This window comes from Chiloscyllium plagiosum, unplaced genomic scaffold (genome assembly GCF_037043375.1).
Source record: "Chiloscyllium plagiosum isolate Xiang-an unplaced genomic scaffold, Cpla_swu_hap1 HiC_scaffold_46, whole genome shotgun sequence".
Taxonomy (NCBI): domain Eukaryota; kingdom Metazoa; phylum Chordata; class Chondrichthyes; order Orectolobiformes; family Hemiscylliidae; genus Chiloscyllium; species Chiloscyllium plagiosum.
The window spans coordinates 10,992,851-11,569,566 of NW_028270184.1; the positions used below are offsets into that span (position 1 = coordinate 10,992,851).

Consider the following 576,716-nt stretch of genomic DNA (forward strand, 5'->3'; position numbering starts at 1 on the left):
AGGTTAGGGTGGATTGGCCGCGCTAAATTGTCCCATAGTGTCCAGGGATGTGCAGGTTAGGGTGGATTGGCCGCGCTAAATTGTCCCATAGTGCCCAGGGGTGTGCAGGTTAGGGTGGAATGGCCGTGCTAAATTGTCCCATAGTGCCCAGGGCTGTGCAGGTTAGGGTGGAATGGCCGTGCTAAATTGTCCCATAGTGTCCAGGGATGTGCAGGTTAGGGTGGATTGGCCGTGCTAAATTGTCCCATAGTGCCCAGGGGTGTGCAGGTTAGGGTGGAATGGCCGTTCTAAATTGTCCCATAGTGCCCAGGGGTGTGCAGGTTAGGGTGGATTGGCCGTTCTAAATTGTCCCATAGTTCCCAGGGATGTGCAGGTTAGGGTGGATTGGCCATGCTAAATTGTCCCATAGTGCCCATGGATGTGCAGGTTAGGGTGGATTGGCCGTGCTAAGTTATACTACAGTACCCAGGGATGTGCAGGTTAGGGTGGATTGGCCGTGCTAAATTGTCCCATAGTGCCCAGGGATGTGCAGGTTAGGGTGGATTGGCCGTGCTAAATTGTCCCATAGTGCCCAGGGATGTGCAGGTTAGGGTGGATTGGCCGTGCTAAATTGTCCCATAGTTCCCAGGCATGTGCAGGTTAGGGTGGATTGGCCGTGCTAAATTGTCCCGTAGTGCCCAGGGATGTGCAGGTTAGGGTGGATTGGCCATGCTAAATTGTCCCATAGCGTCCTGGGTTGTGCAGGTTAGGATGGACTGGAAGTGCTAAATTGTCCCAGAGTGCCCAGGGGTGTGCAGGTTAGGGTGGATTGGCCGTGCTAAATTGTCCCATAGTGTCCAGGGATGTACTGGTTTGGGTGGATTGGCCGTGCTAAATTGTCCCATCGTGTCCAGGGATGTGCAGGTTAGGGTGGATTTGCCGTGCTAAATTGTCCCATAGTGTCCAGGGATGTACACGTTAGGGTGCATTGGCCGTGGTATATTGCCCCATAGAGCCCAGGGATGTGCAGTTTCGGGTGGATTGGCCGTGCTAAATTGTCCCATAATGCTCAGGGATGTGCAGCTTAGGGTGGATTGGCCGTGCTAAATTATACTACAGTACCACGGGATGTGCTGGTTACGGTGGATTGGCCGTGCTAAATTGTCCCATAGTGTCCAGGGATGTGCAGGTTAGGGTGGATTTGCCGTGCTAAATTGTCCCATAGTGTCCAGGGATGTACACGTTAGGGTGCATTAGCCGTGGTATATTGCCCCATAGAGCCCAGGGATGTGCAGTTTCGGGTGGATTGGCCGTGCTAAATTGTCCCATAGTGCGCAGGGGTGTGCAGGTTAGGGTGGATTGGCCGTGCTAAATTGTCCCATAGTGCCCAGGGATGTACACGTTAGGGTGTATTGGCCGTGGTATATTGCCCCATAGTGCCCAGGGATGTTCAGTTTCGGGTGGATTGGCCGTGCTAAATTATCCCATAATGCTCAGGGATGTGCAGGTTAGGGTGGATTGGCCGTGCTAAATTGTCCCATAGTGCCCAGGATGTGCAGGTTAGGGTGGATTTGCCGTGCTAAATTGTCCCATAGTGTCCAGGGATGGACACGTTAGGGTGCATTGGCCGTGGTATATTGCCCCATAGAGCCCAGGGATGTGCAGTTTCGGGTGGATTGGTCGTGCTACATTGTCCCATAGTGCCCAGGCATGTGCAGGTTAGGGTGGATTGGCCATGCTAAATTGTCCCATAGTGCCCAGGGATGTGCAGGTTAGGGTGGATTGGCCGTGCTAAATTGTCCCATAGTTCCCAGGCATGTGCAGGTTAGGGTGGATTGGCCGTGCTAAATTGTCCCATAGTGCCCAGGGATGTGCAGGTTAGGGTGAATTGGCCGTGCTACATTGTCCCATAGCGTCCTGGGATGTGCAGGTTAGGGTGGACTGGAAGTGCTAAATTGTCCCAGAGTGCCCAGGGGTGTGCAGGTTAGGGTGGATTGGCCGTGCTAAATTGTCCCATAGTGTCCAGGGATGTACTGGTTTGGGTGGATTGGCCGTGCTAAATTGTCCCATAGTGTCCAGGGATGTGCAGGTTAGGGTGGATTTGCCGTGCTAAATTGTCCCATAGTGTCCAGGGATGTACACGTTAGGGTGCATTGGCCGTGGTATATTGCCCCATAGAGCCCAGGGATGTGCAGTTTCGGGTGGATTGGCCGTGCTAAATTGTCCCATAATGCACAGGGATGTGCAGCTTAGGGTGGATTGGCCGTGCTAAATTGTCCCACAGTGCCCAGGGATGTGCAGGTTAGGGTGGATTGGCCGTGCTAAATTGTCCCATAGTGCCCAGGCATGTGCAGGTTAGGATGGATTGGCCGTGCTAAATTGTCCCATAGTGCCCAGGGGTGTGCAGGTTAGGGTGGAATGGCCGTGCTAAATTGTCCCATAGTGTCCAGGGATGTGCAGGTTAGGGTGGATTGGCCGTGCTAAATTGTCCCATAGTGCCCAGGGGTGTGCAGGTTAGGGTGGAATGGCCGTGCTAAATTGTCCCATAGTGTCCAGGGATGTGCAGGTTAGGGTGGAATGGCCGTGCTAAATTGTCCCATAGTGTCCAGGGATGTGCAAGTTAGGGTGGATTGGCCGTGCTAAATTGTCCCATAGTGCCCAGGGGTGTGCAGGTTAGGGTGGAATGGCCGTGCTAAATTGTCCCATAGTGTCCAGGGATGTGCAGGTTAGGGTGGATTGGCCGCGCTAAATTGTCCCACAGTGCCCAGGGATGTGCAGGTTAGGGTGGATTGGCCGTGCTAAATTGTCCCATAGTGCCCAGGGATGTGCAGGTTAGGATGGATTGGCCGTGCTAAATTGTCCCATAGTGCCCAGGGGTGTGCAGGTTAGGGTGGATTGGCCGTGCTAAATTGTCCCATAGTTCCCAGGGATGTGCAGGTTAGGGTGGATTGGCCGCGCTAAATTGTCCCATAATGTCCAGGGATGTGCAGGTTAGGGTGGATTGGCCGCGCTAAATTGTCCCATAGTGCCCAGGGGTGTGCAGGTTAGGGTGGAATGGCCGTGCTAAATTGTCCCATAGTGCCCAGGGCTGTGCAGGTTAGGGTGGAATGGCCGTGCTAAATTGTCCCATAGTGTCCAGGGATGTGCAGGTTAGGGTGGATTGGCCGTGCTAAATTGTCCCATAGTGCCCAGGGGTGTGCAGGTTAGGGTGGAATGGCCGTGCTAAATTGTCCCATAGTGCCCAGGGGTGTGCAGGTTAGGGTGGATTGGCCGTTCTAAATTGTCCCATAGTTCCCAGGGATGTGCAGGTTAGGGTGGATTGGCCATGCTAAATTGTCCCATAGTGCCCATGGATGTGCAGGTTAGGGTGGATTGGCCGTGCTAAATTATACTACAGTACCCAGGGATGTGCAGGTTAGGGTGGATTGGCCGTGCTAAATTGTCCCATAGTGCCCAGGGATGTGCAGGTTAGGGTGGATTGGCCGTGCTAAATTGTCCCATAGTGCCCAGGGATGTGCAGGTTAGGGTGGATTGGCCGTGCTAAATTGTCCCATAGTTCCCAGGCATGTGCAGGTTAGGGTGGATTGGCCGTGCTAAATTGTCCCGTAGTGCCCAGGGATGTGCAGGTTAGGGTGGATTGGCCATGCTAAATTGTCCCATAGCGTCCTGGGATGTGCAGGTTAGGGTGGACTGGAAGTGCTAAATTGTCCCAGAGTGCCCAGGGGTGTGCAGGTTAGGGTGGATTGGCCGTGCTAAATTGTCCCATAGTGTCCAGGGATGTACTGGTTTGGGTGGATTGGCCGTGCTAAATTGTCCCATCGTGTCCAGGGATGTGCAGGTTAGGGTGGATTTGCCGTGCTAAATTGTCCCATAGTGTCCAGGGATGTACACGTTAGGGTGCATTGGCCGTGGTATATTGCCCCATAGAGCCCAGGGATGTGCAGTTTCGGGTGGATTGGCCGTGCTAAATTGTCCCATAATGCTCAGGGATGTGCAGCTTAGGGTGGATTGGCCGTGCTAAATTATACTACAGTACCACGGGATGTGCTGGTTACGGTGGATTGGCCGTGCTAAATTGTCCCATAGTGTCCAGGGATGTGCAGGTTAGGGTGGATTTGCCGTGCTAAATTGTCCCATAGTGTCCAGGGATGTACACGTTAGGGTGCATTAGCCGTGGTATATTGCCCCATAGAGCCCAGGGATGTGCAGTTTCGGGTGGATTGGCCGTGCTAAATTGTCCCATAGTGCGCAGGGGTGTGCAGGTTAGGGTGGATTGGCCGTGCTAAATTGTCCCATAGTGCCCAGGGATGTACACGTTAGGGTGCATTGGCCGTGGTATATTGCCCCATAGTGCCCAGGGATGTTCAGTTTCGGGTGGATTGGCCGTGCTAAATTATCCCATAATGCTCAGGGATGTGCAGGTTAGGGTGGATTGGCCGTGCTAAATTGTCCCATAGTGCCCAGGATGTGCAGGTTAGGGTGGATTTGCCGTGCTAAATTGTCCCATAGTGTCCAGGGATGGACACGTTAGGGTGCATTGGCCGTGGTATATTGCCCCATAGAGCCCAGGGATGTGCAGTTTCGGGTGGATTGGTCGTGCTACATTGTCCCATAGTGCCCAGGCATGTGCAGGTTAGGGTGGATTGGCCGTGCTAAATTGTCCCATAGTGCCCAGGGGTGTGCAGGTTAGGGTGGATTGGCCGTGCTAAATTGTCCCAGAGTGTCCAGGGATGTGCAGGTTAGGGTGGATTTGCCGTGCTAAATTGTCCCATAATGCACAGGGATGTGCAGCTTAGGGTGGATTGGCCGTGCTAAATTGTCCCATAGTGTCCAGGGATGTGCAGGTTAGGGTGGATTGGCCGTGCTAAATTGTCCCATAGTGCCCAGGGATGTGCAGGTTAGGATGGATTGGCCGTGCTAAATTGTCCCATAGTGCCCAGGGGTGTGCAGGTTAGGGTGGAATGGCCGTGCTAAATTGTCCCATAGTGTCCAGGGATGTGCAGGTTAGGGTGGATTGGCCGTGCTAAATTGTCCCATAGTGCCCAGGGGTGTGCAGGTTAGGGTGGAATGGCCGTGCTAAATTGTCCCATAGTGTCCAGGGATGTGCAGGTTAGGGTGGAATGGCCGTGCTAAATTGTCCCATAGTGTCCAGGGATGTGCAGGTTAGGGTGGATTGGCCGTGCTAAATTGTCCCATAGTGCCCAGGGGTGTGCAGGTTAGGGTGGAATGGCCGTGCTAAATTGTCCCATAGTGTCCAGGGATGTGCAGGTTAGGGTGGATTGGCCGCGCTAAATTGTCCCACAGTGCCCAGGGATGTGCAGGTTAGGGTGGATTGGCCGTGCTAAATTGTCCCATAGTGTCCAGGGATGTGCAGGTTAGGGTGGATTGGCCGTGCTAAATTGTCCCATAGTGCCCAGGGGTGTGCAGGTTAGGGTGGAATGGCCGTGCTAAATTGTCCCATAGTGCCCAGGGGTGTGCAGGTTAGGGTGGATTGGCCGTGCTAAATTGTCCCATAGTGCCCAGGGATGTGCAGGTTAGGGTGGATTGGCCGTGCTAAATTGTCCCATAATGCACAGGGATGTGCAGCTTAGGGTGGATTGGCCGTGCTAAATTGTCCCATAGTGTCCAGGGATGTGCAGGTTAGGGTGGATTGGCCGTGCTAAATTGTCCCATAGTGCCCAGGGATGTGCAGGTTAGGATGGATTGGCCGTGCTAAATTGTCCCATAGTGCCCAGGGGTGTGCAGGTTAGGGTGGAATGGCCGTGCTAAATTGTCCCATAGTGTCCAGGGATGTGCAGGTTAGGGTGGATTGGCCGTGCTAAATTGTCCCATAGTGCCCAGGGGTGTGCAGGTTAGGGTGGAATGGCCGTGCTAAATTGTCCCATAGTGTCCAGGGATGTGCAGGTTAGGGTGGAATGGCCGTGCTAAATTGTCCCATAGTGTCCAGGGATGTGCAGGTTAGGGTGGATTGGCCGTGCTAAATTGTCCCATAGTGCCCAGGGGTGTGCAGGTTAGGGTGGAATGGCCGTGCTAAATTGTCCCATAGTGTCCAGGGATGTGCAGGTTAGGGTGGATTGGCCGCGCTAAATTGTCCCACAGTGCCCAGGGATGTGCAGGTTAGGGTGGATTGGCCGTGCTAAATTGTCCCATAGTGTCCAGGGATGTGCAGGTTAGGGTGGATTGGCCGTGCTAAATTGTCCCATAGTGCCCAGGGGTGTGCAGGTTAGGGTGGAATGGCCGTGCTAAATTGTCCCATAGTGCCCAGGGGTGTGCAGGTTAGGGTGGATTGGCCGTTCTAAATTGTCCCATAGTTCCCAGGGATGTGCAGGTTAGGGTGGATTGGCCATGCTAAATTGTCCCATAGTGCCCATGGATGTGCAGGTTAGGGTGGATTGGCCGTGCTAAATTATACTACAGTACCCAGGGATGTGCAGGTTAGGGTGGATTGGCCGTGCTAAATTGTCCCATAGTGCCCAGGGATGTGCAGGTTAGGGTGGATTGGCCGTGCTAAATTGTCCCATAGTGCCCAGGGATGTGCAGGTTAGGGTGGATTGGCCGTGCTAAATTGTCCCATAGTTCCCAGGCATGTGCAGGTTAGGGTGGATTGGCCGTGCTAAATTGTCCCATAGTTCCCAGGCATGTGCAGGTTAGGGTGGATTGGCCGTGCTAAATTGTCCCGTAGTGCCCAGGGATGTGCAGGTTAGGGTGGATTGGCCATGCTAAATTGTCCCATAGCGTCCTGGGATGTGCAGGTTAGGGTGGACTGGAAGTGCTAAATTGTCCCAGAGTGCCCAGGGGTGTGCAGGTTAGGGTGGATTGGCCGTGCTAAATTGTCCCATAGTGTCCAGGGATGTACTGGTTTGGGTGGATTGGCCGTGCTAAATTGTCCCATCGTGTCCAGGGATGTGCAGGTTAGGGTGGATTTGCCGTGCTAAATTGTCCCATAGTGTCCAGGGATGTACACGTTAGGGTGCATTGGCCGTGGTATATTGCCCCATAGAGCCCAGGGATGTGCAGTTTCGGGTGGATTGGCCGTGCTAAATTGTCCCATAATGCTCAGGGATGTGCAGCTTAGGGTGGATTGGCCGTGCTAAATTATACTACAGTACCACGGGATGTGCTGGTTACGGTGGATTGGCCGTGCTAAATTGTCCCATAGTGTCCAGGGATGTGCAGGTTAGGGTGGATTTGCCGTGCTAAATTGTCCCATAGTGTCCAGGGATGTACACGTTAGGGTGCATTAGCCGTGGTATATTGCCCCATAGAGCCCAGGGATGTGCAGTTTCGGGTGGATTGGCCGTGCTAAATTGTCCCATAGTGCGCAGGGGTGTGCAGGTTAGGGTGGATTGGCCGTGCTAAATTGTCCCATAGTGCCCAGGGATGTACACGTTAGGGTGTATTGGCCGTGGTATATTGCCCCATAGTGCCCAGGGATGTTCAGTTTCGGGTGGATTGGCCGTGCTAAATTATCCCATAATGCTCAGGGATGTGCAGGTTAGGGTGGATTGGCCGTGCTAAATTGTCCCATAGTGCCCAGGATGTGCAGGTTAGGGTGGATTTGCCGTGCTAAATTGTCCCATAGTGTCCAGGGATGGACACGTTAGGGTGCATTGGCCGTGGTATATTGCCCCATAGAGCCCAGGGATGTGCAGTTTCGGGTGGATTGGTCGTGCTACATTGTCCCATAGTGCCCAGGCATGTGCAGGTTAGGTTGGATTGGCCATGCTAAATTGTCCCATAGTGCCCAGGGGTGTGCAGGTTAGGGTGGATTGGCCGTGCTAAATTGTCCCAGAGTGTCCAGGGATGTGCAGGTTAGGGTGGATTTGCCGTGCTAAATTGTCCCATAGTGTCCAGGGATGTACACGTTAGGGTGCATTGGCCGTGGTATATTGCCCCATAGAACCCAGGGATGTGCAGGTTAGGGTGGAATGGCCGTGCTAAATTGTCCCATAATGCCCAGGGATGTGCAGGTTAGGGTGGATTGGCCGTGCTAAATTGTCCCATAGTGTCCAGGGATGTGCAGTTTAGGGTGGATTGGCCATGCTAAATTGTCCCATAGTGCCCAGGGATGTGCAGGTTAGGGTGGATTGGCCGTGCTAAATTGTCCCATAATGCTCAGGGATGTGCAGCTTAGGGTGGATTGGCCGTGCAAATTATATTACAGTACCATGGGATGTGCTGGTTAGGGTGGATTGGCCGTGCTAAATTTTCCCACAGTGCCCAGGGATGTGCAGGTTAGGGTGGATTGGCCGTGCTAAATTGTCCCATAGTGCCCAGGGATGTGCAGGTTAGGATGGATTGGCCGTGCTAAATTGTCCCATAGTGCCCAGGGGTGTGCAGGTTAGGGTGGATTGGCCGTGCTAAATTGTCCCATAGTGTCCAGGGATGTACACGTTAGGGTGCATTGGCCGTGGTATATTGCCCCATAGTGCCCAGAGATGTGCAGTTTAGGGTGGATTGGCCGTGCTAAATTATCCCATAGTGCTCAGGAATGTGCAGGTTAGGGTGGATTGGCCGTGCGAAATTAAACTACAGTACCCAGGGATGTGCAGGTTAGGGTGGATTGGCCGTGCTAAATTGTCCTGTAGTGCCCAGGGTAGTGCAGGTTAGGGTGGATTGGCCGTGCTAAATTGTCCCATAGTGTCCAGGGATGTGCAGGTTAGGGTGGATTGGCCGTGCTAAATTGTCCCATAGTTCCCAGGGATGTGCAGGTTAGGGTGGATTGGCCGTGCTAAATTGTCCTGTAGTGCCCAGGGTAGTGCAGGTTAGGGTGGATTGGCCATGCTAAATTGTCCCATAGTGCCCATGGATGTGCAGGTTAGGGTGGATTGGCCGTGCTAAATTATACTACAGTACACAGGGATGTGCAGGTTAGGGTGGATTGGCCGTGCTAAATTGTCCCATAGTGCCTAGGCATGTGCAGGTTAGTGTGGATTTGCCGTGCTAAATTGTCCCATAGTGTCCAGGGATGTGCAGGTTAGGGTGGATTTGCCGTGCTAACTTGTCCCATAGTGTCCAGGGATGTACACGTTAGGGTGCATTGGCCGTGGTATATTGCCCCAGAGAGCCCAGGGATGTGTAGTTTCGGGTGGATTGGCCGTGCAAATTGTCCCATAATGCTCAGGGATGTGCAGCTTAGGGTGGATTGGCCGTGCTAAATTATACTACAGTACCACGGGATGTGCTGGTTAGGGTGGATTGGCCGTGCTAAATTGTCCCATAGTGCCCAGGGATGTGCAGGTTAGGGTGGATTGGCCGTGCTAAATTGTCCCACAGTGCCCAGGGATGTGCAGGTTAGGGTGGATTGGCCGTGCTAAATTTTCCCATAGTGCCCAGGGATGTGCAGGTTAGGATGGATTGGCCGTGCTAAATTGTCCCATAGTGCCCAGGGGTGTGCAGGTTAGGGTGGAATGGCCGTGCTAAATTGTCCCATAGTGTCCAGGGATGTGCAGGTTAGGGTGGATTGGCCGTGCTAAATTGTCCCATAATGCCCAGGGATGTGCAGGTTAGGGTGGATTGGCCGTGCTAAATTGTCCCATAGTGTCCAGGGATGTGCAGGTTAGGGTGGATTGGCCATGCTAAATTGTCCCATAGTGCCCAGGGATGTGCAGGTTAGGGTGGATTGGCCGTGCTAAATTGTCCCATAGTGCCCAGGGATGTGCAGGTTCGGGTGGATTGGCCGTGCTAAATGTCCCAAAGTGTCCAGGGATGTGCAGGTTAGGGTGGATTGGCCGTGCTAAATTGTCCCACAGTGCCCAGGGATGTGCAGGTTAGGGTGGATTGGCCGTGCTAAATTGTCCCATAGTGCCCAGGGATGTGCAGGTTAGGATGGATTGGCCGTGCTAAATTGTCCCATAGTGCCCAGGGGTGTGCAGGTTAGGGTGGATTGGCCGTGCTAAATTGTCCCATAGTGTCCAGGGATGTGCAGGTTAGGGTGGATTGGCCGCGCTAAATTGTCCCATAGTGTCCAGGGATGTGCAGGTTAGGGTGGATTGGCCGCGCTAAATTGTCCCATAGTGCCCAGGGGTGTGCAGGTTAGGGTGGAATGGCCGTGCTAAATTGTCCCATAGTGCCCAGGGCTGTGCAGGTTAGGGTGGATTGGCCATGCTAAATTGTCCCATAGTGTCCAGGGATGTACTGGTTTGGGTGGATTGGCCGTGCTAAATTGTCCCATAGTGCCCAGGGGTGTGCAGGTTAGGGTGGAATGGCCGTGCTAAATTGTCCCATAGTGCCCAGGGGTGTGCAGGTTAGGGTGGATTGGCCGTTCTAAATTGTCCCATAGTTCCCATGGATGTGCAGGTTAGGGTGGATTGGCCATGCTAAATTGTCCCATAGTGCCCATGGATGTGCAGGTTAGGGTGGATTGGCCGTGATAAATTATACTACAGTACCCAGGGATGTGCAGGTTAGGGTGGATTGGCCGTGCTAAATTGTCCCATAGTGCCCAGGGATGTGCAGGTTAGGGTGGATTGGCCGTGCTAAATTGTCCCATAGTGCCCAGGGATGTGCAGGTTAGGGTGGATTGGCCGTGCTAAATTGTCCCATAGTTCCCAGGCATGTGCAGGTTAGGGTGGATTGGCCGTGCTAAATTGTCCCGTAGTGCCCAGGGATGTGCAGGTTAGGGTGGATTGGCCATGCTAAATTGTCCCGTAGCGTCCTGGGATGTGCAGGTTAGGGTGGACTGGAAGTGCTAAATTGTCCCAGAGTGCCCAGGGGTGTGCAGGTTAGGGTGGATTGGCCGTGCTAAATTGTCCCATAGTGTCCAGGGATGTACTGGTTTGGGTGGATTGGCCGTGCTAAATTGTCCCATTGTGTCCAGGGATGTGCAGGTTAGGGTGGATTTGCCGTGCTAAATTGTCCCATAGTGTCCAGGGATGTACACGTTAGGGTGCATTGGCCGTGGTATATTGCCCCATAGAGCCCAGGGATGTGCAGTTTCGGGTGGATTGGCCGTGCTAAATTGTCCCATAATGCTCAGGGATGTGCAGCTTAGGGTGGATTGGGCGTGCTAAATTATACTACAGTACCACGGGATGTGCTGGTTACGGTGGATTGGCCGTGCTAAATTGTCCCACAGTGTCCAGGGATGTGCAGGTTAGGGTGGATTTGCCGTGCTAAATTGTCCCATAGTGTCCAGGGATGTACACGTTAGGGTGCATTAGCCGTGGTATATTGCCCCATAGAGCTCAGGGATGTGCAGTTTCGGGTGGATTGGCCGTGCTAAATTGTCCCATAGTGCCCAGGGATGTGCAGGTTAGGGTGGATTGGCTGTGCTAAATTGTCCCATAGTGCGCAGGGGTGTGCAGGTTAGGGTGGATTGGCCGTGCTAAATTGTCCCATAGTGCCCAGGGATGTACACGTTAGGGTGTATTGGCCGTGGTATATTGCCCCATAGTGCCCAGGGATGTGCAGTTTCGGGTGGATTGGCCGTGCTAAATTATCCCATAATGCTCAGGGATGTGCAGGTTAGGGTGGATTGGCCGTGCTAAATTGTCCCATAGTGTCCAGGGATGAGCAGCTTAGGGTGGATTGGCCGTGCTAAATTGTCCCACAGTGCCCAGGGATGTGCAGTTTCGGGTGGATTGGCCGTGCTAAATTGTCCCATAGTGCCCAGGGATGTGCAGGTTAGGATGGATTGGCCGTGCTAAATTGTCCCATAGTGCCCAGGGGTGTGCAGGTTAGGGTGGAATGGCCGTGCTAAATTGTCCCATAGTTTCCAGGGATGTGCAGGTTAGGGTGGATTGGCCGTGCTAAATTGTCCCATAGTGCCCAGGGATGTGCAGGTTCGGGTGGATTTGCCGTGCTAAATTGTCCCATAGTGTCCAGGGATGGACACGTTAGGGTGCATTGGCCGTGGTATATTGCCCCATAGAGCCCAGGGATGTGCAGTTTCGGGTGGATTGGTCGTGCTACATTGTCCCATAGTGCCCAGGGATGTGCAGGTTAGGGTGGATTGGCCATGCTAAATTGTCCCATAGTGCCCAGGGGTGTGCAGGTTAGGGTGGAATGGCCGTGCTAAATTGTCCCATAGTTTCCAGGGATGTGCAGGTTAGGGTGGATTGGCCGTGCTAAATTGTCCCATAGTGCCCAGGGATGTGCAGGTTCGGGTGGATTTGCCGTGCTAAATTGTCCCATAGTGTCCAGGGATGGACACGTTCGGGTGCATTGGCCGTGGTATATTGCCCCATAGAGCCCAGGGATGTGCAGTTTCGGGTGGATTGGCCGTGCTAAATTGTCCCATAATGCTCAGGGATGTGCAGCTTAGGGTGGATTGGCCATGCTAAATTGTCCCACAGTGCCCAGGGATGTGCAGGTTAGGGTGGATTGGCCGTGCTAAATTGTCCCATAGTGCCCAGGGATGTGCAGGTTAGGGTGGAATGGCCGTGCTAAATTGTCCCATAGTGCCCAGGGATGTACACGTTGGGGTGCATTGGCCGTGGTATATTGCCCCATAGTGCCCAGAGATGTGCAGTTTAGGGTGGATTGGCCGTGCTAAATTATCCCATAGTGCTCAGGAAGGTGCAGGTTAGGGTGGATTGGCCGTGCGAAATTAAACTACAGTACCCAGGGATGTGCAGGTTAGGGTGGATTGGCCGTGCTAAATTGTCCTGTAGTGCCCAGGGTAGTGCAGGTTAGGGTGGATTGGCCGTGCTAAATTGTCCCATAGTGTCCAGGGATGTGCAGGTTAGGGTGGATTGGCCGTGCTAAATTATACTACAGTACCCAGGGATGTGCAGGTTAGGGTGGATTGGCCGTGCTAAATTGTCCCATAGTGCCCAGGCATGTGCAGGTTAGCGTGGATTGGCCGTGCTAAATTGTCCCATAGTGCCCAGGGATGTGCAGGTTAGGGTGGATTGGCCGTGCTAAATTGTCCCTTAGTGCCCAGGCATGTGCAGGTTAGGGTGGATTGGCCGTGCTAAATTGTCCCGTAGTGCCCGGGGATGTGCAGGTTAGGGTGGATTGGCCATGCTAAATTGTCCCATAGCGTCCTGGGATGTGCAGGTTAGGGTGGACTGGAAGTGCTAAATTGTCCCAGAGTGCCCAGGGGTGTGCAGGTTAGGGTGGATTGGCCGTGCTAAATTGTCCCATAGTGTCCAGGGATGTACTGGTTTGGGTGGATTGGCCGTGCTAAATTGTCCCATAGTGTCCAGGGATGTGCAGGTTAGGGTGGATTTGCCGTGCTAAATTGTCCCATAGTTTCCAGGGATGTACACGTAAGGGTGCATTGGCCGTGGTATATTGCCCCATAAAGCCCAGGGATGTGCAGTTTCGGGTGGATTGGCCGTGCTAAATTGTCCCATAATGCTCAGGGATGTGCAGCTTAGGGTGGTTTGGCCGTGCTAAATTATACTACAGTACCACGGGATGTGCTGGTTATGGTGGATTGGCCGTGCTAAATTGTCCCATAGTGCCCAGGGATGTGCAGGTTAGGGTGGATTGGCCGTGCTAAATTGTCCCATAGTGCCCAGGGATGTGCAGGTTAGGATGGATTGGCCGTGCTAAATTGTCCCATAGTGCCCAGGGGTGTGCAGGTTAGGGTGGAATGGCCGTGCTAAATTGTCCCATAGTGTCCAGGGATGTGCAGGTTAGGGTGGATTGGCCGCGCTAAATTGTCCCACAGTGTCCAGGGATGTGCAGGTTAGGGTGGATTGGCCGTGCTAAATTGTCCCATAGTGCCCAGGGGTGTGCAGGTTAGGGTGGAATGGCCGTGCTAAATTGTCCCATAGTGCCCAGGGGTGTGCAGGTTAGGGTGGAATGGCCGTGCTAAATTGTCCCATAGTGCCCAGGGGTGTGCAGGTTAGGGTGGAATGGCCGTGCTAAATTGTCACATAGTGCCCAGGGATGTACACGTTAGGGTGCATTGGCCGTGGTATATTGCCCCATAGTGCCCAGAAATGTGCAGTTTAGGGTGGATTGGCCCTGCTAAATTATCCCATAGTGCTCAGGAATGTGCAGGTTAGGGTGGATTGGCCGTGCTAAATTAAACTACAGTACCCAGGGATGTGCAGGTTAGGGTGGATTGGCCGTGCTAAATTGTCCCATAATGCACAGGGATGTGCAGCTTAGGGTGGATTGGCCGTGCTAAATTGTCCCATAGTGTCCAGGGATGTGCAGGTTAGGGTGGATTGGCCGTGCTAAATTGTCCCATAGTGCCCAGGGATGTGCGGGTTAGGGTGGATTGGCCGTGCTAAATTGTCCCATAGTGCCCAGGGATGTACAGGTTAGGGTGGATTGGCCGTGCTAAATTGTCCCATAGTGCCAAGGGGTGTCCAGGTTAGGGTGGATTTGCCGTGCTAAATTGTCCCATAGTGTCCAGGGATGTGCAGGTTAGGGTGGATTGGCCGTGCTAAATTGTCCCATAGTGCCCAGGGATGTACAGGTTAGGGTGGATTGGCCGTGCTAAATTGTCCCATAGTGCCAAGGGGTGTCCAGGTTAGGGTGGATTGGCCGTGCTAAATTGTCCCATAGTGCCCAGGGATGTGCAGGTTAGGGTGGATTTGCCGTGCTAAATTGTCCCATAGTGTCCAGGGATGTGCAGGTTAGGGTGGGTTGGCCGTGCTAAATTGTCCCATAGTGTCCAGGGATGTACACGTTAGGGTGCATTGGCCGTGGTATATTGCCCCATAGAGCCCAGGGATGTGCAGTTTCGGGTGGATTGGCCTTGCTAAATTGTCCCATAATGCTCAGGGATGTGCAGCCTAGGGTGGATTGGCCGTGCTAAATTATACTACAGTACCACGGGATGTGCTGGTTACGGTGGATTGGCCGTGCTAAATTGTCCCACAGTGCCCAGGGATGTGCAGGTTAGGGTGGATTGGCCGTGCTAAATTATCCCATAGTGCCCAGGGATGTGCAGGTTAGGATGGATTGGCCGTGCTAAATTGTCTCATAGTGCCCAGGGGTGTGCAGGTTAGGGTGGAATGGCCGTGCTAAATTTTCCCATAGTGTCCAGGGATGTGCAGGTTAGGGTGGATTGGCCACTCTAAATTGTCCCATAGTGTCCAGGGATGTGCAGGTTAGGGTGGATTGGCCGTGCTAAATTGTCCCATAGTGCCCAGGGGTGTGCAGGTTAGGGTGGAATGGCCGTGCTAAATTGTCCCATAGTGCCCAGGGGTGTGCAGGTTAGGGTGGAATGGCCGTGCTAAATTGTCCCATAGTGTCCAGGGATGTGCAGGTTAGGGTGGATTGGCCATGCTAAATTGTCCCATAGTGCCCAGGGGTGTGCAGGTTAGGGTGGAATGGCCGTGCTAAATTGTCCCATAGTGCCCAGGGGTGTGCAGGTTAGGGTGGAATGGCCGTGCTAAATTGTCCCATAGTGCCCAGGGGTGTGCAGGTTAGGGTGGATTGGCCGTGCTAAATTGTCCCATAGTGCCCAGGGATGTGCAGGTTAGGATGGATTGGCCATGCTAAATTGTCCCATAGTGTCCAGGGATGTGCAGGTTAGGGTGGATTTGCCGTGCTAAATTGTGCCATAGTGTCCAGGGATGTGCAGTTTTGGGTGGATTGGCCGTGCTAAATTGTCCCATAATGCTCAGGGATGTGCAGCTTAGGGTGGATTGGCCGTGCTAAATTATACTCCAGTACCACGGGATGTGCTGGTTAGGGTGGAATGGCCGTGGTATATTGCCCCATAGTGCCCAGAGATGTGCAGTTTAGGGTGGATTGGCCCTGCTAAATTATCCCATAGTGCTCAGGAATGTGCAGGTTAGGGTGGATTGGCCGTGCTAAATTGTCCTGTAGTGCCCAGGGTAGTGCAGGTTAGGGTGGATTGGCCGTGCTAAATTGTCCCATAGTGTCCAGGGATGTGCAGGTTAGGGTGGATTGGCCGTGCTAAATTGTCCCATAGATCCCAGGGATGTGCAGGCTAGGGTGGATTGGCCGTGCTAAATTGTCCCATAGTGCCCAGGGATGTGCAGGTTAGGGTGGATTGGCCGTGCTAAATTGTCCCATAGTGCCCAGGGATGTGCAGGTTAGGGTGGATTGGCCATGCTAAATTGTCCCATAGTGCCCAGGGATGTGCAGGTTAGGGTGGATTGGCCGTGCTAAATTGTCCCATAGTGCCCAGGGATGTGCAGGTTAGGGTGGATTGGCCGTGCTAAATTGTCCCATAGTTCCCAGGCAAGTGCAGGTTAGGTTGGATTCGCCGTGCTAAATTGTCCCATAGTGCCCAGGGATGTGCAGGTTAGGGTGGATTGGCCATGCTAAATTGTCCCATAGTGCCCAGGGATGTGCAGGTTAGGGTGGATTGGCCATGCTAAATTGTCCCATAGTGCCCAGGGATGTGCAGGTTAGGGTGGATTGGCCGTGCTAAATTGTCCCATAGTGCCCAGGGATGTGCAGGTTAGGGTGGATTGGCCGTGCTAAATTGTCCCATAGTTCCCAGGCAAGTGCAGGTTAGGTTGGATTCGCCGTGCTAAATTGTCCCATAGTGCCCAGGGATGTGCAGGTTAGGGTGGATTGGCCATGCTAAATTGTCCCATAGTGCCCAGGGATGTGCAGGTTAGGGTGGATTGGCCATGCTAAATTGTCCCATAGTGCCCAGGGATGTGCAGGTTAGGGTGGATTGGCCGTGCTAAATTGTCCCATAGTGCCCAGGGATGTGCAGGTTAGGGTGGATTGGCCGTGCTAAGTTGTCCCATAGTGCCCAGGGATGTGCAGGTTAGGGTGGATTGGCCATGCTAAATTGTCCCATAGTTCCCAGGCAAGTGCAGGTTAGGTTGGATTCGCCGTGCTAAATTGTCCCATAGTGCCCAGGGGTGTGCAGGTTAGGGTGGATTGGCCATGCTAAATTGTCCCATAGTGCCCAGGGATGTGCAGGTTAGGGTGGATTGGCCATGCTAAATTGTCCCATAGTGCCCAGGGATGTGCAGGTTAGGGTGGATTGGCCGTGCTAAATTGTCCCATAGTGCCCAGGGATGTGCAGGTTAGGGTGGATTGGCCGTGCTAAATTGTCCCATAGTGCCCAGGGATGTGCAGGTTAGGGTGGATTGGCCGTGCTAAATTGTCCCATAGTTCCCAGGCAAGTGCAGGTTAGGTTGGATTGGCTGTGCTAAATTGTCCCGTAGGGCCCAGGGATGTGCAGGTTAGGGTGGATTGGCCATGCTAAATTGTCCCATAGCGTCCTGGGATGTGCAGGTTAGGGTGGACTGGAAGTGCTAAATTGTCCCAGAGTGCCCAGGGGTGTGCAGGTTAGGGTGGATTGGCCGTGCTAAATTGTCCCATAGTGTCCAGGGATGTACTGGTTTGGGTGGATTGGCCGTGCTAAATTGTCCCATCGTGTCCAGGGATGTACTGGTTTGGGTGGATTGGCCGTGCTAAATTGTCCCATAGTGCCCAGGGATGTGCAGGTTAGGGTGGATTGGTCGTGCTAAATTGTCCCATAGTGCCCAGGGATGTGCAGGTTAGGATGGATTGGCCGTGCTAAATTGTCCCATAGTGCCCAGGGATGTGCAGGTTAGGGTGGATTGGCCGTGCTAAATTGTCCCGTAGTGACCAGGGATGTGCAGGTTAGGGTGGATTGGCCGTGGTATCTTGCCCCATAGTACCCAGGGATGAGCCGGTTAGGGTGGATTGGCCGTGCTAAATTGTCCTACAGTGCCCAGGGATGTGCAGGTTCGGGTGGATTGGCCTTGGGAAATTGCCCCATAGTGCCCAGGGATGTGCAGGTTTGGGTGGATTGGCCATGCTAAATTGTCCCATAGTGCCCAGGGATTTGCAGGTTAGGGTGTATTGGCTGTGGGATATTGCCCCATAGTGCCCAGGGATGAGCCGGTTAGGGTGGATTGGCCATGCTAAATTGCCCCATAGTGCCCAGGGATGTGCAGGTTTGGGTGGATTGGCCATGCTAAATTGTCCCATAGTGCCCAGGGATTTGCAGGTTAGGGTGAATTGGCCATGCTAAATTGTCCCATCGTGCCCAGGGATGTGCAGGTTAGGGTGGATTGGCCGTGCTAAATTGTCCCATAGTGCCCAGGGATGTGCAGGTTAGGGTGGATTGGCCGTGCTAAATTGCCCAATAGTGCCCAGTGATGTGCAGGTTAGGGTGGATTGGCCGTGCTAAATTGTCCCATAGTGCCCAGGGATGTGCAGTTTAGGGTGGATTGGCTGTGCTAAATTGTCCCATAGTGCCCAGGGGTGTGCAGGTTAGGGTGGATTGGCCGTGCTAAATTGTCCCATAGTGCCCAGGGATGTACAGGTTAGGGTGGATTGGCCATGCTAAATTGTCCCATAGTGCCCAGGGATTTGCAGGTTAGGGTGAATTGGCCATGCTAAATTGTCCCATCGTGCCCAGGGATGTGCAGGTTAGGGTGGATTGGCCGTGCTAAATTGTCCCATAGTGCCCAGGGATGTGCAGGTTAGGGTGGATTGGCCATGCTAAATTGCCCAATAGTGTCCAGGGATGTGCAGGTTAGGGTGGATTGGCCGTGCTAAATTGTCCCATAGTGTTAGGTGCGTTGGACAGAAATGGTTCTGGGTGGGTTCCTCTTTGGAGGGTCGGTGTGGACTTGTTGGGCCGATGGGCCTGTTTCCACACTGTGGGGATTCTAATCTAAAGTCTCTTAAGAATCTTGTACGTTTCAATTAGGTCACCACTGATTCTTTGAACCTCCATTGAGTACAGACTAAATCTCCTCAACTTCTCCCCATCAGACTGTCCCTCTAATACGTGGGGAACCTTTTCTGGACTACCTCCAATGCCAGTATGACTTCCCTTAGATAAGGAGCCTAAATCTGTTTGCAGTATTCAAGCTGTGGGCTGACTAGTGTCTTCCTGATAAAGGGCTTTTGCCCGAAACGTCGATTTTCCTGTTCCTCAGATGCTGCCTGACCTGCTGTGCTTTTCCAGCAACACGCTCTCGACTCTGATCTCCAGCATCTGCAGTCTTCACTGTCTCCTCCTGCCTTGGACAGTTTTAACCAAACTGCAAACTTTTATACCACATTGCAATAAAGGCCAATACTAAATTTACCTTCCCTGTCACACGCTGAACTCGGAGGCTAGTTCATGGAAGAGGGCCCCCAAATCCCCCGGTCCACAGCTTTCCGCAGTCTTTCTCCATTTAAATAATATTCAGCTCCTCTGTTCTTCCTGCCAAAGTGTGTAACCTCACATTTCCCCTCACTGTATTCCATTTGCCTCTGCATCTTGTCTTGGTCCCTAATTATTCAGAAGTATCTTACAGAGTCAGAGAGTCATACAGCACAGAAACAGACCCTTCCAGTCCGTGCCGACCATAATCCCAATCTAAACTAGTCCCACCTACCTGCTCCTGGCCCATGTCCCTCCAAGCATTTCTTAATCATGTACTTATCGAGATGTCTTTTAAACACCCACCTACTTCCTCTGGAAATTCGTTCCACACACGAACCATCCTCTGTGTAAAGAATTTGCCCCTTATGTCTTTTTAAAATCTTTCTTGTCTCACCTTGAAAATATACCCCCTCGTCTTGAAATCTTCCACTCTAGGGGAAAGACACTTGCCATTTACCTTATCTATACCCCTCATTATTTTATAAACATTGTTGTGGTTCAGTTCGCCGAGCTGGAAATCTTTGTTGCAAACGTTTCGTCCCCTGTCTAGGTGACATCCTCAGTGCTTGGGAGCCTCCTGTGAGCTCTCATGACCAGCTATCCTTAGTAGCCACACACGCAGACGACAAGCAACATGAATTCAACTGGGACAACACTACCATTATAGGGTAAGCCAAACAAAGAACAGCCAGGGAATTCCTAGAGGCATGGCACTCATCCACAAACTCCATCAACAAACACATTGACCTGGACCCAATATACCGGCCACTACAGCAGACAGCTGAAACTGACAGCCAGAAGCGGCAGGGACAGGCCACTATAAATGCCGGAGGAAACACCACAGAAGCGCTTCACAGGAGGCTCCCAAGCACTGAGGATGTCACCTAGACAGGGGACGAAGCGCTTGCAACAAAAACTTCCAGCTCGGCGAACAGAACCACAGCAACGAGCACCCGAGCTACAAATCTTCGCCCAAACTTTATAAACATCTATAAGTTCACCCCTCAACCTCTTAGGCTGCAGTGAAAAAGATCCCAACCTATCCAACCTCTCCTTATAACTCAAATGCCCCATTCCTGGCAAAATTCTGGTAAGTCGCTTCTGAACCTTCCCCAGCTTAATAATGTTTTGGAGATGTCAGTGTTGGACTGGGGTGTACAAACTTAAACATCACACAACACTATAACTATGGACTATAACCAGGTGTTGTGTGATTTTCAGCTTAATTAGATTACTTACAGTGTGGAAACAGGCCCTTCGGCCCAACAAGTCCACACCGACCCGCCGAAGTGCAACCCACCCATACCCCTACATTTACCCCTTACCTAACACTACGGGTAATTTAGCATGGCCAATTCACCTGACCTGCACATCTTTCGACTGTGGGAGGAAACCGGAGCACCCGGAGGAAACCCCACACAGACACGGGCAGAACGTGCAAACTCCACACAGTCAGTCACCTGAGGCGGGAAATGAACCCGGGAACTCTGGAGCTGTGATGCAGCAGTGCTGACCACTGTGCCACCGTGCCGCCCCTAATAATATCCTTCTTATAGCGAGGCGACCAGAACTGGACACAATACTCCAGCAGAGTCCTCACCAACATTCTGTACAAAATTTACTGCTGCACCCCTAAACGACTCAGAATTACCCTGTCCCAATACTACAAGATAAATTCATTGATTTTAGGGTCCTCCTGTCTTACAGTTCGCCAGCACCAGAGGGCGACAGAGACAATAAAAACCCAAACAGCAAGTCACAGCCCAGAGAGACTCCTTTTTCAGTCACAAAGGGAGGAATGGGAGATGCAGAGAGAGAGAGAGGGGGGGACAGGAAAGGATCTAATGAGGAGGATAAAGGTGTGGGGTGGGGACAGAGATTTGGAGAGATGGAAAGAAACAGACCAAGAGATAAAAAAGACAGAGGGGGAGAAGGTGAAAAGGTAGAGGGAGCAACTAAAGATGGAGAGAAAGAAACAGAGAGAGAGAGAGACGGAGACAGAGAGAGTAAAACAGAGAGAGATGGAGACAGAGAGAGAAACAGAGGGAGAGAGAGAGAGAGACAGAGAGTGAGAGACAGAGAGAGAAGGAGACAAAGAGAAAGAAACAGAGAGAAATAAAAACAGAGAGAGAGAGAAACAGAGAGAGAGATGGAGACAGAGAGAGTAAAACAGAGAGAGAGATGGAGACAGAGAGAGAAACAGAGGGAGAGAGAGAGAGAGACAGAGAGTGAGAGACAGAGAGAGAAGGAGACAAAGAGAAAGAAACAGAGAGAAATAAAAACAGAGAGAGAGAAACAGAGAGAGATGGAGACAGAGAGAGTAAAACAGAGAGAGAGATGGAGACAGAGAGAGAGAGAGAGAGAGACGGAGACAGAGAGTGAGAGACAGAGAGAGAAGGAGACAAAGAGAAAGAAACAGAGAGAAATAAAAACAGAGAGAGAGAAATAGAGAGAGAGGGAGAGAGACAGAGACACAGAGAGAAACAGAAATAAAAACAGAGAGAGAGAAATAAAGACAGAGAGAGAAACAGAGAGAGACAGAAAGAAATGGAGACAGAGAGAGAGAAACAGATAGAAATAAAAACAGAGAGAGAGAAACAGAGAGAGAGACGAAGAGAAATAAAAACAAAAGCAGAGAGAGAAATAAAGAGAGAGAGACAGAGTGAGAGACAGACAGCGAGAGAGAGAGAGAGAGCAACAAAGAAAAGGATGGATTGGGAGAGAGAGTGGGATCAGGATAGGGGAGAGAGAGTATGAACAGAAAGAGAGAGGTTTCATTAAAGCTCCTCATCAGAGCCCACTCCCAGTCTGACCCCTCTGCTCCAGTTAGCTAATCCCATCTAATGCTGTGACTGACCTCAGTGCATTGATGTGAGGTTCAGGCAGAGGGTTGATCAGTCAGAGCCTGTGCCAGAAAGGTTGAGGGAGCTTGGTCTTTTCTAGATAGAGTGGACAGCCAGAGACTTTTTCCCAGGGTGTAAATGGCTATCATGAGAGTGTGTCATTTTAAGGTGATTGGAGGAAGGTTTGGAGAGTTGTCAGAGGTAGGTTCTATACTCAGAGGTGGGTGTATGGAATGGCACTGCCAGCAGTGGTGAGAGAGTCCAATATATTAAGGTCATTTAAGTGACTATAGAATAGACACATGGATGACAGTAAAATGAAGGATATGTAGGTTAGTCTGAGCTCAGAGTAGGATGAAAGGTCAGCACAACATCGAGGGCCAATGGGCCTGTACTGGGCTGTACACTTCTATGCTCTATATTCTATGCTGTATGTTCTATGTTCTATGCTCTATATTCTACGCTCTATATTCTATGCTGTATGTTCTATGCTGTATGTTCTATGCTCTATGCTCTATGTTCTTTGTTCTATGTTTTATGTTCTATGCTCTATGTTCTTTGTTCTATGTTCTATGCTCTATATTCTATGCTCTATGTTCTTTGTTCTATGTTCTATGCTGTATGTTCTATGCTGTATGTTCTATGCTGTATGTTCTATGCTGTATGTTCTATGCTCTATGCTCTATGTTCATTGTTCTTTGTTCTATGCTCTAAGTTCTATGCTCTATGTTCTTTGTTCTATGCTCTATGTTCTATGTTTTGTGCTCTATGTTCTATGCCCTATGTTCTATGCTCTATGTTATTTGTTCTATGTTCTATACTCTATGTTCTATGTTCTTTGTTCTATGTTCTATGTTCTTTGTTTTATGTTCTATGTTCTATGCTATATGTTCTATGCCCTATGTTCTATGCTCTATGTTCTTTGTTCTATGTTCTATACTCTATGTTCTATGTTCTATGTTCTATGTTCTATGTTCTATGTTCTTTGTTCTATGTTCTTTGTTCTATGTTCTTTGTTTTATGTTCTATGTTCTATGCTCTATGTTCTATGCTCTATGTTCTTTGTTCTATGTTCTATGCTATATGTTCTATGCCCTATGTTCTATGCTCTATGTTCTTTGTTCTATGTTCTATGCCCTATGTTCTATGCTCTATGTTCTATGTTCTATGTTCTTTGTTCTTTGTTCTATGTTCTATGTTCTATGTTCTTTGTTCTATGTTCTATGTTCTATGCTCTATGTTCTATGCTTTATGTTCTTTGTTCTATGCTCTATGTTCTTTGTTCTATGTTCTATGTTTTGTGCTCTATGTTCTATGTTCTCTGCCCTATGTTCTATGCTCTATGTTCTTTGTTCTATATTCTATGCCCTATGTTCTATGCCCTATGTTCTATGTTATTTGTTCTATGCTCTATGCTCTATGTTCAATGCTCTATGTTCTTTGTTCTATACTATATGTTCTTTGTTCTACGTTCTTTGTTCTATGTTCTATGTTCTATGTTCTATGCTCTATGTTCTATGTTATTTGTTCTATGCTCTATGCTCTATGTTCAATGCTCTATGTTCTTTGTTCTATACTATATGTTCTTTGTTCTACGTTCTTTGTCCTATGTTCTATGCTCTATGTTCTTTGTTCTTTGTTCTATGTTCTCTGCCCTATGTTCTATGCTCTATGCTCTATGTTCTTTGTTCTATGTTCTCTGCCCTATGTTCTATGCGCTATGTTCTTTGTTCTATATTATATGATCTTTGTTCTATGTTCTATGCTCTATGTTCTAAGCTGTATGTTCTATGTTCATTGTTCTATGCTCTATGTTCTATGTTCTATGCTCTATGTTCTATGTTCTATGCTTTACGTTCTTTGTTCTATTCTCTATGCTCTATGTTCTATGCTTTATGTTCTATGCTTTATGTTCTATGTTCTATGTTCTATGTTCTTTGTTCTATATTCTATGCTCTATGTTCTATGTTCTATGTTCTATGTTCTTTGTTCTTTGCTCTATGCTCTTTGTTCTATGTTCTGTGCTCTATGTTCTATGCTCTATGCTCTTTGTTCTATGTTCTGTGCTCTATGTTCTATGCTCTATGCTCTTTGTTCTATGTTCTGTGCTCTATGTTCTATGCTCTATGTTCTTTGTTCTATGCTCTATGTTCTATGTTATATGTTCTATGCTCTATGTCCTATGTTCTTTGTTCTATGCTCTATGCTCTTTGTTCTATGCTCTATGTTCTATGTTCTCTGCCCTATGTTCTATGCTCTATGCCCTATGTTCTATGCTCTATGTTCTTTGTTCTATGCTATATGTTCTTTGTTCTATGTTCTTTGTTCTATGTTCTATGCTCTATGTTCTTTGTTCTATGCTCTATGTTCTTTGTTCTATGTTCTATGTTTTGTGCTCTATGTTCTATGTTCTCTGCCCTATGTTCTTTGCTCTATGTTCTTTGTTCTATGTTCTATGCCCTATGTTCTATGTTCTATGTTCTATGCTTTATGTTCTTTGTTCTATTCTCTATGCTCTATGTTCTATGTTCTTTGTTCTATGCTTTATGTTCTATGCTCTATGTTCTTTGTTCTAAGTTCTATGTTCTGTGTTTTATGTGCTATGTTCTTTGTTCTATGTTCTATGCTCTGTTATTTGTCCTATGTTCTATGCTCTATGTTCTTTGTTCTATGCTCTATGTTCTTTGTTCTATGTTCTATGTTTTGTGCTCTATGTTCTATGTTCTCTGCCCTATGTTCTTTGCTCTATGTTCTTTGTTCTATGTTCTATGCCCTATGTTCTATGTTCTATGTTCTATGCTTTATGTTCTTTGTTCTATTCTCTATGCTCTATGTTCTATGTTCTTTGTTCTATGCTTTATGTTCTATGTTCTATGTTCTTTGTTCTATGTTCTATGCCCTATGTTCTATGTTCTATGTTCTATGCTTTATGTTCTTTGTTCTATTCTCTATGCTCTATGTTCTATGTTCTTTGTTCTATGCTTTATGTTCTATGTTCTTTGTTCTATGTTCTATGCCCTATGTTCTATGTTCTATGTTCTATGCTTTATGTTCTTTGTTCTATTCTCTATGCTCTATGTTCTATGTTCTTTGTTCTATGCTTTATGTTCTATGTTCTATGTTCTTTGTTCTATGCTCTATGTTCTTTGTTCTATGTTCTATGTTCTTTGTTCTTTGTTCTTTGTTCTATGCTCTATGCTCTTTGTTCTATGCTCTATGTTCTATGCTCTATGCTCTTTGTTCTATGTTCTGTGCTCTATGTTCTTTGTTCTATGCTCTATGTTCTATGTTCTATGTTCTATGTTCTATGCTCTATGTTCTATGTTCTTTGTTCTATGCTCTATGTTCTATGCTCTATGCTCTATGTTCTATGCTCTATGTTCTATGCTCTATGTTCTATGTTCTTTGTTCTATGCTCTATGCTCTATGTTCTTTGTTCTATGCTCTATGCTCTATGTTCTATGCTCTATGTTCTTTGTTCTATGCTCTATGTTCTATGTTCTTTGTTCTATGCTCTATGTCCTATGTTCTTTGTTCTATTTTCTTTGTTGTATGTTCTTTGTTCTATGCTCTATGTCCTATGTTCTTTGTTCTAAGTGCTATGTTCTTCGTTCTATGCTCTTTGTTCTATGTCCTATGCTCTATGTTCTATGCTCTATGTTCTATGTTCTTTGTTCTATGCTCTATGTTCTATGCTCTATGTTCTTTGTTCTATGCTCTTTGTTCTATGTCCTATGCTCTATGTTCTTTTTTCTATGCTCTATGTTCTATGTTATATGTTCTATGCTCTACGTTCTTTGTTCTATGCTCTATGTCCTATGCTCTATGTTCTTTGTTCTAAGTGCTATGTTCTTCGTTCTATGCTCTATGTTCTATGTTCTATGCTCTATGTTCTATGTTCTTTGTTCTATGCTCTATGTTCTATGCTCTATGTTCTTTGTTCTATGCTCTATGCTCTATGTTCTATGCTCTATGTTCTTTGTTCTATGCTCTTTGTTCTATGTCCTATGCTCTATGTTCTTTGTTCTATGCTCTATGTCCTATGTTCTTTGTTCTATGTTCTTTGTTCTATGTTCTTTGTTCTATGTTCTTTGTTCTATGCTCTATATTCTATGCTCTATGCTCTATGTTCTATGCTCTATGTTCTATGTTCTTTGTTCTATGCTCTTTGTTCTATGCTCTATGCTCTATGCTCTTTGTTCTATGCTCTATGTTCTATGTTATATGTTCTATGCTCTATGTTCTTTGTTCTATGCTCTATGCTCTATGTCCTATGCTCTATGTTCTTTGTTCTATGCTCTATGTCCAATGTTCTTTGTTCTAAGTGCTATGTTCTTCGTTCTATGCTCTTTGTTCTATGTCCTATGCTCTATGTTCTTTGTTCTATGTCCTATGTTCTTTGTTCTAAGTTCTATGTTCTGTGTTCTATGTTCTTTGTTCTATTATCTTTGTTGTATGTTCTATGTTCTATGTTCTATGCTCTATGTTCTATGCTCTATGTTCTTTGCTCTATGCTCTATGTTCTTTGCTCTATGTTCTATGCTCTACGCTGTATGTTCTATGTTCTATGCTCTATGTTCTATGTTCTATGCACTATGCTGAATGTTCTATGCTCTATGTTCTATGTTCAGTGTTCTATGCTCTATGTTCTATGCTCTATGTTCCATGGTCTATGTTCTATGTTCTATGCTCTATGTTCTATGTTCTCTGCCCTATGTTCTATGCTCTGTGTTCTTTGTTCTATGCTCTATGCTCTTTGTTCAATGTTCTATGCTCTATGTTCTCTGCCCTATGTTCTATGCTCTATGCCCTATGTTCTATGCTCTATGTTCTTTGTTCTATGCTATATGTTCTTTGTTCTATGTTCTTTGTTCTATGTTCTATGCTCTATGTTCTTTGTTCTAAGTTCTATGTTCTGTGTTTTATGTGCTATGTTCTTTGTTCTATGTTCTATGCTCTATGTTATTTGTCCTATGTTCTATGCTCTATGTTCTTTGTTCTATGCTCTATGTTCTTTGTTCTATGTTCTATGTTTTGTGCTCTATGTTCTATGTTCTCTGCCCTATGTTCTTTGTTCAATGTTCTATGCCCTATGTTCTATGCTCTATGTTCTATGTTCTATGTTCTATGCTTTATGTTCTTTGTTCTATTCTTTATGCTCTATGTTCTATGTTCTTTGTTCTATGCTTCATGTTCTATGTTCTATGTTCTTTGTTCTATATTCTATGCTCTATGTTCTATGTTCTTTGTTCTTTGTTCTTTGTTCTATGCTCTATGCTCTATGCTCTTTGTTCTATGCTCTATGTTCTATGTTATATGTTCTATGCTCTATGTTCTTTGTTCTATGCTCTATGCTCTATGTTCTATGCTCTATGCTCTTTGTTCTATGTTCTGTGCTCTATGTTCTATGCTCTATGTTCTTTGTTCTATGTTCTATGCTCTATGTTCTATGCTCTATGTTCTATGCTCTATGTTCTATGTTCTTTGTTCTATGCTCTATGTTCTATGTTCTATGTTATATGTTCTATGCTCTATGTTCTTTGTTCTATGTTCTTTGTTCTATGTTCTATGCTCTATGTTCTATGCTCTATGTTCTATGCTCTATGTTCTATGCTCTATGTTCTATGCTCTATGCTCTATGTTCTTTGTTCTATGCTCTATGTTCTATGTTCTATGTTATATGTTCTATGCTCTATGTTCTTTGTTCTATGTTCTTTGTTCTATGTTCTATGCTCTATGTTCTATGCTCTATGTTCTATGCTCTATGTTCTATGCTCTATGTTCTATGCTCTATGCTCTATGTTCTTTGTTCTATGCTCTATGTTCTATGTCCTATGCTCTATGTTCTTTGTTCTATGCTCTATGTCCTATGTTCTTTGTTCTAAGTGCTATGTTCTTCGTTCTATGCTCTTTGTTCTATGTCCTATGCTCTATGTTCTTTGTTCTATGTCCTATGTTCTTTGTTCTAAGTTCTATGTTCTGTGTTCTATGTTCTTTGTTCTATTATCTTTGTTGTATGTTCTATGTTCTATGTTCTATGCTCTATGTTCTATGCTCTATGTTCTATGCTCTATGTTCTATGCTCTATGTTCTATGCTCTATGTTCTATGCTCTATGTTCTATGCTCTATGTTCTTTGTTCTATGTTCTGTGCTCTATGTTCTGTGCTCTATGTTCTATGCTCTATGTTCTATGCTCTATGCTCTATGCTCTATGTTCTTTGTTCTATGCTCTATGTTCTATGTTCTATGTTATATGTTCTATGCTCTATGTTCTTTGTTCTATGTTCTTTGTTCTATGTTCTTTGTTCTATGTTCTATGCTCTATGTTCTATGCTCTATGTTCTATGCTCTATGTTCTATGCTCTATGTTCTATGCTCTATGTTCTATGCTCTATGCTCTATGTTCTTTGTTCTATGCTCTATGTTCTATGTCCTATGCTCTATGTTCTTTGTTCTATGCTCTATGTCCTATGTTCTTTGTTCTAAGTGCTATGTTCTTCGTTCTATGCTCTTTGTTCTATGTCCTATGCTCTATGTTCTTTGTTCTATGTCCTATGTTCTTTGTTCTAAGTTCTATGTTCTGTGTTCTATGTTCTTTGTTCTATTATCTTTGTTGTATGTTCTATGTTCTATGCTCTATGTTCTTTGCTCTATGCTCTATGTTCTTTGCTCTATGTTCTATGCTCTACGCTGTATGTTCTATGTTCTATGCTCTATGTTCTATGTTCTATGCACTATGCTGAATGTTCTATGCTCTATGTTCTATGTTCAGTGTTCTATGCTCTATGTTCCATGGTCTATGTTCTATGTTCTATGCTCTATGTTCTATGCTCTATATTCTTTGTTCAATGCTCTGTGTTCTATGTTCTATGATCTATGTTCTATGCTCTATTTTCCATGTTCTATTTTCTATGCTCTATGTTCTTTGTTCTATGCTCTATGTTCTATTTTCTATGCTCTATGTTCTTTGTTCCATGGTCTATGTTCTATGTTCTATGCCCTATGCTCTATGTTCAATGTTCTATGCTCTATGTTCTTTGTTCTATGTTCTATGCTCTATGTTATTTGTCCTATGTTCTATGCTCTATGTTCTTTGTTCTATGCTCTATGTTCTTTGTTCCATGTTCTATGTTTTGTGCTCTATGTTCTATGTTCTCTGCCCTATGTTCTATGCTCTATGTTCTTTGTTCTATGTTCTATGCCCTATGTTCTATGCTCTATGTTCTATGTTATTTGTTCTATGTTCTATGCTCTATGTTCTATGTTCTTTGTTCTATGTTATATGTTCTTTGTTCTATGTTATATGTTTTTTGTTCTATGTTCTTTGTTCTATGTTCTATGCTCTATGTTCTAAGCTGTATGTTCTATGTTCATTGTTCTATGCTTTATGTTCTATGTTCTATGTTCTATGTTCTATATTCTATGCTCTATGTTCTTTGTTCTTTGTTCTTTGTTCTTTGTTCTATGTTCTATGCTCTATGCTCTTTGTTCTATGCTCTATGCTCTTTGTTCTATGCTCTATGTTCTTTGTTCGATGTTCTTTGTTCGATGTTCTTTGTTCTATGCTCTATGCTCTTTGTTCTATGCTCTATTTTCTATGCTCTATGCTCTATGTTCTTTGTTCTATGCTCTATGTTCTATGCTCTATGTTCTATGTTCTATGCCCCATGCTCTATGTTCTATGCCCCATGCTCTATGTTCTATGTTCTATGCTCTATGCTCTATGTTCTATGCTCTATGTTCTATGTTCTTTGTTCTATATTCTTTGTTCTATGCTCTATGTTCTATGTTGTGTGTTCTATGCTCTATGTTCTATGCTCTATGTTCCATGTTCTATGTTCTATGTTTTATGCTCTATGCTCTATGTTCTATGCTCTATGTTCTTTGTTCTTAGCTCTATGTTCTATGTTCTGTGTTCTATGCTCTATGTTCTATGCTCTATGTTCCGTGGTCTATGTTCTATGTTCTATGTTTTATGCTCTATGCTCTATGTTCTAAGCTCTATGTTCTATGTTCTATGTTTTTTGTTCTATGCTCTATGTTCTATGCTCTATGTTCTATGCTTTATGTTCTATGCTTTATGTTCTATGCTGTATGTTCCATGGTCTATGTTCTATGCTCTATGCTCTATGTTCTATGCTCTATGCTCGATGCTCTATGCTCAATGTTATATGTTCTTTCTTCTATGCTCTATGTTCTATGCTCTATGTTCTATGCTCTATGTTCCATGGTCTATGTTCTATGTTCTATGTTCTATGCTCTATGTTCTATGCTCTATGTTCTTTGTTCTATGTTCTATGTTCTATGTTATTTGTTCTATGTTCTATGCTCTATGTTCTATGTTCTTTGTTCTATGTTATATGTTCTTTGTTCTATGTTATATGTTTTTGTTCTATGTTCTTTGTTCTATGTTCTATGCTCTATGTTCTAAGCTGTATGTTCTATGTTCATTGTTCTATGCTCTATGTTCTATGTTCTATGTTCTATGTTCTATGCTTTGTGTTCTTTGTTCTATTCTCTATGCTCTATGTTCTATGTTCTTTGTTCTATGCTTTATGTTCTATGTTCTATGTTCTATGTTCTTTGTTCTATATTCTATGCTCTATGTTCTATGTTCTATGTTCTTTGTTCTTTGTTCTATGTTCTATGCTCTATGCTCTTTGTTCTATGCTCTATGCTCTTTGTTCTATGCTCTATGTTCTTTGTTCGATGTTCTTTGTTCGATGTTCTTTGTTCGATGTTCTTTGTTCTATGCTCTATGCTCTATGCTCTTTGTTCTATGCTCTATGTTCTTTGTTCGATGTTCTTTGTTCGATGCTCTTTGTTCTATGCTCTATGCTCTATGCTCTATGCTCTATGTTCTATGTTCTATGCCCCATGCTCTATGCTCTATGCTCTATGCTCTATGTTCTATGTTCTTTGTTCTATGTTCTTTGTTCTATGCTCTATGTTCTATGTTGTGTGTTCTATGCTCTATGTTCTATGCTCTATGTTCCATGTTCTATGTTCTATGTTTTATGCTCTATGCTCTATGTTCTATGCTCTATGTTCTTTGTTCTAAGCTCTATGTTCTATGTTCTGTGTTCTATGCTCTATGTTCCGTGGTATATGTTCTATGTTCTATGTTTTATGCTCTACGCTCTATGTTCTAAGTTCTATGTTCTATGTTCTATGTTTTTTGTTCTATGCTCTATGTTCTATGCTCTATGTTCTATGCTCTATGTTCTATGCTTTATGTTCTATGCTGTATGTTCCATGGTCTATGTTCTATGCTCTATGTTCTATGCTCTATGCTCGATGCTCTATGCTCAATGTTATATGTTCTTTCTTCTATGTTCTATGTTCTATGCTCTATGTTCTATGCTCTATGTTCCATGGTCTATGTTCTATGCTCTATGTTCTTTGTTCTATGTTCTATGTTCTATGTTCTATGCTCTATGTTCTATGTTCTATGCTCTATGTTCTTTGTTCTATGTTCAGTGCTCTATGTTCTATGCTCTATGTTCTATGCTCTATGCTCTATGTTCTATGCTCTATGTTCTTTGTTCTATGTTCTTTGTTCTATGCTCTATGCTCTATGTTCTATGTTCTATGCTCTATGCTCTATGCTCTATGTTCTTTGTTCTATGCTCTATGCTCTATGCTCTATGTTCTTTGTTCTATGCTCTTTGTTCTATGCTCTATGTTCTTTGTTCTATGCTCTATGCTCTATGTTCTATGCTCTATGTTCTTTGTTCTATGCTCTATGTTCTATGTTATATGTTCTTTGTTCTATGTTCTTTGTTCTATGCTCTATGCTCTATGTTCTATGTTCTATGTTCTATGCTCTATGCTCTATGCTCTATGTTCTTTGTTCTATGCTCTATGCTCTATGCTCTATGTTCTTTGTTCTATGCTCTTTGTTCTATGCTCTATGTTCTTTGTTCTATGCTCTATGCTCTATGTTCTATGCTCTATGTTCTTTGTTCTATGCTCTATGTTCTATGTTATATGTTCTATGCTCTATGCTCTTTGTTCTATGTTCTGTGCTCTATGTTCTATGCTCTATGTTCTATGCTCTATGTTCTTTGTTCTATTGTCTGTGCTCTATGTTCTATGTTCTATGTTATATGTTCTATGTTCTATGCTCTATGTTCTTTGTTCTATGTTCTTTGTTCTATGTTCTATGCTCTATGTTCTATGCTCTATGCTCTATGTTCTTTGTTCTATGCTCTATGTTCTATGCTCTATGTTCTTTGTTCTATGCTCTATGCTCTATGTTCTATGCTCTATGTTCTTTGTTCTATGCTCTATGTTCTATGTTATATGTTCTATGCTCTATGCTCTTTGTTCTATGTTCTGTGCTCTATGTTCTATGCTCTATGTTCTTTGTTCTATGTTCTATGTTCTATGTTTTATGCTCTATGTTCTATGTTCTATGTTCTATGTTCTATGTTCTATGCTCTATGCTCTATGTTCTATGTTATTTGTTCTATGTTCTATGCTCTATGTTCTATATTCTTTGTTCTATGTTATATGTTCTTTGTTCTATGTTATATGTTTTTGTTCTATGTTCTTTGTTCTATGTTCTATGCTCTATGTTCTAAGCTGTATGTTCTATGTTCATTGTTCTATGCTCTATGTTCTATGTTCTATGTTCTATGCTTTATGTTCTTTGTTCTATTCTCTATGCTCTATGTTCTATGTTCTTTGTTCTATGCTTTATGTTCTATGTTCTATGTTCTATGTTCTTTGTTCTATATTCTATGCTCTATGTTCTATGTTCTATGTTCTATGTTCTTTGTTCTTTGTTCTATGTTCTATGCTCTATGCTCTTTGTTCTATGCTCTGTGCTCTTTGTTCTATGCTCTATGCTCTATGTTCTATGCTCTATGTTCTTTGTTCGATGTTCTTTGTTCGATGTTCTTTGTTCTATGCTCTATGCTCTTTGTTCTATGCTCTATGTTCTTTGTTCGATGTTCTTTGTTCGATGCTCTTTGTTCTATGCTCTATGTTCTATGCTCTATGCTCTATGTTCTATGTTCTATGCTCTATGTTCTATGTTATTTGTTCTATGTTCTATGCTCTATGTTCTATGTTCTTTGTTCTATGTTATATGTTCTTTGTTCTATGTTATATGTTTTTGTTCTATGTTCTTTGTTCTATGTTCTATGCTCTATGTTCTAAGCTGTATGTTCTATGTTCATTGTTCTATGCTCTATGTTCTATGTTCTATGTTCTATGCTTTATGTTCTATGTTCTATGTTCTATGTTCTTTGTTCTATATTCTATGCTCTATGTTCTATGTTCTTTGTTCTTTGTTCTATGTTCTATGCTCTATGCTCTATGCTCTATGCTCTTTGTTCTATGCTCTGTGCTCTTTGTTCTATGCTCTATGCTCTTTGTTCTATGCTCTATGTTCTTTGTTCGATGTTCTTTGTTCTATGCTCTATGCTCTTTGTTCTATGCTCTATGTTCTTTGTTCGATGTTCTTTGTTCGATGTTCTTTGTTCGATGCTCTTTGTTCTATGCTCTATGTTCTATGCTCTATGCTCTATGCTCTATGTTCTATGTTCTATGCCCCATGCTCTATGCTCTATGCTCTATGCTCTATGTTCTATGTTCTTTGTTCTATGTTCTTTGTTCTATGCTCTATGTTCTATGTTGTGTGTTCTATGCTCTATGTTCTATGCTCTATGTTCCATGTTCTATGTTCTATGTTTTATGCTCTATGCTCTATGTTCTATGCTCTATGTTCTTTGTTCTAAGCTCTATGTTCTATGTTCTGTGTTCTATGCTCTATGTTCCGTGGTATATGTTCTATGTTTTATGTTTTATGCTCTATGCTCTATGTTCTAAGCTCTATGTTCTATGTTCTATGTTTTTTGTTCTATGCTCTATGTTCTATGCTCTATGTTCTATGCTCTATGTTCTATGCTTTATGTTCTATGCTTTATGTTCTATGCTGTATGTTCCATGGTCTATGTTCTATGCTCTATGTTCTATGCTCTATGCTCGATGCTCTATGCTCAATGTTATATGTTCTTTCTTCTATGCTCTATGTTCTATGCTCTATGTTCTATGCTCTATGTTCCATGGTCTATGTTCTATGCTCTATGTTCTTTGTTCTATGTTCTATGTTCTATGCTCTATGTTCTATGTTCTATGCTCTATGTTCTTTGTTCTATGTTCAGTGCTCTATGTTCTATGCTCTATGTTCTATGCTCTATGCTCTATGCTCTATGTTCTTTGTTCTATGTTCTTTGTTCTATGTTCTTTGTTCTATGCTCTATGCTCTATGTTCTATGTTCTATGTTCTATGCTCTATGCTCTATGTTCTTTGTTCTATGCTCTATGCTCTATGCTCTATGTTCTTTGTTCTATGCTCTTTGTTCTATGCTCTATGTTCTTTGTTCTATGCTCTATGCTCTATGCTCTATGTTCTATGCTCTATGTTCTTTGTTCTATGCTCTATGTTCTATGTTATATGTTCTATGCTCTATGCTCTTTGTTCTATGTTCTGTGCTCTATGTTCTATGCTCTATGTTCTATGCTCTATGTTCTTTGTTCTATTGTCTGTGCTCTATGTTCTATGTTCTATGTTATATGTTCTATGCTCTATGTTCTTTGTTCTTTGTTCTATGTTCTATGCTTTATGTTCTTTGTTCGATGTTCTTTGTTCTATGCTCTATGCTCTTTGTTCTATGCTCTATTTTCTATGCTCTATGCTCTATGTTCTTTGTTCTATGCTCTATGTTCTACGCTCTATGTTCTATGCTCTATGTTCCATGGTCTATGTTCTATGTTCTATGTTCTATGCTCTATGTTCTATGCTCTATGTTCTTTGTTCTATGTTCTATGTTCTATGTTTTATGCTCTATGTTCTATGTTCTATGCTCTATGTTCTATGTTATTTGTTCTATGTTCTATGCTCTATGTTCTATGTTCTTTGTTCTATGTTATATGTTCTTTGTTCTATGTTATATGTTTTTGTTCTATGTTCTTTGTTCTATGTTCTATGCTCTATGTTCTAAGCTGTATGTTCTATGTTCATTGTTCTATGCTCTATGTTCTATGTTCTATGTTCTATGCTTTATGTTCTTTGTTCTATTCTCTATGCTCTATGTTCTATGTTCTTTGTTCTATGCTTTATGTTCTATGTTCTATGTTCTATGTTCTATGTTCTTTGTTCTATATTCTATGCTCTATGTTCTATGTTCTTTGTTCTTTGTTCTATGTTCTATGCTCTATGCTCTTTGTTCTATGCTCTGTGCTCTTTGTTCTATGTTCTATGTTCTATGTTCTATGCTCTATGTTCTATGTTCTATGCTCTATGTTCTTTGTTCGATGTTCTTTGTTCGATGTTCTTTGTTCTATGCTCTATGTTCTTTGTTCGATGTTCTTTGTTCGATGCTCTTTGTTCTATGCTCTATGTTCTATGTTCTATGCTCTATGTTCTATGTTCTATGCTCTATGCTCTATGTTCTATGTTCTATGCCCCATGCTCTATGCTCTATGCTCTATGTTCTATGTTCTTTGTTCTATGTTCTTTGTTCTATGCTCTATGTTCTATGTTGTGTGTTCTATGCTCTATGTTCTATGCTCTATGTTCCATGTTCTATGTTCTATGTTTTATGCTCTATGCTCTATGTTCTATGCTCTATGTTCTTTGTTCTAAGCTCTATGTTCTATGTTCTGTGTTCTATGCTCTATGTTCCGTGGTATATGTTCTATGTTCTATGTTTTATGCTCTATGCTCTATGTTCTAAGCTCTATGTTCTATGTTCTATGTTTTTTGTTCTATGCTCTATGTTCTATGCTCTATGTTCTATGCTTTATGTTCTATGCTTTATGTTCTATGCTGTATGTTCCATGGTCTATGTTCTATGCTCTATGTTCTATGCTCTATGCTCGATGCTCTATGCTCAATGTTATATGTTCTTTCTTCTATGCTCTATGTTCTATGCTCTATGTTCTATGCTCTATGTTCCATGGTCTATGTTCTATGCTCTATGTTCTTTGTTCTATGTTCTATGTTCTATGTTCTATGCTCTATGTTCTATGTTCTATGCTCTATGTTCTTTGTTCTATGTTCAGTGCTCTATGTTCTATGCTCTATGCTCTATGTTCTATGCTCTATGTTCTTTGTTCTATGTTCTTTGTTCTATGCTCTATGCTCTATGTTCTATGTTCTATGTTCTATGCTCTATGCTCTATGTTCTTTGTTCTATGCTCTATGCTCTATGCTCTATGTTCTTTGTTCTATGCTCTTTGTTCTATGCTCTATGTTCTTTGTTCTATGCTCTATGCTCTATGTTCTATGCTCTATGTTCTTTGTTCTATGCTCTATGTTCTATGTTATATGTTCTATGCTCTATGCTCTTTGTTCTATGTTCTGTGCTCTATGTTCTATGCTCTATGTTCTATGCTCTATGTTCTTTGTTCTATTGTCTGTGCTCTATGTTCTATGTTCTATGTTATATGTTCTATGCTCTATGTTCTTTGTTCTATGTTCTTTGTTCTATGTTCTATGCTCTATGTTCTATGCTCTATGTTCTATGCTCTATGCTCTATGTTCTTTGTTCTATGCTCTATGTTCTTTGTTCTATGCTCTATGTTCTATGCTCTATGTTCTATGTTCTATGTTTTGTGCTCTATGCTCTATGTTCTATGCTCTATGTTCTTTGTTCTATGTTCTTTGTTCTAAGCTCTATGTTCTATGTTTTTTGTTCTATGCTCTATGTTCTATGCTCTATGTTCTATGCTTTATGTTCTATGCTGTATGTTCCATGGTCTATGTTCTATGCTCTATGCTCTATGTTCTATGCTCTATGCTCGATGCTCTATGCTCAATGTTATATGTTCTTTCTTCTATGCTCTATGTTCTATGCTCTATGTTTTATGCTCTATGTTCCATGGTCTATGCTCTATGTTCTATGCTCTATGCTCTATGTTCTATGCTCTATGTTCTATGCTCTATGTTCTATGCTCTATGTTCTATGCTCTATGCTCTATGCTCTATGTTCTTTGTTCTATGCTCTATGTTCTATGTCCTATGCTCTATGTTCTTTGTTCTATGCTCTATGTCCTATGTTCTTTGTTCTAAGTGCTATGTTCTTCGTTCTATGCTCTTTGTTCTATGTCCTATCCTCTATGTTCTTTGTTCTATGTCCTATGTTCTTTGTTCTAAGTTCTATGTTCTGTGTTCTATGTTCTTTGTTCTATTATCTTTGTTGTATGTTCTATGTTCTATGCTCTATGTTCTTTGCTCTATGCTCTATGTTCTTTGCTCTATGTTCTATGCTCTACGCTGTATGTTCTATGTTCTATGTTCTATGTTCTATGCACTATGCTGAATGTTCTATGCTCTATGTTCTATGTTCAGTGTTCTATGCTCTATGTTCCATGGTCTATGTTCTATGTTCTATGCTCTATGTTCTATGCTCTATATTCTTTGTTCAATGCTCTGTGTTCTATGTTCTATGATCTATGTTCTATGCTCTATTTTCCATGTTCTATTTTCTATGCTCTATGTTCTTTGTTCTATGCTCTATGTTCTATTTTCTATGCTCTATGTTCTTTGTTCCATGGTCTATGTTCTATGTTCTATGCCCTATGCTCTATGTTCAATGTTCTATGCTCTATGTTCTTTGTTCTATGTTCTATGCTCTATGTTATTTGTCCTATGTTCTATGCTCTATGTTCTTTGTTCTATGCTCTATGTTCTTTGTTCCATGTTCTATGTTTTGTGCTCTATGTTCTATGTTCTCTGCCCTATGTTCTATGCTCTATGTTCTTTGTTCTATGTTCTATGCCCTATGTTCTATGCTCTATGTTCTATGTTATTTGTTCTATGTTCTATGCTCTATGTTCTATGTTCTTTGTTCTATGTTATATGTTCTTTGTTCTATGTTATATGTTTTTTGTTCTATGTTCTTTGTTCTATGTTCTATGCTCTATGTTCTAAGCTGTATGTTCTATGTTCATTGTTCTATGCTCTATGTTCTATGTTCTTTGTTCTATACTTTATGTTCTATGTTCTATGTTCTATGTTCTATATTCTATGCTCTATGTTCTTTGTTCTTTGTTCTTTGTTATTTGTTCTATGTTCTATGCTCTATGCTCTTTGTTCTATGCTCTATGCTCTTTGTTCTATGCTCTATGTTCTTTGTTCGATGTTCTTTGTTCGATGTTCTTTGTTCGATGTTCTTTGTTCTATGCTCTATGCTCTTTGTTCTATGTTCTATGCTCTATTTTCTATGCTCTATGTTCTTTGTTCTATGCTCTATGTTCTATGCTCTATGTTCTATGTTCTATGCCCCATGCTCTATGTTCTATGCCCCATGCTCTATGTTCTATGTTCTATGCTCTATGCTCTATGTTCTATGCTCTATGTTCTATGTTCTTTGTTCTATATTCTTTGTTCTATGCTCTATGTTCTATGTTGTGTGTTCTATGCTCTATGTTCTATGTTCTATGCTCTATGTTCCATGTTCTATGTTCTATGTTTTATGCTCTATGCTCTATGTTCTATGCTCTATGTTCTTTGTTCTTAGCTCTATGTTCTATGTTCTGTGTTCTATGTTCTATGTTCTATGCTCTATGTTCCGTGGTCTATGTTCTATGTTCTATGTTTTATGCTCTATGCTCTATGTTCTATGTTCTTTGTTCTATGTTCTATGTTCTATGTTCTATGCTCTATGTTCTTTGTTCTATGTTCTATGTTCTATGTTTTATGCTCTATGTTCTATGTTCTATGCTCTATGTTCTATGTTATTTGTTCTATGTTCTATGCTCTATGTTCTATCTTCTTTGTTCTATGTTATATGTTCTTTGTTCTATGTTATATGTTTTTGTTCTATGTTCTTTGTTCTATGTTCTATGCTCTATGTTCTAAGCTGTATGTTCTATGTTCATTGTTCTATGCTCTATGTTCTATGTTCTATGTTCTATGCTTTATGTTCTTTGTTCTATTCTCTATGCTCTATGTTCTATGTTCTTTGTTCTATGCTTTATGTTCTATGTTCTATGTTCTATGTTCTTTGTTCTATATTCTATGCTCTATGTTCTATGTTCTATGTTCTTTGTTCTTTGTTCTATGTTCTATGCTCTATGCTCTTTGTTCTATGCTCTGTGCTCTTTGTTCTATGCTCTATGCTCTTTGTTCTATGCTCTATGTTCTTTGTTCGATGTTCTTTGTTCGATGTTCTTTGTTCTATGCTCTATGCTCTTTGTTCTATGCTCTATGTTCTTTGTTCGATGTTCTTTGTTCGATGCTCTTTGTTCTATGCTCTATGTTCTATGCTCTATGTTCTATGCTCTATGCTCTATGCTCTATGTTCTATGTTCTATGCCCCATGCTCTATGCTCTATGCTCTATGCTCTATGTTCTATGTTCTTTGTTCTATGTTCTTTGTTCTATGCTCTATGTTCTATGTTGTGTGTTCTACGCTCTATGTTCTATGCTCTATGTTCCATGTTCTATGTTCTATGTTTTATGCTCTATGCTCTATGTTCTATGCTCTATGTTCTTTGTTCTAAGCTCTATGTTCTATGTTCTGTGTTCTATGCTCTATGTTCCGTGGTATATGTTCTATGTTCTATGTTTTATGCTCTATGCTCTATGTTCTAAGCTCTATGTTCTATGTTCTATGTTTTTTGTTCTATGCTCTATGTACTATGCTCTATGTACTATGCTCTATGTTCTATGCTTTATGTTCTATGCTGTATGTTCCATGGTCTATGTTCTATGCTCTATGTTCTATGCTCTATGCTCGATGCTCTATGCTCAATGTTATATGTTCTTTCTTCTATGCTCTATGTTCTATGCTCTATGTTCTATGCTCTATGTTCCATGGTCTATGTTCTATGCTCTATGTTCTTTGTTCTATGCTCTATGTTCTATGTTCTATGCTCTATGTTCTATGTTCTATGCTCTATGTTCTTTGTTCTATGTTCAGTGCTCTATGTTCTATGTTCTATGCTCTATGTTCTATGTTCTATGCTCTATGCTCTATGTTCTATGCTCTATGTTCTTTGTTCTATGTTCTTTGTTCTATGCTCTATGCTCTATGTTCTATGTTCTATGCTCTATGCTCTATGTTCTTTGTTCTATGCTCTATGCTCTATGTTCTTTGTTCTATGCTCTTTGTTCTATGCTCTATGTTCTTTGTTCTATGCTCTATGCTCTATGCTCTATGTTCTATGCTCTATGTTCTTTGTTCTATGCTCTATGTTCTATGTTATATGTTCTATGCTCTATGCTCTTTGTTCTATGTTCTGTGCTCTATGTTCTATGCTCTATGTTCTATGCTCTATGTTCTTTGTTCTATTGTCTGTGCTCTATGTTCTATGTTCTATGTTATATGTTCTATGCTCTATGTTCTTTGTTCTATGTTCTTTGTTCTATGTTCTATGCTCTATGTTCTATGCTCTATGCTCTATGTTCTTTGTTCTATGCTCTATGTTCTAAGCTCTATGTTCTTTGTTCTATGCTCTATGCTCTATGTTCTATGCTCTATGTTCTTTGTTCTATGCTCTATGTTCTATGTTATATGTTCTATGCTCTATGCTCTTTGTTCTATGTTCTGTGCTCTATGTTCTATGCTCTATGTTCTATGCTCTATGTTCTTTGTTCTATTGTCTGTGCTCTATGTTCTATGTTCTATGTTATATGTTCTATGCTCTATGTTCTTTGTTCTATGTTCTTTGTTCTATGTTCTATGCTCTATGTTCTATGCTCTATGCTCTATGTTCTTTGTTCTATGCTCTATGTTCTATGCTCTATGTTCTTTGTTCTATGTTCTATGTTCTATGTTTTATGCTCTATGTTCTATGTTCTATGCTCTATGTTCTATGTTATTTGTTCTATGTTCTATGCTCTATGTTCTATGTTCTTTGTTCTATGTTATATGTTCTTTGTTCTATGTTATATGTTTTTGTTCTATGTTCTTTGTTCTATGTTCTATGTTCTATGTTCTAAGCTGTATGTTCTATGTTCATTGTTCTATGCTCTATGTTCTATGTTCTATGTTCTATGCTTTATGTTCTTTGTTCTATTCTCTATGCTCTATGTTCTATGTTCTTTGTTCTATGCTTTATGTTCTATGTTCTATGTTCTATGTTCTTTGTTCTATATTCTATGCTCTATGTTCTATGTTCTATGTTCTTTGTTCTTTGTTCTATGTTCTATGCTCTATGCTCTATGCTCTTTGTTCTATGCTCTGTGCTCTTTGTTCTATGCTCTATGCTCTTTGTTCTATGCTCTATGTTCTTTGTTCTATGTTCATTGTTCTATGCTCTATGTTCTATGTTCTATGCTTTATGTTCTTTGTTCTATTCTCTATGCTCTATGTTCTATGTTCTTTGTTCTATGCTTTATGTTCTATGTTCTATGTTCTATGTTCTTTGTTCTATATTCTATGCTCTATGTTCTATGTTCTATGTTCTTTGTTCTTTGTTCTATGTTCTATGCTCTATGCTCTATGCTCTTTGTTCTATGCTCTGTGCTCTTTGTTCTATGCTCTATGCTCTTTGTTCTATGCTCTATGTTCTTTGTTCGATGTTCTTTGTTCGATGTTCTTTGTTCTATGCTCTATGCTCTTTGTTCTATGCTCTATGTTCTTTGTTCGATGTTCTTTGTTCGATGTTCTTTGTTCGATGCTCTTTGTTCTATGCTCTATGTTCTATGCTCTATGCTCTATGTTCTATGTTCTATGTTCTATGCCCCATGCTCTATGCTCTATGCTCTATGCTCTATGTTCTATGTTCTTTGTTCTATGTTCTTTGTTCTATGCTCTATGTTCTATGTTGTGTGTTCTATGCTCTATGTTCTATGCTCTATGTTCCATGTTCTATGTTCTATGTTTTATGCTCTATGCTCTATGTTCTATGCTCTATGTTCTTTGTTCTAAGCTCTATGTTCTATGTTCTGTGTTCTATGCTCTATGTTCCGTGGTATATGTTCTATGTTTTATGTTTTATGCTCTATGCTCTATGTTCTAAGCTCTATGTTCTATGTTCTATGTTCTATGTTCTATGTTTTTTGTTCTATGCTCTATGTTCTATGCTCTATGTTCTATGCTCTATGTTCTATGCTTTATGTTCTATGCTGTATGTTCCATGGTCTATGTTCTATGCTCTATGTTCGATGCTCTATGCTCAATGTTATATGTTCTTTCTTCTATGCTCTATGTTCTATGCTCTATGTTCTATGCTCTATGTTCCATGGTCTATGTTCTATGCTCTATGTTCTTTGTTCTATGTTCTATGTTCTATGTTCTATGCTCTATGTTCTATGTTCTATGCTCTATGTTCTTTGTTCTATGTTCAGTGCTCTATGTTCTATGCTCTATGTTCTATGCTCTATGTTCTATGCTCTATGTTCTTTGTTCTATGTTCTTTGCTCTATGCTCTATGCTCTATGTTCTATGTTCTATGCTCTATGCTCTATGTTCTTTGTTCTATGCTCTATGCTCTATGCTCTATGTTCTTTGTTCTATGCTCTTTGTTCTATGCTCTATGTTCTTTGTTCTATGCTCTATATTTTATGCTCTATGTTCTTTGTTCTATGCTCTATGTTCTATGTTATATGTTCTATGCTCTATGCTCTTTGTTCTATGTTCTGTGCTCTATGTTCTATGCTCTATGTTCTATGCTCTATGTTCTTTGTTCTATTGTCTGTGCTCTATGTTCTATGTTCTATGTTCTATGTTCTATGTTCTTTGTTCTATGTTCTATGCTCTATGTTCTTTGTTCTATGCTCTATGTTCTATGCTCTATGTTCTTTGTTCTATGCTCTATGCTCTATGTTCTTTGTTCTATTATCTTTGTTGTATGTTCTATGTTCTATGCTCTATGTTCTTTGCTCTATGCTCTATGTTCTTTGCTCTATGTTCTATGCTCTACGCTGTATGTTCTATGTTCTATGCTCTATGTTCTATGTTCTATGCACTATGCTGAATGTTCTATGCTCTATGTTCTATGTTCAGTGTTCTATGCTCTATGTTCCATGGTCTATGTTCTATGTTCTATGCTCTATGTTCTATGCTCTATATTCTTTGTTCAATGCTCTGTGTTCTATGTTCTATGATCTATGTTCTATGCTCTATTTTCCATGTTCTATTTTCTATGCTCTATGTTCTTTGTTCTATGCTCTATGTTCTATTTTCTATGCTCTATGTTCTTTGTTCCATGGTCTATGTTCTATGTTCTATGCCCTATGCTCTATGTTCAATGTTCTATGCTCTATGTTCTTTGTTCTATGTTCTATGCTCTATGTTATTTGTCCTATGTTCTATGCTCTATGTTCTTTGTTCTATGCTCTATGTTCTTTGTTCCATGTTCTATGTTTTGTGCTCTATGTTCTATGTTCTCTGCCCTATGTTCTATGCTCTATGTTCTTTGTTCTATGTTCTATGCCCTATGTTCTATGCTCTATGTTCTATGTTATTTGTTCTATGTTCTATGCTCTATGTTCTATGTTCTTTGTTCTATGTTATATGTTCTTTGTTCTATGTTATATGTTTTTTGTTCTATGTTCTTTGTTCTATGTTCTATGCTCTATGTTCTAAGCTGTATGTTCTATGTTCATTGTTCTATGCTCTATGTTCTATGTTCTTTGTTCTATACTTTATGTTCTATGTTCTATGTTCTATGTTCTATATTCTATGCTCTATGTTCTTTGTTCTTTGTTCTATGTTCTATGCACTATGCTCTTTGTTCTATGCTCTATGCTCTTTGTTCTATGCTCTATGTTCTTTGTTCGATGTTCTTTGTTCGATGTTCTTTGTTCTATGCTCTATGCTCTTTGTTCTATGTTCTATGCTCTATTTTCTATGCTCTATGTTCTATGTTCTATGCTCTATGTTATTTGTCCTATGTTCTATGCTCTATGTTCTTTGTTCTATGCTCTATGTTCTTTGTTCCATGTTCTATGTTTTGTGCTCTATGTTCTATGTTCTCTGCCCTATGTTCTATGCTCTATGTTCTTTGTTCTATGTTCTATGCCCTATGTTCTATGCTCTATGTTCTATGTTATTTGTTCTATGTTCTATGCTCTATGTTCTATGTTCTTTGTTCTATGTTATATGTTCTTTGTTCTATGTTATATGTTTTTTGTTCTATGTTCTTTGTTCTATGTTCTATGCTCTATGTTCTAAGCTGTATGTTCTATGTTCATTGTTCTATGCTCTATGTTCTATGTTCTTTGTTCTATACTTTATGTTCTATGTTCTATGTTCTATGTTCTATATTCTATGCTCTATGTTCTTTGTTCTTTGTTCTTTGTTCTATGTTCTATGCACTATGCTCTTTGTTCTATGCTCTATGCTCTTTGTTCTATGCTCTATGTTCTTTGTTCGATGTTCTTTGTTCGATGTTCTTTGTTCTATGCTCTATGCTCTTTGTTCTATGTTCTATGCTCTATTTTCTATGCTCTATGTTCTTTGTTCTATGCTCTATGTTCTATGCTCTATGTTCTATGTTCTATGCCCCATGCTCTATGTTCTATGCCCCATGCTCTATGTTCTATGTTCTATGCTCTATGCTCTATGTTCTATGCTCTATGTTCTATGTTCTTTGTTCTATATTCTTTGTTCTATGCTCTATGTTCTATGTTGTGTGTTCTATGCTCTATGTTCTATGCTCTATGTTCCATGTTCTATGTTCTATGTTTTATGCTCTATGCTCTATGTTCTATGCTCTATGTTCTTTGTTCTTAGCTCTATGTTCTATGTTCTGTGTTCTATGCTCTATGTTCTATGCTCTATGTTCCGTGGTCTATGTTCTATGTTCTATGTTTTATGCTCTATGCTCTATGTTCTAAGCTCTATGTTCTATGTTCTATGTTTTTTGTTCTATGCTCTATGTTCTATGCTCTATGTTCTATGCTCTATGTTCTATGCTTTATGTTCTATGCTTTATGTTCTATGCTGTATGTTCCATGGTCTATGTTCTATGCTCTATGCTCTATGTTCTATGCTCTATGCTCGATGCTCTATGCTCAATGTTATATGTTCTTTCTTCTATGCTCTATGTTCTATGCTCTATGTTCTATGCTCTATGTTCCATGGTCTATGTTCTATGTTCTATGTTCTATGCTCTATGTTCTATGCTCTATGTTCTTTGTTCTATGTTCTATGTTCTATGTTCTATGCTCTATGTTCTATGTTCTATGTTATTTGTTCTATGTTCTATGCTCTATGTTCTATGTTCTTTGTTCTATGTTATATGTTCTTTGTTCTATGTTATATGTTTTTGTTCTATGTTCTTTGTTCTATGTTCTATGCTCTATGTTCTAAGCTGTATGTTCTATGTTCATTGTTCTATGCTCTATGTTCTATGTTCTATGCTTTATGTTCTTTGTTCTATTCTCTATGCTCTATGTTCTATGTTCTTTGTTCTATGCTTTATGTTCTATGTTCTATGTTCTATGTTCTTTGTTCTATATTCTATGCTCTATGTTCTATGTTCTATGTTCTTTGTTCTTTGTTCTATGTTCTATGCTCTATGCTCTTTGTTCTATGCTCTGTGCTCTTTGTTCTATGCTCTATGCTCTTTGTTCTATGCTCTATGTTCTTTGTTCGATGTTCTTTGTTCGATGTTCTTTGTTCGATGTTCTTTGTTCGATGTTCTTTGTTCTATGCTCTATGCTCTTTGTTCTATGCTCTATGTTCTTTGTTCGATGTTCTTTGTTCGATGCTCTTTGTTCTATGCTCTATGTTCTATGCTCTATGCTCTATGCTCTATGTTCTATGTTCTATGCCCCATGCTCTATGCTCTATGCTCTATGCTCTATGTTCTATGTTCTTTGTTCTATGTTCTTTGTTCTATGCTCTATGTTCTATGTTGTGTGTTCTATGCTCTATGTTCTATGCTCTATGTTCCATGTTCTATGTTCTATGTTTTATGCTCTATGCTCTATGTTCTATGCTCTATGTTCTTTGTTCTAAGCTCTATGTTCTATGTTCTGTGTTCTATGCTCTATGTTCCGTGGTATATGTTCTATGTTCTATGTTTTATGCTCTATGCTCTATGTTCTAAGCTCTATGTTCTATGTTCTATGTTTTTTGTTCTATGCTCTATGTTCTATGCTCTATGTTCTATGCTCTATGTTCTATGCTTTATGTTCTATGCTGTATGTTCCATGGTCTATGTTCTATGCTCTATGTTCTATGCTCTATGCTCGATGCTCTATGCTCAATGTTATATGTTCTTTCTTCTATGCTCTATGTTCTATGCTCTATGTTCTATGCTCTATGTTCCATGGTCTATGTTCTATGCTCTATGTTCTTTGTTCTATGTTCTATGTTCTATGTTCTATGCTCTATGCTCTATGTTCTATGCTCTATGTTCTTTGTTCTATGTTCAGTGCTCTATGTTCTATGCTCTATGTTCTATGCTCTATGCTCTATGCTCTATGTTCTATGCTCTATGTTCTTTGTTCTATGTTCTTTGTTCTATGCTCTATGTTCTATGTTCTATGTTCTATGCTCTATGCTCTATGTTCTTTGTTCTATGCTCTATGCTCTATGCTCTATGTTCTTTGTTCTATGCTCTTTGTTCTATGCTCTATGTTCTTTGTTCTATGCTCTATGCTCTATGCTCTATGTTCTATGCTCTATGTTCTTTGTTCTATGCTCTATGTTCTATGTTCTATGTTATATGTTCTATGCTCTATGCTCTTTGTTCTATGTTCTGTGCTCTATGTTCTATGCTCTATGTTCTATGTTCTATGTTCTTTGTTCTATTGTCTGTGCTCTATGTTCTATGTTCTATGTTATATGTTCTATGCTCTATGTTCTTTGTTCTATGTTCTTTGTTCTATGTTCTATGCTCTATGTTCTATGCTCTATGCTCTATGTTCTTTGTTCTATGCTCTATGTTCTAAGCTCTATGTTCTTTGTTCTATGCTCTATGCTCTATGCTCTATGCTCTATGTTCTTTGTTCTATGCTCTATGTTCTATGTTATATGTTCTATGCTCTATGCTCTTTGTTCTATGTTCTGTGCTCTATGTTCTATGCTCTATGTTCTATGCTCTATGTTCTTTGTTCTATTGTCTGTGCTCTATGTTCTATGTTCTATGTTATATGTTCTATGCTCTATGTTCTTTGTTCTATGTTCTTTGTTCTATGTTCTATGCTCTATGTTCTATGCTCTATGCTCTATGTTCTTTGTTCTATGCTCTATGTTCTATGCTCTATGTTCTTTGTTCTATGTTCTATGTTCTATGTTTTATGCTCTATGTTCTATGCTCTATGTTCTATGTTATTTGTTCTATGTTCTATGCTCTATGTTCTATGTTCTTTGTTCTATGTTATATGTTCTTTGTTCTATGTTATATGTTTTTGTTCTATGTTCTTTGTTCTATGTTCTATGCTCTATGTTCTAAGCTGTATGTTCTATGTTCATTGTTCTATGCTCTATGTTCTATGTTCTATGTTCTATGCTTTATGTTCTTTGTTCTATTCTCTATGCTCTATGTTCTATGTTCTTTGTTCTATGCTTTATGTTCTATGTTCTATGTTCTATGTTCTTTGTTCTATATTCTATGCTCTATGTTCTATGTTCTATGTTCTTTGTTCTTTGTTCTATGTTCTATGCTCTATGCTCTATGCTCTTTGTTCTATGCTCTGTGCTCTTTGTTCTATGCTCTATGCTCTTTGTTCTATGCTCTATGTTCTTTGTTCGATGTTCTTTGTTCGATGTTCTTTGTTCTATGCTCTATGCTCTTTGTTCTATGCTCTATGTTCTTTGTTCGATGTTCTTTGTTCGATGCTCTTTGTTCTATGCTCTATGTTCTATGCTCTATGCTCTATGCTCTATGTTCTATGTTCTATGCTCTATGTTCTATGTTCTATGTTATTTGTTCTATGTTCTATGCTCTATGTTCTATGTTCTTTGTTCTATGTTATATGTTCTTTGTTCTATGTTATATGTTTTTGTTCTATGTTCTTTGTTCTATGTTCTATGCTCTATGTTCTAAGCTGTATGTTCTATGTTCATTGTTCTATGCTCTATGTTCTATGTTCTATGCTTTATGTTCTTTGTTCTATTCTCTATGCTCTATGTTCTATGTTCTTTGTTCTATGCTTTATGTTCTATGTTCTATGTTCTATGTTCTTTGTTCTATATTCTATGCTCTATGTTCTATGTTCTATGTTCTTTGTTCTTTGTTCTATGTTCTATGCTCTATGCTCTTTGTTCTATGCTCTGTGCTCTTTGTTCTATGCTCTATGCTCTTTGTTCTATGCTCTATGTTCTTTGTTCGATGTTCTTTGTTCGATGTTCTTTGTTCTATGCTCTATGCTCTTTGTTCTATGCTCTATGTTCTTTGTTCGATGTTCTTTGTTCTATGCTCTATGTTCTATGCTCTATGCTCTATGCTCTATGTTCTATGTTCTATGCCCCATGCTCTATGCTCTATGCTCTATGTTCTTTGTTCTATGTTCTTTGTTCTATGCTCTATGTTCTATGTTGTGTGTTCTATGCTCTATGTTCTATGCTCTATGTTCCATGTTCTATGTTCTATGTTTTATGCTCTATGCTCTATGTTCTATGCTCTATGTTCTTTGTTCTAAGCTCTATGTTCTATGTTCTGTGTTCTATGCTCTATGTTCCGTGGTATATGTTCTATGTTTTATGTTTTATGCTCTATGCTCTATGTTCTAAGCTCTATGTTCTATGTTCTATGTTTTTTGTTCTATGCTCTATGTTCTATGCTCTATGTTCTATGCTCTATGTTCTATGCTTTATGTTCTATGCTTTATGTTCTATGCTTTATGTTCTATGCTGTATGTTCCATGGTCTATGTTCTATGCTCTATGTTCTATGCTCTATGCTCGATGCTCTATGCTCAATGTTATATGTTCTTTCTTCTATGCTCTATGTTCTATGCTCTATGTTCTATGCTCTATGTTCCATGGTCTATGTTCTATGCTCTATGTTCTTTGTTCTATGTTCTATGTTCTATGTTCTATGCTCTATGTTCTATGTTCTATGCTCTATGTTCTTTGTTCTATGTTCAGTGCTCTATGTTCTATGCTCTATGTTCTATGCTCTATGCTCTATGCTCTATGTTCTATGCTCTATGTTCTTTGTTCTATGTTCTTTGCTCTATGCTCTATGTTCTTTGTTCTATGCTCTATGCTCTATGCTCTATGTTCTTTGTTCTATGCTCTTTGTTCTATGCTCTATGTTCTTTGTTCTATGCTCTATGTTCTATGCTCTATGTTCTTTGTTCTATGCTCTATGTTCTATGTTATATGTTCTATGCTCTATGCTCTTTGTTCTATGTTCTGTGCTCTATGTTCTATGCTCTATGTTCTATGCTCTATGTTCTTTGTTCTATTGTCTGTGCTCTATGTTCTATGTTCTATGTTATATGTTCTATGTTCTATGTTCTTTGTTCTATGTTCTATGCTCTATGTTCTTTGTTCTATGCTCTATGTTCTATGCTCTATGTTCTTTGTTCTATGCTCTATGCTCTATGTTCTTTGTTCGATGTTCTTTGTTCTATGCTCTATGCTCTTTGTTCTATGCTCTATTTTCTATGCTCTATGCTCTATGTTCTTTGTTCTATGCTCTATGTTCTATGCTCTATGTTCTATGCTCTATGTTCCATGGTCTATGTTCTATGTTCTATGCTCTATGTTCTATGCTCTATGTTCTTTGTTCTATGTTCTATGTTCTATGTTTTATGCTCTATGTTCTATGTTCTATGTTCTATGTTCTATGCTCTATGTTCTATGTTATATGTTCTTTGTTCTATGTTATATGTTTTTGTTCTATGTTCTTTGTTCTATGTTCTATGCTCTATGTTCTAAGCTGTATGTTCTATGTTCATTGTTCTATGCTCTATGTTCTATGTTCTATGTTCTATGCTTTATGTTCTTTGTTCTATTCTCTATGCTCTATGTTCTATGTTCTTTGTTCTATGCTTTATGTTCTATGTTCTATGTTCTATGTTCTTTGTTCTATATTCTATGCTCTATGTTCTATGTTCTATGTTCTTTGTTCTTTGTTCTATGTTCTATGCTCTATGCTCTATGCTCTTTGTTCTATGCTCTGTGCTCTTTGTTCTATGCTCTATGCTCTTTGTTCTATGCTCTATGTTCTTTGTTCGATGTTCTTTGTTCGATGTTCTTTGTTCTATGCTCTATGCTCTTTGTTCTATGCTCTATGTTCTTTGTTCGATGTTCTTTGTTCGATGCTCTTTGTTCTATGCTCTATGTTCTATGCTCTATGCTCTATGCTCTATGTTCTATGTTCTATGCTCTATGTTCTATGTTCTATGTTATTTGTTCTATGTTCTATGCTCTATGTTCTATGTTCTTTGTTCTATGTTATATGTTCTTTGTTCTATGTTATATGTTTTTGTTCTATGTTCTTTGTTCTATGTTCTATGCTCTATGTTCTAAGCTGTATGTTCTATGTTCATTGTTCTATGCTCTATGTTCTATGTTCTATGCTTTATGTTCTTTGTTCTATTCTCTATGCTCTATGTTCTATGTTCTTTGTTCTATGCTTTATGTTCTATGTTCTATGTTCTATGTTCTTTGTTCTATATTCTATGCTCTATGTTCTATGTTCTATGTTCTTTGTTCTTTGTTCTATGTTCTATGCTCTATGCTCTTTGTTCTATGCTCTGTGCTCTTTGTTCTATGCTCTATGCTCTTTGTTCTATGCTCTATGTTCTTTGTTCGATGTTCTTTGTTCGATGTTCTTTGTTCTATGCTCTATGCTCTTTGTTCTATGCTCTATGTTCTTTGTTCGATGTTCTTTGTTCTATGCTCTATGTTCTATGCTCTATGCTCTATGCTCTATGTTCTATGTTCTATGCCCCATGCTCTATGCTCTATGCTCTATGCTCTATGTTCTTTGTTCTATGTTCTTTGTTCTATGCTCTATGTTCTATGTTGTGTGTTCTATGCTCTATGTTCTATGCTCTATGTTCCATGTTCTATGTTCTATGTTTTATGCTCTATGCTCTATGTTCTATGCTCTATGTTCTTTGTTCTAAGCTCTATGTTCTATGTTCTGTGTTCTATGCTCTATGTTCCGTGGTATATGTTCTATGTTTTATGTTTTATGCTCTATGCTCTATGTTCTAAGCTCTATGTTCTATGTTCTATGTTTTTTGTTCTATGCTCTATGTTCTATGCTCTATGTTCTATGCTCTATGTTCTATGCTTTATGTTCTATGCTTTATGTTCTATGCTTTATGTTCTATGCTGTATGTTCCATGGTCTATGTTCTATGCTCTATGTTCTATGCTCTATGCTCGATGCTCTATGCTCAATGTTATATGTTCTTTCTTCTATGCTCTATGTTCTATGCTCTATGTTCTATGCTCTATGTTCCATGGTCTATGTTCTATGCTCTATGTTCTTTGTTCTATGTTCTATGTTCTATGTTCTATGCTCTATGTTCTATGTTCTATGCTCTATGTTCTTTGTTCTATGTTCAGTGCTCTATGTTCTATGCTCTATGTTCTATGCTCTATGCTCTATGCTCTATGTTCTATGCTCTATGTTCTTTGTTCTATGTTCTTTGCTCTATGCTCTATGTTCTTTGTTCTATGCTCTATGCTCTATGCTCTATGTTCTTTGTTCTATGCTCTTTGTTCTATGCTCTATGTTCTTTGTTCTATGCTCTATGTTCTATGCTCTATGTTCTTTGTTCTATGCTCTATGTTCTATGTTATATGTTCTATGCTCTATGCTCTTTGTTCTATGTTCTGTGCTCTATGTTCTATGCTCTATGTTCTATGCTCTATGTTCTTTGTTCTATTGTCTGTGCTCTATGTTCTATGTTCTATGTTATATGTTCTATGTTCTATGTTCTTTGTTCTATGTTCTATGCTCTATGTTCTTTGTTCTATGCTCTATGTTCTATGCTCTATGTTCTTTGTTCTATGCTCTATGCTCTATGTTCTTTGTTCGATGTTCTTTGTTCTATGCTCTATGCTCTTTGTTCTATGCTCTATTTTCTATGCTCTATGCTCTATGTTCTTTGTTCTATGCTCTATGTTCTATGCTCTATGTTCTATGCTCTATGTTCCATGGTCTATGTTCTATGTTCTATGCTCTATGTTCTATGCTCTATGTTCTTTGTTCTATGTTCTATGTTCTATGTTTTATGCTCTATGTTCTATGTTCTATGTTCTATGCTCTATGTTCTATGTTATTTGTTCTATGTTCTATGCTCTATGTTCTATGTTCTTTGTTCTATGTTATATGTTCTTTGTTCTATGTTATATGTTTTTGTTCTATGTTCTTTGTTCTATGTTCTATGCTCTATGTTCTAAGCTGTATGTTCTATGTTCATTGTTCTATGCTCTATGTTCTATGTTCTATGTTCTATGCTTTATGTTCTTTGTTCTATTCTCTATGCTCTATGTTCTATGTTCTTTGTTCTATGCTTTATGTTCTATGTTCTATGTTCTATGTTCTTTGTTCTATATTCTATGCTCTATGTTCTATGTTCTATGTTCTTTGTTCTTTGTTCTATGTTCTATGCTCTATGCTCTATGCTCTTTGTTCTATGCTCTGTGCTCTTTGTTCTATGCTCTATGCTCTTTGTTCTATGCTCTATGTTCTTTGTTCGATGTTCTTTGTTCGATGTTCTTTGTTCTATGCTCTATGCTCTTTGTTCTATGCTCTATGTTCTTTGTTCGATGTTCTTTGTTCGATGCTCTTTGTTCTATGCTCTATGTTCTATGCTCTATGCTCTATGCTCTATGTTCTATGTTCTATGCCCCATGCTCTATGCTCTATGCTCTATGCTCTATGTTCTATGTTCTTTGTTCTATGCTCTATGTTCTATGTTGTGTGTTCTATGCTCTATGTTCTATGCTCTATGTTCCATGTTCTATGTTCTATGTTTTATGCTCTATGCTCTATGTTCTATGCTCTATGTTCTTTGTTCTAAGCTCTATGTTCTATGTTCTGTGTTCTATGCTCTATGTTCCGTGGTATATGTTCTATGTTCTATGTTTTATGCTCTATGCTCTATGTTCTAAGCTCTATGTTCTATGTTCTATGTTTTTTGTTCTATGCTCTATGTTCTATGCTCTATGTTCTATGCTCTATGTTCTATGCTTTATGTTCTATGCTTTATGTTCTATGCTGTATGTTCCATGGTCTATGTTCTATGCTCTATGTTCTATGCTCTATGCTCGATGCTCTATGCTCAATGTTATATGTTCTTTCTTCTATGCTCTATGTTCTATGCTCTATGTTCTATGCTCTATGTTCCATGGTCTATGTTCTATGCTCTATGTTCTTTGTTCTATGTTCTATGTTCTATGCTCTATGTTCTATGTTCTATGCTCTATGTTCTTTGTTCTATGTTCAGTGCTCTATGTTCTATGCTCTATGCTCTATGCTCTATGCTCTATGTTCTATGCTCTATGTTCTTTGTTCTATGTTCTTTGTTCTATGCTCTATGTTCTATGTTCTATGCTCTATGCTCTATGTTCTTTGTTCTATGCTCTATGCTCTATGCTCTATGTTCTTTGTTCTATGCTCTTTGTTCTATGCTCTATGTTCTTTGTTCTATGCTCTATGCTCTATGTTCTATGCTCTATGTTCTTTGTTCTATGCTCTATGTTCTATGTTATATGTTCTATGCTCTATGCTCTTTGTTCTATGTTCTGTGCTCTATGTTCTATGCTCTATGTTCTATGCTCTATGTTCTTTGTTCTATTGTCTGTGCTCTATGTTCTATGTTCTATGTTATATGTTCTATGCTCTATGTTCTATGCTCTATGTTCTTTGTTCTATGTTCTTTGTTCTATGTTCTATGCTCTATGTTCTATGCTCTATGCTCTATGTTCTTTGTTCTATGCTCTATGTTCTATGCTCTATGCTCTATGTTCTTTGTTCTATGCTCTATGCTCTATGCTCTATGTTCTATGCTCTATGTTCTTTGTTCTATGCTCTATGTTCTATGTTATATGTTCTATGCTCTATGCTCTTTGTTCTATGTTCTGTGCTCTATGTTCTATGCTCTATGTTCTATGCTCTATGTTCTTTGTTCTATTGTCTGTGCTCTATGTTCTATGTTCTATGTTCTATGTTATATGTTCTATGCTCTATGTTCTTTGTTCTATGTTCTTTGTTCTATGTTCTATGCTCTATGCTCTATGCTCTATGCTCTATGTTCTTTGTTCTATGCTCTATGTTCTATGCTCTATGTTCTTTGTTCTATGCTCTATGCTCTATGTTCTATGTTCTATGCTCTATGTTCTTTGTTCTATGCTCTATGTTCTATGTTATATGTTCTATGCTCTATGTTCTTTGTTCTATGCTCTATGTTCTATGTTATATGTTCTATGCTCTATGTTCTTTGTTCTATGCTCTATGTTCTTTGTTCTATGCTCTTTGTTCTATGTCCTATGCTCTATGTTCTTTGTTCTATGCTCTATGTCCTATGTTCTTTGTTCTAAGTGCTATGTTCTTCGTTCTATGCTCTTTGTTCTATGTCCTATGCTCTATGTTCTTTGTTCTATGTTCTATGTCCTATGTTCTTTGTTCTAAGTTCTATGTTCTGTGTGCTATGTTCTTTGTTCTATTATCTTTGTTCTATTATCTTTGTTCTATGCTCTATGTTCTATGCTCTAAGTTCTATGCTCTATGCTCTATGTTCTTTGCTCTATGTTCTATGCTCTACGCTGTATGTTCTATGTTCTATGCTCTATGTTCTATGTTCTATGCACTATGCTGAATGTTCTATGCTCTATGTTCTATGTTCAGTATTCTATGCTCTATGTTCTATGCTCTATGTTCCATGGTCTATGTTCTATGTTCTATGCTCTATGCTCTATATTCTTTGTTCAATGCTCTGTGTTCTATGTTCTATGCTCTATTTTCCATGTTCTATTTTCTATGCTCTATGTTCTTTGTTCTATGCTCTACGTTCTATTTTCTATGCTCTATGTTCTTTGTTCCATGGTCTATGTTCTATGTTCTATGTTCTATGCCCTATGCTCTATGTTCAATGTTCTATGCTCTATGTTCTTTGTTCTATGTTCTATGCTCTATGTTATTTGTTCTATGTTCTATGCTCTATGTTCTTTGTTCTATGCTCTATGTTCTTTGTTCTATGTTCTATGTTTTGTGCTCTATGTTCTATGTTCTCTGCCCTATGTTCTATGCCCTATGTTCTATGCTCTATGTTCTTTGTTCTATGTTATATGTTCTTTGTTCTATGTTATATGTTCTTTGTTCTATGTTCTATGCTCTATGTTCTAAGCTGTATGTTCTATGTTCATTGTTCTATGCTCTATGTTCTATGTTCTATGCTCTATGTTCTATGTTCTTTGTTCTATGCTTTATGTTCTATGTTCTTTGTTCTATATTCTATGTTCTATGTTCTTTGTTCTATGCTCTATGCTCTTTGTTCTATGTTCTGTGCTCTATGTTCTATGCTCTATGTTCTATGCTCTATGTTCTTTGTTCTATGTTCTTTGTTCTATGCTCTATGCTCTATGCTCTATGCTCTATGTTCTTTGTTCTATGCTCTATGCTCTTTGTTCTATGCTCTATGTTCTATGCTCTATGCTCTATGTTCTTTGTTCTATGCTCTATGTTCTATGCTCTATGTTCTATGTTCTATGCCCCATGCTCTATGTTCTATGTTCTATGCTCTATGCTCTATGCTCTATGCTCTATGTTCTATGTTCTATGTTCTTTGTTCTATGTTCTATGTTCTATGTTTTTTGCTCTATGCTCTATGTTCTATGCTCTATGTTCTTTGTTCTAAGCTCTATGTTCTATGTTCTGTGTTCTATGCTCTATGTTCTATGCTCTATGTTCTTTGTTCTATGTTCTTTGTTCTAAGCTCTATGTTCTATGTTTTTTGTTCTATGCTCTATGTTCTATGCTCTATGTTCTATGCTTTATGTTCTATGCTGTATGTTCCATGGTCTATGTTCTATGCTCTATGCTCTATGTTCTATGCTCTATGCTCGATGCTCTATGCTCAATGTTATATGTTCTTTCTTCTATGCTCTATGTTCTATGCTCTATGTTTTATGCTCTATGTTCCACGGTCTATGCTCTATGTTCTATGCTCTATGTTCTATGCTCTATGTTCTATGCTCTATGTTCTATGCTCTATGTTCTATGCTCTATGTTCTATGCTCTATGTCCTTTGTTCTATGTTCTATGTTCTATGTTCTATGTTCTATGCTCTATGTTCCATGTTCTATGCTCTATGTTCTATGTTCTTTTTCTATGTTCTATGCTCTATGCTCTATGTTCCATGGTCTATGTTCTATGCTTTACGCTTTATGTTCTGTGTTCTATGTTCTATGCTCTATGCTCTATGTTATTTGTTCTATGTTCTATGCTCTATGTTCTATGCTCTGTGCTCTATGTTCTATGCTCTATGTTCTATGCTCTATGCTCTATGTTCTTTGTTCTATGCTCTATGCTCTATGCTCTATGCTCTATGTTCTTTGTTCTATGCTCTATGCTCTATGTTCTATGCTCTATGTTCTTTGTTCTATGCTCTATGTTCTATGTTATATGTTGTATGCTCTATGTTCTTTGTTCTATGCTCTATGTTCTATGTCCTATGCTCTATGTTCTATTTTCTATGCTCTATGTTCTTTGTTCCATGGTCTATGTTCTATGTTCTATGCCCTGTGCTCTATGTTCAATGTTCTATGCTCTATGTTCTTTGTTCTATGTTCTATGCTCTATGTTATTTGTCCTATGTTCTATGCTCTATGTTCTATTTTCTATGCTCTATGTTCTTTGTTCCATGGTCTATGTTCTATGTTCTATGCCCTGTGCTCTATGTTCAATGTTCTATGCTCTATGTTCTTTGTTCTATGTTCTATGCTCTATGTTATTTGTCCTATGTTCTATGCTCTATGTTCTTTGTTCTATGCTCTATGTTCTTTGTTCTATGTTCTATGTTTTGTGCTCTATGTTCTATGTTCTCTGCCCTATGTTCTATGCTCTATGTTCTTTGTTCTATGTTCTATGCCCTATGTTCTATGCTCTATGTTCTTTGTTCTATGTTATATGTTCTTTGTTCTATGTTATATGTTCTTTGTTCTATGTTCTTTGTTCTATGTTCTATGCTCTATGTTCTAAGCTGTATGTTCTATGTTCATTGTTCTATGCTCTATGTTCTATGTTCTATGCTCTATGTTCTATGTTCTTTGTTCTATGCTTTATGTTCTATGTTCTATGTTCTTTGTTCTATATTCTATGTTCTATGTTCTATGTTCTTTGTTCTATATTCTATGCTCTATGTTCTATGTTCTATGTTCTATGCTCTATGCTCTATGCTCTATGCTCTTTGTTCTATGCTCTATGTTCTATGCTCTATGCTCTATGCTCTTTGTTCTATGTTCTGTGCTCTATGTTCTATGCTCTATGTTCTATGCTCTATGTTCTTTGTTCTATGTTCTTTGTTCTATGCTCTATGCTCTATGTTCTATGTTCTTTGTTCTATGCTCTATGCTCTATGTTCTATGCTCTATGTTCTTTGTTCTATGCTCTATGCTCTATGTTCTATGCTCTATGTTCTATGCTCTATGCTCTATGCTCTATGTTCTATGCTCTATGCTCTATGTTCTTTGTTCTATGCTCTATGCTCTATGCTCTTTGTTCTATGCTCTATGCTCTATGTTCTATGCCCCATGCTCTATGTTCTATGCTCTATGCTCTATGTTCTATGCTCTATGTTCTTTGTTCTATGTTCTATGTTCTATGTTTTATGCTCTATGCTCTATGTTCTATGCTCTATGTTCTTTGTTCTAAGCTCTATGTTCTATGTTCTGTGTTCTATGCTCTATGTTCTATGCTCTATGTTCCGTGGTCTATGTTCTATGTTCTATGTTTTGTGCTCTATGCTCTATGTTCTATGCTCTATGTTCTTTGTTCTATGTTCTTTGTTCTAAGCTTTATGTTCTATGCTGTATGTTCCATGGTCTATGTTCAATGCTCTATGCTCTATGTTCTATGCTCTATGCTCGATGCTCTATGCTCAATGTTATATGTTCTTTCTTCTATGCTCTATGTTCTATGCTCTATGTTTTATGCTCTATGTTCCATGGTCTATGTTCTATGTTCTATGCTCTATGTTCTATGCTCTATGTTCTATGCTCTATGTCCTTTGTTCTATGTTCTATGTTCTATGCTCTATGTTCTATGCTCTATGTTCTATGCTCTATGTTCTATGCTCTATGTCCTTTGTTCTATGTTCTATGTTCTATGTTCTATGCTCTATGTTCCATGTTCTATGCTCTATGTTCTATGCTCTATAGTCTGTGCTCTATGTTCTTTTTCTATGTTCTATGCTCTATGCTCTATGTTCCATGGTCTATGTTCTATGCTTTACGCTTTACGTTCTGTGTTCTATGTTCTATGCTCTATGTTCTATGCTCTGTGCTCTATGTTCTATGCTCTATGTTCTATGCTCTATGCTCTATGCTCTATGTTCTATGCTCTATGCTCTATGCTCTATGTTCTATGCTCTATGTTCCATGGTCTATGTTCTATGTTCTATGTTTTATGCTCTATGCTCTATGTTCTTTGTTCTATGTTCTTTGTTCTAAGCTCTATGTTCTATGTTCTGTGTTCTATGTTCTGTGTTCTATGCTCTATATTCCATGGTCTATGTTCTATGCTCTATGCTCTATGCTCGATGCTCTATGTTCTATGCTCTATGTTCTATGCTCTATGTTCTTTGTTCTATGTTCTTTGTTCTATGTTCTTTGTTCTATGTTCTATGTTCTATGCTCTATGTTCCATGGTCGATGTTCTATGTTCTATGTTCTATGCTCTATGCTCTATGTTCTTTTTCTATGCTCTGTGCTCTATGTTCTATGTTCTATGTTCTATGCTCTATGTTCTTTGTTATGTTCTATGCTCTATGCTCTATGTTCTATGTTCTATGTTCTATGTTCTATGCTCTATGCTCTATGTTCTATGTTCTATGTTCTATGCTCTATGCTCTATGCTCTATGCTCTATGCTCTATGCTCTATGCTCTATGCTCTATGCTCTATGCTCTATGCTCCATGTTCTATGCTCTATACTCTATAGTCTATGCTCTATGCTCTATGTTCTTTTTCTATGCTCTATGCTCTATGCTCTTTGTTATGTTCTATGCTCTATGTTCCATGTTCCATGTTCCATGTTCTATGCTCTATGTTCTATGCTCTATGCTCTATGCTCTATGTTCTATGCTCTATGTTCTATGCTCTATGTTCTACACTCTATTGTCTATGTTCTATGCTCTATGCTCTGTGCTCTATGTTCTATGCTCTATGCTCTATGTTCCATGGTCTATGTTCTATGTTCTATGTTCTTTGTTCTATGTTCTATGTTCTATGTTTTTTGCTCTATGCTCTATGTTCTATGCTCTATGTTCTTTGTTCTAAGCTCTATGTTCTATGTTCTGTGTTCTATGCTCTATGTTCTATGCTCTATGTTCCGTGGTCTATGTTCTATGTTCTATGTTTTGTGCTCTATGCTCTATGTTCTATGCTCTATGTTCTTTGTTCTATGTTCTTTGTTCTAAGCTCTATGTTCTATGTTTTTTGTTCTATGCTCTATGCTCTATGTTCTATGCTTTATGTTCTATGCTGTATGTTCCATGGTCTATGTTCTATGCTCTATGCTCTATGTTCTATGCTCTATGCTCGATGCTCTATGCTCAATGTTATATGTTCTTTCTTCTATGCTCTATGTTCCATGGTCTATGCTCTATGTTCTATGCTCTATGTTCTATGCTCTATGTTCTATGCTCTATGTTCTATGCTCTATGTCCTTTGTTCTATGTTCTATGTTCTATATTCTATGCTCTATGTTCTATGCTCTATGTTCCATGTTCTATGCTCTATGTTCTATGCTCTATAGTCTATGTTCTATGTTCTTTTTCTATGTTCTATGCTCTATGCTCTATGTTCCATGGTCTATGTTCTATGCTTTACGCTTTATGTTCTGTGTTCTATGTTCTATGCTCTATGCTCTATGTTATTTGTTCTATGTTCTATGCTCTATGCTCTATGTTCTATGCTCTGTGCTCTATGTTCTATGCTCTATGTTCTATGTTCTATGCTCTATGCTCTATGCTCTATGCTCTATGTTCTTTGTTCTATGCTCTATGCTCTATGCTCTATGCTCTATGTTCTTTGTTCTATGCTCTATGCTCTATGTTCTATGCTCTATGTTCTTTGTTCTATGCTCTATGTTCTATGTTATATGTTCTATGCTCTATGTTCTTTGTTCTATGCTCTATGTTCTATTTTCTATGCTCTATGTTCTTTGTTCCATGGTCTATGTTCTATGTTCTATGCCCTATGCTCTATGTTCAATGTTCTATGCTCTATGTTCTTTGTTCTATGTTCTATGCTCTATGTTATTTGTCCTATGTTCTATGCTCTATGTTCTTTGTTCTATGCTCTATGTTCTTTGTTCTATGTTCTATGTTTTGTGCTCTATGTTCTATGTTCTCTGCCCTATGTTCTATGCTCTATGTTCTTTGTTCTATGTTCTATGCCGTATGTTCTATGCTCTATGTTCTTTGTTCTATGTTATATGTTCTTTGTTCTATGTTATATGTTCTTTGTTCTATGTTCTTTGTTCTATGTTCTATGCTCTATGTTCTAAGCTGTATGTTCTATGTTCATTGTTCTATGCTCTATGTTCTATGTTCTATGCTCTATGTTCTATGTTCTTTGTTCTATGCTTTATGTTCTATGTTCTATGTTCTTTGTTCTATATTCTATGTTCTATGTTCTATGTTCTATGTTCTTTGTTCTATATTCTATGCTCTATGTTCTATGTTCTATGCTCTATGCTCTATGCTCTTTGTTCTATGCTCTATGCTCTATGTTCTATGCTCTATGCTCTTTGTTCTATGTTCTGTGCTCTATGTTCTATGCTCTGTTCTATGCTCTATGTTCTTTGTTCTATGTTCTTTGTTCTATGCTCTATGCTCTTTGTTCTATGCTCTATGTTCTATGCTCTATGTTCTATGTTCTTTGTTCTATGCTCTATGCTCTATGTTCTTTGTTCTATGCTCTATGTTCTATGCTCTATGTTCTATGCTCTATGTTCTATGCTCTATGCTCTATGCTCTATGCTCTATGCTCTATGTTCTATGCTCTATGCTCTATGTTCTTTGTTCTATGCTCTATGTTCTATGCTCTATGCTCTATGTTCTATGCCCCATGCTCTATGCTCTATGTTCTATGCTCTATGCTCTATGTTCTATGCTCTATGTTCTATGTTCTATGTTCTATGTTTTATGCTCTATGCTCTATGTTCTATGCTCTATGTTCTTTGTTCTAAGCTCTATGTTCTATGTTCTGTGTTCTATGCTCTATGTTCTATGCTCTATGTTCCGTGGTCTATGTTCTATGTTCTATGTTTTGTGCTCTATGCTCTATGTTCTATGCTCTATGTTCTTTGTTCTATGTTCTTTGTTCTAAGCTTTATGTTCTATGCTGTATGTTCCATGGTCTATGTTCTATGCTCTATGCTCTATGCTCGATGCTCTATGCTCAATGTTATATGTTCTTTCTTCTATGCTCTATGTTCTATGCTCTATGTTTTATGCTCTATGTTCCATGGTCTATGTTCTATGTTCTATGCTCTATGTTCTATGCTCTATGTTCTATGCTCTATGTCCTTTGTTCTATGTTCTATGTTCTATGCTCTATGTTCTATGCTCTATATTCTATGCTCTATGTCCTTTGTTCTATGTTCTATGTTCTATGCTCTATGTTCTATGTTCTATGCTCTATGTTCCATGTTCTATGCTCTATGTTCTATGCTCTATAGTCTGTGCTCTATGTTCTTTTTCTATGTTCTATGCTCTATGCTCTATGTTCCATGGTCTATGTTCTATGCTTTACGCTTTACGTTCTGTGTTCTATGTTCTATGCTCTATGTTCTATGCTCTGTGCTCTATGTTCTATGCTCTATGTTCTATGCTCTATGCTCTATGCTCTATGCTCTATGTTCTTTGTTCTATGCTCTATGCTCTATGTTCTATGCTCTATGTTCCATGGTCTATGTTCTATGTTCTATGTTTTATGCTCTATGCTCTATGTTCTTTGTTCTATGTTCTTTGTTCTAAGCTCTATGTTCTATGTTCTGTGTTCTATGTTCTGTGTTCTATGCTCTATGTTCCATGGTCTATGTTCTGTGCTCTATGCTCTATGCTCGATGCTCTATGTTCTATGCTATATGTTCTTTGTTCTATGTTCTTTGTTCTATGTTCTTTGTTCTATGTTCTTTGTTCTATGCTCTATGTTCTATGCTCTATGTTCCATGGTCGATGTTCTATGTTCTATGTTCTATGCTCTATGCTCTATGTTCTTTTTCTATGCTCTATGCTCTATGTTCTATGTTCTATGTTCTATGCTCTATGTTCTTTGTTATGTTCTATGCTCTATGCTCTATGTTCTATGTTCTATGCTCTATGTTCTATGTTCTATGTTCTATGTTCTATGCTATATGCTCTATGCTCTATGCTCCATGTTCTATGCTCTATGCTCTATACTCTATAGTCTATGCTCTATGCTCTATGTTCTTTTTCTATGCTCTATGCTCTTTGTTATGTTCTATGCTCTATGTTCTATGCTCTATGTTCCATGTTCCATGTTCTATGCTCTATGTTCTATGCTCTATGTTCTATGCTCTATGCTCTATGCTCTATGTTCTATGCTCTATGTTCTACACTCTATTGTCTATGTTCTATGTTCTATGCTCTATGCTCTGTGCTCTATGTTCTATGCTCTATGCTCTATGTTCCATGGTCTATGTTCTATGTTCTATGTTCTATGTTCTATGCTCTATGTTCTATGCTCTATGCTCTGTGCTCTATGTTCTATGCTCTATGCTCTATGTTCTATGTTCTATGTTCTATGCTATATGCTCTATGCTCTATGCTCTATGCTCTATGCTCTATGCTCTATGCTCTATGCTCCATGTTCTATGCTCTATGCTCTATACTCTATAGTCTATGCTCTATGCTCTATGTTCTTTTTCTATGCTCTATGCTCTATGCTCTTTGTTATGTTCTATGCTCTATGTTCTATGCTCTATGTTCCATGTTCCATGTTCTATGCTCTATGTTCTATGCTCTATGCTCTATGTTCTATGCTCTATGTTCTATGCTCTATGTTCTACACTCTATTGTCTATGTTCTATGTTCTATGCTCTGTGCTCTATGTTCTATGCTCTATGCTCTATGTTCCATGGTCTATGTTCCATGGTCTATGTTCTATGTTCTATGTTCTATGCTCTATGTTCTATGCTCTATGTTCTATGCTCTGTGCTCTATGTTCTATGTTCTATGTTCTATGCTCTATGCTCTATGTTCTTTGTTCTATGTTCTTTGTTCTATGCTCTATGTTCTGTGTTCTATGCTCAATGTTCTATATTCTTTGTTCTATGTTCTATGCTCTATGCTCTATGTTCTATGTTCTATGTTCTATGTTCTATGCTCTATGCTCTATGCTCTATGTTCTTTGTTCTATGTTCTATGTTCTATGCTCTATGTTCTATGTTCTATGCTCTATGCTCTATGTTCTATGTTCTATGCTCTATGCTCTTATGCTCTATGTTCTTTTTCTATGTTCTATGCTCTATGTTCTATGTTCTATGCTCTATGTTCTTTTTCTATGTTCTATGCTCTATGCTCCATGTTCTATGCTCTATGTTCTATTCTATGCTCTATGCTTTATGTTCTATGCTCTATGTTCTTTTTCTATGTTCTGTGCTCTATGCTCTATTTCCTTTTTCTATGTCCTATGCTCTATGCTCTATGCTCTTTTTCTATGTTCTATGCTCTATGCTCTATGCTTTATGTTCTGTGTTCTATGCTCTTTTTCTATGTTCTATGCTCTATGCTCTATGTTCTATGTTCTATGCTCTTCGCTCTTTTTCTATGTTCTATGCTCTATGCTCTATGTTCTTTTTCTATGCTCTATGCTCTATGTTCTATGCTCTATGTTCTATGCTCTATTTTCTATGCTCTATGTTCTATGCTCTATGTTCTATGCTCTATGTTCTATGCTCTATGCTCTATGTTCTTTTTCTATGTTCTATGCTCTATGTTCTATGTTCTATGCTCTACGCTCTATGCTTTATGTTCTATGCTCTATGTTCTATGTTCTTTATCTATGTTCTATGCTCTATGCTCTATGTTCTATGTTCTATGATCTATGCTTTATGTTCCATGTTCTATGCTCTATGCTCTATGTTCTTTTTCTATGTTCTATGCTCTATGCTCTATGTTCCATGGTCTATGTTCCCTGCTCTATGTTCTTTTTCTATGCTCTATGCTCTATGCTCTATGCTCTGTGCTCTATGTTCTATGCTCTATGCTCTATGCTCTATGTTCTATGTTCTATGCTCTATGCTCTATGTTCTTTTTCTATGCTCTATGCTCTATGTTCTATGCTCTATGCTCTATTTTCTATGCTCTATGTTCTATGCTCTATGTTCTATGCTCTATGCTCTATGTTCTATGCTCTATGTTCTATGCTCTATGTTCTATGTTCTATGTTCTATGCTCTATGCTCTATGCTTTATGTTCTATGCTCTATGCTCTATGTTCTTTATCTATGTTCTATGCTCTATGCTCTATGCTCTATGTTCTATGTTCTATGATCTATGCTTTATGTTCCATGTTCTATGCTCTATGCTCTATGTTCTTTTTCTATGTTCTATGCTCTCTGTTCCATGGTCTATGTTCCCTGCTCTATGTTCTTTTTCTATGCTCTATGCTCTATGCTCTGTGCTCTATGCTCTATGCTCTATGTTCTATATTCTATGCTCTACGCTCTATGCTCTATGTTCTTTTTCTATGCTCTATGCTCTATGTTCTATGTTCTATGTTCTATGCTCTATGCTCTATGCTCTATGTTCTATGCTCTATGTTCTATGCTCTATGTTCTATGCTCTATGCTCTATGCTCTATGTTCTATGCTCTATGTTCTATGCTCTATGCTCTATGTTCTTTTTCTATGTTCTATGCTCTATGTTCTATACTCTATTGTCTATGCTCTATGCTCTATGCTCTGTGCTCTATGTTCTATGCTCTATGTTCTATGCTCTATGTTCTATGCTCTATGCTCTATGCTCTATGTTCTATGCTCTATGCTTTATGTTCTATGCTCTATGTTCTTTTTCTATGTTCTATGCTCTATGTTCTATGATCTATGCTTTATGTTCCATGTTCTATGCTCTATGCTCTATGTTTTTTTCTATGTTCTATGCTCTATGTTCCATGTTCTCTGCTCTATGTTCTTTTTCTATGCTCTATGTTCTATGCTCTATGCTCTATGCTCTGTGCTCTATGTTCTATGCTCTGTGCTCTATGTTCTATGCTCTATGCTCTATGTTCTATGTTCTATGTTCTATGCTCTATGTTCTATGCTCTATGTTCTATGCTCTATGCTCTATGTTCTATGCTCTATGCTCTATGTTCTATGCTCTATGTTCTATGCTCTATGTTCTATGCTCTATGTTCTATGCTCTATGTTCTATGCTTTATGTTCTATGTTCTATGCTCTATGTTCTATGCTCTATGTTCTATGCTTTATGTTCTATGTTCTATGCTCTATGCTCTATGTTCTATGCTCTATGCTCTGTGCTCTATGTTCTATGCTCTATGCTTTATGTTCTATGCTCTATGCTCTATGTTCTTTTTCTATGTTCTATGCTCTATGCTCTATGCTTTATGTTCCATGTTCTATGCTCTATGCTCTATACTCTATGTTCTTTTTCTATGTTCTATGCTCTATGCTCTATGTTCTCTGCTCTATGTTCTTTTTCTATGTTCAGTGCTCTATGCTCTATGTTCTATGCTCTATGTTCTTTGCTCTATGCTCTATGTTCTGTGCTCTATGTTCTATGCTCTATGCTCTATGTTCTATGCTCTATGTTCTATGCTCTATGCTCTATGTTCTATGCTCTATGCTCTATGTTCTTTTTCTATGTTCTATGCTCTATGTTCTATACTCTATTGTCTATGCTCTATGCTCTATGCTCTGTGCTCTATGTTCTATGCTCTATGTTCTATGTTCTATGCTCTATGCTCTATGCTCTTTGTTCTATGCTCTATGCTCTATGTTCTATGCTCTATGCTCTTTGTTCTATGTTCTGTGCTCTATGTTCTATGCTCTGTTCTATGCTCTATGTTCTTTGTTCTATGTTCTTTGTTCTATGCTCTATGCTCTTTGTTCTATGCTCTATGTTCTATGCTCTATGTTCTATGTTCTTTGTTCTATGCTCTATGCTCTATGCTCTATGTTCTATGCTCTATGTTCTATGCTCTATGTTCTATGCTCTATGCTCTATGCTCTATGTTCTATGCTCTATGCTCTATGTTCTATGCTCTATGCTCTATGTTCTTTGTTCTATGCTCTATGTTCTATGCTCTATGCTCTATGTTCTATGCCCCATGCTCTATGCTCTATGTTCTATGCTCTATGCTCTATGTTCTATGCTCTATGTTCTATGTTCTATGTTCTATGTTTTATGCTCTATGCTCTATGTTCTATGCTCTATGTTCTTTGTTCTAAGCTCTATGTTCTATGTTCTGTGTTCTATGCTCTATGTTCTATGCTCTATGTTCCGTGGTCTATGTTCTATGTTCTATGTTTTGTGCTCTATGCTCTATGTTCTATGCTCTATGTTCTTTGTTCTATGTTCTTTGTTCTAAGCTTTATGTTCTATGCTGTATGTTCCATGGTCTATGTTCTATGCTCTATGCTCTATGCTCTATGCTCTATGTTCTATGCTCTATGCTCGATGCTCTATGCTCAATGTTATATGTTCTTTCTTCTATGCTCTATGTTCTATGCTCTATGTTTTATGCTCTATGTTCCATGGTCTATGTTCTATGTTCTATGTTCTATGCTCTATGTTCTATGCTCTATGTTCTATGCTCTATGTCCTTTGTTCTATGTTCTATGTTCTATGCTCTATGTTCTATGCTCTATATTCTATGCTCTATGTCCTTTGTTCTATGTTCTATGTTCTATGCTCTATGTTCTATGTTCTATGCTCTATGTTCCATGTTCTATGCTCTATGTTCTATGCTCTATAGTCTGTGCTCTATGTTCTTTTTCTATGTTCTATGCTCTATGCTCTATGTTCCATGGTCTATGTTCTATGCTTTACGCTTTACGTTCTGTGTTCTATGTTCTATGCTCTATGTTCTATGCTCTGTGCTCTATGTTCTATGCTCTATGTTCTATGCTCTATGCTCTATGCTCTATGCTCTATGTTCTTTGTTCTATGCTCTATGCTCTATGTTCTATGCTCTATGTTCCATGGTCTATGTTCTATGTTCTATGTTTTATGCTCTATGCTCTATGTTCTTTGTTCTATGTTCTTTGTTCTAAGCTCTATGTTCTATGTTCTGTGTTCTATGTTCTGTGTTCTATGTTCCATGGTCTATGTTCTGTGCTCTATGCTCGATGCTCTATGTTCTATGCTATATGTTCTTTGTTCTATGTTCTTTGTTCTATGTTCTTTGTTCTATGTTCTTTGTTCTATGCTCTATGTTCTATGCTCTATGTTCCATGGTCGATGTTCTATGTTCTATGTTCTATGCTCTATGCTCTATGTTCTTTTTCTATGCTCTATGCTCTATGTTCTATGTTCTATGTTCTATGCTCTATGTTCTTTGTTATGTTCTATGCTCTATGCTCTATGTTCTATGTTCTATGCTCTATGTTCTATGTTCTATGTTCTATGTTCTATGTTCTATGCTATATGCTCTATGCTCTATGCTCCATGTTCTATGCTCTATGCTCTATACTCTATAGTCTATGCTCTATGCTCTATGTTCTTTTTCTATGCTCTATGCTCTTTGTTATGTTCTATGCTCTATGTTCTATGCTCTATGTTCCATGTTCCATGTTCTATGCTCTATGTTCTATGCTCTATGTTCTATGCTCTATGCTCTATGCTCTATGTTCTATGCTCTATGTTCTATGCTCTATGTTCTACACTCTATGTTCTATGCTCTATGCTCTGTGCTCTATGTTCTATGCTCTATGCTCTATGTTCCATGGTCTATGTTCTATGTTCTATGTTCTATGTTCTATGCTCTATGTTCTATGTTCTATGCTCTATGTTCTATGCTCTATGCTCTGTGCTCTATGTTCTATGTTCTATGTTCTATGTTCTATGCTCTATGCTCTATGTTCTATGTTCTATGCTATATGCTCTATGCTCTATGCTCTATGCTCTATGCTCTATGCTCTATGCTCTATGCTCTATGCTCTATGCTCTATGCTCTATGCTCCATGTTCTATGCTCTATAGTCTATGCTCTATGCTCTATGTTCTTTTTCTATGCTCTATGCTCTATGCTCTTTGTTATGTTCTATGCTCTATGTTCTATGCTCTATGTTCCATGTTCCATGTTCTATGCTCTATGTTCTATGCTCTATGCTCTATGTTCTATGCTCTATGTTCTATGCTCTATGTTCTACACTCTATTGTCTATGTTCTATGTTCTATGCTCTGTGCTCTATGTTCTATGCTCTATGCTCTATGTTCCATGGTCTATGTTCCATGGTCTATGTTCTATGTTCTATGCTCTATGTTCTATGCTCTATGTTCTATGCTCTGTGCTCTATGTTCTATGTTCTATGTTCTATGCTCTATGCTCTATGTTCTTTGTTCTATGTTCTTTGTTCTATGCTCTATGTTCTGTGTTCTATGCTCAATGTTCTATATTCTTTGTTCTATGTTCTATGCTCTATGCTCTATGTTCTATGTTCTATGTTCTATGCTCTATGCTCTATGCTCTATGTTCTTTGTTCTTTGTTCTATGTTCTATGTTCTATGCTCTATGTTCTATGCTCTATGCTCTATGTTCCATGGTCTATGTTCTATGTTCTATGTTCTATGTTCTATGTTCTATGCTCTATGTTCTATGCTCTATGCTCTGTGCTCTATGTTCTATGCTCTATGCTCTATGTTCTATGTTCTATGTTCTATGCTATATGCTCTATGCTCTATGCTCTATGCTCTATGCTCTATGCTCTATGCTCTATGCTCTATGCTCTATGCTCCATGTTCTATGCTCTATGCTCTATACTCTATAGTCTATGCTCTATGCTCTATGTTCTTTTTCTATGCTCTATGCTCTTATGCTCTATGTTCTTTTTCTATGTTCTATGCTCTATGTTCTATGTTCTATGCTCTATGTTCTTTTTCTATGTTCTATGCTCTATGCTCCATGTTCTATGCTCTATGTTCTATTCTATGCTCTATGCTTTATGTTCTATGCTCTATGTTCTTTTTCTATGTTCTGTGCTCTATGCTCTATTTCCTTTTTCTATGTCCTATGCTCTATGCTCTATGCTCTTTTTCTATGTTCTATGCTCTATGCTCTATGCTTTATGTTCTGTGTTCTATGCTCTTTTTCTATGTTCTATGCTCTATGCTCTATGTTCTATGTTCTATGCTCTTCGCTCTTTTTCTATGTTCTATGCTCTATGCTCTATGTTCTTTTTCTATGCTCTATGCTCTATGTTCTATGCTCTATGTTCTATGCTCTATTTTCTATGCTCTATGTTCTATGCTCTATGTTCTATGCTCTATGTTCTATGCTCTATGCTCTATGTTCTTTTTCTATGTTCTATGCTCTATGTTCTATGCTCTACGCTCTATGCTTTATGTTCTATGCTCTATGTTCTATGTTCTTTATCTATGTTCTATGCTCTATGTTCTATGTTCTATGATCTATGCTTTATGTTCCATGTTCTATGCTCTATGCTCTATGTTCTTTTTCTATGTTCTATGCTCTATGCTCTATGTTCCATGGTCTATGTTCCCTGCTCTATGTTCTTTTTCTATGCTCTATGCTCTATGCTCTATGCTCTGTGCTCTATGTTCTATGCTCTATGCTCTATGTTCTATGTTCTATGCTCTATGCTCTATGTTCTTTTTCTATGCTCTATGCTCTATGTTCTATGCTCTATGCTCTATTTTCTATGCTCTATGTTCTATGCTCTATGTTCTATGCTCTATGCTCTATGTTCTATGCTCTATGTTCTATGCTCTATGTTCTATGTTCTATGTTCTATGCTCTATGCTCTATGCTTTATGTTCTATGCTCTATGCTCTATGTTCTTTATCTATGTTCTATGCTCTATGCTCTATGCTCTATGTTCTATGTTCTATGATCTATGCTTTATGTTCCATGTTCTATGCTCTATGCTCTATGTTCTTTTTCTATGTTCTATGCTCTCTGTTCCATGGTCTATGTTCCCTGCTCTATGTTCTTTTTCTATGCTCTATGCTCTATGCTCTGTGCTCTATGCTCTATGCTCTATGTTCTATATTCTATGCTCTACGCTCTATGCTCTATGTTCTTTTTCTATGCTCTATGCTCTATGTTCTATGTTCTATGTTCTATGCTCTATGCTCTATGCTCTATGTTCTATGCTCTATGTTCTATGCTCTATGTTCTATGCTCTATGCTCTATGCTCTATGTTCTATGCTCTATGTTCTATGCTCTATGCTCTATGTTCTATGCTCTATGCTCTATGTTCTTTTTCTATGTTCTATGCTCTATGTTCTATACTCTATTGTCTATGCTCTATGCTCTATGCTCTGTGCTCTATGTTCTATGCTCTATGTTCTATGCTCTATGCTCTATGCTCTATGTTCTATGCTCTATGCTTTATGTTCTATGCTCTATGTTCTTTTTCTATGTTCTATGCTCTATGTTCTATGATCTATGCTTTATGTTCCATGTTCTATGCTCTATGCTCTATGTTTTTTTCTATGTTCTATGCTCTATGTTCCATGTTCTCTGCTCTATGTTCTTTTTCTATGCTCTATGTTCTATGCTCTATGCTCTATGCTCTGTGCTCTATGTTCTATGCTCTGTGCTCTATGTTCTATGCTCTATGCTCTATGTTCTATGTTCTATGTTCTATGCTCTATGTTCTATGCTCTATGTTCTATGCTCTATGCTCTATGTTCTATGCTCTATGCTCTATGTTCTATGCTCTATGTTCTATGCTCTATGTTCTATGCTCTATGTTCTATGCTCTATGTCCTATGCTTTATGTTCTATGTTCTATGCTCTATGTTCTATGCTCTATGTTCTATGCTTTATGTTCTATGTTCTATGCTCTATGCTCTATGTTCTATGCTCTATGCTCTGTGCTCTATGTTCTATGCTCTATGCTTTATGTTCTATGCTCTATGCTCTATGTTCTTTTTCTATGTTCTATGCTCTATGCTCTATGATCTATGCTTTATGTTCCATGTTCTATGCTCTATGCTCTATACTCTATGTTCTTTTTCTATGTTCTATGCTCTATGCTCTATGTTCTCTGCTCTATGTTCTTTTTCTATGTTCAGTGCTCTATGCTCTATGTTCTATGCTCTATGTTCTTTGCTCTATGCTCTATGTTCTGTGCTCTATGTTCTATGCTCTATGCTCTATGTTCTATGCTGTATGTTCCATGGCCTATGTTCTATGTTCTTTGGTCTATGTTCTATGCTCTATGCTCTATACTCTATGTTCTTTTTCTATGCTCTATGTTCTATGCTCTATGTTCTATGCTCTATGTTCTATGCTCTATGCTCTATGTTCTGTGCTCTATGTTCTATGCTCTAATCTCTATGTTCTATGCTCTATGCTCTATGTTCTATGCTCTATGTTCTATGCTGTATGTTCCATGGTCTATGTTCTATGTTCTATGGTCTATGTTCTATGTTCTATGCTCTATGTTCTTTGTTCTATGTTCTATGCTCTTTGTTCTATGTTCTATGCTCTATGTTCCATGTTCCATGTTCTATGCTCTATGCTCTATGTTCTATGCTCTATAGTCTATGCTCTATGCTCTACGTTCTATGCTCTACGTTCTATGCTCTATGTTCTATGCTCTATGCTCTATGTTCTATGCTCTATGTTCTATGTTCTATGCTCCATGTTCTATGCTCTATGTTCTATGCTCGTTGGTCTATGTTCTATGCTGTATGTTCTATGCTGTATGTTCTATGCTGTATGTTGTATGCTCTATGCTCTATGCTCTATGTTCTATGTTCTATGTTCTATGCTCTATGCTCTACGCTCTATGCTCTATGCTCTACGCTCTATGCTCTACGCTCTATGCTCTACGCTCTACGCTCTATGCTCTACGCTCTATGCTCTACGCTCTATGCTCTATGTTCTGTGCTCTATGTTCTATGCTCTATGCTCTATGCTCTATGTTCTACGCTCTATGCTCTACGCTCTATGCTCTACGCTCTATGCTCTATGTTCTATGCTCTATGTTCTGGGCTCTATGTTCAATGTTCTATGCTCCATGATCTATGCTCTATGTTCTATGTTCTGGGCTCTATGTTCCATGTTCTGGGCTCTATGTTCTATGCTCTCTGATCTATGTTCTATGCTCTATGTTCTATGTTCTGGGCTCTATGTTCCATGTTCTGGGCTCTATGTTCTATGCTCTCTGATCTATGTTCTATGCTCTATGTTCTATGTTCTTTGTTCTGTTTACTTCTGTCCTTTCACTGGATCACTGCAGGTCAAGGGAGCCATTGGGATTGATTCCTGGGAGTGGGAGGGTGCAGAGGGGTGTTCTATGCTCTATGTTCTGTGCTCCATGTTCTGTGCTCCATGTTCTGTGCTCCATGTTCTGTGCTCCATGTTCTGTGCTCTATGCTTTGTGTTCTATGTTCTGTGCTCTATGCTTTGTGTTCTATGTTCTGTGCTCTATGTTCTGTGCTCTATGTTCTGTGCTCTATGTTCTGTGCTCTATGCTCTGTGCTCTATGTTCTGTGCTCTATGCTCTGTGCTCTATGTTCTGTGTTCTATGTTCTGTGTTCTATGTTCTGTGCTCTCTGTTCTGTGCTCTATGTTCTGTGCTCTATGCTCTGTGTTCTATGCTCTGTGTTCTATGTTCTGTGTTCTATGTTCTGTGCTCTCTGTTCTGTGCTCTCTGTTCTGTGCTCTATGTTCTGTGCTCTATGCTCTGTGTTCTATGTTCTGTGTTCTATGTTCTGTGCTCTCTGTTCTGTGCTCTCTGTTCTGTGCTCTATGCTTTGTGTTCTATTTTCTTTGTTCTATGCTCTACAGAATATGCTCTAAGGATTTTCATACAATCATAGATTCATACAGCATAGCCAGGACCCTTCGGCCTATCGAGCCTGCACTGACATAACTACCATTAAAGGTGCACTAATCCCAATTTTCTGCTCCTGTTGCACGTCCTTGAATGTTATGAGAGTTTAAGCGCTCATCCAAATATTTTCTAAAGGTCAGAAGGTCTCCGGTCTCCAATACCTTCCCAGGCAGTGCCTTCCAGATTCCCACCGCCTGCTGTGTGAAAAACGGTTTATCCCCAAATCCCCTCTGAATCTCCCGCCCTTAACCCTAAAACTATGCCCCCCCCCCATGATTGACCCCTTTACCAAGGGTAGCAGCTGTTCTCTACTCATCCTGTCCATCCCCCTCATAATCGTATCCACCTCAGTCATGTGCCCCTCCCCTCTCCTTGTTGCTCAATGTCTCCATCCCAGGGAACATCGTGGTGAACCTCCTCTGTACCCCCTCCAGTGCGATCACCTCCGTCCTGTAGTGAGGGGACCAGAACTGTCCAGACTGCGGCCTGACCAACCCACTGTATAACTCAGACATTACTTCCCTGCTCTCATACTCTACCCACGACTGATGAAAGCAAGTGTCCCATGAAGCCTTAACTATCCTGTTCATGTGCTCTGCCGACTTCAGGGATCTGTGAATAATTAGCCCCAGATCCCTCTGTTCCTGTGTCCTGTCATTCGTTAAATACTCCCTCATCTTCTTTCTCCTTCCAAGGTGCAGCACCTCATCAGGATTAAACACCTGATCTCCCCATCTGACCAACCTATCTGTATCTTCCTGTAATCTACAGCCAACCTCTTCACCATTAACCACTCTACTGATCTCGGCACCACCTGCTTAACATGCCCCCCCATATTTTCATCATTTCTGTGTTTAACAAGCAGTAAGGGTCCCCACTGCTGGTCCCTGTGGAACACGGCTGGACACCGGCCTCCAGTCACTCAATCACTACCCTTTGTACCCCATTATGAAGCCAGTTTCTGTTCCATCTCCCTCAAGGCTGTTAACAGAAAGGCTAGTGGTTCAGGCCCACCCAGGGACGGCCAGTAATTTGCAACTGTCTGTGTGGAGTTTGCACGTTCTTCCCGTGTCTGCGTGGGTTTCCTCCGGGTGCTCCGGTTTCCTCCCACAGTCCAAAAATGTGCAGGTTAGGGTGGATTGGCCGCGCTAAATTGCCCATAGTGTTAGGTGAAGGGGTAAATGTAGGGGAATGGGTCTGGGTGGGTTGCTCTTCGGAGGGTCGGTGTGGACTTGTTGGGCCGAAGGGCCTGTTTCCACACTAAGTAAGTAAACTCTGTGTCCTTTAGCCTTCGCAATCAGTCTCCCATGTGGCAGAAGAATTGAATTGGTACTTCAGATCTGTGTTCACTGGGGAAGACACAAGCAATCTCCCTGAGGTAACAGTGGCTGAAGGACCTGAACTTAAGGGAATTTATATTTGCCAGGAATTGGTGTTGGAGAGACGGTTAGGTCTGAAGGGTGATAAGTCCCCGGGGCCTGATGGTCTACATCCCAGGGCACTGAAGGAGGTGGCTCGGGAAATCGTGGATGCGTTGGTGATTATTTTCCAGAGTTTGATAGATTCGGGATCAGTTCCTGTGGTTTGGAGGGTGGCTAATGTTGTACCACTTTTTAAGAAAGGTGGGAGAGAGAAAGCAGGAAATTGTAGACCAGTTAGTCTGACCTCAGTGGTGGGAAAGATGCTGGAGTCTATTATAAAGGATGAAATTACGACACATCTGGATAGTAGTAACAGGATAGGTCAGAGTCAGCATGGATTTATGAAGGGGACATCATGCTTGACTAATCCTCTGGAATTTTTTGAGGATGTAACTCTGAAGATGGACGAGGGAGATCCAGTAGATGTGGTGTACCTGGACTTTCAGAAAGCTTTTGGTAAAGTCCCACATAGGAGGTTAGTGAGCAAAATTAGGGCACATGGTATTGGGGGCAAAGTACTAAGTTGGATTGAAGTTGGTTGGCTGACAGGAAACAAAGAGTAGTGATAAACGGCTCCATTTTGGAAAGGCAGGCAGTGACCAATGGGTACTGCAGGGATCAGTGCTGGGACCGCAGCTTTTTACAATATATATTAATGATATAGAAGATGGTATTAGTAATAATATTAGCAAATTTGCTGATGATACAAAGCTGGGTGGCAGGGTGAAATGTGAGGAGGATGTTAGGAGATTACAGGATGACCTGGACAGGTTAGGTGAGTGGACGGATGTAGGTTCACGAGATCAATTCCTGGAATGGCGGGACTACCTTACGCTGAAAGATTGGAGTGACTGGGCTGGTATACCCTTGAGTTTAGAAGACTGAGAGGGGATCTGATTGAGACGTATAAGATTTTTAAAGGATTGGACACTCTGGAGGCAGGAAACATGTTTCCGCTGATGGGTGAGTGCCGAACCAGGGGACACAGCTTAAAAATACAGGGTAGACCATTTAGGACAGAGATGAGGAGAAACTTCTTCACCCAAAGAGTGGTGGCTGTGTGGAATGCTCTGCCCCAGAGGGCAGTGGAGGCCCAGTCTCTGGATTCATTTAAGAAAGAGTTGGATAGAGCTCTCAAGGATAGTGGAATCAAGGGTTATGGAGATAAGGCAGGAACATGGTACTGATTAAGGATGATCAGCCATGATCATACTGAATGGTGGTGCAGGCTCGAAGGGCAGAATGGCCTACTCCTGCACCTATTGTCTATTGGCACCTTGTGCTGAAATCCATACATCAGCTAACAAATTTGTTCAGCATGACTTCACTCTGACAAAGCCGCGCTGACTATCCCTAATTAACCCATTTCCTTTCCAAGTGACGATTCTCTCCTTCAGAATTTTCTATAATAGTTTCCCTACCACTGACATGAGACTCTGTAATTTCCAGGTTCATCACTACACCACCCATCTTAAAAAGTGGAACCATGCTAGCTGTCCCTCAGTCCTCTTGTACATCCCCCCCCCTTCCCCCCCCCCCCCCCACCCCGTGACCAGAGAGGAATTAAAAATTTGTGACAGAGCCCCTGCCTCACCCTCCCACAGCAGCCTGGGATACAAGTCATCGGGGAATTTTCTGTTTGTAAGCCCGATAAAGCCACCACTACCTTCCCCATTTCCTGTGCCAAACTGCGCAAGTTCCACACAGTCCCTTGTCCTGAATCCCGTGCCTCAGTACTCCTTTTCCAGAGTGAAGACTGAAGAGCAGTATTCGCTCGACCCCCCCCCCCCCTTCCAATATCCCGCAGCTTCACACACAGATTGCCCCCTTGCTCCCTGATCAGGCTCTACTCTTTCCCCTGGTTAACCACTCCCCTTTCTTGCGTGTGGAAATTACCTCAGGATTCTCCCTCTCCCAGTCTTTCTCATGTGCCCTTTGTGCTCTTTTAATTGCTTTCCTTAAATTCCCTCCTGTACTTCCTGTTTTCCTCAAGACCCAGGGACGAAATTCTTTGAGGAGGGACGGTCTCAGAATGGAGTCGGGGGGGGGGCTCCAGTGACGACCTAAATGGAGAGAATTTCTTTCGGTGGATGGTCTTCTCAATTCTCTTCCCCAGTGAGCATTGTAGAGAGACCTGCCGAACTCATTCAAGGCTGGGTTTGAGTGGGGATCCAGACCACAATGTGATTGACCACGATCATATCGAAGATGAAGAATACTAGAGGGGCCAAATGGCCTTTTCTACTGCTTCCGACTTTACTCGGATAATGGTGCGGTCTTAGGACCTCGCCACCACAGAGATTGTGAGGCGAACGGTGCAGACTGTAAAAAAGGGAAACAGATTAACACACGAGGGAGAAGGGGTTAAAGGGATGTGGGGCCACAGGATCTTGATCAGATGGGCCAATGGGCTGAGGAGTGGCAGATGGAGTTCAATTGAGATAAATGTGAGGTGCTGCACTTTTGGAAAGGCAAATCAGGGCAAGATTTATAATGGAAAAGGTTCTGGGGAGTGTTGCTGACCAAAGAGACCTTGGAGTGCAGGTTCATATCTCCTTGAAAGTAGAGTCGCAGGTAGATAGTGAAGAAGGCGTTTGGTCGACTTTCCTTGATTGGTCAGTATTGAGTACAGGAGTTGGGAGGTCATGTTGCGGATGTACAGGACATTGGTTAGGCCACTGTTGGAATATTGCGTGCAATTCTGGTCTCCTTCCTATTGGAAGGATGTTGTGAAACTTGAAAGCGTTCAGAAAAGATTTACAAGGATGTTGCCAGGGTTGGAGGGTTTGAGCTACAGGGAGAGGCTGAACAGGCTGAGGCTGTTTTCCCTGGAGCGTCGGAGGGTGAGGGATGACCTTGTGGAGGTTTATAAAATTATGAGGGACATGGATAGGTATTTGGACAAGGTCTTTATCCCTGGGGTGGGGGAATCCAGAACTAGAGGGCATAGGTTTAGGGTGAGAGGGGAAAGATATAAAAGAGACCTAAAGGGCAAATCTTTCACACAGAGGGTGGTACATGTATGGAATGAGCTGCCAGAGGAAGTGGTGGAGGCTGGTACAATGATAACATTTAAAAGGCATCTGGATGGGTATATGAATAGGAAGGGTTTGGAGGCATATGGGCCGGGTGCTGGCAAATGGGACTAGATTAATTTAAGATATCTGGCTGGCATGGACAAGTTGGACCGAAGGGTCTGTTTCCATGTTGCACTTCTCTATGACTCTATGACACTGGTTGACGTCAAATGTAATCTCTACGACATTAGCTTGATAGGCCGAATGGCCAGGTTTGGAGCTCTGAATCTGACACGATCCCAGAGGAGGCAAAAAGGAGGAGGTCATTTTCAGTGTGAAATGTCAGAGCCTGTCAGAGGCCGCGTGAACTGAGGAGGTGTGACAGGAGGGAGACCAAGAATGACTGGAGGGAGCCTGTGCCTGTCTCTGAGCATCAAGGAGGTTTGACAATGACAGCAAGCTGCTTCAGACCTGAGGGCCAAATGTTAGGCCTCACTGACTTTAACGGAGTGACAGGATCTGTGACAAACACTGACACAGGTACGGCGAGGTATACACCGATCTAACGGATTTCTTAAAACCAGATTTTGCTGTCCTGGGGAACACTGGGCCCAGTTTGGTACAGAGCAGGGCTGGAGTTAATTGTCAGGTTCCATGAGCTCAAGCGGGTGTGACCTCTGACCTGCCCTGACCCCATAGTGATCCCTCCTGATCCAATGTGTGTCAGACGTCAAGGGGTCAGCATGATCAAGAGCTGGAGGCATTCCCCCTGTAACACCATCGCAGGGACATACCCAGCTCTCAATCTCTAGTACAGAGGGAGTGCCGCACTGTCGGTGGGTCAGTACTGAGGGAGTGCCGCACTGTCAGAGGGTCAGTACTGAGGGAGTGCCGCACTGTCAGAGGGTCAGTACTTGAGGGAGTGCCGAACTGTCGGTGGGTCAGTACCGAGGGAGTGCCTCACTGAAGGAGGGTCAGTACTGAGGGAGTGCTGCACTGTCGGAGGGTCAGTATTGAGGGAGTGCTGCACTGTCGGAGGGTCAGTACTGAGGGAGTGCCGCACTGTCGGAGGGTCAGTATTGAGGGAGTGCCGCACTGTCGGAGGGTCTGTGCTGAGGGAGTGCTGCACTGTCGAAGGGTCTGTACTGAGGGAGCGCCGCACTGTCGGAGGGTCTGTGCTGAGGGAGTGCTGCACTGTCGGAGGGTCAGTACTTGAGGGAGTGCCGAACTGTCGGTGGGTCAGTACTTGAGGGAGTGCCGAACTGTCGGTGGGTCAGTACCGAGGGAGTGCCTCACTGAAGGAGGGTCAGTACTGAGGGAGTGCTGCACTGTCGGAGGGTCAGTATTGAGGGAGTGCTGCACTGTCGGAGGGTCAGTACTGAGGGAGTGCCGCACTGTCAGAGGGTCAGTACTTGAGGGAGTGCCGAACTGTCGGTGGGTCAGTACCGAGGGAGTGCCTCACTGAAGGAGGGTCAGTACTAAGGGAGTGCTGCACTGTCGGAGGGTCAGTATTGAGGGAGTGCTGCACTGTCGGAGGGTCAGTACTGAGGGAGTGCCGCACTGTCGGAGGGTCAGTACTGAGGGAGTGCCGCTCTGTCGGAGGGTCGGTACTGAGGTCGGTACTGAGGAAGAGCTGCACTGTCGGAGGGTCAGTATTGAGGGAGTGCTGCACTGTCGGAGGGTCAGTACTGAGGGAGTGCTGCACTGTCGGAGGGTCAGTGCTGAGGGAGTGAAGCACTGTCGGACGGTCAGTACTGAGGGAGTGCCGAACTGTCAGAGGGTCAGTACAGAGGGAGTGCCGCACTGTCAGAGGGTCAGTATTGAGGGAGTGCTGCACTGTCGGAGGGTCAGTACTGAGGGAGTGCTGCACTGTCGGAGGGTCAGTACTGAGGGAGTGCTGCACTGTCGGAGGGTCAGTACTGAGGGAGTGCTGCACTGTCAGAGGGTCAGTGCTGAGGGAGTGAAGCACTGTCGGAGGGTCAGTGCTGAGGGAGTGCCGAACTGTCAGAGGGTCAGTACCGAGGGAGTGCCACACTGTCGGAGGGTCAGTATTGAGGGATCGCCACACTGTCGGAGGGTCAGTATTGAGGGAGAGCTGCACTGTCGGAGGGTTAGTACAGAGGGAGTGCTGCACTGTCGGAGGGTCAGTGCTGAGGGAGTGCTGCACGATCGGAGGGTCAGTGCTGAGGGAGTGCCACACTGTCGGAGGGTCAGTATTGAGGGATCGCCACACTGTCGGAGGGTCAGTATTGAGGGAGTGCTGCACTGTCGGAGGGTCAGTGCTGAGGGAGTGCTGCACGATCGGATGGTCAGTGCTGAGGGAGTGCCGCACTGTCAGAGGGTCAGTACTGAGGGAGTGCTGCACTGTCGGTGGGTCAGTACCGAGGGAGTGCCTCACTGTCGGAGGGTGAGTACTGAGGGAGTGCTGCACTGTCGGAGGGTCAGTACTGAGTGAGTGCCGCACTGTCGAAGGGTCAGTGCTGAGGGAGTGCTGCACGGTCGGAGGCTCAGTGCTGAGGGAGCGCCGCACTGTTGGAGGGTCAGTACTGAGGGAGCACCGCACTGTCAGAGGGTCAGTACTGAGGGAGCGCCGCACTGTCAGAGGGTCAGTACTGAGGGAGCGCCGCACTGTCAGAGGGTCAGTACTGAGGGAGTGCCGCAGTGTCGGAGGGTCAGTACTGAGGGAGTGTTGCACTGTCGGAGGGTCAGTACTGAGGGAGTACCGCTCTGTCGGAGGGTCAGTGCTGAGGGAGTGCCGCAGTGTCAGAGGGTCAGTGCTGAGGGAGTGCTGCCCTGTCGGAGGGTCAGTATTGAGGAAGTGCCACACTGTCGGAGGGTCAGTACTGAGGGAGCGCCGCACTGTCGGAGGGTCTGTGCTGAGGGAGTGCTGCACTGTCGGAGGGTCAGTACTGAGGGAGTGCCGCACTGTCGGAGGGTCAGTATTGAGGGAGTGCCGCACTGTCGGAGGGTCAGTGCTGAGGGAGTGCCGCACTGTCGGAGGGTCAGTGCTGAGGGAGTGCCGCACTGTCGGAGGGTCAGTGCTGAGGGAGTGCTGCACTGTCGAAGGGTCTGTACTGTGGGAGTGCCGCACTGTCGGAGGGTCAGTACTGTGGGAGTGCCGCACTGCCGGAGGGTCTGTGCTGAGGGAGTGCTGCACTGTCGGAGGGTCAGTACTGTGGGAGTGCCGCACTGTCGGAGGGTCAGTACTGAGGGAGTGCCGCACTGTCGGAGGGTCAGTACTGAGGGAGTGCTGCATTGTCAGAGGGTCACTACTGAGGGAGTGCCGCACTGTCGGAGGGTCAGTACTTGAGGGATGCCGCACTGTCGGTGGGTCAGTACCGAGGGAGTGCCTCACTGTCGGAGGGGCAGTACTGAGGGAGCCGCGCTGTCGGAGGGTCAGTACTGAGGGAGCCGCGCTGTCGGAGGGTCAGTACTGAGGGAGTGCTGCACTGTCGGAGGGTCAGTACTGAGGGAGCACCGCACTGTCGGAGGGTCAGTGCTGAGGGAGTGCCGCACTGTCGGAGGGTCAGTACTGAGGGAGTGCCACACTGTCGGAGGGTCAGTACTGAGGGAGTGCCGCACCGTCGGAGGGTCAGTGCTGAGGGCGTGCCGTACCGTCGGAGGGTCAGTGCTGAGGGAGTGCCGCACTGTCGGAGGGTCAGTACTGAGGGACTGCCGCACCGTCGGAGGGTCAGTGCTGAGGGCGTGCCGTACCGTCGGAGGGTCAGTGCTGAGGGAGTGCCGCACTGTCGGAGGGTCAGTGCTGAGGGAGTGCCGCACCGTCGGAGGGTCAGTACTGAGGGAGTGCCGCACTGTCGGAGGGTCAGTACTGAGGGAGTGCTGCACTGTCAGAGGGTCAGTACTGAGGGAGTGCCGCACTGTCGGAGGGTCGGTACTGAGGGAGTGCTGCACTGTCGGAGGGTCAGTGCTGAGGGTGTGCCGCACTGTCGGAGGGTCATTATTGAGGAAGTGCCACATTGTCGGAGGGTCAGTACTGAGGGAGTGCCGCACTGTCAAGGGTCAGTACTTGAGGGAGCGCCGCACTGTCAGAGGGTCAGTACTTGAGGGAGTGCCGAACTGTCGGTGGGTCAGAACTTGAGGGAGTGCCGCACTGTCAGAGGGTCAGTATTGAGGGAGTGCCGCACTGTCGGAGGGTCAGTACTGAGGGAGTGCCGCATTGTCGGAGGGTCTGTGCTGAGGGAGTGCTGCACTGTCGAAGGGTCTGTACTGAGGGAGCGCCGCACTGTCGGAGGGTCTGTGCTGAGGGAGTGCTGCACTGTCGGAGGGTCAGTACTTGAGGGAGTGCCGAACTGTCGGTGGGTCAGTACTTGAGGGAGTGCCGAACTGTCGGTGGGTCAGTACCGAGGGAGTGCCTCACTGAAGGAGGGTCAGTACTGAGGGAGTGCTGCACTGTCGGAGGGTCAGTATTGAGGGAGTGCTGCACTGTCGGAGGGTCAGTACTGAGGGAGTGCCGCACTGTCAGAGGGTCAGTACTTGAGGGAGTGCCGAACTGTCGGTGGGTCAGTACCGAGGGAGTGCCTCACTGAAGGAGGGTCAGTACTGAGGGAGTGCTGCACTGTCGGAGGGTCAGTATTGAGGGAGTGCTGCACTGTCGGAGGGTCAGTACTGAGGGAGTGCCGCACTGTCGGAGGGTCAGTACTGAGGGAGTGCCGCTCTGTCGGAGGGTCGGTACTGAGGAAGAGCTGCACTGTCGGAGGGTCAGTATTGAGGGAGTGCTGCACTGTCGGAGGGTCAGTACTGAGGGAGTGCTGCACTGTCGGAGGGTCAGTGCTGAGGGAGTGAAGCACTGTCGGACGGTCAGTACTGAGGGAGTGCCGAACTGTCAGAGGGTCAGTACCGAGGGAGTGCCGCACTGTCAGAGGGTCAGTATTGAGGGAGAGCTGCACTGTCGGAGGGTCAGTACTGAGGGAGTGCTGCACTGTCGGAGGGTCAGTACTGAGGGAGTGCTGCACTGTCGGAGGGTCAGTGCTGAGGGAGTGAAGCACTGTAGAAGGGTCAGTGCTGAGGGAGTGCCGAACTGTCAGAGGGTCAGTACCGAGGGAGTGCCGCACTGTCAGAGGGTCAGTATTGAGGGAGAGCTGCACTGTCGGAGGGTTAGTACAGAGGGAGTGCTGCACTGTCGGAGGGTCAGTGCTGAGGGAGTGCTGCACGATCGGAGGGTCAGTACTGAGGGAGTGCCGCACTGTCGGAGGGTCAGTTATGAGGGAGTGCCGCACTGTCGGAGGGTCAGTTATGAGGGAGTGCCACACTGTCGGAGGGTCAGTATTGAGGGATCGCCACACTGTCGGAGGGTCAGTATTGAGGGAGTGCTGCACTGTCGGAGGGTCAGTGCTGAGGGAGTGCTGCACGATCGGATGGTCAGTGCTGAGGGAGTGCCGCACTGTCGGAGGGTCAGTACTGAGGGAGTGCCTCACTGTCGGTGGGTCAGTACCGAGGGAGTGCCTCACTGTCGGAGGGTGAGTACTGAGGGAGTGCTGCACTGTCGGAGGGTCAGTACTGAGTGAGTGCTGCACTGTCGGAGGGTCAGTACTGAGGGAGTGCTGCACTGTCGGAGGGTCAGTGCTGAGGGAGTGCTGCACTGTCGGAGGGTCAGTACTGAGGGAGTGCTGCACTGTCGGAGGGTCAGTACTGAGGGAGTGCTGCACTGTCGGAGGGTCAGTGCTGAGGGAGTGAAGCACTGTCGGAGGGTCAGTGCTGAGGGAGTGCCGAACTGTCAGAGGGTCAGTACCGAGGGAGTGCCGCGCTGTCAGAGGGTCAGTATTGAGGGAGAGCTGCACTGTCGGAGGGTTAGTACAGAGGGAGTGCTGCACTGTCGGAGGGTCAGTGCTGAGGGAGTGCTGCACGGTCGGAGGCTCAGTGCTGAGGGAGCGCCGCACTGTCGGAGGGTCAGTATTGAGGGAGTGCTGCACTGTCGGAGGGTCAGTGCTGAGGGAGTGCCGCAGTGTCAGAGGGTCAGTGCTGAGGGAGTGCTGCACTGTCGGAGGCTCAGTGCTGAGGGAGCGCCGCACTGTCGGAGGGTCTGTGCTGAGGGAGTGCTGCACTGTCGGAGGGTCAGTACTGAGGGAGTGCCGCACTGTCGGAGGGTCAGTATTGAGGGAGTGCCGCACTGTCGGAGGGTCAGTACTGAGGGAGTGCCGCATTGTCGGAGGGTCTGTGCTGAGGGAGTGCTGCACTGTCGAAGGGTCTGTACTGAGGGAGCGCCGCACTGTCGGAGGGTCTGTGCTGAGGGAGTGCTGCACTGTCGGAGGGTCAGTACTGAGGGAGTGCCGCACTGTCGGAGGGTCAGTACTGAGGGAGTGCCGCACTGTCGGAGGGTCAGTACTGAGGGAGTGCTGCATTGTCAGAGGGTCACTACTGAGGGAGTGCCGCACTGTCGGAGGGTCAGTACTTGAGGGATGCCGCACTGTCGGAGGGTCAGTGCTGAGGGAGTGCTGCACTGTCGGAGGGTCAGTACTGAGGGAGTGCTGCACTGTCGGAGGGTCAGTACTGAGGGAGAGCCGCACTGTCGGAGGGTCAGTATTGAGAGAGTGCCTCACTGTCGGAGGGTCAGTACTGAGGGAGTGCCGCACTGTCGGAGGGTCAGTACTGAGGGAGTGCCACATTGTCGGAGGGTCAGTACTGAGGGAGCCGCGCTGTCGGAGGGTCAGTACTGAGGGAGTGCCGCACCGTCGGAGGGTCAGTGCTGAGGGCGTGCCGTACCGTCGGAGGGTCAGTGCTGAGGGAGTGCCGCACTGTGGGAGGGTCAGTACTGAGGGAGTGCCGCACTGTCGGAGGGTCAGTACTGAGGGAGTGCCGCACTGTCGGAGGGTCAGTACTGAGGGAGTGCCGCACTGTCGGAGGGTCAGTACTGAGGGAGTGCCGCACCGTCGGAGGGTCAGTGCTGAGGGCGTGCCGTACCGTCGGAGGGTCAGTGCTGAGGGAGTGCCGCACTGTCGGAGGGTCAGTACTGAGGGAGTGCCGCACCGTCGGAGGGTCAGTACTGAGGGAGTGCCGCACCGTCGGAGGGTCAGTGCTGAGGGCGTGCCGTACCGTCGGAGGGTCAGTACTGAGGGAGTGCCGCACTGTCAGAGGGTCAGTGCTGAGGGAGTGCCGCACTGTCGGAGGGTCAGTACTGAGGGAGTGCCGCACTGTCAGAGGGTCAGTGCTGAGGGAGTGCCGCACTGTCGGAGGGTCAGTGCTGAGGGAGTGCCGCACTGTTGGAAGGTCAGTCCTGAGGGAGCGCTGCACAGACAGAATTAGCAGCCCATAATAAACTGTTCACTCTTTCTTACTCACACCGTCTCACCCATTCTCTCTCACTTCCTTTCCCCCTCTCACACTCAAACCTTCAATCATTCTCTGACACACACACACACTCTCTCTCTCTCTCTCTCTCTCTCTCTCTCAGGAAGCTGATTGTGCTATAACCTTGATGACTGACGAATGGAGCAGTGGGTGACAAACTATCCACGTTTTCATTGACCCGCTGTGTGAATTGTGCTCCCATTTTTTTTCTTTTCTTTTCTTTTTTTTCTCTTTTTTTTTTCTTTTTTAATTTAACCCCCACACTACCACCTAAGTGCGGTATTGTGCTCCCATTATGTGTGGTGACCCTGCTGCTCATTGGCTTACCCCTGGGCTACCGTATCCACTGACAGAGGCACAATCTCCTCCTATAAACCATTCTCCATGTCAAGAATGGGGGAATTTCCAGAAAATGTAACACATCGGTGACCCGATTGAAATCTGTGGATATTTCCTCTGCAGCATGGGGAATATTTTCATGGGATATATCAGCCAATTGCATCAGTGTTCGCCCCATCACTGTTTTCAAACTCCTTCCGACTTTGCCTGTGCCTGTCCCACAAGGACAACCACTTTCTCCAGAGCAACCATCCCCACCCCCACAACCTCCTGGCTCATATTTAAACCTCCATCATTACACCCGGGGCTGAAATCATACCCTGTTCCTCCACCCAGCCACTTCCACAACCTTCACACAGATTCACCGCACATTTCTAAAACTTCTGCGCTTTCCTCTCCAACCTCGTCCAGGATTCTGACACTTTACAAGACGAAATCGGCATGTTATATCATTTGTTCGAGGGACATTGTGCTTTTATTGCCCGTCCCCAGTTGCCCCTTGAGTAGATGGGGGTGAGCCGCCATCTTGAACCGCTGCAGTCCGTGTGCTGTGGGTTAGACCCACAATGCCCTGGGGGAGGGAGTTCCAGGATTCTGACCCAGCGACACTGAAGGAACGGCCGTATTACTTCCAAGTCGGTATGGGGAGTGGCTTGGAGGGGAACTTGCAACGGGCTGGTATTCCCATGTATCTGCTGTCCTTGTCCTTCTCGATGGAAGTGGTCGTGGGTCGGGAAGGTGCTGTCTGAGGATCTCTGGTTAATTTCTGCAGTGTATCTTGTAGATGGTACACACTGCTGCTCCTGAGCGTCGAGGGTGGAGGGAGTGGGTGTGCTGTCAATCAAGTGGGAGCTGCTTTGTCCCTGGATGGTGTCGAGCTTCTTGAATGTTGTTGGAGCTGCCCCCCCCCCCATCCAGGGGCAAGTGGGGAGTACTCCCTCACCCTCCTGACTCGTGCCTTGTCGATGGTGGACAGGCTTTGGGGGAGTCAGGAGGGGAGTCACTCGCTGCAGGATTCCCAGCCTTTGACCTGCTCTTGGAGAGACAGTACTTATATGGCGTGTCCAGTTTCAACTCAATGATAAGAACCAAGAAAATCCCAACAGTGTGGGAGCAGGCCATTTGGTCCATCGAGTCCACACCGACCCTCCAAATAAAATCCCACCCAGAAACAAACCCCCTTCCCTATCCCTGTGTTTCCCACGGCCAATCCACCCTAACCTGCACATCCCTGGGCACTATGGGACAATTTAGCATGGCCAATCCACCCTAACCTGCACATCCCTGGGCACTATGGGACAATTTAGCACGGCCAATTCACCCTAACCTGCACATCCCTGGGCACTATGGGACAATTTAGCACGGCCCATCCACCCTAACCTGCACATCCCTGGGCACTATGGGACAATTTAGCACGGCCAATCCACCCTAACCTGCACATCCCTGGGCACTATGGGACAATTTAGCACGGCCCATCCACCCTAAACTGCACATCCCTGGGCACTATGGGACAATTTAGCACGGCCAATCCACCCTAACCCGCACATCCCTGGGCACTATGGGACAATTTAGCACGGCCAATCCACCCTAACCTGCACATCCCTGGGCACTATGGGACAATTTAGCACGGCCAATTCACCCTAACCTGCACATCCCTGGACACTATGGGACAATTTAGCATGGCCAATCCACCCTAACCTGCACATCCCTGGGCACTATGGGACAATTTAGCATGGCCCATCCACCCTAACCTGCACATCCCTGGGCACTATGGGACAATTTAGCACGGCCAATCCACCCTAACCTGCACATCCCTGGGCACTATGGGACAATTTAGCACGGCCAATCCACCCTAACCTGCACTTCCCTGGGCACTATGGGACAATTTAGCACGGCCAATTCACCCTAACCTGCACATCCCTGGGCACTTTGGGAAAATTTAGCACGGCCAATCCACCCTAACCTGCACATCTTTGGACTGTGGGAGGAAACTGGAGCACCCGGAGGAATCCCACGCAGACACGGTGTGGGGGGGGGGGTGGGTGCGAGAATGTGCAAACTCCACACAGACAGTCGTCAGAGGCTGGAATCGATCCTGGGTCCCTGGCGCCGTGAGGCCGCAGTGCTAACCACTGAGCCCAAGTGGCAAGTATCGTTTATGCCACACCAGTCTCAAGAAATGACCATCTCTAACCAGGGATCATATAGCCGCTGCCTCCTGACATTTATTGGTGTTACCATCATTGAACCGTCCTGTTATTGGCGTCCTGGAGGTAATAGTTATGGAGCTTCACGTGATTGATGTCGAGAGTGTGTGTTGCTGGAAAAACACAGCAGGTCAGGCAGCATCCAAGGAGCAGGAGAATCAACGTTTCAGGTATCAGCCCATCCCCAAAGGGCTTATAACGCGGAACGTTGACTCTCCTGCTCCTCAGATGCTGACCGAACGGCTGTGCTTTTCCAGCACCACACACTGTCTTGACTCTGATCTTCAGCATCTGCAGTCCCCACTTTCTCCTTCTCCTGACTGACACCCACCTTCAGGTCAGCCTGGTGCTGTTCCTGGCATGCCCCCCCCCCCCCCCCCCCTCCCTGCACTCTCCATTGAACCAGGGTTGATCCCCTGACTGGGTGGTCATGGGTGAGTGGTTCCAGATTGTGCAAGAGTACCGTTCTGCTGCTGATAGCCCACCGCACCTCATGGATGCCCAGCCTTGAGTAACTAGATCTGCTCGAAGTCTGTCCCATTTAGCATGGTGACAGTGAATGGAGGGTATTCTCAATGTGATCACGTCTCTACAAGAACTGGGCGGTGGTCCCTCTTACCGATACTGTCACGGACACGTGTCTGCAACTGGGAGATTGGTAAGGGTGAGGGTCAAGTATGTTTTTCCCTCATGTTCCCTCTCCCTCACCATCTGCCGCAGACCCAGTCTAGCAGCTACACCCTTCAGAACCTGAACAGCTCAATCAGTCGTGCTGTAGCTGAGCCACTCGTGGGGGCATTGATATCCCTCACCCAGAGTACATTTTGCCATCCCCAGTACTTCTTCCAACTGTTGTTCAATATGGGGCAGTACCAATGCATCAGCCGAGGGAAGAGGTTACATGGGGTCCCTTGCCCATGTTTAAACTGACCCTCCGAGACTTCCTGAGGTCCAGAGTCAACATGAAGGACTCTCAGAGCAAATCCCTCCCAACTAAGCTGGTGGGGCACGATATATCCAGGGACGGATGGTGGTGTCAGAGTCACTGCCTTAGACATACTTTCTGCCCTTCACGATATTAAATGCTTTAGTGTACTTTTGATACTCTCCAATATAAACACAGTGGCTGCAAGAGGCTGCGAACCCTGCAGCAAGTAACTCCCCCCCCCCCACCCCCTCAACTCTCCGAAGACTGTCCACCATCTACAGGCCACAAGTCAGGAGAGTGAGGGAATCCTCCTCACATACCCCTGGAGGGGGTGGGCAGCTCCAACAACGCTCAAGAAGCTCCCCCAGCCCGATTGGCACCACACCCACTCCCTTCACCATCGACGCTCAGTGTGTACCATCTACAAGATGCCCGGCAGAAATTCACCGAAGGTCCTGAGGCAGCAGCTTCCAAACCCAGTAGTGCTTCCATCTAGAAGGACAAGGGCATCAGGTACATGGGAACACCACCCACCCTGCAAGTTCGCCTCTAAGCCACTCACTGTCCCGACTTGGAAATAAATTGCCATTCCTTCAACATTGCTGGAGTATCCTCCCCAAGGGGATGGGGGATTTCCCCCATACCTTACGGACTGCAGCAGTTCAAGATGGCGGCTCATCACAACAGAGGGACAATTAGGAATGGACAGCAAATGCTAGCAACATCCACATCCCATGATGTCTGTGTGGAGTTTGCACTTTCTCCCCCCCCCCCCCTCTGTGTCTGCGTGGGGTTTCCCTCGGTTTCTCTGGTTTCCCCCCAAAGACGCGCAGGTCAGGGTGACATTGGATGTGCTAAATTGCCCCATTGCGGCTAGGAATAGGTGGGTTGACCAGGGAAAATAGGGTGGGGGGTGGGGGGGTGATGGATCCGAATAGCTCGCTCTATGGAGGGTCGGTGTGGGCTGAATGGCTTGCTTCCACACTGTAAGGGTTCTATAACTGGCCTGCCCAGTTACCTCACCATCACCCTCAGTGGAATATCTGTAGGATTTACCACCGTGGTGAAAAAAATGGAGTCCTAATCGCTCGTATACATCCATCTTCAGCAGCACATCTTCAAGGTCACAGCAAGACAAACACCTCCAAATATTCATGATTTATTTTAACCATGGTGGAAGCAACAGGCTGTATGTGTGTGTGTGTGTGCGTGTGTGTGTGTTCACGCTGAAGAGAGAATGACCATCCATTGGTGACAGTAAATGTTGATCAGGATTAACCCGTAGCCAGTGTGCAGTTCAGGGAGAGCCCAGTCAAGAGTAAAACACTTACATTGTCCGATTATTCTGGGGAATCAAAGTAAATCTGATCAGATACAGATCCCTGGAAGGAAAGGTCACGTCAGACCGAATCTGGTAACCGTGTGTTTGAGGGTTGATAAAGGGGACCCGATGGATGCGGTGTATGGAGAAAAGCCAAGAGTTCGCAGGACGGGATGGGGGGGGGGGGGGGATGGGGGGTGGGAGGAGGGGACGATATATTCACAGAGACATGAAAGAGCAGGTGGTTTTCCAAGGATGCTGAGCTGCCCCGGCCTGTGTGACCACCCCCCCACCCCCCACACCCCAAAGGACTGGTCAATACATCCCCCCAGGGAAGGGGGAACTCTTGATGGGTCAGGCAGGCTCAACGACGCCACCACCACCACCACAAAACAAAATGGCGGCTGCAGCGAGGAGGGGGAGGGGAGCCACGGGTTCCGTGAGTGGGCTGCTGAGGGGAACGGAAAAGTGGACCAGACCGTAAATGGGAAAATCGGGAATTGGGCACCCACGTACCATGCATCACGGTGTTAAGGCTTGATCACGGCAAGCAGGTGGGGAACCCACACCGAGCATTATCCTTCGGTCACGACGGGATAATCCGCGCATAGTACTAGAGAAGATTCGCTACTGTCACATAGGGCCGTGGAAAGTGCACAGTTTCCGTCTCCTTATTTAAGGAAGGGCACAACTGCCTTATGGAAGTTTAACCGAGCGATCCCTGGGTACATAACGGACTGGATGTGTGTGTGTGTGTGTGTGGAGGAATGGGAGGTGGTCAGATGGAAATGTGTAACATTTCGATTAGGGTAAGACATCGTGTCCCCCAGCACGGAGCAGAGGAGGGGCACAGTTTCAGGACAAGGGGCTAATTGTTTTGGAATGACGTGCTGGGGGAAGAGGGTGGTTAATCTTTGGAATTCTCTCCTGGAGTCTCCCTCCGTTGAGTAAGGCCGGGACAGGCACCTCTCAAGGGACTGAGGTGGGGGAGAGTGGGGCTGATGGCGTCACCCGGGCATACGGCAGGAAGTGGGTGGGGGGGGGTCCGCCAAATGGCCAAGTGCAATTTGCCCCAGGCCCTTGTCTATCTGGGAACTGGAACCCGGTTTGCCTTTGATCCCCAGGTGAAGGAGGGACAGAGCGGGAGAGAGAGGAGGCCTTCTGATAACTCAACACTGCACCCTCCCCACTCCATTTTTTCCACATCTCTCCCTCCACTCCCATCCCTCTTTCTCTACCCCCCGACACTGGAATCTCTTCCCAGAGGACTCAACGCCCAGTGGTTCAGTGAAGTTGGAACTCAGTTGTGAGGCTTTTTCAGGAGGGGGGCATGGGGACAGGGGGGAACCTTCCCTTGACCATGAGCTCCCCTTGAGCTAAAACGGCCGCCATCTTGGAGCGTGAGAACATATGTATGGGGAGGGGGCACCAGTGGCGGTGAGAAACCGTAGTTTGTTTTTGGTTTTGTTTTGACAGTTTCACCCCCTTTGGCTGTTCCTGTAGCGAGACGTGAACCGGTCGAGGGAAAAGGACGGGATTAGTTTGTCGATGGCGAAGGACTTTTTTCCTTTGAGGGGTGGGTGTGATGCGGATCAGTTGACAACAGTCGGGAGGTGAAAGTTCACAACGGTGTGTCTGGCCCCGAACCCGGGCCTTCCTGTTGCCGGGGCTGGTGCCCCTGGCAACCGCTGCCCGCATGCACGATGAGGCGCGGGAAGTAGATGGCGTCCTGGTAAGAGGGCGGCTCCTCCTGTTCCTCCTCCTCGTCTTCCTCGTCGTCCGCCCTGACCCCCATCCCCGGGGCCTCGACAAAACGCCCTCCGCTCAGGCTCCGGAAGAGGCAGGCCCGGCCTGGGCCCTGGAGCCGGCCTAGCGAGAGGCGGCTGCGGCTGAAGGGCAGGCGGGCACATGGCTCGCGGGCCGATGGCAGCGAGGAGCTGCTGACTGTCCGGCGGCAGCGCTGGCACCTCTGGGGGTAGGGGGCGGTGGCGGAGGAGGGATGGCGAGGCCTGGTGCCACCTCCGGAGGAAGAAGCCTCCATCAGCATGGCCTCGGAGTAGCTGGGCACCAGCTGCTGGTTGGAGCGGATGTGCCACTCCAGCTCGGTCATGTCAATGGTGTTGACCCGGGTGACCCGCTGGCCGTAGGGACCTGCCTCCTCGGGGGTGAGGGCCAGCAGCCCCTCGTCCAGGCCGAAGAGCTTCTCCACGTGGTAATGCACGCTGGCCGTGCGGTACTCCACCAGCACCCGGAGCGGCCATGACAGCACCAGGAAGGAAAGCGTCCAGAAGACGTAGCGGGATACGTACCAGGGAGGGTTCTTGGGGTCAGAGAAGGCCAGCATGTGCTCTTTGAAGTCGACGTTCTTCAGGTGCATGCCTTCGCGGGCCTCCATGTAGTCATCGAGGCCCTCGTTCTGGCTGAAGAAGCGGGCCCTCTGGGTCAGGTAGGCCGTCTCGGACTCGGCGCTGGCAAAGCTGAAGCACTTGGTGAAGCGGAGCTTGGTCGCCGGGTAGTCGCCGAGGCCCAGCAGCTCCTTGGAGACGTCCCGGACTCCGTGCCGCGAGTAGTCGAATTCCGACTCGGCCAGGTGGGTGTTGACCCGCTCGTGGTAGACCTGCGTGGTGGTGTAGGCGTCGCCGTTGCGGTAGCGGGTGACCTGGCGGGTCCGCCGGATATAGTGGTAGCTGATGGCCTTCCACCAGATGCAGGGGGTGGCCTGCTGGAGGCGCTGCACTCTCTCGTACACGCTGTTGACGTCCACCTTGTGCTGCATCTCGCTCTTGCCATAGCAGTGCCAGCACTCCACCAGGTAGACCACGTACAGCATCATGAGGAAGGCCAGCGGGATGTAGACGTAGCCGCTGGAGCACGGGCTCTCGTGATAGATCATCGACTCACGGCCGTAGGGCTTGTTGAAGGCCAGCCTGGTCACCTTGGACAGGTGGCACCAGGTCACCACGCCAAAGCAGCTGTACATCAGGAGGGTCAGGACCAGGCATTTCCAGTGAGTCTCCCTGCACAGCGAGCTGCTCAAGGACTGCTTCAGGGGTCTCTGCTGCTTTGGGAAGAGGGAAACACACAAGCAGAAAATAGCTCGGTTACAACTTTGCCCTTTTGGACGACACTGACCCTACCCTCTTCCTCAGTTGGAAAGCCAATAAGCGCACTGACTGTGTGGTGCAGAACGGACAGTCCTGCACACATTGATCCAGCTCCCTCAGGGACAGCTCTCAGAGTGAACAGAGTGTCTGACTCCCTCTGTTGGTTTTTTTTTAATCTAGTTTTCTCCTTTTTATTGCCTTTTCTTTCCCCCATACTATCATCCAGCAGCGGGAGTGCTTATTTGACCCCAGCACTGTCGGACAGAGTAAAAATACAAGTGCGTTAATCTTTATTTATATTCCACCACCAGGAAGAAAGGAAACACCCGAGTGGCCAGTGACAAGCAGTGCCCTTCACATCAAAGCTGTGTGACCAAACAGGGAAGGGGAGGGTAGGGATTAAATCAAAACTGAGTTGGAGGGGGGTATAATGCGTTCCACTCCCTGCGGCGCCCACCTCTCCCTGAACAACTCCAGGGTGTTGGCGGAGACCGCGAGCTCCTTCTCCAGAGACACCCGGGCTCTGACGTAACCGCAGAAGACGGGCAGGAAATCAGCCCTAACGCCCCCCCACCCCACTCCACGGCCCACTGCCCAACCCTGCTCTTAAGAGGCTGACAACAACCTGGGATAAAGGAAAAGAATGTTGGCGACACTCCGAGATCAATGGTTTCGACTGAGGTTCACATCCATCTGGGAGGACAATGAGAGGTGACTTCCTCCCGCTGAGATTATCACACACGTTTGAGGGCGATTCGAGATCGATTGTTGCTGTTGAGGTGTAACCCAAATCCCTGAGGGCGGTTAAGAGGCCACTTGCTCCGACCGCGGCTGAAGGTAAAGACGCCAGAGTTTTGCCAGATCAGAGGACTGCCCTCTCAGCTCAGGGACAGACAACTGGGGGCGCTTCAGGCTGAGAGCCAGCACAGCTCAGGGGAAGGGAGAGGGGCAGAACCGTTCACAGTAACCACAGCCGGGGCAGGAATTCAACCCACCACGTTGGCATCACGAACCAACTCAGTTAGCTGGCAAAAACGACATGAAGGCTTCAGGTGGGTACAGGGCTCTGGGGAGAGAGTGGGGCAGTGGGATTAGTTTGGGGATTGATACAGGGCTATGGGGAGAGAGTGGGGCAGTGGGATTAGTTTGAAGATCAATACAGGACTATGGGGAGAGAGTGGGGCTGTGGGATTAGTTTGAAGATCAATACAGGACTATGGGGAGAGAGTGGGGCTGTGGGATTAGTTTGGGGATTGATACAGGACTATGGAGAAAGAGTGGGGCAGTGGGATTAGTTTGGGAATTGATACAGGGCTATAGGGAGAAAGTGGGGCAGTGGGATTACTTTGGGGATCGATACAGGGCTATGGGGAGAGAGTGAAACAGTGGGATCAGTTTGGGGATTGTGACATGGCTGTGAGGAGAATGCAGGACAGTGGGATTAGTTGGGGGATAGATACAGATCTACGGGAATTAGCAGAATTAGTTTGGAGATTGATACAGGGATATGGGGAGAAAATGGGGCAGTGGGATTAGTTCAGGATTGATGCAGGGTTATGGAGAGAGAGTGGGTCGGGGGATTAATTTGGAGATTGATACAGTGTGATGGGGAGAGGGTGGGGCATTGAGATTAGTTTGGGATTGATACAGGGCTATGGGGAGAGAGTGGGAACAGTGGAATTAGTTTGGGGATTGATGCAGGGCAATGGAGAGAGAGTGGGGCAGTGGGATTAGTTTGGGGATTCATACAGGGCTATGGGAGGACAGCAGGACAGTAGGATTAGTTTGGGAGTGATACAGTGCTATGGGGAGAGCGTGGGGCGGTGTGATTAGTTTGAGATTGATACAGAGCTATGGAGAGAGAGTGGGGCAGTGGGATTAGTTGGGTGATTGATACAGGGCTATGGGAGGACAGCAGGACAGTAGGAATAGTTTGGGGATTGATACAGGGCTATGGAGAGAGGGTGGTGCATTGGGATTAGTTTGGGATTGATACAGGGATATAAGGAGAGAGTGGGGCAATGGGATTAGTTGGGTGATTGTTACAGGGTTATGGGGAGATCAGGGCAGTGGGATTAGTTTGGGATTGATACAGGGCTACGGGGAGAGAGTGGGGCAGTGGGATTAATTTGGGGATTGATACAGGACTATGGGGAGAGAGTGGGGCAGTGGGCTTAGTTTGGGATTGATACAGGGCTATGGGGAGAGAGTGGGGCAGTGGGATAAGTTTGGGATTGATACAGGGCTATGGGGAGAGAGTGGGGTAGTGGGATTAGTTTGGGATTCATAGAAGGCTATGGGGAGAGAGTGGGGCAGTAGGATTAGTTTGGGATTGATACAGGGCTATGGGGAGACAGTGGCAGTGGGATAAGTTTGGGATTGATACAGGGCTATGGGGAGAGAGTGGGGCAATGGGATTAGTTTGGGGATTGATACAGGGCAATGGGGAGACAGTGGCAGTGGGATAAGTTTGGGATTGGTACAGGGCAATGGGGAGAGAGTGGGGCAATGGGATTAGTTTGGGATTGATACAGTGCTATGGGGAGAGAGTGGGGCAGTGGGATTAGTTTGGGATTCATAGAAGGCTATGGGGAGAGAGTGGGGCAGTAGGATTAGTTTGGGATTGATACAGGGCTATGGGGAGAGAGTGGGGCAGTGGGATTAGTTTGGGGACCGATATAGGGCTATGAGGAGAGAGAGTCAGGCAGTGGGATTAGTTGGGGATCAATACAGGGCCATGGGGAGAGCGCGGGGCGATGGGATTGGTTTGGGATTGAGACAGGACTAAAGGGATTGGGGCAATGGGATTAGTTTGGAAATTCATACACGGCTATGGGGTGAGAGTGGGGCAGTGGGATTAGTTTGGGGATTTATACAGGGTTATGGGGAGAGCGGGGCAGTGTGATTAGTTTGGGGATTGATACAGGGCTATGGAGAGAGAGTGGGGCAGTGGGGTTAGTTTGGGATTGATACAGGGCTATGGGGTGAGAGTGGGGCAGTGGGATTAGTTTGGGGATTGATACAGGGCAATGGAGAGAGAGTGGGGCAGTGGGATTAGTTTGGGATTGATACAGGGCTATGGGGAGAGAGTGGGGCAGTGGGATTAGTTTGGGGATTGATACAAGGCTATGGGGAGAGAGTGGGGCAGTGGGATTAGTTTGGGGACTGATACAGGGCTATGGGGAGAGAGAGTGAGGCAGTGGGATTAGTTGGGGATCAATACAGGGCCATGGGGAGAGCGCGGGGCAATGGGATTAGTTTGGGATTGAGACAGGACTATCAGGATTGGGGCAATGGGATTAGTTTGGGAATTCATACATGGCTATGGGGAGAGAGTGGGGCATTGGGATTAGTTTGGGATTGATACAGGGCGATGGGGAGTGTGTTGGACAGTGGGATTAGTTTGGGTATTGACGTAGTGCTATGGGAGAGCTTGGGGCAGTGGGATTAGTTTGAGATTGATACAGGGCTATGGGGAGAGAGTGGGGCAGTGGAATTTGTTTGGGGAACGATACAGGGCTCTGGGGAGACAGAGTGATGCAGTGAGATTAGTTGGGGTTCGATACAGGGCTATGGGGAGTGTGTGGGACAGTGGGATTAGTTTGGGGATTGATACAGGGCTATGGGGAGAGCGGGGCGCAAAGGGATTAGTTTGGGGATTGATACAGGGCTATGGGGAGAGAGAGTGAGGCAGGGGGATTAGTTGGGGATTGATACAGGACAATGGGGAGTGTGTGGGACAGTGAGATTAGTTTGGAGATTGATGCAGTGCGATGGAGAGAGAACAGGACAGTGGGATTCGTTTGGGGATTGATACAGGGTTATGGGAGAGCGTGGGGCAGTGGGATTAGTTTGAGATTGATACAGGGCTATGGAGAGAGTGGGGCAGTGGAATTAGTTTGGGGAACGATACAGGTCTCTGGGGAGAGAGAGTGATGCAGTGAGATTAGTTGGGGTTCGATACAGGGCTATGGGGAGTGTGTGGGACAGTGGGATTAGTTTGGGGATTGATGCAGGACTATGGAGAGAGAACAGGGCATTGGGATTAGTTTGGGGATTGATACAGGGCTATGGGGAGAGAATGGGACAGTGGGATTAGTTTGGGGATTGATACAGGGCTATGGGGAGAGAGTGGGGCAGTGGGATTAGTTTGGGGATTGATACAGGGCTATGAGGAGAGAGAGTGGGGCAATAGGATTAGTTGGTGATTGAACGGGACCATGGGGAGAGAGTGGGGCAGTGGGATAAGTTTGGGATTGAAACGGGGGCATGGGGAGAGCACGGGGCGATGGGATTAGTTTGGGATTGATACAGGACTATAGGGATTGGGGCAATGTGATTAGTTTGGGAATTCATACATGGTTTCGGGGAGAGAGTGGGGCATTGGGATTAATTTGGGATTGATACAGGGCTATGGGGAGAGAACAGGGCAATGGGATTAGTTTGGGATTGATACAGGGCAATGGGGAGAGAGTGGGGCAGTGGGATTAGTTCTGGGATTGATACAGTGCTATGGGGAGAGAGTGGGGCAGTGGGATTAGTTCTGGGATTGATACAGGGCTATGGGGAGAGAGTGGGGCAGTGGGATTAGTTTGAGGATTGATACAGGGCTATGGGGAGAGCGGGGCGCAAAGGGATTAGTTTGGGAATTGATACAGGGCTATGGGGAGAGAGAGTGAGGCAGGGGGATTAGTTGGGGATTGATACAGGACAATGAGGAGTATGTGGGACAGTGGGATTAGTTTGGGGATTGATGCAGTGCGATGGAGAGAGAACAGGACAGTGGGATTAGTTTGGGCGTTGATACAGGGTTATGGGAGAGCATGGGGCAGTGGGATTAGTTTGAGATTGATACAGGGCTATGGAGAGAGAGTGGGGCAGTGGGATTAGTTTGGGAATTGATACAGGACTATGGGGAGAGAGTGGGGCAGTGGAATTGGTTTGGGGAATGATACAGGGCTCTGGGGAGAGAGAGTGATGCAGTGAGATTAGTTGGGGTTCGATACAGGGCTATGGGGAGTGTGTGGGACAGAGGGATTAGTTTGGGGATTGATGCAGGACTATGGAGAGAGAACAGGGCAGTGGGATTAGTTTGGGCATTAATACAGGGTTATGGGAGAGCGTGGGGCAGGGGGATTAGTTGGGGATTGATACAGGACAATGGGGAGTGTGTGGGACAGTGGGATTAGTTTGGGGATTGATGCAGGGCAATGGGGAGTGTGTGGGACAGTGGGATTAGTTTGGGGATTGATGCAGTGCTATGGCGAGAGAACAGGACAGTGGGATTAGTTTGGGGATTGATACAGGGTTATGGGAGAGCGTGGGGCAGTGGGATTAGTTTGAGATTGATACAGGGCTATGGGGAGAAAATGGGACAATGGGATTAGTTTGGGGATTGATACAGGGCTATGAGGAGAGAGAGTGAGGCAGTGAGATTAGTTGGGGATTGAACGGGGCTATGGGGAGAGAGTGGGGCAGTGGGATTAGTTTGGGATTGAAATGGGGGTATGGGGAGAGCGCGGGGCGATGGGATTAGTTTGGGATTGATGCAGGACTATAGGGATTGCGGCAATGTGATTAGTATGGGAATTCATACACGGTTTCGGGGAGAGAGTGTGGCATTGGGATTAATTTAGGATTGATACAGGGCTATGGGGAGAGAACAGGGCAGTGGGATAGTTTGGGATTGATACAGAGCTATGGGGAGAGAGTGCGGCAGTGGGATTAGTTCTGGGATTGATACAGGGCTATGGGGAGAGAACAGGTCAGTGGGATTAGTTTGGGGATTGATACAGGGCAATGGGGAGAGAGTGGGGCAGTGGGATTAGTTTGGGATTGATACAAGGCTATGGGGAGAGATTGGGGCAGTGGGATTAGTTTGGGGATTGAAATAGGGCTATGGGGAGAGAGTGGGGCATTGGGATTAGTTTGGGGATTGATACAGGGCTATGGGGAGAGAGTGGGGCAGTGGGATTAGTTTGGGGGTTGATACAAGGCTATGGGGAGAGAGTGGGGCAGTGGGATTAGTTTGGGGACCGATGCAGGGCAATGGGGAGAGAGAGTCAGACAGTGGGATTAGTTGGGGATCAATACAGGGCCATGGGGAGAGCGCGGGACAATGGGATTAGTTTGGGATGGAGACAGGACTATAGGGATTGGGGCAATGGGATTAGTTTGGGAATTCATACATGGCTATGGGGAGAGAGTGGGGCATTGGGATTAGTTTGGGATTGATACAGGACAATGGGGAGTGTGTGGGACAGTGAGATTAGTTTGGAGATTGATGCAGTGCGATGGAGAGAGAACAGGACAGTGGGATTCGTTTGGGGATTGATACAGGGTTATGGGAGAGCGTGGGGCAGTGGGATTAGTTTGAGATTGATACAGGGCTATGGAGAGAGTGGGGCAGTGGAATTAGTTTGGGGAACGATACAGGTCTCTGGGGAGAGAGAGTGATGCAGTGAGATTAGTTGGGGTTCGATACAGGGCTATGGGGAGTGTGTGGGACAGTGGGATTAGTTTGGGGATTGATGCAGGACTATGGAGAGAGAACAGGGCATTGGGATTAGTTTGGGGATTGATACAGGGCTATGGGGAGAGAATGGGACAGTGGGATTAGTTTGGGGATTGATACAGGGCTATGGGGAGAGAGTGGGGCAGTGGGATTAGTTTGGGGATTGATACAGGGCTATGAGGAGAGAGAGTGGGGCAATAGGATTAGTTGGTGATTGAACGGGACCATGGGGAGAGATTGGGGCAGTGGGATAAGTTTGGGATTGAAACGGGGGCATGGGGAGAGCACGGGGCGATGGGATTAGTTTGGGATTGATACAGGACTATAGGGATTGGGGCAATGTGATTAGTTTGGGAATTCATACATGGTTTCGGGGAGAGAGTGGGGCATTGGGATTAATTTGGGATTGATACAGGGCTATGGGGAGAGAACAGGGCAATGGGATTAGTTTGGGATTGATACAGGGCAATGGGGAGAGAGTGGGGCAGTGGGATTAGTTCTGGGATTGATACAGTGCTATGGGGAGAGAGTGGGGCAGTGGGATTAGTTCTGGGATTGATACAGGGCTATGGGGAGAGAGTGGGGCAGTGGGATTAGTTTGAGGATTGATACAGGGCTATGGGGAGAGCGGGGCGCAAAGGGATTAGTTTGGGAATTGATACAGGGCTATGGGGAGAGAGAGTGAGGCAGGGGGATTAGTTGGGGATTGATACAGGACAATGAGGAGTATGTGGGACAGTGGGATTAGTTTGGGGATTGATGCAGTGCGATGGAGAGAGAACAGGACAGTGGGATTAGTTTGGGCGTTGATACAGGGTTATGGGAGAGCATGGGGCAGTGGGATTAGTTTGAGATTGATACAGGGCTATGGAGAGAGAGTGGGGCAGTGGGATTAGTTTGGGAATTGATACAGGACTATGGGGAGAGAGTGGGGCAGTGGAATTGGTTTGGGGAATGATACAGGGCTCTGGGGAGAGAGAGTGATGCAGTGAGATTAGTTGGGGTTCGATACAGGGCTATGGGGAGTGTGTGGGACAGAGGGATTAGTTTGGGGATTGATGCAGGACTATGGAGAGAGAACAGGGCAGTGGGATTAGTTTGGGCATTAATACAGGGTTATGGGAGAGCGTGGGGCAGGGGGATTAGTTGGGGATTGATACAGGACAATGGGGAGTGTGTGGGACAGTGGGATTAGTTTGGGGATTGATGCAGGGCAATGGGGAGTGTGTGGGACAGTGGGATTAGTTTGGGGATTGATGCAGTGCTATGGCGAGAGAACAGGACAGTGGGATTAGTTTGGGGATTGATACAGGGTTATGGGAGAGCGTGGGGCAGTGGGATTAGTTTGAGATTGATACAGGGCTATGGGGAGAAAATGGGACAATGGGATTAGTTTGGGGATTGATACAGGGCTATGAGGAGAGAGAGTGAGGCAGTGAGATTAGTTGGGGATTGAACGGGGCTATGGGGAGAGAGTGGGGCAGTGGGATTAGTTTGGGATTGAAATGGGGGTATGGGGAGAGCGCGGGGCGATGGGATTAGTTTGGGATTGATGCAGGACTATAGGGATTGCGGCAATGTGATTAGTATGGGAATTCATACACGGTTTCGGGGAGAGAGTGTGGCATTGGGATTAATTTAGGATTGATACAGGGCTATGGGGAGAGAACAGGGCAGTGGGATAGTTTGGGATTGATACAGAGCTATGGGGAGAGAGTGCGGCAGTGGGATTAGTTCTGGGATTGATACAGGGCTATGGGGAGAGAACAGGTCAGTGGGATTAGTTTGGGGATTGATACAGGGCAATGGGGAGAGAGTGGGGCAGTGGGATTAGTTTGGGATTGATACAAGGCTATGGGGAGAGATTGGGGCAGTGGGATTAGTTTGGGGATTGAAATAGGGCTATGGGGAGAGAGTGGGGCATTGGGATTAGTTTGGGGATTGATACAGGGCTATGGGGAGAGAGTGGGGCATTGGGATTAGTTTGGGGGTTGATACAAGGCTATGGGGAGAGAGTGGGGCAGTGGGATTAGTTTGGGGACCGATGCAGGGCAATGGGGAGAGAGAGTCAGACAGTGGGATTAGTTGGGGATCAATACAGGGCCATGGGGAGAGCGCGGGACAATGGGATTAGTTTGGGATGGAGACAGGACTATAGGGATTGGGGCAATGGGATTAGTTTGGGAATTCATACATGGCTATGGGGAGAGAGTGGGGCATTGGGATTAGTTTGGGATTGATACAGGGCGATGGGGAGAGAGTGGGGCAGTGGGATTAGTTTGGGGATTGATACAGGGCTATGGGGAGAGAGTGGGGCAGTGGGATTAGTTTGGGATTGATACGGGGCTATGGGGAGAGAGTGGGGCAGAGGGATTAGTTTGGGATTGATACGGGGCTATGGGGAGAGAGTGGGCAGTGGAATTAGTTTGGGGATCGATACAGGGCTATGGAGAGAGAGTGGGGCTGTGGGATTGGTTTGGGGAACGATACAGGGCTCTGGGGAGAGAGAGATGCAGTGAGATTAGTTGGGGATCAATACAGGTCTATGGGGAGTGAGTGGGACAGTGGGATTAGTTTGGGGATAGATACAGGTCTATGGGAATTAGTTTGGGGATTGATGCAGGACTATGGAGAGAGAACAGGGCAGTGGGATTAGTTTGGGGATTGATACAGGGCTATGGGGAGAGTGGGGAGCAAAGGGATTAGTTTGGGGATTGATTCAGGGCTAATGGGAGAGAATGGGGCAGTGGGATTAGTTTGGGGATCGATACAGGGCTATGGGGAGAGAGTGAGGCAATAGGATTAGTTGGGGATTGAAACGGGGCTATGGGGAGAGAGTGGGACAGTGGGATTAGTTTGGGATTGAAACGGGGGTATGGGAAGAGCGCGGGGTGATGAGATTAGTTTGGGATTGATACAGGACTATAGGGATTGGGGCAATGGGATTAGTTTGGGAAATCATACATGGCTACGGGGAGAGAGTGGGGCATTGGGATTAATTTAGGATTGATACAGGGCTATAGGGAGAGAACAGGGCAGTGGGAGTAGTTTGGGATTGATACAGAACTATTGGGAGAGGATGGCGAAGTGGGATTAGTTTTGGATTGATGCAGGGCTATGGGGAGAGTGTGGGGCAGTGGGATTAGTTTGGGATTGATACAAGGCAATGGAGAGAGATTGGGGAGTGGGATTTGTTTGGGGATCGAGACAGGGCTGTGGGGAGAATGTGGGGCAATGGGATTAGTTTGAGATTGATACAGGGCTATGGGGAGAGAGTGGAACAGTGGGATTAGTTTGGGGGTTGATACAGGGCTGTGAGGAGAGTGCAGGACAGTGGGATTAGTTTGGGGATAGATACAGGGCTATGGGTAGAAAGGTGGACAATGGGATTAGTTTAGGATTGATACAGGGCTATGGAGAGAGAGTGAGAACAGTGGAATAAGTTTGGGGATTGAAACATGGCTATGGAGAAAGAGTGGGGCTGTGGGATTAGTTTGGGAATTGATACAGGGCTATGGGGAGAGATTGGGGCAGTGGGATTAGTTTAGGGATTGACACAGGGCTATGGGAGGAGAACAGGACAGTGGGATTAGTTTGAGGATTGATACAGGGCTATGGGGAGAGGGTGGTGCATTGGGATTAGTTTGGGATTGATACAGGGCTATAGGGAGAGAGTGGGGCAGTGGGATTAGTTTGGGATTGATACAGGGCAATGGGGAGACAGTGGCAGTGGGATAAGTTTGGGATTGATACAGGGCTATGGGGAGAGAGTGGGGCAGTTGGATTAGTTTGGGATTGATACAGTGCTATGGGGAGAGAGTGGGGCAGTGGGATTAGTTTGGGATTGATACAAGGCTATGGGGAGAGAGTGGGGCAGTGGGATTAGTTTGGGGTTTGATACAGGGCTATGGGGAGAGAACGGGGCAATGGGATTAGTTTGGGGTTGATACAGGGCTATGGGGAGAGAGTGGGGCAGTGGGATTAGTTTGTGGATTGATACAGGGCTATGGGGTGAGAGTGGGACAGTGGGATTAGTTTGGGGAGTGATACAGGGCTATGCGGAGAGAGTGAGGCCGTGGGATTAGTTTGGGGATTGATACAGGGCTATGGGGAGAGCGGGGCAGTGGGAATAGTTTGGGATTGATATAGGACTATAGGGATTGGGGCAATGGGATTTGTTTGGGAAATCATACATGGCTACGGGGAGAGAGTGGGGCATTGGGATTAATTTAGGATTGATACAGGGCTATGGGGAGAGAACAGGGCAGTGGGATTGATACAGGTCTATGGGGAGAGTGAGGGGCAGTGGGATTAGTTTGGGATTGATGCAGGGCTATGGAGAGAGTGAGGGGCAGTGGGATTAGTTTGGGATTGATACAGGGCTATGGGGAGAGTGAGGGGCAGTGGGATTAGTTTGGGATTCCTACAGAGCTATGGGGAGAGATTGGGGTAGTGGGATTTGTTTGGGGATTGAGACAGGGCTGTGGGGAGAATGTGGCTCAATGGGATTAATTTGGGATTGATACAGGGCTATGGGGAGAGAGTGGAACAGTGGGATTAGTTTGGGGATTGATACAGGGCTGTGAGGAGAGTGCAGGACAGTGGGATTAGTTTGGGGATAGGTACAGGTCTATGGGAATTAGCAGAATTAGTTTGGGGATTGATACAGGGCTATGGGTAGAAAGTTGGACAATGGGATTAGTTTAGGATTGATACAGGGCTATGGAGAGAGTGGGGCTGTGGGATTAGTTTGGGAATTGATACAGGGCTATGAGGAGAGATTGGGGCAGTGGGATTAGTTTAGGGATTGACACAGGGCTACGGGAGGAGAGCAGGACAGTGGGATTAGTTTGAGGATTGATACAGGGCTATGGGGAGAGGGTGGTGCATTGGGATCAGTTTGGGATTGATACAGGGCTATAGGGAGAGAGTGGGGCAGTGGGATTAGTTTGGGATTGATACAGGGCTATGGGGAGAGAGTGGGGCAGTGGGATTAGTTTGGGGATTGATACAGGGCAATGGGGAGACAGTGGCAGTGGGATAAGTTTGGGATTGATAGAGGGCTATGGGGAGAGAGTGGGGCAGTGGGATTAGTTTGGGATTGATGCAGTGCTATGGGGAGAGAGCAGGGCAGTGGGATTAGTTTGAGGATTGATACAGGGCTATGGGGAGAGAACAGGGCAATGGGATTAGTTTGGGATTGATACAGGGCTATGGGGAGAGAATGGGGCAGTGGGATTAGTTTGGGATTGATACAGGGCTATGGAGAGAGTGTGGGGCAGTGGGATTTGTTTGGGATTGATTCAGTGCTATGGGGAGAGAGTGGGGCAATGGGATTAAATTGGGATTGATACAGGGCTGTGAGGAGAGTGCAGGACCGTGGGATTAGCTTGGGGATAGATACAGGTCTATGGGAATTAGCAGAATTAGTTTGGGGATTGATACAGGGCTATGGGTAGAAAGTGGGGCAATGGGATTAGTTTAGGATTGATTCAGAGCTATGGGGAGAGTGTGGGGCAGTGGGATTAGTTTGGGAATTGATACAGGGCTATGGGGAGAGAGTGGGGCAGTGGGAATAGTTTGGGGATTGATACAGGGCTAAGGGGAGAAAGTGAGGCAGTGGGATTAGTTTGGGGATTGACATAGAGCTATGGGAGAGAGTGGGAACAGTGAAATACGTTTGGGGATTGATACAGCGCTATGGAGAGAGAGTGGGGCAGTGGGATTAGTTTGGGAATTGATACAGGGTTATGGGGGGAGAGTGGGGCAGTGGGATTAGTTTGGGGATTGATACAGAGCTATGGGTAGAAAGTGGGGCAATGAGATTAGTTTAGGATTGATACAGGGCTGTGGGGAGAGTGTGGGGCAGTTGGATTAGTTTGGGAATCGATACAGAGCTATGTGGAGAGAGTGGTGCAGTGGGATTAGTTTGAGGATTGATACAGGGCTATGGGGAGAGACTGGGGCAGTGGGATTAGTTTGGGGATTGACACAGGGCTTTGGGAAGAGAATGGGGCAGTGGGATTAGTTTGGGGATTGATACAGGGCTATGGGGAGAGAGTGGTGCAGTGGGATTAGTTTGAGGATTGATACAGGGCTATGGAGAGAGATTGGGTCAGTGGGATTAGTTTGGGATTGAAACGGGGCTATGGGGAGAGAGTGGGGCAGTGGGATTAGTTTGAGATTGAAATGGTGGTATGGGGAGAGAGTGGGACAATGGGATTAGTTTGGGTTTGATACAGGACTATAGGGATTGGGGCAATGGCATTAGTTTGGGGATTGATACAGGGCTATGGGTAGAGAGTGGGAACAGTGGGATTAGTTCGGGGATTGATACAGGGCTATGGGGAGAGAGGTAGGCAGTGGGATTAGTTTGGGGATCGATACAGGGCTATGGGGAGAGAGAGTGGGGCAGTGGGATTAATTTGAGGATTGACACAGGGCTATGGAGAGAGTGGGGCAGTGGGATTAGGTTGGGGATTGATAGATGGCTATGGGGAGAGAGCAGGTCAGTGGGATTAGTTTGGGAATTGATACAGGGCTATGGGGAGAGAGTGGGGCAGTGGGATTAGTTTGGGGATTGATTCAGGGCTATGGGGAGAGAGTGGGCAGTGGGATTAGTTTGGGGATCGATACAGGGCTATGGGGAGAGGTTGGGGCAGTGTGATTAGTTTGGGGATTGACACTGGACTATGGGGAGAGAGTGAGGCAGTGGGATGAGTTTGGGGATTGATACAGGCTATGGGGAGAGGTTGGGGCAGTTGGATTATTTTGGGGATTGACACAGGACTATGGGAGAGAGTGAGGCAGTGGGATGAGTTTGGGGATTGACACAGGGCTATGGGGAGAGAGTTGGGCAGTGGGATTAGTTTGGGGATTGATACAGGGCTATGGGGAGAGGTTGGGGCAGTGGGATTAGTTTGGGGATTGATACAGGGCAATGGGGAGAGGTTGGGCAGTGGGATTAGTTTGGGGATTGATACAGGGCTATGAGGAGAGGTTGGGCAGTGGGATTAGTTTGGGCATTGACACAGCGCTACAGGGAGAGGGTGGCGCAGTGGGATTAGTTTGGGGATTGATACAGCGCTATGGGGAGAGGTTGGCGCAGTGGGATTAGCTTGGGGATTGATACAGCGCTTTGGGGAGAGGTTGGCGCAGTGGGATTTGTTTGGGGATTGATACAGCGCTATGGGGAGAGGTTGGCGCAGTGGGATTAGTGGCCTTTGACTGGAAACCTGTGATAAGTGAGCCAGTAACCCTGTGCTTCTTGCAAACCATAGCTCTGGATAAAGAAAGACCCAGGGTAGACAGAGACCTTCTGATCAGCAACAAGCAATTCAAAGAGTCTTGTGAACAAAGGTCCTTGAAGTGCTATCCCAATTTAGTCTCCATCCATGCTTCCATATGTGTGTGTGTGCTTTTACCAATGGTTTATAACTGTTTACCTGGAGCTAAAGTCGAATTACTTGCAATCATGAATCATTATGTTGCGGAAGGAGGCCATTTGGCCCATCATGCCTACACCAACTCTCTTATCTAGTGCCAATCTCCTGCCTCATCCCTATAACTGTAGTGATTATAACAAGGTCAGAGAGCTCAAACTCGTAGAATGAGTTCCCTGATTGGTGCTATTAATCTGGTCCAACCCAGGAGACCTAGCTGACACAGAAAGATTGAGTGGTAGAGATACTGACACCCTGGTGCCTGACTCTGAATGGGGCAGTTCAATAGTCAAAGACTGTTCATGTATAAAGGTTGACTTGTTGAGAGGATACTAGTCTCTGTAGAGTTATTTCAGGGGCGACAACAGTTATGTACGATCCTCTCGCAACAGTTGGTTTTGAGTTGGGGGATACGCATTTTCTTATGCCATGCCTTTGTTTAGGAATCTTGACTCATCAGACCCTTCCATCGAAGACTGTGTGGGCAAATTACATTATGGCAGATGAAGAACAGCAAGTAAGTCTTCGGACTGCCTGTGGAGCTGCAGCTTTTTCCGTTATCAGGAGTCCAACTTTCCCCCAAGGCACTAAAACCTTTCAAGAATTGACTGACATAGTTAAGAAATATTGTGACCCCAAGTCTTCTCTGAGTCACTATCACTCAGAGCCAGGAGGATTTGAATCAGGGTTTCTGACTGGGTTAAGGTGACTGGCAGAAGCCTGTGAATTTCATTTAACCTTTAATGAGATAGAGACCATCTTGTATGTGGGATTAATGATCTTAGAATCCCCACAGTGTGGGAACAGGCCCTTTGGCTGAACAGGTCCACACTAACCCTCCAAAGATTATCCCTTCCAAACCCATTCCCCATTACCCTATATTTACCCCCGACTAATGCACCTAACTGATAGACAAACCAACAGAACACCCCTCGGATCTCCAATATCAGGGTTCTCTGCAGAGGCAGTAACACAGTGACTCAAACAAACAGCTCTGCCAACCATCCAAACCAAACTGTGGGTCCGCTATGTGGATGACACCTTTGTCATCACTAAGCGAAACAAATTAGAGGAAACCTTCAAGACCATCAATAATACCCTTATTGGCATAAAACTCACTAAACAGGAGGAAAACAACAACAAACTGCCATTCCTAGATGTCACAGTAGAGCGAACAGCCAATGGGAACTTCAAACCAGCGCCTACAGGAAAACAACACATACAGACCAAATATTGAACTACAGAAGCAATCACCCCAACACCCACAAACGAGGCTACATCAGAACATTATTCCAATGAGCCAACACACACTGCAGCACAGAGGAACGACGTAGAGCAGAGGAAAATCACCTTTACAGTGTATTCAAAAAGAACGGGTACCCAATGAACCGATTTCTCAGCAACAAACCCAAATAAACAGACAAAACACGTCCAGAAACCCTAGCCACTCTCCCCTACATCAAAGACATCTCAGAAATGACTGCCAGACTACTCAGTCCCTTTGGTATCATGGCAGCCCTCAAACCCACCAACACACTCAAACAGCAGCCAAAGAATTGAAAGATCCTCGACAGACAACAAGCAAAACTAATGTCATTTACGTGCAAGGACTGTAACCAACACTGCATTGGACAAACAGGCAGAAAACTAGCCACCAGCAGACATGAACATCAACTGGCCATAAAACGACATGACCCTCTCTCACTAGTATCCTTACATATAGATGAGGAAGGACACCACTTCGACTGGGACAGCACATCCATCCTAGGACAAGCCAAACAGAGACACACATGAGAATTCCTAGAAGCATGGCATTCCAAATGGAATTCTACCAATAAACACATTGACTTGGAGCCGATTTATCACCCCCTGAGAAAAAGAACAGGAACTGACATCACCATAGGAAATGACATCACCAACCCAAGGAAACCCAAACATATAAACAGGAAGTGGGCTACATCAGCAGTGCTTCATCCGGAGGCCCACTGAAGATATTACCTAGTATGGTGACGAAACATCTGAAAACAAACCTCCCAGCTCAGCGAGCAAACCTACATCCAGAACCTCAACCTGAGCTACAGGTCTTCTCAAAACTCGCTAACCTACATATCCCTGAACAATATGGGCAATTTAGCACAGCCAATTCACCCAAACTTACACATCCTTTGGACTGTGGGAGGAAACTGGAGGAATCCCATGCAGATATGGGGAGAATGTGCAAACTCCACATAGACTGTAAGCAATCTAATCTAATCTAGACAGTCGCCCAAGGCTGGAATCGAACCCAGTTCCTGGCGCTGTGAGGCAGCAGTGCTAACCACTGAGACACCATGCTGCCCCAAGTGTAACTATGCTAGCTGAAGCCCAACTGGACTTCAAATGGGTGCTACAACTGACTTTATCATTGGAAAATGCAGCACGTGGAGCATATAAGTTGCAAGGTATTCTGATGAGACAGGACAAGGCAGAGCCACCCATAGCTCTAGTCCCCATTCAGTGGGAGGTGGGGGGCTCTCATTCTAAACGCTTATAAGTTAGAGCACCGTCTGATGAAGGGCTTATGCCCGAAACATTGATTCTCCTGCTCCTTGGAAGCTGCCTGACCTGCTGTGCTTTTCCAGCACCACACTCCTCGACTTTGAGTCTTCAACATCTGCAGTGCTCACTTCGTGGGAGGGCAAGCGTTAAATGTAGATGGATTGATCCATCTCCCATTAGCAGATGCATCATAAGTGGTTCCTCTAGTGGAAGAGTCTGATGTGATAGTAAATGCTCTGGCAACACAACTAGACACAACTAACCTTACCAGACTTTGGGCACAGAAAGTAACAGTCTTTTCCAAACTGAAACAGTTGGGGTCAATGGGGGGAAACCAAAGGACCATCATCACTGGAATTAAAACCTTTTTTTGAGACTCGGAGAGATCAGCTCATGACAGAGGACGGGATATTGTTATGGGGAGCGAGAACAAGCAATAGTCTAATACTGGCTGAACTCCAACTGGTGGTGATAGGGGGATCTCCAAAACGGAGACATTGTCGAGAGGTCACATCTGCTGGTCACGTCCTGGATGCAGACAGCGCCGTGTTGTAGGGGGCAGTGCCAACCAGGACAAAGAAATGACCGGCAGCAACTCCCCCCCAACCCCCCACCCCCCCGCCCCCCCCCCCCCCCCCCCCCCCCCCCCCCCCGCCGTCTCTGGAATGGGAGGGTAATCCCAGAGCTCAGTTACACATCAACACAGGAGGTCTGTTGGATGGGTGCCAGGATGGCTCGGTGGTTAGCATTGCTCCCTTACAGCGCCAGGGGCCTGGGTTCGAATCCAGCCTCGGGTGACTGTGTGGGCAGCCTCGGGTGACTGTGTGGGTTTCCTCCCACAGTCCATAGATGTGCAGGTTAGGGTGGATTGGCCGTGCTAAATTGTCCCATAGTGCCCAGGGATGTGCAGGTTAGGGTGGATTGGTCGTGCTAAATTGTCCCATAGTGTCCAGGGATGTGCAGGTTAGGGTGGATTGGCCGTGCTAAACTGCCCCATAGTGTCCAGGGATGTGCAGGTTAGGGTGGATTGGCCGTGCTAAATTACCCATAGTGTCCAGGGATGTGCAGGTTAGGGTGGATTGGCCGTGCTAAATTACCCATAGTGTCCAGGGATGTGCAGGTTAGGGTGGATTGGCCGTGCTAAATTGTCCCATAGTGCCCAGGGATGTGCAGGTTAGGGTGGATTGGCCGTGCTAAATTGTCCCATAGTGCCCAGGGATGTGCAGGTTAGGGTGGATTGGCCGTGCTAAATTGTCCCATAGTGCCCAGGGATGTGCAGGTTAGGTGGATTGGCCGTGCTAAATTGTCCCATAGTGTCCAGGGATGTGCAGGTTAGGGTGGATTGGCCGTGCTAAATTGCCCCATAGTATCCAGGGATGTGCAGGTTAGGGTGGATTGGCCGTGCTAAATTACCCATAGTGCCCAGGGATGTGCAGGTTAGGGTGGATTGGCCGTGCTAAATTGTCCCATAGTGCCCAGGGATGTGCAGGTTAGGGTGAATTGGCCGTGCTAAATTGTCCCATAGTGCCCAGGGATGTGCAGGTTAGGGTGGATTGGCCGTGCTAAATTGTCCCATAGTGCCCAGGGATGTGCAGGTTAGGGTGGATTGGCCGTGCTAAATTGTCCCATAGTGCCCAGGGATGTGCAGGTTCAGGTGAATTGGCCGTGCTAAATTGTTCCATAGTGTCCAGGGATGTGCAGGTTAGGGTGGATTGGCCGTGCTAAATTGCCCCATAGTGTCCAGGGATGTGCAGGTTAGGGTGGATTGGCCGTGCTAAATTGCCCCATAGTGCCCAGGGATGTGCAGGTTAGGGTGGATTGGCCATGCTAAATTGTCCCATAGTGTCCAGGGATGTGCAGGTTGGGGTGAATTGGCCGTGCTAAATTGTCCCATAGTGCCCAGGGATGTGCAGGTTAGGGTGGATTGGCCGTGCTAAATTGTCCCATAGTGCCCAGGGATGTGCAGGTTAGGGTGGATTGGCCGTGCTAAATTGTCCCATAGTGCCCAGGGATGTGCAGGTTCAGGTGAATTGGCCGTGCTAAATTGTTCCATAGTGTCCAGGGATGTGCAGGTTAGGGTGGATTGGCCGTGCTAAATTGCCCCATAGTGTCCAGGGATGTGCAGGTTAGGGTGGATTGGCCGTGCTAAATTGCCCCATAGTGCCCAGGGATGTGCAGGTTAGGGTGGATTGGCCGTGCTAAATTGTCCCATAGTGCCCAGGGATGTGCAGGTTAGGGTGGATTGGCCGTGCTAAATTGTCCCATAGTGCCCAGGGATGTGCAGGTTAGGGTGAATTGGCCGTGCTAAATTGTCCCATAGTGCCCAGGGATGTGCAGGTTAGGGTGGATTGGCCGTGCTAAATTGCCCCATAGTGCCCAGGGATGTGCAGGTTAGGGTGGAATGGCTGTGCTAAATTGTCCCATAGATTAGGGTGGATTAATCCGGGATAAATGTAGATAAATTGCTTCAATCTGCAATTTGAGAGGGAGAGGGTACAATCGGAAGTGACAATATTTCTGTTGAATAAAGGGAACTATGGAGCTATGAGGGAGGGGCTGGCCAAAGTTCAATGGTGCAATACCTTAGCAGAGATGACCGTGGAGGAACAATGGCAGATATTTCTGTATATAATGCAGAAGTTGCAGGATCAGTTCTTTCCTAAAAGGAAGAAAGATCCCAGGAGGAGGCATGGGTGGCTGTGGCTGACGAGGAAAATTAAGAAACATATAAAGTTAAAAGAGAAAAAGTATAACATAGCAAAGATAAGTGGAAAAATGGAGGACTGGGAAACTTTTAAAGAACAACAGAGGATTACTAAGAAGGAAATACACAGAAAAAATGAGGTACGAAGGTAAACTGGCCAATAATATAAAGGAGGATAGTAAAAGCTTTTTTAGGTATGTGAAAGGCAAAAAAATGGTTAAGACTAAAATTGGGCCCTTGTAGATAGAAACAGGGGGAATATATTACGGAGAACAAAGAAATGGCATAAGAATTGAATTGGTACTTCAGATCTGTGTTCACTGGGGAAGACACAAGCAATCTCCCTGAGGTAACAGTGGCTGAAGGACCTGAACTTTAGGGAATTTATATTTGCCAGGATTTGGTGTTGGAGAGACGGTTAGGTCTGAAGGGTGATAAGTCCCCGGGGCCTGATGGTCTACATCCCAGGGCACTGAAGGAGGTGGCTCGGGAAATCGTGGATGCGTTGGTGATTATTTTCCAGAGTTCGATAGATTCAGAATCAATTCCTGTGGATTGGAGGGTGGCTAATGTTGTACCACTTTTTATGAAAGGTGGGAGAGAGAAAACAGGAAATTATAGACCAGTTAGTCTGACCTCAGTGGTGGGAAAGATGCTGGAGTCTATTATAAAGGATGAAATTACGGCACATCTGGATAGTAGTAACAGGATAGGACAGAGTCAGCATGGATTTATGAAGGGGAAATCATGCTAGACTAATCTTCTGGAACTTTTTGAGGATGTAACTCTGAAGTTGGACGAGGGAGATCCAGTAGATGTGGTGTACCTGGACTTTCAGAAAGCTTTTGATAAAGTCCCACATAGGAGGTTAGTGAGCAAAATTAGGGCACATGGTATTGTGGGCAAAGTACTAAGTTGGATTGAAAGTTGGTTGGCTGATAGGAAACAAAGAGTAATGATAACAGCTCCATTTTGGAATGGCAGGCAGTGACCAATGGGTACCGCAGGGATCAGTACTGGGACCGCAGCTTTTTACAATATATGTTAATGATATAGAAGATGGTATTAGCAATAACATTAGCACATTGCTGATGATATTAAGCTGGGTGGTAGGGTGAAATGTGAGGAGGATGTTAGGAGATTACAGGGTGACCTGGACAAGTTAGGTGAGTGGTCAGATGCATGGCAGATGCAGTTTAATGTGGATAAATGTATGGATATCCACTTTGGTGGCAAGAACAGGAAGTTGGATTACTACCTAAATGGAATCAATTTAGGTAAAGGTACAGAGAGATCTGGGTGTTCTTGTACCAGTCAATGAAGGTAAGCATGCAGGTACAGCAGGTAGTGAAGAAGGCTAATAGCATGCTGGCCTTCATAACAAGAGGGATTGAGTATAGAAGCAAAGAGGTTCTTCTGCAGCTGTATAGGGCCCTGGTGAGACCACACCTGGAGTACTGTGTGCAGTTCTGGTCTCCAAATTTGAGGAAAGACATTCTGGCTAATGAGGGAGTGCAGCGTAGGTTCACGAGGTCAAGTCCTGGAATGGCGGGATTACCTTACACTGAAAGACTGGAGCGACTGGGCTTGTATACCCTTGAGTTTAGAAGACTGAGAGGGGATCTGATTGAGACATATAAGATTATTAAAGGATTGGACACTCTGGGCAGGAAACATGTTTCCGCTGATGGGTGAGTGCCGAACCAGAGGAAACCGCTTAAAAATACGGGGTAGACCATTTAGGACAGAGATGAGGAGAAACTTCTTCACCCAGAGAGTGGTGGCTGTGTGGAATGCTCTGCCCCAGAGGGCAGTGGAGGCCCAGTCTCTGGATTCATTTAAGAAAGAGTTGGATAGAGCTCTCAAGGATTGTGGAATCAAGGGTTATGGAGATAAGGCAGGAACAGGATACTGATTCAGCCATGATCATATTGAATGGTGGTGCAGGCTCGAAGGGCAGAATGGCCTACTCCTGCACTTATTGTCTATTGTCTATTGTCTAATAATAGGATAGGGGGAAATGGGTCTGGGAGGGATACTCTTCGCAGGGTCGGTGTGGATTTGATGGGCTGAATGGCCTGTTGCCACACTGTAGTGATTCTGTGATTTATGAATTGCAGAAATGGCCCTGGATCAGTGAGAGACATGAGGTCAGGACCAGTGACGTACAAAGTTCAGGGAGGAGTGATGGTCCCGAATAGTGCCAGGGATGTGCAGGTTAGGGTGGAATGGCCGTGCTAAATTGTCCCATGGTGCCCAGGGGTGTGCAGGTTAGGGTGGAATGGCCATGCTAAATTGTCCCATAGTGCCCAGGGGTGTGCAGGTTAGGGTGGATTGGCCGTGCTGAATTGCCCCATAGTGCCCAGGGATGTGCAGGTTAGGGTGGAATGGCCGTGCTAAATTGTCCCATAGTGCCCAGGGATGTGCAGGTTAGGGTGGAATGGCCGTGCTAAATTGTCCCATAGTGCCCAGGGATGTGCAGGTTAGGGTGGAATGGCCGTGCTAAATTGTCCCATAGTGCCCAGGGGTGTGCATAGTTAGGGTGGATTGGCCGTGCTAAATTGTCCCATAGTGCCCAGGGATGTGCAGGTTAGGGTGGATTGGCCGTGCTGAATTGTCCCATAGTGCCCAGGGATGTGCAGGTTAGGGTGGATTGGCCGTGCTGAATTGCCCCATAGTGCCCAGGGATATGCAGGTTAGGGTGGATTGGCCGTGCTGAATTGTCCCATAGTGCCCAGGGATGTGCAGGTTAGGGTGGATTGGCCGTGCTGAATTGCCCCATAGTGCCCAGGGATGTGCAGGTTAGGGTGGATTGGCCGTGCTGAATTGCCCATAGTGCCCAGGGATGTGCAGGTTAGGGTGGATTGGCCGTGCTGAATTGTCCCATAGTGCCCAGGGATGTGCAGGTTAGGGTGGATTGGCCGTGCTGAATTGCCCCATAGTGCCCAGGGATGTGCAGGTTAGGGTGGATTGGCCGTGCTAAATTGTCCCATAGGTTAGGGTGGATTAATCAGGGATAAATGTAGATTAATAGGATAGGGGGAAATGGGTCTGGGTGGGATGCTCTTCACAGGGTTGGTGTGGACTTGATGGGCTGAATGGCCTGTTTCCACACTGTAGGGATTCTGTGATTTCTATGAATTGCAGAAATGGCTCTGGATCGGTGAGAGACATGAGGTCAGGACCCGTGACGTACAAAGATCGGGGAGGAGTGATGGTCCCGAATAATCAGGTGGACCATACAGAAAACCGCAAATTTGCAAACAGTGTGGGAGCAAAACGTGCCTCAGAACGTTTGGAAATGCTGCCGGAAACCATGAATCCACCCTCCCCATCGAGTCCTCGGAATCAGAGAACAGACAATGCCAGAGGTGGTCACCTCGATGCCAGAGATGGTCACCTCGAGGCCTTTGTCACCAGAAGAAGAGAATGAAATTCTCCCGGGGGCTCAGAGCTCTCAAAGACATCTCTCTGTTGTTTTCGGGTGTTTGGCTGTCGTGGATGCAACGGGCAATGCTGTAGATTTCTGTGACTCTGTGACAGATGGATGTGGTGCTGCTTTCCTTCCAATACAGAATTTGTGAGCATCTCTCGCTCTCTCTCTCTCTCTCTCGCTCTCTCGTTCCAAGCACTATTAAAAATTCATCACTCCAAAAATAGCGACCCCCCCCCCCCCACTTCCACCTCATCTGCTAGCTCCTGGTCTCTCTCCTTTCTCCTCATTGTGTATAGCTCAGATACCCGACTGCAAATATCAGAGCCAGAGCACTAAGGGCCCAGAGGACTGGAGCCGTTGTTTATGACTCAGCAGAGACAACGGGAGGCCATTCGGTCCTTCGAATCTGCTCAATTCACTAGGATTGCAGCTGAACATCCAACTCAATCCCCTGCCCCTGATTTCTCCCTCCCACCTTCGAGACTCAAGAGCTACGCCCAACTCCCCTCTTGAAAACATGCAATTTTTTTTGGCCTGACAGAATTGCACTGGAGAAGGTGCAGAGGAGATTCACCAGATTGGTGCCAGGGTCGCTCAATGGTTAACCTCACAGCACCAAGGACCTGGGTTCAATTCCAGACTCGGGTGGCTGTCCCAGGGTGTGTACGTTGTTCCTCTACCTTCGATCGGAAGCAAATGAAAGCCACCATAGTCTCAGAAGACTATAGACTGCTCTCTCCTTAGAGAGAGACAACAGTTAGTTGAGTTTCACCTGGAGGTCAACACACCTCAGGCGAGAAGACAGACCTCAGCCGCTGTGGGCATTGAACCCATTTTTGGATCCATTCTATGTTATAAACTAACAGAACAGCCAACAACATGAACTTTAATAACAGGTTATGAAAGGTTTTTAGGTTCTTTACACACGAGTGGTGAGTTCCAGCAGTGGTAGCAGAGTCAGATATGTTAGGCACGTGGATGATAGTAAAATGAAGCGTGTGTAGGTTAGTTTGATCGTAGATTAGGATAAAAGGTTGGCACAACATCGAGGGCCCAAGGGCCTGTGCTGTATTGTTCTAACAGGACGAGGCAGGAAGGCTATTCTTGGTGACCAGGTGACTCCAGAACCAGGGGGCGATCACAGTGTAAGGATACAGGGTAGACAGTTTTGGACTGAGATGGGGAGAAATGTCTTGACCCAGAGAGTGGGGGAGAACCTGTGGAATTAAGTACAGAAAGAGGCCATTCGGCCCATTAGTCTGTACCACTGAAAATACACTACTTCCTACATTAGGCCCACAGCCTTGAATGTTTTTACATTTCAAGTGCTCTTCCAAGTATTTTGTAAAGGCTGTGAGGTTCCCTGTCTTAGCTACCCTCCCAGACAGCGCATTCCAGACCCCCACCATCCTCTGAATGTTTTGATTTTTCCTCTCATCCTCCTGCCTTTCACCTTATCCGATGTTACTTTCTTATTGACCCTTCGACTAAGGGGAAAAGCTCTTTTCTCTCCACCCTGTCCACACCCCCTCATGATCTTCTACACCTCCATCAGGCATGTCGTCCACCGCCCCCCCCAACCCCAGCCTTCTCTGCTCTGAAGAAAATGACCCTTCTTGTCAGATGTGGGAGTTTAAGGAGAGTTTACGGGTCACTGAGAATTATATCTACAATAAATGCCGCTGGTTGTGAATCCTATCAGATCGAATGGATCGGTTGGAGTGACAGTTAGAGGCAATGAGGAATTTACAAGAGCAAGGGGGTGTGATGGACAACAGTTATAGGAAGGGAGAAAATTCACAGATACAGTCAGGTTGATGGGTTAACTCCAGGAAAGGTAGGAAGGGTAGGCTATATCCTATGCAGGAGTCTTTTGTGGCTATCCCCATTTCAAACAAATATGCTGTTTTGGAAAATGTAGGGGGTGATGGATTCTCAGGGGAATGTAGCACGGACAGCCAAGTTTCTAGTATGGAGACTGGCTCTCATGCAATGAGGGTACGTCGGGTTCCAAGCAATCAATTGTGTTAGGGGACGCTCTAGTCCGAGGCACGGACAGACATTTCTGTGGCCAGCAGTGAAAAATCAGAATGGTGTGTTGTTTCCCTGGGGCCAGGATCAAGGATGTCTCAGAGAGGGTGCAGAATGTTCTCAAGGGGGAGAGGGGCCAGCAGGTGGTCATTGTACACATTGGAACTAACAGCATAGGAAGGGAAAAGAATGAGATTCTGAAGGCAGAATATAGAAAGTTTGGCAGGAATTTAAAAAGGAGGTCCTCAAGAGTAGTAATATCTGGATTACTCCTAGTGCTGCGAGCTAGTGAGGGTAGGAATAGGAGGATAGAGCAGATGAATGCATGGCTGAGGAGCTGGTGTACGGGAGAAGGATTCACATTTTTGGATCATTGGAATCTCTTCTGAGGTAGAAGTGACCTGTACAAGAAGGACGGATTGCGCCTAAATTGGAAGGGGACTAATATACTGGCAGGGAGATTTGCTAGAACTGCTCGGGAGGATTTAAACTAGTAAGGTGGAGGGGTGGGACCCAGGGAGATAGTGAGGAAAGAGATCGATCTGAGACTGGTACAGCTGAGAACAGAAGTGAGTCAAACAGTCAGGGCAGGCAGGGACGAGGTAGGACTAATAAATTAAACTGCATTTATTTCAATGCAAGGGGCCTAACAGGGAAGGCAGATGAACTCAGGGCATGGTTAGGAACATGGGACTGGGATATCCTAGCAATTACAGAAACATGGCTCAGGGATGGGAAGGACTGGCAGCTTAATGTTCCAGGATACAAATGCTACAGGAAGGATAGAAAGGGAGGCAAGGGAGGAGGGGGAGTTTTTGATAAGGGATAGCATTACAGCTGTGCTGAGGGAGGATTTTCCTGGGAATACATTCAGGGACGTTATTTGGGTGGAACTGAGAAATAGGAAAGGGATGATGACCTTTTTGGGATTGTATTATAGACCCCCTAATAGTCAGAGGGAAATTGAGAAACAAACTTGTAAGGAGATCTCAGTCATCTGTAAGAATAATAGGGTAGTTATGGTAGGGGATTTTAACTTTCCAAACATAGACTGGGACTGTCATAGTGTTAAGGGTTTAGATGGAGAGGAGTTTGTTAAGTGTGTACAAGAAAATTTTCTGACTCAGTATGTGGATGCATGTATGAGAGAAGGTGCAAAACCTGACCTACTGTTGGGAAATAAGGCAGGGCAGATGACTGAGGTGTCAGTGGGGGAGCACTTTGGGGCCAGCGACCATAATTCTATTAGTTTTAAAATAGTGATGGAAAAGGATAGACTGGATCTAAACATTGAAGTTCTAAACTGGAGGAAGGCTAATTTGATGGTATTTGGCAAGAACTTTCAAAAGTTGATTGGGTGCAGATGTTCGCAGGTAAAGGGACGGCTGGAAAATGGGAAGCCTTCAGAAATGAGATAACAAGAATCCAGAGACAGTGTATTCCTGTCAGGGTGAAAGGGAAGGCTGGTGGGTATAGGGAATGCCGAATGACTGGAGAAATTGAGGTTTTGATTAAGAAAAAGAAGGAAGCATATGTCAGGTATGGACAGGATGGATCGAGTGAATCCTTATAAGAGTATAAAGGCAGTAGGAGTACACTTAAGAAGGAAATCAGGAGGGCAAAAAGGGGATATGAGATAGCTTTGGCAAATAGAGTTAAGTAGAATCCAAAGGGTTTTTACAAAGGTGTGTGGGTCAGGTGAATTGGCCATGCTAAATTGCCCATAGGGTTAGGTGCATTAGTCAGAGGGAAATGGGCCTGGGTGGGTTACTCTTTGGAGGGTCGGTATGGACTGGTTGGGTTGAAGGGCCTGTTTCCAAACTGTAGGGAATCTAATCTAATATATTAAGGACAAAAGGGTAACTAGGGAGAGAATAGGGTCCCTCAAAGATCAGCAAGACGACCTTTGTGTGGAGCTGCAGGAGATGGGCAAGATACTAGACGAGTATTTTGCATCAGTGTTTACAGTGGAAAAGGACATGGAAGATATAGAATGTAGGGAAATAGATGGTGACATCAGCTGTCAGCAGCCAAGGAAAAAGGCTCTCACTGTCCACCCTATCTAACCCTCTGATTATGTTGTATGTCTCTGATGATCTTCTAGAGTACTGTGTCCAATTCTGGTCATCCAGTTTTTGGAAGTGTATTATTAGGCTGGAGAGTGTTCAGAAGAGATTTACCAGGATGTTGCCGGGTGTGGAAGATTTGGGTTATAAAGAAACGCTGGATAGGCTGGGGCTTCTTTCATCGGAGCGTAGGAGGTTGAGAAGTGACCATATGGAAATTTATAAAATCGTGAGGTACATAGATTGAATTAATGGTCGTTGCCTTTTCCCGAGGGTGGGGGATTTGACTACGGGTCCATTTTTAAGGTGAGAGGTTTACAAAAGACATGAGGGGCAACCTTTTACACAGAGAGTGGTTGATGTGTGGAATGAACTTCCAGAGGAAGTGGTGGATGTGGGTACACAGTTACAACATTTAACAGACGTTTGGATAAGTTCATGAATAGAAAAGGTTTGAAGGGCTATGGGCCAAGCGCAGGCAGGTGGGACTAGTTTAGATTGGGATTATGGTTGGCATGGACTGGTCAGCATGTGTAAGAATGCACATGAGAAAGCACATGTGCAAGAGTGTGCCAGAGTGTGTGCGTGTGAGAATTGATTGTTACCTACGCACCATAGAAAGCATCCTCTCCGGATGCATCAAGGCCTGGTACAGCAACTGCTCTGCCCAGGACCGTGAGAAACTACAGGGAGCTGTGAACAGAGCCCAGTCCACCACACAAACCAACCTTCCATCCACCGACTCCATCTACACTTCCCACTGCCTCGGGAAGGCAGCCAACATGGGTGGCACAGTGGCACAGTGGTTAGCACTGCTGCCTCACAGCGCCAGAGACCCAGGTTCAATTCCTGCCTCGGGCAACTCTCAGTGTGGAGTTTGCACATTCTCCTCGTGTCTGTGTGGGGTTTCCTCCCACAGTCCAAAGATGTGCAGGTTAGGTGAATTGGCCATACTAAATTGCCCGTAGTGTTAGAACATAGAACATAGAACAATACAGCACAGAACAGGCCCTTCGGCCCACGATGTTGTGCCGAACATTTGCCCTAGCTTAAGCACCCATCCATGTACCTATCCAATTGCCGCTTAAAGGTCACCAATGATTCTGATTCTGCCACTTCCACAGGCAGCGCATTCCATACCCCCATCACTCTCTGGGTACCTACCCCTGACATCCCCCCTATACCTTCCACCCTTCACTTTAAATTTATGTCCCCTTGTAACACTCTGTTGTACCCGGGGAAAAAGTCTCTGACTGTCTACTCTATCTATTCCCCTGATCATCTTATAAACCTCTATCAAGTCACCCCTCATCCTTCGCCGTTCCAACGAGAAAAGGCCTAGCACTCTCAACCTATCCTCGTACGACCTATTCTCCATTCCAGACAACATCCTGTTAAATCTCCTCTGCACCCTCTCCAAAGCTTCCACATCTTTCCTAAAATGAGGCGACCAGAACTGCACACAGTACTCCAAATGTGGCCTTACCAAGGTCCTATACAGCTGCAACATCACCTCACGACTCTTGAATTCAATCCCTCTGCTAATGAATGCGAATACACCATAGGCCTTCTTACAAGCTCTACACACCTGAGTGGCAACTTTCAAAGATCTATGAACATAGACCCCAAGATCCCTCTGCTCCTCCACCTCACTAAGAACCCTACCGTTAACCCTGTATTCCGCATTCTTATTTGTCCTTCCAAAATGGACAACCTCACACTTGTCAGGGTTGAACTCTATCTGCCACTCCTCGGCCCAGCTCTGCATCATATTTAAGTCCCTTTGCAGCCAACAACAGCCCTCCTCCACCAATCTTCGTATCGTCTGCAAATTTACTGACCCACTCTTCAACTCCCTCTTCCAAGTCATTAATAAAAATTACAAACAGCAGAGGACCCAGAACTGATCCCTGTGGAACTCCACTTGTAACTGGGCTCCAGGCTGAATATTTACCATCTACCACCAGTCTCTGACTTCGACCGGTTAGCCAGTTCTCTATCCAACTGGCCAAACTTCCCACTATCCCATGCCTCCTGACTTTCCGCATAAGCCTACCATGGGGAACCTTATCAAATGCCTTACTAAAATCCATGTACACTACATCTACTGCTCTACCCTCATCCACATGCTTGGTCACCTCCTCAAAGAATTCAATAAGACTTGTAAGGCAAGACCTACCCTTCACAAATCCGTGCTGGCTGTCCCTAATCAAGCAGTGTCTTTCCAGATACTCATAAATCCTATCCCTCAGTACCCTTTCCATTACTTTGCCTACCACCGAAGTAAGACTAACTGGCCTGTAATTCCTGGGGTTATCCCTATTCCCTTTTTTGAACAGGGGCACAACATTCGCCACTCTCCAGTCCCCTGGCACCACCCGCATTGACAGTGAAGATGAAAAGATCATTGCCAACGGTTCTGCAATTTCCTCTCTTGCTTCCCACATAATCCTAGGATATATCCCGTCAGGCCCGGGGGACTTGTCTATCCTCAAGTTTTTCAAAATGCCCAACACATCTTCCTTCCTAACAAGTATCTTCTCTAGCTTACCAGTCCGTTCATACTCTCCTCTTCAACAATACGGTCCCTCTCATTTGTAAATACTGAAGAAAAGTACTCATTCAAGACCTCTCCTATCTCTTCCGACTCAATACACAGTCTCCCACTACTGTCCTTGATCGGACCTACCCTCGTTCTCGTCATTCTCATGTTTCTCACATACGCATAAAAGGCCTTGGGGTTATCCTTGATCCTACCCGCCAAAGATTTTTCATGCCCTCTCTTAGCTCTCCTAATCCCTTCCTTCAGCTCCCTCCTGGCTATCCTGTATCGCTCCAATGCTCTGTCTGAACCTTGTTTCCTCAACCTTATGTAAGCCCCCTTCTTCCTCCTTACAAGACATTCAACCTCCCTCGTCAACCAAGATTCCCTCACACGGCCATCTCTTTCCTGCCTGACAGGTACATATATATCAAGGACATGTTGTATCTGTTCCTTGAAAAAGTTCCACATTTCAACGACATCCTTCCCTGACAGCCTATGCTCCCAATTTATGCTCCTCAGATCCTGACTTGCAGCATCGTATTTACCCTTCCCCCAACTGTAAAATCTGCCCTGTTGCACGCACCTATCTCTCTCCATAACCAAGGTGAAAGTCACAGAATTGTGGTCACCATCACCAAAATGCTCACCCACTAACAAGCCCATCACTTGTCCCCATTCGTTACCGAGTACCAAATCCAATATGGCCTCCCCTCTGGTCGGACAATCTACATACTGAGTTAGAAAAGCTTCCTGGACACACTGCACAAACACCGCCCCATCCAATCTACTTGATCTAAAGAGCTTCCAATCAATATTTGGGAAGTTGAAATCGCCCATGACTACTACCCTGTGGCTTCTGCACCTTTCCAAAATCTGTTTCCCAATCTGTTTCTCCACATCTCTGCTGCTATTGGGGGGCCTATAGTAAACACCCAACAAGGTGACTGCACCTTTCCTATTTCTGACTTCAGCCCATACTACCTCCAAAGGCAGATCCCCCTCGAACTGCCTTTCTGCAGCCATTATACCATTTCTAATTAGCAACGCCATCCCTCCTCCTTTTTTACCATCCCCCCTAATCTTACTGAAACATCTGTAACCAGGAACCTCCAACAACCATTACTGTCCCTCTTTTATCCACGTTTCCGTGATGGCCACAACATTGTAGTCCCAAGTACCGATCCACGCCTTAAGTTCACCCACCTTATTTCTGATACTCCTTGCGTTGAAGTATACACACTTGAGCCCATCTCTGTGTCCGCAAGTATTCCCTGTCAGTGCTACCCTCTCGACAGCCTCCCTACATTCTTGGACATCCTGACAAACAGCTAACCTATTTGCTGGACTACAAGTCCGGATCCCATCCCCCTGCCAAATTAGTTCAAACCCCCCCGAAGAGTGCGAGCAAACCTACCTCCCAGGATATTGATGCCCTCCTGGTTCAGGTGCAACCCGTCCCTCTTGTTCAGGTCCCACCTTCCCCAGAATGCAGTCCAATTGTCCAAATACCTGAAGCCCTCCCTCCTACACCATCCTTGCAGCCACGTGTTCAACTGCACTCTCTCCCTATTCCTTGCCTCACTGTCACGTGGCACCGGCAACAACCCAGAGATGACGACTCTGTCTGTCCTAGCTTTTAGCTTCCAGCCTAACTCCCTGAGCTCCTGAATGACCTCCCCACCCCTCTTCCTACCTATGTTGTTGGTGCCAATGTGCACCACGACTTCTGGCTGCACACCCTCCCCCTTAAGGATTCTGAAGATACGGTCCGAGACGTCTCGGACCCTGGCACCCGGGAGGCAACAAACCATCCGAGAGTCTCGCCCATGTCCACAGAACCGCCTGTCTGTCCCTCTAACTATAGAGTCTCCTATAACTAGCGCTCTCCTCCTCTCCCCCTTTCCCTTCTGAGCCTCAGAGCCGGACATCGTGCCAGAGACCCGGTCACTGCAGCTTACCCCTGCTGGGCCGTCTCCCCCAACAGTATCCAAAGCGGTATACTTATTGTTGAGGGGAATGACCACAGGGGATCCCTGCACTGCCTGCTTCCTCCCCTTCCCACCCCTAACTGTTACCCAGCTACCTCTGTTCTCTGGCGTAACTATGTACCTGTAGCTTCTATCTATCACCCTCTCAGCCTCTCGAATAATCCTCAGTTCATCCAGTTCTAGTTCCCTAACGTGGCCTGTGAGGAGCTGGCTGCGCTTCCTGCAGGTGAAGTCGGCAGGAGTATTGGTGTTAGGTGAAGGGATAAATGTAGAGGAATGGGTCTGGGTGGGTTGCTCTTCGGAGGGTCGGTGTGGACTTGTTGGGCTGAATGGCCTGTTTCCACACTGCAAGTAATCTCATCTAATAAAAATAAATCATCAAAGACCCCCCACCCCCACCCCGGTTGTAATCTCCCCCACCCTCTTCCCTCAGACAGGAAGTGCAAAAGCTCAAACGCGCACCAATAGATTCATGAACAGCTTCTTCCCCGCTGTTATGAGACTGCTGAACGGACCTCTCAAATTTTAAAGTTAATGTTGATCTCGCTCTCTGCACACCTTCTCTGCAGCCATAACGTTTTACTCCTCCCTCTGTTCTATCGCCCTGATGCACTTTGTATGGTATGATCTACCTGTACTGCACACAAAACAAAACTTTTCACTGTACCTAGGTACATGTGACAATAATAAATCCAATCAAAAAAGAAGGGGGAAAGGAAATGGTGGAACAATCAATAAACACATGACAGCTACATTCTGGGCCTTATGGGAGCAAACAGCTATTACCATTGCACAAAGAGAGGGACGGGTCTGTGGGTTTAAAGGTCCAGGCTGGGGTGCCATCATGAAAGGAGTACTTCATGAAGATGGAACGAGATTGGAATATGGCATTTGACAGCAAGAGGGACAGGATCATCCGCAAGGTGACAGAGGTGAGCAATGATGTCCCTCTCGGCTGGAGGTGGGAACTGTCCTGGACACAGGCAGCAGCAGGATGGGGAGAGATCTCCTCAGCACCCTGAGGAAAAGGCAACCAAACCAACAGCCAGATCACACAAATGCTGGGAAAGGTACAGGATTGCTCTTTGTGTGAGAGAGGCTATAACTGTGTGTGGGAGTGTCTGACTCTGAGAGTGTGTGTGTGTGTCTGCACTTGAGTGTGTGTGCACGCATGGGAGATTGTGACTGAGTGAGAATGTGTGGGCAAGAGTGTGTGAGGGCATGTTTGTCAGTGTGTGTGAGTGTAAATGTGCACATGAGTGTGTAAGTGCCTAAGAGTGAGAGTGCTTAAGAGTGTGTGTGTGTGACTGAGTGTGCGTAGGTATATTCACATGCGAGAGTGTGTGTACATGTCCATAAGTGTGTGAGAGTGCATGTGTGTGTGTGTGCATGTCTGAGTGCACAAGAATATGTGTGTGAGAATGAGTGAGCAACAGTGTGTGTGTACAAGAGTTTGCATGAGTGTGTGTGTGTGCATGAGTGTGTGTGTAAGAGTGTACGACAGTGTGTTTTCTTGACAGTATGTTCGAGAGTGTGTGTGTGTGTGCAAAAGATTGTGTGCACGAGTGTGTGTACATGTGAAACTATATTACTGCGTGAGAGAATGTAAATGCAAGAGTGCCTGAGACTGTCTGAGAGTGAGAGAGCACGTGTACACTTGCAGGAATGTGTGAATGTGTGAGTGGGTGCACACGAGTGCATGTGTGCATTTGAGTACGTGTGCAGATGCATTTGAGAGTGTGCGTAAGATGGCACAACAGTGCACGTTAGCAGATGTGCACATACTCGTATGTAAGAGTGTGTGAGAATGTGTGCATAAGAGTGTACAAGAGTTTGTGCATGTGAGAGTGTATGTGAGCACGGTCATGAGTGCGAGTTCATGCGAGAATGTGTGCATACATGAGAGTGTGTGCAAGATTGTGCATGTGAGAATGTGAGAGTGTGTGTGAATGCACATGTGTGAGTGTGAATGCTCATCAGTGTGCATGTATGTGTGTTCATGTGTAAGAGTGTGTTTGCGTGAATATGTATGTGTAAGAATGCACGTGTGAGAAAGTACACATGCAAGTATGTGCCAGAGTGTGTGCATGTGCAAATGTGTATGTGAGACAGTGTTTGGGAGCAAGACGGTGCATGTGTTTACATGTGAGAGAGTGCATGTGCACAAGAGTGTGCCCACGTGCATGTAAGAGTTGTGAGTGAGTGTGAAGAGTGTGTGTTTGCATAAAGAATGTGCATGTGTGAGAGTATACAAGTGCTTGTGTGTAAGGGTGTACATGCATGTGCGAATGTCTGTGCTTGTGAGAGTCCGTACATGTGTGGGAGAGTGTATGACAGCGTACATGTTTGAGAATGTGTGAGAGAGTGTGCACACAAGATTGTGCATTTATGTGAGTGTGTGTATGTGAGAGAGTGCATGCATGAGAGCGTGTGTGTAAGAGTGCGTGTGCCTGAGTACTTGCACGAGTGGGCATGTATGAGAGTGTGTGTTCTAGTGAGAGTGTGTTGTGAGGAGGGCAGTGTGACTGTGTGGGAGAGAGTGTGACTGTAAGAGTGAGACCATGAGTGTGTGCACATTTGTTTGTGTCTGTTTTCACGTCTCTCCCCGTCCATGTGTCTGTGAGCAGGAAGTGAACTTGGACAAGAAGCCAATCCCTGAACACTCATCTCTTGCATCCCAACACCCAGGTCATTCCGGTAGGGATCAATCCCCAGGTTGGAATGGAAGAGATAGGGCTGGGGAAGTGGAGAACTCAGACAAAGACATTCACTCAAACCAATCTGCTCTGTGCAGGAGCAAAAGATACTGAGAGACACACAGCACATCTCCACAGATAACATCGAGACACCCTCAAGTCCATGTTGCTTTTCTATCTCTGACTTGTGAGGGCAGCCAGTTAAATGGCTGCAGCCTGTGGGATTTTGATACACAGAGTGAAAGACAGAATCTGTGGTTCCTTACGAAACTGTAACAGATAATGAGGCACTGAGTGAGTTGAAGAGTGGAGAAATTATTAGACTGTGCAGTTTTCTGCATTATTTGTCTCAGGTGAACATTGAGTGTTCTCTCAAGTGAGGCAATGGCCTAGTGATATTATTATCAGACTTTTAATCCAGAGAAACCCAGATAATGTTCTGGGGACCTACAGTTTGAATCCTGCCATGGCAGAATTTGAATTCAATGAAATCTATTCATGCAACTATTGTCAGGGAAAAGAAAAATCTGATTCACTCACATCCCTTTAGGGAAGCAAAATACTTATTGTCCTCAATGGTCTGACCTACATGTCACTGCAGACCCACAGCAATATGGGTAATAAATGTTGGCCCAGCCAGTGACACCCCTGTCCTGTGAATGAGTGGTGAAAAAGAATTAGCAAGCAAATACCTAACCTTTTGTTCCTAATTATATACCAGGGTTTGTGTGTCTGTCTGTGGATGTGTTGGTGTCCCTGTGTGTGTGTGTGTCTGTCCGTCTGTGTCCGTGTGTGTGTGTGTCTGTCTGTCTGTCCGTCTGTCTGTGTCTGTGTCCGTGTGTGTGTCCGTGTGTGTGTGTGTGTCTGTCTGTCTGTCTGTCCATCCGTCTGTCTGTGTCCGTGTGTGTGTGTGTGTCTGTCTGTCCGTCTGTCTGTGTCTGTGTCCGTGTGTGTGTGTGTGTGTCTGTCCATCCGTCTGTCTGTGTCCGTGTGTGTGTGTGTGTGTCTGTCTGTCCATCCGTCTGTCTGTGTCTGTGTCCGTGTGTGTGTGTGTGTGTGTGTGTGAGAGGGAATGTGAGATTGTGCCTTATTCCACCCTCACACATACATATACATAAAACATCGAACATTACAGCACAGGCCCTCGATGTTGCGCCAACATGTGAAACCAATCTGAAGCCTATCTAACCTACACTATTCCATTCTCGTCCATATGTCTATCCAAAGGCCATTTAAATGCCCATAAAGTTGCTGAGTCTACTACTAATGTTGCAGGCAGTGAGTTCCATGCCCCTACCACCCTCTGAGTAAAGCCTGCCCCTTCCTGCAGTCCAAAGGCTTCTCCTTGTATCGTCCACACCCACAATCTGTTCAGCTGCCCTGTTCTGACTTGTTTGATACTTCATCAGGAATTATGCGCGAAACGTCGATTCTCCTGCTCCTCGGATGCTGCCTGACCTGCTGTGCTTTTCCAGTACCACTCTCTGGACTCTGATTTCCAGCATTTGCAGGCCTCACTTTCTCCTTGGAGATGGCCATTGCCTGGCGTTTGTGTTCATGAATGTTACTCACTTCTAGGTCAGTGAGTAAAGCGGGTAGGGGAATGGAAGTTGGTGGGAGCTAAGAAGCACAAACAAGCAGATGGGATAAGAGCCAAAATGGCAGGCCTACCAGGCAACCAATCACATTGACTGTCCTTAACCATATGAGGGTGGGTGGGGACAAAATAGTGACTGATTGCTGCACCAATTGCACCTTATATTCACAGGAAGGAAACATGCTCCTTGAACATGGAGTCACAGGTCGATAGGATAGTGAAGAAGGCTTTTGGTATGCTTTCCTTTAATGGTCAGAGTATTGAGTACGGGAGTTGGGAGGTCATGTTGCGGCTGTACAGGACATTGGTTAGGCCACTGTTGGAATATGGCGTGCAATTCTGGTCTCCCTGCTATAGGAAGGATGTTGTGAAACTTGAAAGGGTGTAGAAAAGATTTAAAAGGATGTTGTTGCCAGGGTTGGAGGGTTTGAGCTATAGGGAGAGGTTGAACAGGCTGGGGCTGTTTTCTCTGGAGTGTTGGAGGCTGAGGGGTGACCTTATAGAGGTTTACAAAATCATGACGGGCATGGATAGGGTAAATAGGCAAAGTCTTTTCCCTGCGGTCGGGGAGTCCAGAACTAGAGGGGCATAGGTTTAGGGTGAGAGGGGAAAGATATAAAAGAGACCTAAGGGGCAACTTTTTCACACAGAGGGTGGTGTGTGTATGGAATGAGCTGCCAGAGGAAGTGGTGGAGGCTGGTACAATTGCAACATTTAAGAGGCATCTGGATGGGTATATGAATAGGAAGGGTTTAGAGGGATATGGACCGGGTGCTGGCAGGTGGGACTAGGTTGGGTTGGGATATCTGGTCGGCATGGATGGGTTGGACCGAAATGTGTGTTTCCATGCTGTACATCTCTCTGACTCTATGCAAGGCCACAGAGACTGGGCAGAGAATGTGACTGACAGAATTGTCAGTGGGATGCTGGGAGATGGAATGGCCCCCTCCTGACCCTTAATACACATTAAAACCCCTGTCATTTGCATTTTGCTAAGTCTCACTGACCTTTACCTGCCTGTCAGTGACTTTCTGCACAGACTCACTAGAGCGCACCGAAAGTCTCACAGTGCATTTTGTCCACTTGAGGCCACCATCTGCAGCTGTACCAACAGAGAGAGTCTGTGAGCAGGAGTTGGAAAAGGACTCGTACAGTTCGAAATTGAAAGGCCTCTTGACTAATCACACTTAAATGATCAACATTCTTCCTTTTATATTCTTCCTGCATAACAATGTCAAACAAGTGCAGCAGAAAGTATATTTCTACAGTGCCTTTCGCATCCACCTTACCACCGAATTAGCAATCAGTGCAGCCAATTGTAATGCAGAAACACAGCAGTCAATGTGCACATAGCAAGAACCCACAAACAGCAGTGTCATAAAGAGCCACATGTTGTGTGTTTATTACCAAGTGACATTGGTACTATTTCCCACAACAATGAGGAGAACTCATCACACCTTTAACACTTACAAACCTCACCACTCCCCCAACCCCTTTACGCACCTTTTCAAGTAATGGCGGGTCAATTTTGACGTCCACCAAAATACATTGTCTAAGCAACTGCTCTGAAAGAGGCCAGCTCTGACAGTGCAGGACTTCCTCAGTACTGACCCTCAGAGACAATGCGGCACTCCCTCGGTACTGACCCTCCGACAGTGCGGCACTCCCTCAGTACTGACCCTCTGACAGTGTGGCGCTCCCTCAGTACTGACCCTCCGACAGTGCTGCACTCTTTCAGTACTGACCCTCACAGTTCGGCACTTCCTCAGTACTGACCCTCTGACAGCACTGGACTCCCTCAGCACGGACCTTCCGACAGTGCGGCACTCTGTCAGCACTGACCCTCCAACAGTGCGGCGCCCCCTCAGTACTGACACTCCGACAGTGTGGCACTACCTCAGTACTGACCCTCAGACAATGCGGCACTCCCTCAGTACTGACCCTCTGACAGTGCTGCACTCCCTCAGTACTGACCCTCTGACAGTGCGGCACTCCCTCAGTACTGACTCTTCAACAGTGCAGCACTCCCTCAGTACTGACCCTCCGACAGAGCGAATTCCCTCAGTACTGACCCTCAGACAATGCGGCACTCCCTCAGTACTGACCCCCCAACAGTGCGGCACTCCCTCAGTACTGACCCTCCGACAATGCGGCTCTCCCTCAGTACTGACCCTCCGACAGTGTGGCACTCCCTCATTACTGATCCTCTGACACTGCTGCACTCCCTCAGCATTGACCCTCTGACAGTGCAGCACTCCCTCAATACTGACCCTTCCATAGTGCGGCACTCCCTCATTACTGACCCTCTGACAGTGTGGCACTCCCTCAGTACTGATCCTCTGACAGTGCAGCACTCCCTCACTGCTGACCCTCTGACAGTGCAGCACTCCCTCAGCACTGACCCTTCAACAGTGCAGCACTCCCTCAGGACTGACCCTCTGACAGTACGGCACTCCCTCACTACTGACCCTCCGACAGTGCGGCGTTCCCTCAGCACTGACCCTTCAACAGTGCAGCACTCCCTCAGTACTGACCCTCCGACAGTGCGGCACTCCCTCAATACTGACCCTCTGACTACGGCACTCCCACAGTACTGACCCTCCAACAGTGCGGCACTCCCTCAGTACTGACCCTCCAACAGTGCAGCACTCCCTCAGTACTGACCCTCCGAGAGTGCTGCACTCCCTCAGGACTGACCCTCTGACAGTACGGCACTCCCTCAGTACTGACCCTCTGACAGTCCGGTACTCCCTCAATACTGACTCTTCCATAGTGCTGCGCTCCCTCAGCACTGACCCTTCAACAGTGTGGCACTCCCTCAGTACTGACCCTCCGAGAGTGCGGCACTCCCTCAGTACTAACCCTCCAACAGTTCAGCACCCCTCGGTATTGACCCACCGAGAGTGCAGCGCTCCCACAGTACTGACCCTCCAACACTCTGGCACTCCTTCAGTACTGACCCCCTGACAGTGTGGCGCTTCCTCAGTACTGACCCTTCAACAGTGCGGCACTCCCTCAGCGCTGACCCCTGACAGTGGGGCACTCCCTCAGTACTGACCCTCTGACAGTGCGGTAATCCCTCAGTACTGACCCTCCAACAGGGCGGGACTCCCTGAGTACTGACCCTCCGACAGTGCGGCACTCCCTCAGTACTGACCCTCCAACAGTGCGGTACTCCCTGAGTACTGACCCACCGACAGTGCAGCACTCCCTGAGTACTGACCCTCCGACAGTGCTTCACTCCCTCAACACTGACCCTCCGACAGTGCGGCGCTCCCTCAGTACTGACCCTCCGACAGTGCGGCACTCCCTCAGCACTGACCCACTGACAGTGCGGCACTCCCTCAGTACTGACCCTCTGACAGTGCAGCACTCCCTCAGTGCTGACCCTCAGACAATGCGGCTCTCCCTCAGTACTGACCCTCTGACAGTGCTGCACTCCCTTAGCACTGACCCTCTGACAGTGAGGCATTCCCTCAGCACTGACCCTCTGACAGTCCGGTACTCCCTCAATACTGACCCTCCGAGAGTGCGGCACTCCGTCAGTACTAACCCTCCGAGAGTGCGGCACTCCCTCAGTACTAACCCTCCAACAGTTCAGCACTCCTCGGTATTGACCCACCAACAGTGCAGCGCTCCCACAGTACTGACCCTCCAACACTCCGGCACTTCTTCAGTACTGACACACTGACAGTGCGGTACTCCCTCAGCACTGACCCTCCGACATTGCGGCGCTCCCTGTGTACTGACCCTCCGACAGTGCGGTACTCCCTCAGCACTGACCCTCCAACAGTGCGGCACTCCCTCAGTACTGACCCTCTGACAGTGTGGCACTCCCTGAGTACTGACCCTCCGACAGTGCTTCACTCCCTCAGCACTGACCCTCCGACAGTGCGGCACTCCCTCAGCACTGATCCTCTGACATTGCAGCACTCCCTCAGCACTGATCCTCTGACATTGCAGCACTCCCTCAGCACTGACCCTCTGACATTGCAGCACTCCCTCGGCACTGACCCTCTGACAGTCCGGTACTCCCTCAATACTGACTCTTCCATAGTGCGGCACTCCCTCAGCACTGACCCTCCAACACTCCGGCGCTCCTTCAGTACTGACCCTCCGAGAATGCGGCACTCCCTCAGTACTAACCCTCCAACAGTTCATCACTCCTTGGTATTGACCCTCCGACAGTGCTGCGCTCCCTCAGTACTGACCCTCCAACACTCCGGCACTCCCTCAGTACTGACCCTCCGACAGTGCGGTACTCCCTCAGTACTGACCCTCCGACATTGCGGCACTCCCTCAGCACTGACCCTCCGACAGCGCGGCACTCCCTCAGCACTGACCCTCTGACAGTGCAGCATTCCCTCAGTGCTGACCCTCTGACAGTGCTGCACTCCCTTAGCACTGACCCTCTGACAGTGTGGCATTCCCTCAGCACTGACCCTCTGACAGTCCAGTACTCCCTCAATACTGACTCTTCCATAGTGTGGCACTCCCTCAGTACTGACCCTCTGACAGTGCTGCACTCCCTTAGCACTGACCCTCCGACAGTGCGGTGTTCCCTCAGCACTGACCCTTCAACAGTATGGCACTCCCTCAGTACTGACCCTCCGAGAGTGCGGCACTCCCTCAGTACTAACCCTCCAACAGTTCAGCACTCCTGGGTATTGACCCACCAACAGTGCAGTGCTCCCACAGTACTGACCCTCCAACACTCCGGCACTCCCTCAGTACTGACCCTCTGACAGTGTGGCGCTCCCTCAGTACTGACCCTTCAACAGTGCGGCACTCCCTGTGTACTGACCCTCCAACAGTGCGGCACTCCCTTAGCACTGACCCTCTGACAGTGCGGCGCTCCCTCAGTACTGACCCTCTGACAGTGCGGTGCTCCCTCAGTACTGACCCTCCGACAGTGCAGTAATCCCTCAGTACTGACCCTCCAACAATGCGGGACTCCCTGAGTACTGACCCTCCGATAGTGCTTCACTCCCTCAACAATGACTGTCCGACAGTGCGCCGCTCCCTCAGTACTGACCCTCCGACAGTGCGACACTCCCTCAGCACTGACCCACTGACAGTGCGGCACTCCCTCAGTACTGACCCTCTGACAATGCGGCACTCCCTCAGTACTAACCCTCCAACAGTTCAGCACTCCTCGGTATTGTCCCTCCGACAGCCCATCACTCCCTCAGCACTCACCCTCCGACAGTGCGGCACTCCCTCAGTACTGACCCTCTGACAGTGCGGCACTTCCTCAGTCCTGACCCTCCGACACTGCGGCGCTCCCTCAGTACTGACCCTCCGACAGTGCGGCACTCCCTAAGTACTGACCCTCTGAGAGTGCGGCACTCCCTCAGTACTGACCCTCTGAGAGTGCGGCACTCCCTCAGTACTGACCCTCTGAGAGTGCGGCACTCCCTCAGTACTATCCCTCCAACAGTTCAGCACTCCTCGGTATTGTCCCTCCGACAGTGCAGCACTCCCTCAGTACTGACCCTCCAACACTCCGGCACTCCCTCAGTACTGACCCTCCGACAGTGTGGCGCTCCCTCAGTAATGACCATTCAACAGTGCGGCACTCCCTGAGTACTGACCCTCCGACATTACGAACACTCCCTCAGCACTCACCCTCTGACAGTGTGGCACTCCCTCGGTACTGACACTTCAACAGTGCGGCACTCCCTGAGTACTGACCCTCCGACATTACGACACTCCCTCAGCACTGACCCTCCGACAGTGCGGCACTCCCTGAGTACTTACCCTCCGACAGTGCTTCACTCCCCCAGCATTGACGCTCCAACACTGCGGCGCTCCCTCAGTACTGACCCTCCGACAGTGCGGCACTCCCTCAGTACTGACCCTCCGATAGTGCGGCACACCCTCAGCACTGACCCTCCGACAGTGCGGCGCTCCCTCTGTTCTGACCCTCTGACAGTGATGCACTCCTTCAGTACTGACCCTCTGACAGTGCGGCACTCCCTCAGTACTGACCCTTCAACAGTGCAGCACTCCCTCAGTACTGACCCTCCGACAGTGCGGCTCACCCTCAGTACTGACCCTCTGACAGTGCGGCACTCCCTTAGCACTGACCCTCTGACAGTGCGGCACTCCCTCAGTACTGACCCTTCAACAGTGCAGCACTCCCTCAGTACTGACCCTCCGACTGTGCGGTAATCCCTCAGTACTGACCCTCCGACAGTGCGGCACTCCCTCAGTACTGACCCTCCGACAGTGCAGCACTCCCTGAGTACTGACCCTCCGACAGTGCTTCACTCCCTCAACACTGACCCTCCGACAGTGCGGCGCTCCCTCAGTACTGACCCTCCCACAGTGCGACACTCCCTCAGCACTGACCCACTGACAGTGCGGCGCTCCCTCAGTACTGACCCTCCGATAGTGCGGCGCTCCCTCAGTACTGACCCTCCGACAGTGCGGTAATCCCTCAGTACTGACCCTCCAACAATGCGGGACTCCCTGAGTACTGACCCTCCGACAGTGCGGTACTCCCTCAGTACTGACCCTCCAACAGTGCAGCACTCCCTGAGTACTGACCCTCCGACAGTGCTTCACTCCCTCAACACTGACCCTCCGACAGTGCGGCGCTCCCTCAGTACTGACCCTCCCACAGTGCGACACTCCCTCAGCACTGACCCACTGACAGTGCGGCACTCCCACAGTACTGACCCTCTGACAGTGCAGCACTCCCTCAGTGCTGACCCTCAGACAATGCGGCACTCCCTCAGTGCTGACCCTCCGACAGTGCTGCACTCCCTTAGCACTGACCCTCTGACAGTGTGGCAATCCCTCAGCACTGACCCTCTGACAGTCCGGTACTCCCTCAATACTGACTCTTCCATAGTGCTGCGCTCCCTCTGCACTGACCCTTCAACAGTGTGGCACTCCCTCAGTACTGACCCTCCGAGAGTGCGGCACTGCCTCAGTACTAACCTTCCAACAGTTCAGCACTCCTCGGTATTGACCCACCAACAGTGCAGCGCTCCCACAGTACTGACCCTCCAACACTCCGGCACTCCTTCAGTACTGACCCTCTGACAGTGTGGCGCTCCCTCAGTACTGACCTTCAACAGTGTGGCACTCCCTGAGTACTGACCCTCCGACATTACGACACTCCCTCAGCACTGACCCTCTGACAGCGCAGCACTCCCTCAGTACTGACCCTCTGACAGTGCAGCATTCCCTCAGTGCTGACCCTCTGACAGTGCTGCACTCCCTTAGCACTGACCCTCTGACAGTGTGGCATTCCCTCAGCACTGACCCTCTGACAGTCCGGTACTCCCTCAATACTGACTCTTCCATAGTGCGGCACTCCCTCAGTACTGACCCTCCGACAGTGCGGTGTTCCCTCAGCACTGACCCTTCAACAGTGTGGCACTCCCTCAGTACTGACCCTCCGAGAGTGCGGCACTCCCTCAGTACTAACCTTCCAACAGTTCAGCACTCCTGGGTATTGACCCACCAACAGTGCAGTGCTCCCACAGTACTGACCCTCCAACACTCCGGCACTCCTTCAGTACTGACCCTCTGACAGTGTGGCGCTCCCTCAGTACTGACCCTTCAACAGTGCGTCACTCCCTGTGTACTGACCCTCCGACAGCGCGGTACTCCCTCAGTACTGACCCTCCAACAGTGCGGCACTCCCTTAGCACTGACCCTCTGACAGTGCGGCGCTCCCTCAGTACTGACCCTCCGACAGTGCAGCACTCCCTCAGTACTGACCCTCCGACAGTGCGGTGCTCCCTCAATACTGACCCTCCGACAGTGCGGTAATCCCTCAGTACTGACCCTCCAACAATGCGGGACTCCCTGAGTACTGACCCTCCGACAGTGCTTCACTCCCTCAACACTGACCGTCCGACAGTGCGGCGCTCCCTCAGTACTAACCCTCCAACAGTGCGACACTCCCTCAGCACTGACCCACTGACAGTGCGGCACTCCCTCAGTACTGACCCTCTAACAATGCAGCACTCCCTCAGTACTATCTCTCCAACAGTTCAGCACTCCTCGGTATTGTCCCTCCGACAGCGCAGCACTCCCTCAGCACTCACCCTCCGACAGTGCGGCACTCCCTCAGTACTGACCCTCTGACAGTGCGGCATTTCCTCAGTCCTGACCCTCCGATACTGCGGCACTCCCTCAGTACTGACACTCCGACAGTGCGGCACTCCCTAAGTACTGACCCTCTGAGAGTGCGGCACTCCCTCAGTACTGACCCTCTGAGAGTGCGGCACTCCCTCAGTACTGACCATTCAACAGTGCGGCACTCCCTGAGTACTGACCCTCCGACATTACGAACACTCCCTCAGCACTGACCCTCTGACAGTGCGGCACTCCCTCAGTACTGACACTTCAACAGTGCGGCACTCCCTCAGTACTGACCCTCCGACATTACGACACTCCCTCAGTACTGACCCTCCGACAGTACGGCACTCCCTCAGTACTGACCCTCTGAGAGTGCGGCACTCCCTCAGTACTATCCCTCCAACAGTTCAGCACTCCTCAGTATTGTCCCTCCGACAGTGTAGCACTCCCTCAGTACTGACCCTCCAACACTCCGGCACTCCCTCAGTACTGACCCTCTGACAGTGTGGCGCTCCCTCAGTAATGACCATTCAACAGTGCGGCACTCCCTGAGTACTGGCCCTCCGACATTACGAACACTCCCTCAGCACTGACCCTCTGACAGTGCGGCACTCCCTCAGTACTGACACTTCAACAGTGCGGCACTCCCTCAGTACTGACCCTCCGGCATTACGACACTCCCTCAGTACTGACCCTCCGACAGTGCGGCACTCCCTTAGCACTGACCCTCTGACTGTGCTGCGCTCCCTCAGTGCTGACCCTCCGACAGTGCAGCACTACTTCAGTACTGACCTTCCGACAGTGCGGTAATCCCTCAGTACTGACCCTCCAACAATGCGGGACTCCCTGAGTACTGACCCTCCAACAGTGCAGCACTCCCTCAGTACTGACCCTCCAACAGTGCGGCACTCCCTTAGCACTGACTCTCCGACAGTGCGGCGCTCCCTCAGTACTGACCCTCCGACAGTGCGGCTCTCCCTCAGTACTGACCCTCTGACAGTGCGGCACACCCTCAGTACTGACCCTTCAACAGTGCGGCACTCCCTCAGTACTGACTCCCTGACAGTGCGGCACTCCCTGAGCATTGACTCTCCGACAGTGTGGCTCTCCCTCAGTACTGACCCTCTGACAGTGCGGCACTCCCTCAGTACTGACCCTTCAACAGTGCGGCACTCCCTCAGTACTGACTCCCTGACAGTGCGGCACTCCCTGAGCATTGACTCTCCGACAGTGCGGCGCTCCCTCAGTACTGACCCTCCGACAGTGCGGCGCTCCCTCAGTACTGACCCCCTGACAGTGCGGCACTCCCAGAGTACTGACCCCCTGACAGTGCGGCACTCCCTTAGCACTGACTCTCCGACAGTGCGGCGCTCCCTCAGTACTGACCCCCTGACAGTGCGGCACTCTCACAGTACTGACCCTCCGACAGTGCGGCACTCCCTTAGCTCTGACTCTCCGACAGTGCGGCGCTCCCTCAGTACTGACCCTCCGACAGTGCGGCGCTCCCTCAGTACTGACCCTCCGACAGTGCAGCACTCCCTCAGCACTGACCCTTCAACAGTGCAGCACTCCCTCAGTACTGACCCTCTGACAGTGCGGCACTCCCTCAGTACTGACCCCCTGACAGTGCGGCGCTCCCTCAGTACTGACCCTTCGACAGTGCGGCGCTCCCTCAGTACTGACCCCCTGACAGTGCGGCGCTCCCTCAGTACTGACCCCCTGACAGTGCGGCGCTCCCTCAGTACTGACCCCCTGACAGTGCGGCGCTCCCTCAGTACTGACCCTCCAACAGTGCGGCGCTCCCTCAGTACTGACTCCCTGACAGTGCGGCACTCCCACAGTACTGACCCCTTGACAGTGCGGTACTCCCTTAGCACTGACTCTCCGACAGTGCGGCGCTCCCTCAGTACTGACCCTCCGACAGTGCGGCGCTCCCTCAGTACTGACCCTCTGACAGTGCGGCGCTCCCTCAGCACTGACCCTCCGACAGCGCGGTGCTCCCTCAGTACTGACCCTCCAACAGTGCGGCGCTCCCTCAGCAGTGACCCTTCGACAGTGCGGCACTCCCTCAGTACTGACCCTCCGAGAGTGCGGCACTCCCTCAGTACTAACCCTCCAATAGTTCCGCACTCCTCGGTATTGACCCACCAACAGTGCGGCGCTCCCTCAGCAGTGACCCTTCGACAGCGCGGCGCTCCCTCAGTACTGACCCTCCAACAGTGCGGCGCTCCCTCAGCAGTGACCCTTCGACAGTGCGGCACTCCCTCAGTACTGACCTTCCGAGAGTGCGGCACTCCCTCAGTACTAACCCTCCAATAGTTCCGCACTCCTCGGTATTGACCCACCAACAGTGCAGTGCTCCCTCAGTACTGACCCTCCGACAGTGCTATCTTATGTGAAGTTCGGAAACTCTCTGTTAAGGTAGTAACAGGCTGGAAGTGGTCATTCTGGCCAAGTCCTTGGTGAAACGAAGGAAGGTGAAGCTAATGAAAGCTGAATGGACTGTTGCAATGTTGATTAGCTATACAGGGGCAACTGTCATTTCTGCTGTCTCACTCTCCTGCAGATATAATGTTTAGTCTGCATTTTGTTAGTCATATGTTGCAATAAACTATGTTTTATTCTTTCACGGAATGAGGGCATGGCCAGCATGTATTGCCCATCCCTAATTACCCTAAGACTCAACGACATTGCAGTGGGTCCGGAGTCATATGTAGGCTAGAACAGGTAAGGATAGCAGTTTCCTTCCTCAAAGGATATGAATGAATCAGATGGCTTTTTCCTTACAATTGACAATGGATTCAGGGTCATGGTTACACTCTTAACTCTAAATGTTTGTCAAATTCAAATTTCACCGTCTGCCATGGCGGGATTTGAACAGAGGTCCCCAGAGCACTACCTGGCTCCACAGATTAACAGTCCATCGATAATCCTACTGGGCCTTTGCCCCCGCTAAATGTGTGAGATTTTGTCGTGTCGTCCTGTTCATCTATTAACTGGAAGTATGGACTGCTTTTAAAATACTCTCTGTAGCTTGAAACAACAACTAATTTAAAAGATATTTGGATAGGTCAGTGAATAGGAAAGGTTTGGAGGGCAATAGGCCAAGTGCAGTCAGGTAGGATATGTTTAGTTTGGGGTTAAAGTCAGCATGGACTGGCTGGATCAAAAGGTCGGTTTGAGTGCTGTATGACAGGGCGGTTAAGAAGGCATTAGCAAACTTGCCTTCATTGCTCAGACCTTTTCATACAGGAGTTGGGACGTCATATTGTGGTTATACAGGACATTGGTGAGGCCTCTTCTGGATCACTGTGTCCAGTTCTGGTCGCCCTGTTACAGGAAGGAGATTATTCAACTGGAGAGGGATCAGAAAAGCTTTACGAGGATGTTGCCATGAATTATAAAGATACGCTGGGAGTTCTTTTCACTGCTGCATTGGAGTTTTTAGGGCTGATTTTATACAGGTTAATAAAATCATGAGGGGCATAGATAAGATGAATGGCCAAGGTATTTTCCCTGAGGTAGGAGGAGATCAAAACTAAGGGGCATATTATTCGGGGTCTCATCCCTGATGAAGGGCTTTTGCCCGAAACGTCGATTTTCCTGCTCCTCGGATGCTGCCTGACCTGCTGTGCTTTTCCAGCACCACTCTAATCTTGACTCTGATTCCCAGCATCTGCAGTCCTCACTTTCGCCTGGCATATTTTTAAGGAGAGGGGTGAAAGATTTAACAAATACATGAGGGACAATATTTTTTACACAGAGAGTGGTTCGTGCATGGAAGAACTTGCAGAGGAAATGGTGGATGTGGATACAGTGACATCATTTCAGACATTTGGATAAGAACTTGACTAGGAAAGGTTTGGAGGGATATGGGACCAAACGCAGGTAGGTGGAACGAGTTTAGTTTGGGATTGGGGTCAGGATGGACTGGTTGGACTGAAGGGTCTGTTGCCATGCTGTCCATCTCTATGACTCTACGACTCCATAACTAGTAATCACAAGGCGATTAAAATCAATTAGGAGAAAGTGAGGACTGCAAATGCTGGAGATCAGAGCTGAAAATGTGTTGCTGGAAAAGCGCAGCAGGTCAGGCAGCATCCAAGGAGCAGGAGAATCGACGTTTCTGGCATGAGCCCCTTCTTCAGGAATGAGGAAACTGTGCCAAGCAGGCTAAGATAAAAGGTAGGGGGGGAGGGGCTTTGGGAATGCGATAGGTGGAAGGAGGTTAAGGTGAGGGTAATAGGCCAGAGAGGGGGTGGGGGCGGAGAGGTCAGGAAGAAGATTGCAGGTTAGGAAGGTGGTGCTGAGTTCGAGGGTTGGGACTGAGACAAGGTGGGGGGAGGGGAAATGAGGAAACTGGAGAAATCTGAGTTCATCCCTTGTGGTTGGAGGGTTCCTAGGCGGAAGATGAGGCACTCTTCCTCCAGCCGTCGTGTTGCTGTGGTCTGGCGATGGAGGAGTCCAAAGATCTGCATGTCCTTGGTGGAGTGGGAGGGGGAGTTGAAGTGTTGAGCCGCGTGGTGATTGGGTTGGTTGGACCGGGTGTCCCAGAGGTGTTCTCTGAAACGCTCCGCAAGTAGGTGGCCTGTCTCCCCAATGTATAGGAGGTCACATCGGGTGCAGCGGATGGTGTGTGTGGAGGTGCAGGTGAATTTGTGGCGGATATGGAAATGTCCCTTGGGGCCTTGGAGGGAAGTAAGCGGGGAGGTGTGGGCGCAAGTTTTGCATTTCTTGCGGTTGCAGGGGAAGGTGCCGGGAGTGGAGGTTGGGTTGGTGGGGGGGTGTGGACCTGACGAGGGAGTCACGGAGGGAGTGGTCTTTTCGGAACGCTGATAGGGGAGGGGAGGGAAATATATCCCTGGTGGTGTCCGTTTGGAGGTGGCGGAAATGACGACGGATGATACGCTGTATAGGGAGGTTGGTGGGGTGGTAGGTGAGGACCAGTGGGCTTCTGTCCTGGTGGCGATTGGAGGGGCGGGGTTCAAGGGCGGAGGAGCGGGAAGTGGAGGAGATGCGGTTAAAATCAATTGACTGCTGCAACATTTGTCTGCATTTTGTCCCACTGGTGTCTTGAACTTCCATCCTGGAGAGTCCAAGGCAATCCTGGAGGAATTAAGAACCCTCACAAAGCTAACCAGCTCTATCGCTCATTGCCATGGATATCACACTGCTGTTTAAATTCCAGTCAGACATTGCCACCAGATCATACCTTCCCTTCACTACAGACCAGCTTTGTTGTGCTCTGTGCGAGAGTGAAGGTTGCTAGAGCTCTGGCTGGATCCTGACCTTGGAAAGGATGATCGGGGAACCTGATCTCCCACAGCCTGCCGATTCGATCCACAAATCCATCCGCTGGCTTTACATCAACTGTGAGTCGCTCCACTCAGCCAGATCGAAGCTCAGAACTGAGGGAGTGCCGCACTGTTGGAGGGTCAGTACTGAGGGAGTGCCACATTGTCGGAGGGTCAGTGCTGAGGGAGTGCCGTATGGTCGGAGGGTCAGTGCTGAGGGAGTGCCGCACGGTCGGAGGGTCAGTACTGAGGGAGTGCTGCACTGTCGGAGGGTCAGTGCTGAGGGAGTGCCACACTGTAGGAGGGTCAGTACTGAGGGAGTGCCACACTATCAAAGGGTCAGTACTGAGGGAGCGCCGCACGGTCGGAGGGTCAGTGCTGAGGGAGTGCCACACTGTAGGAGGGTCAGTACTGAGGGAGTGCCACACTATCAAAGGGTCAGTGCTGAGGGAGTGCCGCACGGTCAGAGGGTCAGTACTGAGGGAGTGCCACACTGTCAGAGGGTCAGGACTGAGGGGGCACCGCACTGTCTGATGGTCAGTACTGAGGGAGTGCCACACTACAGGAGGGTCGGTACTGAGGGAGTGCCGCACTGCCGGAGGGTCAGTACTGAGGGAGTGCCGCACTGCCGGAGGGTCAGTACAGAGGAAGTGCCACACTGTCGGAGGGTCAGTACTGAGGGAGTGCCGCACTGTTGGAGGGTCAGTACTGAGGGAACGGGCACTGTCGGATGGTCAGTACTGAGGGAGTGCCACACTGTCGGAGGGTCAGTACTGAGGGAGCGCCGCACTATCGGAGGGTCATTACTGAGGGAGCACCGCACTGTCAGAGGGTCAGTGCTGAGGGAGTGCCGCACTATTGGAGGGTCAGTACTGAGGGAGTGCTGCACTGTCAGAGGGTCAGTACAGAAGAAGTGCCGCACTGTCGGAGGGTCAGGACTGAGCGAGTGCTGCACTATTGGAGGGTCCGTACTGTGGGAGTGCTGCACTGTTGGACGGTCAGTACTGACGGAGTGCCACACTGTCAGACGGTCAGTACTGAGGGAGTGCCGCAGTGTTGGAGGGTCCATACTGTGGGAGTGCTGCACTGTCAGAGGGTCCGTACTGTAGGAGTGCTGCACTGTTGGACGGTCAGTCCTGACTGAGTGCCACACTGTCAGACGGTCAGTACTGTGGAAGTGCCGCACTGTCAGAGGGTCAGTACTGAGGGAGCGCCGCACTGTCGGAGGGTCCATACTGTGGGAGTGCCGCACTGTCGGAGGCTCAGTACTGGGGGAGTGCTGCATTGGTGGCTTATCTATTTGTAACCTCATATCCACACTCCCAGCTGACCTCAAAGACCTTTCACCCCCATTGCTTGACAAGAACCTATCTACCTCTGCCTTACAAATATTCGAGGATCTGTTTCCTGCCACCTATTGAGGAAGATAGAGTTCCGAAGGCATACAACCCTCAGAAATAAATAAATTGTCATCTTCATTTTAGAAGTATGATGCTTTATTTTTAAGCAATGTTTCCTTGTTCTCGATTCTCTCACAAGAGGAAACATCATCTCCACATCCACCCGGTCAAATCCCCTCAGGATTTTATATATTTCAATCCATGTTTCAATAACTTTAACCCTCTAACACCCCCCCCCCCCCCCCCCCCCACCACAGACCCTTCTAAACTCCCGTGTGTACAAGAACAGTCTATCCAACATTTCCTTTCAGACAATCTGCTGATTCCGGATATTAATCTGGAAAACATTCTCTGAATTGCATCCTATGCATTCTGAATCTTCCTTAAATCTAACCACCGCACGTTGACATTCAAAGGTGTTACCATCACTGAATTCCCCACTATCAATGTCCTGGGGCTACCATTGACCAGAATGAGTGGAGCTCCAACCAAACTAGAGAGGCTCAACACCTTCCAGGACAAAGCAACCCCTGCTTGATTGGCACCACATCCGCAAGTAACCCCTCCCTCCACCCCCCGACACTCAGTAGCAGCAGTGTGTACCATCTACAAGATGCACTGCAGAAATTCACCCAAGATCCTGAGACAGCACCTTCTAAACCCACGACCACCTAGAAGGGCAAGGGCAGCAGATGCAGGGGAACACCACCACCCCCCCCCCCCCCGCAAGTTCCCCTCCGAGCCACTCGCCGTCCTGACTTGGAAATATATCTGCCGTTCCATCAGTGTGGCTAGGTCAGAATCCTGGAACTCTCTCCCCAAGGCATTGTGGGTCTACCCACAGCACACAGGCTGCAGCGGTTCAAGATGGCGCCTCACCCCCATCTCGGAGCAACTAGGGATAAGCAATAATGCCAGGCCCAGCCAGCAATGCCCATGTCTCATGAGTGAATGAAAGAAACAGTACCCCAGATGTGGTCTCAACACTACTCTGCGTAACTGAAGCATAACATCCCCTCCTGTTGTGTTCAATTGCCCTCACACACAGAAACCATAACACTCTATTAGCTTTCCTGATTAACTTCCTGTGCACTAACCCTTCGCAATTCCTGCAAAAGATGGGCACTGGATAATTATTTGGATGGAAACGTTACTTGCAGGGATATGGGAGAGGGCAGGAGACTGGCACCGGGGATAGAACGAGAGCAGGCACAAGGCGCCTGAATGGCCTCCCTCTGTGTCATAACAATTCTGTGACCCTGTGACGAGAACACCCAGTTCCCTCTGCATCTCTGAGCCCAGCAATCTCTCAACATTGTGATCCTGAGCCTTCTTCCCTATTCTGCCAAAATGGATAATTCCACATCTTCCCCGCACTATTTCCTCACAGGAAGTGGGCATCTCTGGCCAGCATTTATTGCCCATCCCTAATTACCCAGAGAGTAGTTAAGAGTCAATCGCACTGCTGTGCACCTGCAGTCACGTATCGCCCAGACCAGGTAAGGATGGTAGTTTCCTTCCCAAAGGAGCAAAGTTAAAAAACACACAACACCGGGTTATAGTCCAGCAGGTTGATTTGAAAGTACAGTTCCGTGTAGATAGCTGATGAAGGAGCAGCGCTCTGAAACCTTATACTTCCAAATAACCCTGTTGGACTATAACCTGGTGTTGCGTGATTTTTAACGTTGTTCCCCCACCAGTCCAAAGAGAAAAAGTGACGACTACAGATGCTGGGGATGAGAATCAAAAAGCACAGCGGGGTCAGGCAGCATCTGAGGAGCAGGAGAGTCTGTGCTCCCACTAGCTCTCTGACGAAGGAGCAGCACTCCGAAAGCTTGTACTTTCAAATAAACCTGTTGGACTATAACTTGGTGTCGTGTGATTTTTAACTTTGTCCACCCCAGCCCTTCCTGAAGAAGGGCTTATGCCCGAAACGTCGATTCTCCTGTTCCCTGGATGCTGCCTGACCTGCTGCGCTTTTCCAGCAACACATTTTCAGCTCTGATCTCCAGCATCTGCAGACCTCACTTTCTCCACCCCAGTATCTCCCATCTTCCCCAAGGTGCATTAATGAACCTGGTTGGTTTTCCAATACTCAACAATGGATTCGTGGTCATCATTATACTTTTTTTTTAGATTAGATTCCCCTACAGTGTGGAAACAGGCCATTTGGCTCTACAAGTCCACACTGACCCTCCGAAGAGCAACCCACCCAGACCTACTTCCCTCTGACTATTGCACCTAACACTACGGGCAATTTAGCGTGGCCAATCCACCCTGACCTGCACATCTTTTGGACTGTGGGATGAAACCGGAGCACCCGGAGGAAACCCGCACAGACACAGGGAGAATGTGCAAACTCCACACAGGCTTCGAGGCTGGAATCGAACCTGGGAGCTTGGTGCTGTGCTAACCACTGAGCCACCGTGCCGACCCCTCTTAGTTCCAGATTTTTTAATTGAATTCAAATTTCACCAACTACCATGGTGGGATTTGAACCCAGCTCCCCAGAACATCTGGGTTCAATTCCCACCTCAGGCAACTGACTGTGTGGTGTTTGCACTTTCTCCCCGTGTCTGTGGGGGTTTCCTCCGGGTGGTCCGGTTTCCTCCCACAGTCCAAACATGTGCAGGTCAGGTGAATTGGCCATGCCAAATTGCCGGTAGTGTTAGGTGAAGGGGTAAATGTAGGGGAATGGGTCTGGGTGGGTTGCTCTTCGGCGGGTCGGTGTGGACTTGTTGGCCTGTTTCCACACTGTAAGTAATCTAACCTAATCAGATAATACCAGCAGGCCATCACCTTCCCCATAAGCCAGGGCTTTGCCGCTCACTTCACCCAGCAATATGTTTTTGTTGCCTCTTTGCACTGCAACTTGACTTTCCGATTTGGCTTTCGTTGTCAGCAAATGTGGTAACCAGACCTTCCTCGACGTCAAGAGGTACTGAAGCTTGGAAGGTGTGCGGGATCTTTATAAAGCCCTGCTTAGGCTTCAGCGAGAGTAATGTGCCCAATTCTGGGAACCACCATTTTCTGAATGACGTCAACGGCCTTGGAGAGGATGCCAGGGACCAGAGAGATCAGCAAGCGCGGGGACGCTGGGATCGTATCACTTCGGAACAGCCATGTCTTGTGGGAAGGTTTCATCAGGGGGTGTTCAAAATCATGAGGCATTTTGATAGATTGAAGAAGGAGGACCCGTTTCCAGTCGCAGGAAGGCAGGTGAAAATAAAAACATTAGAACTCGGAGCAGGAGTAGGCCTTGACCATCGAGCCTGCTCCGCCATTCAGTAAGATCATGGCTGATCTTCTCATGGATTCGGTTTCACTTACCCGCCCGCTCACCGTAACCCTTAATTCCTTTACTGTTCAAAAATCGATCTATGTTTGCCTTAAAAACATTCAATGAGGTAGCTTCCCTGGGCAGGGAATTCCACAGATTCACAACCCTTTGGGTGAAGAAGTTCCTCCTCAGTTCAGTCCTAAATCTGCTCCCCCGTATTTTGAGACTGTGCCCCGTAGTTTTAGTTTCACCCGAAAGTGGAATCAACCACCCTGCTTCTCTCTTACTTATTCTCTTCATAATTTTATATGTTTCCATAAGATTCCCCCCTCATTCTTTTAAATTCCAATGAGTATAGTCTCAGTCTCCTCAGTCTCTCGTCATGAGCCAATAACTTCCAACTCCAGAATCAACCTCCTCTGCATCCCCTCTCCAGTGCCAGTACATCCTTTCTCAAGTAAGGAGACCAAAACTCTACACAGTATTCCAGGTGTGGCCTCACCAGCACCCTATACAGCTGCAGCATAACCTCCCTGTTTTTAATATCTATCCCTTCAGCAATGAAGGACAATATTCCATTTGCCTTCTTAGTTACCTGCTGCACCTGCAAACCAACCTTCTGTGATTTGCGCACAAGGACACAGAGAGTGGGTAAAAGAACTACAGGAAGGGACAGATGGAGAATTACTGCGATGTTGCTGAGATCTGGAATGTGATGCCCTAATTCCCCGGAAGCAGCTTCAATCGGAACTTGCAAAAGGGGAATGGGAACACTTAGCAGGGAGACGGGGGAAGAGCTAATGGAACAGTTGTATAAATCAGACAGATCGGTCATGAAACCAGCACTGGAAAGATGAGCCAAAAGGCCACCTGCGTGATTGAGGAATCCAAAGTTGCAATTCCAACCCTCATTCCAGTTCGCCCAGGTCTACGCTATCGACTGAGGTGTCATTTTGGGCTCTGCGCTGTCAGCAGGATGTTGTGGCTTGAGGTCAGGGTTCCGTTACACTTTACCCAGCAGCCACACCGGTCTAGAATCCAGATACAACCAAAAGCATTTTGGCTTAGCAACTTAAAGCTACATATCCTCACAAAGGTCCTATCCTCTGCAAACAGAAAGGACATGCCCAGCCATTGTGAATTTTCCAACTTAGATGGACACTTAGGGAACATTAATTGGTGCGGTGTCTTCTACATGGCAATGGTTCAACCAGTCAGAGTCAACTTGACTTTTTGTTGGATTTAAACTAAACTTTGGAGGACAACTGTTCCACGGTGAACTCTCCCTGGCAACCCCTTGCCCGATCGGAGTCGGCTTGCCAACTAATCATCTCACCATTCTCTCAGGCAACATAGTTGTTGTTCCCGCTGAGATTTGGCATTCTTGCCATTCTGTCCTGACGAGTGCAAGATGCAAATCTTCAATGGCATCTCCTAGTGCGTAGAAGAGAGGAGAAACCTATTGTTGGGACTGGGGTTGAAATATCTGCTTGCGAATGCTGACCTGGAGGTATAGCTTGCCGATTTTGAAGTCTGCAAACAATACGAGGCCTGGCCGATGGTGAGAGAAGGGAAGGAATAAACACTAGTCGGCAGGGAGAATAGGAACAGATGAGTAGAGTCAAGCCAACCTTGAAACAGTGCAACCCTGACTAAGATTTGGCAATCTTTGTCACTCAGAAAGCACAAATAATCTGGACCATGTTGCTGTTTGCAGGAGCTTTCTGTGCACAAATTAGCTGCCATGTTACCCGCATTGTATGGAGACAACGCTTCAGGAAGGGGTTCATTGGCCGCAGAGTGCTTTTAGATGGGGACCTTTTAGCGCAGGTTTGTAGCTCCTTGAAAGTGGAGTCACAGGTAGACAGGATAGTGAAGAAGGTGATTGGTACATTTGGCTTTATTGATCACACTGAGTGTAGACATTGGGAGGTCATGTTGCAGCTGTACAGGACAGTGATTAGGCCACTTTTGGAATATTGTGTGCAACTCTAGTCTCCCTCCTATAGGAAAGATGTTGTCAAACTTTGAAAGATGTTCAGAAAAGATTTACATGGATGTTTTCAGGGTTGGAGGGTTTGAGCTATAGGGAGAGGCTGAACAGGCTGGGGCTGTTTTCTCTGGAGCGTCAGAGGCTGAGGTTTATGAAATCATGAGGGGCATGGATAGGGTGAACAGCCAACGTCTTTTTCACAGAGTAGGGGAGTCCAAAACTAGAAGACGTAGGTTTAAGGTGAGAGGGGAGAAATTTAAAAGGGGCATCTTTTTCACGCAGAAGGTAGCACGTGTAAGGAACGAGCTGTCAGAGGAGGTGGTGGAGGCTAGTATAATTGCAACATTTAAAAGACGTCTGGATGGGTATATGAATAGGAAGAGTTTAGAGACATACAGGCCAAATACTGCAAATGGGACTAGATAGGTTTGGATATCTGGTCGGCATGGACTAGTTTGACCAAAGGGTCTATTTCCGTGCTGTACAGCTCTATGACTCTATGATTGTATGAGATGGCAGGTAGACATGAGGAGCAAGTCTTTTTAAAGAGCGACTTGAGGGTGTTGCATGCAGAGCTTTGCAAAAATATCTGGGCAGGTGGTGTCATAAATACAATTTAAAAATAGAAGCGTAGAGTACAAAGGCTTCACAAAACCCAAACAGAGTCCCAATTTGGCTCAATATTGTCTAGTTCTGGGCACCATACTTTAGGAAGGATGTCAAGACTTTGAAGAGGGTGTGGAGGGTGAACGAGACAGCTTTTGATTACCTGAAAGAGCTGGAGATGTTCTCAGAGAAGGGGAGATTTGCTAGAGGCGTTTAGAGTCATGGAGCGGCTCCACCAAGCAGATCAAAAGAATTGGTTTTCAACAACTGAAGGGGGCACAAGTTTAAAGAAAATGTGCAAGATTAGGAAAATGTCTGTTTCAAAATGAAAAGGCCATGTAGCCAAACAAATATCTGTCACCATTTTTAAAGGATGCTAACTCCAGACATTGATCATTCAATTATTTAGTGTTCACAAGTTAACACCACATAAAACTTCTGTGGCTTTTCACCAAGCCCTTCTGTCAATACACACCGCTGCAGATCGCTAAATTTCTATTCAGTTTTTCTATGTCAACAGTCACACTGTAGCGACAGGCTCTGGCCACCAGGAGGCAAGATGGAACCAAATCATAAAGATTCCCAAATCTGGAGAGAACAAAGAACAGTGCAGCTCAGGAACAAAGCCCACCCAGACAATACCAACACGAGATACCTTTCTAAGCTAAAGACCTTTTGCCTCTGCACAGTCCGTATCTCTCTATTCCTTCCCTATTCATATATCTGTCAAGTTGTGTCTTGAATGTTGCTAATGTGTCTGCCTCCACCACTTCCTCTGGCAGCTCATTCCATACACGCACCACCCTCTGCGTGAAAAAGTTGCACCTTATGTCCCTTTTCAATCTTTCCCCTCTCACCCTAAACCTATGTCCTCTAGTTCTGGGTTGGCCCATCTGATCAAGGTCCCGTTGTACTCTGAGATAACTTTCTTCACTGTCCGATTTTAGTGCCATCTGCAAACTTAACTAACCATAACTTCAATATTCCCACTCAAATCCTACATCTTTGAGGACTCAATCTGCCTTCAGGTTTCCTGAGCCTCACCTATGCCTCCTTTTTCTTTTTGGCTATATCCAAAGCCACAGAGCTGAGAGTTTCGACAAAAATACAGATTTTATCTACGCCTTATTGATCTCCAGGTCTGTCTCTTAACTGTAACTGTGATTTCCTCCAGAGAAAGGACACATTGTGATGTAGTGGGGTGGTAATGCCGAGGCCTAGATTGATGCTTATAGTCACAGGTTCAAATCCCACCAGAGCAGGTGGTGGAATTTAAGTTCAGTGAGGGGAAAGTGGAATTAAAAACTCTTCGCAGGAATGATGACCACAGCAACTGTGATCAGGCAGAAGCCTGAACACACGCACCAGTCGGATTCGTAATAGTTTCTACCCTACTGTTGTTAGAATACTGAATGGACTCACAAACTCTTAACATTCACCTGTACCTGTGGTTTTGTTTTTGCCGCTGTTTACCTGTTATTTACTGTCTATGCTACTTAACTCTGTGATCTGCCTGTATCGCTCGCAAAACAAAGCTTTTCACTGTGTCTCGGTACACGTGACAATCAATTCAATTCAATTGTACTGCCCCCAATCCAGGCCCACTGCAAAGTTGTATGACTGAAATTGACTTGATTCAAGTCAACTAGCGATTGGCAACCAATGTTGGGTCTTGCCATTAGATAATTCTTTGAAAAAGGCTCTGGTCAAACCGCATTTGGAATAGCACAGGCAGTATTTTGGGCCCTGTATCTAAGGAAGGATGTGCTAGCAATGGATAGGGTCCAGAAGAAATTTATGAAGCGCATATCACATGAGGAGCATTTGCGGGCTCTGGGTCTGCCCTCGATGGGGTTTAGAAGGATCAGCAGGGGGTCTGATTGGAACTTACAGAATACCGAGAGGCCTGGGTAAAGTGGATGTTGGGAAGATGTTTCCAACAGTAGAGAGACTAGGACTCTAGGGCACAGCCTCAGAGTGAAGGGATGATGCTTCAGAACTGAGATGAGGAGGAATTTCTTCAGCTAGACTCTGTGGAACTCATTGCCGCAGAGGGCTGTGGACACCAAGACACAGAGTGTCTTTAGGACAGAGAAAGGTGGTAAGGAGATCAAGGGTTATGGGGAGAAAGTTGGTAATGGGATCTGGGGTTATGGGAGAAAGTTGGTAATGGGATCAGGGGTTATGGGGAGAAAGTTGGTAAGGAGATCAAGGGTTATGGGGAGAAAGTTGGTAATGGGATCAGGGGTTATGGGGAGAAAGTTGGTAATGGGATCAGGGGTTATGGGGAGAAAGTTGGTAAGGGGATCAAGGGTTATTAGGAGAAAGTTGGTAAAGGGATCAAGGGTTATGGGGAGAAAGTTGGTAATGGGATCAGGGGTTATGGGGGAAAAGTTGGTAAGGAGATCAAGGGTTATTAGGAGAAAGTTGGTAAAGGGATCAAGGGTTATGGGGAGAAAGTTGGTAAAGGGATCAAGGGTTATGGGGAGAAAGTTGGTAAGGAGATCAAGGGTTATGGGGAGAAAGTTGGTAATGGGATCAGGGGTTATGGGGAGAAAGTTGGTAATGGGATCGGGGGTTATGGGGAGAAAGTTGGTAATGGGATCAGGGGTTATGGGGAGAAAGTTGGTAATGGGATCAGGGGTTATGGGGGAAAAGTTGGTAAGGAGATCAAGGGTTATTAGGAGAAAGTTGGTAAAGGGATCAAGGGTTATGGGGAGAAAGTTGGTAAAGGGATCAAGGGTTATGGGGAGAAAGTTGGTAAGGAGATCAAGGGTTATGGGGAGAAAGTTGGTAATGGGATCAGGGGTTATGGGGAGAAAGTTGGTAATGGGATCGGGGGTTATGGGGAGAAAGTTGGTAATGGGATCAGGGGTTATGGGGAGAAAGTTGGTAATGGGATCAGGGGTTATGGGGGAAAAGTTGGTAAGGAGATCAAGGGTTATGGGGAGAAAGTTGGTAATGGGATCAGGGGTTATGGGGGAAAAGTTGGTAAGGAGATCAAGGGTTATGGGGAGAAAGTTGGTAATGGGATCAGGGGTTATGGGGGAAAAGTTGGTAAGGAGATCAAGGGTTATTAGGAGAAAGTTGGTAAAGGGATCAGGGGTTATGGGGAGAAAGTTGGTAAAGGGATCAAGGGTTATGGGGAGAAAGCAAGAGAATGGGGTTGGGAAACACATCAGCCATGATCGAATGGTGTAGTAGACTCAATAGGCCGAATGGCCTCATTCTGTTCCTATATCTTATTGTCATTATAAAAGAATGCGAGAGATACAGTCAACAGGCAGTGATTGGCAGAAAGTGAATGGTACGTTGGCCTTCATAGTGAGAGGAGCAGGGATGTCTTGCTGCTGGGGCCTTACTGAGACCACAACAACACAGCAACAGGTCCGTCGGTTCACTAAGACTACAGCAATGCATGATGCCTTTCCAAACTAAGAAGAGTGTCGCCTCAACACTGTCTGTATCCCTCTATTCCCTGTCTGTTCAGATGTCTGCCTCTAAAGTGTTGCTATTGTATCCACCCCCACCACCTCCTCTGGCTGCTCATTCCAACCCTCCCCCCTTTTACCTTAAACCTATGTCCCCATTCAATTGACATTTCTACTATTGGAAAAGACACCAACTATCCATTCTACCTGTCCCTCTGATAACTTTGTAAGCTTCTCTCAGGTCGCCCTTCGTCCTTCAATGTGAAAACAAACCAAGTTTGCCCTCATAGCCAATTCCCTCCGAACCAGAAAAATATCCTGATCAATCATTTCTGTGACCTTTCCAAAGCCTCCACATCCTTCTGGTAGTTTGGCAACCAGGACTGTACACAACTTCCCAAATGTGGACTAACTACTGTTCTATACAGCTGCAACATAGCCTGTCAATTTTTGTACTCGCTGCTCCAAGTGATGAAGGCAAGCAGGACATATGCTTTCTTGACCACCATATCCACTTGGGTCACCACTCTCAGGGAACCAGTATGCCTTGATCCCTCTGCATGTTGATGCTACTAAAGATTCTGCCATTTACTGATTACTTCCTCCTTGCATCAGATGTTCCAAAATGCATCACCTCACGTTTGTCCGAATAAATGCCATCTGTCACTTCTCTGCCCAAGGCTCCGGCCTATCTATATCCTGCTCTATCCTCTGGCAACCCTCCTCATTATCCGCAGTTCCCCCAATCCCCCATATTGTGGGCGGTCTCCTTATCGGAGGAAGGATGTTCTGTCTATGCAAGGAGCACAATGAAGGTTTACCAGACTGATTCCCGGGATGGCGGGACTGATGTATGAAGAGAAACTGGATATATTCACGAGAGACCTATATGATTCTAACAGGACCAGACAGAGTAAACGCAGGAGGCACGTTCCCGATGACCCGGGGAGCCCAGAACCGGGGGGGGGGGGGGGGCGGGGGCGGTCACAGTCTAAGGATTATGGGGTGGGGCATTTTGGACTGAGATGGGGAGAAACGTCTTCACCCAGAGAGTGGGGTGGGGTGGTGGGCCTGTGGGATTCTCTGTTGCAGAAACATTGATTTTTCTCAGGAAGGAGGTCAAGGTCATGAGAAGACGCCAGCAAGCAAGAGGTTGGTTTGAAGTGACTCGGGAGCTTCTGCAATAAGGTGGGTGAACTTGCAGCATGGGCTGGTACCTGAGATTTCGATGTTGTGGCCGAGCAGCGACAGGAATGGTTGTTGCAGGTCCCGGGATTTAGATGGTAAAAGGGGTTGGGTGGTGGCATTGTTGGTCAAGGACAGTATTATGGTGGCAGAAAGGATGTTTGAGGACTAGGGTAGTATGGACTGAGGTTAGAAACAGGAAAGGAGAGGCCTCCAAATAGTTCCAGAGATGTAGAGGATAGGAGATGATCTTCGATAGAAGTGAGATTGACAGGGTAGTTATTATGGGGGACTTAAACTTTCCAAATATTGACTGGGAATACTATAGTACAAGTACTTTAGATGGGTCCATTTTTGTCCAATGTGTGCAGGAGGGTTTCCTGACAGGCCAACAAGGGTCGAGGCCACATTAGATTTGGTATTGGGTAATGAACCCGGTCAGGCATTAGATTTGAAGGCAGGTGAGCACTTAGGTGATAGTGACCGATATATTTAGTGATGGAAAGGCACATGTATATATCACAGGGCAAGAGTGATAGCTGGGGGCAAAGCAATTACGATGCAAATAGGGAGGATTTAGGATGCACAGGATGGGGAAGGAAACTGCAGGGAATGGGTACAATTGAAATGTAGAGGTTATTCAAGGAACAGCTACTGCGGATACTTGATAAGTATGTACCGGTCAGGCAGGGAGGAGGGTGTCAAGCGTGGGAGCTGTGATTTACGAAGGAAGTTGAACCTCTTGTCAAGAAGAAGGCTGATATTAGGATGAGATGTTAAGACTCAGTTAGGGTGCTTGGAGAGTTACAAGCGAGCCGGGAAAAACCTAAAGAGAGAGCTAAGAGCCAGAAGGGGACATGAGAAGTCATCGGTGGATGGGATCAAGGAAAACCCCAAGGCTTTCTATAGGGATATCAGGAATAAAAGAATGACTAGAGTAAGAGTAGGGCCAATCAAAGATAGTAGTGGGAAGTTGTGGGAAGTCGAGTCAGAGGAGATAGGGGAAGTCTTAAATGAACATTTTTCGTCAGTATTCACACTGGAAAAAGATAACGCTTGTCGAGGAGAATACTGAGATACAGGCTCCTGGACTAGATAGGATTGAGGTGTACAAGGAGGAGGTGTTAGCAATTTTGGAAAGTGTGAAAATAGATAAATTCCCTGGGCCAGATGGGATTTATTCTAGGATTCTCTGGGAAGCCAGCGAGGAGATTGCCGAGCCTTTGGCTTTGATCTTAATGTCATCATTGTCTACAGGAATAATGCCAGAAGATTGGAGGATAACAAATATTGTCCCCTTGTTCAAGAAGGGGGGGGGGGGGGGGGGGGGAGGTCCAACCCTGGTATTTATAGACCAGTCAGCCTTATTTTGGTTGTGGGTAAAGTGCTGGAAAGGGTTGTAAGAGATAGGATTTATAATCATCGAGAGATGAATAATTTGACTAGGGATAGTCAACGCGGTTTTGTGAAGGGTAGGTCGTGTCTCACTAACCTTATTGCGTTCTTTGAGAAGGTGACCAAACAGGTGGATGAGGGTAAAGGGGTTGATGTGGTGTATATGGATTTCAGTAAGGAGTTTGATAAGGTTCCCCACGGTAGGCTATTGCACAAAATACGGAGCCATGGGATTGAGGGTGATTTAGTGGTTTGGATCAGAAATTGGCTAGTCGAAAGAAGACAAAGGGTGGTGGTTGATGTGAAATATTCATCCTGAAGTTCAGTTACTAGTGGTGTACCGCAAGGATCTATTTTGGGTCCACTGCTGTTTGTCATTTTTATAAATGACCTGGATGAGGGCGTAGAAGGATGGGTTAGTAAATTTGCAGATGACACTAAGGTCGGTAGAGTTGTACATAGTGACGAAGGATGTAATAGGTTACAGGGGGACATAGATAAGCAGCTGAACTGAGAGGTGGTGAATGCAGTGTAATCCGGAAAAGTGTGAGGTGATTCACTTTGGAAGGAGTAACAGGAATGCAGAGTACTGGGATAACGATAACATTCTTCGTAGTGTAGATGAGCAGAGGGATCTCGCTGTCCAGGTACATAGATCCCTGCAAGTTGCCACCCAAGTTGATAGGGATGTAAAGAAGACATACAGTGTGTTAGCTTTTATTGGTAGAGGGATTGAGCTGCAGGTCATGCTGCAGCTGTACAAAACTCTGGTGAGGCTGCACTTGGAGTATTGCGTACTGTTCTGGCACGATAGGAAGGATGTGGAAGCTTTGGAAAGGATTCAGAGGAGATTTACCAGGATGTCGCCTGGTATGGAGGGAAGGTTTGATGAGGAAAGGCTGAGGGACTTGAGGCTGTTTTCGTTCAAGAGAAGACGATTGAGAGGTGAAATAATTGAGACATAGAAGATAATCAGAGGGTTAGACAGGGTGGACAAGGAGAGCCTTTTTCCTCAGATGGTGATAGCTAGCATGAAGGGGCTTTAAATTAAGGGGTGATAGATATAGGACAGATGTCAGAAATAGTTTCTTTACTCAGAGCGTAGTATGGGCGTGGAACGCACTGCCAGCAACAGTAGTGGACTTGCCAACTTTAAGGGCATTTAAATGGTCATTGGATAGGCATATAGATGAGAATGGAATAGTGTAGGTTAGATGGGCTTCAGATTGGTTTCACAGGTTGGTGCAACATCGAGGGGTGAAGGGCCTGTACTGCGCTGGAATGTTCTACGTTCTATGAGTTGGATATAGTTCTTAGGGCTAGAGGGATTGAAGAGTATGGGGTTAAAGTGGGACTGAGTTGGATGATCAGCCACAATCTTATCAATGACAGAAATGCTCAAAAGGGTGAATGACCTATTCCTGCTCCTATTTTCTATGTTTCTATGACTGGACCCTTCAGCCCCTCAATCCTGCTCCACTGCCCAGCAAAATGGTGACTGATCAATCGATGTTTTGAATTCCACATTTCCAGCTACCCCGATAACCTTTGAACCCTCGATCTAGCATGGATCTATCTAATTCTATCTTAAAAAGTTCAAAGACCCCCACCTTCACTGCCTTCTGAGGCACAGCTCCAAAGTCACACAGCCTTCAGAGGAAAACAAAGTGCTCCTTATTTATGTGTTCTAAAACAGTGTCCCCTTTCTGGACTGCGCCACACAAGGAAATACCCCTTCCACACCCATCTTGTCGAGATGAAGTGAAGTAGGTTATCAAAGATTATAAAGAGATCTTGATCAATTGGGTCATTGGGATGAGGAGTGGCAGGTGGAGTTTAATTTGGATAAACACGATGTTTTGCATTTTGGTAAAATAAACAAGGGCAGAATTTATACAATTAAAAATAGGGCCTTGGGTAGTGTTGTAGGACAGAGAGACCTAGGGGTTCAGGTACCTAATTCTTTGAATTTTGCATCACATATAATGGGGTGGTTGAGAAGGTGTTTAGCACACTTGCCTTCATTGCTCAGTCCTTTGAGTGTAGGAGTTGGGACGTTCATGTTGAGGTTGTACAAGACATTGGTGAGGCCTCGTCTGGAGTACTGTGTCCAGTTCTGCTCACTCTGTTACGGGAGGAATAATATTAAGCTGGAGAGGGTTCAGGAGCGATTTACCAGGATGTTGCTGGGAATTGAGTTATAAGGAGAGACTAGATAAACTGGATTTTTTCCACTGGAGCATAGGAGGTTGAGCGGTGTCTTTATACAGGTTTATAAAATCATGAGAGATGTAGATAAGGTGAATGGCAGATGTCTTTTCCCTAGGACAGGGAATTTCAAGACTGGGGGGGTATTTTTAAGATGTGAGGAGAAAGGTTAAAAAAAACATGAGGGGTAATTTTATTTATACAGAGAGTGGTTCGTGTGTGGAATGACCTTCCTGAGGAAGTGGTGGATGCGGGTACAATTACAATGTTTAAAAGACATTTAGATAAGTACATGAATGAGAAAGGTTTGAAGGGCCAAGCGCAGGCAGGGTGGGACTTGTTTAATTTGGCATCATGGTCAGTGTGGACTGGTTAGACAGAAGGGTCTCTTTAGGTGCTGTATGACTTTATGACTCTGTGATTCAGGATCTCCTATACTTCAATCAGGTCACCTCCCACACTTCCAAATCCCAGTGGAAACCAGCCCAGTTTGCCTAACCCTTTCCTCATAGGACAACCTGCTCATTCCAGATATCGATCTGGTAAACCTGCTGTGAACTGAACTCCAACGCAGTAACATCCTCCCTTAAATAAGGAGACCAAAACATTTTTTTGGTTCATTTGCAAGAAGTGAGTGTCACTAACTAGTCTAGCATTTATTGCCCACCCCTAATTGCCCAGACAGCAGTTTAAGAGTCAATCATTTCTGTAGGTGTCAAGTCGCATGTAGGCCAGACCAGGTAAGGATGGCCAATTTCCTTCCCTAAAGGACATTAGTGAACCAGATGAGTTTTTCCCCAATAATCAACAACTGATTCATGGTCATCATTAATAACTTACTTAAGTCCAGATTTTTAATTGAAATCAAATTCCACCATCTACCAAGGCAGGATTTGAACCAAGGTCCGCAGAACATTACCTGGGAATCTGGATTAACAGTCTATTGATAATAGCACTAGGCCATCACCTCCCCTTAGCATCTCACTAGTGTCATAGAGTCACTCAGCAAAGAAACAGATCCTTCGGTCCAATCAGTCCATGCCAATCATAGTCCCAAACTAAACTAGTCCCATCTGCCTGCGCTTGGCACATATCCCTCCAAACATTTCTTCTTCATGAACTTAGCAAATGTCTTTTAAACATTTTAACTGCACCCGCATCCACCACTTCCTCTGGAAGTTCATTCCACAAACGAACCACTCTCTGGGTAATAAAATTGCCCCTCTTGTCTTGTTTAAATCCTTCTCCTCTCACCTTAAAACCAAGCCCCCTAGTCTTGAAATCCCCCTCCCTAGGGAAAAAAGACTTCTGCCATTCACCTTATCCATATCCTTCATTATTTTATAAACCTGTATCAGGTCACCCTTGAGCCTCCGACGCTCCAATGAAAAAAATCGCAGCCTATCCAGCCTCTCCTTATATCTCAAATCCTCCATTCCCGGCAACATCCTAGTAAATCTCCTCTGAATCCTCTCCAGCTTACTAATATCCTTCTTATAACAGGGTAACCTGACCTCCATACAACCCCCCAGACGAGGCCTCACCTACATCCTGTACAACCTCAACATGACATCCCAACTCCGATACTCAAAGGACTGAGCAATAAAGGCAAGCGTGCTAAACACCTTCATAACCACCCTTTTGATGCAAATTTTAAAGAATTATGTGTCTGAAACCCTCAGTCTCTCTGTTCTACAACACTACCTATATAACTGAAGCATAAAATCCTTACTTTTGTAATCAGTTCCTCTCAATAGTTCAGGAAAATCATGGCAGTACTTTTCAGAATATATTCAAATATATTTGATCATGCAACACCCCAAGCATCTGTGGGGAGGGTTGGGGCGGGGGCGGGGGGGAGGGGGTATGACTTTAACATTAGAGAGGCGCTTCATTGTTACCTCCACTCTTGATCACAAACCCTGACTCTGCTTCCTGTCTTCTGTATTCTGAACAAATCATGTTTTACATTCATCCAGTCATAGAGATGTACAGCATGGAAACAGACCCTTCGCTTCAACTTGTCCATGTCGACCAGATTTCCCAACCTAATCAAGTCCCATTTGTCAGCACTGGGCCCATATCCATCTACGTTCAGACAGGGTAAATAGCCATGGTCTTTTCTCTGTGCTGGAAAAGCACAGCAGGTCAGGCAGCATCCGAGGAGCAGGAAAATCGATGTTTCGGGCAAGAGCCCTTCATTAGGAATAGAGGCAGGAAGCCTCCAGGGTGGAGAGATAAATGGGGGGTGGAGGGGTAGGGCTGGGGAGAATATAGCCAAGAGTACAATAGGTGAATGGGGGTGGGGATGGAAGTGATAGGTCAGAGAGGAGGGTGGAGTGGATAGGTGGGAAGGGAGATAGACAGGTAGGACAGGTCATGGGGACAGTGCTGAGCTGGAAATGGGTAAGGTGGGGGGAGGGGAAATGAGGAAACTGGTAAAGTCCACATTGATGCCCTGGGGTTGAAGTGTTCCGAGGTGGAAGATGAGGCATTCTTCCTCCAGGCGTCAGGTAGTGAGGGAGCAGCGGTGAAGGAGGCCCAGGACCTGCATGTCCTCGGCAGAGTGGAAGGGGGAGTTGAAATGTTGGTCCACAGGGCGGTGCGGGTGTCCCGGAAATGTTCCCAAAAGCGCTCTGTGAGGAGGCGTTCAGTCTCCCCAGTGTAGAAGGGAGCAACGGATACAATAAATGACATTGGTGGATATGCAAGTGAAACTTTGATGGATGTGGAAGGCTCCTTTGGGGCCTTGGATGGTGGTGAGGGAGGAGGTGTGGGCGCAGGTTTTACAGTTCCTGCGGTGGCAGGGGAGGACGCCAGGATGGGAGAGTGGTTTGTTGGGAGGCGTGGACCTGACCAGGTAGTCACAGAGGGAACGGTCTTTGCGGAAGGCGGAAAGGGGTGGGGAGGGAAATATATCTCTGGTGGTGGGGTCCATTTGAAGGGAAATGTCGGCGGCTGTCGGCCATATCCCCCCAAACCCTTCCTATTCATATCCCCATCCAGATGCCTTTTAAATGTTGCAAATGTTCCAGCCTCCACCACGTCCTCTGGCAGCTCCTTCCATACACGTGCCATCCTCTGGGTGAAAAAAAATGCCCCTTAGGTCTCTTTTATATCTTTCCCCTCTCACCCTAAACCCTATGCCCTCTAGTTCTGGACTCCCCCACCCCAGAGAAAAGACCATGGCTATTTACCCTGTCCATGCCCCTCATGATTATATAAACCTCCATCAGGTCGCCCCTCAGCCTCCGACGCTCCAGGGAAAACTGCCCCAGCTTATTCAGCCTTTCATCTCTATCTTAAACAGGGTGACCCCTTATTGTGAAAGAATGACCACTAGTTGCAGATTCTCCCCACAAGAGGAACCGTTCTCTCCCCATCCATCTTGTCGAGCTCCCTTAGGATCTTAGATGTTTCAACCAAATCACCTCGCATTCTCCGAAACTCCAGTGGACACAAGCCACCCCCATCCTGTCCGACCTCTCTGTGTAAGACAACCCACCCCATTTCAGTGATTTACCTGGGTAAACCTTCAACAAAAATAATCAGATTTAATAATTACTGCAGTTTATCAAAAGAGGGAGTTGGGGGCTCATGTGTATCAACTACTGAAGGTGCCAGAATATAGTAGAGAATCCCCACAGTGTGGAAGCAGGCCATTTGGCCCATCGAGTCCACATTGACCCTCTGAAATGCATCCCACCCAGACACAATCCCCGTAAACCAGCATTTCCTACGGCTAATCCACGTAGTCTATGCACCTCGGGATTCTATGGGCAATTTAGCTTGGCCAACCGATTCTAACCTGCATAGCCCTGGACTGTGGGAGGAAACCGGAGCACTCGGAGGAAGCCCACGCAGACGCGCAGGGAATCTGCAAACTCCACACAGACAGTGGCCAGAGTACGATAGTGGTTTACAAAATGGATGGTGTCTAAGGCTTCAAAAATAGAAGCACTGAGCAGAAAAACAAGGACCTCACTCTTTATGAACCTCGAGTCAGGCCAACTCTGACTGCAGCATTGTTTCCATTCCTGGATCCCACTCTCACTCATCTCCACCCTCTCCCACACTCTCTTCAGGAGGTGAGGGTCCCTCAAGAAGGTGCAGAGGGACATTGACCAGAACAGTTCCCGGGATGGGGGGGGGGGGGCAATGGGTGGGGGTGGAAGGATTTTAGCTACCAGGTCAAGGGTCGCAAAGGCTCGGGGTCGTTCCTCTCAGAGCGAAGGAGATGAAGGGGAGGAGTCAGGGGTGAGATTTGATGGAGGTTGGTTGCCATGGCAACAGATTGGGCTAAGTCTGGGAAAGAGAAGCTCAGTCCCGTTGGCTGATGGGACAAGGACTGGGCAGGGAGGAGACACAAGGTTGAAGGTTTTGAGGGTGAGGAGGAGTGAGGAGGAAGATTGATTTCCGCAGCGAGGGGGAACAAGCTGGAACCCGTTGCCCACGAGATGAGAGGGGAAGGAGAGGCGACGAACAATTTGAAGAGTTGTTTGGACAGGAACCTGAGGGGGAGTAAACTCGCAGGGCAGCAAAGGGGAGCATGGAGGAGTTGAGGACCCGTCTGGACTGGTGGCACAGAGGGCCTGTTTTGACCAGACAGGATGAATGGCCTCATACACCGCTCTAACAAGTTTGCGACTATCAAAAGGGAAGCCATTAAGTCCTTGAAAAGGGGGTGTTTACATGGCCATGAGAAAAAATGGAGTGAGAAGTCAATTGGGTAGCTATTCCAAAACGCTGAGAGACATCGAGTCATGGAGATGTGCAGCGCAGACACAGACCCTTCGGTCCAACTCGTCCATGCCGACCAGGTATCTGTAACTCACTGCCAGTGAGGTTACCAGAGGCAGAAACCCTCATCACATTTACAAAATTCATAGATATGCATTTGAAACACTCAAGGCTATGGGCCAAGTGCTGTGAAATGGGATGAGGATAGGTAGATGTTTGATGGCCTGCACAGACGTGGTGGGCCGAAGGCTCCCTTTCTGTGCTGATAAACAATAAATGAGTATATTAAGGGTCATAGAGTTGTACAGCATGGAAACAGACCCTTTGTCAATGCCGACCAGATATCCTGAATTAATCTCGTCCCATTTGCCAGCACCCGGCCCATATCCCTCTAAACCCTTCCCATTCATATACCCACCCAGATGCCTTTTAAATGTCGTAATTGTACCAGTCTCCACCACTTCCTCTGGCAGCTCATTCAACACACTCACCACCCTCTGCGTGAAAACGTTGCCCCTCGTGTCCCTTTTATACCTTTCTCTTCTCACCTTAAACCTATGCCCTCTAGTTCTGGACTCCCCTAGACTTGGCTCTTCCTGTTGTACAGGGTGGGGGTGGGGGACGTTGGTTTCGGTCGTTATCCAGGGAATTGCAGGCTCTGATTGGAACAGGATGCTCTCGCGAAAAGAGACCAGGAGTGTGGACCCCCATCTTCCCAAGCCTGGCCAAGGGGAGATGTGTACGCTCCAACGGGAGGGGGGGGGGGGAGAAAAAAACACCTTCATAATCATGGAAGAGTCAAACCTTGGGCATCGACATCACCCAGCCTTTCCCTCCCACCTCCCCCCACTTCACGCAAAGCCAAAATAAACATAAACACCAGCAGATATCCCTTTCTCCAGCAGCAATGCCGCCTCCCACCCCCCCCACCCCACCAAACAAAAGACTCGTCCTTGCTCAGAACAGCTGAGGAGAGTAAACTGGGGAAGAACAATGTCAGAGAGAGAGAGAGAGAGAGAGAGGTGTGAAAAAAAAACTGAGGGAACATTTCACTGCAATGCAGTGTATGCATTCCAGAAATATCACCCCCCATCTCCACCAACATCCACTCCACCCATCTCTTGCCCCCACTATCTTGCCCAGCCCCCCCCCAAAAAAAATCAGACAATTTTGGAGGAGGGTTTTCTTAAACGGTCTTCTGTTTCCTCCCCCTCTATGAATTAGCAGGCTCTGGGTGTCAAAATTGATATTTTTGCTAAAGGCGCACAGAATTGGTTAGAGGTGAACGTGACAGAGTGATCCCCCCCCCCCATTTACTGTATCCCTTTCTGCACCCACAGCAACACACACACCTCCCTCCTCTCCCCCTTTGAAGCTTCTTCTTTCTGGTGAAGGTGAAATTTAATTTCCTTGGTATTTCACTAACTCAGTAGGCAAGGGCGGCAATGCCATTCTCTGCGTCTGCGTTTGTGTGTGTGCGCGCGTGTGTTAGTCAGACTCACCTCCTCTCTGATGTCTTGCAGGCTCGGGGTGTTACCTTCGTTCACCGCTCCTGACAAACTCTGCATGATCTTTCTTCAGCCTCCCAGGCACAGGTCCAGCCGAGCGAAAACGCCATGTGGAAACGGCCAAGTCATTTCCTATCAGGGACAAAAGCTGCCCAGAGGGGGAGCAGGGCGATAGAGATACACAGAGAGAGAAAGAGCAGCTCCCCTTTCAATCCTCCTTAGTAAAGCACTGTGATCTTACCCTTACAGAGACACACACGGTGTGTATACAAAAGAGCCATCCTGCAGTATTCAGTTCCAATGAAGCATCTCACATATCCAAGTCTAGTTTTAATGTAAAGCTGAAAGGCATGTTCTAGCAATGGTCTCTGTTTTATATGCAGCACCTTCACTGCAATGTGTCCCTTTTTATGCATTTAAATCTGAAATTTCTTTGCCTCACCTAGCCACTGACCCCTGTACTCTACAATTTCTGCCTGAAATACATAGCTGACGTCAGCTACCTTGGATACTGTTCCCAGCTCCTGCAATATTTAAAGGGGCAGGCCACGTCGTGATGCTTGTGGGGAACTGGGGGAGAGGAGGCTGCCTCACAACCCCATCCGGGGATAGGTCCAGAGTTTGTTGCCCCACCCTTAATTGCCCCTCTAGAAAGTGGTGGCAAGCCACCTTCATGAACCACTGCAGTCCGCGTGCTGTGGGTTAGACCCACAATGCCCTTAGGGAGGGAATTCCAGGATTCTGACCCAGCGACACTGAAGGAATGGCTGCTGTGTTTCCGAGTCAGGGTGGTGAGCAGCTCGCGGGGGATCTTGCAGGGGCTCTTGTTCCCCTGTACCTGCAGCTCTTGTACAGGGGCAGCTGGTGGGGGCTCTTGTTTCTTTTTCATATTGGGATCATGGAATCCCTACGGTGTGGAAGCAGGCCATTCAGCCCATCAAGTCCACAACGACCCTCTGAACAGCATCCCACACAAACCCCTCCAGCCAATTCCTGTAACCATGCATTTCCCATAGCTGATCCACCCTAACCTGCACATCTTTGGACACAATGGGACAATTTAGCACGGCCAATCCACCCTAACCTGCACATCGCTGGGCACTATGGGACAATTTAGCATGGCCAATCCACCCTAACCTGCACATCCCTGGGCACTATGGGACAATTTAGCACAGCCAATCCACCCTAACCTGCACATCCCTGGGCACTATGGGACAATTTAGCACGGCCAATTCACCCTAATCTGCACATCCCTGGGCACTATGGGACAATTTAGCACGGCCAATCCACCCTTACCTGCACATCCCTGGGCACTATGGGACAATTTAGCATGGCCAATCCACCCTAACCTGCACATCCCTGGGCACTATGGGACAATTTAGCAAGGCCAATCCACCCTAACCTGCACATCCCTGGGCACTATGGGACAATTTAGCACAACCAATCCACCCTAACCTGCACATCCCTGGGCACTATGGGACAGTTTAGCACGGCCAATCCACCCTAACCTGCACATCTTTGGGAGGAACCCTGACAGACGTAGGGAGAGTGTGCAAACTCCTCACAGTCATCCAAAGGTGGAATGGAACCAGGCCCCGTGAGGCAGTAGTGCTAACCACTAAGCCACTGTTCACTAAAGGGGCATTAGTGAACCAGGTGTGTTTATATGACAACTAGTGTTCGTTGTCAATGGTCACCATCTCTGAGACCAGTTAAATTGCAGATTATTAATTGAGTTTATGCCCAACTTCTTAGACTGGACCACCTTGTAAAGGCCACCTACACTGTCTAGTCGGACATTTGTTAACCCAAGCGGTTATGGACATTCCCTAGCCCCAGGCAGATCCCTTGAAATGTAATCTCCACCATTTCCCCACTAGAGATGTGAGTCTTCAGAGAAAGCCAGTTCGAATCCAGGGCTAGCTATTACCAACGGGAACATTCCCCCCACATCCCCACTCCTCCATATCACTCCACAACCCTGCCTCCCACTTTCAAAGATGATATTAGACTACACAGAGCACGGAGGGGATGTTAGGAATCATAGAGTCATATAAATGTACAGATCCATCTTGTCCACGCTGACCAGATATCCCTAAGCTAATCTAGTCCCATTTGCCAGCATTTGGTCCATATCCCTCTAAATGATTCCTACTCATGTACCCATCCAGAAGCCTTTTAAATGTTAGAAGTCACATGACACTGGGTTATAGTCCAACAGGTTTATTTGAAATCACAAGCTTTCAGGGCATGCTCCTTCATCAGTCCAACACCAGCATCTCCACATCATGGCCTCTTACATGTTGTAATTGTACCAGCCTCCACCACCTCCTCTGGTAGCTCATTCCATACACAGACCACCCTCTGTGTGAAAAAGTTGCCACTTAAGTCCTTTTTTAAATCTTTCCCCCTCTCACCTAAAACCTATGCCATCTGGTTTTGGGGACAAGATCTTGACTGGTCACCCTATCCATGCCCCACATGATTTTATAAACCTCTATAAGGTCACCCCTCAGCCTCCGATGCTCCAGGGAATACAGCCCCAGCCTGTTCAGCCTCTCCCTGTAGCTCAAACCCTCCAACCCTGGCAACATCCTTGTAAAGCTTTTCTGAACCCTTTCAAATTTCACAACATCCTTCCTATAGCAGGGAGTCCAGAATTGAATGCTGTATTCCAAAAGTGGCCTAAACAATGTCCTGTACAGTCACAACATGACTTCCTAACCCAATGCACTGACCAATAAAACCAAGAGTACCAAATGCCTTCTTTACTACCCTAATAAAAAAAAGTAAAATTAAGACAAAGTTCATCACTGTTTAGTTAACTGCACCTGGGTCGGGGGAAGGCCGATTAAGGAACAATGGAATACCCTGAAGACGCAGCTGAGACGAGACTGCCATTCTGGGCCCAGAGCACCACGCACGGCCATTGGAACACTGGGCCGGAACCTTCCGCCAAACAAGGCAGCCATGCTGGACCGAGATGACTAGGCCAGGACAAGGCTGCCATGTCCGAACTAAATTGCCTTCTCTTCCTTCAGGCGCCCAGGTCTAGATGCAGACCTGGAGCCTTGGCCTAGCCTGTGAATCCGGGCCTAGACCGCCTTTCTCCTCCTTCAGGCGCCTGGGCCTAGATGCGGATGTGGAGCCTCAGCCTAGCCTGTGATTCAGGGCCTGGACCGCCTTTCTCCTCCTTCAGGCGCACGGGCCTAGATGCGGATCTGGAGTCTCGGCCTAGCCTGTGATTCAGGGCCTGGACCGCCTTTCTCCTCCTTCAGGCGCACGGGCCTAGATGCGGATCTGGAGTCTCGGCCTAGCCTGTGATTCTGGGCTTAAACCGCCTTTCTCTTCCTCCAGGCGCCGGGCCTAGATGCGGATCTGGAACCTTGCCCTAGCCTGCGATTCCAGGCCGAGACCGCCTTTCTCCTCTTTCAGGTGTCTGGGCCTAGGCATGGACCCGGAGCCTCAGCCTAGCCTGCGTGTCTAGGCCGGGGGAGTCAGCCCAGACCTGTTCCTTGCTCGACAGCAGATCCTGGGCTGGGCTGGGGGCGTTTCCGGTTCGTACTAGCGTCACTGCTGCCAGAGGCCTCCTCCCTCACCTGCCACTCTCCTGACTTTGAAGAAAAGAAAATGAACAAAAGAAAGGGAAAAAAAGCAAAAGTACAAAACAAAGAAAGAAAACTGACTGGAACGGATGCGTCCCTGTGCTCAGCACCACCCTACTCTGCCGCTATCTTGAAATATTAACCAGGATCTCTGGATTAGTAGCTTGGTGATATTACTACAATGCCGCCATTTCCTCCAAGGTCATATCTCAGATGCCCATTTGCAGGGCCATTTATGTAAAGAAAGGACATCCAGGTTGCTACTCACAACCCAGGAGTGTTTGGCCTGGATCTCTGCAGCCTCTACGATGTTGTGGTCTATATTGACAGCCATTCTTTTGGCGTGATCCCATTAATTTTTAAAATATTGTGGCTGGGGAGAAAATAGCGGCTTGACTGAGTTTCAAAAGCCATCCAATGAGGAGTCAGCTTGCTCTCTGGATGCACAGACTCCATGAGAATGAACAAGCCTGGAAGCCAATCACAGGAGAGTGAGACGGCGATGGTTGACAACAGGAGCTGAGTTGTCCAGGTATAGGCCCAAAACAGAATTCACAATGTGATTGGTCAGGCCTGAGTTAGTACCTGCGAAACTTGTTATTTCACTGTGAACTACCAGATTCATTCTATATCTAACCCCATGCTGTACCTGTCCTGGATGCATTTGATGGGGACAGTACAGAGGGAGATTGACTCTATCTAATCCTGTGCTGTCCCTGTCCTGGGAGTGTTTGATGGGGGACAGTGTAGAGGGGGCTTTACTCTGTATCTAACCCTGTCCTGTACCTGCCCTGGGGAGTGTTTGATGGGGACAGAATAGAGGGAGCTGTACTCTGTATCTAACCCAATGCTGTCCCTGTCCTGGGAGCGTTTGATGGGGGACAGTATAGAGGGAGCTGTACTCTGTATCTAACCCCGTGCTGTCCCTGTCCTGGGAGCGTTTGATGGGGGACAGTATAGAGGGAGATTTACTCTGTATCTAACCCCGTGCTGTCCCTGTCCTGGGAGCGTTTGATGGGGACAGTATAGAGGGAGATTTACTCTGTATCTAACCCTGTGCTTTCCCTGTCCTAAGAGTGTTTGATGGGGACAGTGTAGAGGGAGACTTACTCTGTATCTAAGCCTGTGCTGTCCCAGTTCTGGGACTGCTTGATGGGGAACAGGGGAGAGAGAGTTTTACTAAGTATCTAACTCTTTGCTATTCCTATCCTGGGAGTTTTTGATGCGGGATGGTGTAGAGGAGGCTTTGCTCTGTATCTAACTCCATACTGTCCATATCCTGGGGTTGTATGATGGTGACAATGTAGAGCAAGCCTTACTTTCAGTTTAAAAGTGTACAGAGAGTTTTACTAGTAGATAATTCCGGTATCCGGGCTTACTGTGCCTCCAGTTAAATGACACAGACGATGCCAAAAATGAATACCTCCCCCCCCCTCCCGCTCAACTCATTAGCATTAACCAGTTTTCCGTCATGTAACTCCACGGGGGTTTTGGTGTATGAATGACTCATTTGAAGCCTTTCAGTCTTGATGTGTCTCTGTCCGGGTTTCAAACTGGTCACGTTCTGACTGCGACTGGCCCTGGAAGTGGTCCCCAGCCAAATCCCTCGCTCTCAGTCCTGCTCAGTACTTTCAGATCGCACTTTTTCCGGTAATTCTGACTGACACCATTTCCCGCGCTCCCAACCCCCTCCACCCCCACGGCCTCTTGACTGGCTCAATGCCCCAAGAGCTTTGGGTCATCCGGCTAGATCCCAGGGTGGATCCCCCGCTGATCAACAACCACCCGGACCAGAGAGGATCACTGGGCAGGGTAGGCCAAGTGTGGTGGTGAAGGCGTCTGCAGTGGGATAGCCACTCAACAAGCTGTAGGCTCACGGATGAATTGCGTCCATCTCTCTCTCGCAGTGAATGGCTACCATTAATTTTATAATGCACTGTAACACCTCAAAGCAACAGCACGGCACGGTGGCTCAGTGGTTAGCACCGCTGCATCACGGCGCCAGGGACCCGGGTTCAATTCCCGCCTCGGGCAACTGTCTGTTTGGAGTTTGCACATTCTCCCCTTGTCTGTGTGGGTTTCCTCTGGGTGCTCCGGTTTCCCCCCACATTCCAAACATCTGTGAATTGGCCATTCTGAATTGCCCATAGTGTTAGGTGCATTAGTCAGGGGTAAATATAGGATAGGGGAATGGGTCTGGGTGAGTTGCTGTTCGGAGGGTCAGTGTGGACTTGTTGGGCCGAAGGGCCTGTTTCCATACTGTAGGGAATCTAATCTAATCAATAATCAGCAAACATCTTCAGTCCAAGTGAATTCAGCCATCTCCTTCCCCTCACCTTAGCCCCAGCCTCCAAAGCTGGATCCAATGCACTGAAACTTACCTTCCATTCTTTAAAAAGAGGAAAACTATCGGAGGGTCAGTACTAAAGGAGCGCCACAATGTCAGAGGGTTTGTACTGAGGGAGTGCAGCACTGTTGGAGGGTCAGTACTGAGGGAGCACTACAATGTTGGAGGGTCAGTACAGAGGGAGCACTGCAATGTTGGAGGGTCAGTACAGAGGGAGTGCTGCACAACTGGAGGGTGTGTACTGAGCTAGTGCTGCACTGTTGGAGGGTCAGTACTGAGGAAGCTCTGCACAATTGCAGGTTTGTAATGAGGGAGCACTGCACTGTTGGAGGGTCAGTGCTGAGGGAGTGCTGCACAGTTGAAGGGACAGTACTGAAGGAGAGCCGCACTGTCGGAGGGTCAGTACTGAGGGAGTGCCGTACTGACGGAGGGTCAGTACTGAGGGAGTGCTGCACTGTCAGAGGGTCAGTACTAAGGGAGTGCTGCACTGTCAGACAGTCAGTACTGAGGGAGTGCTGCCCTGTCAGAGGGTCAGTACTGAGGGAGTGCTGCACTGTTGGACGCTCAGTACTGAGGGAGTGCTGCACTGTCGGAGGGTCAGTGCTGAGGGAGTCCTGTACTGTCAGAGGGTTTGTACTGAGAAAGTGCTGCACTGTCGGAGGGTCAGTACGATATGGGAGCTGTATTGTCGGATGGTCAGTATTGAGGGAGTGCTGCACTGTCGGAGGATCAGTACGATATGGGAGCTGTATTGCCGGATGGTCAGTACTGAGGGAGTGCTGCACTGTCGGAGGGTCAGTACGATATGGGAGTTGTATTGTCGGATGGTCAGTAATGAGGGAGTGCTGCACTGTCGGAGGGTCAGTACGATATGGGAGCTGTATTGTCGGATGGTCAGTATTGAGGGAATGCTGCACTGTCGGAGGGTCAGTACGATATTGGAGCTGTATTGTCGGAGGGTCAGTATTGAGGGAGTGCTGCACTGTCGGAGAATCAGTACGATATGGGGGCTATATTGTCGGAGGGTCAGTATTGAGGGAGTGCTGCACTGTCGGAGAATCAGTACGATATGGGGGCTATATTGTCGGATGGTCAGTATTGAGGGAGTGCGGCACTGTCGGAGGGTCAGTACGATATGGGGGCTGTATTGTCGGATGGTCAGTATTGAGGGAGTGCTGCACTGTCGGAAGGTCAGTACGATATGGGAGCTGTATTGTCGGATGGTCAGTATTGAGGGAGTGCTGCACTATCAGAGGCATTGACTCAATCTGCCCTCAGATACAGCCATTAAAGATTCCCGGGGCCTCAATTAGATAAAAGTCAGCAAGTGAAGCAATGTCACACAAATATAAAATCTGGTCATCGTCACAATGCCATTTGTTGGAGTCTTCTGTGCACCAATTAGCTGCAGCCCCATCTCTCCCCTCCCATATGGCATTAGATGGGTCCACTTCACTGAAGTCCACCATTGGCTGTGAATCACTTTGGGGAAGTTCTGAGGTTGTGATAGGCCCTAGAGAAATGCATTAGTCATTCCTCTCTGTCAGTCTGCCATAATTGTCCATTTGAGGCATCATTGGGAATTGGTGTCCTGTGCTGGGTTGAGGGGGGGTTGCTGCTGCATTACAAGAGAGGGTGAGAGAGAAATGGTCTTCTTAGGGTCCCGAGAAATCTTGGCAAGTGTTGAGTGTGCATTGGACAGGCAAGAGAATGGGGAGTGTAGATCAGATGGCCTACTTCAGATTGGGAGGTAAGGAGATGGGACACAGCTTTGAGCTGTTAATTCTGGAACTAATATGGGGGAGAACTTTGGAATAGATATCAACAGACTCCCAGATAGAGCAGAGGGGATATAAACTCTGATTGTTGGCTGTGATAGTAATCGGCGTGTTTGTCTGATCACCTTAACATGGTTGACACTTGGCTAAAGGAATGATTCAGTCCCATCTGGTATTGTACACCTGGTATGGGCGGCACGGTGGCACAGTGGTTAGCACTGCTGCCTCACAGCGCCAGAGACCCGGGTTCAATTCCCGCCTCAGGCGACTGACTGTGTGGAGTTTGCACGTTCTCCCCGTGTCTGCGTGGGTTTCCTCCGGGTGCTCCGGTTTCCTCCCACAGTCCAAAGATGTGCAGGGTCAGGTGAATTGGCCATGTTAAATTGCCCGTAGTGTTAGGTAAGGGGTAAATGTATGGGTGGGTTGCGCTTCGGCGGGGCGGTGTGGACTTGTTGGGCCGAAGGGCCTGTTTCCACATTGTAAGTAATCTAATCTAATCTATATTGCACCTGTGTGTGTGTGTGTGTGTGTCAGTGTTAGCTCTTGTACATGTACAGTACGCACTGGCTAAAAGTGTGTGTGTGTGTGTATCTGTGTTAGCTCCTGTACATGCTAACACAGTAAAAGGGAATGATTCACTCCTATGTGGCACTGTACAGACCTCAGACCTCTGTTTGTGTGTGTATGCCTGTGTGCGTCTCACACCTGTTTGACTATTCCCCTTCGGCTACTGATACAGTAGTAAACAAGCTGTCAGGTTTCACTGGGACGAGCTGAATGCAGCCTCTGCCTTCCTGGGGACGCACACCAGGGGGCACCAGGCACCAGCTGTTGACTGTGGCTGTCCCACACTGCTTGTTCACAGTGGGCATCTCTGTACTGCTCCTACCTGTGTACTTTCCAACAGCTCAAGGGACAGGCTGAGGCCATTCAACCCTGCCGGCCTGTCCTGTTTTGCGAATAGATGTTGGCTGATCTGCATCTTTGCTCCATCCAACTGATCGGGTTCCACTAATCTTCCATATCCCTGAAAATCTCAACTGTGTGAGGAGAGTGTTTCAGATTTCTCACTCCCCTCTAAGTGGGGATTCTTCCTGACGTGAAAGATGTTGTAATTTTAAGATTGTTGCACCTCTGGTCTCAGAGGAAACAGCTTCTCTCTGGCAACCTTACCAAATCCTTTAGGGGAAAGTGCGCTTCAGGGGACATCTTTGGGACTCCAGCATCAACCAACCCCACCGCCCCGTGGCTGAACACTTCAACTCCCCCTCTCCCTCCGCCAAGGACATGCAGGTCCTGAGCCTCCTCCATCGCCAAACCCTCACCACCCAACAACTGGAGGAAGACTAACTCATCTTCTGCCTCAGGACCTCCCCAACCCCATGACATCAATGTAGATTTCATCAGTTTCCTCATTTCACTTCCCCCCCACCTTATCCCAGTCCCAACCTTCCAACTCGGCACCGCCCTTCTGACCCGCCCTACCTGTCCATTTTCCTTCCCACCCTCCTCTCCGACCTATCACCATTATCGCCACCTCCGATCGCACTCTCAGCTACATTCCACCCACCACTACCCCCTCCCATTTATCTCACCATCCCTCAGCTCACAGCCTTACTCCTGATGAAGGGCTTTTGCCCGAAATGTTGATTCTCCTGCTCCTCGGATGCTGCCTGACCTGCTGTGCTTTTCCAGCACCACGCTCTTGACTCTAATCCAAATCCTTTAATCATCTCAAATTCCCAGATTAGATTGCATTTCAATCTACTTCACAAACCCAGTCTGTGCAACCCCTCCTCAACATTTAGCCCCCTCTTCCTGATGAAGGGCTCCTCGGATACTGCCTGACCTGCTGTGCTTTTCCAGCAAACACACTCTCAACTCTGATCTCCATCTTCTGCAGACCTCACTGTCTCCCTGCAGTCCCCGGAGCGTTCTATTGAATCCGCACTGCACCCTGCAAGTTGAGTCTGTTCTGCCCGAAGATGCGGTGTCCAGGTTGAACGTGGTCACTCCCAATGGGTCTCTGCCCAGACCTTTACATCAGCAGGAACAAAACTTCAACACTGTGCAGCACAGAGACAGTCACCCTGAAAGGGGGTGGGGGGTGGAATGAGAAGCTGCCAGGGAGAGGCCACAGGGAGATGGGGACCCTGCTCAGACTATGCAGAGATAGGCCAAGAGGCACCAACTCTTGAGGTGAGGTTTGAAATGTGACAGGAGAGGGTATAACTCCCATTCAGCGTGGTGACATATCATATCTAGGGATGGACGGGAAAACACTATATTTACACTGTCAAGTCTCCAATGCACTGCCAAATGAGTTACAGACTGGAATCTAATCGAAGGGTTCAGGGTGGTTTATATGTAGAATAACAGATACCAGGGAGTAAGTTACAGATTTGAATCTAATCAAGGTGTTCGAGGTGGTTTATATCTAGAATAACAGATACCTGGGTGTGAGAAACAGACTGGAATCTGTAGTGATTGTAACAAGGTCAGCCAGGGGGAACCTCAGAGAATATGAGTTCCCTGATTGGGGCTGTTAATCCAGTCCAATCAGGAAGCCCTGGCTGACAGACAAGATCAGGAGTGTCGAGGGTTGACTGCCTGCCCCACTTCCGCGGTTACGTTAGAGCCCGGTTATCTCTGGAGAAGGAGTACACGGTGTCCACCAACACCCTTGAGCTGTTCAGGGAGAGGTGGGTACCGCAGGGAGTGGACTGCACTATTTTCCGTCTAATTCTATTTTTCTTTAACCCCTGCCCTCTCCTTCGCTGTTTGGTCACGCAGCATTGCCCTTTGATGTGAAGGGCACTGCTTGTCACTGGCCACTTGGGCGTTTCTTTTCCTTCCTGTTGGTGGGAATTAAATAAAGATTTGTACACCTTGGGTCTTTCACTGTGTCTCATACCTGCACGCACACAACATGGGTGCTGGGGAATAAATAAGCACTACTGCAGATAGGCGGTAGTGTGGGGAAACAAAAAAAAACAAAAAAATCAGGAAAAAAATAAACAGGAGTAAAAAATTTTTTAAAAAGAACAGCAGTGTTAGACTTCCTGTTCACTCTGAGAGCTAGCTCTGAGATCTGGATCAGTGTCAAGGCCTCTCCACATGTAAATAAAGAGGACTTGGTGACGCTTTACTGGCCTCTGTGGAGTTATTTCAGAATTTAATCAAGGGATTTCGGAGGGGGTTATATATAGAATAACACATCACCCAACTGTGCGTTATAAACTGGAATATATTCGAGGCGCTCAGATTTAACCTTTAACAAGCTTACACAAAGGAACCGCATTAGCCCTTCGGATCTATCCCATCATTCACCCTACCTCGAAATCGATTATTTTCTTAATTCCAGGTGCTTTGAATGGATGGTGGATGTAGGTACAATTACAACATTTCAAAGACATTTGGATAAGTACATGAACAGGAAAGGTTTGGCGGGATATGGGCCAAACACAGGCAAGTGGGACTAGTTTAGTTTGGGAAACATGATAAGCATGGACTAATTGGACCGAATGTATGACTGCATGTTGTGTGACTCTATGGGAAATCTTCCAGGCATTGACAAGGAGAGGTAAATCAGGTCCAGAGTATAAGAGAGAGAGAGAGAGAGAGAGTGCAGAGGCTAAACAGGAGCACTGAAGGCAGTCGAGAGAATGTGCAAACAAAACCTGCCCAAAACGGAGTGACTTCCAGGACATTGGTTAGACCACTCCTGGAATATCGTGTCCAATTCTGGTCCCCCAGCTATAGGAAAGATGTCGTTAAACTTGAAAGGGTTAAAAAAAGGTTTACAAGATGTTGTCGGGGTTGGAGAGAGTATAAGGAGAGGCTTAATAGACTGGGGACTGTTTTCCCTGGAGCGTTGGATGCTGAGGGGTAGTCTTATAGAGGTTTATAAAATCATGAGAGGTATGGATATGGTGAATAATCAAGGACTTTTCCCCAGAGTAGGGGAGTACAAAAATAGAGGCCATCCATTCAAGGTGAGAGGGGAATGGTATAAAAGGGACCTAAGGGGCAACTTTTTCATGCAGAGGGTGAAAAAGTTGAGGTGCATGCATTTAAGGTGAGAGGGGGAAAGTTCAAAGGAGATGTGAGGCATAGGTCTTTTTAGACAGAGAGTGGTAGAAGTCTGAAATGTGCTGCCAGGGCTGATGGTGGAGTCAGGTATAATTGGGACGTTTAAGGGATTTGTAGATAAGCACATGAGTATGCAAGGAATGTAGGAATATGGACCAAGATTAGTTTATTTTGTGATCAAGTTCGGCACAACATCGTGGGCTGAAGGGCCCGTTGCTGTGCTGTATTGTTCTATGTTTTACGTCTTTTCCCTAGGGCAGGGGGGTCCAAACCTTGAGGGCACAGGTTTAAGGTGAGAGGGGGAAAAATTTAAAAGGTACCTAAGGGGCAACTTTTTCACAAAGAGGGTGGTGCATGTATGGAATGAGCTGCCAGAGGAAGTGGTGGAGGCTGGCACAATCACAACATTTAAAAGGCATCTGGATGGATACATTAATAGGAAGGGTTTAGAGGGATATGGGCCAAATTTTGGCATATGGGAATAAATTACAGTAATTTAGGGATGTCTGGAGTTGGGAGTGAATTGAATTGAATTGAATTTATTGTCATGTGTACCGAGGCACAGTGAAAAGCTTTGTCTTGCGAGCAATACAGGCAGATCACAGAGTTAAGTAGCATAGATAAGTAAATAATAGGTAAACAGCAGCAAAAACAAAAACGCAGGTACAGGCGAATGTTAAGAGTTTGAGAGTCTATTCGGTATTCTAACAACAGTAGGGCAGAAACTGTTGTGAAACTGGTTGGTGTGTGTTCCGCTGCACAATGATCCGGAGTGTTGGACAAAATTGAAAATCACACAACACCAGCTTATAATCCAACAGGTTTATTTGGAGGCACTGCCTTTCGGAACGCCGCTCAGATGGCTAGCTCCGAAGGCTAGTGCTTCCAAGCAAACCTGTTGGGACTATACAGCCTGGTGTTGTGTGTGATTATTAAATGAAGTCACTGCTGGTTGCAGTGAAGTTGTTTGTTATTGGGAGTGTGTGTTTGTGTCAGTGTGTGGTTTGCAGTGAGTTAATTCTAAAGGAGGCAGGTTTGTGGTACAGTCAGTGCATTAAAAGGGAAGGGAAGGCAGCCTGCCTTTGCCTTTAAGTGTGCAGCCAGCCCAGAGGAGGAGGGTCTGAAGGACAGAGAGTTGCAGGCTGTGAAGGCTGGACTTGTGTCAGTTTGAGGAAAGAGGACAAGTCTCTCCAAGCCTGCTCCTGGTGATAGATAAATAACAAGGCCCCCTGAGCAATGGCAGTGAGCCCAGGCGGGGACACCAAGGGCCTGCAGCTCCCCGACTCCCAGTGTGACTCTGGCCTGGATGGGGAGCTGGAGCGCCAGGAGCCCTGGGCCCTGAGCCTGGGCCTGGAGCCGGGGACGGGGACGGGGACAGGGGCAGGGGCGGCCCCGGGCCCTCAGTGCGGGGCCTCCGGGGAGGACAGCTGCGACTCGGCCTACGCCTCGGACTTGCTGGAGACGTTCAGCGCCCGCTGCTCGCTGGGCTCGGCCGGGGGACAGGCCCCGGGCCCTGAGGCTCCCTTCGACCCCTGGGCCTACCTCAGCGAGGAGGGGGACACGTAAGTGGTGCACTTTACCCCTCATCCCCCACCCCTGACCCCCACCTCCACCCTCACCCTGACCCCCACCCTCATCCCTCACCCCTGACCCCCACCTCCACCCCCACCCTCACCCCCGACACCCACCTCCACCCTCATCCCTCACCCCTGACCCCCACCTCCACCCTCACCCCTGACCCCCACCCCCACCCTCACCCCTGACCCCCACCCCCACCCTCACCCCCGACCCCCACCCCCCTCCTCATTCATCACCCTCACACCACCCTCACCCTGACACCACTCCTGAGTCCTCTCTACCTCCCCTCTTCCCCCCCCCGTCTTCCCCCCCCCGTCTCTCCCCCCCCCCCCCGTCTCTCCCCCCCCCCGTCTCTCCCCCCCCCCGTCTCTCCCCCCCCCCCCCCGTCTCCCCCCCCGTCTCTCCCCCCCCCGTCTCTCCCCCCCCCGTCTCTCCCCCCCCCGTCTCTCCCCCCCCCGTCTCTCCCCCCCCGTCTCTCCCCCCCCGTCTCTCCCCCCCCGTCTCTCCCCCCCTGTCTCTCCCCCTCCCCGTCTCTCCCCCTCCCCGTCTCTCCCCCTCCCCGTCTCTCCCCCCCCCTCCCCGTCTCTCCCCCCCCTCCCCGTCTCTCCCCCCCCCTCCCCGTCTCTCCCCCCCCTCCCCGTCTCTCCCCCCCCTCCCCGTCTCTCCCCCCCCTCCCCGTCTCTCCCCCCCCCTCCCCGTCTCTCCCCCCCCCTCCCCGTCTCTCCCCCCCCCTCCCCGTCTCTCCCCCCCCCCTCCCCGTCTCTCCCCCCCCCTCCCCGTCTCTCCCCCCCCCTCCCCGTCTCTCCCCCCCCCTCCCCGTCTCTCCCCCCCCCTCCCCGTCTCTCCCCCCCCCCTCCCCGTCTCTCCCCCCCCTCCCCGTCTCTCCCCCCCCCTCCCCGTCTCTCCCCCCCCCTCCCCGTCTCTCCCCCCCCTCCCCGTCTCTCCCCCCCCTCCCCGTCCCCCCCCTCCCCGTCTCTCCCCCCCCTCCCCGTCTCTCCCCCCCCCTCCCCGTCTCTCCCCCCCCCTCCCCGTCTCTCCCCCACCCTCCCCGTCTCTCCCCCCCCTCCCCGTCTCTCCCCCCCCTCCCCGTCTCTCCCCCCCCTCCCCGTCTCTCCCCCCCCTCCCCGTCTCTCCCCCCCCTCCCGTCTCCCCCCCCCTCCCCGTCTCTCCCCCCCCTCCCCGTCTCTCCCCCCCCTCCCCGTCTCTCCCCCCCCTCCCCGTCTCTCCCCCCCCTCCCCGTCTCTCCCCCCCCTCCCCGTCTCTCCCCCCCCTCCCCGTCTCTCCCCCCCCTCCCCGTCTCTCCCCCCCCCCCCCCCCGTCTTCCCCCCCCTCCCCCGTCTTCCCCCCCCTCCCCCGTCTTCCCCCCCCCTCCCCCGTCTTTCCCCCCCTCCCCCGTCTTTCCCCCCCTCCCCCGTCTTTCCCCCCCCTCCCCCGTCTTTCCCCCCCCCCTCCCCCCGTCTTTCCCCCCCCTCCCCCGTCTTTCCCCCCCCTCCCCCGTCTTTCCCCCCCCTCCCCCGTCTTTCCCCCCCCTCCCCCGTCTTTCCCCCCCCTCCCCCGTCTTTCCCCCCCCTCCCCGTCTTTCCCCCCCCTCCCCCGTCTTCCCCCCCCTCCCCCGTCTTTCCCCCCCCCCCCGTCTTCCCCCCCCCCTCCCCCCCCCTCCCCCGTCTCCCCCCCTCCCCCGTCTCCCCCCCTCCCCCGTCTCTCTCCCCCCCTCTCCCTCTCCCCCCCCCTCCCTCTCTCCCCCCCCCTCCCTCTCCCCCCCCCCTCCCTCTCTCCCCCCCCCTCTCCCTCTCTCCCCCCCCTCTCCCTCTCTCCCCCCCCTCTCCCTCTCTCCCCCCCCTCTCCCTCTCCCCCCCCCTCTCCCTCTCTCCCCCCCCTCTCCCTCTCTCCCCCCCCCTCTCCCTCTCCCCCCCCCTCTCCCTCTCTCCCCCCCCTCTCCCTCTCTCCCCCCCTCTCCCTCTCACCCCCCCCCTCACCCTCTCTCCCCCCCCTCTCCCTCTCTCCCCCCCTCTCCCTCTCTCCCCCCCCTCTCCCTCTCTCCCCCCCCTCTCCCTCTCTCCCCCCCCTCTCCCTCTCTCCCCCCCCTCTCCCTCTCTCCCCCCCCTCTCCCTCTCTCCCCCCCCTCTCCCTCTCTCCCCCCCCTCTCCCTCTCTCCCCCCCCTCTCCCTCTCTCCCCCCCCTCTCCCTCTCTCCCCCCCCCTCTCCCTCTCTCCCCCCCCTCTCCCTCTCTCCCCCCCCTCTCCCTCTCTCCCCCCCCCTCTCCCTCTCTCCCCCCCCTCTCCCTCTCTCCCCCCCCTCTCCCTCTCTCCCCCCCCTCTCCCTCTCTCCCCCCCCTCTCCCTCTCTCCCCCCCCTCTCCCTCTCTCCCCCCCCTCTCCCTCTCTCCCCCCCCTCTCCCTCTCTCCCCCCCCTCTCCCTCTCTCCCCCCCCTCTCCCTCTCTCCCCCCCCTCTCCTCTCTCCCCCCCCTCTCCCTCTCTCCCCCCCCTCTCCCTCCTCCCCCCCCTCTCCCTCTCTCCCCCCCCTCTCCCTCTCTCCCCCCCCTCTCCCTCTCACCCCCCCCCTCTCCCTCTCTCCCCCCCCTCTCCCTCACTCCCCCCCCTCTCCCACTCTCCCCCCCCACCCCTCTCCCCCCCCTCCCTCTCCCCCCCCCCTCTCCCTCTCTCCCCCCCCTCTCCCTCTCCCCCCCCCCTCCCCTCACCCCCCCCCCCTCTCCCTCACCCCCCCCCCCACCCCTCACCCCCCCCCCCTCTCCCTCTCTCCCCCCCCTCTCCCTCTCTCCCCCCCCTCTCCCTCTCTCCCCCCCCTCTCCCTCTCTCCCCCCCCCCTCCCTCCTCCCCCCCCACTCCCTCACTCCCCCCCCCCTCACCCCACTCTCCCCCCCCTCTCCCTCTCTCCCCCCCCTCTCCCTCTCTCCCCCCCCTCTCCCTCTCTCCCCCCCCTCTCCCTCACTCCCCCCCCTCTCCCTCTCACCCCCCCCTCCCTCTCTCCCCCCCCTCCCTCTCTCCCCCCCTCTCTCCCCCCTCCCTCACTCCCCCCCTCCCTCACTCCCCCCCCCCTCTCCCTCACTCCCCCCCCCCTCTCACCCCCCCTCCCTCTCCCCCCCCCCTCTCTCCCCCCCCCCTCTCCCCCCCCCACCCTCTCCCCCCCTCTCCCTCTCCCCCCCTCTCCCTCTCCCCCCCTCTCCCTCTCCCCCCCTCTCCCTCTCCCCCCCTCTCCCTCTCCCCCCCACTCCCTCTCCCCCCCTCTCCCTCTCTCCCCCCTCTCCCTCTCTCCCCCTCTCCCTCTCTCCCCCTCTCCCTCTCTCCCCCTCTCCCTCTCCCCCCCTCTCCCTCTCCCCCCCTCTCCCTCTCCCCCCTCTCCCTCTCCCCCCCTCTCCCTCTCCCCCCCTCTCCCTCTCCCCCCCTCTCCCTCTCCCCCCCTCTCCCTCTCCCCCCCTCTCCCTCTCCCCCCCTCTCCCTCTCCCCCCCTCTCCCTCTCCCCCCCCTCTCCCTCTCCCCCCCTCTCCCTCTCCCCCCCTCTCCCTCTCCCCCCCTCTCCCTCTCCCCCCCTCTCCCTCTCCCCCCCTCTCCCTCTCCCCCCCTCTCCCTCTCCCCCCCTCTCCCTCTCCCCCCCTCTCCCTCTCCCCCCCTCTCCCTCTCCCCCCCCTCTCCCTCTCCCCCCCCTCTCCCTCTCCCCCCCCTCTCCCTCTCCCCCCCGTCTCTCCCTCTCCCCCCCCTCTCCCTCTCCCCCCTCTCCCTCTCCCCCTCCCCCCCCCTCCCTCTCCCCCCCCCTCTCCCTCTCCCCCCCCTCTCCCTCTCCCCCCCCTCTCCCTCTCCCCCCCCTCTCCCTCTCCCCCCCCTCTCCCTCTCCCCCCCTCTCCCTCTCCCCATTTACCTCTTACCCTCTTCCGCCCCCCCTTTACCCCCTTCCCCCTCCCCCCCCTTCCCCCTTCTCCCCCCCTTCCCGCTTCCCCATCTCCCCCCCATTACCCCATCTCCCCCCCTCTTTCCCCCCATTCCCCCCCTCTTTCCCCCCATTCCCCCCCTCTTTCCCCCCATTTCCCCCTCTTTCCCCCATTCCCCCCATTCCCCCCCTCTTTCCCCCCATTCCCCCCCTCTTTCCCCCCATTCCCCCCCTCTTTCCCCCCATTCCCCCCCTTTCCCCCCATTCCCCCCCTCTTTCCCCCCATTCCCCCCCTCTTTCCCCCATTCCCCCCCTCTTTCCCCCATTCCCCCCCTCTTTCCCCCCATTCCCCCCCTCTTTCCCCCCATTCCCCCCCTCTTTCCCCCATTCCCCCCCTCTTTCCCCCCATTCCCCCCCTCTTTCCCCCCATTCCCCCCCCTCTTTCCCCCCATTCCCCCCCCCCTCTTTCCCCCCATTCCCCCCCCTCTTTCCCCCCATTCCCCCCCTCTTTCCCCCCATTCCCCCCCCCCTTTCCCCCCATTCCCCCTCCTCTTTCCCCCCATTCCCCCTCCTCTTTCCCCCCATTCCCCCTCCTCTTTCCCCCCATTCCCCCTCCTCTTTCCCCCCATTCCCCCTCCTCTTTCCCCCCATTCCCCCTCCTCTTTCCCCCCATTCCCCCTCCTCTTTCCCCCCATTCCCCCTCCTCTTTCCCCCCATTCCCCCTCCTCTTTCCCCCCATTCCCCCTCCTCTTTCCCCCCATTCCCCCTCCTCTTTCCCCCCATTCCCCCTCCTCTTTCCCCCCATTCCCCCTCCTCTTTCCCCCCATTCCCCCTCCTCTTTCCCCCCATTCCCCCTCCTCTTTCCCCCCATTCCCCCTCCTCTTTCCCCCCATTCCCCCTCCTCTTTCCCCCCATTCCCCCTCCCCTTTCCCCCCATTCCCCCTCCCCTTTCCCCCCTCTTCCCCCCTCTTTCCCCCCCCCCTCTTTCCCCCCATTCCCCCCTCTTTCCCCCCATTCCCCCCCTCTTTCCCCCCATTCCCCCCTCTTTCCCCCCATTCCCCCTCCTCTTTCCCCCCATTCCCCCTCCCCTTTCCCCCCTCTTCCCCCCTCTTTCCCCCCCCCTCTTTCCCCCCATTCCCCCCCTCTTTCCCCCCATTCCCCCCCTCTTTCCCCCCATTCCCCCCTCTTTCCCCCCATTCCCCCCCCTCTTTCCCCCCATTCCCCCCCCCGCTCTTTCCCCTCTTTCCCCCCCCTCTTTCCCCCCCCTCTTTCCCCCCCCTCTTTCCCCCCCCTCTTTCCCCCCCCTCTTTCCCCCCCCTCTTTCCCCCCCCTCTTTCCCCCCATTCCCCCCCTCTTTCCCCCCATTCCCCCCCCCGCTCTTTCCCCCCATTCCCCCCCTCTTTCCCCCCATTCCCCCCCCCGCTCTTTCCCCCCATTCCCCCCCCTTCCCTTCTCTCTTCCCCCCCATCTTCCCTTCTCTCTTCCCCCCCATCTTCCCTTCTCTCTTCCCCCCCCCCCCCCCTCCTTCTCTCTTATAGATACAATTCTATTTACCCCGGAGTAAATTACAATCTGGAATCTAATTGAGGAGTTCAGAGGCTTTATATATAGAATAACAGACAACCGGGAGTGAATAAAGTCTGTAACCTAACTGAGGTTTAGGAGTAAAGTTTGGAATCTAATTGAGGGGTTTGGAATGGTTTGTATGTAGAATAACAGATACCTGGGAGTGAGTAAACTCTGGAATCTACTTGAGGGATTCTGTGTGGCTTTTATATAAAATAGCAAATATCTGGGAGTGATATACAGACTGGAATCTAATTGAGGAGTTTGGAGTGGTTTATATATAGAATAACAGATACCCAGGCTTAAATTACTGACTGGAATCATGTCGAGGTGCTTGGATTTAACTTTTTACAAGCTCTTGGAAAGGAACAGCATGAAGACGTTCGGCCCTTGAGCTGATCCTATCATTCAGGTGGATTAGAGAGTGCAGAGATTAAATAGTCTTGAGGAATAAATATTGGGGCTGGACGATGGGGACATCCCTATCCCACTTGCAGTAGTTTCTGTGGGTCTTTTCTATCTAACCGAGCAGCCAGCTGAGGCTTTGTGTTGTCTGGACAGTGGGTGCTGGGAGTGTGTATGGATTGTGTAAGTCAGGAGTTAACCCATGACTTACTGTCTTGGAGGCAAGACTGAGTGTAACAGGGCTGACGTGCAGGATTGTGAAGGTGTGACATGTGGAGCTGCTGGGGTTGGGTGGTTTCGGGGTGGGGTCTGGGGACTTTGCCATTGAAACTGAGGCATTTCCACCCCCTCTAACCGAACGGAAATCCCAGAGCCGTTTCTCTCACAGTCGCGTCACGCCCTCCTCCCCAAAACTATACACACACACACACACACACACCCCATGCCTCCCTCACATCCTATGTCGACTCTAACCCAACCTTCTCACATGTAGACAGCGTGGTAAAGAAGCACACATACCTTCATTGCTCAGACCACTGAGTATAGGAGTTGGGACGTCATTGTTGAGGTTGTATAGGAAGTTGGTGAGGCCTCTTCTGAAGAAGAGGCTAGAATCTTTTGCGTTGGAGCATAAGAGGTTGAAGGATGACTTTATACAGGTTTATAAAATCATAAGGGGCATAAATTCATTCCTGATGAAGAGCGTGTGCTTGAAACAGACTCTCCTGTTCCTCGGATGCTGCCTGACCAGCTGTGCTTTTCCAGCACCACACCTTTTGACCATGAGGGGCATATATAAGATGAAGAGCCAAGCTCTTTTCCATAGGGTGGGGAAGTTCAAAACTAGGGGGCATATTTTTAAAGTGAGAGGATAAAGATTTAAAAGGGACCCGAGGGGCAATTTGTTTCACACAGAGGGTGGTTTGTATACGGAACGAACTGCCGAAGGAACTGCAGGTATAGTTACATTTAAAAGAAATTTGGATAAGTACTCGAATAGGAAATGTTTAGAGGGATATGGCCCAAACTTAGATGAGTGGAACTAGTTTAGTTTGGGAAACATAGCGTGGACGGGTTGGAGTGAAGGGTCGGTTTCTGTGCTGTATGACACTGTGACCTCTCAGACCTCCTCCCAACTTCCTCTCCTTCAAGGAGGACCCAGTTTCTCTAATCTATCCATGTCACTGAAATCCCTGCCATTCTTGTAAAACTCCTTGTATTTGCACCTTCCTTCCTAAACTCTGTTGTAGATATTGGACACAACAAACACTCCAGGGCATTAGTTGGCCTGTTAGTCCATTGACCCTAAGTTGTGGTGTGGATTTTCACATTGAATGAGAGACCATTCCTGTCTTTGCTACAACTTCAAGTGCTGTACAGTACTGGCTAATGCCATGTTTATAAATTGACACAAAGACATTCCTTTTTTAAATCGGGGTTTATGGTAGCTGAATTTTCATTGGTCTCGTCGACGTAGGAGTATTGTGATGATCAGCTTGATGTATCGCACTCCCCTTTGGAAAGTCCCTATAAAACCCGGTGCACTAGCACCAACACTGGTTTAGCTGTCTGTTTTGTTCAGAGCTGAAATTTAATGAGCTTAATAAACTGAGTACGTCGTGGTGATCATTTTGGTGTACCACGCTTCACATCAGAAAGCTTTCAGTAGAGGTCCAAAAAAAAACATGCCACTACCACTCACATGCATAGACAACTGCGACTCTGTCCCCCTTTCTCTCTCACACACACACATATACACGGACTCTCTTTCTCACACATGCCTGTTTCCCCTCCCCTCAAATGCATGCACTCCCTCACTCTCTCTCAAACATACTCATGTGCACACCCGTTCACACCCGTTCACACACACATGCTTTGTCTCTCACACACACACACACACGGATAGACATGCACACATGCACTCTCTCTCCCTCACACCTGTGTGCACAAGTGTTTATTCTCATATAGACTCTCTCACACGCTCCAACTCTCTCTCTCCCACGCAGATACACACACTCTCTCCCTCTCTCACATGCACATGCTCCCATCTCTCTCATCCCTTTGTCTCGCCTATGTGCACAAATGTTCACTCACATACCCATGCAGTGTCTCTCACACCTACACACAACTCCTCCATTTCTTTCAGATCTAGATTGAGTGTAAATGAAACCAGGGTGATGCGAGGAGAACCTTTTTTTCAATTAGTGAGTAATCATTGAATCCCTGCAGTGTGGTGGCAGGCCATCAAGTCCATAGCAACCCTCCCAAGTGCATGCTGCCCAGAGAGACCCCCGCCCCCCCGCAACCCTATTGCTGTAAGTCTGCATTTCCCATGGCTAACCTGCAAATCCCTGGGCACTATGGGACAATTTAGCACGGCCAATCCACCCTAACCTGCAAATCCCTGGGCACTATGGGACAATTTAGCACGGCCAATCCACCCTAACCTGCAAATCCCAGGGCACTATGGGACAATTTAGCACGGCCAATCCACCCTAACCTGCAAATCCCAGGGCACTATGGGACAATTTAGCACGGCCAATCCACCCTAACCTGCAAATCCCAGGGCACTATGGGACAATTTAGCACGGCCAATCCACCCTAACCTGCAAATCCCTGGGCACTATGGGACAATTTAGCACGGCCAATCCACCCTAACCTGCACATCCCTGGACACTATGGGACAATTTAGCACGGCCAATCCACCCTAACCTGCAAATCCCAGGGCACTATGGGACAATTTAGCACGGCCAATCCACCCTAACCTGCAAATCCCTGGGCACTATGGGACAATTTAGCACGGCCAATCCACCCTAACCTGCACATCCCTGGGCACTATGGGACAATTTAGCACGGCCAATCCACCCTAACCTGCACATCCTTGGGCACTATGGGGCAATTTAGCACGGCCAATCCACCCTAACCTGCACATCCCTGGGCACTATGGGACAATTTAGCACGGCCAATCCACCCTAACCTGCACATCCCTGGACACTATGGGACAATTTAGCACGGCCAATCCACCCTAACCTGCAAATCCCAGGGCACTATGGGACAATTTAGCACGGCCAATCCACCCTAACCTGCAAATCCCTGGGCACTATGGGACAATTTAGCACGGCCAATCCACCCTAACCTGCACATCCCTGGGCACTATGGGACAATTTAGCACGGCCAATCCACCCTAACCTGCACATCCTTGGGCACTATGGGGCAATTTAGCACGGCCAATCCACCCTAACCTGCACATCCCTGGGCACTATGGGACAATTTAGCACGGCCAATCCACCCTAACCTGCACATCCCTGGACACTATGGGACAATTTAGCACGGCCAATCCACCCTAACCTGCAAATCCCAGGGCACTATGGGACAATTTAGCACGGCCAATCCACCCTAACCTGCAAATCCCTGGGCACTATGGGACAATTTAGCACGGCCAATCCACCCTAACCTGCACATCCCTGGGCACTATGGGACAATTTAGCACGGCCAATCCACCCTAACCTGCACATCCTTGGGCACTATGGGACAATTTAGCACGGCCAATCCACCCTAACCTTCACATCCCTGGGCACTATGGGACAATGTAGCACGGCCAATCCACCCTAACCTGCACATCCCTGGGCACTATGGGACAATTTAGCACGGCCAATCCACCCTAACCTGCACATCCTTGGGCACTATGGGGCAATTTAGCACGGCCAATCCACCCTAACCTGCACATCCCTGGGCACTATGGGACAATTTAGCACGGCCAATCCACCCTAACCTGCACATCCTTGGGCACTATGGGGCAATTTAGCACGGCCAATCCACCCTAACCTGCACATCCCTGGGCACTATGGGACAATTTAGCACGGCCAATCCACCCTAACCTGCACATCCCAGGGCACTATGGGACAATTTAGCACGGCCAATCCACCCTAACCTGCACATCCCTGGGCACCATGGGACAATTTAGCACGGCCAATCCACCCTAACCTGCACACCCCTGGGCACTATGGGGTAATTTAGCACGGCCAATCCACCCTAACCTGCACACCCCTGGGCACTATGGGACAATTTAGCACGGCCAATCCACCCTAACCTGCACATCCCTGGGCACTATGGGAGGAAACCAGAGCACCCAGAGGAAACTCTGGGAGAACATGCAAGCTCCACAGAGCAGGGTCACTGGAGTTTGAAAACTCCACATTAGGGTCTGGGATGCACTGCCTGGAAATGTGGGAGAGACAGGTTCAATGGAGGCATTCGAGAGGGGCATCAGATGATTATTGGATAGTAATGATGTGCAGGGGTATGGGGAGGAGGTGGGAGATTGGTGTGAATGGATAGAACCGGACTAGATAACTGAGCTGGTGCAGCCACGATGGGCCGAATGGCCTCCTTCTGCACTTTAATAATTCTATAATTGATGTCTGACTAGCATTTGATGAAGATTTTTCCAGACTGTGTTCAGACCGTCTTAGTCTGTCTCTGTGGAAATAATTTGAGTGTGTGAGGATTCCTGACCCTTGGTATGCTATCCCAGGCTCCAGGTTTACACATCCAGCCCTTCTCTGTGTGAAGAGGATCCTTTTAGCTAATTGTCCCAGTGATGGGTTGAATTTCACGAACCCCACCTCCCAAAGTAGAGGGGTCAAACAATGGCAGACATTGGGAAAGGGGGAATTGGCTGTCCGCACTTCTGTTTGGCAGAAGGAGAATGGATTTCTACTGGAATCATGGAAGGGCATAGGGTTTAAGGTGAGAGGGGAAAGACTTAAAAGGGACTTGAGGGGCAACTTTTTCATGCAGAAGGTGGTGCGTGCATGGAACGAGCTGCCAGAGGAAGTGGTGAAGGCTGGTATGGTTACAACATTTTAAAAGGCATCTGGACAGCAGGGTTCATGCTGTACGGCTGCATAAATGGGGAGAATTTCTGTAGCCTTATCGGAGTGAGGGAGAATTTGGTGTGTGTGCTTTTGGGATGTGGGTGAAAAATGGAAATGGAAGTGGGTGACTGTCTCTGAATTGAGATCAGGATGGTGCTTCTAAATGAGGGCATGGGGGTATCAGTAAGAATGCACCTCCACTCTCCCTCTCTCAAGTAGCTCCCTACACCATCTACACTGGTTTCAGCACAACCTGAGTGACTCCATTCCCTTGTGCTTTTGGCTATATCACCAGGAAGAGAGCATCCCCCTGCCTGCCCTGCACCCCCACCCCCAACCCCCATTGGGAGCCATTTGGCCCATTTCACTTGCTCCTATACAGGCACATTGATGAATGATCCAGAGCCCCAGGCCAATACTTGATGGACAAGGGTTCGAATCTCATTGCAACAGCAGCAAGAATTTAAGTTCAGTGAATGCCTTATGGATTTGCAAGTTGGCTCAGCATTGGCGACCACAACAGCTTGCCTTTATTATCATAAACACCCGCCTGATGGTATTTTGGGAAGGAAGTGGGGACAAGCCAGGAAAACCAACATCCTATGAAAGAATTTTGTTTAAAAACCCCAGGGATTTTGCATTATTCTTGGTTTTGCATCTCCACTCGGTTGTGGGCAGTGTTCCAAGTGTCTGAAATTAGTCCCAGTCTTCGTTCCCCTTTTTCTTTGTTTGGACCTGTCTCCCTGATTTTCCTGAATGGGAAGTACCATTCCAGATCCAGCCCTCTCGCCCTCCCGTCCACCTTGCTCGCCAACCTTCCTCATCCTTGGTTCCTTGATTTCCCCCTTTCTGACTTTGTGACCTCCTCCAGCCTTAAAGCTCTCCAGGATTTCTGTATTTCTCTCAGCCCAGTTCTTCAGTATTCTGCCCTCGCTACCGATTCCCATCGCTTCACCATCAGCAGCCTGGGGGACCCCGAGGTCAGAGTTGCCTCCCTCAACCTCTCCACATCTCCTCCTCCTCCTTTTAGATTAGATTAGGTTACATTACAGTGTGGAAACAGGCCCTTCGGCCCAACAAGTCTACACCGACCCGCCGAAGTGCAATCCACCCATACCCCTACATTTACCCCTTACCTAACACTACGGGCAATTTAGCATGGCCAATTCACCTGACCTGCCAGTCTTTGGACTGTGGGAGGAAACCGACGCAGACACGGGGAGAACGTGCAATCTCCACACAGTCAGTCGCCTGAGTCGGGAATTGAACCCGGGTCTCGGGCGCTGCGAGGCAACAGTGCTAACCACTGTGCCACCGTGCCGCCCTTTATCCCCACATAAATCCCAAATCTCCATCTCTTTTCCAAATTGTCTCCCCTCCCCCCCCCCAAATCCACCTTTCTCCCTTTGGTTTAACACTGATTTGTTTTAAAACTATGCGCTCTTTGACCGAGCGTTTGGTCACCTTTCCGTGATGTCATCCTGTGAATCTCTGAGGTCAATGGCTGTTTGATGTTCTCTCCTGTGAGGCGATCTGTGATGTTCTCCCAGTTTTAAAAGTGCCATATGAATACAGGGTTCTTGTTGGAAACCTGAAGATCTGGTGGTCTTTTCACAGACACCCCTCCTGGATGGGGCAGGAGAGAGATTGGGGCAGAGAGATTGGGTTAGCCCAAACATTGGAAATAGCCCCCTTACCCCGCGGTCAATGTTCTGATTCATGGCTCCAAGCGGAGAATGGCCAATCCCTGACATCGGGAGGCGGTGGGGGGATGGTCCCATCCTTGATTCCTGGAGAGAGAGTGGAGGATGGTTTGATACTTAACCCCTGAGGGGAAGGATGGTTTGACCTTTGACCCAGAGTAGGGGTTGAGTTACAGAGGATGGTTCTTGGCCTGGGGTAGGTGGAGGATGGTTTGATCCTTTGTCCCCAGAGAATGGGTGGTGGATGGTTTGATCCTTTGTCCCCAGAGAAGGGGTGGTGGATGGTTTGATCCTTTGTCCCCAGAGAAGGGGTGGAGGATGGTTTGGAATGTGACCCAGGAAGTGGGCAGAGTGTGGGGGCAGGGCAAGGAATGTTACAATTTGTGAGATAGAGGGGGAAGAACAGTCCGATCCTTGACATGGGGTGCAGAGGGTGTCTCAGTTCCTGATGCAGGCATAGGATATACTCAAGCTCTCGAGCTTTGGGCTGGACATTGTGGGATAGTCAAGTTCTTGATCGTGGTGGGGAGGGGGGTGGAGGTGGTCTGAAACTCCCAGGAGAGAGTAGGGAATGGTCTAATCCTGGAGCCCAGCGTTGGGGTTGGTTCCTATTCTGCACTCTGTGGGTGGGGGAATGGCCTAATTCTTGACCAGTGGGTGTGCAAAGGTCTGTTCTTGATTCAGCGTCCCCCTGATGTTTGGAGGTGGCGAGGGGTGCAGTGAGAGGTGTCCAAACCCCTCACTCTGGGCTGACAGCAGGTCCAATCCTTCACCCTAAGTTGGGTTATGCTTAGCAGGGAGAAGAAGCCACTGAGGAGAACCCAATCCCTCTTTGGAATCTCAGGATAACAGAGGATTCCAAATGAGGCCAAGGGGGGAGCGGGGACGTTGGAGAGAATGAGGACAGTTCTCGGTTTGGGTGCCACGAAGGATAGGGAGGCTGGCACCCGGGAACAAGGAGGGAGTGGGAGAGACTGGCAACAGACGCTGGCCTGGCGCGGGACAGGAGAGTCTTGGTGCCAGGTTGCTGGATGTCCCTCATGATGTGGGATGTCCTGATCCTTGACCCCCTCCATCTCTGTGTCTTCCAGGTTCCTCCATCTCTGCATCATTCACGAGGCTGAGGCCTTAGCCCTGGCATTCATTGACCAGTCACCGCTGGAGTATCTGAACTGGCAGAATGACCTCTTTCAGGTAGGCAGTGAGTGCTTCCCACGGAATGGGTGGTGGGCGGGGGTGGCTCTCCACGTGGGTGGGGGGCTGACTGAGACACTTGGTGATATGCCGGCACTTAGCTTGTGTCTGTCTGCGTCAAAGTATATAGCTGCCCAGTTTACTTCAAGAGCTGAAGAGGTGCCAAACACTAATTTGGTACACTGCACGATCCCATGATTGATCTGCTGATGGGTGAAGGATAAACCCTACCATCACACCCAGGGGTCTACACGGCTCGTCTCCTGACTGTCCAGTAGGAACTCTCATCTTTATTTGAGTCATCATTAAGCTACCCTCTGTCATCCAAACCCAAAAGCTCATGATCTTTCTTGTAAGTCTGCCCCTCCTTGTTTTAAGTAAACATTTGTCTCCGCTTTCAGCAGAGTACAAGACCATCGTTTCACCATTATGTCTCTGTGGTACATTGATACATCATTCACCAAACAACATTGCCTCACGCTCTCATTCTACTATTCCCAAACATGCTCTCGCTGCCACATTCCCCCTTCAGCCCTGTACCAATCCCCAAACTTATCCCATTGCCCCACTCTCCCCATAGCCCTGTACCAATCCCCAAACTAATCCCTCTGCCCCACTCTCCCCATAGCCCTGTATCAATCCCCAAACTAATCCCAGGCCCCACTCTCTCCCCATAGCCCTGTATCAATCCCCAAACTAATCCCACTGCCCCACTATCTCCACGTAACCCTGTATCAACCCCCAAACTAATCCCAGGCCCCACTCTCTCCCCATAGCCCTGTATCAATCCCCAAACTAATCCCACTGCCCCACTATCTCCACGTAACCCTGTATCAATCCCCAAATTAATCTCTACTGCCCTGCTCTCTCCCCACAGCCCTGTATCGATCCCCAAACTAATCCCTCTGCCCCACTCTCCCCATAGCTCTGTATCAATCCCCAAACTAATCCCACTGCCCCACTATCTCCACGTAACCCTGTATCAATCCCCAAATTAATCTCTACTGCCCTGCTCTCTCCCCACAGCCCTGTATTGATCCCCAAACTAATCCCACTGCCCCACTCTCCCCATACTCTGTATCAATCCCCAAACTAATCCCACTGTCCCACACTCTCCCCATAGCCCTGTGTCAATCCCCAAACTAATCCAATTGCCCCACTCTCACCCCATGGCCCTGTATCAATCCCCAAACTAATCCCACTGCCCTGCTCTCTCTCCATAACCCTATATCAATCCCAAACTAATCCAATTGCCCCACTCTCTCTCCATAACCCTGAATCAATCCCTAAACTAATCCAATTGCCCCACTCTCACCCCATGGCCCTGTATCAATCCCCAAACTAATCCCATGGCCCCACACTCTCCTCCTAGCCCTGTATCAATCCCCAAACTAATCCCACTGCCCCACCCTCTCCCTATAGCACTGTATCAATCCCCATAGCCCTGTATCAATCCCCAAACTAATCCCACTGCCCCACTCTCTCTCCATAACCCTATATCAATCCCAAACTAATCCCACTGCCCCACTCTCTCTCCATAACCCTGAATCAATTCCTAAACTAATCCAATTGCCCCACTCTCTCCCCATTGCCCTGTATCAATCCCCAAACTAATCCCATGGCCCCACACTCTCCCCATAGCCCTGTATCAATCCCCAAACTAATCCCACTGTCCCACTCTTTTCCCATAGCCCTGTATCAATCCCCAAACAAATTACACTACCACACCCTCTCCCCATAGCCCAGTATTAATCACACAAGTACACTCACTGCTTGGACATCCTCTATAACTATGTATCACTGGTTTAACCATTAGCCGTAGGACAGAGGGGGACTCTCTCTGACCTGAGTTAGATGCTTCCAGATTTAACTTCAACTCCCAGATACGAACATAACCCGGGAGCGCCGGGCTGTCGGAGGGTGGGCGCTGAGGGAGCGCCGGGCTGTCGGAGGGTGGGCGCTGAGGGAGCGCCGGGCTGTCGGAGGGTGGGCGCTGAGGGGGGTCAGTGCTGAGGGAGCGCCGCGCTGTCGGAGGGTCAGTGCTGAGGGAGCGCCGCGCTGTCGGAGGGTCAGTGCTGAGGGAGCGCCGCGCTGTCGGAGGGTCAGTGCTGAGGGAGCGCCGCGCTGTCGGAGGGTCAGTGCTGAGGGAGCGCCGCGCTGTCGGAGGGTCAGTGCTGAGGGAGCTCCACGCTGTCGGAGGGTCAGTACTAAACACAGCACTGAAAGAGGAGGCAGCAAGTTTAGAAAGGATTCAGAGAGCGGGTAGGGGCTTCATTCTGAACTCAATGCCAAGAGTGGCTGAGTGTGAAAAATTGAACTGGTGGCTGGAGTGAGGGAATGAGATTTCTGAGACGCAGGCACCAGTTTATGGTAATGGATGGGGACTGATAATCCTCACTGGGAGACCTGCTCATGGGTGGGTTAAACTCACTCGTCAGAGGAAGGGGAAGTTGAGGGGTAACCCAAGATGGAAGAATAGCCGGTAACAAGATAGAACAGAATAGAAAACAGGAGAAACAAATCTGAGCATTTAGCATGCCTCAAATGATGTTTAAAAAGACAAGAGGCATTGTACCTGAAAACACATAGCATTCATAACAAGATAGACACAAATAGAGGTAAATGAATATGATACAACTACCATTACAGAAACAAAGCTCAGTGATGACCAAGACAGGGACCTGTTGAAGGACATTCTACATTGAGCAATGTCAGACAAGTGGGGGGTGAAATTGTGCTGATGAAAAGGGATGGGAGTCGACATTAGTGAGGGAGGATCTCAGATCAAAAGCATAATGTGTGAAATCTGTTTGGGTGAAGCAATGTGCACCCTTGGGTGCCGCTGGAGAGGCAGCACACAATGCTCACCGTCACAGTTGAGGCCTTTCGAGAGCAGTGGGCATCATCACCCCAGACCTCATTATGTTGATATTGTAAGTTTCTGTTTGGTCGTGAAAGTTTCCATTCACCATCAGTTTGCATTTTTGTTTGGGACTGTTTCGTCCGAACTTTCCTTTGGGGGGAAAAAAGAGATTAGCAAGGGGTAGCAGACATTGGTTGGGCTTATTTCCAGGCCACCCAGTAGCAGTGGCTGTGTTGGGGTATGGTATAAATCAGGAATAGAAACATATGTGTATAAAGAGCAACAGTTATCATAGTCATAGAGATGTACAGCATGGACACAGGCCCTTCGGTCCAACTCGTCCATACTGACCAGATATCCGAAATTAATCTAGTCCCAGCATTTGGCCCGTATCCCTCTAAACCCTTCCTAATCATGTCCCCATCCAGATGCCTTTTTAGAAGTTGTCATTGTACCAGCCTCTATCACTTCCTCTGGCAGCTCATTCCACACACGCACCACCCTCTGCATGACAACGTCACCCCTCTCACCTTAAACCTTTCCCCTCTAGTTTTAGACGCCCCTGCCCTAGGAGAAAAGGCCTTGACTATTCACCCTATCCATGCTCCTCATGATCTTATAAACTTTTCTAAGGTCACCCCACAGCCTCCACCACTCCATAACCCCAGTCTATTCAGCCTCTGTCTGTAGCTCAGACCCTCCAACCCTGGCAACATCTTCGTAAATCTTTTCTGAGCCCTCTTAAGTTTAACAAAGTCTTTCCAATAGTAGGGAGACCAGAATTAAATGCAGTTTTCCAAAAATGGGTGACTTCAATCTGCATATAGGTTGGGTAAACGAATTGAACAGTAACGGTGTGCAGAAATAGTTTCTGGAGTGACTGAGGGATGATTTGCTAGAGCAGTATGTCAAGGAACCAATTAAATTACAAGCTATTTTGGTTCTAGTGTTATGTACATAGAAAGGGCTAATTCACAATTGGGATGAGTAACCACAATGTGATTAAAATTTTACATTATGTTTGGAAATTAGGTAGTTCAGTTTGAATGAAGGGGGATCATGAGGGCATGAGTCATAAATCGGCCAAGCTAGATTGGGAAAAATATATTAAAAGGCATGACTATATGTAAGTGACTGATTAGTCTTTTAGGAACTATCAGATGCCTTGCATCTTCATGACATTTCTTCAAGTTGTGAAATTCACAAAAGGTCAATCAACTGTGGTTGACAAAGGAAGTTAAGAATTGTATAAGATGAAAAGGAAGGCCTTATACGGTGTCCAGAAGCAGTAATAACGCGGAGGACGGAGAGGTTCTTAGAATGCAGCAAAGGAGGATCAAGAAACCGATAAAGAAAGGAAGAATGACAAATACAATCTGGCAAAAAAATTAAAAATGGACTGTGAAAGCTTCTACAGTATGTAAAAAGGAAATGTGGAATCAGGAGAATTTATAATGGGGCAATCAAGAAACGGCAGAGGATACAAGAAATCTCCCAGAATTCAAGATCCAAATGACTAGAGAGAATGAGTTGAAAGAAATGAGTATTAGTAGGAAGGTAGTACTTAGGGAAATTAATGGGACTGAAAGTTGACCAGCTCCTCGCACCTGATGGCCTACATTCCAGAGCCAAAAGTGTGGCGCTGGAAAAACACAGCTGGTCAGGCAATATCCGAGAGCAGGAGAGTCGACGTTTTGGGCACAAGCTCTTCTTCAGGCATGTGGGGGAGGCTCGAGGGGGTTTGGGAGATAAATGGGAGGGGCTGGGGCTGGGGTGAAGGTAGCTTGGAAGGCAATAGGTTGATGAAGGTGGGGGTGATGACGATAGGTCAGAGTGGAGGGTGCAGTGGATAGGTGGAAAGAAAAATGGACAGGTAGGACAGCTCAAGAGGGTGGTGCCAAGTTGGAGGGTTGGATCTGAGATAAGATGCCAAGCCCACCTCCCCCTCCCATTTATCTCTCAGCCCCTTGGGGGTCTCCCCATATTTCTGATGAAGGGCTAATGCCCAAAACGTCGACTCTCCTGCTCCTCGGATGCTGCCTGACCTGTTGTGCTTTTCCAGCACCACGCTTTTTGACTCTGATCTCTAGCATCTGCAGTCCTCACTTTCTCCTCCAAGCCAGAATGTTGAAGAAGGTGGCTGTTGAGAGAGTTGTTGCAAAAGTTCCATTGATTCTGGAAGGAATCTTGCAGATTGGAAGCTTGGAAATGTCACCCTAATATTTAAGAAAGCAGCGAGGAAATAAAAGACGGACTTACAGACTGTTTGTCCTTACACGAGGCATAGGGAATAAACGATGTAATAAATGAACACTTGGATAAGAAGTTATCTGATTGGGCATGGTCAGCATAGATTTGAGAAGGGAAAGTTATGTTTGATAAACTTGTTGAGTTTTTTTCAGGATGTTACTAATGTAATTGATAAAGGTGAATTGATGGATGTACTATATTTTGGATTTTTGAGAAGGCTTTTGATAAAGTCCCCTACAGGAGGTTGGTTAGAATATTTGATTTAGGAGATGATATAGTGACATAACCTCTTGGCTAACAGACAAAACAGAGTAGCAATAAAGACTCATTGGCAGGCCGGGACTGGTGGGATACTGTAAGGATCAGCACTCCTACCAGTTCATGGTTTATATCAATCATTTGGACATGGGGACCAAATGTGAAATTACCAGAATTGCAGATGATACAAAACCAAGTGGGAGTGTGAGGAAAGTGTCAAATGTTTTCAGGAGGATTTGGAAAGGCTTGCTGATTAGGCAAAACATGGCAGGTGGAATATAATGTGGAATCATGTGTGGTTATCCACTTTGGCAGGAAAAACAGATGTGCGAGTATTTCTCAAATGGTGAGAGGTTGGAAAGTGTAGATCTACAAAGGCACCTAGTATCCTTGTTGATAAATCACTGAAGAAAGTGAGGACTGCAGATGCTGGAGATCAGAGCTGAAAATGTGTTGCTGGAAAAGCACAGCAGGTCAGGCAGCATCAAAGGAACAGGAGAGTCGACGTTTCGGGCATGAGCCCTTCTTCAGGATAAATCACTGAAGGCTAACATGCAAGTGTGCTGAGCTATTAGAATGGCCAATGTTGGCCTTTATCACAAGAGGATTTGAGTACAAGAGCAATTGTATAACCAACGTGTTTCAATTGTATAGGAACTTAGTTAGACCATACCTGGAGTCCTGTGTTCAGTTTTGGTCTCCTTATCTCAGGAAAGTCATTATTCTCCGAGGAAGTACAACAAAGGTTCACCAGACTTGTTCCCAGGAGATGGGGTAAAGATTAACTTGTGGTAATTTACACACCACATTGTACAGGACATTGGTGAGGTCACTTCTGGAGTACTGCGTCCAGTTCTGGTCGCCCTGTTATTGGAAAGATATTATTAAATTGGAGAGAGTTCAGAAAAGAGTTACCAGGATGTTGCAAGGAGTGGAGGGTTTGAGTTATAAGGATAGGCTGGGACTGTTTCCACTGGAGTATTGGAGGTTGAGGGGTGACCTTTATAGAAGTTTATAAAATCATGAGAGGCATAGATAAGGTGAATAGGAATGGTCTTTTCCCCAGGGTGGGTGAGTTCAAAACTAGAGGGCATAGTTTATAGGTAAGAGGAGAAAGATTTAAAAGGGACCTGTGGGGCAATCTTTTCACACCAGGTGATTCGTATGTGGAATGAACTGCTGGAGGAAGTGGTAGATTCAGGTACAGTTATGACATTTAAAAGGCATCTGGATGGGTATGTACAAAGGAAGGGTTTAGAGGGATATAGGCCAAATGCAGGCAAGTGGGACTAGTTAGTTTGGGGAAACTTGGGACGAGTTAGACCAAAGGGTCAGTTTCCGTACCGTATATGTATGGCTGTACAAACCAGGCCTGTATTCTCTAGAGACTTGAAGAATGAGAGGTGATCCCATTGAAACTTACAAAATGTTTAAAGGGATAGAAGGGGAGATGCAGGTCAGATGTTTCTCTTGGTCTGGAGTCTAGAACCGGGGGGGGGGCACAATTTAAAACTAAGGACGACGCCATCTCAGACCACGATGAGGAGAAACATTGAGAGGACGGTGAACCTGTGGAAATCTCTCTCACAGAGGAGGCTTGGCCTTTGAGTAGGCTCAAAGCAGAGGTTGATAAATTATTGATTATCAGCAGTGTTATGGCACAGCGTGGGGAAAGGCTCTTGGGCAATAACGGCCTACTCGTTTCCTGTGAAACACTCTGTTATTGCAACCATGTTCCGGTTGTGTGCTAGCTACGTGCTAACATTGCACTAAACCAGTGTTTGTTCTGAATTTCAGACGCCCCTGCATTTGGCCATGTACACGCGCCAGACGAAGATAGTGCGGCAACTGGTTTTGAAGGGAGTGGACACAGAGCTACAGGATCGTAACGGAAACACCGCACTGCACCTGGCCTGCCAGTACAGCCTGGAGGAGTGTGTGCCGGTCCTTACAAAGCCTGTCACAGCCAAAGAGCATGCCTTGTTTGGATTTGAAACCCCCAGCCCCCCGGGACCTCGGAACCTTGAGAGACATAATTGGCAAGGTGCGGGCCTTTGAGAAAGCAGTCCCTTTGCCACAAAATCCAACCAGTCACGTTCCACACTCGGTGCGGGCAGATTAGAGAGAGAGAATGTGGTGGCTTCATTGATAGTATGCTCAACTCCCAAGTCACAAGTTTCTGGGTTCAAATCGTGAAGGACAAAACAATAGGCAAAGCTGCCCACAGGAATGCTGCACTGTCAGAGGTACTGTCTCTCTTGGATGAGACATTAAACCAGTGATCGCTTCTGTCTGGCAGGGGCGCAATTTGATCTTGAGCGAGAGCACAGCCCATGTCCGTCCATTGATCCTCAGCTTGAGAAATTGTTTAAAAATGGAATGAAGGTTACCTGGCTGTCGTTCTTTGTGGGATCTTGCACATGTTGGGATATGTTGCTGAGATAGAGCTGGTACATGCTGGTGGAGAGGTCTTCTCTTAATTTATCCTGTGGAAAAAGAGTGAACTCAGGTGACATTGGGAGGGGGGAAACTTGAAGCGAACTGTGTCCCACCTTCTTACTAAATGATCTCTCTTCCTGCAGGTTTGACCTGTTTGCACCTGGCAGTTCTTTATAGGAATGATGTGATGGTGGACTACATGCTGTCTTCAGGAGCGAGAGTCAATACACAGGTCAAACACTGCCCTATGACTCCAGTTACCAACCTTCGGCATACCAAACCACGGGCACATATGCATACAGACGCGTATACACACAGAGATACATACACATATGTGCATATATATGCAGCGACGCACATACACGTGTGTGCGCACACATATACAGACATGTGCATACTTGCACATGTATACAGTGGCATACATGCGCATATCCACAGAAATTTTGTAGTTAGCAAGTTTTACCGGCTATACTTCTTGGTTCAGCTCCCTGACCAAAGTCAGGGGGAGACCGTCCTCTCAATCCCCATTACACAGGCTGTACTGCTGCAGCTGCGTTGCCTGCAATCAGGGCAGGTTCTTAACACAGCCCCAGTACCCACGTCGCTCACTCGTACTGAGTAGTAGCGGACAGTCCTAAAATACCGAACTTAGGCCAATGCCTTTCGGTTAATTGAAGTCTCACCTCATGCAGCACTCTCCTTGGAAGTGGCTGGAGATTTCACTCTGTCCATCTGTCATTCCGTCCCCACGCCAGAGTTAACGGCAACTCACTAGGAGTAGGACTTGACGTGACTCCGGGATGGAGAGGGCTAACTGTGAAGAGGTCCAGTCAGTCACGTTGTTCAGTTTAAGAGGAATCAATGGTAATCCTTTATTAGCGAGCACATATAAACTGACATCGCTTAGTCCCTACCCTCCCCTTCACTGTTTTGATCACACAGCACTGTCCTTTGATGTGAAGGGCAGTGTTTGTCACTGGCCACCCGGGTGTTTTCCTGTCTTCCTGGTGGTGGAAACTGAATAAAGATTCGTGCACTTTGTGTCTTTCACAGTGTCTTACACCTGCACACACACACCATGGGTGCTGGGGATAAAATAAGCACTACCGCAGTTAGGTGGAAAAAAAAAAAAAGAAAAAGAAAAAAAAAAAAAAATAAATAAATTCCCCCCTGAAAAAAAAAAAAAAAAAAAATAAACTGACATCGCCGGTGACACTGGCTGTGGTTGAGAGCTGTGAGACTGAGCACAAACTCTCTGCCTAGCTCCGTTCCAGTCTCACCAGCTGACTGGCAACCGTGATTGAGTTGAGTGGGGTGGGGAATGTCATCCTGTCTTCAATCTTAATTCTTTGACCCCTCTCTCTCTCTCTCTCTCTCTCTCTCTCTCTTCGGTTGGCAGGAATCAACGAGTGGACGGACTGCCTTGCATCTGGCGGTGGAGCTAGGGGAGTTGGGGCTGGTGACGCGGCTGCTGCGAGCTGGAGGTGAAGTGGACGCTCCAATGTACAATGGCTGCACTCCCCTCCACCTGGCGGTGGGGCGGCTAGACGCTGGCATCGCTGTTGCCCTCTGCCAGGCTGGTGCCAACCCGCTGCTGCCCAACCTGGAGGAGGACACCCCGCTGGACCTCGCCAGCAACAACGGCAACGTACGTGACTTCTTCCCGGTGTGCGGTGGGGAAATGAAGGGATTTGTTATGGACCAGCTCAGACCCCCTCCCCTAAAAACATTTCAAGAAGACCCTAACTTTTCTAGTTGTTTTAAGCATGTGTATAGTGGATATTCCAGGAATGATGCAGCTGGGCAAAACCTCTTGGTTTTAAACAAAGCAGAATTTACTTAGAGTACAAAATGAAAGAGAACAGAATAACTTAACCATCTGAAAACCCAACAGACTGTCCCACCTTTTATGCTGCTGTTCCGAATTCCTGCAACAATCCCTATAAACCCCCCCACTTTGGAAAAAAGGTAAATTTTAACACTGGTTCTTCCCGGAGGGATTGTGCAGAGAGAGAGAGGATCAGCGTGGAGCTGTTTCTTTGGGTTCAGCAGCTTCTCTGGGTTCCCAGCTAAAATTTGACGAGCTGCTGCAAACAAAACCAGCCAGACTGCTCAAACCAAAACTGAGCTGAGAGAACTGGCCGTGCCCCTTTCAATGTGCAAGTATTTTTTTTAAAAAACCTTTTGAAAGCCTTTTGTCTGAGGCAGTATCGGTTATCTATAATCAAAATTGGCCCTAAAACCCCCACACACAAACCAGACACCCCGGAACCACTGCATTTACAACCCCTCTGGGGGTGAGAAAACAACCAAGGACAGAATAACCTTGTCAAAAGAGCAGCAATGTACAGATTGGTGGTGCTATGAAGTTTGCCCGCACAAAGAAATGTGCAGCGAGTAATTAGGAAGGCATGGGAACTGGGAGTATGGGTTTAAAGAATTTGGTGAGACCACGACTGTAATACCAGTATGAAATCCTTCCACATCAAAGGAGGGCTATATTTGCATCGGAGCCAATAGTTCATGAGATCGGTCCCTAGTGCGAGGCGACCCTTTAGTAACAGCGGGGTTCTGCCTGCTTAAATTGGGTCCAGAGCTTAGAAGAATGGAAAGTGATTGTGTAGAGATGTGCAAGATTGTGAAGGGGTTTGACAGGGTCGACACTGGGAGATTGACTCCCTGTCCTGGTCAGGGAACCTAAGAAATGGTTGGGGGGGGGGAGGGGGGCACAGTCTTGGAATTAGGCCCTATTGTATAGGAGCCGGAGGAGGAGAACAGGCTTCCCTCGAGGGATTGGGAATCTTTGGAGTTTTCTTCCCCCACGAGTGTTGTAGTATCTCCACCGTTAGCACCAGGGAGATGGTTTTATTTTGGTCTCTTGGGGAATCAAGGGACATGAGATTGATGCAGAAGATTGCATCGAAATGGTGTAGCAGCATCAATGGGCCAAATGGCCTATTCTTGCTCTTTATTTATTCCATTCTCAACAATTTGTAAAATAATGCCATGTTCTGTCCAGTATCAGAAAGAGCGAATATGAGTGTCTGGAACACTACCGGGTAATCGAATTGGGGTTTTTGAAACAATTCTTCAAATCAGGTTGATTTGAGAGAAACTCTTTCTTCTGGTGAGGAAATCACAGGGTGACATAGTGGCTCTGGTTAGCACTTCAGCTTCACAGTGCTGGGGACCCAGAGTTCGATTCCACCCTCAGGTGACTGTCTGTCTGTGTGGAGTTTGCATGTTCTCCCCGTGTCTGCATGGGTTTCCTCCCACAGTCCAAAGATGTGCAGGTTAGGAGGATTGGCCGTGCTAAAATCGTTGATTGTGTCCAGAGATGTGTAGGCTCGGTGGATTAGCTGTGGGAAATATGAGGATACGGTTGGGGGTGGATCGCTGCAGAAATGTTCATCAGAGAGTCAGTGTGGAGTTGAAGGGCCAAATGGCCCTGCTGCATTGTGAGGGTTCAATGATCTGGAGCTCTTTCACAGCGCCCCACCCCCCCCCACCCCCAAAAAAAGAGAGAGGCTTTGCACAATGAGGGAGATGAGGGTGGGTATTAGTAAATATGTACCTTCAAGATTATATTTTGGTGAAAGGTACCAAAAGGGTTACAGTGTGATATTTGTCACATGAATAGGAAGGGTTTAGAGGGATATGGGCCAAGTGCTGGCAAATGGGACTAGATTAGGTTAGGATATCTGGTCGGAAAGGACGAGTTGGACCAAAGGCTGTCTTTCCGGTGATGTACATCTCTATGCCCAAGCCACAAAGAATGAAACAGGCTAGGGGTAGGGGTGGGGGGCGCGGGGACAGAAAAGCCTCTACCTGCTTTGTCAGATAACTAACACGTTGTCCCTCTTTTTCTTCAGGTGCTTGACCTGTGCCCATTCGACGATGTGAGACTCCTGGGGCAGCCAGTGGTGTGACAGAACAGGACTTTGTACGTGATGTGACCGAACAGCGAACGCTGAAGGGTGGGGGTGGTGATAAGGACCTTGTCTCCCAGTGGGTGGGAGGCCCTCATAGCGTGGGACCCTCTTCCCCTGCATTTTCGCCCCTACCCCATCCCTGCCCCCTCCAAAACCTGCTGTGGTGGGGGGTGGTGAGTGTCCAGTCTCACCCGACTCCTTGGATTCTGACTCTGTTACCTCAGAAACCGAAAGGTGCAGTTTCGTCCCTGGCCAGGCATGTAGCAGGAGGGAGTGACCCCATGGATATAAAAGAATTCACATTACCTTGGGGACAATACATCTGGAGAAGACCTCCAGAATTGCGATTACCTGGTCAGCACCCTTCACATACTTTAGTCTTCCCCTCCCATCACCATCCCCCCCACCCCCACAAGACACAAGACCCAAGACCAAACAAATGCCTTCAAAATCCCAATCAGTCCTCTGGTTCAGACCGTTCCAGAGGCGTGAGTCTGCAAACTAGCCTGACAGTGCCACTGGTAACAAGGTGGGCGCATTGCTGGCAGAGGTGCGGTGATTTGGTTAAGCTGAGTGTCCGCTTGAACCCTTTGGTGGAGATTAATGGTGCCTCTACACAATTTGAAGGGCTGAATGACCCCTTTTCCCCCCCCCCATGTTGGTGTGACTCTTGGTGGGGAGGTTGGTGTGGAGAAAGACCAGGAGGAGATCTCGCCAGTGTCTCTGGAGCCAAAACTTCACTGAAAAATAATTTATTTGATATTTATGACAAGTGTTGTTCCTGTGAGTTTCCTGCGTGTGAATTGGCTGCTGTGCTTTCTGCATTTCAACAGTCACCACGCTTCAAAACTGTAAAGCACTTTGTGATGCCCTCAGGTGGTGACAGTTGTTAAGTAAATGAGGTCTCTTTCTTCCAGCTCTCCATTTGCACCCAAATTGCTGAGTGCTTTAGGAGCACTTTTATTTTTACATAATAAAGACATTGAAAAAACTTGCGTTGTCTGCATGGTTCACCCAAACACTTCAGGGAGTTTGCCTTTTCTCTGCTTCGGACTGAGTTTTCAAATCAGAGAAGCAAATCTTTATCGCGCAGGGGCAGAGAGGCCTCTGTTCGAGTCCATAAATCTTTAAAGGTGACAGGGAAAAGCTATGTTTAAGAAAGCATGTGGGTTCCTCACTTGTGATGGACAGACCGGGGACAGCAAACAGTGAATTAGCCTGCAAAATGCCGGACAGAATTCACTCTGTGCGGTGACCAATGAGACACCAGTAATCTCAGTGAATAGAAATAGTAAGATATTACTCCTCCTATTACAGAACATATCTCAACTGTCCTTGCTGCTGATTGGTTCACTAGATAGGCTGCAAAAGCAACCAGGAAGGGATGATGGGTTAAGGAGCTGCAATAGCAGAAAAGGAGGCTGCAGAGGTCCTAACCTGTCAACAAAGCAAAACTCAGTGGTTAGCATTGCTGCCTCACAACGCCAGGGACCCGGATTTGATTTATCCCTCGTGCGACTATATGAGCGTGGATGCAGGTGGGACTAGATTGGGTTGGGATATCTGTTCAGGATGGACAGATTGGACCGAAGGGTCTGTTTCCATGCTGTATATCTAGAGTCATAGAGATATATAGTGTGGAAACAGACCCTTTGGTCCAACTTGTCCATACCGACCAGATAACCTAAACTAATCTAGTCCCACCTACCAGCACCTGGCCCATATCCCTCTAAACCCTTCATATTCATATACCTGTCCAGGTGCCTTTTAAATGTTGTAATTGTACCAGTTTCCATCACCTCCTCCGGCAGCTCATTCCATACAAGCGCCAACCTCTGCGTGCAACGGTTGCCTCTTATATATCTTTCCCCTCTCACCCTAAACCTATGCCCTCCAGATGTGTGGGTTAGGTGCGTGGACTGTGTTTAGTTGCCCCATCGTGTCCAGGCATGTGTGGGCTAGGTGGATTACCCGTGGGGGGATTTCAGGGCTACAGGGATAGGGTGGGATGCTGTTCGGAGGGTCAGTGTGACTGAGTAGGCCAAGTGGCTTCCACAATAGGGATTCTATTATTCTAATTGGGAACCAGGAATACTTGAAAGCGTCCTGCCAACGATATCCATGCAAATGAAATGTGGAATCTGGAGCTTAAGCCTGCATATGTCAGGAGTCATCATATAGAGAAAAATCTAGAGGATGCTGTTGTAATGGACACTGTGTGAATTATTAAATTTAAGTCTGATGTTAAGATCCCGAAATGCAGTAAATAATGTTGCAAATACCTGGTTAAAGCGTTCCAGCTAAGTGCATATGCAATGGAAGTACATTAGCTGTATTCTCAACAGCTTGGGAAGACATGTTCAGACTTTGTGTCAGTGTTATTTTGAAAGAATAACTTTTGTTAGCCAATGCCTGTTATAACAACTTCCAATCCTGTGCTGTCCAGGAAATGAATGCATTCTTTTGTGTTGTGGTTTCAAGTTAAATGGAGAATTAATCATTATTGAGGATATTGTTAAGTTTTCTAATTCTGTTTCTATGTGAGTCCAAATAGCCGCGTATCAACAAAAACAGGATTGTCACTATGTGACTGCACCACCCCATAGGTGAATCAGTGAGAATGAGAAAGGAGCTCCTGAAAACCAAAACATAGTTCTTGAAAATCAGACAGAGCTCTGAAGAGCAGTCAAAAATAAATTTTTTACCTGATTGATACAGGAACATGTACAAAAATGAGGAGCTTGTGCTAATGTTTTATAAATCATGGTGAACGCGTGCCCAACTCTGGGCGGAAAACTTTCGGAAGAATGTTAAGGACTTGAGGATGCAAATGAGATTTATTTGAATGGGACCAGGTACAAGGTCCATTTATTCATTTCCATTTATTCACGCACGCGGGCATTGGTGACTAGGCCAGCGTTTATTGCCCATCCTTAATTGCCCTTGAGAAGGTGGAAGACAGCTGCCTTCTTGAACGGCTGATGCCGGTGCACCCTCAGTGATCTTTGGGAAGGAGTTCCAGGGTATTATTCCAAGTCAGGACTTCGAAGAATGTGGAAGAGCTGGAGTTGTTTGCCTTAGAACACAGAAGGCTCTGGAGAGTTTAAATAGTTCAAAATCACAAAGGGTGTTGACTGAGTAAATAAGGAGAAACCATTTCCACTCACTGGACACTCGGGAAACTGATTAAGGATCATTGGCAAAATATCCAGATGAAGTGGAGATTTATATTTTATATACACTGTGATTCGTTGTGATCAGGGAAATCTATAAAAGTAGTGGATACATATTCATAGTAATTTACAAAATGTAAAATAAAACATGCAATAGAAAAAAAAGTACAGAGAATTGGATCAATTGTAGTTTTAAAATTCTTACATGCGATGTGGTTGTCTCTGGCTAGACCCAACATTTATTGCAATTTCTTAATTGCCACTTGGGAAAGTGGTGATGACCTCTCTCCTTGGACCGCTGCAATCTGCATGGTATAGATATACCCACAATGTCATTTAGGAGGAATTCCAGGATTTGACCCAGTGACAGTGAAAGAACAGCTAATATAATTCCAAGTCAGGATGGTGATTGTCTCGGAGGGTAACTTGCAGTTTGTGGTGTTCACATATACCCGCTCCCCTTGAGCTTCTGAGTGGTAGAGTTAATGGGTTTGGAAAGTACTGTTGAAGGAGCGTGGGTGAGTTGCAGCAGTGCATCTTGTAGATGGTACACATTGCTGCTACTAAGCACCAGTGGGGGAGGCAGTGGATGTTTGTGGATGTGGCACTAATCAAGTGGGCTGCTTTGTTCTTGTCAAACTTGTGTATTGTCAATTTGGAGACGCCGGTGTTGGATTGGGATGTACAAAGTTAAAAATCACACAACACCAGGTTATAGTCCAATAGGTTTATTTGGAAGCGTGAGCTTTTGGAGCGCTGCTCCTTCATCAGGTGATTGTGGAAATAATCTTATTCTCCACAACCACCTGATGAAGCAGCGCTCCAAAAGCTTCCAAATTTGCCTGTTGGACTATAATCTGGTGCTATGTGACTTTTATCCTTGTGTATTGTTGGAACTACACTCATCCAGAGAATTTAGGAAGGATGTTGTGAAGCTTGAAAGGGTTCAGAAAAGATTTACAAGGATGTTGCCAGGGTTGGAGGTATAGGGAGAGGCTGAATATGCTCGGGCTGTTTTGCCTGGAGCATCAGAAGCTGAGAGGTGACCTTATAGAGGTTTATAAAAACATGAGGGGTATGGATTGGGAAGATATACAAAGTCTTTTCCCTGGGTTGAGGGACTCCAGACCTACATGGCATAGGTTTAGGGTGAGAGGGGAAACATTTAAGAGGGACCTAAGGGGCAATTTTTTTCACACAGAGGGTGGTACGGGTATGGAATGAGCTCCCAGAGGAAGTGGTGGAGACTGGTACAATTACAACATTTAAAAGGCATTTGGATGGGTAAATGAAGAGGAAGGGTTTAGAGGAATATGGGCCAAGTGCTGACAAATAGGACTAGATTAATTTAGGATATCTAGTCAGCATGGACGAGTCTGTTTCTGTGCTGTGCATCTCTATGACTCCATGACTCTTAAGTGGGGAGCATTCCATCACGTTCCTCGCTTACGCTTTGTAGATGGTGTACAGGCTTTGGAGTCAGGAGGTGAGTTACTCACCACAGTATTTATAGCTTCTAACCTGCTCTTGTAACCACTATGTTTATAAGGCAAGTCCAGTTGAGTTTCTGGTCAATTGTAATGCCAAGGATATTGATAGTGGGTAGTTCAGTGATGGTAATAGCATTACATGTCGAGGGATAATGGTTGGATTCTCTCTTCTTGAAGATGGTTATTGCCTTGTTGGAACTTATGTGGTGTAAATATAACTTACTACTTATCAGTCCAGGCCTGGATACTGACCATGTCTTACTGCACTTGAACAGGGACTGTTTTGGTATCTGAAGAGTCGCAGATGGTGCTAAACATTGTGCAATCATTTGAAAACATCCCCACTTTTGATCTTATGATGGAGAGAAAACAGTTGGGATAGGGACACTTCACTAAACCTCTGCATAGACATCTTGGAGTTGAGATGACTGCCCCCCCAACAACCACAACATCTTCCTATATGCTAGGTATGACTCCAACCCATTGATTCCAGTTTTTCTTGGGCTGTTTGATGTCAAGAACAGTCATCACTCTGGAATTCGTAGAATCCCTTATAGTGTGGAAGCAGGCCAGTCAACCCATCAAGCCCACACTGCCCCTCTGAAGAGCATCCCATCCAGACTCACCCTAGAATCCTGCATTTCGCACGGCTAATCCACCTAGCCTGCACATCCCTGGACACTGTGGGCAATTTAGCACAGCAACTCCACCTAACCTGCACATCTTTGGACTGTGGGAGGAAACCGGAGCACCTGCAGTAAACCCATGCAGGCATGCAGAGAATGTGCAAACTCTACACAGTCAGTCTCCCAAGGTGGAATCGGACCCGGGTCCCTGGTGCTGTGAGACAGCAGTGCTTACCTCTGCTGAGCCACCATGCTGCCCACAATTCAGCTCTTTTGTCCATGTGTTTGTAATGAGGTCAGGTGCTAATGATACCTGGCAGAACCCAAAATGGACACCAGCCAATAGATTATTTTTGACTTAGTGCAGCTTGATGATACCATCCACCTTCCAAATGATGAAATTTTACTGATGACTGATGATGGGGCAGTAATTGGATTGGATTTGTCCTTTATTTTGTTGCCAGGACAATACCCTGAGCAATTCTCCCCCTTGTCAGGTAGTTGTGAGTGTTAAAACTATAATGGAAGAGCTTGGCTAGAGAACTGGCAAGTTCTGGAGCACAAGTCTTGAATAGGTTTCCCAAATGGTGTCAGAGCCCATAGCCTTTGCAGTATACAGTGTCTCCGTACATTTCTTGCACAGAAGATTCTGGCAAATGCTTTAGTCTTGTCTCTTGCATCGATGGGATACTCACAAAGGCTCCTCCCTCAGTGAGTTGGTTAATTGTCCACCACCATTGACAACTGGATGTGGTGTAGTTATCCCTCAAACTCTCCCCCAACAAATAAAACAAAATAAGACAGGCAGCTGGGCTGGCTACATATGTGCCTGATATTTGTCAAGAGTTCCACACCCCACTCTTCACCCTGTCTGTCCCATTTTTCTTTGCCTTCTTTGAGTATAAATATGTGTCTGAAAACACAGGCACCTTTCTAGTTTCATTCTGTTGAGTCAACGTGAAAAGCCATCAGAGTCAACGTTAACATTTTTTTTCACGAATTATGTGAGGGATGGTGAGCTGTGTACGTGCGAGTGCTATTCTGACTCGAGACTGATCTGGCTGAGTGACTACAAATCCGTCGCAGGGGAGGGTTCCTGGAAATCACAGTACCTGTTGGTTTGGCAGCCATACCCTCCTACAGATATGGGGAAGCAATGAGTGCACGTTCCTTCAATCAGGAACAATCATATTTGACTTAGTCATAGAGTCATAGAGATGTACAGCATGGAAACAGACCCTTCGGTCCAACCCATCCATGCTGACCAGATATCCCAACCCAATGTAGTCCCACCTGCCAGCACCCAGCCCTTATCCCTCCAAACCCTTCCTATTCATATACCCACCCAGATGCCTCTTAAATGTTGCAATTGTACCAGCCTCCACCACTTCCTCTGGCAGCTCATTCTGTACACACACCATCCTCTGCGTGAAAAGGTTGCCCCTTAGGTCCCTTTTATATCATTCCCCTCTCACCCCAAACCTATGTTCTCTAGTTCTGGACTCCCCGACCCCAGGGAAAAGACTTTGTCTATTTACCCTATCCATGCCCCTCATGATTTTGTAACCCTCTATAAGGTCACCCCTCAGCCTCTGATGCTCCAGGGAAAACAGCCCCAGCCTGTTCAGCCTCTCCCTATAGCTTAAACCCTCCAACCCTGGCAATATCCTTGTAAATCTTTTCTGAACCCTTTCGTGTTTCACAACATCTTTCCTGGGAATGGTTTTCTCCTTTGCAGTGGAGTAGACCAGGCTGCCGAATGAGTCACATCAACTTTGCTTTCTTATCAGTTGGCATTTATTGTCCATGCATCACCACTCTTCCTGCAAACCCTAAAGGTTTCTCCCTTTGGGTCACAGAGCTGGGGGGGAAGTCAACATGCAATTCGACTAGGGGAGACATCGTGACATCGCCCCAATCCTGCCCTCAGTGTGTCTCGTGAACGAAGTTGGAGAACTAGCTGACCTGAATGGAGATAAATTCTGAAACTGAAAGGAATCACAGGGTGGTCTAAATGTAGGGGTAGGACATTGTGGGATGGCATGAGACTTTTGGGCAGGGTGAGTTTTAATTAATTAATCCACTCGCGTATAAATGGAACAAGGAAGTGGCACAACAATTAAACAACTTCGCAAAAGAAGGCACAAGTAACTTCCCAGGAATGCTAGGGAAGCGAGAGTCTTTTAAGAAGGAGGAATTGAGGGAGATTAGGGTTAGTGAAGTGCTGGAAAAATACATGGGTCTGGAAGTGGATAAACTCCCAGGGTCCGACAAACCACATCCCAGGGTGCTCAAGGAAGTGGGTCATGGGAATAATGAATGGATTGGTTCTCGTCTTCTGAAATTCTGTAGATTCTGGAACAGTCGCTGTAGATTGGATGGTGTCAAATGTAATCTCCTCCTCACCCTCCACATTGTCAAAAAAGGATGAGAAAACAAGGAATTACAGACCAAACACACGGAAATTGGTGGAGTCTCTTATAAAGGACGCAATAACAGGGCACATGGAAAATATCAAACCACGCAAAGTTGATTTTATGAAAGAGAAATCATGTTTGACAAACTTGCTAGAATTGTTTGAGGAAGTAACTGATGTGGGAAAGCCCCAGGATGTGGTGTTTTTGGATTGGCTTTTGATAAAGTTCCACATAAGAGGTTAGTATGCAAAATCAAAGCATATGGGATTGATGATAATAAATTGGCATGGGTTAAGAATTGATTAGCAGACTGGAAACAATGCAGGAATAAATAGATTTTTTTGGAGTGGAAGGCAAGTGGGGTACACTAGGGATCTGTGCTTGGGCCCCAGTTTTTCAATGGGTGTCATGGTGGCTCAATGGTTAACAGCCTCAAAGTACTAGGGACGCAGGTTCGATTTCAGCCTTGGGTGACTGTCACAGTCCCAAGGTGTGCAGGTTAGGATGGATTGGCCATGCTAATTTGCTCCATAGTGTCCAGGGTTATGTAGGCTAGGTGTGCTAAGCCATGGAAAATGCAGGGTTACAGGGATTGGGTGGAGATGGGTTGGTGGGGAGCACCGGAGTGCTTATGGTACGCTCTTCAACGGGTCAGTGTGAACTTGATGGGTTGAATGGCCTGCTTCCACACTGTAGGGATTCTATGATGATTTGGACAAGGGAATTAAATGAAATACAGCAAGCCTTTTACTAACCAGCACCTATGGGACCAGGAGTGTGCCGGTTGATCAAATATTCTGAATAATCAAGAATTTCGCTTAACCGCAGTAAACCCTGACCAAGCGTAGCTTCACAAAATTCCTCAAAAAGTCCTCATTGATAATTTTTGCCAGTTTATCAAGAGTGCTGGTTGATAAGGTACTGGTTAAAACCAAGTTTGGTGACGACTCCAAGTTTGGACTGTGAGTGGGTGACAAAGATGTGAAAAGTCTTAAAGGTGTTTTTGACAAGTTGAGTGAGTTGGCCAATGCATAACAGATGCAGTAAAACAGAGATAAATGGGAAGCCATCCACTTCAGTGGAAAAAAAACAGAGTGGAGTATTTCACTTAAATGGTGATAGTTGGGAATGCTGACGTACGGAGGGACCTGGGCATCCTCATACACCAGTCATTGAAAACAGGAAAGTGCAGCAAGCAGCTGACCTTCATTGCAAGAGGATTTGAATGCAGGAACAAGGAAGTCTTACTGCAGCTGCAGGCAGCCTTGGTGAGACCACACCCAAAGCAGCGTGTGCAGTTTCACTCTCATTACCCACGAATGTGTTGAGAGAGAATGCAGCGAAGGTTTACCAGACTGACTCCTGAGGTGGCAGGCTTGATGCACGGACAGAATGGATTTCAGCTTGATGCTTCGGGTGGTCGGGTTTGGGATTGGTGAATGAAAGGTTCTTCCCAAAGGAACCATTCACATTGCAGAGGGTGGTGTCACTGGTAGGTGATCAGACTAATGTGGACAGCACAAGAATAGGCCATTGGCACATTCAGATCAATGATCTGACTGGGGGCTTATCTCTACTTCCTGACCTGCCATCAATAAGCAAGAATCTATTTGCTTTGGCCTTAACAATATTCAATGGTCTCACTTCCCCACACCTATTAGCGCAAATGTCAGGTGTAGGACAACTGCTGACATGACCATACACTTGCCCCAACATTTGCCCCCCTTGTCTGACACCAACGGAGATTTGGAGCCTGATTGAGCAGGAGCCTTGAGTGGTGTCCCTCTGCAAAGCAGAGCTGGGTCTCAAGCTGATGTCCTTAGTGGGCGGCACGGTGGCACAGTGGTTAGCAGAGACCCGGCAGAGTCTCACGGCGCCAGAGACCCGGGTTCAATTCCCGCCTCAGGTGACTGACTGTGTGGAGTTTGCACGTTCTCCCCGTGTCTGCGTGGGTTTCCTCCGGGTGCTCCGGTTTCCTCCCACAGTCCAAAGATGTGCAGGTCAGGTGAATTGGCCGTGCTAAATTGCCCCTAGTGTTAGGTAAGGGGTAAATGTAGGGGTATGGGTGGGTTGCGCTTCGGCGGGGCGGTGTGGACTTGTTGGGCCGAAGGGCCTGTTTCCACACTGTAAGTAATCTAATCTAATCTAATCTAATCTAATTGTGTTGGGCACTTCCAGGCAGTGTGCTCCAGACCCTAACTACTTGTTGCGTGAAAATGTTTTATTCCTTTGCCTCACATTTGCTTCTTTTGCAAAATGCTTTAAAACTGTGCCTACTGATTCTTGATCTGATGAGAAGCCTTGTCTCCTTGTCTACTATTTCCAGACCCCTCATGATTTTGAAAACTTCAATCTCTGCCTTCCTCCCCAAACCCTAACTCAGCCTTGAGTACATGCAATGCTCTGGACTCCACTGCTTGATGTGCAAGACTCTCCGAGAGAAGAAACTCCTCCTCCTCCTCCTCGCCCTAAATGGGAGACTCTTTATTTTCAAACAACTTTTAGATTCCCCCACAAGGGGAAAGAACCTTTCAGCACTTACCTCGTCAAATGCTGAACTCGCCAACTTTTATAGATGCACCATAGAAAGCATTCTATCTGGATGTATCACAGCTTGGTATGGCAACTGATCTGCCCAGGACCGTATGAAATTACAGAGAGTTGTGAATTTAGCCATCCATCACTTAGGCCAACCTTCCATCCATTGACTCTGTCTACATTCCCCACTGCCTTGGGAAGGCAGCCAACATCATCAAAGACCCCTCCCAACCCAGTTACAATCTTGTTCAACCTCTTCCATTGGCCAGAAGGTACAAAACACGTGCCAACAGGTTCAATAACAGCTTCTTCCCTGCTGTTATTAGACTTCTGAATGGACCTCCCAAATTTTAAATCTAACGTTGATCTCACTTTGCGCGCCTTCTCTGCAGCCGTATATAACATTGTATTCCTTGCTCTGTTCTACCACCCCAGGATCTTTGATTTGCCTGTAAAGCATGCTAAACTTTTCACTGTACCTAGGTACACAATAAATCAAACCAAATTAAATCCCCTGTTTTAATGGGATCACCTCCCATTCCTCTAAACTCCAGTGGGTATAGAGGCAAAACACTGCAGATATCAGAAATCCAAAGCAAAGAGAATACTGGAAAAGCACTGTGGAGAAAGAAAACCACAGAGTTAACATTTCAAATCTGGTATGACTCTTTTTCATCACTATGAGAAGTGAAGGAGTGTCATACCTGACTTGAAACAGAGATGTACAGCATGGAAACAGACTCTTTGGTCCAACTCATCCATGTCAACCAGATATCCTAATCTAGTCGCATTCGCCAGCACTGGGCGTTAATTCTCTCTCTCACACTCTCTCCCCTTCCAAAGATGCTGGCAGATCTGCTGAGTTTCTCCAGTGTTCTCTGTGTCTGTATCCATTGAACAAAGGCCCGACCTGCTCAGCTTTTTTCTCATGAGACAAATCCCCTTCATCTTAGGCAGCAGCCAAGTGAGCTGTACCCAGTACAGGTATGGTGATTTTGCCTGGAGAACTCTGTGATGGCTGGTGGCATACTGGGCAAACCCCAGCAATACCATTCAGTGCCCATTCTTACTAGCGTTCCTTTATTTGAAGGGATTTTTCAGCTCACCTATTCCTAAGGAGAAGATATCCGTCCCTCTGTCATGCAACCTTTCATGACCTTTATTGGTCAGAGTATTGAGTACAGGAATTGGGAGGTCATGTTGCGGCTGTACAGGACAGTGATTAGGCCACTTTTGGAATACTGTGTGCAATTCTGGTCTCCTTTCTATAGGGTGGATGTTGTGAAACTTGAAAGGGTTCAGAAAAGATTTACAAGGATGTTGCCAGAGTTGGAGGGTTTGAGCTATAGGGAGAAGCTGAATAGGCTGGGGCTGTATTCCCTGGAGCGTCGGAAGCTGAGGGGTGACCTTATAGAGGTTTATAAAATCATGAGGGGCATAGATAGGGTAAATAGATGAGGTCTTTTCCTGAGGGTGAGAGTGTCCAGAACTAGAGGGCATAGGTTTAAGGTTAGAGGGGAAAGATTTAAAAGAGACCTAAGGGCAACATATTCATGCAAAAGGTGATGCGTGTATGGAATGAGCTGCCAGAGGAAGTGGTGGAAGCTGGTACATTTACAACATTTAAAAGGCGAAAGTGAGGGCTGCAGATGCTGGAGAGCAGAGTCGAAGAGTGAGGTGCTGGAAAAGCACAGCCGGTCAGGCAGCATCTGAGGACCAGGAAACCTGATGAAGGGCTTATGCTCGAAACGTCGATTCTCCTGCTCCTCAGATGCTGCCTGACCGGCTGTGCTTTTCCAGCACCACACTCTTCAACAATTAAAAGGCAACTGGATGGGTACCTGAATAGGAAAGGTTTAGAGGGATATGGGCCAAGTGCTGGCAAATGGGACTAGATTAATTCAGGATATCTGGTCGGCATGTACAAGTTGGGCCGAAGGGTCTGTTTCCATGCTGTACATGTCTATGACTGTATAACAGGAGTTCAGCGCCTGTCGCTGCATCCTTGCAGCTACACCCCAAGTCTAATTCCAACTTTGGGCATACTCTACTGTAAGGGTTGCTGTCTCTCTTGCCTCAGTGTCAGGAGACTGCGGCTTGGAGTCCCATTCCAAAAGCTTTATTATTATTATTAATTCACAGGATGAGGGCGTTACTGGCTAGGCCAGAATTAACTGTCCATCCTTAATTGACCAGAGGGCAGTTAAGAGTGAACCACATTGCTGACAGGCTGCAGTCACATACAGGCCAACGTGAGACCATAACCCAAGCCAACACTCCCAGGACAAGTGGGAATGTCACACTGTCAGAGATTTCAGATGAGACATCAACCTGGGTGGAACTGTTGGCGTGTCCGGAAGAAGAGCAGGGGAATTCTCCCAAGTGCCCTGCAGCTAATATTTGCATGTCATGGATCCTTTAGTTATTAATTTTTTTCCTGTTTGTGGCTGCCAGGTTTCCTACAATTGGAATGTTCTGCAAAGCACTTTATTGGCTGTGGAGCGTTTTGCGGATTGACCCGAAGTTGTAAAAGGCACTACTATATCGATGGAAATGCTTCTGGCCTTCCTAGTGCATATATTGGCATGGCCTGACCAACAATGAAGGTGGTTTGTCGATATCAGAGTTAACAAGTCAGGAAATGTTCAAGGAAATGCTTGAGGCACTGCATCTATGCGTAGACTCTAGAATAGAGTGATGCTGGAAAAGCACAGCAGTTCAGGCAGCATCCGAGGAGCTGTAAAATCAACGTTTCGGGCAAAAGCCCTTCATTAGGAATATAGGCAGAGAGCCTGAAGAGTGGAGAGATAAATGAGAGGAGGGTGGGTGGTGGGGAGAAAGTAGCATAGAGTACAATGGGTGAGTGGGGGAGGGGATGAAAGTGATAGGTCGGGGGATGGGAGGGGGGGTTGGAGTGGATAGGTGGAAAAGAAGATAGGCAGGTAGGACAAGTCATGGGGACAGTTCTGAGCTGGAAGTTTGGAACTGGGGTGAGGTGGGGGAAGGGGAAATGAAGAAACTGGTGAAGTCCACATTGATGCCCTGGGGTTGAAGTGTTCCGAGGTGGAAGATGAGGCATTCTTCCTCCAGGCGTCTGGTGTGAGGGAGCGGCGGTGAAGGAGGCCCAGGACCGTTGATGTCGGCGGATGATTTGGTTTATGCGAAAGTTGGTAGGGTGGAAGAACGCCTCATCTTCCGCCTCGGAACAGTTCAACCCCAGGGCATCAATGTGGACTTCAACAGTTTCCTCATTTCCCCTTCCCCCACCTCACCCTACTTCCAAACTTCCAGCTCAGCACTGTCCCCATGACTTGTCTGGACTTGTCCTACCTGCCTATCTCCTTTTCCACCTATCCACTCCACCCTCTCCTCCCTGACCTATCACCTTCATCCCCTCCCCCACTCACCCATTGTACTCTATGCTACTTTCTCCCCACCCCCCACCCTCCTCTCATTTATCTCTCCACTCTTCAGGCTCTCTGCCTATATTCCTGATGAAGGGCTTTTGCCCGAAACATCGATTTCGAAGCTCCTTGGATGCTGCCTGAACTGCTGTGCTCTTCCAGCACCACTAATCCAGAATATGCATAGACACCAGCCTTGCTTCTTCTGAGTGCTGTCTGAGAACTCTGCATGAATGACTCACCAGTTTACATGAACATTCCCTGGGGTAACAGAGGGAACTGCACATACACACAACCAGAGTAAAACCACAACCAACACAGTGATAGGACTTCAGGATTTGCATGTTAAGGCCTGTCTGCTACACTTCCCCGAAATGTTACTTAACTGCAGAGATAGGCAGTTACCGCAAATACTAAGGTTGCTCAGCTACAGCCCTGTCGAAACCTCTCTTCCTGCTGTGAAGGCAGATCTCTCTGGCTACCTCACCAGCTTTGCTGCCACCCCAAACTCCCACCCGCCCATGCAAATAACCTCAGTCTCTATCTCAGCTCCTCCGAACAGCCTAAATACTTATCCATGCCTTGGCTATATTGAGCTTGACAGCAGGGTCTCCCTATTACCGGCCTGAACAAACCTGAGTTTATCCATGGTCTGAGGTGCCCCTTCCCCCACTTCACACTGAGTCTGAGCTTCCAGCCCCCTGCCTCTCAATTTTCAAATTCTCATCCTTGCACTGGGATGACATCATCATAGAATCCCCTACAGTGTGGAAGCAGGCCATCTGGCCCATCACATCCACATCAACCCTCCACAGAACATCCCGACCAAACGCTGTACACCCGCGTTTACCATGGCCAGTACACATAACCTGCACAGCTTTGGACTGTGGGAGAAAACTGGTGCAGCAGGAGGAAACCCACGAGGACAAGGGAGAATGTGCAAACTCCACACAGACAGTTGCCCAAGATTGGCATTGAACCCAGGTCACGAGCATTGTGAGGCAGCACTGCGAACCACTGAGGCACCGTGCCATAGGTCTCATTCGCAGACATTTTACACTTTTGTGTGTTTGCCTACCCAGAATCTCTGGCAGAACAACTCTACACAGAAATGAAACCTCTTCTGGGAAACCACATCTATACAGAGTAATTTTTTTTTCAATTTAATTGCCTTTACAGTAGGCTTTAAATAGCTGCGTGGTGTGCATAAAGTGCAGAGCAAGGATGGAGCCTGGGGCCAAATTTTCATTCTGGGTTCAGACACATGAACTTTTTCAAGAACTTGTACCATGTTAGCCACTGTAGTACAATGCAACGTTCAAAGTTTTAGTCAGTAAAGATGCATTTTAGGAGGTCAAATGCAAGAAGAAATTGTACAGTAAATGGTAAAACTCTTAGGAGCATTGATATACAGAGGGATCTTGGGGTGCAAGTCCATAGCTGAATGAAAATGGCAACACAAGCAGATGAGATGGCAAAGAATGCATATGGTGTGCTTCCCTTTTACAATGACATCATGATCAGCACAGACATGATAGGCTGAAGGTCCTGTTCCTGTGTTGTTCTCTTGTCAATGTTTTCAAATTCTGCAACAACAGCTTCCCCCACCACTCCCACTACCTTTAACCTCCTGTGACAATCCAAGATATCAGCAGTCCGCTGATTGCTGGTCTTTTGAGCATCTGCAAGTTCCTTCAGCCCAATTTTGGGGCAGTGGGGTAATGGAAGCTGTGTAAGCCACAGAGCTTTAAGGTGGCAAGGACCACACTTTCCTCTGGATTGGTCAGGATTCAGGCCTCAAGGATTAGTCAGTATTGATATTACCAGTTCAGATCAGCTACTAGTCAATGGTCACACCTTCCCCAGGGTATTGGTGTAAACTGGAATGGGAGAATTCAATACAGCTGATCATTGCCTAGCACTTGTGAGGCACAGATGTTACATTCCACTCATCGGCCCAGGCCTGGATATTGTCCAGGTCTTGCCACTTTTGGACATAGACTGCTTCAGAATCTCCAGGAGTCGCGAATGATACTGAACACTGCGTGATTATCAGTGAACATTCCCACTTCCAATCTTGTGATAGAGGGAAGGCCGTTGATACAGATGGTTGAGACGAGGCAGAGATGCCCCAGGACTCCGATGCCATATCTTTATATCCAGAGGAACACCCAAACTTCGAAAGTGTTGCTGATTGCAATAATGGGAAATGCAGCATGGTGGCACAGTGGTTAGCACTGCTGCCTCACAGCGCCAGAGACCCAGGTTCATTTCCCGCCTTAGGCGACTGTCTGTGCGGAGTTTGCACATTCTCCCCGTGTCTGCGTGGGTTTCCTCCCACAGTTCAAACATATGCAGGTTAGGTAAATTGGCCATGCTAATTACCTGTAGTGTGGATGCTGCCTGAACTGCTGTGCTCTTCCAGCACCACTAATCCAGAATCTGGTTTCCAGCATCTGCAGTCATTGTTTTTACCTTTTTACTTAGGTGAAGGAGTAAATGTAGGGGAATGGGTCTGGGTGGGTTGCTCTTCCGAGGGTTAGTGTGGGCTTGTTGGGCCGAAGGGCCTGTTTCCGCACTGTGAGTAATCTAATCTAAACTGCACACAGCAAGATCCCACACAATTAGGTGAATAACCAGTTAAACTCTTCGTGGGATGGTACCTGACAGCTGCTTAAGGTTCTTGCGTCATTCTGAGTTGTCACTGGTTACTAGTTTTGAAGTATAAATAGCTACAAGCTGTGGTTAGTCAGCATTTAGTTTAACAAAAGGATTTTGATTAGAGGTTTTAGATTACAATTCTGAGTTAATTGCACTTTATGGAACATCAGTGGCCCTAACTGTCTGACAGTATCTGGTTTGGCCTGCAATTCCTGTATTGGATAGACAAATTTATTGTCAACTTCATTTCTGTCATATTGCCTGACATGTCTAAGATATTGTTTACCATAATCTTACATTAAACAGATTTTCCCCACCCCCAGCTCCCATCTCCACCTTGGGTATTACTGGACTTTAGTTCCATAAGATTGAGGCCTACTTAAGTTTATCTTTTCATTGTTTTACACTGCCAATGCTGCTTTGCAGTAGGGGATACTAGGTTAAATTAGAAAATACCAGACTCGACAGAGTTCAGTGACTTCTACATTGTGATCACCACTTCCATTCCTTTCCCCCAACAGCAGGTGCTGTTGCTGTTCACACCTCCTCTAGACTCACCTTCAGCTTCTTTACTAATCCTACTGCCATCTGTTCTTCCCTCGCACCATCATCTTTTTTGTTTAATCATACCAGCTATCACCCTCAACTCACACCTTCAAGTTATTCATTCATAGAGTCATAGAGATGTACAGCATGGAAACACACTCTTCGGTCCAACCCATCCATACCGGCCAGATATCCCAACCCAATCTAGTCCCACTTGCCAGCACCCGGCCCATATCCCTCCAAACCCTTCCTATTCATATACCCATCCAAATGCCTCTTAAATGTTGCAATTGTACCAGCCTCCATCACTTCCTTTGGCAGCTCATTCCATACCCATACCATCCTCTGTGTGAAAAAGTTGCCTCTTAGGTCTCTGTTATATCTTTCCCTTCTCACCCTAAACCTATGCCCTCTAGTTCTGGACTCCCCGACCCCAGGGAAAAGACCTTGCCTGTTTATCCTATCCATGCCCCTTCATAATTTTGTAAACCTCTATAGGGTCACCCCTCAGCCTCCGACGCTCCAGGGAAAACAGCCCCAGCCTGTTCAGCCTCTCCCTATAGCTCAAATCCTCCAACCCTGGCAACATCCTTGTAAATAAATCTTTTCTGAACCCTTTCAAGTTTCACAACAACTTCCTCCACTTTTTTTCATTCATTCATGGGATGAGGGCATCTCTGGCTGTGCCAGCATTTATTGCCCATCCCCAATAGCCCAGAAAACAGTTAAGGGTCAACAACATTGTGAGGCAATGGACTAGTGGTGTTATTGCTGGACTGTTAATCCAGAGACCTAGGGAACTGGGTTCAAATCCCAGTGTGACAGATGGTGGAATTTGATTTGAATTTAAGCTCGGAGGAAGAGAGGTGACCTGATCAAGGTATACAAGGTAATGAGAGGCATGGATAGCTAGAGACTTTTCCCCAGGGCAGGATTGACTGGCACAAAGGGTCTTAGCTTTAAGATATTAGGAGAAAGGTAGAGAGGGTCATAAGAGGAGAGTTATTTACGTAGAGAATAATGGAATGCGTTGCCAGCAATGGTGGTGGAAGCAGAGTCATTAGGGACATTTAAGCAACTGCTGGACATGCACATGGATAGCAGTGAATTGAGGTTATGTTATTTTATTTTACATTGCATTGATCCTCGGCACAACATCATGGCCAAAGGGCCTATTCTGTGCTGTACTTTTCTATGCTCTTAACATTGCTGTGGGTCTGGAGTCACATTTAGGCCCAGACCAGGTAAGGATGGCAGCCCCCTTCCCTAAAGGGCAGTAGTGAACCTGATGTGCTTTTTCTGACAATCTGCAATGGATTCATCGTAATCCATTACACTCTTAACTCCAGATTTTTACTGAATTCAAATTCTGCCCTCTGCTGTGGTGGGATTTGAACCCAGGTCCCCAGAACATTCCCTATGTCTCTGCATTAACAGTCCAGCGATAATACCCTGAGGCCACCGCCTCCTCTTGCACAAAGCAGCATTGGTGGTTGAAGTGCAATAACTGGGGGGGAAACTTAGGGATGGTGGGGTGGGGGCATGAAATAGAGGTACTCAGGGGTAAAACACTGCACCAGGAGGGTGAAACAGACATCTAGAAATGAGAAGTGCTGGAGAAACTCAGTAGGTCTGGCAGCATCTGTGGAGAGAGAAAACAGTTAACATTTCAAGTCTAATTTGATTTTTCTTCGGAACTGAAGGGGGTTGGAAAAGGTTGATTTTTATGTTGTTGACAATGGGGCAAGAGGAGCAAATAGAACAGATAGCAAGGCTGCCCAGAGCAAAAGATAAAGGGAGTGCTGATGATAGTGGAGAAGTGACATACATGCAGAATTGGTGTTAATAGTCAGTGTTAACAACAGAAAATATATCAATTTCACTGACAGCAAACCCACGCAGAACAAACACTGGAGGGAAGGGCGTGTGTCGAAAATGGAGTGCCATGTTCATGGTTTGAAGTTGCTGAACATGGTATTGAAGGCTGTAAAGTGCCTAAGTGGAAAATAAAGTCTGTTATTCCCTGTTGCACTGGGCTTTGCTGGCAAAAGGCAGCAGACCTATGGTGGGAATGTCAGCATGGAAAGCGACCGGAAGCCTGACGTCATTCTTTTGGGCAGAGCGGTGGCTTTTTGCAAAGCCATCACACAGTCTGTCGTTGGTCATGGCAATGTCGAGGAGCCTGCACGAGGAGCAGCAGATACAGCAGAAGACTTGATTGAAAAACGCACAGGTAAATCCTTGCTTCACCCGGGCCTGACATAGGGAAGAGAAAGGAGGTAAAGGACAAATGCTGATCTCATTACTCTGAATCCCATCTAACCCCGATAATCTCTCATTCCCGTATTTCTCGTGAATTAGTCCACATATGCTAGGGTTCAAACCCCAGCACGGCGGCTGCAGGAATTTAAACTAAATGGTCAAATCTGGAATGTATATCTAGTTTTGGTAATCACAAAACTATCATCGATTATCATAAAGACTCATCTCGCTCGCTCCTGACCTTTGGAGAAGGAAATTGGCCGTCCTTACCCAGCCTGGCCGACACGTGACTCCAGACCCACAGCAATGTTGACTCAGCTTGGTGCTGTCGTCCGAGGCTGCGCTGTGTGGGTTGAAAGCAGAGAGCCTGTGGTAAGCTGCCAACTTGCACCATACTGAAATTTTTGAAAGAATCTATTCACAGAATGAGGGCATCATGGGCCAGGCCAGCCTTTATTGCCCATTCTTAAAAGCCAGGTGGGCAATTGACTTATCAACCACGTTGCTGTGGGTCTTAGAGTCAATGTAGACAGCTTCCTTCCTTACAGGACATTAGTGAATTAGATGGTTTTTTTTTCCTAACAATCAACATTGGTTTCACGATCATCATTAGATTTTTAATTCCAGCCTTCCATTGAATTCACATTCTGCCATGGTGGGATTTTAACCCAGGTCCCTAGAACATTACCAGGGTCTTTTGATTAATAGTCTTGTGATAATACCACTAGGCCATTCCTCGCCATCCACCTGGTAGTAGATACCTCCCCATTGCCTCCTCACTACCCTCACACTGTGCCACAGCCCTGCCTATTTCTGTAACCAGTGGAAAGTTTACAGTCTCTAGGCATGCCTCATCAGCCACATCATACAGCCAGGAAGCAGGAAGCAGATGGTTTGAGGGAGCCTTGGGGACAGGTGACAGGAAGTCTGCTTCACACCTGAAACCGCAACAGGCAAGCTGAAAGGTTAGTCAGACGGTGTTGGAGAATTACAAACAATGTACTGGATCCAAACAGGTCAAACTGCTCGAGTGCTGGTGTTTCTCCTTTCATCTCATTCTGTCAACACATTCTGTTCCTTTCTCCATCGCATGCTGACCCAGCTCCCCACTTAAATGCAACTACCCTATTCACCTCCACTATTCTCTGTGGTAACTAGTCCCATATTCTCATTACTCTCTGACTTTCCTGAAGTTAAGCCCTTTGCTGAGATATTTGTAGTCACAGGTGAAATGCCAGAAGACTGGAGATCGGCTAACATGGTACCACTATTTATGAAAGGTAGTAAGGAAAAGCCAGGGAACTATAGACCGGTGATCCTGATGTCGGTGGTGGGCAAGTTGTTGGAGGGAATCCTGAGGGACAGGATGTACATGTATTTGGAAAGGCAAGGACTGATTATGACTGCCCATGAATTTAAGGCAGTGGGACCTAGAGATGTACAGCAAGGAAACAGACCCTTCAATCCAACTTGTCCATGCTGACCAGATATCCCAATGTAATCTAGTCCCACTTGCCAGCACCCGACCCAAATATCTCTCCAAATACTTCCTATGTCTCATGAACTTGATTGAGTTTTTTGAAGAAGTAACAAAGAGGATAGATGAGGACAGAGAGGTAGATGTGAACAATATGGATTTCAGTAGGGTGTTTGACAAGGTTCCCCATGGGAGACTGGTTAGCAAAGTTAGAACTCATGGAATACAGGGAGAACTCGCCATTTGGATACAGAACTGGCTCAAAGGTAGAAGATAGAGGGCAGTGGTGGAGGGTTGTTTTTCAGACTGGAGGCCTGTGGCCAATGGAGTACCACAAGGATCAGTGCTGGGTCCACTACTTGTTATTTATATAAATGATTTGGATGCGAGCGTAAGAGATATTGTTAGTAAGTTTGCAGATGACACCAAAATTGGAGGTGTAATGGACAGTGAAGAAGGCTACCTCAGATTACAATGGGATCTTGATCAGATGGGCCAATAGGCTGAGGAATGGCAGATGGGGTTTAATTTAGATAAATGCGAGGTGCTGCATTTTGGGAAAGCAAATCTTAGCAGGACTTATACACTTAATGGTAAGGTTCTAGGGAGTGCTGCTGAACAAAGAGACCATGAAGCACAGGTTCATAGCTCCTTGAAAGTAGAGTCGCAGGTAGGTAGGTTAGTATGCTTTCCTTTATTGATCAGAGTATTGAGTACAGACATTGGGAGGTCATGTTGCGGATGTACAGGACATTTGTTAGGTGACTTTTGGAATATTGCGTGTAATTCTGGTCTCCTTCCTATTGGAAGGATGTTGTGAAACTTGAAAGGGTTCAAAAAAAATTTACAAGGATGTTGCCAGGGTTGGAGGATTTGTGCTATAGGGAGAGGCTGGGGCTGTTTTCCCCCAGAGCATCGGAGGCTGAGGGGTGACCTTATAGAGGTTTATAAAATCATGAGGGGCATGGATAGGATAAATAGACAAAGTCTTTTCCTTGGGGTTGGGGAGTCCAGAACTAGAGGGCGTAGATTTAGGGTAAGAGGCGAAAGGTATAGAAGAGGCCTAAGGGGCAGCTTTTTCATGCAGTAGTTGGTACATGCACCGAATGAGCTGCCAGAGGAAGTGGTGGAGGCTGGTACAATGACAACATTTAAAAGGCACCTGGATGGGTATATGAATAAGAAGGGTTTGGAGGGAGATGGGCCGGGTGCTGGCAAGAGGGACTAGATTACATTGGGATATCTGGTTGGCATGAACGAGTTGGATCGAAGGGTCTGTTTCCGTGCTGTACATCTCTAGGTCCCACTGCCTTAAATTCATGGGCAAAATACTGTTGGCACTGGAAATCTAAAGCAAACCGAAAATGCTGGAGAAAGTCAGCAGGTCTGGCAGCATCTGTGCAGAGAGAGAAACAGACTTAATGTTTCGAGTCTGGTGACCCTTCCTCAGAACTATTTCTCTTTCCACAGAAGCTGCCAGACCTGCTGTGTTTCCCCAGCATTCTCTGTGTTTGTTTTATATTCATGGGCCCCTGGTTGATGTGGTCTCATCCACAAATGGCAACAACAATGCTCAAGAAGCTCGACACCATCCAGGCAAAGCAGCCCCGCTTGATTGGCACCACATCCACCAACATCCACTCCCTTCACCACTGACGCTCAGTAGCAGCAATGTGTACCATCTACAAGATACATTGAAGAAATTCACCAAAGATCCTTAGGCAGCATCTGGAAGGATCAAGGTAACAGATACATGGGAACACTACTCCCTCCTAGTTTCCCTTTGAGCCACTCGCTATCCTGACTTTGAAATATATTGGTTGTTCCTTCAGTGTCACTGGGTCAAAATCCTGCAATTCTCTCCCTAGGGGCATTGTGAGTTAAACTATAGCATGTGGACTCCAGTGGTACAAGAATCAGCTCAGCACCACCTTCTTCAAGGACAGCTAGGAATGGGCAATAAATGCTGGCCAGCCAGTAATGCCCAGATCCCACATTTGAATAAAAAAAACTTACCTACATCTACATTGTCAAACCTTTGAGAGAACACAAACAGGCCACGCACTACGGTTCTGATGAAGGCTGTTGACCTACTGGCCCACTTCTAACTCCCATTAGTGCGGCTGTCAGATCCTGTGTTTCTGTAACATGAGCTACGTTCACTTAATCGTCAAGTACTGGCTGGTGGGATTTTTTTAAACCTTTGTTGCTGTTCATTATCATGGTGGTCAAGGCTTATTGACGCTGGGAAGTGAGACACCCCCCGGTATGAACAGCACAGGGTTAGATTGAGAGTAAAGCTCTCTCTACTCTTTTAAACTGAAAGTATAGCTACCTTTACACTGTTACCATCACACACTCCCAAGACAGCAACAATACGGGGTAAGATACAGAGTACTGGATGCTGGATGCTACAGATGTGCTGGACATTTTGAAGAACATGAGAATAGATAAGTCCCATGGGCCAGATGGGATATACCCAAGGTTATTATGGAAAGCGAGGGAAGAGATTGCTGCGCCTTTGGTGATGATCCTTGTGCCCTCACTGTCCATTGAAGTAGTACCAGATTGTTGGAGGATGGCAAATGTTATTCCCTTGTTGGAGAAAGGGAATATGGATAACCCTGGGAATTGCAGACCAGTTAGTCTGACATCGGTAGTGGGCATATTATTGGAGAGGATTCTGAGTGCAGGATTTTTTATTATTTGGAAAAGCATAGTTTGATTAGAGATTGTCAGCATGGCTTTGTGAGGGACAGGTCATGCCTCACAAGCCTTATTGAATTCTTTGAGGATGTGACAAAACACATTGATGAAGGTAATGCACTGGATGAATTTTAGCAAGGCGTTTGATAAGGTTCCCCACGGTAGGCTCATTCAGAAAGTAAGGAGGTATGGGATACAGGCAAATTTGGGTGTCTGGATACAGATTTGGCTGGTCCATAGAAGACAGAAGGTGGTAGTAGATGGTAAGTATTCAGTCATGAACTCGGTGACCAGTTGTGCAGGGATCCATTCTCAGACCTCTGCTCTTTGTGACTTTTGTAAATGACATGGATGAGGAAGTGGAAAGGTGGGTTAGTAAGTTTGCTGATGACACAAAGGTTGATGGAGTTGTGGATAGTGTGGAGGGCTGTTATAGTTTGCAACTGGATATTGACAGGATGCAGAACTGGGCTGAGAAGTGGCAGATGGAGTTCAACCTGGAAAAGTGTGAAGTGATTTATTTTGGAAGGTCAAATTTGAATGCAGTCTACAGGGTTAAAGGCAGGATTCTTGGTAGTGTGGAGGAACAGTGGGATCTTGGGGTCCGCGTCCATAGATCCCTCAAAGTTTTCACCCAAGTTGGTAGGGTTGTTATCAAAGGTATTTGGTGTGTTGGCTTTCATTAGCAGGGGGATTGAATTTAAGAGCTGCGAGGTTATGTTGCAGCTCTATAAAGCCCTGCTTAGACCACCCTTGGAGTATTGTGTTCAGTTCTAGTCGCCTCATTATAGGAAAGATGTGAAAGCTTTACAGAAGAAAGGTTGAGAAAGCTAGGGCTTTTCTCATTGGAGTGAAGAAGGTTGGGAAGTGACTAGATAGAAGTGTACAAGATGATAAGAGACAGAGATAGAGTGGATAGCCAGAGACTTTTTCCCAGGGCAGAAATGGCGATGACAAGGGGGCATAATTTTAAGGTGATTGGAGGAAAGTTTAGAGGAGATGTCAGAGGTAGGTTCTTTACACAGAGAATGGAGGGTGTATGGAATGGCACTGCCAGCTTGGTAGTAGAGTCAAATATATTAGGGACATTTAGTGACTCTTGGATAGGCACAAAGATGATAGTAAAATGATGTGTGTTTGATCTTAAGAGTAGGATAAAACATTGGCACAACATCGAGGGCCTGTACTGTGCTGTACTGTTTTATGATCTATGTTCTAAAACTTCTTCTACACTGTCCTCATCAAACACTTCCAGGACAGTGACAGCATGGAGTTAGATAAAGTTCCTTCTACCCTTTTAAACTTAAAGTTGAGTTTCCTCTACATTGTCCCCATCAAACATTCCCAAGACAACAGCAGCACGGGATTATTTACAATCATACAGCTTGTCATTAAGTCAGTGACAATCCTAAAATATAACTGAGCTCTTCTGGTACTTTCTATGAAACCAAATGACATTTTTAGCAACAGGATTGAATTCAGTCAGGAACAGAGAGAAAAGGGAAATGCGGTAGGTTTAGAAAGTTTTCATATAAACCATGTCATATCGGAAGGGTACAGAAATTTGTCAACCCCTGAAGAAAGTGACAGATCATCATTTCAGTTCAAGACCCTTCCTTCAGCTGAGGACATGAGTCAGACCAAACCATCAAGTGGTGGCAGAGGTTACACTATGACAGGAGACAACAGACTGCTTCTAACCTAGGGTTTGGAGGAGTCTGAAGAGTCCCAATGCCATCTATCTATGGGTCCCGTTTGGAACCAGGAAGCAACAGACTTGGCCAGTCTAGACAGACTGGAAGAATATAAGATCATAAGGAATAGAAGAGATGTAGGCCACTTAGAACTTAAAGCGTGCTCTGTCATTCAACTTGATCACAGCTGACCTTCTACCTCAATGCATTCTTCGGTGGTATGAACATGCAACAAAGAAACATGAGTGTGACATTTGGCTCTTTGAGCCTGCTGTGTCATTCAGTATGAACTTTCCTTTATTGGTCAGAGCATTGAGTATAGGTGTTGGGAGGTCATGTTGTGGCTTTAGAGGACATTGGCTAGTCCAGTTTTGGAATATTGTGTGCAGTTCTGGTCTCTCTCCTATCGGAAGGATGTTGTGAAACTTGAAGGGGTTCAGAAAAGATCACAAGGATGTTGCCAGGGATGGAGGGTTTGAACTATAGGGAGGGGCTGAATAGGCTCGGGCTGTTTACCCTGGAGCATCAGAAGCTGAGGGATGACCTTATAGAGGTTTATAAAATCATGAAGGGCATGGATAGGGTAGATAGACAAGGTCTTTTCCCCAGGGTAGGGGACTACAAAACTGGAAGGCATAGGTTTAGGGTGCCAGCTCGCAGATACCTCCTCCTACTGCCCCCTTGACCATGACCCCACCCCCCACCACCAAACCATCATCTCCCAGACCGTCCATAACCTCATCACCTCGGGGGATTTCCCATCCACCGTCTCCAACCTCATAGTCCCACAACCCCGCACCGCCCGCTTCTACCTCCTGCCCAAAATCCACAAACCTGACTGCCCCGGCCGACCCATGTCTCCGCCTGCTCCTGCCCCACCAAACTCATCTCTGCATACCTTGACACCGTCCTGTCCCCCTTAGTCCAAGAACTCCCCACCTACGTTCGGGACACCACCCATGCCCTCCACCTGCTCCATGATTTTCGCTTCCCCGGTCCCCAACGCCTTATTTTCACCATGGACATCCAGTCCCTGTACACCTCCATCTCCCATCACGAAGGACTCAAAGCCCTCCGCTTCTTTCGTTCCCGCCGTACCGACCAGTACCCTTCCACTGACACCCTCCTTCGACTGACTGAACTGGTCCTCACCCTGAACAACTTCTCTTTCCAATCCTCCCACTTCCTCCAAACGAAAGGAGTAGCCATGGGCACCCGCATGGGCCCCAGCTATGCCTGCCTCTTCGTAGGATATGTGGAACAATCCATCTTCCGCAACTACACTGGCCCCACCCCCCACCTTTTCCTCCGCTACATCGATGACTGTATCGGCGCCGCCTCGTGCTCCCACGAGGAAGTTGAACAGTTCATCCACTTCACCAACACCTTCCACCCCGACCTCAAATTCACCTGGACAGTCTCAGATTCCTCCCTCCCCTTCCTCGACCTTTCTATTTCTATCTCAGGCGACCGAATCAACACGGACATCTACTACAAACCGACTGACTCCCACAGCTACCTGGACTACACCTCCTCCCATCCTGCCCCCTGTAAAAATGCCATCCCATTCACCCAATTCCTTCGACTCCGCCGCATCTGCTCCCAGGAGGACCAGTTCCAAAAACGCACAACCCAGATGGCCTCCTTCTTCAAAGACCGCAATTTCCCCCCCGACGTGGTCGACGATGCCCTCCACCGCATCTCTTCCACTTTCCGCTCCTCCGCCCTTGAACCCCGCCCCTCCAACCGCCACCAGGACAGAACCCCACTGGTCCTCACCTACCACCCCACCAATCTCCATGTACAGCGCATCATCCGCCGTCATTTCCGCTACCTCCAAACGGACCCCACCACCAGGGATATATTTCCCTCCCCTCCCCTATCAGCATTCCGTAAAGACCACTCCGTCCGTGACTCCCTCGTCAGATCCACACCCCCCACCAACCCAACCTCCACTCCCGGCACCTTCCCCTGCAACCGCAGGAGGTGCAAGACTTGCGCCCACACCTCCCCCCTCACCTCCCTCCAAGGCCCCAAAGGAAACTTCCATATCCGCCACAGATTCACCTGCACCTCCACACATATCATCTATTGCATCCTCTGCACCCGATGTGGCCTCCTCTATATTGGGGAGATAGGCCGGCTACTTGCGGAGCGTTTCAGAGAACACCTCTGGGACACCCGGACCAACTAACCCAACCACCCTGTAGCTCAACATTTCAATTCCCCCTCCCACTCCACCAAGGATATGCAGGTCTTTGGACTCCTCCATCGTCAGACCACAACAAAACGATGGTTGGAGGAAGAACGCCTCATCTTCCGGCTAGGAACCCTCCAACCACAAGGGATAAACTCGGATTTCACCAGTTTCCTCATTTCCCCTCCCCCCACCCTGTCTCAGTCAAATCCATCAAATTCAGCACCGCCTTCCTAACCTGAGATCTTCTTCCCGACCTCTCCGCCCCCACCCCAGTCTGACCTATCACCCTCACCTTGACCTCTTTCCACCTATCACATTTCTGACGCCCCTCCCCCAAGTCCCTCCTCCCTACCTTTTATCTTAGCCTGCTGGACAAACTTTCCCCATTCCTGAAGAAGGGCTTATGCCCGAAACGTCGATTCTCCTGTTCCCTGGATGCTGCCTGACCTGCTGCGCTTTTCCAGCAATACATTTCCAGCTCTGATCTCCAGCATCTGCAGACCTCACTTTCTCCTCATAGGTTTAGGGTGAGAGGGGAAAGGTTTAACAGGGACCTAAGGGGCAACTTTTTCATGCGAAGGGTGATGCATGTGTGGAATGAGTTGCCAGAGGAAGTGGTGGGGGTTGGTACAATTATGGCATTTAAAAGGCTTCTGAAAGGTATACGAATAGATAGGGTTTAGAGGGATATGGACAAAGTGCTGGCAAAAGGGATTAGATTAGGTTGGGATATCTAGTCGGTATGGACATGTCGGACAAAGCATCTGTTTCCATGCTGTACATCTCTATGACTCAGAGGGTGGACTGGCCATGCTAAATTGTCCATAGTGTTTAAGGATGTGCAGGCTAGATGGATTAGCCATGGGAAATGCAAGGTTACAGGGATAGGGTAACAGGATGGGATATTCTTCGGAGAGTCAGTGTGGATTCAATGGGCCAAATGGCCTGCTACCACACTGTAGGAATTCTATGATCTTAATATGAGAAAAAAGCATTGGCAAATCTCTACTCCTGCATACCCCTGACAATTTTTCATCCATATAGTAATCAAGAATCTATCCACCTCCACCTTCTAAATATCTAACAATTCTGCATTCACTTCCTTTTAGAAAGGGAATTTCAAACACTCACAATCCTCTAAAAGAAATGCATTTTCCTCATCTCTGTCTTAAGATTACTTACAGTGTGGAAACAGGCCCTTCGGCCCAACAAGTCCATACCGACCCACTGAAGCACACCCACCCAGACCCATTCCCCTATATTTACCGCTGCACCTAACACTGCGGGCAATTTAGCATGGCCAATTCACCTGGTCTGCACATTTTTGGACTGTGGGAGGAAACCGGAGCACCCGGAGGAAACCCACGCAGACACGGGGAGAATGTGCAAACTCCACACAGTCAGTCGCCTGAGGCGGGAATTGAACCCGGGTCTCAGGCGCTGTAAGGCAGCAGTGCTTAAATGGTGGACCCCTTAATTTTTAAGTTTCACCTAGACCTTACACAGGTTTACAAAATCACAAAGGGTGTAGATAAAGTGAATATCAAAGGTCTTTTCCCCAAAGATAGGAGAGTTCAAAACAAGGGGTCATATTTTTAGGTAACAGGAGAAGGGGCAACCTTTTCCACATAGAGGGTAGTTCATATGGGGAATGAACTGCCAGAGGAAGTGGTAGATGCAGGTACTGTTACAACCTTTAAAAGACATTTGGATAGGTACAAGAATAGAAAAGATTTAGAGGGATATGGGCCAAACACAGGCAAGTGGGACTAGTTTGGGAAACTTGGTAAATGTGAATGAGTTGAACCAAAGGGACCGTTTCTGTGCTGACTGGATCTATGACTCAATGACTCCAGTTCTACATTCATCCCCTCAGAGGAAAATAGTTTCCACATCCTGGTCAAGTCTCCTCAGGATCTTATACACTTCAATTTAGTTTCTGACTCTAAAAGGATACAGGCCTACCCTTGTATTACTTTTCCTCATAAGGCAATCCACTTATTCCAGATATTAGTAGACTCAAGCTTCTCTGAACTACTTCCATGCATTAACATCCTTTTGTAAGTACACTGATCAGTACTGTGCACAATACTCCAGCTGTGGTCTCACCATTGCCATGCATAAGTGAGGCATAATCAACATACTTTTGCATTCAATTCCCCTCGCAGTTAAACATGAATATTTACCTGAATATTAACCTTCGATGATTTATGTGCTTGGACACCCAGATCCCTCTGCATCTCAGCAATCTGCAAACTCCCCCCTTTTTCTTTTATTTTTTCTGCCAAAACGGTCAATTTTATCCTTTCCCACATTATACCCCATTTGGCAGATCTTTCCCCACTCACTTAATCACATTTCTCTGTAGTCTCCTTATGTCCTCTTCACAACTCACTTTCTTACCATTGTGTCGTCAGGAAATTTACCAACCATACCTTTGGTCCCCTCATCCAACTCATTTTATATCAATTGCAATTCCTGTGGCACACCACACATGACATCCTGCCAGCCTGAAAAAGACCTGTTTATTCCTGCTTTCTGTTCACAAGCAAACTTCATGCGAATATGCTAGTTCCTACACCATGAGCTTTTATTTTGGTAAAAAATCTTTGCTGTGGCACACTTTGTCAAATATCTTCTGGAAATCAAAGTACAAATCATCCACTGGTTTCCCTTTATCTCGAGCATAAGTTACTTGAAAGAAATCCAACAAATTAGTTAAACAAGATTTCCCTTTTACAAACCTTATTACATTGAACTTATCTAAGTGCCTAATATATGTTATAACATCTTTAATAATTGCTTCTACTACTTCTTCTATGACAGACATTCGGTTAACTGATTTGTTTTGTCTCCCTTTTTAAATGAAGGAGTTATATTCACTATTTTCCAATCTAAATAAACCTTCCTTCCTAAACGAATCTGATGAGTTTAGGAAAATTAAAACCCACGCATCAATATCTCACTGGTTACTTCTTTTTTAAAAACCTTAGAATGAAATCTATCAGGACCTTGCAATTGCAACAATTTACTCAGCACTACTTCCCTGGTAACTGTAATTTTCTTGAGTTCCTTCCTGCCTTTCAATTCCTGATTTGCAGCCATTTCTGTGATGTCACTTACATCCTCTCCAGTGAACACCGACACAAAATTGCTGTTCGATTCATCTGCCAACTCTTTATCACCCATTACTGATTAACATTAGGCCAATATCTGTTCACATCCTCAGAAGCTGAAAGTCTTTTTGCCTCTGTGTTGTACATATTCAATGACATGAGCATCTACAATTTTCTGAGGTAGAGAATCCCAAACATTCACCACTGTTTCCGTGAAGGAATCGTTACTCATTTTGGTCCTAAATGGCCAGTTCCTATTCTGAGTCAAGATTACTGGTGCTGGAAAAGCACAGCAGGTCTGACCTGCTGTGCTTTTCCAGCACCACTAATCTTGACTCTGATCTCCAGCATCTGCAGTCTTCACTTTCGCCTAGTTCCTATACTGACCCTATCCCCCTATGTGCTATATTCCTCTAGCCAAGGAAACATCGTCCAAGCCTCTATCCAGTCCATGTTTTATGTTTCATGGAGATTACTTTTTATCCATCTAAACTTTAGGAGACATGGACCTTGTCTACATAATATCTCTGCACACCATTCCAGGAATTGGTCCAGTGAAATTTTGTTGTACTTGATCCAAAGGAAGCATATGAGATCATAACTGTTCGTGGCTTTCCATGTGTGGACCCAGTCAGTCCCCATACCATTGTACTAAGACTTCTATTCTGCTTTGCAAAGTTTGACAAACTTTGCACGTGTCTCTCAGGGAGCCCAGGTTGCTGTGGTAATATACATTTTTACAAGCATGTTGCTGTCTGGAGCTACAGATTGTGATGGAAGGTGCTCCGACTTTCTTTCCATCACATGGCTGACCAGGTATTGTTCCTGCTTTCACCACCTCCTCTTGGCGTGGGCTGGAAGGAGTTGAAGGCTGATGTTCAACCTGTTCAGCTGTGTTATGAACATGTCCGCGATGGCCTGGGGTGGGACTGGAACCTGGAGCTTCTGGTTCACAGGCAGGGATGTTAACCCCTCCACCAACCACAGAATTAACCTTTTGGCAGGACAATGTGAGGAGTGAATAAAGCAAGAGGGATTCTTCAATTGACGAACAGAGTACAGAGTGAGCAAATTAATCCTTTAAAAATCACTGGATGGCCTTCAACTGGATTACTATGTCCAATTCCCAGGCCTTGTACTTCAGGAAGGATTTCAATGCCTTACAGTGGGTACAGGGATTTACGAATGATTCCAGGGATGAGGGACCTGAGAGAGAGAGGCTGGGGAAATAGTTGGATAAATACTTTAAAAAAGATTTCATGTGCAGGGTCAAAGGGATAGAGTAGTCTAACCTCACAGGGCTGGATGGTCTCATTCTGTGCTCTGAATCAGAGCTGTCATAAAACCAGAAGATGCTGAATAAGCAACACTCTCCCTGTCCAGGCGAGCCTTGGTTTGCATGCTGAAAGCTGCATGCAGACTTTGCTGGTGTGCGGGACTGTCCCTCCGAGGAACAGAGCTGAAGGCAGCCTCAGAGGCTAATCGCCATGAGGCAATAAGCACAGACTCAGCAGAATTAATCAGCAACCATGCACTCCGACCATCCAAATGAAAATCCACCAGCGAAGTGCAGCAGGAGATGATTTTTAAACAGCAAGATACGTTACTCAGGATTAACCACTCAAATGAATCCTTTAATACGAATTAGACCTCTCATTTGCATGCTTGAAAGGCTGAACACTAGCGACGTGTTAATTCACATGAAAGGAACGGTTAAAGCAATTAATTCACACAAAAGGAGCAGTTAAACTTTCAACTAAATACAGTCATACAGCACAGAAACAGACCCTTCGGCCCATCACGTCCATGCCGACCAGGTATCCTAAACAAAGCTAGTCCAATTTGCCTGCATTTAGCCTATATCCTTCTAAACCTTTCCTGTTCATGTACCTGTCCCTGTCCAAATGCCTTTTAAATTTTGTAACTGTACTCACCTCTACCAATTCCTCTGGCAGTTTGTTCCAAATGTGCACCATCCTTTGTGTGAAAAAAAGTTGTCCCTTTGAAATCTTTCCCCTCTCATCTTACACTTATACCCTCTACTTATGAACTCCCCTACCCTGGGCAAAAGACCTTAGCTATTCACCTTCTTATGATTTTGTACACCTCTAGAAAGGGTCCAGATCAGACACAAGGATGGTAGTTGTCTGCCCCAATGCATTATTCATGAACCAGTTGAATCTGACAGGTTTGTAATTGCTTTCGCTGAGACTAATTTTTTATTTCCAGGATTTTTTTGGAAAACTTTGAATTCTCAAAGTCTCTACAGTGAGTTTTGCACTTACGTTGCTTGAATCATTAGCCCAGTAGCAGAGCACACCCTATAATGATTTCCCTTTACAGATTCTTGCCACTGGAATCTCACCTAGTGAATGTGACTGGTGGGATGGTGTAATCACAGCATGACATGTTTACTTCAGTTTCCATTGTAGATGCGCTTATCGACCAATACCAGCTGTATTACTGCTCAATAGGAACCCAAACTGTGAGAGGCTATTGCACCACAGGAACCAACGCAAGAGTGAGAATTCCTGTTCTGAGTTAATAGCTGAACAGGCACACACACATTTATTGGAAGGGAATGGGGGTTGGACAATGATCAGGAGTGGCTAATATTTCCAGACCCAGGGAGGTACTGAAGCCAAGTGTGTTCTCCACTTCCCCACATTAAGAGTGGGACCTGGGATCAACAGAGTACCAGAATGAGCATTCTTTTCATGGGGCAAAGAATTAAAAAGGTCACTCTCACACACACACACACACACACACAAATACAGTTGCACTTAATTAATGGCCCTTGCCAAAACCAGGTGGGTTCCTGTGGAAAATATTGTGCGTGAAAGTCTTTTCAACCTCAAAACCGTCCCGAGCTGGGACGGTGGTTTGCTAAGATAAAGGAGAAAGGGGCTCCATAATATAAGCAGATAGGGAGCCAGTCACTATTGCTAACTGAGACCCGACAGAAGTCAGGGGATAGGGTGAGGGAGGTGGAAGGGGAGGATGTAGATCAGAACATAAATGAGGGAAAGTTTATTGCGTGGGCGCGCTGAGGTTCGAATGTGTGTCAAACCCATTGTCATTCAAACAGAAAAAAAAATCCCTTGAAAGAGCAAACTTCTACCAGAAAATTCTGAGAATTTGCTTTCTGGTTTCATCTTGTGATCATCTTCCTGTTGTCTCTTGCTGTCTCTCGTTCACTATCTTCTTTTAGAGCCCTGAGTCACGAGTGGTCTCCTACCCTCTTTATTCCCTGTGACTCCAGCTGCACTTATTTCTGCCTCTGGAAGGAAGTCAACATCAAAGACCCCTCCCAGCCCAGTAACAATCTCTTCCGACCTTTTCCATCAGGCAGAAATTACAGAAGTGTGATCACACGGTCCAACAGGTTTAAGAACAGCGTCTGCCCTGCTATTATTAGACTTTTGAATGGAACCTCTCCAATTTCAAATCTAATGTTGATCTTGCTTTATGTGCCATTTCTATTCCTTGCTCTGTTCCATCTTTGTGTGGTATGATCTGCCTGTACTGCACGCAAAACAAAAACTTTCCACTGTACCTAGGTACATGTGACAATAAAAAAAAATCAAATCAAATCTTCCGACATATATCGGCTACTTCCAGCAGGGATGCTGGTTGGCTTCCCTGATGTAGCACGGTGGTAGCCAGGCTGCTGCCACAGTACCTGAGCAAAGCTAACCCAATCATGGCCAGGGCTGGAGCTTGAGTCTTGCCTGCTGCCGGCTGGGGATGGCTAGGTAGCTCCGTACTGGCTGGGCTTACTGAGCATATTGAATGTGGGATGAAACTGGCACCACTATGGTGAAAGCAGCGATTGAAACTGTACAGTGGAAAGCAACCCTCCTCTCCGACGCTGACTAGAACATCATTGGTTCATTGGTCAGGATATAAACCAGTGATTCTGCTCCTTATCATTGTCAAGAGACCCTTGGAGTAGGGGGCAAATGTGGTGAGAACAAATCAAGCTCCATTCTGATGCCCACTGCAAGATTCACATACTTATAGTTCTTATTTAACAACTGAATGCCTGGCTGCTTTGCATAGGGCTGTTCTTAACATTGATGCCTGTCGGAAATAAATTCTGAATCAAACACCAAGATCTGTTATAACTTGGGAAATCTGAAATTAATGAGACTATCGATTTAACCTTTGCAAGAATTAGCATTTCATCATAGCGTTGTTGTGTTGTACAGCATGGAAACAGACCCTTCGGTCCAACTCATCAATGCAAATCAGATATCCTAAATTTATCTAGTCCCATTTGCTAGCATTTGACCCAAATCCCTCTAAATCCTTCCTATTCATGAATACACCTAGATGCTTTTAAATGTTGTAATTGTACCACCTCTACCACTTCCTCTGGCAGCTTGCTCCATACACGCACAACTCTCTACGTGATAAAGTTGTCCCTTAAGTCCCTTTTACATCTTTCCCCTCCATAAATTTAAACATTCATTCCCTTTACTTTCTGCTGGCGGGCATAAGTCAGGAATGTGATGCAAAACTGTCCCTGTAGTGATTGTAATGAGGTCAGCCAGTTCGACCTTGTAGAATATGAGTTCCCTGATTGGGCCAGATTAACAGCCCCAATCAGGGAGGCCGAGCTGACATAAAAGGATGAATGGCAAGATACTGAAACTCTAGTGCCTGACTCAGTTAGAGAAAGTGCTATAGTAAAAGGCTACCCATTTGAAAATAAAGGGTGACTGGTGGTGGTAAACCAGCCTTTGAAGAGCTACTTCAGAGCCCTTTCCTACATAAGAGCTGCTCTAACAACACTCAAGACCTTGACACCTTCCATGACAAAGCAGCCTGCTTGAATGACACCTCATCTCTCACCTTCCACATTCACAGCCTCCACTACCGATGTGTAGTGGCAACAGTGTGTACCACCTACAGGTTGCCCTGAACCAACTTGTCAAGGCTTTCAAGATCTCAATACTTAGCAGAGCACATACAACAGGGAAATGGGAACATCAATATCGCCAAGCTGCGCACGATGCACACCTGGGACTACATCACCATTGTTTCAACACTCAAAACATTGGAACAACAATTTGTTTTTACTATGCACCTTTAACATAGATCATAGGATCTTAGGTTTTTGCAGCAGGATGAAGCCACTTGACCCTTTGAACCTGCTCCATTATCAACCAAGACCTTAATTGTGGGTCTCGACCGCAAATCATTCAAATCACTTCAGAGAAATATTACAATTGAGGTCTCTAAACCCTCTATCACATCAGGAATTATTAAAGCAGATGTTGAAATGATTTGCCAAAGAGTATAATAGGTTTTGTATTAAAAAGCAGAGAGATAGGCACTATGGTGCAGTGGTAGTGTCCCTACCTCCGAGCCAGGAGGTCCTGACTCAAGTACCATTTGCTCTAGGGATGTGTTTCAGCAGGCTGATTTGAAAGTATCTAAAGTAGAGAGACAGCGAGTGAGGTGGAGAGGTTTAAGGATGAAATTCCAGAACTCCGGGCCCAGGCAGCTGAAGGCATGGCCACCCATGGAGGAGGAATGGCAGAATTAGGGGATGCTCAAAGGGCCAAAATTAGACGGGCACAAGGATCTCAGAAGGCTGTGGGTCTGAAGGAGATTGCAGAGATAGAGAGCGGTAAGACCGAATAGGAAGTTTGGAAACGAAGGCAAGAACCTTAAAATCCTGTCTTTGCTTAACTGAGAGTGAGGACGGGGATGATGGGTGAATGGGACTTGACGTAAGTAAAGTCATAGACAGCAGAATTCTGAATGACTTTATGTTTGTGAAGTATAGAATATGAGAGGCCTCTGGGTTTCTCAATTCCTTAAATAAGTGACAATCTTATATTTATGATCACTGGTTTTAATCTGCCACATGTGGAAACATCTCCTCTATATCTGCCTGACTGAATCTCTTCACAATTTTAAAGACCTCCATCAGGTCACCTTTTGATTGTCCCTATTCTCCATGTGTCTATATCAGACTTACAGCAACCAGATTCTGTTGCTTTGGCCCCTTTGTTCTCAACCTTTTCTGTCAGTGGTTTTAAAGAATCGTGGGCTATGTACATTGACCACATTGCTTCTAGGTAGACAGGCTGAACTCTGTGGTCACTCGGCTCAGCATTTACCGAAATAGCCTAAGTGCAAGAGGGGAAGCTGTACAAATCAGTGGCACTGATCCTTCCTCAATCTGTCAAAACAGAAAGTGACAGTCAGGTGAACATGGATTGGAGTTATAAAGTCCCCTGCCTCCGCATTCCATGGTTCATGTAGAGAAAAAGGAATGATGCAGAAAGGGAGAGAACCTGCAGTTCCGTTGCCCTTTCATAAACTCGGGACGTCCCAAAGTGGTTTAAGGCCAATGGAGAACTTTTGAAGTGTGGTCACTCTGGTGACATAGGAAACAAGGCAGGCAATTTGCACATGGCAAGCATCCACAAGCAGAACTGTGATGGTTTCCAGCTCATTTGCTCTGAGTGACATTAATTGAAAGATACTTATAGGTCCCAGGACTCTGAGGAGAACCCCGCTACTTCCTTTTTGAAATAGAAGCATATATTGTTCCCTCTGTGTATCACTCTATATATTACTCACTCTGAATGTCACTCATCCTGAATTTTGGTGAAACGGGACAGTCACAGAATCCCTACAGTGTGGACGCATGCCATTCGGCCCATCAAGTCCACACCAACCCTCCGAAAAGCATCCCACTCAGATCCACCCTCTATCTTCTCCCTGTAATCCTGCAATTCCCATGGCTAATCCATATAGCTTACACATCCCTGAACACTACGGGCAATTTATCATGGCCAATAACCTAGCTTGCACATCATGGACACGATGGGCAATCTATCATGGCCAATCTAGCTAGCCTGCATATCTCTGGACACTATAGGCAATTTGCCATGGCCAATCTGCCTAACCTGCAAATCTTTGGGTATTAGTCACTCTTGGTATCATTTTCGCTGAGTATTATCCATTCTGAGTGTGCTTCACTCTAAATAACATTATCCATGCAGGCTGAGTTTAATATTGGATATCATTTGAGTTGGCAATACTTAGACTGGATATTATTTGCTCCAAGTGTGATTCGCACAGAGCTTCATTTACACTGAGCATTTTCCACTTTGGTTATCATCATAGTGGCTTTCATTTACAGCGGATATTATTCACTCTGCCTATCAAATACACTGTGCATTATTCATCCTGTGTTTCAGTTTCATTGGGTATTATTAATCCTGTGCGTTAGTCACATCAGTTAGCATTTACACTAGAAACGATATCAGCTGTGAATCCATACCTGGTCTGGCTGACAACAAGGAGTTTAATTCTTAACCGCCCTCTGAAGTGGCAAACCAAGCCTCCCAGTTCAAGGGCAATTTGAGATGGACAATGAATGCTGGTCATGCCAGCGAGGCCTGCATCCTGAGGACAAAAGAACAAAGAACAATACAGCATAGGAACAGGCCATTCGGCCCCCCAAGCCTTTGCCGACATATTTTGCCCTTCCATACTAAAACTACCTTCAGTTACAGGATTCATATCCTCTATTCCCTTCCTATTCATGTCTCCATCCAGGTGTTTCTTGAATGCTGCTATTGTGCCTACTTCCACCATAACCTCTGGCAGTGCGATCCAGGCGTTCACAACCCTTTGTGTGAAGAATATGCTTTGCACATCTCTTTTAAACTCCCTGCGCACCTTGAACCTGTGTCCCCTAGTAATTGACCTGTCCAACCTGGGAAAAAGCCTCATATTTTCCACTCTGTCCAAGCCATTCACAATCTTATAAACTTCTATCAGGTCACCCCTCAAACTCCTACAGTCCAGTGAAAACAAACCCAGTCTTACCAATCTTCCTTCATAACTAATATCCCCCATACCAGGCAACATCCTGGTAAACCTTTTCCATACTGTCTCCAACACACCAGAAGGTGTGGTAACCAGAACTGTATGCAATACTTTAAGTGTGGCCCAACTAAAGTTCTATAAAGCTGCAGCATAACTTGTCTACCCTTATACTCGATACCCCTTCCAATGAAGGCAAGCATGCCATTGGTCTATTTTACTACCTTATCTATGTGCGCTGCCACCTTCAGTAATCCATTGACCTGTAAACACAGATCCCTCTGCATATCGATATGCCTAAGAGTTCTGCCATTCACTGCATAATTTCCACCTGTATTTGACCTTCCAAAATGCATCACCTCGCATTTGTCCACATTAAACTCCATCTGCCATTTTTCTGCCCATCCTTCCAACTGATCTATATCCTCTGACAATCCTCCTCACTATCCGCAACTCCAATCTTTGTATCATCCACAAACTTACTAATCAGATCAGCTACGTTTTCCTCCAAATCAGTTATGTAGGACATGAAGAGCAGAGGTCCCAGCGCTGATCCTGGTGGAACACTAGTCACAGCCATCCATTCTAAAAAGCATCATTACACCGCTACTCCCGGTCTCCTATGACTAAGCCAGTTCTGAAACTACCTTGCCAACTCACCTCAGCATCATGTGACTTCACCTTTTGTACCAGTCTGTCATGAGGGACCTTCTCAAGGCTTTACTGAAGTCCATGTGGACAATATCAACTGCTTTTTCCTCAATTATCTTCATCACCTCCTCAAAAAACTCCAAATTAGTGAGGCATGATCTCCCCCACACAAAATCATGCTGTCTATAGCTAATCGGTCCATTCGCTCCTAAATGCTTATAGATCTTGTCCCTGAGAATCTTTTCCAATTATTTCCCTACCACCAAAATGAGGCTGACAGGCCTGTTGTTCCCTAGATTATCCCTGTTACCCTTCTTAAACAATGGGACAACATTGGCTATTTTCCAGTCCTGTGGGATCTCACCTCTGGCCAAAGATGATAAAAGGTATCTGTCAATGCTCCAGCAATTTGTTCTCTTGCCTCCGTCAATATTTTTTGGATAGATCCCAACAGGACCCGGGGACTTAACTACTTTAATACTTTTTAAGAGATGCAACACCTCTTCCTTTCTAACAGCAAATTGCTTCAGAGATCCAACACTCCCTTCCCTGAGATCATCCTCCACCAATTCCTTCTCTTTGGTGAATACCGACAAAATATTCATTTAGGACATCACCTACTCTTCTGCCTCCATACATACATTCCCGTCTTTGTCCTTGAGTGGGCCAACCCTTTCCCTGGCTACCCTCTTGCGTTTTGTATAGGTATGAAAAGCCTTGGGATTTTCCTTAATCCTGTTTGCTAATGAGTTTTCATGATGCCTTTTAGCCCTTCTAATTCTTTAAGTAAGAAAAATGTTTAAAATCCAATCTGTTACATAACCTTTGCAGATTTTGCCTTTTCAAATTTTTATTCAATTTCCCTTTCGGATGTTTCTGTAAAATCTGCTCCAAATCTTATCATAGTATTCATATAGTATAGAAGAGGTCATTCGGCCCATCAAGTTCACACTGATCCTCCAAAGAGCTTTCCACCCAGACCTAATCCCCCTACCCAATCCCCGTAACCCTGTATTTCCCATGGCTAACTCACCTTGCCTGCACAGCTTTGGACACTATGGACAATTTAGCATGGACGATCCACCTAACACGCCCAAGTTTGAATGATGTGGGAGGAAACCGAAGCGTTCAGGGGAAATCCCGCTCAGCCACTGGGAGAATGTGCAAACTCCATACAGTCGCCCAAGGGTGGCACGCACATGGAATGAGCTGCCAGCAGAAGTGGTTTAGGATAGTACATTAACAGCACTTAAAAGGCATTTGGACGAATACATTTATAGGAAAGGTTTAGAAGGATATGGACCAAGTGCAGGGAAATGGGGTTAGCGTGGATGGACATTTTGGTCAGCATGGACCAATTTCGGACAAAGGGCTTGTCTCCGTGCTGTAGGACTCTATAAAAACAATCCAAGTCTATTTTGTCTCTCAGGAGGGGGCACAGGATGATAGCAATTATTGATGGGGGGTTGGCAAGGTAGATATAAACTGGATAGGTGAAGTAAGAGCAGGTCTCCTTCATGACAGGAGAACCTCTCGAATTTGGACCACCATTCAATTAGTATTAGATCATGGCTGATCCATACCTTAACTCCAGACACCTGCCTTACTTCTGTAGCCTTTAATTCTCTTGCCCAATCTATCAATTTTAGCCATGAAATTCTCAGCTAATTGTGGCATTCAGCTTTCTTGGTGGTGGTGGGGAAGAAGTCCAGATTTGACTGCCCTTTGTGCACAAAAGCACTTCCCAGTATCACCCGTGAATGGTGTGGCACTCTTTATATATAAGGTGAATTTATTTTGTCTGGGTCCCCATGTCCCACTCTGACACAGAGGAAATTGCTTTTCTCTGACGAATCCATCAGCCCTTAATTGTTTTCAAAACCTTTATTAAACCTTAATCTTCTATTCTTCCAGGGAATACAAGACTAATCTGTGCAACCTATCCTTGTGATTTAAATACTCTATCTCAATAGTAACCTAGTTAATCTGAGCTGCTTGCGGTCTGCTAACTGCTCCTAACTGAATTGAATTAGCTTTATTGTCACATGTACTCAAATGAGTACAGTGAAAAGTTTACAATTACGGCGCCACCTTACGTACAAGGCACCTAGGTACAGCTTCTTAAGAACAAATTAATAGGGGAAAAAATTAGAAAAGTAAATAAATAAGAAGTCCAGCATTACACATTATAAATTAGAAAATAAAGTAATAAAATGTTTGGAATAACAGCCTTTCCAACCAAGTCCACGCTGGCATCTACCCTCCAGTAACTGACAGACAGACCTCCAACTCCTCGCTGCCACCTCTAGATTGTAAAGACCACAGGCCTGGAAAGTGCTCTGCCAGAATCCATGGTGGAACGCTATAGCATGTCTCCCAGGTGGCACACGCTGCCGCTATCAAGCGACGGTGGTGGAGGTAGTGGATGCTTAAAAGGCAAGACAGGGCATAGCTGCTGGATTCACCTTGGGAACCTGGTCACATTTCTTTGCTGTCGCTAATGATTTCAAACTTGAAGGGAGCAAGGAATACCGACAGGAGCACTGCACCAAACCAGCTCCTCTCCTGGCTGCCCAAATATATGCCAGTGTTGCCGATTTTTATTAAGGGACACGTTTGAGTTGATAGTCAGGAAGGGTGAGGAAAAAGCAGAGGACCGAAGGTATGACAAGACGGCAGCAAAGAGAGGCTGCCGGGAGTAAAAAAGTCAGTCAACCTAAGATCAACGCTGATCTTCAGAGCCAGCCGTAAAAACAATTCCCAATCGCAAATCGCCTCCATAACAGATAACGTACAATCCAGAAGAGGCTTACATTCTGACCAAAGTCCATCATTATGGATACCATCATGGCTGAGAGGTTGGACATCTCTAACATTTAAGACAGAGCAGAACAGAACAGAACACATTAGGTGTTGGATGGATTTGGGTTCCAGAGAGAGTGAAGCTCTGCTGCGCTGACTGATCAATTGAGTAATTTTCTGTATACTATATCTGTACAAGAGCTGGCACTGAGAGACACAGGGTGCCAGATAGGAGAAAATCGCACCATTTTACCTGCTTGTGCACTGCACTTATATACAGGATATACAATAACAGGCAAAAGTGCACTGTTTCCTTTTAACCACTATGTACTATACATCTAGTAGGGGAAGCAGTGAGATAGTGGTAACGACAACCTACTATATTAGTATTAAAACAAAAGCAACTCTGAACCCCAGGCCAATGTTCTGGGGAAGTCGACTGTGGCAGATGGTGAAATTTGAATTCATTAACGGAATTACAATACTAGCCGCATGGCAACCATGTAACACTGTCATAAAAACTCATGTGGTTCATCAACATCCTTTAGGAAGGAAAACTGCCATCCTTACCTGGTCTGGCCTACGGGTGACCTGAGGTAAACAGCAATGTGGTTGACATTTAACTGCCCTTGTTCAATTAGGGATGGGAAAAAACACTGGCATAGCTAACAACACTTACATCCTATGAACGAATATATAATAAAATGTACAGAGGCTGACAATGAGACATACTCTTGGGCCACATAGATCAAGGCAGGAGTTAATCATTCTCTTTTACCCACAATGTTCTATACATGTAAAGGAACTGACACTGATATATACTCTGCTCCAGACAAGAGCAAATTGTTTCACCTGCTATGTACACGAACATTTACAGGAGATGACACTGAGACATATGCACCGATGGAAAGGAGCGAACCATTGCCTTTTACCCACTGTGTACTCTACATGTTTAGGAGCTGACACTGAAAGTGACAGATAGGCGTGAATTGTTCCACTTACTTGGTCATGTACTGCACTGTACGAAAGCCAAAGTTAAAACTCTCAGATGCACATGCACCAAACAGAGCCTGACAAGAGTGAATCATTCACTTTTAAACGCTTTGCATCACTCTCTCTACAAGAGATCACACACACGAGATAGAGTCAGAGTCATACAGCACGGAAACAGGTCCTTTGGACGAACCAGTCCATGCCATCCTAAACTAGTCCCACCTGCCTGCCCCTGAGCCATATCCCTCCAAACCTTTCCTATTCATGTAATTATCCAAATGTCTTTTAAACATTATAAATGTACCCAAATCCATCACTTCCTCAGGAAGTCCATTTCACGTGAACCGCTGTGTATGCAAAAAAGTTGCCCCTTTGTGTCTTTTTTAAATCTCTTTCCTCTCACCTTAGAAATGTGGCCCCTTTGTTTCCTGTAACGCATTATGTACCAAAAATGTATAGGAAATGACATGGAGGCATATGTAAGCCGACTCAATATTCTTCCTTATGTTATAACACCTGCTCATAGCCTTCCTGCAGTGGTTGAGAGCTACAGTCCAGTTACTGAGATTAGGTAAAGACAAGGACTGCAGATGCTGGAAACCAGATTCTAGATTAGAGTGGCGCAATTCAGGCAGCATCCGAGGAACAGGAAAATCGACGTTTCGGGCAAAAGCCCTTCATCAGGAATAGAGGCAGAGTGCCTGCAGGGTGGAGAGATAAATGAGAGGAGGGTGGGGGTGGGAAGAAATTGGTATAGAGTACATTGGGTGAATGGGGGGTGTGGATGGAGTTGGTAGGTCAGAGAGGAGGGTGGGGGAAGGTAGCAAACAGTACAATGGGTGCTGTGGTAGCGAGTCTGTTTCAGGACATGGTTGAAGAGCTTCAGGGCAGAGGAAGTGACCTGGGAGTTGCAGTAGGAGAGGGACTCCTTGAGATTCTTGTAGAGAGAGGAGGAAAACTTCTTCAAGGCAGGCATCCTTGCAAGAGGATTCGCAGTAGGGTTAAAATCAACGAGGTAAAAACAAGGGCTGCAGATGCTGGAAACAAGGGCTCTGCTGCCCTCTACTGCTGCTATTCAGTTCAACACCTTTTTTGGTCCAAGTTAAAAAAAAATCACACAACACCAGGTTATAGTCCAACAGGTTTATTTGGAAGCACTAGCTTTCGGAGCACTGCCTCTTCATCAGGTGGTTGTAGAACAGGACCATTAGAGACAGAATTAATAGCAAAAGGGTTACAGTGTCATGGAGCTGGCATGATAAATTAAACAAATTTTAGATTAAGTCTTTCATCTTTCAGAATGGGATATGCTAGTTTCGGTTTTTTAATATGTAAATCCCAGAACTCCTTTTACATTACATTCTCAAGATAGCTTCAGCTTTTCTAACAATAGGTGCCATCTCAGCTCAGACAATGCATTAAAGATGTGAGGTTAAAGTCTGCTTGTGTCCCAATGTTGAGTCAGACTGGTTCTATTTCTAAAGTGGGACTTATAAAATCTTACATAGGTTTATGCAGTTTTTGAGCAAATAAAATGTAATTCTGCAAATACAAATTCACCCTATAACCTTATGTGTGCACGTGTGCAAGAGAGACAGATTGAGTGTGTGCTTGTGGGTGTGAGTGCATGTGAAAGACTGTGTGTGTGTGTGCACGTGCGTGTGCGTAAACTTGGTCAAGTTTGTGCGAGTGTGATGGGGTATAAGCTTGTGAGAGGTTGTGTGCATGTGTAGGGGTGCATGTGTGGGCGTATGAGAGACAGCTTGTGTATGAGAGGGGGTCTGCATGAGTATGTAGGTGCGTGTGCATGCATGCGCGCATGAGACAGAGAGAGATAGAGAGAAATAGAGAGACAGAGAGAGATAGAGACAGAGAGAGAAAGAGAGATAAGCGATTGAAAGAGATACACAGAGATTGGGATAGAAATAGAGATATAGATAGAGAGAGAGTGTAGTGCAGTGGGGTCACCTGTAGTGTGACATGAACCCAAGGTCCCGATCGAGGCCATCCCCATTAGTACCGAACCTGGCTATCAGCCTCTTCTTGGCCACTTTGCGTCATTGCTGTCCTGAAGTCTGGCTTGGAGAGGACAGTCACCCAAAAGTCCGAGGCCAAATGGCCCGGACAGCTGACGTGTCCCCCGACTGGGAGAGAACATTGCTGCCTGGTGATCGTTGCATAGTTTCCATTCATCCGTATTCATAGCGTCTGCTTGGTCTCACCAATATACCATGCCCCAGGGCATCCTTATGCAGCGTATGAGATAGACAACGTTGACCAAGTCACATGAGTACCTACTGTGTACATGGTGGGAGGTGTCCCCACGTGTAATGATGGTATCCATGTCGACACTCTGACATGTTTTGCAGCGGTTGCTGTGACAGGGTTGTACGATATCGTGGTCGATGTTGTCCTGAAGGCTGGGCAGTTTGCTGTGAACAATGATCTATTTGAGGTTTGGTGGTTGTTTAAAGGCAAGAAATTGAAGTGTGATGAAGGCCTTGGCGAGGTGCTCATCCTCGTTGATAATGTGTTGCAGGCCGCGAAGAACTTAGCATAGTTTATCAGCTCCCGGGAAGTACTGGACAACAAAGGGTACCCTATCGGTTGCAGCAGTGTCTGTCCCCTGAGGAGGTCAATACGATTTATCACCGTTGGAACTGGCGGTTGACGAGTTGAGAGTGTTATGATTCCTGTTTGGACCAATAACCTTCTTAAAAACATGATTTTCTGTAATGATCTAACAGAGGTAACTGATGAACAGAGTTTCACTTTTTAAAATCTTTACTGTAATAAACAAACCAAAACCAACATAATTTAAAACATTAATTAACAGATAAAGGATGCTTCCAAAATAAAAGTACATTTTACTGTAAACTGATACAATTGCTAATGGGCAGGCATGCAGTATCAAGGGCAGTCCCAGACTTTCTTCAAGAACTTTGGCAGTGGTCACCACTTTCAGCCACCTGAGTCAAATCTTTAAAAAGGTCTTCCCTGACTGCTTCATTGTAGTTTCCAGACGTGGTCACCATCAGCAAGGCATACTTCAATAAACTCTGTCTCCCACTGGTCACCTCAGTCCAGATGGCACAGGGTTTCCAGGGACCCCTTGGATAAACTCTTAATTGGTCAAGTCAGCTCTGGCAAAGCCACCCACCACAAGTTCTACCTCTGCTGTCATGAGATTCAGTGTGAATGCTTTTATTTTCTGCAACCATGTGACGAACAGAACACCAGTTATAACTCAGTATCAAAAATCGGTTATCCATTTGTTTCTGCTTTAGTTGAGTCTTACTTTCATAGCAACTTGGGTCATGTTCAATACTTTGGCATTGTCCCAAGCAAGCAATTTGGGTTATAAATTCTTTTCCCAAAACTTAATTTTGATTTCATAGGGCCTTTGCCAAAGAGAAAATACTGGCTTTTCTTTTGCAAAACACAATGTTTGTAAAGGTTGAAACTGTTTTATTTCTCCACTGGCTGGCCAACATCAGATGGAGCCAAAACAGCTGCAGCACCTTAGCTCAGATCTTCAGTACAACAACTATGTACACACCAACACTGCTGTTGCTTAGGCCAGCCAGGGAAACTCTGAGGAGGGAATCCTCAACGGGTATTTGGCCCTGGGCCTCTGAAGATGAGAATATTCCAAGTCTTGAACTAAGCATCAGTCAATCCCTTAGAGTGGATTGATAGAAGAAGCTGCTTATCAGTAGCAGTAGCAACTTGCAGGATTGTTCCAATTTTGCACTTTACGATTCTAAAGTGTAACGTGCTGTATAAAAAGGAAGATTTGCATGTCTCTATTGTCTTTCCTCCATCTGGGCAGGTCTGAAATTGCTACATAGTCAATAAAGTGTTTTTAAAGTATAATCACTGCACGGATGCAGGGACCAGGGCAGCCAATCTGGGTACAGGAGGATTCATCAAGCAGCACTGCGAGAGTAAAACATTTTACCATGTTTTTCGATTGATTATTATTAGCCAGGTGATCAGAACCTCTTCAGAATAGTGGCCATGGGCACCGACCTGAGGCGGGTAGACATAGCCTTTAGTCTGTCTCATCTGATCTCTAACAAAAGTGCAGCATTTCCTCAAGGCAGTGCTGGCACTACAACAGTGGGTCAGCCTGTTCTATGCACTTTAATTTCTGGAGTGAGTCTTAAACAAATGACCTGTTGACTGAGAGAGGTAGAGAGTGAGCTATTGCTAGCTCATGATCAATGAAGGGATGTTCATTTGCTTTTACCCAAGTTACAGTAATTCTATTTGCTGTTATTGTGATGATCAAATATGTCTTAATCTGCTGCTTACCCCAATTTGCACCTTTGATGATTGAGTAAGAATAGCAGATTTCCTTCATGAAGGACATTAGTGAACCAATAATTAAAATAATTTTACCCTGCCATATTAAAACTGTCTTCACTTACAGGATCCATATCCCTGTATTCCCATCCTATTCATGTATTCGTTCAAGTGCTTTTTGAATGCTGCTATTGTGTCTGCTTCCACCACCTCCTCAGTTAGAAACAAAAAAAACTGCAAATGCTGGAATCCAAAGTGGAAAGGCAGGAGGGTGGAAGAACACAGCAAGCCAGGCAGCATCAGGAGGTGGAGAAGTCAATATTTTGGGTGTAACCCTTCTTCAGGACTGGGGGGTGGATGTATGGGGAGCTGCAGATAAAGCGGGTGGTGGGGGCACGGGTGTGAAGTGGGGATAGGTGAAGACAGGTAGAGGGTATGACCTGGTGGTCAATGGGAGGAATTAATCCAGTTGGTGGCAGGGAGGAGTGGAGGGGGAGGGTGAGGGGGAGGGGCTGGGGAGTCAGTGGACAGGAATGGGAGGTTATTTGAAATTGGAGAATTCAATGTTGAGTCTTCCGGGGTGTAGGCTGCCCAGGTGGACGATGAGCTGTTGTTCTTCCAATTTGCGGTGTAGTTCGTTGTGGCAATGGAGGAGGCCAAGGATGGTCACATCGGAAAGGGAGTGGGAAGGGGAATTAAAATGGGTGGTGACTGAGAGGTCCAATCAGCCCCTTTGGGCCTGGCTGTGATGCTCGGCAAACCGTTCCCTAAGCTTATGTTCAATCTCCCCAGTGTACAGAAGGTCACATCGGGAGCCCCTGATGCAAGAAACTAGATTGGAAGGGAGGCAGGTGAACCTCTGTCTCACTTGAAAGGACTGTTTGGGGCGCTGGCAGCTTTTGCGTCTTTTCCAGTTGCAGGGGAAGGTACCTGGTGATTCGGGGGGTGGGGGGGGGAAAAAGAGTGGTGCAAAGCAAGGACTGTCGAAGGGAACAGTCCTGGCGGAAGACAGAGAGGGGTGGGGAAGGGAAGATGTTCTTGGCGGTGGAGTCTGGTTGGAGTTAGCGGATGATGCGTTGGATGTGGAGATGGTGGGGTGGTAGGTGAGGACAAGGGCGACTCTGTCTTTATTGTGTTGGTGAAGGGTGGTTTAAGAGCAGTGGAATGGGGAATGGAGGTGGTGCGGCGGAGAGCTGTCTGGATGACAGAGGGAAGAAAAGCACATTGTTCGAAATAGGTGGACATCTGGGGTGCTCATGAGTGGAATGTCTCTCCCCGGCAGTGCATTCCAGGCATCCATCAACGTTTGTGTGAAAAACGTGCCTTGCACATCTCTTTTAAACTGCCCCATTCCCTCGCGTCTTGAACCTGTGTCCCCCCGTAACTGACCCTCCACCCCAGGAAAAAGCATCATACTTTCGACTCTATTCATGTCATTCACAATCTTATAAACTTCTATCAGGTTGCCCATCAACCTCCTGCGTTCCAGTAAAAACAAACCCAGTCTATCCAACCTTTCTTCATAGCCAAAATCCCCCAGACAAGGCCACATCCTGGTAAACCTTTTCTGTACCCTCTCCAAATTATCCATATCCTTTTAGTAGTGTGGTAACCAGAACTGTACACAATATTCCAAGTGTGGCATAACTAAAGTTCTATAAAGCTGCAGCATAATTTGCCTAACCTTATAGTCAATGCCCCTTCTAAGAAAGGCAGGCATGCCATAGGCCTTTTTTACTGCCTTATCTACCTATGCTGCCACTTTCAGTGATCAGTGGACCTCCAAACCCAGGTTCCTCTGCATATCAATACTCCAAGGGGTTCTGCCATTCACTGTATAATTTCCACCTGTACTTAATCTTCCAAAATGTGTCACCTCACATTTGTCCGTATTAAACTCCATCTGCCATTTTTCTGCCCGTGCCTCCAACTGATCTATATCCTGCTGTATCCTTTACAATCCTCCTCACTAGCCACAACTCCATCAATCTTTGTATCTCCTACAAATTTACTAATTAGACGAGCTACGTTTTCCTCCAGCAGAGGTCCCAGCGCTGATCCTGGTGGAACACTAGTCACAGCCATCCATTCCAAAAGGCATCCTTCCACCACTACCTCCTGTCTCCTATGATTAAGCCAGTTCTGAAACTACCTTGCCAACTCACCTCAGTATCATGTGGCTTCACCTTTTGTACCAGTCTGCCATGAGAGACCTTGTCAAAGGCTTTACTTAAGTCCATGTGGACAATATCAACCGCTTTTCCCACAATCATCTTCATCACCTCCTCAAAAAACTCCAGGTTAGTGAGGCATGACCACCCCCACATAAAATCATGCTGTCTATCTCTAATCGGTCCATTTGCTTCGAAATGCTTATAGATCTTGTTCCTGAGAATCTTTTCCAATTATTTCCCTACCACCAAAGTGAGGATTACAGGACTGTAATTCCCTGGATTATCCCTGTTACCTTTCTTAAACAATGGGACAACACTAGCTATTCTCCAGTCCCCTGGGACCTCACCTGTGGTCAAAGAGGATACAAGGATGTCCGTCAATACTCCAGCAATTTGTGTTCTTGCCTCCCTGAATCTTAGTACTTTTTAAGACATACGCCTCTTCCTGTTTAAGACCTCACCTACCTCATCTGCCTGCACATATACATTCCCCCCTTTGTCCTTAAGTAGGCCTATCCTTTCCATGCCAACCTCTTGCTTTTTATTTATGTATAAAAAGCCTTGGGATTCTCCTTAATCCTGTTTGCTAATGACTTTTCATGACCCCTTTTAGCCCTTCTAATTCCTTGCTTATGTTCTTCCTTACTTTCCTTATATACTTCAAGGGCTTTGTCAGTTCCTATCCTCCTAGACCTTTTTCTTTTTGACCAGTCATAACATCTCTGCTCATCCAGGGTTCACTAACTTGCCATATCTATCCTTCATTCATGCCACACCTGAACTGCTATTTGAAATACTCCCACATATCCAATATAGATTTACCCTAAAACAGCCACTTTCAACAACACTCTCCAGTTCTTGCCTACTATTGTTGCAGTTTGCCTTCCTCCAATTTAACACTTTCACCTGAGGATTGCTGTTATCCCTATCCATGAGTAACTTCAAACACACGGTGTTATGGTCACTATTCCTGAAATGCTCCCCCACTGAAGTTTTGCTCACCTGGCTGGCTCATTTCCTAAAACTAGGTCCAGTATAACCTTTTCTTGGTTGGACTTATTTCATACTGTGCCAAGAAACCGTCATGAATGGTCCTCACAAATTATGCTCCATCCAGGCCCCTAGCACAAAGTGAGTCTCAGTCAATACAGGGAAAGTTAAAATCACCCACCACAACACCTTTGCTGTTTTTACATATTTCTGAAATCTATCTACAAAGTCTCTCCTCTGTCTCCCGCTGGCTTTTGGGAGGCCTGTAGTATATCCCCAGCATTGTGATTTCACCTCTCCTATTCCTGAGTTCTACCCACATTGCCTTGTTGTACAAGTCCTCTGATGTATCCTCCCTCAGTACAGCTGTGAGATACTCCTTTATCAGTAATGAAGCTCCCCCACCTCTTTTACATCCCTTTCAATCACATCTGAAACATCTAAATCCTGGGACGTCCTAATTGCCAGTCCTGTCCCTCTTTCAACCAAGTCTCTGGAATCACAATAATGTCATAGTTCAGAGTTTTATTACACAGAGGGAAAACACAAACAATATATAACACAATCATATGAGCATACAAACCAAAAAGATTTAACACTCTTTTTCTCAGCCATAGCCTTTACACTCAACCTCACTGACATTTCACTCCGATCGTCACTGGTTAGTTTTTCATGCAATTGAAGTTGCAAAAATTTCCTTCCAGCAACATTCAGCAGATGTGACTCTCTCCATCTCTCCTCAAGACTCAAAGACACAAGCTAACCCACTGACCTTTGTCAATAAACTTGAAGAGGAGTTCAGGGTTTTTTTCCTAGTCCAATCTACTTTGATTGACAAAACAGCACCAGACTTCCTTCCAGCTCTGATAACCTGAAGATTGCCAAGACAAAATCGCCCTTCTGCTAATATGGATCTTGTTATCTGAATGATACCTGCATGTAACCCTTGCCATCAGCCACTCTCTTCACCCAGTAAACACTTTTCCATTAAGGTCCTCTGATGAAATACTTAGTTTAAATTGCATGATTTCTTGAAAATGAAATTTTGATCAAATAGATTTTAAAAAACTTTAACTCTTAAATAAAAATAAATCACTTTCACAGAATGAAACTAAAAAGCCATTTTGATCCACTTTAGAATTTTTGATACAAACTGATAATATTACATAAGTTTTTATCACAGGCATTATATGGCAGACTGTTATGACAGATTTCCACCCATACAACAGTTAAAGCTTCTCCAGATGCACTGTTTGAGCACCAATGTATCTGGCAGCTTGCAGGGAATTTTACAGCTACAGCATGGTCCAAGTGCAGAAGTGGGCCGTTAAACCTGTCGTGTCTGTACCAGCTCTCCCTGTGAACAATTCACTTACTAGCACTCTCCCTGTAACCCCACCATACTGCTGCCCATTCTTCAGTTACAGGTACTGCTCCCTCTTGGATATTTTGATTGAACCTGCCTTCCCAAACTCACAGGCAGCACATTCCAACATAACCCCTTGCTTGCATGACAAAATTTCTTTTCATGTTTCCATTGCTTCTTTTGCCAATACTTTAAATCTATGCCCTCCTGTCCTTGACCCTCCCCTCTTCACTATCTCCTCTGATTGCACCCCTCATGATTTTCTATCTCTATCATGTCTCAACTGTCACATCTTCAAAAAAATGATGAAAACCACCTAATGAAGGAGCAGCGCTCCGAAAGCTAGTGCTTCCAATTAAACCTGTCGGACCATAACCTGGTGTTGTATGATTTTTAACTTTCTCCAAAAAAGGTCTCAATTTCTCCAGTCAATCCACGTAACCGAAGTAGTGCTCCATTTGAATAATGTAGACATCCATGTAATTTCCAAATGCGTTTAATTTGCACATTCAGATGACGGGCAGACTGATGCTGAATACATGCTATCTATTTTGATGGATATTGGCATCTTTACTCATTGTTCCAGGCTCTCGGTTCACTTGATTCCCCATGAGAAGACTATGACAGAATTTTGAGGCTACTTCTGAACTTCTCTCTAACCTGATTCTTTCTTTCTTTCCTACCCTGTTTTTGTTCAATCGTTCACAAGACCTGAATGCTAAAGGTAACTACACTGCTCCTGTGGTCACATTCTGGCAGAAGTGGTTTTTCCATGTTTATTTACATTTGCTTCAGTAAAAAAAGAAAAAGTAAGTGAGTGGTGCAAATCTGATCTAGGTGACCCAGGAGCAGTCAGTACCCAACTGCTAATGGACAACCTGTAGAGTTTCTGCTTCAGTAGAAAACTGCATCAAACACACCATCTGCAGCAATAGCTCCTGTGGTTATAATGTGCAGTACAGGTGGCACTACTCCACCACTTCTTCTTCTGGCTACCATTAAGCACATGGTAGAGGGTGGCCAAAGGAGAAAAAAAGGGGCAGCCTCACCACCTCACCAACTCTCTGCTTCTTCCTCTTCTTTGGCCATCAGATGAAGCGACTAATATTGCTGAATAACAATCTCATTTGGGGGGGGGGGAGGAGCAGCAACAATGAATGTCAGGGTTAGATTGTCTCTTACTGAAGCTGGTCATTGTCTGCCACGTAAGTTACTTGCCACTTATCAGTCCAAACTTGGATACTGTACAGGTCTTGCTGCATTTGTACATGGGCTACTTCATTTTCTGAAGCATCATGAATGGTGCTAAACATTGTGCAATCTTCTGACCTCAAGTAAGACAATCCAGACAAATGCATTTAGGCAAGTCTAATTCTAGAGCGAATTATACAATGAATGGAAGAGCCTTGGGGAAAGTTGATAGGCAGAGAGATCTGGGAGTGCAGGTCCATTGTACCCTGAAAGTTGCTGCACAGGTGGATAGAGTGGTCAAAAAGGCATATAGTATGCTTGGAGAAAGTGAGGACTGCAGATGCTGGAGATCAGAGCTGAAAAATATGTTGCTGGAAAAGCGCAGTAGGTCAGGCAGCATCCAAGGAGCAGGAGAATCGACGTTTCAGGCATAAGCCCTTCTTCAGGAATAGTATGCTTGCCTTCATTGGACGGAGTATTGAGTATAAGAGCTGGCAAGTCATGTTAAAATTGTACAAGACATTGGTTTGGCCGCATTTAGAATATTGTGTACAGTTCTGGGCATCACATTACCAAAAAGATGTGGACGCTTTGGAGAGGGTGCAGAGAAGGTTAACGAGGATGGTGCCTGGTATGGAAAGTGATAGCTATGAAGAGAGGTTGAGTAGGTTAGGTTTATTTTCACTAGAAAAAAGGAGATTGCGGGGGGACCTAATTGAGGTTTACAAAATCATGAAGGGTATAGACAGGGTGGATAGAGACAAGCTTTGTCCCCAAGGTGAAGGATTCAATAACGAGAGGTCATGCTTTCAAGGTGAGAGGCGGAAAGTTTAAGGGGGATACACACGGCAAGTACTTCACACAGAGGGTGGTGGGCATTTGGAACGCATTGCCAACAGAGGTGATAGAGACAGGTACAGTAGCTTCATTTAAGGCGCATCTGGACAGATGCATGAGTAGGTGGGGAGCAGAGGGATATAAATGCTTCAGAATTGACCGACAGGTTTAGACAGTACATTTGGATCGGCTCAGGCTTGGAGGGCTGAAGGGCCTGTTCCTGGGCTGTAAAATTTCTTTGTTCTTAAGATGAAAGATAATTGATGAAGACATTACTGACTTTATGAGATACGTTCTGGTGTGACAGGGAAATGCTGAAATGAGTTTTTTAAAAAACATTTTCAAAAATATTGCTGAAACTGTTTAACACAGGAAGAAAAACCAAGATGGAAGTGTACAATATACGAAATTCATTATATATTCCAGAATACTTTACAGCCAATGACAATTGTTTTCAGTATATACTAATGATTTGGATGAAGGAAATGAATGTACTGTAGCCAAGTTTGCAGATGACACAAAATTAGGTGGGAAGGCAAGTGGTGAGGATGACACAAAGAGTGTGCAGAAGGATATACAGAGGAACCTCGATTATTTGAAGGACATGGCAGGGAGTATTTCGGTCAGTTAATCGAATTCCAATAATTGAATGCCAGTTAACGTAGTGAAACCAAGCATTGGGACCTTGCGATCTTGCCGGATAATAGGATATTTGGATAATCGAATGCCAGATAATCGAGGTTCCTCTGTAGACAGCTTAAATGAGCAGGCAAAAACCTGGCAGATGGAATATAATGTGAGATTATGCATTTGGCAGGAAGCAAAAAGGAGCTGAATAAAATGTCACATGGAACTGGTCAGACCAAAACTGGAGCAGTTTCGGTCCGCTTATCTAAAGAAGGTTATACTGGTATTGGAAGCAGTCCATATAAAGTTCACTAGGCTGATACCAGGTAATGAGGAGACGTTGAGTAGGTTGGGTCTGTATTTATTGGAATATAGAAAAATGTGAGGAGACCTTATTGAAACATGTAGGATTCTTAAGGGACTTGGCAGGGTAGAGTCTGAGAGACAGTTTTCCCTTGTGGATCAGTCTCGGAGCAGACAGCATAATCTCAGAATAAGGGGTTGTATACTTAAGTCAGAGATGAGGACGGATTTCTTCTCTCAGAGGGCAGTGAATCAGTGGAATTCTTTACCACAGGGAGCTGTCAAGGCTGGGCCATTACGGATCTTCATGGATGAGATAGACAGATTTTTAATCAGTAAGGGAATCAAGGATTGTGAGAAAAAGACAGGAAAGTGAGGTTGAGGGTCAGCAGATCAGCCACGTTCTCATTGAATGGCAGTGCAGACTTGGTAGGCTGACAGGCCTCCTTCTGCTCCCAAGTCTTATGATCTTGAGTGGCAGTACAGTGGCTGTGACATAATAGTAGCTCAGTGGTTAGCACTGCTGCCCCACAGCACCAGGAATTCAGGTTCAATTTGATCCTCAGGCGATTGTGCAAGTTCCACACAGACATTTCCATATGTTTGTATGAGTTTTCTCTGGATGCCTCCCATTCCAAAGATGCGCTGGTTAGGTGGATTGGCCATACTAAATTACCCAAGTGTCCAGGGATGTGTAGATTAGGTGGATTTGCCATGGGTGGGGGGGTTGATCTAGGTCGGATGTGTTTCGGAGGATCAGTTGGACTCAATGGGCCAAGAATCCTGCTTTCACAATGTAGGGATTCTATGAGTACTTTTGTATTGTAGCTTGTAATGTAAGAAACAAGACTGCTAAATTGTGCACAGCAAGCCTTAAATTTCTTCTGTAGCGTGATAGTTCCGTTCCTATGCCATAGCACGCTATACAAGAATCGCACAATACAAATAACACTTGACTTGGTGGCTAGATAATCACATTACAGCCAACACACATTTTAAAAGTTTGCACTTTAGAAACAACATCTCCTATTCGTAAATCACGCTACAGCCAATTCCCGTTGACAAAATGCGTGTTATAGAAGAACGACTTGTACTGTAATAATAATTAGATGTTTTAGTGATATTACTTGTGATGGTACTGTGCTTTTAAGAAGGATTTGTTCTGTGCTGTTTCTTTTGGTGTTATCACCCTAGAGCCAGAATATCTGCTTCAGAAGCAGTGGTTAAACAGCTTTGAGCTACACCGACCTAGAGTTTTAGTTTTGCTTTCAGTTGAAGTTGGGTTTAAACCTGAGTTGCGAAGCTGGGTAGAGTAACTGCAGATTGGGAGGCAGGAAGTTGCAATTTGTTGTTTGTAAAGTTGTAAAATGCTCAGGGGCGACACCATTGTGCGGTCACTTCAAAATATGGTTCTTTTTCTGTGCTTAGCGATTTAAAGTGGATTTCTGTGAGTAGCAGCTTGAAGTTTACGAGTACACAGACAGCACCCAAATTGAAACATTTCCATTGAATGGCCATACAGTTAGCAGGCCAAGCAGCAGTTTTTACCAAGTCAACAGGTTTTGAATTTATGATTCCTGATGAAGGGCTTTTGCTCAAAACGTCGATTTTCCTGCTCCTTGGATGCTGCTTGACCTGCTGTGCTTTTCCAGCACCGCTCTAATCTTGACTCTAATTTCCAGCATCTGCAGTACCCACTTCTGCTTAGGTTTTGACCTTAGCCAATCAATTTGAATCAGACACTTAGTTTTAACAACATAGGATTAATCCTCTTGTTCAGGGATATGTAGGTTAGGTGCATTAGTTAGGGGTCAATAAATGGGAATGGATCTGGGTGGGTTACTCTTCGGAGGGTCAGTGTGGACTTGTTTGGCTGAAGGGCCTGTTTCCATACAGTAGGGAATCTAATCTAATCTAAGAGATATTGCTATGTCATCAAGGATATAGAACAAGCTGGACTGAACAAGCTGCCATCCGCCAGAGGTTATGACCCTCAGCTCTGGCTCTCATAGCCTCATTGATCTCTCAGAGAAAGTACTATCTTAAACAACAATGACAGAGAAGGCATTCCTGACAGAAGAATCGATGGAGAAGGCACAGAACATTCCAGAAAACATGTAACCTGGCAGTAATTTCAAGAGACTAAATTTTATATGAGTGGGACTTTTATTTATTGGAACAGCATACCATTAGAATCTTACTTTATTCGGGTATAGTTAGTAGAGAGAAGGGTTGTATTTGGTTTATTAATTAATTTGTTCACTGTTAGATAAATAAATTGCTAATTGTTGATTTTGAAGTGAGGTTCAAGGATTTATTTTATTTAACCACTAACAGTTTCTAAAAAGCAAGTTACACCACTTTTCACACTCCTTTTTACAGATTATAGGGCGAGGTGCTCCTCTTTGGGTGTTTCGGTTTTAACTTACAGTTTTAACTGATAGAAACAGCTCTCTCTGCTGAAGCTAAAAGTTTGAATCCTTTCTCTGCTGCTAGATTGTTTGATTTGGTGCTCCTTTCTCCTGGATAGGAGATAGCAGATGAGACCATCTGTTTTGCTGAATTAGCCTTTGCCAAGGGTATGTTTATGGGACGTTGCCATATTGGAACAGTTGATGATTAGTTGTTAAATCATATTCTTTTGTTAAGTATTTCGAAAGCATTAAGACACTTCTTCTCCTTTTGCTTGTGTTTTAACTCTGATATAAGAATAAAGGGGTATAAGAAGCCTAGTAGTTGACCAATTAAATCACATTTGGAACACAGCACCTTACACTTGCCTTTTAATAAAAGTAAGCTTAGACCCTATCACTTTGATATATTTTGAGGGGTTTGGTCTGACAATAGACAAGGTGCAGGAGTAGGCCATTCTGCCCTTCGAGCCTGCACCACCATTCAATATGATCATGGCTGATCATCCTTAATCAGTACCATGTTCCTGCCTTATCGCCATAACCCTTGATTCCACTATCCTTGAGAGCTCTATCCAACTCTTTATTAAATGAATCCAGAGACTGGGCCTCCACTGCCCTCTAGGGCAGAGCATTCCACACAGCCACCACTCTTTGGGTGAAGATGTTTCTTCTCATCTCTGTCCTAAATGGTCTACCCCGTATTTTTAAGCTGTGTCTGGTATTGTATTGAATTGGCTGAGAGTTCAGGCATAAATATTTGACTGGGGACTCCATCCATTCTTCCAGACATAGCAAAAGGATGCTTTTGTTAATTTTAAGCACCAAACCATGTCTTAATTTAAAGACACATCCAGAAAAACAGCACTTCTGACACTGCAGCACTCTCCCATGTACAGGCATCATGTCAGCCAGACTCATAAAACACAAGTAATGGTAAAGTCCTAGGGAGTGTTGCTGAACAAAGAGACCTTGGAGCACAGGTTCATAGCTCTTTGAAAGTGGAATCAAATGTAGATAGGATAGTGAAGAGGTGTTTGGTATGCTTTCCTTTATTGGTCAGAGTATTGAGTACAGGAGTTGGAAGGTCATGTTGAGGCTGTACAGGACACTGGTTAGGCCACTTTTGGAATATTGCATGCGATTCTGGTCTCCTTCTCATTGGAAGGATGTTGTGAAACTTGAAAGGGTTCAGAAAAGAAATACAAAGATGTTGCCACGTTGGATGATTTGAGCTGTAGGGAGAGGTTGAATAGGCTTGGACTGTTTTCCCTGGAACATCAGAGGCTAATGGGTGACCTTATAGAGGTCAACACATTCATAAGGGGCATGGATAGGAAACATTGACAAAGTCTCTTCCCTGGGATGGGGGGAGTCCAGAACTAGAGGGCATAGTTTTAGGGTGAGAGGGGAAAGCTATAAGAGAGACCTAAGGCGCATTTTTTTCACCCAGAGGGTGGTGTGTGTACGGAATGAGCTGCCAGAGGAAGTGGTGGAGGCTGGTACAATTGCAACATTTAAAAGGCGTTCGGATGGGTATATGAATAGAAAGGGTTTGGAGGGATATGGGCCATGTGCTGGCAGGTGGGACTAGATTGGGTTGGGATATCTGGTCGGCATGGACGGGTTGGACCAAAGAGTCTGTTTCCGTGCTGTACATCTCTATGACTCTACTCAAACCCACCACCTCCTCAGGTGAGACCAACTGAACTAAACGGACAGTTTGCTGTAAAATTGCATTTTGCATGGAAAACAAACGGATAGGGTGGGAATTGATAGTAAATGCAGTCCTCTCCCATACTGTGGGCATATGTCCTCACTTTCTCCTATATGTTCAACGGGCGCTCACTAGCAACAAATGCACCTTTAAGAAAAATTGCACTTGACCATTTATCAATGAGGCCAAACGAAAAACAAATCCAGTCACCGCCCCCTTTAAGTGACCAACTTTTGCAAGGCTTTCTGTTTAAAAAAAAAATTAGCTTTAGTTTGTGGGGGAAGACAGACAAATTGAAGTTTTATGAGAAATTATGAGGTAAAGTGTTGTTTATTATTCCCTCAATTGCCCTTTATGCCCCCCTCCCCCCTTTACCTGTCCTCCTGGACTTGACTTCGTGGCACCGACGGTGGGAGGAGGAGAGGGGACGTCGACCGTTGCTGGAGGGGGGGCGGGGGATGGGCTGGGGAGACACTGCGCATGCGCGTCGACCAACCGACCCTGATGGCAGGCGTGACGCAGGTTGACGGGTGTAGCTTCCGGCCAATGAGAGCCGGGATGTGCGACAGGGGAGGCGGGGTCACGATGACGTCGCGTGCTAGCGGGTTTGGCGGAGAGGGCACGGTGGCTGGCGAAGCGGCAGACCTGAGGGACACAAACATTGACAGAGATACACACAGACACAGGGGGAAAAGGGTGCTCGCCACCTCTCCCTAACAACCACCGGACTGTCGCCGGCCATGGCTCAGCACGTCAGCTACCGGCAGCGTAAGTGTCAATTAATGTCCGTCTCCTCGGTCGTTGGGGGGAGAGGCCTGAGGGGGCATTTTGAAGGGGAGGGTCAGGAGGTATTTTTGAGGAGGGGGGGGGAAACGGGGGCATTTTAGGGTGCAGGGATTGAGAGGGGCTTTTTGTAGAGGGGAGGAGAGTGTGGGGGTGTCTGTGGAGGACGAAGGTTAGGGAGGGAGGGAGGTAGGGGTGAGGGAGAGGGAGGGATATGAGTAGGGGTGCCCTTGGAGGGTGGGGGTGCCCTTGGAGGGTGGGGGTGCGCTTGGAGGGTGGGGGTGCGGGGGTGCCCCTGGAGGGTGAATGTGAGGGAGCCCCTGGAGGGTGAATGTGAGGGAGGGGGAGGGGTAGGGGTAGGGGTGAGGGAGGGGTAGGGGGGAGGGGTAGGGGTAGGGGTGAGGGAGGGGTAGGGGTGAGGGAGGGGTAGGGGTGAGGGAGGGGTAGGGGTGAGGGAGGGGTAGGGGTAGGGGTGAGGGAGGGGTAGGGGTGAGGGAGGGGTAGGGGTAGGGGTGAGGGAGGGGTAGGGGTAGGGGTGAGGGAGGGGTAGGGGTGAGGGAGGGGTAGGGGTAGGGGTGAGGGAGGGGTAGGGGTGAGGGAGGGGTAGGGGTAGGGGTGAGGGAGGGGTAGGGGTAGGGGTGAGGGAGGGGTAGGGGTGAGGGAGGGGTAGGGGTAGGGGTGAGGGAGGGGTAGGGGTAGGGGTGAGGGAGGGGTAGGGGTAGGGGTGAGGGAGGGGTAGGGGTGAGGGAGGGGTAGGGGTAGGGGTGAGGGAGGGGTAGGGGTAGGGGTGAGGGAGGGGTAGGGGTGAGGGAGGGGTAGGGGTAGGGGTGAGGGAGGGGTAGGGGTAGGGGTGAGGGAGGGGTAGGGGTAGGGGTGAGGGAGGGGTAGGGGTAGGGGTGAGGGAGGGGTAGGGGTAGGGGTGAGGGAGGGGTAGGGGTGAGGGAGGGGTAGGGGTAGGGGTGAGGGAGGGGTAGGGGTAGGGGTGAGGGAGGGGTAGGGGTAGGGGTGAGGGAGGGGTAGGGGTAGGGGTGAGGGAGGGGTAGGGGTAGGGGTGAGGGAGGGGTAGGGGTAGGGGTAGGGGTAGGGGTGAGGGAGGGGTAGGGGTAGGGGTGAGGGAGGGGTAGGGGTGAGGGAGGGGTAGGGGTGAGGGAGGGGTAGGGGTGAGGGAGGGGTAGGGGTGAGGGAGGGGTAGGGGTGAGGGAGGGGTAGGGGTAGGGGTGAGGGAGGGGTAGGGGTGAGGGAGGGGTAGGGGTGAGGGAGGGGTAGGGGTAGGGGTGAGGGAGGGGTAGGGGTAGGGGTGAGGGAGGGGTAGGGGTGAGGGAGGGGTAGGGGTGAGGGAGGGGTAGGGGTGAGGGAGGGGTAGGGGTGAGGGAGGGGTAGGGGTAGGGGTGAGGGAGGGGTAGGGGTGAGGGAGGGGTAGGGGTGAGGGAGGGGTAGGGGTGAGGGAGGGGTAGGGGTGAGGGAGGGGTAGGGGTGAGGGAGGGGTAGGGGTGAGGGAGGGGTAGGGGTGAGGGAGGGGTAGGGGTGAGGGAGGGGTAGGGGTGAGGGAGGGGTAGGGGTGGGGGTGAGGGAGGGGTAGGGGTGGGGGTGAGGGAGGGGTAGGGGTGAGGGAGGGGTAGGGGTAGGGGTGAGGGAGGGGTAGGGGTGAGGGAGGGGTAGGGGTGAGGGAGGGGTAGGGGTGAGGGAGGGGTAGGGGTGAGGGAGGGGTAGGGGTGAGGGAGGGGTAGGGGTGAGGGAGGGGTAGGGGTGAGGGAGGGGTAGGGGTGAGGGAGGGGTAGGGGTAGGGGTGAGGGAGGGGTAGGGGTAGGGGTGAGGGAGGGGTAGGGGTGAGGGAGGGGTAGGGGTAGGGGTGAGGGAGGGGTAGGGGTAGGGGTGAGGGAGGGGTAGGGGTGAGGGAGGGGTAGGGGTAGGGGTGAGGGAGGGGTAGGGGTAGGGGTGAGGGAGGGTTAGGGGTAGGGGTGAGGGAGGGGTAGGGGTAGGGGTGAGGGAGGGGTAGGGGTAGGGGTGAGGGAGGGGTAGGGGTGAGGGAGGGGTAGGGGTAGGGGTGAGGGAGGGGTAGGGGTGAGGGAGGGGTAGGGGTGAGGGAGGGGTAGGGGTGAGGGAGGGGTAGGGGTAGGGGTGAGGGAGGGGTAGGGGTAGGGGTGAGGGAGGGGTAGGGGTGAGGGAGGGGTAGGGGTAGGGGTGAGGGAGGGGTGCCCCCGGAGGGTGAATGTGAGGGAGGGGTGGGGGTGCCCCCGGAGGGTGAATGTGAGGTAGGGGTGGGGGTGCCCCCGGAGGGTGAATGGGGGGTGGGGGTGGGGGTGCCCCCGGAGGGTGAATGGGAGGGAGGGTGGGGGTGGGGGTGGGGGTGCCCCCGGAGGGTGAATGGGAGGGAGGGGTGTGGGTGCCCCCGGAGGGTGAATGGGAGGGAGGGGTGGGGTTGGGTGTGCCCCTGGAGGGTGAATGTGAGGGAGGGGTAGGGGTGGGGGTGCCCCTGGAGGGTGAATGTGAGGTAGGGGTGGGGGTGCCCCTGGAGGGTGAATGTGAGGGAGGTGTGGGGGTGCCCCTGGAGGGTGAATGTGAGGGGGGGTGGGGTTGGAGGTACCCCTGGAGGGTGAATGTGAGGGAGGGGTGGGGTTGGGTGTGGGGGTGCCCCTGGAGGGTGAATGTGAGGGAGGGATGGGGTTGGGTGTGGGGGTGTCCCTGGCGGGTGAATGTGAGGGAGGGGTAGGTGTGGGGGTGGGGGTGCCCCTGGAGGGTGAATGTGAGGGGGGGGTGGGGGTGCCCCTGGAGGGTGAATGTGAGGGGGTGGTGGGGGTGCCCCTGGAGGGTGAATGGGAGGGAGGGGTGGGGTTGGGTGTGCCCCTGGAGGGTGAATGTGAGGGAGGGGTGGGGGTGCCCCTGGAGGGTGAATGTGAGGGAGGGGTAGGGGTGGGGGTGCCCCTGGAGGGTGAATGTGAGGGAGGGGTAGGGGTGGGGGTGCCCCTGGAGGGTGAATGTGAGGGAGGGGTAGGGGTGAATGTGAGGGTGCCCCTGGAGGGTGAATGTGAGGGAGGGGTAGGGGTGAATGTGAGGGTGCCTCTGGAGGGTGAATGTGAGGGAGGGGTAGGGGTGAGTGTGAGGGTGCCTCTGGAGGGTGAATGTGAGGAAGGGGTAGGGGTGGGTGTGGCGGTGCCCCTGGAGGGTGAATGTGAGGGAGGGGTAGGGGTGGGTGTGGGGGTGCACCTGGAGGGTGAATGTGAGGGAGGGGTGGGGGTGCCCCTGGCGGGTGAATGTGAGGGAGCGCCCCTGGAGGGTAAATGTGAGGGAGCGCCCCTGGAGGGTAAATGTGAGGGAGCACCCCTGGAGGGTAAATGTGAGGGAGTGCCCCTGGAGGGTAAATGTGAGGGAGTGCCCCTGGAGGGTGAATGTGTGGGAGGGAGGGGGAGGGGTAGGGGTGTCCCTGGAGGATGAGTGTGAGGGAGGGGTAGGTGTGGGGGTGCCCCTGGAGGGTGAATGTGAGGGAGGGAGGGTTAGGGGTGGGTCTGGGGGTGTCCCTAGAGGGTGAATGTGAGGGAGGGGTAGGGGAGGGTCCAAATCGTTCACTTTGCATTGATGGAGGATTTTAAGCCCTTGTTTGTGCTTCGTGTTTTTGAAAGAGCTATCTACTTAGACTGATTTCACCTGTGCTTTCCCAGGCCTTGTAATTTTTTTCCTTTTTTAACTGTTATTTGTAAAGTGACTACTGAATCTCTATATAAATCCCATATATTAGTATGCAGCACAGCAGTATTCATGGAAAATAAGTAGATGGCAGATGACTTGAACTGACATTTTGCATTGATCATCTGAGAGAGCTAAAAGGAAGCATGAAAAAGTTTGAGTGCAGTAGGATTAAGGAAAACCCTAAGGCATTATGCACTTGTGTGAGGAGCAGGAGGATGGCCAGAGTGAGGGTAGGGCCAATTTGGGATTGTGATGGGAACTTGTGCCTGGAGTCAGAGGAGGTAGGGGAGGTCCTTAGTGAATACTGAAGCAAAGTATTTATTAAGAGGGACCTTGAGGTTTATGAGGACAATTTGGAACAGACTGATCTGCTCAAACAGGTTGATGTTAAGAAGGAGCATGTGCTGAAAATTTTGAAAAACATAAGTATAGATAAGTACCCTGGACCAGATGGGATATACCCAAGATTACTACAGGGAGTGAGGGAAGAGATTGCTGTGCCTTTGGCGATGATCTTTGCATCCTCAGTGTCCACTGGAGTAGTGCCAGATGATTGGAGGGTGGTAAGTGTTATCCCCTTGTTCAAGAAAGGGAATAGGATAATCAGAACTATGGACCAATCAAGCTTGCGTCTGTGGTGGGCAAATTTATTTGAGGATTCTGACAGGATTTATGATTACTTGGAAAGTCATAGCTTAATTAGACATAGTCAGCATGGCTTTGAGAGAGACCGGTCATACCTCACAAGTCTTATTGAATTCTTTGAGGATGTGACAAAACACATTGAAGGTGGAGCAGTGGATGTGGTGTACATGGACTTTAGTGAGGTGCTTGATAAGGTTCCCCAAGATAGGCTCATTCAGAAGGTGAGGAGGTGTGGGATACAGGGTTGTCTGGTCGTCTGGACATAGAATTGGCTAGCCCATAGAAGACAGAGGACGTAGTTAATGAAAAATATTCAGCCTGGAGCTTGGTCACTAGTGTTTTGCAGGGATCAGTTCTGGGGTCTCAGCTCTTTGTGATTTTTATAAATGACTTGGATGAGGAAGTGGAAGAGTGGGTTTGTCAGTTTACTGATGACATGAAGATTGGTGGAGTGGTGAATAGTGTGGAGGGCTGCTGTAGTTTGCAGTGGACATTGACAGGGTGCATAGTTGGGCTGAGAAGTGACAGATGGAGTTCAACCTGGAAAAATGTGAAGTGATTCATTTTGGAGGGTCAAATTTGAATGCAATCTGCAGGGTTAAAGGCAGGATTCTTGGCAGTGTGAAGGAATAGAGGGATCTTGGGCTCCACATCCATAGATCCCTCAGAGTTGCCACCCAAGTTGATAGAGTTGTAAAGAAGGTTATAGTGTCTTGGCTTTCATTAGCAGGGGGATTGAGTTTAACAACAGCAAGGTTATGCTGCAGCTGTATAGAGCCCTGGTTAGACCACACTTGGAATATTGTATTCAGTTCTGGTCGCCTCATTATAGGAAAGATGTGAAAGCTTTAGGGAGGGTGCAGAGGAGATTTACCCAGATGCTGGAGGTATGTCTTATGAAGAAAGGTTGAAGGGGCTAGGGCTTTTCTGATTGGAGTGAAGAAGGTTGAGAAGTGACTTGATAGAGGTGTACAAGATGATAAACATAAAGTGGATAGCCAAAGACAATAATAGATAAGGTGCAGGAGTAGGCCATTCTGCCCTTCGAGTCTGCACCACCATTCAATATGATCATGGCTGATCATACTTAATCAGTACCATGTTCCTGCCTTATCTCCATAACCCTTGATTCCACTATCCTTGAGAGCTCTATCCAACTCTTTCTTAAATGAATCCAGAGACTGGGCCTCCATTGCCCTCTGGGGCAGAGCATTCCACACAGCCACCATTCTCTGGGTGAAGAAGTTTCTCCTCATCTCTGCCCTAAATGGTCTACCCGTAATTTTAAGCTGTGTCCTCTGGTTCGGCACTCACCCATCAGCGGAAACATGTTTCCTGCCTCCAAAGTGTCTAATCCTTTAATAATCTTATGTCTCAATCAGATCCCCCCTCAGTCTTCTAAACTCAAGGGTATACTAGCCCAGTCGCTCCAGTCTTTCAGCATAAGGTAGTCCCGCCATTCCAGGAATTGACATCGTGAATCTACGCTGCACTCCCTCAATAGCCAGAATGTCTTTCCTCAAATTTGGAGACCAGAACTGCACACAGTACTCCAGGTGTGGTCTCACCAGGGCCCTGTACAGCTGCAGAAGAACCTCTTTGCTTCTATATTCAATCCCTCTTGTTATGAAGGCCAGCATGCTATTAGCCGCCTTCACTACCACCAAAGTGGATAACCATACATTTATTCACATTAAACTGCATCTGCCATGCATCTGACCACTCACCTAACCTGTCCAGGTCACCCTGTAATCTCCTAACATCCTCCTCACATTTCACTCTGCCACCCAGCTTTCTATCAGCAAATTTGCTAATATTATTACTAATACCATCTTCTATATCATTAATATATGTTGTAAAAAGCTGCGGTCCCAGCACTGGTCCCTGTGGTACCCCACTGGTCACTGCCTGCCTTTCCAAAATGGAGCCGTTTATCACTACTCATTGTTTCCTGTCAGCCAACCAACTTCAATCCAATTTAGTACTTTGCCCACAATACCATGCGCCTTAATTTTGCTCACTAACCTCCTATGTGGGACTTTATCAAAAGCTTTCTGAAAGTCTAGGTACACCATATCTACTGGATCTCCCTTGTCCATCTTCAAAAAGTTCCAGAAGATTAATCTAGCATGATTTCCCCTTCATAAATCCATGCTGACTCTGACCTATCCTGTTACTACTATCCAAATGTGTCGTAATTTCATCCTTTATAATAGACTCCAGCATCTTTCCCACCACTGAGGTCAGACTAACTGGTCTATAATTTCCTGCTTTCTGTCTCCCACCTTTCATAAAAAGTGCTACAACATTAGCCACCCTCCAATCCGCAGGAACTGATCCTGAATCTATCGAACTCTGGAAAATAATCACCAACGCATCCACGATTTCTCGAGCCACCTCCTTCAGTACCCTGGGATGTAGACCATCAGGCCCCGGGGACTTATCACCCTTCAGACCTAACCGTCTCTCCAACACCAATTCCTGGTAAATATAAATTCCCTTAAGTTCAGGTCCTTCAGCCACTGTTACCTCAGGGAGGTTGCTTGTGTCTTCCCCAGTGAACACAGATCTGAAGTACCAATTCAATTCTTCTGCCATTTCTTTGTTCCCTGTAATATATTCCTCTGTTTTAGTCTTAACCATTTTTTTGTCTTTCACATACCTAAAAAAGCTTTTACTATCTTCCTTTATATTTTTGGCCAGTTTACCTTTGTACCTCATTTTTTCTGTGTATTTCCTTCTTGGTAATCTTCTGTTGTTCTTTAAAAGCTCCCCAGTCCTCCATTTTTCCACTTATCTTTGCTATGTTATACTTTTTCTCTTTTAACTTTATATATTTCTTAACCTCCTTCGTCAGCCACGGCCACCCTTTTGGAAGTGACTTTTTCCCAGGGTGCAAATGGCTATCATGAGAGTGTGTCATTTTAAGGTGATTGGAGGAAGGTTTGGAGAGTTGTCAGAGGTAGGTTCTTTACTCAGGTGGGTGTATGGAATGGCACTGCCAGCAGTGGTAGTAGTCAGGCACATTAGGGACTCTTGGATAGTCACATGGAGGATAGTATAATGAAAGGTATGTAGGTTAGTTTGATCTTGGAGTAGGATTAAAAAGGCAGCACAACGTTGAGGGCCAAAGGGTCTGTGCTGTACTGTTCTATGTCTATGTTCACTACGGAAGATACAGTGGTACAGGTTTGAAGGGTTAAGTGGCCTACTTCGCTAATTCATATGATTTGTATCTACATTCTTAAGTGATCAGCAAGGTAAGTGGGATGTTGTAATTTATTTTATGGGGAATGGAATATTAAAATAGGGATTTTTACTGTAATTGCATAGTGCTTTGGTGAGGCTATATTTGGAGTACTCTCCATAGTTTTGGACTCCTTGTTTAAGGATGTAAATGTGCTTGGAGCCATTTGATAAAGGCTCATTTGACTGATACTTGAGTTGGTAGGACAGTGTTACCTTGAGGAAAGGTTGGAACTGTATCCATTGCAGTTTGGAAGAATGAAGAGTGTTTTGAAACAGATAACAATTTGAAGGGAATCGACAGGGTGCATTCTGAAAAGCTGTCTCTACGTCTGGGAAAGACTAGAACTAGGGAACACTGTTTAAAAATGAAGTGTCATGTAGGTGAGAGGGAGATGAGATTTTTTTGTTTTTGGAACTCTCATCCCTGGAGAGCATTGGAGGAAGGGAAATTGAATGCAGTTTAGAAGAATAAGGAGTCTTTTTACAGCTATACAGGGCCTTGGCGAGACCACACCGAAGGTATTGTGTGCAGCTTTGGTCTCCTTACCTAAGCAAAGATATGCTTGCCATAGAGCAAGTACAGTGAAGGTTAGTCAGACTGATCCCACGGATGGGAGATTTGTCGTATGAAGAGAAATTTGAGTCACTGGAGTTTAGAAGATTGAGGAGGCTTGTCAGACTGGATATAGGGACTATGTTCCCTCTGGCTGTGGCCTCCAGAACAAGGAGTCATGTCCTCAGGATAAAAAGTAGGTCATTTCGAACTGAGATGAGAAGAAGTTTCTTCACGCAGACGCTAATGAACTTGTGGAATTCCCTCCTGCAAAGCGGCTGAGGGTGAGTAATTTAATATATTTTAAAAAAGTAGGTTTCTAGACATTGAGTCAAAGGATATGAGGAGATCATGAGTGTGTGGTGTTGATGTCGAGGATAAGCCATGATCATGTTGAATGGCAGAGTGGGCTCGACGAGCCATGTAACCTATTGTTGCTCAAAGTTTTTATGTTTGTGCACTTTTAAGACATGAATAGGTAGGAAAATAGAGTTGAGGTTACGCTCAGATCAGCCGTGATCTAAGTGCAGAAAAGATATGAAGGAGCCAAATGGCCTACTTCTCTTTGTATGTTTGAATGCTTCCACCTGTTTACTGAGCTGTGGATTCCAAATCACAGCATTGCTGGCGTGTGCAGTGATTAAATCTTTGTACAGTTTGCATATGACATGAGTTTAAGTTGCCCAGACAGCACCCTGGAGGGAGAGCAATCTGAGAGCACAAAAGGTTATTTCTGGCTATGAAATGATCAGTGTGGCTGTTCTTTCCGGAGGGGAATAGGAGGTGGCCTTTGAGATGAGCTCATTTTAACGCTGTTTTATTTAAGGGGAATCAGTGTCCAAGTAAATTATCTTAATGGATATTGAGTGTTATAATATTTTTCTATATCTTATAACCTGCTTGGGTTACATTATCAAAGACCAGGAGCAAATAAGTTTTTAATAGAATTCCCTCCTCTGTGTGCTCTGTTCCAATAAAATTATGAATAGACTGTGCACTGTGCTTGCTGGAATCAGTAGAATATCACCGACTGTAACCAGCAAGGCTACAGTATATGATTAAAGAGTCAAAATCAAATGAATTATTGTTTTGAATGGACCAATGCAAAGAACAGCTTTGGGAGAAACTAAATCCTGGATCAGGATTCCAGATTAATCCTGATTTTTCCAGTGTGATTTGTTCACTTCCGGTCTGGCACTCTGTGAGAAGCTGGGTGTAGGTATAAAGAATGAAGATTTACATAGAACATGTGCACGTGGAAGCAGAGTTGTGACCTTCCATAATGCTTGTATCTCAGTTCAGTTGGTTCTTTTGCTCTGCTGTGTTTGTAGTTCTTTTGTGAGCCTGTAGCTCCTGACCAGAATGACCTTTGCACTTGCTCCCCAGCTCCAAAACAGAGAGGGCGGCCTCCCGTTTCCAACATGATGGACCCCAACCAACTTTTTGATGACACCAGTGCCTCGCAGCACCCCCAACCCACCAGCTACACCGTCCAAGGAATTGACATGGGGCTTCCAATCAACAACTTCCTCAGTGAGCCAGTAGCGGATTTTGCCATGACCTATGGCACAACAATTGCCAGCCAAGGAAAAGACATGGTCCATAAAGAGGTAGGTAGGTAGCTGCCCATGTGCTAAACCATTGTTAGTACAGCACAAGTCTGATTATAAATTCCACTGCACTCTCTGCAGTTCCAACTATGTAATGCATCCGCATTTAAAATAAATATCAGCTGTAACTGTGATGCAAATCAGTTCCTTTGTCAGTGGCTGTCCTGTTTAAAGTACTCCGTGTGTTGGACAAACGCAGCTTGCAAATAAGTAGTTTGCAACTTGCTTAAGAGGCATTGAATGCAAGAGCTAATCCAAGAAACTAATACCTTGTTAATGTTGTTATGATTTGGAGATGCTAGTGTTGGACTGGGGTGTGCAAAGTTAAAAATCACACACCCAAGTTATAGTCCAACAGGTTTAATTGGAAGCACACTAGCTTTCGGAACACCGAAAGCTAATATTTTTCCAATTAAACCTATTGGACTATAACCCGGTGTTGTGATTTTTTACTTTGTTAATGTTATATTGTGCTTACAGCACAGAAAAGGGTCACTCATATGATCCTCCTCACCCCTGTGCATCTCAACGAATCCTCAAGTAACAGTGAGCTTCTCCCTTAAGTACATCTGTACCATTCCCTCATCCACTCCCTGTGGTATTGAGTTCTACATTATCCCAACTCTGAGTAAAAAGGTTTGTCCTGAAATCCCGACTGGATTCATTTATGGCATCTGGTTTAGCTCTCCCCAGTGACTGGAAACATCTCTGCAGCTGCACTTTTGATCAATTGTACTTGAACTTTTAAAATTCCTTTCTCTAATCTGAAGCTGACAGGGACGATTTAGGTGGCTGCTTGTTTTTAAAAAAAAACTTAGCCAAATGGAATCTTTGACTTAGTGCCCAGAGGCACAAGAGTTCCAAACAGGGAAGCTTTGTGTCAATGGTTAGACCCAAGACTAAGGTACTGTCCATTTCTGGAGGCCATGAAGAAGTGCCGTTTTGTAAAAATCTCTTAAGTGGGTGTTTCTGGCTTTGCCAACTTATATTCACTTCCTAATTACCCTGCTCAAGGTGGTGAGCTGCCACATTGAACAATGCTGTTAGGGACAAAGTTCCAGCGTTTTTGGCCCAGTGACTGTGAAGGAATGGTCAATATATTTCCAAGCCAGGATGATATGTGGCGCAGCGGGGAATCTGGAGGTGATTGTGTTTCCATGCATCTGATGCATTTTCAGGAAAATAGTGGTATTGTTGTATTGACATTGTACTTATAATCCGTGAGCTAATGTTCTGGAGGCGTTGGTTCAAATCTCATCGCGGCTATTTGCAAAATTTGAACTCAGTAAAAATCTGGAATAAAATCTAGCCTAATAACAACTATGGAACCATTGTCAATTGACATAAAAGCCCATCTGACTCACTCGGGAAGGAAATTTGGCTGACATGTGACTCCAGACCCCAACATTGTTGGCTAAGTTCGCATTCATTGTTTATCAATGACCATATCCAAAAGATAAAGACAAAAATCTGTTCCCATTCTCCTTTGTGATACTAACAGTGTGTTTGTAAGTGCTGTTAAAGGAGCCTGTGTGAGTTGGTACAATACATCTGACAGGTTGTGTACTTTTGCCATTATGCAGTTTGGTGCTGGAGACAGTGGATGTTGAAGATGGTGGGTAGGATGCTAATTAAGTGGATAAGTTCATCTTGAATGACGTTGAGCTTCTTGAATGTTGGAAGGTTGGGAGATATTTATCACATTGCTGACTTGTGCCTTGTCGATGGTGTACAGACTTTGAGGAGTCAGGAAGTGAATAATTGTCATGGAATTCCCAGCATTTGACCTGCTTTCATAGCCCATTGTATTTATATGGCTGGTCCAGTTCAGGGGTTTCTTGACAACGGTGGGCCCTCTGTAGCCTTTGCAGAAGACCGAAAGGATGTGAAAGTTCAGCTATGTGGAGAGGCTGAAGCTGGGATTGTGCTCAGGAGATTAGAGACTGTTTATGAAGACCTTTTTTTTATGAGAGCGTTTGATGGAGTAAACAAGGAGATGCTATTTCCAGTGGCAAGTGGATGGACAACTGGAGGGACACAGATCCAAGTTAATCAGCAAAGCAACTGAAAGTGAAATTGTAATCTGAAACATGATGCCTAGAAGGGTAGTGGAAATCAACATTAACTTTCAACTGGGAATTGGATAACTACTTGCCAGACTTATGGGCAAAGCTGGGGTATGGGTCTAAATGGATACGAACATAGGTACAATGAACTGACTGGCTGCCTTCTGTGTTTATATCATTCTGAGCGTGTTGATAGTATCTGTGCAGCCGTGACAGGTGTTCAAAACAAAAACTGAAAGAAATGCAGATGCTGTAAATCAGAAACAAAAACAGATGTTGCTGGAAATGCTCACTCCTCGCAATATCTATATTGACAAGTGTTCATTTTGTTTCATAGCAATAGTACAGTGAAATGGCTTGCCTGGACACTTCAAAGGGTGTCAACTTTCAACTACTTGATGTGGGACTGAAGTCACCATTTGAACTGTGTGTCAGATAATATCAGCATCACTGGTCTTGTAAAAGCTGCTCATCCGTTATGACCAGTGCCATAAGATCTGATAACCTTGCATGCTCAGACCAGACTGACTATACACGTTTCTTTCTTTATGACAGCTGAACAGGTTTGTGTCCGTCAACAAGCTGAAATATTTCTTCACGGTCGACACCAGATACGTCACCAAGAAGTTGGCCTTGCTGCTGTTCCCTTACACCCACCAGGTACAGAACTGCATGGGGGTTGTGCAAAGTATTATTATGGACAGGGTAGATAGGCAGACTGAACTCTTTGTTCTCTTTACCTCTTTCACAATTTACTTGTGAAAAGGCTGTAGTATATGTCCCAAACTTCTGTTTACAAAGTCACTTTTTAAAAATGAATCTCAACTCCCTCTCGGGTTTAAATGAAAAGTATTATTTATTGCTATTCAAAGCTGAGCTAGTCTTTGTGCCTTCACATGTAATAACAAGAAATGGGTGTCAGAGACAAGAGGGAGAGGCAGAATTAATTATTTTATTGTCCTCCTGTCTGTAAAAGGTGATTTTTTAAAAAAAATAAAAATCTTATTCCATATCCTTTCTGAAACAGACCATGCTGTGTTTCCCCTGTGTACAGTTTGAATCTCCTTACTTGAGGGTTCACTGGATTGATTCTGCAGTTGAGAAGGTTGGCTCATGAGGAGAGGTTGCGTGGACTGAGACTATAGTCATTGGAATTTAGAAGAATGGGTGTGGGGAGTGGGGGGGGGGGGGGGGGGGTCTTATAGAAACATAAAATTATGAAGTGAATAGATAAGGTAGAAGCAGGGAGGTTGTTTCCACTGGTGGGTGAAACTAGAACTCGAAGGCATAGACTCTCAAAATAAGGGGTAGCAGATTTAGGACTGAGTTGAGAAGGAACTTCTTCACTCAGTTTTGGATCTGTGGAATTCCCTGTCTGGTGAAGCAGTTGAGGGTTACCTTGTTGAATGTTTTTCAGGCAAAGATAGATGGATTTTTGAGCAGCAAAGGAATTTGGGGTTGTGGTGAGTGGGCAGGTAAGTGGAGCTGAGTCCATGGAAAGAATCAACCATGATCTTATTAAATGGTGGAGCAGGCTCAAGAGGACAATTGACCTACTCCTGCTCCTAGTTCTTAAAGCCTCTGAAGTTTCATTTCTAAGTGACCTACAGCAAACTGTCTTTCATGCATTTTTTTAAAAAAGGATGGTTTAAACCCTGTTAAGCTTCACCACATGCATGCACAGAACAAGGAAGGAAGAGAAGTCACAATTAAAGAGAAATATGATTTGGACATTAATTCTCTTGAGTCCAGTAAGTTGATATGAGTCAAGGTAATTGCAGTTGGCTGCACTGTCAGAATTCCTTTTCACAGATGTTCATGTGCAATTAAAGATGTATAATATAGACAGATTTTTTTTAATCAGTAAGGGAATCAAGGGTTATGGGGAAAAGGCGGGAAAGTAGAATTGGGGATTGTCAGATCAGCCATGACCTCATTGAATGGCAAAGCAAGACTCAAATGGCCTACTTCTGCTTTTGTATATCTTGTGGTCAATGTGATCTTTGTAGCCTGGGAATGAGTTCACTTCTGAGGCAGCACACCTGATTACTGAGAAGAGAGATGGAGACGAGGCAGTCTGTAGCTGAGCTGAGAGCTATTACTCTGTTCTGATGTTTAAAAGCAGTCTGAGAAGAGTTCACAGCTGTATAATTGAAACTATTCAAAAGCCAGAAGTTTCAGGTATGTAACCGGGTTCCTGATGTCACAGCTCATTGAGGTAGCACTCTGGAAATCAAACCCCTGTATTGCAGAAGTCATCACAAAAGTTAAGAGATTTTAAGGTATGCAAATTTGCCAATTTACGTGTCTTCTTTGACCCAGGATGACAGAATGGTCCAGGTTTCTGCAATACAGATTCTGGCTATGTGTTTGCCATGTATCTCTGTTAGTTAAAAATCTCATTATGCTCACCTACTCACCCATCATTTGCAAAGCTAGTTCAGGGTTTGCTGAGATGATCCTTTTTGCTGGCCAGGACTTGCTCGAGGAGGAGTTTATCGAAGATATCCGCAATAGTTTTCTTGAACAGTATGTAATGGAACTGACGAGGGAGCAGCCATCATAGATCTGGTCCTGTAATGAGGCTGGAGTAATTTAATGATGTCATAGTTAGGGATCCTCTTCGAAGGAGAGGTTGAATTTAGAATAGAGTGTGAAGATAGAATCCAATACCAGGGTCCTGTGCTTAAACAAAGATTACAGTAGGGTGAGGGAGGAGTTAGCTAAAGTAGGCTGAAAGCAAAGACTTCATGGTGGGACAATTGACTAACAGTGGAGGACTGTCAAAGCAGTTTTTCAAAGTGCTGAGCAAAAGTATATACCTGTGAAAAGGAAGGACTGAAGGAAAAGGGGTAATCTGCCATGGGTGTCCAAGGAAATAAGGGAGGCTATCACATTGAAAGAAAAGGCATACAAAGTGGCCAAGAACTCCCGGAATTTACAAGATTGGGAAAGATTTAAAGGTCAACAGAAAGCCACAAAAAAAGCTGTAAAGAAAAGTAAGATACATTATGAGAATAAACTAGCTCAGAATATACAGACAGATAGCAAATATTTATAAAAATATGTAAAATGAAAGAGCAGCTAAGTAAATATTGGTCCTTTTAGAGGATGAGAAGGGGGATTTAGTAATGGGATATTACTAATAGGCTAGGGCACTGAACAGGTATTTGTGTTGGTCCTCACAGTGGAAGACCAGTCTCCTGGCCCTGATGAAATGCATTTAGGGTACTAAAAGAGATGGTGAAAGAAATAGCAAATACACTTATACTCTCCCAAAATTCACTGGATCCCGGGGCAGTTTCAACAAATTGAAAAACAGCAAATATGATGCCACTGTTTTTAAAAGAAATAAAATAGAAAAAAGATGAATTGTAGACTGGTTAACTTAGCTTCTGTAGTGGGGAAATGCTTGAGTCTATTATCAAGAAAGAAATAGCAAGGCATCTAGTTAAAAATTGTCCCATTGGGCAGATGCAGCATGAGTTCATGAAGGGCAGATCATGCTTAACCAATCTACTAGAATTCTATGAAGACATTACAAGCATGGTGGACAACGGGGACCCAGTAGATGTGGTGTATCTAGATTTCCAAAAGGCATTTGACAAGGTGCTACACAAAAGGCTGCCGCATAAGATTAAGATGCATGGTATTATGGGCAATGTATTAGCATGGATAGAGGATTGGTTAACAAATGGAAAGCAAAGAGTGGGGATAAGTGAGTGTTTTTCTGGTTGACAGTCAGTGACTAGAGACATAGTTTAAGTGAATGGGCAAAGGTCTTGCAGATGGACTACAATGTTAATAAATGTGAAGTCATCCATTTCGGTAGGAATAATAGTAAAAAGGATGATTACTTGGATGGTTAAAAAAAAGTTGCAGCATGCTGCTGTGCAGAGAGACCTGGGTGTCCTTGTGCATGAATCACAGAAGGTTGGTCTGAGGGTGCAATGAGTAATTTAAGAAGGCAAATGGAATTTCGTCCTTCATTGCTAAAGGGATTGAATTTAAGAGTAGGGAGGTTATGTTGCAGCTGTACAAGGTGCACACCTGGAGTACTGCGTGCAGCTTTGATCACCTTACTTGATAAAGGATGTACTAGCACCAGAAGGAGTCCAGAGGATGTTCACTAGGTTGATTCTGGGGTTGAGAGGGTTGGCTTAAGAGGGGAGTTGAGTTATATTCATTGGAATTTAGAAGAATGGGAGGGATCTTTCAGAAACATAAAATAATGAAGGGAATAGATAGTACAGAAGTAGAGATGTTTCCACTGGTGGGTAAAGCTAGGTCAAGAGGGCATAGCCTCAAAATTAGGGGAAGCAGATTTAGGATTGAATTGAAAAGAACTTCACCCAGAGGTTTGTAAATCTATTGAATTCCTTGCCCAGTGAAGTATTTGAGGCTTCCTCAATCAATGTTTTTAAAGCTAAAATAATTTTTTGGACTGTAATGGAATTAAGGGTTACAGTGAGAGGGTGGGTAAGTGGAGCTGAGGCCATGATAAGATCAGCCATGATCTTATTGAATGGCAGAGCAGGCTGGAGGAACTGGATGGCCTACTCCTCCTCCTACTCCTAGTTCTTATGTGTGCTTCTCTTCAGTTCTCTGGCTTGCATGAGGCACAGAACTACTAGCTCATATTGTATAAAATCTGTGAAGTATTAGTTAAAAGCAACTGTTTGCAGCACTTGGTGAGGAAAATAATCTGGCCTCCCTTCAGGTGTTTTGGTTTTCTTTACTGGAGGAATAAGGATCCTTCTAGAGGTCTAAATATGTCTGATCATGATATTCACACCCACAAAAACTGTTCAACCCTGGAAACAATCACGTAAATGTGGTGGGCAGATCGCCTTTGTCATAGACTAATCAGCTACCTGTTGCTGGCCAAATCTCATCCTGTTCACAATTCCTGGTGCTAGCTTGTCTGCAACTAAACGTCTCTCCACTGGATGAACAAACAACACTGTAAGACCATAAGACATAGGAGTGGAAGTAAGACAGTTCGGCCCATCGAGTCCACTCCGCCATTTAATCATGGTTGACGGGCATTTCAATTCCACCTACCCGCACTCTTCCTGTAACTCTTAAATTCTTGATCTCGCAAGGAATAATCAATTTCTGCCTTGAAGCCATTTAATGTCCTGGCCGCCACTGTGCTCCATGGCAATGAATACCACAGGCCCACCAGTCTCTGGCTGAAGAAATATCTCCTCATTTCCGTTCTAAATTGACTCCCTCCAATTCTAAGGCTGTGCCCTCACTAACAGGTCTTGCAGATGGACTACAATGTTAATAAATGTGAAGTCTAACAGGAGGCTTACCATTTGTTTAGACATGTGTAGAGTTATTTAATTAAGGTCCAGTGTTTAGAACAGTTTAACGAGAGAAGTGCACAACATAGGCTACACAGCAAGTATTGTTAATAAGACAGGCAGCAAAGCGACATTTGTAGTTTAACCATTGCATCCACTTGAAGTTTGAACTGAAAGCTCTAGGACACAGACTCTCATTGAAATCTTTCCTTCTCATCTTAGAACTGGGAGCTTGGATACCGTGTTGACTCACGACTGACCCCACGAGAGGACTTTCATGCGAACGCTCCAGACCTGTACATTCCAAGTGAGTGTGTAACGTGGTGTTTCTGGTTCGAGTCTGGGATGGTAATATTCACCTTTTTATAGAATGCCTGTATCGATCACTGCTTCCCAAATAACTCAACAACCAATAAACACTTTGCAAGTATTGCAACGTAGGAAAAATGACAAGCATTCTGCATACTGCAAATTCTGACCCAATGTGGTAATGACTAATGAGGGCAAAATACTGGCTGGGTCACTGGAAGAGCTCCTCTACTCTTTTTTTTATTCCTTGGGATATGAAAGTGCAGACGAGACATCAACTCAAGTGTGACCCTTCCAACAGTGCAGCGCTCCCTTGGTACTCCAGTGGATTCTCAGCCTTCTCAAGGGTGACTAATGATGGTCAATAAATGCTGGCTCAGGCAGCCAAGCCCTTATCCCCTGAATGAACTTTAAGAAAATATATATACCAAGGTCACTAGTGGTGAGACTGAAAACCAGATCAGCCATCACAACATCATTACCTATTATGGCCACTAATTGATTCTATAGGTATGTTGTTCTACAATGCATCTCCCAACTGTTTGCATTATTTATTGAAAGGAAATTTTCTAAAACTCTGTGTGGGTAACGTAAAGGTCAATTTTCAAGTATAATGTATATCGACCATACATGAAGGTCTAGGGCCGTTAGAACAGATTTCCAGTTGGTCACAAATTCTGCTAAATCTAGTGCTGGTACATTATTAGTACTAGAGTGTTAAGGCTGCAATTGTTACTCCAGTTCAACAGAAACACAATTTATTTTAAAATGGCAGCTTGGGTTGTAGTTCCCTGCTGCCCTTTGTTTTTTTTTGATTGTGGACCAGTAGTGTGGCATTTAACATGGTTCAGGATATGGTGTTCTTTATCCACAACTCAGTCCAGCTGCCACAGTGTGTAAATAACCCCTCTTCTGGTCGGGTGGACGTGTGTTCCCCTAATCCAATCCCCCTGGTAGTGGGTTTGACTTGTACGTCAGTGTCCACAGTGAACAATTTGTGCTACGTGATCCAACTCTACAGCGTTGGGCTGTCCAGAGTATTTGACAGAATTATTCTCTTGAGCATCCCCCAATTTCTGTAACTCCAATATTGGTGGCTGTGTCTTGCTACCTGGCCCACAAGCTCTGGAATTCCCTGCCTGAACCCCTCTCTGTCTCCTTTCCTTCTCAAAGACATTCTTTATAAGCTATCTCTTCAACCAAACCTTTGGGCTTCATCCTGAATGTCTCTTTGCGTAGTTCTATGCCATACTGTGTTTTGTGTGCAGCACTTTGGGATGTTGTATGTTAAAAGCGCTGTAGTGATGAAGAATTATTGTTCCAGAGCTGACTGCTGTCTTTGGTTTTCTGTTTCAGCTATGGCTTTTATTACATACATCCTGTTGGCTGGGGTGGCACTGGGCATCCAACAGAGGTCAGTATTTCACTGCCATCTGGGGTAGTGTTACAAAAGCATTTTAGCAGAGAAGTGGGAAATCTTCACTAAAGTAACCAAAGTTGAAGTGAAGTTTCAAAACTAAACAGCTTCAAATGAATCAGATTTTCCCATTAAAACAAATATAAAAGCTATAGTTTTTTTCTTATCAGGAAAAATAAGTTAAAACATTATGTCCTGCAGTGTGAAAGTTTTATATTGCTAAATCACTATGTTGGTAAATTAAATATATTTCAAAATGTGTTTTAAAGTTTAAAAGAACTATAGTAACCTCCAGCTCACCACATAACCGTCCCCGTCCCTCCTGATTGCTACAAAGACTTCCTCTCTCAAACCCTCTGGTTTGTAGTCTCTCCTGCTCCCTAACCCACCTTGTTGCTGAACCTTCAGTTTCCTCACGCTCCTATTTGGTGTTTCTCTCTTCACTCCCATGAGTGACAAGATAGCAGGAGTAGGGAGGAAGAGGGTTGGTCTGATGGTCACTGAGGCTTTCTTCAGACTGGTAGAAATGACTCAAATGAAACTTGAGGCACTAAACAAGAATACAGGCCTATGAGCTGATCAGCATTGAAGCAAAGTGATATTTAATGAGGGAAATTCTAAACAAAAACATGCTGTAAAAGTAAAACTGAAAATGCTGAAAACATTCAGCAGGTTCAGTTCCATCTGCAAAGAGAGAAGAATAGTACTGGTGTTCCAGATTGATAGCTTTTTGCCCAAAGGGGAAAATGTTGACAATCTAGCAGGTTTAACTGAGTACAGAGACATGGCAGGGGTCGGGAGAGGAGGGAAGGAAAAAAGGAGGGATGTGTGTGATCAACTAGAAAGGGCGGAAACCATGTGATAAAACGTAAAGGGTGCTGTTGATAGGACAGTAGAAGAAAGTGGTGGATCTCGAGGAGCTGTGAATAATGATGGCAGAAACCCTTTAGCCCATCATGTGTGTGCTGACCATGATGCCATTCCAACCTTATCCCATCTGCCTGCATATGGTTCATATTCTTAAATTATCTGTGTGTTCATGTGTCTGTCTAAAAGCTTGTTAAACATATCTGCTACCAACACCCCTGGCAGCATATTCAAGGCACCTACCACCCTCTGTATTTTTTTTAAAAAAACCTTGCCTAGCATATGCCCCTCTCACCTTAAACCTGTGTCCCCCTAATATTTGACATTTCCAATCGGGAAAAAGATTCCAACTATCCACCTTATCCATGCACCTCATAATTTTATATACTGTTGTCAGGTCACCCCTTGGTCTCTGACACCCAAATAAAAGCAATCTATGTTTGCCCAACCTTTTATTATAGACAGTACCCTCCAATCCAGGCAACATTCTCATAAACCTCGTTTGCACCCTCTCTACATCCATCCTATTGTGTGGAGAAAGTGAGGATTGCGGATGCTGGAGATCAGAGTAGAGTGTGGGGTGCTAGAAAAACACAACAGGAAGGGCAGCATCCGAGGAGCAGGACAATTGATGTTTCAGTCATCCAGCGTACCCTATACCTACAGCAATGCTTTTCGCCCATCCCTGGACTCTCATTATCTCATTTTTGAAGCCCCCCTTCAACCGTCCCTTTACCTGCATATAACCTCCCCCAAACAATGTTTTGAAAGTTCTTGCTTAATGCTGTCAAATTTGGCCTACCTCCAATTTAGAACTTTAACTTGTAGATCGGTGGTGGGGGGGAAGCTATAGTACAATCCCAGTAAGGTGATAATCCCTTTTCTATTTCTGAGTTCCACCCATATGACCTTACTGGGTGATTTCCCAGGAATATCCTTCCTAATGTTATCCTTAAATGAAAATGCCACTGTAAGAGGCATGATCAGATCCGAATGGAGAATTGACATGGCAAGCGGGCAGATGTTTGACAGACAAGTGATTGAATGGCGATATTGTGCAAACACATTGTCCAATCTGCATTTCACCTCTTCACTACAGAGGGAGCTGCATCACAAACTCTGAGTGCATTGTACTAAATTAGAAGTACCAGTAAATCGTTGATTTGCTTTGCAGGAGTGCTTTTTGCCCAGCAGTGCAAAGGGAGAAGGTGGAAGGGCAGGCATGTATCTTCTGCAATTGCACAGGAAGGTACCATGAGACGGAAAGCAGGGTTTGGGATGAAAGAGGAGTGAATTAGTATGTTGTGAAGTGAACAGACCCATTGTGACATTGAATATAGAGTGAAGGAAAGATAGATATGGTCAGTAGTGGTATCATACTGCAGGTGGTAAAGTATCAGTGGATTATTCACTTATTCTGGAGGCTGCTGGGGTAAAACATGAAGAGGACAAGAAGTCCATTTTGAGGATTATATAAATGATTTGGATGTCAGCAGAAGAGGTATAGTTAGTAAGTTTGCATTGGAGGTGTAGTGGACAGTGAAGAAGGTTACAACAGGATCTTGATCAGATGGGCCAATGGGCTGAGAAGTGGCAGATGGAGTTTAATTCAGATAAATGTGAGGTGCTGCATTTTGAGAAAACAAATCTTAGCAGGACTTGTACACTTAATGGTAAGGTCCTAGGGAGTGTTGCTGAACAAAGACTTTGGAGTGCAGGTTCATAGCTCCTTGGAAGTGGAGAGGTAGGTAGATTGGATAGTGAAGAAGGTGTTTGGTATACTTTCCTTGATTGGTCAGCATTGAGTACAGGAGTTGGGAGGTCATGTTGCGGCTGTACAGGACATTGGTTAGGCAACTGTTGTAATATTGCGTGCAATTCTGGTCTCCTTCCTATTGGAAGGATGTTGTGAAACTTGAAATGGTTCAGAAAAGATTAACAAGGATGTTGCCAGGATTGGAGGATTTGAGCTATAGGGAGAGGCTGAACTGGCTGGGGCTTTTTTCCCTGGAGCGTTGGAGGCTGAGGGGTGACCTTATAGAGAATTTACAAAATTGAGGGTCATGGATTGGATAAATAGACAAAGTCTTTTCCCTGGGGTCGGGAATTCCAGAACTAGAGGGCATAAGGTTGAGGGTGAGAGGGGAAAGATGTAAAAGGGATCTAAGGGTGAACTTTTTCACCCAGAAGGTGGTACATGTATGAAATGAGCTGCCAGAGGAAGTGGTGGAGGCTGGTACAATTGCAACATTTAAGAGGCATTTGGATGGGTATATGAATAGGAAGGGTTTGGAGGGATATGGGCCGAGTGCTGGCAAGTGGGACTAGATTGGGTTGAGATATCTGGTCGGCATGGACGGGTTGGACCGAAGGGTCTGTTTCCATGCTGTACTGTTCTATAACTCAATGTGGGAGTGTGGTAGGGACTGCAGGAGGGCCTGAAGTGTGTGAAATGGAATGGGCGTGTTGTCAAAGGCAGTACTGATGGGATGGGAGTCCTTGGTTGAAGTTTGAGATAAAAACATGAGATGTTGTTAGGCAATATTGAATCAACAGAACAAACCAGATGGGGAATGTATTTCCCACCAGAACCCCAATGGGAGGAAATATAATCAAGGTTATTGTGAGGAGGGACTGGGTTGATAGATGTTGGTGCACAGCAGCATTCCCTGTAATATTTCTTGCTGCTGCCTGGACCTCTGAGGTCTATGTGGGGCAGCAACCTCTGGAAGCAGCAACATGCATTGGCACACCAGCTTGGAGGGAGTGTTAATACACGGCCTATCTCCAGACATGGTGATAGAGAGGTTGAAGAAGGGAAACACCAGCGATAATGTTTTCTAGTTTGAACCAGCAAGAAGCAGTACAGATATAGTCAGTGGGATCTGTCCTGGGGTATGCCTGTATTTATGCAGGTTCCAAAAAGCTCCATGGTAGAAAAGGTACAGCTAACATCCACATTGAATCCAGCTGCTGCAGGATAGTTGTCTGTAAAGGTTAGTGTGAGAAAGCTGTTGGGAGCAGAGGGTGGCACACATAGGGAAAAGGCTACGCAAGGAGAAGAGAATTGCGTTTGTTGTAGGAAGTTAGTTCGTTCCATGGCAGAGGGGAAAGAACTGGCTGCTGTGTGCCAGTGGATGGTAGTGTTACACTTGATTTGAGGGCATTGTGTAGCATTGCACTGTCAGGGGAGTTGGAGAAGTGGATGTAAAATTGCAGAAACTGCAGCTGTGTGCAAAACACTGATTTTATCTTAACAATGCAACCAGGGTAATGCGTTTGAAAATTTTAATTTTTAAGCTAAATGTTACTGGCCAGGACAATTCCTTCAACTCTATGACTGTATCCTTTTCACAGATGTGGTCCATCTTTCTCACCCAAGCTGTCCATTGCCTGTCTCCTTAGAAAAATATTCAGTGGTATCTATCAACCCATTGGTTTCCAATTTATTCTGCCTCACTCTTTGGCTGTGTTGCAAACATAGAAAATAGAAGCAGGAGTAGGCCATTCGGCCCATTGATATTACTCCACCATTCAATACAATCATGGCTAAACTCTGTTGCAACACCTTGCTGTCTCTGGTTGTCCTCTGATACCTTTGGCTTCTATAAATTTCTTAAGTATATTCAGTGACATTGCCTCAACAGCCTTCTGTGGTAGGTAATTCCCCAGATTTGTACCCTCTGAGTGAAGAAATGTCTCTTCACCTGAGTCTGAAATGGCCCACCATGTGTCCTGAGATTGTGATCTCTTTCTCTGACACCTCTCCCCCGCTCACAACCTCTGACCCCCACCACCACCACCCCCAAGGGAACATCATCCCTCTATTCAGTCTCTCAGGATTTTATACGTTTCAGTGAGTTTCCCCACGCATTCTTTTAAACTCTAATGAATATAGGTTCAGTCAACCCAATCTCTCTCCAAATGGGAAACCTGCCATAAAGGAATTGGACTGATGAGCCTTCACTGCCCTCCTTCTAAGGTAACGATATATTTTCTTGGATATGTAGATGAAAGCTTCACACAATTGGACACGCACAGCCTATGTCCAGCTATACTAAGGTTTCCTTGCTCCCATACTACAAATCTTCTTTGTAATGACCAACATATCATTTGCCTTCCTAATTACTTGGTACACCTGTGTGTTTGCTTTCAGTAACTGGTGTAAAAGAAGCCTAGGTTCCTTTTGTATGTCAATATTTCCCAATATATCAGCATTTAAACAGTATTCTGGCATTTTGTCTTTGTTTTTCTTGTCTGAATGAGCAGCTTCACATTTATCCATGTAGTGCTTCAGCTTCCATGTACACCCAACTTATCCAAATTGTGCTGAAGCCTCTTTACATCCTCTACACTACACTTACTCCCACCTAGTTCTTCTTACTATTTAGTGGTTTCTGTTAAACATTTATATGGGCTTATTACAGAAACCCACGGCCACAAATGGTGTTTGGATCTGTGGCAATTGTGTACGATAGGAGTTACAGAGAAAGGATTTGATTCATTGGGTGAATGGGATAGGGCTTGGGTCTGTTGTGTTCGTGCACAATGGGGTTGAATGTCATATTTTGTAGTGATGTGTTTTTCTGGTAATAAGACTCTGTGTATTTGTGTTTCAGGTTTTCTCCTGAGGTGCTGGGAATGTGTGCCAGTACTGCTCTGGTATGGATCATTATTGAAGTTTTAGCCCTTGTCCTCGCACTGTACTTGATATCAGTACATACAGACCTCACTACGTTTGATCTTATTGCCTACAGTGGATATAAGTATGTGGGGTAAGTGCTGGCGAGGGCCTGTTCCATTGTGTTATTGTACACATTGCGATGCTGGACCATTATAATGGGGTCAGTGTAATAGCATCATGTAAGGTGAGGTATAATGAGGGAAATCATGCCTGGCATATTTTGAGTAGGTAACAAATAGAAGGAAAGAAGTGAGTTTAATATATTTGGATTTGAGAAGGCACCACACATTAGGCTACTTAGAGATTTGAGCCCACGGTGGTGGAGACAATATTAGTATGGGTAGAAGGTTCGCTAACTAATTAAACAGCATATATTGGGGTCATTTTCAGCATGGTGACCAGTGGCATACAGGGATCAGTTCTGGTGCCACCATTCATTATAATATATTCTAATGACATGGTGAGGAAGGTGAATGCATTGTCACCAACTTTGCAGATGACACAAAAATAGGTACAAAAAGGAAGTACTGAGGATGACACCCATACAGTCTGTTGGGGGAGGTGGACAGAGTAAGTCAGTGAACAAAAACTTGCCAGACTAAATGTAATGTGGGAAAGTTTGAGGTGACAGGAAGTAAAAAAAAAAAAAGGAGCTGAGTATTATTCAGATGGAGAAAGACTGCAGAAAGCCATAGCACAGCAGCACTTTGGAGCCATCATTCATATATCACAAAAAGCTAGCATCCAGGTTCAGTGGGAAACATAAAAAGCAAATGGAATGTTGGCTTCTATTTCAAAGGGAATGGAGGATAGTAACAAGGAAGCCTTGCTAAAATTATACATGACACTAGTTAGACCACATTTGGATTACCGTAATCAATGTTGGGCAGTTATCTAAAGAAGGATACACTGGCATTAGGTGTAGTCTAAGGTTCAGTAGGTTGATCCCAGGTATGGAAGGATTATCTTGTGAGGAGAGATTGATTAGGTTGGGCCTGTATTCATTGGTGTTTAGAAGATTTGAGAGGCAACCATATTGAAAAGTACAAGACTCTTAGGGGGTTTGTCAGAGTAGATATGGAGAGATTCTTTCCCTTTGTGGGACAATCCATATCTAGATGGCATTATCTCACAAAAGAAGTCATCCAGTTAGAGGAGAAATGGAGGAATTTCTTATTTTGAGGCTTATGAAACTGAAATTCTTTACTACAGAAAGCAGGCAAGGATGGGTTGTTACGTATATTCAAGACTGAGCTAGATTTTTAATCAATGAAAGAATTGAGGGTGGGGGGGGGGGGGGGAGGCAAGAGTGTGCATTTGAGGTTAATCCTATCAACAATGATCTCATTGAATGCTAGAGCAGACTTGACGAGCTGCGTGGCCTATTTCTGCATACACGTCTTTATAGTCTTGTAGGCTGCCAAGGAGTATAATATCACTTTACAAGTATACTCTAGGATGGTATAATGTCACAATAATTGGTGCACCCAATGATCTTCAAGAGTGTGTTCATAGAGGGAAATGTTACATGCTGCTGCTGCTGGGTCACTGCTGCGGCCATCACCACAGCAATGAAGAAGCACCTCTCTCACTTGCACTTGGCCACCTCAGCTCCCTTCAATAAAAGATAACAGCATCCACAGATTCAAACCTTCGCACTTTCAAGTGGGATCAACACAGAGATAGCACATCAGTCTGAGACCGTAGTGAATGTGTAATTGCAGTTCTTGTGTCAACCCACAGCAGGCAATGAACACTTGGCCCAGAGCAGTGTATGAGAACGAGACGCAAATATGGTTTGTAATCTAATCATGAGAGCAAAGCTCGAGTAATTTATTGCCATAATCTGCAGATTCGGGTGCAGCCTTGAATCTCGTGTTTCCTCAAACAAACTGTTTCAACAAATATCTTGGTTCTGTGTCATGTATCTGGAGGTTGGCTAGATTTTCCATTGGATTCTCAGTGGATTTTCCAAAAACCTGAGTGGTAAAACTACCACATGCCAAGGTGTAGAGACTGAAGGATTGGGATAGAGGAAGATTCTGGGTCAAAGGCATGCTCCAGTTGTAAGGTGTAAGAGATGATGAAGAGATGCCACGTAGTAACCATCTCTGTAGGAAATACCCTGTATTTAGAAGCTGTCCCACGTTCCCCAGGGTGATGACACTAAGTGCCACCATGAGAGAGGAAGAGAAATTACGGATTTTTGAAGAGGAGTAATATGGATTGTGAGCAGATCAGAGTGGACAGATCCAACCAAGGAGCTATTGCCAGCACTGACAATGGGCTAAATGTAACTTGTACAATTGTACTGTGGAAGCAGGAATACAGAACCCTTTTATGTGCTACAAAGGCCCAAGTTCAACTACCAGCTGCTGTAACCTGGTGAGTTGTAATTGGATAAAGAATAAGTTTGTGTGACTCCGTGTTGCCCCTGAGGTCTCTTTCCCAGTGATTTCTCTTTATTGGGATACCAGTACAGGATGATAATCACAATTCTAGCCAGCTTGGACGTCCTGTTCCATCGTGTTCTTCCTAGTAAGTGACTCCTTCGTGCTCTCTCGCCTCAGGAAATAGAAAAAAAATTCATAGTTCCTTTTTGTTTTTATTATTGTTATCATGAGGGGACCCATCCTCCCTGTCCCCTCATGATAACAATAATGAAATGGCTAACTAATCATAGAAATGAAATGTTCTTCAATGCTGTGTAGTTAAGTGAAGATTGTATTACAAAGGTGCCAAATATCCTCTACTTTGCAGGATATTGCAGAGTGATTGGTGTTCGATAAAGTCTCTTAACAAGGGTGAGTTAGGATGCTATGGTTTTGAATCCCTCTGCAGAGATCTGAATGCACAATCTAGGCTGGTAGGTTTACACATTCCTGAGAGGATCTGCACTGCCAAAGGTGCTATCTTTTAAATGAGATGTTAAAACTTGGTACCATTTATCCTCAAATGGATGTAAAAAAGCCCATGACTGCAATTGTAAGGAAGGGGTCGTGGGTGGTATTCTCCCTATTCTCCTGAGGCCAATATTTATCCTTCAATTGACATTACAAAAGCAGGTTATTTAATGCTGCTTGCTGTGCCACAGGATGGCTTCTGTGTTTCCTACGTTAGTGATTACTTAAAATACTTTGCCCGTAAAATGCTTTGAGATATCCTACAGTTGTGGAAGGTGCGGTGGAAATGCAGGCCTTTCTTGAATTGGCAGTAATTCACTCTCTCAATCTCTCCTCTCTTGTTTTGATGAGAATACAGGAACCTAACCTCTTGATTTCAGATTGTCTCACTCTGATTCCTCATTTCTGGTCAATGTTTATCATTGGTAAAGTGGTCTGTTCCTATATCTCTCTCCCTCAGGATGATAATCACGATTCTAGCCGGCTTATTGTTTGGGCGAGATGGTTACTATGTGGCGTTGGCTTGGACATCCTGTGCCATCATGTTCTTCCTAGTAAGTGACTCCTTTGTCCTCTCTTGCCTCTCAGGAAATAGAAAAAAAAATTCACAGTTCCTTTTGTCTTACCCCCATCCTCCCTGTCCCCTCATGATAACAATAATTAAATGGCTAACTAATCATAGAAATGAAATGTTCTTCAATTAGCCTTCAGGCTACTTATTAAAATCTTGCACTGAAACACACTGCAACTTGTCCAGTCCAGCATGCTTATAACCAAGTTGTTTCTGGATTTCAGAAGTTTCCAGATTATAAAGTGGCACTAGAATACTAACTACAAGTGAGTCCACTAGGATGTGTTGTCTTTATTTACCTGAAACATCAAACTGTAGGAATAACTGAGGAGGCGATTGCCTCATGGTATTATCACAAGACTATTAATACAGAGACCCAGACAGTATTCAAGGGAACTGGATTCAAATGGCAGATTGTCGACTTTGAGTTCCATTATACAAAAAATCTGGAATTGAGAGTCTAATGATGATCATTGTCAATTGTCAGAAAAACACATCTGGTTCACTAATGTTCTTTTGGGACTGCCATCCTTATCTGGTCTGGCCCACATGGTCAGTCTCGCAGCAATGTAGTTGATTCTTAAACTGCCCTCTGGGTAATTAGGGAATGGCAATAAAATGCTGACCTAGCCAGCTACACCCTCATCGTCTGAGTGAATTAGAGTAACTGGAATGTTCTTTTCTATCTTTCTTGTATCTGCTCCAAAAGTACTGTACTAAAATGCTGCTTGGGCCTTAATGAAAGGGTGACTGGACATATTACAATGTATATCTAATTCCCTTTCAAAAATTGCTATTGAATCTTTTTCTACCACCCTTTTCTGATAGTACATTCAAGATCACTGAGCAAATTTAAGCAAAATTTCCGTATCTCTTCTAACACTTCATTGAGCAGGTGAACTGCCAGTGGTAGAGATGTTTGGGAATCAACAAGTCACAAATTAATAATTCCTCCCAAGCAGGCTGTACATGCCACACTTCACACCTCAAATCCCCTACTGTTTCTTAAAGGACCAGTTATTGGAGGCCATTATAATGTACTTTAAGCAACTGGAAAAGCGAGCCATTTCATATTGCTACTGTGCTTTGGCAACTATTTTCCATGACCAGGATGTTGTGGTCAAGTCAAAAACACTCTTTCTGCTCTAGAAATACGTAATGTGATGTATGGAATTTCAGACATATTAGGAAACACAACTCTGGCGTTTTGTGGTGACTGCACTCAACTAGGCCATGCTTTGAGCACTCCGGACCTAATGTCTGATGTTAGATGTAGTTCTGTGATTGGACAGCACTTGCTAGATAATCCTAAGTGTATTAGAATTAAGCTAACAACAACTTAATATTTCTTTCAGGCTCTCCATGTAGCTTATTTACACTTGCTAGAAGCTACACACATTCGTGTGCAGGGACCTGTTCTCTACAGGCACAATGAACACATCCAGAATTTGCACTTTTTTTTTGACTTAAACAAGAGCATGGTGGACACCTGTTCCCTTGTGCACAGGTGACCAATTGGCACCCTTTCCTTATGCAATATGAATTGTTCCCTTTGAAATTTTGCATTCTTGCGATTCTATGCTGATTAGTGCAAGGTAAAAAACTTCAACAGCACATCTTTTTCATTCAGTGATATAATAATGTGTTCGCACTGATGAGTTTTCAATTTACTCTGTCATTTTGTACATACCAGCATCTCTCCATGCTTGTTGAACTGCTCTCTCTGAAGACTGCTGGTACCACATCGCATGCAGTCTCACTCTCACTCACTCTTTCTCTTTCCCATCCCACCTTGCCCCCTCCACAGGTCCGTTCCTTGAGAATGAAAGTCCTGTCCTCCACCTCCGATGGAGTTTCCAGCCATAGCTCCAGGAACCAACTAAGGATGTATGTCACCCTGGCTATTGCTGCATTTCAGCCTCTCATCATTTACTGGCTGACTGTTCACCTGATTCGGTGAGGGATACTGAGGTGGTAGTCTAGGGTTTGTGGGGGGGAGGGGTGGGGTAGAGTGCCAAGTATTGTGGGTTTTGTCATTCTATCCCAATGTATCATTGCACAATATTAAGCTGGTCCCTTCCTCAGAAGATGCTAGCAGTTTATAAAGGAGTGCCAAAAATGTTCCACTTGTTTACTTTGAAACCAGAATTCTACAGCCTCAGCCAGAGCTGTATGTGGTACATAATTCCAGACAGGTGTACCGTCTCTAATGTTGTCTGTGAATGAAGTATGAGTTTGCTGTGGTGAGGACTTTTATTGTACAGGGTGTCTGTCCTGGTGTACAGGAAAGTTTGAGAGAGTTGCACTCACATCATGAGTTATTGCTCATTTAGACCATGGCTGTGAAAACATGAAAGACATGAGAACAAGAATCAAAGCACTCTACTCTAAATCTTTACTCCATCTGTATCGTGCACTCCCCTCAAAAGGTTGTGATTAAAAGCCCCACTCCAGGATACATAACCGAGGCTGGTATTTCAATGCTACACTGACATGCTGAAGCAATCCATTAAGCCAAGGCTGCGTCTGCCCCAGATATTCCACACAGCCTTACAATCCAAGCCTCAATAAAAGAAATGACAAAGATGCTGCAGCATATTGTGCCCATGCTGTTGTTGCAGCACTCGGTGATACTGTTTATAAAACTGACATCCCAGCCTAATTGAGTTGTACAGTACCAGTAATTCTTCCAGTTATCAGTTTGTGCATTCTCTCTCATCTTCCACTCCAACACCATCCTTCCCTGCTTCCCTGACCCTCCTGTTGGAGGAGGAAGTGCCTTAAAAAAAAAGTCCTACACTACCACAATACTATTGATTAACACTTCGGTATAATTTTTAATAAAATCGCCAGTATGTCAAGAGAGATGACTTGGTGCAACTTCCCTAATATATTGTGAAATTTTAGTTTTATGTTGAAGCTGGGAGCCAGCCATCACCCCAGATAGCCACTCCTGCATCTGCTATTTGAGAGTGTTTCCTGCCTTTGAGAGGCATGGCTGTTAGTGGCTTAGAGAAATGGCTTAGTATGCAGGAGAGAGGATAAAACCGACCTGGACACCTTCCTAGAGCTATTCTAGGCAGCTACAGTGTATTAGAGTCTTTGGCGCAGCTCAGCTGTTACTTCCCAGCCGTCAGCAGTGGCAATAAAACTGAATGTCCCTCCCTGACAAGCAGGCTGTAATAGAACAGAGACTCCTGAACCTTTCCTGCAGACTACCACCATAACTGTTTTTTCAGTAAATGGGCATTAATCCCATAAGTACAGCAGATGACAGACATGGAACTTTGCTTTGTTTTAATCAACCTGTGGCTTCTTTGACCATTTGCTGGTTTGAGGATGAATGGAGGACTTCTCCTGCCAGTTGATCTTTGCAGTGGTTCTCAACGTAATGTGTTTTAAATCATTGCCCTGCTGCTGACTCTGTAAATAATAAATAAAATGCATCATGTTTTAAACCTGTTTGTTGTCATACTCTTCATTACTTCCAATGTTGGTTGCAAGTTGGGTTGCCAACTCCAAATCTTTCATGGCTGTTCACTGGTTGGTCCCTGTCTCGAGGAAAACAGAGCCACACTGGTTCCCAGTGCCTAATAGCCCACTGGCCATGAGTGGGAGGGAAAATTAATAACATTTAATAAATCATTTGTGGACATCAGTGAGATACAATGGCCATTAAGGATGCTGCATTTTCTTTTACTCCAACTTTCGCATTTGTGATCCATCCCACATTGTCACTTGGGGAAGTGGTGATGAGCAAACACCTTGAGCCAGTGCAGTGGACAGCTGGAACTGATTCCCAGAAGCGGCAGAGACAAACCACTATAAATGCCAGAGGGAACATCACAGAAGCACTTCACAGGAGGCTCCCACACACTGAGGATGTCACCTAGACAGGGGACGAAACGTCTGCAACACAAATTCCCAGTTCGGTGAACAGAACCACGACACTGATTCTATGATCTGTGTTCTTCAAATAGCTGCTGTCTTTTAAATATCACTTTCTACACAATGCAGTCTTACCCATCTTCCCTCAGCCCCTGGCTGGAAGCGAGGCTGGAGGAATGACTGTTGCTCTTGTCCCTTACACTGAGTCACAACATAAATTAAAATTAACCTTTCCAGCTGCCAAGATGATCATTGCCGTATCTTTATCAAGTTTAAATGAGATCTCTCAACCAGATTCTTGAATAACCACAATTATTGGTTTATTGTAAAAAAAAAGTTAATGAAGATTTAATAATTATCAGCAAAGTTTGTCCCTTGAAATATTCCCAAAACATACACAAAAATAAACGCATGCTCTTAAGGGGGAAGATGGATTTCACATTAGAGGTTAGCTTTTCAAAAAAAAAGGTTTGATGAAAAAAATTATTGTAGGAGGCAAAATAAGAAAGTGAAATGTTCCAGAACTTGGCGCTTATGTTCCAGAGCTGTGCTGTTTGGGCACCTGTGGTCAAGTAACTAATCACACATGGTGGTCTTTTGAAGTTTTACCATCACAACTTCCTCAGGAAATACCACCTTGAGATATTCTGTCAAAACAAACAAAAAGATTTTACCTTGCGCTCGGTGAGAAGGTTTACTTTTCAGATGTTAGAGAGATGAAAGACATAGCTTGTTCTTAAAAAGGCTTCCTTCCCAATCTCAATTTGTTCTTGGCGCACTTTCCTCCCAGTGTTGGCTTGCTCTTAGCGCGCTTTCCTCCTGATCTCGGCTTGTTCTTAGCGCGCTTTCCTCCCGATCTTGGCTTGTTCTTAGCGCGCTTTCCTCCTGATCTCGGCTTGTTCTTAGCGCGCTTTCCTCCTGATCTCGGCTTGTTCTTAGCGCGCTTTCCTCTCGATCTCGGTTTGTTCTTAGCGCGCTTTCCTCCTGATCTTGGCTTGTTCTTAGCACGCTTTCTTCTGCATCTCGGCTTGTTCTTAGCGCACTTTCCTCCCAGTCTCAGCTTGTTCTTGGCGCGCTTTCCTTCAATTCAACCAGCTAAAGCAAGAACCTCTGTAAGGTAGTCACTATTCAGACAGCTGCAGCAAGAGTTTGCACCAAAGGAACCAATTATTACCAATCATGTAGTTTAAGGAAGCCTTGTTAATTAAAAAAAAATCTGTTACTCACAATAAAACATTCAATTTCCTCTTTCAAAGAAATCACAGCAGGGGCTTCCACGAAATGCAAATAAAACCCAATTTCAAAACTTGTGACTTTTTAAGTAGTATTAAATACACTAAGAAAATGGTGTTAAAACGATGAATGTTGGAGCCGTTTCCATGGAGTTTTTTTACACTGGAATTTACACCATGGAGTCTTCATACCCACTAGAATTGAGGTTACCACCTCTGTGCCTCATACTGGCACCATTTTCAATGCTCACTTCTCTGGAATATACTGAAATAGACTATATCACAATCATACATGGGCAAATCTGCAATTACTGAATAATGAAAATGACTCTACTTGCTATTGATGCTGACTTTTCATATTAGTAAGTGGGAGACTTGGCAAATAGCAGACAGTTTGGATAGGGACTGTCAACCTCATCCTGGATTGCAGTCGACGTAGGCACTGCAGTTGCCATATTTATCCTGAGGGTTGTTCAGGAAGTTATGGGGCAATGAGTTTGATTCCCATTGTGGGTGAATGTATGGGAAGCCTTCTTTCAAGATAAGGTATTGGGCATCCAAATCAAAGTGAAATGGTAAGAGGCTAACTTCATGTAGAAGAAGAGGTGTGAAAGTATGCCTCATGGACTTGGTAGGTATTTTTAGCCAACTTGTGACACACCTCTGGAATAAATGGAACTTAAACACAGGCCCTCTAGCCTAGGTGTGGGGGCATCACTATTTCACCATCCTTGGGAGAGCTGTGGTAAGTGGCTGGGATGATTTGAAATACCTAATAACAAATCTATAATTGGTTGATTGATAGAACGCGGAAGGGAGTGGTATGGTGGAGAGAGATTTGAAGATACTTGGAAATTATGTTCGAATTGGAGTTATAGTAGGTCCTCAAGTCTACTCTGCCATTCAATAAGACCATGGATGATCTGATCTTAGAGAAACAAAGGAATTCTGCATAGACAAAACCAAAATCCAGAGCATGTATTACATAAGAGTAAAGAAAATAACCTTGCTGAGAAATGAGAGATACTGACAATATATTTAAGCTTGTTGCCATAACGCTCAGTGACAGTGATGTGAAATTACATTGAAGGATCAAGGTTGAGCTGCAATAGTGCCTCTCTGTGAATCATGACTCATAGAACATTGTGCCATCAGAACAGTGTGTAAAGAAATGATATTGCAGCAATAGAAAGAGATAGAGCAGAGGGCAAGAATTAGATTAGATTCCCTACAGTATGGAAACAGGCCTTTCAGCCCAGCAAATCCACACTGACCCTCCGAAGAGTGACCCATCCAGCCCCATTCCCCTACCCTATATTTACCCCTGACTAACACACCTAACACTATCGGCAATTTAGCATAGCCAATTCACCTGGCCAGCACATCTTTGGATTGTGGGGGGAAACCCGACCACCCAGGGGAAACTCGTGCGGACACGGGGAGAACATGCAAACTCCACACAGGCAGTCACCCAATGCAGGAATTGAACCCAGGTCCCTGGTGCTGTGAGGCAGCTGTGCTAACTGCTGAGCCAGTGTGCTGCCCCTAATTGTATTGAAATCAAATTCACCATAGTGGGATTTGAGGCCATAACCAGACAGCATCAACCTGAGCCTCTGCATAACCAGTTCAGTAACCTTACCAGTGCGCCACCACATCCCTAGAGTAGAAATGATTATGGTGATGAAGGGATTCAATTTTGAAGGGCAAAGATGTAGACTTAAGCATATTCTCACTAGGAAAGAAAAGGTTGAGAGGTTGTTCATTTATACATTTCAGGATTCTTAAATGAGCAGACAATAACAACCCCAAGGAGCTATTTCACACCGTCTGACCAGAGGACAAGTCCTGCACAGTAAAGGTTTTAAGGTAAGAGGGGAATGATTTTAAAAGGTACATGAAAGGCAACTTTTTCACATAGAGGGTGGTGCATATATGGAAGTAGTGGAGGCGGATAGAATTAGAATCCCTACACTGTGAAAACAGGCCCTTCGGTCCAAAACGTAGCGTAACCCATCCAGACCCATTCCCCAACCTCTTTTTACCCCTGACTAATGCACCTCACCTACACATCCTTGAACACTATGGGGCAATTTAGCATGGCCATTTCACCCTCACCCTCACATCTTTGGATTGTGGGAAACCGGAGCACCCGGAGAAACCCATGCAGATACAGGGAGAGCATGCAAACGCCACACAGTTGCCAAAGGCTGTGATCAAACCCAGGTCTCTGGCGCTGTGAGGCAGCAGTGCTAACCACTGAGCCACCGTGCCACCCTATCATGATCACAACATTTAAAAGACATTTGGACAGGTATATGGATTCAAAATGTTTAGAGGGATATGGACCAAGCACAGTTTAGTTTGAGAAATCTGGTCAGCATGGACAGGTTGGATTGAAGGGTTTGTTTCCGAGCTGTATGACCCAATGAATGAATTCAAAGATAATTTGCAGAAATGATCTTTGAATAAAGAGGTAGTTGGCTGGTGTACAGAATATATCTTCTGGGGAAGCCAATGGAAAGTATTGATGGTTTGTACACAGCTTTAATACTGATAGACCTTTTCACATAACAATGTTTTGGAACAAATGAAATGAGTCATTGGAGGTATACCATGCCATGTGGTAAGTGTAACATGCTTTGGAGGAACATGTGACTTTGGATGCTTAACATTGGTGGTTCAAACAGTCTACTTCTGCTCCTAATCCCTATGGTTTCCAGAGCAGTTTGCCACTGGAGGTTCCCTCTTGTCATGCCTGGACCTAATGAGGCTGGATCAAGAGTCATGAAGGGTGTAATGTCAGGGTGTAACTCTTGAGCAGGAATCTGGGGGGGATGCCCAACCTCTGCTCCATGTTAGAACCAACAACACAGGAAATATTAGGGAAAGGAGCACATGGAGATCACCAGGAAGGAAAGCTAATTTGAAGAGCAGGCGCCAGTCTTGAGATTAGTACTCAAGACATACCAAGGAATGGGTCTGGATGGGTTACTCTACTTGTTGGGCCGAAGGGTCTGTTTCCACACTGTAGGGATTCTAATCATGTTTCTAATTGATACAAGTTATAAAGGTCAAAAGATGTGGGATGGAGAAATTCCAGTTTCATGGGACACATGGCAGTATTATCCTAAGGATTCAGCTATGACAACAGGTCAGGCTGGGACCAAGGGTCCTGGTGGAATGGGTAATTAGGATTGCAAGTACAACATTAAAATAGTAACAAGGTGGGAGGGATATAGTAGAAATCACATTAAAAGGATAAGGAAATGAGATTAAAGGGCCAGCTAAATAATAATAGTTGAAAATGTGTTGCTGGAAAAGCGCTTTTCCAGCAACACATTTTCAGCTCTGATCTCCAGCATCTGCAGTCCTCACTTTCTCCTAAATAATAATAGTACAAAGTTATAGGGCGGCAAGTGGCTCAGTGGTTAGCACTGCTGCCTCACAGCGCCAGGGACACGGGTTCGACTGTGTGAAGTTTGTACATTCTCCCTGTGTCTGCGTGGGTTTCCTCCCACAGTCCAAAGATGTGCAGGTTAGGTGAATTGACCATGCTAAATTGCCCGTAGTGTTAGGTGTATTAGTCAGGAATAAATATAGGGTAGTGAACGGGTCTGGATGGGTTACTGTTTGGAGGGTCGGTGTGGACATGTTGGGCTGAAGGGCCTGTTTCCATACTGTAGGGAATCTAATCTAAATGGGTAGAGATCAATAAAGCTGTACAGCATGAAGACTAAGCAACTTGCAAAAGTGATGAAAAATATAAATAATTTAAAATTTTGTTGTGGCTGACTCTTACACTGAGGGGAAAAGCCTATATTTTCTTTGTGCCTTTAATTCCAAAGTGAAACTGTGGATTATTTTGAAGAGGGCTTAATTGGGTTTTCTACCAAGCATTTTAGTCCCAGGAAATGCTTGTATTACCAGAGGTTATAATGGGGCTAAAAGATAAATTTGTTAGTTTGAAGATCAAATCACAATTGGGTCTCAGAAGCTGCAATTTGAAAGGACAGTAAAATTGACCAAGGACTGAAGGTAGAATACAGAAAATATCAGTTTACGAGGAAATGATGGTGGGATTACATTCCTAAAATACTGAGCCATCATCCGATGCAACCTGCAATCTGAAAGACGTATTCATCTTGAATACAATGGAAATGTTTAGACACTAGAGGCAGGGCAAAACTCTTTAATCATGTTACACAGGTGCCATCTTCATCCAAGTCAGTAAAAAGTGAGCAGTTATTTCTGTTTGTTTACCAAGTGCTCTGTTAGCTTGCCTGTGTGGGATCCCCTCCAGCTAATTATTGCCACAAAAACGTTTTGCAGTATCATTGACAGTGACAGCACAGGAGAAGGCCATTCAGGTCAGTATGTCTGCACAAAGGAGCAATTTACTCAGTGTCATTCTCTCCACAACCCTGTGTGTTTTTCCTTTTCATTAACAGTCAAATTCCCTTCTGGTTACCTCAATCAAAGTTGCCTCCAACATATGCTAAGGCAGTGCATTCCAGATCATACACACTCGCTATTCAATTTTGCTTCTTTTACCTGCCAAGATCATGGTCTTTTTATTTTGACTTGTTTTTGATTGTGGACCGAAATGCAAAAATAAGCTTTAGAAATGAAACAAGGATTGTTGAGTGATTGCTGCACCTTTTGAAGAGCGTGTAACCTGACACTCTTTGTAAGTGCTTTTTAAACTGATGCTGGTTTTGAGTAGTGTTTCAAGTGAAGAGGTAGAGCTAATGGGTGTATACAAATAAAGAAGGGGCAAGAAACTGATTGGATTTTAGACTAGTGACCAGTTATTGGTGACAAAGGCATTCTGGCATTCCAGACGGGCCACCCGAAATAGTGAACTAATGGTGGACGATAAGAAACTTACCATGGAGTTACAAAAGATGGACAATGATTAAAGCATGCTGGGAAATAGAACCCAGCCTTGACCAAAGTGACTGTGCTAATCCACATGCTGCAGAATCCAGACAGGCTTGCAAACCTGACAGCTGCAGACCCTGCAATACACACCTGACATTGGGCTTGAATGAGACAGGAGAAAGTGAGGTCTGCAGATGCTGGAGATCAAAGTTGAAACTTTATTGCTGGAACAGCACAGCAGGTCAGGCAGCATCCAGGGAACAGGAGATTCGACGTTTCGGGCACAGGCCCTTCTTCAGGAATGAGCCAGTGAAATGTCGCCTTTGGGAGCAGCAAGTCATTCTGTAGACACCGAGGAGCCTAGCATCTTTTTTTTATTTCAAAAAATATACTTTATTCATAAAATAATTTGATGGTCTGTACAGTTGGTCATGCCATACATATGTAAACATTTGCATACAGAGATCAGAATTTATCATTTGTATATACAGGTCTGTATGTTTATCAATCATATGTTTTATTCCTGATGAAGGGCTTTTGCCCGAAACGTCGATTTTGCTGCTCGTCGGATGCTGCCTGAACTGCTGTGCTCTTCCAGCACCACTGATCCAGAATCTGATTTCCAGCATCTTCAGTCATTGTTTTTACCTTGTCCATATATTTCGCTGAGGCGTCAGCAGAGCCCAAAAGACTGTGTGGGCCCCCTGTTCTTCTTAGGCAGGCAGATGTTACATGATGGTCTTTCCCCACCACACCTTGGCGGCAGCTGCCCCAAGCTTCAGCGCGTCCCTAAACATGTAGTCCTGGACCTTGGAATGTGCCAGTCTGCAACAGTCATTCGGGGTCAACTCCTTCAGCTGGAAGATCAACAGGTTTCGGACCGCCCAGAGAGCGTCCTTCACTGAGTTGATGATCCTCCAGGCACAGTTGATGTTCGTCTCGGTGTGCGTCCCGGGGAACAGGCCGTAGAGCACGGAGTCCCGCGTCATGGCGCTGCTCGGGACGAACCTCGACAAACACCACTGCATTCCTCTCCAGATCTCTCCAGACTTGGTGCTTGTTGGAAAGCACCTTCTTTTGGAGGAGGCTATGTGCACCCAGCACCTACAATAATGGACACCTAAGGGCCACCCTGCCATCAATATGCCAACACCTGGTTCGGTCGGTCTGATCAGGATAATCGAACCTAATCAATCCATTGACAGCTCCTCAAGGCCCCCCCACCCAAATGGATGCAAAGATTTGGAAGGATGGCTGCAAAGCCCCGTTCAGCGCAGTAACTCAAGAATAACCACTGAAAGAGAAGACACCTCCAAGACCATCGGAGGAAGAAGACGACACCACCACACAGAGCCTGGCCAAGTTCTGGTGTGGTTGTAAATGATCATACAGGGTTAGGTAAAGTATAAGATCGTTTGTAGTGTTTATCATGAGTTTATAGTATACTTTATTGTTCTAATATTAATTGTGTTCAATAAATCAATATTATTGTTTATAAGATCAACTCTCAGTTCTTTTGCTTGAACTAAGAAGTTAAACACACTGTGTGGAAATGTAACACATCTATGTACTTGGCTCCCAGATAGCTAAACAGCTTGACATTGTGAACAGGATAGGGAGAAGCTATCGGTCCTCCGCAGTCTTAAGAGCTATTTTTCTGTGCTATAAGAAAATAAAGCAATTTAAACCAAAACAAAACCAGTTTTATTTTTCCTTCGGCAATTGCTATAAGCCGTGACATCTAAATAAGTCACAGACTTTTATAAGTGTGACCTTAAACAAGTGAAAAGCCTCAACAGAAAGAAGATCAAGAAGCAGTGTTCTGATCAGCACAAGAACCATCTCAGTAGATTTGTGGACAGAAACCACTGAACTGGTGTCTCACTCTTTCCCTCCTCCCATAACACCCATGTTGTGTTTTCTAACTGTGTCTGGCTGTGTGTGTGTCTGTTTGTAAGGGGGAGAGTTTTAACTAGTATTGAATTAGTATTTATCTAGTAGTTTTAACTATGCTGACAGTTTCATAATTGTTTACCTGTAGCGAGAGTCTATTTATTTGTAATATAAAGGAATTCTTATTAAGTACGGAAACCTGGTCTGTGATTTCCTTCAGCCTGGATCTAAAAGTCTGGTAAATTGAGAAATTTTGCACATTTTAAAAAATCTTTAACTTTTGTGATGACTCTGAAATAGTGGGGCTTGATTTTCAGTGCATTAATCCAATGGTGTGTAACAGGCAAATTACCTTAAATCTGTGCCCTCTCATTCTTGATCCCTTCTTGAGTAGGCGCAGTTTTGCCCAATCCACTCTGTCGTGATCCCTCATGATTTTGACTGACAGTGCAATTGGAATACTTACTGCCAAGGTATTTATTAATCTCCCATTCCATTCCTCTCATGCCATATCCATTTCATTTCTTCTCCTCTTCTTAATCCCATGCCTTCTTCATGAGCCCCCCACCCTCTTTCCATTCCTCCATCCACTCCAATCCATTTGTCCTCCCCCATGTCTCTCAATGCCTACGGCACACCCCTACCCCATTAAACATTGTGTTAAGTCCAGTCAGATTGTTCAGCAAATGTATAATGATTAGACCTTCTGCTGAAATAGATTTTTAAAAACGGTGTTGTGAGGACTTAAATGAATGAAAGTATATGAAGGCAGAGTGGGAATGGGCTACTGAGTTGGATGATCAGCCATGATCGTATAGAGTGGCGGAGAAGGCTTGAAGGGCCAAAAGGCTTGCTCTCATCACGTCAAAAGCTAGTGCTTCCAAATACACCTGTTGGACCATAACCTGGTGTTGTGTGATTTTTAACTTTGGCCACCTCAGTCCAACACTGGCTCCTCCAAATCTATGGTATTCAGTTCACCAGGCACTACCCATCATCCAAAACAGTACAGAAGCCAAACTTGTGTATTGTCACAGATGTTCAGGGCAGCCTCCACAAGTTCATTTTAAACTGTCTTCCGGCCACAGTCATTGCTCATCCCTAGTTACCCTTGAGAAGGTGAGGAGTGGTGAGTCTTCCGCCGAACTGCTGTGCTCCATGTCATGAAGATGTTCCCAGAGAGCTGGAGTTCCAGGATTTGACCCAGCACTGTTGGAGTAATGGCTAATATTTGTCCAAATTAGGATGGTACATGTCTTGGGAAGCAAAGTGGGATGTGATGGTGTCCCTATGCTGTTGGTGCTCTTGTCCTCTGCAACGGAAGCTACAGGAAGCCTCAATTGATTATCCTGGGGCACCATGTAGATGCTACCCACTTTAGCCATGCTGCATCAATGATGGGGTTGGGACTGGTGCATTGGATATGGAATCCAATAGCAGTGCCACTGATCATGGCAACTGCGCTGCCTCAGACAGGGTTGAGTTTCTCCAAGTCTCCCCCAGCAAGGTTAGTGATGACTATTCCATCAGACCTGACCTAGGACTTGTGGGCGTGAGTTGACTTTCGGGGGTGGTGGAAGGGGTGGTTTATTTTGTTTGCCACAAAAACCAGATGGAGACATTTGAAAGCTTCAGCGATGTTCATGCATTTGACGGGAGATACACTCTTCCCACGGGAAAAATGGATCTGCTCAAGCTGTCACCAAATATTTTGCATACGTACTACATTATTTGAATGTACAAATCAGCTATGATACTATGATTCCATTTATCTGTTCGTAGTCAAATTCCAGCTAGGACATTAATAATAAATTAACACCAGGACATATATACAGGAAGGGAGAGAGCTAAACAGATAACCAACTACAATGTCTTTAGTCTTGTTTTGAAGGGACATGTAGTGTTTACTGACAGGTAAATCTTATCTGCTTATTGCCCCAGTACAATGGCTTAATGTCTCAGGATGACACATCCTGAGATGGGGTACTGGGCTAATGGTCGGATACTTGGTAGTGTGGATGAGCAGAGGGATCTTGGTGTCCATGTACACAGATCTTTGAAAGTTGCCACCCAGGTAAATAGTGTGGTGAAGAAGGCATATGGCGTACTGGCTTTTATTGGTAGAGGAATTGAGTTCCGGAGTCCTGAGATCATGTTGCAGTTGTATAAGACTCTGGTGCGGCCGCATCTGGAGTATTGTGTGCAGTTTTGGTCGCAATACTATAGGAAGGATGTGGAGGCACTGGAACGGGTGCAGAGGAGGTTTACCAGGATGTTGCCTGGTATGGTAGGAAGATCGTATGAGGAAAGGCTGAGGCACTTGGGGTTGTTTTCATTGGAGAAAAGAAGGTTTAGGGGTGACTTGATAGAGGTGTACAAGATGATTAGGGGTTTAGATAGGGTTGACCGTGAGAACCTTTTTCCACGTATGGAGTCAGCTATTACGAGGGGGCATAGCTTTAAATTAAGGGGTGGTAGGTATAGGACAGATGTTAGGGGTAGATTCTTTACTCAGCGAGTCGTGAGGTCATGGAATGCCCTGCCAGTAGCAGTGGTGGACTCTCCCTCATTATGGGCATTTAAGCGGGCATTGGATAGGCATATGGAGGATAGTGGGCTAGTGTAGGTTAGGTGGGCTTGGATCGGCGCAACATCGAGGGCCAAAGGGCCTGTACTGCGCTGTATTCTTCTATGTTCTATGTTCTATCCAGTCTTTTCTTGGGAAAAGAGTACATGGCAGTGGTATCATTTCCCTGTCCTGTCTAATTCTAACTCTGGGGCATGACCATTTGTTTTAACCCTTTTCTCCTTTGTTCTGTCAATATGTCTGGCCTCCAGATGGATTAATTCAACTCCTTTTCAAAAGCTGCGTTCTTGCTCCAAATCCTGCCGAAGATTATTTAAACTTTTATTTTCCCCCTATCATGGGAGCTGGGGAAGATTCCATATCCATCATTATTTAGTGACACTGCCCACTATGTATCCATGTTGAACAAGAACAATCTGATGCCCGCCACAACTTTCCAAGCTGGCAGACAGTGAGTTCATTCTCTCAGTGAAATAGCATTGGCTATTCACAGGGCTTGTAAGTCTCATTGAAGTCTTCAAGGTACTAACAGGAAAAGGCAGGGTTAATAAAGATAAACTATGCCCACTGTTTGGTGATTCTAGAAATTAGGACCACACTGTTCAGGAGAGATGTTAGGAAACACTTGTAAACATAAGGGATGTTAGATGTTTGGAACTCTTTTCCACAAATGGTATAGAGTCATGCAGCATAGAAACAGATCCTTCGGCTCAACCAGTCCATGCCGGCCATAATTCCAAACTTAAATAGTCACACCTGCCTGCGCTTGGCCCATATCCCTCCAAATGTTTCTTATTTATGTACTGAAACAAATATCTTTTAAATATTGTAACTAGTTGGTGCTCAATCAGTTGTTAGTTTTAAATCTGAGATGGGTTTTTTTTGTTAACCAAAGGAATTAAAGAATATAGGTCAAAGGCAAGTACATGGAGTTAGACCACAGATCAGCCATACTCTCACTGAATGGTAGAACAGACTCAAGGGACTGAATGGCCTACTCCTATTCTTACATTTCTATGTTCCTATATGAAATAGAGAGTGCTGATTGATTGATTGAGTGCTTTCAATATATACATAGAGACCACTGGGTTAGTAGTTAGGAGGTTGACATATTGTAATGGTACATTTTGTAAATAAAGAAATTCACACTCAAGAAAGAGGATGTGTATCTAATTTCATGTTTCACCATCTGGCTTGGGATCTCTTTATCATGAGGCGATAACATGTTACCCTCCACTGGGGTCAAGGTGTTCAAAGTCTGATGCGGGTTGCTGAGCATCGGAGTTTCATGATTGTGTTGTTGAACTTTATCTGTATAAAAATCTCAGGTGGTTGCTAATCGATAACTGCAGGTTACATATTAGCCTGATATTGCTAATCAGATTGAAGCCTTCTATTGGTACAAGATTGCCAGATCTGCATATGAGCAGAGGGCAGGCTACTTCGGGGATTTGAGCTGGTTATTGTTTTGCTGAGAGCCAAGGCTGAGGATGAAGAACTGGCACATCGCTTTGATCACCGGAATCACCGGAGCCGTTGCCCTTGCCGTCGGACTCCTGATCGGCCACTATGCCATCCTGAAGCATGGCAACGCAGAACAGGGGCATGACTCCATTGGGGACATTGACGAGACCCTCATCCAGCACTTCATGAGCGAGATTGACAACAAGCGGATCGAGGACAACTTGAGGTATGGGTATGGCTGAAACTAGAGATGTGTTCAATTCTGGCCACCAGAGCTTAGGGAGGACGTCAAGGTCATGGCGAGGGTGCAGTAGATATTCACCTAGGATGACGACTTTCAGGGAATGTGGAGAGACTGGAAAAGCTGGTATTGTTTTCTTTAGAACAGAGGAGATTAAGGGGAAGATTTAACAGCCGTGTTTGAAATCATGAAGAACTTCCTAGTGTAAATGAGGAGAAATCATTGCCAGGGACCAAGGAGGGTGGATAACCAGAGGGACACAGATTTGAGATAATTGGCAAAAAAAAAAGCCAATATGGTTTGGCTACTCACAGAATTATTACAGTGCGTACGGAGCCCATTTGACCCATCGTGTCTGCACAAGCTCGTTAAGTGAAACCATTACCTGGCACCAGTCTCCTGCTCTCTCCGACACCCTTGTATATTATTTTTATCCAAGTAGTCATCCAAAGCCTTCTTCAATCCCTCCATTGAACCGTCTCTATCACACTTCAGGGCTGTTTTGATTTACAGTTGGTTGTTTAGATTAGATTCAATTCCCTACAGTGTGGAAACAAGTCCTTTGGCCCAGCAAGTCCACACCGACCCTCCGAAGAGTAACCCACCCAGACCCATTTCCCTCTGATCAAAGCACCTAACATCATGGTCAATTTAGCATAGCCAATTCACCTGACCTGCACATCTGTGGGAGGAAACCGGAGCATCTGGAGGAAACCAATGCAGACACGGGGAGAATGTGCACACTCCATACAGACAGTCTGGAATCGAACCTGGGTCCCTGGTGCTGTGAGGCAGCAGTGCTAACCACTGAGCCACTGTGCCGTTGTTAGCTCATGCAGTGAGTGTGATGCACAACACTGCCTGAAGGACTGCTGAAGCAGATTCAATTGCAACTTTCCAAAGGAAATCATACAAGTAAGACCATCAGACGTGGGAGCAGAAGATTGTCCGTCAGTCCATTGGGTTTACTCTGTCATTCAATGCCATCATGGCTGGTCTGACAATCCTCAACTTTCCTGCCTTTTCCCATAACCCTTGATTCCCTTACTGACTAAAACTTTGTCTCTCAACCTTGAACATACCTATCAACCTAGCCTCAAAAGTTCTTGAGGCAAAATTCCCTATGCTCTGAAAGAAATTCCTCTTTACCTCTGTCCTAAATGGGTGGCGCATTATTCTGAGATTATACCCTCGGGTGCTAGACTCTCCCACAGGGGAAGTGACTTTTCTACATCTACCCTGTCAAGCCCTATAAACTCTTTTATGTTTCAATAAGCTGCCGGTCATTATTCTATATTCCAATAAGCATAGGCCCAACCTGCTCAACCTCTCCTCTATAAGACAGTCTTTTCATAAGTGAAGCTTTGACAAAGGGTCAGTTAGACTCGAAACGTCAGCTCTTTTCTCTCCTTACAGATGCTGCCAGACCTGCTGAGATTTTCCAGCATTTTCTCTTTTGGTTTCAGATTCCAGCATCTGCAGTAATTTGCTTTTATCCGTTTTTTCATAAGTGGTATCACCTTGTGCAGGATAACTAACCCAGTGTCATTACCATTATGCTCCACTCTTTTATGAGAAGTATGAAGTGAGGCAATAAGGATTGTGAAGAGGCAGTATCAACTCAATGGCATAGTTCTAAAGAATGTTCAAGAACACGGAAACCTAGTGGGGGGAGTGCATAGGTGACATATCGAATGAGTAGTTAGCAAAGTGTCAGCTCACTTGGGAATCAAGCTCCCACTGTTCCTGATGTCACCACAAAAGTTAAACATTCTAAAATGTGAGTAAATTTACTCCAATTTACCTGATTTTAGACCCAAGCTGATGTAAAGGAAGGACCAGGTGTCTGTACTTAACAAGAACGACTATTTATTCCATATAAATAAGGCCTAGTTAAAGGTGAACAGTTAGAAACCTTCAGCATGTAACTCTACCAATTAAAACTGCATATAAACTCCCTTTTACACTCACACAGATAAGAGAATTTTAAAAAAAAGAATTGGCGCTGTGGATGGAAGGAAAACTGTTAAGATGGATTGACCATGCTAAATTGTTCATAGTGTCCACGGATGTGTAAATTCGATAGCTTAGCCAATGGGAATGCAAGGTTATATAAATACGGTAATAGGTGGGTCTGGGTTGGATGCTCTTCAGGTCAATGTGGACCTGGTGGACTAAATGGCCTGCTTCCACATCGTAGGAATTCTTATGATTCTATGTATAGGTAGTCCAGCTAGGGAAGCAGACATATTAAATCATATATTTGGGCAGAGAATTTTGGGAATAGTGATCATAATTCTGCAAGTTTTAAAGTTCCAACGTAGTTACGTAAGAGGGTAAGTCTGGTCCTCAGATGAAAGTACTAAATTGAGGGAAGGCTTCTTACAATGGTGTTAGGAAACATTGGATTGGGGGGGGGGGGGGGGGTGTGGTTTACTGCTCCTCGGATGCTGCCTGAACTGCTGTGCTTTTCCAGCACCACTCTAATCTAGACTCTGGTTTCCAGCATCTGCAGTCATTGTTTTTACCTTAATACAGGGGAGGTCTTGTCTCAAAAATCCAGTTGAGGTTTTTGAGGAACTGACAAAGATGATTGTTTAGGGTAAGGCAGTGGATGTTTTCTACACAGACTTTACTAAAGAATTTGACAGGGTGGCTGGTCCAGAAAATCAAATCGCATGGAATCCGTGCTGAGTTGGCAAGTGGATACAAAATTGGCGTGGCCATAGAAGGCAGAGGATAGTTGTTTCCTGACATGAGGTCTGTGACCACTGATGTTCCGGAAAGATCAGTGCTGGGACCTCTGTTGTTTGTGATATATATATATATAATATATATAAATGATTTGGATGAAAATATTGATGGTCTGATTAGCAAATTTGCAGATGACATGATAATTGATGGCACAATGGATATTGAGGAAGGATGCCAATCGATGTGGCAGGATATAGATGAGCTGGAAAGTTGGATGGAGAAAAGGCAAATGGAGTTTAATCTGGACAAGTGTGAGGTGATGCATTTTGGGAGGTCAAATACAAGAGGAAAGTATATTGTAAATGGCTGGGCCCTTAGGACCATTGATATACAGAGGGATTTTGGGGTGTAAGGCCGTAGCTCCCTGAAAGTGGCAACATGAGTGGATAAGATGGGAAAAATATTGTACAGCATGCTTGCCCTCATCGGTTTGGGCATTGAGTTTAAAAGTTGGCAAGTCATGATGCAACTACGTAAGACTTTGGTCAGGCCACATTTGGGTACTGTGCACTGCTCTGGCTGCCGCATCATAAGAAGGATGTGGAGGCTTTGGAGAGGGTGCAGAAGAGGTTTACCAGGATGTTACCTGGATTGAAGAGTATTTGCTATAAGGAGAGAGGTTTGACAAACTTGGATTGTTGGAGGCTGAGTGAGCAACCTGATAGTAATTTATAAAATAATGAGAGGCATGGATAGGGTGGACGGTTGGAATTTTTCTCCCAGGATGGAAATATCAAATACCAGGGGTCATAGGTTTAGGATGAGAGGAGGCAAGTTCAAAGGAGATGTGCAAGGAAAATGTTTTACAGGGTAGTTGGTGCCTGGAGTGCACTGCCGGGGGAGGTGGCAGAAGCAAATCCGACAGCAAAGTTTAAGAGGCATTTTACAGACACGTGAATAGGCAGAGAATAGCAGGATATGGATCATGTGCAAGTGGATGAGATTAATTGAGAGTAGCATCATGGTCAGCACAGACGTGGTGGGTCAAAGGGCTTGTTTCTGTGCTGTACTGTTCTATGCTCTGTTTAAAGTGATCAGCCTGTAGTTGCCCTTGCAATGGGTCTATTTATGTGATTTAGATTTTGTCACTTTAGGACAGATCATGTTACATACAGACCCTTACTGAGAAAGGAATTACATTATGTGATATGGGGAATCACTTAGAGACAAAATAAACTGCAGATGTTGGAATCCAAGGAAGACAAGCAGGATGCTGGAAGAGCACAGCAGGCCAGACAGCATCAGGAGGAGGAGAGGCCAACATTTCGGGTGTAACCTGAATAAAGGTTTCAGTCCTGAAAAAGGGTTACACTGAAAACGTTGACTTCTCCACCACCTGATACTGTCTGGCTTGCTGTGTTCTTCCAGCCTCCTGCTTGTCTTCCTTGGGGAATCATTTGGCGATCTGAAAACAGCAGCAAATACACTGACTCACAATGCCACCAGGTATCTGTGATGTAGAGGTGCTGATGTTGGACTGGGTTGGACAAAGTCAAAAATCACACAACACCAGGATGGACTATAACCTGACAAGATATCTACTTAGTTATTGCATGTATGCATTTGATTTGATGCTCCGGGCACTCATATACTGTATTGAATTTTCCTGTCATAGGGAACTGTCTGAAAAGCCACATATGGCCACAACCAAAGGGGATATTGATCTGGTCAAGTTGATGTTAGACAGATGGCAGAACAAAGAGACAGGTTTGGATGAAGCAAAGAAGGTGACGTATAATGTGTGGTTGTCCTTTCCGCAGAAGGACAAACCTAACAGTGTTACTGTAGGTAAGAACACCCACTTCAGCAATCACATCAAATATCCCAGCACAGATTGGACTCAGTAAAGGTTTCTCTGCACTGTCTAGTCATGCAATTCCACAGGAATTGGATTCAGTGTAATGCTGTGTGTACACTGTCCCCGTCAAATACTCCCCAGTACAGGGTCAGCACAGGGTTAGATACAGAGTAAAGCTCCCTCTACACTGTCCCCAACAAACACTTCCCAGGACAAGGACAGCATGGGGTTAGATACAGAGTAAAACTCTCTCTACACTGTCCCCCATCAAATACTCCCCAGGATAGGGACAGCACGGGGTTAGATACAGAGCAAAAATCTCTCTACACTGTCCCCCATCAAATACTCCCAGAACAGGGACAGCACGGGGTTAGTACAGAGTAAAACTCGTTCTACAATCTTCCCCATCAAACACTCCCAGGACTGGGACAGCATAGTAAAGGTTTCCCTGCACTGTCTAGTCATGCAATTCTGCACGAATTGGATTCAGTGTAAAGCTCTCTCTACACCATCAAACACTCAAAAGCACTCTCTACACTCTCAATACAGGGACAGTATGGGGTTACATAGAGAGTAAAGCTCTCAAACACTCCCAGGACAGGGATAGCATGGGGTTAGATACAGAGTACAGCTCCCTCTACACTGTCCCCCATCAAACATTCACAGGGACAGGGTCAGCATGGGGTTATATACAGAGTAAAGCTCTCTTTACACTGTCCCCCTCAAACACTCCCCAGGGGAGGGACAGCACAGACTTATATACAGCGTAAAGCTCTCTGTACACTGTCCCCTCAAATACTCCCAGAACAGGGACAGCATGGGTTAGCTTCATGGCCATAACTTTATATTTCCAGATTTATTAATCAAGTTAGAAGTTGGTAGTTGCTGTGACAGGTTTTGACAAGCATTTGCCTGGGCCCCATGATTATTGGTTCACTGACATTAACCTTACACCACTGTAAGCCATAGAAGGAGGTATTTGGACAAATGACCAAAAAAGCCTGGCTAAAGAGTTACTTAAAAGAGTAGAGTGAGGCAGAAAGGCACAGAGGTTTTGAGAGGGAATCCCAGAGATTAGCACCCTGTGCAGCTGGAGGCACAGCCACCAAAGGTGGAGTGATGGTCATCACAGGATGGGGCGAGAAGCTGCCATTGGAGTATTCAATCAGAAGAGAAATTAGGGCATTGTGCCCTTTGCCCTGTTCAGCATTTAACCCTCAATGTAAATTCTGTACAATTGGCTTCTTTATCACATTACCAGGAAAGTATCACTTTGTTTTGGTTCACTCATGGGACATGGGCATCGCTGGCTGGCCAGCATTTATTGTCTGTCCCTAGTTGCTCCATGAGATGGTGGTGATGAGCTGCCTTCTTGAATTGCTGCAGTTCATGTGGTGTAGGTAGACCCACAGTGCCCTTTGGGAGGGAGTTTGAGGATATTTTTGTTAAAATGTGTAAAAATCATGGAATAGTTGCAACAATTATTTTTAGCCCATTGTACCTATGCTTGTTCTATGCAGGAACAACTTTGTTAGTTGCAATCCACTGCCTTTTCTCTACAGCCTTTCCGAAGCCCATATGCACCCTGTCATCCACATTACATTAATCTTTGCTGTTGATATTTTTAATCAGTCTTTTCAGATGTTTAATGATACATGTGTGAGGCAGGTGGAACCCTGACCCCAGATTTTCTGGCCTAGGGATAGGGACATTGCCACAATAGGCCCAAACCATTGCTGTTACCTCACAAAACACACAATTGATGAAAGATGATTTTCCTTTAACAAATCTGCACTAATGTTCCCTTATTGATTTGCACCAATCCAAGTGAGAATTATTTCTGTCACCTCAAAGCTTTTCCATGACTGGATCTAAACTGACTGGTCTGTAGATTCAGGGATTATTCTTACAACTTTCTTTGAACAGGATTCTCCACTCCTCTGGCAGTGGGCCCCACCCCTGAGGAGGATTAGATGGTTGTAGTCAGTGCTTCAGCATTCTCAGAGACAATTTGTCTGGTTTCAGTGATCTAATCAATGGATCTCTCTAATTCCTTCTCTATCTGTATTAACCTACTCATTGTCTCGACCACTAAGACTTGGGCAATGGCTTCTTCCTTGTCAAAGTCAGATGCAAAGTTCTCATTTCATGTCTCAGCCAAACCTCTGCCTCCACGTGTAGATCCCCTTTTGACCCCAATCAGCACTTTTCTGTCTTTATGCTATTTATACAGAGATTGAAGGTTTGTGAATTTCCTTCTTTATCGGTTGCCAGTTTTTACTTGTACTCTTTCTGTCTCCTGGATTCCCTTTGTCCTTTCCCCCACTCTCCCTACATTCAGCGTGTTTATATTTATATTATCAACTTGATGTATGTCACGTCATGTAGGCTTTTGCTTCATCTCGCTCTCCATCTCTTTTGTCACCGAACGAGTTCTGTTTTTGTGTGACCCAGCTTTCTCTGTCATGGAACTGTACCTGAGCCATCTCCTCTTTAAAGGCAGCCCCGTTGCGTTACAGTTTACCTGCTGATCTTTGAGTTCAGTTTACCCAGGACAGATCCATTCTCTTACTCCTGAGATTTCATTCCTTAAATTCGGACCTGAACATGATCAGACATTCACACAGACATGAGCTCTACTTTGGTGGTAAGTTTGCAAAAGCAAGCTTCCAAGCCAGAGCTTGCACTGGCTCGTAAACACAATCCAAACTCAAACAACTTGGAAGTTGACATTAAATTCTCAGTGATTTGCCAAACTCTGTTCTCACTCCAATGCAAGTTAACAGTCTGCATATCTTTTACATCCAATTCCAAGATTAGCCTAGATCATCCTATTGCCAGGGCCTTATTGTCTAATAAATGTTGAATCTTTGATTATAAAATGCCCAGTAAAATGTTGAATCTTTGTTTAAACCATAGGTTAAAAGCCCATCCTTAAGCTTTTGTGGAAACACTAAGTTCAGGACTACTTTGCTTCTTGATTCCCATGAGCAGTTCTTCAGCTTCAAGATCTTCTTACAAAAACTCCATTGTTTGTGCAGTTTAGAGAGGACTTTGGTAGTGGCTGTGGGTTTGGAAAGAGCTGCTGGAGGAACTTTACTGAGTTGCTGCAGTGTGGATGGTACTCATTGCTGTGGGTAGTGGTGATTACCTGATTTAGATTCAGCAATTCCTCCTTAGACTGACATACTGGTCTAGAAAATTCTCCTGAGCACACTTCAGAAACTCACTCCCCCTCTGCCCTTTACGTTCTTAATATCCTGGTCTGTACGAGGACAGTTAAAGTACCTTATTGTAATTACACACTTTTGCAATTCCCTATAACTTCCCCATAAATTTGGTCCTCTGTATCATCCTCCGCCACTTCCGCCACCTCCAAATGGACCCCACCACCAAAGAAATATTTCCCTCCCTACCCCTATCAGCGTTCCGAAAAGACAATTCCTTCCGCGACTCCCTCGTCAGGTCCATATCGCCCACCAGCCCACACCCCACTCCTGGCACCTTCCCCTGCCACAGCAGCAAGTGCAAAACCTGTGTCCACACCACTCCCCTCACCCCGGTCCAAGGCCCCAAGGGATCCTTCCACATCCATCAGAAATTTACCTGCACCTCTCCCAATGTCACCTACTGCATCCGATGCACCCGGTGTTGTCTCCTTTACATCAGGGAGACAGGATGCCTTCTTGCGGATTGTTTCAGAGAACATCTGTGGGACACCCGCACCCACCAACCCCACTGCCCTGTGGCTGAACACTTCAACTCCCCCTCCCACTCCGCCAAGGACATGCAGGTCCTGGGCCTCCTCCACTGCCAAACCCTTACCACCCGACGCCTGGAGGAAGAACGCCTCATATTCCGCCTTGGGACCCTGCAACCAAACAGGATCAATGTGGATTTCAACAGCTTCCTCATTTCCCTTCCCCCCCAACATTATCCCAGTCCCAAGCCTCCAACTCAGCACTGCCCTCTGGGCCCGTCCATCACTGCCCCCCTCTGACCTATCACCTTCTCCCTCGCCTTCATCCACCTAACGCTTTCCCAGCTACCTCCCCGCCAACCCCACTCCCCTCTCCCATTATCTCTTAGCCCCAACCCACAAGCCTCATTTCTGATGAAGAGCTTATGCCCGAAACGTCGATTCGCCTGCTCCTCGGATGCTGCCTGACCTGCTGTGCTTTTCCAGCACCACACTCTCGTCCTCTGTATCTTTGCCAGTATTTGGTTGCCCATTGGCTGTTTTTTTTAAACCAGTAACTACTGTTTGTAAAGTATTTGGCTGATTGTGACATGATGTAGGGAAAGCCCTGGGTTCACGCCAGTCTTTCTGGTCCTACAGTTTTGCCAAATGGGACGGAACTCTTCAAGTCGCAGATGAAGGAGAAGAATTACACCAAGGACCAGCTGGACCCAGACGTGGTGCAGCCCTTCGCAGCCTACGCTCCAGCAGGAACTCCCAAGGTTTGTCGATGGGAAATGGGCAGAACACTGTGGGACAGAGAAACATGTTGCCACGGACATTTCTCATCCCACACTCGGCAGGGCAGATGCAAGATCTCCAAGATCAAACAATTCGGGATTCTTGCATTTTTCCGCGTGAGGGCAAGGTGAAAAGCCTTGGCAACATGTCCCCTCTTTTCAGGAGTGGGATCTTACCTGTCAGCAAGGCTAAAATCAATCTCAAGCCTCACCACAGACCACCTGGGGAATGAAGAAAGACATGCATTTCCATACTCATGACTTCAGGACGTCCCGTTCCAATGAAGTGCATATTGAACTGTAGACACTGATAAAATTTATCAATCAATGAAGGCAATCTGCCCATAGTAAGGTCCTACAAAGAGCAACATTATCCTGATAATCTGTCTTTGCCATGGTGGTTTATTAACAACAATTGGTCTCAGGACCTGAGGAGAATTCCCATCACTCTCCCCAATGTTTTTCATCCAGTAGTGACCATGGGATCCCTTAAATCCATCGGAGAGGCTAAAGAGAGCTTTTCATAACTTCCCCTTAGCACTGACCCTCGGACAGTGCAACAGCCCCTCAGGACTAATCCTCTGACGTTGCAGCACTTCCTCAGTAATAACCCTTCAGTGGAGCACACTCCATTAGCACTAACCCTCTGACAGAGCAGTGCTCCATCAATACTCACCCTCAAAGAGTGCAGTGCACCCTCAGTACTGACCCTCCAACAGTGCAGTAATCCGTCAGTACTGACCCTCAAATAGTCGAACACTCCCTCAGTACTGACCCTCAAACAGTGTGGAGCTCCCTCAGCACTGACCCTCAAATAGTCTAGTGCTCCCTCAGTACTAACCCTCCAACAGTGCAGCACTCCCTCAGTACTGACTCTCCGACAGTGCGGCGCTCCCTCAGTACAGACCCTCCAACAGTGCAGCACACCCTCAGTACTGACCCTCAAGCAGTGCAGCGCTTCCACAGTAGAGACCCTCCAATAGTGCAGCACTCCTTCAGTCCTGACCCTTCAACAGTGCAGCACACCCTCAGTACTGAACCTCAAATAGTGCAGCACTCCCTCAGTAGAGACCCTCCAACAGTGCAGCGCTCCCTCCGTACTGACCCTCAAACATTGCAGCGCTCCCTCAGTACTGACCCTCCAACATTGCAGCGCTCCCTCAGTACTGACCCTCTAACAGTGCAGCACTCCCTCAGTACTGACCCTCTGACAGTGCAGCATTCCCTCGGTACTGACCCTCTAACAGTGCAGCACTCCCTCAGTACTGACCCTCAAACAGTGGAGCGCTCCCTCAGTACTGACCCTCTAACAGTGCAGGACTCCCTCAGTACTGACCCTCTGACAATGTGGCACTCCCTCAGTACTGACCCTCTGACTGTGTGGCACTCCCTCAGTACTGACCCTCCAACAGTGTGGCACTCCCTCAGTACTGACCCTCTGGCAGTGTGTCACTCCCTCAGCACTGATCCTGTGACAGTGGAATACACATGTAATCCAGTGGTGGTGACGATATCCCCCGATGCCTGGAGAAGCTGACTCTCCAGGTACTACATGTTGCACTGCTTCTCACCCTTCCCTGTTTTTTTTGCAAATTCATCGATGGAATGTTAGTGTCACTGGCTGGGCCAGCAATTAGGGCCACCCCTAATTGCCCAAGTTAGGAGTCAACCACATTGCTGCAGGTCTGGGAGTGACATGTAGGTCAGACAGAGTAAGGACTGCTGATTTTCTTCTCAATAATGCATTCGTGAACCAGATGAAGGTCCTGTTCCTTTGCAGCTTTCAGTGGAGAAAGGGGTAGCTATTACAGGTTATTGCAATGTCATAATGTGGTAACAGATTCTCTCACCTTCCAACACAGGGCAGGCTAGTCTATGCTAACTATGGGACAATGGATGACTACCAGCATTTGAACCAAACCATTGACCTGAAAAACACAATCGCTATTGTTAAATACGGTGGTACTGGCCGGGGCAACAAGGTAAGGTGGGGTTATTGTGTGACCCTTAGACTTAATTAGCAGGGGTTTTTGGGCGTGGTGGGAGTGGGAAGGTTGGGCCTCCGAGGCAGCGTGTTTAGCAGTAAATGAGCCTCTGTGGCTACAAGCCACAGATCCTGCATGCTTGGCCATTTTCTGATGGGCTTTGGCAGAGCCCGGGATGGGGGTGGAGGGTTGGCAGAATCCAGTGACAGCAGTGGCACAGTGTGCCTGGTTCCCAGTCCTGGCAAATGTCGGCCTCACCCCAGAACTAGCCAGAAATTGTGTCGTGCCTTTCATGGCCAGAAGGCACTGGACAGCCAATGGAATACTTCTGAATTGTGTCCACTGTGGGAAACACGGCTATCAATTTCTCTCTCTCACACACACACACACTCTCTCTCTCACACACACACACTCTCTCTCTCACACACACACACACACTCTCTATCTCTATCTCTTTCACACACACACTCTCTCTCTCACACACACACACTCTCAATCTCTCTAATCTCTCACTCACACTGTCTCTCTCACTCACACACACACACATGCTCTGTCTTTCTCTCTCACTCATACACTCTCTCTCTCCCAACACACACACACTCTCTTTCACCCACTCACACACACACACTCAATTTCTCTAACCTCTCATTCACACACACACTGTCTCTCACTCACGCACACACTCTGTCTCTCTCTCATTCACACACAGACTCTCTCTCTCTCTCTCTCACACACACACACACATGATTGGCTCACTCAGGAGCGGGGCTCAAACCTTCAACCCTCCGACCCAAGGGTGAGAGAGAGATGCCCACTGAGCCAAGGCCAACAGGTCAGGTAGCACCTATCCCAGGGTCAGGAGATGCACCACTGCACTGGATGGTGAAAGGGAAAAATTCAAAGTTTAGGTACGAACAAAACATCTCCTTTAAATAATGAAATGTTAAATTCATGTGGAACTAAGAATGGACTTGCTACACGTAGAAATAAATAACTGGAATATTCAGTGAGCTGAGCGTGTGCTAAGTCAGGATGCAGGCCAATTGGGTAATGGGAAAGTTTGGGGATTAGAAAGGTGATCTTCAATGGACAGTTAAGGATGAGAGGGAATGTCTTCAGTGGGGAGTTAGGGAATTGAAAAGTTAGTCTCCAATTGAGGAGTTGGGTAACTAGATTTTTAATGCATCAATAGATTAAACGATCATTTCTCCATGGTTTGCTTCGGATGTGACCCACATCAGTAGCTCCCAAGAGAGCTGAGCTGTAATTTGCATTTTTAAAATGGCACATTAGAACATACATGACCATAAGTCAGTTCCCCCCACCAACCCGGTTCACCCAGATCTCTGAACGGACCTGACTGCTGTCCTCCCCGTGATTGATGCTGTTGAAGTCTGTTCCCAGCTTCGGATGCTAGCACTCCATCCTCCAGGCAGGGTGCAGGATCATCCCTTTACCAGCCCGTCGCTAGATAGGTCAGTGGCTACATGCATGGAACCAGGTCAATCCCTTACCTGAAGGAGAGGGGCTGAGTGGAGAGCGGAGGGGGTTTGAAGGATATGTGGGTGCAGGGTTAACCCCCAGTAGGTTGGGATGGGGTTGGGTGTGAAAATCCCTACTTAAATGAAGGAGGGATAGTGGGGAGCCAGCAACCAGTCAGCTCCCAGGAGGTGGGTTAATTTCAAGATGATGATAGGTTCTGCAGGCCTCAGGTTTAATCTGTCTTCCCGTTTGATCCCTGGATGGTCGGTTTTCCCAGGCCATGGAAAGGAGTTGAATGGAGGTGGCAACTCTGTTTGAACCTTTCCAGCACAGCGTGCGGGGGAACCTGTAAGCGCAGGAATGCTTCACTCTGGCTGCCAACCCAGCCAATTCCCACAATCAAACATCCTTTCCTGCCCCAGAATCAGCCACCATTCCTTACCAGTACCCCAGGTTCTGAGACATTCTCTTAAGCTCCGTTATGTGCAGAAAGCAAAGCAGGATGAGAAGTTGGAAGCTTGGATTGTGACACAAAACCACCATCCATACACCCCACCTTGCCTCCCCCAACCCGCCCAAGGATTTTGTCATTGAAAAGGTTTTAATGGAGTGTGTTTTGGAAGGGTGTCTTTGTTCTGTTCGGCAGGGTATAAATGGTGCAAAGTTTGGGGTGACTGGAGTCATCGTTTACACCGATCCTGCTGATATAAACGACGGAAAGACCAGCGACAAAAATGAAACCTACCCTCACTCCTGGTACCTGCCCCCCTCTGGCGTTGAGCGCGGCTCCTACAAGCTCAATTTTGGTGACCAGCTGACACCTTATTACCCTGCCAAAGGTATGGTCACCACTATTTCCCCGAGGGCCTTGTGTTAGGAGTGATCCAAAAGGTCATCAGCCTTATCGAGTACCAGCACTTCTGTTCAATACCCAGCATGGGCTCCCAAACCTAGTCCTTGTCCCAAGGTCCCTGATCAGAGTGTACATAGAATCAGAGAATCCCTATGGTATGGAAGCAGGCCATTTGTCCCATTGAGTCCACACCGACCCTGTGGAGAGCATCCCAACCAGACCCACCCCTCTACCCTATCCCTGTAACCCTGCATTTCCCATTGCTAATCCACCTAGCCCGCACTTCATTGGAAACCAGAGCACCTGGAGGAAGCCCACACAGACACGGGGAGAATGTGCAAATCCCACACAGGCAGTCACCCGACGGTGGAATCAAAACGACGTCCCTGGCGCTGTAAGGCAGCAGTGCTGACCACTGTGCCACGGGGCCACCCTTATCCTGAGGTACCTGCTCGGATCCTTGTCCCAGAGTCGTTACTCAGGGCATTATCCCAGAGTCTCTGGGGCTTATCCCAGGCTCTCTGCTTGGTCCTTATTCTGGGATCTGCGGTCAGGTCATTATCCCAGGGTCTCTGTTCAGAGCCGTATACCAGGGTCTCTGCCCAGGGCCTTATCCCATGGTCTCTGCTTGGGACATTATCGCAGAGTCTCTACAGAGGGCATTATCCTCGGGTCTCTGCCTGGGGTCTGGTCCCAGATCTCTGTTTGGGACCTGGGCACAGGTCTCTGCCGGGGACCTGGAGCCTGGCACAGGTCTCTGCCTATGGTCTGGTCCCATGGTATCTGGTCGGGGTAATGGGGGGTGGCTCCCAACGTGGTTTTGTTCACTGCTTACCCTGTGGATTTATTTCAGTGCGTATATGTGACAGTTGGTCATGGGTCTGTTTGATAGAACCCTTGATGGCCCAGTGAAGCTCAGGAGGTCAGCCATAAACAAGTCTCATGTTACCTGTTTACAGATTATACCTTCAGACAGGCTGAATCTGATGTCAAAGGTTTATCACCCATCCCTGCACAGCCCATTGGGTTTGAAGATGCACGTCAACTCATCTGGTGAGTTCTTGCTCCAAGAATTTGGATTTGTTAGCCTGAACTGAGCGCTGCACACTGTTGAAAAGCACTGATGTATCTGTGGACAGAGAGCTGGCAAGTAGCTACGCTGTGTGCTTAATTACATATCCATTGATGAGAACCTCTATCAGCTGATTGTTTAAAATATTTCCATTAGAAACATATGAGAAGGAATAGGCCATTCAGCCCTTTGAGGCTGCTTAACCATTCAATATGGTCAAGTGCACAGCCAAAAGTCCCCATGGCTCATATTGAACCAACTGGTTTTGAGATACCTGAACAGGGAAGAGAGGCACAGCTAAGAGAGGTGGGTGACCAGCTTGGGATGAGTCTACAGAATGATCTGGAATTTGGGAGAGATATATCAAGGAAAAATGGTGGCAACCATGCTGAACGGTGTAACTCAAGGCTCTGTCACTGGGGCCACAAACAAGGTTGGAATTGGAACGTTAGAAAGAGGTTGGATAAAGAAAAAGAGGGTAAAGTTAGAGAGTGCAGGACAAGTGTTCAAAGCTGAGGAGGAGAGATGAGGTTCATTGTATGTAAGAGACACATTACACGGATGGCACAAGTGGGCAAGGTGAAATGGGAGGAGCCAAGTGGGGAAGGTAATGGGGAACAAGGGGGGAAGGTGATGGGGAAACAAGTGAGGAAGGTGATGGGGAACAAGGGGGAAGGTGATGGGGAAACAAGTGAGGAAGGTGATGGGGGAATAAGGTGGAAGGTGATGGGGGAACAAGTGGGGAAGGTGATGGGGAAACAAGGGGGGAAGGTGATGGGGGAACAAGATGGAAGGTGATGGGGGGACAAGTGGGGAAGGTGATGGGGGAACAAGGTGGAAGGTGATGGGGGGACAAGTGGGGAAGGTGATGGGGAAACAAGGGGGGAAGGTGATGGGGGAACAAGATGGAAGGTGATGGGGGGACAAGTGGGGAAGGTGATGGGGGAACAAGGGGGGAAGGTGATGGGGGAACAATTGGGGAAGGTGATGGGGGAACAAGGGGGGAAGGTGATGGGGGAACAAGGGGGGAAGGTGTTGGGGGAACAAGTGGGGAAGGTGATGGGGGAACAAGGGGGGAAGGTGATGGGGGAACAAGGGGGGAAGGTGATGGGGGAACAATTGGGGAAGGTGATGGGGGAAACAAGGGGGGAAGGTGATGGGGGAAACAAGGGGGGAAGGTGATGGGGGAACAAGTGGGGAAGGTGATGGGGAAACAAGGGGGGAAGGTGATGGGGGAACAAGATGAAGGTGATGGGGGGACAAGTGGGGAAGGTGATGGGGAAACAAGGGGGGAGGGTGATGGGGAACAAGTGGGGAAGGTGATGGGGGAACAAGTGGGGAAGGTGATGGGGGGACAAGTGGGGAAGGTGATGGGGAAACAAGGGGGGAAGGTGATGGGGGAACAAGATGGAAGGTGATGGGGGGACAAGTGGGGAAGGTGATGGGGAAACAAGGGGGGAAGGTGATGGGGGAACAAGTGGGGAAGGTGATGGGGGAAACAAGGGGGGAAGGTGATGGGGGAACAAGTGGGGAAGGTGATGGGGAAACAAGGGGGGAAGGTGATGGGGGAACAAGATGGAAGGTGATGGGGGGACAAGTGGGGAAGGTGATGGGGAAACAAGGGGAGAAGGTGATGGGGAAACAAGGGGGAATGTGATGGGGGAACAAGCGGGGAAGGTGATGGGGGAACAAGGGGGAAGGTGATGGGGGAACAAGGGGAAAGGTGATGGGGGATCAAGGTGGGAAGGTGATGGGGGAACAAGTGGGGAAGGTGATGGGGAAACAAGTGGGGAAGGTGATGGGGGAACAAGTGGGGAAGGTGATGGGGGACAAGTGGGGAAGTTGATGGGGGAACAAGTGGGGAAGGTGATGGGGGAACAAGTGGGGGAGGTGATGGTGAACAAGTGGGGAAGGTGATGGGGAACAAGGGGGGAAGGTGATGGGGAACAAGTGGGGAAGGTGATGGGGAACAAGGGGGGAAGGTGATGGGGGAACAAGTGGGGAAGGTGATGGGGGAACAAGGGGGAAGGTGATGGGGAACAATTGGGGAAGGTGATGGGGGAACAAGTGGGGAAGGTGATGGGGAACAATTGGGGAAGTTGATGGGGAACAAGTGGGGAGGGTGATGGGGAACAAGGGGGGAAGGTGATGGGGAACAAGTGGGGAAGGTGATGGGGGAACAAGTGGGGAATGTGATCGGGAACAAGTGGGGACGTTGATGGGGAACAAGTGGGGAAGGTGATGGGGGAACAAGGGGGGAAGGTGATGGGGGACAAGTGGGGAAGGTGATGGGGGAACAAGTGGGGAAGGTGATGGGGAACAAGTGAGGAAGGTGATGGGGAACAAGGGGGAAGGTGATGGGGAAACAAGTGAGGAAGGTGATGGGGGAATAAGGTGGAAGGTGATGGGGGAACAAGTGGGGAAGGTGATGGGGAAACAAGGGGGGAAGGTGATGGGGGAACAAGATGGAAGGTGATGGGGGGACAAGTGGGGAAGGTGATGGGGAAACAAGGGGGGAAGGTGATGGGGGAACAAGATGGAAGGTGATGGGGGGACAAGTGGGGAAGGTGATGGGGGAACAAGGGGGGAAGGTGATGGGGGAACAAGGTGGAAGGTGATGGGGGGACAAGTGGGGAAGGTGATGGGGAAACAAGGGGGGAAGGTGATGGGGGAACAAGATGGAAGGTGATGGGGGGACAAGTGGGGAAGGTGATGGGGGAACAAGGGGGGAAGGTGATGGGGGAACAATTGGGGAAGGTGATGGGGGAACAAGGGGGGAAGGTGATGGGGGAACAAGGGGGGAAGGTGTTGGGGGAACAAGTGGGGAAGGTGATGGGGGAACAAGGGGGGAAGGTGATGGGGGAACAAGGGGGGAAGGTGATGGGGGAACAATTGGGGAAGGTGATGGGGGAAACAAGGGGGGAAGGTGATGGGGGAAACAAGGGGGGAAGGTGATGGGGGAACAAGTGGGGAAGGTGATGGGGAAACAAGGGGGGAAGGTGATGGGGGAACAAGATGAAGGTGATGGGGGGACAAGTGGGGAAGGTGATGGGGAAACAAGGGGGGAGGGTGATGGGGGAACAAGTGGGGAAGGTGATGGGGGAACAAGTGGGGAAGGTGATGGGGGGACAAGTGGGGAAGGTGATGGGGAAACAAGGGGGGAAGGTGATGGGGGAACAAGATGGAAGGTGATGGGGGGACAAGTGGGGAAGGTGATGGGGAAACAAGGGGGGAAGGTGATGGGGGAACAAGTGGGGAAGGTGATGGGGGAAACAAGGGGGGAAGGTGATGGGGGAACAAGTGGGGAAGGTGATGGGGAAACAAGGGGGGAAGGTGATGGGGGAACAAGATGGAAGGTGATGGGGGGACAAGTGGGGAAGGTGATGGGGAAACAAGGGGAGAAGGTGATGGGGAAACAAGGGGGAATGTGATGGGGGAACAAGCGGGGAAGGTGATGGGGGAACAAGGGGGAAGGTGATGGGGGAACAAGGGGAAAGGTGATGGGGGATCAAGGTGGGAAGGTGATGGGGGAACAAGTGGGGAAGGTGATGGGGAAACAAGTGGGGAAGGTGATGGGGGAACAAGTGGGGAAGGTGATGGGGGACAAGTGGGGAAGTTGATGGGGGAACAAGTGGGGAAGGTGATGGGGGAACAAGTGGGGGAGGTGATGGTGAACAAGTGGGGAGGGTGATGGGGGAACAAGGGGGGAAGGTGATGGGGAACAAGGGGGGAAGGTGATGGGGAACAAGTGGGGAAGGTGATGGGGAACAAGGGGGGAAGGTGATGGGGGAACAAGTGGGGAAGGTGATGGGGGAACAAGGGGGAAGGTGATGGGGAACAATTGGGGAAGGTGATGGGGGAACAAGTGGGGAAGGTGATGGGGAACAATTGGGGAAGTTGATGGGGAACAAGTGGGGAGGGTGATGGGGAACAAGGGGGGAAGGTGATGGGGAACAAGTGGGGAAGGTGATGGGGGAACAAGTGGGGAATGTGATCGGGAACAAGTGGGGACGTTGATGGGGAACAAGTGGGGAAGGTGATGGGGGAACAAGGGGGGAAGGTGATGGGGGACAAGTGGGGAAGGTGATGGGGGAACAAGTGGGGAAGGTGATGGGGAACAAGGGGGGAAGGTGATGGGGGAACAAGGGGGGAAGGTGATGGGCGAACAAGTGGGGAAGGTGTTGGGGGAACAAGTGGGGAAGGGGTTGGGGGAAGAAGTGGGGAAGGTGATGGGGGAACAATTGGGGAAGGTGATGGGGGAACAAGGGGGAATGTGATGGGGGAACAAGGGGAAAGGTGATGGGGGATCAAGGTGGGAAGGTGATGGGGGAACAAGGGGGGAAGGTGATGGGGAAACAAGTGGGGAAGGTGATGGGGGAACAAGTGGGGAAGGTGATGGGGAACAAGTGGGGAAGGTGATGGGGAACAATTGGGGAAGGTGATGGGGGAACAAGTGGGGAAGGTGATGGGGGAACAAGTGGGGAAGGTGATGGGGAACAAGTGGGAAAGGTGATGGGGGAACAAGTGGGGAAGGTGATGGGGAACAAGGGGGGAAGGTGATGGGGGAACAAGTGGGGAAGGTGATGGGGGAACAAGTGGGGGAGGTGATGGGGAACAAGTGGGGAGGGTGATGGGGGAACAAGGGGGGAAGGTGATGGGGAACAAGGGGGGAAGGTGATGGGGGAACAAGGGGGGAAGGTGATGGGGGAACAAGTGGGGAAGGTGATGGGGGAACAAGTGGGGGAGGTGATGGGGAACAAGTGGGGAGGGTGATGGGGGAACAAGGGGGGAAGGTGATGGGGGAACAAGGGGGAATGTGATGGGGGAACAAGGGGAAAGGTGATGGGGGATCAAGGTGGGAAGGTGATGGGGGAACAAGGGGGGAAGGTGATGGGGAAACAAGTGGGGAAGGTGATGGGGGAACAAGTGGGGAAGGTGATGGGGAACAAGTGGGGAAGGTGATGGGGAACAATTGGGGAAGGTGATGGGGGAACAAGTGGGGAAGGTGATGGGGGAACAAGTGGGGAAGGTGATGGGGAACAAGTGGGAAAGGTGATGGGGGAACAAGTGGGGAAGGTGATGGGGAACAAGGGGGGAAGGTGATGGGGGAACAAGTGGGGAAGGTGATGGGGGAACAAGTGGGGGAGGTGATGGGGAACAAGTGGGGAGGGTGATGGGGGAACAAGGGGGGAAGGTGATGGGGAACAAGGGGGGAAGGTGATGGGGGAACAAGGGGGGAAGGTGATGGGGGAACAAGTGGGGAAGGTGATGGGGGAACAAGTGGGGGAGGTGATGGGGAACAAGTGGGGAGGGTGATGGGGGAACAAGGGGGGAAGGTGATGCGGGAACAAGTGGGGAAGGTGATGGGGGAACAAGTGGGGGAGGTGATGGGGGAACAAGGGGGGGAAGGTGATGGGGGAACAAGTGGGGACGGTGATGGGGGAACAAGTGGGGGAGGTGATGGGGAACAAGTGGGGAGGGTGATGGGGGAACAAGGGGGGAAGGTAATGGGGAACAAGGGGGGAAGGTGATGGAGGAACAAGTGGGGAAGGTGATGGGGGAACAAGTGGGGAAGGTGATGGGGGAACAAGTGGGGGAGGTGATGGGGAACAAGTGGGGAGGGTGATGGGGGAACAAGGGGGGAAGGTGATGGGGGAACAAGTGGGGAAGGTGATGGGGAACAAGTGGGGGAGGTGATGGGGAACAAGTGGGGAGGGTGATGGGGGAACAAGGGGGGAAGGTGATGGGGAACAGGTGAGGAGGGTGATGGGGGAACAAGGGGGAAGGTAATGGGGGTACAAGTGGGGAAGGTGATGGGGGAACAAGTGGGGAAGGTAATGGGGGTACAAGTGGGGAAGGTGATGGGGAACAGGTGAGGAGGGTGATGGGGGAACAAGGGGGAAGGTAATGGGGGTACAAGTGGGGAAGGTGATGCGGGAACAGGTGAGGAGGGTGATGGGGGAACAAGGGGGAAGGTAATGGGGGTACAAGTGGGGAAGGTGATGCGGGAACAAGTGGGGAAGGTAATGGGGGTACAAGTGGGGAAGGTGATGGGGAACAAGGGGGGAAGGTAATGGGGGTACAAGTGGGGAAGGTGATGGGGAACAAGGGGGGAAGGTGATGGGGGTACAAGTGGGGAAGGTGATGGGGGAACAAGTGGGGAAGGTAATGGGGGTACAAGTGGGGAAGGTGATGGGGAACAAGGGGGGAAGGTGATGGGGGAACAAGTGGGGAAGGTGATGGGGAACAAGTGGGGAAGGTGATGGGGAACAAGGGGGGAAGGTGATGGGGAACAAGTGGGGAAGTTGATGGGGGAACAAGGGGGGAAGGTGATGGGGGAACAAGTGGGGAAGGTAATGGGGGTACAAGTGGGGAAGGTGGATGGGGAACAAGTTGGGAAGGTGATGTGGGAACAATTGGGGAAGGTGATGTGGGAACAAGGGGGGAAGGTGATGGGGGACAAGTGGGGAAGGTGATGGGGGAACAAGGGGGGAAGGTGATGGGGGAACAAGGGGGAAGCTGATGGGGAACAAGTGGGGAAGGTGATGGGGGAACAAGGGGGAAGGTGATGGGGGAACAAGGGGGAAGCTGATGGGGAACAAGTGGGGAAGGTGATGGGGGAACAAGGGGGGAAGGTGATGGAACAAGGGGGGAAGGTGATGGGGGAACAAGTGGGGAAGGTGATGGGGAACAAGGGGGGAAGGTGATGGGGGAGCAAGGGGGGAAGGTGATGGGGGAACAAGGGGGAAGGTGATGGGGGAACAAGGGGGAAGCTGATGGGGAACAAGTGGGGAAGGTGATGGGGGAACAAGGGGGAAGGTGATGGGGGAACAAGGGGGAAGCTGATGGGGAACAAGTGGGGAAGGTGATGGGGGAACAAGGGGGGAAGGTGATGGAACAAGGGGGGAAGGTGATGGGGGAACAAGTGGGGAAGGTGATGGGGAACAAGGGGGGAAGGTGATGGGGGAGCAAGGGGGGAAGGTGATGGGGAACAAGGGGGGAAGGTGATGGGGAACAAGTGGGGAAGGTGATGGGGAACAAGGGGGGAAGGTGATGGGGGAGCAAGGGGGGAAGGTGATGGGGAACAAGGGGGGAAGGTGATGGGGAACAAGGGAGGAAGGTGATGGGGGAACAAGGGAGGAAGGTGATGGGGAACAATTGGGGAAGGTGATGGGGGAACAATTGGGGAAGGTGATGGGGGAACAATAGGGGAAGGTGATGGGGGAACAAGTGGGGAAGGTGATGGGGGAACAAGGGGGAAGGTGATGGGGGAACAAGGGGGAAGTTGATGGGGAACAAGTGGGGAAGGTGATGGGGGAACAAGGGGGGAAGGTGATGGGGGAACAATTGGGGAAGGTGATGGGGAACAAGGGGGGAAGGTGATGGGGGAACAAGGGGGGAAGGTGATGGGGGAACAAGGGGGGAAGGTGATGGGGAACAAGTGGGGAAGGTGATGGGGGAACAAGGGGCGAAGTAGATGGGGGAACAAGGGGGGAAGGTGATGGGGAACAAGGGGGGAAGGTGATGGGGAACAAGTGGGGAAGGTGATGGGGGAACAAGTGGGGAAGGTGATGGGGGAACAAGGGGGGAAGGTGATGGGGAACAAGTGGGGAAGGTGATGGGGGAACAAGGGGGGAAGGTGATGGGGGAACAAGTGGGGAAGGTGATGGGGGAACAAGTGGGGAAGGTGATGGGGAACAAGGGGGGAAGGTGATGGGGAACAAGTGGGGAAGGTGATGGGGGAACAAGTGGGGAAGGTGATGGGGAACAAGGGGGGAAGGTGATGGGGAACAAGTGGGGAAGGTGATGGGGGAACAAGGGGGGAAGGTGGTGGGGAACAAGGGGGAATGTGATGGGGGAACAAGGGGGGAAGGTGATGGGGGAACAAGTGGGGAAGGTGATGGGGGAACAAGGGGGAAGGTGATGGGGGAACAAGTGGGGAAGGTGATGGGTAATCACGAGGAAAGGGATAGGGTATCAAATGGGAAGGCAGGGAAGGAGGTGGGATCATGGTTACTAAGGTGGATTCAGCAAAATTATGGGGCGATATTCTCGCGTCACAGAGGTATTCCATGAGACTCTTGACTGTTGGCTTCAATGATTGGCGTGCTCCAGCTTACATCATTCACCTTGTTGGCCAATCTGACGTTGAATGCTCCTTCATTTCTTTCAGCGGATTGGCTGGAGATGAAGCTCCTGAAAGCTGGCAGGGAGCCCTTGGCTGCAGATACCACCTGGGACCTGGCTTCCACAACAAGAGCTCCTTTGTAAACAGGTTAGCTTGCTTTGGTGCAGAGATCGATGAGTTTGCTAATGCTTGGCTGAATGCTGCCATTGGAGATTTAACTGGGCAAGGTTGGTTTGAACCAGTATCTGTTTCTCCACAAGCAGCATGACTGGATATAGTCCTGTTTTCTCTCATTGTTTCACTGGATGTGGGCGTCAATGGCTAGGCCCAGCATTTATTGCCCGTCCCTAATTGCCCCTTGAACTGAGTGATTTGTTCAGCTAATTCAGAGGGCAGTTAGGAGTCAACCACATTGCTGTGGGTCTGGATTCCTGCATCGGCCCAGGCCAGGTACGAACAGCAGATTTCATTCATGAAAGAGCATTAGTGAACCAGATAGATTTTTACAACAATTGATGAAAGTTTCCAAGCTCACTATCACTGAGAAACCTAGAATTGTTGATAGAGTCATAGAGATGTACAGCATGGAAACAGACCCTTCGGTCCAACCCGTCCATGCCGACCAGATATCCCAACCCAATCTAGTCCCACCTGCCAGCACCCGGCTCATATCCCTCCAAACCCTTCCTATTCATATACCCATCCAAATGCCTCTTAAATGTTGCAATTGTACCAGCCTCCACCTCTTCCTCTGGCAGCTCATTCCATACACATACCACCCTCTGTGTGAAAAAGTTGCCCCTTAGGTCTGTTTTATATCTTTCCCCTCTCATCCTAAACCTATGCCCCTCTAGTTCTGGACTCCCCGACCGCAGGGAAAAGACTTTGTCTATTTATCCTATCCATGCCCCTCATAATTTTATGAACCTCTATAAGGTCACCCCTCAGCCTCCGACTCTCCAGGGAAAACAGCCCCAGCCTGTTCAGCCTCTCCCTATAGCTCAAATCCTCCAAGCCTGGCAACATCCTTGTAAATCTTTTCTGAACCCTTTCAAGTTTCACAACATCTTTCCGATAGGAAGGAGACCAGAATTGCACGCAATATTCCAACAGTGGCCTAACCAATGTCCTTACAACCGCAACATGACCTCCCAACTCCTGTACTCAATACTCTGACCAATAAAAGAAAGCATACCAAACGCCGCCTTCACTATCCTATCTACCTGCCACTCCACTTTCAAGGAGCTATCATCTTTCAATTTCATTTGTTGAATTTAAATTCTACAGCTGTTGTTTGGGGGTTTGAACCCATGTCCCGTGGTTTACTAGGCCAGTGACAATACCACTTTACCACCATCCTACTTTTCCTGTTGCCCTCCCTTGCCTGAGGTTGGCCCTGCGCTGTCAGACGGAGGCCGTAATTCTCAACCCTCCAACGGATCCGATATTGGCCTCAGGACACTGCACTTCTGAGTGGCCGTGAGACCTTTTACATCTTCCTGAGTATGGTCTCAGGATTACATCCCAACTGAAAGGCAACATCCCTGACAGTGCAGCATTCCCTCAGCACCAGCCTGCATTGTTGCATCCCTAACTAATTCCAACTCAGAGAGAGGGAGAGATAGGGAGAGGGAGAGGAGGGGAAAAACTGATCAGGACATTTTAATGCTTAAGGCATCATTGACTTGCATCATCCCTCCCTTTCAGGAAGAGGGGAGCACACTCTGGCCTAATACAGAGCTGATGGTTGATCGAAGAACTCTTGTGTTAAATGCTGTGCAGATGTCACACAGTGTAGGAGTATTCAGAACTGTGAGGAAGGGTACGATTCTGAAAGAACTTGCAAGAGCTGACAGACCCTTTCAGGGATGTGTGGGGTGTGGCAGGGGAGGATGTACTTGCACACATCACTAAAGGTGGCAAGGCAGTTTGCAAATGTAGTTAACTCAGCTCTGAGCTTTACGAATAGAGGCAAGAAGGTTATGTCAAACTTGTCTGAAACACTGGATCAGCCTCAGCTGGAATAAAGTATCTGGACACCAAACTGCAGGAAAGGTGTGAGGGAGAGTTTATAAAGAATTCACAGGAATGGTCCCAGGAATGAGGAACTTCAGTGATCCCCAAGCAGAACAGAGCTGTCCTGCCCTCTGCACATTGCTTGACCTTACTCCCGTCACAATAGTGTCAAGCGATCAAATCTGATTGCCTAGAACACAAGAGCAAGATGGTTATATTAAACTTGAATAAAACAGTTCTGTACACCATACTTCAAGAAAGATGTGAAGGTTCCAGAGACGGTGTTGAGCAAACCCAGGAGAATGATCCCAGGGTCAAGGGTTTTCATTGACATGGACAGATTGGAGAAGTTGGGAGCGTTCTCCTTCAAGAGGAGCATGGAGACTTGATCAAGGTGTTCAAAACCATAAGGGGTCTGGGACAGAGGAGAGCAGGAGATACTGTTCCTACTGGAGGAAGGATAAAGAAGAGGGTACAAATTGTGGGTGACTGACAACAGTTTCATGAAACGAGTGGTTGGGTTCAGGAATGCGCTGCCTAGGACTGTGGGCAAGGCAGGTTCAATCAAAGCTTTGCAAATGGGGAATCGGTTATTATTATCAGCAGGGGAGTGGGATGTCAAGAGTTACTCCAGTAGAGAGCTGCGATGAGACCCAGGTGCTAATGACCTCTTCCTGTGCTGTCATCACCTTGAGATTCTCAGAAATTAACCGCATGTTGCTTTGACTGCAGCGAGGTACAAGTCAACGTGTTCAACAAGCGGGAGGTAAAACCATCAGACAATGTGATCGGAGTTATCCGTGGGAGCGTAGAACCAGGTAAGTCTGCATCTGTGGGCAGCAAGGCTGCTTCTAGCGTGGAAGGGCACTGCCAATGGGAACAGTGTGAGGTGTAAAAGTGCAAAGTGATGACAGGAGTCCTGTCTGCAGACTGTGGAGTCCTGCATATCCTTCTTTGGGGAATTCTGATAAAATACAACATATTTCTGGCTCTTACCAGGCCAACTTGCACAGATTTCACCAGTTTCCTCATTTCCCCTCCCCCCACCTTACCCCAGTTCCAACCTGCCAGCTTAACACCATCCTCATGACCTGTCCTATCTGTTAATCTTCCTTCCCACCTATCTGCTCCACCCTCCTCTCCAACCTATCACCTTCATCCCCACCTCCATCCACCTATTGTACTCTTAGCTACCTTCTCCCCAGCCCCACCCCCCTCCCATTTACCTCTCCACCCCGGAGGCTCCCTGCCTCATTCCCGATGAAGGGCTTTTGCCCGAAACATCGATTTTCCTACTCCTTGGATGCTGCCTGACCTGCTGTGCTTTTCCAGCACCGTTCTAATCTTGTCCCGGGATTTAGGACCACAAGTTGAGGGAGTGGGGTGTAGAGGATTCACCAATTGCCAAGGGACCAAGGCCACAGGGGACTGATGCCAGGTGAATAGGTGGGGGAAGTGACCGCATCACTGTGAAAGATGGAGATGTGGGTTGGCTTAGGCCTTCAGGGGGCGCCCACCTCCCAATGTCAGGGCATTGCGATGCCTTTAAATGCCACACAGTGTGCCACGCATGGTTAAGGTCCAGTGAAGGGACAGACACCCCCCTCCGCTGCCACCTGCCGCCCACCCTCTCACTACCGGTTTTGAAACATCAAACCTATCGTCGAAAAACCTTCATCAGGTATCTGGGAGCAGACCACATTAAAAAGATCTCCTTGAGTCAGGGCACTGGCCATAGATCAGTCAAACAGGCCGAGGAGCCAAGAACATCCTGTATTTATATATCTACTTCCACAGCCACAACACCCCTCATGGCAAATTGGCTACTGTTCTGAAGTTTAGCCGTAGACCCTTGATGGCACAGAAGGAGACTGGTCAACTCTGTACTTCCCTCACCACACCTCCTCAGCCCACATCACTATTGCAAACTAAGAAATAGGACACCAGTTACTGCGCAGCAAGCTCTCATGAACAACAATGTGATACTGGCAAGACAATCTGTTTATTGTAACTTTTGATGGGTATGATAAATTTTAGTCCCAGGACAGGAGGAGAAATACCCCTTTACATCCCTTGTCCCAGTACTGACCCTCCGAGAATGCGGCACTCTCTCAGTACTGACCATCCATCAGTGAGCACTCCCTCAGTACTGATCCTTCAACAGTGCAGAACTCCCTCAGTACTGATCCTACGACAATGTGGAGCTCCCTTAGTACTGACCCTCCGACAATGCAGAGTTCCTTCAGTACTGACCCTCCGACACTGCAGAGCTCCCTCAGAACTAACCCTCTGACAGTGTGGCAGACCCTCTGACAGTGCAGAGTTCCCTCAGTACTGACCCTCCGACAGTGCAGAGCTCCCTCAGCACTGACCCTCCGACAGTGCAGAGCTCCCTCAGAACTGACCATCTGACATTGTGGCACGCCCTCAGCACTGACTCTCCGACAGTGCAGAGCTCCCTCAACCCTCCGACAGTGCAGAGCTCCCTCAGTACTGACCCTCCGACAGTGCAGCACTCCCTCAGTACTGACCCTCTGACAGTGCGGCACTCCCTCAATACTGACCCTCCGACAGTGCGGCACTCCCTCAGTACTGGCCCTCTGACAGTGCAACACTCCCTCAGCACTAAATTTCTACGGTGCGGAACTCCCTCAGTACTGGCCCTCCGACAGTGCGGCACTCCCTCAGTACTGACCCTCCGACAGTGCAGCACTCCCTCAGTACTGACCCTCCGATAGTGCGGCACTCCCTCAGCACTGACCCTCTGACATTGTGGCACTCCTTCAGCACTGACCCTCTGACAGTGCAGAGCTCCCTCAATACTAACCCTCCGACAGTGCAGCATTCCCTCAGTACTGACCCTCCGACAGTGCAGCACTCCCTCAGTACTGACCCTCTGACAGTGCAACACTCCCTCAGCACTAAATTTCTACGGTGCGGCACTCCCTCAGTACTGGCCCTCTGACAGTGCAACACTCCCTCAGTACTAACCCTCCGACAGTGTGGCACACCCTCAGCACTATATTTCTACAGTGCGGCACTCCCTCAGTACTGGTCCTCCGACAGTGCAGCACTCCCTCAGTACTAACCCTCCGACAGTGTGGCACACCCTCAGCACTATATTTCTACAGTGCGGCACTCCCTCAGTACTGGCCCTAGGACAGTGCAGCACTTCCTCAGTACTGACCCTCCGACAGTGCAGCAGTCCCTCAGTACTGACCCTCCAACAGTGTGGTGATCCCTCAGTACTGACCCTCTGACAGTGCAGCACTCCCTCAGCACTGACCCTCCAACAGTGCAGCGCTCCCTGAGTACTGGCCCTCTGACAGTGCAGCACTCCCTGAGTACTGGCCCTCTGACAGTGCAGCACTCCCTCAGTACTGGCCCTCTGACAGTGCAACACTCCCTCAGCACTTACCCTCTGACAGTGCAGCGCTCCCTCAGTACCGGCCCTCAGCACTAAAGTTTTACAATGCAGCGCTCCCTCAGTACTGACCCTCTGACAGTGCAACGCTCCCTCAGCACTGACCCTCCAACAGTGCAGCGCTCCCTGAGTACTGGCCCTCTGACAGTGCAACACTCCCTCAGCACTTACCCTCTGACAGTGCAGCGCTCCCTCAGTACCGGCCCTCAGCACTAAAGTTTTACAATGCAGCGCTCCCTCAGTACTGACCCTCTGACAGTGCAACGCTCCCTCAGCACTGACCCTCCAACAGTGCAGCGCTCCCTGAGTACTGGCCCTCTGACAGTGCAGCACTCCCTGAGTACTGGCCCTCTGACAGTGCAGCACTCCCTGAGTACTGGCCCTCTGACAGTGCAGCACTCCCTGAGTACTGGCCCTCTGACAGTGCAACACTCCCTCAGCACTTACCCTCTGACAGTGCAGCGCTCCCTCAGTACCGGCCCTCAGCACTAAAGTTTTACAATGCAGCGCTCCCTCAGTACTGGCCCTCTGACAGTGCAGCGCTCCCTCAGCACTGACCCTCCGACAGTGCAGCGCTCCCTCAGCACTGACCCTCCGACAGTGCAGCGCTCCCTGAGTACTGGCCCTCTGACAGTGCAGCACTCCCTGAGTACTGGCCCTCTGACAGTGCAACAGTCCCTCAGCACTTACCCTCTGACAGTGCAGCGCTCCCTCAGTACCGGCCCTCAGCACTAAATTTTTACGGTGCAGCGCTCCCTCAGGACTGACCCTCTGACAGTGCAACGGTCCCTCAGTACTGACTCACCAACAGTGCAGCATTCCCTCAGTACTGACCCTCTGGCAGTGTGGCACTCCCTCAGTACTGACCCTCCGACAGTGCGGCACTCCCTCAGTACTGACCCTCCGACAGTGCGGCACTCCCTCAGTACTAACCCTCCGACAGTGCGGCACTCCCTCAGTACTAGCCCTCTGACAGTGCAACACTCCCTCGCACTATATTTCTACAGTGCGGCACTCCCTCAGTACTGACCCTCCGACAGTGCGGCACCTCCTCAGTACTGGCCCTAGGACAGTGCAGCACTCCCTCAGTACTGACCCTCCGACAGTGCAGCACTCTCTCAGTACTGACCCTCCGACAGTGCAGCACTCCCTCAGTACTGACCTCCAACAGTGTGGTGCTCCCTCAGTACTGACCCTCCGACAGTGCAGCGCTCCCTGAGTACTAGCCCTCTGATAGTGCAGCACTCCCTGAGTACTGGCCCTCTGACAGTGCAACACTCCCTCAGCACTAAATTTCTACAGTGCAGCATTCCCTCAGTACTGACTCACCAACAGTGCAGCACCCCCTCAGTACTAACCCTCTGACAGTGCAATGCTCCCTCAGTACTGACCCTCCAACAGTGTGGTGCTCCCTCAGTACTGACCCTCTGGCAGTGTGGCACTCCCTCAGTACTGACCCTCCGACAATGCGGCACTCCCTCAGTACTGACCCTCCAACAGTGTGGTGCTCCCTCAGTACTGACCCTCTGACAGTGCGGCGCTCCCTCAGTACTGACCCTCCGACAGTGCAACAGTCCCTCAGCACTAAATTTCTACAGTGCAGCGCTCCCTGTGACCCCTCTGTCTCTGCACCGTGTGAGTGTCCTTATTGAGTATTAAGTCTTCTGTGGCCTTACTTCTCAACTTTCCTCCTGTTTTAGATCGCTACGTAATCTATGGCAATCACCGTGACAGTTGGGTCCATGGTGCTATCGACCCCAGTAGTGGCACTGCGGTCATGTTGGAGATCACCAGAGTCATGGGCAAGATGGTGAAGGAAGGTGAGTAACCAGCAGAATGGGATCTTCCCCTGTCACATTGTACACTGACTTTTTACCTCTGGGGAGGTCTGCGTCAGGCCTAGCCCAGCCGAGCAGTATGACCACAGCCTCGGGCAGTTGGAGTTACAGATAGCACCAAGATGACAACAGTATAGTCATCAGTACTTGCATTTGAGGAAAGAAGTCTGTCACACCAAAGCTGACATGACATGTACAATCTGGTGAACCTGGCATTTTGAGCTCTGCCACATCTGGACACAAGTTTCTTGGCTTGACAAAGTAGCTACAGGTTATGGAGGGATAATAGAAAAGTTGAAGCCACAATCTGATTGGCCATAATCTTATAAAATGGCAGAGCAAACTGTACGGGCTGAACGGCCTCCACTCATTCCTTGTTTATATGTTCCAACATGCTCTCTGTTTCTCACAGCTGCCTTTCACCCCCTGATTTCGCATAAGCCTTCATAGACTGGTTAACGTGGAGGCTACTAGATCCTGCTCAGGTCCTCTCTCGAAGGACCACCTCTGTACTAGGCACTGGGAGCTCACTCTGCTCCCCCCTCAATTCCCTCATTTTTTTTAACCGGTACCTACCATCCACGCCCATTGGATGGGAGTGTCCCACCACATGCCAACGGTGGTCCAGCCTCCACATACGAATGCCTTGATACCCCACCACAATACAATAGAGGGAATTCTAAATGCGAAGGCTAGCCTTCGTCTCCACAAGGACTGTGCGGTGGTCATTCTTACTAATACTGCCATGGACGGATGCATCTGTGCCAGGCAAATTGATGAGAACAAGGTTCAAGTGGATATTTCTCTCCTGTTGGCTCCCTCATTACCTGTCACAGACCCAACCTGGCAGCAGTGTCCTTTAGGACTCAATCAGCTCAGTCACTTGTGCTGCTACTGAGGTATACTTGGTGACAGACATTAAGTCCCCCATCCAGAGTCCAATCTGCACCCTTGCTATCCTCTGTGGTTCTTCCAAGTGTTATTCAACATGGGACAGTAATGATTCACCAGCTGAAGGGGAGGTGGGAAGCAGAATGTGGGAATCAGTTCCAGTACCCTAAATCTCTCCATCTCTCTCCTCCTTTCAGGCAGTCTTTAAACTGTTCTCTTTGACTAAGGTTTTGGTCACCTGTGTCTCAGCCCTTGTTTGTTAATTGTTCCTTTACTGGGGCATTATGGTTACTCACCGTTGTTGTTGTTGTAGGCAAATGGCGGCCACGCCGTTCAATCATTTTCGGCAGCTGGGGCGCGGAGGAGTTTGGTTTAATCGGCTCCACAGAATGGACCGAGGTAAGGTGGACACAATCCGCAGTCAGGAGTCTCCCCGTGTTGTTTCAGCTCCCTGGGTGCTCACAGTGCATTGAAATAAATGGGGAGACCCCGAGAGGTGAGGGTGAACAAGAAACCCCCATCGCACATTCTTTGAGCACAGTTATTCCATCATGTTGAGAGCAAACCTTTGCCTTTACCTGGCTGGCTTTCGCCACCTCAGGAACCCCCACGGCGCTTCACATACCACAAAGTGCTCTCGTAATTTGGCAACCAACCTGTGCACAAAACTGTCAGGAAATAATGAACTAGATCCTCTGTCTTTAGTCAGGTTGGTCAGGATTACTATCCTGGATTATTGGCCCAGATATTTATGTTGGAGTCTCTGGCCTGGGGTTTGAATCCATCACCTATAGCTACTCAATTAGCCACGGCCGACACTGCCTAGTGGTGGACACGGGAGAGTGGGAGGGAGCCTGTTGGCCATATTTCCCGTCGTGTTCTCTCCCTGATCTAGGAATACTACAAGAAACTGATTGAGAGGACTGTGGGATACATCAACGTGGACATTGCAGTGTTTGGTAAGAAACCTTGAGTGTTTGCCACATGTTATCTTCCTCTATCTCTCCCTCACTATTTGTGTGTGTGTGTGTGTCTTTCTGTTTCTCAGTGTCTGACTCACTGTCTTTCTCTCTCTGTTCATGTCTGTGTCTGACTGTCTCTGTCTCTCTCTATTTTTCACTCTTTCTCTAATCTTCCTCTGTCTCTCTTGATTTTGCTTCCTGTTTCCCATTTGCCTTCCCTAGTTCTCACACACATTTTCACAGTTCCTGTCTTGTTCCCTATATCTGCTTTAAGTTCCACAAACAGTATCCAGAATGAGAGGTCATAGATTTGGGACAAGGGGTAGCAGCTTTAAAACAGAAATGAGGAGGAATTACCTCTCTCGAAGGGTCATGAATCTGTGGATTAAGTACCCTAGAGTGTAGTGGATGCTGGGATATTGAATAAATTTAACCAAATGATAGACATTTTTAAATTAGTAATGAATTGAAGTGTTATGGAGAGTGGGCAGGAAAGTGGATTTGAGGCCAAGGTAAGGTCAACCATGATGGTATAAATGATGGAACAGGCTCAAATTGCCTACTCCTGCTCCTTGTTCTTGGATTCTTACGTCAGGTTGTCTGGAAATCTATTTACTTGCACTTAAATAATGCTTTTAAAAATACTTTTGAGGTGAATAGTTCAGTGCATTGGAAAACAGGGGTAGATGAGGAAATCAAACAGGGCTATAACCTCGCCCAAGGTATCCTATGGCACAGGAAGACAGGGTCAAAAAGAAGTTTCCTTTTACAATGATAGACAGAATGATTCCAGATGTCAGGCAATGTGCAGGTTTCAGACAGAGAAAATCAGATCATTCCGAGAGAGGGACCTGTATCAGCAGCAATCTCCAAAACAGTGAGGGCAAAAGAAAATAAGTGCCCAACGCCGTGGAAGCTGTCGACAGAAAAGCTCCAGAAATAGACGGCTTTAGGGTGTCAGAGAGGAGGACATCCTACCGGGCTGTTAAATATATGGGTTTAAGAACGCATGTTAAGGAGTAAGTGGGCTTTGTTAACAATTTGCTTCTGGGTCTCATGAAGTGAAGAAATAGCATAGAGTGCATGCAAACGTTTGCTGAAAAGAAACTAAAATTCAGCTGTATCCACTGAGCAAGGAAAAGCAGAAACAGCTCCTTCTGTGGGGGTTTGAGGATCTGTATGGTTGTTGTGGAAGGTGAAAGGGTTGAATCTTTATTTCTGAGTTTCTGAAATGATAAGATCATTTCAAATGGTGGAAAAGGGTTCTTTTTTGGCCTTTGTGTGTAACAAACATGATTTTCTTTTGTTCAAAGTACATTGGCAGCCTCTTGTGAATATGTTGAGTGACTGATCTTAAGGGTAAACAAATTGAAAAAATAAACCATGTGGTCTGTAAAGCCAGGTTTCCCTCTGGGATCTGACGTGTTCAGTAAAACCAGCTGGAATCAGGAATTTTGAGAGCACTAGGAAGACCCGCCTGGCGATGGTCTGGAGCTCTCTTTTAATGATGAGGTGTTTATATTGATCATTCTTTTTCTCTGCAACGGTTACAGCCAATGCCACCTTGAGAGCCAGTGGATCCCCAGCGGTGCAGAGTGTGGTGTTTGACGCAGCTAAGCAGGTAGGCACTGTCCAATTCTCACCTGAGAAACCTGCCTTTGGTCAGCCACAGTAGCCACTGTCCAGAGTAAAGACCCTTCCCACCTTCCATGTGATGGAATTACACAGAATTGACAGCTTCAAAATGAGCCATTCAGCCCGTCTGCCCTGTGCTAGAGTTTCTTCTCCACACCGCCTGTTCTCTCTTACACCATCACCCTATCCTTCCATTCCTTTTTCCCTCGTATTTACCCCAGTCTCCCCTTGAACACATCAGTACAATTGAGTAAACAAGGAGGAACCTTTTCCAATGGCAGGATGGTCAGTGACCAGAAGAATACCACAGTGATCCCCGGTTTGAGAAGAATTGGAAAGTTCTTTCAAAGAGCTAGCACAGCACAATGGGCCAAATGGTCTCCCTGTGTGCTGTAGATTTTATCGCCGATGTCGTAATGAGTTCCAAATTCTCACCATACTCTTGGCTGTGATGAAGGCACATGATTTTATTTGGAACGTTGGGGTTTTTTTTGTGGCCATACTATGGCTTTAAATGGTGTATTTTGATTTTGTGTTTTTTTTTAAGAGACATGTTAAGACAGAGGCGCCAAGCTATCTGTCTGAATCCAGTAAAGAGCTTGTGAGGCATTGTGACTTTTTGTTAGAGTTGGAACAATAGAAGCAGCCTGGATGGGTGTGGTCAAGCCCCCCCAAGCCAGGATATTTGGATTTATTTTAGCAGTAGCAGCTGCTGGGGTCATGAAGCTGGGTTTGGAATCTACAGTACATCTGTTTCTGCTACTCTCTCTCAGAGTTTTTTCTTCATGTTTTTCCTCCTGGACTGGAGAATGCCTGTGAGACGATCTATTTTAATTAATTTCCTTTTGCCAAGGTGTGTTTATGGGATGTTATTATATTGGAACAGTTACTGTTTAGTGGTTAAATGAGCTATTATTCTGTTAAGTTTTCCAGTAGAATTAAATCATTCCAATTTCTTTTCTCTTTTGTTGTATTTTAACTATAGTGTATGAATAAAGTGTGGTTTACTTCATGACTGGTAGTTTAACCAATCGGATTGCATCTGAAACGCAATGCCTGGCGAAAACGTGATGGTCCAGGCTATCTCCTTAATGTATTTTGAAGGGGTTTGGTAAAGTCCGTAACAATTTTAAAGTGGCCACGACCTCATAGAGCTTCCAGTTCGAATTGTATTTCCAAACTATGGTGTTAAGAAATGAAAGACATAGATGTGTTTTAGTTTTGAGTTGAGAGAGGGGTACTGCATTGTCCGAAGGTTTGGTTACATACATCTAAATGTGATCTTTAAAACCTGAAGTGAATAGGTCAGTGCACTAGAAACAAGGGTGGAGGACAAAAAGAATACTATTATTGCCCAACAACAAGTTGGGAGACAGGAAGACTGAACCATCCACGAGCTTTACTGTGAGGTTTAAGATCCTGCAACTGATGAGTGTTGCTGCGCTCCTGATGCAATGTCTCGTTCTAGTTCTGTGACTGGGCTTTTACTGCTTATCATTCTGGGTTTCTAGGTCTCAGCTCCTGGACACAGTGACCTGTCTGTCTATGAAAACTGGATGAAGCATTCAAACCGAACAAGTGCTCTCCATGGCCTCATTCCAAAGTAAGCTCGCTCCTGGATATCTAACCAGAACCCCCATGATCTTAAGGAATTTGACCTTGTTGTGGTAATAAAACTTCTCATCTGCCATTGCATTGGTGAGGTGAGAGAGACACCTAACAGTGCAGGTATAATTAATTGATAGGAACGGAAGGGGGAATACCCATGTGGCAGAGGTCCAAGGTAGTGTAACAGTACAGACCTTACGAACTAAAGAAAGACTGAATAAATGATAGGAGACTCAAATATGTAATAGAGCAGACAAAGCCTGGAGGTAGCAGGATGGGGAAGAAAAGCTGCCTCAAAAAACAAGGGGATTATTTATACCTTTTCAGTTCTGAAGGAATCATACCGAACCTGAAATAGCTGAGGGCGGCACAGTGGCTCAGTGGTTAGCACTGCTGCCTCACAGTATCATGGTCTCAGGTTTGATTCTGGCCTCGGCGACTGTCTGTGTGGAGTTTGCACGTTCTCCCCGTGTCTGCGTGGGTTTCCTCTGGGTGCTCCGGTTTGCTCCCACAATCCAAAGATGTGCAGGTTAGGGTGCATTGGCCATGCTAAATTGCCTGTAGTGTTAGGTGCATTAGTCAGATTGGGTGGGTTACTCTCCGGAGGGTCAGTGTGGACTTGTTGGGCCGAAGGGCCTGTTTCCACACTGTAGGGAATCTAATCTAATCTAACTGTTACTTGCTCCACAGATGCTGTCAGACCTGCTGAGATTCTCCAGCATTCTCTGTTCGGGGTCATTATTCCCTAATTAACAGAGAAAGGTGGTAGCATTGAGCTGGTGAACCAGGGGGCCACAAAAGTTACCACATAACTCAGGAAGTGGAGAGGATTTTAAACGAAATAGGGGAACAAGGAACCAAATTTGGGAAAGTGTGGTAAATCAAAAAGTGGAATCCAGGCCAAAGAGAAAGGAATTAAAACAGGAAATGATAAACAGATTGTGGCAGGGAAGGAAAGGGAGATACATCAGCAGATGGGGTTAGAATTTATAAACAGAATAAAAGGATAAATTAAAGGATCTAAATCTGAATGCAGATTGCTTTTGAAACAACAGATAAACAGAAGTGAAGAAGTATGATCCATTAGCAGTTATAGACAAATGGCTGCAGGATAATATGGTTTGAGTCCTGAATCTTGAAGGGCATTTTAGGAATGAAAGGAAAGTAGGAAAAGGTGAAGGGGTGGCTCTGTTCACTAACGATGGCACAAGCATAATAAAGCAGTGTGCCCTAAATTCAGGAAATCAGTTTGTGTTAACAGTAGATAGAAATGATAAAGACAAGAAGTCACCTGTGGAAGTGGTTCAATGCCTTCCCATCCCCCAGTAATGACACAGTAAGGTGGGGCATAAAGGAAGTAATGATGAAAGCATGTCGGAAAGGCACAGTGATAATCATGGGAGATCTTAACCTACATGTTGACTGGAAAAGGGAGGGCAAGGTAAAGGTAGCCAAGATGAGGAGCTCATAGAATGTTTTCAGGATAGCTTCTTAGAACAGCACATTCTGGAGCCAACAGTACGACTGGTATTGTGCGATGAATTAATGATCTCACACTGAAGGTCGCAATGACATAATGTTGTTGAATTTTATATTCAGTTTGAGGAAAAGTGGAGAGCTTATACTGAAGCTGGGTAGGGTGCTGGTGAGGCCACACCTGGAGGACTGTGTACAACTTAGGTCTCCTTACTTGAGAAAGAATGTACTGATGCTGGAGGGAGTGCTGGGTGATTCTAGAGTTGAGGGGGTTGGCTTATGAGGAGAGACTGAGTAGACTGGGACTATACTCGTTGGAATTTAAAAGAATGAGGGGGATCTCATAGAAACATATAAAATTATGAAGGGAATAGATAAGACAGAAGCAGGGAGGTTGTTACCACTGATGGGTGGAACCAGAACGAGGGGCAAAGACTCAAAATAAGGGGGAGCAGATTTAGGACTGAGTTGAGGAGGAACTTCACCCAAAGGGTCGTGAATCTGTGGTATTCTCTGCCCAGTGAAGCTGTTGACGCTGCCTCAATGAATGTTTTTAAGGCAAAGGTAGATTTTTGAACAGTAAAGGAATTCAGGGTTATGGTGAGCAGGCAGGTAAGTGGAGCTGAGTTCATGGAAAGATCAGCCATGCTCTTATTGAAGGGCGGCACAATGGCTCAGTGGTTGGCACTACTGCCTCACAGCGCCAGGCAACCATCTGTGTGGAATTTGCATGTTCTCACCATGTCTGTGTGGGTTTCCTCTGGGTGCTCAGATATTCCTCCCACAATCCAAAGATGTGCAGGTTAGGGTGGATTGGCTGTGCTAAATTGCCCCATAGTGCCCAGGGATGTGCAGGTTAGGGTGGATTGGCTGTGCTAAATTGTCCCATAGTGCCCAGGGATGTGCAGGTTAGGGTGGATTGGCCGTGCTAAATTGTCCCATAGTGCCCAGGGATGTGCAGGTTAGGGTGGATTGGCCGTGCTAAATTGCCCCATAGTGCCCAGGGATGTGCAGGTTAGGGTGGATTGGCCGTGCTAAATTGTCCCATAGTGTCCAGGGATGTGCAGGTTAGGGTGGATTGGCCGTGCTAAATTGTCCCATAGTGTAGGTGAGGTGCGTTAGCCATGGGAAATTACAGGGTTACAGGGATAGGGTAGGGGGACAAGTCTGGATGGGATGCTGTTTGGAGGGTTCTATATGGACCCATTGGGCTGAATGGTCTCTTTTCACACTGTAGGGATTCTATGGCGGAGCAGACTCGACAGTCCAGATGGCCTACTCCTGCTCCTGTTTCTTACATAGAACATAGATAGAACATCGAACACTACAGCACAGAACAGGCCCTTCAGCCCACGATGTTGTGCCGACCATTGATCCTCATGTGTGCACCCTCAAATTTCTGTGACTATATGCATGTCCAGCAGTCTCTTAAATGTCCCCAATGACCTTGCTTCCACAACTGCTGCTGGCAATGCATTCCATGCTCTCACAACTATCTGTCTAAAGAACCTTGGGCAATATGATTTTCTATTCACAAAACCAGGTTGACTCTGCCTGATCACCTTGAACATGTCCTTGTGCCAGACAGAGCTTCTTTAATAATAGTTTATAACATCTGCCATAGGGAAAATGTTAGGCTAAAAGGACTGTAGATTCCAATTTTGGTCATTCTTACTTTTTCTCTAATATTTTCTACAAGTCTTCTAACCTTCCACATATCTTTGCACAATTACATTCTTTTTTTGAAACATTTGATACCATCTTTAATGTGGGCAGAGCAGTAGATGTGATCTATATGGACTTCAGTAAGGCGTTTGACAAGGTTCCTCATGGAACACTGATTAGCAAGGTTAGATCTCACGGAATCCAGGGTGAACTAGCCATTTGGACACAGAACTGGCTCAAAGGTAGAAGACAGAGGGTGGTGGTGGAGAGTTGTTTTTCAGACTGGAGGCCTGTGACCAGTGGAGTGCCACAAGGATTGGTGCTGAGTCCACTCCTTTTCATCATTTGTGTAAATGATTTGGATGCGAGCGTAAGAGGTACAGTTAGTAAGTTTGCAGATGACACCAAAATTGGAGGTGTAGTGGACAGTGAAGAAGGTTACCTCAGATTACAATAGGATCTTGATCAGATGGGCCAATGGGCTGAGAAATGACAGATGGAGTTTAATTCACATAAATGTGAGGTGCTGCATTTTGGGTAAGCAAATCTTAGCAGGACTTATACACTTAATGGTAAGGTCCTAGGGAGTATTGCTGAACAAAGAGACCTTGGAGTGCAGGTTCATAGCTCCTTGAAAGTGGAGTCGCAGGTAGATCGGATAGTGAAGAAGGCGTTTGGTATGCTTTCCTTTATTGGTCAGAGTATTGAGTACAGGAGTTGGGAGGTCATGTTGCAGCTGTACAGGACATTGGTTAGGCCATTGTTGGAATATTGCATGCAATTCTGGTCTCCTTCCTATCGGAAAGATGTTGTGAAACTTGAAAGGATTCAGAAACGATTTATAAGGATGTTGCCAAGCTTGGAGAGTTTGAGCTATCGGGAGAGGCTGAATAGGCTGGGGCTACTTTCCCTTGAGCGTCAGAGGCTGAGGGGTGACCTTACAGAGGTTTGTAAAATCATGATGGGCAGGGATAGGGTAAATGGACAAATTCTTTTCCCTAGGGTCGGGGAGTCCAGAACTAGAGGGCATAGGTTTAGGGTGAGAGGGGAAAGATACAAAAGAGACCTAAGGGGCAACCTTTTCACCCAGAGGGTGGTACGTGTATGGAATGAGCTGCCAGAGGAAGTGGTGGAGGCTGGTACAATTGCAACATTTAAGAGGCATTAGGATGAGTATATGAATAGGAAGGGTTTGGAGGGATATGGGCCAAGTGCTGGCAGGTGGGACTAGATTAGGTTGGGATACCTGGTCGGCATGGACGGGTTAGACCGAAGGGTCTGTTTCCATGCTGTACATCTCTATGACTCTGTGTAATGTGTGATGTGCCACAGGGATCGCTGCTAGGGCCTCAACTGTTCACAATTTACACAAATGACCTAAATGAAGAAACAGAAATCGCGGTTGCCAAATTTGCTGATCACACAAAGATAGGTACGAAAGTAAGTTGTGAAGCGAGGTTAAGTGAATGGGCAAAGATCCGGCAAATGGAGTATAATGTGGGAATATGTGAAGTTGTATGTTTTTAAAAGGAAGAATGAAAACAAAGTATGTAAGTTCTTAGATACAGAGAGATCTGGGTGTACTCGTGCAAGTACAACAAGTAACAAGGGAAACTAATAGAATGTTATCCCTTATTGTGAAGGAAGCTGAATGTAATTGTTACTGTCAGCCAGCTGGACATCACAGAATAAATGTTCTCCGATTGGAGCAATCAGGGAGCCCCGGCTGACAGATAAAGAGGGTGAATGTCAGGGATATTGGGCCTCCCTGAATACCTGGCTTAGTGAGAGGCAGTGCTATTGTCAAAGGCTATGCATTTGTAAATAAAGGTTATGGGATGCCAGCCTGTGAAGAGTTTCAAGGCACTACTGAAACCATATCTAGCTAACTGCGTAGAGTAGTGGTCTCCTTATTTAAAGAAGGATGGAAATGTGTTCCAAGCAGCTCAGAGAAAGTTTACCAGCCTAATGTCTGGAACGAATGAGTTTTCTTTTGAGGAGTGGTTGGACAGGCTGAATTTGTATCTTCTGACCATTAGATGAGCTAGAGGTGACTCGATTCAGCATATAAGATCCTGAGGGGTTTGGACAGGGTGGATGTGGAGAGGATGTTTCCTCTTGTAGGAGATTCTAGAAATAGGGTTGGCAACATCTATGGAGGAAGCAATCGAGTAGACTTTCTGATTCCAGTATGATATCGGACTGGTAGCGTTATATCTGTTTCCCTCTCTCTCTCTCTCCACACATGCTGCCAGACCTACTGAGTTCCTCCAGCATTCTCTTTGTCTTTCATATTTCCAGCCGTCCCAGTATTTCGCTTCTGCTAGAACTTGGATGACATGTAGAAAAACCTCATTGAAAACAGAGAAGAGGCAAAACCATAATCTGTGTGGGGAGTCCTTCAAACACTCTTCCTCAAAAGGCAGTAGAAATAGAGCCCTCGAACATTTCAAAATCAGAGGTGGATATATTCTTGTTAAGCAAGGGGATTGAAAGGTTTGCAATTTTAAACCCAGCGGTTGGTCCTTCTAAGATATTCACTGTTTCTTCACAGCTTGGGGAGTCTGGGAGCAGGAAGTGACTATGCACCCTTCTTCCATTATCTTGGGATCAGCTCCATGGACATTGCTTACACATACGACAAGGTAGGAGAAGCATCTTCTGTTTCCAGGTGAGCAGAGATTCTCAACTGAGGGCCAGGTGCTGGGTGTGTTACTAAGGCCTGGCTTGTTGGTCAGCTTGATACCTGGATACAACTTTGGGGCTCTGAAGCTGTGGATGGTGCAGCCAAAGTCATGTTGTACAATATTGTTTGTAGGCACAGGCAAGTGTGTGATGTATTTCTGTGTACATGCTTTGGTACTTATATTCATTGGGACCATCCAAGTGTGTGCTTGTTAATTATTTGTTCCAAGTGCCAGGGTGCGTTTATGTGTGTGTCATTGTGGATGTGTGTTATTGTAGGTGTTTCTCTATTTTGTTTCAGGAAGTATCGCTGTATTGTCAATGTGGGAGTGTTTTGGTGTAAGTGTGTCTATATGTTGTTGCTTTGGTGTGTGTGGTGTGGTTTATTTTTGTCCAGTGGCTGTTTCTACATATGCTGCAGTCAATTTCACTAACGTCTGCTGTCTCTGTTCCCACAACAGACAAAAACAAAAGCTCGAATCTACCCTGCTTACCACACAGGCTACGATACTTTCGATTATGCTTCTCGTTTCATTGACCCAGGTGTGTGTGACCTGTCCGGGTGGTGAATCCACCCCGACACCCAGGGGCTCAGAGCACAGGCAACAGGTGGTCAGGACTTGGGGCACCTTTGGGTGCATCCCAGCCGAGCCATTTACTGTCACAGAAACAATGTAGGAAAGAAATGGGGTCAGTACTGAGGGAGTGCCATACTGCTGAGGAATGCTATACTGTCAGAGAGTCAGTGCTGAGGAATGCTATACTGTCAGAGGGTCAGTACTGAGGGAGTGCCGCACTGTCAGAGGGTCAGTACTGAGGGAGTGCCGCACTGTCAGAGGGTCAGTCCTGAAGGAGTGCCGCACTGTGGGAGGGTCAGTGCTGAGGGAGCGCCGCACTGTCGGAGAGTCAGTACTGAGGGAGCGCCGCACTGTCGGAGGGTCAGTACTGAGGGAGTGCCGCACTGTCGGAGGGTCAGTACTGAGGGAGTGCCGCACTGTGGGAGGGTCAGTACTGAGGGAGTGCCGCACTGTGGGAGGGTCAGTACTGAGGGAGTGCCGCACTGTCGGAGGGTCAGTACTGAGGGAGTGCCGCACTGTCGGAGGGTCAGTACTGAGGGAGTGCCGCACTGTGGGAGGGTCAGTACTGAGGGAGTGCCGCACTGTGGGAGGGTCAGTACTGAGGGAGTGCCACACTTCAAGAGGGTCAGTACTGAGGGAGCGCCGCACTGTTGGAGGGTCAGTACTGAGGGAGTGCCACACTGTCAGAGGATCCGTACTGAGAGAGCACTACACTACTGGAGAGTCAGTACTGAGGGAGTGCCGCACTGTCGGAGGGTCAGTGCTGAGGGAGTGCCGCACATTCGGAGGGTCAGTACTGAGGGAGTGCCGCACTGTCGGAGGGTCAGTACTGAGGGAGTGCCACACTGTCAGAGGATCCGTACTGAGAGAGCACTACACTACTGGAGAGTCAGTACTGAGGGAGTGCCGCACTGTCGGAGGGTCAGTGCTGAGGGAGTGCCGCACATTCGGAGGGTCAGTACTGAGGGAGGCCCACATTATCAGAGGGTCAGTACTGAGGGAGTGCCACATTGTCGGAGGGTCAGTGCTGAGGTAGTGCCGCGCTGTCGGAGGGTCAGTGCTGAGGGAGTGCCACACTGTCAGAGGGTCAGTACTGAGAGAGCACTGCACTATTCGAGAGTCAGTACTGAGGAAGCGCCGCACTGTCGGATGGTCAGTACTGAGCGAATGCTGTGCTGCCAGAGGGTTAGTACTGAGGGAGCGCTGCATTGTCGAAGGGTCTGTGCTGAGGGAGTGTCGCACTGTCAGAGGGTCAGTATTTAAGTGATATGTCTAAATGACTTGGATGAAAGTGTGGATGGGTGGGTTATTAAGTTTGCTGGTGATACTAAGATTGGTCAAGTTGTGGATGGTGTAGAAGGTTGTCAAAGGATATAGTGGGATAGAGATCAGTTGTAGATACGGGGGAGAAATGGCAGGTGGAGTTTAATCCGGTAAGTGTGAGGTGCTGCACTTTGTGAGATCAAGTGTTAAGGACAAGTATACAGTTAATGACAGGACCCTGCACAGCATTGATGTACAGTGGGGTGTTGGGGTTCAAGTCCATAGCTCCCTGAAAGTCGCCCCGTGAGTAGATAGGGTGGTAAAGAAGGCGTATGGCATGCTTGTCTTTATTGGTCGGGGAATTGAGTACAAGAGTCAGGATGCCATGTTGCAGTTGTATAAGACTTTGGTTAGGCCACACTTACAGTATTACATTCAATTCTGGTCACCACATTACAGGAAGGATGTGGAGGTTTGGAGAGGGTGCAGAAGAGGTTTACCGGGATGCTGCCTGGATTGGAGGGTGTGAGCTATAAGGAGAGGCTGGAAAAACTCAGGGTGGTTTCTCTGGAGCAGCGGAGGCTGAGGGGAGGCTTGATAGAAGTCTCTAAAATTATGCGATGCATAGGTAGGGTTGATGGTCTTTTCCCAGAGTTGAATGTCTAATACTAGGGGGCATGTATTTAAGGTGGTGGGGGGTGAGAGTTCAAAGGGGATGCGAGGGGCAAGGATTTAATATAGAGAGTGGTAGGAGTCTGCCGGAGGGTGGTGGAGGTCGATACGATAGGAGTGTTTAAGAGACTTTTAGATAAGCACATAAATATGCAAGGAACAGAGGGATATGGACCAAGGGAGGGTGGAAGGGATTAGTTGAATTTGGCATCATGTTCAGCACAACATGGTGAGCTGAAGGGCCCGTTTCTGTGCTGTATTGCTCTATGATCTAAGTGCCAAATGGAGACTTTTTCTTTCAACCAGTGTTGTCCTTGAATGGTGTCTGTGATTTGGAAGTTGTGGTGGACTGTCTATACCTTCCCCTGAGGGGTAATTGATGACAGTGTGGTAACAGCATCATATACAGAGTTTGCCATTCCAGTGAGGCCAGCAAGCACCATGGAGCTAAGATGTAGTCTCCTGTCTCTCAGCCCCATTTCCTGGGCACTTCAGTCTGCTAGCAGCATGTTCTGCTCCCAAACATTGGTGTACTCCTTTTTATTTACCTGCCCACGGCCTCCTCACCGCCCAGGCTCATCCTCTGACTTTTCTACCTTTCAGGTTTCACCAGCCACCAGACAGTCGGTAGGACAGCAGGCAATGTCTTAATGCGGCTGGCTGACAGTGTCATCCTCCCTCTCAATATCAGAGACTACAGCGAGGCCATCGACCAGCTCTACAACACAGCAGAGAGGGACTTCGCTCCAGAGCTCCTGAGGCAGAATATCTCCCTGGGTTAGTATTAGTACGAGGGGACACATACCAAATGGCTGCAGAGTCATATCTCCAGCTAGTCCCCTAATGTACTCACCAAGTCACAGCCCAGTTGATCACTCACTTGTGCTGGTCATGGGATGTGACTCTGATCTTGGGGCACACAAACATACCAGTTAGGAGCTGAATTTGACCACTTGGCTCAGTCATTCAATGAGATCAGAAGACCTCCACATTCCCGCTCACTCTAAATAACCTTCCCATCGCTCCTTATCACAAATCTGTCTGTGTCTCTCAAAAGGCACTGCTTCCTCTGCCTTTTTTTTTATTTTTTAATAGATATTTTTATTAGAAATTTAACATTTTTACAAGTTTACAAAAATAAACAAAACTCTCAGATATAAACATTGATATACAATTAGCTCAAATATACAATAACCAAAATTTGACAAAAAAAACAAAACAACAAAAAAAAAGAAAAAATAAACAAAAACCGAAAAGAAAAAAAAAACACAAACAAACAAAACTCAACTATCTACTAATCTAACCTACAACTAACCAGGGTGTATATTTAAGTCTCTTACATGCTCGGGATGTGTTAACATCAGATATGATAAAACCCGTATTCGTGCGGGATTCCTCCTCCGAGGGGCCGCGGACCAGCCAGGTTTGTAGTCTCAATTAAATAAAAGCCCTTGTTAGGATAGCCGAAATATCTGTATTTATGTAATTCAAAAAGGGCTGCCATATTTTATAAAATAATTCGGTCTTTCGGTGCACCATATTTGTAAGGAAGTCAAGGGGAATACATTCCATAATTAGTCTGTGCCAATTTGAAAGTCCAGGGGGGCGCTTCCTCTGCCTTTAAAGGAAAAGTGTTCCGTAGGTGAGCTCTTATTTTGAAAGTGACCACTCGTTCTGGATTTTTCTCCAAGAGGAAATATCCTCTCGTATCTACACGGTCAAGACCCCTCAGGATCGTATATGTTTCAATCAGGTCAGCTCTTACTTGTCCATATCCCAGTGAATATAAGCCCAACCTTTCCACATAAGATAGGCGAAAGTGAGGACTGCGGATGCTGGAGATTAGAGTCAAGATTAGAGTGGTGCTGGAAAAGCACAGCAGGTCAGGCAGCATCCGAGGAGCAGGAAAATCGACATTTTGGGCAGGAGCCCTTCATTAGGAAGGATGAGGAACTCTTTCGTCATAAGATAACCCACCCAGTCCAGGAATTATTCTGGTAAACTTTCTCAGAACTGAAGGGCTGTGCGCAGTATTCCAGATGCAGTCTCACAAGTGCCCTGTATAATTCCGTAACTAAAAAAACTCCACACAGGCTGGTGTCCCATCACAAAGTCACCCTTTGTTTACATCTGGAGAGACCCTGACACTGATCCAGCTCCCTCAGAGCCAGCTCTCAGAGTGAGCAGGATGTCTGATACTCCTGTTTATTTTTTTGTTGTTGTGAATGGAACCCCTGACACTCCTGGTTGGTCATTTTTTTTTACTCTTATTGTTTTTTTTCTTTCTTTAATTTTTTTTATTTACCCCCACAACAGGCTCTGAACCCATCAATGCCCTCTGCATCACCGTCCATGCCAAGAAAACCAATTCTGGCTTACCGCATTGCCGCAGCTGAAGCTGAACACCTCTGATCCCATAGGTGCCACCGTCTCTGCAATCCAGAATAAAAGATGTGGTCTTTGTACACAAAGTTTCTTTTCACTGCCTCCCCACCCCGACTTCACTGGCTTCCTGTACCACGGTGCCATGGTCAGTTAGCTCCTTCACCCTGAAGTTTCCAGTCTCGCCCAAACAGGTTGGAAGATCCTCCAGCCTGTTTGTTAATGGGGCGATGTACTATCCTCACACCATCTCAGGTCGCCATTTCACAACTTCTTCTGTTTTCTAGATCCTCTACATTCTGCCGTAAAGAAGCTAAAGGAAGCTGCTGAGGGTCTTCACACTCGAATATCTGAGCTGAGGGATCAGCAAGTAAGGTGGGTGCCCTCCGCCCTTTGACCATCAGATCTTTATTTATACCTGACCTCTGAACCCAACTAGGCAGGATCCATGTCCAGCAGCTGGTGTCAAACTGGGTGGGGGGAGGTAGAGAGCAGGCAGTGATGATGTTCAGAAAGTAGGAGCAAGACAAGGCCATTCAGCCTTTCAAGCCTGTTCTCACTCTCTGCCCCATACACTTTGATCCCTTTAGCCCCAAGAACTATATCTAACTCTTTCCTTGAAAATGTACAGAGCTGATGCTGACTCACACACACACACACACTGCAGTACCTGGTACCTCAGTAAGAGAAAACGTGGGTCACTCTCAGCTCTCCAGTCTGAAGATCATGGGTTGAAGTTGCAGACCGGAGGCTTGAACAACTTCAGGCTGTGAAGAGGTGAAATCTTCATGAAGTGACAATAAATAGAGGTGAAAGTGAGGATTGCAGATGCTGGAGATCAGAGTCAAGATCAGAGTGGTGCTGGAAAAGCACAGCAGTTCAGGCAGCATCCAAGGAGCAGGAAAACCAACGTTTCGGCCAAAGGCCCTTCATCAGGAATGAGGCAGGGAGCCTCCGGGGTGGAGAGATAAATGGGAGGGATAAATAGAGGTGTCTGTTAGGGGGAATGTCATCGGGCAAGGCAAAGGAAGATTGCCCCTCGATCAAGACGACTTAAAACAATGATCTGGCTCAATATCATAGAGTCATAGAGATTTACAGCATGGAAACAGTCCCTTCGGTCCAACCCGTCCATGCCGACCAGATATCCCAACCCAATCTAGTCCCACCTGCCAGCACCCGGCCCATATCCCTCCAAACCCTTCCTATTCATATACCCATCCAAATACCTCTTAAATGTTGCAATTGTATCAGCCTCCACCACATCCTCTGGCAGCTCATTCCATACACGTACCACTCTCTGAGAGAAAAAATTGCCCCTTAGGTCTCTTTTATATCTTTCCCCTCTCACCCTAAACCTATGCCCTCTAGTTCTGGACTCCCCGACCCCAGGGAAAAGACGTTGTCTATTTACCCTATTCATGCCCCTCATAATTTTGTAAACCTCTGTAAGGTCACCCCTCAGCCTCCAACGCTGCAGGGAAAACAGACCCAGCCTGTTCAGCCTCTCCCAGTAGCTCAGATCCTCCAAACCTGGCAACATCCTTGTAAATCTTTTCTGAACCCTTTCAAATTTCACAAGATCTTTCCGATAGGAAGGAGGCCAGAATTGCATGCAATATTCCAACAGTGGCCTAACCAATGTCCTGTACAGCCGCAACATGACCTCCCAACTCCTGTACTCGATACTCTGACCAATAAAGGAAAGCATACCAAACGCCACCTTCACTATCCTATCTACCTGCGACTCCACTTTCAAGGAGCTATGAACCTGCACTCCAAGGTCTTTTTGTTCAGCAACACTCCCCAGGACCTTACCATTAAGTGTATAAGTCCTGCTAAGATTTGCTTTCCCAAAATGCAGCACCTTGCATTTATATGAATTAAACTCCATCTGGCACTTCTCAGCCCATTGGCCCAGATCCTGTTGTAATCTGAGGTAACCCTCTTCGCTGTCCACTACACCTCCAATTTTGGTGTCATCTGCAAACTTACTAACTGTACCTCTTATGCTCGCTCCCAAATCATTTATATAAATGACAAAAAGTAGAGGGTCCAGCACCGATCCTTGTGGCACTCCACTGGTCACAGGCCTCCAGTCTTAAAAACAACCCTCCACCACCACCCTCTGTCTTCTACCTTTGAGCCAGTTCTGTATCCAAATGGCTAGTTCTCCTTGTATTCCATGAGATCTAACCTTGCTAACCAGTGTTCCATGGGGAACCTTGTCGAACGCCTTACTGAAGTCCATATAGATCACATCTACTGCTCTGCCCTCATCAATCTTCTTTGTTACTTCTTCAAAAAACTGAAGTTTGTGAGACATGATTTCCCATACACAAAGCCATGTTGACTATCCCTAATCAGTCCTTGCCTTTCCAAATACATGTACATCCTGTCCCTCAGGATTCCCTCCAACAACTTGCCCACCACTGAGGTCAGGCTCACCAGTCTATAGTTCCCTGGCTTGTCTTTACCACCCTTCTTAAACAGTGGCACCACGTTAGCCAACCTCTAGTCTTCCGGCACCTCACCTGTGACTATCGATGACTCAAATATCTCAGCAAGAGGCCCAGCAATCACTTCTCTAGCTTCCCACAGAGTTCTCGGGTACACCTGATCAGGTCCTGGGGATTTATCCACCTTTAACCGTTTCAAGACATCTAGCACTTCCTCCTCTGTAATCTGGACATTTTGCAAGATGTCACCATCTATTTCCCTACAGTCTATATCTTTGAGGGGCCCTATTCTCTCCCTAGTTACCCTTCTGTCCTTAATATATTTGTAAAAGCCCTTTGGATTCTCCTTAATTCTATTTGCCAAAGCTATCTCATGTCCCCGTTTTGCCCTCCTGATTTCCCTCTTCAGTATACTCCTACTGCCTTTATACTCTTCTAAGGATTCACTCGATCTATCCTGACATATGCTTCCTTCTTTTTCTTTGTGAGACCTTGCTGTGTGAAAATTATTGCCTCCATCACAATAGTACCAATGCAGTAGAGCAATAAGAATTGTACAACAGAAGGCTCTTAATTGACTGTAAATCAGAATGGGACATCTGAAAGGCACTAGACAAATGCAGTTTGAGTTGCTATTCCACCTCAGTGACAGTACCTTGTCTCCCTCTGATCCAGCCCTCTGACACTGCGGATGGTCAATGATCAGCTGATGCTGCTTGAGCGATCATTCCTCAATCCAGTCGCCTTTCCTGACAAGCTGTATTATCGGTAAGTCTGCTCCCCTACTGGTCACCCCCAGTACTATCACTAAGTCTGCTCCCCTACTGGTCACCCCCTGTATTATCGGTAAGTTTGCTCCCCTACTGGTCACCCCCAGTACTATCAGTAAGTTTGCCTGCCCCCTGCTGGTCATCCCCTGTATTATCGGTAAGTCTGCTCCCCTACTGGTCACCCCCTGTACTATCGGTAAGTCTGCCTGCCCCCTGCTGGTCACCCCCAGTACTATCGGTAAGTCTGCCTGCCCCCTGCTTGCCACCCCCTGTACTATCGGTAAGTCTGCCTGCCCCCTACTGGTCACCCCCTGTACTATCGGTAAGTCTGCCTGCCCCCTGCTGGTCACCCCCAGTACTATCGGTAAGTCTGCCTGCCCCCTGCTGGCCACCCCCTGTACTATTGGTAAGTCTGCTCCCCTACTGGTCACCCCCTGTACTATCGGTAAGTATGCCTGCCCCCTGCTGGTCATCCCCTGTATTATCGGTAAGTCTGCCTGCCTCCTGTTGGTCACCCCCTGTACTATCGGTAAGTCTGCCTGCCCCCTGCTTGCCACCCCCTGTACTATCGGTAAGTCTGCCTGCCCCCTGCTGGTCACCCCCTGTACTAGCAGTAGGTCTGCCTGTCCCCTGCTGGTCACCCCCTGTACTATTGGTAAGTCTGCCTGCCCCCTGCTGGTCACCCCCCTGTACTATTGGTAAGTCTGCCTGCCCCCTGCTGGTCACCCTCTGTACTAGCAGTAGGTCTGCCTGTCCCCTGCTGGTCACCCCCTGTACTATCGGTAAGTCTGCCTGCCCCCTGCTGGTCACCCCCTGTACTAGCAGTAGGTCTGCCTGTCCCCTGCTGGTCACCTCCTGTACTATCGGTAAGTCTGCCTGCCCCCAGCTGGTCACCCCCCTGTACTATTGGTAAGTCTGCCTGCCCCCTACTGGTCGCCCCCTGTACTAGCAGTAGGTCTGCCTGCCCCCTGCTGGTCACCCCCCTGTACTTTCGGTAAGTCTGCCTGCCCCCTGCTGGTCACCCCCATGTGCTATCGGTAAGTCTGCCTGCCCCCAGCTGGTCACCCCCCTGTACCATTGGTAAGTCTGCCTGCCCCCTGATGGTCGCCCCCTGTACTAGCAGTAGGTCTGCCTGTCCCCTGCTGGTCACCCCCTGTCCTATTGGTAAGTCTGCCTGCCCCCTGCTGGTCACCCCCCTGTGCTATCAGTAAGTCTGCCTGCCCCCTGCTGGTCACCACCATGTGCTATCGGTAAGTCTGCCTGCCCCCTGCTGGTCACCCCCATGTGCTATCGGCAAGTCTGCCCCTGTGTGTCTCCTGCTCCCTTTGTGTGACACACTTTTTCTGGGTGTCTTTTTTCTATGGCTCTTTCTTCCTCTCTCTCTGTCACCACGACTCCCCGATGTGATACACTTTGTCTGGGACCTTTTCTATGTGCACGTGATGTGCTGTCTCTCTTTCTCATTCTCACTCTCTCTGCATGACCATGTCTCATTTGCTCTGTCTGTGATGCTGCCTGTGTTTCTGTCTCTCCCTCTGTGATACTGCTTGTCCCTCTCTCTCTGCCTGTGACTCCCTTTAATTCTCTCTCTCTCTCTCTGTCAAATCTGTCTCTTGTCTTTCACTGTGCAGTTCTACCAGAAGTTCTAGATTCAAGTAAATTAATGACCTGCTTGCTAGTTTCCATCTCCCTAACCTTTAAGAGCAACAGCAGTATTTACCATCCACAAGATGCATTGCAGAAATTCACTAAGGACCCTCAGACCTTCCAAATCCACGACCACTTCCATCTAGAAGGACAAGGGCAGCAGATACTTGGGAACACCACCCCTCTGCAAGTTCTCCTCTAAGGCACTCACCATCCTAATTTGGAAATGCATCACCGTTCCTTCAGTGTCACTGGGTCACAGTCCTGCAATTCCAGGGGGCATTGTGGGTCAACCCACAGCAACAGAACTACAGCGGTTCAAGAAGGCAGCTCACCACCACCTTGTCAAGGACAACTAGGGACGGGCAATAAACATTGGCCCAGCCAGTGATGCCCACATCCCACAAATGAATCCATTTAAGAAAACTACTGTCTGAACTGTCCTTTGGCATTTCCCCCCAGACCCCTGATTTCAGGTCCACTGGGGCTGGCTTTGTGGTTTACCATTGCCAGCTTCAGTTGAGTCCATCTCTGGTTCTCTGGGGCTGGACACCGCTGCCACCATATGAGAAAGAGTGGGCAGCAACAGGAAATGCTGAAGTAACTATATCTGTCCTAGCCCCAGGCACCAATACCATGATTTAGTAGTGTCCACTACTTCCCCAGCACTATGACTGCATCCACTGCTTCCTCTCTTCTATCCTGCTTGCTACCTTCTCAAATATTTCAGATAAGTTTCTCAGGCATGACATTTCCTCATGAAGCTGCCTGATCATATCATGCATTTCTAAATGCTCCGCTATTACAAATGTTAAGCTAGCTGGCCTATAGTCATCTTTCTTCTGTCCTCATTTTTAAATAAAGGTGCGACATTGCCACTTTTCCAATCCTCTGGGACTTTTCCAGAATTTAAGCGTTCCTGGAAGATCACTACCACTGCAATCACTATTTCTGCAGCAATTTGCTTTAAAATCATAGAAGGCCAGGGGACCTATCGGTCTTCAGCCCTATTAATTTCCCTAGTCCTTTTCCTTTAGTGATAATTACTGTTTTTAGTTCCTGTATGTCTTTTGCCCCTTGAATATGTAATAATTTTGCAATGTTAATCTTCTCTTCTACAGTGAAGACTGATGCAAAGTGTTTATTCAACTCCTCTGCCATTTCCTGGTTTCCTGTTATTTCCCTAGCCTCATTCCCTCAGGAATGAAGTTCACTCTGGCTTCTCATTCCCTCTTTATATATTTACAGAAGCTCTTACTGTCTGTTTTGATCTTCTTGTTAGTTTACTGTCAAACTTATTTTATTCTTTTTAATTATTGTTTTGGGACATCTTTTATTGGTTTTTAAAACTTTCCCAATCCTCTGGCTATCACTAATCTTCGCCACAGTGTATTTTAAAAAAATCTTTCCATTTGATATTATCCTTAACTCTTTGATTAACCATCGTCAATTATCCCCTTTCCTTCACTAGGTTATATTATTCTCGTGAGCCATGAACTAATTTATTAAATGTCTCTTTTCGAGCTCTCCACAGCAGATCTAATCTCACATTTCTTATGATCATTCTGCACTTTGAAACCTCAGTTCTGTAACTTTGTATTCCTCACTCTGTTTTAGCACTGTGAGCTTTGTGTGCTATGATTTGCCTGTACTGCACACAACACAAAACCTTTCACTGTAGCTAGGTACAGTGGGGCGGCACAGTGGTTAGCACTGCTGCCTCACAGCGCCAGAGACCCAGGTTCAATTCCCGCCTCAGGCAACTGTCTGTGTGGAGTTTGCACATTTTCCCTGTGTCTGTGTGGGTTTGCTCCGGTTTCCTCCCACGGCCGTGTAGTAGTGTTAGGTGAAGGGGTAAATGTAGGGGAATTCGTCTGGATGGGTTGCTCTTCAGAGGGTCGGTGTGGACTTGTTGGGCCGAAGGGCCTGATTCCACACTGTAAGTAATCTAAATCTAGGTCCATGACAATCATAAATCAAATCAAGTTTGTTTTTTGATAAACTTCTTTCCCAATCCTCTCCAGCGACCTCTGTCCTCATTCCTTTGAAATTACCCCGTTTAAAATGTTGACCACAATAGGTTCCAATCCATCTTTCTCAATCTCAAACTTAATCTGCCTCCCACTTTCTTTCCCTGTCTCTGTTTTTCCATCACTGCTCCTCAGTCTTGCTCCGCCCAATCTTCCTTCATTCTTTCTGTCCCAATAGACCCTCCCAACACCGCGCTGCACTCTGTCCAGTGATCATTCTGCCCGCTCCTTCAACAGTGAGTTTCATTTATTCCTTCTGCAGACACGTCATCTACGCGTCAAAGAATTCAGATGTGGAAACATTTCCCGGACTAGCCGATGCTTACCAGCGTGCCCTGGCCAATGGAAATGCCTGGGATGATGTTCGGAAGCACCTCACGGTAGTTACTTACACTCTGGAGAGTGCAGCCTCAACCCTGGAGGCTGTGATCTAGCAGGCATCTCTAGGCAACCTTTCATTGAAACCAAGTAACCACAATAAAAAAATGATGCGTTTATAGGGTTTCCTGCTGTTCCATTTTAACACATCCTCTCACCCTCAACAATGTGGTGCATTGTGCTAACCTATATTAAGTCACCATTTCCCTATGGAAAATAAAGTGAAGAAAATATAAGTTCATGGGTAATATGTTTATCCATATAGAAGATTAGCTGGCTGATAGGAAGTGGGCATAAAAGGGTCATTTTCTTATTGACAAGAATTAACAAACATGCCTCAGTGATTGGTACTTGGCTGTAATTACAATCACATGAATGACTTCGATGAAGGAACTGAAGATATATTCTCATTTATAACAAATAGTCTTGAAGACAACAGGAAGGATATTATGCTACAGTTGTACAGAGCATTAGTGACACCTGGAGTACTATAAACAGCACAGGACAACATGCATGCCAAATGTTGTACCAGCACGCAACAGCTAAGTGATTCCACAAGCACCAGGTCAAATCTAAGCTCTGTGGTCTTCCCAGATACTGTCATAAATGGTGGTGGACTATTAAACAACTCGCTTGGAGTAGGCTTCATAAATAATCCCATCTTCAGTGATGGGGGAATCTCAGCACAGTGCAAAAGACAAGATGTTCACCTTCAGCCAGAAGTGTCAGTTAGATGACCCATCTCAGCAATATGAAGTAATTGCATTTTATGTATAGAAATGATTGAAGGCACTGCATGCTGCAAAGGCTATGGGCCCTGACAACATTCTGGCAATAGTACTGAAGACTTGTACTCTAGAACTTGCCATTTCCTTAGCCAAGTTCTTCCAGTGCAGTTACAACACTGGCATCTACTCAGTAATTTGGAAAATTGCCCAGGTAAGTCCTGTACATAAAATGCAGGACAAATTCAACCTGACCACTTAGTGACCCATGTGTCTACTCTCAATAGTCAGTGAAGTGATGGAAGGTGTCATCAACAGTGCTATCAAGCAGCACCTGCTCAGCGACGCACAGTTTGACCTCATTATAGTCTTGGTTCAAACATGGACAAAAGAGCTGAATTCCAGAGATGAGGTGAAATGACAGCCCTTGGCATCGAGGCTACATTCAACTGAGTGTGGCATCACAGAGCCCCAGTAAAGCTAGAGTCTCTTCAGGAGTTCCTCAAGGTGGTGTCCTAGGTCCAACCATCTTCAGCTGCTTCATCAATGACCTTCCGTCCATCATAAAGTCAGAAGTGGGCATGTTTGCTGATGGTCACACTATGTTCTATATACTATTGACCAGAAAATAAACTGGACTGGACCTATAAGACCACAGGACATGGGGGCTTTGCCACTCAGAGAGATCATGGCTGATCGGATAATCCTCTCAACTTCACGTTCCTGCCTACTTCTCATGACCCTCAATTCCCTTCCTGATTAATAATCTGTCTATCTCAGCCTTGAATATATTTAACAACCCAGCCTCGACAGCCCACTGTGGGAAAGAATTCCACAGATTTACCCTCTGACTGAAGAAATACCTCTTCATCTCTGTTTAAAATGTGCAAACCCTTAATCTGGTCAGAGACTCTCCCGCAAGCAGAAACGTTTCTGCTTCTACTGTCAAGTCCCCTCAGGATCTTGATTGTTTCAATCAGATTGGATCTCATTCCTCTCTGTCCCAATAAGTACACGGTCCATCTGCTCAACCTCTCCTTATAATGCAATCCCTCCATACTTGGTATCAGATACAGGGGGGCAAAGTATTCTGACTAGTACCTGATATAGTTTGAACAAGCCGCTCTAATTTCCCTTTGAAATAAAGGCCAACCTTTAATTTGTCTTTGCTATTACCCGCAGAATTTGGATGCAACCCTTGTGTGATTCATGGATCACAATCCCTCTGTCCCGTTGCAGTCTTTCTCCATTTAAGTAATATTCACCCACTCCTGCTAAAGCGCCGCATTTCTCCACATTATATTCCACTTGCCGAGTTTTTGCCCAATCATTTAACCCGTATCTTTCCCTCTGCAGATTCTCTGTGTCACCCTCGCCACTTTTAACTCACTCATGGGTTGTGAGCTCCCAAATCTACAACCTCTACCACCAAGATGGACAGGGGCAGCAGATATATGACAACACCATCCAGTACAAATTCCCTCTGGGTCACTCACCATCTTGACTTGTAAATATTCCTTCAGTGTCTTTGGGTCAAATTCCTGTTTCTCCCTCCCTGAAAGCACTGTTGGTACACCTACGCCAATAGACTATGTTTGTTCAAGGAGGCAGCTCATCACTTAAGGGGCAGTTACAGATAGGCAATAAATGCAGCAAACTCCAGTCTGATCCTTACCATTCGGAGTGGGATTAAAAATGATGCAAAAGAGTAAAATGTTAAACAGAGCATTCAGAGTAACTTTACTTGGGAGTTGTACCAAGTGCTTAAAATGTACACAATCACAAAATAATCAGCCCAGTGGGAAACATGAACATTTAAGGCACAGAAATGCAAGGAAATGGCAGTGGGGAAGTCAGACAATGCCCTGAGGGTGAGTAAGGGACTGACTGATGACTGCGTCAGGAGGATTGAGTGACAGAGGGCAATGCTAGATATTCCCGGGAAAATCAGAAATGTAGGATGACAGAACGCAGGGACTGCTCACCATTCACAGCAAGCCAGAATGAAGGCAAGCAGATTGGTTTAGGAAACAGCTCAGCTGGAAATATAAACGATTTTCAGTGACGAATACATCATGGTCGTGGATTTTCCAAACACATTCTGTCCGTACCATCAACTTTCAATGATCGCTGACAGAGACAGAGATGGAGAATGAGAGAGAGAGAGAGACAGACAGAAAAAGGGAGAACGAGAAAGGCAGAACCCCAGAGAGAGAGAGGGAAGGAGACTGACAAGGACTGGCTATGGGGGCGCAGTGGGGTTAGGACTGATACACAGACAGGAACCGTGGTATGCACAGGGACGGACGAAAATACAGCAAAGAACTGGCACCCAGAGATAGTTTATGGACAGAGGGCCGCACGGTCAAAGGGTCAGGACTGAGGGAGGGCCATACTGTCGGAGGGTCAGGACTGAGGGAGGGCCATACTGTCGGAAGGTCAGGACTGAGGGAGGGCCACACTATCCGAGGGTCAGTACTGAGGGAGGGCCATACTGTCGGAGGGTCAGGACTGAGGGAGGGCCATACTGTCGGAGGGTCAGGACTGAGGAAGTGCCGCACTGTCCAAGGGTCAGGACTGAGGGAGGGCCATACTGTCGGAGGGTCAGGACTGAGGGAGGGCCATACTGTCCAAGGGTCAGGACTGAGGGAGGGCCATACTGTCGGAGGTTCAGTACTGAGGGAGTGCCACACTATCCGAAGGTCAGTACTGAGGGAGTGCCGCACTGTCAGAGGTGCCAACTTCCAGGCGAGATGCTGCAAACTGCCCTGTCAGTGGATATAAAAGATGCAGCCCATTGGCTTGGGGTTAGGTGGGGTGCAGCAGTGTCCAGGGAAAAACATTTGTTGCTTTGTCAAGGCTCGAACAGCTGATGAACTGTCTTTAAGCGGGGTCTGGCTGTGGGAAGCATTGCGAAGGCATGTTCACTTCTGAACAGCAGTCACTGCCATTGAAGGTAATTCCTCAGTGTACAAGCTGGAGAAATTCAGGGACATAAAGGCAATGTTTTGTTAGCTTTGGCAGTGAGGACTGTCCAATTTCACCTCAGGGACAGACAGCCCGGCGTCTCACAATACAAACCGCACTTCCCCAAGAGTCATTTGCAACAGTGAGGGCAGCTCATTGGAGCCTGCCCTCCCCTTACTGACACATCCCAACATTAGGGTGAGAATGTGGGGGGGAGAGAATGTGGGGGAGAACCCATTCTCAGCGTCGGGGGAGCTGTGTCCCCAGCCTCTTCGCCGAGCTGGTGTCTCTAAGCAGGGAATTAGTTAAAAAAGCTGTTCATCGACCTTTTCAGGCACAACTGGAAAACCACTAGATAGATGCCTCTTCATCCATTCCTCAGATGTGTGATCTTCACTGTGATGCTACTCTCTCCGATCCTTCTGAGTCACTGAAAGACAGACAGTGGATTGGCAAGGAATCAAACAGACTGCTGGAAACTACCCTCTCCTCACATCACACTCTCCCAGGACAGGGACAGCACAGGGTTAGATACAGAGTAAAGCTCCCTCTACACTGTCCCCCATCAAACACTCCCCAGGAAAGGGACAGCACGGGGTTAGATACAGAGTAAAGCTCCCTCTACACTGTCCCCCATCAAACACTCCCCAGGACAGGGACAGCACGGGGTTAGATACAGAGTAAAGCTCCCTCTACACTGTCCCTCATCAAACACTCCCCAGAACAGGGACAGCACGGGGTTAGATACAGAGTAAAGCTCCCTCTACACTGTCCCTCATCAAACACTCCCCAGAACAGGGACAGCACGGGGTTAGATACAGAGTAAAGCTCCCTCTACACTGTCCCTCATCAAACACTCCCCAGGACAGGGACAGCACGGGGTTAGATACAGAGTAAAGATCACTCTGCACTGTCCCCCATCAAACACTCCCCAGGACAGGGACAGCACGGAGTTAGATACAGAGTAAAGCTCTCTCTACACTGTCCCCCATCAAACACTCCCCAGGACAGGGACAGCACGGAGTTAGATACAGAGTAAAGATCACTCTGCACTGTCCCCCATCAAACACTGCCCAGGATGGGACAGCACGGGGTTAGATACAGAGTAAAGCTGGGTTAGATACAGAGTAAAGCTCTCTCTACACTGTCCCTCATCAAACACTGCCAGGATGGGACAGCACTCTCCAGACCCTGACTGTCTCTCTCCGAGCGATGCTTACTGAGTTTGTAGCAACACCGTCCATCAGGTGCTCACTGAAAATGGCTTCCGCGTGTTTCAAATACTCGGCCGTCTTCTTCTTCACTGCGTCTCGCCGTTCAGTGTTCAGGTCAGCTACCAACAACAAGACACATAGCAATTAATCAGGCCCTAGGGCCCGTTAGATCCCTGAATACTACCCCTGCCTTTTCCGTAGTACAGCAGCCGGCTCTCCTGGGACCATATATCTCTGTCCTCACACCATCCTGGTGTACAGATAGCAGCTTCGGGAGCCATGAGTTTGTGAAATGCAATTCCCAGGTGGAACACTCACTCCCAATGGATTTTGTGCAAGGATTAACACATTGCGAAGTGTTGGAAGGATAGTCAGACCAACGTGGTCTAATGCTTAATTTCATTAGGAAGGATAGACAGAGACATCATCCAGAAAAAATCAAGATTCTTCAGAGAGATTTCAAGCAGCGAGACCTGGGGCCAGATGTACTGAGGGCAATAAAGGAGCTGGAACAGACTGACAGTGTGATCAATAAACTATTCAGTCAGCAAGGAGAGAAGGTCACGAGGAGATGGGACCGAGGTGTCCAAACCACTACAAGTTTGGGCAGCAAGGATTGAGAACGAAATGGCACAGATCTGTTGGTTAAAGTAGCAAGGGAAGCTGAAGGAACAGCACAGCAAGGGGCTGGGACCGGGAACGCGCTGAGTGAGAGGGTGTGTGGGGTGTGTGTGGCGTGCGGGAGTGTGGCGTGCGGGAGTGTGGCGTGCGGGAGTGTGGCGTGCGGGAGTGTGGCGTGCGGGTGTGTGGCGTGCGGGTGTGTGGCGTGCGGGTGTGTGGCGTGCGGGTGTGTGGCGTGCGGGTGTGTGGCGTGCGGGTGTGTGGCGTGCGGGTGTGTGGCGTGCGGGTGTGTGGCGTGACGGTGTAGGGTGACGGTGTAGGGTGACGGTGTAGGGTGACGGTGGTGTATGTATGTGGGCGGTGTGTGTGTGGTGAGCGTGCGTGCGCGGGGTGCGTGTGCGGGGTGCGTGTGCGGGGTGCGTGTGCGGGGTGCGTGTGCGGGGTGCGTGTGCGGGGTGCGTGTGCGGGGTGCGTGTGCGGGGTGCGTGTGCGGGGTGCGTGTGCGGGGTGCGTGTGCGGGGTGCGTGTGCGGGGTGCGTGTGCGGGGTGCGTGTGCGGGGTGCGTGTGCGGGGTGCGTGTGCGGGGTGCGTGTGCGGGGTGCGTGTGCGGGGTGCGTGTGCGGGGTGCGTGTGCGGGGTGCGTGTGCGGGGTGCGTGTGCGGGGTGCGTGTGCGGGGTGCGTGTGCGGGGTGCGTGTGCAGGGTGCGTGTGCAGGGTGCGTGTGTAGGGTGCGTGTGTAGGGTGCGTGTGTAGGGTGCGTGTGTAGGGTGCAGGGTGCGGGTGCGTGTGTAGGGTGACTGTGTAGGGTGACTGTGTAGGGTGACTGTGTAGGGTGACTGTGTAGGGTGACTGTGTAGGGTGACTGTGTAGGGTGACTGTGTAGGGTGACTGTGCTGTGAGTGTGTGTGGTGTGTGTATGTGGTGTGAGTGTGGGGTGTGTGTGTGGGGTGTGTGTGTGTGTGTGGTGTGTGAATGTGGTGTGTGTGTGCGGGGTGTGAGTGTGTGTGGTGTGGGTGTGGTGTGTGTGTGTGTGGTGTGTGTGTGGGTGTGTGTGGTGTGTGTGTGTGTGTGGTGTGTGTGAGTGTGTGTGGGGGCAGTGCGTGTGGGGGCAATGCGTGTGTGGGCAGTGCGTGTGTGGGCAGTGCGTGTGTGGGCAGTGCGTGTGTGGGCAGTGCGTGTGTGGGCAGTGCGTGTGTGGGCAGTGCGTGTGTGGGCAGTGCGTGTGTGGGCAGTGCGTGTGTGTGTGGTGAGTGTGTGTGGTGTGTGTGTGTGTGGGAGGGGGTGTATGGGGGGAGGGAGGGGGAGAGAGAGAGAGAGAGAGAGAAAGAGAGAGAGATCATACATGTACAGCACAGAAACACACCAACTCCTCCATGCCAACCAGATATCCTAAACTGATCTCGTCCCACCTTCCCGCGCCTGGCCCATATCCCTCCAAACCCTTTCTATTCACATACCCATCCAGATGCCTTTTAAATGTTGCAATTGTACCAGCCTCCACCACTTCCTCTGGCAGCTCATTCCATACACCCTCTGCCAGAAAAAGTTGCCCCTTCGGTCCTTTTTAAATCTTTCCCCTCTCACCTTAAACCTATACCCTCTAGTTTTGAACTCCCCTACCCTGGGGAAAAGACCTTGGCTGTTTATGCTAGAATGGGACAAACAGCGTAGAGGGTTTTTTTTGGAGGTGGGGGGGTTGGTGAGCCGACAGAATGGACCATTGAGTGGATGGTCCACACTTACATTCATAGATTCTTATTAACAGCAGCAAGTACACCACAAGGATACGCAGATATCATTTTTTCTCAAGCGTCTCACGTGACAACAATTGAGTATTCCCAATGTAGACTTCGGAAGGACTTCTGAACCTCCCCTATGTTAACCCAGCTCTCTCCTGGTTCCATTCTTTGAGCCAATTATTACCTGCCATTCACCCCAGGAATTATCATCGACCTGAAACTGAACTGAACTGAACTGAACCAGCCATATCAATGCAGTGGCTACAAGAACAGCTCAGAAGCGAGGAATGCTGTAGCGAGTAACTCACCTCCTGACCCTCCCCAAAGCCTGTCCACTATGGGCAAGGCGCACGTCAGAAGTATGAGGAAATACTCCCCACTTGCCTTCAGCAACACTCGAGAAGGTTGGCACCGTCCAGGACAAAGCAGCTCCCACTTGATTGGCACCACACCCCCCTCCCTCCACCCCCCCATGACACTCAGTAGCAGCAGTGTGTACCATCTACAAGACGCACTGCAGAAATTCACCAAAGATCCTCAGACAGCACCCTCCAAACCCACAACCACTTCCAGCTCAAAGGACAAGGGCAGCAGATACATGGGAACACCCCCCCCCCCCCCCCCCCCTGCAAGTTCCACTCCAAGTCACTACCCATCCTGATTTGGAAATATAGCAATGTTCCTTCACTGTCGCTAGGTTAAAGTCCTGGAATACCCTCCCCGGGGGGTTTGTGAGTCAACCCACAGCACATGGACTGCAGCGGTTCAAGAAGGAAGCTCCTCACTGCCTTCTGAAGGGGCAACTAGGGACGGGCAAATAAATGCTGGGCCCAGCCAGTGATCTCACACTGAATAAAAACATCTAAACAAGGGCAAGATTATTTTTTAAGTAGAACCCAAGTTCTGAAGCCATCGCTGGGCCCAAGACATGAACTCAATTTCTCTCTCTGCAGAGATTGCCAGACCTGCTGAGTTCCTCCGGTTTCTCGGAGTTTCGGCTTTAGTTCCCCTGTGTTTCACCGTTCCCTCCAATCTTGTTCATCTCCCTCTTGTGTGAGATCGAGCAGGCAGGCCTGTAACATGGCCGCAGTGCCTCTGCCTTTGAGCTGCTCTCACCCATTATCAGCGCAAAGGGATACCTCCAGGGTGACTGTTCTCTTTCGCTTTGACCCGACTTCCAAACCTGGCCCTGAAATCCACTGCTTTCGGTCGCTCTGGGCTCTGGTGGGGGGGGGGGGGGGGGGGGAATGGGTTTGGAGGGAGGAACAGGGAGTGTTAATATTGAGGACTGTGAGAGACAGCCCCCTCCACGTTCACCCACCTTGTACTCCCTTCAGTAGGATGTCCACCCCGTTGCGGTAGCAACTGAACGCCGCTGCGTACTCCTGGCTGGCTTCCTGCTGCAGCGCCTCGTTGATCCACTCAGCCGCTGCAGTCAGGTAATCAGCATCATTGAGACCATCTGAACCCAGGCTGACGGGGGGAAGGAGCGGGTCCTCTGGCTGCACCCTGAGGTGCAGGAGTCTCCTCTCCAGGTCTTCGGGCTGTTCGTCGCTCAGCGCTGGGAGGCTGCTCCGCCGTTGGCTCAGCTCAGGCAGAGAGTCTGCAACACAAACCGCTCCCTCTCAGTAAAACACAGAGAAACCCATCTGAGAACGGTACTCGTCCATTCACCAAGGGGAGAGTAACCCCTGGCCCCTCTGGGCTGTCGCTGTCCAAGACCCCTCTCACACACTGACATCCAGCTGAAGCAGCGAGTAAGAGTGTGTTCTGGGATAACACGCATTACGGGATAATCACTCCCTCTGGCAGCTCATTCCATACACACACACGACCCTCTGCATGAAAAAGCAACCTCTTGCGTCCCTTTGATATTCTCCCTCACCCTAAACCTCGAGTTTTGGATTCCCCTACCCTGGGGAGAAAAAAAGACCATGACTATTCACCCTATCCATACTCCCTCATGATTTTATAAACCTCTATAAGGTCATCCCCCCAGCCTCTGACACTCCAGGGATAATAGCCCCAGCCTGTTCAGCCTCTCCCTGTAGCTCAAACCCTCCAGTCCCGGCAACATCTTTTCTGAACCTTACAACATCTTTCTTATAATAGGGAGACCAGAATCGAATTCCAAAAGTAGCTGAACCAATGTCCTGTATGGCCGCAACATGACATCAATTTTCTTAATGCTCTGATTAACAAAGGAAAGCATGCCAAACGCCTTCTTCACTGTCCTATCTAACTGCGACTCCACTTTCAAGGAGCTATGAACAAGCACCCCAAGGTCTCCCTGTTCAGCAACACTCCCGAGGACCCGATTGTTAAGTGTACGGTTCCTTCTTTCACTTGCCCAATTGCCAATCCCTTTGGCAAAAGCACCAAGAAACCCTTCACCCTTAAACTCTCTTGGGTGCCAATCTATCTCGTACCTTCCCTTTGGTTTGAACTGCCCTCGTCAAAACCAACAACATCCCAGTTTGGAGGAAAGATCAGTATTGACGTATCCGGTTAACTAACTAACTAACTAACTAACACACACACCCCCACGCAGACACACACACACACACACACACACACACAGACAGACACACCCACACACACCCCCACACAGACACACACACACACCCACACACACCCCCACACCGACACACACACCCCCACGCAGACACACATACACACACACCCCCCCACACCGACACACACACCCCCATGCAGACACACACACACCCCCACACCGACACACACACACCCCCATGCAGACACACCCACACCCCCACACAGACACATACACCCCCATGCAGACACACCCACACCCCCACACAGACAGACACACACAGACAGCCAGACCAGCTGAGTTTAATTTCAGTGTTTATTTCGGATTTCCAGCATCCCGTTTTCTTTTTGTACGATGGGCAAGGTCCAGTGGATGAGGCACCTGATCAGAGAGGCCAGGAGAGGAGCTCAGGGGTTGACCAGTCTGGCAGAGTCACAGTCACTCAGCCACGTACACCGACTGAGCCTCCAGCTCTGACTGGATTACCAGGACCCAGCCCAAACACTCGACACCTCGGCACACAGCATGGCAACGGGTAGACTCAGAGGATCCAATGCTGCAATCACCAACCCTGCCAGCAGGAGGCAGCATTGTGGAGATGTGCTGGGGTTGGGGGAGGTGTGTGGAAGTGCCTGGGGGATACAAGGCTTTGGAAGCCTGGGAGGATGTCTGCTCACCCACTGAGCTCCTGATCTTAAGCTTTGAGGACAAGGGAATCTGCATCAGAGGCACATGACAGAATTCCTGGCCCCAAGCAGATATCGGAACATGCTTTCTTCAAAGATATACCCCACTGTATGGGCACGTCCATCACCACAGGAAATGATGGAATACAAATAGCACATGTCTGATGGGGGACAGTGTAGAGGGAGCTTTACTCTGTATCTAACCCCGTGCTGTCCCTGTCCTGGGGAGTGTTTGATGGGGGACAGTGTAGAGGGAGCTTTACTCTGTATCTAACCCCGTGCTGTCCCTGTCCTGGGGAGTGTTTGATGGAGGACAGTGTAGAGGGAGCTTTACTCTATATCTAACCCCGTGCTGTCCCTGTCCTGGGGAGTGTTTGATGGGGGACAGTGTAGAGTGAGCTTTACTCTGTATCTGACCCCGTGCTGTCCCTGTCCTGGGGAGTGTTTGATGGGGGACAGTGTAGAGGGAGCTTTACTCTGTATCTAACCCCGTGCTGTCCCTGTCCTGGGGAGTGTTTGATGGGGGGACAGTGTAGAGGGAGCTTTACTCTGTATCTAACCCCGTGCTGTCCCTGTCCTGGGGAATGTTTGATGGGGGACAGTGTAGAGGGAGCTTTACTCTGTATCTAACCCCGTGCTGTCCCTGTCCTGGGGAGTGTTTGATGGGGGACAGTGTAGAGGGAGCTTTACTCTGTATCTAACCCCGTGCTGTCCCTGTCCTGGGGAGTGTTTGATGGAGGACAGTGTAGAGGGAGCTGTACTCTGTATCTAACCCCGTGCTGTCCCTGTCCTGGGGAGTGTTTGATGGGGGACAGTGTAGAGTGAGCTTTACTCTGTATCTGACCCCGTGCTGTCCCTGTCCTGGGGAGTGTTTGATGGGGGACAGTGTAGAGGGAGCTTTACTCTGTATCTAACCCCGTGCTGTCCCTGTCCTGGGGAGTGTTTGATGGGGGGACAGTGTAGAGTGAGCTTTACTCTGTATCTGACCCCGTTCTGTCCCTGTCCTGGGGAGTGTTTGATGGGGGACAGTGTAGAGGGAGCTTTACTCTGTATCTAACCCCGTGCTGTCCCTGTCCTGGGGAGTGTTTGATGGGGGGACAGTGTAGAGGGAGCTTTACTCTGTATCTAACCCCGTGCTGTCCCTGTCCTGGGGAGTGTTTGATGGGGGGACAGTGTAGAGGGAGCTTTACTCTGTATCTAACCCCGTGCTGTCCCTGTCCTGGGGAATGTTTGATGGGGGACAGTGTAGAGTGAGCTTTACTCTGTATCTAACCCCGTGCTGTCCCTGTCCTGGGGAATGTTTGATGGGGGACAGTGTAGAGGGAGCTTTACTCTGTATCTAACCCCGTGCTGTCCCTGTCCTGGGGAGTGTTTGATGGGGGAACAGTGTAGAGGGAGCTTTACTCTGTATCTAACCCCGTGCTGTCCCTGTCCTGGGGAATGTTTGATGGGGGACAGTGTAGAGGGAGCTTTACTCTGTATCTAACCCCGTGCTGTCCCTGTCCTGGGGAGTGTTTGATGGGGGACAGTGTAGAGGGAGCTTTACTCTGTATCTAACCCCGTGCTGTCCCTGTCCTGGGGAGTGTTTGATGGGGAACAGTGTAGAGGGAGCTTTACTCTGTATCTAACCCCGTGCTGTCCCTGTCCTGGGGAGTGTTTGATGGGGGAACAGTGTAGAGGGAGCTTTACTCTGTATCTAACCCCGTGCTGTCCCTGTCCTGGGGAGTGTTTGATGGGGGAACAGTGTAGAGGGAGCTTTACTCTGTATCTAACCCTGTGCTGTCCCTGTCCTGGGGAGTGTTTGATGGGGGACAGTGTAGAGGGAGCTTTACTCTGTATCTAACCCCGTGCTGTCCCTGTCCTGGGGAGTGTTTGATGGGGAACAGTGTAGAGGGAGCTTTACTCTGTATCTAACCCCGTGCTGTCCCTGTCCTGGGGAGTGTTTGATGGGGGAACAGTGTAGAGGGAGCTTTACTCTGTATCTAACCCCGTGCTGTCCCTGTCCTGGGGAGTGTTTGATGGGGGAACAGTGTAGAGGGAGCTTTACTCTGTATCTACCCCTGTGCTGTCCCTGTCCTGGGGAGTGTTTGATGGGGGAACAGTGTAGAGGGAGCTTTACTCTGTATCTAACCCCGTGCTGTCCCTGTCCTGGGGAGTGTTTGATGGGGGAACAGTGTAGAGGGAGCTTTACTCTGTACGTGTGCCATGTTGTACATTCCCTGGCAGTCTCAAAGTCCTGTAATATCCTGGTGCCTTGTGGCTGAATGGAAGTGTGAAAGCAGGGCTGATTTGGTCTTTGTTGTGACCCTGGGTATCTTTTTGCCCCCCACACCTGGCACCTGGTCCCAAGGGACGCTCGCGATTCCCAGCTGATCGGTCTCAGAATGGTCTGAACTCACCCACGCCGTCCTTAGCACAGGGATCAAACAAGGCCAGCTCGTGGTTGGAGAGGGGGGAGCCAGACCGCAGTTGGTTCTCGTCCTGTTTGTCCTCGTTGTCCAAGTCGAACAGGGAACTTGCCTCCTCCACTTGCTGGTGTTCAGGAACAGGTTCGTCTGCAACACAAGAGGCGCACTTAGGACCTGGACAAACTGTCCAAACCGGGACTCAACGGGAGGGTCCTCCTTGCGACCAAAGGCAAGCACAATGATGCAGGACATGGGCTGCAAACGTAGGGGTGAGGAGTCTGAATCATTCCCACTGCAGCCACCAGGAATGTTCAGACTGGGAACAGTGATACAGTAATCTAACTGTATAGAAAGCCAGGGGATTCAGATTGGGAAAAGCGAGAGAGTAATCCAAGAACACAGGAAACTGGGAAAGTTTTTTTTTAGATTAGATTACATTACAGTGTGGAAATAGGCCCTTCGGCCCAACAAGTCCACACCGACCCGCCGAAGCGCAACCCACCCAGGCCCCTACATATTCCCCTTACCTAACACTACGGGCAATTTAGCACGGCCAATCCACCCTAACCTGCACATCTTTGGACTGTGGGAGGAAACCGGAGCACCCGGAGGAAACCCATGCAGACACGGGGAGAATGTGCAAACTCCACACAGTCAGTTGCCTGAGGCGGGAATTGAACCTGGGTCTCTGGCGCTGTGAGGCAGCAGTGCTAACCACTGTGCCACCGTGCCGCCCACAAATGTCGGAAAAAGATGAGAGATTAATCGGACTACATAAGAAGTTAGGAGAATTTATATCAGGAAAAGTTAGGTGATAATCTGACAAGACAGAAAGCCAGGAGAAATTATATTGGGAAAAGTGGGAGAGTAATCTGACAATAGCATCATTCATAGCCACTCCTCCCTCCCCACAATGCCAGTCACACCCTATTCACTGCCCCCCCAACTCTCACACACCGCCTGCATCAATCCCACCGACACCCTCTTCCCTATTCCCACACATTCTTGCACCTCATCAGTCCCACACATATCCCCAAGCAAACTTGCCATATCCTTCCGGAGTCCCATCACACTCTCCCCACATTTCAGCACAGTTGATCTGGAGGAAGGTATAGGTGGTCTGATTGGCAAGTTTGCAGATGGCATTGAGATTGGTGGAGTAGCAGGTAGTGAAGGGGACTGTCAGAGAATGCAGCAGAATATAGACAGATTGGCAAGTTGGGTGGAGAAATGGCAGATGGAGTTCAATCCGGGCAAATGCGAGGTGATGCATTTTGGAAGATCCAATTCAAGAGCAAACTATACAGTAAATGGAAAAGTCTTGGGGAAAACTGATGTACAGAGAGATCTGGGTTTCCATTACATTGTTCCCTGAAGGTGGCAACGCAGGTCGATAGAGTGGTCAAAAAAACATACAGCAGGCTTTCCTTCATCGGACGGGGTATTGAGTACAAGAGTTGGCAGGTCATGTTACAGTTGTATAAGACTTTAGTTCGGCCACATTTGGAATACTGCGTACAGTTCTGGTCACCACATTACCAAAAGGATGTGGATGCTTTGGAGAGGGTGCAGAGGGGGTTCACCAGGATGTTGCCTGGTATGGAGGGTGCTGGCTGGGAGCAGAGGCTGAGTAGAATAGGAGTATTTTCATTAGAAAGACAGAGGTTGAGGGGGGTTCAGAATCATGAGAGGTACAGACAGGGTGGGTAGCAAGAAGCCTTATCCCCCAGAGTCGGGCACTCAATTACTAGGGGTCACGGGTTCAAGGTGAGGGGGAAAAAGTTTAAGGGAGATAAGCGGGGAAGGTTCTTCATGCAGAGGGTGGTGGGTACCTGGAACGCGTTGCCAGTGGAGGTGGTAGGGATGGGAACGATAGCATCATTTAAGATGTATCCAGACAGATACATGAATGGGCAGGGAGCAGAGGGATACAGATCCTGAGAAAATAGGCAACAGGTTTAGAGAGAGGATCTGGATTGGCGCAGGCTTGGAGGGGCCGAAGGGCCTGTTCCTGTGCTGGAATGTTCTTTGTTCTAATTCCAGTGTACCCCAGTGAAGGCCTAGCTGCAGTGGGGAAGTAATTACCCTGAGTGTGGTGTATGTGTTGGGCTGCACTGAGGGGCTCTGGCTCGGCTGCCTCCCCTCCTACCTCCCACTCACTCCTGGTCGGGGGCTGGGAGTACCGCCTGGACTCTGGTGATTGGCTGGGAAGCCACTCTGGGGTCCTGCCCTCTCCTGAGGGCAGGGGGATGAGTGGGGCAGGCAGACTGCAGGGATCCTGAGGAGCACCGAGTTCCAGAGGGCGGGAAACCTCTCCATCCTGGAGAAAGAGGAGGCAGACAGACAGTGAGGACCACTACACCAGCCACACTCGCAAAGCTGCCTCCCTCACCCTGCTAGTTCCCTTAACCCCGCCCCTTCCCATAACCCCACCCCTTCCCATAACCCCAACCCCTTCCCTTTTACCCACCTCATCCCTTCCCTTCACTCCACCCCCATTCCCTCATCTCACCCACCCTAAACCTTACCCCACCTCCTCCTCGATTTATGCTCTCAAGTCACCTCCCTCAATTTACCCCCTCCCAAGCATCGCTCCCCACTACTTATCCTATTCCTCAGCCCGCTGCCAATATATCCCACCCTCGCCTCACTCCCCTCGATTTCTTCCTCACCTCGTCCCCTTTCACTCACCTCACCCCCCCCCACCCTTGTCAACTCCCTCACCCCCTTTAATTGCTCCACCTCCCCCATTCATGACCCTTTCCATCCCCCTCCCCACCCTCCTTCTCACTGACACCATACCCTCTCCTTTGCCTTCAGCTGTTCTGCTGTTCCTCTGCCTCACTCCCTCCCCACCTTTGCCTCATCCCTTCTTCCCTCACCTCAGGAAATCCCCCTCAGCTCCCTCACTCCACCTGACAGGCCTTTGGTGCCCTATTGTTATGCAAACGTGCTGTTTGCACAGAGACACAAGTCTCTCCAGGGGCAGCCGAGAGGAGGAGGACCTTGTTTTGAGTTGGGGGAAGGTGGGGGGAGTGGAGGCAGGCAGGCACATACCTTGAAGAAGTCCTTCAGCTGTGGGCTGTTGCTCAGGGCGGGGATGTTAATGGTAAACTGCAGCATCTCCTCAGCACACCGACGTCTCTCCTCGATAACAGCCTCTTCAAAACGTCCTGCAAAAGCGAGCAGAAAGAGAGGTCAGCTCCTGACCCGATCCAGGCTCAGAGCACAGCGCACACCCATCCCAGCCAGAGCACCAGAGGCGGGGAGAGAGAGAGAGACCGAGCTAGAGCAGGAGCGAGTGGTTAGCACTGCTGCCTCACAGCGCCAGGGATCCGGGTTCAATTACACCCTCGGCTGACTGCGTGGAGCTTGCACGTTCTCCTCGTGTCTGCATGTCTCCCCTCTGGTTTCCTCCCACAGTCCAAAGATGTGCAGGTTAGGGTGGGTTGGCCGTGCTAAATTGTCCCATAGTGCCCAGGGATGTGCAGGTTAGGGTGGATTGGTCGTGCTAAATTGTCCCATAGTGCCCAGGGATGTGCAGGTTAGAGTGGAGTGGCCATGCTAAACTGTCCCATAGTGCCCAGGGATGTGCAGGTTAGGGTGGATTGGCCGTGCTAAATTGTCCCATAGTGCCCAGGGATGTGCAGGTTAGGGTGGATTGGTCGTGCTAAATTGTCCCATAGTGCCCAGGGATGTGCAGGTTAGGGTGGATTGGTCGTGCTAAATTGTCCCATAGTGCCCAGGGATGTGCAGGTTAGGGTGGATTGGCCGTGCTAAATTGTCCCATAGTGCCCAGGGATGTGCAGGTTAGGGTGGATTGGCTGTGCTAAATTGTCCCATAGTGCCCAGGGATGTGCAGGTTAGGGTGGATTGGCTGTGCTAAATTGTCCCATAGTGCCCAGGGATGTGCAGGTTAGGGTGGATTGGCTGTGCTAAATTGTCCCATAGTGCCCAGGGATGTGCAGGTTAGGGTGGATTGGCCGTGCTAAATTGTCCCATAGTATCAAGGGATGTGCAGGGTAGGGTGGATTGGCCGTGCTAAATTGTCCCATAGTGCCCAGGGATGTGCAGGGTAGGGTGGATTGGCTGTGGTAAATTGTCCCAGGGATGTGCAGTGCTAGGTAGGTTAGCCATGGGAAATGCAATATTACAGGGATAGGGTAGAAGGGTGCGTCTGAGGGATGCCCTTTGGCAGGTCAGTGTGGACTCAATGGACCGTCACTGTCACCTCTGGAATGCAGCTCTTTTGTCCATGTTTGCCCCAAGGCTGTGATGAGGTCAGGAGCTGAGTGGCCCTGGGCGATCCCAAACTGGGCGTCACTGAGGGATGCTGCTTGATAGCCCTGTCGGTGGCCTGTTCCATCACCTTACTGACCATCAAGAGGAGAGTAATGGGGTGGTAATTGGCCGGTTAAAGTTTGTGTACAGGAAATGCCTGGGCAATCCTCCACATTGTCAAGTAAGTACCAATGTTGTAACTACACTGGAAGAACTTGGCTGGGGGAGCAGCAGATTCGGGAGCACAAGTCTTCAGCACTACTGCCCGAATATTGTCGGGGCCCATAGCCTTTGTAATATCCAGTGTCTCCAACCATTCCAATTTCTTTTTTATTTACTCATTTTGCTGGACGTGGGCGTCACTGGCTGGCCAGCATTTATTGCCCCCTTGAGAAGGTGGGGATGAGCTGCCTTCTAGAACCACTGCAGTCAGTGTGCTGTGGGCTGACCCACAATGCCCTGAGGCAGGGAATTCCAGGATTGTGACCCAGCGACAGTGAAGAAACGGCCGATATATTTCCAAGTCAGGATGCTGAGTGGATTAGAGGGGAACTTGCAGGTGATAGTGTTCCCACATATCTACTGCCCTTGTCCTTCTAGATGGAAGTGGTCGTAGTTTTGGAAGGTGCTGTCTGAGGATCTTTGGTGAATTTCTGCAGCACATCTTGTAGATGGTACACACTGCTGCTACTAAGCGTCGGTGGTGGAGGGAGTAGATGCTTAAAGATGCATTGCCAATCGAGCAGGGGCTGCTTTGTTCTGAATGGTGTTGAGCGTGAGTGTTTTCGGAGCTGTCCCAATCCAGGCAAGTGGGGAGTATTCCATCACGTTCCTGACTTGATCCTTGTAGATGGTAGACAGACTTTCAGAAGTCGGGAGGTGTGTTACTCTCCGCAGTATTCCTAGCCTCTGACCTGCTCTTGTAGCCACTGTGCTTATGTGGTGAGTCCAGTTGAGTTCCTAGTCAATGATATCCCCCAGGATGTTGATTATGGGGGATTCAGTGTTGGTATCACCATTGAATGTCAAGGGGCAGTGGTGAGTGTGTCTCTTATTGGTGATAGTCATAGCCTGGCATTTGTGTGGTGTGAATGTTACTGAGATGCTGTCATTTGAAAAAGGTTATATTCTCCTTGGTTTGATTTGAAGAGAGGTCGTAAGGGTAGAGGTGCTGAAGGGTCTAGCTTAGCAATGGAAGGGGAGTGACCACTTCTCCCAGTTCAGGGTTTTTTCCCCCCAGTTTGTTTTAGCTGTAATAGTCACAAGATGTTGGAATCCAGGGGAGTTGCAACTCCAGTAAAGGGTTCCTCTGACTTGCTCGGACGTCTCTCTCTGGATGTTGCTCCATCCTCCTGTCAGAATCAGAATTTCACTTTTTGCCAAGAGATGTGTTTATGGGATGTTACTGTTTTGGGACAGTTAATTAGTAATACTGTATCAGGTCAGTTTTTTCTAATAGTTAATTTATTCTGAATAACGTTTTCTTTTATTTGTGATCCTACTGTAGTGTTTAAATAAATTCTGTTTTGCTTAAAGCCGAGTGGTTTGACCAGCTGCATCACACTTCACACAGAGTCATAGAGATGTACAGCACGGAAACAGACCCTTCGGTCCAACCCGTCCATGCTGACCTGATATCCCAACCCAATCTAGTCCCACCTGCCAGCCCCTGGCCCATATCCCTCCAAACCCTTCCTGTTCATATACCCATCCAGATGCCTCTTAAATGTTGCAATTGTACCAGCCTCTACCACTTCCTCTGGCAGATCATTCCATACACGTACCACCCTCTGAGTGAAAAGGTTGCCCCTTTGGTCTCTTTTATATCTTTACCCTCTCACCCTAAATCTATGCCCCTCTAGTTCTGGACACCCCCACCCCAGGGAAAAGACTTTGTCTATTTATCCTATCCATGCCCCCCCATGATTTTATAAACCTCTACAAGGTCACCCCTCAGCCTCCGACGCTCCAGAGAAAACATCCCCAGCCTATTCAGCCTCTCCCCGTAGCTCAAATCCTCCAACCTTGGCAACATCCTTGTCAATCTTTTCTGAACCCTTTCAAGTTTCACAACATCTTTCCGATAGGAAGGAGACCAGAATTGCATACAATATTCCAATAGTGGCCTAACCAATGTCCTGTACAGCCACAACATGACCTTCCAACTCCTGTACTCGATACTCTGACCAATAAAGGAAAGCATACCAAACACCACCTTCACTATCTTATCTACCTGCAACTCCACGTTCAAGGAGCTATGAACCTGCACTCCAAGGTCTCTTTGTTCCGCAACACTCCCATTAAGTGTATAAATCCTGCTAAGGTTTGCTTTCCCAAAATGCAGCACCTCACATTTATCTGAATTAAACTCCATCTGCCACTTCTCAGCCCATTGGCCCAGATCCTGTTGTAATCTGAGGTAACCCTCTTCACTGTCCACTACACCTCAATTTTGGTGTCATCAGCAAACTTACTAACTGTACCTCTTATACTCACATCCAAATCATTTATGTAAATGACAAAAAGTAGAGGACCCAGCACTGATCTTTGTGGCACTCCACTGATCACAGGCCTCCAGTCTGAAAAACAACCCTCCACCACCACCCTCTGTCTTCTACCTTTGAGCCACTTCTGTATCCAATCTACCCTTAAAATAAGAAAACGTTAGGGTCTAGGCTACCTTAAAATATTTTCAGGGGGTCTGGCCTGGTCCAAAAACACCCAAGTCTGGATATTGTTCAGATCCTGCTGCATTTGAACACAGGCTGCCTCAGTGTCTGAGCAGTTGCAAGTGGTGCTGAACATTATGCACTCATCAGCACACACCACCACATCTGACATTAGGATAGAGGGAAGGTCATTGATGAAGCAGCTGAAGATGGTTGGGCCGAGGACACTCCCCTGAGGGACTCCTGCAGAGATGTCCTGGAGCTGAGATGACTGACCCTCCAACAACCACGAACATCTTCCTACATGTCCAACCAGCAGAGAGTTTGCCCCCGATATCCAGATGTGCCAGGGCTCCTTGATGCCACACCCGGTCGAATGCAGCCTCGATGCCAAGGGCTGTCACTCCCCTCTCCCCTCTGGAATTCAGCTCTTTTGTCCACATTTGAACCAAGGCTGTGATCAGGAGCTGAGTGGCCCTGGAAGAACCCAAACTGGGCGTCACTGAGCAGGTTATTGCTGAACGGGTGCTGCTTGATAGCCCTGTTGATGACACCTTCCATCACTTTCCTGATGATCGACGGCAGACTGAGGGGGTGATAATTGGCCGGGACATATCTGGGCAATTTTCCACATTGTCGGATAGATGCCAGTGTTGGAACAGTACTGGTACAGCTTGTGAAGCGAATTGGCCAAAGACTGGTATCTTTAAGCTGGGTGACCTCTGTAGGAAGCCAAGATGGATCACCCACTCAACAAAGGTGGATACAAATGTCTCAGCCTGGGTTTGTCTTTTGCACAGAAGCACTGGGCTCCCCCTTTGCTTGCAGGTCACCTGTCCCCGTATGTGCCGAAGCATTCCAGAGACCTTTTCTGGAGTACTGTGTCCAGTTCTGGCCTCCCTGTTATAGGAAGGATATTCTGGAGGCGGTTCAGAAGAGATTTACCAGTGTGTTGCTGGGAATGGAGGATTTGAGTTATAAGGAGAGGCTGGGACTTGTTTCGCTGGAGCGTAGGAGTTCGAGAGGTGACCTTACAGAGGTTTATAAAATCATGAGGGGCATGGATAAGGTGAACGGCAGGTGTCTTTTCCCTCGGTCGAGGAATTTCAGGACCTGGGCCATATTTTTAAGGCAAGACAAGAAAGATTTAAAAAAGACATGGGGGGGATACTTTTTTTTTACACAGAGGGTGGTTTGTATGTGGAATGTTTATAAGACACTTAGATAAATTCATGTAGAAGAAATGTTTGGAGGGATATGGGCCAGGAGCACGCAGGTGGGGGGGGACTAGTTTAGTTGGGGATTATGATCGGCACAGACTGGTTGGGCCGAAGGATCTGTATCCGTGCTGTATTACTCTGTCAGAAAGTGGGAAGCAAATGTTTAACCGTTCTTGGGGTCTTACCAAACACCTGAGCCCTGGGGAAGGCAGGGAACTCTTCGGACTTCCTGAACAAGTTCCGGTGAATGTAGGACAGCTCTGCGTGAAGCTTTTTGAAGTCACTGTAACGTTTGTAGACTGTTATCTGTATGTAGCAGAGGATAAGAGTGGTGAAGCTGCACAACGGGAAAATCATATTTATCCGTCGAGAGAATGTGAGCGCACAAGTGCAAAACAGATCTGGTGCAACCACACTTCACTGTTGCTGGGATAGGAGGCTCTGCAACTATTTCAGTGAGGGATTCACGCATCACGCAGAAGCTCCCAGGATCCGGAAATCGAAAAGTCCCGTCGCAAACGCATGTGTTTCTGGTCAGAACTAGGAAGTCTGGAAATAGTGCACGTCCACTCCATTCGAGATAGCTTCTATCTCGGGGGTTGGGGAGGGGGGGGGGGCGTGCAGTATACATTACCTGGGATCGAAGGGTTAAATCAGGAGGAGAAGGGCCAGAGTCCTGGAGATTCTGACAAAAGGTGTCTTCCCCACTGTTACTAGGCTGCTGAATGGGCCTCTCAGATTTCAAATTTCATATTGATCTCGCTTTTGTCCACCTCCTGTACAGCCGTAACCCTGTATGACTCATTCTATTCAAACATGATGGAACATAAAACAAAACTTTTCACTGTACTCAGCTACATGATAACAGTAATTCAAATACAAATCAAAACGTTTGACTGCTTCACTCTCTGATAATTCCAGCCCTTTGCATTTACATTTACATTGTGCAGATGATGGACTCCCTGCAGTGTGGAACCAGGCCATTCGGCCCAACAAGTCCACACCTACCCTCAGGAGAGTATCCCACCAGACCCATTCCCCTACCCTCCAGCTCCACATTTCCCCTGATGGGGGAAATTCAATCGAGGGGGTTTTAGATGCTAAAAGGATTCAAAAGTATCGATAGAGAGAAGCTACACCATGGGAGCAGAACAAGATGAGAGCTGGAGCGAGGGAAATCCAGGATGAGGTTGGGCAGGAGGTGGGCGGGGGGGGGGGTGGTGGATGGAGTCAGGACTTCAAAACTGACAGCTGAAACCATTCTGGGAATGTCATGAAGCAGAGGGGAGGGGGAAGTCTGGAATCCTCTCCCTGAAGTAGAAAGTGGGCGAGGACTCGGCTGTGGAACGGAGCTCTGCGGATTGTGGGTGGCAGGAGGGTTGTGAGCTGGTGACACAGACCAGGCCCGAGGGGCTGAACACGCCCCGCCTCTCAGGCTGAAAACTTTACCAGCCCATCCGCTGCCCGACTCGAATCCTTGCAACTGCGCTTACCTCTTTGACGTCTGCAGTCTTCTTAGAGAAGATCTGGAGTTGCGGGGGGGGCCGGAAGAGAACAAAGAGCACAGGTCACAGAGGGGTCATGGAGGAGTCAATGCGCTTGCTGACGCATCCCCTGAACGGTGGTGCCGACCCGACCAGCTGTGAGGAATCACAGTCCCTGCTAGACATGCGCCTTCATTAAGGTTCCCACTCCACGCCCTGTGTCTCAGTCACATTGAACCTCAGTGGGGCACTGTCCCTGGCACTTGCAATAGATCAGACCTGAATCAAGCCCACCCACCTTCCCCCCACACACATGCGCGCACACAGATCCCCACGCGCGCACATACCCCCCCACCCCGCGCGCACACACACACAGAGTGTGACCCTCCAACAGTGTGGCACTCCCTCAGCACTGACCCTCCGACAGTGCGACACTCCCTCAGCACTGACCCTCCGACAGTGCGGCACTCCCTCAGTACTGACCCTCCGACAGTGCAACACTCCCTCAGTACTGACCCTCCGACAGTGCCCACTCCCTCAGCACTGACCCTCCGACAGTGCAACACTCCCTCAGTACTGACCCTCCGACAGTGCGGCACTCCCTCAGTACTGACCCTCCGACAGTGCGGCACTCCCTCAGTACTGACCCTCCCACAGTGCGGCACACCCTCAGTACTGACCCTCCCACAGTGCGGCACACCCTCAGTACTGACCCTCCCACAGTGCGGCACTCCCTCAGTACTGACCCTCCCACAGTGCAGGCTCCCTCACTACTGACCCTCCGACAGTGCAACACTCCCTCAGTACTGACCCTCCGACAGTGCCCACTCCCTCAGCACTGACTCTCCGACAGTGTGGCACTCCCTCAGTACAGACCCTCCGACAGTGCGGCGCTCCCTCAGTACTGACCCTCCGACAGTACGGCACTCCCTCAGCACTGACCCTCCGACAGTGTAGAGCTCCCTCAGCACTGACCCTCCGACAGTGCAGCACTCCCTCAGTACTGACCCTCCGACAGTGCCCACTCCCTCAGCACTGACCCTCCGACAGTGCGGCACTCCCTCAGCACTGACCCTCCGACAGTGCAGCACTCCCTCAGCACTGAGCCTCCGACAGTGCGGCACTCCCTCAGTACTGACCCTCTGCGACAGGGGTCAGAGGGAAGAGATGGGAAAGGGGTCGTGGGGGAAGTTGGGAGGGGGTTGGGTGGAGTGAGGGGTCAAGGGTCAGAGTGGGGAGGGGATGTTGGGTCAAGATGAGGCGAAGTGTTCGGATAAGGAGGTGGGAGAGGGGTCAGCGTGGATAGGGGTCAGGGTGGGGTGAAGGGTCAGGGTCGGATGAAGGGTCAGTGGGGTGGGGGTGAAGGGTCAGGGTCGGATGAAGGGTCAGTGGGGTGGGGGTGAAGGGTCAGGTTGGGGTAAGGGGTCAGTGGGGTGGGTGGTGAAGGGTCAGGGTGGGGTAAGGGTCAGTGGGGTGAGGGGTCAGGGCGGGGTGAGGGGTCAGGGTAATGACGGGGAGAGGGCGGCTCTCCTCCCCTCCCTTACCGTGACGGTGACCCGGTACTCGGTAAAGCCGTGCGGGTTTTGCCGCGGATCCGACACTCGATAATGGATGTCGTCCGCCTTTCCCCTTCTCCATGACATCCTGTCTATACACCAGCGGCGCGCAGGCGCACAGCTGTCCCGCCCACCGCCGTTGGAGCGCAGGCGCAGCGCCGTCTCCGCCCACCACTGCTCGGGCGCCTGCGCAAAACTAACCCCGCCCACAGCCATTAGGGTCAATGTTCCAACCTTGCACTGGACTCACAGTCATAGAGATGTACAGCATCAGTTCTCTCATTCCCAATAACATGTTTGTCCAATTTAATGACAATAAATACGCAGGGTGACTTTCAATTTAGCTGCTCAACCAACCACCCCTTTACAGAGACGACAAAACCTCCCATTTCTGTAGTTCCTTTCTTTGGAAGTTATGTCAATTTAGGGATACACATTGAGTCCAGGGACAGCCACTGGCCCTGGGATCTTGTCCACATACCTGCAAGGTTTAACATTTCAATGTTTAAACCTGTTTCACATTTCTCATTAAAGGCAGCACCTTCGATGATGCAGCATCTACTCAACCTGCATTCCCATTCCAAGGGATTAAAGACTTTAATCTCGGTTTGTTCATCTCATCAGTCGTATGACACTTTGATCTTTTTCTATAAATTCTGTGTCCTATGATCCTGCCCCACTAGCTACTTGATGAAGCAGCACTCTGAAAGCTTGTACTTTCAAATAAACCTGTTGGACTATAACGTGGTGTTGTGTGATTTTTAAACTTTGTTCACCCCAGTGCAACACCGGCACCCCCATATCGTGCCTACTCAATCCTGGCAGTGTAAAAGTGGACGTTGCAAATCTGAAATAAGAGGAAAAAAAACTGCTGTCCAAACACAGGTCAGCCTGGCAATGTTTGAGGAAGGAAACAGGGTTAACATCAAGGTCAATCAAAGATCATTATATTGGATTACACTTAAGTCTCTGTGGTTCAGTTTGAATCCACAATCGTACAATTTGGAGAAAAAGAATGCGATTGAGGGAGCTATGAGCAACGGGTGCAAGGAGCAGAGTCCTGGAGATAGTTGATGAAGATATCTTCAAAGGCTGGTCATTCTGACAGAGCAAGCTCAATGTGACCAAGGGCTGAGAGTACAATTTGTTATGAAGTTGAAAGAGTGAATGTTTACTTTAAAATAGTGTTTTCTGATTTTTGGATTGAATTTAAAGTGCAGGATCAGCTGCCTGAACAGAACGACTGGGAAATGGAATGTTCCAAAATAGATAGATGTAACAATTGGCTGTTTAAGGGATACCCGAGTTTTGGTTGCTGTTTGACAACAATTCAAATTTAACCATATAATTTTGTTATGAAGATGTGAATGTACTGTGTCTTTAAGAGAGTTAGAAGCAAGTGTTCTGAAAAGAAATAGAATGTAACATTTGGTCGAACAATTTGATTACCTGGTTGCCTGGAAATGACAAAACAGATTCAAATTAGGCCAATCAGTTTAAATTATACCCTGGAAAATACCAAACCCCAATCCAGTTTGAATTTAGTACACTTGCAATCTTAAAAGCCAATAACACAATCTGAAGCTTTGGGGGTATAAGACTGGGGAAAATTGAACAGTTGAGAGGAGAACTGCTAAGCCCCAGCATGTAAAAAGACTGCCCAAAAAATATCTTTATTGATCAGTAACCTGTGAAGCAGAAAACCTGAAGAAGACCGAGAGAACAAAAGCTGCCTGGACTTGAGATGTTTTGTTTTGTAAATCGTAATTGGGAGTTTTATCAGACTACTACTTTAGAAGGGAAGGTAACAAATAGGTTAGAGTAGGGCTTATCAAATTTTCACAGATTACTGCATGGGATAGATCTTTTCTGTGTTGCTGGTTTTAAATTAAGCAGGAGGGTTTACCCCGTGTCACAACAATTTCAATTATACCCAGAGTACTAAAACCCAATCGAGTTTGAATTTAGTGTTTTAACAACATCAAACCAATGAAGGGGAACGATGTTGGAGGTGTTAAAAATGCAGGCATTTTGAAAATTGGTCAGAACAACTGCCACTGATCAGCACAACACCTGCCGTAGAACTGCCTATCTAACAACATGCTCTCAAAGAAATAAGGCAGCCCTTTAACAAAAGGTTCCTTTTCCTGTACAAGCAAAACGACAACCCAGGGAGCTCAGAAGACGGAAAAGTGAAGACAGTGAAGATGACAGAGACTCTGTGGATTTGAGATTAAGTTAATGTAATGTTTAAATAGTGGGTTACTGGAACAGCATGTTAATAGGATTGTGTTCAGTTAAGGGAAAGCGTGTTCGGTTTGTTAGTAGTTTTGCTTAGTGTTCACTATTAGAGTTAGGAAAATAAATTATTTTTCTTTAAATAGTGGAAATTAAGAGTTCTCTGTCACTCACACATTTCAACAGATTATGAGGTGAGGCGAGCTTTTAGATTAGATTAGATTCCCTACAGTGTTGAAACAGGCCCTTCGGTCCAACAAGTCTACACCGACCCTCTGAAGAGTAACCCACCTCGACCCTGTATTTACCCTTGCCTTGTGGGAGGAAACCGGAGCACCCAGAAAAAACCCACGCAGACACGGGGAGAATGTGCAAACTCCACACAGACAGTCGCCCGAGGCTTGAATCGAACCCGGATCCCCGGTGCTGTGAAGCAGCAGTGCTAACCACTGAGTACCGTGCCACCCTAAGATGTTACAGGCAGTGCCTCACAGACCGCTGGGATCCTTCAGCGCCCTGGGGTCTGCAGTGAAGGCTGGAGTGAGGATTCAAACTGCAAATATTAACCAAGTCAGACCAGCCATTGAATGGGACAGCAACACAATGGCTGAATGGCCTACTTACATATAGAGTTATAGAATCCCTACAGTGTGGAAACAGGCCCTTCAGCCGAACAAGTCCACACCGACCCTCTGAAGAGTATCCCACCCAAATCCATTCCCCCTACCCTATTACTCTACATTTACCCCAGACTAATGCACCTAACCTGCACGTCTCTGAATGCTATGGGTCATTTATCATGGCCAATCCACCCGAACCTACTATCTTTGGACTGTGGGAGGGAACCAGAGCACCTGGAGGAAACCCCACACAGACACAAGGATAGAATGTGCAAACTCCACACAGACACCCGAGAGTGGAATCGAACTCGGGTCCCTGGCGATGTGAGGCAGCAGGGCTAACCCACTGTGCCACCCTTTTCTGGGTGCTTGGTTTTAATTAACAGAGGGGTTCGATCTCTGCCTAATATGAAGACGACAAGATAATCACAGAGGTGGCAAAGTATGCAGAACAATGGTCAAAACGTTGTTGGAGCGAAAGCTCCCCTCCCCCGCTCAAGGGGCCAAATTCCCCGGGAGAAGTCTCAACCTTAGAAACACTCAGGGCGAGAGAGTTCGAGGGAGGAATGAGATGCAGAATTTCTGTCGAAAACTGACTTGGTGAATGACTTAATGCCAACAATTCATTGGTGAACGTACACAATATGGAATGATTCAACACAGAGAAGCCAGTTCTGTTTTTCTTTAAATGTAATGTTCTGCACTGTAAAATAATTTAAACAAGAGTTAACCAGCAAGACAATACAAACAAAGTCATCAGTGCCCTTCCCACGTTCTGATCACCATGCTGGTGGACTCAGACCTCCCCACAGTTGCCACGGAAACTGGGCTCAAAACACAAACGAGCGACAAAATGCCAACAGGAGGCACCCTGGGCAAGACCACGGCTTGTGCCGCGTGCCACAAATCACCACACCCACAAACAAAGTGATGGGGCAGGGAGGTAAAGAGGGAGGTAAAGAGAGAGGTGGGGGAGAGAGGAGGTGTCAGATAAGTGACAGGGAGGGTCAGGGAGGTAAAGGAAGGATGGGGAGGGTATGCGACAGGAGGAAGGAGGATGGGAGAGGGAGTCAGTGGGAGAAATGGACTGGCAGGTTGGAAAGCACAGGGAAGAAGGGGGCGAAAGACAGATAGAGACAGCTGGAAAAAAGGATGGCTCAATAAAGGGAGAGAGATGGTTCTATCGCATCGGTACAGGCATCCCGAACACTGCTCAGAAATGAAAGTGACCATCTTCGCCACAACAGGCCTGTGAAACCAAGTGGAGTTTGTGACGGAAGTGATCCAGAATTGTGTCCCCATGTCCACAAGAAAAGACATTTACATTTTATCAAAGCGAACGTTTTCCCAGGTGACATTTCTCTACTCCCGGCGTTCAGGACGTTAGCCACCGCGTTCAAACTCTGTTTATACCATCCAGTACTCTTCCATCTCTCAAAATACAAACCAAACACAGCAGGTGTCAGACGGCCTGTGTGACAATCACATTGAGATAGGTGGGGGTGGTGCTGTAGTGACAGGGGGAGGGGGGGTGTGGGGAGCTGGGGTAGCGGTGTCAATCCGCAGTAAATATTCGGCAGGATATGTCGTCCATCAGCCAGTCAATTCCAGCCAGCAGGTTCTCCCCAGTCACTGCGCTGCAGTCTCGGATACACCAATGGTGGGTCTTAATACTGTCAAGGTCCAGCGTCTGTGAAACAAAGTGGAGGTAGGGAGGGTGTTAGGAGGTGTGAGAAAAACACATCAACGACAATTTGCAATCACGCATGTGCCACTCACAGAATGAAACGTCCCAAACATTTCACGGCAAGCCACGCCGCGGTATATTTTGACAGGATACCAAAAGAAACTGGCACCCCAGAGGAGGAGAAGGGGAGAGGTTTAGGGAGGGAATTCCAGAGTTTAGGGAGCCAGGCCAGCACAGCTCCTGAAATGGTGATAATGACGGGAATCGAGGGGACGCTGAAGAGGCCAGATTAGAGGAGCGTGGAGATTTCAGAAGGTTGGATGAGCACTTCAGACACACTCCTGTTCATATACGTTCTTCACACACTAGCTGAGTGACAGGAGACAAGAGAGTTGGGTGGAGTGGGGTTGGGGTGGTGAATGATCAGGCTCTAACCAGAAGGATATAAGGAGTGGAGTTCTATAGGCTCTGTTTTGAGACCTCAGCTCTTCATTGCCTTTACTAACAATTCAAGGTGATGGGATAGGGAATCACATATCTACATTTTCCAATGATATTGTGCACAGTGCAAATGATAAGGAAGTGCTAAGAAATTCAGTGAAACAGAGGTAAATGGAATTCTATGGGGTTATATGTGACATCGTTCACTTTGGAGCTAAAAGAGGTAGAACGGTGGTCTTTGTAAATGGGAAAGGCTTGAAGTGGTGGAGGACCACAGAGACTTTGGGGGTCCTGGTAAACAGATCATTAAAGTGTCCCGAACACAGTCAGAAAATAATCAGGAAGGCTGATTATTTGGTTGTCATCTGGCTGGCAATCAGTAACTAGTGGTGTGCCTCAGGGATCAGCATTGGGACCACAATTAGTCACAATTTACAGAGATGATTTGGAGTTGGGGACTACGTGTAGTGTGTCAAAGTGTGCACATGACACGAAGATGAGTGTGCAGAGGAACATTGATACTTTAAGTGAATGGGCATTGGTCTGGCGGGTGGAATTAAGGACTGTTACTTGAAAACAGTTAAAAAGTTTCAGCATGCTGCTATGCAGAGGGACCTGGTCTGCAGGTACAACAGGTAATTAGGAAGGCAAATGGAATTTTGTCCTTCATTGCTAAAGGGATTGATTTTAAAAGCAGGGAGGTTATGTTGCAGCTGTATAGCGTGCTGGTGAGGGCACACCTGGAGTACTGTATGCAGTTTTGGTCTCCTTACTTGAGAAAGGATGTACTGGCACTAGAGGTGGTGCAGAGGAGGTTCACTAGGTTGATTCCGGAGTTGAGGGGGTTGGCTTATGAGGAGAGACTGATTATACTCATTGGAATTTGGATGAAAGGGGGGGGTGGAAATCTTATAGAAACATATAAAATAATGAAAGGAATACATAAGATAGATGTAGAGAGGAATGTTTCCCACTGGTGGGTGAAACTAGGACAAGAGGGTACAACCTCAAAATGAGGGGGAGCAGGTTTCAGATTGAATTGAGAAGGAACGCCTTCACAAGGAACGGGTTATGAATCCGTGGAATTCCCTGCCCAGTGAAGTAATTGAGGCTACTTCAGTAAGTGTTTTTAAAGGTAAGATAGATATGTTTTTGTACAATAAAAGAATTAAGGGTTACGGTGGGAGGGCAGGCAAGTGAAGCTGAGGCCACTAAATACCCGAAGAGTCATTACTGAGCAAATGAATGCTGTATTTTGAAAAAGGTGGGGGGGATGGGGTTGGGTGTTTGAAGGCCTTTGGAGGAAAAGGGGAGGAGGAAATCGATTAAGGATTGAAAGGGCTCATCTCACTGAATACAAAGCGAGGATGGTGATAATGGGCCTGCAGATGGGTAGACAGAAAACAGGGTGGCTCTGTCTGCTCAGAGGCTCCCATGAGCATGAAAACATTGTCCAAACCAGCTCTTACATCTTTAATGGCATCCGAGGTCAGTGCTCCAGGCAGATCCTGCTTGTTGGCGAACACCAAGAGAGTAGCTCCAGCCAGACGCTGTACAAAAGAGGAAGCAGATCATAGAGAGTTGTTAAACAATATTTGACACTGCAAAGGGTCGGTCAGAGGGCGAGAAACCTTCCGCAGGAGCAGGCAGCTCTCCTACACTCTGAGCCAAGCTACCATTCTTTTCTTTGGCATGTGACATGGGGTATTCAGCTGTGAAAGGCTTCACGTTCAGGACCACAATCTTCACTTTCAGAAGACTGGTCAGATGTTCACAGACAGAGGATGTCAGCAGATATCGATCACTTCCAACACCCGTAGCCCAGCCCCAAAACCCACTGCCCCGTTACCCGCATCCCACAGGTCCCTCAGTACCAACGTAGGGCCACCAAGCCAGAGCAACTCAGGCACAGCTGAGTACGTTCCCAGAGATGGCTGGCTAAATCAACATTGGGAGTATGTTTGGTTTTGGGGGGGCGGGAACAGCTATACACATGCCCAGTCCTTTTGTTTAAGAAACATTCCTCTGACTGTACTTAACAGCCAACACATAGTGCCTCCCCTTTAATCACAACCAATCACAAGGTGCACTGACATGACAAGCGCAGTGCTCCCCCCACACTGACCCTCCGACAGTGCGGCGCTCCCTCGGTACTGACCCTCCGTCAGTGCGGCGCTCCCTCGGTACTGACCCTCCGACAGTGCGGCACTCCCTCAGCAGTGACCCTCCGACAGTGCGGCGCTCCCTCAGTACTGACCCTCCGACAGTGCGGCACTCCCTCAGCAGTGACCCTCCGACAGTGCGCGCTGCCCCCGCATTTACCCTCCGACAGTGCAGTGCTCCCCCCACACTGACCCTCCTACAGTGCGGCGCTCCCTCGGTGCTGACCCTCCGTCAGTGCGGCGCTCCCTCGGTACTGACCCTCCGTCAGTGCGGCGCTCCCTCGGTACTGACCCTCCGACAGTGCGGCACTCCCTCAGCAGTGACCCTCCGAAAGTGCGCACTGCCCCCGCATTTACCCTCCGACAGTGCGGTGCTGCCCCCGCACTGACCCTCCGACAGTGCAGCGCTGCCCCCGTACTGACCCTCCGACAGTGCGGCGCTCCCTCAGCACTGACCCTCCCACAGTGCGGCACTCCCTCAGCACTGACCCTCCCACAGTGAGGCACTCCCTCAGTACTGATCCTCCGACAGCGAGGTGCTCCCTCAGCACTGACCCTCCGACAGTGCGGCACTCCCTCAGCACTGACCCTCCCACAGTGCGGCGCTCCCTCAGCACTGACCCGCCCCAGTGCGGCGCTCCCTCAGCACTGACCCGCCCACAGTGCGGTGCTCCCTCAGCCCTGACCCTCCCACAGTGCGGCGCTCCCTCAGCACTGACCCGCCCACAGTGCGGTGCTCCCTCAGTACTGACCCTCCCACAGTGCGGCGCTCCCTCAGCACTGACCCTCCGACAGCGAGGTGCTCCCTCAGCACTGACCCTCCGACAGTGCGGCACTCCCTCAGTACTGACCCGCCCCAGTGCGGCGCTCCCTCAGCACTGACCCGCCCACAGTGCGGTGCTCCCTCAGCCCTGACCCTCCCACAGTGCGGCGCTCCCTCAGCACTGACCCGCCCACAGTGCGGTGCTCCCTCAGTACTGACCCTCCCACAGTGCGGCACTCCCTCAGCACTGACCCTCCGACAGTGCGGCACTCCCTCAGCCCTGACCCTCCCACAGTGCGGCACTCCCTCAGCACTGACCCTCCGACAGTGCGGCACTCCCTCAGCACTGACCCTCCCACAGTGCGGCGCTCCCTCAGCACTGACCCGCCCCAGTGCGGCGCTCCCTCAGCACTGACCCGCCCACAGTGCGGTGCTCCCTCAGCCCTGACCCTCCCACAGTGCGGCGCTCCCTCAGCACTGACCCGCCCACAGTGCGGTGCTCCCTCAGTACTGACCCTCCCACAGTGCGGCACTCCCTCAGCACTGACCCTCCGACAGTGCGGCACTCCCTCAGCACTGACCCTCCCACAGTGCGGCGCTCCCTCAGCACTGACCCGCCCCAGTGCGGCGCTCCCTCAGCACTGACCCGCCCACAGTGCGGTGCTCCCTCAGCCCTGACCCTCCCACAGTGCGGCGCTCCCTCAGCACTGACCCGCCCACAGTGCGGTGCTCCCTCAGTACTGACCCTCCCACAGTGCGGCGCTCCCTCAGCACTGACCCTCCGACAGTGCGGCGCTCCCTCAGCACTGACCCGCCCCAGTGCGGTGCTCCCTCAGCACTGACCCGCCCACAGTGCGGTGCTCCCTCAGTACTGACCCTCCCACAGTGCGGCGCTCCCTCAGCACTGACCCTCCGACAGCGAGGTGCTCCCTCAGCACTGACCCTCTGACAGCGTGGCGCTCCCTCAGCACTGACCCTCTGACAGCGTGGCACTCCCTCAGCACTGACCCTCTGACAGTGCGGCGCTCCCTCAGCACTGACCCTCCGACAGTGCGGCACTCCCTCAGCACTGACCCTCTGACAGTGCGGCACTCACCCGCACTCACCCTCCGACAGCAGGGCGTTCCACCAGCCCTAACCTTCAGACTGTATGTGACTGGGGAACGTTAACCTATAGAGTCAAGCCTGTCCAATTTGGGCTGTACAGATTCCCAAGCCTGGTCCCAACTGGTGACCAGTGAGTTGCGCAAAGGACAACCCTGCCTTTCAGAAGATCCCGTAGCCCAAGTCCCAGGCAATCTTCGATTTCCCAACCTGCACCCTTGCGCACCACCACCCAGATTATCAGGTTTGTACCTCTTCCTGTAGTAGGACGGAGAGCTCGCTTCTGCAATCGTCCAGTCGCAACCGATCGGCACTGTCCACCACCCAGATTAAACCATCTGTGCTCTCAAAGTAGTTCCTCCAGTACGATCGCAGTGACTTCTGACCTCCCACGTCCCAGATATTGAGTTTGAAACTGGGGAAGGGAAAAGGATCTTGTTACAGAGACCAATCGGAGAGCATTGGCTGCTCAATCCAGAGTGCACTAAGAATGGCACTCACAACCAAATAATGATGAGCCTCAGGCTCGTGACGTGGCTCACTTGCACCTTTTTGGAGGTTATACATGTTCACATTTGGGACATTGATAAAGACCGGCGGGGGGGGGGTGCTGGTTTCCTGGGGCACTCCCCTTGGCAGACAATTTGCCAATCACTCTTCTCATACAAGTCAAATTTGGCAGCACTGCTGCCTCACAGCACCAGGGTCCCAGGTTCGATCCCACCCTCGGGTGACCGTCTGTGTGGAGTTTGCACTTTCACCCTCGTGTCTGCGTGGGGTTTCCTCCAGGTGCTCAGGTTTCCAGGGATGTGCAGGTTCGGGTGGATTGGCCGTGCTAAATTGTCCCATATTGCCCAGGGATGTGCAGGTTAGGGTGGATTGGCCGTGCTAAATTGTCCCATAGTGCCCAGGGATGTGCAGGTTAGGGTGGATTGGCCGTGCTAAATTGCCCCATAGTGCCCAGGGATGTGCAGGTTAGGGTGAATTGGCCGTGCTAAATTGTCCCATAGTGCCCAGGGATGTGCAGGTTAGGGTGGATTGGCCGTGCTAAATTGTCCCATAGTGCCCAGGGATGTGCAGGTTAGGGTGGATTGGCCGTGCTAAATTGTCCCATAGTGCCCAGGGATGTGCAGGTTAGGGTGGATTGGCCGTGCTAAATTGCCCCATAGTGTCTAGGGATGTGCAGGTTAGGGTGAATTGGCCGTGCTAAATTGTCCTATAGTGCCCAGGGATGTGCAGGTTAGGGTGGATTGGCCGTGCTATATTGTCCCATAGTGCCCAGGGATGTGCAGGTTCGGGTGGATTGGCCGTGCTAAATTGTCCCATAGTGCCCAGGGATGTGCAGGTTAGGGTGGATTGGCCGTGCTAAATTGCCCCATAGTGTCCAGGGATGTGCAAGTTAGGGTGGATTGGCCGTGCTAAATTGTCCCATAGTGCCCAGGGATGTGCAGGTTCGGGTGGAGTGGCCGTGCTAAATTGTCCCATAGTGCCCAGGGATGTGCAGGTTAGGGTGGATTGGCCGTGCTATATTGCCCCATAGTGCCCATGGATGTGCAGGTTCGGGTGGATTGGCCGTGCTAAATTGTCCCATAGTGCCCAGGGATGTGCAGGTTAGGGTGGATTGGCCGTGCTAAATTGTCCCCATCGTGTCCAGGGATGTGCAGGTTAGGGTGGATTGGCTGTGCTAAATTGCCCCATAGTGTCCAGGGATGTGCAGGTTAGGTGCATTAGTCAGGGGTAAATGTCGAGTGATGGGGAATGGGTTTGGGTGAGTTACTCTTTGAAGTGGGTTTGTTGGGCCGAAGGGCCTGTTTCCACACTGGAGGGATCCTATGATGATCTATAAAATGACTGGTCCCTCTGAAATCTGGCAATCTTGTATCTGTCCTGGCGAGTGCAAGACAAGAAGATTTGGAAGCATGTTTTTTTTTTACATCAGCAAGACTCAACAGCGTGCTGTGGCTGTGTCGCAAAAGGATGGGAAAGCAAGACCAGCTTCTGAGAGTACCCGACCTCCATGTGGTAGCCGATTCCCAATACCACATGTGGGCGTCCTGTCCTGAGAAGGGAATGTGTTGATGTACGAGGGGAGAATCCTCACCCGATTTTTCTCTGTACAATTCCCCAGAGAGAGTTAATACCATTCCCCGAAACCCCGTTGGATCAGACAGAGGAACAGCGGTTCTGTAAATCTTACTTTCTGTGCTCCAGGGTCTTAATGTTGAATCCCAATGTGGGCGAGATGGTGTCGATATCTTCTCCATTGAACTTTTTGAGGATGGTAGTCTTGCCGGCATTGTCTAGCCCACTGGGCCGTGTGTTAAGGGAGAGCAAGGACAGTAATGTGTTGGTGCCTGTCTTATCCCACCGGCTGGAGTAGGGTTAGAGGGAGGAGAGAGAACTGGAGAAGGGAGAAATCGACGGTTTCTGGGCTATAGGACCCACTGTCCACATCGAGCATGAGAACTCTGATTCTGAACGAGTCCCGCTCAGAGTACAAATGCGTTACCAGTTACCAATGAATAAATCAGGGTAAATAATCCACAGTAGATATAACATTGCAACAGGAGCAGGTTATTCAGCCCCTCTGAGATGTTCTGCCATTCATTTAGTCCAGAAGACCTCACGACTAAAGGATTGCAAACTGAACTCCACAAGATCAGAATTAGAAAGTGTAAAGGTGAGAGGGGAAAGATTTAAAAAGGACTGAGGGGTAAGTTTTTTCTCGCAGAGGGTGGTGCGTGTATGGAACGAGCTGCCAGAGGAAATGGTGGAGGCTGGTACAATGACATTTAAAAGGCACCTGGATGGGTACATGAATAGGAAGGGTTTAGAGGGATATGGGCCAAACGCTGACAAATGGGACTCGATTAATTTAGGATATCTGGTCAGCATGGACCATTTGGACTGAAGGGTCAGTATCCATACTGTATGAATCTATGACTTTTTTTTTAAAAAGATTAAATTAGCTACAGTGTGGAAACAGGGCATTCGGCCCAACTCGGAGCAGAATTCGACTCAAGTTCTACTCCATCATTCAATGAGATCGTGGCCGATCTGCTAATCCTCAACTTCACCTTCCAGCCTTTTCCCCAAAACCCTTGCTTCCCTTTTTGATTAAAAGTCTATCTCAGACTTGAATATACCCAACGACCTAGCCTCAATAGCGCTGTGCAGTACAGAACTGCACAGATTCACTACCGTCCAAGAGAAGGAATTCCTCATCGTTGCCTTAAATGGGCTCTCCCAGAAGGGGAAATAGCCTCTCCACATCCACCTTCTCAACTCCCTAAAAATCTTGCATGCTTCAATACGGTCTCCTCTCATTCATTCAAACTTCAATGAATACAGGTCCAACCTACTCAATGTCCCCTCTTAATATAGTCCCTCCATTCAGTTATCAGCCTCGTGAACCTTGGCTGGACTATTTCCAATACCATTATAACTTTCGGTAGATATGGAACTAAGACTGCTCGGTATTCCAGCTGTGGTCTGACTCGTGCCTTGCATAGTTTTGCAAAACCTCCCGACCTTTACCTTCCCGCCTCAGGCAACTGACTGTGTGGAGTTTGTATGTTCTCCCCATGTCTGCGTGGGTTTCCTCCAGGTGCTCCGGTTTCCTCCCACAGTCCAAAAACGTGCAGGTGAGGTGAATCGGCCATGCTAAATTGCCTGTAGTGTTAGGTGTAGGGGAATGGGTCTGGGTAGGTTGCTCTTCGGAGGGTCGGAGTGGACCTGTTGGGCCGAAGGGCCTGTTTCCACACTGTAAGTAATCCATTCCTACTGAAATAAAGGGCAACACTCCATTTGCCTTCCCTATTACCCGCTGAACCCGGGAACCCTTGCTCTTTGTGATTCACTGGTGTGGATTCCCAAATCCCTCTGTTCTGAAGCTTTCTGCAGTCTTTCTCCATTTAAATAATATTAGTATCCCCCATGGTTGCTGCCAACCCACATTACATGCCAACTACCAATTTTTGCCAACTGACAATCCGTCTGTGTGCTTAAATTCCACCCATCTGTCTTTGTTCCATAACCCCCAAACCTCCATACTGGACAATAATCCCAATCTCACTGCCAGCTTTTTTGCCTGGGAGATTTCCACACCTGGTTATGTGAGGAATACTACCTGACATTCACCCACCTCCCTCCCTGCACTCCCCCAGCCCCGCCTTACCACCACACAACTTAACCTTTTAATCCAGGGGAAATTCTGATGAATCTGCACTGTACCTGCCCCCACTCCCAACCCAACAGCCAACCTATCCTTTCTGAGGCAGGGCCCCCCCCCCGCCGAGTCAGGCAGCTACTCAGGAACAGAGAAGGAGCTGGATATAATAAAAGCTTTGGCCCGTTGAGTTGCATTTGGAGTGCTGGACCAGGAACAGGGTGTAGGACCCTCCATTCAGGCCATCAGGGACAGGCAGCTAGGAGTCAGGCTCAGGAAGCTGGAAGAATACTGTATCCCTCTCCATTTTACTCAGTCAAACACACACTACTGGACAAACAGGAGTTACCTGCTAGGGCCCTACATCTCAGTCTGCTCACCATATCTGTGAGGCAGAATTGGGCTGTCTGAGCTAAAGCTAGTCCCAGTTTGACATGACCAATTCACACCAAAACCTCAGTCCAGGTCCTGTCCCGAGTCCTCTCCCAAATATTCAAACCACAATCGCACGATTTCCCTCCTCCAGAGGCCACATATTTTCCTCTTTCCCACTCAATCTCCCCCTCCCCAGGTCCTGCTGATTCTCCTCATGACCTCATCCATTCCCTACCACCCACTCCCTCCCAAGATTTCATCCCTGCTCCCTCTTCCAAGACTGTATCCGTTCTTCCCATTGCCCACACTCTGCTTCCCTTTTAGCTGCACAGATCCAGTTCGTTCTCCCCAGATTCTGCCCCTCATCTCAGCCACACCCACACTCCTCCAGATCCATCCCCTCACTATCACTGGACGAGACTCACTCACCCCAGATCCTGCTCACTATCATCCTATCATCACATTTCTCCCACTCATCCTGGACCCTGCTCGCTCATCCCAAACCCCTCCCACACATCCCAGATCCTGCCCCTCACCCTTGACGGACTCATTTTCCTCCAGCTCCCTACCAAAACTATCATCGCTCCACACTCACTCACCACAGTCCCCACCCTCGCTATCCCTGCACTGCTCTAACTGACCCCAAACGCCTCCCACTCAACCCAGACCCTTCAAACTCTCCCCAAATGCCACTCAGCTCTCCTCCAGAACCCTCCCACCTCTAGACCACCATCTCCCTCCTCCTGTACCCACCCTCCCCCTGGACTCCCATCTTTCCCTCCTCCCGTACAATCCCTCCCCCAGACCCTCATCTTTCCCTCCTCCCGTACAATCCCTCCCCCGGACCCTCATCTTTCCCTCCGCCCGTACAATCCCTCCCCCGGACCCTCATCGTTCCCTCCTCCCGTACAATCCTTCCCCCGGATCCCCATCTTTCCCTCCTCCCGTACAATCCCCTCCGCTGCACCTCCATCCTCCTTCTCCCGTACGATCCCTCCCTTTGGACCCCCATCTCCTTCCCATCCCCAAAAACCCTCCCACCTCCTGGACCCTTACTCCCATTGGACCCCAACCACCCTCCCCCGCACGCTCCCTCCTAAACCCCTGGACTCCACCTCCCACCCCCAAACCCCCACCTCCTACCCCCTGTACCCCGACCTCCCACCTCCCCTGTAACCCCCCCCAGTTCCCCCCACCCCCCTCCAGTCCCTCCACCTCCTACCTCCCCCCAGGTCCCCCCCACCTCCTACCTCCCCCCAGTTCCCCCCCCCACCTCCTACCTCCCCCCAGTTCCCCCCCCACCTCCTACCTCCCCCCAGTTCCCCCCCCACCTCCTACCCCCCCAGTCTTCCCCCCCCCACCTCCTACCTCCCCCCAGTTCCCACCTCCTACCTCCCCCCAGTTCCCCCCCCACCTCCTACCCCCCCAGTCTTCCTCCCCCCGCCCCGAACCTCTCTCCCAGTCCCCCTCCTAACCCCCCTTCCCCCCGTAACGCGGTGTTTTTGAGTGCGGTGATGTATTCCCTCCCTCACCCTCCCCATTTGCCCCCAGCTTGTCTCCGTGCTCAGGATACAGCATCAGGAGCCGCACCTCCCGCTCTTTCTGCTTCATTTTCTTCAGGATGCTCAGGAGCCCCATCCCCCAGCATTGATCAGCCTCGCTCCGCGCATGCGCCGACACCCTGATCTTAAACCCCGCCTCACCAACGCCCTACCCCAATCGGACGCGGGGCCGGCGCGGCTCACGCTCCCTATTGGACGGCGATGCTTTACCCTTCCCCAATGCCCGTCCTCTGCCGCATTCGTTTGGCTGCCGTATCTGTCGATCACCCGTCCCCAGCCAAATGCCATTACCGATTGGACAAGCGTTGTGTCAATCACCTCGCGCCTGTTCCCCGATTGGTTTCGCCTTCCGCCCGCCCCTTGGTTACCGCCAACAAGGGTGCGAGGCGGTGCAAGAAGAGCCCCAGTCGACCGGGAACAAGTACCACAGCGCCACTCACAGCTCGGCGATTGCAATCAATAGTGCATCTTCGAGAACCAGTGCGCTCTGTGAGGGGCAAATGAAAGAGAATGGGATGTGCCATACCTCTGAATAATAATAGAGCGAGCTCCAGGGCCAGAAGCAACATATGTAGTAGGAGCACATTAGGCCATTCAGCCCATCGAGCCTCCTCTACAATTCAATATCATACCAGAGCCTCAACTACACTTTGCCGCGGAACAGTGTGTGGGGGCAGTCCGTGGGTCCATCAAGACCACACCAACCCTCCAAAGGCCATGCCAGCCAAACCCACCTCATTCCTACATTCCCCACGACTAACCCATCCGCCAAGACACAGGGACAATGGATGTAGGTTTACTTGCTGAGCGGAAAGGTTCATTTTCAGATGTTTTGTCACCATACCAGATAACATCTTCAGTGAGCCTCCGAATGAAGCAATAGTGGTATAGCCCACTTTACATGTTTGAGTTTCCTTGGATTGGTAAATCTTTTTCTCAGGAGCTAGTAAATGAGATCCAACTCTATCAACAAACACATTGACTTGAATCCAATTTACCATCCCCGGAGAAAAAGAACAGGAAATGACATCCCCATATGAAATGATGTCACCCAGGAAATTCAAACATATAAATAGAAAGCGGGCTACATCACCAGTGTTTCATCTGCAGGCTCACTGAAGATGTTACCTAGTAGGGTGACAAGACATCCAGCTCAGCGAGCAAACCTACATCCAGAGCCTCAACCTGAGCTATAAATCTTCTCGAAACTCGCTGGGAGGCAATTTAGCATGGCCAATCCACCATAACCTGCACATCTTTGGACTGTGGGAGAAAACAAGAGTACCTGGAGGAAACCCACACATAGGGAGAATGTGCAATCGCCACACAGACAGTCACCAGAGGCTGGCATTGAACCCATGTCCCTGGCACCGTGAGACAACAGTGCTAACCACTGTGCCACCCTGCCATCCAAATCTTGGATTTAATTCTAACTATTATATTCTAAGATAGTGCTAGAGAATGGCAACTCTGTACACTTTTCACTATACATGTAACATTTTGTTAAACATATCTAGTTTTCAAAGTTTGAGAGAAGATTTGTAGCTCGGGTGCTCGTTGTTGTGGTTCTGTTCGCCGAGCTAGGAATTTATGTTGCAGACGTTTCGTCCCCTGTCTAGGTGACATCCTCAGTGCTTGGGAGCCTCCTGTGAAGCGCTTCTGTGATGCTTCCTCCGGCATTTATAGCGGTTTGTCTCTGCCCCCGCTTCCGGTCATCATCTGGTTTGGCAATACTGTTATGACAGAGGTGAACCTCACTGTTAATTAAACCAAACACCCAGAAAAGCTCACCTCAATCTGTTAAAATATGAGTGACCGAGAACTCCCAAAGTCGAAAAACGTGGTGCGAGAAAAGCACAACCGTTGAGCAGCATCCAAGGGGCAGGAGAATCGACATATCGAGCATAAGCTCTTCATCAGGAATGTTCAAAACGTCGATTCTCCTGCTCCTCCGATGCTGCCTGACCTGCTGCACTTTTCCAGCACCACATCCGTCGACTCTGATCTGCAGCATCTGCAGTCCTTAATTTCTCCTCCAGAACTCCTAAATTCAACTATTTAAACATAAATTTATTTTCTAACTCTAAAAGTGAACATTAAACAAAATCTATTCACAAATCCAAGCCCCTTTCTCTTAACCGTTTACTACCTGCCTCCAACTGATTAACAATATGCTGTCCCAATACGATGCTTACTAAAATTACATCAACTTAATTTCAAAACCATTCAGTCCCTATCTTCTGTGTTTTCACTCTTCCAGCTGCTGATCTCCTTAGGTCATCTTAGTCAGAGAGTCATAGAGATGTATAGCATAGAAACTGACCCTTCAGTCCAACTCGTCCATGCCAACCAGATATTCTAACCTAATCTCGTCCCATTTGCCAGCACTTGGCCCATATCCCTCTAAATCCTTCCTATTCATATACCCATCCAGATGACTTTCAAATGTTGTAATTGTACCCACCTCCACCTCTTCCTCTGGCAGCTCATTCCATACATCCCCCACCCTCTGCGTGAAACAGTTGCCCCTAAGGTTCCTTTCAAATTTTGCCCCTCTCACTCTAAACCTATGCCCTCTAGTTCTGGACTCCCCCACCCCAGGGAAAATACCTTGTCTATTTACCCTATCCATGCCCCTCATGATTTTATAAACCTCTATAAACCGCCTCTGACTCTCCAGCCCCAGCCTGTTCAGCATCTCCCTTTACTCAAATCCTCCAACACGGACAACATCCTTGTAAATCTTTTCTGAACCTTTTCAAGTTTCACAACGTCTTTTCGATAAAGAGAGACCAGGATTGCACACAATAGTGCGCACACCACTAATTTTGGTGTTATTGGTAAACTTACTAACTGTATCTCCTATGTTTATATCCAAATCATTTGTATAAATGACAAAACGTAGTGGACCCAGCACCAATCCTTGTGGCACTCCACTGGTCACAGGCCTCCAGGTGAAAGGCAACCCTCCATCACCACCCTCTGTCTTGTACCTTCGAGCCGGTTCTGTTTCCAAATGGCTAGTTCGCCCTGTATTCAATGTGATCTAACCTTGCTAACCAGTTTACCGTGAGGAACCTTGTCAAGTACCTTACTGAATTCCATAAGAACAGGGGACGATGCTCACTTCATCGATTGCCAATTGCGACGTGCCATAGCGAGAAACCGTGATGACCCCCTCAGGAGACGGGTTGCAACCAATCGGGTATCCTTTGTTGTCCATTACTTCTTGGGATCTGAAAAACTACACCGTGTTCTTCGCAGCCTGCAACACCTTATCGCTGAGGATGAGCACCTCACCCAGGCCTTCCCTAAACCTTTACTTCTCACCTTTAAACAACTGCCAAACCTCAAAGAAACTATTGTTCACAGCAAACTGCCCAGCCTTCAGGATAAAATCGACCACCACACTGTACAACCCTGTCATGGCAACCACTGCAAATGTGTCAGAGTGTTGACATGGATCCACCATTACACATGGGGACACCACCCACTGTGTACGCTGTAGGTACTGATGTGACTCGGCCAACATTGTCTATCTCATACGCTGCAGGCAAGGATGCCCCGAGGCATGGTATGTTGATGAGACCAAGCCAACGCTATGACAACAGAGGAATGGACACCGCACAACAATCACCAGTCGGGGAACACTTCAGCTGTCAGGGACATTCAGGTGACCATTCTCCAAGCCAGACTTTGGGATAGGCAACAACGCAAAGTGGCCGAGCAGAGGCTGATAGCCAGGTTCAGTATCCATGAGGATGGCCTCGACTGGGATCTTGGGTTCATGTCACACTACAGGTGACCCCACTACGCTATACACACTCACACACACATACAACCCCCACACACTCACCCTCTTATACTCCATGACACACACACACACACACACTCGCATGTGCGCGCGCACACACACTCACTCACTCTCTCATGCACGTGCACACACACGTAAGTCAATGGGGTGAACTTGTATTTGCAGATACATTCTATTTTGCTCAAATAATGTCTGCAGATTGTGCAGCCAGTCAATCCATGTAATATTTTGTAAATTCCACTATGGAAATAGAACCAGTCTGCCTTAAGATTGGGATACAGACAGACTCTAACCTCACACCGTTAATGCATTGTTGGAGCTGAGATAAAGTTTTCTCCAAAAAAAGTGATAAGTTATCTCGAGAATGTAACTTAAAAGAAGTTCTGGGATTTACATATTCATGAACCGAAACCTGCAACCCATTCTAAAAGACGAAAGACTGAACAGCAATCTAGGTTTGTTCAATGTATCATATCTGTTGCATGACAATGTAATTTTTTGCTGTAAATTCTGTGTCTTATGATCCGGCTCTCTAATCACCCAATGAAGGAGCAACACTTTCAAAGTTAGTGCTTCCAAATAAATCTGTTGGACGATAACCTTGCGAGATTTTTAACAAAGCCCACAGAGATTGTGTCCACCTCCCTGTCCTCATCAAACCTCTTCATTACTTTGTCAAAAAAGCTCAATTATGTTTGTCAGACATGATTTCCCACGCAGAAAGTCATTTTGACTATCCTAATGAGTCCTTGCCTTTCCAAATACATGCAAATCCTGATTCCCTCTAAAACCTTACCCACCACCAATGTCAGGCTCACCGGTTTATAGTCTCCTGGCTTGTCCTTATCATCTTTCTTAAATTATAGCACCACATTAGCTAACCTTCAGTCTTCTGGCACCTCACTTGTGACTATCAATGATACAAATTTCTTAGTAAGGTGCCTATCAATCACTTCCCCAGCTTCCCAGAGTTCTAGGGTACACCTGATCAGGTCCTGGGGATTTATCCACTTTTACACATTTTAAGACATCCAGCACTTCCTCCTCTGTAACATGGACATTTTAAGTGGTCACCATCTATTCCCTCACATTCTATATCTTCCATGTCCTTCTCCACAACAAACACTGATGCAAAATACTCGTTTAGTATCTCCGCATCCCCCCCCCCCCCCCCATCTCCAGCAGTTCCTTACAAAGGCTGCCTTGCTGATCTTTGAGGGGCCCTGTTCTCTCCCTAGTTACCCTTTTGTCCTTAATGCATTTACAGAATCCCTTTGGATTCTCCTTAATCCTATTTGCCAAAGCACTCTCATGTCCCCTTTTTGCTGTCCTGATTTCCCTCAAGTACACAGAGGAACCTCAACTATCCGAATATCAATTTTCTCGAGTTCCCGATACAAACGTTACCTCAAAGACGTGTTTCCAACACTGATTGCATCTTTTGTTTACAGGGATTAAACCGGCACCGTTTCCAAATGACTGACCTCCCGCCTTCTCTTTCTCCCCGCACTTTCCCTGGAGTTCTACAGAGGGGTGTACCCTAATCCCCCCTTCCCCAGATGATCTCTCCAGCATTGCCCTGTGTCAAAAAGTTGCAGTAAAAAGTTGTGTGGGTGTGGGGCTATGGCTGTGTATTGTCTGTGTGCTAGTTGGAGACTTACCTCACAAAGGCAGCAGCAGTCTTGTTGTTGGCGTCCAATCCGGCTGCCCCAGAGAGGATGAGCAGTTTTGGACAGGGTTGGGGGGCAGGGGCTCACGCGCGGTTGATTATCCGAACAAAATAATGCCCACCCACCTCGTTCAGATAATCGAGGTTCTTCTGTACTTCTACTGCCTTTCTACTCCAAGGATTCACCTGATCTGTCCTCCTTCCTCTTACCCAAACCCTCAATTTCTCTAGTCATCCAGCATTCCCTACATCTATCAGCCTTGCCTTTCACCCTAACAGGAACATACCGTCTCCGGACTCTCATGACCTCATTTTTGAAGGTTTTACCTGCAAATTTCTTTCCCCAATCAAAAGTTCTTGCCTAATACTGTCAAAATTGGCCTTCTTCCAGTTTAGAACTTCAATTTTGAGATCCAGTCTATTCTTTTCCACCACTATTTGAAAACCAATAGAAGTAAGATCGCTGTCCTCCAATGACATCTCAGTCACCCGCCCTGCCTTATTTACCAAGAGTAGGTCAAGTTTTGCACCTTCTCTAGTCAGTACATCCATATATTGAATCAGCAAATTTTCTTCTATAAACTTAAATTCCTCTCCATCTAAACCTTTAACACTATGGCAGCCCCAATCTATGTTTGGTAAGTTAAAATCCCCTACCAGTACCACCCTATTATTCTTAGAGATAAATGAGATCTCACGAATTTGTTTCTCAATTTCCCCACTGACTATAGTCAGGGAAGTCCATACACAATGCTATTAAGGTGATCATTCCTTTGTTCTCAGTTTCACCCAAATAACTTCCTCAGACACATGCCCAGGAATATCCTCAAGTACAGTGCAATGCTATCTCTTACCAAAAATGCCGCTACCCCCTCCTCTCTTCTCCCCCTTTCTATTCTTCCTATAGCATTTGTATCCTGCAACATTAAGCTGGACCCTCTGGTTCGGGACCCCATCATTGCACATCAGGCCATTACTTCCAGGACTGACACAGACCTCCATTCCTCGAGATCTCCCCTTTTTGGCTTCCTACCTCATAGAACCCAATCCCATGCAGCCCACTCCCATGTTTTAAATTGGCAGACCCATCATTGTAGGCGGTTCCTTCCCCACTGAAGTTATTTATTCTTAATCTTGACTCAACATTGATCCCCTTGTTCATTCCCTTCCCACTTACATTCATGTTTCTTTGAAACTTGGCAGCTGTTTCACGATTTCCAGTGCCCTAGCCCAGCTGCCTCGTCTTCACCAGGGACTTGGGTGTCCTGTTGCTTTCATCTTAATGCAAGTTTGATAGAGTTTTCTAATTTCTTCGAGAGCAAGATGTTATATTGGCACTTAGCTCTCTGGCTCTACGGCAGTTACTCTGACCAATTTTCAGAACGTCTGCATTCTTTTACCCCAACATCAGATCACCTCATTGGTTCAATGTCGGCAAAATAATAAATTAAAACTCAACTGGGTTTTCGTATTCTGGTAGGAGAAAGAGAGGACTGCAAAGATCATGATTTTGGTGCTGGAAAAGCACAGCCAGTCAGGCAGCATTCCAAGGAGCAGGAGAATCGATGTTTCGGGTATAAGACCTTCATCAGGAAATTTTCTTATGAAGACCTTATCCCCAAAATGTCGATTCTCCTGCTCCTTCGTTGCTGCCTGACCTGCTGTGCTTTTCCAGCATCACACTCTCTACTTTTAATATCCTGGGGCATAATTTAAACTGACTGGTTAAATTGGAGTTGTCAAAACAGCATCCAAAACTCAGGTATCCATTTCACAGCCAAATGTTACCTATTTCCAAGTTTCCATAACCCGGAGACTGCTATCTAGTCATATCATAGGTGCTTGTAATCTCAGTTCAGAATAGCACTCTCTCCAAGGTGCTATTCTGCCTTCAACAGCATAATAGTACCCTTTAGTATCGTGTATAACTCAATGAGATCTTCTCTCATGCTTCTAAACTTCAGAGAATATAGGTCTAAACTGGTCACTCACTCGTTACAAGACATGGGTGGCATGGTGGCTCAGTGGTTAGCACTGCTGCCACACTGCACCAGGGACCTGGGCTCAATTCCCACCTTGGGCGACTGACTGTGTGGAATTTGCACATTCTCACCGTGTATGCGTGGGTTTCCTCCAGGTGCTCCGGTTTCCTCCCACAGTCCAAAAATGTGCAGGTCAGGGTGGATTAACCATGCTAAATTCATAATGTTAGGTGCAGGGGTAAGTGGAGGGGAATGGGTCTGGGTGGGTTGCTCTTCGGAGGGTCAGTGTGGACTTGTTGGGCCGCAGGGCCTGTTTCCACACTGTAGGGAATCTAATCAAACCCTCATCGCTGGAATTTATTGAGTGACCCTCCTCTGAATATTGCTCTCTAAACCCCTCACCCAATCTAACCTGGCTTCTCTCAGGTCTCACTCTGGCTTGGTTAGGAGGGTGGTGCAGTTATCATCACAGCGTGCTGATGTCTACCTTGCAGAGGTCACCTCAGATACTTCCACCTCGACCCCCTGGATCAGGACATTGCACATCAGGCCATTACTTCCAGGACTGACACAGACCTCCACTCCGAGATCTCCCCTTTTTGGCTTCCTACCTCAGAACCCAATCCCATGCAGCCCACTCCCATGTTTTAAATTGGCAAACCCATCATTGTACGCTGTTCCTTCAAATAATAAGTTATTTATTCTTATCTTGACTCAACATTGATCCCCTTGTTCATTCCCTTCCCACTTACATTCGTGTTTGTTTGAAACTTGGCAGCTGTTTCACGATTTCCAGTGCCCTAGCCCAAGCTGCTTCATCTTCACCATGGGCTTGAGTGTCCTTAAAGAAGTGCATAATACCCGCCAATACCCTAGAAACTTTCAGAGACAAGTAGGCAATGCAGGGCTTGGAGTACATTATCAAACCCTCCAACTTCAGTTTAATTTAAACCCCTCCCTCATCCCCGAATGTTGCTGCTGCACTGCCCCTAGTGGGCAGTGCCAGTATTTCATTAGTTGTTCAATCGGTTACACAAATAAGGTGGAATTTTGCTGAAAGAAAATTGAGGTCTACCTGCAGCAACCTGATACAATTTTTAAAAAGCACTTCCTTAGGCAGCTGGCCATCAAAATTCCAACTGCCTGCTCCTTTTCGGTGGTTTGTTTTACCTGGGTGTTGTTGGAGTGAGAACTCTAATATCAAAGCATTCAGTGAGGGGAACACTGAAAGGGCTGGATGCATTATTTCACCCCTCTAGTTACCTCATTATCACCCCGACCCCACCTTAACATTTCCCTTCACTATTTGGTCATCTTACAATGCCCCTAGCATTCATTACAACAGCTGGGCTCCTCCCCACTTGGGTTTCTGGACAGGGAGAGGATTCTGATGGGAAAGGTGGAAACTGGTGTGTGAGAGAAAATAAAACCTTTGTAGATCTCCAAGCCCAATTCAAGGAATGCATGTTGCTCTGTGGTGCAGGGGGAGCATAAGACAGGCAGGGGAAGGCTTGTCACGAAGGACGGTATTGGAATTCCAAGGATGCCCATAGAGACCAAGCAGGCTATAGAGGATGAAGCAAATCGTCCACACACGTCAGTTGGGTAGGGGGTCTTCCAACAGTCAGTCACACAGCAAGAAAACAGACCCTTTGGTCCAACCAATCCATGCCAACCATAATTCCAAACTAAACTGGTCCCATGTGCCTGCACTTAGCCCATATCCCACCAAACATGTCTTTACCATGTACTTATCTCAATGTCTTATAAACATTGAGAGTATACCTGCATCCACCACTTCCTCTGAAGTCATTCCACATAAAAACTAAACAAAATTGCCCCTCACGTCTTTAAGCATCTCTCTCCTCTCACCTTAAAAAAAATCCCCTTGTCTTGAAATCCCCGACCCGAGGCAAAAGTCACCTGCCATTCACCTTATCTATATGCCCCTCATTTTATAAATGCCAAAAAGGTCATCTCTCAACATCCTACGCTCCAGTGAAAGAAGACCCAGACTAAACAGCCTCTCCTTTTGACTCAAACCCTCCATTCCCAGCAACATTCTTATAAATCTTCTGAACCCTTTCCAGCTTTAATATCTTTCATACGACAGGGCAACCAGACCTGGACAATTCTCCAGAAGAGGCCTAAATCTTGTACATCTCAACATAGTGTGCAAAGCGAGACTGACCAGAAGGGTCTCGGGGATGAAGGATTTTAGCCACAGTCAAGAGTCACTACCCTGGGGGCGAAGGAGATAGAGGGGAGATTTGATCTGATCCTACTTTTATTTAGGAAATTGGCTTCCATTCACTGGAAGTACAAGGACCAGATGAGGGGAGACAGGTTTAGTGTAAGGACCTTTATTGACCCAGAACATGCTGCCCCAAAAGGGAGGGGGCAGAGAAGCAGAGACAATGAACTATTTCAAAAAGGGAACCGGAAGGGGTACCTGCAGGAAACAAACCTACAAAGGCCCCACACACAGTACTGGAGGGTGGGTGAATGGACTGACCAATAATAATTCAACATCAGTCCTGCCCAACAAAGGGCAATGAAAGCAAATTCAATAGGGCACCTTCATAACAGGGAAAAAAAAAGGGAAATACATGAAGGGAACAAATAATTGCCAAACCATAGGGAAGTGCATTGTGAGGGGATGGAGAAAACGATGAGTGTAATTGGATAGCGCACACAGTTCAAATAGCTCCCTTTTTTTCTATACCATTCAATGTTTCAGGGTGTTGGCTTCCTCATGATTCAATGACAGCTTAAACAACTGAAACACAGACCACCTCCCTTCCCACATACCGTTGACGAGGAATGCCTGCTCTGTGCCCAGCTCCTGAAAGGCTCACTTGGCTGTGCAGATAACCACACACATGCACGATTTGTACTGGCAACTGAACCAGGTTATTTCTCAACAGCCAATACAAACAAACCACCAGGTGAGCACCAGAGATGCTCCGGCACATCAAACTGTTATGTACGGGCTGTTAGAATGAGCTAGCACAGCTCAGGAACTAAACAGATTCCCTTCCCAAAAGGGAGCGACCCAGAGAAAAGGCTGAAACCAGGAGGGTTAATCCAGCAAAGGCTGGGGCCACAGCACATAAGAGGTGGCAGGAATCGGATTACTCAGAACTTGCAAACACATGAGCGCCATTCTGATTGCCTTGAATAACCCAGTGGGAAGGAGCCTCAGACACTGCTGTTACTGTCTTGATGATGGACGGTTTCATTTGCACTAGTGTCACCCAGACTAACTCTGCTGCCAAAGCACAGCTGTGCCCTTTGCAAACTGCCTCAAAGTCAGACTGGTTACGGATTCTGGGCACGTACTGTCTGAAGGGGGCCTTGAGGGAATCAAACTGCAAACAGTCGCACACTGGAGCTAATTAAACGCACCATTATACTGGCCATCAACTCCAGGCTACAAATAACTTTTGGTCAGGCCAGCAAGATGACATTCCCTTTTGTAAATAATAACTAAGATTTTCAACATGAAAATCCAAATGAAATAGAGAGTGAGTACTGGATTCCATTGCTACTGGACATACATTCTTGTCAGCTTCAGTAACATTAGATGTAGCAGCAGATGAATTTTACTAGTACAGACTCACTCTGCGCTGACCCTCTGCCGGCACATGTATACACAGAAAAAAATACGCTCAGGACATGACATTTGTGCATGAAGCCTTTATTGACAATACTGTTTGTACATGAATTCCCAAAAAGACTTTGGTTCATGCTAATACCTAGTATCATACAGAACATAGAATTGAAAATGCAGAAGCTATGATAAAAAACTACACAAGACAAGAACTGACCATGAAAACTTTGAGGTTTCTATATAAAGACCTGTAAGTGATGAGAATCTACACAGGTTAGGTTCTCTCTTGCTTGAGTGATATGCAAACTGCACTTTGTCCTGGGACGTCTTGTTTTGAGATTTAAGTATTGGTCACATGGAGCACAAATGGGAAAGTGTTTTGAAGGGGTGGACAGGAGATGGGGAGAGAATTGCCCAGCATCTTGCCCAATAATCAGGTCTTGCCATTGTTATGTCCGTTATTTTCCTTTCCTGTAACTGTGACACCTCAGTATAATCTCGGGCGAGCTGGAGAAAGCCAGCAGAATAACTTAGCCACAACTACTCTACTGAGTGGAGAGTCAAAACAATACATCTCCCACTCCAAGTCCAAGTCAGCTTGCTGCCTGGGGTGAAGCTGACACTGTTTTAGCCTTCGTGGTCCTCACTAGCCTTGCCAGGTAGCGAGAATATGACAGAAATCCTGTGTGCTCTCAAGGGAGAAACTGACTTTAGTCATGGACGTACCTGAGTTAACACTCACCCAAGGATAAGCAAATTTCAGCTCACACAAGATGATCATTTCTAATCTCACAGTCACGTTGCTTTGGGAGAAGTGTCTGAATTATAACCAAAACATTCTCCATGTTCATGTTCAACATTAACCAGACAGACTACACATGAAATGCTTTGTAGTGTTTCACTCTCCTCACGTAAGGACATAACTGAGCAGTTCAGAGAAAATTCATGCCATGATTTTTTTTGGAATGAAGAGATTTCTATGAAAGCTTGAGCGCTTGGGCTATTACTCATTGAAGTTTCAATGAGAGGGAGGTGACAGTGAAAGGAAACATTGCTTCGTTGAGTTCAGAGAAGATTTACTAGGATGATCCCTGGTATGGAGGGAGTGCCTGAAAAGCAAAGTCTAAACAGGTTGAGACGCTTACTCACCGGAGCTCAGAAGAGACGACCTGACTGAAACATGACAGGCGCTTAACAGGTAAATGCTGAGAGGAGGTTTCTCCTCATGGGACAGTCTAGGATCAGAGGGCATAGCTTCAGAATAAATGGGCTCCAATGAAAAGGAATTTCTTCTCTCAAAGGATTGTAAATCTTTGGAACTCCTGACAGAGATCTGCGGGGGGCAGAGTCCATGAGTATATTTAAGGCTGAGAGATGTATTCTTGATCAGTTGTGGAAGCAAGAGTTACAGGGAAAGGGCACTAAAGTGGATGTGAGGAATGTCAGATCAGCCACAATCCTAATGAGTGGTGAAACAAGCTCAAGAGGCTGAACAGCCTACTCCTGTTCCGATTACTTATGTTTGATAGATTGGATGCTGGGAGAACGTTTCCCCTCAGGGGGAAATATTTAGAACTAGGGGGACACAGTCTAACAATCTGGGGTCTCCCAGTTAACACAGAGATGAGAACTCTTGTTTTAAGTAAGTGGAGTTGCGGGACAAAAATCTTAAAATTCAGTCCAATAATTGCGAACAAAATGAATTTTTTTGCAAAAGAATTACCGTTTCCTAAAGCAACCTGGAACAGCTGTCCGACTTGGGAAGTTAAATCATTCAATCAAGCAAAACTTGACTAGTGAGAACGAACAGCTGAGTTGCCATCAGCTTCAAATTTAAGGTGCTTCTGAATTTTGCATAAAGGTTGGACATTAAAGATCTGATAAGACCTGAATTTTCTCCACACAGACTGTTCATCTATGGAATTCTCTACCACAAAGAGCATGGAAGTTGGGGCATCAAATAGAGTCATGGCTGTTTTAGATAGAGTTTGATTCATGAGGGAGTCAAACATATTGGGGGTGGGGGAGTACAGGAAAGAAAGTTGCATTAAAATCATAATCAGATCAGTCATGACCTTTTGAATGGCAAGGCAGGAGCGACGGGGTGAATGGCCTACCCCTTTTCCTATTTCTTAGAGACAATAGTAGCAATAAAAATCAAAGCAGATATTGCAGCGTAGTCTGTCCAAACCTCAAGAACAAATTTCAGGTAAGCTCTGTGTCATGTGTATAAATAGTTCAAAGGGATTACCACTCAGTTAATCTACAGGTAGCAGAGGAGCTACTTACCAGACATCAATGAGCCACTGGACTTAGATCAGTGTCCAACAACAGCAACTCTACCAGGTAATAGGTGCCAGGCTCCTGGGGAGGACTGGGCAGGGGAAGAAATAAAGCATCAGAGCACAGTAAGTGATAAAGTACTTTCAGATAGAGACAGGAAACAAAACTAAACTGTGAAATCTCCTTACTGATGGTATTCTGTTTGCAACAGCAGTGTTCACAAGTGTCGCCCGAGGAGGTTGGGCATCCCCTTCCCACTAAATTAGTGTCAAATGGTTTTGTATCAAATAACCTCACTCACTTGCCTCAGAATAGCTCATTCCCAGGGTTACCAAAGTTTTATTCTCCCGCTGTTCAGCATTCAGGTGGCCAAGGAATGGATTCCTACGAGTTGTTTTTCAGAGCAGTGTTTTAAGGCAAAGTAAGCTCACAGGTTTAATAAGGCAGAGAGAACAGCAGCAGCCCAAAGTGCCAACCAACTGAACCAGTGCGTCGCCCCAGAGCATGATCAGCACAGTGCCCCAAACAACCCGTCCTGTTAAGCTGGGGGCTCAGCTCCCAGCAAATTCACTGACTGTGAGCCGCCCTCCTCAGCAATGAACAACTGCAAAGTCAAATCTTTGAACCAAGTTGCAAAAGCAACCGTTCAGTGATCAAAATTTTACCATGTAGAAAATACACTTTTGTTTTTGGGATGCAGCTGACAGTACCTGTCCCCGAGTCTAGCTGCTCCAACAACATTATGAGGCCACCTTTTATTTGTAGGACTGGACTCAGAAAAGCAAGCCCACTTCAGACCAGAGTAACAGGTTTTCCTCCAAAGGACTTCACAAAAGTAATGGGATTTGTTGACAATCTGCAGACTTCACCGTTATTTATCTATAGCCGACCCCAACTTAATTAGAAACCGAAAGAAGTATGGATGTTGTAAATCAGCGTCAACAATAGAAATTGCTGGAAAAGCTCAGGAGGTCTGGCAGCATCAGAGAGAACAGAGTTAACGTTTTCGGTCAAGTAACCCTTCCTCAGAACTCGACTAAAACTTATCGCACTCAAATTTTACAATTTGCTGCCATCAAGTTAAAGATGGCACAAAGATGCAGCAAAACAGAACAGGTTCATTTTCTATGACACAGTAACATGTCACACTGATTGAGGGAGAGACAGGTATAATGGTAATGTCACTAGTCTAATAATCCAGATGGCCAGACTAATGGGAGACATAGGTTCAAAACCCTGTGGTTGACAGAATTTAAACTCAATTAATTAATGAAGTCAACTACCATCCACTGTTGTGAAAGACCATCTGCTTCACTAACATTCTTTAGGGAAGGAAACCCTGCCATCCAAACCCAGTCTGGCCTACATCAGATTTGAGACCCATACCAATGGGGTTGACTTAACAGCGCTCTGAAACAATCCAGGCAAGCCACTCAGTTAGAGGACAACTAGGGATGGGCAACACATGCTGACCTTCCCACTCCATGAGAAAAAGACAACATGCCCAAGGCTGAGGTCTCAGAACAGACGTTACTTCGAACTCAGGCCCTAGCCTAAATTGGTCTCTGTTTACTCAACAATGAGACTCTAAATCGCTATTCTGGTATGGAAGCAATGTGGGACCCATGCACCACTGAACTGCTCCTCCTCAGCAGACTCAAATACATTTCAATACAACTTAGCACGCACCGTAAACGACAAGACAACTATTGTTATCAGTATACCCATTAATTCTGTGCAACCCCAAACAGTTCGACCCATTCAGATGGGTAAAAAGGAGGAAACTGGTTGAAGAGCAGCACAGGAAGCATATAACAATGCAGGTTAAACATTCCCTTTCCCAAATTACTCACCTCTCTCTCAATTATAAATATTTTGAGAGAATGTAGTTCCTCCAGTGAGAGCACAGCTCATCTACCCAGAAAACCTGGTGGAATGGTGCGACTGGATAGCTCTTTGTAAAGAATGTCAGTTAGAGGAAAGCAACAATAGGGTTACAACAAGCATGCACGATGGCTGAATATTGCAGTGTGCTGATTAAGTGACAGGAAAGCTACACAGTAGCCTCAGTGGCTGCACCTCTTGTAATTCAAAAGAGCATCAGAATCTGATGTAAGAGCACAATCAGCAGGGAGGCTAGATTATATGGTCTGGCAAGGTTGTTTTGCCATTCTGTACAAGCATGGTTGATCTTTAGCCTCAACTCCCACTTTCCCGCCATATTAGCTTCCTTCAATTCTGACACAACAAAGGCTGAACTCCAGCCTAGTCTAAATGCCACGAGCTGATTATCCAGGCCAACAATCTGAGGAAGGTACCGAAAGTGCAGATGCTCATACACTGCCTTTATTATAGGACAGACGCATAGAATAAAAGAATCCCTACAGTGTGGAAACAAACCCTTCAGCCCAACAAGCCCACAACAACCCTCCAAAAAGAGTAACCCACCCAGACCCATTCTCCTACCCTATTACTCTACATTTATTCCTGACTAATGCACCTAATCTACACATCGCTGGGCACTATGGGCAATTTAGCATGGCCAAATCACCTAACCTGCACATCTCTGCACTGTGGGAGGAAACCGAGCACCGGGAGGAAACTCCACACAGACATGGGGAGAACGTGCAAACTCCACACAGACAGTCACCTGAGGCTGGAATCAAACACTGATCCCCAGCACTGTGAGGCAGCAGTGCTAACCACAGCCTCCATACCACCTCTTTAGGGTGAGCTTCATAAACAGAGGCTCCATCTGCACACCCAGATAGCTGTAAAAGGTCCTAGGGTGTTACTGGCAGAAGAGGTGGTGACAGGGTACAGGTCGGGAGGAGTTACAGGGAGATCCCTCTCAGGATTTGACTGACATTGATCTCTCAATCAGCTCAGCACCTTTGAAGAAAGATCAACCAGCCGTTTTGCTTTTGTTCATTAAATATGGGTGTTGCAGGCTGGCCCGGCACTGGTTTCCCATTTTAAATGCCCCTAAAGAACTTGCTTTGGAGCTGCCGTCACAAACAACGCAGAGATGTTAATTCCAAAGTATCCCTCAGTCAAAGACTTAGTTCTGAAGCACAGACACGCACCAGCTATTTGTGCACAGCAAGGTCCCACAAAAAAGTGAACAAACAGTTAGAGCTGTTCCTTGCTGGTGTGGCCTGGGGGTGAAATGCCTTCTGAGTATTGCATGTTTATCTGCCCACCTGTAGAGGCAGACAGAACCTCTTGCTTTCTCTTCTCAAAAGGCCCATCAAGTCCTATTGACAGGTCAGCAACACTAATCCCAAAGGTATTCATAAGGAAAACTTGACCTCCAAATGTCTAAAGGTACCACAGATAAAATCAGAGATCTGTGGTAAAGCAGCACTTAACTCAAGTACACCATCCAAAGCCATGCGTGGGGTACTATAGGCTCACCTTAGTTGAGAGAAACGATCAGCAAGTGTCAGAACATCTTACCACAACGCTTTCGGTAGATTTTCACCTCTGCTGTCTCATCAGGCTGCCAGGAGATAGAATTACTTTGTAACGTGGTTGAACTGGAAGATGTTGGAGGAGTTTGGTCAGGCTGCAGAGGAGGACCTCCAGTGGCAGAGTGAGCAGGGTCTGTAGGGAGAAACATTCAAGAATTAAATCAGTCATCTTAGCACTGATAAAGCAATCAGGCAGGTAGGAACAGGATTCAGTGTCTGGAGGTGTTCCCTCTTCAAGGCAGCGCATCTTAGAATATAACTGAACCATGCCAGTGGTGTGGGTGTAAGGCCACATTCAGGACTTCATATAGTAAACATTTGTGTTCTGTCTGCCCCAGTGATACAAACAAAACCAGCTAACCACAAAATTCCGATTTCTACTATGCACTCAAAATTCCCTGTGGTTAGTGGAGATTCTGCTTGTACCCCTCATTATGGAGCATGGCCTGGAAGTATAGCAAAAACGATGCAAGTGTGGGCACCTAATTTGTCAGATTTGAAACGCTATCTTACTTGGAACAGAAAGACTATTCAGCTCAGACAGAATCCTAGAGTAGAAACAGGCTATTTGAAAAGTAGCCTTTTCACCAACTCTTTGAGAAGTAGCCCACCCACACCCGTTTCTCTACCCTATTACTCTACATTTACCCTGACTAATGCACCAAACCCACACATCTCTGAACACGATGGGGCAATTTAGCACGGCCAATCCACCCTAACCTGCACATCTTTGGATTATGGGAGGAAACCGGAGCACCCGGAGGAAACTCCACGCAGACACGGGGAGAATGTGCAAACTCGACACAAACAGTCACCCTAGGCTGGAATCAAACCCAGGTCCCTGGCACTGAGGCAGCAGCGCTAACTACTGAACCACTGTGCCACCCTTAAAGCCCACTAGTAATCCCTGTCCATGCTTGCCATTTTCCAAACTCAACTATTTAAACTCTCCCTGATCAGCCTCCCAGTATAGCTTCCACCTTCTATAAATTCTCATCAAAAACCTCACTGCCTATATCTCGGCTCTCACCATATCCAGTTCATATATCACCTGTGCTTAGTGGCCATTACTGAGGATATAGGATGAGGAGGTTTGGATGGAGTTCAACTTAACAGAATGTAGAAAGTGGAAGACAAGCTAAGAGACCACTGAAATAGTCAAAACTGTAGGTTGAGATTAGCACAGTTAAGTGGTTCTTTTTGGCTGGAATGGAAGCAAAGGGCCTTTTTCTGTGCTTTAGACCTTTGTCTCTTTCCTGGTCAAGCCCATCTCAATTTTAGAAAAAACTACTCCCTTGACAGCCTTGCACTTTCCTATCTTGTGATTTCCTCCAGCTCCACACAGGCCTCAAAGCACCCTGCATTCCTTCACATCTCTAACGCGTCCATTTCCCTCATCCCACCACAGAAGGCAATGCTTCAGGCAGGTGAGCCCCAAGTTCAGGTACTGCTCCCTCAAAGCTCCCCCTCACTGTGGCCACCTTTGAGATTTCTTCACGCTGGGCACTTGACATCACCCAGCTCAAGGATGAAAGGTTTGGTCCAGTGCTTTAATTCAAGTTTTGTCTGTGCAGGAAAGAGGGTTGTTGTTGCAACATCTCAATCTTCAATCAGGCTTTAAAGTCCCCCTTCTCTCATTCATATTTCTATGATGTGCCTTGGAACAAGTTTTATTTTTAAATAACTCAAGATTTGTTGAAGCCAAGGGATTTTTCAGATTTGTTGCTGATCAGCCCACTCAAACTTCAGGTAAGCAACTGGCGATTCTGAGCATTTGGCAGCCTCTCTCATTTCTCGGAACTCCCGACTCCTGGAGAAGCAGGAAGCATCTTATCCCAAAGGGGCAAGATGAGCTTCTCATCAAGGGTACTATCCTCTTGCACACACAAAAATGTAACCTAATACTTTAGGTAACCCAACCTAGCATCCAACTGCAGCCTGCAAACCCCTGGCTCCAGTACCCCCATCTAACTAGTAACAGCAGTGGTTTGAGATCTGCAAATACATATTAAGGCTGGCCTTCAGTCCGGATCAACCTTCACAGTCACATTTCATACGTTAAATGGTCACAATCGCCTTAGTTGGTTGACCTTCATTAAGCTCCTTTCATCTCTTGACATGTGGCCACTCTCCCTCACAAAAGGATAAATGCAATCCTAAACAGAATTGCTTAATGATGAAATAAAGGCCTCTGCATAGCCGGAGGCTGGATACTCCATTTAAACTGTTCCACGTCCAGCATTCACACTGCTTTCATTGTCTCATCATTGAAAGCAACAAGCCAGTCATTGTTCCCAGATCCCTCTCAAAAGCCCCTGGTTGTTCTCCCAATCCGGGTCACCACCTCAATCCCTTCATCCAGGATGCAACTCAGCACTGGTCGGTTTAATTTCATTGCTTCTCCACTGATCAACACTAACAGTTCAAACGCATCCCAAGTACCCACTGCAATGCCAAATCAGCTGTCAATGCAACAGCTAGTCATTTCTGCAGGTAGAAGATAAGGACTCGTGTACCGACCGGTGCAGGACTTCAGTCAGCATTGCCCTGCCTATCAACCATGTACTCAACACCACCTGGAGTATGCTGTATTGACTGTGCCACATATCTTTCATGCCCAACCCAGTCTCACATTCTCTGTTGGACTTGTAAAAGCAGTGAGGGAAACGAACTCAAACAAAAGTCCACAAACAACTGGCTGAGCCAAAATACGCAAGTTGGTGAAATGAAGGAAGTGCATGTTAGCCCTGGCTCAGGGAGTCGTGCTCTTGTTGATTCAGAAAACTTTAGGTTCAAATCCCACCCCAAGACTGCAGCGCACAAACTGACAATGAAAGAGAGCCACACTGTTGGAGGTGCTGGCTTTCAAATGTAGTGCCAAATCAATGTCTCATTTTGCTCTCAGGGGTGGAGAGGAAAGATCCTGAGGCACTATTCAAAGGGAAGGTATCCATGGAGCTGATGCCTAAAATTGAGCAATCAACATCTCAAAAACCAAGCACAGACAGACAATCTGGTCACTAACGCATTGCAGATTGGCTGCTCTCACCTTCACAACAATGATGCCTCTTCAGAAGTGTTTCAGGGCTATAAAGCATTTGAAGACTTTCTCACAGGTTACATGGTTTTATACACACCTCTTTCAGAGAAGGAAATGTGCAATATCTGGGCTGAACAGAGCAGAGAGCTCTTGATTCTGCTTTTTGTTTGTGTGTTTCTGCAGTTTTTTTTTGTCTATAACCATGTTTTTAAGACACTGCAGGTTGGGTATTCCCAATTTTGATTTTAAAAAATTAAAGTACAGATGAAGAAAGAACAAAGGACATGCTGCTGCAGTCCTCCAGGATCCTTCTGTTCCCTCACCTTTTCCAACATTGGATATTATCAAATGCTAAAAACTTTTCGGTATCCCAATATCGATTTGCATATCGCAAAATTGGAACACTGACATTCTGGCTCACAGGTAGGGACACTGCCGCTGCACAAGACACTCACTGACCACTGAGCAAGTGGAGGCGTGGTTCAAGAGAGCAAGGGACACAGAGGTCCATGGTGCCCACTGCTGCCTCAGGCCACTTACATTGGAGGCCTTAACAACATCTTCCAACGCCAAGCATCCAGTCCATTTTTTTTTTTACAAACAATTTTTCCCATTGTGGCCACCACATCACGTACCTTCCCACACAAGTTGTAAATGCAGTCACCATGTGAGTACACACAACTTTGGAAACCTTTTTATATTTCATCCATCGCTTCTGCTCCTAGATAAAACGAAATACTTCCTTCTCTCGCACAATCTAGCTTACTCCTTGTTGGAAATGTATTGAAGAGATGCCACCTGGGGGGAGATTCGGGTTTTGGGGGTGGGAGGGATGATGTGGAAGAGAGACACAGTGCGCTAGCTGAACGTGCACACTGATATATTATGGTCACTCATCTGGAACTTCGAAATTGGCCATAAATATTTTCTTGAGGGGAGTTACTGATTCAGCCATGAAGGCCTCATCTTATGCAAAAAGAAATGCTGACCAGATTGGATTGATACCTGTTGCAGTCATAATGTTACCGAAACTGAGGGAACTTGATGGGTCGCGTTTCCTCTTGAAAACATGGTTACAGTCTCCCATTTAAGAGGAGGTGAGTGGAAATGAGGAAATTCCATCTGCTATCCTCACAGCTAAAGGAGACTGGAGGAAGATTTGACAGGGGTGTTCAAGATTACAGCAGATTTGCAAAGACAAAGAAAAACCTCTGCCATTTGCTGATCATATAAGGACTACAGGACACAGATTTAAGATTGGGACTGAGTGGTATGGGTTTTGCTTGGAGAGAAACACTCGATGGAACTACCTATCTGCGAATGACAATGTCTTGGGAAAGTCGCTGCCCACAAGGGTGCTAGAAACTGGCTTGGCAATTGAGAGAATTGAATTTGCAGGGCTACAGGGTTTGGGACCGACTTGATTGCTCAGAGAGTAAGACAATGGGCTTAACGGCCCACTCCTATTGGCTCCTATGACTCTACATCCAGTCATACCCTTCACTGTTTATACTTGGCACCACAATCCTGTCCCTCATTGCTTTGATCAGAGGGATGGCTGAAAGATTTGCACATGGGAGAAAATTCCAACTAGGCAAAAGTGAGGACGGCAGATGCTGGAAACCAGAGTTTAGATCAGAGTGGTGCTGGAAAAAGCACAGCAGGTCAGGTGGAGGAGCAGGAAAATCGACGTTTCAGGCAAAAGCCCTTCATCAGGAAAATTCCAACTGCAAACCAAGCAGCCAAATATTCGCCGTCTGTCACAGAGCTCAGAGCTTCACTAAATTCCTTTCACACAATAAATCAGGAAAAAGTTTCCCACAAAGGGAAGCTTCCAAAAGTTCAAGGGAATTTAATCTGGTTTTGTTTAGACTAAATTCAGCTCAAAATAAAAATAACCCACTTCTAAGAAGCATATTTTAAAAGCATATTGCAAATATCACTTAAATGCCTTGACCAGACTGCTACAATGGTATCAAACAACGATCAGTGGGCAGTACAGTGGTACAGTGGTTAGCACTGCTGCCTCTCAGCGCCAGAAACCCGGGTTCAATTCCCACCTCGGGCATTGAAGTGGAGTTTGCACATTCTCAGTGACTGCGTGGGTTTCCTCGCACAATCCAAAAATGTGCAGGTTAGGTGAATTGGCCATGCTAAATTGCCCGTTGTGTTAGGTGAAGGGGTAAATGTAGGGGAATGGGTCTGGGTGGGTTGTTCTTCAGGAGGGTCAGTGTGGGCTTGTTGGGCCGAAGGGCCTGTTTCCACACTAAGTAATCTAATCTCTGAAATAAAATGATTCATTTTAAATGAGAGGGCATTGGAATTTTAGGTACATTGTTCAAGCCAGCTGGGAAGCACTAAACATTGTTACAACCGAGCTGACAGAGTGCACTTTGTTCTTGCGCCATTGCACCACAGGTAACAATAGAAAAAAATATTACTTTTCTGTTACCAAGATGGCCAAATAAATGCCATATCTACATGTTTGAAATAAAAAAGGATCTAACATAGCTTCTTAACAAGTACAGTATACATTTAAACAATAAGTTACTCTAAAACATGCGTAAAGCACAAAAAAACTTCAGGGAGAAGAGAAATCTCTATAAAGATTTGCTTTAAATTTTTAGTTTATACTCCACAAACAGCTGCACTGATGTTCTGGTACAAGTGGTCAAGTCACTAATAGCGCACTGTTGTCTCTGGAGTCTTGGCAGTCACAGCTTGCTCAGGAAATGTAATACTAAGAAGTTCCTGCAATCTCACTTTCAGAACATCAAAGAGGGGTTTCACCCTGAACTCAAAAGGTTCCTTCAGAATTGAGAGATCAGCTGGCCTGCGTTTCCACACATCCATTTTATCCGCCCAAATGTAAACCATTGGTCCAATCACTGTTCAAAGTGCCATAACACGATCTACAGCAGAACAAGTAATTATCACCAGTATGTGATTTCCAGGAAGCTTGTTAGAAAAAGACCCAATGTCCACAGGAACCTTTCAACAATCTCTTTCAAATAAATCACTCCAGGTATTTCCACAAAAGATGAAATAAGTTCATTTTTTCCACAATCCTTCAAAATGTAAGACCTCCAAGAAATAGTGAGGAGAAAGCATCTTCATAACATATACAATGTAGATCATAAAAATTCATATTTATACTGAGGGATTAATGAAGAAAAACATCAAAAGGCACTTTTACAAAAGGTATTACTTAAAAAATTAGGAAGAAAAAAGTAGTGTCTCTGCAGGGTAATGTTTAAGAAAGTGAAATAACCTAAATATAGCTGAGAGTAGAGAGTAACGTTTGTCATTTCTACGATAGACAACTGATAGTAAAAACAAGACAGCGTTCCTCCAGGTCCCTGGGTGCTACGTGGACAGCACAAACTACACGGCATAAAGTGCATAAGTAGTGCAAATCATTCAAGTTATAGTGTAATAGAATGATAGAGATTTTTCTAGCAGCAATTCAAAGTCATGCAAAAAATTTCAAATGCTAAAAAGAGTCTGATCATACTGCGATAAGAAGCCTGATGACTTGGGGGAAGAAATTGTTGCAGAGTCTGGCTATGACAGACCAAATGCTCCGGTATCTTCTGCCAGATGGCAGGAGGGAGAAGAGTTTGAGTGAGGGACGCGTGATTAAATTTAATCTCATGATTAAGTTGTATGCTTTGACAATGCCATGAATATTAAGCGGCACATGTCCAAGGTTGAAATTATTCAGAAAGCTTAGTCAGTAAAGAATAGTCTAATTTGGGTATTATTAGGTGTATTTGATATACAATTCAGCTAATTACGGCTTTATCATTTTACTCAAGTACTGAAAGTACTCGCTCATGCCAATTGACAATCTTGTAACCAAACTGCAACATGAGATGGTTGGGAGGTAGGCGACAAAGCCCACAATGACCACAGTGGAATAGCAAGGAAGTTGCAAATTCAACGTGTAACACAAGTAGTCAAAGATAATCGCAAACAAAAAGTTCTTTGAATTGAAAGATGGCAAATCTTTGGAAGTGGTACATGCAAGTTCTGAAACATCAGAGCACAGAAATGGTTAACATGGTCTAACATTATCTGTGACAATACTAAAACTTCCAGAGTAAACCTGGATGTTAAATAATCTTTAAAAGTTGGATGCATAGAGTATTGGAGATACCAGAGGTTAATTAGACTGCATCACTTCAAAATGGTCTATAGGGAGTAAGATAACTTCTAGCCTTACAGCCTGTTCCTGTACTATAATCAAAACATATTCCATTTGGCAAGCTTCTTGGTAAAAGTAGTTGGGATTAATGAGTCACTTGGCAAATCCTAGAGAGAGATAAATAGACTCAAGAATTAAAATTACATCCACTGCAATGCTTTCAGAAAATGATTATACAAATCAGTCGACTTCCGTTAAGTGACAGTAGCTACTATATTGGTCAAAGAGAGAAAGCCATGGACAACAAAGCAGCTAAGATGAAACAAAGAAAAAGCAATCAAAGGCACCAATTTTGATGTGTGGGAACAAATGGGTCTTAGGGTCAAAGATGATATTTGCTTAAAAGGCACAGAGCAAAGTTGGACTTGAGTAAATAAAAACAAAGTACTGAAAACACAACAGGTCTGGGGTGGCAGATGTTTGGAACTCTGCGACAAATGGCAGTGTATGCTGGATCTGTCATTAATTTTAAAACCAAGACAACTTTTTGTTAAGCAAAGATATTGAGAGATATGGACCAAAGGCAGGTGTACGGTGTTAAGCCATAGATGAATTGCTGAATTGTGAACAGGCTGGAAAGGCTGAATGGCCTACTCCTGTTCCTTTGCTCCAAGGGAAAAACATAACGTCCCAGGCAGTAACATTTGATGAACGATGACAACCTGAAACAGGAGAAGTTCTTTTCCACGACAATTGCTGTAAGATCCACCAAGCATTTCCAGCCTTGAATTGGGTAGAGTTGGGTCAATATGCCCAACAGTACCTTAACACCACCAATCCAAATTATCAGCAGTGGTACAAGGGAGCTGCTCAACATCACTCTGAAGGAGCAATTAGGAATAGGCAATAAATTTGCCCAGCCACTAATTCCCTGAATGAAAAATGCCAATATTTCAAAGTGGAGATGGACGAGATGAAAAGTGCTAATTAGGATGCTTTGAAAAGGTTAAGGGTTGGTCAGTTGCCTGGTTCAGATGGTTTGGATCCAAGGTTGCGAAAGGAAACAGAAAAGGACATAGTGGAATGGCTCGACAGTTTTCACAAGATGCAGGTCAGATGTCATCCGTATGGCAGAGCCTCAACTATTCCAAGGGGTTAGAACATTATTAGAAATGGGACAGTCAGTCAGTCAGGGGAGGCAACGCCAAGGCGGTAACGTCACTGCACTAGTAATTCAGAGGTCCAGGCTAATATTCTGGGGACATAGTTCAAATCCGACCATAGCAGATGGTGAGATTTCACTTCAACAAAGTTTAGGGGGAGGCAACTATTGCTGGACTGTCATTCCAGACATCCAATTAATCTTCTGGGAACTAGGGTTCAAATCCTGCCAGATGTGAATTTTAACTTTATAATTTAAAAAAAATCTAGAATTTGTTAAGCTAAAAAATCTAACATAGATCATGCTGATGACAATGCATTGCTGATTGCCAGAAAAAAACCATTTTGTTCACTAATGCTCTTTAGGGAAGGAAGCTGGTTGTCCTTACCTGGTTTGGCTTACATAGGACCACAGACCTGCAGCAAATGACCACAGGACAATTAGGGGTGGGAAATAAATGCTGGTTAATCAGCGACACCCTGATCCCGTGAATGAATAACTAAGAAAAAATCTGGAATTAAAAGATGACCTAATGGCAATCGTGTAATGCACTGTTGGATGCCATTAAAAACACAAGTGGTTCACTAGTCCTTTATGGAAGATGATCTTTCATCCTTCCCTGCTCTGGTCTACATATGACTCCAAACCCACGGCAATGTGGTCAGCTCCAAAATGCCCGAAGAAGCTAATCAGTTTAATTGCAACTAGGGGTGGCCAAGAATTAATTTTGCTTACAGACAAAGTTAGAACAGAATGAGTAACCAAGCCAAGTGCAGGGGAGACTCAGTCAGTCTAGTAGCATCTGTGGGGAGAGAAACAGTTAACATTAAGTCCATTCACTTGCCATGGCAAATGGAGAATGGTGGACAATGTATTCTGCCATCTGTGCTAGAAACTCTTTAAAAATACGTTAATAGTGCATACATTGAATTAAAAAAAGAAATTGGAATAGAGTAAAATTCTAAAATTTGCTGTTAATTGCAAACTTAGATCCTAACCATCTCAAGGGAAACTAGGGACTGGCAATAATTATTAGCCTTGCTCGCAAAGCTTACATCCACTGAATGAAGAAAGATTGACTGTAGCACCGTACATACAAGTGACAAAATGTGTACAGAGAACTATGAAGTCATACACTTCAACTGACAATACAGAATTAATGGCACAGTTTGAGTGTGCGCATGGGGTTAAGCAACCTGGGAGTTCATGCACACAGAACTTGGAGGGCAGAAAAGACAGTGAATAGAATCGTACAGCACAGAAATAGACCCTTCAGTCCAATTTGATCATGACAAGATATCAGACATTAATCTAGTCCCATTTGCCCCATATCCACTAAACCCCTCCTGTATTTATACCCATCCAGATGCCTTTTACATGTTCTAATTGTACCAGCCTCCACCACTTGCTTTGTTAGAGACAAAAAAACTGCAGATGCTGGAATCCAAGGTAGGCAAGCAATAGGCTGAAAGAAGCCTGCAAGCCAGACAGCGTCAAGTACTGAAGGGCTATACCAGATACGTTGACTTCACCTCCTGATGTTGCCCGGCTTGGTGTTATTCCAGCCTCCTGCTTGTCCACCACTTCCTCTGGCAGCTTACTCTATACACGCACCACCCTCTGCGCGCAAACATTGCTCGGCTGGTCCCTTTAAATTTTTCCCCTCTCACCTTAAACCTATGCCACCTAGTTCTGGACTCCCCATCCCTTGTCTATATACCCTCTCCATGATTTTATAAACTTCTGTAAGGTCACCCCTTAGCCCCCAACACTCCAGAGAAAACATCTCCAGCCTATTCAGCCTCTCCCTGTTGAAGGGATAGTAGCGAACCACTGATGTTGGGCTCCATAAAAAGAAACATTAACTATAAAGCAGGGAAACGCTAAATCTTTCAAGATCGCATCCACATCTGTGCATCCTTCCTGAAGAGTGGTGATGAGATTGACCAGAATAGTTCTAAGAATGAGGGATTTTAGCAACGAAGTCAGTGTTGCTGTTCTTGAAACTTCCTTCAATCTCTTTTGCTTCAATTGGGACAATGACATGTTTACATCAGGTACACAAATGTAAAACTGTTCCTTTGAATTGATTGGTATAATGACTGGTGAACAGATGCGCGGGAGGATGTGAGGAAGAACTTTACTTATGCAGCGAGCAATAATGAGTCGGACTTTGGAAAGCAGAGATGATTGGATTGAATCTCAGACTTGCTGGGCCAAATAGCCACCTTCTGTTCAAACAGAACTCTGACAAAGAACTAAAATGATTATGGAAAGAATTGGGAGAAATAACAATGATCAGAAAAAAATGCACCTTTTGAAAATTTGAGATACTTTCAATGATTGAGGAAACTGCATACACACAAGAACTAGTGGAGTGCCTCAGGGGTCGGTGCTGGGCCCACGATTGTTACCTATATCAATGATTTGGAGGAGAATGCACAAGGCATGAACGTTACGTTTGCAGATAGGCAGAATCATGGACGGTAAGGTTCTCAGAAATTGCAGCAGGACCTTGACCAGCTGGGGAAGTGGGCCGAGAAATGGCAAATGAAGTTTAATATAGATAAGCGTGAGGTGTTGAGTTTTTGGAAAGTCAAATCAAGATAGGAGTTTCATGGTAAATGGTAGAGCCGAAAGGAGTGTAATGGAACAGAGGGCCTGGGACTTCAGGCGCACTGTTCTCAGAGTGGAGTCCCAGGTAGACAGGGCAGTGAGGAAGGCTTTTGGTACACTGGCCTTCAGTCAGGGCATTGAGGATAGAAGTTGGGAAGTTATGTTGCAGTCGTACAGCACGTTGGTCAGTCCGCACTTGGAAAACTGTGTTCAGTTTTGGTCACCTTTCTATGGGAAGGGTGTTATTAAACCGGAAAGAGTGCAAAAGAAATTTACAAGGATGTTGCCAGGACTCAAGGGACTGAGTTATAGGGAGAGGTTGGACAAGCGAGGACTTTTTTCCTTTAGAGTGTGGGAGACTGAGGGGGATCTTATGTGTTTAAAATCATGAGAGGCATGGATAGGGTGAACGCACTCAGTTTTTCCCAGGGTTGGGGAATCGAGAACTAGAGGGCATCAGTTTAAGGTGAGAAGGGAAAGAATAAAAGGGAACCGGAGGGGCAATTTTTTTTCTTTAGGTGGTGGTACACATGGAATGAGCTGTCAGAAGTGGATGAGGCATGTACACTGACATTTAAAAAGCATTTGGACAAATACATGGATAGGAAAGGATTTGAAGGATATGGTCCAAGTGTAGGGAAATGGGGTTAGCATGGATGGATATTTTGGTTGGAATGGACCAGTTTCGGCCAAAGGGCCTGTCTCTATGCTGTAGGACTCTGATTCGATAACCATGAGTAAGCAATTCAAACCTGCTCCATTTAATATGATCATAGCTGATCTAATCTCATCCTCAATACCACTTTCCTGCCCGCTCTCCATAGCCCTTCAACGCACTGCTAGTTAAAAATCTGTCTTATCTCAAAATTTACTCAATGTCCCAGAATCCATCACAGAGAAGTCAATCTGCTTTAGGTTGACTACCCTATATACTAAAACTATGACTTTTGTCCTAGATTGCCCCAGTTGAGAAAACAGCCTTTCTGCACCTGGTTTGCCTATCCCCTTTACCATATTACGTAGCTCAATTACATCTCCTCTCAATTGGTTAGCTACTTTGCCAACATTTACAGGAAAAAAAAGTGTCAGGATCCTGGACAATCCATGGAAATTAATGCTGGGTTAAGAATGGGGATTCCACTAAATCAAGACGAACAGCAAAGGAGGAAATAATGGCACTCATCTTGGTGACAATCATTCAAGGCCAGATGGTTTCTATCCGTGTGACTGGATGCAATAAACCTTCAGTTGAACAGCCAACGTAAACCTTCAAGGATGAGTATGCTTCACAAACCCAACATTTTTCTTTGAAGAGCTAGTTTCCTCAATAGACTGGCTAGCTCATGGAACCAAAGGCAACTTCCTTACTTGGAAGGGTCACAAAATTAAGGGTGATGTCCAGGATGCCAACACCTTTACCACAATTACTGAAAATTTAATTAACTCTTACCCAGCTTTTCCTTATTTTCGCTGATAATATCTCAAATTTTCTAGGAACATACATTGTCCCAATCACCCCTATTTCTCCTAATAAAGAAATGTTATTTTGTGACCTTAACTGTTCCCTCTAATTATCCATGGCTTAGCTGATGAGACAAAGTCCTATAATCAAAGCTGGAGATGACCAAGATAGATCACATTTGGCACAGTATAGGTGGAAGAATAACATTTGAGGCAGCACATTGGCTCAGTGGTTAACACTGCTGCCTCAGAACCAGGGACCCAGGTTTGATCCCAGCCTCGGGCGAATGTCTGTGTGGAGTTTGTACATTCTCCCAATGTCTGCGTGGGGTTTCCTCCTACAGTCCAAAGATGTGCAGGTTAGGTGAATTGGCCATGCTAAATTGCCCATAGTGTTTGTTGCATTAGTCAGGGAGAAATATGGGGAATGGGTCTGGGTGAGTTACCCTTTGGAGGGTCGGTGGGGACTTGTTGGACTAAGGGCCCGTTTCCATACTGTAGGGAATCTAAAAAAATTAGACATATTGGCAGACCAGAGTAGGCATTTAGATTTCAATACACACCAGTGATATGACCTTTTGAACTCAAATTGGCCAAAGTTAGAAACATTGAACTTTAAAAGGAAAAGTAATTAAACAATCCTGAACAGGTACAGAAAATAGTCAAAAAGGCCATTGGAAAACTGGCCTCCATTTCCAGAGGTGTAAAAACTGTTTAGAACACATCCGGAGACATTGAAGAAAGGTATTGAGCACATCTTATGAAAGACTTACACGCTTTGAAAGGAGCACAACAGAGTCACAAAAATAACACCTGTACTCTACTGAGAAGAGGAATTATCCCCAGAATATAGGAGGCTATCATAATTTAATTAAAGTTTAAGATACTTAGGAGAACATGTAGAGAAACTAGTCCATGCTGGGGAATCGTAGCATTTTCAAGGTAACAGACATTCCCAAAGTGAAATTTAGTACATTACTATAGTGAAAGAGGGTATGAAAACTTTGTAAATCTCAACAAGTGACAATGGATGCCAACTTTAAAACAGATTGACAATGTCTTTTTGCCCGAAAGGTCTAAGGCCATAGTAGTAAAAGGCAGATAAGTGGAAATGGGTCACTGACTAGTCATGACCTCAAAACATGGAACACGTTTTAGGGTCAAGAAACTAAATGGGACTAGAATGGTACCATCCAAACACCAGAGCTGACAACATTTTAAGTTTTATTCAGTGAATTGTTCCCCAAAGGGAAGAATGAAAAATCGGATTATTTAAATGGAGAATAACTTCAAAATTCTGAGGCTGAGATCTCGGTGTTCTAGTGCACAAGTCACAAAAACGTCATTTCACAGGTAAAGAAATTAAGGCTATCCTTTATTACAACGTAAACTTTATTTCTGGCATTGGTGGGACTATATCTGAAATACTGCAGTCTCTTTTAAGGAGACATGGAAGCGTATTGGAAGAAATCCAGAGGCTTACTAGATGAATACCTGCAACGATGGGGGTGTCCTGGGAGGAGGACTGACCAGGAAAACAAGGGGGCTTATTCCCACTGGAGTTCACAAAGTGAGGGGTGACTTGATTGAAGTAGGATCCTGGATGGTCTAGACTCTGCACGAAAAGGATGACTGCACTTCTGGACAAATCCAGACAGACACTCAACAAATTAGAGGGTCACCCTTTTAAAACAGGAGAAATTTCTCACCCCCTTCCCCCTACCAATTCCAATTTTGATTTGTACCTGGTGTTTCTTATCTCAGTGGTCACTAAAGTGTACAGCTGTCCAAACACTATTGGGTATTTTCTTTCAGATTACGAGGTGTTCTTATGCCGTCCAGGAGAGTGACATATGCTGCAGCTGCCATGACTGCTTTGGTTTCCAGTAAGCTCACTTGTGGAAAGGTGAGTTCAGCAACTTTGTTGCAACTGGGATTTGCATTACTATATATTTTAGGACTTGTCACATTCTGTATCCATATCTGTATTTGACATACTTTAAACTGCTTTAAATTCAAAGACAGTGCCATAGAAAGAGCTTAAAGCAATCTCAGGCTCCTGCGTTGTCAGGATGTAGCCAAGCAGCTCAAGCAGATCAGCTCTTGCAGTCAGCTAATCGAGATGTGACAATGAGTCAGCCTACTTAAAACCCTTACTCCCACACTTTCTACCAATTTCTGTTCTGTACAACCCCAAATTTCTAGAAGAGCCTTTGACCAGAACAACAAACTATAGTACTAATTTAAACTTTTAGTATCCTGAATATATCATCAGCACATTGTAGAAGTATTTCTAAAGTGTCACAAAGGACAGTTTAGAAGTTGCATAGCACGGAAACAGACCCTTCGGTCTAACTTGTCCATGTGACCAGATAACCTATATTAACTTAACCCCATCTGCTCTCTCAACCCTTCCTATTCATGTACCCATCCAGATCTCTTTTAAACATTGCAATTGTACCAGCTTCCACCATTCCTTTGGCAGTTCATTATATCCATGCACCAGCCAGTGCCCCTCAGATGCCACCAGAGACTGAAAAATTCCCCTTCCTTCCAACTCAATGTTCTGCTGTTCAGCACAAAAGCATCTAAATTTTGGAATTACCCCACACAACCCAGTAGCTTCAACCACTCTGGTTGCCACCTTTTACATCACTGCAATGTGTTTGTATAGCCCAGCAACCAGAATTGCACAATTTCTGAAGTGGCAGAACAACTTTATTGCCTCAATTCAGTGCTGGATCTTTTAAAACATCCCAACATCCAATTTCCTTCAATCTCTACCATCGAGCATTGCTCAGGGTCTAAACTCAACCAGCAACACCAGATCTCATCGCTTGAGCCAGCCATGCCTTCGATTTTCTGTTCGATCTGAGGCTTTATACCTCTCTACACATTCAATTGGCCCAGTCTGCTGGGTGCCAGTGAAACCAAAAGACTATTTAACACCAAGAATGTTGCTTTCCAAAATGGAAAGATTAAGAAAATACACTTACCCGCCTTTGCTCCAGCTGCTTCTACCATCACCTCCAGTTAACACCTACGAGCGGGCACTGGGAGGCAAAAAAACCATGACACTAAGCCCAGACATCTGTTCACTAATGGCTACCTAAGGCCAGCTTTCCTCCTGTTAGAAGTATCACAAGCCCAGATCCTATATGTGGCACAAGAAATGCTGTTCCCATGAAAGGCATCATAAGCCTACACATTGCTGGTGGACCATAAACAAACCCAGAGGCATTGAGAAAGCAACAGAATCCCAACCCAAAAGATGCCATAAGCCAAAATCCTACATGTGGTTCGGCAGATGCAACCGAGTGGCAAAGTAATTCCAGACCATATATGACTGTACAAATACAGCCTCACTGAGGGTCACAACAAGCCCTGACCATAACAATGTGACACTAAGTGCAGCCAAAGTCCTATTTATGACACTCAAAGGTGCAGCCCCCATGTTGTCAGAGCCTACTTGCAGCTGGACAAGTGCAGCCACACAAGTCTCAGCAATGTCAGACCCAACCTGTAATATGAGTACAGGGCAGACCCTACCCTTTTGCTCTCAAACACATTACTCATCACAGAAAGCCCAGACCCCATGTATGGTACAACTGATCCCAGTTTTCCCAAGTGCAGCCACAGACTCTGCTAGTCCAGACTCTCCCAGCAGCTCTACAGGTGCAGCCCTCACGAGAACCATAGTAATTCCAGACCCTACGTGTGACACAATAAGTGCAGCCCAGACCCCATGGCTTTCAATAGTGGTGTCATAAGCCCAGACCAGATTTACAGCTCTACAAGTGCAGTCCCATCAGCATCGTAACAATCCCAGTTCCTACTGGTGACACTAAGCACAGGCCAGACCCCACCGTGTTTTACCGCAATTCCAGACCCTACATGTGACATTAAGTGCAGCCCAGACCCTAGCTATGTCTCTGAAAAGTGCAGCCCCCATGATATCATAGTAATGCCAGAGCCCACTGGAAGCTCTACAACTGCAGCCCCATGAAGATCTCAGCAAGGCCAGATCCTACCTGTGAGTGTAAGTGCAGCCCAGACCCTACCTGCATCTCTCTAAAATGTAGCCCATAAATGTCACAATAAACCCAGACTTTACATGTGATACTGAAAGACAGACACCATGTGTGTCAGTTATCCCAAATCTTACTTGTGGTTCCACGTGAGCAGCCGAGTTCCATAATAAACCAGACCCTACAAGAGGGATCAGCAAGCCCAGACCCTTTCTATGATTAGATTAGTTAGTGTGGAAACAGGCCCTTCAGCCCAACAAATCCACACCGACCTTTCAAAGAGCAACCTACCCAGACCCATTCCCCTACATTTACCCCTTCACCGTGGGCGGCACGGTGGCACAGTGGTTAGCACTGCTGCCTCACGGCACCAGAGACTCTGGTTCAATTCCCGCCTCAGACGACTGAATGTGTGGAGTTTGCACGTTCTCCCAGTGTCTGCGTGGGTTTCCTCCGGGTGCTCCAGTTTCCTCCCACTGTCCAAAGATGTGCAGGTCAGGTGAATTGGCCATGCTAAATTGCCCGTAGTGTTAGGTAAGGGGTAAATGTATGGGTGGGTTGCACTTCGGCAGGCCGGTGTGGACTTGTTGGGCCGAAGGGCCTGTTTCACACTAAGTAATCTAATCTAATCTAAACTAAAAAAAACCTAACAACGGGCAATTTAGCATGGCCAATTCACCTAACCTGCACATCTTTGGACTGTGGGAGGAAACCGAAGCACCCGGAGAAAACCCACGCAGACACGGAGAATGTGCAAACTCCACACACAGTTGCCAGAGGCGAGAATTGAACCCGGGTCCCTGGCAATGTGAGGCAGCAGTGCTAACCACTGTGCCACCCCATGTTACAAGTGTCACAGCAAGCCCAGACTCCAGTGAGGGTTCTGCAAGTGCAGCCCCTACCTGTAGCTCTACAAGTGCAGCCCCCATGAGAATCCCAGACCCAACATGCAACACTTGTTAAGTGCAGCCCAGACTCTCGGTATGCCTCTCAAACGTGCAGCCCCATGATGTCAATGATGCAAGAGCCTACTTGCAGTTCTATAACTGCAGCCCCTTGAATGCCTCAGCAAGGCCAGACCCTTCCTGTGACAGCATTGGCACAGTTCAAACCCACCCATGGCTCTACAAGTGCAGCCCCTGTGAAGGTCACCGTAATCCCAGACCCTACAATGGGATCTTGATCAGATGAGCCAATAGGCTGAGGATTGACAGATGGAATTTAATTCAGGTAAACGCGAGAAAAGGCCAATCAGGGCAGGACTTATACATTTAATGGTAAGGTTCTGAGGAGCACTACTGACCAAAGAGACCTTGGAGTGCAGATTCATAGTTCCTTGAAAATGGAGTCACAGGCAGACAGGATTGTGAAGGCAGTGTTTAGTATGCGTTCCTTTATTGGCCAGAGCATTCAGTACAGGGGTTGGGAGGTCATGTTACAGTCGCATAGGACATCGGTTAGGCCGCTTTTGGAACAATGCACGCAATTCTGGTCTCCCTCATGTTGTGAAACTTGAAAGGGCTCAGAAGAGATTTACAAGGATGTTTCCAGGGTTGGAGGTTTGAGTTATAGGGAGATGCTGAACAGGCTGGGACTGTTTTCCCTGAAACATTGAAGGTTGAGGGGTGACCTTAGTGAGGTTTATAAAATCACAAGGAGCATAGATAGTATACAAGGTCTTTTCCCCTGAGGTGGGAGAGTCCAGAACAAGAGAAAATAGCTTTAGGGTGAGAGAAGGAAGATATAAAAGGGACCTCAAGGACAATGTTTTCCACACAGTGGCAAGTGTATGGAATGAGCTGCCAGCGAAAGGAGAGGTTGCTGGTACAATTACAGCATTTAAAAAACATTGGATAGGTATATAAATAGGAAGGGTTTAGAATGACATGAGCTAAATGCCAGTAAATGGGACGAGGTTAGGATTTCTGGTCGCATGGATGAGTTGGACTGAAGGGTCTGTTTCTGTGCTGTACTTCTATGACTCTTAAGTGCAGCCCAGACCCTTTCTATGGCCCTCAAAAGTGCAGCCCATTAGTTCACATTAAGCCCAGACTCTGCATGCGACTCTGAAAATGAGGCACCCATGAGTGTCACAGTAAGCCCAGACCCTACTTGCAGTTCTACAAGTGTAACCATGAGTGCCACAATAAACCAGACCCTCCATGTGGATCTAGAGTGCAGCCCCCATGAATGTCACAGTAAGCCCAGATGACACTAACAGCCCCAGAATTTGCTAGTGGCACTCTAAACCCAATCAGGTAGATCCCAAAACCAAAGGGAGAGTTTCCTGAAAGCCAGGACTGAGTTCACTGAAAGAGGTTGAATAAAAAGCCAGACGCAAAAAAACCTTTACACTAGCTTTATAATTTTGACAAAACGGCATAGTGAGCCTGTTTTTTTCTTTGAAAAAAAGAAAAAGACAGCAATGCTTAAAGATCAGGAAAACCCCCAAAGCAAGTTGACTACTACATTACAATTCACACCCCACCCCCCAGAAACACTTTACAGAGACACTACTCCCTAACCCCAAAAAGTACACAAAGCATCAAGTAAAGACCCATCTACCCCATCACAGGAAAACAGCCAGGAATTACACAGCAAATTGCAGCTGGGGTTCTCTGTTACAAGGTTCATTACAGCCCATTCCAGAAAAATATCCCCAGTAAATAAGCAAGAATCCCAACCCCCCATTACATGTGCTCAAAGACCCACTAACCCCCATGAAAACATGCAAGTTACATACAAATCAGTGAAATTCACCCCCATAAGATCTTGATTCCATTTCAGAAATCAATCCCTCCCCAGTGAACAAAGACATTAATAAACCATGAATATGCCCACTACAAGTGCTGGATAAATTCCCATTACCAGACCCACCCCCTTCCCCAATCAGAAGAATGAATCTTGAGCAGACAATGGAGTTAGAAGACTTCCTCAGGATAACAGCGCCAGTCCCAGTTCCAGCCCCTTCCTTCAAAGCCCCAGGTGATTGCAGTCAGCTAGAGCCAAATTGTAGTTATCGGGTCCCCCGCTATAGCAGAGATGTGAATGAGTCCCAGTTCCAGCCCTCACTCTGAACAACGCAAGTCACCGAATGAACTCAGACCACTGCCATCCCCCAGAGAATAAGCAGAACAGCTGGCTCCAAAATCTACAAGGATCAGACAGACTGACGCTCCTTGAGAAAGTCAAATTGCATCCAGCAGCCTGTCTCGGCTCGGTGTGATCTCAGTTCCTCCTGTAATCATTCCACTCCCCCCCACCAATCCCATTAATCTTCGCTGCTGAGTGATTTTTTCCAAGCAGGAACTCAAATGGCCCTCAAAAAAAGGGAAGGCATCTGGCAAAAGAGAAACAGGTTTGCATGACAGCTGGGGGAAATGGTAGAGACACAAAAGGGTAGTGAACTTAGAACATAAAAAGATATGGGAAACCCACCACAGAAAAGGTGAAAAGCTAAACAAAATGAGGGAGAGGGGGGTCTGTTTGATTGCTGTAGGCCTCTTGAGCACGAGAGATGGTGATAACATCCCCCCTTGTGTTGATAGTGAATCTTCAAAGCCCCTCCAGTCTTGTCCCACTACCCCACCAATACTGCTAACTTTAAAGGGAGATTCACAATTTCCCCCCTCCATGGCTTTGTACCAGGGAACCTGCACAACCTCCCAGCAACCAAAGACTCTTTCTAGATGGCGATCTCTTCGCATTCTTCCACCCCCCACCCCACCAAAAACACCTCGCAAGGCTTCAGTGGGCCTTCTTAACCCCTCTACCCCATCCAGGAGCAGCCTGCGAGTGGTGATGTGGGGGCGGAATCTCGCTCGTTCTCCATGGGAGTTTTTGGGGGTGGGGATTGTTAAGAGAAGGGGAAAGATGGAGGGAGGGGAGGGGGTCGAGGTAGACAGCCCGTCGTCCACCCGCTGATCTAACACCTCAACCCCCTCCCCACCCTAAAAAAAAATCTTCAGTAACCACGAAGCCGGGAGCCGTAGCCGTTCAGGTAAGGGGCCCTCAGGTACTGCGGCGGCGGAGGGGGCACGGGCCTCATCATGCCGGGAGGGGGCCGGCGGTGGTCCTGGTAAGCCGAGTGAGGCCCGAACGGGGGCGGCCGGCCCCCGCCCCGGGGCGGAGGGGGCCGGTACGGGTCGTAGTAGCCGGCCTGGTCGTCCTCGTAGTAGTAGTAGTGGTGGCCCGCCGACGGAGGCCTGGAGGGCGGGTACGGGCCCGCGTCGTCCCGGTACTGCTGCTGCTGCTGCTGCTGGGGGCCGCCGGCGCCGCCCAGGTCCCACGACTCGCGGCTCGGGTTGGAGCGGGAGAGCTGCACGAACATGTTCTGGCCCTTCAGCGGGGTGCCGTCCAGGGCCTGGATGGCGGCCAGCGCCTGGCGCTCCTGCTCCATGTAGACGAAGGCGAAGGTGCGCGCCACGTCCAGGTCGACCACCCGGCCGAAGCGCTGGAAGAGCTCCTTGATGGCGGCGCCCGACACCGGCTCGGCCAGGTTGCCCACGAAGACCTTGGTGGTGTTGCGCGTGCGCGCGTTGGCCACGCCCACCGTGATGTGCGCGCCGTGCACGTTGCTCCGGTGCAGCGCCTTGATGGCGCGCGTCGCCTGGCTCAGCTTCTCCATGTGCACGAACGCGTAGTTGCGCACCACCTCGCACTCGCTCACCTCGCCGTACTTCTCGAACATGCTGCGCAGCTCGCTCGGGCTGCAGTAGCGCGACAGGTTGCCCACGAAGATCTTCACCATCTTGACCCCCCCCCCCCCAAAACTCCTCCTCGCAGCCGCCGCCGCCGCCGCCGCCGCCGCCCCGCCCCACACCCCACACCCCACCCCCCCAACCCCAACAAGCAGCGTCTTTCCCGCGACCGGCAACGGACTGAGCTTTCGCCCCAAAATGGCCGCCCTATTTATAGCGAAGGGCGTTGCCTGTGCGTGGACACGCCCCTTCTCTCGCGTCCGTTCGTCACCACCCTCCCGGAGTGACCCCGCTTTCATTAGACGTTGGCGTACGGCCACACCCCCCCATCGCGTCTTTTACGTGTTCCCGCCCCCCCTCGCGTCCACTACGTGCCCCCGCCCCTTTCGCGCCCAATACATGTCTCCGCCGACATGATCGCGTCCCCGCCCCCTTCGCATTCAAACACGGGTTCCCGCCTTACCCGGGACCCGCCCCCTTCGCCTCCAACGCGTGTCCCCGCCCCCCCTCGCATGAAAAAAATGCCACTCAGATGCCTTTCCACTGTCACATTAAACCTATGTCCTTTACTTTTGAATTCCCCTAACCTTGGAAAAAGACCTTGGCTATTCACTCCATACATGTCCCTCATGATTTTATAAACCTCTACAAAGTCACCCCTCAGCCTCCGCCGCTCCAGGGAAAATGGCCCACTGTCTATTCAGCCTCTCCCTGTATCTCAAATGCTCCATTCCTGGCAACATCCTTGTAAAGTTTTTCTGAACCCTTGTTACATTGTCAGTTACATCATACTTTGCTCATAAACTGCATGAATCCATTTAAGATTCTGTTAATTCATTTTTTAGATTAGTATCAGTCTAAACGTTATGGCACAGACAAGAGCACATAGGGGATTAGTGGTGCTGGAAGAGTACAGCAGTTCAGGCAGCATCCAAGGAGCTTCGAAATCGACGTTTTGGGCAAAAGCCCTTCATCAGGAATAAAGGCAGTGAGCCTGAAGCGTGGAGAGCACATAGGGAGCTAACACCTTCAATGCATTATCTGGGCTGACACCAATTTTTAGGGTGGCAAATAGGGTGGCATGGTGGCTCAGTAGTTAGCACTGCTGCCTCACAGAGACCCAGGTTCAATTCCCCCTCAGGCAACTGTCTGTGTGGAGTTTGCACATTTTCCCCGTGTCTGTGTGGGTTTCCTCTGGGTGCTCTGGTTTCCTCCCACAATCCAAAGATGTGCAGGTCAAGCAAATTGGCCATGCTAAGTTACCCGTAGTGTTAGGTGCATTAGTCAGAGGGGAATGGGTCTGGGTGGGTTGCTCTTCAGAGGGTCGGTGTGGACTTGTTGGGCCGAAGGGCCTGTTTCCACACTGTAGGGAATCTAATCTTCACTTGAAAATGTAACTTATTAAAAATGTTTTACGATTTACATATGAAAGAAGTGAAACTAACATGGTCATTCTAACAGATGAGAGACTTGACAAACATTCACGGTGTTTTTCAATGTATAATTTCAGTTACATCACATTGTAAACTTTTGCTATAAATTCTGTGTCTTACAATCATGTACTCCACAACCACCTGATGAAGGAGCGGCGCTCTAAAAGCTAGTGCTTCCAATTAACCTTGTTGGACTATAACCTGGTTTAGATTAGATTACTTACAGTGTGGAAACAGGCCCTTCGGCCCAACAAGTCAACACCGACCCGCCGAAGCGCAACCCACCCATTCCCCTACATTTACCCCTTTTACCTAACACTACGGGCAATTTAGCATGGCCAATTCACCTGACCTGCACATCTTTGGATTGTGGGAGGAAACCGGAGCACCCGGAGGAAACCCACGCAGACACGGGGAGAATGTGCAAACTCCACACAGTCAGTCGCCTGAGTCGGGAATTGAACCCGGGTCTCTGGCGCTGTGAGGCAGCAGTGCTAACCACTGTGCCACCGTGCTGCCCACTGGTGTTGGGTGATGACTTTATAAACTTCTAAAAGGTGACCCGTCAGCCTCCGCCACTCCAGGGAAAGTGGCCTACTGTCTACTCAGCCTCTCCTATTTCAAATGCTCCATTCCTGGCAACATCCTTGTAAATATTTTCTGAACCCTTTCAAGTTTTAACAACGTCTTTCCTATCGCAGGGAGGTTACTTGTACAAGGCTATATTTACACACATTTGAGGGCTGGGAAGGTCCAATAACTGAGTGGATCCCCATTTAACATTGGCAGAAAGACCTATGGCGGATGTCTTTACCCACTGCACCTAGGCAGCAGCTGACCCAAACTTTACGGTTAGCACCGTTGCCTCACAGTGCCAGGGACTCAGTTTCAATTCTACTCTTGGGTAACTGTGCGGAGTTTACAATTCTCCCCTTGTCTGCATGGGTTACCTCCGGGTGCTCCAGTTTCTTCTCACAGCCCAAAAATGCGCCCGGTAAGTGGATTAGCCATGGGAAATATAGGGTGACAGGGATGGGGGTAAGTCTGGGTGTGATGCTTGTTTGGTGGATCAGTGTGGACTCAATGGTCTGAATAGCTGGCTTACACACTGTAAGGATTCTGTGATAATCCTGGACCTTGGAACGCTTGGTTGAGGTCAGTTCCTTGCTCTGAGAGACCAAAAGGTTTTGGGGCAGACCAAAGAACAACTTTCACAGAGGTGACGGTCCTCCAGGCACAGTCAATGCTTGTCTCCGTGTGCATCCTGCTGAACAGACCGTAGAGTACAAGTGTCCTGTGTCGCGGAGCTGCTCTGGACGAACTTCACTAAGAACAACTCCATCTCTCTCCAGATTTCCTTTGATGATGATTGGGGGTTGGGAGAGGGGTGTCTCTAGTGGTAATCTCCCTACACCTGAGCCTGGAAGATCTGGGTTTATAAAAGTCCTTTTGCTCCAGATGCATGTAATAACATCTCTGAATCAAGTTGACTAGAAAATATCTACAACATGAGGAGGCACATTCCCTCCTTCATTCATGAGATGTGGACGTTGCCGGCTCGACCAGAATTTGTTGTCCACATGGCAATTAAGAGTCAACCACTGATACAAAACAAACTGCTGATGCTAAAGATCTCAAAAAGCTATTGCTGGAGAAATTCAGCAGGGCGGTATCTGAAGAAGGGTCACTAAGACTAGAAGCATTAATTCTGCTTTGCCTGCCCAGAAGCTGAATTTCCCCAGCAATTTCCGTTTTTGTTTTTATCAATGGAGCAGGTGCTTCACTGCGCATGCTTCTCGTTGTCAGCGAACACAGTCTTCTGGACGGCGACGTGATGACGCTTGGGGTGGGGGCGTGCCCTCCCGCGCGGCCCTACCAATGAGGCGGCCGTTCATTGACCGGGGACGACGGGCCGGTGCTCTGCGCATGCTTCCCGGTGTCAGCAACCGCAGCCTTTCTTGGTCGCCCCACCAATATGGCGACCCAACTGTTGTGTCTGACCCTGTTTACCCGGCCGTGCGCGAGGCAATGCCACCGGCTTTCTGCGTCATGATGTCAACGCGTTCCTCAGTTGAAAATCCGCGTGAAGCCGTTTCCCGCCGCCTGCCTCAACGGAATTTTTTTTAAAAAAAAAAATATTTTAAAAAGAAAATTACACATCATTTAAATCGAGCCCTTCGGTCTCTCCTTTTTCTTAAAATCGGGAGATTATTGAAAACTGAAAATTCAGAGGTGACCCCCCCGCCCGCCGTGAGAAAGATAAAGTCCACTGGACGGTACAGAGTAGTTGTCATAAAAACCTGTTGAAAATATATTTGTGTTTTTTCAAAATCTGTGTTTGGCCGGGTGCCTTGCAGTGAAAGTTTTTTTAAAAAAAGTATATATACCTTGGTGAGGTGAGCTGTGTTTTGACCTTTCAATGGTGTTGCCATCATCGAATCCCCTCACTATCAATATCCTCAATATTAAAAATCACACAACACTAGCTTACAATCCAACAGTAGGCTTTCGGAGTGCACACAACCACCTGATGAAGGAGGGGGCTCCGAAAGCTAATGTGCTTCCAAAAAAACCTGCTGGACTATAACCTGGTGTTGTGTGATTTTTAACTTTGTACACCCCAGTCCAACACCGGCATCTCCAAATCATAACATCCTCACAAATGTTACCATTGACCAGAAACCCATCTGGGTCTTGCCATATAAAATACAGTGGCTACAAGAACAGGTCACAGAGGCTGGGAATCAGCCAGGGGTGGGAATCAGCCTCCCCGAATCCCTAGAGCCTATACACCATCAACAAGTTACAAGTCAGGGGTGTGAGGGCATACTCCCCACTTAAAGTGGTGAGTTTTGTGCAGCACGGAAAAAGACCCTTCCATCCTACTCCTCCATGCTGACCAGATATCGTACATTAATCTAGTCCCATTTGCCAGTATGTGGCCTGCATCCCTCTAAAACTTTCCTATTCATTTACCATACGAATGCCTTTCCAATGTTGTCATTGTTCCAGCCTTCATCACTTCATTTGGCAGCTTGTTCCATACATGTGCTACCAACTGCTTGAAAAGATTGCCCATTCAGTCCTTTTTAAATCTTTCCCCTCTCACCTTAAGCCTATCTCTTCTTGTTTTGGACTCCCCTACCCTGGGGTAAAGACCTTGGCTATTCACACTATCCATGCCCCTCAGGGTTTTATAAATCTCTATCAGGTCACCGCTCAGTCTCTGATGCCCCCCAAAAAATAGTCCCAACCTATACAGCCTCCCCCCCCCCCCCCCATAGCTCAAACCTTTCAACCCCAACATCCTTGGAAATCTTTTCAATTGTAACACCTCTTTCCTATAGCAGGGAGACCAGAAATTAACATAGTATTCCAAAGGTGGCCTCACCAATGTCCTGCACATTGCCTGGATGGGTGCAGCTCCAGCAACACTCAAGAAGCTTGACACCATCCAGAACAAAGCAGCTGTCCTTGATCAGTGCTACATCCACAAACATTTACTCACTCCGCCACTGATGCTCAGTAGCACTCCATTCTGAAAAAATGCCCCTGGTCTAGCACTCCCATGATAGGAAACACTCTCTCAGTATTTACCATGTCAAACCCCTTGAGAATATTTATATTTCAACGAGATCACTTTTAATTCTTCAAAATCCCAATGAATACAGTTGCAACCTATTTAAACTTTGCTCATAAGACAATTCCTCCATTCCAAGGATCATTCTACTGAACACTCTAAGAATTGCCTCCAATGAAATCTTCAAGTCTTTCTTTCATATCTTTCTTAAGTCCTCCAACTGTGGTCTCACCAGCACCTTGTACAGTTGCAGCAGGACCCCCCTACTCCCATAGTCTAACACCCCCCCACCACCTTGAAATAAGGGCTAACATTCCATTAACTTTCCTGATTACCTACTGCACCAGTATGCTAGCTTTCTATGTTTCTTGCACAAGTCCCTTTGTGTTGCAGATTTCTCTCCATTTAAATAACACTCTGTTCTTTTGTTTTCCATTCCAAAATGAACATATTCCCATATTGTATGCCATTTGCCAACTTCTTACCTACTTATTTAACTGACCAATGTCTCTCTCTAATCCCTTTGTAACCTTCTTAAAACTTGCCTTTTCATCAATTTTTGTCATCTGCAAGTACATTCGCTTCCCTCCTCCAAGTGTTAGCACTGATTGCTGTGGAACCCTGTCACTGACCTCAGAAAGAACCCATTAACCCCACTTCCTCTTTCCTGTCCAAAAGCCAATTCTCTAATCACTCCTTCATCCCACTCACTTTTTCCTGTCCATTAGCCAATTCTCTAATCAAAACTTGGAGGGATATAGAGATATAGAGGGCTACAGCATGAAAACAGGACTTCAGCCAAACTTGCCCATGCCAGTTTGCACAATTTAAACTAGCCCCATTTGTCTGCATGTGGTCCATATCCCTCCATAACTATCCCATTCATGTACATATCTATGTTTCTTAAATGAAGAAATTGTACTTGCTTCCACCACCACCTCTGGCAGCCTGTTGCAGTCACTCACCACTCTCTGTGTGAAAAACAATGCCCTTCTGGACCCTTTCCTATGTCTCCCTCTCACCTTAAACCCATGCCCTCTAGTTTTAGACTCCCCTACCATGGGGAAAAGTTGTTCGCTTATCAATGCCTCTATAAGGTCACTCCCCAGTCTCCTATGCACCAGGGAAAAAACTCCCAGTCGATCCAACCTCTCTTTATAACACAAGCCTTCCAGTCCAGGTAGCATCCTTGTAAATCTTTGCTGCACTCTTTCTAGTTTAATAATATCCTTTCTATAGCAGGGAGACTAGAGCTGCATGCAATACTCCAAATGTGACCTCACCAGCATCTTGTACAGTTGTGACAAGACATCAATCTCCTATTCTCAGTGCTCTGACCGATGAAAGCGAGCACACCGAAAACCTGTTTCATTGCCCTGTCTATCTGTGACTCCATTTTCAAGGAGCTATGAACCTGTACCCATAGGTCTCTTTGGTCTATAACACTTTCCAAGGCCCTACTATTGACTCTGCAAGTCCTACCCTGGTTTGCTTTACTAAAATGCAACACCTTGCATTTATCTAAATTAAACTCCATCTGCCATTCCTCAGCTCACTGGCCCAGTTGATCAAGATCTTGCTGCATTCCCAAATAATCTTCTTCACTGTCCACTATACAACCAATCTTGGTGTCATCCGCAAACTTACAAACCATACCTCCTAAATTCTCATTACAATCATTTATATAAATGATGAATAATAGTGGATCCAGCAACAATTCCTGTGGCACATTGTTGGTAACAGGCCTCCAGTCTGAAATTCAACCTTCTACTACCACATTCTGTCTTCTATCATCAAACAAATTTTGTATCCAATTGGCTAGCTCTCCCTGGATCTCATGAGATTTAACCTTACTCAACAACCTAATCTGCAGTACCTGTCAAAGGCCTTGTTAAAGTCCATGTAAAAAATTTCTACCACACTGCCCTCATCTACTTTTTTGGTCAGCCCGTCAAAAAACTCAATCACGATTTCCAACGCACAAAGCCACGCTAACTATCTCAAAATGAGCCCTTGCTTCTCCAAATGCCTGTAGATCCTGTCTCTCAAGATCCCCTCTCATAACTTACCCACCACTGACATAAGGCTCATTGGTCTGTAGCTCCCAGGCAATTCCCTGCAGCCTGTCTTAAATAGTGGCACAACATTAGCCACCCTCCAATCTTTGGGCACTTCACTGCTGGCTGTCGATGATACAAATATCTCCGCTAAGGGCCCTGCGATTTCTTCCCTAGCCTCCCACAATGTTCTGGGATACACATAGTGGGCGGCACGGTGGCACAGTGGTTAGCACTGTTGCCTCACAGCGCCAGAGACCCGGGTTCAATTTCTGCCTCAGGCGACCGACTGTGTGGAGTTTGCACATTCTCCCCATGTCTGCATGGGTTTCCTCCGGGTGCTCCGGTTTCCTCCCACAGTCCAAAGATGTGCAGGTTAGGTGAATTGGCCATGCTAAATTGCCCGTAGTGTTAGGTAAGGGGTAAATGTAGGGGTATGGGTGGGTTGCGCTTCGGCTGGTCGGTGTGGACTTGTTAGGCCGAAGGGCCTGTTTCCACACTGTAATGTAATATAATATAAATATAAAAATATAAAAATATAAAAATAATATAAACTTCATCAGGTCCCAGGGATTTATCTACTTTAATGCATTTTAAGATTTCCAGCACCTCCTCTTCTATAATGTGAACTCTCTCCAAAACATCCTACCTTTCTCAGTGGTAAATACTGATGAGAAATATTCATTTAGAATCTCATCCATCTCTTGTGTTTCTGCACATAGATGACCTTTACGAGGCCCTATTCTCTCCCTAAGTACTGTTTTGCCCTTTATGTTTTTAGGGTGAGAGGAGAAAGATTTAAAAAAGACATGAGGACAAAGTTTTTAACTTAGAAAGTGGTTCATATGTGGAATGAACTGCCAGAGGAGGTGCTGAATGCAAGTACAATTGCAGCACTTAAAAGGCATTTGTACAAATACATGAATAGGAACGGTTTGGGAGGATATGGGCCAAGCAGAGGCAGGTGGGACTAGTTTACTTTGGGAACATGGTCAAAGAGTGTGGGAAGGGATTTGGGTCTGCTTTATATGTGATCTAATCAACCTGCTAAGAAATGTTATTTCACACCTCTTGAGCGGGTGTGACTTGTTTTATAATTTAGGGAAGGAAACTGGCATCTTTACCTGGCCTGGCCTACACATGACTCCAGACTCATAACATTGTGGTTGACTCTTAGCTGGCCTGTGGACAATTAGGGAAGGGCAATAAGTGCTGGCCTAACCAACGATGCCCTCTTGTCTCATAAACGAATGAAGAGAAACTGTCAACCACCACCAGCAAATCACCCAGGCAGGCAATTAGATATTTATATACAGAACCCCTTAGAGGAAATGCATTTCATCAAAAGTTAGGGAAGTAGAGGCTAGGTCTGGTTTTTCTTTATATATCTAAAAGTGTTATATATAACCGATAGGCTTTCCCATCACCAAGTCATTGACATTTTTCTTGCTTTTAATCTATCAACCACCACCAGTAAATCGTGTCGCCAGTTGGATATTTACATGCAAAGCCGTAAAGGGCATGGGTCTGCTTTATTGTTTTTTTTCCTTTTCTCTATAGGGTGGTATGATGGTTCAGTGGTTAGCACTGCTGCCTCACAGTGCCAGTGTTTGTTTCCACCCTTGGGTCTGTGTGGAGTTTGCGCTTTCTCTCCATGTCTGCGTGGGTTTCCTCCCACAATCCAAAGATATGCAGTTTAGGTGGACTGGCCAGGGTTACTTACCCGTAGTGTCCAGGGATGTGCAGCCGTGGGAAATGCAGGGTTACAGGGATGGAGAGGTGGGTCTAGATGGAATGTTTTTCAGAGAGGTCGATGTTGACTCAATGGGTCAAATGGCCTCTTCCAAACTGTATGGATTCTATAATCAAGAACTGCACTTACACACAATTGAGCAACTTTCCCACTACCGAATCGCCATGACATTTTTCTGGTTTTAACTATCAACTGTAAAGTATCTATTTTCATGCAAAGCCCATTATGGCATGGGTCTGCTTTTCTTTTGTTCTGTCCATGGAAGTGCTGTCACACACAACTAAATGACCCTTCCATTACAATATCACCATGACCTTTTAATTTAACCATTAACCACCACCAGCAAATCGCCTTGTATAGCCAGTTAGAAATGTATATGCAGTGACGATGACAAGTAGTCTGGGTCTGCCGTATAAAGGGCTCAGGTGATGAGTTCCAACATTCGAAACATTGCCTTTACGAAGAAAACTCATATTTAATGCGATCCACAGGGAGATTAATTAGTGATTCTCCATGGACCTGGGAGGGGTTATCACAATGAGTTTAGCAAAGTGATTGAGCTGCTGCATTTTGATTAAACTTTTTGCATATGTTTGGAAATTCTTGCTGAAATCTTAGGCTCACAACTGTTTGCAGCACAGAAAGAAGACGCATGGCCCATTGTGACTGGGCCAGTCAACAAATTCTGACTATATTAAGCCAATTTTCCAGGCTTTGGTCCATAGTCTTAAGACTCTGGCAACAGTAGAGATTATCTAAACATTACCAATCAAAAAAAAACAATTGACTTGAAATTTTCAGTTGACCTTGGCTATTGCTGGAAAGAGGGTCTAGTGTAGATTTAGTTTATTTTTGAAACGTACAGACTTGGTGGGTCAAAGAGCCTCTCCTGCACAGTTGGTTCTATGATTCTAAAATGTTTTAAGAGTTTCTGACTCAACCACCCTTTGAGCCACCGAGTCCCAATTCCTAAGTAAAAACATTCTTCTCTACTCTCTTATATAGTCATACACCTTCAGTCCAACTTGTTCCACGCTGACCAAGTTTCCCAAACTAAAGTAGTTCCTCTTGCCTCTGTTTGGCCCATATTCCTCTAAATCTTTCCTATGAATGCTTCTGTCCAAATGTCTCTTCAGTGTTGTAACAGACCACACCTCCAGGCACCTCCCACAATCTCCGTATAATCTAATCTCTCCTTCCTCACTTTTTTCTGGATTATAAAAATTCTAAAAACAATTAAATTAAAAGCTAGTTGCTCCTGCTCCAGAAAAAAACAGAGGAAAGTTACAAGAAAAACCTCCAACACAGCAACAAATACAAGATCTACACTACTCTCCTTCTGCCATTTTTTTTCTTATACCTTTTTCTACCTTTTACCTTAAATCTATGCCCTCTGGTTATTGGCCCATCAGTTAATGGAAAAAGTGGCGTCCTACGCCTATCCCTCATATACCTATGTACTTCTATCAGTTTCTGTCTCAACCTTTGCTGCTCCAAGGAAAACAATCTTTCCTTATTTCTCAGGCCCTCTAGCACAGTAACATCCTGTCCTCGCCTCCATCATTCTCAATCTTTCCCTGTTATTGTACTCACCTCCCACCAAGAATTCATGCTCTACCATTCTCACTATTGCAGGCAATGTTTCCTTCACGCGCTCTCACCACTCAACTAATCCCCACACGTCCTGTCTGCTGCCTATTCACTGACCTGCATCACTTCAGCGCTAACAGCGATGATACTCACTTTGACCTCACTTAACTCCTCCGTTTCTCTTATTACAGGAGAAAATCACATAAAAGAGGGTTGAAAGAGCCAGGTGCTGGATATTTGTCCACTTGCCCATACAAGGTTAGGATCACCCACTGGGCATACCCTGAGACGTTGGTACAGAGGACAGAATGACGAGATGGAGTCACCAGGTACCTATTGGCAAATTCTTGGTATCTAGTTTCTATCGAGGTTTGAGAAGATTTGTAGCTCAGGTTGAGGTTTTGGATGTAGGTTTGCTCGCTGAGCTTGAAGGTTCATTTCCAGGCATTTTGTTACCCTACAAGGTAACATCTTCAGTGGGCCTCAGGCAAAGCACTGCTGAAAATCCCTGTTTTCTATTTACATGATTGGGTTTCTTTGGGTTGGTGATGTCACCACAGGAAATGACATCACCACAGGAAATGACATCACCAACCCAAAGAAACCCCAAAATATAAATAGAAAGGGGCATGGATAGGCCCACTGAAAATGTAACCTTGTAGGGTAACAAAACGCCTGAAAATGAACCTTCAAGCTCAGTAAGCAAACCTGCATCCAAAATCTAGTTTTTATCTGGCAGCTGGGAGATTGGGAACCTGCATTTTAATGAATCGAGATAAGGCTCACAATAAGAGGTAATCATTGTTAATAGACTTTTCACTGCTTGTTAGTGAGAATCAATAGTGAGATTCCAGCTGCCTCTTTTAAAATTTCTATTGAACTAGCTTTCAAACTCTCAGAGGGCTGCAGAGAAAAACTCCAGACATTCAACAGTCTCTAGGAGAAGAAATTCCTTCAACGTTGGAGTTTGAAGTGAAAGTCCCGCTTTATTTTTCCACCCAAATTTTGAGGATCCCTAACCAGCCAAGCTTAGAAACAGTGGGAGCACAGACTGTTCACCCTACAGATCGGCCGTTTGCTAAATTACTATTGTCACAGTCCTTCAGTTTGAGATGTTTCTCTGTGCTACAAACAGAATTAACTGCTAAGATCAATATTATTCTCTCCTTAAAAGTCTCATGATTTTGGATTGGAATGTATGTATCTTTCTGAAATGACCCTTTTACTGCCAGGAAAATCTCCAGAATTGTAACAAAAACAGAAAATGCTGAAGAAGTTCAGCAGGTCTGGCAGTATCTGTGGAGAGAGAAACAGAGATAACCTTTCGAGTTCAGTGATTTGAATTATTGCACCCACGTACAATAGAGTCAACATTTGTTTTGTGTGCCGTACAGGCAGAAGGTAACTTGAAGATAAGGGCGGCACGGTGGCACAGTGGTTAGCACTGCTGCTTCACAGCGCCAGAGACCTGGGTTCAATACCCGGATCAGGCAACTCTCTGTGTGGAGTTTGCACATTCTCCCCGTGTCTGCGTGGGTTCCTCCGGGTGCTCCGGTTTCCTCCCACCATCCAAAAATGTGCAGGTTAGGGTGGATTGGCCATGCTAAATTGCCTGTAGTGTTAGGTGAAGGGGTAAATGTAGGGGAATGGGTCTGGGTGGGTTGTGCTTCAGCGGGTCGGTGTGGACTTGTTGGGCCGAAGGGCCTTTTTCCACACTGTAACTAATCTAATCTAATAACGTAGAGGAGCATACAGATCATAGAGTGTTTAGAATTATGATAAATGTTCTGCATTCACAGACTTTACAATGGTGTTCAGGAAGTTGGGGGTGGAAACTCTCACCACCAGCTGCGAGTAGAAAGTGAGGACTGCAGATGCTGGAGATCAGAGTCCAGGGTGTGACAATAGGTGCAGGAGTAGGCCATTCGGCCCTTTGAGCCAGCACCACCATTCATTATGATCATGGCTGATGCTGGAAAAGCCCAGCGGGTCAGGCAGCATCTGAGGAGCAGGAGAATAGACTCAGGAAGGCCAGAAATATCGATTCTCCTGCTCCTCCCGGTGCTGCCTGACCCGCTGTGCTTTTCCAGCACCCCACACTCTGGACACAACCACCAGCTGCGAGCCAAGAGTGACGAGGCGGAAGTAGAGAGGAACTTCGATTATCCGAACAAGGTGGGCGTGCACTATTTCATTCGAATAATTGATTATTCGGTTAATTGATTCAATGCCTCTCCTCTGGGGCTTGGAGTTTTCTGTTGAGTCGCTCCTCGTTCAAGACACTAGACAGCAACCCGTCCTCCCACCAACACTGTCCTACCCTGCCCTTCCTGAAGAAGGGCTCATGCCCGAAACGTCGATTCTCCTGCTCCTTGGATGCTGCCTGACCTGCTGCGCTTTTCCAGCAACACATTTTCAGCTCTGATCTCCAGCATCTGCAGTCCTCACTTTCTCCTCCATCCAGATAACTGATATTCAGAAAATTGAGGTTCTTCTGTAAAGGTTTGGAGATGCCGGTGTTGGACAGGGGTGTACAAAGATAAAAATCACACAACACCAGGTTATAATCCAACAGGTGTATTTGGAAGCATAGCTTTCGTACAACCACCTGATGAAGGAGCAGCGCTCCGAAAGCTATTGCTTCCAATTGAACCTGTTGCACTGTAACCTGGTGTTGCGTAACCTCTGTAAAGGATGAGCCATGAGACGGCGCGTTGGCACGTTCCCATGGCGACGGGCTTGCGTGATGACGTCAGGCGGCGCTATATAAAGCGGCCATTTCGGGCGGACGGCTCTTAAGTCTGGCACCGGGAGAGGTTGCCGGACGGAGCGGAGGAAGGGTACCGCCGCTCGACCGACCGCCGATGACGGCCAACCTGGAGCCCGACTGAGTCGGTCCGGAGGCCTCCCCCCCCCCCCCCCGTCCCACGACAGACGAGGAAGATGGTGAAGATTTTCGTGGGCAACCTGCCGGGCTCGTGCCCGGCGGCCGACCTGCGCGTCCTGTTCGAGGCCTACGGCCTGGTGAACGAGTGCGACGTACTGGGCGGCTACGCGTTCGTGCACATGGAGAAGGAGGCGGAGGCCAAGCGCGCCATCTTGGAGCTGCGGGGCCGCCTGGTGCGGGGCTCGCCGCTGACGGTGGAGCTGGCGACGGCGCGCCTGCGGAACGCCACCAAGCTGTACGTGGGCAACGTGGCGGAGGCGGCCAGCACCCGGGAGCTGCAGGCGCTGTTCGAGCGCCACGGCCGCGTGGTCGAGTGCGACATCGTCAAGAACTACGCCTTCGTGCACATGGAGAAGGAGCGGCAGGCGCTGGACGCCATCCGCGCCCTCAGCGGCACCGAGCTGGCCGGCCAGCGCATCTACGTGCAGCTCTCCAAGTCCAACCCGGCGCGGGGCCCCGCCGCGGCGCCCGGCCTCCCTCCCGCCGCCTTCCTGCCCCCCGGCGAGGCGGGCTCCCCCTTCCTGCTGCCGCCGCCCCCGGGCTTCCCGGGCGGCCGCCGCCTGCCCTTCCCGCCGCCGCCGCCCCCCCACCACCACCCCTTCGCCCCCCGCTACTACCGCTACGACCCGTACGGCCGCCGCCTGCTGCCGCCCCCTCCCTTGCCCCCGCTGCCCCCCCTCCCGCCGCCCTACGCCCGGGACCCCCGCCGCGGGCTGCCCCCTCCGCCGCCGCCCCCTCCTCCTCCCCCCATGCCACCCCCGCCTCCCCCTCCTTACCTGAGGGGTGCCCACCTCCGGTGCGGCCAGGACGGTGGCCACCTCAGCAACGGTTACAGCAGCAAGATTTGGGGCTACTGAGTATTCTTGTTTGTGGGGGTGGCGGTGGTAATAGGGGAAGGGGTACATAGAGAAGGGGGGTGACCCAGGGTAAGCGTGCCCTGTAACCTGGGAGGGTACTGAAGGGGTAATCGGCACCACAGGCGCTCCCGATTGCATCCACCTCCGCCCTCCCATTTACAAGATGAGCTGCTACAGCCCAGAGCCAGGGATGTCTACACCCCTCTCTGGAATGTTGCTGGCCTACACTTGTCAGGGCTAACAGGAGAAGTCAAGTTGAATGAGTTTTGTGAGAGACTGAGTACTGGCTGTACTCGGCCAAGCCTGTGGTTGAGCAATCCATGGCACGAAAGACCTCAAGTTTTGTGTTTTGGCAGCGAGTGATGGATCATTCCAAGTGCACTCGCTACTTGAGAGTGACCCTTTTTAAGCCAACAGGATTTCAAGCTTTGAGGCTTTTGGATTATCTAGCACCTTGGGTAGTTCCCTCTTGGTGTCTCTCCACTGCAATTGGCTTTTTTGCAAATGAGCAGCCTTTTCTCTGACTATGTATTGTGAAATTTGACATTCTTGTGTGTTGTCCTGATGAGTGTTTTGTTTCAACACTAGCATGGGCTGCTCCCCTCTTTCCTCAGCTACCACCATCAATGCCCTCTGTCGGTCAGCTTTGAGTGCTGTGGGTAAAGTTATCCCCATTTGTGTGTTTTTAAAAGGGGTGGATCCTTGCATTAACCATGGCGTTTGACCTAGCACTTAAGTGTGCAAAGCAAGCCAGAGTGCCTCTGTGAACATTTAATCCTCTTTATCTCTCTTTTTGTTTCAAGAGGTGCTGCAGTTGCAGACGGGCAACGGAAGACTTGAGCCGTGGAAGTTTGACTTTTCATCACGAACCCACCCCCTTGCCCCCTCCCTTGGTGATGGTGCACATCTTTCAGATTAGGACATGGGAGTGGGGCAAGGTGGGCAGGCCGGCAGTGGGGTGTTAGTGAAACACAGTTGTGATGTAGCTGGGGTGCCCGGAGCTCTGTCAGTTTGCAGCACTCCCTTATTTTGCACCTATCTCTGGTTTGTGTTCCTCTGCTCCTTTCTGCTTTCCCCAAATCCAGCTCACCGGGGGTTGACCGAAACAGTCCGCATTCGGGTCGGCGTTAGTAATTGAAGCCTCGTCCGTGTAAAGTTAACCGGGTTTGGACTGGCATCGGAGGGGGTGAAACTGTGACCGAACCCACATTGGCCGCCGAATGGCTTTTCCGTCTTTAAAAGGACCGCCGCTGTAGATTTGCCTTGCCCGTGGCGTGTGAACTGTATCTTGTTGCATTGTTTATCGCAGTGGGTTGGGGTTGGGTGGGTGGGAGAGAAACGGGCGCCGCTCAATTTGATGTGTAGATTATTGGAGAGCAAACCATTTTGTAAAGTGCCGACAAGTTGTAATAGCATTTGCTTTTATTCGGACGTCACTTTCTTTTTTTAAGAAAAAAAATCGGCTAGCGCATGAAGACGGTGTAGAAACCAATGTAATCGCCTCTGTACTTGTCGTTTCCTATTCGACCTTGTGTGAATAAAACTTGTGACGGCTCTTGGGTTTCCTTTTCGATTTCGGCTGTATTTGAAGTGGGTTCCTCCTGTCCTTTTTTGATTAACTCTCCCTGGGGCTCTGGTATTTCTCTGCATGGCATCTAGGGCTCTAATTCACTGCCGACTCTTCTGTCGGGAAGCGACTGAGTTCCAGATCAGGTAAGTCCATTTACTAGAGTCTTGGTAGTCTGAATGTAATACGGGGCATTTTCTTTTCAGTCGGCTCACCTTGGTCAGCTCCAGTCCTAACTGTCTCCTTAACTCGTGACGTGTTTGGCCAGTCCATTGCCGTGTGGCCACATGCCTGGATACATAGAGCTCTTGAAAGAGCCTCCGACCCTTTCAAAGCACCTGTTTCCTGATGCAAATATCGACTAGTGGCAGTTGCAAATAATGTGAGCACATCATGCTGAGTAAAATGTGCATAGAGGTGATTGTCTGCTTGTGGGATGGGCCTTGCAGCATGGTGATATGACTGTGTCGGCAGTGTTTAGCATCGCTGCCTCATAGTGCCAGGGACCTTGGTTCGATTCCAGTCTCTGGTGACCATGTGGAGTTTGCACATTCTCCCCATGAGTGAGTTTTTCTCCGGGTGCTTCTGTTTCCTCCCATGGTCCAAAGGTAAAAATCAGGCGGACCAGCCATCCTAAATTGCCCATAATGTCCGAATATGTATAGGTTATGTGGATTGGTCGTGGGAAATGTTGGGTTTATAAGGATTGGGGGCTGTGGGATGCTGAACAGATGGACGATGTAGATTTGATGGGCTGAATGGCCAATAGAGTTTCTATGAAAGGAAGGAGGGTGGGTGTCTTCTCACAGGCTTTCTTTTTTTGCTCCAGCCCCTATCTTTGGAGATCTGGATTGAAGTTTCATTGATGTAGAAAGCTCCTTCGTTGTCTGGATTTAGTGCCGTATGACCTCCCCATTGATTGGCACCTCTGATCTGCCCTGCCCCAACCCCATTTTGGGCAAACCTGAACCTCAGTGGCTTTTATCCTCTGGTTCTATAAAACTAGCTGCAGGGATGGTGGATGAGCTGGCAACTGGCAAATAGCATTCAATTGAGATGGGGGAGCTTCAGCTAGTTCAGCTGGCATGATGCGGCTGAAAAATGCTATGACCTCCAACTGGAAGTGTTAACTCATGCAGTTGGGCAATCTGTCCAACTGGACGGAGTTACTGTGGGCATTTTTTTGAGGCTCTAATTGGGGTAGATAAAAGGGTCCAGTAGAGATGTGTGTCTTTCTTATCACCTGACGAAAGAGGAGTGCTCTGAAAGCTTGCGATTTCAGCTTATCCTGTTGGGCACTAACCTGGTCTCGTGCGACTTCTGCCCTTGTTTTCCCCAGTCCAACACTGGCACCTCAACATCCAAGGTTTCCAAAAGGCATTCTATAGGATAAGGCCATGCTCATTTAGGGGGTGATGTTTGGGCATCAATAGAGGAATGAACTGTTGGAGAGAAATTGAGAAGCAAATATGTAGAGAAATCTTAGATATATCGGCAAATAAGGTTGTGATAATGGGGAATTTCAATTTTCCCAACATTTGACTGGGGCTACCTTAGTGTGAAAGGCTTGGATAGTGAAAAATCTGTCACTGGAGAAGGTACAAACGTTGATCTCTTCGGTAATAAGGCAAGGCAAGTGACTGAAGTGGTAGAGGACCACTTTGGGTCTAGCAGTCATAATTCTTAGTTTTTAAAATAGTTATAGAAAAGAATAAAACCTGTGAAAGTTAGTTTTAATTGGAGTATGGCAAATTTTAATGAGTCAAAAGTTGATTGGAGTCGACTGCAGGTAAAAGTATGTCTAATAGTGGCTGGCTTTCAAGAGTTTGGAGGCATTATGTTCCTGTTAGAGTGAAGGGTAAGGCTGCTAAGATTAAGGAACAAGGGATGAATAAAGATATTGAGGATCCAGTCAAAACGAAGATAATCCTTAGATAGAGACAACTGGGTTCAAATCACATATGCAGAGTATCAGGGCATTCTTAGGAAGGCACTAATGAGAGGGGATATGAGATAGGATTGACAAATGGGGTTAAAGATAATCTAAACTCTCATTGAGAGGGAGGGTATGGATCTTTAAAGATTTTGTAACCATTTTTTCTGTTGAGAAAGAAGTGGAGGCAAGAGAACTGAAATATTTAGTTTTGAGTTCCTGTTGAAGAGGAAGCTCTGGAGGCTTTAGAATATAAATCCCCAGGGCTTGAACTAATGTATCCCAGGCCACTGGGAAGTAAGGGAGGAATTATGGGGCCCCTTGCAGAAATATTTGCATCATCTCTAACTGTGAAATGAATGATGAGGGTGGCTAATGTATGCCTTATCTAAGAAGGGTTGCAAGAAGAAACCAGGGGACTGTAGACCTGAGAATCTGACTTTGGTTGTGGATAAGTTGATCCTAAAAGGTAGGATTTGTGGACATAGAGAGGCAGGAATTGATTAAGGATAGTGAGTATGGTTTTGTTAAAGGAAAATAATATCTCAAACTGTATTTTTTTTGAAGAAGCTACCAAAAGAATGGTCAAGCAGCAGTTACTGTTTGTTTGGATTTCAGTAAAGCCTTCAAGGTTCTGTGTGGAAGGCTAATTAGTAATGTTGGGTCACATGGGGTTCAGGATGAGCTTGTCAATTGGATACATAATTGACTTGAAGACAGGAGATATGAGACTGATAGGGGAAGGTTGCTTTTTGGACTGGAGGTGGTGTTCCACAGATTGGTTTGGGGTTTAGTTTTGTTTCATTACATAAATGATTTGGTGAGAATATGGAAAGCATGGTTAGTAAGTTTGTGGGTGACAGCAAAATTGGTGGCATATTAGACTAAAGGTTTTCTAAGATTATAAAGGGATTTTAATCAAATAGGTCAATGGGCTGAAAAATGGCAGATGGCATTCAATTTGGAAAAATGCAAGGTATTTTATTTTGGCATAACACATAGGTGCAGGTCTTGTACGATTAGCGGTAGGGCCTTGGGTAGTGTTGTAGAACAAGGACACGGGGATGCAGGTATATAGTTCTTCGAATTTTGCGTCACATAGCCATGGCACTAAAAAGGCATTTAGCATACTTGCCTCCACTGCTCAGTGCTGAGTATAGGATTTGGGGCATGATGTTGAGGGTTGTACAGGGCATTGGTGAGGCCTCTTCTGGAGTACTATATTGAGTTTTTTGATCACCCTGTTTTAGGAAGGATATTATCAAACTGGACAGGGTTCAGAGACTTATCAGGATGTTGCTGGGTGTGGAACGTTTGAGTTGTAAAGAAAGCCTGGAACCTTTTTCACTGGAGCGTAGGAGGTTGAGGGGTGACCTTAGAAGTTTATAACATCATTGAGGTGTATAGATGGGTTAATGGCAGTTGTCCTTTCCTTAGGATGGGAGATTTCAAAAAAGGGTGTATATTTTCAAAGTAAGGAGAGAATTTTTTTTTTTAAAAAAGTGGAGGACAACTTTTCTTACACAGGGTAGTTTGAATGTGGAATGAACTTCCTGAGGAATTGGGAAGTGATGGATGCAGGTACAGTTACAGCATTTAAAAGCAATTTGGATGAGTTTGAATGGAAAGGTTTGGAGGGGTATAGGTCAGGAGCAGGCAGGTGGGGCTAGTTTAGTGTCTGTGCTATATGAATGACTACAAAGCAAAGACCAGGGATAAAGGAGACATTTTGAAGTTGGCAACCTGTGGGGGCAGCTCACAATCAATTTGTGATCTGGACAGAGATGGTAGTAAGTGTATGTTGTGTATTTCAGTTTGCTTCTCATACAAAGCCAGGTATGCATGTGGGCAGTGAGAAAGCAAGGAGTTGCAAAGAAGTTTGTGTATGTTAATTGGAGGTGAGAGGCAGTGAGATGGCAGATGAAGTGTGATGGAGAAAAACTGTCATGTCTCTGACTGGAAGCTGAGGAAAGCAGAATGTGTTAATGATGTGGATATACAGACAGTGCACTCATTAGAAACAGCTATCCCATTGGTTCACGTGGCATTGGTGAAGGTATTGTATAGCATGACTGCCTTTATTGCAAGTGGATTGGAGTATAGGAATAAGCACATTTTGTAGGTTTTTGTTTTACAGTGCAGTTTGATAACCTACTAGTCACTCCCAGCCAGAGTTACTATTGTCTCTCTCAATTGCTGGCTTAAAATGGCTCTGCCCTGACCTTTTGAATCCATTGGACAGGCCAAAGCCTGGCTGACTTCTGCTAAATATAACTTACTAAGAAGGTTCCTCAGGAAATCTTCATAGTCCCGTAGAGTAGCATCAACCAGTCAATATCCTTCATAGATGCCAAACAAAGCCTTCACCCACTAAACTGATTCTGCAGTCTCTGCCTGTTACTAAATCCCTGGTGTAAATCTCACTGTGACAGCAGAATGAAAGGTTCAACTGGACTGTCAAATCAGACAGTATATTGCTAATTCCTGCAACCTGACCTGTTCAGGAATCTGAACTTTGAACTCCTGTGCCCAGTCTGCAAGATTTGGGAGGCGAGAGTTCCCAATGGTTTAATTCCCAGAGTGCATAAGGAAATGCTTGATATTTCCATTCTGCTGGCCCCTTTTTTTTAAAATTCACTGTTCTCAGGATTGTGGCTATCCTGTTTTTGCCCTGGGAGGAAGATACAAATTAACAACAAGATTGGTTTGCTGGTGTTGCTTTCTATGCCAAACAATTGGCAGCTTAGTGGTTAGCATTGCTGCCTCAGTGTCAGGGGCCTGGGTTCAATTCCACCGTCTGGCAACTGCCAACTCCACGGAGACATTCTCCCCATGTCTGCAGGGTTTCCTCTGGGTGATCCAGTTTTCTCCCACAGTCCAAAGATGTGCAGGTTAGTTGGATTAGCTGTGGGTGATGTGGGACTATGGAGTGTGGGTCTGAGTGGGATGCTCTTTGGTAAGTCGGCATAGACTTGATGGGCCAAATGGCCTGCGTTCACGCTGTAGGGATTCTGATTAAGCCTTCAATCAGATCATGGCAGCATTGTCTGTTTAAGACCACCAATGGATTAAAACCAGTGTGTATGTAGAGTCCATGTTTGTTATTCATTAAGGTTTTGTTTGATGGGTTCCCAGTTTTGCCCTGTAAACCTTTAAATGTAATGAAGATTATTTAAAGTATAGGATGGGCTGAGAGCTGTACACCCAAGTAATAGTGGCACTCTGGCCCTTTTCAGAGGTGCCATTGGGATGGAGTAGTTAATTGAAGCATTTGAAGTTCACATTGTTGAGTGGGTCATTCAGGTATAGATTCAAGGCCAATAGATGTTTAAAATGTGACCAGGATCCTGTTCTTCAACCTGAGGTTTTGTTCTGCAGGACAGTCCTGGCTACCTCTGGATGCTAGCCACAAAACTGTCCGTTGTATTCATTGCAGCTATCTAATCCTGAGTGCATCTCAAGCAGCTGTTGATGATGCTCCAACTGTTTTCCCCCAAACCCCTCGATCACCATCTCATGACCCACGTCCACTGCAGTAAATCTGCCTTGTGTTAGTCACCATCAGTTTGGATTTTAAAGGGGATTCAAGAGCGATTGAAGTTTTGCTTAGGTGACATTGTTTTCATTCTGTATGACTGTCCTACAATCTTTAGTCCAACTTGCCTGCACCAACCAGACACCCCAGTCTGACCTAGTCCCACTTGCCAGCATTTGACCCATGTCCCTCTAAATCCTTCCTATTCATGTCCCCATCCAGATGCCTTTTCAATGTTGTAATTGGACCAGCCTCCCCCATGTCCTCTGGTGGCTTTTTCCATGCATGCACCACCCACTGCATGAAAGATTTACCCATCAGATCTTTCTCACCTTAAAATCTGTGCCCTGTAGTTTTGGACACTGCCTCATGAAAGTACTTTTTTACCTTCTCTAGCACCACATAAATAACCTGGTTGTGCTATGAGGATAAAAAGCTTAAAAGTTTGCAATCCAGGCTTGGCAGGCTTCAATTTCTTTTCACTCTCTGGAGTTCATGTCCCACACACATGCGTCTATGTTACAATGTGAGCACGGTGTTAGTTCCTGAATTCTCAGCAGTCTGTGGTTGCCTTGCACTCCTGTGTGCAGCCCTATTTACATGCAGACGGAGCATGTCTCATTTGGCTATGTTTTTTTGGCAGAGTCTGACCGAGATGCTGATAACCTTGCTTTTACCATGAAAGTTCAGTGGCAAGTGCCAGTCTCTACTCTGCAAAGGCAGAAGTTTGACATTTTAAATCCATTTGAATAACTTCCGAATAGTTAGAACTCTAAGCCTGTTGGAAAGGGGAGCCATTTGGGATGGTGCTGATGTCAAATTGGCCTGTGATGAAAGCTTGGCTGATTTAGTGATTAAAACCCGAATTTCAACAAACCCCCAAGTAAGTAGTGGCTGTCGAAATGTGTGGCATGCAAAAATGCTTCGTGTGGTTGCAGGAAGGCTTTTCTTCCTGGCTGGTATGGGAATGGTGCATCTAGAACCAGGGGACACAGCCGTCAGGATAAGAGATCATTTAGGACTGAGATGAGGAGGAATCACTCACTCAGGATTGGCAACTCGTTGGATTCCTGTGAGCCTCCAGTCTTCTGGGACAATTAAGTTCAAGTCATTCCTGGGTGTTTAATGTAATGGACCCAGATACATTGTCCATCCTAGTTTTCCCAACTATATAGTTTGTCAATTTTAATGCCTAAGTACCGAGGTAACTTGAACCTGGGTAGTCAGTCTCCTGAGATATTAACTTCATGGGTTATTCTGATATGGCTAGCGAATTTCTGATTTGCTTTCATTTAGTGTGCCAAGAAACTATTTATACTGATATTTCCACCACTACTTGTGTACAGCTATTGCATTTTGCACCCACCTTTTGATATTTTGCGTCAGTGACAAATCGGTTTGGGGGCCACCTTCCGCCTATATTGAGTTAGTGGGATGTATCTTGCCTTATTCCACTGAAGTTAGTGGACTATCAGATGAATATTCTGCTCCAAGATATAGAAGGGCTCATAGCCTGGTGATATGCTGCAATGAGGTATAGGAAACTGACAGATAAGAGTGGACAGATGGGTGGCAAATAGAATTACAGTAGAAGTTATAACTTGCCTGATCCATTTTTAAATAAATGGAGTGAAGGGACGGTTTGTTCTCATTGGGTTAAAAGTGATGACTTAAGTAAGTGTGTTGATTCAGAAGCAATTTGATATTTGTAAAGCAATTTTAGGGGATAAAAGTAGTTATGGGTAGCCTGTTGAAAGGATCACCTCCCTCGTCTGTATGAACTCTCTGACGATAATGTAGGAGGTGGGCTGCGATTGAATTCAGTTACAGCTCGGAAGGATTGACTTGGTTCAGAATGAGATAAGCAAATCGCACCTTAATAACAAAAGTGGATATTTTGATTTGGAGCTGGAAGTGTGAAAAAATGTTGAAAATAATTGCTTGAATTTTGATTTTTTTTTTGGGGGGTGTGAAAAGAGGACATTCTGTGGAAAGCTATCATCCTGCACACATCAGGTCAAAAGCGAGAGAGTACTAAATCTTGGATTATTAACTTAGAATACTCTTTTCTCATGTAGTATAATTTGTTTCCTTCTGAGCTTTGGAATTCTTGCTGTTCTGTCCTGATACCTGTAAGACAAACAGATTTGACAGTATGTCTCTTTTGGTTTCGTGATAACAATATTTTGCTTTCATTCACTCCCTGTGAAGGTCGATCTTTGTCTCAGCTTCACCATAATTGTCTTAATTCGGTCTTTTGCTGATAATTTCATTCAGTTTTTGAAATGCAGAAAAAATACACTGTTGCTTTTTGTTCTCCCAGATACTTCCCTCTGTGCTGTCTTGTACGTTTTCTCTTTGCCTAAGAAAACATACTAGCAACAAAATTCTGATTTTTAGTTGGTTACAGATCCCTTTTCTCTTCTGCCCATCCTATCTGTCCATGCAAAACTGTTGCAGTGAAGGGAGAAATTATTTTCACATTTGCTTGTAGAAATAATACTACTTATGCTACTTATACCTCATTCATTCTGTTGCTGAGGGGAAGGGAAGTTGGGGAGGGCAGGTCAGAGGTCAAGCAGCTCTGGGGGAATCTGTGTAATCCGAAATATGGTGGTTCTGTTCACGTCTGTCCACACATTGAAAGGTTGAATAACCCAAGATAAAAGAGGTCTAATCTTTAGACTTTTTGATTTATGTTTGAAAAGAGACTTTAAACTCTGGGGCGCTTTCAAAATTAATCTTTTTTTCAGGCCAATCAGTCATTTTCCACTCTGCAACACCCCACCCCCAACAGCTGCAGCTGGATGGAGTGGATTTTAATCAAATCTCATGAGTACAGACTGCCCACCGGCAGCCTTTCTCTTTGCCATGCGGCAGTGCAGTTGAAGATTTGGTTCTCTTCATTCCTTCGCCTTTCTCATTTATCAACTACACTGCTAAGAATGCAAATTAGCTAGAAAGGGAATCTTAAGCAACTGCCTCAAACAACCAGTTGCAATCCATAAAATCAATGTGGTGTGACGGTTTTGGAGAGAGGCTCATTATCATTTACAGATGGGGGTTGAACAGTGAATAGGATACCATTTAAAGCAGCAGATGGATCTGTTGAATATGTGACAGAATTCTGAAGTGACAGAGGCAATTTGATATGTGATTGGACACATAATTTTCCTGTCCTGATTCTTAATATTTTTTCCAAAATTTTCGAAGTGTAATAGGTTTCACTCTCCCTACTCTTTCCAATGTAACAATGCAGATCCCAGTGTTCTACCATATCCCATTTGGTGCTGTTGAAATTTAACCTTAGATACTCATTTCTTAAGTGTGCTGGAGCTGGGAAGGAAGTTACGGATAATGAAAAGCACAGAGCAGACTTAAAAGTGCTTTTTGAAAACGAGAACAGAGAATTGAACTATGTCCTGGTATTAAGAAAGTCAATTTCATTGAAATCCAGAGATGAGGGCTCATTTGTTGAGCCTGATGGAGACTGAAGTTGGTTTATTTTCTGGTTCCGAAAGAGAGGGATACAGAGCGAAGGGAAAGTGCTGTTGGGGTAGATCAGCTGCAACCTCTGAATGGAGGAGTTGGTTCAAGGAGCTGATTGGCTTAATGCTATTTGCTGTACACTACATGAGCACATGGCAGAGTGAGATGTTTTGCCTTGAACAATGCTTGAGATGAATGCAGTTGACTATTTGAATTGAAGGGTACTGCCAGGCAGTGGGGAATTTACTTGAGTCCTTTCCAGTGCAGAATATTGCTGTTTAACCCATTGTACTCATGTTAGTTATCTGCCTAGTGATCCATTCAGTCCCATTCTCTCAATTCTTTAAAACCCTGCAGTTTACGTCCTCGAGTGCCCTTCTGAGTGAAATCATTGTTTCCACTACCCTTGTGGGCAGAGTCCTAATTCTCCTTTATCCCATGTCCATTAGTTAATCGCCTTGCAGGATTTACTGCATTCATTCTTGAATGAAGCAATCCATTTTCTAATTACATTTCAATTAATGTTTCCTTTTTAATTACATTTCAATTAATGTTTCCTTTTGTACTGCCCTCCCCTCTGCTTCAAGGACTATTTGTAAACGTCTGATGATTCACCAACCACTTCAGGATTCATGTTGATGGTCCCAACTTTGATATTGAAGTTAATTTGGCAAATTTGTTTAATAGCTCATCCATGACCTTTATTAAACTTGATTTGCTGCACTTTAGTGCCAGTTTACTCATTGCAGCTGTAAAGTTTGGCTACAACTTGCCTTTTAATCATGTCTAGCATCTGCAGTTTCTTGGTTTTTGCCTTCAATCATATTTTTTAACCATTTTTGTTCTGCTGTTCTCCATCCACAGTGGCTGTTATCTATTGTGACTTTATCCCTTTTGCAGTAGTATTTTTGGTCAAAGACCTGGCACACTACTCAAGGACATGTGGGTTGTGGCCAGACGTTTGGCTTTCCCATGGCATTCTGAGTTGCAGTCATCAGTTAGAGGTAATCGTCATTTGGAATTCCATTTGTAACTGTGAAGAGACCCTTATCTTGTCCCTTTTTAAATCTCAAATTGTGCTAAAATGCCCATTTCATGCTTGGTCCTCTCCTCTTTCTCTCTCTCTCTCCCCCCCCCCCCCCCCCCCATTTGAGTGGAAGTGACATCCCTCCCGTGAAAGGATGGAGAAGAGGGAATTAAAAGAATTGACGCAAGCAAATATGACATTGAGAATTTTTTTGTGTTGGTTAGGACATGGAAGGCACTGCCTGTGTCTGTGTTGGGGGGGCAGGTTCAGTCAATGCCGTAGAAGTGGAATTAGGCTACTGTCTGAAAAGAGCATTCACAGAGATATGGGAAGAATAGCACTAAATGAAGTTCTTACTGGGAGAGCTGGTAAAGGCTTGATGGGCCTTATGGCCTCCTGCACTCTTAACAATTCTGTGACTAATGCTTTGACTGCAGCTACATCTGTATTGTCATATAAGCAACAAGTGAAGATGGCCATCAAAATAGGCCATTGTCCTTGTTTCACTTTCAGGTTATATACAATATTTGAGGCAATACCTGATTGGTGTATGGGGTTGCAACTTGTGGCCTGGTTGGTTTTCTGTCACCAAAGCACCATGGAGGTGTGTTGTGCTGCTTTCTGACTTCCTCCTTTTTCTTTTCTACAGGGATCTTTGGCAACTGATCTCAAGTCCAGGAAGGCCCACAGTAAGTAGCTGTTTCAACGTAGATCTACTTTTGTTTATACACTAATTCACAGGGATGAGGGGATTGCTGGCTAGGCCAGCAATTATTAGCAATGTCGAGACAGCAAGTTAAGAATCAATCACTTTGCTGAGGATCTGGAGTCACGTGTAGGCCAGACCAGGTAAGGATCTTTCCCTAAAGGACATTAGAGAACTAGATGGCTTTTTCCCAACAATTAACAATGGTTTCATGGTCATCATTAGACTCATAATTCCAGATTTTCATTGAATTCAAATTCCACCATCTGCAGTGGCAGGATTTGAACCGAAGTCCCCAGAACATTACCCAGGTCTCTGGAGTAACAATCCAGCAATAATGCCACTAGGCCATCACCTCCCTGCCTTTAATTCAGCCTTTAAGTACTTCAGAGACCATAAGTTGGATACAGGCTTGCTCTTTAAGTCATGGTAGTTTCCACTTACAGTAATTGCTTTCATAAAAGGTCAGTCACCAGTGCTAGGCCAGCAATTATTTCTTATCCTGAGGTATATTTGAGGCTGGGGTTGGTGAGCTGTTGCTGCAGCCCATGGATACACCCACAGCAATATTTGGGACAAGTTTTACCAGGATGTTGCCTGGTATGGGGGATTTTGGCGAAAGTTTGGAAAAACTGGGTTTGTTTTTGCTGCAGCCTATGAGAGTCTATAAAATTGTGAATGATGTGGATCGAGTGCAAAGGGGGTTTTTTCCAGGGTGAAGGGGTTGATTACTAGGGGATACAGGTTCATGGTGTGAGGAGGGGGGAGTTTGAGATGTGCAAGATGTGAAACATGCTACCAGAAGAGTTGGAGGAAGCTGACAGCAGCATTCAAGAAGCACCTGGATGATTAAAAGGCAATAGTGGGATACCGATCCTGTCAGTGAAGAGAGTTTTAGTATGGAAGGGCAAAATGTGTTGGCGCAGGCTTGGAGGGCGAAAGGGCCCTGTTGCTGTTCTGTATTGTTCTTTGTTCTAGCTCTAGAATTATGACCCAGTGAATGATGACCATATAAATCCAAGCTTAGTGCTGTTTGTCTTTGCCTTTTTTTTTGCCATTATTGTTTAACAAGGTGTAGGTATTATCAAAGCTGATGTTTGTTGCCCATACCTACTTGTGTCTGAACCAAGTGGCTTGCTTGGCTATTTTAGAAGGAAGTTGAGACTCAAACATTGTGTGTCTAGAGTCTCATACCAGGACAAGATGGCAGATTGCCATCCCTAAAGTGACCCAGTGTGACAACTGTCATGGTCAACATCACTGAGACTAGCTTTCAATTCCAGGTTTGGGTTCAGGTTCCACCAGCAGCAGTGGTGGGATTTGTACCCATGTCTAGTTGAGTGACAATAATCTTTTATATTTTGCCTGTTTGCTAAAGTTAATGAAGCTGCATGCTGTATATATCGATAGACATCAGGAATGGATGGTGGCATGATGGTAATGCCTCTGGGTTAATAGAGCAGTGGTGTTACCATCATGCTACCAGTTAATGTTCTGTGGATCTAAGTTTAAAACCAACCACCGTGCTGGTGGCATTTTAAATTAATAAAGCATGAACTCGTCTCAGTCATCACAAAACTATTCTCAATTGTTTAGTTTTAAATTTCTGGTTCACTAATATACTTCAGGGAAGGAAATCGTACAATCCCTACAGTGTGGAAGCAGCCATTTGGCCCACCGATTCCACACCTTCCCTCCAAAAAGGATCCCACTCAGACCTGCATCCACCCTGGCTAATCCACCTGACCTGTACATCCTGGACAAAATGTGGCAATTTTAATATGGCCAATCCGCCCTAACATGCGCATCTGGACTGTGGGTGGAAATCCACAGTCATTTCACGCTCTCAACCTGGGTCCCTGGGGCTTTAAGGCAGCAGTGCTAACCACTGAGCCACCGTTCCTTCCCATACAATCTACTACCCTTATACACTCTGGCCTACGCGGGACTCCAGTCTTGCAGCAAAGTGGTTGACCTTGAAATGGCTGGCCGAGTCCATCAATTTTCTCACGTTCCGGCCTTATCAGCGACACCCACATCCCGTGGCATTTTTTTAAACATGGACAGACGTGGAGTCAGTCGCAAGTATTCCCGTCCTGCCTAATCCCAGTTTAAGTATGCAATAGGAGCTGCAATCAAGCCTGCTCCACACTCAGTAAGATCATTGCTGATCTGCTTACTCCATGTTTGGGGAAAACTTCTCCTCATTTGTATTATGTGGGTGATGTCTTATTTCAAAATAACTTTAGATCTCCCAAAAATGGATATATCCTCTTTCATTTACCCTGTCAAAGACCTCTCAGGATCCATATTTCGATCAATATTCCATGTTTTTTTAAAAAAAAAACATCATTCACCTGAGTGAAACAGGGCTCAGCATTTGTGTCCAGAAGATAAACTATGTTGCTTTGGTCTGGTGTCATGAGGACCAAATCAGGTAAGCATAATAGCTTCCTTCCCTAAAAGACATTAGTGAACCTGATGGGTTTTTCCAACAAGAGTCACCAATGGATTCTTGATCATCAGAAATCTCCTTTTCAGATTTTTATTGAATTCAGATTCCACCATCTGCCATGGCTGGATTTGAACCTGGGTCCCAGTAGATACAAGCCAAGCCTGTCCAACCCCTCCTCATGAGATGACTGACTATTCCAGTCAGATTACTAAAATTGTTTAGTTAATATCTTCCCTGCATGGTGTTGCTAGTTAGCAGTGGGGAATTGGAACTTGGCAGTTTCAAGCCTGCTTAAAGCTACAGTGGTTTGAGAGCTCCCAGTTACACACCAGTATGCTAAATATCCAGAGCCACTCCAGACCAACCTTGCAACCTCCCACTTCATTTTCAAGCTGCTGCTGGGCTCTTGAGAGGATCTGTTGTTTCGTGGTGTGTTCTGTACTTTCATGTCAATAAAGATCTGTTGTAACATAATGCTTTTGCGTTTCATTTTTGCTCCTGCTCAAATGAGGAATGATTGAGGTGGGGCATAGCAGCGGTGATAATCAGAAGGGTACTGCATGGCTGTGAGGAGTGCTTCATATCTTTGTGTGATATATCAAAGGTACATGTAAGAGATGGCAGATATTGTGAACTAATGGGTCTTGGAGACATGTCCCTGTTTCCCATTCTCATTCCAACTGTTACCTGCAGCGAGTCATGTTAGTATGCTCTTTGTCCCTTTCCCTTTTTTTTTGCCTCCCACGGTAAACTTGACGTCAGGAAAGCAATGAAGCCAGTTGATGTATTGCTTTGAGGGTTGAGCACTTGTGACAAGGTGACTAGTTCCTGCCTGAGATATGTGATAGACTGTTCAAAGTTAGGTGAAAGTAGGGGCACCAAAACAATGATGTGTGCTGATTTTTTTTTCAATCTTGGAGGGGAAGGAGTCATTAGAGTGAGATGAAACCTGCCTGGATTGAATAATCTGGTCAGTTAACAGCACAGTTCTTTTAAGGTGCTTTCAGGACAGGCAAGTGACGACTGAGCTGTCTTGTCTAGGCATTCAATACATTGTGAGCAGATTTGGGCCCCATATCCAAAGAAGGATGTGCTGGTGTTGGAGGCGGTGCAGAGGAGGTTTACAGTCCTTCCAGGGATGAAGGGCTTGTCATCTGAATCTGAACTCTAAGGGGTTTAAAAGGATGAAGGGGGTATCTCTCGGAAACATGCAGAATACTGCGAGGCCTGATTAGAGTTGATGTTCCGCCTGGTAGGAGAGACTAGGACCTGAGGGCACAACCTCAGTGAAAGGACAACCCTTTAGAACTGAAGGTGACTAATTTCTTCAGCTAGATGATGAATCTGTGGAACTCGTTACTAGAGGCTTGTGGAGGCCAAGTGATTGCCTTTTAAGAGAGGGATTCTTGATTGGGAAGAGGATCAAGGGTTATCGGGTTGATCAAATGGCAGAGCAGACTATGGGCTGAATGGCCCAAATCTGTGTCCTGTGATTTTATCTGCTGGATCACCAGATCCAATCTCGTGGTTTGTACTGCACTCCTGCTGAACTCTGCAGTCATTGGATAGCAACCCTTTCTATTGCCCCCCCCACCCTGTGTTCATCTGTCAAGTCCACTCTGAATTTATACACTGATTCAAAACCATCCACAAAAGTGCTGGGTCCCATTCCAGTTTATTGCTCCTAACTTTTTGTGGCTTCATATTGTCTTTCCTCTTGACCTGCCCTGTTTGAGGCATGTCTTCGCCATATCTCAGTTGCCTAAGGTTCCTTTCATGGAGCAGTAGGAGTCCATTGGGCCCATTGAGTCTTTTCTGCCATTCACTTAGATCATGGCCAACCTATCTGCCAACACCATTGCTGGCCAATGCTGCTTCACCCTGGGTGTCCTTGCCTGACAGTAACCTGATTTAAGAGCTTGAAGGTCACAATTGTCTGTGGAATTCTCTTGGAGAATGCTCCAGGTTTCTGTCACCATTGGGGAAGGATGCTTACTGATTTTGCTCCTAAAAGCCCTGGCTCAAGTCTTTTTAAAACATTTTTTTGAAAAAAAAATCCTCCATTCAGAACAAAAATATGGTTTGTTGCAGCCACTGTATCAGAGTTCTTCAGTATTTGTAAACTTTGATTTCACGGGGTTGTCACTCTGATCTGAGCATGTCTGTACAGTCTCCTTTGAAGGAGACGATTAGGCGAGAGAGGATTCAGAAAAGACTTAGCAGAATGTTGCTGGGAATGCGGGTTTGAGTTAAGGATAGGCTGGCACACTTTCCACTGGCGTGTAGGAGGTTGAGAGGTGACCTTCCGGAGGTTTATAAAATCATGATGGGTATAGATAAGGTGAGTGGCAAGTCTCTTTCTCTTAGGATAGAGGATTTCACGACTGGGGGCATACTTAAGGCAAGGGGAGAAAAAGGACATTCTTACACAAGGTGTGGAATGAACTTCGAGGAACTGGTGTGTATGGGTACAATTAAGACATTTTAGATATTTATACAAAATAAATGTTTGGAGGGATTTGAGCCAAGTACAGACTAGTGGGGCTAGTTTGGGATTATGGTTTGGCATGGACCTGTTGGACTGAAGGGTCTCTTTCTGTGCTATCTGCTGTTATGGCATTACCAGGGTAATGGCAGTGCAACCTTCCTGTAATGGTCTTCAACTGAGGCTCCGTTTGATATTTCTTGAATCCCTACAATGTGGAAACAGGCCCTTCAGCCCAATAAGTCCACACCGACCCTCAGAGTCACCTATTCAGAGCCGCTCCCCCACTCTACATTTACCCCTGACTAATACACTTCACCTACATGTCCCTGAACACTGGGCAATTTCGCATAGCCAATTCCCCTAACTTGCACACTTTTGGACAGTGGGAGGAAACCTGTGCAGGCACTGGGAGAATGTACAGACTCTACACAGTCCCCAGAGGCTGGAATCAAACCAGGATTGCTGGTGCTAAGAGGCAGCAATGCTAACCACTGAGCCACCGTGCCACCTGAAGTGGATATAAATCTGTCAGGGGAGTTCTTGTTAAGTAGTTGTCCTTCAAGACCCCACCAAGCCAGATTTACCTGGCTATTTGTGACTTTCATGGGAGTTGGTGTGCTCAAATTGGCTGATGCAGTTCTTGTATTACAGCAGTGCCTGCACTTAAACAGTGCAACATTGTATGTGAATCTCTTTGGGAAATCCTGAGGTAGTGCAACGCACAATATAGGAAACAGTGTGGTCTGCAGATGCTGGAGATCAGATGTGTTGCTGGAAACGCAGAGCAGGTCAGGAAGCATCCAAGGAGCAGGAACTTTTCGGGAAAAGCCCTTCGTTCCTGATGCCTGAAACGTCAATTTTCCTGTTTCAGGTCAGAGCCCTTCATCAGGAATGAGGCTGATGGACGGCTCATGTCTCTGGGCCATTCCTGATGAAGGGCTACAGCCTGAAACATTAATTTCCTGCTCCTCTGATGCTGCCTGACTTGCTGTGCTCTTCCAGCAACGCACTCTCAATGTGCAATATAACTGTGCGTCATACAGCACAGAAACATACCCTTCAGTTAAACCAGTTAATGCCAAACATGACCTTAAACTAAACTGGTCCCACTTGCCAGCTTCTGGTCCATATCCCTCCACACCTTTCTGATTCACATATCTATCCGAATCTCTCTCGAACTTTGTAATTATACCTCCATCCACCATTTACTCAGGAAGTTTATTCTGTACATGAACCATTCTCTGTTTAAAAGAAAAGAAATACATGTACCCTTTTTTTTCAAATCTCTCACCTTAATGTTTCCCCTAGTCTTGAACTACACTATCTGAGGGAAAAGACAGCTACTATTAACTCTATCTACACCTCTCAACATCTTTGGCTCCTCCTTTCTTTATAACTCAAACCTTCTATACTTGGTGTTATGACATGGGGTAGACCTAACGTGCACACAAGCTCACCTCGTGCTGTAATCTGTTAAATTTCGAGAGGCAAAGGACTATCCCAGAGGTCACTATTTTAAGTAAAATTAACAATTTTATTCTTTAAATCCAAAAGAGAACATTAGACAACTAGTTACGACTCCCTTCCCTTAAACCTATCTTTTACCTCCTGCTCAACAATACTGGTCCGATAAATTCCCTCTTACGTTTACGGCAAATCACTTTCAAACCCAGTTTTTGTCTTTGGATATTGAACTTTCTCTGTAGATTGGCTTTGGTCTTCTGCACAAATTTCTGATGGATGGGTACCTTTCAGAGAGCTGTTTGGCTAGTGGTGTGTACTTAGAATCATAGAGATGTACAGCACGGAAACAGACTCTTCGGTCCAACCCGTCCATGCCGACCAGATATCCCAACCCAATCTAGTCCCACCTGCCAGCACCCGGCCCATATCCCTCCAAACCCTTCCTATTCATGTACCCATCCAGATGACTCTTAAATGTTGCAATTGTACCAGCCTCCATTACATCCTCTGGCAGCTCATTCCATGTACGTACCACCCTCTGTGGAAAAAGTTGCCTTTTAGGTCTTTTTTATATCTTTCCCCTCTCACCCTAAACCTATGCCCTCTAGTTCTGGACTCCCTAACCTGAGGGAAAAGACTTTGTCTATTTACCCTATCCATGCCCCTCGTAATTTGACCAACCTCTATAAGGTCACCCCTCAGCCTCTGACGCTCCAGGGAAAACAGCCCCAGCCTCAGGGGTAACCTTTTAGATTAGATTACTTACAGTGTGGACACAGGCCCTTCGGCCCAACAAGTCCACACCGCCCCGCCGAAGCGCAACCCACCCATACCCCTACATTTTACCCCTTACCTAACACTACAGGCAATTTAGCATAGCCGATTCACCTGACCTGCACATCTTTGTGACTGTGGGAGGAAACCGGAGCACCCGGAGGAAACCCACGCAGACGCGGGGAGAACGTGCAAACTCCACACAGTCAGTCGCCTGAGGCGGGAATTGAACCCGGATCTCTGGTGCCGTGGGGCAGCAGTGCTAACCACTGTGCCACCGTGCCGCCTGTTCAGCCTCTCCCCAAAACTCAAACTCTCCAACCCTGGCAACATCCTTGCAAATCTTTTCTGAGCCCTTTCAAGCTTCACAACATCTTTCCGATAGGAAGGAGACCAGAATTGCACACAATATTCCAACAGTGGCCTAACCAATGTTGATGTTCTTGGCCTTTCTCCCCCGAACTGTTCAAAATGTCCCCAAAACGTTTGTTCATTTCATTGGTTTGATGTCATCAAAGCATTAAATTCAAATTCAATTGAGTTTTGGTCCCTGGGGCATTATTTAAACTGGCCGAATTTGAATTTGTTTTCGTACCATGGCAGCGCAGAACCAGCTATTTGTGTTAACTAAATGTTACATTTTTAAATTGTTCAGCATACTCTGCTTTCAGTCCTTGCCATCTTCCTCTCTCTGAGGTTCAGTATACACCTTCGCTTTCATAACACTTGCCACCTTAAGAAAAAAAAATCCTAATGGAAAGATGGCTTCATTTTTATCTTAATTCCTTAACCACATTACAATGGCACATCTATGACTTTAATCTAAGTTTGTAATAACTTCTTCCCACATATGTATACTATTGAATAGATACCAGTCTCATCGATATCAGTTAAATTTGTGATAACACATCTCTGATTACATTCTTACAACCCATAAGATGTACAGTTTGTAAGTTAAAAGTCTGTAACGTAAGACTGCAACGGAATAGTCTCATATTCTTGAATTTATGGTGTTCCAAGAATGTAAGAGGATTGCGATCTATGTACACAACCATCTCTGACACATTGTTCATGATGTACATATTAAAATATTGTAAGGCTAGTACTGAACTCAATAGTTCTTTTTCGATCAGAGTATTTCCTCTGGTGGATATTATGTTTCTTTGAAATGTAGCCAACTGCCAGTTCAATCCCATCACGTCTTCCTGTAGCAGTACAGCTCCAACCCCTACGTCGTTAGCATCAATGGCAACTCTGAAGGGTTTCAATAAATTTGGTGTAGCTAAAGCTGATGCGGTGGTTAATGTTGCTTTCAAACAGTCAAATGCCTCCTGGCATTGTTCTGTCCACTGAAATCGGTTAACAGTGCTACTACACTGCTAAATTTTGGTACAGAATCCACTTAGTCCCAAGAATCAAAGCGCCTCTTTCTTCGAGGTTAGTCTGGAAATTCCTCAATGGCCTTTCTATCCATGTTCTGTGGGGTCAACCTTCTGTGACGAATGTTATGCCCCAAGAACATCACCTCTGCTTTTGCGAAATCAGTTTTGTTTAAGTTTATTGCCAGTTTTGCTTCTCATAGCCATTCAAAGAGCTGTGCCACCTGTACCATGTGATCTTTCCAGGACTTACTAAAGATCACTCACATCCCTGAGAGTTGAGAAATTCCTCTTCATTCTAAACAGCTTCCTGCTTATCCTGGTTAATAGAACATAAAGCAGCACAGAGCCAAATGTGTCACAAGTTAAGCTATAATCCCTTCTGCTTGCTCTTGATCTTTATGCCCCCATACCTTTCATATTCATGTGCTTATTTAAATGGCCCTATCATAGCTGCCTCTACCACTACCTCAGCACCATGTTCCAGAATCCTACTACTCTCTGGGTTCTAATAAAAAGAATTGCCCCTCACTGTCAATGCATGCCCCCTAGAATTAGACATTTCAACTCTGGGGAAGAAAAGATTCTGACTCTCGACCCGATCTATGCATCTCATACTTTTGTAGACTTCCATCAAAGTCTCCCGCAGTGTCTGTCACTCCAGAGAAACCAACCCTGGTTTTTCTAGCCTCTCCTTATAGCTCATACCCTCTAATCCAGGCAGCAGTCTGGTAAATCTCTTCTGCACCAGATCTGAAAATTCCCAATCCTTCCTGTAATGATGTGACCAGAATTGAGTGCAATACTCCAATTGTGGCCTAACCAAAGTCTTATGAAGCTGCAACATAACATCCTGACTCTTGTAATGAATGCCCTAATCCATAAAGGCAAGCATGCCATACACCTCCTTTACCACTCTGTCTACTCATGTGGCCACTTTCAGGGAGCTGTGGGTTTGAACATCAATGCTGTTCAGAGTCCTGTGTACTTTTCTTTAATATCTGATCTTCCAAAGTGCAGCACCTCACACTGACCTGGCTGAAACTCCGTCTGCCATTTCTCCACCCATATCTGCAACTGATCTATATCCTGCTGTAACCATTCTCAACACTCCTTGACCAGCAAAGCATTGTTTCTGCATCTACTCTATCAAGGCCAATAGAAGTGTTCTGAACTCCCAACTTGATTTAGGACTGTCTTAAGGTGACAGTCCTTCAATTTGCACTTCTTCACAAGTGGCAACATATTCTCTCTCTAGACTCACTACATTAGAAGCTTTCCTAATTGTGATGGCCTCAGCTTTTATCGTTCCCTTTTCAAGAGTATCCTCATGGTCCTTTCCTGATTTTTATGCTGGGCAGGAAAGTGAACCTTTGTTCATTCATTGTCGTTGTGACCACAGGGACGTGGCCCATCAATATCTTCTCCGGTTTTCTTCAAACCCCTCTCAGCTATACCTCAATCCACCCTGCTGAGTTTTCCTCTTCTGTTTTCCGTCTCCATTTTCTCTGCAATTGTTGCAATAATACATTCGTTGGCTCTTTGCCTCTAATGTCCATGTCTGGCTGTCATTCTTTCTAAGCGTATGTCGTAACTCCTGAATTTCACTTGCCCTAACGCACTGGTTTGACTTTCTACCCCTCCAATGGCTTCTGAGAGTCCTCCACACACACATTTTCAAATCTGTTGTCCACCCACTGTCCTCTTCAGAGCCCAACTCTCGTCTTTGCAGAGGGCAAGACGCCACACCAGTGACTAGACTTCCTGCCAGATGGTGATGAAATTACTGTTTGTGCATTAGCTGAAGCTTATATAGATAGGGTGGTTAAGGAGGTGTTTAGCCCACTTGCCTTCATTGCGCAGACCTTTGAGTATAAGAGTTGGGACGTCATGTTGAGGTTGTACAGAACGATGGTCTGGAGTACTGTGTCCAGTTCTGGTGGCCCTGTTACAGGAAGGCAATTATCAAGCTGGAGTGGGGGTAGAAAAGATTAACCAGGATGTTGCTGGGAATGGAGGGTTTGGATAGGCTGGCACCTATTTTCCACTGGAGCGTGGGAGGTTGAGAAGTGACCTTATAGAGGTTTATAAAGTCATGAGGGGTATAGATAATGTGAATGGCAGGTGTCTTTTCCCTAGGGTGGGGGATTTCAAGACTAGGGGGTATATTTTTAATGTGAGAGAAGGAAGAGTTTTGAACTAGAAGCTCTGGGTTGGAGTGGATGTGTGTTTGTAGCATAACCAAACAGATTTTGACTTATGAATCCTTCCAACACATGTCACTGGCAGGGTGTGTGTGTGAGAGACCTTGTGAGCCAATGTGTTGGAAAGAAATTGGAATATGTGTCATCACCATCCATAGATTCTACGACATGCATATAGAAGTTGACCGTATTGATTTGTTAGGACACGGTGGTGAACCCTTCTGTTAATTAAACCAAACACCCAGAAAATCGCACCTCGCCACAATCTGTTAAAGTACAAATGACAGAGAACTCCCAAATTCCATTATTTGAAGAAGAAATAGCATGTTATTCTTTAACCCTCAAATTGAACATTAAACAACAACTATTTACAACTCTAAGCCTCCTTTCTCTTCAAGTTTTGTTCCCTACCTCCACCTCTGTAACAATATACTGATCCAATAAAAGCCCCTATTAAAATTGCATCACCTTAATTGTCAAAACCACCTAGTAGCTGTCGGCATTGGTGTCTGTCTTCTTTCAGCTGCAGATCTCCCTGGGTTGGCTTTGGTCTTTTGCTGCAAAGTTGTTTCATGTGAAAAAGGTCCCTTTGATGGAGAGTGTTTTGAATGCTAGTCGCTCTGTAGATGCCAGTTTACTCTCTCTGGCTAACTCTCAAAATGCCAGCTTCTTTATATTCCAAACATCAGATTGTCTCATTGGTTCGATGTTGTTAAAACATTAAATTCGAATTCGATTGGGTTTTAGTATCCTGGGGCATAATTTAAATTTGAAATCGGCCAAATGTTACATCTTTTCAATTTTCCAACATACTCTGAGACTGCTAGTCAGTCACATGACAAATGCCTGCAAACACTCAGTGCAAAACGGCTTTCACTTTCTCTTAAAGGTACAGTACACGCCTTTAACTTCATAACAGAGTGGCGGAACAGACTCACTGGGCCAAATGGCCTACATTACAGCTGTGCTGAGGGAGGATATTCCCGGAAATATATCCACGGAAGTTATTTGGGTGGAACTGAGAAATAAGAAAGGGATTGGGACTGTATTATAGACCCCCCCAATAGTCAGAGGGAAATTGAGAAACAAACTTGTAAGGAGATCTCAGCTATCTGTAAGAATAATAGAGTAGTTATGGTAGGGGATTTTAACTTTTCAAACATCGATTGGGACTGTCATAGTGTTAAAGGTTTAGATGGAGAGGAATTTCTTAAGTGTGTACAAGACAATTTTCTGATTCAGTATGTGGATGTACCTACTCGAGAAGGTGCAAAACTTGACCTACTCTTGGGAAATAAGGCTGGGCAGGTGACTGAGGTGTCAGTGGGGGAGCACTTTGGGGCCAGCGACCATAATTCTATTCGTTTTAAAATAGTGATGGAAAAGGATAGACCAGATCTAAAAGTTGAAGTTCTCTGAAGGAGAAAGGCCAATTTTGACGGTATTAGGCAAGAACTTTCAAAAGCTGATTGGAGGCCAGATGTTCACAGGTAAAGGGACGGCTGGAAAATGGGAAGCCTTCAGAAATGAGATGACAAGAATCCAGAGAAAGTATATTCCTGTCAGGGTGAAAGGGAAGGCTGGTAGGTAGAGGGAATGCTGGATGACTGAAGAAATTGAGGGTTTGGTTAAGAAAAAGAAGGAAGCATATGTCAGGTATAGACAGGATAGATCGAGTGAATCCTTAGAGTATAAAGGCAGTAGGAGTATACTGAAAAGGGAAATCAGGAGGGCAAAACGGGGACATGAGATAGCTTTGGCAAATAGAATTAAGGAGAATCCAAAGGGTTTTTACAAATATATTAAGGACAGAAGGGTAACTAGGGAGAGAATAGGGCCCCTCAAAGATCAGCAAGGCGGCCTTTGTGTGGAGCCACAGAAAATGGGGAGACACTAAATGAATATTTTGCATCAGTATTTACTGTGGAAAAGGAGATGGAAGATATAGACTGTAGGGTAATAGATGGTGACATCTTGAAAAATGTCCAGATTACAGAAGAGGATGTGCTGGATGTCTTGAAACGGTCAAAGGTGGATAAATCCCCAGGACCTGATCAGGTGTACCCGATAACTCTGTGGGAAGCTAGAGAAGTGATTACTGGGCCTCTTGCTGAGATATTTGTATCATCGATAGTCACAGGTGATGTGCTGGAAGACTGGAGGTTGGCAAACGTGGTGCCACTGTTTAAGAAAGGTGGTAAGGACAAGCCAGGGAACTATAGACTGGTGAGCCTGACCTCGGTGGTGGGCAAGTTGTTGGAGGGAATCCTGATGGACAGGATGTACATGTATTTGGAAAGGCAAGGACTGATTCGGGATAGTCAACATGGCTTTGTGCGTGGGAAATCATGTCTCACAAACTTGATTGAGTTTTTTGAAGAAGTAACAAAGAAGATTGATGAGGGCAGAGCAGTAGATGTGATCTGTGTGGACTTCAGTAAGGCGTTCGACAAGGTTCCCCGTGGGAGACTGATTAGCAAGGTTAAATCTCTTGGAATATAGGGAGAACTAGCCATTTGGATACAGAACTGGCTCAAAGGTAGAAGACAGAGGGTGGTGGTGGAGAGTTGATTTTCAGACTGGAGGCCTGTGACCAGTGGAGTGCCACAAGGATCGGTGCTGGGCCCTCTACTTTTTGTCATTAACATAAATGATTTGGATGCGAGCATAAGAGGTACAGTTAGTAAGTTTGCAGATGACACCAAAATTGGAGGTGTAGTGGACAGCGAAGAGGGTTACCTCAGATTACAACAGGATCTGGGCCAATGGGCTAAGTGAGAGATGGAGTTTAATTCAGATAAATGCGAGGTGCTGCATTTTAGGAAAGCAAATCTTAGCAGGACTTATACACTTAATGGTAAGGTCCTAGGGAGTGTTGCTGAACAAAGAGACATTGGAGTGCAGGTTCGTAGCTCCTTGAAAGTGGGGTCGCAGGTAGATAGGATAGTGAAGAAGGCGTTTGGTATGCTTTCCTTTATTGGTCAGAGTATTGAGTACAGGAGTTGGGAGGTCATGTTGCAGCTGTACAGGACATTGGTTAGGCCAATATTGGAATATTGCGTGCAATTCTGGTCTCCTTCCTATCGGAAAGATGTTGTGAAACTTGAAAGGGTTCAAAAAGATTTACAAGGATGTTACCAGGTTTGGAGGATCTGAGCTACAGGGAGCGGCTGAACAGGCTGGGGCTTTTTTCCCTGGAGCGTCGGAGGCTGAGGGGTGACCTTATAGAGGTTTACAAAATTATGAGGGGTATGGATAGGGTAAATAGGCAAAGTCTTTTCCCTGGAGTTGGGGAGTCCAGAACTAGAGGGCATAGGTTTAGGGTGAGAGGGGAAAGGTATAAAAGAGACCTAAGGGGCAACTTTTTCTCGCAGAGGGCGGTACGTGTATGGAATGAGCTGCCAGAGGAAGTGGTGGAGACTGGTACAATTGCAACATTTAAAAGGCATTTGGATGGGTATATGAATAGGAAGGGTTTGGAGGGATATGGGCCGGGTGCTGACAGGTGGGACTCGATTGGGTTGGGATATCTGGTCGGCATGGATAGGTTGGACCGAAGGGTCTGTTTCCATGCTGTACATCTCTATGACTCTGTCTCTATCTCATTCTCTGATGTAAGTGTTGCCAGTCCTTGGGGGCGAGGAGTGATCGAACTGACTGGTATGGATCAGATTAGCGCCAACAGCATGGGCTTTGATCCCTGTTCCCGGTAGGTTGGATATGGGACTTGCCCTTCCCTATGGGCGAGGCCATAGCACTCAGCAAAGAACCCAAGAAGAATAAGCAAACTAGTGGCAAACAAAATATGACTTTGTTTTGTTTTACTGAAACGTCGTGCATCACATGTGCGTGTTCAGATTCATTTACCTTTGCCACTCTGGAGAGTTCTCCTTTACCCTATCTGTCTAATATCTTTTCCAGATGTTGTCATCCATTCTCCTCATCAGATGATCTTGCTCGCCTTTAACCCAATATATGTCCCATTAATGATTCAAGAATGACCAAAAGAGGGCAGCGTTTGGTAAACCTTCCAGGCCTGTCCTTGTGTTGGCTGCCCGTAGAATCATACAGCACTGAAACAGACCCTTCAGTCCATGTTGACCAGGTTCCCAAACTGATCTAGTCTTGCCTGCATTTGGCCCAGATCCCTCCAAACCTTTCCTATTTGTGTAATTATCCAAATGTCTCTTAAATGTTGTAACTGTGCTTGCATCCACTACTTCCTCTGGAAGTTCATTCCACACACAAAGAACTCTTAAAAAATAAGTTGCCCCTCATTTCCTTTTTAAATCTTTCTCCTCCTCACCTTGAAAATATGACCCCCAATCTTAAAATCCCTCAGCTTAAGGAAAACATGTTTCTTATTCACCATATCTAAGCCCTGTCTGATTTTATTAAACCCCTGTAAGGTCACCCCTCAAACCTCCTACACTCCAGTGAAAACAAAATCCCAGTCTATTTTTATATCTCAGACTTTCTACTCCTGGTAACATTCTGGTAATCTGTTTTGAACCCTCTCCAGCTTACTATAACAAGACAAACATAACTGCACACACTACTCCAGAAGAGGTCGCTCCCACCAACGTCATCCCATCTCCTGTCCTCAAAGGCATAAGCACTGGAGGCAAGCATACTAAACACAGCCTGTCTATCTGAGACATCCCTTCTCCACTGCCCACTGGGCTGCTGTCTATGGTTAGTGCCAGGCAGCCAGTTGAGCCAATCTACTTCTCTTAACCTCCCCTACCCAGGACATTGACTTCAGCCAAGTACTTATTGGGCAGCTCAAGGTCACGCACCATGACCATTGGAAGGGTACGAGAGTCATGGAGACTTTAAAGCAGAGGCCCCTTGTGTAAACACTGGTCATCAAACATCCTTCTATTCCATTCTAATCCCACTTTCCTGGATGGAAGCTTCACTCAATGCACTGCACCTACCTGCCCCCACCTCCCCTCCAAAACCAGGAAAACACCTCATAGGAGCACAGGACTAGTAAAGAAGCAGGCAGAGGCAAAAGAAGGCTGGCACAGGGGTGATCAGTAACTGACGGATGGCAATTCAGTTGAGATACTTGATCAATTTATTTTTGGAGCAGGATTTGATGTTGGCATTCCCCCTTACACCCACTGACAGCCATGATCTCGGCGGTGTGAGGTTTTGACTAGCAAATCTAATTAGGCATTCAGGAAAGGCATCTTTACTCAGAGGGTGGTGAAGGGGTTGCAGTGAGCGATTCACAGAATGGTTACAGTGCAGACGCAGACGATTCAGCCCGTCAAGTTTGCGACAGCTCTGTAGGAGAGAAATTCACTCAGTGCCACTCTGCTACCTCCTCCCCCTTCCTGAAGAAGGGCTCATGCCCAAAACGTCGATTCTCCTGCTCCTTGGATGCTGCCTGACCTGCTGCGCTTTTCCAGCAACACATTTTCAGCTCTGATCTCCAGCATCTGCAGTCCTCACTTTCTCCTACCTCCTCTCCATACCCCTGCCCGCTCTTCCTGTTCAAATAATGATCCAATTCTCTCTGGGTAGCCTTAATCAAACCTGCCTCTCTCCCGTGCTCTCAGGTGGCATATTCCAGACTACCCACTGCCAGAAAAGATTTGCCCCTCTGTCGGTGTTGCCTTCCAATCATCTTAAATCTGTGCTCTCGTTCCATGAATGGGAACAGTTTCTCCCTTTCCACTCTGTTCAGACCCCTCGTGATTTTGAACACCTCAATCACACCTTCTTCAAAGGAGGACAGTCTTAAATCTGCCCCCTCCCCTACCCCACCCCACCGATCCAGCTGGTTGAGGCACCTCATGTAGATATATTAAAGGTTGACTGGAGAATCATGAGGGAGAAAAGGAAAATTATGTTGATAGAGGGAAATGAGGGGGTAGGAGGAGATCTGTTTGATGCATAAACATCACTTGGGACGAATCTGTGCTCTAAAATACTGTTATGTATATTCCTTGAGATTGCACTGTCAGAAGACTGAGGTTGGTGGTAGTAATGGCAAGGTGATAAAGGTTTATGGAGGCGTAGGTGTATGAGAATGGGTGCCATGGTTCAAGGAGCCACTTTCTGAAAGAGTTCAGGCAGGAGTGAGTGCTCCTGATGGCCAACATTAAGGGTGTTGGCCAGTCTCCTTCCTACAATGGTAAGGCATTGCCTTTGTCACCTTGAAGAAACCCAGGGCAGAACAGTTAAAAACAGAACATAGAACATTCCAGCGCAATACAGGCCCTTCGGCCCTCGATGTTGTGCCAAACTGTGAAACCAATCTGAAGCCCATCTAACCTACACTGTTCCATTATCATCCATATGTTTATCCACTTAAATGCCCTTAAAGTTGGCGAGTATATTACAGTTCCACTTTCTTACTACTCTCTGAGTAAAGAAACTACCTCTGACATCTGTCCTATAGCTATCGCCCCTCAAGTTAAAGAAAGCTATGTCCCCTAGTGCTAGCCATCACCATCTGAGGAAAAAGGCTGTCACTGTCCACCCTATCTAATCATCTTATATGTCTGTATTAAGTCATCTCTCAACCTTCTTCTCTCTAACGAAAACAGCCTCAAGTCCCTTAGCCTTTCCTCATAAGACCTTCCCTCCATACCAGGCAGCATCCTGGTAAATCTCTTCTGCAATCTTTCCAAAGCTTCTTACAATGCAGCGACCAGAACTGTACACAGTACTCCACACCGGAGTTTTATCCAGAGGTGATTTTGAAAGGCCCGGGCAGTGTTGTTCAGTGCCCTGTGAGTTGTGACTGCAGCAGTTGGGATAGCTCAATGATCTTCTCCAAAGGATCATCTCAGATACTGATCCTCTGTTGAGGTGCGAGAAGGGGGTCGTAGAGTCCTACAGCATACAAACAGGCCCTTCGGCCCACCACGTCCATGCCACACTGAGCTACACTAATCCCATTTAACTGCATAAATGGTCCATAGCTTCGCATGCCCTGGCATTTTTAGCATGACTTCAGATGTTGCAGGGTTACCATTCCTCCACCACCCTCTTGGGGAAGACGTTCCGGAACAAAAACAAATTGTTGGCAAAACAGAATCGGTCTGGCAACACCTGTGGGAAGAAAGCACAGTTAACATTTGGAGTCCAGTGACTCTTCATCGGATATGTGTTAGCAGTGAGGGAGAAGTGGTATTTATGCTGAAGATGAAGTTGGGGAGAGGGGAGATTAGCAGCTAAGTGGAGATGGAGACCAAGGGGAGACAGAGAGAGAGAGATGAAAGAGGTAGGTAAACAAGGAGATTATGGATAGCAGGCCCAGGGCAGTGGTAATAAGAGTTGGAGAGAATGGGTGGGTAAGCTGTACTAAAAGCAGAGCCGAGATTAGAGTGGTGCTGGAAAAACACAGCAGGTCAGGCAGCATCCGAGGAACAGGAAAATCGACGTTTCGGGCAAAAGCCCTTCATCAGGAATAGAGGCAGAGTGCCTGCAAAGTGGAGAGATAAATTAGAGGAGGGTGGGGGTGGGGAGAAAGTAACATAGAGTACAATAGGTGAGTGGGGGTGGGGATGGAGGTGATAGGTCAGGGAGGAGGGTGGGGGAAGGTAGCAAAGAGTAAATGGGTGAACGGGAGTGGGGATGAAGGTGATAGGTCAGAGAGGAGGGTGGAGTCGATTAGTGAAAAGGACGATAGGCAGGTAGGACAGGTCATGAGGGCGGTGCTGAGCTGGAAGGTTGGAGCTGGGGTGAGGTAGGGGAAGGGGAAATGAGGAAACTGTTGAAATCCACATTGATGCCCTGGGGTTGAAGATGAGGCGTTCTTCCTCCAGGCGTCAGGTGGTGAGGGAATGGCGGTGGAGGAGGCCCAGGACCTGCACTAAAAACAGCCCATGTAATGTGATAATAGGCAGAAGAGTAGGTGAGAATGGGTGATTGTGCTAAAAGAAACCCATGTCATAAACAGGGTGTGGAGTGGGTAAAAAAAATCATTGAAGGATGGAATCAGGCTCTAAAATTGACACAAAAGCAGAACTTGCTGGAAAAGCTCAGTGGGTCTGGCAGCATCTGTGAAGAGAAATCAGAGTTAACGTTTCTGGTCCGATGATCCTTCCTTTGAAGGGTTTTGGGTCACTGAGGGCATCTTCTAGGAAGGATTATCGGACCCAAAACGTTAACTCTGATTTCTCTTCACAGATGCTGCCAGACCTGCTGAGCTTTTCCAGCCATTTCTATTTTTGTTTCTGATTTTCAGCATCCACAGCTCTTTATGTTTTTATCTCAAAGTATTGAACATGATGTTTATTCCTCGAGACGGTAGGCTCCCCCAGCAGAAAATGAGATGTTTGTGCTGAGGCTTGCTGGAATACTGCAGGAACACAGAGGTGTGTGGATGTGCGGGCAGAATGTAAATCTCTCGCAAAGCGGTCACCCACTCTGTGTTTCGTCTCCCCTCAGTATAGAGGAGACCACATTGTGAGCAGCGAATGCAGTAGACTGGATTGGATGAAATGCAGGCAAAGTGCTGCTTCATCTGGAAGGTGTTTTGGGGCCTTGGATGGTGAGCTGGGAAGAGGTAGATGCGGTAACGTTGCACCTTTCATGATTGCACGGGAGGGTGCATGAGGTTGAGGGGAAGTGTTCGGAATGGAGGAGGAATAGACTGGAGCGTCCCGGAGGGAATGGTCCCTGCGGAATGCTGACGAGGGAGGGGAGTGGAATGTGCGTCTGGTCTTGGCGTCCTATTGGAGGTGACAGAAGTGGCGGCTTGGATGCGGAGGCTGGTTGAATGGCACATAAGGACCGGGGAACACTATCATTGTTATGGGAGGGATGGGAAGTGGTGAGGGCTGAAGTTGGGGAGATGGGTCAACATGGCTGCGTGTCCTGTAACAGTAACAGGGAATCTTCGGTTGAGTAAAAAAGTGGACACTTCTGAGACCCCCCCTTGCAGAAGATGGAATTGTCAGAACAGATGTGACAGAGACGGAGAAACTGGGAGAATGGGATAGAATCCTTCCAGGACATGGTGTGAGGATGTATAGTCAACGTAGCTGTGGGAGTCGGTGGATTTGTGGTGGATGTTGGTGGCTAGCTAGAAATTAAAACAGATGTCAAGGAAGGGAAGGGAGATGGACAAGATGGTGAGGACAGAGTGAAAATTGGAAGTTAAATTGCTAAATTTCTCCCCTTCAGAATGAGAGGGAAGCAGCACCAGTGATGTCATATATCTACCACCATCTGGGTGCAAAACAGTTTTCTCAGATCTCCTCTACACCACTTGTTCCTCAACTTAAACTTCCACCGTCTGGCATTAGCCACGTCTCGTGATCAACTCTGTCTATGACTCTCAGAATTTTGTGTACCTCAATCAGATCAACCATCAGCTTCCATTGCTTCAAGGTAAACAAATCCAGCCTGTCCAGTCTCTCCTCATAACGGAAACTTTTCATCCTAGGGAACATCCTGGTGAATCTCCTCTACACGCTCTCCAGGGCAATCAAATTTTTCTAATAGTGTGGCAACCAGAACTGCACACAATATTCCACCTGTGGCCTAACCAGTGTTTTATAAGGTTGTAACAGGACTTCTTTGCTCCTTTATTCTACATTCCGAATGCCTTCTTCACCTGTCTACCTGCTCTCACACCTGTTCAGGGATCTATGGACTTATACTTTCAGTACTCCTTGAGAATCTGCCATTCGGTGAGTATATCCTTCCCTTAGACCTCACAAAATGCGTCACCTCACATTTCGGGATTAAGTTCCATCTGCCATTGCTCTGTCCATTTTACCAGCTGATCAATATCAGACTGTAACCTGAAACCATCCTGCTCACTATCAACACCTTAATTTTTGTGTCATTTGCAGATTTACTCATTATACCTTCTATGTTCATATCCAAGCCGTAAATGTACATAACAAAGGTCCCAGCACTGATCCCTGTGGTACACTAAAGGTTACAGACTTCTAATTACAAAAACAAATCTCCACAATCACCTTTTGCTTCCTATTTGTAAGTCAATTTTGGATCCCATGGGCTCTTACCTTTTAGACAAACTTTCCAATATGGAACCTTGTCAAAGGCCTTACTGAAGTCCATGTACACCACATCAACTACATTACCCTTATCAAACATGTTTAGTCACCTTTTCGAAAAACTCAAATTAGACAGGATCTCCATGTAACAAATCCTTGCTGACTTGCCCCAATCAATCCCTGCATTTACAAGTATTGATTAATCCTGTCCTTCAGATTTTTTTCCAATAATTTCCCGACCACTGAGGTCAAACTAACCAGTCTGTAATCACCTGGCCTATCCCTGCTGCCCTCCTTAAACAAAGGAACCACATTAGCTGTCTTCCAGTCATCTGGAATGCATCTCCTCAGGCCCTGGGGATTAATGCACCTTTATGCCTGCTAAAACATCTAATACCTCTTCCTTATTAAACTTTAACATGCTGTAGAATCTCACCATCCCAAATGACATTCCCAGCTACAGTGTGAATACAGATGAGAAATAAGACCTCACCCATGTCCACTGGCTCCACACACAGGATGCCCCTTTGGTTTCTCATAGGTCCCATTCTTTTCTTTGTAATCCTCTTAATATACTTACAAAACGCCTTGGAGTTTTCTTTGAACAAAGAACAAAGAAAATTTACAGCCCAGGAACAGGCCCTTTGGCCTTCCAGGCCTGAGCCGATCCAAATCCACTATCTAAACCTGTCGCCCAATTCCTAAGCATCTGTATCCCTCTGCTCCACACCTACTCATGCATCTGTCCAGACTCATCTTAAATAAATCTACCATGCCTGCCTCTACCACCTCTGCTGGCAACGCATTCCAGGCACCCACCACCCTCTTTGCTCCCATCTGGCCTTGTAATTTCTTTTTAAAGTAACCTCCTATACTCTCCATACTTTTGAAGGGGCTCGTCCGTTTGTATTGAGCTATCCCCTACATATGCTTCCTTCTTTTTCTTTATCCAACTCTCAATATCCCTTGACACCACCATTGTAGGCCGGATCTCAAACAATGACGAGACAGAACACGGGAAAGAGATAAAGTGCTTTTGGTGGCCTGTTGTAAAGATAACAATCTCTCCCTCAATGTCAGCAAAACAGAAGAGCTGGTCACTGATTTCGGGAAGAAAGGTGGAGGGCCCATCCCTTTCTATATCAATAGTGCTGAGGTGGAGCTGGTCAAGAGAGTCAAGTTCCTCGGAGTGATGATCACCAACAGTCTATCCTGGGTGAAAGTCAGGCACCACTCAATGTTGACAACAGTCTATCCTGGTCTCCCCACATTGATGCGATGATGAAAAAAAGCACAACAATGCCTCTGCTTTCTCAGGGAGCTATGGAAATTTGGCATGTCTGTAAAGACTCCTACCAATTTTTATAGATGCACCACAGAAACCATTCTATCCAAATGCATCACTGCTCTGCCCAGGACTGTAAAAATCTACAGGGAGTTGTGAAAACAGCCCAGTCCATCACGCAAGCCAACCTTCCATCCACTGACTCCATCTGCACTTCTCGCTCCCTTGGGAACACATTCAACATAATCAGAGATCCTTCCCACCCAAGTTAAAATCTCTTCGAACCTCTTCCGTCGTGCAGCAGATCCAAAAGCTTAAATGCACATATCAACAGATTCAAGAACAGCTTCTTCTCCGATGTTATTAGACTTCTGAATGGACCTCTCAAATTTTAAATTTAATGTTGATCTCGCTCTCTGTGCACCTTCTCTGCAGCCGTAACGTTTTACTCCTCACTCTGTTCTATGACCCTAATGTATTTTGTGATTAGATTCCCTACAGTGTGGAAACAGGCCCTTCAGCCCAACCAGTCCACACCGACCCTCCAAAGAGTAACCCACCCAGGCCCATTTCCCTCTGACTAATGCACCTAACACAATGGGCAATTTAGCATGGCCAATTCACCTGACTTGCACATCTTTGGACTGTGGGAGGAAACCGGAGGAAACCCACGCAGACACGGGGAGCATGTGCAAACTCCACACAGACAGTCGCCTGAGGCTGGAATCGAACCTGGGACCCTGGTGCTGTGAGGCAGCAATGCTAACCCACTGAGCCACCGTGCTGCCCTATTCTGTTACCCTAATGCATTTTATATGGTATGGTCTGCCTGTACTGCATGCAAAACAAAGTTTTTCACTGTACCTAGGTACAGGTGACAATAATAAATCAGATCAAATCAAAATCAAAGACATTCAGGATTCCCTGGATTTGCTACCCTTGCCCCTTAACAGGGAAAACATCCAGCACCAAACAGCACTGTTGTGAATCAGAAAAGGTCCAAATTTGGCCAAACCATTGATGACCATCCTCAAAACCTGTTCGAATTGAGGTTGGAAGGGTGCACAGTTCCCCTTTCTCTTCCCACTCTTCCAAGAGTCAGACCAAATTCTAAATTCAACCCATTTGGTATCAAGGTCAATTGTATCAGTCTTAGGATTGTATGAGGTTCAGTATTAAGAACAAATTCAGGTCTTTTTCAGTCAACAATTATAACTAGTTTATTGCAAAATCAAAACTAGAGATGCAAAGAATATTGACAAACAGTTTGAATTGTGCAAATATATTTATACAGTCTTTTTAAAATGAAGCTAACACAAACACACACAATAGTTGGGGGGGATAGTTAAAACTGTGCCAATTGCTAACTTTAAGGTACTTTGGCCAGGTAATATTTAGATTCAGCAAAGAGGATTGTCCGAAATGGAATTCCAAAGACGTGTCGTACAAAACTTGAGACATTAATTCTGCTTCGGTCTCCACAGATGCTAGCAGACTTGCTGAGTTTCTCCAGCCTTTTCTGTTTTTCTTTCAGATTTCCAGGATCCTCAGTGTTTTGCGAATTCCGTTTTATTTAAGTTTATCACCAGTTTTGCTTCTCGTAGTTGTTCAAGGAGCTCTGCCAACTGTACCACGTGATCTTTCCAGGACTTACAAAAGATCACTACGTCGTCCAAATAGACTGCACAGTTTGTTAACCCAGCCACAACTCTGTCATGAGTCTTTGGAATGTGGCAGGTGCGTTCTTCATTCCAAAGGGCATCACTTTAAACTGATTTAGCCCATTTGAGGTTACAAACGCAGAAATTTCTTTTGCCGTCTCTGATAAAGGTACCTGCCAGTAACCACGCAGTAAGTCCAACTTGGTGATGTAACTGGCTTGTCCGACTTTCTCAATACAGTCGTCCAATTTAGGAATTGGATATGAGTCCGATTTAGTACTGGCATTGACTTTCCGATAATTCACGCGGAATCGTTGAGTCTCATTTGATTTGGAAACAAAGACGGTCAGCGAACTCCACTCACTCTGGCTCCATCTCCATCAGGACCTGTCTGGCTTTGAAAAGATTAAGCCCGATAGGGGTGTTGTTTTATCAGAGCAGTATTCCCTATGTCTACTTCATGTACAATAGCATTAGTCCTCCCCATCTGATTCTTACATATGTCCTTATCCAACAATAACAAATCTTTCAACTGCTTTTCACGCTCCTGAGACAAATAGTTTACTAACCTATCCCATTCCTCAAGGACGTCTTCATTTTTTAATCTATTTTGAGGCATCTCAAAATCCATTTCAACTGGATTTGATTCCTCACTCTGCGGGACAGTAACTAACACCTGTTTCTCCAGTCCTTTCTCTCTAGTATAGTATGGTTTCAATATGTTCACATTGACATACCTGATACCTGTTTTCTCAATCTGGCATCTTTACTAGATAGTTCACCTGACTCAACTTTTTCTCAATTTGATAGGGACCACTAAACCTGGCTTTGAAGGGATCTCCTACAGTACTAATACGTCATCCCCTCGGGAAAACATCTGAGTCTCAGAGCTTTTATCTGCTACCTGCTTCATTTTACACTGTGCCCTCTTTAGGTGCTGTTTGGCTAACTCACCTACTCGACTTAATCTCTCCCTCACCCCCCATACACAATGTAAATGTGAGATCTCTGACATTGGTCCCGTCAATTTTTCTTTAATTGCACTTCATGCCCGAATATTAATTCAAAAGAGAGTGTACTAAGTAGATTCATTTGGGGCATCTCTAACGGCAAACAATACAAATGGGATGCCTTTATCCCCATCATTCAGGTAATCCTGACTGCACGCTCTCAACATGGTCTTCAGGGTCTGATGTCACCTTTCTCGAACTCCCTGGGATTCAGGATGATACTCACTGGATTTAAAGTGCTGTATACCTAAGCTATCCATAACCTCCATAAACAGCCTAGCAGTAAAATTTGACCCTCAGTCTGACTGAATCTCTCTGGGTAGCCCATACCCTGTGAAGCAAGCTACTAACACCTCGACTACTCTGTAATGGAATTGCCTCCGGAAATCTGGGAGACACATCCATTCTGGTTAACAAGTACTGGTTCCCACTTTTAGTTCTCAGAAGGGGACCTACACAGTCAATTATAACCCGCGTGAAAATTTCTTCAAATGTGGGAATTGGCAACAAAGGGGCTGGTTTTATTACCGCCTGTGGCTTACCTACCATTTGGCATGTATGACGTACGGCAAAAGTTAACCACATCCTTGTGCATTCCAGGCCATAAAGAATGTTTTTGTACCTTAGCCTGAGTCTTTCGTACCCTTAGGTGACCTCTTACAGGTAGTTCAAGTGCTACCCGTAACACCTCCTGTCTGTATGTTACCGACAACACAATCTGGTGCACTTCGGCCCATTTCTCCTCTGCACTCACCTGCTGTGGTCTCCATTTCCATCTTAGGATTTTATCTTTCAGATAATAACCCTCCAGAATATTCTCTGCCTCCTTTTCGGAGTACGCATCCACATATGTATCTCTTTTATCATCTTGTCTTACTGTTGCAAGTATCTTAGCCTTTTAGGACTAAACACTTCTGCCTGACCCTCTGCCTGTTCAGGTGCTTCTGGCACCATTACATCAAACAGGGTATCCATTAACTGAACTTCAATTCCTTCATCTTTCTCTTTACTTTTCGCTTCATGCTATTACATATGATAGTGGGATCTGGTTACCACACAGTCTGGGAAAATACCAGGATATTTCTGTTTTAATTCCTCAGTTTCTTGGTCTTCCTTGGGATTCTCCACAACAAGCGGCGTCACTCCCACCTTGGGCCCTGCCAAATCATTCCCAAGAACAAACTGAATTCCTGGAACTGACACTCTGTCAATCACTCCCACTGTAACTTCCCCAGTCTTTAGATAGCACTCCAACCTAATCTTACATAGGGGAACGCTAAATTTCTGTCCATCTATCCCACAAATTACCACACTCTCGGGTAACAGATCAGAAAGAGTGCATATTCGCTCATCCCTTACTATCAGCGACTGGCTAGATCTTGTATCTCTCAAAATGATAATTTCTTGGCCTTCTCCCCCTGTTCTTTCTGAGTAAACTTTACCCACAGAGGCGAATTCTTTGTAGAGATCAGGTAATAACTCCATACCCAGCCCTTGCCTAGGCCATGCACTCTCCTGCAGCTCTTCAGCTCTTCTTGGGGTCTCCTTTACTACCTTCACTAATACCACCGGCTTAGCTTCTTTTATCACATCTTTTCCCACAGTGTCTTTCTTTAACGACCAGCACTGTGACTTGACGTGGCTTTCTGGCAGTGCCCTACTGAAACCACCAGCACTGTAATTTTCTGTGTCCCACTCCATTTTAGTGAAAATACCTGAGGCCTTTCACCTCTTTTCCACCTCTTGGGCTTCCTTTTTATCCTGTGGTAAATTCTTACCAGTGCTCTCTACTCTTGGTTTAGTAGTGTAGGATCTCCCCTTCTCCCAACTTCTATCCCTCACAGGACAAAATTCTGACCAGAAACCTGTCTTCTGCACCAACATGTACTCATCTGCTAATTCTGCTGCCCTTCGGACTTCCTGAACTTTCTGTTCCTCCACATGAATTCTTACCATCTCTCGAAGTGAGTTTTTAAACGCCTCCAGCAGAATAATCTCTCTTCGAGCCTCAAAGGTCTTATCTATTTTCAAAGCACCTACCCATCAATCAAAATGACTATCTTTAATTCTTTTGAACTCAACATAAGTCTGACCTGGTTTCTTCTTTATGTTTTTGAACCGCTGTCTATATGCTTCTGGTACAAATTCATAAGCAGTTAAAATAGCCTATTAAACCTCTTGATACCTCATCTGACAGAGTGGAAAATACCTCACTAGCTCTGCCTACCAGTTTAGTCTGAACTAGCATTACCCATAAATCCTCGGACCACTCCATCTGCTTCACCAATTTTTCATAAGAAATAAAGGAGGCTTCAACATCTTTCTCATCAAAATGTGGCAGCGTTTTGACATATTTATGTATATCACTACCTTCTCTTTTAATCTCCATCCTGTTAACTTGACTTTGCTGAGTAAGTTGCAACTTCTCAAGTTCAAATTCTCTCTCTTTTAGCTCCACTAAAAACTTTCTCTTTATCCTCTCTCTCTCTCTTTCTCTCTCCCTTTCTCCTCTCACTCTTTGCTCAGCGAAGAACCTTCGATCTCTCTCTCTTTTTTCTCTCTCTTCCTATCTCCTCTCTTTCTTCTCTCTTTCCCTCTCTCTCTATCTTTCCCCTCTCTCTCTCTTTGTTTATCTTCTAATTCCATTTTGCTCAATTGTAATGTAAGTTTTCCTACCTCTACTGCACTTGTCTATTTCTCTGACACACCAAAAGTGTGTCAGTAATTCCCTTGCAGCTTCAGCTTGACTTTTGTCCTTGGTTAAACTGAAATCTAATTTATTTGCTATTTCTAAAGTATGGCCTTTTTCTTTTCTTCTCAATGTCTTTCAAAACCCAGAATCTCTTTAGCAATTTTAAGAGCCATTTCTGTCACTTATAATTTAATCAACCGCAAGTAACTGAAATTAAACAAATTGCCTCACCTAAGTTTTATTTAAAGGTTTAGGACACTAACCTGCAAGTGTTTAAAACTGCTGGGATTTTCCATACCCCCAAATCTATTCAAATCTGTCTAAACCAGTTCAAATCACGGACCTGAGCCCCCAAACTGTTATGACCCGGGGCTAAACCCCTTTGCTAATTTAAAAACCAGCAACACAGAAAAGATTTATCCCGTGCAGTAATCTGTGAAAATCCGATAAGCCAAGAACTAGTTAAAGTAAAAATTAGCAACTTTATTTCTTAAAGTATAAGAGAAAATAATTAACTAACAACTATTTACGAGTCTTTCCTCAAACCTATCTTTTACCTTCCCCTTTGTGGGAGATTTGTTATAACCAAAGCAGCCATCTTGTCACATATTAAAAGGCTGGAATCCATTTTAAATCTCATATTAGTGACTGCTTGTTAAGTTTGTACATACCCAGGCCCAGTACAAGAGTTGGCAGGTCATGCTACAGTTGTACTGACCTTGCAGCTGTCCTAGAACCTGATAGTGACCTCTTTCCCAGCATGAGAATGTTCTTCTTTTACAAGAATCTGTTTTAATATTAACACTTGCTTATCAGCTATCAACTAGCACTGTCTAGACACTATGTGATTTGGAGATGCCGGTGTTGGACAGGGGTGTACAAAGTTAAAAATCACAAAACACCAGGTTATAGTCCAACAGGTTTAATTGGAAGCACACTCGCTTTCGGAGCGACGCTCCTTCATCAGGTGATTGTGGAGGGCTCGATCGTGTGTTACGATCGAGCCCTCCACAATCACCTGATGAAGGAGCATCGCTCCAAAAGCTACTGTGCTTCCGATTAAACCTGTTGGACTATAACCTGGTGTTTTGTGATTTTTAACTTTAGACACTATGTGACTGAGACTAGTGACTGAACAAAGTGTCCATTTACTCATTATACTATAATTAACTGTTTGCTAATTGTTAAATGATTGTAACCAATATAATCACGCAACTCTCTGTATCTTGTTGGAGTGACTCCGCAGCCTTGTACCTCCAAAACATTGGATTGTGTCATTGGCTTTCAAGGTTGTCAATATACTAAATCCAAATTTGATTGGAGTTTGGTATTTGTTTTGTGGTATACTTAAACTGATTGGCCCAATTCAAATCTGTTTCTGTCTCCAGGCAACTAACTACCCCAGTAGCTGGACCACATGTTTACATCGTATCTTATTGAGAACGCTTGGTGCTGTTACTGCTAGCTTTTAACTCTCTTAAAGGTACAGTACACCTACATCTTCATGACAAATGAAAATCATCCTAATCTACTCAACCTCTCTTCATAACTAGTGCTCTCCATACCAATCAACATCTTAGTGAACCTCCTCTGCACCCTCTCCAAAGCATTCACATCCTTTTGGTAATGTGGCGACCAGAACTGTTCACAGTATTCCAAATGTGGCCAAACCAAAGTCTTATACAACTGTAACATGACCTACCAGCTCTTGTACTCAATACCCCGTCCGATGAAGGAAAGCATGCCGTATGCCTTCTTGACCACTCTATTGACCTGCGTTGCCACCTTCAGGGAACAATGGACCTGAACTCACAAATCTCTCTGTACATCAATTTTCCCCAGGACTTTTCTATTTACTGTACAGTTCACTCTTGAATTGGGTCTTCCAAAATTCCTCGCATTTGCCTGGATTGAACTCCATCTGCCATTTTTCTACCCAACTCTATCTATATTCTGCCATTTTTCTACCTAACTAATATCTATCTATATTCTGTTGTATTCTCTGATCATCCCCTTCACTATCTGCTACTCCACCAATCTTAGTGTCATCTGCAAACGTGCCAATCAGGAAAGGTCTTCAGGACCTTTCCTGAAGAAGGGCTCATGCCCGAAACATCGATTCTCCTGCTCCTTGGATGCTGCCTGACCTGCTGCGCTTTCCCAGCAACACGTTTTCAGCTCAAACGTGCCAATCAAACCACTTATACCTTCCTCCAGATCATTTATGTATATCACAAATAGCAGTGGTCCCAAAACGGATCCCTGTGGAACACCACTGGTCACAGTTCTCCATTTTGAGAAACTCCCTTCCACTACTACTTTCTGTCTCCTGTTGCCCAGCCAGTTCTCTATCCATCTAACTAGAACACCCTGGACCCCATGTGACTTCACTTTCTCCATCAGCCTACTATGGGGAATCCTATCAAATGCCTCATGGAACAGGCTTGAGGGGCTGAAGGGCCTAATGCTAAGTCCCACGTTCCTATGTTAGTAGCGTGGGTCTAACACATGATGTATCAGCCATTGTTTTAAATCCTGATTGTGCCACTAGACTCAACAGGACAGTTGTAAAGGGCTCATTCCCGGCCTGAGCTCTTTGAAGTTTGACATTTTGTAAGTGGGAAGTGCTTTGTAACTGTCTGCACTTCTGTCTCCTATGAACCTATCTTTACAACTTGACATAATATAAGATTAAGGTGGTTTCAAAGCTCATTTAACCATTAACTATAATGCACAATGAACAGCTGGACCTGACTCACTTTCCAGTAAGTATTGTTCACCAGGACCTGAAACTGAGATAAGTAAACATAACCCATTCAGTTTAGCACAGGCAACATTTGCTGTCAAATTGTTTTCACTTTTCCTACACCGCTCCCCTCCTCAAATCTCCCTCTTCCCTCCCATCTCTCATCTCCACTCGCCTCTATCTCACTCCCATTTCTCCCAACCCTGTTTCACTTATTGTCCCTCTCTCTCTCTGTCTCCAATCTGCCATTTCTTATCTCCCGAATTCTTTGTCACTTGCACTTGTCCTGTCCCCCATTTCTTTCAATATTCCTCCACCCACATTTCCTCATTATCCCCCTACATGCTCCCATACACCCACCACTCCATATCTTTCACTCCTGCTCTATGTCTGCTCCCCCACTCCCCTCTCTTTTTCCTCCACTCACTGTCTTCCTGTCTCCACCCACTTTCTTTTTATACCTCCCTCCCAATGTTCCCATTTCACTGTAATTCTGTTATACACCCAATCCCACCTATTCAGCCTCACCATTGCACTATATCTTACCCTCACCCACCCTCACCCTCTATCCTATCTCATTGTCCGGTACCCACTCCCAGGCTCTCCTGATCCCGTTCCTGCTCCCAGTGTCTCCTAATGCTGCTCCCACCCCAAAATTCTCTTATTCCGGTTCCCTCTCCCAGACCATCCTGATCCTGTTCCTGATCTTAGGCTCTCCTAGTCTATTTCCCACTTGCAGTCTCTCTGATGCTGTTTCCATTCCCAGACTCTCCTGATCCAGTTCCTACTCCCAAACCCATCCTGATCCTGTTCCTGCTCCCAGACTGGCTTACTCCAGTTCCTGCTTCCAGTCTCTTCTAATTTTGTTCCCATTTTCAATCTGTTCTCAATCCCAGACTCTCCTGATTTAGTGACCACGCCCAGACCCTCTTAATCCTGTTCCACTCCCAGTTTCTTTTATCCCATTTCCACTCACAGACTCTTTTAATCCTGTTCTGGTTCCCAGTCTCTCTGACCTGTTCTCACTTCCATTCTCTCCTGATTCCGTTCCCACTCACAGTCTCACCTAATCCTGTTCCTGCTCCCAGACCATCTTGACCCTGTTCCTGCTTCCAGACTCTCTTGATCCTGTTCCTACTCTCAGTCTCTTTCGATCTGTTCTCATTTCCCATCTCTCCTGATCCTGTTCCCCCTGTCAGTCTCACCTAATCCTGTTCCCACTCCTGGCCTCTCTTGATCCTGTTCACTCACCTGGTCTAATTCTTGGTCCCTTCCAATCCTCACTCCTGGACCCCGGCCCTGTCCTACTCCCAAGACCTTAGGTTGGGCAACGTCAATCAGGAATTTCCCTGGTGATGTTCAGACTGTTTTCCAGCCTTGACTAAGTTGAGAGCTTCTTCCCCATAGCAAAACATGTGGGAAATGTGTCAGCTCCACTCTCCTGCTGTAATGACCAGACACTTCCAACCCTCCCTCCCCAGGCCCTGTAGTCCTCTGACTGAGAGAAAGTGAACTGTTGTCATTTCCTTTCTACCCTCCTGACTGGAATTTGAGTGTTTGAAAAGTGTTTAGAAACAGGCACTTGCTTATACGCAGCCTGAATATTACTGCCAACAGAGACCAAACTTTTTCATTTTGCACTCCTCAGGGGCAATGCAAGAACGCCAAATTTGAAATATCAGGACAATTTACACTATAGTATAGCTGATGCCTTGACAGCACCTCAGCCAATCAAGTCAACAATCAGTCAACCAGCGTCAACTTTCCCACCAATCATCGACCTTCTTTCCTGCAGTGCGCATTGTTTGAAATTTGACACTCTTGCATTTTGTCCTGAAATGTGCAAAATGGAATCTTCGGCGACGAGGAAGGTGGAAAATTCATGTCCCAATCTCCACCGAGTAGATCTCCTTGCCTCCTTCCTCTCCCCATTCCCCACCCCAGTCCGTATCCAGGAAGATCGCCGCTCAGAGTTTCTTGACAGTGAATGGGAAGTGCTTCCTTTCGAGAGCACGGGAACCAATTTACAGGAAGAAGCCGTAGGCTGAATTTCACTGAAACCCTGCAGAGATCCTCTTTAGCAAATATCACTTCCCTCTCCGAGCTATTTCTGGAAACATTTCGCCTTGCCAAGAATCTGTGGAGCAGTTGCAGTATCAAATTCTGAACAGCATGACTCAAAGGTTAATCAACTCAAACTCAACAGGGCTGCACTGTAACTCACGTGCTCATTTTGAGAAATGGAAGGGGGACCTGCATTTCTCTGGCGCCTGTCCGGTGACTTTTGGGATGTCGCCTCTCCGCTGATGGAGCATTTAAGAAGCAAGAGCAGGCCATCTGACGCATTGAGCCCGCTCTGCTATTCCATAAGACCGTGGCTGGTCTTTTCGTGGAATCAGCTCCATTTTCAGACACATCCTGAAAAAAACACCACGCAAACAACAAAGTAGCAGCGGACCATATCACTCCTCATGGGATAAATATTCACCCCAGAACTTTCTGATTGAGCGATCTGAAATATATTACTGCTGGGCTGAGGGATGGCAACTAGAACAACTATCACTGATGTTTGTTGTAAAAAACGCCACCTGGTTCACGAATGGGGAAGGAAATCAGCTGTCCTTACCTCGGTCTGGGCCTACATGTGACTCCAGTTCCAGAGTTACCCCTTAACCGCCCCCTGCAATGGCTGAGGGAAGCCATTTGGTTTGAGGGGCAATTAGGGACAGGTGGCAAACGCAGGCCTCACCAGCCTCCACATCTTGATGGGGCAACGTAAAGTTTTACATCCACCCGAGGAGGCAACTGGGGAGGGCCTCTTCTTAAAGGCTCCTCTGACAGTGTGGCACGCCACCATATGGCACTGAGTCCCTGGAGCAGAGATCGAACCAACCACATATTTCATTGACTGGCGGAATAGACTCAATGGCCTGATTGGCCTATCTCCACTCCGACATCATACTGAGGCATGGTTGATATCTGAGGTCATCGACTACTACTTTTGATGCCCTGTGTGAGTCTTTTAACAAATGGAAAAGATGGTTCTGTGTTCACCCATGGATTCCATTTCTGTTGCGCCTTCTAGCCTGACAAGGCGACCCACAGTGCTTCGCAAGAGGAAATATTTGGCACTGAACCACACTGCGAAATGCTGGGGGGCAAGTCCACCAAAAGATCACTCAAAGTGATCAGTGTTAAGAGACATTTCAAAACAAGAGAGAGAGTAAAACAGTAAAGGTTTCAGAGGGAATTGCAGAACTTAGGGCCCCATGCAGTTGTAGGCAACCAATGAATTAGCGATTAAAATCAGAAAACTCTCAGGAATTCATAGAATTCGGCCCATCAAGTCCACGCTGACCGTCCAAAGAGCATCCACTCAGACTCGCTTAATCTCTGTTACCCTGCATTTCCCATGGCTAACTCAACCATCTCAGGGCTCTATGGGACAATTTAGCATGGCCAATCCACCCTAACCTGCACATCCCTGGGCACGATGGGACAATTTAGCACAGCCAATCCTCCCTAACCTGCACATCCCTGGGCACTATGGGACAATTTAGCACGGCCAATCCTCCCTAACCTGCACATCCCTGGGCACTATGGGACAATTTAGCGTGGCCAATCCACCCTAACCTGCACATCCCTGGGCACTATGGGATAATTTAGCACGGCCAATCCTCCCTAACCTGCACATCCCTGGGCACTATGGGACAATTTAGTACGGCCAATCCACCCTAACCTGCACATCCCTGGGCACTATGGGACAATTTAGCGCGGCCAATCCATCCTAACCTGCACATCCCTGGGCACTATGGGACAATTTAGCACGGCCAATCCACCCTAACCTGCACATCCCTGGACACTATGGGACAATTTAGCACGGCCAATCCACCCTAACCTGCACATTCCTGGGCACTATGGGACAATTTAGCACGGCCAATCCACCCTAACCTGCACATCCCTGGGCACTATGGGAAAATTTAGTACGGCCAATCCACCCTAATCTGCACATCTCTGGGCACTATGGGACAATTTAGTACGGCCAATCCACCCTAACCTGCACATTCCTGGGCACTATGGGACAATTTAGCACGGCCAATCCACCCTAACCTGCACATTTCTAGGCACTATGGGACAATTTAGTACGGCCAATCCACCCTAATCTGCACATCTCTGGGCACTATGGGACAATTTAGTACGGCCAATCCACCCTAACCTGCACATCCCAGGGCACTATGGGACAATTTAGTACGGCCAATCCACCCTAACCTGTACATCCCAGGGCACTATGGGGCAATATAGCACGGCCAATCCACCCTAACCTGCACATCCCTGGGCACTATGGGACAATTTAGCACGGCCAATCCACCCTAACCTGCACATCCCTGGGCACTATGGGGCAATTTAGCATGGCCAATCCACCCTGACCTGCACATCTTTGGGACTGTGGGAGGAAACTGAAGCCCCCTGGAGGAAACCCACACAAACACAGGAAAAGCCATGCAAACTTCACACAGACAGTCGCCTGAGGAACCCAAGTCCCCAGCAGCAGTGCTAATCGTGCTGCCATTAGGGAGGGATGAAGATTTTACCACCAAGGCTTCACCAGGGGCTGGTGTCAATATAGATCAGTGAGCACGCTGTGGTGCAGGGTGACATTACTGGAAGCAGAGATTTGGGACCACTCGGAATTGGTGTAGTGTTGGGAGACCGGCTAAAGGAGGATGAGGTGAGTAAAAAGGGTATTGGATCGTTCAATGGTGTTGAATGACAGGGGCAGACTTGAAGGACTGAATGGCCTACTCCTGCTCCAAAGTTCCTTAGCCCATTGGGATAATCAGTGATTAGTGTCAGAGTCGATAAAGTGTGGAGCCGGAAAAAACACAGCAAGATAAGAGGCATTAGAGGAGCAGGAGAGTTGACATTTCAGTTGAAGAGTTGACTCTTTGTCAGGACTGATGAAGGATCTGACCTGAAATATCAACTCTCCTGCTCCTCCGATGCGTCTTGACTTGCTGTGCTTTTTCCAGCTCCACACTTTATCGACTCTGACTTGCCAGCATCTGCGGCCCTCACTATCTGCAAGTGACTGGCGTCAGACACCCTCACTCAGTTAGAGGCAGAGATCAAACTCGTGCTGAGACAGTAGGAAGAGAGTCTCCTTGAAGTGTTGGTCAGCTATTGTCGCTGGAGCTTGCGACATGCTCAGCAGTCGGATGATCAACAAGATCAGATCACTAATCATCCTGAGGACAATTCCAAACCCAAGAAGGAAGTGAGACCAACAGAGCTAGAAGCAGTGGTTGTTTGAGGGGATTTGGACCACATGGCCCAAACCTCAGTTCCATCGCTGAACTTCTGCTTTTCCTAAGCCTTGTTGCCAGGGAGATGGTTTGTTTCACGGTGTTACCGAGCTGCAAGTTAAGTCAAATGGGTCACTTTTGAGATGCACCTTAAGGGAGGAGGGAGAGTGGTGGAGACGTTTGGAAAATGAGAGAGAAAGTAGGCCACCCAGCCTCTTGACCTGGCCTGATTTTCAGCCGATCACGATGGAATTTCTCCCTCAGCAACATTTTCCCATTCTATCCCCAACTTCCTCGACATTTTTAATATCTAGTTATCTGTCAACCATTGCCTTTTATACACCCAATAACTACTCCTTACAACAGAGAGACCACAGCAGTTGGAAATGGAAGAGTGAGTGGTGACCTTATTGAAACATGTAAGATTCTGAGGGGTCTAGGTGGGATAGACATGGAGAGGCTGTTTCACCTTGTCAGAGAGTCTAGGGCCAGAGGTCGTCATCTCAGATTGACGGCTCACCCATTTAGGGTGGATCGGTGGTTAGCACTGCCTCACAGTGCCAGAGACTCCGGTTCGATTCCATCCTCGGGTGACTGTCTGTGCAGTGTTTGCACATTCGCCCTGTGTCTGCCTGGGTTTCCTCCGGGTGCTCCGGTTTCCTCCAACAGTCCAGAGATGTGCAGGTTAGGTGGTGGATTCACTGTACTAAGTTGCCTGTTGTGTCCAGGCATGTGTGGGCTACGTGTGTTAGCCATGGGAAATGAAGGGTTACAAGGATAGCTTAAGGAGTGGGTCTGGGTGGGATGCTCTTCGGAGGATTGGTGATGATGGCTGAACAGGCTGCTTCCGCACTTTTGGGACTCTATGATTTAAGATGTGGATAAGTAGGAATTTCTTCTCTCAAAGTTGGGGGGGGGGGGGTGCATCTGTAGAATTCTTTACAATAGATGGCAGTGGAGGCTGGATCATTAAGTATTTTCAAGACTGAGATAGTTTTTTAATCAGGAAGGGGAATTGAAGGGGAGGGGGTGAAAGTAAGAAAGTAGTGTTGAGGATGATCAGATTAACCATGATCTTATTGAGTAGCGGAATAGACGTGATGGGCTGAATGGCCTACATCTGCTCCTGTGCTTTACAGTGTTAAGAAGGAAGCTCAGCACCACCGTCACCTGCTCGATGGCAATTGGAAGTTGGACCATGAGCGAAGCCTGGTCAGCGATGCACACAATCTAAAAATGAAACTTAAAACGCTAAACAACTGAATCTCCTGTGGGACAGAATATTCCAAAAATTCACCCTTCCCCCCGCCTCTGAGTGAAGAAACTTACCTCAACTCAGTCCAAAATGGCCGATCACTTACCCAGTAGTCACCCAGTTGTAGACCCTCCCCCATGCCCCCTCACACACAGCTCGGGGAATTGTCACTCCCCACTCGAGACCATTTTTCTCCCATCTCATTCGATGTTATAATATTTCAAGTGCTCATCCAAATAATTTTTAAAGTTTGTAAGGTTTCCGACCTACCTTTCCAGGCAGTGCCTTCCCAACCCCCTCTGAGTGAAAACATTTTATTCGCGATTCCCCTCTGAATCTCCTGCCCTTTACCCTGCTCTCCTTCCTATTGGAAGGATGTTGTGAAACTTGAAAGGGTTCAGAAAAGATTTACAAGGACGTTGTGAGGGTTGGAGGGTTTGAGCTATAGGGAGAGGCTGAACAGGCTGGGGCTGTTTTCCCTGGAGCGTCGGAGGCTGAGGGGTGACCTTATAGAGGTTTTCAAATTATGAGGGGCATGGATAGGGTAAATAGGCAAGGTCTTTTCCCTGGGGTCGGGGAATCCAGAACTAGAGGGCATAGGTTTAGGGTGAGAAGGGAAAGATATAAAAGAGACCTAAGGGGCAACTTTTTCACACAGAGAGTGGTACGGGTATGGAATGAGCTGCCAGAGGATGTGGTGGAAGCTGGTACAATTGCAACATTTAAGAGGTATTTGGATGGGTATATGAATAGGAAGGGTTTGCAGGGATATGGCCGGTTGCTGGCAGGTGGGACTAGATTGGGTTGGGATATCTGGTCGGCATAGACGGGTTGGACCGAAGGGTCTGTTTCAATGCTGTACATCTCTATGACTCTATATGCCTTCTTAACCATCCTATTCGCGTGCCCTACCGACTTCAGGGAGCTGTGAATTATCACCCCAAGCTCCCTCTGTTCCTCTGAGCTACCCAGTGTCCTGCCCTTCATTTAATACTCCCTCACCTTGTTTCTTCTTCCAGAGTCACCATCAATCGTGTTTTATGAGTGTTTTATGAGGGTTGTTGCCCTTTGTGAGAGATGAGGTGCAAAAGATAAGCGACTTTCAGTCTGCAAGGAAAGGCTCATTATCTCAAGATGCAGGCTACCTTTGTTTGGCAATTACTCTCGCTCTCTCAGAAACAGGCCCACACTGAAACTGAAAGCACTAAAACAGCATCTCTTTTCGAGATTAGATAACGTTCTGGAAGATCCACACCTCAAGTATTCCTGTAATTATACTTTGCGAAATGCAATTTTTTTTTAAAAAGTTGGTGCAATTCGTGTGTTGGCTGGTTTCATGGAGAAAGTGAGGACTGCAGATGCTGGAGATCAGAGCTGAAAATGTGTTGCTGGAAAAACGCAGCAGGTCAGGCAGCATCCAAGGAGCAGGAGAATCGACGTTTCGGGCATGAGCCCTTCTTCAGGAATGAGGAAAGTGTGCCAAGCAGGCTACGATAAAAGATAGGGAGGAGGGACTTGGGAGAGGGGCGTTGGAAATGCGATAGGTGTAAGGAGGTTAAGGTGAGGGTGATAAGGTGAGGGTGATAGGCCGGAGTGGGAGTGGGGGAGGAGAGGTCAGGAAGAAGATTGCAGGTTAGGAAGGTGGTGCTGAGTTCGAGGGTTGGGACTGAGACAAGGTGGGGGGAGGGGAAATGAGGAAACTGGAGAAATCTGAGTTCATCCTTTGTGGTTGGAGGGTTCCTAGGTGGAAGATGAGGCGCTCTTCCTCCAGTCGTCGTGTTGTCATGGTCTGGCGATGGAGGAGTCCAAGGACCTGCATGTCCTTGGTGGAGTGGGAGGGGGAGTTGAAGTGTTGAGCCAAGGGGTGGTTGGGTTGGTTGGTGTGGGTGTCCCAGAGGTGTTCTCTGAAAACATTCCGCAAGTAGGTGGCCTGTCTCCCCAATGTAGAGGAGGCCACATCGAGTGCAGCGGATGCAATAAATGATGTGTGTGGAGGTGCAGGTGAATTGTTGCGGATATGGAAGGATCCCTTGGGGCCTTGGAGGGAAGTAAGGGAGGAGGTGTGGGCGCAAGTTTTGCATTTCTTGCGGTTGCAGGGGAAGGTGCCGGGAGTTGAGGTTGGGTTGGTGGGGGGTGTGGACCTGACGAGGGAGTCACGGAGGGAGTGGTCTTTTCGGAACGCTGATAGGGGAGGGGAGGGAAATATATCCCTGGTGGTGGGGTCCGTTTGGAGGTGGCGGAAATGATGACGGATGATACGATGGTTTCATGTCACGCAAGGCCCAGGGTGGGGTGGGGAGCTACACCAGGGCCTTAAGGCTCTCAAGGCAGATTGGTTTCTGCCTCTGCCAGAGGGAGATAAGGCACCCACAATCTGCACCTCAATTTTAACATAATCTGCCTGTTATGTTTTTTTTTCAGTTTTAACTGTGGGAATCGCTGATAAGGGCAGCACTTGCAAGACCATAACGTATAGGAGCAGAATTAGGCCATTTGGCCCATCAGGTCTGCCAATCCTTAATTGCCCCTTGAATCAAGTGCCTCACTCAGCCATTGCAGGGAGCGGTTAAGAGTTGACCATGTCACTGTGGATCTGGAGTCACGTGTAAGCAAGGATGGCAGATTTCCTTCCCTAAATGGCATGAATGAACCAGATGGGTCTTTTACAACAATTTAATGATAGTTCATGGCCACCATTACTGTGACAAGATTTCAATTCCAGGTTTATTCACTGAATTAAAACTCCCCCCAGATGCCATGGTGGGATTTGAACTCCTGTCATGGAGTTGACCAGCACGGAAACAGACCCTTTGGCCCTACCTGTACATGCTGACTAGGTTTCCTAAAGTGAACTAGTCCTATTTGCCTGCATTTGGCCCATATCCCTCTAAACCTTTCCTATCCATGTGTCTATCTAAACATCCTTTAAATGTTGTATTTGTACCTGCCTCTACCACTTCCTCTGGCAGCTCGGTTCATATAGAAGCCACCCTCTTTGTGAAAAAATTGCCCCTCAGGTCCTTTTTAAATCTTTCCCCTCTCACCTTCAACCTATGCCCTTTAGATTTGGACTCCCCTACGCTTGGGCATAGACCTTGGCCAATCACCTTATCTATGCCCCTCATTATATAATAAATCTCTCTCAGGTCACTCCTCAGCCTCTAACGCTTCAAGGACACAGGCCCCAGTCTTTTCAGGCTCTCATTATAGTCAAACCCTCTAGTCTTGTTAACAGCCTTGTATATCTTTTTTGCACCCTTTCCAGTTTAATAACATCCTTCCTAAAACAGGATGACCAGAATTGTACACAGTACTCCAAATGTGCCCTCATAAAAAGTTTTGTGCAGCAGCAACAAGACACAGAAACATAGAAGAGAGAAGCAGGAGGAGGCCATTCGGCCCTTTGAGACTGCTCTGCCATTCATCACGATCATGGCTGATCGTCCAACTCAATAGTCGAATTCCACGTTCTCCCCATAACCTTTGACCCCATTTGCCCCAAGTGCTATATCTAACCGCCTCTTGAATACATTCAACGTTTGGGCATCAACCCCTTCCTGTGGTAATGAGTTCCACAGGCTCACCACACTTTGGGTGAAGAAATGTCTCCTCATCTCCGTCCTATATGGTCCAGTCGGAATCCTCAGACTGTGACCCCTGGTTCTGCACACACCCACCATCGGGAACATCCTCCCTGTATCTACCCTGTCTAGGCCTGTTAGAATTTTATAAGTCTCTGTGAGATTCCCCTCATTTGTCTGCACTGCAGCAAAAACAATCCTAACCTAGTCAATCTCTCCTCCCAACTCCTATACTCAGTGCTCTGACCAGTGAAGGCAAGTGTGTGAAAGGCCCCAAAATGGGCCTCTGAATAACTAGGCCAGGGCATTACTATGACACCAGCATTGCATGATGGGATTGGTTAAAACAAAAACTAGTTCTGACTCCCCACCACCAGTGGAGAATTAAGTACTGGGACTGAATGGGTGAAACGACAGGGAGAGGTCACGCAGACTGAACTGTGAATGTTGAAAATCAAGGGGTGACCCAGTCAAGTTTTCAGCCGAAGAATGGAGTTGTTAGGGTTGACAGAAAGAAACGATTTCCCAGTTTCCAGCACAAGAGGGTGGAACTTTAGAACGAAAGTCAGGCCATTTGTCTGGGGGCAGGGGGAAGGGTTAGCAGGTGCCACTTCCTCACACAAAGGGGAATGGAAATCTGGAGTCCTCCCCACCCTCGAAGCAAAAGCTGTGAAAATTCGGTTGCTGCCTTTTGTTTTTTGTTTCGTTACGCAGCAGCACGAGGGGTTCAGGAATCAAGTTCGGTTCATGGGGTTAAATCATAGAATCCCTACAATCTGGAAGCAGACCATTTGCCCATTGAGTCCACACTGATCCTCTGAAGAGCATCCCACCCTCCTGCTCTATCCTATCCCAGTAACCTTGCATTGTCCGTGGCTAACCCACCTAGCCTGCACATCCCTGGAGCAATTTAGCAATGGCCAGTCCACCTAACCTGCACATCTTTGGATTGTGGGATGAAACCAGAGCACTTGGAGGAAACCCACACAGACACAGGGAGAACATGCAAACTCCACACAACACGGTCACCCAATGGTGGAATTGAACACGGGTCCCCAGCGCTGTGAGGCAGCAGTGCGAACCATCTTGCCACCCAACTAGCTAGACAAGCAGCCTCAAGAGGGGAATGAATGGCCTCTTCCTATGTTGCTATATCAGCTGGGATGTTAAAGCAATCTCCCCATCAGTCTCATAATGGTTGAGTTGAAATTCCTGCTGTATCCATCGCTAGAGGAGCAGCCAGATAGTCTAATCTCACTCTTCGGCCATTGCTGGTCTCTGCTCAGAAGCAGTCTTTAATGGATAAGGAACGATCCTCCGTTAGAATATTTTCTCTTCCTTCCCACCTCACTATCTTGCTTCCTCTGCGTTGGCTGAGGATTTTCTGCCAATTGCTAATGGTGAGTTGCCACATACTTATACCCTGCACCTTGTAATGAGGGACAGAAATCCTCTAGAAGGATTTGCATCATGAAAGTGGCAGCATTGTGCTCAGTATCCCTGTGAGTTGCTTAACTTGGGCATGACCCTACCCATTAAACGCACCGCAGAAACGTTGGGCTGGTATTTACGAGCTTAAGGAGCCTTTCAGTGAGAGTTTCATTCTCCTGCACTCTCGCTCAACCTCTCTAGCCCAGAAAATGAACTATTTCAACGGTAGACTGTCATTCCTGCAGGTAGGAAGTTGTTCTTATAGATTTCAGAAATTTTATTTCTGATGTTTGAACTCTGAATTGACTCATTTTTTTTCCAGCCTCATTTCTCCTTGGTTTAAGGAGAGAGAAAATGGTGTCTCTATAAATCACTGAGGTTACAGTTGCCCTGCTCAATGTACTTTGAGCACCCTGCAGGCTTTTCAAGCTAAAGTTCAAAATTAATAATTCCAACTAAATGTTGAAAATTACATAGTTCACAAATATGGAATTAAATTCACTCCTTAGTATCCAAAATCCAATTGATTTGGATATTGAACGAACACCTTTGATTAGTTTAGTATTCTGGATTTTTCTCCAATCAACTTTAATCATCTACTGTGGTGAGAATTGAACCCTTGCCCTGAGGACACTACTGTGGATTTCTTGAAGCACTAGTCCAGTGACATTACTATTAAGGCACTACCACCCCCCACTACACAGTCCCTATTCCACTAGCTTGTCTTGTTGTTTTACTCTTTCCTGACTGTTCACAAGTTTTGTGTCATCTCAAAGTTTAAGATCGTACATTAAGGTTTCTTGATCTACACGGACAGCAGAGGTTGTAGTACTGACCCCTGGAGAACCCTACTGCTGCACACCTTCTGAAAGACAACTGTTTCCCACTGCTGTCTCTTTCCCTGTCACTCAGTCAACTTTGAATCCACACTGCGGCTGTCCCATTTATCCCCTGGGCTTTGACTTTGAGGTGTGCCCTTTGTAAGTCTATTTGGGACAAATTTAACCTCATCAACCCTCTCTGTTCCTTTGTCAGAAAACTCAGCCAAGTCTGCTGGACATTGGTTAGGCCCACTTTGGGAATACTGTTTTCAAATCTGGTCGCCCTGCTACAGGAAAGATGTTGTGAAACTTGAAAGGGTGCAGAAAACATTTACAAGGATGTTGCCGGGATTTGAGCTATAGGGGGGGAGGCTGAGTAGGCTGGGGCTGTTTTCTCCATTTGCTGATCTGTGTTCAACAGCAGTCTTGACTAGATAAGGAATATTTTCTCTTCCTTCACGCCCTGCCATCTTGCTTTCTCTGGAGCACGAGGCTGAGGAGGTGAACTTCATAAAATCATGAGGGGCATGGAAAGGGTGAACAGCTAAGGTCTTTTTTTCCCAGGGTAGGGGAGTCCAAAACTAGAGAGCATAGAGTCATAAAGATGTACAGCATGGAAACAGACCCTTCAGTCCAACCTGTCCATGCCGACCAGATATCCAACCCAATCTCGTCCCACCTGCCAGCACCGGGCTCATATCCCTCCAAACCCTTCCTATTCATATACCCATCCAAATGCCTCTTAAATGGTGCAATTGTACCAGCCTCCACCATTTCCTCTGGCAGCTCATTCCATACACGCACCACCCTCTGTGTGAAACAGTTGCCCCGTAGGTCTCTTTTATATCTTTCCCCTCTCACCCTAAACCTATGCCCTCTAGTTCTGGACTCCCTGACTCCAGGGAAAAGACCTTTGCCTATTTACCCTATCCATGCCCCTCATAATTTTGTAAAACATCTATAAGGTCTCCCCTCAGCCTCCGACGCTCCAGAGAAGGGACCTGAGGAGCAACTTTTTCTCGCAGAGGGTGGTGCTTATATGGAATGAGCTGCCAAAGGAAGTGGTGGAGTCAAAAAGTGTGGTGCTGGAAAAGCACAGCAAGTTAGGAGGCATCCAAAGAGCAGGAGAGTTGACATTTTGGGCATAAGCCTTTCATCAGGAATTTGGGGGGGTGGGTGGGGCAAGGGGGCTGAGAGATAAATAGGAGAGGGGGTGGGACTGGGGGAAGGTAGCTTAGAAGGTGATGGTAGATGAAGGTAAGGGGTGATGGTGATAGGTTGGAGCAGCTAGGTGGGAAGGAAGATGGACAGGTAGGACAGGTGAAGAGTGCGGTGCCGACTTGAAGGGTTGGATCGGGGAATGAGGAAACGTGAAATCGACATTGATGTCGTGTGGTTGGAAGTTCCCAAGGCAGAAGATGAGGTGTTCTTCCTCCAGGCATCAGATGGCTATGATTGGCGATGGAGGAGGCCGAGGACTTGCATGTCCTTGGCGCAGTGGGAGGGGGAGTTGAAGTGGTCAGCAACAGGATGGTGGGGTTGTTTGGTGTGTCTATCCTGGAGATGTTCTCTGAAACATTCCGCACGTTGGCGTCCTGTCTCCCCAATGTAGAGCAGACCACATCGAGAGCAACGGACACAGTAGATGAGGTGTTTGGATGTGCAGGAAAATCTCTGCCGAATGTGGAAGGATCCTTTGGGGCCTTGGATGGAGGTGGGGAGGAGGTGTAGGTGCAGGTTTTACATCACTTGCAGTGGCAAGGCAAGGGGCCGGGTGAGGACGGTGGGTTGGTGGGGGGGCATGGATCTAATGAGGGAGTTGTGGAGGGAATAGTCTCTGCGGAATGCTGAAAGGGGTGGAGAGGGAAATATGTCTCTGGTGGTGGGGTCTGACTGTAGATGGTGGAGGATGATGCATTGCGCCTGGAGATTGGTGGGGTGGAAGGTGAGGACTAGGGGCCTTCTATCCTTGTTGCGGTTGGAGGGGTAGGGTTCAAGGGCGGTGATGCAGGAAGTGGAGGAGATGCGCTGGAGGGCACTGTTGACCACATGGGGGGTGAACTTGCGGTCCTTATAGGAGGAGGCCATCTGGGATATTCTGGAGTGGAATTGCTCCTCCTGGGAGCAGAGGCGGTGGAGGCAGAGGAATTGGGAGTAAGGGATCGCGTTCCTACAGGAGGAGGGGTGGGAGGAGGTGTAGTCCCGGCAGCTGTGGAAGTCGGTGAGTTTTAAGTAGATGTCCGTGCTGAGTCTCCACTGGAAATGGAGACAGAGAGGTTCAGGAAGGAGAGGGAGATGTCCAAGATGGTCCAAGTGAACTTGAGGTCAGGGTGGATGGTGTTCGTGAAGTCGATGAACTGTTCGACCTCCTCATGGGAGCACGAGATGACATCAATACAGTCATCAATGAAGCAGAGGAAAAGGTAGGGAATAGAGCCAGTGTAACTATGGAAGATGGACTGTTCCATGTACTAAACGAAGAGGCAGGCATAGCTGGGGCCCATGCAGGTGTCCATGGCTACCCCTCCTTCTGCAGGAAATGGAAGGACTCAAAGGAGAAATTGTTACGGGTGAGGACCAGTTCAGCTAATTGAATGAGTATGTCAGTGGAAGGGTACTGGTTGGGTCGGCGGGAGAGGAAGAAACGGAGGGCTTGGAGGCCTTCATCTTGGCAGATGGACGTGTACAGGGTCTGGATGTCCATGGTGAAGATAAGACAGCGGGGGCTGAGAAACCGAGTCATGGTGGACGTGGAGGGTGTGGGCGGTATTCTGAATGTATGTGGGGAGATCCTGGCCCAAGGGGGACAGGACGGTGTCAAGGTATGAGGAGATACGGTTCAGTGGGGCAGAAGCAGATGGACACAATGGGTCGACTGGGGCATTTTGGGTAAGAGATAGAGCTGGGTGGTGTGGGGTTCCTGGACTGTGAGCGAAGAGGCTGTGGTTGGGAGATCCCCTGAGGCAAAGTGGTTGTGGATGGTCTGGGACTGATAGTTTGGTGATGGGAGGTGAGGTTGTGGTCGAAGAGGTGCAATCCAGGTAGCTGTGGGAGTCGGTGGGTTTGAAGCAGTTGTCCGTGTTGAGTCGGTCGCTGGAAATGGTCGGAGTAGGAGGAGGTGTCCATGGGTTGGCGCCTGGCTTCAGCCGTGTATAAGTCGTTGCGCTAAACTACCACTGGGCCTCCACCCTTGTCTGCTGATTTGATGGTGAGGTTAGGGTTGGAGCGGAGGGAGTTGGGCTGCACATTGCGAGGGTGAGAGGTTGGAGTGATTGAGAGGGGTGGACAGGTTGAGGTGGTCAATGTCACGGTGGCAGTTGGAGATGAAGAGATCGAGGGTGGGTAACAGATCGGCATGGGGTGCCCAAGTGGATGGGATACATTGGAGGCAAGCGAAGGGGGTTCTCGAAGGATAGGTGGGAGTCCTGATGGAAAAGGTAAGCATGGAGGTGGATGCAACGGAAGAAAAATGCGATGTTGCAATGTGTGTGGAGGCTGGTACAACTGCAACATTTAAAATGCATCTGGATGGGTATATGAATGGGAAGGTTTCAGAGAGAAAAGGGCCAAATGCTGGCAAATGGGACTAGATTAATTTTGGATATCTGGTCGGCATGGTTGAGTTGAACCGAAGTGTCTGTTTCTGTATGGAAGTGGGTACTGCAGATGCTGGAGATTGGAGTCATGATTAGAGTGGTGCTGGAAAAGCACACCAGGTCAGGCAGCATCTGAGGAGCAGGAAAATCGACATTTCGGGCAAAAGCCCTTGATCAGGATGAAGGCCTGATGAAGGGCTTTTGCCCGAAATGTCGATTTTCCTGCTCCTCAGATGATGCCTGACCTGCTGTGCTTTTCCAGCACCACTCTAATCTTGACTCTGTGTCTGTTGCTGTGCTGTACATCTCTATAGCTGCACCTGCCTTTAACCTCATCGATCCTCTCTGTTCCTTTGTCAGAAAACTCAGTCATGTCGCTGTTTTGCCTTCAACTAATCTGACCCAGCTTTCCCGTTGGAACCAAGCGAACAGTTAATTATGTCCCGGCTTATCAAGGACTCCTCCAACCACGGAAGTTAAAAGTCCTGCCCTTTTGACCGGTGTGCTTGTCCCCCACCAGCCCTCTAACAGTTCTCCAAGTCCTCTCACATGGCCCTCCTATGTACAGAGGATGGGAAGGTTAAGGTCAGTGTCTCTGCCAATCTCAAGGTGACTGCCATCCAGGCAGACTTTAGATCCCTGCTCTTAACTAATTGTAAACCCCATCCCGTTTCTCAAACGCCACAAGTTGGTTGGTGTTTACACCCTTGGTCAAGGCAGTTGCAAAGTGCACATTGAGTGCTTCAGATGTGCTGTGTGCCTCTACCTATCAGGTCCTTCATCTGTTTCCCTCTTCAACTGCAGCCCTTCCCAGTACCACAGTTTTACTATGTAACTAAAACGTTTGCTTATGAACAAGCTTGTGTTGGATATGTTTGCTCTTTCCAACCATCATAATGAAGGAATACTAAATTAACACGGTGAAGGCTTGCCCAAGATCACCCTGGACCGTAAACTGGTCTCAGCGTTTGTTTCTTACAGAATCCAACTTTAGTTCTGCAGATGTGTTTCTGTTCTTTGTTCCTGATTCTAAGCAGGCAGTCCATTCTGGGAATGTATTGCAGAGAGGTATTTCTGAGAATTTTAAAAGGCGACGGTCATTTCGAACCAACCTTCCACATCTTGGGATTTACTCGAGGGATTCGATTTTCTCTGTCACATTCTTCCGGGCAAAGATCGCTTTCTGCTGTCAGTGTTAAAATGGAGAGATTCTCCCCCCCCCAGCCACCCCAAGCTGGACAGCGCCCAAGAGGACTTTCTTAAAGAAAATGTAACAGCAGGGAGGTAGTTGCTATTAGGTAAAAACAATGACTGCAGATGCTGGAAACCAGATTCTGGATCAGTGGTGCTGGAAGAGCACAGCAATTCAGGCAGCATCCGAGGACAGGCAAAATCGACGTTTCGGGCAAAAGCCCTTCATCAGGAATAAAGGCAGAGAGCCTGAAGCATGGAGAGATAAGCTAGAGGAGGGTGGGGGTGGGAGAGAGTGGCATAGAGTACAATAGGTCAGTGGGGAAGGAGATGAAGGTGATAGGTCAGGGAGGAGAGGGTGGAGTGGATAGGTGGAAAAGGAGCTGGGCAGGTTGGACAAGTCCGGACAGGTCAGGGGATCGAGTTTCTGGAGGTTAGAAGCTAGGATGAGGTGGGGGAAGGGGAAATGAGGAAACTGTTAAAATCCACATTGATGCCCTGGGGTTGAAGTGTTCCGAGGCGGAAGATGAGGCGTTCTTCCTCCAGGCGTCTGTTGGTGAGGGAGCGGCGGTGGAGGAGGCCCAGCACCTCCATATCCTCGGCAGAGTGGGAGGGGGAGTTGAAATGTTGAGCCACTGGGTGATGTGGTTGATTGGTGCGGGTGTCTCGGAGATGTTCCCTAAAGCGCTCTGCTAGGAGGCGTCCAGTCTCCCCAATGTAGAGGAGACCGCATCGGGAGCAACGGATACAATAGATGATATTAGTGGATGTGCAGGTAAAACTTTGATGGATGTGGAAAGCTCCTTTGGGGCCTTGGATGGAGGTGAGGGAGGAGGTGTGGGCACAGGTTTTACAGTTCCTGCGGTGGCAGGGGAAAGTGCCAGGATGGGAGGGTGGGTCGTAGGGGGGCGTGGACCTGACCAGGTAGTCACGGAGGGAACGGTCTTTGCGGAAGGCGGAGAGGGGTGGGGAGGGAAATATATCCCTGGTGGTGGGGTCTGTTTGGAGGTGGCGGAAATGTCGGCGGATGATTTGGTTTATGCGAAGGTTGGTAGGGTGGAAGGTGAGCACCAGGGGCGTTCTGTCCTTGTTGCGGTTGGAGGGGTTGGGTCTGAGGGCGGAGGTGCGGGATGTGGATGAGATGCGTTGGAGGGCATCTTTAACCACGTGGGAAGGGAAATTGCGGTCTCTAAAGAAGGAGGCCATCTGGTGTGTTCTATGGTGGAACCGCTCCTCCTGGGAGCAGATACGGCGGAGGCGGAGGAATTGGGAATACGGGATGGCATTTTTGCAAGAGGTAGGGTGGGAAGAGGTGTAATCCAGGTAGCTGTGGGAGTCGGTGGGTTTGTAGAAGATGTCAGTGTCAAGTCGGTCGTCACTGATGGAGATGGAGAGGTCCAGGAAGGGGAGGGAGGTGTCAGAGATGGTCCAGGTAAATTTAAGGTCAGGGTGGAATGTGTTGGTGAAGTTGATGAATTGCTCAACCTCCTCGCGGGAGCACGAGGTGGCGCCAATGCAGTCATCAATGTAGCGGAGGAAGAGGTGGGGAGTGGTGCCGGTGTAATTACGGAAGATCAACTGCTCTACGTAGCCAACAAAGAGACAGGCATAGCTGGGGCCCATACGTGTGCCCATGGCTACCCCTTTGGTCTGGAGGAAGTGGGAGGATTCAAAGGAGAAATTGTTAAGGGTGAGGACCAGTTCGGCCAAACGAATGAGAGTGTCGGTGGAGGGGTACTGTTGGGAACGTCTGGAGAGGAAAAAACGGAGGGCTAATCAGGTGAGTGTAGCAAAGGGATGAATAATCATTTCTGATCGTGCCAGTTGGTTTTGCCTGGTTTAACCCCAAATGTGATACGGTACATACCACGCTATGACCTCCCCCACCCCCTGTCCTGACTTGGAAATATATCCGTCACTGTTGCTGCTTCAAAATCCTGGAATTCCCTCCCTCATAGAGTCCTGCAAATAGCCCATCAAAAACAAATTCCCAACTCTTCTAATCCCATTTTGCAGCACTTGGCTCATAGTTCTGTAGGCCTTGTTCTTCGGGCTAAAAGGGTGGAAGGGAATGTTGAGTGACCAGTCTTGATCATACAGACTGGTGAAGCTAATAGAACTATACACAGACTGAAGGGACTGTACACATCTATGACTCTGAGAAAATGGCTCACCATCACCTCATCCAGGGCAATTATGGGATGGGCATATTCTGGATCTAGCCGGCAGCATTGACCTCCCATGAAAGAATATGTTTTTTAAAAAAGATAGGATAAAAGCTCCTATGGCTTCCGATCAGGAGGTGACTCACATATACACAAGCTCTCACATGTGTACACACTCTCACATACACACTCTCACATGTATAGACTCTCACGTGTACGCACTCACACATACACTCATATGTGAATGCACCCTCACACGTACACACTCTCATATGTACACACTCTCGTACTCAGACTCTCACATATTCACACTCTCACATGTACATACACTAATGAAATCACTCTGACATGTACACACTGTCTCACATGTACTCACATTCTCACATGTACACACATTCACATGTACGCACTTCCTCACATATACACATCCTCTCTCTTGGACATACTCACATGTACACACTTTCTCATGTACACAAACTTTCAAATATATACACACTCTCACACGTACACACAATCTCACATATACATGCACCTTCACATCGACACTCACATGTACAGACACAATTATACACTCTCTCATATATATATATATATATATACACTGTCTCACATGCACATACACTCTCACACATACACTCTCATGTACACATTCTCACATGTAAACTCACAAATGTACATGCACTCACATTTACACACTTTCACGTACACACTCTCACATGAACACTCTCACATAAGCACACTCTCATGTATGCACATTCTCATGTACACACACATGAACAAACTCTCACGTGTCTACACTCTCACATGTACACACACTCTCACGTGTATACAATCTCCCATGTACACACCTTCAAACATATATACTCTCTCATGTACACACTTTCACATCCACACATACACTCACACATACACACACTGTCACATGTGCACACACCCACTCAAATGGACACATACATCCCATTTCCAAGGCAGGGGGGATGTGGTGTGGGAGGGGAGCCCTTGTGACAATGTAAAAGATCCCAGATTTGGTCACCATCAGCACGTGGCAGTGTCTGCTTGCAATTTGGCCTTAACAGCACCCTCCAAACCCATTGGTGGCAGGGAGTCGGCCTTGAGAGACTAAGGAAAAGTAGAAGAATTTTATCTGGGAAAGGAAAAACAGGGGATTTCTCTCGGATCTCCAGCCAAAATGTATCCCTCTTGGCCAAAAGAGGTTTGCTCACATTCCTTTTGCTTGTATTGTCAGTCCTTTTGAAGGTGAAAGAAACAGATCTAATGTGAATGCAGGATACTTCCACTGTTCTGAACCAAAGTTGAATTGTGAAATTTATTTCCAGTAACACTGTGCTGGTACTCTGCTGGAGCCCGAAAGAAATCAGTCAACGTGGTTTTGAAATTTTAGACTGTTCCTCAACGCCTCCAAAGGCTTTCCTATTGTGAGTGGGGGAGACTGAGCTTTCCTCTCTCCTGAGGGATGTGTTTCCACATCTACCACCACTCCCCAAACAGCTTGGCTCCCATTTTAAGATTCTGCCCATCCCTCCACCTTTGTTCTGGACCCTTCCCCATCATCAGAGGAAATAGGGTCACTGAAGAAAAACTGCTTCAATCATCTTAAACCCCTCGATTAGACCATCCCCTTAATCTTCCCCATTCATAGAGTTGTACAGCTTGGAAACAGACCGTTCTGCCCAACCCGTCCATGCTGACCAGATATCCTAAATTAATCCAGTCCCATTTGCCAGCATTTGGCTCCTATCTCTCTAAGCCCTTCCTATCCATGTACCCATCCAGATGCCTTTTAAATGTTGTAATTGTACAATCCTCCACCACTTCCTCTGGCAGCTCATTCCATACACACACCACCCTCTGGGTTAAAAGGTTGCCCATTAGATCTCTTTTAAATCCTTCCCCTCTCACCTTAAGCCTACGCCCTCTACTTTTGGACTCCCCCACACAGGGGAAAATACCTTGTCTATTTATCCCATCCATGCCCTTCATAATTTTATAAACCTCTATAAGGTCACCCCTCAGCCTCCGATGCTCCAGGGAAACCAGCCCCAGCCTATTCAACCTCTCCCTATAGGTTAAGTCCTCCAGCCCTGGCAACATCCTTGTAAATCCTTTCTGAACCCTTTCAAGTTTAATAGCATGATACCTATAGCAGGGAGATTAGAATTGAATGCAGTATTCCAAAAGTGGCCTTTGTCCAGTCCAGTATAGCCACAGCATGACCTCCTAACTCCTACACTCAATGCACTGACCAATAAAGGCAAGCACACCAAACACCTTCTTCACCGCCCTGTCTACCTGTGACTCCATCTTCAAGGAACCAAGAACCTGCTGCCCAAGATCTCTTTGTTCAGTAACACTCCCTAGGACCATACCATTAAATGTATAAGTCCACTTGAGGGACCACAAGTCCAGACTCTTCAGTTGTGCAACCCTTTCACCTCCTGGGTCTTTCTGGATGATGTTGCCCGTTGCCTGAAAGATGGCACCTCTAACAGTCTTGAAGTTTGGGCCTGGATTAGTCGCTCAGATCTATAGATTGGGGCATGAATTGATGATCTTCCAATTCAGAGACTATTATGAGAATTAAGCCCATGGCAGCCATGACTAATGCCCCTCCCCCCACCTTGAAAGCAAACCCATTAACTTCGTCCCGTTACAAATACCGATTGATACAGGACTGCGGGAGGGAGAACAGGACTGTGTGTATAATTTGGGGATTAATTCAGGGCTTTGGAGAGGGTGTGGGCAGAGGGATAACCTTGAAGATTAATACCAGGGTAGGGGGGAGAGAACGGAGCAGATTTTTTTTGTTATTCACTGTGAGGATGTTGGCTTTGCTGGCTGGGCCAGTATTTATTGCCCTGTCCCTAGATGTCCCTTGAGAAGCTGCCTTCTTGAACCACTGCAGTCCAGGTGCTATAGGTTGACCCGCAATGCCCTGAGGGAGGGAATTCCAGGATTTTGACCCAGCGACAGTGGTGATATATTTCCAAGTTGGGATGGTAAATGGCTTGGAGGGGAAGTGCTCGTGGGTTTGGAAAGTGTGTCTAAGGATCTTTGAAGAATTTCTGCAGTGCATCTTTGTTTAGCAACACTCTGCTGCTACTGAGTAAGAGTGGTGGAAGGGGTGGATGTGGTACTCGTCAAGTGGGGCTGCTTTGCTCTGAAGAGTCATAGAATCATACAGCACAGAGCCAGGTCATTTGGCCCAAACTGATCTCAGCTATCTGTCGGAATAACAGGGTGGTTATGGTAGGGGAGTTTAACTTTCCAAACATACACTGGGACTGCCATAGTGTTAAGGGTTCAGATGGAGACGAACTTGTTAAGTGTGTCCAAGACAATTTTCTGATTCAGTATGTGGATGTACCTACGAGAGAAGGTGCAAAACGTGACCTACTCTTGGGAAATAAGGCTGGGCAGGAGACTGAGGTGTCACTGGGGGAGCACTTTGGGGCCAGCAACCATAATTCTATTAGATGTAAAATCGTGATGGAAAAGGATAGGCCGGATCGAAAAGTTGAGGTTCTAAATTGGAGGAAGGCTAATTTTGATGGTATTGGGCAAGAATTTTCAAAAGCTGATTGGGGGCAGATGTTCACAGATAAAGGGATGGCTGGAAAACGGGAAGCCTTCAAAAATGACATAACAAGACTCCAGAGACAGTATATTCCTGTCAGGGTGAAAGGGAAGGCTGGTAGGTATAGGGAATACTGGATGACTAAAGAAATTGAGGGTTTGGTTAAGAAAAAGAAGGAAGCATATGTAAGGTATAGACAGGATAGAGCGAGTGAATCCTTAGAAGAATATAAACTTGATGGAGTTTTTTGAAGAAGTAACAAAGAGGATTGATGAGGTAGAGAGTCCATGATCTATATGGACTTCAGTAGGGCATTTGACAAGGTCCCCCATGGGAGACTGGTTACCAAGGTTAGATCTCACGGAATATAGGGAGAACTAGCCATTTGGATACAGAACTGACTCAAAGGTAGAAGACAGAGGGTGGTGGAGGGTTGTTTTTCAGACTGGAGGCCTGTGACCAGTGGAGTGCCACAAGGATCGGTGCTGGGTCCTGTACTTTTTGTCATTTACATAAATGATTTGGATGCGAGCATAAGAGGTACAGTTAGTAAGTTTGCAGATGACGCCAAAATTGGAGATGTAGTGGACAGTGAAGAGGGTTACCTCAGATTACAACAGGATCTGGACCAGATGGGCCAATGGGCTGAGAAGTGGCAGATGGAGTTTAATTTAGATAAATGCGAGGTGCTGCATTTTGGGAAAGCAAATCTTAGCAGGACTTATACACTTAATGGTAAGGTCCTGGGGAATGTTGCTGAACAAAGAGACCTTGGAGTGCAGGTTCATAGGTCCTTGAAAGTGGGGTCGCAGGTAGATAGGATAGTGAAGAAGGCGTTTGGTATGCTTTCCTTTATTGGTCAGTGTATTGAGTATAGGATTGGGAGCCATGTTGCGGGTGTACAGGATATTGGTTAGGCCACTTTTGGAATATTGCGTGCAATTCTGGTCTCCTTCCTATCGGAAAGATGTTGTGAAACTTGAAAGGGTTCAGAAAAGATTTACAAGGATATTGCCAAGTTTGGAGGATTTGAACTATAGACAGAGGTTGAATAGGCTGGGGCTGTTTTCCCTGAATCGTCAGAGGCTGAGGGTGACTTTATAGAAGTTTTTAAAATCATGAAGGGCGTGGATAGGGTAAATAGACAAAGTTTTTACCCTGGGGTGGGGGAGTCCAGTAGTAGAGTGCATAGGTTTAGGGTGAGAGTGGAAAGGTATAAAAGAGACCTAAGGGGCAACTTTTTCATGCAGAGGATGGTATGTGTATAATTAGATTAGATTCCCTACAGTATGGAAACAGGCCATTTGGCCCAACAAGTCGACACCGACCCTCTGAAGAGGAACCCACCCAGACCCATTCCCCTACCCTACATATATTCCTGACTAATGTACCTAACACTACGGGCAATTTAGCATGGCCAATTCACCTGACCTGCACATCTTTGGACTGTGGGAGGAAACCGGAGCACCCGGAGGAAACCCACGCAGACACGGGGAGAATGTGCAAACTCCACACAGACAGTCGCCCGAGGTTGGAATTGAACCTGGATCACTGGTGCTGTGAGGCAGCAGTGCTAACCACTGAGCCCTGCGCTGCCCACGTATGGAATGAGTTGCCAGAGGAGGAGGTGGAGGCTAGTAAAATTGCAACATTTAAAAGGCATCTGGATGGGGACATGAATAGGGAGGTTTGGAGGAATATAGGCCGGATGGTGGTCGGTGGGACTAGATTGGTTTGGGATGTCTGGTCGGCATGGACGGGTTGGACCGAAAGGTCTGTTTCCGCGCTGTATATCTCTATGACTATGGTCAATGCTAGCCAATTGTCCGTCTGTACTAACCCCAGTTCCCTGCACTTGGCCCACATCCTCCTAATCCAAGCTTCTTGAGTGTTGTTGAGCGATCTATCCAGGGCAAGTGGGGAGTATCCACCACACTCCTGACTTGTGCCTTGTGGATGATGGATAGGCCTTGGGGAGTCAGGAGAGGAGTCACTCGCCACAGTATTCCTAACCTCTGACCTGCTTTGTAACCATTGTCTGACTCAAAAAACATTTTCTAACACTTGTATTGTATCTCTTAGCCTCTCTTATTTCTGGCTGAATCAGGCTTATTAAGATTGACTGGAAACAGGATTTGAGAGTCTCTGCTGCGCTCTGCAAAGTTAGTCAGAGGTTTCTGAAAGGAAGTTGTAAAAGGATTAAGTGAAAGTTGTAAACATATAAGCACTTGTTGAAACAGGGAGTTAACACTACAAAGTACACTGGCAGCTACAGAGTCTGAGTGAAGATTAAGTTGTGTACAAGTACTATAGGCATAAAGTGAGCTAAAAGCTGTCAAACAAGAAAGACTACTATACCAAATTTACAGTATTAAAGGCCATTTAGCCAATCAGGTTTGTGCTGTTTTTTTGAGAAGAACAATCCAAACTAATCCCACTGCCCCACTCTCTCCCCATAGCCCTGTATCGATCCCCAAACTAATCCCACTGCCCCACTCTCTCCCCATAGCCCTGTATCAATCGCAAACTAATCCCACTGCCCCACTCTCTCCCCATAGCCCTGTATCGATCCCCAAACTAATCCCACTGCCCCACTCTCTCCCCATAGCCCTGTATCAATCCCCAAACTAATCCCACTGCCCCGCCCTCTTCCCATAGCCTTGTATCGATCCCCAAACTAATCCCACTGTCCCACTCTCTCCCCGTAGCCCTGTATCGATCCCCAAACTAATCCCACTGCCCCACTCTCTCCCCATAGCCCTGTATCAATCCCCAAACTAATCCCACTGCCCCGCCCTCTTCCCATAGCCTTGTATCGATCCCCAAACTAATCCCACTGTCCCACTCTCTCCCCATAGCCCTGTATCAATTCCCAAACTAATCCCACTGCCCCGCCCTCTTCCCATAGCCTTGTATCGATCCCCAAACTAATCCCACTGCCCCACTCTCTCCCCATAGCCTTGTATCGATCCCCAAACTAATCCCACTGTCCCACTCTCTCCCCATAGCCCTGTATCGATCCCCAAACTAATCCCACTGCCCCGCCCTCTTCCCATAGCCTTGTATCGATCCCCAAACTAATCCCACTGTCCCACTCTCTCCCCATAGCCCTGTATCGATCCCCAAACTAATCCCACTGCCCCGCTCTCTCCCCATAGCCCTGTATCGATCCCCAAACTAATCCCACTGCCCCGCCCTCTTCCCATAGCCCTGTATCGATCCCCAAACTAATCCCACTGCCCCGCTCTCTCCCCATAGCCCTGTATCGATCCCCAAACTAATCCCACTGCCCCACTCTCTCCCCATAGCCCTGTATCGATCCCCAAACTAATCCCACTGCCCCACTCTCTCCCCATAGCCCTGTATCAATCCCCAAACTAATCCCACTGCCCCGCTCTCTCCCCATAGCCCTGTATCGATCCCCAAACTAATCCCACTGCCCCGCTCTCTCCCCATAGCCCTGTATCAATCCCCAAACTAATCCCACTGCCCCGTTCTCTCCCCATAGCCCTGTATCGATCCCCAAACTAATCCCACTGCTCCACTCTCTCCCCAAAGCCCAGTATCGATCCCCAAACAAATCCCACTGCCCCACTCTCTCCCCATAGCCCTGTAACAATCCCAAACTAATCCCACTGCCCACTCTCTCCCCACAGCCCTGTATCGATCCCCAAACTAATCCCACTGCCCACTCTCTCCCCATAGCCCTGTATCGATCCCCAAACTAATCCCACTGCCCCACTCTCTCCCCATAGCCCTGTATCGATCCCCAAACTAATCCCACTGCCCTGCTCTCTCCCCATGGCCCTGTATCAATCCCCAAACTAATCCCACTGCCCTGCTCTCTCCCCATAGCTCAGGATCAATCTCCAAACTACTCCCCTAGCAAAATTGGAATTATTGGATGTCTGCGCAAACTCTCCACTGGCGAGTTGGAGATGTGAGACATGTACAGGTCCTTCCTGTGTGAAATTATTGATGTGTAGCCCCTGCAGGCCACTGAATATAAAATTCTTATCTGTAACAACGTGTAATTATGATGCCCCTGCAGTCAAATAGCCACCTCGTGCACACTGTCAAGTTGTGATAATCAGTCTTGAGTGGGTACACCTCTTTGCCAGGTCTAAGTGCAGTCTTCTATCCCACTATAACCCAACCCAACACTGCCAGGGCCTGACATCTGCACAGAATAGACTGATGTGACTACGGACTGAGACCACATGGTGCACTAAGCCAATGCCAGCTAATCATTTATCCTGATTAGATTAGATTAGATTACTTACAGTGTGGAAACAGGCCCTTCGGCCCAACAAGTCCACACCAACCCTTCAAAGAGCAATCCACCCAGACCCATTCCCCTACATTTACCCTTTCACCTAACACTACGGGCAATTTAGCATGGCCAATTCACCTAACCTGTACACCTTTGGACTGTGGAGGAAACTGGAGCACCCGGAGGAAACCCACACAGACACGGGGAGAATGTGCAAACTCCACACAGACAGTTGCCCGAGCCGGGAATTGAACCCGGGTCCCTGGCACTGTGAGGCAGCAGTACTAACCACCGTGCCGCCCATTAATTAGTCCCACGCTATCCGCCAACTCTCCCCCCACGCCTTTGCTCTTTCTCCCGTGGGCCCTGCACGTTTATTACTCTCAAGTGTCGGAGGTGCCACTTTTCTGACAAGGCCCCCACCATCTTGCCCTCACAGGTGGGCACAAAGAATCCCAGAAAGGGTCGGAGGGGCTGGAGGAGGGGGCTTAGGCAAGCTGTCTGGTGTCCTATACACACCCATCAGTCAACTGATCCAGGCTTGGCTTGTTTGTGGGATCTTGCTGTGTACCGATTGCCAGCTGAGTTTCCAGCAAAAAGTCCTGTCACAGGCCTTAATGTTAAAACCCACCTTTTCGCAAAATGCTATAAATGACATGACGTCCAAGGCTGAGCGAGAATCCTTTTACACTCCCTTTATAATGCAAACCCAATGAGCCATCCTGAAGGTTTTGATTGTTCTCAAAAGACTGAAATAAAAGGAACAAATGTGCATGAAATGTGGATAGAGACAGCCCTCAGCACCTCAAACACTGATTCAGTCTTAACTCGAATATTGTGTCCATTTGTGGGCACTGGAAGGAAGGATAGGAAGGTTTTGCGGGGAGAATTGCTCATTCAGAGAGCCACTAAAGGCTTGACTGGCCTAGCGACCTACTCCCGCAGTGTAACCAATCTAAAAAAACCACCTCGTGCATGCAACACTGCCAAACTATGAGTGATATACTGTTTCAATAGGGGCCAAACAAAGAAAGCTGGAAATCACTGTTCCGCTCTAAGCAAAACATTTAATCGGGTTAGACAGTCGAAAAAACTCAAACAACTCAAACGGTCAATGGAGAGTTTCAGAACTGGAATGGAAAATCAGCTCAAAAAGGCATTGTCAATGGTGATAATGGAGTTCAGGCCCTCAGTAGCCACTGGTCTCGAAGAATCTCTATCCTTACTGATATAACTACAGAAGAGGGGGCAGACTATCAGGTATTACAAACCCATCAATGGCCTATTGCCCAGACCTTTTGATTACTTTGGCCAGGCCCAGGAGCAGTCCAGTTGAGGAGATCTTCTTTTCTGCCATCCCTCCACACGGAGAGCCCATTAGTCTAGGACATTCAGAAATTTAAAAGTAACCCTTCCAAGAACCCATTGTTCTACATGGGGGCGGGGCGGAACAATTCAGACCGTTAAGCATGCTGGCTCAGTGGTTAGCACTGCTGCCTCACAGCAGCACGGACCCAGGTTTGATTCCCGCCTCAGGCAACTATCTGTGTGGAGTTTGCACATTCTCCCTGTATCTGCGTGGGTTTCCTCAAAGGTATGGAATGAGCTGCCAGAGGAAGTGGTGGAGGCTGGTACAATTGCAATATTTACGAGGCGTTCAGATGGGTATATGAATAGGAAGGGTTTGGAGGGATATGGGCTGGGTGCTGGCAGGCGGGACTAGATTGGGTTGGGATATCTGGACGGGTTGGACTGAAGGGTCTGTTTCCATGCTGTACATCTTTATGACTCTATGTGCGGGGTCAGGTGAACTGGCCATACTGAACTGCCTGTAGTGTTAGGTGCCATTAGTCAGAGGGAATGGGACTCTTCAGAGGGTCGGTGTGGACTTGATGGGCCGAAGGGCCTGTTTCCACACTGTAGGGAATCTAATCTAATTTCAGGAGAAGGTCAAAGCTGCTTTATTAATGTTACCAAATTCTCTTTCTTTTTAAAGAAAGCTCCCAGTTTACAGGCAGAACCTGTTGACACACACAAAAAGTACTGAGCCACTTGAGATATGCCTGCTTTAAAAAAAAAACGACGGGGCTCAAATTCTCGTCTTAATTTCCAGGATTTTACCATTTTTGCACAAGTCAGGGTTTTTTTTTTCGCGAGACTATTTTAATCTCGACACGTGGGTGGCCTTGCCGGGCAATGCGAAAGAGAGAGATACACACACAAATACACACACACACACCAAATGAAATACTCTGAAAAGTAGGAGGAGGAGGAAACTATGGGACTTTCCCAGACACGTGACTTCTTATTAAGGCCGGATGAAATATTTTTCCATCACTGAGGGATCGGCTTACAGTCAAACGAAACTGCAGCTTCCTCATAAAAGGGAGCTGACTGCGTTGGGGAACTGGCGTCTTTGCAAGAGAGAGCTTCGAGGCGATTGACGGGAGGGGAGGTCTCTCGCCTTTTGCAACACATTTTGAGCTGTTCTCACAGTCCTCCCTTACCCAGTACCTATATGAAGTTGCTCAGCCTCCCCACGCTCTGCAGCATGGCTGAAACAGCCCTGGACTTCTCCCCAGAATTTGAAACGGACGACTCCAGCCAGAACTCGGAAAAGGTAAGACACCACACCACCGCCTCCTCTCCTCCAGCAGCAGATTCTCTCTGACAATCAATTGACTCTTTACACGCGGAGAGTGGAAACCCAGTGCCAGGGTCATCTACAGCCAGGACTCGGGTGGGCTTCACTGACCCGCTCAGTGCCAGGTCAGCAGGGCAAAGGGCCAGTGCTCAGAGTGGCAATTTCAGTCTGTAATTTTTATTCTGAAGAAAGCAGAAAAATCTGTTGATTGTCAAAGTGACACACGTTGCAACTGGCAATTCTCTGCAAACAGCAGTCCACCCATGCACACAGACTCAGTGATAGCTGAGGGAGTGCCGCACTGTCGGAGGGTCAGTGCTGAGGGAGAGCCGCACTGTCAGAGGGTCAGTGCTGAGGGAGCTCTGCACTGTCGGAGGGTCAGTGCTGAGGGAGTGCCGCACTGTCGGTGGGTCAGTGCTGAGGGAGTGCCGCACTGTCGGAGGGTCAGTCCTGAGGGAGTGCCGCACTGTCGGAGGGTCAGTCCTGAGGGAGCTCTGCACTGTCGGAGGGTCAGTGCTGAGGGAGCTCTGCACTGTCGGAGGGTCAGTACTGAGGGAGTGCTGCACTGTCGGAGGATCAGGGCTGAGGGAGCTCTGCACTGTCGGAGGGTCAGTGCTGAGGGAGTGCTGCACTGTCGGAGGGTCAGTGCTGAGGGAGTGCCGCACTGTCGGAGGGTCAGTGCTGAGGGAGTGCCGCACTGTCGGAGGGTCAGTGCTGAGGGAGCGCTGCACTGTCAGAGGGTCAGTGCTGAGGGAGCTCTGCACTGTCAGAGGGTCAGTGCTGAGGGAGCTCTGCACTGTCGGAGGATCAGGGCTGAGGGAGCTCTGCACTGTCGGAGGGTCAGTGCTGAGGGAGTGCTGCACTGTCGGAGGGTCAGTGCTGAGGGAGTGCCGCACTGTCGGAGGGTCAGTGCTGAGGGAGTGCCGCACTGTCGGAGGGTCAGTGCTGAGGGAGCGCTGCACTGTCAGAGGGTCAGTGCTGAGGGAGCTCTGCACTGTCGGAGGGTCAGTGCTGAGGGAGCTCTGCACTGTCGGAGGGTCAGTACTGAGGGAGCGCTGCACTGTCGGAGGGTCAGTACTGAGGGAGCGCTGCACTGTCGGAGGGTCAGTATTGAGGGAGTGCCACACTGTCGGAGGATCAGTGCTGAGGGAGCTCTGCACTGTCGGAGGATCAGTGCTGAGGGAGCTCTGCACTGTCAGAGGATCAGTGCTGAGGGAGCTCTGCACTGTCAGAGGATCAGTGCTGAGGGAGCTCTGCACTGTCAGAGGATCAGTGCTGAGGGAGCTCTGCACTGTCAGAGGATCAGTGCTGAGGGAGCTCTGCACTGTCAGAGGATCAGTGCTGAGGGAGCTCTGCACTGTCGGAGGGTCAGTGCTGAGGGAGCGCTGCACTGTCGGAGGGTCAGTGCTGAGGGAGCGCTGCACTGTCGGAGGGTCAGTGCTGAGGGAGCGCTGCACTGTCGGAGGGTCAGTGCTGAGGGAGCGCTGCACTGTCGGAGGGTCAGTGCTGAGGGAGCGCTGCACTGTCGGAGGGTCAGTGCTGAGGGAGCGCTGCACTGTCGGAGGGTCAGTGCTGAGGGAGCGCCGCACTGTCGGAGGGTCAGTACTGAGGGAGCGCCACACAGTCGGAGGGTCAGTGCTGAGGGAGCGCCGCACTGTTGAAGGTTCAGTGCTGAGGGAGCACTGCGGAAGTTTCCATCCTTTGCATTGGATCTTAATCTGGACCCCAAAGTGGCCCTCTCACAGGCAGAAGAGACTATTCAATAAAGGGGTGTGGTCTCATGGAGGGGTGAGGGAGGGGTTAGTATGCATCATGGCACCTTGGGGTTTAAACGTGCCCCTACATTAGCAGCGTAATTTGAGGATTTATTGCTGACCGTGGACAGCGCTGAATGAAAATGAGACTTGAATATGTTACTGAGGGGATACCAGGCTCCAATCTGCTGTGGGTTGAGGGGTGGAGGTGAGTAGTGCAAGGTCTTTCAAAAGCCTCTTGATATTGGGGGAGCACAGGGCTGTGGCCGCTGTCAGATCAGCACCCAGTGCACAGCCGATCAGAAGCTGGGATTCCTGCCTCAGGGAGCGCTTTGGGTCAGGACTGGGTGTATGTTTGCAGAGGGCAGGAGGGAGGGGGAACGGTTCCTCTGACCCTACGTTCACGAACGTTTTTCCCCTTGCACGCGCAGGATTACGACGGTGATCATAAAAAACTGAGACGAAGGGAAAAGAACAGGATTGCAGCTCAAAAAAGCAGACAGAAACAGACACAGAGAGCAGACAGTTTGCACCAGGTAAGCAGTGATGCCCTGATAGAATCCCTAGTGTGGAAGCAGGCCATTCGAGTCAACAGTGATCCTCTGAAGAACATCCCTACCAGATCCAGCCGCCCCCAGCCTATCCCTGTAACCCTGCATTTCCCAGGGGTGGTGCGTGTATGGAATGAGCTGCCAGAGGAAGTGTTGCAGGCAGGTACAATCACATTTAAAAGGCATCTGGATGGGTGTATGAATAGGAAGGGTTTAGAGGGGTAGGGGTTAGGTGCTGGCAAATGGGACTAGATAAGGCTAGGATATCTGGTTGGGATGGATAAGTTGGGCTGAAAGGTCTGTTTCTGTGCTGTTAATCTCAGACTCTCTGACTCATACCCTTTCTCCCATACCCTTTGCTCCCTTTAGCCCTAAAAACTATATCTATAACTCCTTCTTGAAAATATTCAACGTTTTGGTCTCAAGCATTTTCTGTGATAAAGAAATCCATAGGGTTCCCCCCCACTCTCTGGGGAAGACATTTCTCCCCATCTCAGTCCAAAACGGCCCATCCCATAATCCTTAGCCTGTGACCCCCTGGTTCTGGATTCCCCAGGTCATCAGGAACATCCTTCCTATGTTTACCCTGTCTAGTCCTGTTCGAATGGTAAAGGTTTCTATGCATTTTTCTAAACTTGAGCGAATATAGTCCCAAACAATCCAGATTCTCTTCATATAATGGTAAGGTCCTGGGGAGTGTTGCTGAACAAACAGACCTTGGAGTGCAAGTTCTTAGCTCCTTGAAAGTGGAGTCGCAGGTAGATAGGATAGTGAAGGCAGCGTTTGGTATGCTTTCCTTTATTGGTCAGAGTATTGAGTACAGGTGTTGAGAGGTCATGTTGCGGCTGTACAGGACATTGGTTAGGCCACTTTTGGAATATTGCATGCAATTCTGGTCTCCCTCCTATCGGAAAGATGTTGTGAAACTTGAAAGGGTTCAGAAAAGATTTACAAGGATGTTGCCGGGGTTGGAGGATTTGAGGAGGAGAGGCTGAACAGGCTGGGGCTTTTTTCCCTGGAATGTCGGAGGCTGAGGGATGACCTTATAGAGGTTTACAAAATTATGAGGGGCATGGATAGGATAAATAGGCAAAGTCTTTTCCCTGGGATGGGGGAGTCCAGAATTAGAGGGCATAGGTTTAGGGTGAGAGGGGTAAGATATAAAAGAGACCTAAGGGGCAAATTTTCACACAGAGGGTGGTACGTGTATGGAATGAGCTGCCAGAGGAAGTGGTGGAGGCTGGTACAATTGCAACATTTAAGAGGCATTTGGATGGGTATATGAATAGGAAGAGTTTGGAGGGTTATGGGCCTGTTGCTGGCAGGTGGGACTAGATTAGGTTGGGATATCTGGTCAACATGGACGGGTTGGACCGAAGGGTCTGTTTCTGTGCTGTACATCTCTATGACTCTATGAATATCGTCCCAAATAATCCAGTTTCTCTTCATTTGTCTCTCTTCATTCCCAGGAATCAGTCTCCATTCTCTCAATCGCCTGAATTTTCTTCCTCAGATAAGGAGACGCAAACTGCATACAATACTCACTAAGGCCCCAGTATAATTGCAGCAAGACATCCCTGCTCCTGTACTCAAATCCTCTCGCTATGAAGCCAACATACCATTTGCCTTCTTCACTGCCTGCACTTCCAACCTAGTTTACTGCATCAGGTGCTCCCAATGTGGTCTTCTCTTCATCGGGGAGACGTAAACTTAGGGAACAGTTCGCCGAGCATCGCATCAAGCTCACAAGAGCCGAAAGGACTCCCCAGTCACCGCCCATTTTAATTCCCCTTTCCGATATGACCATCCTTGGCCTCCTCCATTGCCACAACGAACTACACCGCAAATTGGAAGAACAACAGCTCATCGTCCACCTGGGCAGCCTACACCCCGGAGGACTCAACATTGAATTCTCCAATTTCAAATAACCTCCCTTCCTGTCCACTGACTCCCCAGCCCCTCCCCCTCCCCCTCCACTCCTCCCTGCCACCAACTGGATTAATTCATCCCATTGACCAACCAGGTCATACCCTCTACCTGTCTTCACCCATCCCCACTTCACCACCCTGCCCCCTTTATCTGCAGCCCTCCCTACACTCACCCCCAGTCCTGATGAAGGGTTACACCTGAAATGTCGACCTCTCCACCTCCTGGTGCTGCCTGGCTTGCTGTGTTCTTCCAGCCTCCTGTTTGCTGTTTACTTTCAGTAACTGGTGTTCAAGGACACTCAGGTCTTGCTGCACCTCCCCTTCTCTCCCAATCTATCGCCTTTTAGATAATAATTGGCCTTCCTGTTTTTGTACCAAAGTTGATAACCTCACATTGCACTTCAAATAACCTCTCTTCCTGTCCACTGACTCCCCATTGCCCATTTGGTCACTTGAATGGTGCCTGTGTGCGCTGCACCTAATCTCTGAATCTGTGACTGTTTTACTTTCAGTAAGAATTGAATTTGCAAAGGGGGATCTGTTACTTCTGTCTCTGGGTTACTGCTCCTTCCAGATAGACTTTAACAATGCGAAGTTTGGACACGAGGTGTGCGTGAGATTAGGCTTGTAAGGATGTGGTTAGTGACAAAAGTGTTGTAGCTGTGAGCGAGCATGTGAATCTCATCCTCTTGGCCCTGATTCGACTGAGAGAGCAGCCTTTCACTGGCGTGCTTTTGAGGGCAAAGCAGCGAATGGAGTTAGATTAGATTCCCCTACAGTGTGGAAATAGGCCCTTCGGCCCAACCAGTCCACACTGACCCTCTGAAGAGTAACCCACCCAGACTCATTTCCCTCTGACTGATGCATCTAACACTATGGGTAATTTATCATGGTCAATTCACCCTGACCTGCACGTCTTTGGACTGTGGGAGTAAACCAGAGCACCCGGAGGAAGCCCACACAAAGAATGTGCAAACTCCACACAGACAGTCGCCCGAGGCTGGAATCGAACCTGGGACCCTGGTGCTGTGAGGCGGCAGTGCCAACCACTGAGCCACCATGGCACCCACATTTTCCCCACCGGTGTCCTCATGGGCTCGAGAGTGATGGGTAAAAGTCGGGGTATGGTCGTGCTCCCCTGTGATACTGCCTCCCACCTCCAACGTCCAGTCGAATACCCCACCGGGGCGAAGGGGTTTGTGAGGACACTTTGGAACAGGCAGAAGGGCAGGGTCGGGTGCCCGAACATTCTTCCTATCAAAATATTCAAGAATCATCAAGGAGCCAGGCGAGGGATTTTAAATGGTGTCATTCTGTCCAAAGAGCACAGGAACGAACATAGGATTTAGGAGCCAGAGTAGGCCCTTCAGCCCCTTGGTGAAAGTGAGGACTGCAGATGCTGAAGATGAGAGTCAAGATTCGAGTGATGCTGGAAAAGCACAGCAGGTCATTCCCGATGAAGGGCTCCTGCCCTGAAATGTCGATTTTCCCGCTCCCTCGGATGCTGCCTGACCTGCCCCTTGAGCTGCCCTGGGCATTGAGACAGCATTCAGGAGCACTGAGATTCCCTTGCCAACTAACTGTTAAGAGTTAACCAAAGGCGCATTACAGCAGAAGCAATAGGAACAGGATCAGGCCATTTGGTCCCTCGAGTCTCTCCTCCAATTCAATAGACAATAGAGGAGGCCTTTGAGCCAGCACCACCATTCATTATGATCATGGCTGATCATCCACAATCAGTATCCTGTTCCTGCCTTATTCCTTGATTCCACTATCTTGAAGAGCTCTATCCATCTCTTTCTTGAAAGTATCCAGAGACTTGGCCTCCACTGCCTTCTGGGGCAGAGCATTCCATACACCCACCACTCTCTGGGTGAAGAAGTTTCTCTTCAACTCTGTTCTAAATGGCCTCCCCCTTATTTTTAAACTGTGTCCTCTGGTTCTGGACTCGCCCCTCAGCGGAAACATGCTTCCTGCCTCCAGAGTGTCCAATCCTTTAAGATGTCTCAATCAGATCCCCTCTCATCCTTCTAAACTCAAATGTATACAAGCCCAGTCGCTCCAATCTTGCGACATATGATAGTCCCGCCATTCCAGGAATTGACCTCGTGAACTATGCTGCACTCCCTCAAATAGCCAGAATGTCCTTCTTCAAATTTGGAGACCAAAACTGTACACAGGTGCGGTCTTGTTCGGTAAGATCGCTCCCTGTTTGTGGCCTCCTCCTGTCCATCTCCCATGATCCTTCACTCCACATTGATCAAAAGAATCTGTCCAATGCAGTAATAAATAAATTTAAAGACCCTCCTCCCACAGCGCTCTGGGCAAGAGAATTCCAGAGGCTAATGATTGTCTGAGAAAAAATATTTCTCCTCATCTCAGTCTTAAAAGGGGGGGGCCCTAATTCTTAAACCATCTTCCTTTGTCCTAGACTCTGTCATAAGAGGAAAATAACCTCTGAGCTCCCTCAGGATGGGGTGTCATAGTCATAGAGATGTACAGCACGGAAACAGACCCTTTGGTCCAACTCATCCATGCCAACCAGATATCCCAACCTAATCTAGTCCCATTTGCCAACACTTGGCCCATATCCCTCTAAACCCAGGTATGCTCAATAAGATCGCCTCTCATTCTTCCAGTGGATACAGGCGTAACCTGTTCAACGTCTCCTCATCAAACAACTCCCCCTCCTCTCCCCAGGAACCCACTGAGCAAACTTTCTTTGAACTGCTTCTGAAGCAATCCCGTATCCTTCCTTAAGTAAGGAGACCGAAGTGAAGAGGCCAGATGTGGTTTAACCTACAACTGCAGCAAAACGTTTATGCTTGATTCCTCATGCAATAAATGCCAACATGCTATTTGCCTTCCTAACCACTTGCTGCACCTACATACTAAGGTTCTGTGATGGACTCATGCCACAGACTGGCACAGTATGGCACTTTGTTCCCACAATGCAACCCCGGCTCAATAGGTCAATGTACTAAAGCAGACCGAAGGGGGAGTGGAACAGTGGCTAAGTGATTGGCTCTGCTGCCTGCCAGACCTGGGTTCAATTCCACCCTTGGGCGACTGTCTGTGTGGATTTTGTACATTCTTCCATGTGCGCGAATGGGTTTCCTCCCACAGTCCAGAAACATGCATGTTGGTCGGAGTGGCCTTGTGGAATGGATGGGTGGATTAGCCATGAAGGCAGGGTTAAAGGAAGGAGGGGTGGTGGGGAGGTCGGTCTGGATGGGACGCTCTTCAGATGGGCCGAATGGCCTCTTCCAGCACCGCAGGGGATTCTGTGAGCCGGGTGGGGGGGGGGCGGAGTCGCGTTGCGGCTGGGTGCCTTAGCGTGAGCTGTCTCTGAGCGGAGCTCTCTTGTGCTTGCCCCTTCAGGAGTACGAGCAGCTGGAGAGAGAGAACGCCTCGCTGAAGAAGGAAATCCAGGGCCTGCAGGATGAGCTGAAGCAGTGGAGACAGGTCGTTCAGCAGCACGAGCCACACTGCTCCATGCTGCCCGCGTCTGGCGCTGCCCTCATCAGCAAGCAACACGTCAACGTGACAGACTTCCTCGCTGAAGACTGGCAGAAAGCGGAGGTCATGATGTACTAGACTGCAGCTCTCTCTCAAGAGAGAGTGTTGGGGTGGTGGGGGGGGTGGTTGGGGTTAGGGTGCAATGGGGCTAAAGGGGGTGGGGTGGGGGGGGGGAATGTGAGGTAACTGTGGACTTCCAGCAGGCGCCATCCAGAAGCAGGTGGGCTGTGAAGTTCCCCCTGACTCCCCTACCTTACGGTGAGTGACTCCCGACGACAACTGGAGTGAAATTGCTGGACCCGCAGCCGACAGGCACGTACAATGGGAGCAGAAGGAGGCCATTCTGCCCCTTGAGCCCGCCCCGTCCCTATCAGCTTTGTTCACAGACTCCCCAGAACGGTGGCACGCGACGTGGACCGTGCAGCGGATATCCGTGACTTCGGAGCGATTTTTTTGGGGCAATCTCTGAGGCGGGTTTGAGAATCCCGCGGCGGTAAAGGGGGCGGCACGAACCGCACGCCGGCGTGTCACCACGTGTTTGCCAAAGCCCCGTGAACTGCGCCGGCTCCTGTCGCCTGGAAAGCGAAGCCTTTTCCTTCTTTCTTTCTTTCCTTCGATCTCCGGTCTCGTGAACAGACGCAGCGTTGGATACGCGCTTTGCTGGATGCTCAGGGAGTGAGCGAGAGAAGGAAGCCATCAAAGATTTGGGAAGCAGTTTGGATCTCTTCCATTTTGTCACATGTGGGAGAGTCCATCTTCCCCCACTTTGCAATTCCTGTTCCCTTTCTTATCGCAGATGTAATGCTCTTTTTTTTTAAGTATCTATTTCAAACCTTTCACACATGCGAGTGCATTTTTGACCTGGATAGGGTGCAGTCTGTAAAGAGGTTAAAATGTGCAGCATTTAAAAAAAAATGTGTAATTGAGGTGGGCATCGCTGGTTGGGCTCAGCATTTATTGCCTTGACCTAACTGCCCCTTGAAGTTGGTCGTGAGCCATCGCCTCGAACTGCTGGGGTTCACCGGGCGGGGGGGGGGGAAGGTACACCTGAGGGTCACCCAAGGTCTACCCATCACCTCGAACTGCCAGGGTTCACCAGGGGGGAGGGTGCACCCAAGGGTTTTCGTGACTGCACGCTCGACGAAGCCCAGAATGAGAGCCAGGCTGTTAAATGGGGAGATGTCTGGGAACATTTCTTCAAATGTAGTGAAACGCTTAGCTCCCTCTGTAAACAACAAATGCTGCTCTCAGTCAGTTAAGATCCCAACTGAAAATTGACGGATCTTTCTTTTAATGGGACCAAATTGAGTTTCTCTTTCTTGATTCATTTGAGGTGAGGGTTACTGGTGAGCATCTGTTGTCCATCCCTAACTGCCCTTGGACGGAGTGTTGCTCTACCACTCCGACTGGGGGGCGGTTCAGAATCAACGCTGTGGGTCAGACGTCAAGCATAGGCCAGACTGGGTAAGGAAGGCAGATTTCCTTCCCTGAAGGGCATTGGTGAGCCAGATGGCATTTTCACCACAATGGCTTCATGGTTGAGGATGTGAACGGTCTCCTCTTGCTCAGACAAGAGCTGCCTTGTTTGGTTGCTAGGGTCCACCCCTAGCAACCAAACAAGGCAGCTCTTGTCTGAGCAAGTCATGCAGAGAGAGATTGGGGTAAAATGTGCTCTCTTCCCCCTCTTCCCTGCGCGACAAGACATCCATTCCAAACATGCATGGGTAAGTGTGTTTAAATGTAATTAGCATTCAGTTCCCCCCAAAACCAGCTTCCTTAAGCATTCCCTACTGTGTTGTTCCAAAGCATCTAATCTTTAAAAAAAACCTTATTTAGGACACTGTTAGATCCTCAGTTGGAGTATTGTGTGAACTTCTGTGCACCACTTGGTACAAAGGAATGCATGGAGAGAGTAGTGAAAGCAGATTACAAAAATAGTTCCAGGGATAGGAAGTTTCAGGTCGAGGTTGGAGAAGTTGGGACTGTTCCCCTTGGAGAGTAGAAGTCAAAAGGGAGGTTTCATCGAAGCCGTTGGGGGTCCGGACTGAGGGAGAAACTAGTCCTGCTTGTCAAAGGATGGAGGAACAAAGGGCACAAGGGTTTTCAAAAATGTTCCGTGAAAGAAGCAATTGTAAAGTTTAGAAAAAAGCTTTCTCACACTGCAAGTAGTCAGGGTCTGGGCTCACTGCCCTGCTGGAGGCAGGTTCAGTTGAGGCGTTCAAGAGAGACACTGGGATGATTATTTAAATGGGAACAACTGGCAGGGTTACAGGGAAAACGCAGCAGTTGGGCACTGAGGCAAAATGCGCAAACAGGCCAAATGGTCTCCATTCTTCGGTTCTGTAATGCCGATGGGGTTGATCGAGTCAAAACCGTTCCCAAGGTCGGGAGGCTCAGTAATCATGGGGTGGTGGGGGGGGGACACTGATGACCAGCAAAGACACCCAAATGGGAGACGAGAACCTTTCTTTAACGCAGTGCGATCTTGGAAGTGCAGCCTCAGAGAGCGGTGGAAGGAGATTCAATAGGAACTTTTGGCAAAAAAAAACCAGGGGTGGAGGATAAATACCTGAAGAGAGGGGGAGAAACGGAATTTGTAGAAAGATGGCAGGGTGGATTGGGGTGGTGGTGGGGTCAATCGGACAGCCCAGTGGAGACACATTGGCCTGGATGAACCCGCCAGTGTCGTAGGAATCCACAACCACTTCACCCCCCCCCCAGCCCCTTAGTGGTTTTGGGGAGAAAAGTGTGGATTTGTGTGCATTAATCCCTGGGGCTTGTGAAACAGATGAAGTCCTGCCCATGTTGCTCTGATGTAGTGTGCTCTCTACACGTGCCACAGAGTCTATGGAGGAAACTCGCAGCATTACAGAAACAATTCCTGCCGAGGAGATTTATACACTAAACAGGAGTAAGCTCTATAGACATTGTCCCCTTACCTCAGTGTAAGATACGCCTTCATTTTGTAAAGTTAATGTATAAAGTTGTGTAAGTCCAGTTTTGGATGTGCATCCATTCTTGTTGAATTCAGTCAATCCTTTTTATATATAAAAAAAATAAAGATTAGAAAACAGACTCAGACTGTGGACTTTCCCACATGACACATTTGAATTGAGTGGGCGCTGGAGGGGAGGTGAGATGGTCTCCCAATAGCAACTCACTCTGGTGGGTTCTGAGGCCCCACTTGAGGGTGCGGTTGTATTTTTTTTGAGGGGATGTGCTTGGGGGGTGGGGGGGGGAAGTGGGGAAACCCACTGGCTTAACATGCTTTTAAAAATAAAGCCCCGTCGAAGGGAACATCGAAACAACTAAACATTAATTTTAGCTGGGGGCGAGGGAAGGGAAATTTTAAATAGTTGTTGGGGGGGGGAAGATAACCCGCAGAAAGTGGGTCACTGGCAAAGAGCTCACGGTGGTGTGCGAGGGGAAAACTTCTCGCAAGCGGTTAAAACGGAGGAGGTGAGCCATCAGTGCTCTATCGCACAGGTACCTTTACCCAAGAGAGAGCTGCGTCAGAGTTAGTCCTTTCTCCCTGACCACGCGTGTACTCGCAGCTGGAGGATTGATACCTTTTCACCAAGCAGACACCCACCCGCATCCTGTTTTGATCGGCTTTCCAGTAAATGACCTTTGTGAGATTTTTTTTTTTGGGGTGCTTTAGCCGACGTGACGTTCAGACATCCTGATGTCTGAAATTCCATTCTCTCGAACAGGATGTTTTTTTTTTCAAACCTGTGCTTTTTTTTTACTACGAGAGAGAGAGAGAGTACAATTGTCCTCGCAAAGTCTCCACAGGCCCATTTTGTGTTCCACCAAACTCCCTCCACCCAGCCCATCATCTCAACCTCATCACCATGTCCTTTTCTCCCCTCTTAAGAATCACACAACACCAGGATACAGTCCAACAGGTTTGATTGGAGGCACTAGCTTTCAGAGTGCTGCTCCTTCATCAGGTGATTGAAAGCTAGTGAGCTTCCAGTCAAACCTGTTGGACTTTAACCTGGTGTTGTGTGAATTTTAAGTTTGTCCACCCCTGTCCAAATCATGACTTTTCTCCCCTTGACTTTATCCATCAGTCCTCCGAGGAACGTGTCTGTTGTATTCACATCTGCGGTTGATATTTCCACACTCGCCCACTCTCTGGTGAAGGAGGTTTCTCCCATGGAATTCCGATGTGGAAGCAGGCCATTCAGCCCACACCAAACCCGTCCCCTTCCCAGGGAGCATCCCATCCAGACTCATCCCTCTGCTCTATACCTGCATTTCCCATGACTAATGCACTTAAGCTGCACCTCCCTGAACACTGTGGGCAAGTTAGCACGGCCAATCCACCCTAACCTGCACATCCCTGGACACTATGGACAATTTAGCACGGCCAATCCACCCTAACCTGCACATCCCTGGACACTATGGGGCAATTTAGCATGGCCAATCCACCCTAACCTGCACATCCCTGGACACTATGGACAATTTAGCACGGCCAATCCACCCTAACCTGCACATCCCTGGACACTATGGGGCAATTTAGCACGGCCAATCCACCCTAACCTGCACATCCCTGGGCACTATGGAACAATTTAGCATGGAGGAGAAAGTGAGGTTTGCAGATGCTGGAGATCAAAGTTGAAACTTTATTGCTGGAACAGCACAGCAGGTCAGGCAGCATCCAGGGAACAGGAGATTCGACGTTTCGGGCACAGGCCGAAGAAGGGCCTGTGCCCGAAACGTCGAATCTCCTGTTCCCTGGATGCTGCCTGACCTGCTGTGCTGTTCCAGCAATAAAGTTTCAACAATTTAGCATGGCCAATCCACCCTAACCTGCACATCCCTGGACACTATGTGACAATTTAGCACGGCCAATCCACCCTAACCTGCACATCCCTGGGCACTATGTGACAATTTAGCACGGCCAATCCACCCTAACCTGCACATCCCTGGGCACTATGGGACAATTTAGCACGGCCAATCCACCCTAACCTGCACATCCCTGGGCACTATGGGACAATTTAGCACGGCCAATCCACCCTAACCTGCACATCCCTGGGCACTATGGGACAATATAGCACGGCCAATCCACCCTAACCTGCACATCCCTGGGCACTATGGGACAATTTAGCACGGCCAATCCACCCTAACCTGCACATCCCTGGGCACTATGGGACAATTTAGCATAGCCAATCCACCCTAACCTGCACATCCCTGGGCACTATGGGGACAATTTAGCACGGCCAATCCACCCTAACCTGCACATCCCTGGACACTATGGGACAATTTAGCACGGCCAATCCACCCTAACCTGCACATCCCTGGGCACTATGGGACAATTTAGCACGGCCAATACACCCTAACCTGCACATCCCTGGGCACTATGGGACAATTTAGCACGGCCAATCCACCCTAACCTGCACATCCCTGGACACTATGTGACAATTTAGCATGGCCAATCTACCCTAACCTGCACATCCCTGGGCACTATGGGACAATTTAGCACGGCCAATCCACCCTAACCTGCACATCCCTGGACACTATGGGACAATTTAGCACGGCCAATCCACCCTAACCTGCACATCCCTGGGCACTATGGGACAATTTAGCATGGCCAATCCACCCTAACCTGCACATCCCTGGACACTATGTGACAATTTAGCGTGGCCAATCCACCCTAACCTGCACATCACTGGGCAATATGGGACAATTTAGCATGGCCAATCCACCCTAACCTTCACATCCCTGAACACTATGTGACAATTTAGCACAGCCAATCCACCCTAACCTACACATCCCTGGACACTATGGGCAATTTAGCACGGCCAATCCACCCTAACCTGCACATCCCTGAACACTATGGGCAATTTAGTGCAGCCAATCCACCCTAACCTGCACATCCCTGGGCAATATGGGACAATTTAGCACGGCCAATCCACCCTAACCTGCACATCCCTGGGCAATTTGGGACAATTTAGAATGGCTAATCCACTCTAACCTGCACATCCCTGAACACCAAGGGCAATTTAGCACGGCCAATCCACCCTAACCTGCACACCCCTGGGCACTATGGTACAATTTAGCACAGCCAATCCCCCCTAACCTGCACATCCCTGGGCACTATGGGACAATTTAGCATGGCCAATCCACCCTAGCCTGCACGTCCCTGGGCACTATGGGACAATTTAGCATGGCCAATCCCCCCAACCTGCACATCCCTGCGCACTATGGGACAATTTAGCACGGCCAATCCCCCCTAACCTGCATGTTCCTGTGCACTATGGGACAATTTAGCGCGGCCAATCCATCCTAACCTGCCCATCCCTGACACTATGGGACAATTTAGCACGGCCAATCCACCATAACCTGCACGTTCCTGGGCACTATGGGACAATTTAGCACGGCCAATCCCCCCTAACCTGCATGTCCCTGGGCACTATGGGACAATTTAGCATGGCCAATCCACCCTAACCTGCACATCCCTGGACACTATGGGACAATTTAGCATGGCCAATCCACCCTAAGCTGCAAATCTTTGGACTCTGGGAGGAAACCAGACCATCCAGATAAAACCCCACGCAGACACGGGGAGAACGTGCAAACTTCACACAGTCGCCCGATGGTGGGATTGAACCCGGGTCCCTGATGCTGTGAGGCAGCAGTGCTAACCACTGAGCCCTTCCTTCGATTATTTATGGCTCTGCATTCCTTTGAGAAGGAAACCTACTTTGTCCCTGGGATTTGGATGCCGTTGGTTAGACCAGTATTTACTGTCTGGGCTGTTGCAACCATCAGACAACCATTGGCAAGTTCCCATTTAACACCTGCCCTTATCCCCGCTATAAACTTTGAATCCCCTAACAAAAACCTCCAGCTTAATAGCCCTATCTCTGCCAACTTCAGAGATGCAGAGATCACCCCTCTGAGAGGAAAACGGCTCCTCTTGATAGATTTCCGTGTGTTCATGTTCTAACCCTCACCGAAATCTTGTTGTATTCCTCGTTCGTCTACACTATTCCAAAGCTGCAAAGCAATAAATGATATTTTTAAAACGGGTGCAAGTGGGTACTGCAGGTGCTGGAGATTGGAGTCAAGATGAGAGTGGTGCTGGAAAAGCACAGCAGGTCAGGCAGGGTCCGAGTGCACGAGAATCGATGTTTCGGGCAAAATTTGATCCAACCCACTCTATCTTAGAATCCCTACAGTGTAGAAACAGGCCGTTCGGCCCAACAAGTCCACACCGACCCTCTGAAGAGTATCACAATCAAATCCATTCCCTATTACTCTACATTCATCCCTGACTAATGCACCTAACTTGCACACCCCTGGGCACTATGGGACAATTTAGCACGGCCAATCCACCCTAACCTGCACATCCCTGGACACTATGGGACAATTTAGCATGGCCAATCCACCCTAACCTGCACATCCCTGGGCACTATTGGACAATTTAGCACGGCCAATCCACCCTAACCTGCACATCCCTGGGCACTATGGGACAATTTAGCACGGCCAATCCACCCTAACCTGCACATCCCTGGACACTATGGGACAATTTAGCGTGGCCAATCCACCCTAACCTGCACATCCCTGGACACTATGGGGCAATTTAGCACGACCAATCCACCCTAACCTGCACATCCCTGGACACTATGTGACAATTTAGCGTGGCCAATCCACCCTAACCTGCACATCTTTGGACTGTGGGAGGAACCCGGAGCACCCAGAGGAAACCCACGCAGACACGGGGAGAACGTGTAAACTCCACACAGACAATCGATCGAGGCCGGAATCGAACCCAGGTCCCTGGCGCTATGAGGCAGCAGTGCTAACCACTGAGCCACTGTGCCACCATAAAGCGGCGATTATTGCTAACTGCCCTTTGTAAAGGTGAGTGGTGAGCTGCCTTCTTGAACTGCCGCAGTCTATCTGGTATAGGTGGACCCACATTGGGAAGTGAGGTCAGGGACCAAAGGTTGACTGATTAACGTTGACTGATATAGAGGAAGGCGGGGATATAGAGGAGATTCACCAGGATGTTGCCTGGGAGGGAGCATTTCAACTATGGAGAGAGGCTGGATAAGCTCGGGTTGCTTTCTTTGGAGCAGTTGGGGGGTTGGGTGGTGCCTGACAGAGGTGTAGAAGATTATGAGGGTGGATAGAAAGCAGCTTAGAGGAAGGGTCAAGAACAGGAGCATAGGTTTAAAGTGAAAGACAGGAGGTTTAGAGGGGATTTGAGGAAAAATAGAGGGTGGAGTGGGTCCGAAATGGAGGATAGTTGAGACAGGAAACCTTACAACCGGTACTTGAATGAGCACTTGAAGTGTCATAACATTCAAAACGCTATGGCTAGTGCAAGCAAGTGGGACTGGAGTGTTTTTTTGAGCAGTACAATCTTGATGGGCTGAAGGGCCTGTATGGTTCTATGAATGTGGACTGCTTGAGGCCTGAATAGTGGCAGTGCGTTCAAGAAGAGGTGGTGGCGTTGCGGGAACGTCACAGGTTCACTGATCCGGTGAGTCAGGCTAATGGTCTTGGAGGCATGAGTTCAAATCCCATCACGGCAATCGGTGGAATTTGAGCTCAACAGATGAACCTGGAAGTTGAGGCCATGGTGATTGTCATAAAAACACATGGGCTGGTTCACCGAAGCCCTCAAGGGAAGCACATTCCCTTCACTAAACTGGTCTGGCCTACATGTGACTCCAGACCCCTCACAAATTAACTGCTCCTAACAGTTGTATCAAACTACTACCCCAGTCTAAAAGGAATGCACTGCATTGATTTGAAAGGTAGCTCATCACCTAACATTTTGGAGGGAGATTAACATGACCTCAAGGCGTATTTAGGGACAGGCAACAAATTCGGGCCTAGCTAGGATTGCCTACATTCTGTGGACAAGTACGTCAACTGGATAAATACATGGTGGAAGAGGGAGGTAAAGAAATAGGTAGAAAGACAGGGGTAAGGTGAAGAGGGGTTGGCCTATTTTCATGCTGCACATTTCTATTCATGTCAGATTGACCACATCTTCTCCTCCCTGGAGATGGTAAGGGAGGAGATGAGAAGGGGGAATAATGGGAGCAAGATGGTCTTGGGGATTGACTGTCCTGCTTTGCCACCTTTGCAATTAATTTCTAGGCACAAAGTTCCACTTTCTCAACCTGCTGCTAATTAAGTCCATTAACTGATCACTTAATGGCTAGTTAAGGCACTCAAGCCCACTTCTTCCATCATCTACCTCTGTGTCCAGGGTGCAGGGATGGATTGTATGGCTGCCAAACTGGCTGATGACACAAAGATATGTAAGTTGTGAAAGGGACATTAAGGGGGCTATAAAACAAGAGAGACTGGCTAAGTATGTGAGCAAAGATCTGGAAAATGGTGTCCAATGTGACAGCAAGTATTTATGTGATCAAAATGCTGAGAGATTGCAGAGCTTTGAGATGCAGAGAGATCTGGGTGTCCTCATGCACAAATTACAAAAGGCTAGCGTACAGGCACAGCAGGGATTTAGGAAATTTAATAGAATGCATGGTTTATCGTGAGAGGAATTGAATACAAAAGTAGGGAGGTTATGCTTCAGGTCTGCAGGGCACTGGTTGGACTCCATCTGGAATACTGTGTACTGTATTCATCTCTTCTCATTCAAAGGAAGATGGAAATGTGTTCAAAGCAACTCAGAGAGGGTTTGTTAAATTAATAGAACATAGAACAGTGCAGCACAGGACTGGGACCTTTGGCCCACTATGTTGTGCCAAACATAGACTACAACAGCGCAGTACAGGCCGTTCGCCCCTCGATGTTGCGCTGACCTGTGAAATCAATCTGAAGCTCATCTAGCCTACACTATTTCCATTCTTGTCCATTTACCTATCCAATGACCATTTAAATGCCCTTAAAGTCGGTGAGTCCACTACTGTTGCAGGCAGGGCATTCCATGCCCCCTACTTCTCCCCGAGTAAAGAAACTAGCTCTGACATCTGTACTATATCTATCACCCCTCAATTTAAAGCTATGTCCGCTCTTGCTAGCCATCGCCATCCAAGGAAAAAGGCTCTCACTGTCCAATGTGATGCCAAATTAAACTAATCCCTTGTGTCTGCCCATGGTTCACATTAATCTGTTCTTTGCATATTCATTCCCTTCTGTAAAAATTGCTTAAACACCCCAATCATATCTGCCTCAACACCACCCCTAGCAGCATGTTCTAGACTTCTACCACCCTCTGTATAAAAAACATGCCCCTCACATCTCCTTTGAACCTCCCCCCCCCCACCACCCACCTTAAATGCATGCCATATAATTTCAGACATTTCAACTCTGGGAAAAAGATTCCGATCATCAACCTCATCTATGCATCTCATAATTTTATAGACTTCTATTACGTCTCCCCTCAGTCTCCACCTCTCCAGAGAAAACAACCTGAGTTTTTCTAGCTTCAGCTTACAGTCCATACGCTTTGATCCAGGCAGCATCCTGGTAATTGTCTTCTGCGCCCTCTCCCAGGCCTCCACATCCTTCCTGTGATGTGGCGGCCAGAATCGAATGCGATGATAATACCTGAGTTGTTTTATGAGGAAAGGCTGGACAGGCTGGGCTTGCCTCCACTGGAGTTTGGACGACTAAGCGGTGACTTGCTTGAAAGATGTGGAGAGAATGCTTCCTGTCATAGAGAGAATTGAGAATGAGGCGCCAATCTTCCAAATGAAGGGGTCAGCCATTTGAGACACTGATGAGGCGAGAGGGTCAGGAGTCACAGAGCGTCAAGAATCTTTGGAGTCCTCTTCCTTAAAAGTTTAAAAATCACAACGCACCAGGTTACCGTCCAACAGGTTTATTTGGAAGCACTAGCTTTCAGAGCGCTGCTCCATCATCAGGTTGTGTGATTTTTAAACTTTGCGCACCCCAGTCCAAACCATTCCTAAAAAGGCAGTGGAAGCAGAGTCTTTGAATATTTTTACAGCAGATGCCGAGTAAGCAATGAGGGGGAGTGGGATGGCGAAGTTGAGGTGGCAGTCCGATCAGCCATGGTTTTATGAAATGTACAAGCCAGCTGGAGGGCTAAATGTGCTACTGCTCCTTGTCTGTATGTTCGATAAGATGACCTCTCAATTTGCCTTTCTAATCACTTGCTGGACCTGCACACTAACCTTTTGGGTTTCATGTACCAAGAGCATTCAGAGCTCCCGCACCGCAGTGTTGTGCAATCTCTCCCCACTTAAAGTGTTTGATGCTTTTTAAAAAATTCATCCTGTTAAATTGAACAAGATTGCACTTTCCCATTTTATATTCCTGCTGCCAATTTTATTGTGGTGGATGGAGGGGAACAGGTGGATGTAGTATACTTGGATTTCCAGAAGGTGTTTGATAAGATGCCACATAAAAGACTCACCCCTAAGATAAGAATGCATGGAGTAGAGGGGAATGTACTAGCGTGGATAGAGGACTGGTTAATCAATAGAAAGCAGAGAGTTGGGATAAATGGGTGTTTCTCTGGTTGGAAATAAGTGGTGAGCGGGGTGTCAAGGGGCCGGTGTGGACCCACAACTGTTCCTGATATATATAAATGCTTTGGAAGAGGAGACTGAGTGTAACGTATCCAAGTTTGCTGATGACACTTTATTGAGTGGAAAGGCAAACTGTGCAGGAGATGCGGAGGGTCTGCAGAGAGATTTAGATGCAGTGTGAGCGAGCAAGGGTCTGGCAGGTGGAGCACAATGTTGGTAAATGTGAGGTTATTCACTTTGGAAGTAAAAATAGTAGGTCAGAGTATTATTTAGGGAGAAAGTGAGGTCTGCAGATGCTGGAGATCAGAGCTGAAAATGTGTTGCTGGAACTGCGCAGCAGGTCAGGCAGCATCCAAGGAACAGGAGAATCGACGTTTCGGGCATAAGCCCTGTTCCAGCAACACATTTTCAGCAGAGTATTATTTAAATGGTGAAAGACTGCAGCATGCTGTTGTGCAGCAGGACTTAGGAGAGCTCGTACATGAATCACTAAAATTTGATTTGCAGGTACAACAGGTGATCAGCAAGGCAAACGGAATATTAGCTTTCATTGCTAGAGGGATTGAATTTAAGAGCAGGGAGGTTCTGCTGCGATTGTACCTGGAGTATTGTGTGGAGTTCTAGTCTCCTTTCTTGAGGAAGGATATACTGGCTTTGGAGGGGGTGCAGAGGAGGTTCACTGGCTTGATTCTGCAGTTGAGGGGGTTACCCTATGAGGAGAGGTTGAGCTCCCTGGGACTGTACTTGCTAGAATTTAGAGGGATGCGAGGGCATCTGATAGAAACATTCAAAATTATGAAAGGAATAGATAAGGTAGAGGTTGTTTCCACTGGTGGGTGAGACTAGGACCAGGGACATGGCCTCAAGATTAGGGGGAGTAGATTTAGAGATGTGGAGGAACTGCTTTTCTCAGAGAGTAGCGAATCTATGGAAATCTCTGTAAAGACAGCTTCATTAAATATAGTCAAGACACAACTGGATGGGTTTTTACATGGTCGGGGAAGTTAAGGGTTATGGGGATAATGCAGACAGGAGCAGCTGAGACGATGGATAGATCAGCCATGGTCTTAATGAATGGCAGAGCAGGTTGATGGGCCAAATGGCCTACTCCTGCTCCTAATACTATGAAACTATGAAACCCGTTGCAGGCCCCTAATGTCAGGAGTTCCCAAATAATTATCCACATTGAACCGGCTTCAAGATGAGTGAGAGTGAGGGTCAGGGGATGGGAGGGTGCCCTAGAGTGGCCATTGCTGTCTTGGAAATTGTGTCTCCAAAGTCCCAGCTTGAGAGTCACACACCCCTCCACAACGTCCTTTCCTGCCTAGGTTTTGTGCCATCAGCAAGCTGAGCAACTGTACACGCAGTCCCATTATCCAAATCGGTGACATAGAATGTAAATACCTGAGGGAAGAGCACTGATGCCTGAGGCGTCCCACTGATTACATCTTACCAATCCAGAGTGCTCAGTTTTTTTTTGCCATTTAACAAATACTCTGACCTACTATTTTTACTTCCAAAGTGAATAACCTCACATTTACCAACATTGTACTCCACCTGCCAGACCCTTACCCACTCACACTGTATCAGACCCTCCCCACATCCCCTGCACAGTTTGCTAGTTACCCAATCCTATATCTGGGCTCATCCATTAGCCGCTACACCATGGATGCCTTGCTGTGTGCTGTAATCTTTGATGTGGCATTTTATCCAATGCCTTCTGGAAATCCCAGTACACCACATCTACGGAATCTCATGTGTCCACCTTGCTGGCTACTTCCTCAAAGGACTTAATGGGCCGAATGAGTCATAGAGTCATGGAGATGTACAACACGGAAACAGACCCTTCGGTCCAACCCGTCCATGCCGACCAGATATCCCAACCCAATCTAGTCCCACCTGCCAGCCCCCGGCCCATATCCCTCCAAACCCTTCCTATTCATATACCCATCCAGATGCCTTTTAAATGTTGCAATTGTACCAGCCTCTACCACTTCCTCTGGCAGCTCATTCCATACACGTACCACCCTCTGCATGAAAGAGTTGCCCCTCAGGTGTCTTTCATATCTTTCCCCTCTCACCCTAAACCTATGCCCCTCTAGTTCTGGACTCCTTGCTTCCACTCCTATGTCTTATGGTCTTACGATAACATAGTTTAACACGGAGCGGAGGTGGACAAAGTCAAGAGTCACACGACACCGGGTTATTGTCCAGCGGGTTTATCTGAAACCGCAAGCTTTCGGCTCTCCCACGACTTCCAGCAGCTAGTTGGAGACCGAATTATTCTCTCAGCAGCTGCCTGAGTAAGGGGCAGGGGCTCTGAATGCTAATGGTTACACCATAACTGGGTGTTCCTGTCACCTTTGACTTAGTTTAACACAATTTCTTTGATAAATCCATCCTCCCAATGGATTCCCATGGGAGTGGTCACCCTCTCCATCCTGTGGGCAGCAGTGACCCCTTACACATGTGACAAGGAATCCACCTCCAGTCAGGGGGCGGGGTTAACGGGTCTCCAGGGTCAGGGGGCGGGGTTAACTGATCACCAGCGTCACGGGGTGGGGCTAACGGATCTCCCGTGTCTGGGGCGGTGCTAAGGGATGACCCGTGACAGGGGGCGGGGCTAACTACACGTCATCGTCAGGGGCGGGGTTATTGGAACTCCTACGACAGGGGGCGGGAGTGATCTCTCCAGCAACAGGGGCGGGGTTAACGAATTTCCTACGTCAGGGGCGGGGCTAAAGGCTCTCCAACGATAGGGGCGGGCTTAACAAAATTCCTACGTCAGGAGGCGGGCTAAATGGTAGGCCGTGCGAGGGGGCGGGGTTAACTGATCAACAGCGGCACGGGGGGGGGCCAACGGATCTCCCGAGTCTGGGGCGGTGCTATGGTATTTCCCGTGTCAGGGGGTGTGGGCTAACGGTTCCCAAGTGTCAGGGGCGGGGACAATGGATTTTCTGCGTCAGGGGGCGGGGCTAACAACTCCCTCGCGTCAGGGGCGGGGTTAACGGATTTCCGACGTCAAGGGGGGGAAGATCTCCCGCGTCAAGTGATCTCCCGAATCAGATGGCGGGGTCAAAGGTCACAATTGATAGGCGCGTGACCAACGGTCACAGGTGTCACAGGGGCGGGGCTAACGGTTCTGCCGTGTTTGAGGTGTGGGCACTAACAGACCCTCGTGTCAGGGAATGTGGGCACTAACAGATCCCCGTGTCAGGGGGTGAGGGCACTAACAGACCCTCGTGTCAGGGAATGTGGGCACTAACAGACCCTCGTGTCAGGGAATGTGGGCACTAACAGATCCCCGTGTCAGGGGGTGAGGGCACTAACAGACCCTCGTGTCAGGGAATGTGGGCACTAACAGATCCCCGTGTCAGGGGGTGTGGGCACTAACAGATCCCTCGTGTCAGGGAATGTGGGCACTAACAGATCCCCGTGTCAGGGGGTGAGGGCACTAACAGACCCTCGTGTCAGGGAATGTGGGCACTAACAGATCCCCGTGTCAGGGGATGTGGGCACTAACAGATCCCTGTGTCAGGGGGTGTGGGCACTAACAGATCCCTCGTGTCAGGAGGTGTGGGCACTAACAGACCCTCGTGTCAGGGGATGTGGGCACTAACAGATCCCCATGTCAGGGGATGTGGGCACTAACAGACCCTCGTGTCAGGGGGTGTGGGCACTAACAGATCCCCGTGTCAGGGGATGTGGGCACTAACAGATCCTGGTGTCAGGGAATGTGGGCACTAACAGATCCCCGTGTCAGGGGGTGTGGGCACTAACAGATCCCTGTGTCAGGGGGTGTGAGCACTAACAGACCCTCGTGTCAGGGAATGTGGGCACTAACAGATCCCCGTGTCAGGGGGTGTGGGCACTAACAGATCCCTGTGTCAGGAGGTGTGGGCACTAACAGACCCTCGTGTCAGGGAATGTGGGCACTAACAGATCCCCGTGTCAGGGGATGTGGGCACTAACAGACCCTCGTGTCAGGGGGTGTGGGCACTAACAGATCCCCGTGTCAGGGGATGTGGGCACTAACAGATCCTCGTGACAGGGGGTGTGGGCACTAACAGATCCTCGTGATGGGGGTGTGGGCACTAACAGATCCCCCTGTCAGGAGGTGTGGGCACTAACAGACCCTCGTATCAGGGAATGTGGGCACTAACAGATCCCTGTGTCAGGGGGTGTGGGCACTAACAGATCCCCGTGTCAGGGGATGTGGGCACTAACAGATCCTCGTGACAGGGGGTGTGGGCACTAACAGATCCTCGTGACGGGGATGTGGGCACTAACAGATCCCCGTGTCACGGGGTGTGGGCACTAACAGATCCTCGTCACAGGGGGTGTGGGCACTAACAGATCCCCATGTCAGGGGGTGTGGGCACTAACAGATCCTCGTGACGGGGGTGTGGGCACTAACAGATCCCCGTGTCAGGAGGTGTGGGCACTAACAGATCCCCGTGTCAGGAGGTGTGGGCACTAACAGATCCCCGTGTCAGGGAATCTGGGCACGACCAGATCCCTGTGTCAGGGGATGTGGGCACTAACAGATCCCCGTGTCAGGGGATGTGGGCACTAACAGATCCTCGTGAAGGGGGTGTGGGCACTAACAGATCCCCGTGTCAGGAGGTGTGGGCACTAACAGACCCTCGTGTCAGGGAATGTGGGCACTAACAGATCCCTGTGTCGGGGGTGTGGGCACTAACAGATCCCCGTGTCAGGAGGTGTGGGCACTAACAGACCCTCGTGTCAGGGATTGTGGGCACTAACAGATCCCTGTGTCGGGGGTGTGGGCACTAACAGATCCCTCCTGTCAGGGGATGAGGGCACTAACAGATCTCCGTGTCAGGGAATATGGGCACTAACAGATACCCGTGTCAGGGGATGTGGGCACTAACAGAACCCCGTGTCAGGGGGTGTGGGCACTAACAGATCCCCGTGTCAGGGGATGTGGGCACTAACAGATCCCTCGTGTCAGGGGGTGTGGGCACTAACAGATCCCCATGTCAGGGGATGTGGGCACTAACAGACCCCCGTGTCAGGGGGTGTGGGCACTAACAGATCCCTCATGTCAAGGGGTGTGGGCACTAACAGATCCCTGTGTCAGGGGGTGTGGGCACTAACAGATCCCTCGTGTCAGGGGGTGTGGGCACTAACAGATCCCCGTGTCAGGGGATGTGGGCACTAACAGATCCCCGTGTCAGGGGGTGTGGGCACTAACAGATCCCTGTGTCAGGGGGTGTGGGAACTAACAGATCGCCGTGTCATGGGGTGTGGGCACTAACATATCCCTGTGTCAGGGGGTGTGGGCACTAACAGACCCTCGTGTCAGGGGGTGTGGGCACTAACAGACCCTCATGTCAGAGGGTGTGGGCACTAACAGATCCCCGTGTCAGGGGATGTGGGCACTAACAGATCCCTCGTGTCAGGGGGTGTGGGCACTAACCGATCCCTGTGTCATGGGGTGTGGGCACAAACAGACCCCTGTGTCAGGGGGTGTGGGCACTAACAGATCTCCGTGTCACGGGGTGTGGGCACTAACAGACCCTCGTGTCAGGGGGTGTGGGCACTAACAGACACTCGTGTCAGGGGGTGTGGGCACTAACAGATCCCTGTGTCAGGGGGTGTGGGCACTAACAGATCCCTCGTGTCAGGGGGTGTGGGCACTAACAGATCCCTCGTGTCAGGGGGTGTGGGCACGAACAGATCCCTGTGTCAGGGGGTGTGGGCACTAACAGATCTCCGTGTCACAGGGTGTGGGTACTAACAGATCCCTGTGTCAGGGGGTGTGGGCACTAACAGATCCCAGTGTCAGGGGATGTGGGCACAAACAGATCCCTGTGTCAGTGGGTGTGGGCACTAACAGATCTCCGTGTCACGGGGTGTGGGCACTAACAGATCCCTCATGTCAAGGGGTGTGGGCACTAACAGATCCCTGTGTCAGGGGGTGTGGGCACTAACAGATCCCTCGTGTCAGGTGGTGTGGGCACTAACAGATCCCCGTGTCAGGGGATGTGGGCATGAACAGATCCCCGTGTCAGGGGGTGTGGGCACTAACAGATCCCTGTGTCAGGGGGTGTGGGAACTAACAGATCTCCGTGTCATGGGGTGTGGGCAATAACATATCCCTGTGTCAGGGGGTGTGGGCACTAACAGACCCTCGTGTCAGGGGGTGTGGGCACTAACAGACCCTCTTGTCTGAGGGTGTGGGCACTAACAGATCCCCGTGTCAGGGGATGTGGGCACTAACAGATCCCTCGTGTCAGGGGGTGTGGGCACTAACCGATCCCTGTGTCATGGGGTGTGGGCACAAACAGACCCCTGTGTCAGGGGGTGTGGGCACTAACAGATCTCCGTGTCACGGGGTGTGGGCACTAACAGACCCTCGTGTCAGGGGGTGTGGGCACTAACAGACACTCGTGTCAGGGGGTGTGGGCACTAACAGACACTCGTGTCAGGGGGTGTGGGCACTAACAGATCCCTCGTGTCAGGGGGTGTGGGCACTAACAGACCCTCGTGTCAGGGGGTGTGGGCACTAACAGATCCCCGTGTCAGGGGGTGTGGGCACTAATAGATCCCCATGTCAGGGGGTGTGGGCACTAACAGATCCCTGTGTCAGGGGCTGTGGGCACTAACAGATCGGTCGTGTCAGGTGATGTGGGCACTAACAGATCTCTCGTGTCAGGGGATGTGGGCACTAACATCCCGGTGTTAGGGGATGTGGGCACGAACAGATCCCCGTGCCAGGGGGTGTGGGCACTAACAGATCCCCGTGCCAGGGGGTGTGGGCACTAACAGATCCCCGTGTCAGGGGGTGTGGGCACTAACAGATCTCCGTGTCACGGGGTGTGGGCACTAACAGACCCTCGTGTCAGGGGGTGTGGGCACTAACAGACACTCGTGTCAGGGGGTGTGGGCACTAACAGATCCCTGTGTCAGGGGGTGTGGGCACTAACAGATCCCTCGTGTCAGGGGGTGTGGGCACTAACAGACCCTCGTGTCAGGGGGTGTGGGCACTAACAGATCCCCGTGTCAGGGGGTGTGGGCACTAATAGATCCCCATGTCAGGGGGTGTGGGCACTAACAGATCCCTGTGTCAGGGGCTGTGGGCACTAACAGATCGGTCGTGTCAGGGGATGTGGGCACTAACAGATCTCTCGTGTCAGGGGATGTGGGCACTAACATCCCGGTGTTAGGGGATATGGGCACGAACAGATCCCCGTGCCAGGGGGTGTGGGCACGAACAGATCCCCGTGCCAGGGGGTGTGGGCACTAACAGATCCCCGTGTCAGGGGGTGTGGGCACTAACTGATCCCTGTGTCAGGGGGTGTGGGCACTAACAGATCCCTCTTGTCAGGGAATGTGGGCACTAACAGATCTCCGTGTCAGGGAATATGGGCACTAACAGATCCCCGTGTCAGGGGGTGTGGGCACTAACAGATCCCCGCTTCAGGGGGTGTGGGCACTAACAGATCCCCGTGTCAGGGGGTGTTGGCACTAACAGATCCCCTTGTCAGGGGGTGTGGGCACTAACAGATCCCCGTGTCAGGGGGTGTGGGCACTAACAGATCCCCGTGTCAGGGGGTGTGGGCACTAACAGATCCCTCCTGTCAGGGGATGTGGGCACTAACAGATCCCCGTGTCCGGGGATGTGGGCACTAACAGATCCCTGTGTCAGGGGGTGTGGGCACTAAAAGATCCCTCCTGTCAGGGGACGTGGGCACTAACAGATCTCCGTGTCAGGGAATATGGGCACTAACGGATCCCCGTGTCAGGGGATGTAGGCACTAACAGATCCCCGTGTCAGGGGGTGTGGGCACTAACAGATCTCCGTGTCAGGGGATGTGGGCACTAACAGATCCCCGTGTCAGGGGGTGTGGGCACTAACAGATCCCTGTGTCAGGGGATGTGGGCCCTAACAGGTCCCTCGTGTCAGGGGATGTGGCACTAACAGATCCCTGTGTCAGGGGGTGTGGGCACTAACAGATCCCTCATGTCAGGGGGTGTGGGCACTAACAGATCCCCGTGTCAGGGGGTGTGGGCACTAACAGATCCCTCGTGTCAGGGGGTGTGGGCACTAACAGATCCCCGTGTCAGAGGATGTGGGCACTAACAGATCTCCGTGTCAGGGGATGTGGGCACTAACAGATCCCCGTGTCAGGGTGTGTGGGCACTCACAGATCCCTGTGTCAGGGGGTGTGCGCACTAACAGATCCCTGTGTCAGGGGCTGTGGGCACTAACAGATCCCTGTGTCAGGGGGTGTGGGCACTAACAGATCCCTGTGTCAAGGGGTGTGGGCACTAACAGATCCCTGTGTCAGGGGGCGTGGGCACTAACAGATCCCCGTGTCAGGGGGTGTGGGCACTAACAGACCCTCGTGTCAGGGGTTGCGTGCACGAACAGATCCCCGTGTCAGGGGGTGTGGGCACTAACAGACCCTCGGGTCAGGGAGTGTGGGCACTAACTGACCCTCGTGTCAGTGGGTGTGGGCACTAACAGATCCCCGTGTCAGGGGATGCAGGCACTAACAGACCCTCGTGTCAGGGGGTTTGGGCACTAACAGACCCTCGTGTCAGGGGGTGTGGGCACTAACAGAGCCTCGTATCAGGGGGTGTGGGCACTAACTGATCCCTGTGTCAGGGGATGTGGGCACGAACAGATCTCCGTGTCAGGGAATATGGGCACTAACAGATCCCCGTGTCAGGGGGTGTGGGCACTAACAGATCCCCGCTTCAGGGGGTGTGGGCACTAACAGATCCCCGTGTCAGGGGGTGTTGGCACTAACAGATCCCCGTATCAGGGGGTGTGGGCACTAACAGATCCCCGTGTCAGGGGGTGTGGGCACTAACAGATCCCCGTGTCAGGGGGTGTGGGCACTAACAGATCCCTCCTGTCAGGGGATGTGGGCACTAACAGATCCCCGTGTCCGGGGATGTGGGCACTAACAGATCCCTGTGTCAGGGGGTGTGGGCACTAAAAGATCCCTCCTGTCAGGGGACGTGGGCACTAACAGATCTCCGTGTCAGGGAATATGGGCACTAACGGATCCCCGTGTCAGGGGATGTAGGCACTAACAGATCCCCGTGTCAGGGGGTGTGGGCACTAACAGATCTCCGTGTCAGGGGATGTGGGCACTAACAGATCCCCGTGTCAGGGGGTGTGGGCACTAACAGATCCCTGTGTCAGGGGATGTGGGCCCTAACAGGTCCCTCGTGTCAGGGGATGTGGCACTAACAGATCCCTGTGTCAGGGGGTGTGGGCACTAACAGATCCCTCATGTCAGGGGGTGTGGGCACTAACAGATCCCCGTGTCAGGGGGTGTGGGCACTAACAGATCCCTCGTGTCAGGGGGTGTGGGCACTAACAGATCCCCGTGTCAGAGGATGTGGGCACTAACAGATCTCCGTGTCAGGGGATGTGGGCACTAACAGATCCCCGTGTCAGGGTGTGTGGGCACTCACAGATCCCTGTGTCAGGGGGTGTGCGCACTAACAGATCCCTGTGTCAGGGGCTGTGGGCACTAACAGATCCCTGTGTCAGGGGGTGTGGGCACTAACAGATCCCTGTGTCACGGGGTGTGGGCACTAACAGATCCCTGTGTCAGGGGGCGTGGGCACTAACAGATCCCCGTGTCAGGAGGTGTGGGCACTAACAGACCCTCGTGTCAGGGGTTGCGTGCACGAACAGATCCCCGTGTCAGGGGGTGTGGGCACTAACAGACCCTCGGGTCAGGGAGTGTGGGCACTAACTGACCCTCGTGTCAGTGGGTGTGGGCACTAACAGATCCCCGTGTCAGGGGATGCAGGCACTAACAGACCCTCGTGTCAGGGGGTTTGGGCACTAACAGACCCTCGTGTCAGGGGGTGTGGGCACTAACAGAGCCTCGTATCAGGGGGTGTGGGCACTAACTGATCCCTGTGTCAGGGGATGTGGGCACGAACAGATCCTCGTGTCAGGGGATGTGGGCACTAACAAACCCTCGTGTCCGGGAATGTGGGCACTAACAGATCCCTCGTGTCAGGGGTTGTGGGCACGAACGGATCACTGTGTCAGGGCGTGTGGGCACTAACAGATCCTTAAGTCAGGGGATGCGGGCACTAACAGATCCCTCGTGTTAGGCGGTGCGGGTACTAACAGACCCTCGTTTCAGGGGGTGTGGACACTAACAGATCCCTCGTGTCAGGTGGTGTGGACACTAACAGATCCCTCTTGTCAGGGGGTGTGGGCACTAATAGATCCCTCGTGTCCGAGGGTGTGGGCACTAACATCCTCGTGTCAGGGGGTGCGGGTACTAACAGATCCTCGTGTCAGGGGGTGTTGGTCACTAACAGATCCCTCGTGTCAGGGGATGTGGGCACTAATAGATCCTCGTGTCAGGGGGTGTGGGCACTAACGAACCCTCGTGTCAGGGGGGGTGGGCACTAACAGACTCTCGTGTCAGGGGTTGTGGGCACTAACAGATCCCTGTAACAGGGGGTGTGGGCACTAACAGATCCCTCCTGTCAGGGGATGTGGGAACTAACAGATCCCCGTGTCAGGGGATGTGGGCACTAACAGATCCCTGTCAGGGAATGTGGGCACTAACAGATCCCCGTGTCAGGGGATTTGGGCACTAACGGAGCCTCGTGTCAGGGGGTGCGGGCAATAACAGACCCTCGTGTCAGGGAGTGTGGGCACTAACTGATCCCTGTGTCAGGGGGCGCGGGCAGTAACAGATCCCTCGTGTCAGGGGATGTGGGCACTAACAGATCCTCGTGTCAGGGGGTGCAGACACTAACTGATCCCTCGTGTCAGGGGGTGTGGGCACTAACAGACCCTCGTGTCAGGGGGTTTGGGTACTAACAGACTCTCGTGTCAGGGGTTGTGGGCACTAACAGATCCCTGTGTCAAGGGGTGTGGGCACTAACTGATCCCTGTGTAAGTGGGTGTGGGCACTAACTGATCCCTCGTGTCAGGGGGTGTGGGCACTAACAGACCCTCCTGTCAGGCGATGCGGGCACTAACAGATCCCTCGTGTCAGGGGGTGTGGGCACTAACAGATCACTCGTGTCAGGGGGTGTGGGCACTAACAGACCCTCGTGTCAGGGGATGTGGGCACTAACAGATCCTCATGTCAGGGGGTGTGGGCACTCAACAGACCCTCCTGTCAGGGGGTGCGGGCACTAACAGATCCTCGTGTCGGGGGTGTGGGCACTAACTGATCCCTGTGTCAGGGGATGTGGGCACTAACAGACCCTTGTGTCAGGGGGTGCGGGAACTAACAGATCCCTCGTGTCAGGGGGTGTGGGCACTAACAGACCCTCGTGTCAGGGGGTGTGGGCACTAACAGACCTTCGTGTCAGTGGGTATGGGCACTAACTGATCCCTCTGTCCGGGGTGCGGGCACTAACTGATCCCTCATGTCACGGGGTGTGGGCACTAACAGATCCTCGTGTCAAGGGGTGTGGGCACTAACAGATCCCCGTGTCAGGGGGTTGTGGGCACTAACAGATCCTCGTGTCAGGGGGTGCGGGAACTAACAGATCCCTCGTGTCCGGGAGTGTGGGCACTAACAGATCCTCGTGTCAGGGGATGCAGGCACTAACAGATCCGTCGTGTCCGGGGGTATGGGCACTAACAGATCCCTCTGTCCGGGGTGCGGGCACGAACAGATCTCTCATGGCAGGGGATGCAGGCACTAACAGATCCCTTGTGTCCGGGAGTGTGGGCACTAACAGATCCCCATGTCAGGGGGTTGTGGGCACTAACAGATCCTCGTGTCAGGGGGTGCGGGCACTAACTGATCCCTGTGTCAGGGGGTGTGGGCACTAACAGATCACCGTGTCAGGGGATGTGGGCACTAACAGATCTCCGTGTCAGGGGATGTGGGCACTAACAGATCTCCGTGTCAAGGGATGTGGGCACTAACAGATCCCTGTGTCAGGGGATGTGGGCACTAACAGATCCCCTTGTCAGGGGGTGTGGGCACTAACAGATCCCCGTGTCAGGGGGTGTGGGCACTAACAGATCCCTCCTGTCATGGGATGTGGGCACTAACAGATCCCTGTGTCAGGGGGTGTGGGCACTAACAGATCCCCTTGTCAGGGGGTGTGGGCACTAACAGATCCCCGTGTCAGGGGGTGTGGGCACTAACAGATCCCTCCTGTCATGGGATGTGGGCACTAACAGATCCCTGTGTCAGGGGGTGTGGGCACTAACAGATCCCTCGTGTCAGGGGTTGTGGGCACGAACGGATCTCTGTGTCAGGGCGTGTGGGCACTAACAGATCCTTGTGTCAGGGGATGCGGGCACTAACAGATCCCTCGTGTTAGGGGGTGCGGGTACGAACAGACCCTCGTTTCAGGGGGTGTGGAAACTAACAGATCCCTCGTGTCAGGTGGTGTGGACACTAACAGATCCCTCTTGTCAGGGGGTGTGGGCACTAATAGATCCCTCGTGTCCGAGGGTGTGGGCACGAACATCCTCGTGTCAGGGGGTGTGGGCACTAACAGATCCTCGTGTCAGTGGATGTGGGCTCTAACAGAGCCTCGTGTCAGGGGGTGTGGTCACTAACTGATCGCTGTGTCAGGGGATGTGGGCACTAACAGATCCTCGTGTCAGGGGATGTGGGCACTAACAGATCCCTCGTGTCATGGGGTGTGGGCACTAACAGACCCTCGTGTCAGGGGTTGTGGGCACTAACAGATCCCTGTGTCGGGGGTGTGGGCACTAACAGATCCCTCCTGTCAGGGGATGTGGGCACTAACAGATCTCCGTGTCAGGGAATATGGGCACTAACAGATACCCGTGTCAGGGGATGTGGGCACTAACAGATCCCCGTGTCAGGCGGTGTGGGCACTAACAGATCCCCGTGTCAGGGGATGTGGGCACTAACAGAGCCCCGTGTCAGGGGGTGTGGGCACTAACAGATCCCTGTGTCAGGGGATGTGGGCACTAACAGATCCCTCGTGTCGGGGATGTGGGCACTAACAGATCCCCATGTCAGGGGATGTGGGCACGAACAGACCCCCGTGTCAGGGGTGTGGGCACTAACAGATCCCTCATGTCAAGGGGTGTGGGCACTAACAGATCCCTGTGTCAGGGGGTGTGGGCACTAACAGATCCCTCGTGTCAGGTGGTGTGGGCACTAACAGATCCCCGTGTCAGGGGATGTGGGCATGAACAGATCCCCGTGTCAGGGGGTGTGGGCACTAACAGATCCCTGTGTCAGGGGGTGTGGGAACTAACAGATCTCCGTGTCATGGGGTGTGGGCAATAACATATCCCTGTGTCAGGGGGTGTGGGCACTAACAGACCCTCGTGTCAGGGGGTGTGGGCACTAACAGACCCTCTTGTCTGAGGGTGTGGGCACTAACAGATCCCCGTGTCAGGGGATGTGGGCACTAACAGATCCCTCGTGTCAGGGGGTGTGGGCACTAACCGATCCCTGTGTCATGGGGTGTGGGCACAAACAGACCCCTGTGTCAGGGGGTGTGGGCACTAACAGATCTCCGTGTCACGGGGTGTGGGCACTAACAGACCCTCGTGTCAGGGGGTGTGGGCACTAACAGACACTCGTGTCAGGGGGTGTGGGCACTAACAGACACTCGTGTCAGGGGGTGTGGGCACTAACAGATCCCTCGTGTCAGGGGGTGTGGGCACTAATAGATCCCCATGTCAGGGGGTGTGGGCACTAACAGATCCCTGTGTCAGGGGCTGTGGGCACTAACAGATCGGTCGTGTCAGGGGATGTGGGCACTAACAGATCTCTCGTGTCAGGGGATGTGGGCACTAACATCCCGGTGTTAGGGGATGTGGGCACGAACAGATCCCCGTGCCAGGGGGTGTGGGCACTAACAGATCCCCGTGCCAGGGGGTGTGGGCACTAACAGATCCCCGTGTCAGGGGGTGTGGGCACTAACAGATCTCCGTGTCACGGGGTGTGGGCACTAACAGACCCTCGTGTCAGGGGGTGTGGGCACTAACAGACACTCGTGTCAGGGGGTGTGGGCACTAACAGATCCCTGTGTCAGGGGGTGTGGGCACTAACAGATCCCTCGTGTCAGGGGGTGTGGGCACTAACAGACCCTCGTGTCAGGGGGTGTGGGCACTAATAGATCCCCATGTCAGGGGGTGTGGGCACTAACAGATCCCTGTGTCAGGGGCTGTGGGCACTAACAGATCGGTCGTGTCAGGGGATGTGGGCACTAACAGATCTCTCGTGTCAGGGGATGTGGGCACTAACATCCCGGTGTTAGGGGATGTGGGCACGAACAGATCCCCGTGCCAGGGGGTGTGGGCACTAACAGATCCCCGTGCCAGGGGGTGTGGGCACTAACAGATCCCCGTGTCAGGGGGTGTGGGCACTAACTGATCCCTGTGTCAGGGGGTGTGGGCACTAACAGATCCCTCTTGTCAGGGAATGTGGGCACTAACAGATCTCCGTGTCAGGGAATATGGGCACTAACAGATCCCCGTGTCAGGGGGTGTGGGCACTAACAGATCCCCGCTTCAGGGGGTGTGGGCACTAACAGATCCCCGTGTCAGGGGGTGTTGGCACTAACAGATCCCCGTATCAGGGGGTGTGGGCACTAACAGATCCCCGTGTCAGGGGGTGTGGGCACTAACAGATCCCCGTGTCAGGGGGTGTGGGCACTAACAGATCCCTCCTGTCAGGGGATGTGGGCACTAACAGATCCCCGTGTCCGGGGATGTGGGCACTAACAGATCCCTGTGTCAGGGGGTGTGGGCACTAAAAGATCCCTCCTGTCAGGGGACGTGGGCACTAACAGATCTCCGTGTCAGGGAATATGGGCACTAACGGATCCCCGTGTCAGGGGATGTAGGCACTAACAGATCCCCGTGTCAGGGGGTGTGGGCACTAACAGATCTCCGTGTCAGGGGATGTGGGCACTAACAGATCCCCGTGTCAGGGGGTGTGGGCACTAACAGATCCCTGTGTCAGGGGATGTGGGCCCTAACAGGTCCCTCGTGTCAGGGGATGTGGCACTAACAGATCCCTGTGTCAGGGGGTGTGGGCACTAACAGATCCCTCATGTCAGGGGGTGTGGGCACTAACAGATCCCCGTGTCAGGGGGTGTGGGCACTAACAGATCCCTCGTGTCAGGGGGTGTGGGCACTAACAGATCCCCGTGTCAGAGGATGTGGGCACTAACAGATCTCCGTGTCAGGGGATGTGGGCACTAACAGATCCCCGTGTCAGGGTGTGTGGGCACTCACAGATCCCTGTGTCAGGGGGTGTGCGCACTAACAGATCCCTGTGTCAGGGGCTGTGGGCACTAACAGATCCCTGTGTCAGGGGGTGTGGGCACTAACAGATCCCTGTGTCAAGGGGTGTGGGCACTAACAGATCCCTGTGTCAGGGGGCGTGGGCACTAACAGATCCCCGTGTCAGGGGGTGTGGGCACTAACAGACCCTCGTGTCAGGGGTTGCGTGCACGAACAGATCCCCGTGTCAGGGGGTGTGGGCACTAACAGACCCTCGGGTCAGGGAGTGTGGGCACTAACTGACCCTCGTGTCAGTGGGTGTGGGCACTAACAGATCCCCGTGTCAGGGGATGCAGGCACTAACAGACCCTCGTGTCAGGGGGTTTGGGCACTAACAGACCCTCGTGTCAGGGGGTGTGGGCACTAACAGAGCCTCGTATCAGGGGGTGTGGGCACTAACTGATCCCTGTGTCAGGGGATGTGGGCACGAACAGATCTCCGTGTCAGGGAATATGGGCACTAACAGATCCCCGTGTCAGGGGGTGTGGGCACTAACAGATCCCCGCTTCAGGGGGTGTGGGCACTAACAGATCCCCGTGTCAGGGGGTGTTGGCACTAACAGATCCCCGTATCAGGGGGTGTGGGCACTAACAGATCCCCGTGTCAGGGGGTGTGGGCACTAACAGATCCCCGTGTCAGGGGGTGTGGGCACTAACAGATCCCTCCTGTCAGGGGATGTGGGCACTAACAGATCCCCGTGTCCGGGGATGTGGGCACTAACAGATCCCTGTGTCAGGGGGTGTGGGCACTAAAAGATCCCTCCTGTCAGGGGACGTGGGCACTAACAGATCTCCGTGTCAGGGAATATGGGCACTAACGGATCCCCGTGTCAGGGGATGTAGGCACTAACAGATCCCCGTGTCAGGGGGTGTGGGCACTAACAGATCTCCGTGTCAGGGGATGTGGGCACTAACAGATCCCCGTGTCAGGGGGTGTGGGCACTAACAGATCCCTGTGTCAGGGGATGTGGGCCCTAACAGGTCCCTCGTGTCAGGGGATGTGGCACTAACAGATCCCTGTGTCAGGGGGTGTGGGCACTAACAGATCCCTCATGTCAGGGGGTGTGGGCACTAACAGATCCCCGTGTCAGGGGGTGTGGGCACTAACAGATCCCTCGTGTCAGGGGGTGTGGGCACTAACAGATCCCCGTGTCAGAGGATGTGGGCACTAACAGATCTCCGTGTCAGGGGATGTGGGCACTAACAGATCCCCGTGTCAGGGTGTGTGGGCACTCACAGATCCCTGTGTCAGGGGGTGTGCGCACTAACAGATCCCTGTGTCAGGGGCTGTGGGCACTAACAGATCCCTGTGTCAGGGGGTGTGGGCACTAACAGATCCCTGTGTCACGGGGTGTGGGCACTAACAGATCCCTGTGTCAGGGGGCGTGGGCACTAACAGATCCCCGTGTCAGGGGGTGTGGGCACTAACAGACCCTCGTGTCAGGGGTTGCGTGCACGAACAGATCCCCGTGTCAGGGGGTGTGGGCACTAACAGACCCTCGGGTCAGGGAGTGTGGGCACTAACTGACCCTCGTGTCAGTGGGTGTGGGCACTAACAGATCCCCGTGTCAGGGGATGCAGGCACTAACAGACCCTCGTGTCAGGGGGTTTGGGCACTAACAGACCCTCGTGTCAGGGGGTGTGGGCACTAACAGAGCCTCGTATCAGGGGGTGTGGGCACTAACTGATCCCTGTGTCAGGGGATGTGGGCACGAACAGATCCTCGTGTCAGGGGATGTGGGCACTAACAAACCCTCGTGTCCGGGAATGTGGGCACTAACAGATCCCTCGTGTCAGGGGTTGTGGGCACGAACGGATCACTGTGTCAGGGCGTGTGGGCACTAACAGATCCTTAAGTCAGGGGATGCGGGCACTAACAGATCCCTCGTGTTAGGCGGTGCGGGTACTAACAGACCCTCGTTTCAGGGGGTGTGGACACTAACAGATCCCTCGTGTCAGGTGGTGTGGACACTAACAGATCCCTCTTGTCAGGGGGTGTGGGCACTAATAGATCCCTCGTGTCCGAGGGTGTGGGCACTAACATCCTCGTGTCAGGGGGTGCGGGTACTAACAGATCCTCGTGTCAGGGGGTGTTGGTCACTAACAGATCCCTCGTGTCAGGGGATGTGGGCACTAATAGATCCTCGTGTCAGGGGGGGTGGGCACTAACAGACTCTCGTGTCAGGGGTTGTGGGCACTAACAGATCCCTGTAACAGGGGGTGTGGGCACTAACAGATCCCTCCTGTCAGGGGATGTGGGAACTAACAGATCCCCGTGTCAGGGGATGTGGGCACTAACAGATCCCTGTCAGGGAATGTGGGCACTAACAGATCCCCGTGTCAGGGGATTTGGGCACTAACGGAGCCTCGTGTCAGGGGGTGCGGGCAATAACAGACCCTCGTGTCAGGGAGTGTGGGCACTAACTGATCCCTGTGTCAGGGGGCGCGGGCAGTAACAGATCCCTCGTGTCAGGGGATGTGGGCACTAACAGATCCTCGTGTCAGGGGGTGCAGACACTAACTGATCCCTCGTGTCAGGGGGTGTGGGCACTAACAGACCCTCGTGTCAGGGGGTTTGGGTACTAACAGACTCTCGTGTCAGGGGTTGTGGGCACTAACAGATCCCTGTGTCAAGGGGTGTGGGCACTAACTGATCCCTGTGTAAGTGGGTGTGGGCACTAACTGATCCCTCGTGTCAGGGGGTGTGGGCACTAACAGACCCTCCTGTCAGGCGATGCGGGCACTAACAGATCCCTCGTGTCAGGGGGTGTGGGCACTAACACATCACTCGTGTCAGGGGGTGTGGGCACTAACAGACCCTCGTGTCAGAGGATGTGGGCACTAACAGATCCTCATGTCAGGGGGTGTGGGCACTCAACAGACCCTCCTGTCAGGGGGTGCGGGCACTAACAGATCCTCGTGTCGGGGGTGTGGGCACTAACTGATCCCTGTGTCAGGGGATGTGGGCACTAACAGACCCTTGTGTCAGGGGGTGCGGGAACTAACAGATCCCTCGTGTCAGGGGGTGTGGGCACTAACAGACCCTCGTGTCAGGGGGTGTGGGTACTAACAGACCTTCGTGTCAGTGGGTATGGGCACTAACTGATCCCTCTGTCCGGGGTGCGGGCACTAACTGATCCCTCATGTCACGGGGTGTGGGCACTAACAGATCCTCGTGTCAAGGGGTGTGGGCACTAACAGATCCCCGTGTCAGGGGGTTGTGGGCACTAACAGATCCTCGTGTCAGGGGGTGCGGGAACTAACAGATCCCTCGTGTCCGGGAGTGTGGGCACTAACAGATCCTCGTGTCAGGGGATGCAGGCACTAACAGATCCGTCGTGTCCGGGGGTATGGGCACTAACAGATCCCTCTGTCCGGGGTGCGGGCACGAACAGATCTCTCATGGCAGGGGATGCAGGCACTAACAGATCCCTTGTGTCCGGGAGTGTGGGCACTAACAGATCCCCATGTCAGGGGGTTGTGGGCACTAACAGATCCTCGTGTCAGGGGGTGCGGGCACTAACTGATCCCTGTGTCAGGGGGTGTGGGCACTAACAGATCACCGTGTCAGGGGATGTGGGCACTAACAGATCTCCGTGTCAGGGGATGTGGGCACTAACAGATCTCCGTGTCAAGGGATGTGGGCACTAACAGATCCCTGTGTCAGGGGATGTGGGCACTAACAGATCCCCTTGTCAGGGGGTGTGGGCACTAACAGATCCCCGTGTCAGGGGGTGTGGGCACTAACAGATCCCTCCTGTCATGGGATGTGGGCACTAACAGATCCCTGTGTCAGGGGGTGTGGGCACTAACAGATCCCCTTGTCAGGGGGTGTGGGCACTAACAGATCCCCGTGTCAGGGGGTGTGGGCACTAACAGATCCCTCCTGTCATGGGATGTGGGCACTAACAGATCCCTGTGTCAGGGGGTATGGGCACTAACAGATCCCTCGTGTCAGGGGTTGTGGGCACGAACGGATCTCTGTGTCAGGGCGTGTGGGCACTAACAGATCCTTGTGTCAGGGGATGCGGGCACTAACAGATCCCTCGTGTTAGGGGGTGCGGGTACGAACAGACCCTCGTTTCAGGGGGTGTGGAAACTAACAGATCCCTCGTGTCAGGTGGTGTGGACACTAACAGATCCCTCTTGTCAGGGGGTGTGGGCACTAATAGATCCCTCGTGTCCGAGGGTGTGGGCACGAACATCCTCGTGTCAGGGGGTGTGGGCACTAACAGATCCTCGTGTCAGTGGATGTGGGCTCTAACAGAGCCTCGTGTCAGGGGGTGTGGTCACTAACTGATCGCTGTGTCAGGGGATGTGGGCACTAACAGATCCTCGTGTCAGGGGATGTGGGCACTAACAGATCCCTCGTGTCATGGGGTGTGGGCACTAACAGACCCTCGTGTCAGGGGTTGTGGGCACGAACGGATCACTGTGTCGGGGTGTGGGCACTAACATATCCTCGTGTCAGGGGGTGCCGGCACTAACAGCTCGTGTAAGGGGGTGTGGGCACTAACAGATCCCTCGTGTCAGGGGTTGTGGTCATTAACAGATCCTCGTCAGGGGGTGCCGGCAGTAACAGATCCCTCGTGTCAGGGGGTGTGGGCACTAATAGATCCTCGTGACAGGGGGTGTGGGCACTAACAGATCCCCGTGTCAGGAGGTGTGGGCACTAACAGATCCCCGTGTCAGGAGGTGTGGGCACTAACTGATCCCTGTGTAAGTGGGTGTGGGCACTAACTGATCCCTCGTGTCAGGGGGTGTGGGCACTAACAGACCCTCCTGTCAGGCGATGCGGGCACTAACAGATCCCTCGTGTCAGGGGGTGTGGGCACTAACAGATCACTCGTGTCAGGGGGTGTGGGCACTAACAGATCCCTCCTGTCAGGGGATGTGGGAACTAACAGATCCCCGTGTCAGGGGATGTGGGCACTAACAGATCCCTGTCAGGGAATGTGGGCACTAACAGATCCCCGTGTCAGGGGATTTGGGCACTAACGGAGCCTCGTGTCAGGGGGTGCGGGCAATAACAGACCCTCGTGTCAGGGAGTGTGGGCACTAACTGATCCCTGTGTCAGGGGGCGCGGGCAGTAACAGATCCCTCGTGTCAGGGGATGTGGGCACTAACAGATCCTCGTGTCAGGGGGTGCAGACACTAACTGATCCCTCGTGTCAGGGGGTGTGGGCACTAACAGACCCTCGTGTCAGGGGGTTTGGGTACTAACAGACTCTCGTGTCAGGGGTTGTGGGCACTAACAGATCCCTGTGTCAAGGGGTGTGGGCACTAACTGATCCCTGTGTAAGTGGGTGTGGGCACTAACTGATCCCTCGTGTCAGGGGGTGTGGGCACTAACAGACCCTCCTGTCAGGCGATGCGGGCACTAACAGATCCCTCGTGTCAGGGGGTGTGGGCACTAACAGATCACTCGTGTCAGGGGGTGTGGGCACTAACAGACCCTCGTGTCAGGGGATGTGGGCACTAACAGATCCTCATGTCAGGGGGTGTGGGCACTCAACAGACCCTCCTGTCAGGGGGTGCGGGCACTAACAGATCCTCGTGTCGGGGGTGTGGGCACTAACTGATCCCTGTGTCAGGGGATGTGGGCACTAACAGACCCTTGTGTCAGGGGGTGCGGGAACTAACAGATCCCTCGTGTCAGGGGGTGTGGGCACTAACAGACCCTCGTGTCAGGGGGTGTGGGCACTAACAGACCTTCGTGTCAGTGGGTATGGGCACTAACTGATCCCTCTGTCCGGGGTGCGGGCACTAACTGATCCCTCATGTCACGGGGTGTGGGCACTAACAGATCCTCGTGTCAAGGGGTGTGGGCACTAACAGATCCCCGTGTCAGGGGGTTGTGGGCACTAACAGATCCTCGTGTCAGGGGGTGCGGGAACTAACAGATCCCTCGTGTCCGGGAGTGTGGGCACTAACAGATCCTCGTGTCAGGGGATGCAGGCACTAACAGATCCGTCGTGTCCGGGGGTATGGGCACTAACAGATCCCTCTGTCCGGGGTGCGGGCACGAACAGATCTCTCATGGCAGGGGATGCAGGCACTAACAGATCCCTTGTGTCCGGGAGTGTGGGCACTAACAGATCCCCATGTCAGGGGGTTGTGGGCACTAACAGATCCTCGTGTCAGGGGGTGCGGGCACTAACTGATCCCTGTGTCAGGGGGTGTGGGCACTAACAGATCACCGTGTCAGGGGATGTGGGCACTAACAGATCTCCGTGTCAGGGGATGTGGGCACTAACAGATCTCCGTGTCAAGGGATGTGGGCACTAACAGATCCCTGTGTCAGGGGATGTGGGCACTAACAGATCCCCTTGTCAGGGGGTGTGGGCACTAACAGATCCCCGTGTCAGGGGGTGTGGGCACTAACAGATCCCTCCTGTCATGGGATGTGGGCACTAACAGATCCCTGTGTCAGGGGGTGTGGGCACTAACAGATCCCCTTGTCAGGGGGTGTGGGCACTAACAGATCCCCGTGTCAGGGGGTGTGGGCACTAACAGATCCCTCCTGTCATGGGATGTGGGCACTAACAGATCCCTGTGTCAGGGGGTATGGGCACTAACAGATCCCTCGTGTCAGGGGTTGTGGGCACGAACGGATCTCTGTGTCAGGGCGTGTGGGCACTAACAGATCCTTGTGTCAGGGGATGCGGGCACTAACAGATCCCTCGTGTTAGGGGGTGCGGGTACGAACAGACCCTCGTTTCAGGGGGTGTGGAAACTAACAGATCCCTCGTGTCAGGTGGTGTGGACACTAACAGATCCCTCTTGTCAGGGGGTGTGGGCACTAATAGATCCCTCGTGTCCGAGGGTGTGGGCACGAACATCCTCGTGTCAGGGGGTGTGGGCACTAACAGATCCTCGTGTCAGTGGATGTGGGCTCTAACAGAGCCTCGTGTCAGGGGGTGTGGTCACTAACTGATCGCTGTGTCAGGGGATGTGGGCACTAACAGATCCTCGTGTCAGGGGATGTGGGCACTAACAGATCCCTCGTGTCATGGGGTGTGGGCACTAACAGACCCTCGTGTCAGGGGTTGTGGGCACGAACGGATCACTGTGTCGGGGTGTGGGCACTAACATATCCTCGTGTCAGGGGGTGCCGGCACTAACAGCTCGTGTAAGGGGGTGTGGGCACTAACAGATCCCTCGTGTCAGGGGTTGTGGTCATTAACAGATCCTCGTCAGGGGGTGCCGGCAGTAACAGATCCCTCGTGTCAGGGGGTGTGGGCACTAATAGATCCTCGTGACAGGGGGTGTGGGCACTAACAGATCCCCGTGTCAGGAGGTGTGGGCACTAACAGATCCCCGTGTCAGGAGGTGTGGGCACTAACTGATCCCTGTGTAAGTGGGTGTGGGCACTAACTGATCCCTCGTGTCAGGGGGTGTGGGCACTAACAGACCCTCCTGTCAGGCGATGCGGGCACTAACAGATCCCTCGTGTCAGGGGGTGTGGGCACTAACAGATCACTCGTGTCAGGGGGTGTGGGCACTAACAGACCCTCGTGTCAGGGGATGTGGGCACTAACAGATCCTCATGTCAGGGGGTGTGGGCACTCAACAGACCCTCCTGTCAGGGGGTGCGGGCACTAACAGATCCTCGTGTCGGGGGTGTGGGCACTAACTGATCCCTGTGTCAGGGGATGTGGGCACTAACAGACCCTTGTGTCAGGGGGTGCGGGAACTAACAGATCCCTCGTGTCAGGGGGTGTGGGCACTAACAGACCCTCGTGTCAGGGGGTGTGGGCACTAACAGACCTTCGTGTCAGTGGGTATGGGCACTAACTGATCCCTCTGTCCGGGGTGCGGGCACTAACTGATCCCTCATGTCACGGGGTGTGGGCACTAACAGATCCTCGTGTCAAGGGGTGTGGGCACTAACAGATCCCCGTGTCAGGGGGTTGTGGGCACTAACAGATCCTCGTGTCAGGGGGTGCGGGAACTAACAGATCCCTCCTGTCCGGGAGTGTGGGTACTAACAGATCCTCGTGTCAGGGGATGCAGGCACTAACAGATCCGTCGTGTCCGGGGGTGTGGGCACTAACAGATCCTCGTGTAAGAGGGTGCGGGAACTAACAGATCCCTCGTGTCCGGGGGTATGGGCACTAACAGATCCCTCTGTCCGGGGTGCGGGCACGAACAGATCTCTCATGGCAGGGGATGCAGGCACTAACAGATCCCTTGTGTCCGGGAGTGTGGGCACTAACAGATCCCCATGTCAGGGGGTTGTGGGCACTAACAGATCCTCGTGTCAGGGGGTGCGGGCACTAACTGATCCCTGTGTCAGGGGGTGTGGGCACTAACAGATCACCGTGTCAGGGGATGTGGGCACTAACAGATCTCCGTGTCAGGGGATGTGGGCACTAACAGATCTCCGTGTCAAGGGATGTGGGCACTAACAGATCCCTGTGTCAGGGGATGTGGGCACTAACAGATCCCCTTGTCAGGGGGTGTGGGCACTAACAGATCCCCGTGTCAGGGGGTGTGGGCACTAACAGATCCCTCCTGTCATGGGATGTGGGCACTAACAGATCCCTGTGTCAGGGGGTGTGGGCACTAACAGATCCCCTTGTCAGGGGGTGTGGGCACTAACAGATCCCCGTGTCAGGGGGTGTGGGCACTAACAGATCCCTCCTGTCATGGGATGTGGGCACTAACAGATCCCTGTGTCAGGGGGTGTGGGCACTAACAGATCCCTCGTGTCAGGGGTTGTGGGCACGAACGGATCTCTGTGTCAGGGCGTGTGGGCACTAACAGATCCTTGTGTCAGGGGATGCGGGCACTAACAGATCCCTCGTGTTAGGGGGTGCGGGTACGAACAGACCCTCGTTTCAGGGGGTGTGGAAACTAACAGATCCCTCGTGTCAGGTGGTGTGGACACTAACAGATCCCTCTTGTCAGGGGGTGTGGGCACTAATAGATCCCTCGTGTCCGAGGGTGTGGGCACGAACATCCTCGTGTCAGGGGGTGTGGGCACTAACAGATCCTCGTGTCAGTGGATGTGGGCTCTAACAGAGCCTCGTGTCAGGGGGTGTGGTCACTAACTGATCGCTGTGTCAGGGGATGTGGGCACTAACAGATCCTCGTGTCAGGGGATGTGGGCACTAACAGATCCCTCGTGTCATGGGGTGTGGGCACTAACAGACCCTCGTGTCAGGGGTTGTGGGCACGAACGGATCACTGTGTCGGGGTGTGGGCACTAACATATCCTCGTGTCAGGGGGTGCCGGCACTAACAGCTCGTGTAAGGGGGTGTGGGCACTAACAGATCCCTCGTGTCAGGGGTTGTGGTCATTAACAGATCCTCGTCAGGGGGTGCCGGCAGTAACAGATCCCTCGTGTCAGGGGGTGTGGGCACTAATAGATCCTCGTGACAGGGGGTGTGGGCACTAACAGATCCCCGTGTCAGGAGGTGTGGGCACTAACAGATCCCCGTGTCAGGAGGTGTTGGCACTAACAGATCCCCGTGTCAGGGGATGTGGGCACTAACAGATCCCTGTGTCAGGGGATGTGGGCACTAACAGATCCCCTTGTCAGGGGGTGTGGGCACTAACAGATCCCCGTGTCAGGGGGTGTGGGCACTAACAGATCCCTCCTGTCATGGGATGTGGGCACTAACAGATCCCTGTGTCAGGGGGTGTGGGCACTAACAGATCCCTGTGTCATGGGGTGTGGGCACTAACAGATCCCTCCTGTCAGGGGATGTGGGAACTAACAGATCCCCGTGTCAGGGAGTGTGGGCACTAACAGATCCCTGTCAGGGAATGTGGGCACTAACAGATCCCTGTGTCAGGGGATTTGGGCACTAACGGATCCTCGTGTCAGGGGGTGCGGGCAATAACAGACCCTCGTGTCAGGGAGTGTGGGCACTAACTGATCCCTGTGTCAGGGGGCGCGGGCATTAACAGATCCCTCGTGTCAGGAGATGTGGGCACTAACAGATCCTCGTGTCAGGGGGTGCAGACACTAACTGATCCCTCGTGTCAGGGGGTGTGGGCACTAACAGACCCTCGTGTCAGGGGGTTTGGGTACTAACAGACTCTCGTGTCAGGGGTTGTGGGCACTAACAGATCCCTGTGTCAAGGGGTGTGGGCACTAACTGATCCCTGTGTAAGTGGGTGTGGGCACTAACTGATCCCTCGTGTCAGGGGTTGTGGGCACTAACAGACCCTCGTGTCAGGGGGTGTGGGCACTAACAGACCCTCCTGTCAGGCGATGCGGGCACTAACAGATCCTTGTGCCCGGGGGTGCGGGAACTAACAGATCCCTCGTGTCAGGGGGTGTGGGCACTAACAGACCTTCGTGTCAGTGGGTATGGGCACTAACTGATCCCTCTGTACGGGGTGCGGGCACTAACTGATCCCTCATGTCACGGGGTGTGGGCACTAACAGATCCTCGTGTCAAGGGGTGTGGGCACTAACAGATCCTCGTGTCAAGGGGTGTGGGCACTAACAGATCCCCGTGTCAGGGGGTTGTGGGCACTAACAGATCCTCGTGTCAGGGGGTGCGGGAACTAACAGATCCCTCGTGTCCGGGAGTGTGGGCACTAACAGATCCTCGTGTCAGGGGATGCAGGCACTAACAGATCCGTCGTGTCCGGGGGTGTGGGCACTAACAGATCCTCGTGTCAGGGGGTGCGGGAACTAACAGATCCCTCGTGTCCGGTAGTGTGGGCACTAACAGACCCTCGTGTCAGGGGGTATGGGCACTAACAGATCCCTCTGTCCGGGGTGCAGGCACGAACAGATCTCTCATGTCAGGGGATGCAGGCACTAACAGATCCGTCGTGTCCGGGGGTGTGGGCACTAACAGATCCTAGTGTCAGGGGGTGCGGGAACTAACAGATCCCTTGTGTCCGGGAGTGTGTGCACTAACAGATCCCCATGTCAGGGGGTTGTGGGCACTAACAGATCCTCGTGTCAGGGGGTGCGGGCACTAACTGATCCCTGTGTCAGGGGGTGCGGGCACTAACAGAACCCTCGTGTCAGGGGGTGTGGGCACTAACAGACCCTCGTGTCAGGGGGCGTGGGCACTAACAAACCCTCGTGTCAGGGGGGGTGGGCACTAACAGACCCTCGTGTCAGGGGGTGTGGGCACTAACAGATCCTCATGTCAGGGGGTGTGGGCACTAACTGATCCCTGTGTCAGGAGCTGTGGGCACTAACTGATCCCTCGTGTCAGGTGTTGTGGGCACGAACAGATCCTCGTGTCAGGGGGTGTGGGCACTAATAGATCCTCGTGTCAGGGGGTGTGGGCACTAACAAACCCTCGTGTCAGGGGGGTTGGGCACTAACAGACTCGTGTCAGGGGTTGTGGGCACTAACGGATCCCTGTGTCAAGGGGTGTGGGCACTAACTGATCCCTGTGTAAGTGGGTGTGGGCACTAACTGATCCCTCGTGTCAGGGGTTGTGGGCACTAACAGACCCTCGTGTCAGGGGGTGTGGGCACTAACAGATCCTCGTGTCAGGGGGTGTGGGCACTAACAGACCCTCCTGTCAGGGGGTGCGGGCACTGAGAGATCCTCGTGTCGGGGGTGTGGGCACTAACTGATCCCTGTGTCAGGGGATGTGGGCACTAACAGACCCTTGTGTCAGGGGGTGCGGGAACTAACAGATCCCTCGTGTCAGGGGGTGTGGGCACTAACAGACCTTCGTGTCAGTGGGTATGGACACTAACTGATCCCTCTGTCCGGGGTGCGGGCACTAACAGATCCTCGTGTCAAGGGGTGTGGGCACTAACAGATCCCCGTGTCAGGGGGTTGTGGGCACTAACAGATCCTCGTGTCAGGGGGTGCGGGAACTAACAGATCCCTCGTGTCCAGGAGTGTGGGCACTAACAGATCCTCGTGTCAGGGGATGCAGGCACTAACAGATCCGTCGTGTCCGGGGGTGTGGGCACTAACAGATCCTCGTGTAAGGGGGTGCGGGAACTAACAGATCCCTCGTGTCCGGGAGTGTGGGCACTAACAGACCCTCGTGTCAGGGGGTGCGGGCACTAACAGACCCTCGTGTCAGGGGGTATGGGCACTAACAGATCCCTCTGTCTGGGGTGCAGGCACGAACAGATCTCTCATGTCAGGGGATGCAGGCACTAACAGATCCGTCGTGTCCGGGGGTGTGGGCACTAACAGATCCTAGTGTCAGGGGGTGCGGGAACTAACAGATCCCTTGTGTCCGGGAGTGTGGGCACTAACAGATCCCCATGTCAGGGGGTTGTGGGCACGAACAGATCCTCGTGTCAGGGGGTGCGGGCACTAACTGATCCCTGTGTCAGGGGGTGCGGGCACTAACAGAACCCTCGTGTCAGGGGGTGTGGGCACTAACAGACCCTCGTGTCAGGGGGCGTGGGCACTAACAGACCCTCGTGTCAGGGGGTGTGGGCACTAACAAACCCTCGTGTCAGGGGGGGTGGGCACTAACAGACCCTCGTGTCAGGGGGTGTGGGCACTAACAGATCCTCATGTCAGGGGGTGTGGGCACTAACTGATCCCTGTGTCAGGAGGTGTGGGCACTAACTGATCCCTCGTGTCAGGTGTTGTGGGCACTAACAGATCCTCGTGTCAGGGGGTGTGGGCACTAATAGATCCTCGTGTCAGGGGGTGTGGGCACTAACAGATCCCTCGTGTCAGAGGGTGTGGGCACTAACGGACCCTCGTGTCTGGGGGTGCGGGCACTAACAGACCCTCGTGTCAGGGGTGTGGGCACTAACAGATCCCTGTGTCGGGGGTGTGGGCACTAACAGATCCTCGTGTCAGTGGATGTGGGCTCTAACAGAGCCTCGTGTCAGGGGGTGTGGTCACTAACTGATCGCTGTGTCAGGGGGTGTGGGCACAAACAGACCCTCGTGTCAGGGGGTGTGGGCACTAACAGATCCTCATGTCAGGGGGTGTGGGCACTAACAGATCCTCATGTCAGGGGGTGTGGGCACTAACTGATCCCTGTGTCAGGAGGTGTGGGCACTAACTGATCCCTCGTGTCAGGTGTTGTGGGCACTAACAGATCCTCGTGTCAGGGGGTGTGGGCACTAATAGATCCTCGTGTCAGGGGGTGTGGGCACGAACAGATCCCTCGTGTCAGAGGGTGTGGGCACGAACGGACCCTCGTGTCTGGAGGTGCGGGCACTAACAGACCCTCGTGTCAGGGGTGTGGGCACTAACAGATCCCTGTGTCGGGGGTGTGGGCACTAACAGATCCTCGTGTCAGGGGGTGCGGGCACTAACAGATCCCTCGTGTCTGGGGGTGTGGGCACTAACAGATCCTCGTGTCAGGGGATGTGGGAACTAACAGATAGCTTGTGTCAGGGGTTGTGAGCACTTACAGATCCCTCGAGTCAGGGATGTGTGCAGTAACAGATCCTCGTGTCAGGGGGTGCGGGCACTAACAGATCCCTCGTGTCAGGGGGTGCGGGCACTAACAGACCGTCGTGTCAGGGGGTGTGGGCACTAACAGATCCCCGTGTCAGGGGATGTGGGCACTAACAGATCTCCGTGTCAGGGGGTGCGGGCACTAACAGATCCCTCGTGTCAGGGGGTGTGGGCACTAACAGACCGTCGTGTCGGGGGTGTGGGCACTAACAGGTCCCTCGTGTCAGGGGGTATGGGCACGAACAGATTCCGCTTGTCAGGTGGTGTGGGCACTAACGGATCCTCGTGTCAGGGGGTGCGGGCACTAACAGGTCCCTCGTGTCAGGGGGTGCGGGCAATATCAGACACTCGTGTCAGGGAGTGTGGGCACTAACTGATCCCTGTGTCAGGGGGTGCGGGCTGTAACAGATCCCTCGTGTCAGGGGATGTGGGCACTCACAGATCCTCGTGTCAGGGGGTGTAGACACTAACTGATCCCTCGTGTCAGGGGGTGTGGGCACTAACAGACCCTCGTGTCAGGGGGTTTGGGTACTATCAGACGCTCGTGTCAGGGGTTCTGGGCACTAACAGATCCTCGTGTCAAGGGGTGTGGGCACTAACTGATCCCTGTGTCAGGGGGTGTGGGCATTAACTGATCCCTCGTGTCAGGTAATGTGGGCACTAACAGACCCTCGTGTCAGGGGGTGTGGGCACTAACAGATCCTCGTGTCAGAGCGTCCGGGCACTCTCAGATCCCTCGTGTCAGGGGGTGTGGGCACTAACAGACCCTCCTGTCAGGCGATGCGGGCATTAACAGATCCTCGTGTCAGGGGGTGTGGGCACTAACTGATCTCTGTGTCAGGGGATGTGGGCACTAACAGACCCTTGTGTCAGGGGGTGTGGGCACTAACAGATCCCTCATGTCAGGGGGTGTGGGCACTAACAGATCCCTCGTGTCAGGGGGTGTAGGCACTAACAGATCCCTCGTGTCAGGGGGTGTGGGCACCAACAGATCCTCGTGTCAGGGGATGTGGGCACCAACAGATCCTCGTGTCAGGGGATGTGGGCACCAACAGATCCTCGTGTCAGGGAGTGTGGGCACTAACAGACCCTCCTGTCAGGGGGTGCGGGCACTAACAGATCCTCGTGTCGGTGGTGTGGGCACTAACAGATCCCTGATGTCAGGGGTTGTGGGCACTAACAGACCTTCGTGTCAGTGGGTATGGGCACTAACTGATCCCTCTGTCTGGGGTGCGCGCACTAACAGATCCCTCATGTCACGGGGTGTGGTCACTAACAGATCCTCGTGTCAGGAGGTGCGGGCACTAACAGGTCCCTCATGTCAAGGGGTGTGGGCACGAACAGATTCCGCGTGTCAGGGGGTGTGGGCACTAACGGATTCTCGTGTCAGGGGGTGCGGGCACTAACAGGTTCCCCGTGTCAGGGGTGCGGGCAATAACAGACCCTCGTGTCAGGGGGTGCGGGCAGTAACAGATCCCTCGTGTCAGGGGATGTGGGCACTAACAGTTCCTTGTGTCAGGGGGTGTACACACTAACTGATCCCTCGTGTCAGGGGGTGTCGGCACTAACAGACCCTCGTGTCAGGGGGTTTGGGTACTAACAGACCCTCGTGTCGGGGTTGTGGGCACTACCAGATCCTCGTGTCAAGGGGTGTGGGCACTAACTGATCCCTGTGTCAGGGGGTGTGGGCACTAAATGATCCCTCGTGTCAGGGGTTGTGGGCACTAACAGACCCTCGTGTCAGGGGGTGTGGGCACTAACAGATCCTCGTGTCAGAGCGTCCGGGCACTAACAGATCCCTCGTGTCACGGGGTGTGGGCACTAACAGACCCTCCTGTCAGGCGATGCGGGCACTAACAAATCCTCGTGTCGGGGGTGTGGGCACTAACTGATCCCTGTGTCAGGCGATGTGGGCACTAACAGATCCCTCATGTCAGGGGGTGTGGGCACTAACATCCCTCGTGTCAGGGGGTGTGGGCACTAACAGATCCCTCGTGTCAGGGGGTGTGGGCACGAACAGATCCTCGTGTCAGGGGATGTGGGCACCAGCAGATCCTCGTGTCAGGGGGTGTGGGCACTCACAGATCCTCGTGTCAGGGGTTGTGGGCACTAACAGACCCTCCTGTCAGGGGTGTGGGCACTAACTGATCCCTGTGTCAGGGGATGTGGGCACTAACAGACCCTTGTGTCAGGGGGTGTGGGCACTAACATATCCCTGATGTCAGGGGGTGCGGGAACCAACAGATCCCTCGTGTCAGGGGGTGTGGGCACTAACAGACCCACGTGTCAGGGGGTGTGGGCACTAACAGACCTTCGTGTCAGTGGGTATGGGCACTAACTGATCCCTCTGTCCGGGGTGCGGGCACTAACTGATCCCTCATGTCACGGGGTGTGGGCACTAACAGATCCTCGTGTCAGGGGATGTGGGCACCAGCAGATCCTCGTGTCAGGGGGTGTGTGCACTAAAAGACCCTCCTGTCAGGCGATGCGGGCACTAACAGACCCTCGTGTCAGGGAGTGTGGGCACTAACAGACCCTCCTGTCAGGCGATGCGGGCACTAACAGATCCTCGTGTCAGGGGGTGTGGGCACTAACAGATCCCTCATGTCGGGGGGTGTGGGAACTAACAGATCCCTCGTGTCAGGGGGTGTGGGCACTAACAGATCCCTCGTGTCAGGGGATGTGGGCACTAACAGATCCTCGTGTCAGGGGATGTGGGCACTAACAGATCCTCGTGTCAGGGGGTGTGGGCACTAACAGACCCTCCTGTCAGGGGGTGCGGGCACTAACAGATCCTCGTGTCGGGGGTGTGGGCACTAACTGATCCCTGTGTCAGGGGATGTGGGCACTAACAGACCCTTGTGTCAGGGGGTGTGGGCACTAACAGATCCCTGATGTCAGGGGGTGCGGGAAATAACAGATCCCTCGTGTCAGGGGGTGTGGGCACTAACAGACCCTCGTGTCAGGAGGTGTGGGCACTAACAGACCTTTGTGTCAGTGGGTATGGGCACTAACTGATCCCTCTGTCCAGGGTGCGGGCACTAACAGATCCCTCATGTCACGGGGTGTGGGCACTAACAGATCCTCGTGTCAGGGGGTGCAGGCACTAACAGGTCCCTCGTGTCAGGGGGTGTGGGCACGAACAGATTCCGCGTGTCAGGGGGTGTGGGCACTAACGGATCCTCGTGTCAGGGGGTGCGGGCACTAACAGACCCTCCTGTCAGGGGGTGCGGGCAATAACAGACCCTCGTGTCAGGGAGTGTGGGCACTAACTGATCCCTGTGTCAGGCGGCGCGGGCAGTAACAGATCCCTCGTGTCAGGGGGTGTGGGCACTAACAGACCCTCGTGTCAGGGGGTTTGGGTACTAACAGACCCTCGTGTCAGGGGTTGTGGGCACTAACAGATCCTCGTGTCAAGGGGTGTGGGCACTAACTGATCCCTGTGTCAGGGGGTGTGGGCACTAACAGACCCTCGTGTCAGGGGGTGTGGGCACTAACAGATCCTCGTGTCAGAGCGTCTCGGGCACTCACAGATCCCTCGTGTCAGGGGGTGTGGGCACTAACAGACCCTCCGGTCAGGCGATGTGGGCACTAACAGATCCTCGTGTCAGGGGGTGTGGGCACTAACTGATCCCTGTGTCAGGGGATGTGGGCACTAACAGACCCTTGTGTCAGGGGGTGTGGGCACTAACAGATCCCTCATGTCAGGGGGTGTGGGCACTAACAGATCCCTCGTGTCAGGGGGTGTGGGCACTAACAGATCCTTCGTGTCAGGGGGTGTGGGCACTAACAGATCCTCGTGTCAGGAGATGTGGGCACTAACAGATCCTCGTGTCAGGGGGTGTGGGCACTAACAGACCTTCCTGTCAGGGGGTGCGGGCACTAACAGATCCTCATGTCGGGGGTGTGGGCACTAACTGATCCCTGTGTCAGGGGATGTGGGCACTAACAGACCCTTGTGTCAGGGGGTGTGGGAACTAACAGATCCCTCGTGTCAGGGGGTGTGGGCACTAACAGACCTTCGTGTCAGTGGGTATGGGCACTAACTGATCCCTTTGTCCGGGGCGCGGGCACTAACAGATCCCTCATGTCACGGGGTGTGGGCACTAACAGATCCTCGTGTCAAGGGGTGTGGGCACTAACAGATCCCCGTGTCAGGGCGTTGTGGGCACTAACAGATCCTAGTGTCAGGGGATGCAGGCACTAACAGATCCGTCGTGTCCGGGGGTGTGGGCACTAACAGATCCTCGTGTCAGGGGGTGCGGGAACTAACAGATCCCTCGTGTCCGGGAGTGTGGGCACTAACAGATCCTCGTGTCAGGGGGTGTGGGCACTAACAGACCCTCCTGTCAGGGAGTGCGGGCACTAACAGATCCTCGTGTCGGGGGTGTGGGCACTAACTGATCCCTGTGTCAGGGGGTGTGGGCACTAACAAACCCTCGTGTCAGGGGGCGTGGGCACTAACAGATCCTCATGTCAGGAGGTGTGGGCACTAACTGATCCCTCGTGTCAGGGGTTGTGGGCACTAACAGATCCCTCGTGTCAGAGGGTGTGGGCACTAACGGACCCTCGTGTCTCGGGGTGCGGGCACTAACAGACCCTCGTGTCAGGGGGTGTGGGCACTAACAGATCCCTGTGTCGGGGGTGTGGGTACTATCAGACGCTCGTGTCAGGGGTTGTGGGCACTAACAGATCCTCGTGTCAAGGGGTGCGGGCACTAACTGATCCCTGTGTCAGGGGGTGTGCGCATTAACTGATCCCTCGTGTCAGGTAATGTGGGCACTAACAGACCCTCGTGTCAGGGGGTGTGGGCACTAACAGATCCTCGTGTCAGAGCGTCCGGGCACTCTCAGATTCTGCCTGTCAGGGGGTGTGGGCACTAACAGATCCCTGTGTCAGGAGGTGCGGGCACTAACAGGTCCCTCGTGTCGGGGTTGCGGGCAATAACAGACCCTCGTGTCAGGGAGTGTGTGCACTAACTGATCCCTGTGTCAGGGGGTGCGGGCACTAACAGATCCGTTGTGTCAGGGGGTGTAGGCACTAACTGATCCCTCGTGTCAGGGGGTGTGGGCACTAACAGACCCTCGTGTCAGGGGGCGTGGGCACTAACAGATCCTCGTGTCAGGGGGGTGTGGGCACTAACTGATCCCTGTGTCAGGGGATGTGGGCACAAACAGACCCTTGTGTCAGGGGGTGCGGGAACTAACAGATACCTCGTGTCAGGGGGTATGGGCACTAACAGACCCTCGTGTCAGGGGGTGTGGGCACTAACAGACCTTCGTTTCAGTGGGTATGGGCACTAACTGATCCCTCTGTCCAGGGTGTGGGCACTAACAGATCCTCGTGTCAAGGGGTGTGGGCACTAACAGATCCCCGTGTCAGGGTGTTGTGGGCACTAACAGATCCTAGTGTCAGGGGATGCAGGCACTAACAGATCCGTCGTGTCCGGGGGTGTGGGCACTAACAGATCCTCGTGTCAGGGGGTGCGGGAACTAACAGATCCCTCGTGTCCGGGAGTGTGGGCACTAACAGATCCTCGTGTCAGGGGGTGCGGGAACGAACAGATCCCTCGTGTCCGGGAGTGTGGGCACTAACAGACCCCCGTGTCAGGGGGTGCGGGCACTAACAGACCCTCATGTCAGGGGGTATGGGCACTAACAGATCCCTCTGTCCGGGGTGCGGGCACGAACAGATCTCTCATGTCAGGGGATGCAGGCACTAACAGATCCGTCGTGTCCGGTGGTGTGGGCACTAACAGATCCTCGTGTCAGGGGGTGCGGGAACTAACAGATCCCTTGTGTCCGGGAGTGTGGGCACTAACAGATCCCCATGTCAGGGGGTTGTGGGCACTAACAGATCCCCGTGTCAGGGGGTTGTGGGCACTAACAGATCCTCGTGTCAGGGGGTTGTGGGCACTAACTGATCCCTGTGTCAGGGGGTGCGGGCAGTAACAGATCCCTCGTGTCAGGGGATGTGGGCACTAACAGACCCTCGTGTCAGGGGGCGTGGGCACTAACAGACCCTCGTGTCAGGGGGTGTGGGCACTAACAAACCCTCGTGTCAGGGGATGTGGGCACTAACAGATCCTCGTGTCAGGGGATGTGGGCACTAACAGATCCACGTGTCAGGGGGTGTGGGCACTAACAGACCCTCCTGTCAGGGGGTGCGGGCACTAACAGATCCTCGTGTCGGGGGTGTGGGCACTAACTGATCCCTGTGTCAGGGGATGTGGGCACTAACAGACCCTTGTGTCAGGGGGTGTGGGAACTAACAGATCCCTCGTGTCAGGGGGTGTGGGCACTAACAGAACCTCGTGTCAGGGGGTGTGGGCACTAACAGACCTTCGTGTCAGTGGGTATGGGCACTAACTGATCCCTTTGTCCGGGGTGCGGGCACTAACAGATCCCTCATGTCACGGGGTGTGGGCACTAACAGATCCTCGTGTCAAGGGGTGTGGGCACTAACAGATCCCCGTGTCAGGGCGTTGTGGGCACTAACAGATCCTAGTGTCAGGGGATACAGGCACTAACAGATCCGTCGTGTCAGGGGATGTGGGCACAAACAGACCCTTGTGTCAGGGGGTGCGGGAACTAACAGATACCTCGTGTCAGGGGGTATGGGCACTAACAGACCCTCGTGTCAGGGGGTGTGGGCACTAACAGACCTTCGTTTCAGTGGGTATGGGCACTAACTGATCCCTCTGTCCGGGGTGTGGGCAC

At 47.8% G+C, this 576,716-nt stretch overlaps 8 protein-coding genes and 1 long non-coding RNA gene across 16 annotated transcripts; 4 read left to right on the forward strand and 5 right to left on the reverse strand.

Moving 5' to 3' along the window:
• Positions 1 to 90,528: 90,528 nt before the first annotated feature.
• Positions 90,529 to 163,765, reverse strand: LOC122544002 (transmembrane protein 151B-like). Of its 4 annotated transcripts, none has more exons than XM_087983839.1 (3): positions 163,318 to 163,765; positions 149,020 to 149,123; positions 90,529 to 92,580 (listed from the first exon to the last, which is right to left on the reverse strand). In XM_087983839.1, exon 3 carries the CDS (start codon positions 92,500 to 92,502, stop codon positions 91,144 to 91,146), a length of 1,359 nt encoding a protein of 452 aa, XP_087839965.1. In that variant the 5' UTR covers positions 92,503 to 92,580; positions 149,020 to 149,123; positions 163,318 to 163,765; the 3' UTR covers positions 90,529 to 91,143. The 4 variants fall into 4 exon arrangements, with proteins under 4 accessions (XP_087839965.1, XP_087839966.1, XP_087839964.1 ...); XM_087983840.1 differs by having other exon boundaries at positions 90,529 to 92,583; XM_087983838.1 differs by lacking the exon at positions 149,020 to 149,123.
• Positions 163,766 to 176,226: 12,461 nt separating this feature from the next.
• On the forward strand, positions 176,227 to 203,099 carry LOC122543876 (NF-kappa-B inhibitor epsilon-like). Its single transcript, XM_043682734.2, has 6 exons — positions 176,227 to 176,707; positions 190,248 to 190,350; positions 197,519 to 197,765; positions 198,304 to 198,392; positions 199,560 to 199,808; positions 202,033 to 203,099. The coding sequence occupies exons 1-6, from the start codon at positions 176,382 to 176,384 to the stop codon at positions 202,087 to 202,089; spliced, it is 1,071 nt and encodes a 356-aa protein (XP_043538669.2). The 5' UTR covers positions 176,227 to 176,381; the 3' UTR covers positions 202,090 to 203,099.
• On the reverse strand, positions 193,114 to 261,046 carry LOC122543878 (uncharacterized). 3 transcript variants are annotated; one of them, XR_015754658.1, is made up of 5 exons: positions 221,451 to 221,521; positions 205,471 to 205,570; positions 198,112 to 198,207; positions 196,395 to 196,585; positions 193,114 to 193,363 (listed from the first exon to the last, which is right to left on the reverse strand). It is a non-coding gene; the product is annotated as an uncharacterized LOC122543878 (long non-coding RNA). The 3 variants fall into 3 exon arrangements; XR_006310171.2 differs by lacking the exons at positions 205,471 to 205,570; positions 221,451 to 221,521 and adding an exon at positions 261,002 to 261,046; XR_015754659.1 differs by lacking the exons at positions 198,112 to 198,207; positions 205,471 to 205,570; positions 221,451 to 221,521 and adding an exon at positions 261,002 to 261,026.
• A 180-nt stretch (positions 261,047 to 261,226) lies between these two features.
• naaladl1 (N-acetylated alpha-linked acidic dipeptidase like 1) lies at positions 261,227 to 358,634 on the forward strand. Its single transcript, XM_087983714.1, has 28 exons — positions 261,227 to 261,394; positions 270,927 to 271,150; positions 273,772 to 273,876; positions 278,751 to 278,835; positions 280,194 to 280,251; positions 285,741 to 285,896; positions 289,169 to 289,262; positions 291,087 to 291,235; positions 300,895 to 300,912; positions 305,253 to 305,453; positions 309,838 to 310,010; positions 314,360 to 314,481; positions 316,362 to 316,481; positions 318,613 to 318,805; positions 319,779 to 319,872; positions 328,065 to 328,166; positions 330,768 to 330,853; positions 335,160 to 335,279; positions 336,502 to 336,587; positions 337,084 to 337,147; positions 338,704 to 338,771; positions 340,297 to 340,388; positions 346,089 to 346,179; positions 346,681 to 346,762; positions 349,336 to 349,509; positions 351,402 to 351,489; positions 354,249 to 354,341; positions 358,283 to 358,634. The coding sequence occupies exons 1-28, from the start codon at positions 261,367 to 261,369 to the stop codon at positions 358,452 to 358,454; spliced, it is 3,138 nt and encodes a 1,045-aa protein (XP_087839840.1). The 5' UTR covers positions 261,227 to 261,366; the 3' UTR covers positions 358,455 to 358,634.
• Positions 358,635 to 360,839: 2,205 nt separating this feature from the next.
• Positions 360,840 to 383,239, reverse strand: snx15 (sorting nexin 15). 3 transcript variants are annotated; one of them, XM_087983712.1, is made up of 9 exons: positions 382,511 to 383,233; positions 380,976 to 381,008; positions 379,668 to 379,788; positions 374,370 to 374,485; positions 373,473 to 373,632; positions 371,304 to 371,459; positions 366,986 to 367,267; positions 363,311 to 363,423; positions 360,840 to 362,520 (listed from the first exon to the last, which is right to left on the reverse strand). In XM_087983712.1, the coding sequence occupies exons 1-9, from the start codon at positions 382,736 to 382,738 to the stop codon at positions 362,518 to 362,520; spliced, it is 1,212 nt and encodes a 403-aa protein (XP_087839838.1). In that variant the 5' UTR covers positions 382,739 to 383,233; the 3' UTR covers positions 360,840 to 362,517. The 3 variants fall into 3 exon arrangements, with proteins under 3 accessions (XP_087839838.1, XP_087839837.1, XP_087839839.1); XM_087983711.1 differs by having other exon boundaries at positions 373,398 to 373,632; positions 382,511 to 383,229; XM_087983713.1 differs by lacking the exon at positions 366,986 to 367,267 and having other exon boundaries at positions 373,398 to 373,632; positions 382,511 to 383,239.
• A 2,809-nt stretch (positions 383,240 to 386,048) lies between these two features.
• Positions 386,049 to 397,745, reverse strand: arl2 (ARF like GTPase 2). Its single transcript, XM_043682739.2, has 5 exons — positions 397,654 to 397,745; positions 393,735 to 393,845; positions 391,790 to 391,952; positions 388,978 to 389,058; positions 386,049 to 387,070 (listed from the first exon to the last, which is right to left on the reverse strand). Exons 1-5 carry the CDS (start codon positions 397,716 to 397,718, stop codon positions 386,936 to 386,938), a joined length of 555 nt encoding a protein of 184 aa, XP_043538674.1. The 5' UTR covers positions 397,719 to 397,745; the 3' UTR covers positions 386,049 to 386,935.
• Positions 397,746 to 433,274: 35,529 nt separating this feature from the next.
• On the reverse strand, positions 433,275 to 435,719 carry LOC122543879 (RNA-binding protein 4-like). The gene has a single exon (XM_043682737.2). The coding sequence runs from the start codon at positions 435,678 to 435,680 to the stop codon at positions 434,895 to 434,897; it is 786 nt and encodes a 261-aa protein (XP_043538672.2). The 5' UTR covers positions 435,681 to 435,719; the 3' UTR covers positions 433,275 to 434,894.
• Positions 435,720 to 448,852: 13,133 nt separating this feature from the next.
• Positions 448,853 to 451,402, forward strand: LOC122543880 (RNA-binding protein 4). The gene has a single exon (XM_043682738.2). The coding sequence runs from the start codon at positions 448,987 to 448,989 to the stop codon at positions 449,845 to 449,847; it is 861 nt and encodes a 286-aa protein (XP_043538673.2). The 5' UTR covers positions 448,853 to 448,986; the 3' UTR covers positions 449,848 to 451,402.
• Positions 451,403 to 521,717: 70,315 nt separating this feature from the next.
• Positions 521,718 to 529,971, forward strand: batf2 (basic leucine zipper ATF-like transcription factor 2). The gene is made up of 3 exons (XM_043682740.2): positions 521,718 to 522,085; positions 524,295 to 524,399; positions 529,724 to 529,971. Exons 1-3 carry the CDS (start codon positions 521,984 to 521,986, stop codon positions 529,937 to 529,939), a joined length of 423 nt encoding a protein of 140 aa, XP_043538675.2. The 5' UTR covers positions 521,718 to 521,983; the 3' UTR covers positions 529,940 to 529,971.
• The last annotated feature ends 46,745 nt before the right edge of the window (positions 529,972 to 576,716 follow it).

Coding starts and splice junctions, on each gene's coding strand:
- LOC122544002 (XM_043683014.2), bottom strand. CDS start 163,383: ATGCAGAGTTTGTCAGGAGCGGTGAACGAAGGTAACACCCCGAGCCTG. Junction 92,584..163,317: donor TGCAAGACATCAGAGAGGAG/GTGAGTCTGACT, acceptor CTCTTCCCAAAG/CAGCAGAGACCCCTGAAGCA.
- LOC122543876 (XM_043682734.2), top strand. CDS start 176,382: ATGGCAGTGAGCCCAGGCGGGGACACCAAGGGCCTGCAGCTCCCCGAC. Junction 176,708..190,247: donor CTCAGCGAGGAGGGGGACAC/GTAAGTGGTGCA, acceptor TGTGTCTTCCAG/GTTCCTCCATCTCTGCATCA. Junction 198,393..199,559: donor GAGCGAGAGTCAATACACAG/GTCAAACACTGC, acceptor TTCGGTTGGCAG/GAATCAACGAGTGGACGGAC.
- naaladl1 (XM_087983714.1), top strand. CDS start 261,367: ATGGCTCAGCACGTCAGCTACCGGCAGC. Junction 319,873..328,064: donor GATGCACGTCAACTCATCTG/GTGAGTTCTTGC, acceptor CATTTCTTTCAG/CGGATTGGCTGGAGATGAAG. Junction 338,772..340,296: donor TGTTTGACGCAGCTAAGCAG/GTAGGCACTGTC, acceptor CTGGGTTTCTAG/GTCTCAGCTCCTGGACACAG.
- snx15 (XM_087983711.1), bottom strand. CDS start 382,738: ATGGCTGTGGGCGGGGTTAGTTTTGCGCAGGCGCCCGAGCAGTGGTGG. Junction 367,268..371,303: donor CTGTGCTAAGGACGGCGTGG/GTGAGTTCAGAC, acceptor TTTGTGTTGCAG/ACTCTCTGCCTGAGCTGAGC. Junction 363,424..366,985: donor CCTACTGAAGGGAGTACAAG/GTGGGTGAACGT, acceptor TGTTGTTGGTAG/CTGACCTGAACACTGAACGG.
- arl2 (XM_043682739.2), bottom strand. CDS start 397,718: ATGGGGCTCCTGAGCATCCTGAAGAAAATGAAGCAGAAAGAGCGGGAG. Junction 393,846..397,653: donor GAGGTGCGGCTCCTGATGCT/GTATCCTGAGCA, acceptor CACACGGCCCAG/TGGGCTAGACAATGCCGGCA. Junction 387,071..388,977: donor CCTCGGATGCCATTAAAGAT/GTAAGAGCTGGT, acceptor TTTGTTTCACAG/ACGCTGGACCTTGACAGTAT.
- LOC122543879 (XM_043682737.2), bottom strand. CDS start 435,680: ATGGTGAAGATCTTCGTGGGCAACCTGTCGCGCTACTGCAGCCCGAGC.
- LOC122543880 (XM_043682738.2), top strand. CDS start 448,987: ATGGTGAAGATTTTCGTGGGCAACCTGCCGGGCTCGTGCCCGGCGGCC.
- batf2 (XM_043682740.2), top strand. CDS start 521,984: ATGAAGTTGCTCAGCCTCCCCACGCTCTGCAGCATGGCTGAAACAGCC. Junction 522,086..524,294: donor CCAGCCAGAACTCGGAAAAG/GTAAGACACCAC, acceptor TTGCACGCGCAG/GATTACGACGGTGATCATAA. Junction 524,400..529,723: donor GAGCAGACAGTTTGCACCAG/GTAAGCAGTGAT, acceptor TTGCCCCTTCAG/GAGTACGAGCAGCTGGAGAG.